The sequence below is a fragment of the Suncus etruscus genome, chromosome 15 (assembly GCF_024139225.1).
Source record: "Suncus etruscus isolate mSunEtr1 chromosome 15, mSunEtr1.pri.cur, whole genome shotgun sequence".
Taxonomy (NCBI): Eukaryota; Metazoa; Chordata; class Mammalia; order Eulipotyphla; family Soricidae; genus Suncus; species Suncus etruscus.
In genome coordinates this window covers 57,387,159-57,963,874 of record NC_064862.1, presented here as the reverse complement: position 1 = coordinate 57,963,874, position 576,716 = coordinate 57,387,159, and the positions used below count along the sequence as shown (strand labels likewise).

The 576,716-nt window shown below is 44.1% G+C and overlaps 2 protein-coding genes and 2 non-coding genes across 5 annotated transcripts; 1 reads left to right on the top strand and 3 right to left on the bottom strand.

Annotated features, from left to right (window-relative positions):
• Positions 1–29,418: 29,418 nt before the first annotated feature.
• Positions 29,419–29,548, bottom strand: LOC126031900 (small nucleolar RNA SNORA22). Its single transcript, XR_007503708.1, has one exon. It is a non-coding gene; the product is annotated as a small nucleolar RNA SNORA22 (small nucleolar RNA).
• A 22,751-nt stretch (positions 29,549–52,299) lies between these two features.
• Positions 52,300–146,077, bottom strand: CACNG3 (calcium voltage-gated channel auxiliary subunit gamma 3). The gene is made up of 4 exons (XM_049789203.1): positions 145,397–146,077; positions 58,295–58,378; positions 56,596–56,736; positions 52,300–53,092 (listed from the first exon to the last, which is right to left on the bottom strand). The coding sequence occupies exons 1-4, from the start codon at positions 145,605–145,607 to the stop codon at positions 52,581–52,583; spliced, it is 948 nt and encodes a 315-aa protein (XP_049645160.1). The 5' UTR covers positions 145,608–146,077; the 3' UTR covers positions 52,300–52,580.
• A 42,642-nt stretch (positions 146,078–188,719) lies between these two features.
• PRKCB (protein kinase C beta) lies at positions 188,720–548,061 on the bottom strand. Of its 2 annotated transcripts, none has more exons than XM_049789113.1 (17): positions 547,757–548,060; positions 546,866–546,897; positions 383,841–383,923; positions 359,257–359,368; positions 358,138–358,266; positions 293,504–293,660; positions 292,016–292,150; positions 278,967–279,063; positions 271,376–271,522; positions 251,205–251,378; positions 234,065–234,156; positions 231,293–231,355; positions 226,948–227,086; positions 221,883–221,963; positions 221,492–221,599; positions 215,434–215,574; positions 188,720–189,371 (listed from the first exon to the last, which is right to left on the bottom strand). In XM_049789113.1, the coding sequence occupies exons 1-17, from the start codon at positions 547,927–547,929 to the stop codon at positions 189,219–189,221; spliced, it is 2,016 nt and encodes a 671-aa protein (XP_049645070.1). In that variant the 5' UTR covers positions 547,930–548,060; the 3' UTR covers positions 188,720–189,218. The 2 variants fall into 2 exon arrangements, with proteins under 2 accessions (XP_049645070.1, XP_049645071.1); XM_049789114.1 differs by lacking the exon at positions 188,720–189,371 and adding an exon at positions 194,199–195,638 and having other exon boundaries at positions 547,757–548,061.
• LOC126031569 (U6 spliceosomal RNA) lies at positions 474,876–474,982 on the top strand. The gene has a single exon (XR_007503402.1). It is a non-coding gene; the product is annotated as a U6 spliceosomal RNA (small nuclear RNA).
• Positions 548,062–576,716: the final 28,655 nt, after the last annotated feature.

Below are 576,716 nucleotides of genomic sequence, written 5' to 3'. Positions count from 1 at the left end.
GGAAGGTGGCGCTAGAGGTAAGGTGTCTGCCTTACAAGCGCTAGCGTAGGACGGACCGCGGTTCGATCCCCCGGCGTCCCATATGGTCTCCCCAAGCCAGGGGCGATTTCTGAGCTCATAGCCAGGAGTAACCCCTGAGCGTCAAACGGGTGTGGCCCAAAAACCAAAAAAAAAAAAAAAAAAAAAACAAAAAACAAAAAACTGTGTGTGTGTGTGTGTGTGTGTGTGTGTGTGTGTGTTGGGCCACACCTGGAGGTGCCCAGGGCTTGTTCTGCTTTGCACTCAGGAATCACTGCTAGTTGGGCTTTAAGGGACCAAAGACTACTTTGGCTATAAGCAAAGGAAGTGCCTCTCCCTTAGTACCATTTCTCTAGCCCAATAATAATGACTTTAAAATAAACTAAAGAAACTTGGATTTAGAAATTTGGTTAGAAAATTCGAGGGGAATACTGTTATTGGTGCTCAGGGGCTACTCCTAGCCCAGTATTCAGAGGTCTAGCTCTGCTCAAGGCTTATTCTTGGCTCTATGCTCAGGGGTCATTTCTCATGGTGCTTGGGAGACCAGATATGGTGTCAGGAATCAATCCAGGTTGGCTATATGCAAGGCAAGTGCCTTACCCACTAAACTATCTCTCTGGCCCCTTTAAAACTTCTGTCTTGTGTTTGTTTTGGGGCCACATCTAGCTGTGTTCAGGGCTCAAGGAACCTTATCTGCTCCCCAGGATTAACCCTGGATTGGCTGCCTTCAAAGGAAACACTTTAACTTCTCTATAGCAATTTGGCCAACTTTTATTTCTTTTTGTAAGGGATTAAACATGTGTTTCCTCTTTTCTTTGCTTTTGTTGTGGAAATGTTGCATTTAGGTGCCTAATGCTGCTTTCTCATGGCACGGGAGAAATGCTGCTGGGATCAGGCTAGATGAGGGGTTGTGCTGGGGACTGGATGCATGACCTGGGCCTATGAAGCAGGTGTTCTGCTACTGGGCCACGACCCTGGGCCCTGTTTTATTCCTCACATATGACTGAAACCATAGGGTCACTGCTTTTCTGATACATTCTTGGTTATTGGTTTTGTTCGTTGCTTCACAACTATTCTCTGAGCTCCCTAGTTTCTGCTGGAATACTTGAGGGGATCACAATGTCCTGGGGACTAACACTGGAGCCTTGATGATGCAAAGCACATGCTCAGCCTCTGGATGATCTCTCTGATTCTGATATACAGTCTTTTATTTTATTAAAAAAAAAAAAAAGCAGAGGTCTGGAGTGATTGTACAATAGGTAGAGAATTTTTTTTTCATGTGGCCAACCAGAGTTCAATCCTTGTTATTCTTTAAGGTCTCCCGAGCCCATGAGGAGTGATCCCTGAGTGCAGACTCAGGAGTCAGCCCTGAGAAGCATTGGGTGTGGCCCCCAAACAAATTCTGTATCTCTCAAATAGTGCTCAGGGAGCCTGGGGTCATTCTTGAGGCTGTTTGGCTCACCTGGTCAGTGCTCTGACCTAAGGATGTAGAGCTACTGGGGAGTACCAGAGTCCCACTGGTAATACTTGGGGGCCTTCAGGGTCATATTGGGCAGTGCTGGGGGTGGTTTGTGGTGCCAGTGTTTGAACCTGGGTCCTGGAGCCTGATCACCAGCCTATCAATAGCATTGATTATAGACAGGATTTTGTAGCAACCTGAGGATGTTTCCTACACCGAGCTATTATTGAGGTACTATCTCTGCCTGTCCAATCAGGATGTTCCTCCAGGGAGTGGTGCCAGGTGGTAACTGCTGGGGCCCTGCCAGCCTAGGCTCCCTCTTCCATAAACTCCACCACCCCCACCTCGGCCTCCCAGCAGGATCCGCATCTTCCCCTTGGAATGAAGCCCAGAAGTGCAGTTTGGCTCTGGCAGAAAGAAGGAATCCTCTAAGGAGCCAGCTATAGTGCAGTTTCCTGCACTCACTCGTGCTTCCCTCTGCCTGACCACCAGTAGGAGCCTTGTCTTAGCTCAGAAAGGAAGTGAGTGAGAAGGGGTGGGGCCTGAGACCCTAAATCTACAGCCTCTGCCTGGATGTACAGGAGTTGTAGCCAGATCAAACCAGAGCTTTTTCTTCCTTTCTCCCTCCCTGCTACCTTCCTCCCTCCCTTCCTCCCTTCTTCCCTTTCTTCCTCCCCTCTCTCCCTTCTTCCCCTCCCTCCCTTCCTCCCTTCTTCCCTTTCTTCCTCCCCTCTCTCCCTTCCTCCCCTCTCTCCCTTCCTCCCTCCCTCCCTCCCTCCCTTCCTCCCTCCCTTCCTCTCTCCCTTCCTCCCTCCATTCCTCCCTCCCTCCCTCCCTCCCTTCCTCCCTCCCTTCCTCCCTCCCTCCCTTCCTCCCTCCCTTCCTCCCTTCCTCCCTCCCTCCCTTCCTCCCTCCCTTCCTCCCTCCCTCCCTTCCTCCCTCCCTCCCTCCCTCCCTCCCTCCCTCCCTCCCTCCCTCCCTCCCTTCCTCCCTTCCTTCCTTCCATCTCCTTTGAACCCACTGTCAAACACATTCCTGGAACCTCCCCAGGTCTGATGAGGTTGAATCTCTAGAGAAAAGTCATTTTAATTGCACAAAACAATCATTTTTGGGTGCCAAGCATTGTTCTAGGCCAGGGGTCTCTAACTCGCGGGCCGCAAACGGCCCTCCGTACAACATTTTGTGGCCCTGCCCTAGAGGAATCTTTTTTTGTTTTGTTTTGTTTTAGTTGTTTGGGTCACACTCCCCAATGTTGAAGGCTTACTAGTGACTTTGCACTCAAGGATCACCCCGACTTTGCCTCCTGCGGCCCCCAGGTAAATTGAGTTTGAGACCCCTGTTCTAGGCCCTGGATATGCCTGGAACTGCAGAGGCAAAAAAAAATCCCATTTGCGCAGAGGTCCAAGATAATGAGGAAACTCCATGAGATAAGTGAGTGAAGAAATATTTATATAGTCTATTAGGAATGTGTGCCAGGGGAACAAGATGGTAGGGCAAGCAGAGTCCAAAGGTGACACTGGAGCAATGACTGAAAGAAGACAGTGTGTGTGTGTGTGTGTGTGTGTGTGTGTGTGTGTGTGTGTGTGTGTGTGTGTGTGTGTGTGTGGTAGGGGAATGGGGGACTCCAGCAAATCCAATAGCCTCGAGGCTAGTATTTGCTTGGTGTGACCTAGAAATAAGAAAATGCTCCAGAAGTTTCCTCTAAGCACTAAACTAGGGCATCAGTGAGCCAATAGCCCTCACTTTCTCATGCCACCCTGACACTCTGCACCCAGGCACTTCTCTTTCCATGCCATTCCTCTGCTCCTATCAATGGTGTTTCCTGAACACTGAGACATGCCTTCATGTAAGCAGGTCAGTGAGTCTCTAACTGGAACCAGCTTCCTCCTTCCAGAACTGTGTGTAAATCTTCTCTGGCCCTTTGGATTAGGTGGGCACTTTAGTTTCCTCTATGGAGAGTTGATCCACCCCAGATGTGTTCAGGGATTTGAACCCAACCAGGAACTTGGAGGTGGTGGTCTCACCCTTTGGTGCTGCTTAACCTGAAGATAAGATTGCTGTTACTCAGAGTCATATAGGACTGTGTGTGAAGTATGTATGTAATGCCAGGCATCAAACTTGGCACCTTGGCATGCAAGGAAAGTGCTTCACCCCTGTGCACAATATCTCTGACCCCACTTGCTTTCCTCAACTTTCAGTCACATGCTTCTCACTATCTCTTAAGTTTTCTTCAGTTATGCCTATTCTTTGCTCTCAGCCACAGGGTCGAATTCACTCCCCAGACTTGGGTCTTCATGCTACAACCTTGATACCAACAGAAGACTAAATGGCTGGGAAGATTGCACACAGAGGGGAACCTGGTTTCACTGCCTGTGAAATCACCCCATGTTCTGTATCTTCAATCCCAGGTTAATGAGCCTGAATTAGGGTCACATATGAAATAATCCAGACCAGACTGAGTATGAAACACATGCAGTCTGGCAGTTTTCTTTCTAATATGGAGAGCCAGCTGCCTGCCAGAACTGCCATTTTTTAAAATTGAGTACAGAGACCACCCCTGGGTGGGGCAGTAAAGATAGATAGCTCAGACTATCCTGAGCCAGTCCTACCCAGGCTTATAAGTAAGACAATCTTTGTTTTGCAGTAAATCCAAGTTGTAAACAAACATAAAAAGAAACCAGGGATGATCTTTGTTTTGGGTAAAATAAAATGTAACCCAACAATTGTCCATACTCCATTGCCCACTAAGTTCTTCTGGATGAAGCCCTGAAAACTCCTGAGCACTATTGGGATGTTCCTGGACCTGAGTAGCACCATTTTGGGTAACCAGCTTTGAACCAGGAGTCTGGTTGGCCAAATATCTCTGGGGTCCTCTTTGTACTGCCTGGGAGATCTCCTCTTTCACACTTCTCACCAATAAAACCCCCAAAGATTTAGGTTTCTCATTGGTCTTGAAGGAGGGTTCAGGAGATATAATTTAGTCTTGGTAATATGTATCTGAGTGGTCAGGACACAGATAGGAGGTCCAGAGTAGTGTATTATAGGTCATTGGGTTGCTAGGTCTGTGACTCAGAAGCTAGAGCAGGATGGGAATCTCACCTGAAGATGGGAATCTTACCTGAGGTGCTGTGGGTGTCTGTTGAATAGAGCTTTTCATGCAGCAGGTTACACTTGACTGCACATTCATGTGGCAGAGAGAGTTTTAAAGAAAATTGGGGTGAGGTTCCACTCTAGATCAAGTAACATTGATTATCTGGGGGTAAGGCCCAGACTTCTCTCTTTACAAAGCACCCAAGAAGTGGCTGTACTATGTAGCCAGCCTTGAGAAGTGGGGCTGCGACTCTCAATGAGCCTGACCAGCCAGGGTCAACTTTGTAGTGAATTGGATGATCTAAGGAGCTTGAGAAGGGTTAAGGTGAGCCTGAGTGAGGAATTATGGAGGGCTAGGAGAAGGATTAGGGGGGGTCTAGGAAGATTATGGAGGCCCTGAGAGCTGGCTCAAAGGACTAAGCAAGTGCTTCCCATGTGGCATCCCAGGCTTAATTCCTAGTATCACATGGCACCATGAACACCTCTGGGCATGGCCCCCCACTCCCTTCCGGCCCCCAAACCATGGCTGGGCTCCATCCACAGAGACATTGTGCAAGTGAGTGTGGGTGCAAGTGCACCTGTGCATTTCAAAAGCTCTCAGAGTAATGTGGACCATGTTGAAAACACCTAGCAAAGTGCTGAATGCCTTGGAGGAGATGATTCTAGAGGAGAAATAGCTCAAGAATCTAGGCTTTAAAGGATGTGGAAGGTGACCAGGGAAGTGTCACCATTCTCTGCTTGTTCTTGACCTTGTCCTTGCTCTGAGAGCTCAGTGTCTTGACATCATGCTCTGCCTTGCCAATGAATGTGCCAATTGACCTATACCAACACATTCACTGTTTTGGTTTGGTTTTTTGGACCACACATGGCAGTACTTAGGGATTTCTCCTGTCTCTGCACTCAGAAATCACTCCTGGCAGGCTTGGGGGACCATATAGGATTGAACTTGGGTCAGCCGTGTACAAGGCAAACACCTTCCCTTTTTGCTGTGCTATCGCTCTGACCTCCAACACACTCACTGTTTGTCCTGACTGCCCTGATCATCCTCAGTCTGTCTGAGGGATTGTGAGGAAAAAATTTTGGAGTCATACCCGGCTGTGGTTTGGGACTATTTCTGGCTCTGTGCTCAAGAGTGATCCCTAGCAATGATTAGGGAGCCAAATGGTGCTGGGGATCAAATTGATATTGTCCATATGTCGGACAAATATATTATCCTCCTATGCTGTACCTCTTCATCCCTTCACTCTGTCCTTTTCAAGTGACTTCCCTTCCTCTCCGGACCCCAGAATTAATCATGTGCTCTCAGCCCTGCTCAAATGCTTCTGCACCTCTGGTCACGGTAACCTATCTCTCCTCACCTACTCAGCCAGTTATGCCAAGTCCCTCCTAAACACAGCTGTAGTCTGTTTCTCTAGTTCCATTGCCTGCCCACATGGCTCTTGTACAGCTTCTTGCAGTATAGACAGTTCCTTTCTAGTCTGTCCTGCCTGGCTAGAGTGACCCGTGTCATATATGTTGCCTTTCACTTTAAAAAAAAATCACCTGGAGATATAGTACAGGAACAAAGATGCTTGCTTTTCAGTGGGTACATTTTGATTCTATATCCAACACCACTAACATTGACCCTTGTCCTGGTACAGAGCTTGGAGTAGCCCCAAGTCCCACTAGGTGTGACCCTTGAAACCCAAATAAAACAACACCTAAAGAAAGCAGTAGTCACTCTGCAAGGAAGTTTTGCAAGAATTTTTCAGAGCTTATCCCTGGCTTTGCACTCAGGGATACCTCCTGATGGGTTGGTGTCAGGGAGCCTGTTATATGGGGAGCCAGGTATCAGGTCAGCCAAGTGCAAAGAAAGCTCCCTAACCACTGTGTACTTTCTCTGCTTCCATATATAATACGTCTTGATGCCTGCTTTACAGGCAAAAAAACCTGAGTCTATGCCCTCAAAGCTAGTAAGTGATGCAGAATCTTTAAATCTAGCTGTGGCTCTAGACCCTTAGGCCTTCCGCCAGCTATGAGAATGTCCAGGGACATAATTGGTCCCTGTTTTCCATGCCTTGGTTCCTTTATCACTGAAAAAATCTTCTCCTTACACAACAATGAGGTTTCAGAGCTTCCCCTGAGAGTTCCTAGATGAGAGCTCTGGGAAGCAGGTGATGGTGGAGATGTGAGCTCATTGGCTTGGGGTGGGTGGGTGGGTGCTGTGCTAAGGGGTGACCCCTGAGGTGCTTGAGAGACATAAATTGGGTGAGGGATAAAGTTAAGCTGGCTGCATGCAAAGCAAATGCCTTAACCTCTTACTATTGCTCCTGACCTTCACTTTCATTGATGGAAAAAACATCTGGGGGAAAGAGAAATTACTATCCACCAACAGGAAGTGTGTGTGTTTGGATATGTGGGTGCATCTATGTGTATATATGTTGGGTGTGCAGGATACTGTGTATTGGACATGCAGAGTGCATGTGGGTATGTTAGGTACATAGAGCATATGTGTATGTGTTGGATATCTAGAGTGTGTTCTGTGTGTGTGTTTGGCATATCAGATGTGTATGTCTGTGTTTGAGTCTAGTTGTGTGTCATTTTCTTTTTTGGTTTTTGGACCACACCTGGTGATGCTCAGGGGTTACTCCTGGCTATGTGCTCAGAAATTGCTCCTGGCTTGGGGGACCATGGGACAATGGGAGATTGACAGCGGTCTGTCCTAGGCTAGCGTGGGCAAGGCTTGTGCCACCACTCTGGCCCCTTGATTGGACCCCTTGATTGTGTCTTGATTGGGCATGTGTGTGAGTATCTGTGTCTCTTTGTGTACACTGTCCTGTGTCTACTTAAGTGTGTATCTGTCTCCATGTGTGCATGTGTGAGTGAGTGAGTGAGTGTGTGTGTGTGTATGTAGACCTTGACCACAGGAACAGGAGGAGATACCCCAGATCCCTGCTTTTCTTGTTTATAAAGGGCCTCGGTCTGGTCTCCTGGGGCTAGTTAGTTGCTTTGGTCAACCAGTTCCTGCTGTGTCTCACTTGGTGGAAACTAGGTCACTTGCCCCACTGGTAAAAATCTATCTCACTCACAAGTCTTGGTGAGGCTTAGTGATGGGGGGGGGGGGGAGGACTAAATAAATCATCAGGGAAAACAGGTCTCTGGAGTTCTACTGGGCTGGGTTGGGAGAGGACATGGCCTAGGCCTAGCTCACCTCAGCCCCCAATTCAACCTAATTGTTAAAACATCCAGGACTCGGAGGGGACAGAAAAACCTCTTTTGCATCAGAGGAGATGAGCGCTATCGAGCAGATTGTGAATAATTCAGATGCAATTACTAAGAAAATGCTTTCCTCTTCTTCTCCTTTTTCTTCCCCTATTTGACCCTTAGGCAGTGACTCATCTGTGTTCCAGACATTTCACTTGAGAAGCCGCCAGCAAGGTGGGCTGGAGTGTGGAGTTCTCGCATTGTCATGAAGGGGGTCTTTGAGCTTGTCATCACTAGACTGGGAGGAAGTGTGGAATGCCAGCCTGCAGATGGGTGCCATTACAATTCTATGGCACTGCATCTCCGGGGGAGCCATATCACTGTGCAGCAATCCTATTACATGCTGCTGCCAGTGACTTCAAACCTCATTACTTACTGTGGCTTGCCACACTATCTCTCAACCCTGCCTCTTGGAGTAGAATTATTATTTTTCTTGGGGGGGGGTCATAGCTGGTGATGCTCAGGGGTTACTCCTCACTATATGCTCAGAAATTGCTCCTGACTAGGGGGAACATATGGGACGCTGGAGATCAAACCAAGTTTTTCATGGATCTGTTGCATGCAAGGCAAATGCCCTACCCCTGTGCTATCGCTCTGACCCCTAGAATTATTATTATTATTATTATTATTTTGGTTTTTGGGTCACACCTGACTGCACTCAAGGGTTCCTCCTGGCACTACACTCAGAAATCAATCCTGGTAGACTCAGGGGACCATATGGGATGCTGGGATTCGATCCACCATCCTTCTGCATGCAAGGCAAACACCCTACCTCCATGCTATTTCTCCGGCCCTAGAATTATTTTTTTAATTACATCTGCCTCTGCAAGCAGGAATCATTCTTTTTTTTTTTTTTTTTTGGTTTCTGGGCCACAACCGGCAGTGCTCAGAGGCTACTCCTGGCTGTCTGCTCAGAAATAGCTCCTGGGGCCTGGAGAGATAGCACAGTGGCATTTGCCTTGCAAGCAGCCGATCCAGGACCAAAGGTAGTTGGTTCGAATCCCGGTGTCCCATATGGTCCCCGTGCCTGCCAGGAGCTATTTCTGAGCAGACAGCCAGGAGTAACTCCTGAGCACAGCTGGGTGTGACCCAAAAGCCAAAAAAAAAAAAAAAAGAAAAGAAATAGCTCCTGGCAGGCACGGGGGACCATATGGGACACTGGGATTCGAACCAACCACCTTTGGTCCTGAATCGGCTGCTTGCAAGGCAAATGCCGCTGTGCTATCTCTCCAGGCCCAGGAATCATTCTTGGTGGTGCTCGGGGTGTCATATAGGATGCCATGGATTGAACCCAGGCAGCAATGTGAAAGGCAAATGCCTTTCCTGCTATACTATCTCTCTGGCCCCAGATATTTTTTTTTTAAAGGAGAGTTATGTGCTTTGTTTGTTTGTTTTACTTTTGGGACACACCTGGTGATGCTCAAGGGGTAAATCCTAGTTCTGCACTTAGGAATTATTCCTGGTGGAACCATATGGAAATACTGGGAACATTGAACTTGGATCAGCTGCATGCAAGATAAGTGCCCTACCAATTGTACTATTATTGCTCTGGTCCAAAGAAAAGGGCTGGAGCAATAATATAGCAGATAAGGTACTTGTCTTGCATGCAATCAACTGAGTTTGATTTCTGGCACTCCAGATGTTCCCCCCATCCCTGCTAGGGGTAATCTCTGAGCACAGAGCCAGGGCTGCCAGGTATGGCACTCCAATCCCAAATACCAAAAATTTTTAAATGAAATAAAGGGAGGATTAGTGAGTAAAAAATTCATCTCCACAAAATCTGATACAGTGCAATACTTTTCAGTACATTCACAAAGTCATGCAACTACCTTTTGACACATTTATTTATTTATTTATTTATTTATTTATTTATTTATTTATTTATTTTGGTTTTTGGGTCACACCCAACAGTGCTCAGGGGTTATTCCTGGCTCTACACTCAGAAATCGCTCCTGGCAGGCTTGGGGACCATATGGAATGCCGGGATTAGAATCACTGTCCTTCTGCATGCAAGAAAAATGCCCCACCTCCATGCTATCTCTTCGGTCCCACATTTATTTATTTATTTATTTATTTATTTATTTATTGGATTTTGGGTCACACCCGGCGGTGCTCAGGGGTTACTCCTGGCTGTCTGCTCAGAAATAGCTCCTGGCAGGCACGGGGAGACCATATGGGACACCAGGATTCGAACCAACCACCCTTGGTCCTGGATTGGCTGCTTGCAAGGCAAACACCACTGTGTTATCTCTCCGGAACCCCACATTTATTTATTTATTTATTTATTTATTTATTTATTTATTTATTTATTTATTTATTTATGACTTTTGGGGGCACACATGACTGTGTTTAAAGCTTACATTTGACTATATGCTCAGGGATCACTACTGATGGGAACAAGTGACCCTGTATAGTGCCAGAGATAGAATCCGGGTCGTCTGCATGCCAGACAAGTACCCTACCCATTGTATACCTCTCCAGACTCTGATTTCCTTGTTTGAAAATTGCTTCCACTTGTGTTGGAGAACTAGTAGTTATGGTGTTTGCCTTACAGGCAAACAACCCTCATTCCAGCTGTTCCTCAAGCACTGCCAGGAATGATCCCTAAGTACTGCTGTGGGGCTTATCTGCTCTCACCAAAAACACCCTACTTCCCCTTCTTTTCACGGTGATGAATGATGGAATGATTGAGGGACCCGCACATTTGGTGGAACACCTCACATCAGTGGAGAAGATTGCACACTAAGCCACACTACTCACAGAGGGGGTACATTCCTTTAGAGGTATTGGCAGTGTTGGGAGAATTCCAGTTGGGGTGTCTGCTCCTGATTGCTGAATTTGCTCAGATTTTAGTGGTGGCCTTTGACTATTTCAGCAATTGCACAGTGGGTCGTGCTCTTGCCTCATAAGCAGCTGACCTGGGTTCAATCCCCAGTATGCCATATGGTCCCTTGAGCATTGTCAGGATTAATTCCTGAGAGCAGAGCTAGCAGTGTCCCCTGAGCATCACTAGGTATGGCCCCCAAACCAAAAAATCTCCACAAAAGCCCTAAACAGATTTTAGTGGTGGTGCTTGAAGTGGGGTGGGAAGGGAACCCACTTGCATTTCTAGCTCACACATACTTGACTGCAGGGGTCTGGGGCTTCCACACTTGATTGCCACACCAGAGACGCTACTTCCCCAAGAGTAGAGGTGCCAGGATTGTGCTGGGCATGTAGGTCTGGTACTGAAGACTAAATCAGGGTTGCAAAACAGGTACTTTGGGCAGCTCTGCTAGGCACCTTTTCTGTGCCCCGCCCCCCAATCCAGGAGATTGCTACCAGAATAAATGTCAACCTAGAAAGATAGTCCAGGGGCTAAGGCATTTGCTTTGCACCTGGCTAATCCCAGTTCAAGCCCTCAAACTTGTCTATAGTCTCCTGAGCATCACCTGGAGTAAATCTTGAATACCACCAGATGTCCCACAAAGAATAAATGCATTTATCTTGCAAGCAGGACCTACCCAGGTTCAATCTCCAACATCCCGTATGGTCCCCCGAGCCTGCCAGGAGCGATTTCTGAGTACAGTGCCAAGAGTAACCTCTGAGTGCTGCTGGGTGTGGCCCCAAAACAAAACAAAAACAACAAAAAGTATGAATGCACTAGTGTGTACTAAATGCTAGGGACTCCTGGCACCTATTAACCAGTCAGGATGAAATTTGCTTTACATGACAGAAGCTGTCAGATCTAGGCCCTGTGCCAAGTCCCTTTGTTGCCTGCACATTTATCCGTAGGTTCCCCCCTCCTATCCTTACCACCTGTCCTTCCCTGAAATCCCAGCCTCAGCTCCTTCATCTCTCTATCTCTCCCTCTCATTTGCACAGAGACTTGCCTCTAATGGGCCTTAATAAAAACCCTTAACCAAGCCTGCCATCACTGTGAGTAGGAGGTGAGTAAGCAATTAGCATCCCTTCCTTAATGGGCTGCCTGCTCTCAGGGAGTAGGCACCAATTAGGAGATGGAAATACAGGTTCAGCCTTGTTGTGATGGACAGAGCACAATGCTGGCAGACATCTCGCCTTCGCTCCCTGGCTAACCAGGAGGCCTCCTTGATCTGGACTGGCCCGAGGTTCCACTTAGAAATCAGGGGCCGGGCGGTGGCGCTGGAGGTAAGGTGCCTGCCTTGCCTGCACTAGCCTAGGACGGACCGAGGTTCGATCCCCCGGCGTCCCATATGGTCCCCCAAGAAGCCAGGAGCAACTTCTGAGTGCATAGCTAGGAGTAACCCCTGAGCGTCACAGGGTGTGGCCCAAAAAACCAAAAAAAAAAAAAAAAAAAAAAAAGAAATCAGGCGGTAGAAATACAAATAGCTATGGGCACCCCTGTGGTGGGGTTGGTGTTAGAAATACAAATACCTGGTCTAAGCAATAGCAAAGCAAAGAGGGCTTTTGCCGTGAACAAACTGACCTGGATTCGATCCCAACATCTCATATGATCCCCAGAGCCTGCCAGGAGTAAGTCTAAACACAGAGCCAGGAGTAATCTCTGAGTCCTTGTTGGGTGTGGCCCCAAAAGCAAACAGACACAAAAGCAAACAAAACCAACAGAAACACAAATACCTGTGCTTGGAAAGCTATTTAGGACCTCTCTGTGGGACAGCATGGTGGTAAAATTTTAGAAAGAGTGATTGAGAGCTGGAGAGAGAAAACAGTGGGTAGGGCTTTTGCCTTGCATGTACCAGAACTGGCTTCAACCCCAGGCACCCCAGATGATTCCCTGAGCCCTGCCAGACCCATATGATCCTAGAACACAGAGTGAGAAGTACTCTCTGGGCACTTAAGGGTGTGGCCCCAGTAGTAGTAGTAGTAGTAAATGAAGAATGATGTAATAGCTGCATTTCTGGTGAGCAAGAAAGTAGCAGGTCCTGGAGATGCCCAGCTATGGAGAGTTGTGTTTCTGGCAGGGTCATGAAAGTTCTGCAGCTACTTACTGAGTACCTGCTATGTGTTCAGCTCTCTACTAAGTGCCAAGCTCCTAGGAGGGCACAGAGCTACCACAAACTTCCTCCTTCTTGGAGTTCATCTCCAGGTTTATAGGTGTGTTAGTAGACAGGAAGTTTGTTTGGTGCTTGAAGACTTTTGGATCTGAGTGGTGAGCAGGAGCCATATTCTTCTGGGTTGAATTGCAGGGCCAGGTGAACGACCTTTGAGTCATTGACCTTTGAGTTGAGACTTTGAGGCACCGAGCTTGAACTTCTAAGAGCACTTCAGGGGGAGATTCTTGGGAAAAGGGAGGAGAGAGAGAGGTCGTGCCCACCTCCTGGTGGCTGGGTGGCTCCAGAAGGATTTTGGATGAATGAGAACATATGTTTCTTTTTCTGTTTTCTTTCATTTTTGGACTACATCTGATGATGCTCAGGGTTTACTCCTGACTCTACACTGAGGAACTACCTAGCAGCATGCAAGGGACCATATGGGATGCCGTGGATAAGCGCCCTACCCTCTATTATCATCCTGGCCCAGCACTTTTCATTTCTTAAGACCAATTTAAATCTATTTATTAGTTTTTTTTGGAGGGGGGGCACAGCTGGATGTGCTCAGGGATTACTCCTGGTGATGCTCATTGGGACCGCATAGTGCTGTGGGTGAAGTCCGAGTCTCCTACATACAAAACCTGCATTCCAGCTCTCAGAGGCACTAATTTTATTTTAAAATTACATTTTTTTTAAATTGAGGCAAATCAATACAATCTTTAATTTTATTGTGGTAATTCTTAAGTAAATTGTATCTTAGGGGTGTCAATCCCTATACCATTCCCAAGATTCATCTGTTTTTCTCTCACTGGGTACAGTGGTTGTAACCTTGAAACAGTCTCTCACCATCTTCTGATCTTCATCTTTTGAATTTTCCCCTCTTTGGCTGTCATTCCTCTTGTGAAGATAGGGTGGCGCCCTCAAAGGGGCTGTGCGACTTTCACCTTGTTGGTGGCTACACCTCTGCATCAGACAGTGTGCAGAGGTTCCCACTCCTGTCGGGGCGCTGGTGGGTGACCCTGCTCACACCTGGACTGGGACCCCATTCTTGAACCCTGCTTGCAATGCTCACTGGAGGTGCTTGTGTTCTTTATGTTCTTGTTGCCAGCAGCCACACTACCTGACACAGTGCTTGGCTGTCTGTGTTTGCTTTGAAATTATGGCGCTCATAAGGGCAATACACCCCACTTTTTAGCAGTGTTTATTTGTACCTGGCTGCAGGGAGGCTGGGAATGGCTTGTGACTAAAACAAGCAGAGCTTCTGGGTAAGAAGTAAGATTAGGGCAGATCCCATTCAGCACATATGGGACACCGGGGATTAGAACCCATGTTTGCCAGGGAAATTTATCAACCAAGGGCCATCTGCTCTCCCAACCATGAGCCCCTAGAATATTCCAAGGGGGTGAAAATTGCACAATGGGGGGGTTACGGTTTAAGATTTGAGGGGCACAGTTGGAGGAAGTTTTCGAAACACTGCTCTAAGCCTCTGTCTATTTTCTTTGCACCAAGTTCTTCAGTTCTAGAAAAGGAACCAGGTCTAGGTTGGCAGGCAAATGAGCACGCACACACACACAGACACAGAGACACAGAGACACACACACACACACACACACACACACACTTCTACACACATTTATATGTGCTTGCCAAGTTTTCTCTCTGGTAGCTAATTGGGTGTGTGGTGTCACTCTTCTTCCTTGGTCTAGGAGGGGAGCAGTTCACACATCTAGGGCTGCTGGGGGGCACTTTAAGCTGGTCATGTGTGTATGTGTTTGTGTGCATTGTGTGTGTGTGTGTGTGTGTGTGTGTTGGGGGGTTTGCTCTGTCTGCCTCCATGTGTCCTTGCACTCTGAGGCCTCTCTTCACTTTGTTTTTAAATATTTTCTGAAGCTCTAATTGCTATACTTCCTCAAATGTTTTTAATACAGGCAATCAGTGACTACTGCAATTAGCAGGCCTAATTACCATCGGCATTCTTTCTCTTCGCTCAGAAACAGCCATTGGAAGAGTCACAAATAAACCTTAATGAAGACCAGAGCTCTTTCTCCAGTCTAAAGCCATTTGTAATCAGGCGCTGTTATTGTCAGCAGCCGCAGAAAGCAGAGGAGGCTTTTGCAGGACAGTTACAGAGGCTGCAGCAGTGCAGGGAGGCTGCAGGGGCTGGGGAGGAGTGCCTGGCAGCACGTTCAGGCGAGTGCTTCTAGGGCAACTGGGGCCAGGCATGTGTCTGAGCTGCTTTGCATTCTGCTCACTGAGGTGCGTCCGCACCTTTATCTGGATGGGAAAGTCCTGCAGAAGTCTCAAGAGATGCTCCAACGTGAAGGTTCCAACCTGTGTGTCTTTGCCATGTGTATTCACATTAATGTTGCTAGAATGGGAGTTGGCTTAATTAAGGACACAGATGTGGCAGGGGAACAAAAGGTCTTTTTGTTTTGTTTTGGGGCCACACCTGGTAGTGTTCAGGGGTCACTCCTGGCATGCTTGGGAGACCATATGAGATGCTGAGGGTCAAACCTGTGTTGGCTGCATGCAAGGCAAATGCCATCCCCTTGGCCTCTAGATCTTTTTGTTGTTGATTGGTTAGTTGGTTTTTGGGTCACATCTGATGGTGCTCAGGGTTTTCTTCCTGGTTTGCTCTCAGGAATCATTTCCTGGACCTGGAGGGTTTGTGGGCCTCAAATCGGGGCTGACTGCATGTAAGGCAAATGTCCTACCCAAAGTCCTATCTTTACTGACAGCTGGTCAGGTCAGGGACTACAACTGGGCAAACATCTGAATCTATTGGCCTGGGCTTGGGGGTTCCGAGAGCACTTATAGAAATATCTGCAGGGCATGTGACTTATTTTTATTTTTATTTCCTTTTTTTTGTTTTGGGGCCATACTCGGTGGTGCTCAGGGGTTACTCCTGGCTCTGTGCTTATAAATCACTCCTAGCAGGTTCAGGGGACCATAATAGATGCCAGGAATCAAACCAGGGTCATCTGTGTTTGAGGCAAGTGCCCTCCCCACAGTGCTGTTGCTCTGGCCTCAGGGCGTGTGACTTCTTAGGTAGCATGAGACTATAAAACAATGATTCGTAAGATAAGGAGTTTCAATTCTGCTTATATCAAGGGATGTTGGGCCAGGTTATTTACAGCAAGGAAAAAAAAAGGGGGGGAGCCGGCGAGGTGGCGCTAGAGGTAAGGTGTCTGCCTTGCAAGCGCTAGCTAAGGAAGGACCAAGGTTTGAACCCCCGGCGTCCCATATGGTCCCCCCAAGCGAGGGGAAATTTCTGAGCACTTAGCCAGGAGTAACCCCTGAGCATCAAACGGTGTGGCCCAAAAACAAAAACAAAAAAAGAAAAAAAAAAGGAAGGACCAGAGCTCATTGGGTCATTTGCCTTGCGTGTGGTCAGCCCGGGTTCAATCCCTGGCATCCCATATGATCCCCCTAACCTGCCAGGAGTAATTTCTGAACACAGCCAGCGGTAACTTCTGGGTACTCCTGGGTGTGGCCCAAAAACACACAACTGGACCAGGTTCGATTTCTGGCATCTCAAATGGTTCCCCAAGCACCACTAGGAATAGTTTTTGAGCACAGAACTAAGATGAACTCCTGAGCATTGCTGGGTATAACCCCAAAACAAAACAGAACATCTTAAAAGTTCTCACCACAAGATAAAATAAATAAATAAAAATGAATAGTAACTATGTGAGGTGATGGCTCTGAACTCAACTTATCATAGTTATTTCACAGTACAGATCAAATCACTATGTTGTTTACATTAAATAGATGCCAGTTTATATGTCAATTATATTTCAAATTCAAGAAAAGTTGATAAACTGGAAATTAAAATAAAAATTTTTGTTTTGTGTTGGAGAGAGTAAAACTTAAGAGTTCTCACCACAACACTCACAATAATTATAACTGTGGGGAAATGAATGTATGAATCAATCTTATTGTACAAAGGGCTGGAGAGATAGCACAGTGGTAGGGCATTTGCCTTACCTTGCCAGGACGAACTCGAGTTTGATTCCTGGCATCCCATATAGTCCCCCAAGCCTGTCAGGGGTGATTTCTAAATATAGAGCCAGGAGTAACTCCTGAGTAATGCCAAGTGTGGCCCAAACACCAAAAATATATTATTGTACAAATTATTTTGCCATGTATACTTATATTAAACCATTGTCATATGTCTGAAATGTACGTAATGTTACAATGACCTATATCACTCAGGGAAGGAGAGGTCCTGGCATTGCTATTTTATATAATTTAGCTTATGCACACTTTCATTGAGTTATATAATATCATGTTATAGTAGGGTACACAGATCTTAAATGTACAGCTCAAGGAATTGTTTTGTTTTTGGACCATACCTGACAGTGTTCAGGGGTTACTCCTGGCTTTGCACTCAGGAATCATTCCTAGTGATATTGGAGGATCCTTTGCGATGTTGGGGATAGAACCCTGGTCTGTCACATACAAGGCAAATGCCCTACATGCTGTGCTATATCACCATAGCCCCTAAACAACAACAATAACAACAAAACCACCTAGCCTGCCAGGAGTAATTTCTGAGTACAGAGCCAGGAATAACACCTGAGCACTGCCAAGTGTGGCCCAAACACCCTTCCCCAAATTATGTTTTTGGTCATACTTGGGTTAGTACTGAGGGGTTTGCCTCTGAGGGGACCATGAGGTACAGAGATTGAATCAGGGTTCCTGCATGCAAAATATGTGCTCAGTTCACTGAGTAACTCCCTAGCCCACAGATGGGTAATTATGTATAGGAAAAGGTTTATTTCCCTCTGTAGTGGAATCTCTGTACAACCTAATATCCTTGACTTTTACAGGAGACACTCTAAGAGTAATATCCTCTAACTTTTGTATCAGTGAGGAAGGTAGTGGTTTAAATGTGCAGAGTAGCTCCACTTGTTTATGGTGCCCTTCCAGGATCTAATCTTGTGTCACTGACCTTTCCCTCTTCACTCTACCTTCATCATCCTCTAGCATTAGTTGAAGTTATTTAGGGAGAGGATGGCAGTCATCTGGGAGAGTGACTGAGTTTAACCTGGCTTCATTCCCATATCCACGAGGAATAAGCTTTACTAATATTTTTTTTCTTGCCAGTTTGTCTGATGTTGAAAAATTCTTTGTAGACAGTTGAAATGGCAAATTTTGCAACCTGGGATTGGAGGACTGTGATTTTATTACCTGAGGGGAGAGTGAGGGTGGACCAGCGTAGTGGGGTATCAAACCCTCAAACTTAGGAGGCCATGAAAAAGGCCAGAAACTTTCATTGAGGAATTTTCAGTCTGATCAACATAAGTTGAAGTTAGCACCCAAAAATATGCCCTTGAGAAAGGATCAAAGGGGCCATTGGTGCTGAAGCAGATTCAACAGATAGTGCATTTGTCTTGAATGTAGTAGGCCTGGGTTTATTCCCCAGCATCCCATGTGGTCCCCTGAGCCCTGTAAAAAGTGATAACTGAGGACAGAGCCCCGAGTAAGCCTTGAGCACTGCTGAGAGTGCCCTCCTACTTTGTAAAAAGAAATGGTAAGGGATGATTTGATTTGAATTAATAAGCTTATGTTGTTCTTGTCTGCATGGAATTTATTATCGATACTTGGCAGGGTATGAAGGAAGCTGATTTCTGCAATAGAGATCAAGGGCGGGAAGGGACCCCGCTGATCCTCGGTTCACTAGAGGAGAAAGAATTGAAGGGCAAGACGATGTAGAGAGTAGCCGACAGACATATTAGACTGTGGGAGTGCAGGCATCCTCAAGGGGCAGTCTGTACACTGGGCCTCCTAAGGAGTGAGCAGAGGAGGGATCAGCAATGAGGGTTGGGTGAAGGAGTGTGAGTGGATCGTGGTAGGTTGTCTGTATATAAGGACTGTGCAGGAGTGCCTAGGTCACGGGTATATTAGCATCTCATTATATGAGCTAATAGGCATTAGGGTTTTATGAGGGGCACCATAAAATAAGGTCAGAATTCTAGCCCCTGCATATTATTCAGCACCTGGTTGAAACCATCTTTCTAAAGTATTCTCTTGATCAGGATGCCAGTCACCTCAGGACTATCCCCACTCAAAACCTCTTTGTTTTGTTTCAGACTCTACAAGAATGGTCTTACCTCTTTCTTTTTTTGTTTGTTTTGTTTTTAGGTCACACCTGCTGGCACTCAGGGGTAACTCCTGGCTCTGTGCTCAGAAATTACTCCTGGTGGGCTTGGAAAACTATATGGTATTCTGGGGATCGAACCTGATCAGCTGTGTTCAAGGCAAATGCCCTCCATGCTATGCTATTGCTCTGGCCTAGGGGGGTCTTGCTTATATTTCTTCTTCTTCGCATTTCTCACTGACTGACCATGAGGAAGGAGTTGTACCTGACAGGATGGTATAAACAGATTCTAGCAAACCTGGTTTTATAGGTTTGTTCCCAGGCTGCCCCCATATGGGACTTTCTACCTAGATAAGAGTTTGTGGCTATGGCTCTGTGAAAGGGAAGGGCTGGAAGCTTCATGGTCTTATCACAGCTCTTTGCTTCTGTTGGAGCTATCCTCAGGACCAATGGGGATTCTCTGGGCCTGTGATGGTACCACTTAGAGTCTTACCCGGCCTCTGTTCTTGGGTCCACAAAGTGCTCTGGCCATGATAATACTTTTGGCTGTTTTAGGGCTAGTGGAGCAATAACTTCTCCAAATCTCACCTAAGTTTTATTATGTCCCAAGAACTCATTGCAGACAACCCATCTTCCTGCTTCAGAAGGGTATAATGGTATCTCTCTTTAAGAATCTTTATGGATCCAATAGACCTATTTCTTATTTAGGAAAATCCAGGCTATAGATTTAAAAGTTAAATCACCACCTTGCTATTATTTTTGAGGGAGGGGTCATTCCTAAGGCTCACTCCTAACTCAGGAATCACTCCTGGTGTTGCGTGTGGGACCATATGGGGTACAGGACTTAAACAGGTGCTGGCTGCATGCAGGAAAAATGCCTTGATTCTTGTACTTTCTCTTTGCTCTCCTTTTTTGGTAAGACCCATCTGGAGGTGCTCAGGGGCTACTTCTGGCTCTGTACTTGTGAACTGCTTCTTGCTGTTTTGAGACACTATACCAAGCAAATACTCAACTTATTCTTCTGTCTCTCAGGCTTCAAATAAGAGTTGTGTTTTTTTTTGTTTTTTTTTTTTTTTTTTTTTTTTTTTTTGGAGAGGGATCTTTAATTACCCTGCAGTTTTATTTTTTATTTAAAATTTTATTAAATATCATGATATTTACAAGGCTATTGTTCATAGTTGAGTTTCATTTATTTGTTTTTATTAATTACTTTACTTAAGCACCGTGGTTATAAAATTGTTCATGATTAAGTTTCAGTCAAACAATGTGTACAGTATTGCACGTTTCCTGTCACTAGTGTCCCCAATTTCCCTCCCCCCTCCCTCATGTCTATCTCTGGACAGACATTTCACTTCACTCTCTTTCTTTCTCTCTCTCTTCCTTTTGACACTGTAGTTTACACTATTTTTTAAAATTTTTTCAAGTTCCAGGTTCAAAGATACCAAAATAAGTGTGTAGCAAAGACCTACCTAATGCTTCTTCAGTAGTTGTGTGAGGACAGACACAGCAGGGGACAGGGGCCCACCTCCTGCCTGAGAATTGTCATTGACACTAAGGGAGCGTGTCAGGGCCCCCATTTCCTCAGTTGCTGAGGAACCTCTCGAGATAGGTGCATCCCACTTCCATGGGGTTCCCTGAAGGGGCCCCCAGCCCCAGCATTGCCTTCCCAAGTGGAGGCTCTATCTTACCTAGGACCCTCCCTGTTCTACCATCAAAGGCTATTGCCATTCTTGTGACAGAGCAGGAGGTTGGTCATCTCCAACGCTCTGGGCTGGGACTTGTTGAAGAACTTTGGAGTATGACACAATAGCTGCTGGGATGAATGTTTCTGTCAACTCATTCTTCCACTACACAAATTTAGGGACACTCTTACATTGCAAGACAAACTGCTTCCCTCCTTTGATCCTCAACAAAAAGCACTTTTTGTCTGTAATCTGAGTTTCTTCCAAAGACAGAATCTGTTCCATTGCCAATAAGTTTTGGTGTTATTCCCCCTCTCTTTTTCATTCAAGTCTATTGGAAAGAGGTAAAAAATATTGACTCTGCCACTGAATCAGGAATGGGTTTTCCAGCTTTAACATATACCCATGCATGATACAGTCTTTCCCTAGAGCAATCATCTTCATGGCCAAGTTGCTTATTTTTAGTTCCTGGCTTCTATTTTGTTCATGTGTGCATTTACTGCTTCATAAATTGTTTCTGCTTCATCCTAATGCCAGTGTTCCGAGATGACCAAAGTGAAGTTCTTGTAGAGATCTTGGTCACTAACACTTTGGTATCCTCATCATCAAATAAGCTGATGTCAAAGGCATTCAAAGCATTTATTCTCCCCAGGGAGGGATCAAGGTGGAGGGTATTTCTGCAAGTAGATACTCTGTCAGTCAGTGCCTTTGAAGAAGTTGTGCTCTTTCACTTCCTGTGCTCTATTCACTGCCACCTCCCTGGCAACTTGTTGCTTGCTGACATCCTACTGCAGCAAACCTTCTGGTAGAGACTTCATCTCCGGCAAGGAAGTATCTAGAAGTTCCACATTCACAGTGAGCATCATTTGCACTATTGTTAAAGAAGGAGTATCAAGTATATCACTTTGTCCTCTTTTAGAACCCCATTTTTATCCAGAGGAATCAGTTCCAACTATCATTGTCATAGGGGATTGTCTTAGTGGACCCTTCTTTACTCTAACTGCAATCATGGCTCTATGTGTCAAGCTTTCTACCATGGACTGGTTTTCCTGGCCCTCATCTCTATTATCTATGGATTTTTTTTTACCATATTGTCTTTTTTTATATTCAACAAATGAGGGAGATTATTCTTTTTTTTTTTTTTTTGGTTTTTGGGCCACACCCGGTAATGCTCAGGGGTTACTCCTGGCTATGTGCTCAGAAGTTGCTCCTGGCTTGGGGGACCATATGGGACACCGGGGGATCGAACCATGGTCCGTCCAAGGCTAGCGCAGGCAAGGCAGGCACCTTACCTTTAGCACCACCGCCCGGCCCCGAGGGAGATTATTCTATGTCTATTCTTCTCCCTCTCCCACTGACTCACTATACTCAGCATAATAATCTCCATATCCATCCATGGATAAGCACATTTCATGACTTCTTTTTTCTACAGCTGCATAGTATTCCATAGTATTCATAAATATACCACAGTTTCTTTAGCCACTCTTTGGTTCTTGGGCACTTGAACTGTTTCCAGATTCTGGCTATTGTAAATAGTGTTGCCACAAACATAGGAATACAGAGCACTTTTCTGCATGGTGTTTTGTGGTTCCTAGGGCATATCCCTAGGAGTGGTATTGCTGGATCACCTGGAAGCTCAATTTCTAGTTTTTTGAACAATATCCATATTGTTTTCCAAAAAAGGTTTGTCAACATCATTCCCACCAACCGTAAATGAGATCCCCTCCCTCATGCCAATTCTGGTTTTTTTTTTTTTTTTTTTTTTTTTTTGTGATGTGTTTCAATCTCTGTGTATGAGATGGTACCTCATTGTTGTTTTGATTTGTATCTCCCTGATGTAGAGTAATATTTTTCATGTGCCTTTTGGCCATTTGTATTTATTCTTTGACAAATCATCTGTTCATTTCTTCTCCCCATTTTTTGGGTTTTTGGGGCACACCTGGTGACACTCAGGGGTTACTCCTGGCTCAGTGCTCAGAAATCACACCTGGCTTTAAGGAATCATATGGGATGCCAGGGGATCGAACTGAGGTCCGTCCGTCCTAGGTCAGCTATGTGTAAGGCAAATGCCTACCGCTGTGCCACCACTCTGGCCCCATCTTTTCCCCATTTTTGATAAGGTTAGATTTTTTTTTGTAAAGTTCTGTCAGTACCTTGTATATCTTAGATATTAAACCCTTATCTTCCCCCCCTCCCTATTAACCCCTTATCTGATAGGTGAATAGTTTCTCTCATTCTGTGGGTGGCCTTTGTATCCTAGTCACTGTTTCCTTTGAGGTATAGAAGCTTCTCAGTTTAATATAGTCCTATCTGTTTATCTTGCTTCCACTTCTTTGGAGAGTGCTGTTTCCTCCTTGAAGACACCTTTAGTCTCAATGCCCTGGAATGTTTTACTTACGTGATGTTCTATATACCCCCCACCTGCCTCTAAGTTAAACACCCCACTTCTCTCTCTCTATTTCTCTCTCTCCCTATCTGGATCTTTTTCTTTCCCTTTTTTTTGGGGGGGGGGAGTTTTATTTTTAATACACCAAGACAATGTGTTGTTTTGGGTATAATGAGTGGTCTTTCTCCTGGGATGGGTAAAACAATGAAACTTTGAGGTTAAAGTGTAGTACAGTGAGTAAGTACTTGCCTTGCATGTGGTTGACTCAGATTCAATCTATGGAGCATCCCATATAGTCCTCTGAGCATTGCCAGGAGTGATTTATGAGTGCAGAGTGTGCATAACCCCTGAGCACCACTGGGTAAGGCTGAGAACTAAACAAACAAACAAACAAACAAAAAGCCCGCAAGACCCAGATAAATCACACATATGCTATGAAAGGTCCAAGTGCCATCTCTGGAGGACAGGAGAGACCTCCAAGCACTATTGAGTTTTTTTTACAAAAAGCCAAAATATATTATTTGAGGCTTGCAGGTTGGAGGATGTGACAATTTCTCTGGGAGAAGTTTCCTTGCTACATGCTTTTGTTTTGGGGGCTACACCTGGTAATGCTCAGTGATTACCCTTGACACTGCACTCAGGAATCACTCCTGGTGGGCTTAGGGGATCCTATGGGTTGTGAGGGATTGAACCCTGGTGGACCACGATGTGCAAAGCAAGAGTCCTCCCCACTGTACCATCACTCTGGCCCATTCTTGTTACATTTTGGATTCAGCACTGGACAAAACCCTTTCCTTAAATAGCAGAGGTGGGGTTGTTTTGCTTCTTTCTGATCACTAGAAAATGTAACAGAAGAAGGGTGGAGCCTGATTGCTGCTGAACACCATTGCAAGCATTTGCTACCTGACCATTGGCTGTAGCTTTTGAGACCAACCCCACCCAAAAGTGTCTGCTGAAGCTACTTGATTAGAGGTGAGCTGGCACTGCTCAATCAGGGTAGAGCCAGAGGTCTCGGGCCATTTTTCTTCGTTCTGGGGGTCACTCACATTCCCTAGTCAATGAAATCTAGCACAACACGAAGAAAACATCACATTACAGTTGTGACCTTGGGAAACAATGCAGGCCAACACTATGCATAGAGAATGAAGACTCGAAAAGTGTCAACCACTTATTTAACTTCTTGTATAAGGAATTTAGAGAAGAAATATAGAGAATGTTCATAAAACTCAAAGGAAGCATAGATTGAGCTGGCGTACCACAAATAAGAACCAAGAGGATATGAAAATAGAAATAAAAAAACTCCAAACTGAAATTACAGGACTAAAAAACATGGTAGGTTGCCACGTCATGCATAAGCATCTCATTTTAGGGGAACTCAGGAGGCACATCAGATGTATCCTGGGATTTTCCTGGTGTGGAGAACTGAAATAACCCCTACGAGGTTCCTCAAAAGGCCTGCTATAGATGCTTCTTCCCCCGTTTGGATAGTTGAGGAATTCCCGAAGAGATAAATCCATGTTTGATATTACATTTATTGTCATTATTTGCTAGCTCTTCTTTGTAAAATCTCAGGCAAAAATATAGCCTCAATCAAATTCTTTTCAGAAATTCCAGCACCAAAGATTACTAAGAGAAACACGTTTCTGGATAATATTTAGTACCAAAATCAAAGACAATATTTTTTCTCTTTTTTCAAATATGTCATTGCAGCTTAGTTTCTGGTAATCAAGAGTGTAGCCAGAATGCAGATCTTGGGCTATTGACCCTTCTCAGAAAATGGGAACTGCATCTTAGGGGATTTGGCTCCTTCCTTGACCTCTAAAACAATAGAGCTCACCACAGTGAAGTCCACATTCTTAGATCTTTTCTACTTATTAATAATACCTTATTTTGCATTTGAAGTTAGTTGTTAAAAGCTGCCCTGGGTTGTGACCTTCTCCTTTGTAACTCAGAATTTTTACAGCTCACACCCATAGCTTAAGTATTATTATTATTATTATTATAATTATTTATTTATTTATTTTTTTTTGGTTTTTGGACCACATCCAGTGGTGCTCAGGGGTTACTCCTGGCTATCTGCTCAGAAATAGCTCCTGGCAGGCACGGGGGACTGCGGTGTCCTGAAGCCCCCCCAGGGGGGACCCGGCCAGCAGGAATTAGCTGGAAAGGCTTCTCAGACAACCGCACTCCTATTTTTCTGAGTAGAAGAGCAACCACACCTGTAAAAAATCTGAAAGAGGTTAATAATAAAGACCCAAGGCAGCGTCTCACTGTTCAAGGGTCCCTTTATTGGGCTACAGCTCCTTCTTATATAATGAAGGAGAAGGGGGCAGTACAAAGGTGATGTCAGTCATACTTTTGGCGCGAAGGCCCATACAAGGCAAGAATATATTTCAGGTTTCAAGGAACAAAGAAAGTTAGGCATTCTCTAAATAAGGAAGTGGGCAGTGGGCTAGGTGACCTTCAAGTTATGCTGAACGTGCTGTTTCTATGGAAACCTCTAGTGTCCTTCAAGCTGCATTTTTAATTGCTTGATTATCAGGTGGTGCAAGATGTGCCTGCCTCAGTGATCTTGAACAGACAATGTAGCATACACTTATTGATAATAGCCTAGTTCACTCCGAAATGTGGTCTTAAGGAGTGAGGCCTAGTTTCTGATAACGGTACCGGACAGTGTTGCTCTCCTCCGGGCTAGAGTTAATTATATCTATAGTTGCACATTCCTTTCTCTATAGCTCAAAAACTTACAGCAAGACTGCAAAATAGCTTTTAGGTGAAAAGCTGGAATATGGCAGAAAGAACAGCAAAATGGCCTCAAACAAGTCAGTCCCCAACATCTCCCCCTTTCTCTTCTAATAAAAGAAGGAAAGTCGTGAGCGGGTGGAAGAACCGTGTCTTAGGCATACAAGGTTTGACCAGGTCGGACACGGCCAAAGCCGCAATTAAAAGGTGGCTACAAACGCCGTGGGTGTGCACAGGGATCCGAATTATGCGCTGTAGCCTTTTTGGGCCGTGCCCTAACTGGGACCTTGCTAATCCCGTCTTAGGTGTCTCCACAGCCAAGAGCACAAGTGCCGGAGCGAGCTCCGCTTGTTAGCTATGCGCTCTATCTCCTGGAAACTTAGTGGCTGGAAAGGCGGCTTGGTGACTAAAGCCAAGTTTTCACAGGAGTCACGCGGGGTTAGATGCTGGTAGTTAACCTGAATAGAGGTTTTTGCCTGTTCATCTACCTGGTTCTTAATAAAGGCAGTGATTTTGCGGAAAATCCATGGGCTAAGAGAAAGGAGCAGCATGAGGCTAATGAGTGGGCCCAAAATAGTGGACAAGATAGTGTGAAGCCAAGGAGAAGAGAAAAACCAGCCCTGGTACCAGCCTTGTTCTTCATCGAAATGTTTTTCAAAATCTTTTATACCGTCACCAATGTGTTGAACGCTATTCCTAACTAATCCAGGTTTATCTTTGAAAATACAACATTGTTCCTTAAGGGCTACACAGACTCCCCCCTCTTACATAAGGGCAAAATATAGAGCACGACGATTTTGGAGAACAACATCAGCAAGGGAACTAATAGTATCTGTGAGAAATTGCAGACTAGTTTTGATTTCATTAATGTCTTGTTCCACTGCTTGAGTAAGAGTGCGGAAATTGGATTGAGAGGATACAAGAGAGTAGATACCAGTGCCAGCGCCAGTAGCGCCAACAGCAAGGAGCACTGCAAGTGTAATGGAGGTGAAGGGCTCACGGCATTGTCGAGAAAGGGATTGAGAAGAATAGGAATAGGGTGAGGCGGCAGGAGAGGGAAAGATATGTTCTGAGTGAATGGTGATTTTTGGAATGAGAATAACGAGAATACAGTAATTATGTGAAAGGAGGAAAGAAGAACGAATGATAAAAGGAGTAAGACCAGAAGCACAGGCAAAATAAGTACCATTGGGAGCTAACAGATAGGGTTGTGAGGAGGAAGAATTGTAGATGTCAATAGTTTCGTTGCACACGTCAAGTAATTGGCTAGGAAGCAGGGAGTCGTTAGGCTTAATGCAGAGGCCAGAGCCTACGACTTGACCGACTGTAATGCCATGTTGAGGTTGTGTGTTCCAACGGAGGTCAGAGGGGTTGGAGGTAGAGGAAAGGTTGCCAAACACTGCAACACCTTCATAGAAAGGAGGTTGAGGAGAAAAACAAAGCCAACATCTTTCATAGGCAGGATCTGTAAGGGCAAGAGCAGAAGCATTTATGAGATTGAGAATAACCTGAGAGGACGGAGAAGGACCTGAAGGCATAGTGAGCTGTCTGAGAGAAGGAGAGGCAGATGGAAGAGGATAAGGAGGAGAAGGCATGTGTGATGGACCTGAATGAGGATGAAGAAAGGTGTTAGGACCAACGGCGAGGGGGTGAGAATTCGGCAACTGTTTAAGTAAACGGAGGGAAAAAAGAAGTCCAGGGTCGGTACGCCTAACGTAAAGTCTGAGTCCCCATTGTACGGGTTGAGTCCAGTGATGCTGACGTCCAGCAGCAGTAAATTCGATGATGAGGGGGTTACACCAACCACGGGTAGCAGAGGATGCATCACAGTTCAGAAAAGGAGGAGTTGGGGGGCGTGAAACGGTGATGAAGTCCCAGGAGGAAGAGGGTTTCCAATAAGCAGTTCCGGTGGTTTCACAGCTCCAGGAGGCGCAAAAGTGTTGGTTATGAGCGCTACACTTATAGTCGCTGGAACGGGGCGGTGGTGACCAGGGCAGACGTAGAAGGTGGTGAAGGGGTGGCGTAGTACATCACGGCGAATAACAGAGTTGCAGCCACCGCTAGCAGGGGAGTAATAGTCATCGGGGTCAACAGCACGAGGTTGAGGCAGGCGGAAATTGGAGGTGCCCCAGTATAGGCTTGCACCCATGGTTAGGGCACAAAGGTCGACTTGCAAGACCGGCCAAGGGATGGAGGTAGAGAGGATGGAGGTTGTTGGTGGCATCGGTGGGCATCCAAGGCAGCTAGGCAGAGTGTCTAATTCAGCATTGTCAAAGGTGGAGTCAGTTAGAAACAGGTTTGCAGGAATGGCGTTTAGCAGGAGGTTTATAAGAAAACAGCTTGGCAGAAGGCAAAATGGTTACTTCATATAAAAATTAAGAATTTGCAGAAAACATTAGCAATTTACATTACACTAGTTATTTTTGAATACCACGGGAATGCTATTTGACCTCTGTTAGACTTTGGCATAAAAGAAAATTTATAATTAACAATTGCTAATTAAAAAAATTTTTTTAAACTGAATATAAAGGATTTTTCTTAAACTTCTAGTTATTATGTTAAAGCTGGATGCTATTTTTTAGCCATAAATACATATTCTATAGGCTTGAACTTACACATAGCAGGAAAGCCAGGTGACTGCAAAGTCCAGAAATTCTCCAGGGAAAAGTTATCCCCGATGGCCATTGAGAAATCTGGGGTTTGCCATCCCTCACACTTTCCGCCATGTTCTTAGAAGGACAAAGCTAGCTTAATACATAATTTTTAACACATGATTTTTAATTGTAAGATGCCAGTTTGTGAACTGACCAGACTGAACCAGGTTGAAAAAATTAATTGAAATTTAAAAAATGGATAAGGCTTTAAAAATTGTATTATTATAAAATGTAGAGATAACAAATAAACAGACAAAACAAAACAACACTAAACACAACATTTTACACTTGTGGCCACTTTCATTCATCACAACAGACACATAAACAGACAAAAGGATTGATTTAAGACTTATTTATAAAAAATTGACAAGCGCTTTTAAATATTTAGCTAACATATTTGTGAGAAGAAGAGAAAAAAAAAATTTGTAGAAAAACTTTTTTAGTTTTGAGAAGTACTTAATGTAGATGGAGTGGAACTTTGCTGAAAATAAATTTTAAGGTTTAGATTTAACACAAAACATTTTTAAAACAATTTTAATTTGAAGTTTAAAACATTAAGTAAAATGGTTAATGAGCACTGTAGAAGGAGTCTCTACTTGGAAGTATGAAATGATTTGCTGTAAATGAATAGGTTTTCTTTAAATTGGTTTTGCAGTAGAACAGTAAGACAGCTGCAATAAAGTGTTAAAATTTTTATGATTAAACACAATAGCATGAACTATGATTATTAAAGGTATAAAAACTGATTTTTTAAAAAACAAACAACTGTTTTTACTATGAAGACTTTAAGTGAATAATTTGTAAAAAATATTATATACTAAATTAACTAAATGCTTAGATTATTATAAAATATAGTTAAAGACATCTGATGCATTTACACACTTAGAACTTAAGACTAAAATTATATTTAATACTAGTTAATTTGCTTATAAAGTTTAGTTACTTTTATATATTACTTATAAAATTATATATAATATATTTTTCATTTATATTATTTTTTTTACTGCGACACAAATATACAGATTTGTATAATGTGCTGATATTTTGAATGCACTTAAAATAATAGTTCTTTCAATGCAGAAATAAAGAACAACCATTGCTGTAGCACAAAGTTAAAACTAAGGGTACTATAAAGCACACCTAGGTGTTCACTGTGCATTAAATTAACTATATTGTTTAAAAAGGCTAACCACATTATTTTTCACATAATTTTGTAAATACTTTAAAAATTAAAATAAAACTTTTAATAGAAATATAAGATTTAAATTTAACACTTTTGTGTTCGTTTGGATTTTAAAACACAAAGAAGTTTTTCTTTTACCAATATTTTGTTATTTGTAAAGTGACAGAATTATGACCTTGCTTTAAAATTTTCTGAGAGGCATGAAAAAAAAAAGTTTATTGCTCTTATCTTTCTGTTGCTTTTTAATGTTTTAATAATTACTTTACACCACTTAATGCACTAAACCTAATAACACATATTTGACGAAGTGTAGGGCTGACAAGGTGAAGCAGAGTCTTTCACTGATAGCTCGGGGAGGGGCTAGCACAGTTAACAGCAGGAAGGCTAGAGGCAAATTATTTACAGTCAGCAGGGTGTAATGATATAGAGAAAAAAAAAAAACAATCTTTTAAGATTAATTACTAATTTATTGGAATTAGAGGGAGTGGCAACCGAAGAGGGGAGTCTGGGTTGCAAAAGCACCATGAGAATCATGGTTTTATTAATTGATTTGAGAATATGCAAGAGATGCTACTTTTCAGATTTTTTTTTTTTTGAATAACAAAGATTGGGTATTTCAAGGTGAATTGGAAGGCTTAAAGTGGGAGTGGCAGGGCTTGAGCTGGCTGTTCTCCAAGGCTGGCAGGAAAGAGGCTGAAGGAGGCTGAGGATTGGTTTGAGCAAAGTAAAGGGTACATTAGGCTCAGAAGTTTTAACAGCAAAGTGTAGATATCGCAAGGTTTTATGGCTTAGCAGATGATACTTTGTAATTATTCTACTCACTGTGCCCTTAGAATTTTTTGTAGGCACTGCAGCAGTTTCTGTTTTATGGCACTTAGCCTCACTTTCATAGTTTGTCTCTTTGAGTTCTCAAGAGGGGGGGCCTGGCCGTGGAATTCAGTGGGCAGAGGACAGACAACTATAGATTTAGGAGGGGGGGGGAAACGCCTGAAGGGCAGAAACCTGTGAATTAAGAGAAGCAGCCTGTTTTTGAAGGCTTAAGATTTGTTTAAGATTTTTAATGTGGCCAAGTAGCTTCATATCTATAGCTTTAAGAGGGGGAGCGGTGAGAGGAGGGAATCTGCCATGGTTAGGGACTGAGCGTCTTGGGCATTTAGAATTTTTCCCCTGGGGTGCGGGGGATCAGTGGGAGGCGTTTGAGAAGGTAGCTGCGGAGGCTGCTGAGCAGGCGGGGAGGGGGGGGGGGTGGGAAGACTTTCTCCATTAGGGAGAAAGACAGGAAAGGTAGCACTGGTTTTTGAGCTAAGAGCATTATCAAGTTTGTTAGAGAGGTGAGAGACCATGGATGTAATTGTGGTGAGTTGGGAACTCAAGTCAGAAAAAGGGGGGGGGGGGAAGAAAGCAGCAACAGTTTGTTGCCGCGTGTGGGGGAGCTGCTGGAATGCTGGCTCTAGGGAGCGACTTCCAGGCATAGAGGGCAGCAAGAGCCATGTTGGCAAGCTGGGACCTGGAAAGTGTGTGCTGTACCTTTAAGGTATGAAAAGAGGCGAGGCCAGCTATAAGAGCTTAGAGATCAGGATTCCTGCCTATCTGCAAGGGCTTTGCAGCGGAAAAAAAAAGTTAACTTCCCAAGAGACAAAGAGTTCAGCTTTTAGATTCTAAGCAGGAGAGCGTGTAAGGGGCTTGGGGGCCATAGGAGGTTACGGCTTGAAATGGCTCTTTGAGGCTTTTCCAATTAAAGGCTTTGTATTGTTGCAATTGCTGGCTAAGGAGGGGAGGGTGGTGAAACAGGGACGGAGCTGAAGCTAGGGAAGTGAAGGGCTGTTTAGGATTTTGCACAGAGGGTGCAGCGGCCTCTTCTGTAGGGGTCTGGGTGCATAGAGCAGAAGCATGGACAGAAGTAAGGGAGGGATATAAATGAGAAGCATTAGAGAGATCTTTAAGAGCATTAGTTACTTTGGAGACAAAGGTCAGTGGTGGAGGGAGGACAAGGGGAAGTATTCTCAGAGGGAGAAGGGAGATGAGAGACAGAATTAGAATGAGAGGGAGTCCTGGAACACTCACGGGAGACTTGTTGTACATGAGATTCAAGGGCATGGATGATGTCTTTGGCGGTTCCGGCATTTTTAGTTACAATGATATCTCTTAACAGGCTCCAATATTGGAACATAATTTTTTCCTTCTGTGAATCATCATTATTTACAAAATAATCACTCATTTCATGTCCTACTTTGTCCCAAGTGGACGCAACAATTTCTGGACAGGTAATAATAAACCAATGACATACATTATGAATAAACATAAGAAAATTACAAATATTCTTTTTTGGTAACCTCTACATGTCTGGCTTTCAACTCAGACTGAATATCAATAATGAATTTAAGTTCAGTACTCAATGAAAACACCCATGGAAGTGAAGCCAACGGGCGAAGCCCCAAGAGCCAATCAGGGGCGGTGATCAGAACGACTGAAAAAACTGCAGTTTAAATATTTGATTAAGGCTAACTCGTTTCAACGCCTACCCGGATGGGGTATATCCTGCGATTTACGAAACAGCTCCGGACTCGCCGACCCGTAGTCGTTCGGAGTGTGGCGGTGGTCTTCGAGCCCAGCGTTGGGCGCCAAAATGCGGTGTCCTGAAGCCCCCCCAGGGGGGACCCGGCCAGCAGGAATTAGCTGGAAAGGCTTCTCAGACAACCGCACTCCTATTTTGCTGAGTAGAAGAGCAACCACACCTGTAAAAAATCTGAAAGAGGTTAATAATAAAGACCCAAGGCAGCGTCTCACTGTTCAAGGGTCCCTTTATTGGGCTACAGCTCCTTCTTATATAATGAAGGAGAAGGGGGCAGTACAAAGGTGATGTCAGTCATACTTTTGGCGCGAAGGCCCATACAAGGCAAGAATATATTTCAGGTTTCAAGGAACAAAGAAAGTTAGGCATTCTCTAAATAAGGAAGTGGGCAGTGGGCTAGGTGACCTTCAAGTTATGCTGAACGTGCTGTTTCTATGGAAACCTCTAGTGTCCTTCAAGCTGCATTTTTAATTGCTTGATTATCAGGTGGTGCAAGATGTGCCTGCCTCAGTGATCTTGAACAGACAATGTAGCATACACTTATTGATAATAGCCTAGTTCACTCCGAAATGTGGTCTTAAGGAGTGAGGCCTAGTTTCTGATAACGGTACCGGACAGTGTTGCTCTCCTCCGGGCTAGAGTTAATTATATCTATAGTTGCACATTCCTTTCTCTATAGCTCAAAAACTTACAGCAAGACTGCAAAATAGCTTTTAGGTGAAAAGCTGGAATATGGCAGAAAGAACAGCAAAATGGCCTCAAACAAGTCAGTCCCCAACAGGGGACCATATGGGACACCGGGATTCGAACCAACCACCTTTGGTCCTGGATCGGCTGCTTGCAAGGCAAACGCTGCTGTGCTATCTCTCCAGGCCCGCTTAAGTATTATTTACTGTTAAACTTTGCTTTGTGATTGAAAACATTCTTCTCTATACCTATGACTGATTATAACCTTATTAAAAAAACCCTTCTTAAAGATTAAACTTGTCTCACATTTATGCCAGAAGATGCGGGTACCCATATACAATATTATGTGTGTGGTGATCATTTATTACATATTTCACAGTCCGTGCAACCCACTCTCTCTGAAGTGGATTCATTGAAATCCCACTGACACTGTAGGACAGAAGACACCTCCAGCAGTAGGTGAAATGAAAACCTCACTGGAAAGTCTCTCAAACAGAGTAACAGCAGCTGCGGACTGAATCAGTGAGCTGGAAGATGAGGTGCAATTTGATACAACATAAGAGAATGAAAAAGAGTCTTTAAACAAATGATCAGACAATGGAAAAATCATCAAAGAATGTGAACAGATGAAAATAGAAATTTATCAAAATAAACTCAAGAAAAATAACATAGGAATCATTGGAGTCCCAGAGATCCAGGAAGAGAATCCCCAGGAAGAATCAACAGTCAATGAAATCATTAGAAACTCCCAGAGCTTGCCTTGCCTGCGCTAGCCTTGGACGGACCACAGTTCGATCCCCGGTGTCCCATATGGTCCCCCAAGCCAGGAGCAACTTCTGAGCACATAGCCAGGAGTAACCCCTGAGCATTACCGGGTGTGGCCCAAAAACCAAAAAAAAAAAAAAAGAAACTCCCAGAGCTAAAGACTGCATGTTACCAAATCCTGCATGCCTGAAGAGTACCAGCTAAAAGAGATCCAAAAATAAAAGCACCCAGGACACATCCTAATCACAATGATGAATCTCACAGATAGGAATAGAATGCTGAAAGCAGCAAGATATAAAAGGAAAATTATATTAAAAGAAGCATCCTTGAGAGCCTCTAGAAGGACTTCGTCCATTTTCGGCATATTTGATTTTTACCCCATTTCATTACTTTTCTCTTCTTCAAACAAAACCACATAACTTTATCTAGTCCCGCCTCCCAATTAGAGGGGGATATAATGGAAGTAACATGACCAAACAGTTGAAAGATCACTAAGTAGTAAGCTAGGCACAGAGGGGACCATTCATTCTAGCAGCCCCGTGGGTGAGGTTGGAGGCTATGGGAGGCAGGATGGGAGCGGAGGAAGAGGGAGGACAATTCAGTGGTGGGAATTCCCCTGAATCAATGTTAATATGTACCTAAAATATTGCTGTGAACGATATGTAAGCCACTATGATTAAAATAAAAATTATAATTAAAAAAAAAGAAGCATCCTTAAGATTTACAGCAGACCTGTCACAAGAAACCCTCAAGGTCAGAAGGCAGTGGTGATATATAGTGACAAAACCCAATGAAATGAATTCTTCACCTAGAATACTGCCCCTGGCCAGACTCATGTTCAGGTTTTAAGAAAGTATACATAACTTCATGAATAAACAACAACTTAGAAACTTTACAGACTCAAAACCAGTCTTAAAAGAAAAACTGAAAGGTTTACTTTAAGACAAGACAGACCAAGACACACCAAACTTCTACACAAAGATGACACTAAATCCCATGACAAATATTTCTCTCAACGTCAATGAACTAAATGTACCAGTTAAGAGATACAGGGTGGCAAAATGGATCAAAAAGCTGAATCCAAAATTCTGCTTCTACAAGAAACAAATCTAGATAGTCAGAACAAATATAGACTCAAAATAAAAGGCTGGAGGGCAATCATTCAAACAAACTCCCCCCCCCCTTTTTTTTTTGGTTTTTGGGCCACACCCGGTAATGCTCAGGGGTTACTCCTGGCTATGAGCTCAGAGGTCGCTCCTGGCTTGGGGACCATATGGGACGCCGGGGGAATCAAACCCGGTTTGTCCTAGGCTAGCACTGGCAAGGCAGACACCTTACCTCTAGCCACACCGCGCCCGGCCCCAAAACTCCCTTAAAAAAGCTGGAGTGGCCATATTAATATCAGATTACACAAACTTTAGACTTAGAAAAATTATAAGGGACTAAGATGAACATTTTGTAATAATCAAGGGCTATGTACAGCAGGAAGAAATCACACCTCTAAACATATATGCACCCAATGAGGGACAAGCAATATATATATTTGTTTTTGGGCCACACCCAACAGTGTTCAGGGTTTACTCCTGGCTCTGTGCTCAGAAATAGCCTTGGCAGGCGCAGGGATCAGGAATAAAGACATTATTTTAATAATGCTCAGAGACAACAGAGATGAGATCTGGAAGGACTGGCTCTCTATGTGAAGCTCACCAATAGAGTGGTGCGTTTTAGAGAGATGACTACACTAGCTATCATGACAATGTTAATGAGTGAGAGAAGTACAATACCTTCTTGAATACAGGCAGGGGGTAGGAAGGAGGGAGATGGGGAGCATTGGTGGTGGGAAGGTTGTACTGGTGAAGGGGGGCGGTGTTCTTTTATGACTGAAACCCAACTACAATCATGTATGTAATTATGGTGCTTAAAGAAAAAAAATAAAATAAAATTCTAAATTACAATTTTCTAAAATTCTAAATTTCAATTTTCTAAAATTATAATTTCTATTCTAAAATTCTAAATTTTAAAATTCTAAATTATAAATTCTTTTTTTTTTTTTTTTTGGTTTTTGAGCCACACCCGGCGGTGCTCAGGGGTTACTCCTGGCTGTCTGCTCAGAAATAGCTCCTGGCAGGCACAGGGGACCATATGGGACACCGGGATTCGAACCAACCACCTTTGGTCCTGGATCGGCTGCTTGCAAGGCTAACACCGCTGTGCTATCTCTCCGGGCCCTAAATTATAAATTCTATTCTAAAATTCTAAATTCTAAATTTTTAAATTATATTCTAAAATTCTAAATTTCTTAATCCTATTCTAAAATTCTAAATTTTAAATTCTAAATTTCTAAAATTCTAAATTTCTAATATTATAAATTTCTAAATTCTATTTTAAAATTCTAAAATTTTAAATTCTGAATTTCTCAATTCTACTTTAAAATTCTAAATTTCTACAATTCGAAATTTCTAAATTCTATTTTAAAGTCCTAAATTCTAAAATTCTAAATTCTAAATTCTATTTTAAAATTCTAAATTTCTAATATTCTAAATTTCTAATTCTATTTTAAAATTCTAAAATGTTAACTTCTAAATTTTACTCTAAAATTCTAAATTCTAAATTTCTAAACTTCTAAATTCTATTCTAAAATTCTAAATTTTAAATTCTAAACTTCTAAATTCTATTTTAAAATTCTAAATTTCTAAATTCTATTCTAAAATTCTAAATTTCTAAAATTCTAAGTTCTATTCTAAAATTATAAATTTTACATTCTAAATTCCTAAAATTCTAAATTCTATTCTAAAATTATAAATTTTAATTTCTAAATTTCTAAATTCTATTCTAAAATTCTAAATTCTAAATCCTTAAATTCTAAATTTTATTCTAAAAGTTTAAATTCTAAATTTCTAAAACTTAAATTCTATTCTAAATTCTAAAATCTAAATTTTATTCTAAATTTCTAAAATTCTAAATTCTATTCTAAAATTCTCAATTCTAAATTTTTAAAATTCTAAGTTCTATTCTAAAATTATAAAATTCTAAGTTCTAAAATTTTGAATTTCTAAAATTCTAAATTTTATTTAAGAATTTTAAATTTTAATTTTTAAATTTCTAAAATTCCAAATTTTATTCTAATATTCTAAATTTCTAAAATTCTAATTTCCATTCTAAAATTCTAAATTTCTAAAATTTTAAATTCTATCCTACAGTTGTAACTTCTAAATTCTATTCTAACATTCTAAATTCTAAATTTTTAAAATTCTAAACTATTCTAAAATTTTAAATTTCTATAATTCTAAATTATATCCTAAAACTCTTAATTCTAAATTTCCAAAATTCTAAATTATATTCTAAAATTCTAAATTTTAAATTTTAAATTTCTAAAATTCTAAAATTTTAAACTATAAATTACTAAATTTCTAAAATTCTAAATTCAAGTGCAACCTTCCCACCACTAATCCCCCCATCTCCCTCAACTACAAACATGTTTGTAATCATGGTGCTTAAATAAAGATGTTAAATAAATAAATAATTTCTAAATCTAAAATATAAAAATAAATAAATAAATAAAACACACCAATAAAAAAAAAAACTTAGAGCAGAAATCAATGAAGTGGAAATCCAAAAAACAATTCAAAAGATCAATGAAAGCAAAAGTTGGTTCTTTGAAAAAATAAACAAGATTGGGGCCGGAGAGATAGCATGGAGGTAAGGTGTTTGCCTTTCATGCAGGAGGTCATCAGTTCGAATCCCGGCGTCCCATATGGTCCCCCGTGCCTGCCAGGAGCAATTTCTGAGCGTGAAGCCAGGAATAACCCCTGAGCACTGCCGGGTGTGACCCAAAAACCACAAAAAAAAAATAAATAAATAAACAAGATTGGTAAACCACTAGCAAAACTTACAAAAAAGGAAGAGAGAGAAACTTAATAAACCAGATTAGAAAAGAAAAGGGGTGTGTGGAGAGATAGCATGGAGGTAGGGCATTTGCCTTGCCTGCAGAAGGACGGGAGTTCGAATCCCGGCATCCCATATGGTCCCCCTAGCCTGCCAGGAGTGATTTCTGAGCATAGAGCCAGGAGTAACCCCTGAGTGCTGCTGGGTGTGACCCCAAAACAAAACAAAGCAAAGAAAAGAAAAGAAAAGGGGGGGGGATCACTACAGATACTAGAGATTCAAAGGTTAATAAACTACTTTGAGAAACTCATGTCACAAAACATGAGAACCTGGAAAAAATAGATAAATTTTTGGACTCTTATAATCTTCTATGGTTGAATCAAGATGATCAAGCATATCTGAACAGACCCCTCACTATTGAGGAAATTAAAATGGTAATCAAAAGTCTTCTGTAAAACCAAAGCCCAGGCCCAGATAGATTCACTAACCAATTTCTTTTTAATCCTTTTTTTCTTTTTTCTTTTGGTTTTTGGGTCATACCCGGCAGTGCTCAGGGGTGACTCCTGGCTCTACACTTAGAAATCGCTCCTGGCAGGCTGGGGGACCATATGGGATACTGTTATTCAAACCCCCGTCCTTCTGCAGGCAAGGCAAATGTCCTGCCTCCATGCTATCTCTCCGGCCCCTCATTTCAATCATTTCAAGAGGAACGAGTACCAATCCTTTTCAGGCTCTTTCAGGAAATTGAAGAAATGGGAACACTCCAAATAGATTTTTATAAAGCTAACATCACTAAAACCAGTCAGAGATGCTGAGAGAGAGATAGAGAGAGAGAGAGAGAGAAGAAAGAAAAGAAAGAAAAGAAAGAAAGAGAAAGAAAGAAAGAAAGAAGGAAGAAAGAAAGAAAAGAAAAAGGAAAGAAAGAAAGAAAGAAAAGAAAAAGGAAAGAAAGAAAAGAAAAAGGAAAGAAAAAAATAAAAGAAAGAAATAAAGAAAGAGAAAGAAAGAAAAAGAAAGAAAAAGAAAGAAAAAAGAAAGAAAGAAAGAAAAAGAAAAGAAGGAAGGAGGGAGGGAGGGAAGAAAAGAAAGAAGGGAGGGAGGAAAGAAAGAAAAGAAAGAAAAGAAGAGAAAGAAAAGAAGAGAAAGAAAGAAAGAAAAGAAGATAAAGAAAGAAAGAGGGAGGGAGGAAAGAAAGAAAAAAGAAAAGAAAGAAAAAAAGAAAAGAGAAAGAAAAGACAAAGGAAAAAAGAAAGAAGGTAGAGAGGGAGGAAGAAAGAAAAAGTAAGAAAGAAGGAAGGGAGGAAAGAAAAAGAGAAAGAAAGAAAAGAAAGAAAGAAAAGAAAGAAAGAAAGAAGAAAGAAAAGAAAGAAAACTATAGCCCAATATACCTGATGAACATAGATGCGAAGATTCTCAAAAAAAATCCTGGCAAATTGGATCCAACATCTCATCAGGAAGGTCATACACCTTGACCAAGTAGGTTTCATTCCAGGAATGCAAGGATGGGTTATCATATGTAAATCTATCAACATAATACATCATATAAACAAAAGGAAAACATAAACCATATGATACGGTCCAACACTATTCATGATAAAAACTCTCAACAAGCTGGGGATGGAAGGAACTTTTTTAATATAGTCAAAGCCATCTACCACAACCCAATGGCAAATATTATTCTTTTTTTGTTTGTTTGTTTTGGGGGGTTACACCCGGCAGCTCTCAGGGGTTACTCCTGACTCTACGCTCAGAAATCACTCCTGCCAGTCTCGGGGACCATATGGAATGCCGGGATTCGAACCACCGTCCTTCTGCATGCAAGGCAAATGTCTTACCTCCATGCTATCTCTCCGGCCCCACAAATATTATTCTTACTGGGGATAAACTAAAAGCATTTCCTCTAAAATCTGGTACAACACAAGTTTGCCCCCTCTCACCACTCCTATTCAACATAGTACTGGAAGTACTTATCATAGCAATCAGACAATAAATTTATATCAAGGGCATCCAGAGAGTAAAGAAAGAAGTCAAGCTCTCACTGTTTGCAGATGACATACTATATTTAGAAAACCTTAAAGACTCTACTAAAAAGCTTCTAGAAACAATAGATTCATATAGCATAGTGGCAACCTACAAAATTAACATGTAAAATTCAATGGCCTTCTTACACATTAATAATAATAGAGAAGAAATGGACATTTAAAAATTCCATTCACATTAGTGCCACAGGAACTCAAATACCTTGGAGTCAACTAATGAAGTATGGTCCTATACAAAGAAAACTACAAAACCCTGCCTCAAGAAATAAAAGAGCTTTCTTTCTGCGGGAGGCAACCCAGAAGACACCAACTAACATAATCTCTCCAGGACCCAAACCCAGTCAGATGTCCCCACACAACCAACGTGGGGTCTGATTCCTGCCATGTGATTGGGCACCCAGAGCCATTATAAAGGACTGCTGCCCTGTTCTCTGCCTTTTTGGGTGGAGCCAGAGGAGCGCAGCCACTCTGATTCGCTCCACTGCAGTGTGCATCTTTTAATCCCGAACCCCACCTTAGCACATAGTAAAATCCACACTACAAGAGAAAAAAATCATCTAGCTCCATCAAAAATGATGAGATGAAATGAACAGACACTTCCTAAAAGAAAAAATAAAAATGGCTAAAAGACATAAAAATATGCTCCACATCACTCATCCACATCACTGCAAATCAAAACAACAATGACTTACCATCTCATGCCACAGAGACTGGCACACATCACACACACACACACACACACACACACACACACACACACACACACAAAACCCCCAAGAAAATCAGTGCTGGAGAAAGGAACTCTCATTCACTGCTGGTTGTAATACTGTCTAGTTCAGCCTTGATGGAAAACAATATCAAGGTTCCTCAAAAAACTGGAAATTGAGCTCCCATATGATCTAGCCATACCACTCCTTAGGGATATACCCTAGGAACACAAAAACACAATACAAAAAATACCTTCTGCATACCTACATTCATTGCAGCTCTATTTATAATAGCCAGAATCTGGAAATAACCCAGATGCCCAACAACAGATGAGTGACTAAAAAATTGTGGTACATATACACAGTGGAATACTATATAGCTATGAGAAATTATGAAGTCATAAAATTTTCCTATACATGGATGGACATGGAAACTATTATGCTGAGTGAAATAAGTCAGAAAAGGATAGAAAGAAGCAGAAAAGACTCACTCTTCTATGGGATTTAAGAAAAATAAAAGGCATTATTTTAATAATACATAGAGACAACAGAGATGAGGGATGGAAGGTCCAGTCCACAATATGAACCTTACCACAAAGAATGGTGAGTTCAGTTAGAGAAATAACGACGCTGACAATGGTATCTTGATTATGGTAGTGAATAAAAGAAATAGAATGCCTGTCTAGAATACAGGCAGGTGGTGGGAGATGGGGGGGCATTGGTGGTGGGAATATTGCAATGATGAAGGGGGGGTGTCCTTTTTATATCTGAAACACTATTACAAACATGTTTGTAGTTTGGTGCTTAAAAAAGATATTAATTTAAAAGAAAAAAGAAAATGTAAAGTCTGTTCCTCGCTATTATGTTACCCCTTTATGTTAGCAGGCTTAGCTGGCTAAGTTTAAATGTATGTAGTATATGAGCACAGGAGCTGAGCCTGACAGGGGACTGATTCTCTCAATCTCTCTTCCTCTCTGCAGGGTTGTGGCTTCAGAGAGGAGGCAGTGCAAAGGGTCTCAAACCAAGTGGAGGGCCCTGAACTAGAATGAGGAAGCTGGTCAGGCATCAGGTAGCCTGACTTACCCTGTTTTGAAGACCTAAACACAAACAAACAAACAAACACGATATGATTTGTTAAGAAAAAGAAACCAGCTTCCTGGGGCCAGAGAGATAGCATGGTGGTAGGGCGTTTGCCTTGCATGCAGCCAATCCAGGACGAACAGTAGTTTGGTTTCCGGCATCCCATATGGTCCCCCAAGCCTGCCAGGAGAGATTTCTGTGTACAGAGCCAGGAGTAATTCCTGAGTGCTGCCAGATGTGACCCTAAAAAAAAATAAACAAAAACAAAAACAAAAACCCATCTTCCTAAATGTAGAAATCAAGTCACATTTTTTTTTAAAGAAGTAAGTAAGGTAGTTTGTATTAAATCTTATTTAGAAAAATGGGTGTGGAGAGAAAAGGAGAACACAGATTGAAGAACGAGTCTTCAATCTCTTTGTTCATAGGTGAAGCCTCAGGCATTCTGCCCAACATACCTCAACAGGGGTGGTCCAGCATGGAAGGTCTTTGAAGAGAGGATTGGATAAGAGCCAAAAGCAGAGGGCCTCGGAGCTAGGACAGGAGGTTGGGTCCTTGCTTTGCATGCAATAGCTGTGACACTGGTTTGATTTCCCAGTTCCACCTCTGGGGAGCACTGCCAGAGGTCACTCCTGAGCACAGAGTCAGAGACAGTCCTAGATATGGATAGATGTGCCCCCCCCCCAAAAAAAAAGGCAAAAAGAAAGCAGAAAGCAGATTTCAAGCAAAGCCTCTTCCTGCAGGAGTGCATGGTAGAATCATGCAGATATTCTCACTCAGGCTCATCAGGAACATCTAGATTAGTTTAGAATTTGGCTCTGGGGAGAGGCTGGAATTGCAATTAGGTTAGGTATTAAGTCAAGGCAGCACTTGTCATAAACAACTTCATTTTGGGCCTCTTTTCAATAAAGAGGAGAGCAAGAGAGAGAGCGCTTGGTGTCAAATCAAGCCAGCTTTGCGTTCTTTTGGAGAAACAGAAGATTTATTGCTGCACTTACTGCAACCCGACGTGAAATATTTAAACTCTGGTATCGCTCATTCCCACAGGATTGTGGATGAAAGTATGAACATCTCAGAGACCTGCTGCTACCACAGCTTCCTCTGAACTGGGAGGAAGCTTAATAATATTCAAACAGAATTGGAACGAGCCGGCAGCTTGAAAGGCCGGCCTTCGTGTTCAAAGAGGACATTATCTTCTCAAGGGTGGAATGGCCTCGTTGGCATAATATTTTTCGTTTGTTCCCTCTGTGTGCCCCACTAATTGCTTCCCCAGGCTTGACCTCTGCCATGTCTCCTATCTTTCTTGCCAAGAGTGATTTGCCACGTTCTTTCCTCTTGATAAGCAGAATGGAGGTAAGTTGAGACACTTAAAAGCCTGGATTTCAAGTGAGTTCTTTACAGAGGCGCTAGTGATAGGGACTTAAGAGCAGTGGGGTTTCTCCCAGAAAGGTTAGACTAAGGAGGGGAAAGTCATAACCCTGGGGTCCCCCAGTAGGGTCTCAGATGGGACAGGAGCTGGCAGGTTTTTCAAAAATGACAGGATTAGGGTTGGATTTTACTAACTCCCCTCCCTTAAATTTAGAAATCTGAAAGATAATCACAGACAAAGTAGGTTCAGTTTATTTGGAATCAAAGTATTGCAAATTGAGACCCTCAGAGAAGGGGAGCCCCAAAAGGTGACTAAAGGAGAAACAATACTCAGGGTTTTATTTGCTGAAGCTTTTTATTATTTTAACTTTTAGGTTTATTGACTCATTTGGAATTCCTTTTTGTACTTGGCCGTATATAAGGGTTCAACCACATTCCCCCATTTTTATTATTTATTTGCTGTTATTAATTTTTGGTTTAGGGACACTCCTGGCATTGCTCATGGCTTCCCCCCTGGCTCTGCTCTCAGATATTGCTCCTGGCAGACATGGGGGATCCTCTGGGGTATTGGGGACTGAACACTGGTCAGCTTCATGTTAGTCCAGTGCCCTCCCCACTATACTGTCTCTCCAGTCCCTATCATCTTAATTTAAACTTATGCTGTTTAGGTTGCTTCTATAATTTATTGATTTATGTAAACATGTAGGGAAAAATCAGAATTCTCTGGTGTTTCTCAATTGCCTTCAACTCAGAATCATTTCGGTGATAAATTGGCCTATTCCTGAGCCCTACAAGCAGCTGAGGACACAGAAGCATGAAAAAGCAGCTTGCCCAGTCTCCATTCAGGGATGTGACCTGGGTCAGCTTGAAATCAAGGTCAGATGAGGGCTGACTTTTATCCTCAAGATACCCAACACAGTAGGAGAAACTAGAACCCAATGAAGGTCAATGGAAGTAGGAGAGCGAAAGAGGCAGGAGGGTGGGGACCCATGTCCATTGGGGAGGCTGAGGGTCAGGACAAGGGAGTTCAAAACCAGATAAGTGGGGAACACAACTCAGGACAGATTCCTTTTTTCCTTGGTAGAGGGGAGAGAAGAGGGAGGCCAAAAGGAAAACATTGATTGTTAAGTCTGTAAAAAGGCTAATCGCAAGAAAAATGTTTTGGGAAGTGTTGGGTCATTTCTTCAAGCTCTTCAATGGATTGAATGCACCAGGCTTAGTGAATTAGTGAGATTAATTCTCTTTGCCTAAAGTTATTTGCTTGCAGATGCTAATCACACCTATCAAATCCCATCTCCAGGGCTAGAGAGATAGGGTAGGGGCTAGAGAGCATGCCTGGTATACACATTTGATTCCATGGTACTACATGGTCTCCTAAGCATGGCTGGATGTATCTTGGAGACTCCCTGAGCACTGTGAACCCAAGCAACACCATATCTTTGGGCCCTAGCCCTGAACCTCTGGACTCATTGGCTGAGTATTGCCAGAAGGACTCACAGGCTCTCTATCTCTTGGAAAATGCTTGTACCAAAAAAAAATAAATAATCCATCACAGCAATACTAAGACTCAGGTTTGTTTGTTGGAAAAGCTGGTTGTTCATATAACAACGGCTACTGCAGTACACTGAATATGTGCTGAATTAATAACAATAAGCCAATATTTACTGAACGATGAATAGGCACCAGGCACTATTCTAAGAGCTTCAAATGTAATCATTTTGCTCTCCCTTTCTGACCACCAAATAAAGTATTATTTTTTTTATTCCAGACTGATATTCCTGCTGCTAATCAAATAGCATTTTGCCTTCCCCCTTTCTCATCCTGTGGGAAGATTTTGCTCAAATTTAGCATAGCCATATTTAAATCAGTGACTTGAGTTAAAATAATTCCAGGTAGAAACACTTAGTTTTGAAGGACACATCCCCTCAGGTTCTCAGGGGTTACTCCTGGCTCTGTGCTCTGGAATTACTCCTGTCAGTACGCAGGGAACCATATGAAATTCAGGAGATTGAACCCAGATTGATTGTGTGCAATCCACTGCTCCAACATCTGGATTTGCTGTTGTTTATTTTTGGTTTGGGGACCACACTAAGTGGTGCTTGGGTGCCTCTCCTGGGGGTGCTTGAGGAACCAGGGGGAAAATTCTGTGCTTGGGAGATCTCTCCTGGGGCCTTTCAGGGGACCTGCAGTGCTGGGGATGGAACCTGGACCTTTCACAATGCATATCATGTGCTCAATCTATTGTGCACTCTTTCAGACCCCTCTCCTTGTTATTTGGCCACCAATATTCATAAAGTGGAAACTCAACCAACTTGGGTCACCAGGATGGAACCACATGAGTAGAACCTCAGTTGCCCACATCACAACCAGAACTTCTTGTGAACTATGGCTATTTGGGAGTTGTTTGCTTCCATGATACAACCACATTTATCCTGATTATCTAGGATATGCTACAAGGTGTGGAAGGTTAAATCACACAGTAGGAGATCTGGGGCCATGCTTCCAGCTCAACCACCTATAGTCCTTGGAGACAAGACACCATATTCTTCTGGCTTTGTTCTGTAGTTCTCCCATCTCTTAACTGTCTCTTAACTGGGAGTGAGTTTTGCCCTTGCCCCCTCATATATTTGGCAATTCCTGAGACACTTTTGGTTGTTCCAACTTAGGGTTGCTGTGGGGGTTGTTCTAGTGACAACCAGTGGGGGAGAAGTCTGTGTTGCTGACCTGCCTCCCAAACACAATACTCTCCTCCAATAAGTTTTCCAATTCAAATGTCAATCACATGGCTTTTGGGGGTTTGGGTCACACCCAATATACTCAAGGCTTATTCCAGGCTCTATGCTCAAGGAACACTTGGTGGTGTTCAGTGGACCACATATAGATGGAAATGGAACCCAGTTGGATGCATGTGAGGCAAACACCTGCTACCCACTGACCTCTGTCCAGCTAACAGCACCATTGAGGAAACCCCAACTCACTACTGAAACTTTTGGTACCAACCACAGCTGTCTTTTCTGGCAGGTAACTGGTATCGGGTGGGCCCAATGTGCATTGGTTAATGCATTCATAGAAAGGTGGAGTTGTTCACTGTGTGGCTGGTGTCCTTTGACATTTACCCAACAGAAGAGGAGGAGGAAGTGGGGAGCACTATGTGTTTGATGGCGACACTTTGTGGTACCAGGTAGGAAAATGCCAGGTCTTGGTGAGAAGAGGCAGGCAGCTCTTGCCAGGCTGTGTGAGTGGGCAGGGGAGTTGCCAAGGACAAGCTTCAGTGTGGGGGAGTTTGAGGTGCTGCATCTGGCAAAAAACAATCCCAAATAAACTCAGAAGTTGCAGCAGGCTGGAGCAGGCTGGAAGCCAGGAAAGCAAGATGGAAAGGATTCCAGAGAGGGAACCCTGGCCTCACTCTGAGACTCCTCTCAGCTCTGCCTGATGGTGCCCTAGGTCTGGGACTGATTTGGCCAGAGGTTTGGGTTCTCCAAGGTGGGCCTGGGTGCTCTTTATGCAGGAATATAGAACCAGTGTTTTCAGGTTTGCTGATTTTGTTCTTCCTTCCTTCCTTCCTTCCTTCCTTCCTTCCTTCCTTCCTTCCTTCCTTCCTTCCTTCCTTCCTTCCTTCCTTCCTTCCTTCCTTCCTTCCTTCCTTCCTTCCTTCCTTCCTTCCTTCCTTCCTTCCTTCCTTCCTTTCTTTCTTTCTGTCTCTTTCTGTCTGTCTCTTTCTGTCTCTTTCTTTCTCTTTCTTTCTTTCTTTCTTTCTTTCTTTCTTTCTTTCTTTCTTTCTTTCTTTCTTTCTTTCTTTCTTTCTTTCTTTCTTTCTTTCTTTCTTTCTTTCTTTCTTTCTTTCTTCTTTCTTCTTCTTTCTTTCTTTCTTTCTTTCTTTCTTTCTTTCTTTCTTTCTTTCTTTCTTTCTTTCTTTCTTTCTTTCTTTCTTCTTTCTTTCCTTCTTTCTTCTTTCTTTCTTTCATTTTATTTCTTTCTTTCTTCTTTTCCTTCTTCTTTCTTTCTTTCTTTCTTTCTTTCTTTCTTTCTTTTCTTTTCTTTCTTTCTTTTTCTTTCTTTCTTCTTTCTTTTTCTTTCTTTCTTTCTTTCTTTCTTTCTCTCTTTCTTCTTTCTTTCTTTCTTTTCTTTCTTTCCATTCTTTCTTCTTTCTTTCTTGCTTTCTTGCTTTCTTGCTTTCTTGCTTTCTTTCTTGCTTTCTTTCTTTCGTGATCATGGTGGTATTCAGGGATTACTCCTTGCTTTGTGCTCCAGAAATTACTATGCTGCCATAAATTACTCCTGGCAGGCTCAGGGCGCCCTATGGGATATTGGGGATGGCTTTGTGCAAAGCAAACATCCTCTTCACTGTGCTGTTCTGGCCCTGGCTTTAGCTTTCTGGTTTTTGACCAAGTGTGAATTTCTAGAGCTATAGGTTGCTTTTCTCTTATGTCATGGCTCTGATCTCTCCGCCTTTCCTCCCCCATGCTTCCCACAGCTCTTCTGGGAGTATGGCAGGAGATCATTTGACAACAGCAGCTTGGTCTGAGCCGGAAGTCCATCTGAGATGGGCCTTTCCTCTCCAGTGCCCCATCTTTTCACTGAGGAATCCTTTCTCCTGGGAGCTGGAATAGCAGAGCTCCCTTCTAACTAGCCATCAGCTGAGAGCAGGTCATAGTAGGGACTGGGTTGGTTGGCTTTGCTTTCATTATCTTCAACCAATTTACTTGCCATTTTGTTTTTTTTTTTTTTACTTGCCATTTTGTTAATGAATCCTTCCAGTTTTCTTTTTGCACCAGCTGTAGAAAGTTCAGGGTCCCCATGTGTTTCCTGGGGGGGGGGGTAAACATGCATATGGTGACAGAGAATTGTGAATAATCATCAAGGTGGTTGGTATGTGGATGTGAAGCACTTGGGGAGAGATGGACTCACAGGTTTAGGAAAGGCTGTGGAAGCAGGAACTCACTCAGGGTCTATGACAGATGTTGGGTGTAAACACTCACATTGGCCAAAGCCCATAGCCCCCTCACCCTGACCTTCTATACCCTCCCCAGGCTAGATTCAAAAAAAAAAAAAACAAAAATCCTACTCTGTGAAGGATTCAGTGAGGTTGTCTGATATGTGAAGCTAAGGAGCGCACAGAACTCTCAAGGGTAAAACAACATCAGTTAAGAGTCTGTATTCTAGGGGCTGGAGAGATCATCCATTGGTTAGTGCTCTTGCCTTGCATGCAGCTAATGCAGGTTCTATCTCTAGTACCACATATGGTTTCCTGAGCCCACCAGAAGTAAGCCCTGAGCACCTCCAGGTGTGGCCTCAAAACAAAACAAACAAAAGAAAAAAGTGTCTGTATTGTAGAAACAAGTCATGGAATATGGAATCGAGAAAATGGTTCAGGGCTTACTCCTGGCTCTGTGCTCAGGAATCACTCCTGGCAAGGTCAAGGGGCCATATGAATTTCGGGGAATCAAAGCTGTGTTGGCCACATGCAAGATAATACCCTCCCTGCTGTACTATCTCTAAGACCTTAATAGAGGACAACTTCCTTCAAAAAGGTGCTCAGGTGTGGATGTGAAGGAAAACGAATTCTTTTTCACTCTTGGTGGGAATGTAAGCTGGTTTGGCCCCTATGGAAAAACGTCTGAAGGTTTGTCAAGCAATTTTAGTAGTCTCTCTCCTTGGCATCTCTCCCCAAACACAGAAGCACTAACTTGAACAAAAACATATGCACACCTATGATTGTGGTGATGCTGTTTACAATAGCCAAGATCTGGAAGCAACCAAATGCTGAATAACAGATGATGCAACAGGAAATTGTGCCAGGATACCGCTGAGTTATAAGGGGACTGTACAAGCTTGCTTTTTGTTACAACTGTGCATGGAACCAGAAGGGATGCATCGGAGGAAAGACAGTGAACAGGAGAAAGACAAAGATACAGATGAGCTCTCTCTTCTGTGGGAAATAGAGAAAACAAGCAAAGGAATAGACAAGTCAAAGGACACTGGTAAATGAAGGGGTGTTGAAACACTGTATGCTTGAAACTCAGTTATGAATAATTCTGTAATTTTATGGCAACTAATTAAAAATGTAAAAGAAGAAAAAATAAATTAAGGAAAGGAAAGGAAAAGAAAAGAAAAGAAAACTGGAAGCTCTGATGATAGAACTGAAGTAATCAAGATGGATGGAACCCCAAATAGCTGGAGAGTTCAGTGAGGGTAGAAAAGGGAGCATTCTGACTATGAGAGTTGAGAATGATCATTCTGGACAAGAACTGGGTGCTGAAAGGAGGTAAAGTGATAGGCATAATACCCCTTCAGTAAAAATATTGAAAACCACAGTATCTAAAAGGAGAGAGAGAGAAAGAGAGAGAGAGAGAGAGAGAGAGAGAGAGAGAGAGAGAGAGAGAGAGAGAGAGAGAGAGAGAGAAAATGTTTGACAGAGGCAGACAGGCTGACAGAGAAGAGGCAGGAGAGGAGAGCAGGAAGGAAACTGGGGACATTGATGGCCAGAAATGTGCACTGATGAATGGCGTTGTACATGGTATGACTCAAACTCAACCATGAACAATTTTATAACTGTGGAAAGGAAAAAAAAAAAACCCTGTATTATTAGCAACCTTGTAAACCACGGTGTTTGAATAGAGTAATTTAAAAGTTAAAAAAATGATGGCTGAATCTGCCCACAGGACATGGACAGTGGTGGAGGCTCATTGAGGTGATGGGGATAACATGGGGACATTGTGCACATAGATTTTCACTCCTGTCACTAACTGCTACCTCAAAAAATAATTTTTAATATTTATTTATGATTTTTTAATGGCATGCTTTATAGCCCTCTGATCAAACCCAGATAGGCCACATGCAAAGCAAACAGCTTACCTGCAATACTATATATCTCCAGCTCCAGCAATATTTCTATTTTAATTCATGGTGTGAGTGTGGGTAAGTGTCCAGTTTCCTAGGCCCTCTGGGGGTGAATGATGAGATTTGGGGAAATCAGGTCACTTCTCTTGCCTCATTTTTGTTTAATTGCTCCCCATTCTTGGGACAATGTGGATTTTGCTGGAAGATGAACTGATATAACATGAGGAACATTGAAGACCTGGCCCTGAGCAGCATGAGGTAAGTGTGAGTTCTCTGTCTCAGGAGCCACTGGAGCCCTGGGTGTGAAAGCTCTTTGCAAGTGTGAAGGGCTAGTTGTGGGTAAGGGAGCTCCAGGAACCAGGGTAATCAGTGGTGACCTCTGTCTCTGGAGTTTTTCTCTTTAGAACATCCTGACATATTACAGGGGTCCTCAAACTTTTTAAACAGGGGGCCAGTTCACTGTCCCTCAGAGCATTGGAGGGTCTGACTATAGTAAAATCAAAACTTATGAACGAATTCTTATGCACACTGCATATATCTTATTTTGCAATGAAGAAACAAAACAGATACAAATACAATATGTGGCCCACGGGCCATAGTTTGAGGACCACTAGACTTTCTCTCACTCCCCAGTCACATGAGTCAAGATTATACTCCCCGCACCCTACCACACACACTCTTTTGAGGAAGATTTCTTTTGGTTTCCATTGATCTGCCATAATGTTGTTAACTGAAATTTACCCAACACTCAATTTAATATGTTGAAGGCCTGTCTCTCCATGGCATCATAGTAGGATGAGAACATTGGGAATTGTGGGATTGGACAAGGTCATGAAGCAGGGATGATCTCACAGGTTTTGTGAGAAGAATCAACCACCAGCCTTCATGTGAGGACATTGTCTGCCAGTCAGGCAAAATGCCCTTAGCAGAAACTAATGAGACCAGTCCTTTATATTGGACTTCCAGAAGTAGGAGAGATTCGGATCTGAGTTTCTTCCTTTTTCTTCTTTTTCTTTTCCTTCCTTCCTTCCTTCCTTCCTTCCTTCCTTCCTTCCTTCCTTCCTTCCTTCCTTCCTTCCTTCCTTCCTTCCTTCCTTCCTTCCTTCCTTCCTCCCTTTCTTCCTTCCTCCCTCCCTCCCTCCCTCTTTTCTTCCTTCCTTCTTCCTTCCTTCCTTCCTTCTTTCTTTCTTTCTTTCTTTCTTTCTTTCTTTCTTTCTTTCTTTTCTTTCTTTTCTTTTTCTTTCTTTCTTCTTTCTTTCTTTCTTCTTTCTTTCTTTCTCTCTCCCTCCCCCCTCCCTCTCTTTCTTCTTTCTTTTTTTCTTTCTTTCTTTTTCTTTCTTTCTTCTTTCTTTCTTTTTCTTCTTTTCTTTCTTTCTTTCTTTTTTTCTTTCTTTCTTTCTTTCTTCCTTCCTTCTTTCCTCTTTCCTTTCTTTCTTCTTCTTTCTTTTCTTCTTTCTTCTTTCTTTCTTTCTTTCTTTCTTTCTTTCTTTCTTTCTTTCTTTCTCTTTCTTTCTTTCTTTCTTCTTTCTTTTCTTTCTTTCTTCTTTCTTTCTTTCTTCTTTCTCCTTCTTCCTTCCTTCCTTCCTTCCTTCCTTCCTTCCTTCCTTCCTTCCTTCCTTCCTTCCTTCCTTCCTTCCTTCCTTCCTTCTTCCTTCCTTTCCTTCCTTCCTTCCTTCCTTTCCTTCCATCCTTCCTTCCTTCCTTTTCTTTCTTTCTTTCTTCTTTCTTCTCTTTCTTTCTTCTTTCTTTCTTTCTTTCTTCTTTCCTTTCTTCTTTTGCTATGCCCAACTGTACTAAGGGCTTATTCCTGCCTCTCTGCTCAGGAATCATTCCTGGAGGGAATCAGAGGACCATATGGAGTGCTGGAGATTGAACCTAGGTGAGCCATGTGCAAGACCAATTTGTCTTTTCTGCTGTACAGCGACTCTTTGTACTCTTTGGGTGTGGAATTGTAGAAAAGCATGGTCTCGGTCGGATTTTCTTAAGCAGTCCAAACAGTTTAAAAGCATGCACATTCTGTGTAGAATTAATCTAGACACTTTTAAATTGGTATTTGATGAAAGACAATGTGCTGATCTTTGCAACTAGCCCTTCTGATGAAACTGCATGGTTCTGCAGAGTTGTTCTATGTCCAAGCTCTATTTTACCTTGAGACTAGAAGATTAGGTGGCCTGGCCCCAGGCCCTGAAGGCTATTGGGTGCCAGGACCAGAGTCTAAACCCTGGGATTTACAAACTCTGCCTGGTGAACCTTCAGAGAGCCACTGATGCTGACAGTTTGAGGCTTCCAGAGGTGAAGGGAGGTTGTTATTTTACTTAGTGACTGGCATATGAGGGTACAGTCACTTTTCATCTTTCAGCCAGTGGGATGCAGGGTTGCGTTTATGCAGCTAGACTCAGGAAGAAATGAAACAGCGACCCCACCACTACCACAAGGCAAAACCTTTAATAACATGAGCGCTTAGTACAGGAGCTGCTTTGGGGCTCTGATATCTTTGATTTCTGAACATGTGTTTTGTTTCTAACAAGTAAAGGTGAATGACTCCTCCAGGGTCACCAAGGCAGCTAGCTGGTGTCCTTGGGGGTCTGTGTGAGTGGACAACAGGGACAACCATGGAGGCTCTGGAAGGGAACACCTCACCTCCCCTGCCAGTTACCATTTGCATCTCTTTAGCAAAGTCCTCTTCCAGGAGGGAAGGATGTAGGGGTCCTTCCAGGAAAGAAGAAGGAAGGAAGGAAGGAAGGAAGGAAGGAAGGAAGGAAGGAAGGAAGGAAGGAAGGAAGGAAGGAAGGAAGGAAGGAAGACTTGTGGCACAGACACGCAGACAGGTATGGATGATTTCAGGGGAAGAGGCGCGAAAGGGGAATGGGAAGGGGGAACGTAGGGGGCCCTCTTGGGGACAAAGAGGGCAAGGGGCCAGTAGATAGGGTGAGTGGAGTCCATTTGGTTTCATTCTTTGCAAAAAGTAATACCATCACGAGGACCATGCCATGCAACCTCCAAGACACCTCCTTCCACAGGCCCCCTCAAGACTAGACTGGGCCAGAGGGCAGAGGGCAGAGGTCAGTTCAGACGGGCGTGGTGCGCCTGTTGGCGGGATTATTATGCAGCGACTCTTTGTACTCTTTGGGTGTGGAATTGTGGAATTGTAGAAAAGCATGGTCTCGGTCGGAGTTCAGGAGAGTCCCCATGGTGATCTTTGAGGGGTCCCGGGAAAGGGTGAACATAGAGATGTCAGTGGACGGGATGGTATGGAAGCCTTTGCTGATGGGGGATAGATCTCGGGATCTGGGCTCAGTGGAGCGTGAACTGGACCGTCGCCGGAACCGGTACCTATAGGGAGGAAGGCGGGAGAAGGTGGATTTCTTTAGGAACTCCGAATGGGACTTGGCCCGTAGTTGCTGATGCTTCTCGATGTAGATGTGCACGGCCACGACTCCCACTATTTCTGCGATGATGAAGGAGAAGGCGCCAAAATAAAAGGACCAGCCATAGGAGTAGCTTTTTTTGGAGTCCCGTTGTCCTGGGTCTCCAGCGTTGGCGGAGATATAAACAATGATGCCAATGATGTTGCTGAGTCCTGGCAGAAGGGAAAAGAGAAACACAGCTTTGTCAACCCACTAGGAGCCCAGGAAATCTAATGGGAAAGTTCCATAGAAATCGCCCAAGCTCAGGGAGTCTAAATAATAACACAGAAGGTTCAACCGCCCAGCAAAATGCTCAGACACTGATGTTAATAACACCTTGGAGAGGCAGAACAATCCTTTCAAATGGCCCCTTGTTGATCTAAGTTTTGATCATTCCTTTTGCCTTGGTGTTATAACATACAATATGAAGTAAATTTGTTTGTGTATGCAAGGGGGCAGGCCAGCTAATGTGGTGGGTGGGAGATTGAGGATACTGGTGAAAGGAAGGTCACACTGGGGGTGGGATTGGTGTTGGAACATTGATTGCCTGAAATGACTGTATTATGAACAACTCGGTAAACCATCATGTTATAATAAAAATTTAGGGGGAGAGAATGAATGAAGGGGGCTTTAGTGTATCATTGAAAGTGAGTACTTTCAACAAGGTACAGGATTGCCTGAAGTAGAGAAGTGGAGGGTGACCTCCAGAAGGACAATTCCAGAACCTTCTTTCTTGCTCCTCTCACTTTACCTACCCATTACTGATTTTGATGTCCTGAGTTCACTGCTTACTAATTACTCTCTCTAATCCAACTCATTGTTTTGTACATGAACCAAAACTATCCAATGGAAAACCCTGGAGACCCCTAACCCATTTAGTTCTAAGTCTATGTTAGTCTGCCCTAGACCTTTGTCCCTTGTCCCCATGCATGCAAAACCTTTGTTTGCTCACAGCAACAGAACTAACAAAGGTATCTCGTCTCCTGACTTGCATGGGTGCATTGTTCAGGTACTTTTTTTTTTTTTCTTTTGGTTTGGGTTTACTTTCAGTTTTGGAGCCACACCCAGCCTATTCAGGACTTATTCCTGGCTCTGTGCCCAGGGATCGCTTTGTAGGTGTTTGAGGTAGATTGAACCCAGGGCTGCTGCAAGCAAGGTGAGTGCTTTATCCTCTCTGGATTATGTCTTCCCTCCTCCTCTAGTGTGAAATAAACTCCTGTCTTCTCAAGATCTCTGGATGCTCACTTGATTCTGCTCAGTCTAATCAGGTTGCTTTTCTACAACAGCGCAAGATTAGGGAAACCCATGGCAGAGTGTCTCTGGTCTGATTTATCTCCAGAAAAATCCAGAAATCAACAGTTCAGTTTCCAGAGGCACCAATGCAGCCACCTCCTGTCCACACAACCAGCACAGTGGCTTTTGCTAGGCCTTTGTTGTCCCGTTAGGACTCATGCCATGGAAACTGAATGAGGAGGACTAACTCACCAGTTTACTAAAATAAACCATATCCAGGTCCCATACCATGAGCCATATCATAAGTTGGAGACACTGATCTTGAATCACAGTTATCACTTGTGGGTTCCACCAGGACCATGCAGAAAGTGGGATGGTGAATGAGGGCACGAGGGGGAGACAAGGCTGCTAAGGTCAGGGGAGTATTTGTTCTTGTCAGTCAAATAGCTGATATGTCCTCTATCCTATGACAATATATTAAGTGGTATTTTTGGGGGGTAGGAAGATGGACTAGGAGCTTGTCCCAGCCATTCTGTACATGGAACTGATACTGTAGTAATTCTGGGAGGCAGTGTATTCCTCTTGGGGAAACTGGGTCTGAAAGGAAATGTCATTAAGGAGCTTCTTGCCATGTTTTTTGCTGCAACTGCTCTCCTGCCAGCTGTGCCCTGTGGTATCTATGTATCATGTGGGTCCTCTCTCTCTCTCTCTCTCTCTCTCTCTCTCTCTCTCTCTCTCTCTCTCTCTCTCTCTCTCTCTTACTCTCCTGCAACTTCAGGTCTCTGACTTGATACAATCTAGTCCCTCACTGTTTTTACTTTTATTTTTCTGCCTAAACTTGTTACCCCCAGAATTCCTGGGTCTGCTTGTATTTTTGGTCAAGTACATCAGGCAAGGTGGTTGGCTTGTATGCAACTGAGCTGGGCTTGATCCCTAGAACCTCATGTGATCTTATGAGCCCTGTCAGGAGTGAGTCCTGAGAGCAGATCCAGGAGTAAGTACTGAGTACTGCCGAGTGTGCCCCCCAAACAAACAAACAAAGCAAAGCAACAACAAAACAAAAAAAAAAACAAAGAGAGAGGCTGACAATGACTAAGCCACCCAACTCTGATGACAGCACAGTGGCATTGAGGCTGGACCCTGAGAACAGAAACTAAGTGTGCCAGGAGAGAGAAGACAATTGACTATGGATGGGAAGAAAAGGAGTTGAGAATGACTTTGTGGTTCTTGCATGTGATGGGGAAGGATGTGCCTCTTATGCTAAAGTAAAGAATAGGCAGCAACTAAGCCAGGTGTAGAGAAAGGGAAAGAGAGGCCACATATGGTGAGGTGGTGTGTTTGGCTCTGGAGCTGCCAACCCAATGGGAGGGGCAATATGTCTCTAACTTTTTAGTTTTGGTGAGAATGCTTCCAAGGAGTGCTCAGGAGACCTGGAAAAATCTTGCCAGAGATCCTTGGTCAACTAGGCTTGCAATTCAATCCAAGGGTCCAAATATACAGTGCTGGTCAGAGCCTGTGATGGGGGAATTGATTGCCCTGGTCAAAGCTATACCTGGTGGTGTTTGGGGGACTATGTGGTGCCAAAGGTCTCCTAACCCTAATTGCTAGACTGTCTCAGCCCTCTAAATCTGTTTATCTGCAGAGGAGACAATACTGCATTAGGGAGTCAGGGAGATGATAATTTAAGAGGCAGTCCTAAGTTTGAACTCTGGCACCAATGGTTCCCCAAGCACTGCTCATAAGCACCGAGGCAAAAGCTGCCCCTGAGCACCATGGAACATGACTCCAAAATCAAGATTATAAAAATTATTAGATAGGTACATTAGGTAGCTATCCAGTATTAGTATTAATTATTAGCTATTACTATTACTATTGGTATTGGCATTTAGGTAGTCATTAGATATTACTATTGGATCATTATGGGAGCATCAGGACTTGGAAAATGAAGCTGTGATCCCCACTGCACAAGGCTACAGACTCAGTTTCCCTGAGAGGCTAATGGAACATCGCTGGAAATAGCTACTCAGTAGGTGGGAGCACAATGGATTCTCTATAGAGAAAGAAGAAATAGCAAAGCCAGAAGGTCAGTACTGTGCCTGTCTCGAACCTCCTTTTTCATACTTTAACCTTCTTTTTAGGTTTGTTTGTTTGGGGGCCACATCCAGCAGCATTCAGAGCTTACTTCTGGTTCTGCACTCAGGGATCACTCCTGACAGGAGGAGGAATTGGGGAATAGGAATTCCTGACAGGAACGGGATGCTAGATCAGCTTACATGCAAGGCAAATGTCCTACCCTCTGTACTACTGCTCTGGCAACCAGAGTCCTTCTTCTTAAGCCTTCTTGAGCCTTTGCCTGTTTTGTCCCCCCTGGAAATCCTGGGTGCACAGCTCAGCTGGGGCACAGGGCTCTGCAGGAAGGTTTGGGGCCGGGCCACATGCTCACCTGCAGAGACGAAGAAGATGCCTGCGCTGAGGATGACATTGTGCCGGCTGCGGTGGAACTCGCTGGCAGCCACGCAGAGCCCCCCGAAGAAGAGCAGCGTGACGCTGAGGATGGGGAAGACGCTGGAGGCCCTGACAGCCCCTGAGGAGAGGAGAGAGGTGCTGTGTGCTGGGCCACATCCACACTATGTGCCCAACTATACCCATATCCCACATGGGAGCCAGACAAAGGAGGGCTGGAAGGGGCTCAGAATCATGGGGCCTGGCCCTCCACCAGCTACCACTCCTGACTACCTTTCTCCTTTATTCCACACACCCCAGCCAGTGACCCTCAGCTCCTGGTGGATGTAGCTTGGGCCCCAACACACAGTCATGAGTGTAGAGGGTCCATGAACTCACATGAACTCATTTGACCAACTCGATTGGTTTGTTGTGGATCATACTCCGGCTCAGGGATCACTCCTAGCAGTGCTCTGGCACCCTATGGGATGCTGGGGCTCACACCTGGCTTAGACATGTGCAAGGCAAATGCCCTCCTTGCTGTCCTAAGGCTTCAGCCCAGATATTATATTTGAGGACATTCAACCCCAAGCTTCATTTGTGCCTGGCTTGAGGTCAGAAATATGAGAAATTCAGAACTTTTGCCCCTTGTCTCAGGAGATCAGGACCTGAAGAACTGGAGGTCATTGCTGGATCTGATCTAGCTTATAGAGAATCAGAGTCAGCCAAAGCTGGGATCCAGAACTTCTGCTCTGAGTCACTCACTCACTCACTCCTTCCCAATGATGCCTTGGTAAGAAGTGTAGGTCAAGTTTAGAGAGTCAGTACAGTGTGGATGGAATTTGCCTTGCTTGGGGCTGACCTGGGTTTGATCTCCAGCATCCCTAGGATCCTCCTTGCCCTGAGTGATTCCTGAGCACAGAGACAGGAGTAACCCCTGAGTACCATTGGGTGTGGTCCCAAACAAACAAAAAAGTCATTGAGTGACCTGGGAGCTCTTTGCGGACATGCCAGACAAATTCAATCTCTTCTAAATCAAAGGCAAATCATGCCTGTATCCTGCCCACACCTTCCTGGTTTGGCCTTTTGAAAGGTGCGCATTAGCACTTTAACCCTGGGCAGGGGAAAAAAAAAAAACTGAGTTTCCCTTGGGACTTTCTTTAAAGTGAGGAGGAACAGAACTTTTCATTTGACTCATTTTTTTCTTTCCTTAAAAACAAAAATACCAACTCCTCCCCAATAAAAATGATTGCTATGCATTACAGTGAAAGAGAATTTATTGGGCCCCGGAGAGATAGCACAGTGGCATTTGCCTTGCAAGCAGCCGATCCAGGACCAAAGGTGGTTGGTTCGAATCCCAGTGTCCCATATGGTCCCTCATGCCTGCCAGGAGCTATTTCTGAGCAGACAGCCAGGAGTAACCCCTGAGCACCGTCAGGTGTGGCCCAAAAAAACAAAACAAAACAAAACAAAAAAAACAAAAAAAAAGAAAGAGAATTTATTGAAATTACTTGAATTTCTCTGTCTTCTAATGAAAGTCCCCCCAGAAACTCTTTCACACAGAGTCATTTTGAGAGGTCAGTGAGAGGGCCTCTTACTCAGCAACACCTGTGGTGAATGGGTTGGGCAGGGAATAGCATGGAGTCCTTCCCTTTTCCATGGGAAGACCCAAGTGGGGAGACGTGTTCGTGGGGCCTTACTCAGGAGATACTCGGCTGTGTCCTGCTCGTAGTCGGCATCTTCGGGAAAATGGTCTATTTTCTTGCACACACCTCGGAAGGCCCCTGCAGAAACAAATATGATATTGAGTTCAACTTCCTTGGGTGAGGCAAGGAAAGCAGATTTTATGTGTGCTCATAAAGCTTCCTGTTTGAGGGTCATGTCCAGAGGTATTGGGGGAGGGATTTTGGCTACTTCTGGTGTTAAGGGCTTGTTTCCACTCATCAGACGTCCCTGGTCTCTCCCCCTTGATCTGGTTTTCCATTGCACAGATCGAGAGTATGTTGCTGAGTGCAATTAGTCTGAGGGAGAGAGAGACTAAACTTCATCTCACTCATATCCAGGATCTAAAGAAAAAAAGTAGGGGAATCACAGATGTCCAAAGGCAACAAAAACTGAGAACTGGAAGGAAGGTGATGACGGAGCAGAGATTAGGGGAGGGATATTGGGGGTGAGGGGGTCACCCCAGTATTCTCTAGGGAGGGTTTGGTGCTTATGCAAGAAACTACCATTAACAGTAATCAAGTGCCTGTTGTAAATGTAAACCATTTACCAAAAAAATGAAATTGGCTTTAATCAACTGAATTCATGATTTCACTTTAAAGTTAAAGAACAGATTCAAAAATACAAGTAAGAAGTATCTCTTGTTCAATGCACTCAGCTTATGAAATCAAAGAGTATTCAGAAACAAAAAAGGAACCAAGCCAGGATCCCAGTCCTGATGGTCTGAATCCTCGGTGTCTTTTGAGGCAGAGACCTAGAAATCATTCAAGGTCCTCCTTCATCTTAGAAGGCAGGATGGGTACAACCTTCTTTCTCCCCATGCCCTTCAGGAGGCCCCAAACCCAGGGCACATCTTAGAAAACTCACCAAGAGCATCTTGCTTCCTTTTCTTTTTTTGATATTAACTCCTGATGGGCTTTTGCTTAACTGGTCATTGAGCCAAGCTCTGGAGGTACTGGGAGTCTCAGAAACAATCTCCCCTCTTGTCTCCCCACAGCAGGACCTGATGCAAGATTGTTCTCAACCCTGCCTGACAAAGTGGGGTGCAAGGGGGTGGCAAGAGCCAACACTTTTGGACAAGCCTTAGAATGCCCTGAGCAACCCCGATCAACTGCAGTGGCCTGAAGAACTGAGGTGAACTTAGCAGGATGAGCTCATCTTCGCCAGCCTCTATGCTCACCATGATCGAAGCCAAGACTTACAGCCCAAGCCCCAAAACCAGGTCTTTCAGCTCTCCTTGACTCTTGCCCACCCCCTAGCAGGCAGGGTCCTCCCCAGAGACACTTGCTGAAGAGGCAGAGCTGAATTACAACTGGGGCATGGAGGAGTTGATGTTTGAAACCAGGCATCAAAAGTCTGTGGATTTCACCATGATGCTGGGAACAATGGCTTTTTTAATTTTGTTTTGTTTTGTTTTTGTTTTTGGATCACACCTGGCAGTGCTCAGGGGTTACTCCTGGCTCTATGCTCAGAAATCGCTCCTGGCAGGCTCAGGGGACTATATGGGATGCCGGGATTTGAACCACCAACCTTCTGCATGCAAGGCAAATGCCTTACCGCCATGCTATGTTTCTGGCCCCATAAACTAAATTTTATTGTTGTTGTGGTGGTGGTTTTGGGTCATACTCGGCAGCACTCAGGGGTTATTCCTGGCTCTATGCTCAGAAATCGCTCATGGCAGGCTTGGGGGACCATATGGGATGCCGGGATTCAAACCACTGTCCTTCTGCATGCAAGGCAAATGCCTTACCTCCATGCTATCTCTCCCGACGGTGTTTATTTTGTATGAACTTTCATATTATTTTGAGATAATAGGAGGAGAGTGTCCTACCTTACTATTGATTTTATTGGGGGTTTGTGTGTGACCCTCTACCTAGTTCTTGGGATCATTCCTGTTAGTGTTTTGGAGGGGATGGGGTACTAGGGATTTTTAAAATAAAAATATAAATAATATTCATGAATTTGTTGAGACAGCACCAGGCACCCTATTTCTAACCCCTTGGGTGGATAGGTCTGATGAAGCATGGTAGTGGTGAAGAAATAATACACAGCAGTCAGAAAAGATATTCAGGGGCCTGGAAGGTGGCGCTAGAGGTAAGGTGCTTGCCTTGCAAGCACTACCATAGGATGGACCATGGTTCGATCCCCGGGCATCCCATATGGTCCCCCCAAGCCAGGAGCAACTTCTGAGCGCATAGCCAGGAGTAACCCCTGAGCATCAAATGGGTGTGGCCCAAAAAACAAAACAAAACAAAACAAAAAAAAGATATTCATTGGAGTCAGCTTTCTCTGCCACGTGTTGCCTATGTGCTCTGTGCTTTCTCCCTCAAGCTAAAAGCCAGGCATCTTTCTTTATTCAAACCAACCCCCAGTCACAGGTGGGGGAAAGTCAATTCAAATACAAAAGCAACTATCCAGTGAGTTTTTATAGGGAAAAGGAAGTTGGGAGAAAACACTTTTGTAGGCTTTTACCTAGATTCACCTACAGGGATTGAACCCAGATCTCCCACTCAACCTGCACTCAATCTGGTAGTCTCTCTCTCTCTCTCTCTCTCTCTCTCTCTCTCTCTCTCTCTCTCTCTCTCTCTCCCCTCTCTCTCTGCTCTCTCTCTGCTCTCTCTGTCTCTCTCTCTCCCCTCTCTCTGCTCTCTCTCTCTGCTCTCTCTCTGTTCTCTCTCTCTCTCTCTCTCTCTCTCTCTCTCTCTCTCTCTCCACAAAATCAAGGAACAAATTTCTTCTGCAACTGAAAAAATTGTAACATTTTCAGGCTGGCAGACTGAAGAGCTAGTCCTGCAGGGCACAGAGTAGCCTTGCGCATGGCTGACCTGAGCTCCATCTCTGGTAATGCATAAAGTCCCCCTAAGCACTGTTAGGAGTGGCCCCTGAGTACCACTGGGTGTGACCCCCCAAAAAACAACAAGACAAAATCATCAAAGAGTATGTTTCTTTTCCAGATGATGGAGATTCTTCACCTTATCTGGTTTGTCCTCAACCCACACTTCCTCTAACAGGCTGGTTAAAAACATGCCGTCAAGAGTCACACACTGTATACTGTATTCATTGAACTAAACATTCATATTCATTGAACTGTATTCATTGAACTAAACAATTAGCCATTAGATTAGGCTAGAGGGGTGGGAGACAAAGAGAGACAGACAGACAGAGACAGACAGACAGACAGAGACAAAGAGAGAAAGAGACAGAGTTCCTCTGGCTTAGTGCTTGCTTTGCATGCAGGAGGCCCAAGTTTGATCCTCGGCACCACATGGTCACTCAAGCACACCCAAGGACCACTTGGAATGAATCTCGAGCACCACTGGGTTTGCCTCAGAAACCCCAAACCCAATGGCCTTCAGAGATTCCTGCCATTATGACCCTCTCCAACAACAGCCACAATTTCCCCAAGTTCCCAGCTGTGAGTGACACAGCCAGGGGACATTGGGGGTTGAGGCAGTGGATTGAGTGAGTGTTCTGTCTACCTCATTTTCTCCCAGATTAATGGCAGGAGGCACCCCCAATAGTCTACACCCCCAGGAATTATTATACAGTGTAGGGTTCCAGAGTAGAAGGATGAGACCACACAACTGGAATAAAGTTTAATACTTTAATCCGTCTGCCAACAAGACCCCCAGCCTGGCCAGCCAGGGCCATCCCCTGAAGGAGATGAGCCCCACCTAAGGTCATGAGGAAGATTATATAGGGAAGGTATATAGGGAGATTCCAGCTTTCTGATGATCCTTAAAAGCAGGTTCTATGAAAATAGACTTGTGAAGACCTAACATGTGGCTTATACCATGTGGTCCTTATAAAATGGCATCTCTCCCTGCTCAAAACCTGAGAAGAAGACAGCCATGTGGCCTTTACAAAATGGCATCCCTCCTTGTTCAGAATTCAGGTCCCAACAACAAGAGAAAACGTTCTGATAAAAAAAAAAATGAAATAGAAACACAGCTGATGGTTCCATCAGAAGCCATGAACTGACATTGTCCACGCAGGTCACTGGGCTATGGAGGGGCATGTGGACCCCAGGACTGAAGGCAGCTCCTTACAGGACAGATAAGGAGCTGAAGCACTCATTTATAAGGGGTTAATGCAGTCTGCTACCTGTGTCTGGATGCTCTCCAAATAAAAAAGGAGTTTGGCATGTTTAGCTCTTAGAGAGGGGCACCAAAGAGGAGGAGGAGGAAAAAGAGGAAGAGGAGGAAGAGAAAGAGGAAGAAGAGGGATTGGAAGAAGAAGAAGAAGAAGAAGAAGAAGAAGAAGAAGAAGAAGAAGAAGAAGAAGAAGAAGAAGAAGAAGAAGAAGAAGAAGAAGAAGAAGGGGGAAGAAGAATCAAGGAGGAGAGAAGAGGATGGGGAGAAGAGAAAGAGGAGGTAAAGAAAAGAAGGAAGAAATATTTTCTGACATGCAAAGGCAAAATGAAATTCACACTTCAGTGTATATGGAATGAAGATTATTTGCTTTGTTGGTTTTGCTTTGAGGCTACACAGGACTTACTCCCACCTTGGCGCTCAGGGGTCACTCCTGACAAGGCTCAGGGAATCCTATATGGATTGAACTCAGGTCAGCCCGGTGCCAACAAGTGCCCTCTCTCTAAGTTGCCTGCTCCTCTACAGAATGAAGGTGATAAGCTCCACTTTGGACATTGTTTGAGAATTGTAGCTGGAGGAAGCAGGGAGAGGAGTTGCCCAGCCAGGCTCTGGTCTCAGCAATTCACAGAAAGCTCTTTTCTCAGGCAGTGTCACTGGGCATTGAGTATGACTCCTAGCACCAAATCAGGACTCAATAAGTGATGGCTCTGACTACTCTTGGTTTGGTTTAGTCTGGAAGAGACACATGGGTGCCAGGTTGAGAGATATAAGAACAATAGAAAGAGAAAAACCAAGATCTTCCCCACCGAGACTCCACATTGGAAATGAAACTGCTGGCTCCCAAGTCATCCACTCATCAGACAGTGACTGTCGCTGTTCAGCTAAGTGGCTCACTGCTGGCTCCTGGAAAGATGCACCATGTAGCATCTGGATATTTCCTTCCAGGCTGACACACACCACCACTCCAGGCCTTCACACACCCATGTTGCTCACAAAACGGAGACCACGCTGTTCTTCTAACTTACTTTCTCTCCTCAATTCTTTCACATGTTGGTCCATCTAAGACTATCTCAAAGAGCCTGGGGTGGGGGTAGTACTTTCCCTACCCACAGCAGAGGGACCCAGAGAAATGTCCCAAAAGATATTTTTAGATCTACAAGGATATAGGCAGAACAGAGACAGACATGGTTTAAGCAAAGGCACTGAGGCAATTGAAAGAACAGAAACTCAAGACTTTGGGTCTAGGGAGGTAGGTGGGGTTTGCAGATGAGAAGTGATAGGAATTTGGGGTTCAGGCAAGTGAAAGGCCAAGATGCACAGACCACACAGACCCCAAGATGCTAGGAAGAGGATTTGAGGTGAAGATGGGATTAGGAGAGGGGTCTTGATGGGTTCTAGTTGGGTTGTCTGTCTAGTCAACTGAAGGGGGAGCACAGACCTCACTGGTGATCAGTAGGTTGTGCTCTGGCTTGTCTCTGGCTTGGACCAGGAGAAAATCTATTCCTTGGAGAAAAAACATGGCTCCAATGACCCAGCAAACCTGTTCGAAGTCCTCAACAGATTCTCATTAAAATCTAGCCTGGGGTAAGAATACCCACCACTGTCTCTCCCACATGCCTACAAGTTCCAGTGCAAGAAGACATAAAGCAGAATTAAGAGTCAGAGGCAAGAGGAAAGAATATTAAGTGCAAAATTATTATTTCTCCTCCAAGTAATAGAAGCATCTACTTGGGAAGCTGAAGGCAATTTGCTAGGGGGGAAAATTAGAATGAATAAAAGAGCTCAATAAGGTGGCTTCTTACAAGATATTAAACCATAAAATAAAGCTCTAATAATTAAGTCATCGTGGTTCTGACATTTAACAATAACAGTTATTAGGATTTTAAATGTCTAGAAATATTATAAAGAAAATAAGGAGCAGTCTATTATCTAATATTTAGAATACCGCCATTCAATTAAAAATATATGTACATAGTCAGAAAACTCAACAGTATATGTAGAGAAGTGCACAATTCCAAGTCAAAGCCTGTGATTCCCACAGCACCACTCTAGGTAGCATAGCCATATTCGTGATGAGATGTGGAGAGAAATCGTGTCTGAGTGGGGACCTGAGCTGATTAGATCTTCATCAGCGCAGGGAGGCTGCAGCTGCAGGCAGAGATGGGGAGGCAGCATGAGGAAAACTCATCTGAAAGTTCAGGTTAGTTCAGGTATTGTTGGGGGCTCGGTGGTGGTGAGTCTGGAGGGCAGATTTAGGGGATACAGGTGAAAGGTGATGAGGTGATAGGAACCTGGAGAGAGCAGGTCTGAACATTGGGCTGTGAGTGTTTGATTCAGCCTTGGAACTCATTCTCTTCCTTTCTCTCTCCATCTTTCCTTTCTTCCTTCCATTTATCCTTCTGTCCTTCCATTTTTCTTTCTTTCTTCTTCCTTCCATTTATTCTTCTTTTCCTTTCTGCTTCCATATTTTCCTTCTTCCCTTCTCTTCCTTTCTTTTTCCATTTTCTTCCTTCTCTTCCTTCTTCCATTTCTTTCTTCCTCCTTCCGTTTTTCTTCCTTCCTTCCTTCCTTCCTTCCTCCCTCCCTCCCTCCCTCCCTCCCTTCCTCCCTCCCTCCCTCCCTTTTGCTCCTTTTCCAACCTTTTTGCCTCCTTACCTCCCTTCCTTTTTTCCATTCCTTCTTTATTTCCTTCTTTGTCTCTATTTCTTCTTCCCTCTCTCCTCTCAATCCTCCTTTATCAATTTATCAATTTCCTATGGTTGACAGGTGTATTCCAAGGCTCTTTAAGCTCTGAAAGATTGACTAGTGGTCAAAGTTGAAAAGATTCTGTGTTATCTGAAGACAGAACTGCATGTGTTCTGGGTCTTAATTTAGAAAGTTTTAGACCTGGGGCCCGGAGAGATAGCACAGCGGCGTTTGCCTTGCAAGCAGCCGATCCAGGACCTAAGGTGGTTGGTTCAAATCCCGGTGTCCCATATGGTCCCCCGTGCCTGCCAGGAGCTATTTCTGAGCAGACAGCCAGGAGCAATGCTGGGTGTGGCCCAAAAACCAAAAAAAAAAAAAAAAAGAAAAAGAAAAGAAAAGAAAAGAAAAGAAAGTTTTAGACCTGGAGCAGGAAAGCCTGGGGAAGTGGTGTCTTTTTTTTGTTGTTGTTTGTTTGTTTGTTTGTTTTTGGTCACACCCAGCAGTACTCAGGGGTTACTCCTGGCTCTGATCTCAGAAATCACTCCTGGCAGGCCCGGGGGACCATATGGGATGCCGGGATTTGAACCACCATCTTTCTGCCCCCAAGGCAAAGACCCTACCTCCATGCTATCTCTCCAGCCCTGGAAAGTGTGTGTCTTCCAAGAAAAAAAAACTTGTCTGCCATCTGGAATGAGGGTCCAGGTCAGGGATGAAGCTCAGGAGTAGAGCACTTGCTTTACATGTGTGATGGCCTGAGTTTGATATTTTACACTGTCCAAAGAAACATACTGTCTTCGATGTCCCCCACCAATGGAGAGACATCATCACATAGGTCTTTTGTGGTGAGTATCCCACCAAGGTCCTTCCCCACCTATTTTCTAAAGTCTGGGGACACAATCTTCATGGTTCTGGTCAGAATTTGGTGACTGTGGGATGTTGCTTCTGAGAGATCTTGTGAGAGTCACCACAAAGCCAAAGTGAGCATGACACTTTTTATTTGGAGGTTGGGGGAGAAACCTGGCAGTACTCAGGCATTACTTCTGACTTTGTGCTCAGAGTTTACTCCAGGGGACTGTATGTGGTGCTAGAGATGAAACTGAGGTTGGTCACATGCAAGGCAAGTGCATTAACCTCTATACATCTCTTCAGCCCTCAATGTGGACACTTTTGATCAGTGGACCCAGTCTAGGAGTTCAGAATCAGTTCAAAAGCATGAATAGTCTTGGAACCAGTGTTTGTTCCCACATCAGACACAAGATTAGCTGGTACAGCCAAATTCCCATGTTCCAAGAGCAAAAGCAATGGCCCTACTATGAGAATGACAGAGGTCTTGGTGTAGAGCAGTTCTATTATCCAGATGAGGAGACAGTGGTCTTCAATGTGAGTCACACCAGAGAGTTGCAGGGGTGACCCGGGGGGTGATAAATTTTGGAAAATCCTGAAGTTTGAATTCTAAGCCCAGATAGTTTCACAAAATTAGTATATCAAGATATTTTTCTAGGCATCAGGATATTTTTAAAGCTCTTGAGATGATTCTAATATTTCAGCTATGTCACAAGTATCCCCTTAAAAATAGAACCCTCAGAACTGAAAAATCGTCCAGTGGGTATAAATGTTTTCCTTGCATATGGCTAACCCATTGTTAACCCTGGCATTCCCCTTTGTCCCCCAAATATTGCCAAAAGTGATCCCTGAGTGCAGAGCTAAGAGTAATGTCTGAGCACTGCCAGTTGTGTTCCAAACCCACAAATCATGAGCAATGGCTCCAATAATGTACTTTCAGTGTTTTCTTGAAAATGAAATGATCACTGGGGCTAGAGCCACAGTACATCAGGGAGGACACTTTCCTTGCATGCAGCCAACTCAGGTTCGATGCTCAGAATCCCATATGATCCACTGAGCACTGTCAGGAGTAACTCCTGAGTGCAAAGCGAGGAGTAATGCCTGATCATTGATCGGTGTGGCAAAATAAAGAAATAAAAAAATATGAATTCTGGAGTCAGAGTCCAAGGCACATTGGTATTTATATATTTAAAAATAAAATGAAATGATAATTTCTAGAAATATTGTGCATATCACCTCATCTTTTCTTTTTTTTTTTTGTGAAACCATGAACAAAACTCAGGCTTCACTTAGAAGGCAAGTGCTTGACTGTTGAATTCTAGTCCCAGTCCTTTTCTTCCTGATAATCTCTGTACAGGGTGAACAAAAAATTTAAGCTGTTCTGGGCCAGAGAGATAATACAATGGCTAGGACACTTTCTTTAAATGGCCCCAATTTAGGTAGATCTTCTGTATTCCATATGGTCCCCTGAACACCACCAGAAATGATCCCTGAGCACAGAGCAAGGAATAACTCCTGTGCATTGCTCTGGGTGGCCAAAGAACAAAAACAAAAGTAAAGTTGTTCTGATTTAGGAGGTGGAATGAGCATGATTTCTGCTGTATAATCACAAGCAGGTCCAAGAGGGAACCCTCTTGTTCCTGGCATCCTAGCATTTCCTCTTTACAGTCAGATGATAAAATGGGCTATTTTTGTCAAATAAAATAAAACAAAAATTGAGCACATCATCAGTTTTCTCAAGGGCTTTTCTTCCTTTGATATTCAAATCACTGCATGTGCCTATTGCAGGCCATTCTTGGTGGTTTTCTCTTCTTCCGTTTTCAATGACTGCCCCTCTGTCAGGCTCTTGACTGCCTGTTGTTGGCACAGCCCTCACTTCCGCAGCTTCCTGATATCCCCTCAACATACATCACAGAGGGGCCGGGCGGTGGCGCTAAAGGTAAGGTGCCTGCCTTGCCTGCGCTAACTTTGGACGGACCACGGTTCGATCCCCGGTGTCCCATATGGTCCCCCAAGCCAGGAGCAACTTCTGAGCACATAGCCAGGAGTAACCCCTGAGCGTTACTGGGTGTGGCCCAAAAACCAAAAAAAAAAAAAAAAAAAAAAAAAAAAAAAACATACATCACAGAAAGCTGGTGTCCTTGAAGAGATGTACTAGGACCATGAGCCCACCTCGGGCACACCACAGGTTCATGATGACCAGAGAAAGGTTCCCAGATAAACCTATATTGCAGTACATTGGAGCTATAGAACCACGGGCAGGGCATTTGTGTCTTACATTCATCCAACCCAGGCTTCATCCCTGACACCGTAGAAGGTCCCCCAAGGCCCACTAGGAGTGATTCCTGAGTGCAGAGCCAGGAGTAAGGCTTGATCACCACTAGGTCTGGCCTCCACAAAACAAAACAATGAATTGCAGAGGATGGAACAGGTGGGTGCAGTGGGAGAGTCTGGAGAGAGGTATCTGGCTGCATAGTCTGGCAATTTCCTGCAGACACTCATACTAAGGCTGACTTTGCCTACTTTTTGATCCAGGCCCTCACCTTTGTGAGGATTTGGATCTTGAGTTCACTGATAATGAGGATTCTGAAGTCAACCCAGACTCTGGGTTTGATGAAGCACAGCAATTGTGGACGGCAGTTATGATTTCCGACTTCGAATAGAGAACTGCAGGAGTGAGTGAAAGCTTTTATTAGGGGGTGGAGGGAGTCTCACATCCAATGGTGCTCAGGGCTTATTCCTACCTCTGCACTCATGGATTACTCCTGGCAGCTTTTTGGGACCATATGGGATGCCGAGGATCAAATCACAGTCTGCTATGTACAGCGGTTTGGGGCCAATTTATTGTTTGTTTGGGAGCTGCACCTGGTGGTGCTCAGGCATTACTCTTGGCTTTGTGCTCAGAAATTACTCCTGGAAGACTCAGGGGACACAATGGGATGCAGGAATTGAACTCAGGTTGGCTACACATGAGGCAAATGCCCTCCCCATTGTGCTATCACTCTGGTCCCAGGGTGAATGTATTTGCTGGCTCCTTTATTTTTTGTTTAATGCAGATCCAGTTGCACCACCAGCCTTACCCAATGCCAGAGTGAAGCTCATTCAGCCCTGATGCTGAGATGTCAAGATATGTTCTGGTTCTGCTTTGCAGCCCAGCACCCAGTTGAGTTCCAGGAACTTTCTGGCCATAGAGATGGGATTAACCGTTCAGCAGATTAAGTCTGTTTGGGAAGTTTGGGGATAACCAGCAAAACAGAGGCCCAGGGAGAAAGAATGCCAACTGGAGAAGATTTGATATTTGACTTTGCAGAAGAGCATTGAAAAGGCATGAGAAGGATCATCAGGATAGTTCAAAGGGTTGGGGCAAAGGCTTTGCATACAGAATACCTGGAATCCATTCCCAGCATTGCTGGGTCCCCTGAGCACTACTGGAAAACATCTGGAGCACTGAGTCAGGAGAAGTCCTTGAAGCCCCACCAGATATGAAGGATAGCATGTTGATCTTCCTTATTTAAGAATTTCATGTTATTATTTTAATGTAGGTTATAATTATTCCAGTGTATATCATCTTGTCTGCACCAGAATTATCAGGAGTGGGGACAAGGGAAACAGCTGTGACAGTGGTAGGATCTCTGGGGTTACCTCCACCAATACTCACAACATATGTGATGGTGGGATTCAAATCAGGTTGGTGTGCACATTAAATCCTGTACTAGCTTACCACTTTCTTCCTTCCTTCGTTCTTTCATTCCTTCCCTTCCTTTCTCTTCCTCCCTTCCATTTCTCCTTCCTTCTTCCCTCCCTTGTTTCTTCCTTCCTTCCTAACTTTCCTTCCTTCCTTCCTTCCTTCCTTCCTTCCTTCCTTCCTTCCTTCCTTCCTTCCTTCCTTCCTTCCTTCCTTCCTTCCTTCCTTCCTTCCTTCCTTCCTTCCTTCCTTCCTTCCTTCCTTCCTTCCTTCCTTCCTTCCTTCCTTCCTTCCTTTTTCTTTCTTTTCTTTCTCCATACCAGATAGTTCTCAGGGCTTTCTCCTGGCTCTGCTCTCAGGAATCACTACTGGCAGGTCTCAGGGGACTATATGAGGTGCCAAGAATCAAAACTAGCCTTCCTGGGAGCCGGGAGTCTAGCAGGAGGAGGTTTGGCAGGCCCCCGCCATGCCGGAGGCCTGCTTGACCAGGCCTAGTGGGGGTGCGGGACTTGGGTAACCCCAGCACCCCTCTACCGCCTTGCTCCAGATCTCCAGGGCTTCCCCGGGCCACACGCCTGGGCAAGCCGGTGAGTTGGGTCCCTTGGTGGAGCTTGAAGGTACCCTAGGCCTTCCCCCACTATCCATGTAGCTCCTTAGGGAGGGTCTGGGTGGGGCTCTGAACTTCTGGTCTCCCAGCTTCTTGAAGGATCTTTCCTTCCTGGGAGCTGGGAGTCTAGCAGGAGGAGGTTTGGCTGGCACTGGTAATCTCTGTCCAGTCTACATTTTCAAAATCGCGCGGGGGCTATTGCCCCCGCGCGCACAAGAAACATTAATAGTACTCTCACAAGAAACATTAATAGTACTCACTATCATTGAATTATGTTTTTATGTATGCAGAATGTCCATTTTGTACTCTGCCCTTTTGCATACCCCTTCATAAGTTCATATTTCTCTTTAACTTCTTTAACTCCTATCATCATTACTCCTTTTTTACCCTTTCTAACTTAAGTACTGTGAGTCCTAAGTCACAGACCAAAGTGGTGCCCTAGAGTTAACACCCACCCAACTATTTTAAAAGGCATAAAAAGGACACATATCTTTTCAACATTTTATGGGTGTTTTCTTTGACGGCTATAACTTTTGCTAAATACTTTCTTATACAGTGATGATCCCCCCCCCCCATGTTTTTTATCTTCTCTTTGTGAACTGCTCAATATGGAATTTGGTGTGAAAGAATCCCTCAGTTTAATACTTATGTTTGAACCAAGTCATGGGTCTTGTTGGAAATGTTCTTACGCCCCCATATATCTGATAGCACCACGTGGCTTTATATCTTGTTTGCGTAGGCACACTAACATGGGAAAATACTATACATACCAATAAGTTCTTATCTAATAGAAATGGGAACACACAAATCTTGTAGTGCAATGAGACCTTACACCCTGAACATTGACATAAAGACCTGGCACAGGCCTCAGAAGAATGGGCATTCTCCATTTACCCCTTGATCTACAGAAGACATTTACAAAACATCCAAGGTTATATATAACATCACCCGGAGGCATTCCTGTACCAGGGACGACCCTACAGCTGCTCTGACATAGATCTACTCAAAAGAGACACCCCTTAATACTGAGAAGACAACAAGAACAATGACCTGCTTACTGGACAGGGCTTGCTGTATTGCCCCTTAATGGTGAGGTTTGTCTATAACATCACCTGGAAGCAATCCTCTACCATGGAAGACCCTACCACTGCTCAGACATCGTCCTGCTCAAAAGAGACTTCCCGGGCCCGGAGAGATAGCACAGCGGCGTTTGCCTTGCAAGCAGCCGATCCAGGACCAAAGGTGGTTGGTTCGAATCCCGGTGTCCCATATGGTCCCCCATGCCTGCCAGGAGCTATTTCTGAGCAGACAGCAAGGAGTAACCCCTGAGCACCGCTGGGTGTGACCCAAAAAAAACAAACAAACAAACAAACAAAAGAGACTTCCCTTAACACTGAGAAGACTTAACAACAACAACCTGCTTACAGGACAGGGCTTCCTGCATTGCCCTTTCATGGTGAGGTGAAACGAGAAGGCACTCCACATCATGACTTCAATGTAGGACATGCAGATTCCAGAATCTTTAATACAGAAACATGAGACCAACAACAGAGACTGTGTGATAAGTGTGTTGGCGCTACGGACAATGTCTTGGATCGAACGATAACTTGCCTGAGGCCTAGAGCTGGTCTTATGCCAGGAAACTTCAGGGGTAGGATCTCTTTGTATTTAGGCCAAGGTTATTCCTTTCCATGCCTCTCATATTTTGGTGGGCCTATGCAAACAACAATTGCCACTCTAACACCGTTTTTACTGTGCTCCTTTGACTCTAATCCTTAAAACGCACCCACTTAAAATTTGAGGTTAACTTAAGCTAATATGCATGTACATGGAAATGTAAAAAATACTATGCCTCTAATGTTTAAGGAGTTATGTAAGTTTGATGGCTTTAGATTGCCTTGTGTGCTGTTAAGAAATATTATAATGTGCTACAATCTGGGAACTTGAGGGACAAAGTAATTGCACATGGATTCTGTTTTATTTATCTTGACTTTCTTTGGTGAAAGTTCAAAGTTAAGATATCAGCAAGGGGACTTCTTCTGAGAATTATGTTATGGGTGATTGTCCTTCCGCTGTAACTTTACCTTATCCTCCTTCTTTGCATCTTTTGTTCTCATAATTCAAAATAAAAAAATTATAAAAAAAAAGAATCAAAACTAGGCCAGCTGCATGCAAGGTAAGTGCCTTACCCATTGTCCTATCTCTTTGGCTTCACATTCTCTTTATAAAAACCTCTTATCACCATACAAGATGTTCCATGATATTCCAACCTGTTGGTCAGTGGCCAATAAAGTTCTTTTTATGCTCAACACCACACCACTGATTGGATGTGGAACTGGACCCTCACATGGCCTAATGACTCATGCTGCCCATGGTAGTATCACCCTGAGTAGTCTCCCTGGCCCCAAATCCTGCTCTTTGCATGTCCATTACTCCTTCTGTCCTCAGCCTGAATTTTTCAGGCTCTGCCTTAATCAGAGCACCATGAAGTTGGAGCCACTTCACACCCCACAGCGTTTTCAGACAGGGACTACTGATGTAAGAATAGTATCCAAGGCCACCCCATTTCTGTCCGACACTGCAGAATGTTGCATTGTCAGCAGGCAAACTGACTGAAGGACATACTGGCTGCTTCCAGGTTTTGCAACGAAGAATAAAGCTGTTATAACTGTTCCTGAGCAGGCTGTATGCAGATGCATATGTTCAACTCCCTTGGAGAAATACTAACGAGCTTGACTGCCGGGTGGATCACATGTTTAAGAGCCGAAATTGAGCGTTGGTTCAGGGAGAGAGCTCAAAGGTGTGGAGCACAGGCTTTGCATACAGAAAGACATGGTTTTATTCTTAGAGCACCAGGGACTCCCAAGCACTCAGCCAGGCCAGATCTAGAGCATCATCAGGTGTGACACAAAAACAAACAAAAACTAAAAACGTTTATTTAGGCATGAAACCATACCAGCAACAGTATAGCAAATCACTGTGCCTACAATGTTTTTTTTGACAACCATAAAGAAAATATTTAGTAAGAAGTAGTCAAATTATTTCCCAAAGAGCCACATTACCTCTCCACCCCAAGCATTCTGCATTGCAATGCCCCTCCTTGCCAGCAGGGAGCTGCCAAGATTCTGACTTAAACCTTTCCAGCAGATGTGCAATGGTATTTCATGTTACTTTAAACTTAAACTTAAACTACATATATAGTTATATATTATAAAATTATATTGTCATAATATATAAATCTTTAGGGAACACATCTGACTCTTCTAAGGGTATACTCCTGGCTTTGTGCTCAGGAAATCACTATTTTTTCCTTCCAACTTTTTATTATAACACCACGATTTACTGAGTTGTTCATAACACAGTCATTTCTGGCATTAATATTCAAACACTAATTCCACCACCAGTGTTACCTTCCCTTTATCAGTGTCCACAATTTCCCCACCCACCACCCTAGCCTGCTCTCTTACAGACACAATTTTCTTCATAGTGTTTATTACAACACAAAGGCAAATGTAATTACAAACTTAGATTAACAAGGTTCAGTTTGAAATGATTGTTATATATCTTGTGTTTTTTTTGGGGGGGGGCACACCCCATGATGCTCAGAGGTTACTCCTTGTTCTGCACTCAGAAATCACTCCTGGCTTGGGGGACCATATGGGATGTCGGAGGATGGAACCACAGTTCGTCCTAAGCTATCTCGGGCAAGGTAGATGCCTTATTGCTTGTGCCACTGCCCCGGCCCCATTGTTACATTCTTGATGGTGTTAGTAATATCAGTGTCTAAGGATTTACTAGGTTATGATTGGTACTAGTTGAGCCTTATGTGCTACTATTTAGGCTCACTGAGCTTGAGTGGTTTCTATAAAACTTTCCCATCAGATTTCCTGGGATACTGAGATGACACTGCTATAAAATATCAAGGTATCACTTGGCCACATACAGTTCAGCATTTATAGATTTGAAACAAAGTTGGTGACTTAGCAGCTTGATAAAATTGGATTAAGGAGCTGGGCCATTTCTGACAGAGGTTGTAAGGTGTGACTATGGGCTGCTGTAGTTCACAAAGAAAGGAAAATCTGGTTCTGCGGGTGTGGATGGCGGGTGTGGGCGGAGGCTGCTGGGTTTTCTGGTGTTGTGGTGGAGAAGGGGACATGGGGGCGTGGCTCAGCCCAATCTCAAGGATAGCTCCTAGCAGGATTCAGGAGATCCTATGGGGTGCTGGGGATGGAACCCCGGTGGGCAAGCGCCCTACTCACTATATTTTCTCGCCAGAGAGATGAGATGTGATGAGAAACATGTTTTCACATGCTCACCAGAAGTTATTTGCAGAGGTGTCTGAAGGTCTCTGGCCCACTTTAAAGGTTTGTTTTCTGGCGGGTTGGTGTGAGTTCGTTGGATAGCAGCCCTCTCTTAGATGTTGCCTTAATGTGGTGTACCCCAAGACCCACCCATATCTGGGAGGAGTTTTGGGAACCGGATAATAGGTGTAACTACCTGCAAGACCTCCCATTTCTGGGAGGGGTCTGGAAAAGGATAGATAAACCTCTGAGCCAGGGGATTCGGCCCTTTTGCCGTTTCTCTCTTGGCCCGGCTTGGCTTCCTGGCTTTTGGATCTTTGGGCCGCATGGAGCCCAAAGGGAAGATGGCTAACAGGAGATAAGATGCAGGGCTAGCAAAATATAGCTGTGCTTAAAAGGTTGACATAGGCCACACACCTGTGGTGGCAAGGGCATGAATAAAGATGATTCTTCCTGATGGCTGCGTGTGAGTGAGTAATTTCACCTGGGCCTGGAACTCGCCGGCTGCATGGAGGTTGCAGAGCCACGTGGGCTGGATGGCATCCTCCACCATCCAGCCCCATCGTTATTTATTTAACACAACACCTTGCCACTATTTTTATTTTATTGTTTTTGCTGTTTGTTTTTGGGCCACACCTGTTGATGCTCAGGGGTTACTCCTGGCTAAGTGTTCAGAAATCGCTCCTGGCTTGGGGCGGGGGCATATGGGATGCCTGAGGATCGAACTGTGGTCCGTCCTAGGCTAACACTTGCAACTAAGCTAACACTTATCTTTAGTGCCACCGCTCTGGCCCCACTACTATTTTTATACCAGTTTGCGACTGCCTTCTAATTTCCTTGACATTGTCTTTCCAAAAGTTTCTCTTTCCAACTCACATTTGGGCACTTTCTTCTCTTAATTAATAAAATATTTCCCAGGTAATTCCACCCGGAACGACCCTCCACACACACCAATATGGGAACCTTCCTGCTTTTCTTTCCCCCCCTCTTTCCCTTGTCCTAAATAAAATCAGTATTCTAAATAAAAGAAGAAAAAGCAAAACCCAGAAGAGGTTTTGGGTGGGTAAATTGCTTTGAGGACACACCCAGAGGTGCTGGCTGAGGCATCCCAGCTCTGCATCCAGGGGTTGTTCTTGGGGAGTGTCAGGGATCACCCCCTGAGCATCCGCATGCCAAGCGCGCACCCCAGACTTTTAAGTCTCCCCAGCACCAAAGCGTTTGGTTGGTTCTTGCTGTGTGGCATCTTAACTCTGGGACATGTAGGCTCAGGTTCCGAGGCCTGTGCAAAATAGGCAAATGTGTGGCTGAGTCAAGCGCAAAGCCGAGGCTGTTTAAAACTGTCGGGCAGAGCCCACACCCGACGCCAGGCGGGGCCCTGCTCTGCTGCCTCTGCTCCGCCGTGGCTCAGTCTGCTGCCAGCCGCCCTGGCACTGCTCATTTTCGCCTTGGCTGGTCAGCCCCGCGTCGCGCAGCCAACGCTCCCGAGCAGACCCGCGGCGGGGCCCTGACATTTATCCCGCATCTTTTTCACTCTCTTCTCTTCATTAAGTAGGGGCGGTTGCCGTGGCAACCATTAACTGCACCTGACATCCAGGAATAGTTCTGGCGTTTGGAGCAACATCACACTGGGGTTCAGTTCCGAAGTAACGAGCTCGGTCGCGCCCCCGCCCCGCCCCCTCCGCCCTGTAATCTCGCAAGTGTGTGTGTGTGTGTGTGTGTGTGTGTGTGTTGGGGGGAGAGAGTTTGGGGTTTTGCGTCTTTATCTGAGCTGTCCTTGGGGGCATTTCAGGGGGATTCTGAACAAGAATTTGTAGGGGGGGTCTCTTCTCCCTACTCTGTATTCTTGCTGCTCATTTACCACCAGAGAGATAGATGCAGCAAGGTAGCAAGGGGACTTCGAGAGGACACAAGTGTGTGTGTGTGTGTGTGTGTGTGTGTGTGTGTGTGTAGGGGCAGGAAGGGCGGTGAGGTCCGTGTGGGGATTGTCATGGGTGCATACGGGTGAATTTGGGAAGGCCAGAGAATAGGCAGTGAGCTGTCCCGTGTGTGGATGTGACTTGAATCACCAGGCAGCTCTCTGCCTGCTTCGCCTCTCTCTGTCTGCTCCCTAATGTTTACATGGTCCTGCTGCTTGGAACAGAATGACTGCCCTATTGGGAATACTCAAAGGCTTCCTTCCGTGTGTGCAAATGGGGGAGCTAATCACCTTATTTCTGTTGATCACCATCTTCGGTTTCGGATTCTTCACCCACATATACGTGCTGTTGTTCCCAATCGTCTACACTGGGGCCGAGTGATAGTACACAGGACAATGTGGCCAACCCAGGTCCCATCTCCAACATCCCCTATAGTTCTCTGGGTACTACCAGAAGTGATTCCTGAATGCAGAGCATTTCTGTGCATTTCTTTTTTTTTGTTTTGTTTTGTTTTGGGCCACACCCGGCGGTGCTCAGGGGTTACTCCTGGCTGTCTGCTCAGAAATAGCTCCTGGCAGGCACGAGGGACCATATGGGACACCGGGATTTGAACCAACCACCTAGGTCCTGGATCGGCTGCTTGCAAGACAAACGCCGCTGTGCTATCTCTCCGGGCCCTTCTGTGCATTTCTAAGGGTGACTCAACCCCCCTCCAAAACCCACAAAAAATAATCATCTGACACAAGTGTGGTGTACCCTAAGACCCACCCATTTCTGGGAGGGGTCTGAACCGGATAGTAGGTGTAACTTTACCTGCAAGCCCCTCCCATTCCTGGGAGGGGTTTGGAAAAAGGTAGATAAGGCTGGGACCAAGGGAATTCGGCCCTTTTGGCTTTTTGCCTTTTGCCGTTTCTCTCTTGGCCCGGCTTGGCTTCCTGGCTTTTGGATCTTTGGGCCGCATGGAGCACAAGGTGGTACCTGGCAGCAACTTCAAAGAAATTCACTGCTTTGTGTCACATCGAGGGTATTTAAACCAGGAGGGTCATGTTGGACAATAAGCCATTGCACCACCTGGTCCCTGTTCATAAGAGTCCCAGAGTCCTCTCACTCTGCTGTCTCTAACAGATGTTCCTTTTTCTGCCCCAGGGCCTTTGTGCCTGCATTCTGCCACCTACTATCATCCTCCCTTATCCAGTCTCCATTATATCAGCTTCTAGACCTTAAGTTCTTACTATCAACCTATCCTTAGGCTGTTGCTAACTCATTATTTGTTGTCGCATACAAATTTTTTACTCAATTTTTTGGGGGGGAGTTGTAATTAATAAGCAATCATCTGTTTAATTAAGTCCATTTAGTCTACATAACGACAAATTCCAGGAATGCATCTCCATCTCGTTTATTGCCATCTCCCCAGAGCCTACCATGTGGTAGGTTGTTAAATAAACAAAAGAAGAAATGGGTGTTAGGAATGTTTCAAAGACTGGAATCCTCTGGAAGCGTTGGCATTAAGTTCTTCTTCACTGTCTGAGACCCTCCTTTTATTCTAGAACCTTTCAGAAAACTCTGAGCCTTTAACTTGCCCAATTCCTTACCCCTGTCTCTCTACTGGAGCATTTTCACTTGGGATTCCCATTCATCCACATCTCCAAAATTGGCATAACCTTAGGGTTGGATTTTGTGATGGGAAAATGAGGTCACTTAGGGGAAGCTGGCACCTGTGACAAACTCATGAACTCTCAGTAAGGACTAGGGCAAAGAATGTTAAGGTCTACCATCCATTCTCCAACATTTTGAAACACAGGCACTGACATTTCAAAAAGAAAGAATTAAAGAAAGGAAGGAAAGAATAGAAGGAAGGAAAGGAAGAAAGAAAAGAAAGGAAGGAAGGAAAGAAGGAAGGAAGGGAGAAAGGAAGAAAGGAAGGAAAGAAGGAAGGAAGATAGGAAGGAAGGAAGGAAGGGAGGAAGGAAGAAAGGAAGGGAGGAAGGAAGAAAGGAAGGAAAGAAGGAAGGAAGATAGGAAGGAAGGAAGGAAGGAAGGAAGGAAGGAAGGAAGGAAGGAAGGAAGGAAGGAAGGAAGGGAAAAGCATCCTAAGACATGTGAGCTCATTTGGGGAAAAAACCCACCAGTTTCTGGAAACACTTTTCATGGTCTATTTATCCCTCTGCAGTTTTTCTGCAGAGCAATGAGTGCATCCGAACAGGTACTGTCTCAGAGAGGTTGGTCTATCTGCAGTAAATGAGCCTCACACTTTCCTACAGTCCTGTGCTGGAAGAGTGCTCAACATGGCAGATGCACAGGTGCAAGGCCCTGATATCAATTCTCATGCCCAGGTTGGCTGAACAGACTAATCCTAAGCTGCCGCTTCAGGTGCTGTATCACTGCCAGTGGCCCCAGAGCACCAATGTGAAGGTCCATATAAAGAAGATCTTAGGGAAGCAGAGTGATAAGACAGTGGGGAGGGCACTTGCCTTGCATGTGTCTGACCCGTTTGATTCTCAGCATCCCATATGGCTCCCTGAGCCCCTCTAGGAGTGATCCCTGAACTCAGTCAGGAGTTAGTCCTGAGCATCGCTGGTTGTGGCCCTCACAAATATCCTAGGAGGGGGCCGGAGAGATGCAATGGAGGTAGGGCATTTGCCTTTCACACAGAAGGACGGTGGTTCGAATCCCAGCATCCCATATGGTCCCCTGAGCCTGCTAGGAGCAATTTCTGAGTAGAGGGCCAGGAGTAACCCCTGAGCACTGCTGGGTGTGACCCAAAAGCAAAACAAAAACAAAAACAAATATCCTAGGAGCCTAGGAGGGCTGGAGTATAGAGGCTAAAACACTTGTGTTGCACTTGGTCAATCCCAATTTGATCCCCAGCTAACACCCAGTAATTAACTCAAAACTAAGGTTTTCCCCCATCTTCCTCTTTCCATCTTCTTTCTTTTAATATGTAAAATCCACACCTGGATTACTCTTGACTTTCCCCCTTCTTGTATATGGGTATTAATTTAACAAAAAAGAGGCAATGCTGGCTTTTGGCACAGAGACCACAGGCACATGATCATCCTTTCCTGACTGTCTTGATTTATTAATCTTTCACCACTACCCTTCTTCTTCAGATCCATCCACCTGGGGATAGAAATGTGGTATGTGGGGTGATCCCACAACCTCTGAGATTTTATTTTATAACTGGTGCCCAAACAGTGACACAGGGCCTGGGGACCCAAGAAGACCACAATGATGCTGAGTGTCTTGACCCTCTGGTGGCTAATCACCATCATGGCCTCCTAAATTGGACTGAATGTGCAGTGCCCTTTACCGAAACATTGATGCACATGGACCCTGTTCTAAATGTGGCAGGGGTCCCTTCAGGCAGGACAAAAGCAAGCACTGAAAGAGAGAGAGCTGAAGACTCTGAACAGCTTCCCAGAAGCCGAGGCTCACCACCTTTCTTCTACCAAAGTTGCTTTATGCAAGGACCTCAGTCCATCAACCTGAAGCAGCTTATCAAGGTCACTGATGGGGTAGAAGCCAAAGAGAAAGTCCCCTATGAGGGAGACCAACAGTATGGAGAAGAGCAGGTCCCCTCACCCAGATTCCAGCCCAGGAATTAAAAGCCTTTCCATTCTAGATGACCTCAACAGCCTACTACAGAGGAGAATATGGAGAATCCAAGTCCAAACAAAGAAGCCCAACTGCTTTCAGAACCTCCTGCAACTTTCTTCTAGGTTAATCTCTCGATCCTATTTGCATCAGTCATTATGTTATATGCTGGTTAAACTGTTTGTTCTACCTGTATAGATCTTAATGCTACCATTTTATTCTATGCCCCACAGCAAACAAATAATTTTGTATCCAACTTTCACTAACGTTTAATATTAGTTTGCACAGTTCCGAGAAAATGCATAATGTTAGATTTTAATAGTTCTCAGCTATCCTAGTGAATATTTCTCAATTGCTCTGATGTTTGATTGTGTATATTATGTAGCAACTTATTCTCAACTATGTCTGCAAAATGTTCTAATGTCTTTGTCCACAAAAGTTGATGGAAAAGGAATTTGGATACTATAGACTCTTATTACAGTGCTCAATATAAGAATGTTTTAGCAAACATATTTTCAAACTGTATATACAAATGCAGAAATATCTTGTGATTTCTTTTTTTTTTTTTTTTTTGGTTTTTGGGCCACACCCTGCAGTGCTCAGGGGTTACTCCTGGCTGTCTGCTCAGAAATAGCTCCTGGCAGGCACGGGGGACCATATGGGACACCGGGATTCGAACCAACCACCTTTGGTCCTGGATCGGCTGCTTGCAAGGCAATCGCCACTGTGCTATCTCTCCGGGCCCAATCTTGTGATTTTTGTTTAGGGAAGTTTATGGAAAAGGAACTTGAATGTTGTAGACTCATATTACAGTGCTTAGTGTAAGAATGTTTAAGAAATTTCAAATTAAATGTATCTGCAGAAAAGTTCTAATGTTTATGTCCAGAGAAGTCTATTGTTGTGTATGTAAATATTTTGGGGGATTACTATGTTACTCACCCTAAACTGATTGGTGATTGTGCCCTACCCTAGGGTGTGACCTGGCATTCTGCCCCCACCCTAGGGTAAGACCTGATTCTGCTTCCACCATTGGTTGGTATCTGATCCCACCATTGGGTGGTACCTGACTCTGGGGTATAAAAACAAGGGTCTGTGGAAGGCCGGGGCTTTTTGGCTGGAACTGAAGCTGAGTCTTGGGACTTCAGTCTTGTCCACCGAATAAAGTGAATGTTTCCACGAGCCTGACTGTCTGCGAGCTGTTTACCCGCCGTTTCACCTCAGAACCGTGGGCTAGGCAGGGTGGAAGACGCGTGCTCCGAGCTGGAAGAGAAAGGCCTCATCCTCCATCCCTCCATCAGTCAACCTCTTCAGGGGCTGACTTGCTACAGTCTATGAAGAAATTATGTGATATATGAAAGACAAAAATATGAAAAAGCTGATTTTTTTGAGAATATGTATGCCCAATCTCAGCTTTGATGCTTCTACAGCCGTTATTTTTTTTTACTGTGCCTATGCAAAATAACAAACACTTTTATAAGTTAGATCTTGGAGTACCTGCCTTTGGTAGAGAACAGTAAAACAAAACTTCTCTCTCTTTTTTTTTTTTTTCTTTTAAACAGAAAGGGTGATATTGTAAGATGACACCCAACTGTTAATCCAAAACAAAGGCATTCACCCATCTTCCTCTTTACTTTAAAGTCTTTCTTTGATATGTAAAAGCCCACCTGGATTACTCTAAACCTTCCCCCTCCTGGTGTATAGAAATAGGTTTAATAAAGAGTTCTGGCTTTTGGCACAGGCAGAGACCACGAAGGGAAAAGTCACGGATGCCCTGTCATCCTTTCCTAACTGGCTTGGGTTATTAATTCTTCGCCCCTACCTTGTGCTTCTTCAGACCTGTCTGCATGGGGGTAGAAATACGTGTGTGGGGCGATCTCACACACCGTGCAGTTTTATTTTACACCCAACACTTCATGTAGTCCTGTGCGAAATGCCAGGATTGATCCTTGAGTACAGAGCCAGGAGTAAGCCCCAAGCATCACTTGATGTAACCCAATCCCCTTACTCCAACTTCTCACTTCCCCGCTTGCAATTAGGGGTTAAGGTCCAAATTGGATGCCTTCCTGTCCCTCCTTGATGCCTTTTTTTTTTTGGCTTTGGGCCACATTTGGTGTTGCTCTGGGATTACTGATGGCTCTGCACTCAAGAATCACTCCTGGCAGGCTTGAGGGACCATAGGAAATGCCAGGAACCAAACCCAGATCTGCTGGGTGCAAGGGAAATTCCCTCCCTGCTGTGCTAGCTCCCATCCTCCTTGATGCCTTTGTCCACATAGTTACAGCACGTTTTAGTATCTGTCTTATATTTCTCTTTAAGTCAACTCACTTTTGTGGAACTTAAATTTATTTTGAAAGGAGATTTTATGATCCGCCTGTAGCTCCAGAGCCAGAACCGTGGACCGTAAATAGAAGGGCAACTGCACATATAAACACAATGAAAACACAAGAATGTTATTCAATTCCAGCGTGATACTGTGAATTGAAAAGCAAATAGCTTTCTCACCATGGGGTGAGATGTTATTTAACGCAAGGAATGATGTGGGTCCTCAGTCCTGGCAGGTGTCTCCTTGGCTGCAGGGGTGCGGCTGGTACCTCCCAAACTCCCTCTAGGCTGGGCAACAGGAGCTTTCAAGACTCAGAAAAAGCTGCCTCAAACCCCCAACCGAGACTAGCGCTGGACATTTCCTCCCCTGCCTAAAGGCTTTTGAGACAAGGAGCTCTGGGCTAAAAAGCAAGGGGCTTCACAGATGGGTCTGGGAGGAACTGAGGCTCCCCAGTTAGGAATTAGGATGGAAACAGGTGCTTGTTCACTCACTCATTCATTCATTCATTCATTCATTTATTCATTTATTTAAGAAAGGATAAAAATCAAACAGAGTGATAATGCAGTAGGTATGGCATTTGCGTTGCACATTGCAGATCTGGGTTTGGTCCCTGACACTTCATATGGTCCCCTGAGCCTGCCAGGAGTGATCCCTGAGCACAGTGCCAGGAGGGAACCCTAAGTACTCCTGGGTGTGACCTCTAAAACAAACAAAGGATCCATAGTGAAAGTTCTGCACAAGGATTCCAGCCCCAGGAAAGTGGATGAGCAAAACCTTTGTAGATGGGGGAAGAGACAAGGAACAAGTTGATTGTTCCTCTCTTTTGTGTGGGAGAAGCTTTAGGGAGGAAATAGGGAGCCAAGACAGTCGGTGACCGTGGGAGGTGAGGGAAGCTGAGTCCAAGTCAGCTACACTTGGAACAGGAAGGAGAGCTTCCTGGTGGTGGTGGTACGTGTAGAGGATGGTTGGGAATGGTGTGTGTGTGTGTGTGTGTGTGTGTGTGTGTGTGTGTGTGTGTGTGTGTGTGTGTGTGTGTGTGCAGAGGCTGGACACCTTAAGGGCTCCTCAAGAGCTTCAGTATATAGAATCCCTTGAATAGAAAACAGTTTTCTGGAGATTCTGGGGCTATAGACAACAGCTTTCTGGAGATTCTGGGGTGAGTTTTTGCATTTCTAACTGGCTTCCAGGAGCTCGGGTCTTTGGATTCTATTCATCTTGCTTCACCTGGTCCAACCTGGCACCTTCTCACTACACTGCAGTAGGCACTTTCTTCAGGCAGCCAAACTCACCTGAGCTCAGCCTTCATCAGGCCCTTCCACAATCTAAGAGAGTAAAAGGACCAATCTGAGGTTCTGTGGTTCTGGGCACCCCCCCCCCAGCTATGTGCCCATTCCTCACCCCACTTCTTTCTCCTCAGGATCAACTGCTCCTCCAGATTTTGGCCCTGGTCCCTGGAGCAGGCTGGAGGCACACTCAATTCTCAGCTCTATTTGGGACTCATTTAGGGTCTCAGCAAGGCTGAGGGTTTGATTTGGGGGTTCCTGAGAGCTTAAAGAGCAAACCTGACCTGGTAACTTGGTGGTGAGGAATCAATCAGCCGTGAGGTCAGGCCCTTCTCGCCTTTCTGATCTCCATGCCTTGTTCAAAATGTTTCATCTTGCCAAGCTCTGGATTACTCAGCTGCAATGGCCACTTCAGTGAGACACAGTGGGGAGAGCTAAGCCTGTCCCTGGGCAGCAGCCACGTGAGCAGTGAGGGTGGTTTGTGGGCACAGTCACTCACTCACTCATTCATTCAGAGCTACCTGAGGCCCACAGTCATTCATTCACAGCGACTGGGAATGTGGAGAACCACAGGGGGCCCAGCACCTCTCAGAGGGGCCTTGACTTTTTATTCCAGAAGACCCCGAAGTCCTACTTCCTCATAAACAAGGGACTTTGGGAAACCAGGCATCTGGGCCATGCCTAGTGGAGAGAACCCTGACCTAGTTTCACTGTTCTCCTCAGTCAGCCCCATCTACACATTCACTGACCACACCAGCCTCCCAGCCACTGTATGATGAGGCTCAGGATTATATTCAGGCTGCGTGTGCAGCTCTGGCACCAAAGACCATGCTGGCCAGCACTCCCCAGTTCATGCCTCAGCCTCCCTTCCTCCAAAACCCAATGTAGCATTCCCCCCCCCCCTTGAGACCACCCTCCCGAATCCACATCTCTGGTATTTACTATCTCTTTGTTGTTTGAGTTTTTTTTTTTTGGGGGGGTCACACCCAGAGGTTCAGGGTTACTCCTGGCTCTATGCTCAAGAATCATTCCTGGCATAGCTTGGAGGACCATATGAGGTGCCTGAGTTGAACTCAGGTGGGAACCTGGGCTGGCTGTGTTCAAGGCAAGCACCCTCTCTGCTGTACTATCCTTCCCTCATCCCCTCTCCCCATGCTTGCCTCTGAGGGATACACCAGGAACCAGAAGACCTCAAGCCAACCTGGCTGCTGTTTGGACAAGTTTCTTACAGTCTCTAAATCTCAGCATCCTCTGAGAGGACAGGTTCATAGGAAACCCCCACCCCATCTCAACACACACCCTTCAGGGTTAGCAGAGACACAGAGGCCGCAGAGAGTGGGGAGGGGGGGACACAGAACACAGGCTCGACTTGAGAAGCCGGGTAAATGATAACCATGAGTGGAGGAAGGACAGGGACAGCGCAGAAAGTGGGAACTCAGCCCCTGAAACCCAACGGGGCCCCCACAATGGTGCACACGTCCCTTCTTAGGACTCGGCCACCTTCCTCTGGTCTTATCTGGGAGCATTCAAGGGGGATTTGTCTCAGCACAGAGGGAGGTGTGGCTGCACGCCGGCCGCAAAAAGCACTCCGTGAGCACTTGCTGAATTAATCGGGTTCTGAAAATAACCCGGCGAGGCGTCGGGAGAGAGGGAAACTGCCCACGGGGAGCTGGGGCGCGGTGGGTGCGGCACACCACGCCTTCTCCTTTGGGGGAGCAGGTGGGCGAGGCTCCTCCCAGGCGCTTCCGCAGAACCTGGGGAAGAGCCTGTCACCCCCAGCTTCCACCTGGAAGGTTGGCAAAGGTGGGCTGCCCGGTTCCTCCACCCCTCCCTGGAATTTCGCCCCCTGTTGTCTACCTGGATTTCCTGACTGTGGCGGGGGCGGAGTGTGCCCCTGATGATTTTGGAGAGGATGGAGAAAAGTAGGGGAGGATGGGGAGAAGGAGGGGTAGGGAGGAGGAGGAAACCGAGGTGACAGCAGAAAGAATTTTGGGGGGATCTGCTGGATTGGCAATGAAGCCGGCAGCTGGGAGTGGCTCTAAAGAGGGACATAGACGTCTACACCGCCTGAACTGGGGTGCCCACGCACATAAGCAGAATATTCCTTGCCTAGAGCTTGTTCTCTTTAGGGTGTTCTGGGGCTACTCACAGGCTTTAGGGTGCAGGCTGGGGCTTGGAGTGCAGAACTTGACTCTTAGAAGAGCCCCTGTTGGGCTGCACCTTCTCCTCCGTGACTTATTTCTTTTTCTTTTTCTTTTGTTTTGTTTTGTTTTTGTTTTGGGGTCACATCCTACAGCACTCAGGGGTTACTACTGACTCTACGCTCAGAAATCGCTCCTGGCAGGCTCGGGGGACCATATGGGATGCTGGGATTCGAACCACCGACCTTCTGCATGCAAAGAAACACCTTATCTCCCTGCTATCTCTCCAGCCCCTCCGTGTCTTATTTCTGAGCAGGGAACTGGTTCTTCTCACAAGGCTGATGTGCCACTGGACACCCAGGTAACCCAGCCAGGAGCACTTGCAGAGGAGCTCTTTTTTTTTTTTTTGGTTTTGGGGCCACACCCTGTGACGCTCAGGGGTTACTCCTGGCTATGCGCTCAGAAGTTGCTCCTGGCTTCTTGGGGGACCATATGGGACGCCGGGGGATCGAACCGCGGTCCGTCCTAGGCTAGCGCAGGCAAGGCAGGCACCTTACCTCCAGCGCCACCGCCCGGCCCCGCAGAGGAGCTCTTAAACATGTCTTTGGAGTTAGTTTTGTCTTTTCATGGAAATGCAAAGGTGGAGAAAAAAAAAAGGCTTTAAAACAAAACCTGCTAAACTCAAGTCTAATGCTCCTGGGCCTTGACTCAACCCGAAATCCTGTACTTAAATCCAGGCCCTGATGCTGTGTGAACCTTGGCAAGTGGCTCAACCTATCTGGCCCCAATTTCTTTTCTTTGTAGGGAGAGCACACTCAGCGGTGCTCAGGGGTTATTACTGGCTCTGAGCTCAGAAATTATTTCTGGCAGGCTTAGGGGACCATCTGAGATGCCGGAAATCAAACTGGATCAGCTACGTGCAAGGCAAATGCCTTATTTACTGTACTATCACTCTGGCTCCTCCCCAATTTCTTGATCACACACTTCAAACAGATCTCAGAATAAGCAATTTGTTGTTGTTTTTGTTTTTGAGCCACACCCAGAGATGCTCAGGAGTTACTCCTAGTTCTGCACTCAGGAGTTACTCCTGGCTGTTCTTGAGGGACCGTATAGAATATAGGGAACAAATCTAGTTGCCCCCATGCAAGGCAATCACCCTGCTGTGCTGTTACTCTGGCTTAGAATGGGCACTTTAAATAGCACTTTCCCTATGGTAACAGAAAATAACCTGTGGGTACTAACACTGTCCCCAAGTTACAGATGGGAAAATTGAGGCAGAGATCAAATAAGTCATGTGCCTTGGCATCTCTGGCTCCTTCTTGTGACTGAAGAGGCTAACGTGGAACCCAGTGGCTTCTGCTCCTGACAAATAAAGGGGATGCAGCATCTGGAAATGGGTCCTTTTATTCAGCCCAGAGCATTGGCCTGGGCATGCCATGGGAGCACCGTCTGCTCAGGTCTGCTCCTTCTCTTTGAGATCAAACAGCCCCCAGAGTGCAGTGCCATGAAGATCCATGTGTGGGGCCACAGAAGTTCAGGGCATGATGTGTCCAACTCCAGGCAAAAGTCCTACTCATAAGGGGAGGCTTCGAGATGGAATTCTGGTGCCTGGACTCCAGAGTAGGATGGTCCAGCTCTCCCACTAGCACTCCCAGCTCGCTGTGTGACCTTGGGCAAGTCATTTAACCTCTCTGGGACTCATTGCACCTCACAATCCAGTCCAAGTCTTCGTAAAATAGGAACAACAAGATACATATCACAGAATACTTGGAGGGACCGAAAAGGTCTTTAGAAGTGAGCTGAAGGAATTGCCACATTTGTCCCTGACCCAGCAAACTCCACATCCTGGTTGCTCCTCCTTCATCTCAAGATGTCCTATCTGTCTGCAAGGGCTGTCAGCTCAGTCTTCTTGTTTGTTTTTGGCCACATCCAGCAGTATTCAGAGTTACTCTTTCTTTTTTTTTTTTTTAATAAATTATCTTTATTTAAACACCGTGATTACGAATATAATTGTAGTTGTATGATTACAGTCATGTAAAGAACACCCCCCTTCACTAGTGCAGGATTCCTACCACCAATTTCCCAGATCTATCTACTCCCTACCCCACCCACACCTGTACTCAAGACAGGCTTTTTTTCCCCTCATTCATTCACATTGTTATGATAGTTTTCAGTGTAGTTATTTCTCTAACTGCACTTATCACTCTATGTGGTGAGCTTCATGTCATGAGCTGCACCTACATGGGAAGATGGGGGGGAAATAAGGGTTGGGACTGAGGAAGTAAAATATTAGAAATGAGATGTTATGGATATATAAAATATATGCATACAATACTATCAATAGGAAAACAAGGAGAAAAAAATTCCAGTGACTGTCCCAACATAAACCAGTACTAAAACGGCCTGCCCTCCTCCCAAAGCGCATTTCTATTAGTGTAGGGATAGGTAGGGGGGAAGCCTGAGGACCACTAAGAGTCCACCTGAACCCACTTCTGGCCATCTGAGCTGGCACCCAGGGAAGGCCTGGAGTCAGGGGAAAAAGACAAGGATGGCTGGGGGCCTGCCAACCCTCCCAGCACTCCCCAGGCCAGGGAGAAGGGCTCCGGTATGGGGCCTCCCCAAACCCATACCTGGCAAGAGCTGGTCTCCAGAATCAGGGAGGAAACCAGAAGCCAGATGTCTGCCTGCCCTCCTTCCCATGCACCTCCCCCCTGGAGTACAGAGGGAGGGGGGAAGCCTGAGGACCACTAAGAGTCCACCTGAACCTACTTCTGGCCACCTGAGCTGGCACCCAGGTAGGACCTGGAGTCCAGGGGAAAAAGAGGGGGTAGGCTATGGGGCCTGCCAAACTTCCCAGCACTTCCCAGGCTAGGGAGAAAGGCTCCAGCATGGGGTCTCCCCAAACCCTGTGCCCGGCAACACTTGCATAAGCTCAGTTTTTCTGATCTGTTAGTTCAGTGTGAAAATTTCTAATTTCAGTTGACAAATCTTCTTGATGCTTAATTTTGCTCCAGTCAAGTCTATCGATGCTTTTTTTTTTGAGCTCCCTGAACATTTTCCATAATTCTACTCTAAACTTCTTATTTGAGAGGATACCTATTTGTTTCCTACTTTTTAGATTATTAGAGGAGCCATCTTGATTTCTGTAAATATGGGGGTGTACTGAAAAATTACTCCATTGGCAAGGCTGTAGATTGCTTCTTAAAATGTGCAGGAATGGAATTCAGGGGTTACAAGATAAGTGAGGCTGCGCCGCGTTTTGGGTGTGGGTCCTGGAGAGATTATAGTCCTTGGAGTGTCTAGGCAGGCTCAGCAGAAAAGAGGCAGAGAGCATGGCCGCCATGCTTTATGTCTCTGGGTACCCAATCACATGGCAGGAATTGGCCCCATGTGCATTGGGTGGGGACATCTTACCGGGTGTGGGTCCTGGAGAGGTTATAGTCCTTGGAGTGTCTAGGCAGGCTCAGCAGAAAAGAGCAGGAGTTACTCTTAACTCTGCACTCAGGAATCACTCCTGGTGGTAATTGGTGGGATCGCTCTGGCCTCTGTCAACTGAGTCTTCCTAGCAAACTGCAGTTTGGAGTCCTCTGCCCTTAATATTTATATTTTTTAAAGTTTGGGGAGACCACAAACAGAGGCCCAATGTGAACTCAGGGATCACCCCTAGCAGGCTCAGGGTCATATGAAATGCCTGGGATTGAACCTGGGTCAGCTACATCCAAGGCAAACACCCTCCCTGCCATTCTATTTTTCCAACCCCTGCTTCTCCCTTTTTGGGGGTTGGGGATCAAACCAAGCCTCATTGACTCTCATTCATGTGTCCTCCTTCCCCAAGCTCCCAGACCATGATAATCTTCCTTCTGGATATCTTTCCCTGAGGATATATATATATATATATATATATATATATATATATATATATATATATATATATATATATATATATATGTATATATATACATACATACATACATATATATATATATATATATATATATGTTTGGTTTTTGGGTCACACCTGGCAGTGCTCAGGGGTTACTCCTGGCTCTATGCTCAGAAATCGCTCCTGGCAGGTTCAGAAGACCATATGGTTGACAGGATCCAAACCACTAACCTTCTGCATGCAAGGCAAATGCCTTACCTCCATGCTAGCTCTCCGGCCCCAGAGATACTTTAAAAAAATCACCTAAAGCATTCTTTTGCTCTGAAGCCTCTCAAAGGCCCCCAGCTCCTTCAGAACCAGGGGTATCAAGATATGCTTTGTCCCCTGCTGCCCCACCTCCCACCTCCTTGGTCTCTAGGCTCCAGCCTTATTACTTGCAACACGTAACCAGTTCTCCATGGCCCCAGAGCCTTGGCACACGCCCAGCTGGATTCCTCTCCCTGTTCTGTGCTCAGCTCAAATATCACTTCCTTGGAGACTCTCCCCACCATCCCTGGTCTCTGACGTTGTCTTTCCAATGACAATTTTCATAAGTTGGAGCAGAAATCAGGGCTTGCATGACTCACTCTTGGGCTGTTTCTATCCAGTCTTAGAGCCCACCCTGGCCCCTAGTTCCCTTCGGGAAGTCCAGAATGGTAATCTTCTCACTCCCTTGCCAGGCTTCATTATGGGAAGGTTGAGCAGGTCCACAGTTGACAGCTCTGGGCAACTCAGAAGAGAGCAGCTCCTCCAGTCATTTCCATATCGAGAACACAGCAGGGCCCAAAGCTTGCTATAAAGAGTGAAGCTAGGGGGTCTTGGGGTGCTGGAGCAATAGTAAAGTGGGGAGGGCACTTGTCTCACACATAGATGACCCTGGTTTGATCCCTGACATCCCATATAGTCCCCGGAACACCCAGGAGAAAATTTTGAGCACTTCTGGGTTGACCCCCAAACAAACAACAACAACCCCCCCAAACTTCCCCAAACAGACAAAACAAAAGGACTGAAAGACTAAAGTTACTTTAGTCAAGTGGCACCAGGGTTTGAATTCCAGCTCTGACATTTGCGTACAGGACCTTAGTCAAATTACTGCACCTTCATAAGCCTCACACATACACACAAAGACAGAGGCTCTCTCTCTCTCTCTCTCTCTCTCTCTCTCTCTCTCTCTCTCTCTCTCTCTCTCTCTCTCTCTCTCTCTCCCTCTCTCTCTCTCTCTCTCTCCCTCTCCCTCCCTCCCTCTCTCTCTCTCCCTCTCTCTCTCTCTCTCTCTCTCTCTCTCTCTCTCTCTCTCTCAGACTTTAATTCCTACTTTCTCTCCCACAATGCCTGCCCACTAATCCTTTTCCTTCAGCCATGTTGCCTTTTTTTCCACCCACCTTGTTGAGCCAGGGAGCCTTGAATGAGTTGCTGCTGCTGGGCTTCAGCCTTCTTAGCTGCCTGAGATCCTGGCCCCATTCGGGCAGGTGATTTTTATAAAAGTTGAGAATCTGGGGACTGAAGCAATAGCACAGCAGATAGGGCACTTGCCCTGGATGCAGCCAATCTAGGTTTGATCCCCAGTATCCCATATGGTCCCTTGAGCTTGTCAAGAGTAATCCCTGAGCACAGAGCCAAGAGTAACCCTGAGCAAAGCCTGGTATGGCCCCAAAATAAAACAAAAAACCATATATCTAGTAGGAAATCTGAGTTAAGGGGTGAGGCATTAGGAAAAAAGTTTTGTGGGTTCTTTTGAGGGTGGGAAGGAGTGAAGCCACACCCAGCACTCTGGCTCTGTGCATAACAGGAATCCCTAGTGGTGCTAGGGTGCCAGGGATTGAACCTAAGCACCGCAATCCTGAGCACAGACCCAGGAGGAAGCCCAGAGCAAGCCAGGTGTGGTCCGAAATAACAAGCAAAATAATAAAAACTTAAGGGATTAATGCAAACATTCAGATTTCTGGTTTTGTCTAAAAAAAAAAATTGGAGAATTCAGCAACAATGCATCCCCATAACCATAAGAGGGATTTTTGGCTGCTGTGACCCCTTCCTCCAAGGTACCCATCTGGCTCAGCAGGCCCCTGAGTCTTTAACCCACAGATTCAAGAGCCCATTCTTTGTCCTCAGGATACCCCAGGTCCACCCATGGAGAACAGAAGACTCTATCCCAGGGACTTAAAAGCAGCTTGGAAGCCATTCAAATGAAAAGGCTTAGTCATAGCTCAAAAGGGAACTAGACAAAGCAGGAAATAAGTGGACAAATGAACCCCATCTCTCCATCAAGAGTGTCCCTCTGAAGATCTGGCTTCTGCTACTCAGAGTGCCTGAGTCCAGCATAAGCCTGCATTTCCCCAGCCTTATCGCAGCTAGCAAAGACCATCAACATCTGCAACAGCATGAGATGTGTGTCATTCTCTGCATTGGGCCATTGGTGTGTGTCTGTGTGTCTGTGTGTGTGTCTGTATGTCTGTGTGTCTGTGTGTGTGTCTGTGTCTGTGTGTCTGTGTGTGTGTCTGTGTCTGTGTGTGTCTGTGTGTCTGTGTGTGAGAGAAAGAGTCAGAGAGAGATTCAGAGACAAAGCAACACAGGGAGACAGAGAAAGACAGAGAGAGTAACAGAGAGACAGACAGAGAAGCACAGAAAGACAGAGAACAATTACAAACTTTGGAAAGCTTGATTGTCTGCAATAGTCAATGTATTTTCTCCCCATCTTTCCCCCACCCCCAAAATAGAGTCATAAGAAGCAATATGACTTCAGTTCAGTCTTTTAACTAAAGCTATCTTCAAGGAAAGAAGCATGTAAGCCTGGATTAAAATTGGAGATATCATTGTGAACTCAGGCTAAGTTGACTAGACAGTGATCCACCTAGAAGTCATTACAGAGGTGCTTCTGTGTACAGGTTAGAACAATCATTCCTTAGGAACCATAGAGATTCATTTCAGGATCCTCATAGATCCCAAAATCTGGATATCTGAACCCCAGTTAGAAAATTGCCTAGCATTTAACTTATATCCAGTTTTGTCTACTTGAAGCATGCCTGTTAAACTTATAAGACCTAACATGTCATAAATGTTGCACCACAGTTTTTACTTATATTGTACTGTACAAAAATCATGAAAATGGCAACAAAAAGGAGTCTGTCCATGAAGGTGACGAGCCCAGCCCAACTGCACAGTATTTTCTTTCTTTCTTTTTTTTTTTTTTGGTTTTTGGGCCACACCCTGCAGTGCTCAGGGGTTACTCCTGGCTGTCTGCTCAGAAATAGCTCCTGGCAGGCACGGGGGACCATATGGGACACCGGGATTCAAACCAACCACCTTTGGTCCTGGATCGGCAGCTTGCAAGGCAAACACCGCTGTACTATCTCTCCGGGCCCCTGCACAGTGTTTTCTATCAGAAATTGGACGAAGCCACAGATGTGGGACCAAGGCTGTGGAGGTTGATTGTATCTCAATGTCTTTTCAAATTTAGGCATCAGTAGCAACTAGAAACAACTGGTAACAATGGGTACAACTAGCACTCAAAGTTGGCTTTCTCTTCCTCTACTCAAATAGTGATGTAGGAGGGATGGTGATAAGTTTTCTATGTTGGCCCACGATTTTCTGGCTTAGAGTTAGAAGATAGAAACCTTTATTGGACGGTAGAGGAGAAAGGAGAAGGAACTCCTCAGGTGGAGAGGAACTTCATTTTTGTGGTGGTTTTTATAGGGAAAATGAGTCTTTGTGTAGGCCTAAAAAGGTTCTTTACATTCCTTATCAATTGATAAGAATGTTGCCAAGAATGTAAGGACCCTACAGAATGGTCTGGCTGGAATGAGTCTTTTGGGTTTGGCCATTTGCCTTAGGCAATGACCATTATCTCAGTCTATTAGTGAGGCAGAATTCTATCTCCTGGGGAATTACAGGAATGTTTACAAAATGTAGGGTGTGGGCAGTCAAAATGGGACTGCTCACAGCAGATGGCAAGGGGTAAATTGAGGCTTTCTCTTTCAATAGAAGGACCCAGTAGTGTTTGGGGAAAATGGCAGGAACAATACAAGATGGGTCTGGAAAGGAAAAAGCACCAGAAAGCAAGAGAGGGCCTCATAGAGGCTGGACTATAGGACACGGGGAAGCATGGAAAGCTTTCAGTGAAGAACAAGGGCATGATATGATCCACAACATAAATAATGAAGCAATAAATTATAACCCAGAGCATAAAATATGCACCAGTACATAGCTGTAGAAATATAGGAGCGAGTGGGGAAGAAGAGATGAATCTCCTTCCTGGAAGAAACCCAGCCAATTTATGGAGATACAACCCCCCTCCAGGAGGAGTTCAGGCTCCCCAGTTTCTAAGGAGACATGTAGGGGAGAGCTGAGAGCCAGGCACTCAAGTTCAACCCTAAGAGCAAGTTACTTGAGAGGAGAGAGGAAGAGGGACTTCCTCTTTTTTTTTTTTTTTTTTTTGGTTTTTGGGCCACACCCTGTGACGCTCAGGGGTTACTCCTGGCTATGCGCTCAGAAGTTGCTCCTGGCTTCTTGGGGGACCATATGGGACGCCATGGGATCGAACCGCGGTCCGTCCTAGGCTAGCGCAGACAAGGCAGGCACCTTACCTCCAGTGCCACGGCCCGGCCCCGGACTTCCTCTTAAAAACATGACTTTCATAGTCATCTGAGACCAGCTTAAGGTCATGGTCAATAATGCAGATCTTAGAACCATGACAAACATTTCCGGGTTCCTGGTGGACCTCCGGAATAGGAAGGACACACAGTAAGTCCAAAGGAAGGAAATGAGGAGGAGTAAGGGGATTGCGTTCCTGATAATGACTCAATATTGACATTTCCGTTGGAACAAATGCATTTCAGGAATGTAAGATCCTAGTGAGGGTGGAAAGCAGATGTGAGGACTACAGGAATGCCCTGGATTCTCTCCCCAATTTCCTTTAAAGCTATTTTCTATAAAAGTTTATTTTAAAATATGGGGTTGGATGGGGCCGGGCGGTGGCGCTGAAGGTAAGGTGCCTGCCTTGCCTGCGCTAGCCTTGGACGGACCGCGGTTCGATCCCCCGGTGTCCCATATGGTCCCCCGAGCCAGGAGCAACTTCTGAGCACATAGCCAGGAGTAACCCCTGAGCGTTACCAGGTGTGGCCCAAAAACCCAAAAAAAAAAAAAATATGGGGTTGGAGGGATAGGACAATAAGTAGGGAGATAGGACATTGAATAGAGTGCTCAATCCCTGGTACTCCAAGCCCTGCCAGGAATGACCCCTGGCTGCTAAGCTAGTAGAAAGCCTTAGGTACAGCTGGGATATCCTCTCAATAAAAATTAATAACAAATAAGACAAAACATAATCACTCTAAGTATATATGTTCAAACTTAGTAATTTTAGTTCTAAAATTTCTGTCATGAGGAAATACTTATGAACATATGTAAGCATTTACTTTCAGTGATGAATGTTTTTTGTTCTAAACTGGATGTGAAAATTCGGTGACAATAACCTAACTTAATAAAGTGAGGCATACAATATAATGAAATATTATCCTGTTACTAAGTGGTGTAGTAAAATATTTGCTGAGTTTAGTCCAGAGAGATAGGATAGGGGTTAAGTTGCTTGCCTTGTGTGTGGCCAGCCCCCGTTCAATGCCCAACACCAACCATCACTACCAAGTACAGAGCCCCTACGTACCATTGGTGTGGCACACAATCAAGTCCCCACCTGTCAATAAAAGGTATATATTTGTTGATGTGGACCAGGATGCTTTAGCAAATCAAAAAGTACATTGCCTTGGGAGAAACTTTTCACCCAATACCTGTCAGACAAGGGGCTAATATCTAAGATACACAAGTTACTTAAAGAAGTTAACAAGGAAAACAAAATCAACCCCATGAAAAAATGGGGAGAAGAAATGAACAGACAATTGCTCAAAGAAGAAATACAAATGGCCAAAGGCACATGAAAAAATGCTCCACATCACTAATTATCAGGGAGATGCAAATCAAAACAACAATGAGGTACCATCTCACACCACAGAGACTGGCACATATCACAAAATATCAAGAAAAATAAGTGCTGGTGGGGATGTGGGGAGAAAGAAACTCTCATTCACTGCTGGTGGGAATGCAGTCTAACCTAGCCCTTATGAAAAACAATATAGAGATTCCTCAAAACACTGGAAATTGAGCTCCCATATGATCCAGCTATACCACTCCTAGGGATATTCCCTAGGAGCACAAAAATGAAATACAAAATTTCCTTCCTCACACCTATATTCATTGCAGCACTATGTATAATAGCCAGACTCTGGAAATAACCAAGATGCCCTTCAACAGATGAGTGGCTAAAGAAACTGTGGGGCATATACACAATGAAATATTATGCAGCTGTCAGGAGAGATGAAGTCATGAAATTTTCCGATATATGGATGGACATGGAAATTATTATGCTGAGTGAAATAAATCAGGGGGAGAGAGACACACACACAGAATAGTCTCATTTATCTATGGGTTTTAAGAAAAATAAAAGACATTATTGTAATAATGCCCAGAGATGAGGGCCAGAAGGACCGGCTCACAATATAAAGTTCACCTCAAGGAGGGGTGAGTTCAGTTAGAACCCTAACAACTACTATGACAATGTTAACGAGTGAGAGAAGTAGAATACCTGTCTCGAATACAAGCAGGAGGTGTGGTTGGAGGGATATGGGATGCATTGGTGGTGGGAATGTTGCACTGGTGAAGGGGGGGTGGTCTTTTTGTGACTAAAACCAACTACAGGCATATTTGTAATCAGGGTGTTCAAATAAAAACAAATTCTGGATTAAAAAAAGTACATTGCCCAAAGTGTATAATATAATCCCATTTGGGTTAAAATAAGGGATATAGCCTGAGAAGAACATGGGAATTATAACTTTATAAATTTATATCATCTATATCTGCATCTATATCATCTGTGTCTATATAAATCTTGTTGGGGTTATAGCCTAGCTAAGAAATATGAAGCCAATTATTTCTTGTTACCTTCAAATTAGTTTTTCCTTTTTTTTTTTTTTTAAACTTTGCTGTGTAAGGGGATGAAACCCTGGTCTCATGCTTGGAAAGATTTACCACTCCACCACATCCCCACCCTTAAATTAAATTTTATTTTATTTATTTATTTATTTGTTTGCGGGCTACACCTGTCTGTTCTCTGGAATTACTCTTGTGCTCAAGGATCACTCTTTTTTTTTTTTTTTCAGGAAGCATCAACTTTATTCATGCCCTATCCACCACATGTGTGGCCTATATCATAACCTTTTAAGCATTCAGCCATTCTTAACTAGCCCTGCATCTTAACTCCTTTCAGCCATCTTCCCTTTGACCTCTATGCTGGCAAAAGACCAAAAGCTCAAGGATCACTCTTAATGGTTGGGGGAACCATATAAGTTGCCAAGGATCAAACCCTGATCAGCAGCCTGCAAGACAAGTACTCTGCCATTGTACTATCTCTTTGGCCCCTATTTTCTAAGTTTTTCATAGCGAAACAGGCATTGTTTCTGCAGTAAGGATAGAAAAGCAATAATATATGTGGTGTAATGTTTTGTTTTACCTTTGAAGAAGAGGAATTCCAAGGGCTGGGGAGATAGGCTGCTTGCTTTGCTCCTAATCATCACTGGGTGTGGCAAGCTGTTTGAGGGTAAGATCCAATATCTCCCTTAAGGGCACTAGGAGACCAGCACAAGGTGATTCTTTGGGAGGGGCTTTGCTGCTGACTATGAAAACAGAATCAATATTCATGGGGATGTTGGGGTTCTAGAGCTGCACAAAGCTTTTCTACCAGGCTATCTGTCCAGGCCTGGCAATGACAGACTTTCTCACTTGCTGTGTTCCCAGCACAGGGCCAGCCCAGCAGTTCTGCATGCCTGGCTCCTCTCAAACAGCTCTAAGCTTGCTCCAAGGCTTGCCCAGGTCCCAATGTGAATCCCCAGTGCAGGGAGGAAGCAGGCTGAGACAGACACCTGAGGAAGTGGGTCTAGAGCAAGGCTGGGCATCAGGACTTTACTGAGATCCCCTCACGGTCATCCTCCTCACCCTCAGGAGCCCCCAATTTGGTTTTGTTGGAGGAACAGCTGCAAAGCAGGAACATCTGCCGACCCCAAATGAGGAGCAAATGCTGAATCAAGGAGGAAATGGCAACAGGACCTATTTGTCACCTGCTGCTGCACTTGGGACTTTTGGAGGTGTCTAGTCACTCTTCTGCCCACTTGTTGAACACTAAGATTGCTGATGTGATCATTGAAAACAAATTTAGCTTCAGCCATAGGTGCCACTGAGATCAAGAAATGAGGCTGGTCAACGTATTAATTTGAAGGGGGCAGGAGAGAGAGGAGAAAAAGAAAAAGAAAGAAAGAAAAAAGAGAAAGAAACAAAGAGAAAGACAGAGAAAGAGAAAGTGAGAAAAAGGAGAGAGAGAGGGAGAGAGAGACAGAGAGACAGAATTTTCATAGTCCAGCAAGCTTGGTTTCCTCCCCAGAGCTGTATCAGCAGAGGTAACAGCCCCTCTGCATGCCCTTCCTCCTCCTTTGCTGCTCTTATTTCAACTGTGATTGATACAGTTTTGGGGTGCACAACTTTTTGGGTACCTGGCAAGGAAAATAATTTCCTTGTATTTTCTTCAGGTCAGATGGTGGACAGGTATTTAGCTCTGGAGGACTTTCAAGATCAGATAATGTGTTTACAAGAGACCAGTTAGAACATTCTAGAAAACTGTTAGGGCCCACCAGCTTCATGAAGGGTGAGCACTGGGCTGGGGAGAAAGGGAGGACAGTCCAGACTCTATATACCAGAGGTTTTTGAACTTATTTGACCAATTGCTTCCTTGTCTGAGAACAGACTATCACCCAGTGTCCCCCTTAAGAATGCCCTAGTCCCTCTCCTATGACTACAAACCCCTTGGATTGTTCCAGAATCCTCCAGAACATGCTATAGCCACTTTGGGAAAAACTGCCCTGAATATAAGTTACCCTAAAGGCCAAAGCAGACAATGGAGGAGGGTAGGTCTCTGAGAAAGAAGAAAATAATGGGTTAATGGACATTGGGTATACTTTTTGCAGAGTGAAGTCCATATCCAATGATGCTCAATGTATGCTCTTGACTCTGCTCCTGGCTCTGTACTCAGGGATTACTCCTGGTAGTGCTTAGATCAAATCTCAGTCAGTTTGATCACCAACAAGTACCCTTATCCAATGTACTGTCTCCAGAATTGGGAACACTCAACCTTGCCGCCAAGACTTGCCCTTGAACCCTTGCCTTTGTCCTTCCTGTTTTGATGTCTCCTTATTATCAACAGAACTTGGCAGCTGAAGTGAGGGCTCTTGTCCAAATCCTGCCCATTCACTCTGGGCAATAACCTCAGAGGGTCCAACATGCCCTTTCCTAACCAGTGATTGAGGGAAACTTGGTATACTTGGAGGCTTTCATGGAACATTTGAAACAAGCTCAGAAAATGATTCGGCCCATAAAATGCTAAAATCTCTTGGGGGGTCAGAAGACTAGTTTTGAGTCTTCACCCATGAAGGAACAGGCAACATTGCTAAGAAAGCGCTGTCTTTGGAGGAAGAGACCCAGCTGTGCCAGTGCCAGCAAGAACAGCTGATATTTTATCTAGGGTTTTCCTGTCCCAGGACAGGAGTGTGGAGGCCCTCTCCGAGGTAGAAGAGAAATACTAGAGCTTTCAGGGAGCAGCACATCTGGGCCCCAGTTCCATAGATGAGTCTGAAGAAAGCCAGAATGACCATTTGGATCTTAAGTAACCTCACAATTTGTTGTTGTTGTTGCTTTTAGGTCAACCCAGCAGCACTCAGAAGTTACTTCTGGCTCTGTGCTCAGAAATCGCTCCTGGCAGGCTCGGGGGACCATATGGGATGCTGGGACTCAAACAACAGTCCTTCTGCTTGTAAGGCGAACGTCCCACCTCCATGCTATCTCTCGGGCCCCAAGTAACCTCAAGATTTAAGAGACTTCCGAAACCAAACCTGAACTTCAGGCTAAACCAGCCAGTGGAGTTCTGGCCTATGTCCTCTGGAAGGCGCTCTTGAGAAACAGCTTTTTTTTTTTTTTTTTGTTCGGCTTACAATGACTTGGGAGCACTAGCTGGTGAAGGCAGTTGCCACCGGTTGTAGCTCTGTCTTCAAAGCCTGGCATGCAGTGAAGGATTCTCAATACCATAAGAACGAGCAAATGATGCATGAGTAAATGAACGAATGAATGTCGTGAAACCACGTTTCTGAAATCCCTTTTATATCTCATTTCCTAAGAGCCCGATGGGACCCAGAAGGCAAGACTCATTCTTTTAATCTTGCTGGCAGAAGACACCGAACTGGCAAGATCCCATATCTCAGACCCCTTGTTGCTCTTTCCACCCAAGCTCGGCAGCTTCCAAAATAGCTTTCATTTGTTTGTTTTTGCCGGGAGTTAAGGACAAGATGGTTTCATCACCAGCCACTGCCTGAGAGTGTGGAAAGTCACTTGTCCCCCTGGCCAAACATCCGCTGGCTATAAAGACAATTATCTCCTCCAGTGCCCTGGAACCCAGACCTTCTGGCCAGCCGAGCAGACAGACGTCTCTTGGGCCCGTGGGCGGCATGAATGAGCAGCGGCAGGAACTCTGCGGCCTTGGCACAGACTGCGTGGCCCGCATGGCTGGTCTCAGTCCCTTCTAACCTTCTTACTTGGGGATTTCTCCTTCCCCAGCCAAGGAACTGCTGGCCCAGTGGCCTGGGAAGGAAGACTGTGGGGATGCTTCTCCAAGTGTCCTTTTGTGTTGGCAAGGAAACTGAGGGAACAGTGGTCCTCTCCCTTCTTACACCTTCTCCTACCATCTGGTGCATCATCTGAGGTGTGTGGACAATTGCCTGTCTCTTTTCCAGAAGCCTCACAGAAGGGAGATAGAGCAGCAGCATTTGGCCATGAGAACATGTTTGGGGTGCTGAGGAGGAAGCTGGAGAGCAGATGGACAAGGATAAGAGGCAAGAAGATTGGGGAGCTCTTGACTGAAGGACTCCCCACTCCTACCCTCCCTTTAGCCTGGGATTTTGCAGTGTCTTTTGGGATTTCCCACTGCACTTCCAATGTGCACCTGAATCTGTTGACTGACTTTGGGGGTCTCTGGGCTTTCCCTTGCTGTTCTTCAGCATGTTCAAACCGGAGTAGAAATGGAAGGAGAGTAGAAAAGACAAATCTCAGCCTGTGTCCATGGCAAAGGCAAGGCAGGGCCAGGATCCAGGTTGTTCTAAGAATTCAGATTCTGAAAGGTCCTTATGAGTGTCTGGTTTCTCTCTTACCTGCCTTGTCAGACTAGAACCTCTGGGTTCTAGTCTCAGCTACACTTTGTTCACTTGGGGCAGGGGGAGGGAGTGATGTCATCCCTCAGGAAAGGGAACTGGGCACTGAAGGGGCCAAGAACTTTGTTTAAAGTTCCACAGCTACCAGGCACAGAGGCAAGGCTCAAATGCTGGAGTGTGACTTGAAGTGATTTTTCCTGTTATTGATTTGGTGGCACCTCTGGGACTATTTACAACAGTTCAGGAGACCATTTCATGCTGGGGGATTCAACCCAGACATCCCTCATGCAAAACCTATCTCTTTAAGCTCTCTCTCCTCTCCCTGAGCCTGGGCCTCCCTAATCTCTCTCTCCCTCTCTCTGTCTCTCTCTTTCTCTGTCTCTGTCTCTCTATTTTGGCCACACTCAGAGGTGCTCAAAACTTGTTTCTGGCTCTACACTCAGGATTTATTCTGGGAAGACTTGGGGAACCTTATGGGGTGCTGGAGATGAAACCCAGATTGGTCCCCATTTTCCCTGAGTTTTGGGGAGTTTAGTTCTATCCTTCACCCATTTAATTTTTTAGAATTATTGTTTGGTTCCTGCAGGCTTTGATCGTACCCAAATTTCTTAGGACTGACTCAAAGGAAAAGAAGCATTTTGTTAAAATAGCTGCATTGCTTTTAAACAATTTGTCCTCCTACTCACTTTTTCTTTTGGAAGACAGACACTGAATATAGATTTGTGGGAGAGAGATAAAGAGGGAACCGGAGAAGAGGAGTAGAGAAGAAGAAGGGGAGAGAAAGAAGGAGCTGAGAGAGAGAGAAAGAGAGAGAGTGAGAGAGAGAGAAGGGGAGAGAGAGAGAGAGCAAAGAGGAGGTGAGAGCCTGACATGGAGGTGCCTGAACTGCAGGGATGATGCCAGCAAGAGAAGCCAGACCCTTTCTACACACTTGATCTTAGCCAAAAGACCGAGAAGCGATCAGACCCTTTCTATTTCCGGTTGATATCAGCTTAAACCCTGTGGTGTATGTTCAGAAGGACTCACAGGCGGTGCCCTATCAACACAGGTGGATCCATTGACTAGAAGGATGTCGAGTTTTATTTCAGAAACAGAAGGTGGACCCCTCTGAGGTTGCCTCAATGGGAACCTTGGCAGAACCCAGAGCCTGAACTAGCAGAAACAGGCCCAGTCTAAACCCAACTCCAGAATTCTGCTAACTCTGTTTCCCCATTCATAGTTCACTAAAAGAAAGGGCTGAAGCAGGGAGTGTTTAACACAGCAGGGCAGTTTAGCATTTTCAGAACCTTCCTTTTCCTCTCTAAACTTAGCTGCCACCTTCCTCATCTTGAATGCTACCACCTCCGCACCTAGTTATCCACTCCACCTGGGCCAGGAGCCCTGTCTGTCTGTCACCCTTTCCTTGTCAATAACCTCTGCACCCTCACCTCTGCACCCTTTCTTGCTCTCTTTCTCTTTTTCTATTTCTCCAGCAGCTCAGCCTGAAAATCCCTTCTACTTTCCTTGGGAAGTTTTTCCTTCATATGTGCATCCCCCTTTTTTTTCTAATGTGACTGCCTTCAACAACCCTTTGTCACCCCAAGATCAGAGCCAATCCAGACAGGTTGGCTCCCTGCCCCCTGCTTACACCTCCCATGCCCCCTTTCACTGGCTCCTCTCTCAACTAGAGAAGCTTGGCTTCATCACTATCTTTTGCCTTTGGTTTACCAGGTGAGACACAGAGAACTCTTCCGAGTCACACAGCCAGGATGCGATGAGACCAGGAAGAGTTTCCTTATCCAGACTTCTAATCAGAAATTCTTCACCTTCCTGCAGAGATGCTGCATGTTTGGCTTCTGGCATCTTGGGCTTCTCAGCAGTGTTCTCAACTAGCCTTACTTTCAGCTCAAGACCCTAGAAAAAATCTTTTTGTTCTTATGCTTCACTCAGTTCTTTCAGCATACGTGGTAGGTCCTTCATGGGCAAGTTGACACCCTGAGTTTAGCATGTTGCTGGCACAGCAGTGAGAGCCTCGGGAGTCACTGGTAATGTCTATCCTGCATACCACATACTTTTTGTACTGTTTTGGTCATACCAAAACAGTGGTGCTTGAGGCTTGCTCCTTGCTCTGCATTCAAGGATCTCTCTTGAGAGGCTCTTGGGGGACCAGAAATCTTGTGGTGCCAGAAATCAAACCTAGGCTGGCCGCTTGCAAGACAAGTAAGCCCCCTTACCTATTATTCTCTGGCTCCAACCCCAGGCATTCTGAACAAGCCTCAGGGCCAAGTCAAATGAGTGGGGAAATAGAGCATTGGTATATCAACTCACAGCACACACCCCTGAGAGCTGTGTGCCCAAGCCCCACACCACAAACTCATGTGCTCACCCTTTTTGATTTCCAGGTCCACCTCATGGAAGCTGGGGGGCACTGCTGCTTAGCCCATTCATACAGTAAACAGCACCCAAGGCCCTGGAAAATGTAGAGATGTGCCTGGGATCAGAAGACTAGCAGGTAGCCTGCAGCTGGGCCCCTAAGTGCTGCACAATCCCTTGTGAGGTCTCAGGTCTGCTGGCCCACGTCTCCCTCTTAGGGAAGAAGATAGTTTCATGTGATCCAGGTGAGGATCAGTCAGGGTGCTTGAGCACCCTGTTAGTCCTCCCCTTTTTATCTGAATTATGGTTTCCAAATTCTTCCTATATGCCTGATTCTATGATCAACATATTCCATTGATTATTTCATTTTATCCTCAGAATCACCTCATGGCTATACTACTGTCCCACTACAGGTGAAGAAATTCAGGCACCTAAAGATTAATGAAGTTTTAAAAATATTTTTGGGGGGGAGTTCAAGGTGCTTGGGGGTCTAGAAACTGTCTTAGATGATGACCATGGTCTGGCCATGTAAAACTGTTAGTGTTTGGGGCCGGGTGGTGGCGCTAGAGGTAAGGTGCCTGCCTTGCCTGCGCTAGCCTAGGACAGACCGCGGTTTGATCCCCCGGCGTCCCATATGGTCCCCCAAGCCAGGAGCGACTTCTGAGCTCATAGCCAGGAGTAACCCCTGAGCGTCAAATGGGTGTGGGCCCCCCCCAAAAAAAAAACTGTTAGCGTTTGAGCTCTGCGTTGCTCAAGGACTACACAGCAGGACTCAGAAGGTGGGGACAGGCTTTCTGGAAAATCAGACTCTGGCTTCTACACACAAGGCCTGTGCTCCAACACTCTGAGACATCTCCCTAGCCCACGATAAAGGATTTGTACAGGAGCAAGTCATAGCACCTGTTAGTGAGCCCCAGCTGGCCTGACCAAAGTTTTGCTTTGCCTTTCCCTGCATTGTGACTGCACTAGCATTTTGGCTGGTGAAGGTCTTGGGTAGGCTAGGGTCTTGGGCAGGTAAGAGTTTTGAAAAGGTGAGGGTCTTGTATGTGTATAGCACATGCTCTTGGCAAAGAACAAGAGGTGGGGATTTGGGCTACTATGGGCAATGCACCTGGCTTACTCCTGGCTCTGCATCCAGGGATCACTCCTGCTGTGCTTCAGGAGATTTACTGTGGCGCTAAGGCCCAAACCAGGGTTGACCAATTGCACCATAACCCCTAGATTATCTGTCTGGTCTCTGCTCTTACCATTTGAATCCTATCTCTCTGGAGTCTAGGCACTTCTTATTTAATTTGGGGGGGGGGCACTGAGAGATTACTTACTCTTGCCTATGAACTCAGAAATTACTCCTGGCAGGCTCAGGGGATCATATGGGATGCTGGAGATCGAACCCGGGTCAGCCACATGCAAGGCAAATGCCCTTTCCTTTGTGCTATTGCTCCGGCCTCCTGGGCGCTTCTTTAACTTTATTCTCTCCTTAATTTTCCTTCCTAAGTAATTTAAGACATTGGATCTATCTTATTTTATTTTGTGGCTCTAGAAACCTCCTTAAATCTTTTTTGGAACAAGTTGGATCTAAAGCTATGTTAAATATGCAGATTAAATTCCAGAAGTGCTTCTGAGTTAGTCCCCAGAAATCTCTAATTGTCTTAACTCAGTTCTGACTAGTGAGACTCAAAACCTATCTAAACTATTCATTATTTCTAGCTGCTACCCCAAATCTTTCTTCACAGTTGAATTTTTCCACAATAGTTAACATACTAGGAGGTTTTTTCAGATGTTGGGGGAGGTCTAAGACTCTTTTGAGACCCTTTAGCTGCTACAACAATCTCTACAGAAAAGGAAATTAGGCCTGAAGAGATAAAGAAGCTTGACTACTGGACTGTAGGTCAGAGGGGCCAGGCTAAGAATTACCAATCCTAGTGGTCAGCTCTACCATCGATTCTTCACCAGGATGCAAGGCCACCAGCCACACCATGGGCAAGGGTCCTGCCTTGGTGGGCAAAGGAAGCCCAGAGGGTCTCTGAGTTCTGCAGCTTGATAGAAAAGAGTTGAGGGCTGAGGGCTGAAGGGTTACCTGTGAGGAGGTGGGACCCCGTTGCATAGATAACTTAGTCCCACGGGCTCATCAAAACCCTTCTGCAATGCAAAGCTCCCACTCATGTCAAACCAAACTGGCTTTGCAGATTTCAGTTTTAATCCTGCCAACTTGAAAGTTTTAGCATTTCAGCTGTTTCAGAATTATAAAAGCCTACAAATGCTAAGGTGCTTTTTTTAGAGTTAAAAAAAAGTGTCTTCCCCCCACCATCACATTATAATCTAAAGGAATTTTTTTTTCAGATTCTTGCCAAATGTGTATTTTTAAAGATTGCATTTGGCCAAATACCAGAAGCAGGAAATCTGGGAGGAAGGCTGGGGAAGTTCGAAGGCACATTCACAGAGAAGGACGGGGATGCTCTCTCTTGCCCAATTCCTGGGTATAGTTGCTGCTGTTCTATCTCAGTTTTCTTGCTACCTTTGATGACAAGTGTTTCCCTAGGACATGAACATTTCCCTGGTTGGGGAACACAAATGAAATTTGACTGGTCAGGAGAAACCATCATTTCTGCAAGAGAGTCTCAGTCCAGCACCAGATATCTCTCTGAGAACAAAGTGCTTGAACCCATTGGTTCAGAAATCATATTTACTCACTAAATAAGTGTCTGAAATGGTGTGTGTGTGTGTGTGAGTACATGCCACAGATCCCCCCTCCACTCCAATATGAATTCAGCTCAATCATCATTTTTGCAGTGTTTCAGACTGCAAACATCTACCAACAAATAGAAGCCTTGCTTTCTAATGAGCTGAAGATGTGTGGAAAATAGAATCACTCACAGAAGTAGTGAGCCACACACAGATGTTTCATGGAGATGACAGCCTGTGCTAAGCAGAGATAGTGTGAGGCCATGAGACAGGATGCAGAATCTTGCCATGAAAGCCTTGCTCAAAAGATGAAGGGCCAAAGGCTGGCAAGGATAAATTCTGGATTCTTCTTCCCAAGGCTTGGCCTTCTGTGTCACCTCCACTAACTTGGTAAGTAACCCAAGATGTTAAATGTTCAGTTTCTACCAAGTTCTTTATGGCCAAGGCAAGGGGAAGAGAGGTCTCAAGAAGCGAAGGAGACCTGGATTGAAATCCTAGCTACAATATTTTCTATTGAGTGCTCTTATAATCACTGGATCTTTCCAGACCTATGTTGGTTTTATTTTATTTTTAATAACATTTTTTGGTTTTGGGGTCACACCAAACAGTGCTCAGGGTACTCCTGGCTCTATGCTCAGAAATTGCTCCTGGCAGGCTTGGGGGACCATATGGAATGCTGGGATTCGAACCACTGTCCTTCTGCATCAAGGCAAATGCCTTACCTCCATGCTATCTCTTTGGCCCCTAATTTTATAATTTATTTGAATACCATAGTTATAAAGATGGTCGTAGTTGGGTTTCAGTCATAGAATGAATATACACCCTTCTTCACCAGTGCAACTTTCACACCACCAATGTCCCCCATTCCCTCCTCCCCCACCTGTCAGGACAGGCATTCTATTCTATTCTTCAGGACAGGCATTCTATTTCTCTCACTATCATTGTCCAAACCCAACTTTTCTTGACTGAAAAGGGGGAGAATAATAGCAGTTTCCCACTGAATTTAGAATAAGGATTCAGTGCAAAAGTGTGGTCTAATGAAGCCAGAGAGATCGCATGGAGGTAGGGCATTTGCCTTGCATGCAGAGGGATGGTGGTTCGAATCCCAGCATCCCATATGGTCCCCTGAGCATGCCAGGAATGATTTCTGAGCATAGAGCCAGGAGTAACCCCTGAGCCCAGCTGGGTGTGATCCAAAAACCAAAAAAAAAAAAGTGGACTAATGCTGCAGTGTGTGCTCAATTCACGGTAGCTACCACCTTCATTATCATGTTTGCCACCGTAATCACCATTTCTTTCAGCTCTAGAATCCTAGTAATGTTGCCTTGACGTAACATTTTTCATTTTTCTTCTCTGGACATGGCCATTGTGATACCAGTTTTATAGAGTTAATATTTTATTAAGTTCCAGGTAGGAGCTCAACCTGTAGGACTTCTAGAATTCATTTTTCTTTTCCCTTAAGAGGACCTTAGTTTGGTTAGGTTTGATTGTTGAGTATTGACATCTGCCCAGTTCTTCCCCTTCCTTCAAGAACTAACTGTACATGCAGATACCCCCTGACAATGTAAGAAGACACAAAGTGGGATGACCATGACATCAGGGAGACCAGGAAGCTTAGCAAGTCTCTAGATATGGGTTCAGATGGTTTTCTACCCCAATATATGGATCCAGGACCGTTTCTTCCATGAGAAGATGGAATGGATCAAGTCAAAGATCCCTGCTGCTCTGAGCCCATTCACTTCTGGGTTGAGAGAGAGAGAGAGAGAGAGAGAGAGAGAGAGAGAGAGAGAGAGAGAGAGAGAGAGAGAGAGAGAGAGAGAGAGAGAGATTAAAGGGGGAGAAGAGCATGGACATCTGATCTATGTGCAGGGGCAAGCCATTAGATCACTCCAGTGTCCTCGGCACAGCAAAGCTCACTCAGAGGGAATAAGTAAGCATTACCTGGAGGTCAGAAAACCCTTGTATCCTTATGGATGAGTTTTTCTCCTTCCCCATGAAGGAGCTTGACCTCTGTTATTTTTTTCCAGTGGAGTGTCAGTGTTCATGTCATTCTGAGGGCTGGGATGGGACCACAGCAGCTCCCTAGGAGGAAATATGCCCTTGGTTGGAAGAGCACACATCAGGGAACCAAACAGGATGGGGATCAAACCCATGAGACATTACCAATCAGACACAAGTCCCTGTGAATGTGATTTAACCTTCATGAAACTTGCCCTTTTTCATTTCTGCAAAGGGAGGGCAATAAGTGATTGGATATGCATTTTACATGGTAGCAGTGTAACATTCAGCTACTCCATGGGGAGTGCTCGAGAAATGGCATGTGTGTGTGAGTGAGTGTTGGGGATGCTCAAGGTCATGTCCTTTGAAACCAGCATAGAGGAGGCAACAGAGGACACTTGAAATTCAGAGTTCTCTGTCTCTGTCTCTCTCTTTCTCTCTCTCTCACCCTATCATAAGCATTACTTTCCAAAGTACAAAGTTTTAGATATGTTGGGGGAAGGGTAGAGGTGTTTTATTTTAATAATTCAACTACTTTCATACCAAAGCAATGCAAAATTATTTCAGAATAATACTTTTTAGGAAGTTCCTTCTGTTAAGGTTGTAAACCACACCTCAGGTGGTCAGACTCTTGCTTTGAGACATCTGGCCTACTCAAATAAAAGTACCATATGTCAGGACATGTGTACAAGAATGACCCAAATCAAACAAACTGGAATCAAAATGAGTGGCCATCAACGGGGAAATGGCTGAAAACCCATGATAATGACTCTATTCAGAGGATACAATAGAGTTGCCTTAAAAACTAAGTTCCATCTGTTTATTGACCTGGATTAATAACCATGAGGGAGAAAAGCAAGTGGAAAGTAATGGGGCCGGAAAGATAGCATGGAGGTAGAGAATTTGCCTTGCATGCAGAAGAATGGTGGTTTGAATCCTGACATCCCATATGATCCCCCGAGCCTGCCAGGAGTGATTTCTGAGCAAAGAGCCAGGAGTAACCCCTGAGCACTGCCGGGTGTGACCCCAAAACAAAACAAAACAAAACAAAAAGTTCAACAGGGCCAAAGAGATAGGTGATGCTTGTGCTTGGCATGTGGGCTCCATCCCCTGCACTTCACAGTCTCCAAAACATCACCAAAAGCAACCGCTGAGCACAGAGCCAGGAATTCACCCTGAACAACACTAGGATGGCCACAAAGAAAAACCCAAACAAACCAAACAGTCTCTCCCACCAACCAAGTATACATATTGGAAGAGGAGATAGTGTTGGTAACTTGTTGCATCAAATAATTAACGATGGGGCTGGATGGCGATGGATGGAGGTGGATTTCTCTGTCTGCCATCCCAGGCCACGTGGCTCAGCAACCCCCATGCAGCCGGCAGGTTCCAGGCCCAGGTAATCGGCGTAATCAAGACTCACTCACAGGCAGGCATTAGGAACCATCAGCTTTATTCATGCCCTAGCCACCACGTGTGTGTGGCCTATCTCATAATCTTTTAAGCATTCAGCCATTCCAGGCTACCCTGCGTCTAAACTCTTTCAGCCATCTTCCTCAGAGCGCCCAGCAGGGCCAAAAGGCAAAGACCCTTAATCCCCTGGCTTCCGGGTTTATCTACCTATTCCAAGACCCCTCCCAGGAATGGGCCAGGTCTTGCAGGTAAAGTCACACCTATTATCCGGTTCCCAAGACCCCTCCCAGAAATGGGTGGGTCTCAGATAGGTACCCTACAGTAACTTTGGAATGAGACTGGTGGGGTGGGAATGGAATAGGGAATATTGTTCATTTTTTTATGTTTTTGGATCACTTCACTGTTTCCATTAGACATGGGTTACTTATAATTTTTGAAGAAGAAACTTAATATGTATTTTCAGACATAAACAAAAGATAATGGATGAGGATACATTGGGCTAGAGAAGCTCACAGAACTAAGAAAGGATTTTTTCCTCCTACTTCCTGTCTTCAAGGGGTAGGTTTCAGCTTTTCAATTCCATGCATTGAAGATCAAAAGTGAGGCTGGAGCATTAGTACAGTGGGGAGGACTTTAGCCTTGCAAATGGCTGACCCAAGTTCGATCCCTGGCATCCCATGTTGTCCTCCAAGCCAGCTGAGAGTAATTCCTGAGTACAGAGCCAATAACTCCTGAGAACTACAGGATGTGGAACCAACACAAAACAAAATGAAGGTCAACAGAATGTTTTTTTCCCAAGTAAGTCTTGGATAACCATGAAATACCCAAGTGAACTGTTAGTCACACCATATTAGGAGATCTGGCTTTTCTGTGATTTCCTTGAACTTGAACTTGAAGTGAGTTTGTCCTCTGATAACGTTTCTCATGGTAGTCAAGCATGGCTAATTCTTCCTTCCTTCCTTCCTTTCTTCCTTTCTTCCTTTCTTCCTTCCTTTCTTTCTTTCTTTCTTTCTTTCTTTCTTTCTTTCTTTCTTTCTTTCTTTCTTTCTTTCTTTCTTTCTTTCTTTCTTTCTTTCTTTCTTTCTTTCTTTCTTTCTTTCTTTCTTTCTTTCTTTCTTTCTTTCTTTCTTTCTTTCTTTTTGTTTGTTGGGACCACACCCATTTGATGCTCAGGGGTTACTCCTGGCTATGCGCTCAGAAATTGCCCCTGGCTTGGAGGATCATATGGGACACTGGTGGATGGAACCGAGGTCTGTTCTAGGCTAGTGCTGACAAGGCAGACACCTTACCTCTAGCGCCACCATGCAGGTCCCTAATTCTTTATTTTTTATTGAGACCATTGTGAATTACAAGTCTTTCACAGTTGTATTTTAGGGTTTAGTGACAATGAATTAGGGCCATTCCCTTCACCAGTGTTGACCTCCCTCCACCAGAGTTCCCAGCATGCATCCCATATCTCCACCCCTAGTTCCCAGGACTACCAGTGTAACAGACCCATTTTGTGGTTAACTTGTTGTAGTTAGTTGACTTAGATCTGACCACTTTTTTTCCCAACTCAATGCTCCTGAAACTGCTTGGTCCCTGGGTCCAATCCAATTTTTTTCTTTTCTCATATTTTAGGAAGACATAAAAATATGAGACAGATATAGAATTTCAGTCATTTCTATCTGTCTCATATTTTTATGTCTTCCTAAATGACTGAATTCTATAGAATTATATATATCTAGAATATATCTAGATATATATAATATATCTAGAATATAAGAAAAAATTTTAAAAAGAGAAAAAAGGTGGGAGAGAGGGGGCAGATGTGGCTTTCTTTTGGTATAGGAACAGTAAACATTGAGTAAGTTAAAAAGGAACTTCCATTGAGATACAGGGTGTCTTTCCCCATGAAGCAAACTGTCGAAAGACTGACTACAGGCTCCGGGTTTGTTGGTTGTTCAACCCCAATGTCTCTCTTTATGGTCCCAGATAAAGTTCTGCTCAGTCACGGTTGTCAAAGGCAGTCTTCTGTAGATAGCAATCTTGGTCTTAAGCATGGCTAATTCTTTACTGTGGAACTAACTTCTAGAACTTTTCTTTTTCAATGACATTATCATCACTTTGGTGAGAATCGAAATGACAGCTGACACTTTGCTGGGAGGTCTCGGGACTTTGCTGGATGTCAGGAGAAACCTCAAAAGAGCCTTTTCACACAAAAACATTCTGATCTGAACAAGCTTTAAATTTGTGTTATGAAGTTCCAAGAGCAAAAACATATGATTGAAAATGACATTTGGCTAGCTGCCTTCAGTCCTCTCCAGCTTCTTAAAATATGCAATGTATATGCATACATATCAGAAAAATAGGAAAACTAAGAGCCTTCAAGTTGAAGATGAAAAGATAACTTCCTGGCATGATTTTGGAAGAAATACACCAACTATAAATGTACTTGGAGGCAATATGAGAAGAAGCTAGTGAAGAGAAAAGACTCAGAAGAAAATAAACTAAAAGGAATCCCTCTGTTAGACTCTATAAGAACAGTGATCTATTTCTATGAAGTGAACGATTTTCTAGGAAACTACAGGAAAAGGCCCAATAAGAATAAAAGTAGACATCAAAAATAAAGTAAAATAAAATAAAAGATAGTCAAGGACTTACTTTCACAAAAGCTCCAGGCCTACAGGGTCATATATAAAATTTCCCCTGTTATTTAAGCTATTTCTAGGCTTAGAAAAATCATTTGATCAAAGTATTACAACCCGATCTCAAAGTTTAACAAAAACTATGAATCAAAAGGAAAACCCCACATTTTATTGACATATCTAGAGAATGCTAAATTATTAGCAAATCTATTTCAACCAGGCACTATGAAAACTAAAATGTGCTCCCAAAAGACTCAATAACAAGAAGGAAAGAGAATTAGCTAACCTTAAGAAAATGTGAACCTGGGGCTGGAGAGATAGCATGGAGGTAAGGTGTTTGCCTTGCTTGCAGAAGGTTGGTGGTTCGAATCCCAGCATCCCTTATGGTCCCCAGAGCCTGCTAGGAGAAATTCCTGAGTGTAGAGCCAGGAGTAACTCCTGAGCACTGCTGGGTGTGATCCCCCTCCCAAAATGTGAACCTAGGTTCTCATTTAACTTGGCATTTCCACTGCCATTTTGCTGACTGGGCACAATCCCCTGACTGTACCAATTTACTACAGATTTGATGTGGAATCTTTTTGTGAGACTTTGTTCCTGGAAGCCTGAGCTGATAGCACCAGGATTCAGCCTTCCGGCAAGTGAAGCAAGTCAATCAGAATGAGTCCATCCATCAAGCTGACTTGGAAGACATTTTATGAGGCATGTTTCAATATCTTTCCCCATGACCTTCATTGCTTTTATAACCCCCCTCACACCTTACACTCTGGGAGTTCCCAGAGTATGCAAGATAAGTACTGTACCCTCTGTACTATTCCTAAGCCCCTGATAAATTTTCTAAATGAATATTTTTTGATGGGAGTTTCCCAAGTAGTGCTCAGAAGGCTTTGAGGATCACACTGGCCCTCCCCAAGTTGGCACTTCCCCAGATGCAAGTTTTTCTTGTGGAAAACTCATTGTAATCAATGATTGGCTTTCTTAAGCAAAAGAAAGCAATACAATTGCATTTGCTAGCATCACGTATAGAAAAGTCATTGGCATAACTTATCTTGTTAGGAAGTCAAAGGATGTGAAGAGATCCAAAAAAAAAAATAAGCCATCATGCCTGATTAAAATGTAGTTCACTAGATATTGCTAGAAAAATTCAGAGCATGACACAGACATCTTTTCTAAAACTATAGCAAAAACCTGGGTGTCGGAGCAATAGCATAGCCATAAGGTGTTTGCCTTGTATGCCACCAACACATGATGAAACCCGTTTTGAATCCTGGCATCCCATATGGTCTCTCAAGCCTGCCTGAGCACCACTGGGCTCAGTGACCCCCCCCTCAAAAAAAACTATAGCAAAATCCATACTTTTTTTGGAGAGGGGATAGCTTCTCTCTTTAAGAGAGTAGAAATCACCCCAGAAGGTTTCTAATATAAAGGTTACTAGGTTTGCATAAATTCTGGGGCTTCTAATCCAATCTATACACATCCTTTGAGGAAAAACTACCTACAAGTCATCACAATGACAATTAGGAGGAAGGCAAGTGATCATTAAATACCACCACTGTTTACCACTATTCTCTAAGTTCTAATAAAAAATTTAAAAAGCAGGGCAGAGGGGCCCGGGCGGTGGCGCTAAAGGTAAGGTGCCTGCCTTGCCTGCGCTAGCCTTGGACGGTTCGATCCCCCGGTGTCCCATATGGTCCCCCAAGCCAGGAGCAACTTCTGAGCACATAGCCAGGAGTAACCCCTGAGCGTTACCGGGTGTGGCCCAAAAACCAAAAAAAAAAAAAAAAAAAAAAAAAAAGCAGGGCAGAGCGGTGGTGCAGCAGTAGGGCATTTGCCTTGCATGCAGCTGACCTAGGACGAACCATGGTTCTATCTCCCTGCGTCCCATATTGGTCCCCCTGGCCAGGAGCGATTTCTGAGTGCATAGCCAGCAGTAACTCCCAAGCATCACTGGATGTGGCCCCCCCAAAAAAAATTTTTTTAAGCAGCAAAATAATCTATCTAGTATTCACACTCGCTATTGTCATTAAGTTTCAAAATCAAGTGAAATGAATTACAAAGCTATGGGCACCCCTGAAATACACTATTCATAAATATCAAGAACCCAAAATAGCCAGATAGCACACTTTGTAGGTTTTTGGGTTTTGTTTTTGGGCCACACCCAGCAGTGCTCAGGGGTTACTTCTGATTCTGCACTCAGGAATTACTCCTGGTGGTCCTTGGAAGACCAACTGGGATGCCAGGGATTGAATCTGGATCGGCTGCATGCAAGTCAAGTGTTCTACCCAATGTATTTTCTCTCTGGTCCCAAGACAGATCACTTTAATGAAGATGTCACTGCTTTTCTGAAAGACATCAAAGAAAAGTTTCAGAAATAGGTTTCTGGGGGTGTAGCTCAGCAATGACAATGATCCCCAGCACCTCCCAAAAAAATAAAAGAAGAAAAGTAATGGGGGGTGTATTATACTTTTATATGGGAGAAAACCTGGCATTCTAAATATATAAACTGTGCCCAAATAAGCATATTGGTTAATTTGGAAGAGGAGGTGGGCAACACCTAGCTGTGCTTAGGCCTTACTTCTGACTGTCCTGAGAGATCACACTTGTCAGTGTTCATAGAGGGTGGCAGGGGTCCTCAAACTTTTTAAACAGGGGCCCAGTTCACTGTCCTTCAGACTGTTGGAGATCCAGATTATAGTAAAAACAAAAATTATGAACAAATTTCTATGCACACTGAATATATCTTTTTTAGAAGTGAAGAAACAAAATGGGAATAAATACGATATGTGGCCCTCGGGCCATAGTTTGAGGACCATTGGTAGGGTGAGGGAAGGAAACCATATGTGGTGTCAGAAATTGAACCAGGACTAGCCACATACAATATAAGCACTGTACCCTCTGTACTCCAGCCCCTGATTAAAATTTTTTAATGACTATTTTTGATAGGAGCTTCCCAAGTAGTGTTCAGGAGGTTTTGGGGATCCCACTGATAATTCTTCTTGGGAAGGGGGTGTGGTCACACCTAGCTGTGTTCAGGGTTTACTCCTGACTCTGAGCTCAAGAATTATTCCTAGAGGGAATCAGGGGACGTATGGGGTGCTGGGGATTGAACCCATACTAGACAAGCATATATACCTTTGTACTAAATCTTGACACTGCTTTCCTCACTTCACATTGGCAATTCACAGCAAATGACTTATGTCAATTTGATGCAGGGCCTAAGGGCTTCTTGCCCCCCTCCATCATGCTGGGCCATTCTAGTGGTATGCAGGGGCCTCCAGGGCTGATCTCCATGATCCTTATGGAACCACGTGGTGCTAGTGCAGGATTTTAAACTTGGATCATGCACATAGTAAGCAGGTACCTCCTCAACCAGTGTATTTTCTTCATGTACAATATTCTTTTTTTAAATATGATGAAATTTGATTAGAATATCACTGGAAAAGACTGACTTATCACTAGAATATCAAAATTCCAGAAGTAAGGTATTGAGAAAGACGAATCTGTTGAGAAGATGCCCCACAGATCTTAAATTGTATAAAGCTGTAGCAAGGCAAACTGCAGCCTGCTAGATACAGAGGAAAAGAATAGAAAGTCCAGAAACAGAACCAGATCTATTGTGTGGGGGCAATGTGTGAATTTAATCAAAGATAAAGGTCATAATTCAACTCAATGTACACGAACTGTTTCATAATTCATAAATGGCTTGATTTGCTGTGTGAATATCTAGGCCAACTTTGTGTAGCTGGGTTTTATGGATTCTCTCTGCTTAAAGCAAATCCAAGGTGGCATAGAGGCAGCAGAAAGGGAAATACCCCAGGTGAGCCAGCAGGGAACATGTCTGGGGTCTGTGTGGCTTTGAAAGAATGAACATTGAAGTCAATTTTGTGTCACTACTGACACTTGACCTTGGGCAAATCAGGCAATAAACCCAATCTTAGGTCCTTCATCAGTCAATGGGACTAATGTTTCCAGCTCCTTTCTCACTCATAGTGAAGGGGAATAAAATTCTACAGGGAAACCCTCTACACCATATCCATAGACAATGAGTCATCCTAAACCAATTCAGGGTGCAAGGCTCAGCTGTGGGAAGAGGATGCTAAAATATGCTAGAACATTCTTTCTGGCTCTGCTGGCTTCACCTCTCTGTGGTTGGTTTGATTTTTGACAAGAAGATAAGTCCCTGGAAGAAACTGATTATTTACCAACTGAGGTCCCAGTAGAAAATTGGACCTCATAGTATTTTGATTTTCTTCATTATTTAAAGAGTGATGACAGTGGAATCTATTATAAGTGGATGCTATGAAGAACATATTTTAAAAAACCATGAATCTGAGAGATATACATGTGTTAAGATATTTGTGATCCCAGTACAATCCCAGTACTAGCATGGTACTGGTTCCTGGAGAATAGCCAGGAGTGTTCCCTCAGCATAGAGCCATGAGTGATTCCTGAGTACCACTGGATATAACCTCTCTCCCGCTCCATACCCTGCTCAATACAAAACATGCCTATTGCTTAGAATAGTGTCTGATATGAAGTAATTGATTAATAATGTTTACTGGATCTCATCATAATGTCTTTCTTTTCTTTTCTTATTTTATTTTATTTTTTGCCTTTTTTTGGAGGGTCACACCTGGCAATGTTCAGGCAATACTCCTATCTCTGAACTCAGGAATTACTACTGCAGTGCTTGGGGGACCATATGGGATACCAAGGATCCAACTTGGGTTGGCTGCATACAAGTGTCCTACCCACTGTGGTATGGATCTATCCATCCATTATAATTTTCTTTGGGATTCAGTGTCACTCTTCATCAAAGGCTATTCACACAACTCAGGTCAAATCATCATGGCACACCTCTTGTCTACTGGGATGGGCACAATAATATGACCTAATCAGAGCTCAGACTTTTACTAGCTAGAAAAAAATCGAAGACGTTTGTGCTGGATACAAGCCCAGTAAAAGAATTTCTTAAGGGCTGCCTCTCACCAGCTAAAGTTAGACAACAGGAAGGCCAGAGAAAAATGGAAAAAATGGTAGAGAAACAGTCCCTGTGAAGCTGATGCTCACATCAAGCCATACTTTTATGATCTAGAATGTGAGTCAATGAGAGTTTCTCTCGCTACTTACATTGATTAAAATTGTGCCTTATGAGGTAATGCAATGTTTGAAAGGGGCATACCTAGATCACCCTTGACTTCAGAAGATAGGGAGGAGAAGGGCAGAGAACTAAAGAAATTATGGGGTTTAGGGCTGGAGTGATAGCACAGTTGTGTGGAATTTGTCTTGCTTGTGGTTAACCCAGTACAGAACTGGGTTCTATCCCCTGCATCCCATATGGTCCCCCGAGCCGGCCGGGAGAGATTTCTGAGCTCTGAGCCAGAAGTAACCCCTGATGTGGCCCCCAAACAAAGAAACAAACAAAAGAAATTAAGGGGATAAAGAAGAGATGATAGAAAAGAAACAAAGGGGGGGCCAGGCGGTGGCGCTAGAGGTAAGGTGCCTGCCTTGCCTGCGCTAGCCTTGGATGGACCGCGGTTCGATCCCCCAGCGTCCCATATGGTCCCCCAAGCCAGGAGCGACTTCTGAGCACATAGCCAGGAGTAACCCCTGAGCGTCACCGGGTGTGGCCCAAAAAAAAAAAAAAAAAAAAAAAGAAACAAAGGGGACCAGGGATTAAGGGGACCTGAGTATATTGGAGGTGTAAAGAAGCAGGATAGATAAATATCCAAACTATAGAGTCAACAACAGTGAAAACAAGAGAATCAAACTTCAACAACTAAAATTTAAAATATTCTTGTTAAGGTGAAAGTATGGGATGGGTGGGAGGGGACCTGATAAGATTATATGTCTAAATATATCTGAAATCCCCAAATTGGCCAAAGCAACAGCACAACAGGTAGTCATTTTCCTTGCAAGCAGCTGATCCAAGTTTGATCCCCAACATCTCATATGGTCCCCAAGCATCACCAAAAGTAAGTCCTGAGCACAGAGCCAGGAATAGGCCCTGAGCACTGCTGAGTGTGGCCCCAAATAACAGCAACAACAACAACAAATAATAGTAATAATAATAAAACCCCCATATGAATAACTTTGTAAATCTTAATTGTTTCTTTTGAAAAATTAAAAAAATCTAGTAGTAAACTTGAGTATGAATTTAGGATTCAAATATACATTGACTCATAAACTGATTAGGCTAATAATAATAATCTGTGCATTGCCTCATCTTTTTAGTCCCAATTTTCATGAAGCTAATCATTTTTGTAAGTAAAATGAGAAGGAAAAAATTATGCCTTCTGTCCTTTGCATTTGAATGCATCTAGGTAATCCAATAGTCTTATTGTACAATTGTGAACTCAAAGAAAATACTCCTAAACTCCTCAGCCTAGATTGGATGTTGTTATGAATATAAACTTGGAACTTAGTATATTTTCACTCTCAGCATGGGGTGAAATGATGAATGAAGGGCCTTGAGATGTGTGATGATCTTTTGAAGTTTGAAAGCTGTCTTGCTCTTTTCCAAATGCTTGGTGGAGAGCACTGGGCTAGTGACAAGTCAAGAGTCTGCAACTCCTCAAGTGACCTTCAAGTAGCCCCTGGGGCTGGCATGAAAATTAGTCAGAAACTCTCACTTCAAATTTCAAAGGTCACCCTTTCTGAAAAAATTCTTGAATGCTCACCTCAAATGAATGAAAGTCAAAAATGGAACCAGAGGGGATGATAGGGTGAAGGCACACACACCTTGCTTCCTCTAACCCAGTCAGTTCAATTTGTGTCCAATTAGACTGTCAGTGACCTCCCCATGTTGAACTCAGACATTTAACACCACTTAACCTGCCACACAGAACCTCATACAATGCCCCTTTCCTGGCTGTCTCTAGTAGAATGAGCAGAGGTTAAAATCATGGGTTGATGTTCTGATTTAAAATACATTCACTGCCTGTTGAGGGAAGTAATTAGACAAGATTCTCTTTAAAGACCTTAAATCTTCATGTAAATGTCAGAAAGGGAGTTTCTGATTCATTCAATATGTTCAAAACTGAACCCAACCTATTTTCTTCTAACTTTACATTAGTGTCAGGCATTACTGTCCATCCCAAGGTTACAATTCCAACCCTGTGATGATTCGCCTTCATTGGCCCTTACTCTATGTGAAAGATGACATCCAGCTATCAACCCCAAACAAAGGTGTTCCCCAACTCACTTCTTCCTTAAATCTCCTTTAATATATAAAAGACCACTGGATAGGTATTTTGTCTCACTCTTGACTTCCCCCTCCTGGTGAATGGGTATAATAAAGAAAAGTCAGTGTTGGTTTGGTGCTCAGAGATACCTCCAGGCAGAGTGGCTCCATGGCTCTTTCCTGCCTGACTTGGATTATTATTTCTTCACCATTAACCTGCTTCTTCAGACCCATCTATGTGGAATTTAGAAACATGGTGCCTGGGGTGATCTCACAACCTATGGATTTTAGAAGCCCCCAGTGATGGTGAGTGTCTTGATTCACTAGTGGCTAATCATCATGATGGCCTCCTTGAACTAAACTGAGTGTGCAGTGTTCTTCACCAGAACATCAGTGCATGTGGCCCTGTTCTGAACATGACAGAGGACCCCTCAGGCAGAACAGACACAGGCAGTGAAGGGGAAAAAACTGAAGACTCTGAGCTGCATCCTAGAGGCCAAGGCCCACCACCTTTCTTCTAACAAAGAAAGGACCTCAGCTTATCGAGGTCACTTATGGGTAGAAGCCAAAGAGAGAGCTCCATTGGAAAGGGACCAACAACAAACTGAAAGTTCTGTTGCCTTTTACTCTATGTAAAATGAACTCAAAGTTCTGTTTCCCCTCACTCTACATACAATGAACTGGAAGTTATATTGCCCTTCACTTTACATAAAAAGAACAATGTTAGCTTCAACAGAGTTTCATTCATCTTTCAAAATGATGGCCAGAGTTTCCTAAGCCACCTTCCTACATGAGGACTCTATGACTATAGCAGGATTGTTGCATGAAGATCTCAAGTAAGTTTTATGTATTCCTCTTTCTTTCCCCAATCCCTGTCCATACTCTATCCAGGAGTTTCAAAAACAAAAACTTGATAGTGGTAGCTCTTTCCCATATCCTCAGCCATACCTGGTGATAGGAACTCATTCCTGGTTCTGTAGTCAGGGGACCACATTTGATGCCAGGAATGAAACCCAGGTTGGCTGCACGAAAGGCAAGTGTTTTAAAGGCTGTTCTATTTCTCTGCATCCATAGTAGTATTTTAAGAACTCCTACTTTATACATACCTTCCCAGTATCCAAGGTACATAGTTTCCATCTTTTTCTGGTTTCAAGCCTTGCTGTTCTTTGTTCTCACCTCCCCTGCAAAGCCACACCACACTTTCCCTGCCATGGCCACTTACTCTGGCTTCCCACCATGCTAATGCTCTTTCTCTCTTCCTAATATCCTGATGTGCTGCTCTCTCTTCATGGACACAACTTTCTCTCTTTATCTAACTCTAGTTCTCCTTCAGCTCTTGGGACATTTGTGATATTTCTTTGGAAGATTCTTTTTCTACAAAGGATGCAGTTGGCTGATTAAATGGGGAAAGCCCAAGAGTTATCTTCAAGTTCCAACCTTGGGCCATTGAGTCAACCCTTCTATGCCTATTTACTTATGCAAAAAATGAGGATGAGAAGGATTGTTAAAGGTGGTCATCTATCTGAATGATTAAGCATAGTAGCTGGTCCTTTAAACATCTTAAGCAATGTTATTATTATTTGACTGCCCCTGAGATTCTAGTCTTAATTTTTCCAGATATTATTGAAGACTTATATTCAAACCCCCAGGCTCTACTCTTTGCTACCATTCCCAAACATGTGTTTCCAGATCAGAGCTCCTTCAAACATCTAGACTCTTCTGGGAATTAATACAATCACCCCTGGCTTATCTACCTTCTATACTCTTTTTGTTGTTATTTTTGTTGTTGTTGTTGTTTTGGGGTCACATCCGGCATCGCTCAGGGGTTACTCCTGTCTCTATGCTCAGAAATCACTCCTGGCAGGCTCAGGGGACCATATGGGATGCCGGGATTCTAACCACTGACCTGCATGAAAGGCAAACGCTTTACCTCTATGCTATCTCTCCGGCCCCTTCTACACTCTTTTATCTCTGTAATATATGGCCCTGCTTTACACGCATCGGCTCAGATCATCTCACTCTTCTACTTTAAAGCCCTTAGTGGTTACTGTCAGGGTTCTCGGAGCTCTTCTCCACCATGGCGCTGGAGACATTCGGGACAAATTTGCTCCTTGGGGGAAGGGAAGTTGTCCAGAGCACTGCGGAATAACACTGACTTCACTCACTAGATGGCGCTGACATGCCCTCACACTCTAACCAAGTCCTCTGACATTTTCAAATTCTACCCACCCCACCCCCACCTCCACCCCAAAGGTCAATCGTATACCTGTGAAGACAGCTAGAGCCCGAGTACCAGCTCTTGGAGTCTAATGATCATCTTCAAGGTCTTTCCTGTGTCCTGGCTCTTCCCTAGTGCCAGCATTAGGTCCATCCAAACCACAAGGACTGAGACAGTGAATTGGGGGCCCTCCAAATCAGACTACTTCCCAAACACAAAAACATTAGTATAGAAAGATATATGCACAATGATGCTCTTACAGCTCTTGGTACAATAGGCAGGATATGGAAATAATTCAAATGTTCAACAACAGATGAATGGATCAAGAAGTTGTAGTACAGATGCAAAAAAAATACTATGCAACCACAAGGAAAAGTAGCGTCATGCAGATGGCAGCAACTTGGACGGAAATGGGGTTATCAGTTTGCATGAAATAAACTAGGGGCAGAAGGACCAATACAGGTTGATCTTATTCATCTGTGGCATAGAGAGAAATGAATCAAGTGGAGGGAATATCTACCGATGATAAGAAACCTTGAGCACTGAATACAGACTAGAGTCAGGTTTGGGGAAAAGGAGGGAGTGGAACGAATAAGTTGACTGGAAGTAACATAGGAACATAAGTAAAAGGTTTGGAGTACATGGGTAACAGGAAGCACCAATATCAGAACTGAAAATTAACGAAAAATGGAGCCAGAAGTGGAAGATAAGGAAGGTCAAACTGGGCATCCTCATGCAGCTAATGTAGAGGGTCATGGCAGTTTGGCTGTAATATTGTGTGGTAACTTAATACATTAATATGTACTCAAATACTACCGTAATTCTATTAACTAAACTACTTTTTAAATTTTTTTTATTTTTTTGTTTTTGGATCACACTCAACATTGCTCAGAGGTTACTCCTGGCTCTACGCTCAGAAATCACTCCTGGCAGGCTCAGGGGACCATATGGGATGCCGGGGTTCGAACCATTGTCCTTCTGCATGCAAAGCAAATGCCTTACCTCCATGCTGTCTCTCCGGCCCCAACGTTTTTAATATTTGTTTTTGGGTCATGCATGGTAGTGTAAGGTTACCCTTGGTTCTGAATTCAGGATTAATTCAGTGAACTAGGGAGATCATATAAGATGGTGGGGATTGAACTAGGGTTGACTGCATGCAAAACAAGCTCCCTATCTGCTGTGTTATTGCTCTGGCCAATAATACATTCCGTTTTTAATGCATTCTTTTTATTTAAAATATGTCTAATATGTTTTATTTAAGTAAGGAATCTTGGGTTACAACGTTATTGAGTTCGGAGCATATACTATTTCCACACCAATTTCACCACCAGTGTTAACTCCCATCACCAATATTCCCATACTCCATCATCTCCTACCTCTTAACCAACCTTCCCCACACCCTACCTATTACCTTTACAAACACATTAACATTCCATGTTTTTAAAATAAGAATTAAAAAAAAAATCAAATCAACAGGGCCAGAGAGATAGCACAACAGTAGGGTGTTTGCCTTGCATGCAGCCAACCCGGGACTAACCCGGTTTGATTCCCAGCATCCCATATGGCCCCCAGCCTGCCAGGGACAATTTCTGAGTGAAGAACCAGGAGTGACCCCTGAGCCCCACTGGGTGTGACCCCCAAACAAATCAATCAATAAAGTTTTTTTTTAAAAAAAGAAATCAGACCATTGTTAGTAGAGAGAGGGTGGATTAAGGTGGACAAAGTAAGCAGGAGTAACTGAACCAAGCAGCACCCAAACCTCCCTCTGAGTCCCCCATTTAACTCTATGACCAATTCCAAGCTCTGTAACACCAGAAGCATCTGCCCCTTGAGTGTTCAGGAATCTACTCTACATTCAATACCAGGAATCTACTCAGCACTCCAACGTCACATAGAAGAAAATAGAGTTTTATTCCATTGAAACCCTGCCACCCCCAACACCAAAGGAACCCAGTTCAATTTTCCTACTTTGGGTTTTATCTCCTGTGGAAAGAATTGACCCCCAACCCTGAGCTTTCAGCTCACCAAATGTCACAGTAGAGCTTTGTGGAGTCAGAGAACAAAGAGATGAGACACTCAGAACCTTCCAGATCCTATTAGACTTGACCACAGCAGGACTGAATTTTAATCAAAGCCATCGCATTCCAGGCTTGCTGAAATCTCAAGGTCAAAGCCGAGCAAAGGCACAACCATAACCTCGCTTACTTTGCCACTAAAGAGAACTCAATGTGGGAACACAGAACTCTTCAGGGTCAGTGTAGCTTATCTTCTCATGGAGGAGAAAAGGCAGAACTGGAAGGATAGCTGACAAAATCTGAACATCATTTCTTAGTCATGTGAAATTTGTGGTCAGAATGACAATTCAGCTGTGGCTGGGGTTGGGGGGGGGAGGTGTCCCTTTTAACTTGTAAATGATGGAGTTGTTGTCTACCTGGGATATAAGTCCCCTGGATGAGAAAAGTAAGTGCACATTGAACCAAAATTTTATTTTCAAACTCATTTGGAAATAAATGATCAACCCTACTGCATGTCAACTTAAATAACATGTGTGTCAAAAGGAACAACGTAAATGGGAAAAGCAGCATTTGTTGCGATGTTCCTACAAATGTCTTTCATGTCTGGCGTCGCAGAAGGCAGAGAGATTTCTATCTCTGCTGCCCTGTGTTTGGGTTTAAATATACAAAGAACTTCTAGAACCCAGATCTCTGATTGGCAAAGAGCATTTGAACAACTATCGATGATTGTTGCAAATATTCTTTGAAACAACACCAAAACACAGCAAGTGAGGAACCACTTAAAAGCAACTTCTAGTGTAAAGTCTGAAATTTTATTTACCTATTTACAAACTTTCATGTCCATTAAAATCTGTTGGGAGATCCTACACTTGAGATGTATCTTTTGCCAGTGATGATTTTGTACCATCATGCATCAGGCCTTTGTAACTCACTGCTGACTGAGCTCCCTAGGCCTCTACACCAGACACAGGGCATGGCATCTCAGAAGGAAATGATATTTGCTCCTGAAGAGCAAGCAGTTCCATGTAAAAACTGTGATTTTCCCCTTGAAACATGGAATTTTCTCCTGGCAACAAACATGGTTACTTGCTTTCCTTGGAGTGACAGGCACACTTAGCTCATTTTCAAGAAAATGTCTGCCAAATTCCCAAGTCTGAATAACCATAATTTGCTTGTCAGTCATTCTTACAAGTAAATATGGTGCTTCCCGGGGCCTCTGTTGGGGGTAACAGAAGGTAGTTCAGCTCGTAACTCATCACACGAGTGTCTTTGCGGGAGACCAATGCTGTCCTGAGTCAAATGCCTACTTTGCATTTCACTGCACTTGAAGTTCAAGATTTCATAAAATTTCACTGAACTAGTATTTTCTATTCACCACATCCTCAAAGACTTTTCAAAGTAAAACTAGTGTTAGGGGGAGTTTGTAAATGATGCTAGTTCTGGTTGGTTTCTCTGTTTTAGATTGAGCTCAGGATCCTCAAATACATTCGTGTGTGTGTGTGTGTGTGTGTGTGTGTGTGTGTGTGTTTGCACTGCTGGCATTCAAGACCTGTGCTATATTCCAGTCTTCTTCTTCTTCTTCTTCTTCTTTCTTCTTCTTCTTCTTCTTCTTCTTATTCTTCTTCTACTTCTTCTTCTTCTTATTCTTCTTCTTCTTCTTCTTCTTCTTCTTCTTCTTCTTCTTCTTCTTCTTCTTCCTTCTTCTTCTTCTTCTTCTTCTTCTTCTTCTTCTTTCTTCTTCTTCTTCTTCTTCTTCTTCTTCTTCTTCTTCTTCTTCTTCTTCTTCTTCTTCTTCTTCTTCTTCTCCTCCTCCTCCTCCTTCGGCAGATCATCATCTTTTTATTCCTTCTTCCTTCTTTCTTCTTCTCTTCTCTTTATCCTTATTTTCCTCTTCTACTTTTTCTCCTCTCCTCCTCCTTTTCTTCTACTTCCTCCTCCTCTTTCTTCTATGTATTCTTTGTCTTCTGTCTTCTTAGTTTTCTTCATCTTCTTCTCATCCTTCTTCTCTTTCTTCTTCTTCCTCTTCTTCTCTTCTTTTTATCCTTATTTTCCTCTTCTACTTTTTCTCCTCTCCTCCTCCTTTTTTTCTACTTCCTCCTCCTCTTTCTTATGTATTCTTTGTCTTCTGTCTTCTTAGTTTTCTTCATCATCTTCTTTTTCTTCATCTTCTTCTCATCCTTCTTCTCCTCTTTCTTCTTCTTCTTCCTCTTCTTCTTTTCTTCTTCTCTTTATCCTTATTTTCCTCTTCTACTTTTTCTCCTCTCCTCCTCCTTTTCTTCCACTTCCTCCTCCTCCTTCTTCTTATGTATTCTTTGTTTTCTGTCTTCTTAGTTTTCTTCATCATCTTCTTTTTCTTCATCTTCTCATCCTTCTTCTTCTTCTTCTTCTTCTTCTTCTTCTTCTTCTTCTTCTTCTCCTCCTCCTCTTCTCCCTTTAGACACTGTAGTTTATAATATTATTGCCGAAGGGGTATCATGCATATCACTTATCTCCTTCTTTGAAGTAGTTTTGATCTGGCAAGATTTTTTGACATGGTTCTGGGGATCTCCAACTATCCAGGTTAACAAAACACTCCTCGGAGAAAGTTAAGTTCTGTGATGAGTATTTATGGTGGTTGGGTTTTAGGTTGAAAAGAAATAGTCTGGAAACCCACCTTTGCTAGCTGTGAAAACAGGGAACATGACTTCTCTGAGTTCCATTTGTTCCACAGTACAAAGGCTCTGAGATCCAGGGGGGCCTTTGAACCAAATGATAGGTCAAGTGAAACAAGGCATCAAAGGACACAGTGCACTCTTATGTTAGTGCTGATGGTTGTCCCATGAGGCCAAATTCAGGATATTTTAGAATATTTTTTATTAAGATTGGAGTACCCTCATTAATCAGTGTGGGGAAAAAACAGACCCAAGATGCATCACCAAAGCCAGAGAGGCTAGTTCCAGTGAGGGTCTCCATCAGCTCTATCCTTGGCTTTGCCTTTGTCTATGGGCATGTGTAAAGAGTCTCAGGACGGACATAACCCAGAGGATGCCTGATTGTACCACTGATTCTTGAAGGCAGTGCCGTGCAGGTGGACAGATTCTGCCTCATCTGTTCATCATGAGATGGCAATAGTGGTCAGCTCTCTACAAGCAGCATGTAGGTTGCTGGGTGCTGTTCTAAGCATTGCCAAAACAAGACTTCACTAAGTGCCATTGCAACCTTGTGAGTAGGTATAACAAAAACCTTCATTTGACAAAGAGGAAAATTATACCAGGGAGGTTGGGGAACAAGCGCAGTGACACAGGAGCAGTGGTCGAGCTGAGATTTAACCTGAGTTCTCTGACAACAAAGGTTGAATTATTTTTGGAGAGACAGAAGTCACCATACCTAGGAGCATTCCTGATTCTGTGCTCAGGATTGACCCCTGGCAATGCTGCGATGGGATGGGCACTCATAGTGTTAGTGATTTGAGCTGTGGTCATCAGGATTCAAATCAAATACCTTAACGCCTGTGCCATCCTTACCAACCTACCCCTACCCCAACTGAATTTATTTTTCTTTTTTTTGAAGGGGGACACATTCAAATCTACTCTCAGGGAGGGGCTCAGAAATCATATGGAATTTGGGAACCAAACCTGAGTAGGCCATGCACAAGGCAAGCACTTTATCTGCTTTTTTTTTTTTTTAAACATTTTTTTTTATTTAAACACCTTGATTACATACATGATTGTTTTTGGGTTTCAGTCATGTAAAGAACACCACCCATCACCAGTGCAACATTCTCATCACCAATGTCCAAGTCTCCCTCCTACCCACCCGACCCCCGCCTGTACTCTAAACAGGCTCTCCATTTCCCTCATACATTCTCATTATAAGGAAAGTTCAAAATGTAGTTATTTCTCTAACTAAACTCATCACTCTTTGTGGTGAGCTTCCTATGGTGAGCTGGAACATCCAGCTCTTTTCACTTTTGTGTCTGGAAATTATTATTATTGCAAGAATGTCTTTCATTTTTCTTAAAACCCATAGATGAGTGAGACCATTCTGCGTTTTTCTCTCTCTCTCTGACTTATTTCACTCAGCATAATAGATTCCGTATACATCCATACTGCTGAGTATTTTTTTTGTCCCTAAGGCTGACTTTTTTTTTTTTAATGCTTTTGGGTCATACCTGGTGATGCCCCGGGGGTTACTCCTGACTATACTTAGGAGTTTTTCAGGGGAGACCCTGTGTTATGGGAAACCTGGGCTTAAATCTGGTTGGCTACAAGCAAGGCAAGCTACCTTATTATCACTTTGGCTTTAAGGCTAATTTTTTAATTTCTATACTGTACATAGGAAGGAACAGGAAGTAGGAGAAGGTCTTTTGCTCTACTAAAAAGTATACATTTTTAAAAGCTCAACTCAGCTCTAAAATAGCCCGTTAAAAACTTCTTTGAGTGCATCAGATATTCAGAAACCTGGACCAGCCCATGTAGGAGATAAACAGACATACAGCATGATTGGAGCCACTGAGGATGTAAAAGGAAGCTTGGTCAGGACATTTTTCTTGGAGTGATTCAGAGATGACAGTGACATTATAACAACCACAAAGAGAGAAAACAGAAAGCTACAAAACCACTTTGCTGGGTAAGAAACACTTGCCACATCCTTGCAACCATGTTCATTTGCTTTCATACTTAAGTATTGGTCTCTACCAGGCCAGGACACTTGCATGGTGACAGACGAGAATGGTATGGGATGAATTTTTATTTGCTTGCTTCTTTGTTTGTTTGTGTGTTTTTTTGTAAGAGTCATGCCCTGTGGTGCTCAGGAATTATTTCTGGTTTGATGTTCAGGGATCATGCCTGATGGGACTGGGGAACCATATGTGGTGCTAGGGATGAAACTTGGGTGAGCCATGAACAAGGCAAATGCTCTCCCTGCTGAACTATGACTCTGGATCCGAGATGAATCTTGACCGTGAAGAAGTTCAAGGACAACTTGTAGACAGGGACAGGGCCATCCTCATGCAGCTAATGTGGGAAGTGAAGACATTCTACTCAAGGTGGATGGCAAAATGAAAGGAAGATTGATGTTATTTTTTAGAAATTAGAAAGTTAATCAATACTGAGGGTGGAGTGAAAGAGTGCAGTCCTCAGGCATTATGACAGGAAGTCAATAGATTATAAATCAAGAAATAAACACATTGGTTAGAGAGATGAACGGAACCACCCAAAGAGTCAGATCCGAGAAAATTATTTATGAAGCTTGCTCGAAGGAGCAGCCCTCGGGGTGGGGAGGGAGGAATATTTCTGAGACAGAGTCATGTCATTAAAAACCCTTCTCTGTGATTTGATTTTAAAGTGTGCATGATTAAATGTCTTCATAAATTGAGGGCTCATTTTTAAAAACTTTTGAGTTGATTGAGCATTTGAACTGTAAAGGAAAAAATATACCCTTGCTAATCTCTCTGACTTGGGAGAGCAGACACACAGGGAAATAATACTTATTAGCTACTCCCCAAACAGGAAATTGTGTCATTTGAGGGCAAGAGGAAGGTGAGGATACAGGGGAGATATGGCTTTGCCTCTTTGTTTTGTTATTATTTTTTGTCTGTTTGTTTGGGGGGAGGCACCCCCAGCAGAGCTCAGGGCTTACACCTGCTGGATCCAGGGGAAACATATAGAGTTCCAGGGATGGAACCTTGGTCAGCTGTAAGTCAAACATCTTAACCCCTGTGCTCATTTTATCTCTGGCCCCCTTTTGTTGTTCAAAGAGTGTGAAAAGGTTTCATTGTGTTAATTTTATATAGAAAGTAATTTTGTTCAGAAAATGGAAAAAATACCATTCAAAAGAGCATGACAAAAATAGAGTATTTAAAATTTGGTGTTTGGGAAGCTACATTCATCAATGCTCAGGGCTTGCTCTGACTCTATGCTTAGGAATCACTCCTGGCAGTGCCATATGTGGTGTTGGGGAGCAAATTGGGTTAAGACAAGTGCTTTAACCCCTATACTATCTTTTTGGCCCTTTGAAGCATCATTTATATTTTTTAAAAATGGAGAAATGACACACCAGGTCGTGCTCAGTTTCTAGGGATGACCCAGGACTCCTGCCAGCAGAGTATGAACAAAGACCTTTGACCAGTTTCCTTGCCACACCCCACTTAAAAATTATTACTACATTTAAACATCGTAGTTTACAAAGTTATTCATAATACAGTTGTTTCTGGCATTCCATTTTCCAATACCAATCCCACCACCAGTGTAACATTCCCTCTACCATTGTCCCCAGATTTCTGCTCTCTAACTTGCTCTTTTGGCAGGCATTATAATTTATACTCTATATTTTTATTACTTTATATTGACACTATATTTCATTTACTTCATATTGATTATTACAATGAAACTATAAAAAACAACCCCTTAATAACAAAAAAAAATCCCCCTTCTTTTTTTTTTTTTTGGAGAGACAGAGGGTAAAGAAAAGTATAACCACTAAGTTCTTACATTTGTCTCTGTGGATTTCTAGAACTGGTCCATTCTTGTCTGTATGTGGTTAAAAAAATTAGAGGTCATTTCTACTCCTGCTCCCAAGTCCCCTCGTCAGATTCAATACCAACCTTTCTAGACATTGGCCAATGTATTCTGGGTACCTGTGATATGTAGAAGTTGCATCTTAGGGGAGACATAAGTCCTGTGAAAAATTCTTTGACAAACTGTCTTGCCCCCCCAAACTTCAGAACCTCTTATTTTTGTGTCCCATGAAATTCTACCCTGGTTCCTCAGTAACACTTCTCAACCTTTTCCCTGCATGCAAACTGGAAAAGTTCTAGAGACAAGAATTTTTCCAGGCTCTGTTGAATGTTCAGCCCCAACACAGAGTCCCACACAGAGAAGGGTCCTAGAGATTTGGGAACCAATGAACAGTCTCCCCTCTCCCTGTGTAAACCTTCCACTTTGCCTGGGCTCTTAGGCAACTTGGGATAAGATACCAACTAGAAGTGATGAAGAGCAGACATCTGGGAGTTCCATGAGGCTGGAGAAGTAAATTAGTGGGTAAAGGTGCTTGTCTTGAATTGAGGCCACCCATATTCAATTCCCAGTATGACATAGCACTGCCTGGAATGATCCTTGAGCATTACCAGAAATGATCAATCTCTGAGCACAGAGTCGGGAGAAAGCCTTTGAATACCGCCAGGTGTGGCCCTCCACCCAAAATAACTAAAAGAAGAAAAACAAAGATGCCCAGGAAATCCCAAGCTTTAAGACACATTAGACATACCCTCCTCCTACTGGTTCATCTATTTCCCCACAATGAGAAATAGAACATTAAAAATACAAAACAGGAAACAGCCAGGCACCAGAGACCCATGTGCAGAGGGAGAAGGAAGATGACACCAAAGAGAAGGCAGAGAAGCTGGTTACTAGACAGGGTCCAGAGGATACAAAACAAGGAAGGTCAAGGTATTCATGGTTAGAGTTCAATGTTTCTGTCTGTGGAAAACAAGGGAGATCCCAGGCAAAATCTCTCCTTCCAGTTAGTAGCGAATAACATAGGTATGGGCAAGGTTCAGATGGAACCAACTTAGGGATGTAAAGTTCCCAGACTCAGCAGCTTTGGAAAAGGCTTCTAGGGATTCAGAATCAAGGCCAAGGTCCCTCCCACTTTCTTTAAGGCCTTCTTTCAGCAGGTGAGTGGCCTCATTACTACCTGCTGGTCTGCAACACCCCAAATCCCTTGCTCTGCCCTTTCAACCCCACTGATTTCCTTATCCCCAGCACACATGCCTCCTCCCTATTACAGTTCCACTTCTGGTTGGCACCTACTTTTCTTTGGCCTGGAAGGTTCTTCCTGCTCAGCCCTTCGCCCCGTCCCTACCAACCTTGGCACTTGGGGTTAAATGTTTCCTTCCTGGGGAAGCCTATTTTATTTTTGTTTTAGGGCTACACCCAGTGGTACTCAGGGGTTGCTCTTGGCCATGCTTAAAGGGTCCATACATGCTGCTCAGAATTGAACCCAAGCTCCTTGCCCACTCTACTATCCCTCCAGCTTCATTATTTTACAAGTGTGCACCCTTCTGTTCTAAAAATTCTCCAGCAATAGGGCAGCTTGCTGTCTTGGGTGAGGACTCTGCATTTCCTCTGCAGCTCTAGGGAATATCTCACTGGAAAATTGCCTGACTCAGGGAAGGAGTGTGTACTGCTGACTTACTCTAGGTTCTGTTATCTCTTGAGCCCTAGCCCTGCCGTCTCCCCTGCGCAGAGAGTGAAATGAAGCCAACCTGTGCCACACAGCAGAAGAGCAGAGAGATCTGTTTGAGCAGGAGACTTTTGACTCCACAGAATATCACTGTATCTCTGTGTAACTCTCTTGGTTTTTCTCCCCTTAGAACATCTAAATCTCAGTGCAGATTTTTTGTCTTTGGTAAAAAGTACTGATTCTGAAAAGTCATGGCCAAAGTAAGGGGATCTAACTTAAGGCACTCGATGCTGCTAAACAGCCCACTGGTTCTGCTTACCTGTGATTTGCAAAGGGTCAAGATGATTTGCTGTGAAGATGTCATATATTAACTGTCCCATGTGCAAAGTAATCCCCCCAGGTGTTTATGGAATTTTGGTGATGATAAACCCATGATTTAAAATTTTTTATTACTTTATTTAAATACAGTGGTTTACATAGTTGCTAAAAGTACATTTGTTTTGGGGCCGGAGAGATATCATGAAGATCCAAAGCATTCGCCTTGCTTGCAGAAGGTTGGTGGTTCGAATCCTGGCATCCCATATGGTCCCCCAAGACCCTCTGGCATCCCATATGGTCCCCCAAGCAATTTCTGAGCATAGAACCAGGAGTAACCCCTGAGCGCTGCCACGTGACTCAAAACAAAAAATAAAACAAAACAAAACAAAAAACCAGCAACAAAAATACACTTGTTTCTGCTATTCCATGTTCCAACACCAATTCTATCACCAGTATAACATTCTCTCCACCATTGACCCTGGATTCCCATCCATTCACAGCCTGCTCCTCTGGCAGACATGAAATAATTTACTTTATATTGCTTTTTTACAACTATGTGGTACTGGAATCATCACACACACAAAAAACCCTGCATCAAAAGAAAATTTGTAAAAAGGATTATATCTTGCAATGGTATCATTAAATCATTATCTGAAGGTCTACTAAGCTATTTGTTGCAAGATGATCTTCTGCTGTTGGCTTTGTTCATTCATCTTAGGTGGTCTTTATGCTACTTTGAGAACTAATTTGGTGTGTTCCTATTGGGGAATAAATATTGAAAAAATTGGAGGTGTCATGTGGCTACATTGCACAGTCCAGGAATTCCAAGTTCTGTGACTGCTATGGCTGTGGTTGGACAAAAAGGCATGAGGAGCCTGCCTGCATTCACTCCAACAAAGTCCTGGAGATCTCAGCCCAAATTCTAGCATACATAGAATTTTGAACCCATGATTCTTGGCATCACTTTAACAGAACAAGCAGTTATGATTGTATTCTAGGGGTACTAAGAATGGTGCCCAATAATATATGTCAAGGAATAGAGAGCCTTGAAACTTCACTTTCCCCACCATGTATGCAATCATATCTATAGTGCATCTTAAGCACAAAAGAATAAAACTGTACTTGTGGGTGGTGGACATGATTTGTTGACACAAGATGTGTTTTCTTTTTTCTTTCTCCAAGTTTGCACCCAGAGTATTGAGGAAAATGTTTACAGGAGACTTCTGAAAGATTACCCTTTTAGGAAAATAAAACTAAATGAAATAAGGGTTAGAGAAATAACGTGGAGATTTTAAGACAGAGAAGTCATATTTCCTCAAACTACAGGCTGTTGAATAACCAACAACTGTGGCAAGGATTAGAGGATATTTTTTAAGTGCTTTTTAAGCACAAAGGAGCAAAACAGTGATTCTGAGGGATTCACATGGATTCACTAAGAGAAGCAAAATGGGATTGGATTATTTCCTATCCCACAACAAATTCAATGTAAGTGTGTTAAGCATCAGTGATGTACTGGGCTGTGGTTCTGCAGGTGGTTCAGGTAAATGGTCCAAGGAAGAGGATTTGAATAGCAAGAGGATATTCTAGAGTGTTTCTTAGTACATTTCACTTAAAAGATGGTTAGATAGTATTAGGCCTGGCCTGCTTTTATCCTAACTGCCTATTTATGGCTCCCACAAGTTCTTCATCACTAAGAATAAAGCCAGAGAGTTGTTGCATGCCTAGTGGGTGTTTAGTGCCCTGCAAAGATGGCGTTGGTCCCTTGAGTTTTGTGTGAGTTGGATCATAGGTCCTCTTAAGGAACAAAATCATTCAAGAAAAACACTGACCCTTGTCTAAAATAGAGTTTAAAATTCAACAAAACCTAATAAAAAGCATGTCCATGATTACTCCTCAAGTTGTGGACCAGCCACGGAACTAATAATATCAAACACTCCAAGATGTCCAAGATGCAAGAATCTTCCACTGTTAAAATTTTTGTGTGTTACTTTTGCTTTCAAATGGTTGGTATTATAATTTAAAAATACTTCATTGAGTCAGGAATAAGAGAACATGCCTGAGTTTGACCTCTGGGACAGCCTGGCTAGCCCAAGCGCTATCAGATAAAAAATTTCCACATGAAAGATATTTTATCTCCAGCATTATGGGCCTTTAAAATCTAGTACACCAAATACTTACATCTTGTGTCCTTGATCTTATTTTCTGGATTAGGAGGAGGGTAATGTATACAATGTTATTTGTAAAAATATATATATATATTATAAAAATCAACTCAGAAATACAAGTGTTGGCAAGGAGGTAAAGAAAAGGGTGAAATGAGTGTTAGTGGGATTGTCAATGGGTATAATCACTATGGAAAACATTGCAGAAATATTTTAAAAGCTTAAGAATAGAAATGCCATATGATCTAGCTGTTTTACTTTTAGGTATTTATCTAAAGAATACAAAAACATAAATTCTAAAAGAGTTTCATTCCTTCATTCATTGCAGCTCTATTATTTTTAGATAGTATAATTATTATTTGATTTTTGGGAACCCCTAGCAATGCTCAGGGATCACTCCTGGCAGAGTACTGGGAATTGAACCTGGGTCAATCATGTGCAAGGTAAATACCTTACCTGATGTATTGTTGCTCTGGTCCCTGAAGAATTATTTTAATGACAATAAATGTAAACATGCTTAGTGTATCTAAATGGATTGGTGGCTGAGAAAGATGTAGAATATACATATATCATTGCAATGAAATATGACATGGGCAGAGGAAGGAGTGAAATAGTCGCTTGTAACAACATGGATGGACCTTGAAAGGTATTATGCTAAATGAAATACACCAGATACATATCATTTTAATCAGAAGTGATGTATAAAGAAATTAAACAAATAAACAGACAGAACCAAATCAAACTCTTAGAGAATTAAAGAGAGTGGAGGTAGATGAATTGAGTATAAGGAGGTCATTTGTAGGGAGCTGGTTAGAAAGGAGACTCTTTGTATTCCCAGGGGTCAAATCAAGAACCTCACAAGTTGCCTTTGTGATTGCCACTGAGTTTTATTTTCCACCCTGAACTTTTGGTGGGGATTATAATCATATATCCCCACTTTTGGTGGGGATTATATCATATAGTTTGTCAAACTATATAACATTGGATAGATGTCAAATCCTGGCCATAAAGCTAGTACCTACCCCCTACGGAAGTCACCAAAATTAAATGATATCTGTCAGTGCTTGTTTTGTGTCTGCTAAATAATAAAATAAATGAACTGAATTCACAGAACTGAATGCCCCATCTACCCCCAATAATCAGAGCTTAGCATACAGAAGGTGTTTATTAAGTGTTCCCATTGATTATTTCTACTATTTTCTTGGCATCTCTTTCTTGAGTTCTCATGGCCTATTCACTTCCTTCAGAGCTTTCTTGGAAATAGCCCCCAAGACCCATTTTGGCGTTATATAACTAGAAAGACAATCAGACTTAGCCCCAGAAGTGGGATCTCATGCCCACCTGGCATGAACCCATCTGGGCCCTCATTATTCCCCAAGGAGCATCACATGGTCATGTCTCCTTCCTGCCTGGTATGGTCTCTTTGGCAGAAAATACCTATTCTAGACTTCACTGCTCATCTTTATGGCTTGGTGGTCAGCATCAGAGCCTGAGCATCAAATCCTAAACTCCTTCTCCTCTTTTCAGCCACAGTTTCCTCCAAGTGCACCCCCATACTCACATTTTCCTTAGATTCCCTGTTCTTTACCCCATAACTAAATAGTTTACAGGGTTCTGTCCTTTCTTTTTTGTATTTATTGGGTTTTCTCTGGCATATCTTATGTCTTTTTTGGATCTTCAATTGTGTTTGAATGATGCTAAGGGCCTTTCCAGTTTTACTCCTGCCCCAAGCATTTGTAAAGTGATTTGTAACATGTGGAAGGTAAGATTCCTTTTATAAATGTGGCCATTTCCACATTTTTAAAGTATCATGGACAGAAGATTCTCATTTATGGGACTATATGGAGGGATAATCTGGACTCACAGAAATTGCTGCTTGAGGTCTTCAATCTTTTCCCTGTCACCTACCCACTGTCTCTCTCTAGTTTCCTTTCTTTCTATTCCCATCTGAGAACTGACTTCCAAAGCTTGCTTCACCAGGGGAAACCATTAGAGCGCAGGGATATCTCACTGATTTTTTTCTCCATCTCTTTATGTCTGAGGAAGAGGTTCAGGACTACCTGGGCAAAGAGCTAGTATAGATTTTACAGTTAAGAACAGAAAAGAGGACCCAAAGCAGTACCTGATCAGAGGAAGAGGCTACTGGAAAGGCCAACATTGCAAGAGAAAATAAAAGTCATCTAGTAATCTTGGGAAAACAAAGGATACTTGTAAAAAAAAATAAACTTACTATGGACTCCCATATACCTCTGAGTGAGCTGTGGCAAGGGTGTTAAGCTATTTTTTTTGTCTTTAAAAGGCCAGACTATATTTTTATTTTCCCCAAGATCCTGTTTATGTCTCCATAAGCACAGGAGAAAGTCTGGGGAATAGAAAGTGAGCTCACTAATAAAATTTCCATTTCAAATTAGATCCCCATTTTTAACAAGACCGCCATTCCAAACAAGATTGTCATTCCAAACAAGTCCCCCCCTTTTTTTGGGGGGGGGCACACCTGGCAGCACTCAGGGGTTGGTTACTCCTGGCTCTATGCTCAGAAATCGCTCCTGGCAGGCTCGCGGGACTGTATGGGATGCCGGGATTTGAACCACCGTCCTTCTTCGCCTAAGGCAAACGCCTTACCGCTGTGCTATCTCTCTGGCCCCAACAAATTCCCTTTCTAATGAAATGCCCATTATAAACTAGATTTTCCATTCCCCCAAATTCCCTTTCATAACAAGATCCCCATTCCAACAAGATTCCCATTCCAAACTAGATCCACATTCCCAACAAGATTCCCGTTACAAGCTAGGTCCCATTACAAACAAGATTCCAAGTACAAAGTATCATTCTCATTTGCTCTCTCAGCTCAGGGATTCTCCATTCCAACTCCCTCCGAAGCAAGGCAGGCATGCAGTATAGCTGCCTAAGTGTGAAGTCAATCAGGAGTGAGAGCCAGAGTCTTTCTGTTGATAGATCCTTTATATTTTTATGGCTCTTTCTTGGAGCCACCCATAATTCACTGAGGAGCTAAAAGTATTGGAACAGAGGTAGAAGAATAGGAGAGAGCCAATTTAGGCATCTTGGCACCTGGATTTTGTCTCAAAGAAATGTATCAAGAATTAAAAGCTGACATGGTGCTTAAACACTTGAAGGTATGAAGGAACTGCCACAATAACTAAAACAGAAACAGCTAAAAACACCTGTTCTATCTAGTCTCCTCATTTCTCAGGTGAAGAAGTTCATTCTCATAGAGTAAATGTCTTTCAAAGTCTCTCAATCAATCAGTGTCAGGCCATAGGTTTAGAATCTAGATATCATTGGCCCTGGACACCCTACCTTTCCTGTGTTCTCTCATCAATGACCCAAGGCCCAGCTGCTCCTATATTTCAAGATGGCCTCAGAGAGTCTAGGGTTAGAGGTGAAGAAAAGAATAATAACCTGAGCACTTTAGAGGCCTTTCTATGTAACCTCAGAAATATTTCCAACATTTCAGATAGTAAATCAGGGTGGAGGGAGATGGAAAAGGGAAGAGCAAACCTCTTCTTGTCAAAGTCCAATTTTCCAGTTGTTGAAATCAAGTTTGTTTCAACTCCTCAATGAGAAAATCAGCAGAATGACAAAGCTTGTTCTGAAGAGGATGTTTTTTTTTCTGTGAAAAACAATTCTAAAATGAGACAGTGAGGTTAGATATAAAACTGATTAATGTCCCAGAGGACCTGCCATAAATCCACAATATTTGAGGTTATCTCCTCTAATGAGCAAAAATATCATTTGTACCTCTACTGAACAAAAATTTATGGGCATATTCCCAAGTTTTCTACAAGTAAACATCTAATCAATGGGAGACATATCTATAATAAGAGCTTGGTCACACAAAGTTGCAACCCCCCACAGGAATTGAATGACCACCCCTCCTTGGCCACTTGGTATATTCTGATTTTTGAGAGCAGCAAAAGACAGAGTCATCCCTTTGCTCAAGTTATTGTTTTGTGTTTTTCTGTACACACACTGACCACCCATGAAAATATGAAGTCAGAATTGGCTACCATCTTGGAATGCTTTTGTTCTAACACAGAAAATGACATTTCAGGTGGACAAAGGAAAATGAAGTCTTTTTAAAGCATCTTCTCTTGATGGGAGAGTCTGCTTGTTTAGAGGTAGCAAGAAGAGACATAACCCTTATCACCAATAATGAAACAAGTGGGAGTAAGATGAAAGTATTTAAATACTGGTAGGACCAGGGCACATTTGATCAGAATGGATTCTCCCTGGAACTGGAGCAGGATCATAGAAGGGTTCCTGTAGGTTAGGTCTTAATCCTTAAGAAATCTAATGAAGATCTGGAAGTTTCCAGTAAGTGCTAGGTTGAATAAAGTTGAAGGAGGAAGTAGGAGGCAAACTTGACCAGATGCTGTTTGACAGCAGGTGGGCACATTTTTCTGTTTTGTTATGTTTCAGGGCCACATCCGGGAATGCTCAGACCTTACAGTTTACAACTTATAGCTGGCTTTGTACTAAAAAATTAGTACCAGTGGACTCACCTCTTTATGAGGTTCCGGCAATCAAACCAGCAGGCAAGTACCATACCCACTTTACTGAAGTTTCCAGCCCCTAAGAAGCATTAAAAGGTTGTATTCTAACCTTTTAAGCACTGGCATGGCAAGAGAGACATGTTTTTGTTTTTGTTTTTTTTTGGTTTTTGGGCCTCACCCATTGACGCTCAGGGGTTACTCCTGGCTATGTGCTCAGAAGTCGCTCCTGGCTTGGGGGACCATATGGGACACCTGGGGATCGAACCGCGGTCCATCCTAGGCTAGCGCTGGCAAGGCAGACACCTTACCTCTAGCGCCACCGCCCAGCCCCGAGAGACATGTTTTAACTGAGTGTTGGGCTTATAGCTTAGCCTCAGCCATATCCCCAGCCCTGTCTCCCCCATTGTATCTAAAACACAAACTCACTTTATCTACCTGCCTCTTGGGCTTTAGAGGCAAGGAGAGAAGGGTCTTGGAGATAAGACAGAGAATGTAAGAACTAGGAGAAAAGATCTCTGAAATATTCTTCAGCATGTCAAAAAGAACACACAACCTGAGAGCTCAGACAAGGGAGCAAAAAATAAACTGCCAGGTCTGCAGACAGAAAAGTCTCCAATGGCCAAGATTTCCTGGTTTTCCCAAGTTTCTGTTCTCCTGGGAAAAAGTTCCTTCCATAGGTTTTGGCACTTAGAAAACACTCCACAAATGTTATGTCCTTCTCTCTCTCCTGTCCTCAGTCACATCTTTATAACTTCCCCAAAGGCTTCTAAACACATAAATAAAGCTGGAATCCCATCTGACTGAAAAAGTCAACCATCTGGAGATTTGGAAAATATGGGGGGAACTTCTAATGACTGAATAATTTTTGTTTCAGTTTCAGCCAGATGTTTGGTGTCACCCAGTCCCATCTGTAACAGAAATAGCAGTTGATTAAACCTCCTCTTCATAATTTTAAGCTCCCTACCCTAAAATCCTAACTGGACTTTCTTTCCTTCTTAGGAAGTTTTTTTTTTTCATCTTCTTCTTAGGAAGTTTACCAAAATTAATGGAGAGGGGAAAGATGATGGACAAAAATGGAGCCATCAGGAATCAAGTACAAAAATATTAAAAATTTTGATACAGATGATTTGTAAAGATCATTTTCTGGGCTCAACACTGGTATCCATGAGTCAGATGTAGTTAGAAAATTGGTATGATATTGCTGGAACTTTTTAAAAGGAAAAAATGCTAGTTTAGGGTAATGTTTATAATAATGTTGTTGTTCATAGTTTATATGGACACTCAATAATGTTGATGCTCATAATTTTGATGGACAGTCATCACACTTCACTAAAACTACTATGTCTATGTCCAAGATCTCCCAGAATTGCCTTGTATTGCTTCTCATTCTCCTATTTCTCACTCTTTCCCACTGCTTGGTAATTCCAGTTTTGTCATTCAACAGTTTATTATTTTGTGATACCATCTTTTTTTCTTTTAAATTTTTTTTATTGTGGTCAAAGTGAATTACAATTATTTCACAGAAATATTTAAGGCACATAGTGACAATGAATGAGTGGCATTCCCACCACTAGTGTTGTCTTCCCTCCACCCCTGTTCCCAGCATGCATTCCATTTCTCCCTCTTTTACCCCCATAATGCTAGTGTAACTGTTTCACACTTGTACAGCTTGTTGTAAATTGGGTATCGATTCTGTGGTTGGTCTTCCTTTTTTCTATATTTATTTATTTATTTATTTATTTATTTATTTATTTTGGATTTTGGGCCACACTCGGCATTGCTCAGGGTTTACTCCTGGCTCTGCACTCAGAAATCACTCCTGGGCAGCTTGGGGGACAATATGGGATGCCAGGGATTGAACCCGGGTCCATCCTGGGTTGGCCACGTGCAAGGCAAACATCCTACTACTGTACTATCTCTCCGGCCTTTTGATATCATCTTTCCCTTGTTTTGTTTCTCTACACACCACAGATGAGTGAGCTCATTTTATCTTTGTCCTCCCTCTGACTTAATTCATTTAACATAATACCTGCCAATTCTATCCAAGTAGCTGGAAGGTTTGCTCTTTCATTACAGCTGCATAGTATTCTATCAGGTTACATGTTTTTCAAAGGCTAAACCAGGTACTCACAGACATTTTATAGCTTGTTTTAAAACCTGGAGAGAGGTTGGGGCCAGAGAGATAGCATGGAGGTAAGGCGTTTGCCTTGCATGCAGAAGGCCAGTGGTTTGAATCCCGGCATCCCATATGGTGATTTCTGAGCCTAGAGCCAGGAGTAAGCCCTGATCACTGCTGGGTGTGACCCACCCCTCCAAAAAAGGAAAAAAACTGGAGAAAGGGGCCGGGGCAGTGGCACAGTGTAGGACATTTGCCTTGCAAGTGGGTGACCTAGGATGGACCTCAGTTCGATTCCCCAGAATCCCATATGGTCCCCCAAGCCAGGAGCAACTTCTGAGTACAGAGCCAGAAGTAACCCCTGAGCATCACTGGGTGTAGCCTCAAAACAAAACAAAACAAAACAAAAAATACTTGAGAGAGTCTTAGTGGGTCAAATTTTGCTCATATATATTTTTTCTAGGAGCAAAACCCAATAGAAGCCAAGTAGCAGTTATCCCTGGATAGAATTTCTACTCTGCAATTTGCCACAGATCCTACCATTCTCTACTGTTTTCACTTACTCAGCCCTCTGTATCTGCACTCATGGACTTAAGAGGATTCTGAGGTGCTACCTTTTTGTTGTTTACCTGGCTTGTGTGAACAGTTGGCTCTGCAATCCCCTAACGTCTTCTGAAGCTCTCTTTTAGAATCGGGTAAACTCAGAGTTAAAGTTGAAAAGTCCTCGACCCTCCTTCATAGTTAGTGTCCAAGAAATGTGATGAGCCCCTAGAAATGTGATGGCTGCTGGAGGCCAGTGGTCTTTCCACGCTTGAAGCATGTTCTGACAATGAGCTCTCATAAGGTTTTCTTAATGAGCTGGCCCCATATTGAACCAGCACTCATTCAAATTCCCAGGCTGCCATGGCAAGCATGCTGCAGGCTGGGCATGCCTTTGTGAATGCCTCACACACTCTCCACATAATGAGTCAGGCCTGTGTTCTGGTATCACAGTGTGGGTGTCTCTACATAGGTCGATTGTTTTCCCATTCAAAGGGTGTCCTTTGCTGCCTCTGAGTTCGTGCCTGTCTAATGGCTCTGGCACCCCTGCCGACAGCGCACAGGTATGCGGTGAGGTTGGGAGCCGAGCCTCTCTGCATGGAAAAATCCATGTGTCTGGATGTTGTCACCAGCTAATGTCTGTCGTGGTAGCAACCTGTTTACTGGAGCATGAATCAATGTTCTCCAGCAAATGCTCTGGGATTGCAGTACACTGAGGTGAGGGAGTAGCTCAGAGTTAAGCTCTGTGACCTTGGACATGATCTGTAATGTTCCTGAGCCTCAGCTTCCTCATCTGTAAAACAAGCGTGAGCAGAATTGAACTTGAGGTCAAACAGAGAAGTTAGTTTCTCAAAATTCATAGCAGTCCTAGTACACACAAGTGCTCAGTAAAAATGACATTCTGACTAGTTATTGATAAATGAAAGCTGGGAATATCTATCTTGTCACTCAAGAGAGGGATGGGATCTTGCTAAACATACATAATCACTCCCTTGCCCATTGTAAAGACTCCAAATAGATTAGGCAGAGAATGGTACAAAGTCTTTTGCTTCATAATTGTGTGGAGGACTTTTGGAAAATTCAGAACCTAGTGATTCACTGCAGACTCATGGAAGCCGAGTATTTGGCTGTAGAATCAGATCATCTTCTTTTAGGGCGAATCACACCCAACAATGTTTAGGGGAGCTTGCAGTATAGGGGACTGAACTTTTACAGGCACTTCATGTGCTCTAACTCTTTGGATATTCCCTCTTTGCTCAGCACATCTGCTTTTTAAAAGCTCCTCATGGGATTCTGTTGGTTAATCACTTGGAAACCATAGATAATGTTTTATTTTTCAGTATCTTGGGTTATGGAGGCCTCAGAATTCCCTAAAACTTCCTAACCCACCTTGAATAGTATCTATATCAATAGACATATCATCTATGTCTATATCTATATCCAAGTTTAGGATGTATATACCATCTCAGACCTTACATATGTAATATAAAGCCCCCATTTCCCCTGTAGCTTCTGTTTAACTACCTATGAAGACATCCAGCACATTTCAAATCTCTTTCCCATGAGACAACCCTTTGAATATTTACAAACAACTGTCATATTCTTATATCCTCAGCTCTCCAGAGCAACCTATCCTTGGGATAAAATAGCAATATTCTCTCGTAGCTCTTAGAAAAGTTTGGTTTACTTAATTCTTCAAAGGTGATAGCTACAAGTAAATGGAGCTACAAGAATCACCCAGGAGTCATGGACCAAGAAAAAGAGGATGTTGATTCTCTGAGATAGCCAGTGAGAGTGAATGAGAGGTGGCTGTCCAGCTTCATTCCAGAGAAGGACAGGGCACTTAAGGCAGGGGTCTTCCTTTGAGTCCTTGATACATGCAGCACCCTGAAAAGACTCTTAGCTCAAATTACAATCAAGTCACTCTAGATGTTGGGGATATGGCTGTTTTTAGAACTAAGAATTAATTGTTAATTCATTCAAGTTTGTCTATATCCCTACATCCCATACTTGCAAAATATTTTAAAATTGCTGATGAAATAAAGGATATAATGAATTTTCTCCAAAGAATGAAGACAAACAAGAATGTCTCTTATATGCATTACATCCCTTCTTGATTAAAATTCTCAATCCTCCCACTAAGCCCACAGAATGCCTGGGTGAGGTTCCAATTCCTTGTACAAACTGTAGGTGTGGGAAGGACATGTTGGGGAAAAACGTCAGTTGAGAAATTCTCAGGGTTCAGAAATTTGGGACTAGAAGAGGGGAGAGCCCACAGTGGTGTTTAACTCTACAAACCAAGGTTTGTAAGTTCTAAGAATTGGACATAACTAAAACATGATCAACATACATGGGGAAAATCCTGGTATTTTTATGCCATCCTTAGAATCATATAGATATTCAAACAGCTGCCAAATCCTTCAGGCAAATAATTTCACTGTGATTGCAAGTATTTTTTGGTCAATATGTAGGAAAGTATTATTTCAGATTTTCCACTAGTCCATTGGATCAGTAAGAAAATTTTGAGAATACTCATCCATAACCAATTATTATAAAGCAATTATTTCCTAGATTAGTGAACTGAGGGTCAGAATGGGCAAATGTCTTAGCCAAGGTCATGCAGTTTACAGTGAGTGGGATCCAATCTTCTGACTTTAGATCCTTGTTGCATCTCAAGTAATCCTTCCCCACCTGTGCTTCCCACCAGTTGCAAATTTACATTGAAAACAGGAGGAACTATAGTAGTGCTACATTCAGGAGAATTTCTCTTTAGGAGTGTCAGGACATAGAAAAAAGCTGAGGGAATGATGCAATATTACACTAACAAATGATGTCATAGCATGATTTTCTAAGTGACTTACAGAAATGCAAGTTCTCAAGAAGCCCTGGCAGATGCCAGTCAGTGGAAATGCAGGCATGAAGAACCAATGGCAAGCAGGGGTGGGGAGTATATGGGAAATTGAGATTTCCTTGCCTATCCTTGTAACAAGCTTCAGTTTCCTTAGAAGCCTGATAAAAGGCCCCCACTCCTCAAATCGAGGTATCTTACCTCAGGCACTCAAGATCTTAAAATATTGAGATCTTAAGATCTTCAAGTTCCCCTTTTCTCTGTCTACTCTCACTGACTGACATCCAAGCAATGACCAGTGATGCAGAGAGTGACTCCTGGTATAGTAAAAAGCAAGTTGAACAGTGCGACAGGCTACCTCAGAGTTTCTCATTCTAAAATTGGTCTGACGTCTGCATTATAATTCCAAACCAAACCCTCAATTTAAAAACAAAACAGAAGCCAAAAGCTGCATTTCTCAGAGAATCCACATGAGCAAAATGCCAAATCTATCTGTATTGGACTTGGAGGGCTGATTGAGGAATGAAGTCAGGTGGATACCAAATACCAAGATCTTGTGTTGGTTTTGTTTCAAAATAGGGAAACAGGTATAAATGAAGAAGTTTTCTTTAAAAAGGTGTGCGCATATAGGTCATATGTATTTACCTGTAACTGGATGATATTAGTAGTTCATAAAAACATTTTTGTTGAATTATACTTGGGAAAAACTGACAAGACTATTTTGGAAAATAACAAAATAGCTCCGAGTGTGCCAGGTAAGGTCAGGGTCTCTCTCTCTCCCTCTCTCTCTCCCTCTTTCTCTCTCTTTCTCTCTCTCTCTCTCTCTCTCTCTCTCTCACATACACACACACACTCTTTCTCTCTCCACTGCTATACAATTTTAGCAGAGTCAAAAGATCCCACCTCATGCCTGAGATCAAAGCATTTCACAACAGCCTATGGGTTTTGATGCAAACACTTGTCTCAACTGCAGAAGCTGCCTCTGAGTACCATCAGATGTCACCACATGAAGCCTGTTTCCCAAACAATCAACCAAACCCAGCCCCACCATCCCACACAGCATCAGTCTTGCCGGGAGCAACCTGAACGTTCTGGGAAATCATCGATCATCATCGATCATCGGAACCCATTCCTCTCTTTCTACTCCTGCCCCCCACTCGCCTCGCCCCTGCCCTCCCAAACATCCACAGGCAGTGAAAAAGACCAGACATGAGATTAGCTGGGGGGGGGGAGAGAAGGTAGAGGAATTCGCAAATACCTTCCAGGCAGCAGGTCCGCCACAGCCCTGAGTGGGTCATTACTTCTTCGTTCTTCCTGCTGGTCTCATTGTCACTTGTAGATTTAGTCCTGCACACACCTCTGGAATATAACCAGTAGTCCGTGCCCACAGCAATGGTCATTAAACTAAAGGCTGCGAAGGCTCCCACAGTGGTGATCAACATCTGGATGCCTCTGTCACACATCCTCATAGTTCTTCATGGTACTCTGGGTAGATGGGGGTGCAGGGGGGAGGTCCAATGTCAGAAGGGAAAATCACTCTGCAGCGCTGTAGCCTAGCAAGGCTCTTCCTCCCCAGTGTGTCTCCTTTTGTCCGAGGCATTCACAGGACGCTGGGCACGGTGGGGCTCTCCTGGCTGGAGCTCTCTCCACTTCCCCTGAGTCGCCTATGGCCCTGGGAAGGGTGCCGACGCCAGGGGGTTTGTCCACATCACGGCTGCCTTCTGGGGGTTCCTGGCTTCCTTTCATTCCTCAGGAGCTGGCTCAGAAGGGGGGTCCGTGCAGGGCATGGCTCTGGGAGCCTAGAGCTGCTAGGTCCTCACAGCTCTGGGAAATTCCAAGCAAAGAAATTCTAATCTCTCTCTCTCTCTCTCTCTCTCTCTCTCTCTCTCTCTCTCTCTCTCTCTCTCTCTCTCTCTCTCTCTCTCTCTCTCTCTCTCAATGTGTGTGTGCGTGCGTGTGTGTGTGCGTGTGTGTGTGTGTGTGTGTGTGTGTGTGTGTGTGTGTGTGCGCGCGCGCGCTCCAGCGCATGTGTTGGGGGTGAGGGCGGATGGTAAAAAATAGCACTGCTGGGAGGCGAGTCGTTGAAGAGTGCTCGTTGCTTCCCTAGCTTCCCAGGAAAGCTCCCCGCCCGCTCCCCTACACCCCCGCTCAAACTGGAGAAAAGGCAGAGTCCTGGGGTGGGCGAAAGGCTGCGGTGCTGAAGGGACAGCTCCCGCCGCCGCAGCTGCTGGCGGGGTGCGGGACGGCGGTGGTGCTGAAGGGACAGCGCCTCCTTGCCGCTGCACCCCGCCCTTCTCCCGGACTAAGAGAACTGGGGTACCGAAGTGGTGGCTGGTGGCGGGGAAGCTGAGCCCCGCTCCTTCAGCTCGGCGCCTCCCAGATCCGCCAGCCGCCTCGCCCCTGCTCTATCAGGCCCACGCTGCGCGCAAAGTTTGGGGAGCCCCCGAGGTAGTCAGCGTCCAGGCGCTGCAGCACCAGGAGCTCTTCCGCGCCCCCGGAAGGATTAAGGAAAAGGGGAAGGGGAGAGGAACCCGCAGCGCTCCCTGGAGCTCTCTAGGCTCCCACTAGCGCCGCGAGGCTCCCCTGGTGAACCAGGCAAGTTTGTCTATTTTTCCTGCGGGCGCCTCCGGGACCCATTAGGGGAAGAGCCAGTCTTAAAGGGGCCGACAACTCTAGGCGTTGACTCTATGGCTCCCTTGGGCGGGCAGAACATGGCCCCAGGCATATGTGTGTAGGGTCAGTCTTAATTCGTGGCTCCCCCAGATGAAGCCAGTATGGATGTCTTCCTTCTCCGGAACGGGCTGGGTTGAGCCCAGAAACTGTCAGAGAGAGGCTCCTGGATTCTTAAGAGACCCAAGCAAGCAGCTCAAGAGAGAGGCAACTTCTCTCAGACCTCAAAATTTGGGGTAGACCAGGGAGGGATGGGGACTCTGGGCCCACCTCTTAGATACTGTGACACTCCTACATTTGGAACAGAGATGATTTGAGGCTGGGGAATCACTGAAGTGTGCTTTTTATTTTTTCAAAACCCCCTGGGGCTCATTTGATGCATTGAGACCCAGTTGGCTGGTGAAGTGGGAGTTGCCTTCCTAAGACTCAAGTAAGCAACTTGCCATTGCATAGTTGGAACCTAGCATGATTTCTTTGAGAAGTGTCACTAGGGCACAAGATTGACCTTTTACAAGCCTCTTTTCACTATACTAAAGCACTCACTGGATTATGAAGAACAGTTCATAAAATGCATTTTTCACTTCCTCCTCTGGCATGCTGGCACTGTGGAATGTGTTTGGAATCCGGATGGTTGGATGGTTGCTTCTGCATGTCCTAAGAAAGCTGTTATGTCTGACTGTTAGTGAATTGGATAGCCTATAACTGGCACACACAGTCTGCGGGTACCTTCTCTGAGTCCATGGGTTTCAATCCAGATGATGGGGAAGCAGCAATGTGCCATGAATTCTCAAAGGCAACGCAGTAATCTTCAATGACTCTGCCGCTTTTATGTTGGTGTTTCAGGGCCCTTAAGTTGTGGTATTAGAGACGCATGTCTGCACCTGTGTATAGGTTTTAATATATAGTCATGGTGTAGTTGGGCTTGAATGTTTACTTATGCTGTGCTTAATTAAGAGTTTTAAATGCCTTTGAGTTTGTTGTTCCAGTAAACCAGGGATGTAAATACAGGCCTGTACCTGCAGGCAGTGTTGTGGCCCACTGAGGCATGTTTGCTGCCAACTCATAGCTGAGTGTGCAGGTGGGCATACACGCCTGTACATAGGTAAAGTGGAGGTTGGTTTTTCTCAATACATCTAATTTCATAAGCATGCGTCATGACTCATAAAGACTGATTTGTGGGCAGGGAGCAAAAATGTGGCAAATTGGTCATATAGCCAAACTGGAACAGATGAACATGAGGCCAGGACCTACTGCCAAGACCATGATTAGCTCCACTCTAGAAGAATGAGAAAAGACACAGGAGAAAGGGAACAAGATTTTCTTTAAGTTGCTAAGTGGCTTCTTTTTCTATAGGAACCAAATTTGCTCTTCAATAAAATGTCCTGACTTAACTTTTTTGGGGAGAGAGGCATGCACAGGAAAGTTCAGGAGATGGAACTCAGGTCAGCTGTGTTCAAGGCAAACACCCTACCTGCTGTGTATTGCTCTGGCACCAAGTATTTTTATTCTTACCTTTAATTTTTTGTTTTCGGTTTGGGGCAATTCCTGGTGGTGCTCAGGAATTATTCCTGGCTCTTTGACCAGGCATTACTCCTGGGGTGCTTGGAAATTAAAAGCCTGGACTGACCAGGTGCAAGACAAAGTGCTTTGCCCTTTGTATTACATTTGCACTGTGACCTCCTGTGCTCTCCAGCCCCAACTTTAGAAAGGAAAAAGTCCTAAGTAGCATGTAGTTGGCCTATCCTGAGAGGGGTTATTCAATCATAGGCATTTTTCTTCTCCTTATCTTAGAAACAACATGAAATAAACGAAAATGGCCCAAATATTTCCAAATATTTCCAGGACCTGTTTCTTTCTTTACTCCAGTAGGAGTTGGGGAGACAGAGTTGGCTATGATCACTCCTGCCAGCTAACCCCAGGACAAGCAAAAGTTAACCCCTTGTGACTTCCTGCTTTGTAATACAAGCCCAGTCCCAGGGAGCAGGCTTGAGACTCAGGATTGCTGAAGCAATTCAGGACAGAAGCAAGTATTCTAGGTGGTTGGATGTGGTGTGGGAAGCTCAGGCAGATAAAAGTGATCATTATGGTTTAGATTGTGGACACTTTCTCTAATGACAAGAGAGTGATTGAGAACAATGGTGCTTTCTCATGACCCTTTGGCATGATCATGCTTGTGGAAGGCTGATTGGGAAGTGTGGGAAGTTTTGAACCTGCCCTGGTAGCAGGCTGGAACAGCTGACTGAAGTTGATTGGAGTGGGAGTGCAGAGGCCGGAGACCATTACTTCGTTCCTGATGATGCCTCCGGCTTCCTTGTGAGTGAACTCATCCTTCCATTCAATTGAATGTGTAGGTGTGTGTACAAAGGGTGTGTAGACTTCTAAGTCTTCAATGTCATTGCCAGTTGCTACCACCAGAGGGCATGTTCATAAGTTTAAGCTGGGACGCCCTCTTGTCCCAGTCTGATTCCTTCTCTGCCCCCTGCAAATCTGTCCCCCAACTGATCAAACAGAAACTGCTGAAGACAGATGCAGCACCACAACTTGAAACTGGCTTCTGATTCTCTTAGTAAGTCTTTCTTTCACTTTATAGGATGCTTCACTAGTGGATTCATAGGTCCAGCATCTCTGTGGTCCTTCCCTTCATCCCCTCATAGATCAATGTCCCTCACCTCCTGAGAACTTAGTGACAGCTTATTCAATTCAGTCAGTGCTTCAGAAGTGCCTGTTAGAGAGACAAGACATTCTACTCAGCATTGGAGAATATGAAGACGGGGCTTTCCCCCTACCTTCCAGGGATTCATTATGAAGGAGAGACTTTTTTTTTAATTTTATTAATGAGCCCATTTTGGTTGTCCATAGTAGAAACAGACAGAAGCTACTTTAAGAAGTTGTCCAGTTTGGTTTATGGATATGGGGCCACATCAGGGAACTTGAGGTTAAAATTGCAATCAGACCTGAGAGCTGAAAGCAGGAAACAGAAGTCTTGACTTTCACTCCTTTTCATTATTTGGTGTGGAGAGGCAGAACTCCCAAGCAGTGCTCAGCAGACCAGAGGCCCCTCCCCACAATTGTTCTTCCACATGGCTGGAGGTTCAAAGCCAAGGCAAGAGGAAACAATGCTGCTTGAATTCCATAGTGGTGGGGATGACCCGGGCTACTTCACCGATGCTCGGGGAGCACTTCAGGCCTGCATCCAGTAATGCTCAGGGGACCATATTCACTGTGTCATACCCCATTTTTCCTCTTTTTTAGGGTCATGGGTTCAGGAGGAAGAACTCTTTGGAAGTAAAGGCAACTCGTTGGTGTCTTCTAAAAGCCTTTCTCTGGGGGAACAGAGCCATAACTCAGTGGGGAATGGTATTTGCCTTGTATGCAACCCACTTGGGCTTGATTCCCAGCATCTATATAATCTCCTGAGCCCACCAAGAGTAATACCAGAATGAAGCCCCAGGAGTAGACCCTGAGCACCACCAGGTGTGACCCTAAACCAAACAAAAGCTTTACTCTGTTAAAAGAGATAGTGAAAACCAGAAAGTCACAGAAGCACCATCTCACCATTTTGCCATATCTCCTAGATGTTCACACACATCTTTTCAATCTCCAGCAAAAGTGCTTCAAATAGAATATTGTCACACATTCCCATCTCTCTCTCTCTCTCTCTCTCTCTCTCTCTCTCTCTGTTTTTTGGGCCACACCCGGTGATGCTCAGGGGTTTCTCCTGGCTATCTCAGAAATAGCTCCTGGCAGGAACGGGGGACCATATGGGATGCCGGGATTTGAACCTACCACCTTAGGTCCTGGGTCAGCTGCTTGCAAGGCAAACACTGCTGTGCTATATCTCCAGCACCATCCCCACATCTCTTAATTTTGGCTGCTTTCTTGACATTTTGGGTCAGAATTAGAAAGCTCCTATTGTCAAAAACATGCACACCCTCACCAGTTCTGATCCTGCTGTCTCCAGCAGTGGTGGAAGTTGGGTGGAAAAAGAAGAGGAGGGACTGTGAAGCAACCGTGGTATGGTAGTTGCACCAGGAGAAGGAGAACTACCAAGGCTCTCTAGCCAAGCATCAATAGAAGACCTGAAGTTGGAATCTGTTTTGGAGAGTTTCAAAGATGACCCATTGCAGGACTGAAACTCTTCAACATACAGCTGTCTCTGGGCTGAAGAGAGCCCAGGGAAGACAGAATGAGCAACTGTGATTCCTTTGTAGAGAAGGGCAGGAGTGGAACCAGCTGGTTTTCATTGCAGCCTATTCAATTCTATTTGATTTTTTAAAAATCGCATGCGTGTATACTTGGATAAATGTTTAAAGTCAACTACCAAATAAATGAAAACAGTAAGCAGCCAGCCACCTGGCCATCGCTCCCAGCCCCCTCCTACTTTATCAGTACAAAAATGCCAGGTGTTGCCTATGATTCATCTGTCTAGTTCCTGTGTCTGGAATGTTCTTTCCTGATAGCCTTCTTCTAAAAGCCTTTCCCTTCAAGAGTTTTGAATTTACATAAAAGTGGCTGTCACCAGATGTTCTCTTGGTTCAAGTCCTCACTTTATTCACATCTCAGCTCAAATGTCAACTTCTCAGAGGCTCCTTCTTGAATTGCTCTGTCTAAAATAAGGTTTTCATGCTTCTCTCTGTCCTTTCACTTTGCTTTTGTTTCTGTCTTCATGACACCTGTCAGTATCCGACTTTATCTGCATGTGGAGACACATGTATGCATGTGCATTTGAGTTTATTGTCATCTCCCAGCCAGAACAAAAGAATCTGATAAAGACAGGTGTTTTATGTTGTTTCTAGAGTATAAGACCCTCAGACTAAACCCAGTACACAGGAGATACTCAAAAAGCATTTATTTAAATAAAAACTCTTGTGTTACATACAATGTTTTGTTAAGAAAGACCATGGGAAGCTGTGTGGAGTACTGGGGTTTGGAACAAAAATTAGTAGTGTGTAAGGTGAGTGGTTTACCCATACTATTTATCTGACTCTTGACATTTCACCAAATCATTTGAAACTTGTCAAGTAGATAGAACAGAGGCAATTCAATCAAACAATTTTATCACATGTTTCTGGAGCCTCAAGAATCTCAAATTTCTTTTATGTGGTTGGTGCATTCACAACACCCCAACTCTGAGTTTCTTACCCTTATTCCAAATTCTCTCTCTACTTCCTAGAGAGACTCTCTCCCATCTCTTCCCCGGGCAGTATGTAATTTATGGAATGATGATATAGGGAAGCTTCACCCTGGTCAAAGACAGAAACAAGTTTGTGGTACAATGTGCCAGATAGGCCAATACTAGACATGTACAAAGTCAAGATGAGACTTAGCCAGAGGACACATCCTTGTTTGACATGTCCTCTTCCCTCCTGGATCTCAAATATGACAGTGCATTGACCTTAAAACCCTGCTTTAAATGCAGAACCCCAAAAGTTCTGCAGTGGTTCTTAACATGTTCAGCAAATTCTCTGGCCATGCTGTATCTGCTTCCCTGGGAACTCTCAATCAGTAATCCTTGAAGATCACTATTTCTGCAGGTGCCTCAAAATCTTTGCATTAGGGTCTATGGAGAAAAGACACTAGGGGTCTGGTTGGTCTGAGACAATGAGGAGACTGAGAATCAAATAAGGTAAACAAGCAGAGGCTCCTTTAAATGGATCCCTTATAAATGAACAGTGATGTAAAGAGAAGGAAACTGTGTTCCAGGAATTTGGGTGACCAGGTTCAAAGCCCAGGGGTATGATGAGCTTGAGAAGAGGGAGGGTGATTAGAGATGCTGAAGTGAAAGGTGGGCTTAATGTCAAGGGTGCTTGGTGCTTAAATACTATGACTGGATAAGCTCTTTGATTATAGAGCCTTCAAATGCTTTTCTAAACCTCGGGAGAACAGATATGGCTAAATAACTCATTACTGAACTTGCATCTAGCAATCTGTGACAGGTAAGCAGATTGAAGCCTAAAAGACTCTGATCCTACCAAGAGATTGACCTTTTTAATTCTGCCTCAGAGGAGTCCAGCGAGAGAGATGAACAAAGAAGAATCTTCCAGAATGCACATGAAAGGTTGATAAAACAAAACAAAACAAAACAGTGGAACGTGGGAGTTCCTCTTTGAAAAGAGAATGGACGTGTTAGTCCAGAAATCTCTTCCATTATCAGGAAGAAGAAATGCTCCAGTCCCTAGATTGAATCATGTCTAAGAATCAGTCCTGTGTATCTAAGTCTCTTCTCTGATTGGTTTTATCTGTGCTTCTAAGTGATGACTATACTGGTAACAAGGACATGGAGCTGAGACGAAGCAAAGATACATGCCCAAACAGCTGTTCAATGCCCAGAAATCTTATCTGTTGATCAAGTGGGCCTTTGGGATGCTCCAGAATTTTCTGTGAATCTATCTGTTTCAGGCATGGAGAGACCTTTGTTAGCCATTGCAAAGAATTCTAACTGCCTACATCATAGCTATTCTTTATTTCTTTTTAATTACAAGCCCCCACCCTTGGTTGCTGGGAATTCTCTTTCTATGGCTAAAATTTTCCTTTGGGCCTTCCTGGAGGAGAGTATGGCTGGTCCTGTAATAAAATCCTGACAGGATAAAAAAACATAATTAAAAGTTACTTGGTGGGCAATAACCAAAAAGTGGTAATAAACCCAAGTGCCCATAAACCAATGAATGTATAAATAGGTCTTGTAGATATACATGGGAGCCTTATTTAGCCATCAAAAATGAAGTCTAAATGCAACATGGATGAACTTTGAAGACATGAAAGTAAATGAAATAAGCCAGGCTCAAAACAACTATTATATGAGCCCACTAACCTGAGAGATCTAGAATAGACAAATTCTTAGACAGAAAATATATTTGAAATTATTAAGAATTGAGAGGGACAAGGATTTAAGAGGTTTGGCATAAGGAAAAGGTTAAAAAATAGATGGTGATGGTAGATCTTAGTATTATGAAGATCATTAATACCACTAAAGTCTACAATAAAACAATGGGGCGAGTTATTCTGTGGAATATACATAAAATGTCCTTCAAGGAGATCTGGTTGAGTGTTCCCACAGCATGCCTTGTGATTTACTTTTCCCTTATTCCTGACTGGAAGTAGACCTCAACCCTGGAGTTTCATTGGCTATCTTGATACCAGAAAGTGATAGCTCATGCAGCTGAAAATGGAATAAAATGGGAGAATCATGGATTGCTAATGATGTAAAGTGATGAACCAGTCTAGACCAACAGGGGTTCTCTCCCAAAAGATAATATCATGACAAACATATTTATCTTTAGCAGATTGAACACAAGTCCCAATTTATACAGAATCAGAAGTGACACCAGAGAGGTACTTCTAGGCCCTGAAGCTTCATGTCAGTAAACAGACACCCAAATCAAAGTGCATCAAACAAACCACACACGTCTTCGTGTAAACTAAACCGTACAGTTCACCTGCCAGTGATTGACTTAAACAGCTCACTCTGTCTTATTTTCTAAATATTTAGATCAGGAATAAAGTGAAACCAGGTGGCCACGAAAATCAGATACAACACGTAGTCATTCCTGCTGGCCTAACATCTATTTTGCAGCCACCAGATGGTATGTGTAAAGAAATCATTAAGAACCACTGCTTCTATGAGTGGAGAATATGCAGTGATTAATTTTACTGTTGGCTGGAAATATGAAGTATCTGCCCTTGAGATTGTTATGCACACAATCTGGGACCTTATATTACAGGAAGTAGTCAACAGCCTCAAAAATATGGGAATTTCAAAGGCATTAGATGGGCCTGCAGATGACACTGTGGCAGAGTGAAGCAAACCTCTGCTGTGAGTGATGCTGAGGACAATGTATCAGCTAGAAGATAACAAAGTCAGTGCATAAACTAGATTTTACAACTCTGCACTCAAGATTGTGAAGTGAAACATTTGACTATAATACTATAAATCAATAGTCACATGTTAACTTTTTCCCCCAGACTGAAAAAATGTTCACTAAATTATCAAGAAGAAATGATACATTTTTATCTATAGCCTGGGTAAGTAGAATTCACTTTTAATGTATATTCATGAATATTCAAGCATCCTAACTTTGCACCATTGACAAGTTTACTAAGTATTTTTAAAGTCATATTGACACTTTTTAAAAGTTTAATATAACAGTTACACCCTTTTGAGGATTTTGGATTTTTTTTTTTACCAGACCTGGCAGAGGGCACAGGGATTATTCACAACTTTTTGGCTTGGCATGAACTATTTGATTATTATGAAGTGAATACAGTTAAAAAAGAGAGACAGATGTTCACTATATACTACAGATGGTAGATCATGACAGGCCTTTAGCCATGTTAGTCATTTAATAAATTTCTTTCAAGACATACTTTCTTTTATTTAAGTAATGTACTTGAGATCACTCATGCAAGAAAATCTACTGAGTTATATCTCTGGTTCAGAACTTACTGGTTCTCTGACTCCCTGAACCTGAGAAACTTCCACTCTAGATAAGAGAAACAGGGAGTCACTGTAGAATCAACCAACAGAACAGACAGGAGAGCCAAGGGCTAAGAAGAAAGTGTAGCTGGAGAGTGTGCTCACATGTGACACAGGCTGGTGAAGGAGAGTTAGACTATATAACTGAGTTAGGGAGGGCATATCAAAACAGGTTGACTTTGAGTTGAGAAAAAAATCACCCCTAAGAGAGTCTTAGGGTTCTAGAATGTGGCTCCACTGAAAACTCTGGAACATGAGCTTCAGAGAAGGCTCTCTAGAACATGACCCCTTGCAGAAGGTTCTAATATATGAGCACCACATAAAGCTCTAGAATGTTACTTAGGTACTAAAACATGTAGAGATCTAGAACACGAGCTCAACAGAAGACTCTTACAGTGGTCCTCAAACTATGGCCCGCGGGCCACATATTGGATTTGTATCTGTTTTGTTTCTTCATTGCAAAATAAGATATATGCAGTGTGCATAAGAATTCGTTCATAAGTTTTGTTTTTACTATAGTCAGACCCTCCAATGGTCTGAGGGACAGTGAACTGGCCCCCTGTTTAAAAAGTTTGAGGACCCCTGCGAATGTGGCAACTACAGAAGGCTCTAAAATGTGACCCCAATAAAAGGTTATAGACCATGCAGAACAGAAACTCAATAGAAGGCTTTAGCATGTGGCCATGACAGGAGACTCTAAAACATGAGTCTCATAGAAGGTTCGAGAACACGACCCTTGGGGCTGGAGAGATAGCACAGCGGCGTTTGCCTTGCAAGCAGCTGATCCAGGACCTAAGGTAGTTGGTTCGAACCCTTGCATCCCATATGGTCCCCCATGCCTGTCAGGAGCTATTTCTGAGCAGATAGCCAGGAGTAATACCTGAGCACCGCCGGGTGTGGCCCAAAAACAAGAACACGACCCTCGCAAGAGGCTCTAGAATGTGAACCCCACAGAAGGACCTGGAATGTGACCCCAGGAAAAGTTTCATAACAGGAAAGTACTCTCAAACATGAGCTCCACAGAAGGCTCTGTAAACCCTGTAGTAGACTCACTTTTCACAAAGCCATCCTTTGAGAATAGTGTGGCTCATCGAGAGCAGAAAGCATTGTGTAATTGGGAATCTTAGGAACAAGAGAAACATCCACTGAGGTCAGGGATGAGGACAAGGCCAGATTTTGTAGGCCTGGTTAGCTTATGTCAGTAGAATTCAGATGCTGTTCTTTGACAACATAAAGCTGCTAATGCAGTGTCCAGGCAGCAAGAACTGCTTTGTATACAGGTAATGCTGCTCCAGCTGCTGAGTGGACAGTGGGGCTTCTGGGGGAGGAGTGAAAACCTGAAGACAAACAAGGAGGCTGCAGCATAAACGAAGGCTAGAGAAGGCACATCTTTTTCCAAGAATATTGGGGGATGTTGAGACTGGCTGGTGAGAATGGGCTTGTGTGTTTAGGATAGTCTGTCTCAAACATGACTGCTTCATGGGAAGTACTTGATAACAGCAATAGAAAGGAAGAAGGACAATGCATAGCCCTGTGGCCCAGACTTCCCAAGGGCACTTGCTCTCCTTCATTCACCAGGGGAACAGAGAGAACAAGTTTTTGTTATTCTTGAACCCTGAACAAATTTCGAAGACAGACTCAGAAGACCTAGGTGTGTACTTGGTTGGTTTGTGGCAGAATATGGGGTTTGGAGTTGGGGAATTCTTTTTATGTTTTTTTTTTGTTGTTGTTGGTTTTGGTTTTTGGGTCACACCCGGCAGTGCTCAGGGGTTACTTCTGGCTCTATTCTCAGAAATCGCCCCTAGCAGGCACAGGGAACCATATGGGATACCGGGATTTGAACCACAGTCCTTCTGCATAAAAGGCAAATGCCTTACCTCCATGGTATCTCTCTGGCCCCAAGAGTTGGGGAATTCTTAACTAGAATAATTGCATCATTTTCTATGTGACCTTGAGAAGAATGACTTAACCCTTCAGTGCTACTCTTGGCTCATAAACAAAATCATGAGACCTATATCTCTTGGGTCAATGGGATTTTCCAGTCACATAACGAGAATCACAAAGGATGATGTGTATCAGTGCCAAGCTCATCTGAAGTGCTAATAAATGTTAGCAGTAATTCTAAATAAAACTGAAGAAACATTAAAGAAGCCAGCTCTCTTAATGAAATTTGCCACATTCAGAATAATTAATATCTCATGATTAGGTGGTTAACAACTTTCCATGGGACTTGGACACTAGGAAAGCAAAATGGCCCAATAGGTAAAGATTCCAAAGGTTTATGTCTGTCTTCTACGAGACAGACAAATGCCTCAAGAGACAACTCTGGGGCTTAAACACACTTTGAAAATTTTCCTAAAATCAGTTCAATTGGATATGGTTGAGGGATTTTCCTATTGGCTTGAAAATGTTGGCAAAAGCTCCAAAGCTGGAAACAAGTATGAAATAGTTCCACATTCAGTGCCAAAGAGCAGCCGATGACTCCTCCAGGCTCATGTGGAGATGGCCCGGCAGCCTCAAAGATGATATGACAGAAGTTCAAGGAGGTACCAAAGTTAAGAGTCATGAGTATGGGCTGAAGGAAGAAGTTTTAGCTTTTTTTTCTAACATACCTCCATGGTAGAAGGGCTAGTTCCACTCCCAACCCCCACCACTGGCCAAGTGATAAGACATCCAAGCAACTCACTGATTCACTCAAAGCTGCCAGAGAGAGGGGTGGTGGTGCCATACCCCTTAGGGACTGGCTAAATCAAACTGATACCAGACTGGCCTCTGAAATAAAGTAGGGAGCTGCAATGGAACTGCTGAGAGGGCTGGCCAGTGATGCCCTCTGGGAGATGAAGGAAATTGAGAGACTGGCTTGGAAGAAGCCTCCATCCCAGGCAAGGAAGCCTGAGGAAGTTTCTGAGGTTGAGGTTGCAAAGAAATTGTGTAGAATCTATTGAAGATTATTAAGCTCTGGGCTCATTGGCTCGCCTTGGCTCTCCTTGGCTCTCCTTGTGGTGCTCAGGAGAGAACAGCCACACAGCAGCCCAAAGAGAGCCAATGACAGCACCTCAAAGAGAGAAGTCCCATTAACAAACCCCCAAGAAGCAGCCATGGGAGCAGGGGTCGGAGTGTGTAAAGACATTGAACTGAATATGCGTTTGAAATTCTCCTTGGGAGTGGACTTAAAAACTGTCTCCATTCAGAAAACCTTCCAGATGTGTATGCAAATAGGGAGAAAAGTACCATGAATGAATGTCCTGTCTCTCATCCTGCAACCAAGACTCCTCCCACTAGCTTTGAGGTCAGTCCCTGATGGTATTTTGCTCCTGGAGTAGACTTTAGAATGACTACAGTGAATCCAAATTAGAAAATTACAGTTTCTCACATCGACACTGATCCAAAGACCTTGTGTTCAATCTCTACAGTCAAACATACATTTCCATGAAGGCAGGGAATCATTCTATTGTCAGCACTGATGCCACATAGTAGATGCAGAGTAAACATTTGTTGCGTAAACAGATGAATTAATTTTTCAGAATAGTTTTAGCATTCCTTTACTGAAAATTTCACTATTGTTTTTCTAAGGTTCTGGGGCAGAATAATTCAGTGAAACTGTCTTGTTACTTATCTCTTCTGAGAAAGTTGCTAAAGAGATTCTAGACCAGAATCTGGAGGTCACCATCTCTCTAAGACTTCTGTATTTTGAATTTCTCCTGGAGAACTTGCACCCCCTTGTTCACAGCCTTGCTTTGATGCATTAAAGGCCTGCTTTGCCCAACCTGGTCTTGACACTGCACTGAGATTCCTACCGGTGTTTGATGGGAGGCGGGTCCATTTGTCTCCACATGCCTGAGCATGTCTGATTAATTAACCATTATCTCTCTATTGGCCTTTACCTGTATCACTGCCAAGTCATCTTTTTGTTTATAATTTCTTTATTTAAGCACCATGGTTACAGAAATGTTCATTGTCATTTGGGTTTATAATCTAAAACCCAATTTACAATTGGGGCTTAGTCATAAATTTGTACACCACCCTTCACCAGTGCAATTTTCCTGTCACCAATGCCCTCTATTTCCCTTATACCATCCTCCCATCCCTACCCCCTGCCTGTATCTGGGACAGGCATTCTGCCTTTCTCTCTCTGCCTCTCTCTCTCTAACATACACACACTATAATTGTCATGGTAGTTGTCAGCGTGGTTAGTGCTTTAATTGTACTCACCACTCTTTGTGGCAAGCTTCTTATCATGGGCTGGACCCCTGGCTTAAAACAAAGCAGAGATGTGGAATTCTAGACTCTTCCAACTTTCAAACATGATTTCATCTCTACAATCAATAGGGCCCATGGGCATTTTTGGATTACCTTTCCAGACCCACATCATCATCATTTTGTATTTAACTCAGATCTTCTCATTCTTTAGACTTTTTAAAAGATGTGTTACTTTTTCTTTATCAACTCATCCTCAAGATCACCAAAGAGCACTTTTGAATATTTTTTTTATTGGGATGGGGCCATAGCTGACAGTAGTGGAGAGCATGAGGTATATGCTCCAAGGCATATGCTCCACTACCTGGGCCACATCTCCTATCCTCACTTTTGAATTTGATCTTAGCTATTCTCATATTTCAGTTTCAGATAAAATGGAAGGTCCCCTTTTATCATTTCCAGCACAAATAGAGCTTTTCCTCTCGTCTTCAAGATGTGTACATAAAGTGTGTGCTCAGAGGGGCATGCAAACATGTCTGTATATGTAGTGCATATGTATATGTGTTATATATAAGTGTATATACTTATATATTTTTTTCAGAGGGAGGTTTGGGTCACATCTGGTGATGATCAGGGGCCATTCCTAATTCTGAGCTCAGGAGTTATTGCTATTGTTTCTCAAAAGATTGTATTTGGCACTGGAAATGGAGCAAGGTTGGCCTCATGTAAACTAAGCACGTTACCCATTGTGTCATCTCTCCATCTCTTCTTAAAAATTTTAAACAGGGTATCCAGGAGAAAAAAAATGAGTAGATAGAAGTTATTTTCTTATAATCCAATTGCCTTCTTCCCCAGAACTTTGTCTGGATTGTTTATTAGGTTTAATTACTTTAAAATTATTTTATACTTTTAATCAATTTGGAGTTTACATTGATGTATCATGTGAGAGAAGATTTAATTTTGCTTTATTTTTTATTCCTCCAAGATAACAATAAACTGTTCCAACATCATTTATTGAACAGTCCTTTTCTCCATAATCCTATATAGCTCTAGTTATTCCCTAATAAATTCAGGTACATGAAAGAGCCATTTGTTCTATTTCATTGATCTATGTTTCAATACATATATATTGCGCTATTTTAATCTTTTCAACTTTATTGTCCATTTTAATATCTATATTCAGCATGTCCCCTAATAGTCTTCACTTTCAAGTTGCTCTTGGCAATTTTGCTTATTCATTTTCTCTCTGAGTCTTGGAATCACTGTGTCCAAGTTTCCCGCCAAAAGAAAACTAAACATATAAGGTAAAAAATAAAGTGAAGATTTTTGTTAAGAAAAAAATGCCCCGCCAAGGCATTCATAATGCTGCTCTGATGCCAACATATGCCAGTTCTAAATTGATAACCTGACAACGAGGAATGGGAACAACTAGATCTAAGAGCAAGTTATTCTTCCTCACCAGCCAATGATAAGACAAAATCAGAAGACATGTCACCCTTTGATCTGTGCAAAAACCAAGATTGCTATATACAGATGACTGGTTGTTACAACCAGGACTAGGCAGTACACATCTCAGGACCAACAACAACAACAACAACAACAAAAAGCTCTAACCTAGCTTTTGGTCTACAATCTGTTCAACAAACAAGATCTCTAATTCCAGATGTCTGACTGAGACAACTGCAAGTGAACGGGTTTTCCAGAAACATAGTGAAAGACTATCCCAGGCTCCATCCTAGGAGCAACATAATGACCAAGACCACCAACTACTGAAGAAGCAGAACTGCTAGAACCACAAAGAAAGCCTTCATCATAAGCTCCATTTCTTGAGCTGCACAGTCACCAAGATCTCTAGATACAGAGGTCTGATTTTACCATCCATGATGAAGCAGAAGTCTTCCATACACCATGAAAACCGAGGAGAAAGTAAATGATCATGCAAGGAGTCTATAGTTAATCCCATGACAGTATACTTCAGGGGTGGAGAAACCCTGTATCTCCTAGGCCAAGGGAATTCCCTCTATAATATACCCAATAGTTACTGTGCCTATGCAGGGGAAAAAGAAAAAAAAGAAAAGAAAAGCACAAAATAATCATTTTTCCACATATATATTTATTTATTGATCGATTGTTTTTTTGATGTCCTTTTTGGGTGTAGATATTGAAGTTGATGTCTCCTTTTTATTTTATTTTATTTTATCTTATCTTTCTCTTTCCTTTTGCACTCCGGCATGATTTGATTTCAGAACCAAGACTATTGTGTGGTGCTTGTCTTTATTGCTGTAGTGCTCACTGGATATTTAATTTGACAATTCTTTTTGAAAAATTACCCTTTTTATGTCTTTTCAATTCTTTTTGAAAAATTACCTTTTTCATGTCCTCTCTCAAACTGAGGTTGATAGCCACTAGAAGGACTCTTCCCATTTTCAGCATATTTTAATTTATTTTATTTTTTTTCTTCTTATTCTTTACCCCATTTTATTGCTTTTCTTTCCCTCAAACAAAACCACATAACTTGATTTATCTAGCTCAGCCTCTCAAATAGAGGGACAAACAAGGGAGGGTACCAGGACCAAACAGATATATGATCACTGATAGTAAGCTAGACAAAGAGGGGACCACCTACTCTAGCAGCCCGGGGGGTGATGGTGGGGAATATGGGTTGAAGAAAGGGAGCAGGGAAGGGGGGGGGAGGACAAATTTAGTGGTGGGTATTCCCCTGATTCAATGTTAATATGTACCTAAAATACTACTGTGAAAGATATGTAAGCCACTATGATCAAAATAAAAATAAAAAAAAATTTAAAAAAGTTGACATTATTAAATACTCATTCTTGAATTCCAGTGATCTGATCTTAAATTTTTCTTTCATGCAAGTTTTTTTGCATGTTTCATGCATTTCTAGTGAGGCTTAGACAGAGGAAGTTTCTATCCTCAGTTTGAAAGGGAAGAAGCTTAGTTGTAGAGACTGGATTTAAATGCACAAGTACCCTATCTGCCTCTGAACCCATCTTTTATTTTCTTTAAGATTATAAGATGCATTCATTCACCCCCGAATCTTGGATTCCATCTATGGAACCAGCATGATTTTCTACACACCAGCACTAGGAATCAGACTTCTACCAGGGAAGGCCCTACAGCTGCCCTGGCATAAACTTGCTCAAAGTGGGTTCATATGACACCCTGATGACTTGGTAACAGTAACAACCTGATTTCAGGGCAGGGTTCTCACATTGCCAACTAATGGTGAGATGAAACCAAAAGATCACCTTGAATTCAACATAGGAGCTGTACAAAAACTAGGATCTTTAACTACAGAAACCTGACTGCAGCAACCATGATTGTAAAGAGCTTTTACTGACACCACAGAGAAAGACTTTGGGGTTAAACGATTTAGTATGCCTGGAGCCTATAGTTGGCCTTATGCCAGGATGCTTCTCTGTGTTTTGTTTTGTTTTGTTTTGCACTTAGAAAGAAATTATTTTTTAATATATTTTTATTTAAGTACCATGATTACAAACATGATTATAGTTGGGTTACAGTTACAAACAGAACATCCCCTCTCACCAGTGTAACATTTCCCTCTCCCAATGCCCCCCCCTTCTCATCCCCTGCCTGTATTCGATCGAGACAGGCATTCTACTATGTTTTTAAGTTCAGTAAATTGTTTTTTTTTCTTAAAGGATAAGGGTAAAAAAATTGTAAAGGTGTGACAGTGGCAATCGCCATTGTTTGTATAGGCCCAGAAAAATATGGGGAAAAAATTCTTGGCCTGATTACAAGAAGGCCTCACCCCCGAAGTTTATTGGTATAAGACCGACTCTGGGCTCCAGGCATACCAGTCTATCCAACTTGAGTCATTCTCCGTGGTCCCGGTGAAACTTTTTCACACTTTAGCTGTTATTGGTATCAGGTTCCTATATTTAAAGATTCTGGATTCTATGCATTTCTTTCACCGAAGTCAGGCTGATGTGGAGCATCTTCTAGTTTCAGCACACCATTAGATGTGGAGTGATCTACCCTGCAAGCAGGCTGTTGCTGAGTCGTCTGGGTGTTGAGAGTACTCTTTGGAGTAAGTCAATACCAGAGCAGTGGTAGGTCTTCCCTGGTAGAGGTTTGGATCCTGGTAATGTTATAGACAATTGTGGTTGTTTCCATAGATGGTATTCATTGTTCAGGGGTATGTGGGCAATGCCCATTCTTCTGAGGCCTAAGCCAAATCATTATGCCAATGTTCAGGGTATAAGGCCTAACTGCATTACCAAATTTGTGTTCCCATCTCTCTTAGATAAGAACTTGTTTGCATATGTCTTATTTTTCCCATTTTAATGTGCCTATGCAAAAGAGAAGCAATGCCACAAGATATTGTTGGTGCATCTGGGGGCCGATGATTAAATTCCAACATTCCCCATTACTTGATTCAAACATGAATTCTATACAGAGATACTCTTTTACCAGTATTGCTTATAAAACAGGTCTCAAAGGGGGAAAAGCAAACAGACAATCAAATAACAAAACTAGTGGGCAAAATTGTCACTATATAAGAGGATATTCAAAAAGAGTTATAGATGTTAAGGGAATACATCTGAGATATATAAGGAAGATACACATGTTCCTTTTATGTTTTAGAAATAGTCAAGAGGGAGGGTGCTGTTTCTGAGACACCACTTTGGTCTGTGATTTGGCCAAGCAAAGAGCGCATGGAGCCATGTCATCCCCCTGTTGCCTGCTGATGCTTCTGACTCTTCGAGAGGTGTTTGCTTCCTAATTGCTGGAAGCCGGAAGTTCACCAGTACCTTCCCACCCCCTGCAGGAATGGGGAAGCCTGGGATCTCCTTTAAACTGCTCCTCACACTTGCTGGGACCCTGAGCAGGTGGCCAGGGGTAACCCTGGGGACTAGGAAGAAGGAGAGAGAAGGCTGTGGGGGCCAGCCGAGACTGCATCATCCCCTAAGCTTGGCCAAAAAGCCTACTGCATGGAGCCATGCCATCCCGGTGTTGCCTGCTGAAGCTTCCGACTCCCCAGAGGTGTTTGCTTCCTAATTGCTGGAAGCCAGAAGTTCACCAGTCTCCTCCCCGACCCCTGTAGAATGCTTCTCTGTTTTTAGCCCAAACTTTTTCCTTTATATTTTCTCCATATTTTGCTGTGTCTATGCAAAAACAAAAACAAACCAAAAAACTGCCATGCACATACCTTTTTTATTATGATTTATTGTATTTTTATTTCTTATCTTTTAAATTGGGGCTCATGCCTTTTTCATAGAATCTTGGGCCACAGATTACTTTGTTTTAACACATTTTTCCACATTTTTCTATAAAACTACCATGAAAGAAATAAAGAAAAGCTGGGGCCAGGGGCCAAGTGGTATCAGATGCATTGGTGGGAAAATAAATAAGGACATGATTAAATATTTAAGCCAAAGTCAATGACAATAGAATCAAGTGACCTAAACTTTAACAATCTAAACTTCAATGGGCCTGTTACATTGATAAGCTGTGGGCAAAGGGTGGTGGGTTAGGATGCACTCTGGGTTTATTGGTGAAGGGAGGTTGACACTGTGGTGGGAAGGGCCTTGAATAATTGTTTATCTAAAATTCAACTATGGAGGACTCTGTAATTCACAATTGTTTCAATAAAAATTTTTAAAAATGATTATAAGATGACTTGAAAGAATTTGAATCATTATTTGGCAGAAAAGCATCAATGTCCTCAAGATTTCCCAGTTTATCATTAACTTCAACAGGGTATTTTCATATCCTTATCCCTTTTAGGGGTGAGTTTTCAAGCTACACAGCAGTGCTCATGGCTTATTCTTGGTTGTCCTCTCAGTGATTATTCCTGGGAAGTTTGGGGACCACATGGGGTGCCAAGGATTGAACCATGTACAAAGCAAGTGCCTTACCTGCTATCCTATTGTTTTGGCCTCATTCATGCCATTTTCTAACTTGTTATTTGGACACTTTGCTTATTACCTTCTTACTTTTTTTTTCTTCTGGTTTTTGGGTCACACCCGGCAGCACTCAGGGGTTACTTTTAGCTCCACACTCATAAATCGCTCCTAGCAGGCTTGGGGGACCATATGGGATGCCGGGATTCAAACCAATGACCTTTGGCATGAAAGGCAAATGCCTTACCTCCATGCTATCTCTCCGGTCCCTTTCTTCCTTTTATTTTTTTAATGTGTGAGAACCTTTCTTGCAGTCTTCTCTGGTCTCTGCATCCTGCCCACTCTCTCTTCAGAGAAGCTTGAGGAGTGTGTGTGGTGGGGTGGGGGTTCGGTTGTGCTTCTTTTTTTTTTTTTTTTTTGGTTTTTGGGCCACACCCAGTGACGCTCAGAGGTTACTCCTGGCTATGCGCTCAGAAGTCGCTCCTGGCTTGGGGGACCATATGGGACGCCGAGGGATCGAAACGCGGTCCATCCAAGGCTAGCGCAGGTAAGGCAGGCACCTTACCTCCAGCGCCACCGCCCGGCCCCCGGTTGTGCTTCTTGTCTATGTCCTGCAGCAGGAGCAGAAAGATCCTTACCTTACTCTTGGCTGGATGATGAGCTGGTTAGAATAAGCAGTGAAAATCCTGGATCAGAATAAAGTGATTCAGCAACTGACTTTTCCATCTACAGAGACTAGAGTCCCACTGTCGCTCTCTCCCTTGTCTTGGCCCACAGAACATCCAGACATGGTACTTTTTCATAGTTGACCAGATAATAAAATATGTATGTTTTAAATTCCCTGATTTCCTATTTGGGAAATACATTCTTATTTTTCTGGGTTTATGGGTTCCAAACCTAGTGATGCTCAGGTTATGTTCTGGTTTTTGTGCTTAAAAGTGACACCCGGCAATTTCCAGGGCATTTCAATTTGGCAGAAAAACATCAATGTTTTCATCCATTTCAGGGGCATTTCAATTTTCAGAGGACTATGTGTGGTGCTAGGGATCAAACTAGGACTGGCTGTATGCAACCTATCTCTGGCATGCATAGACCCAGAGGTCTCATGGGGTCTGTCTTGGGCTTTTGTTCTTGAACAAAAATTGTTGTTTGTTTTGGGGACACGCCAACTATTCTCAGGGATTACTCCTGGCCCTGCACTCAGAGATCACTCCTGGAAAATTCGGGGGTGGGGATCAAACCCGAGTTGGCCATGTGAAAGGCAAGCACCCTACCCACTATGCTATTGCTTGTCCCCTTTCCTTACTTGTGTCAAGGATGACTTGTTTCCTGACATTCCTAGTACATACCCTGGCATTTTGGGTTGGTGATTCTGCCACCAGACTGTCCTTTATCCAGGGTCACAGAAGCTTGGGCTCCTATCCTTCCCATTTCATGCTTGCTTGGGGGTCACACTCGAATTCAGTGCCAACTCTCAACTATCTTCACTCAAAAGCATCCCCAGTAGAAGGCCCTCCTTACTGCACAGTTTAGGTTGTGGAACAATTTAGTCCCAAACTTGAGAAAAGGAGAACAGGGACACTTTGAGAAAATATTATTATTATTATTAGTTATTGTTATTAATAATAGTAGTAATAAGGCTGGAGAGTACAGGGGTTGAGGCACTTACATTGCACATGGTTAACTCCAGTGCATTCTCTGGCATTATATAGGGTTCCCTGAACCCTGTTAAGGGGTGATTATTTAGCACAGTAAGCCCCGAGCATGGCCAAAACAAAACAATGAACAAATGACAGTAATTATGTGACAGTGTAGGTGCCTGTATCTTTCTGCATGTCACGTACAAAGTTCTCAAGAAGCAGGGCCACAGATTATCATTCTCATCATCAATGTGATTATTTCAGTGCAATGGCACTTTTGAGGAGGTGGGAGAGTTGCTTAGAGTAGATTCTGTCGAATTAGCATCCACTTAATTCAGAGTCAAATCAAACAAGTTTAGTTCTTTTTTTTTTCCCTTTAACATTGTGCCTGGGCCCAAGAAATATCTTTTTCAAGAGGTAATTTGTACTGTTTCTAATGTACCTCATTTATTATTTTATCTTATGATTTTTGGAATTGACTGAGATCCGTTATAGGATTCTTTTTTGAAAATGATATCTTTGGGGTAGGAGAGATAGCATGAAGGTAAGGCGTTTGCCTTGCATGAAGAAGGTCAAATCCCGGCATCCCATATAGTCCTCTGAGCCTGGCAGGAGCGATTTCTGTGCATAGAGCCTGGAGTGTCCCCTGAGCTTTGCCGGGTGTGACCCAAAAACCAAAAACAAACAAACAAACAAACCAAAAACAAACAAACAAACAAAAAACCCCAAAAAACCACCAAACCCTTTATTTAAGCACCATGATTACATATATGTTTGTAGTTGGGTTTCAGTTATAAAAAAAAAAAAGAAGAACACACATCTTCATCAATGCAACCTTTCGACCTCAATGCCCCCTATCTTTCACCTCCCCCAGGCCCTGCCTATATTTGAGACAGACATTCTACTTCTCTCACTCACTACCATTGTCATGGTATTTGATAGTGTAGTTATTTCTCTAACTGCACAAATCTCTCTTTGCAGTAATGTTCATATTGTGGCTGGTCCTTCTGACCCTTATCTCTATTGTCTCTATATATTAAAATAATGTCTTTTATTTTTCTTAAATACCATAGATGAGTGAGACTATTTTGTGTCTGTTTCTTTCCCTCTGACTTATTTCACTCAGCATAATAGTTTCTATGTCCATCCATGTATAAGAAAATTTTATGACTTCATTTTTTCCTGACAGCTGCATAGTATTCTATTGTGTATATGTACCACAGTTTCTTTAGTCAGTCCTTTGTTGTCAGAGATCTGAGTTGTTTCCAGATTATGGCTATTGTAAATAGAGCTGCAATAAATATAGGTGTGAGGAAGGCATTTTTTGTATTGTCTGTACTGTATTGTATGTTCCTATGGTATATCCCTAGGAATGGTATAGCTGGATCATATGGGAGCTCAATTTCCAGTCTTTTGAGGAATCTCCATATTGTTTTTCATAAAGGCTGAACTAGACAGCATTTCCACCAGCAGGAAATGAGAGTTCCTTTCTCCCCAGATCTCTTCCAGCACTGATTCTTCTTGGTTTATGTTTGTTTGTGTGTGTGTGTGTGTGTGTGTGTGTGTGTGTGTGTGAGTGATGTGGAGATGGTACCCCATTGTTGTTTTTTTAGAGTTTTTTAATATATTTTTTCTTTATTTAAACATTGTTGCTTTTTTAGAGTTTTTTAAAATATATTTTTCTTTATTTAAACATCTTGATTACAAATATGATTGGGATTAGGTTTCAGTCATGTAAAGAACACCCCCTTCACCAGTGCAACATTCCCACCACCAATGTCCCAAATCTCCTTCCCTCCCACCCCACCCCCACCAGTACTCTAGACAGGCTTTCCAGTTCCATCATTCATTCACATGATTATGGTAGTTCTCAGTGTAGTTATTTCTATAACTGCACTCATCACTCTTTGTGGTGAGCTTTATGAAGTGAGCTGGAAGTTCCAGCCCTCCTCTCATTGTCTCTGAGGATTGTTGCAAAAATGACTTTTATTTTTCTTAAAACCCATAGATGAGTGAGACTATTCTGCGTCTCTCTCTCTCTCCCTCTGACTTATTTTACTCAGCATGATAGATTCCATGTACATTCATGCATAGGAAAATTTCATGACTTCATCTCTCCTGATGGCTGCATAATATTCCATTGTGGATATGTACCACAGTTTCTTTAGCCATTTGTCTGTTGAAGGGCATCTTGGTTGTTTCCAGAGCCTGGCTATTGTGAATAGTGCTGCAATAAATATAGGTGTAAGGAAGGGGTTTTTGTATTGTATGCTTGTGTTCTTAGGGTATATCCCTAGGAGTGGAATAGCTGGGTCAAATGGGAGCTCAATTTCCAGATTTTGGAGGAATCTCCATATCACTTTCCATAGAAGTTGGACTAGACGGCATTCCCACCAGCAGTGGATAAGAGTTCCTTTCCCTCCACATCCCTGACAGCACTGATTGTTCTCATTCTTTGTGATGTGTGCCAATCTCTGTGGTGTGAGATGGTATCTCATCATTGTTTTGATTTGCATCTCCCTGATAATTAGTGATGTGGAGCATTTTTTCATGTGCCTTTTGGCCATTTGTATTTCTTTTTTTATCAAAGTGTCTGTTCATTTCTTCTCCCCATTTTTTCATGGGATTAGATGTTTTTTTTTTTTTCTTGTAAAGTTCTGTCAGTGCCCTGTATATTTTGGATATTAGCCCCTTATCTGATGGGTATTGGGTGAATAGTTTCTCCCACATGGTGGGTGGCTCTTGTATCCTGGGCACTATTTCTTTTGAGGTGCAGAAGCTTCTCATTGTTGTTTTGATTTGCATCTCTTTAATGATTAGTGGTGTGGAGTATTTTTTCATGTGCCTTTGGCCATTTGTATTTCTCCTTTGAGGAAGTGTCTGTTCATTTTTTCTCATCATTTTTTGATGGGGTTAGATGTTTTACCCTTGTTAAGTTCTGTCAGTACCTTATATATCTTCGATATTAGCCCCTTATTTGATGGGTATTGGGTAAATAGTTTCTCCCATTTTGTGGATGGCCTTTGTAGTCTAGTCACTAATTCCTTTGAGTGCAGAAGCTTTTCAGCTTAATATAGTCCCATCTGTTTATCTCTGCTATCATTTGTTTGGACAGTGATTTTTTTTTCTCCTTGAAGATGCCTTTAGTCTCAATGTCATGGAGTTATTCTTCTATATAACTTATGGTTATATAACATATTCTATATAACTTATGGTTGTAGGTTTGATATCAAGGTCTTTAATACAATTGGAGTTGACCATTGTGTATGGTGTTAGATGGAGGTCTGAGTTTACTTTTATGCATGTGTCTGACCAGTTGTCCCAGCATCACTTGTTGAAGAGGCTTTTCTTCCTCCATTTTGCATTTTTCCCCTTTATCAAAAATTAGTTGATTTTATGTCTGGGAAACATTCTCTGAATACTCAAGTCCATTTCACTGATCTGAGGGACTGCTTTATTTCAATACCATGCTGTTTTAATGACTATTGCTTTGTAATACAATTTAAAAGTTGGGAAAGTGATGCTTCCCATCTTCTTTTTTCCTTAGGGTTGTTTTAGCTATTCATGGGTGATTAATGTGCCAAATGAATTTCAGGAGTGTTTAATCCACATCTTTGAAGAATGTCATGTGGATCCTTAAAGTAATGGCATTGAATCTGAACAATGCTTTGGAAAGTGTTACCATTTTAATTATGTTAATCCTCCCAATCCATGAACAGTGTATGTGTCTCCATTTCCTTGTGTCCTCTTTTATTTCTTGAAGCAGTGTTATGTAGGTTTTTTTTTGGTATAGGTCCTTCACCTCTTTAGTTAAGTTGACTCCAAAGTATTTGAGTTCTGTGGCACTAATGTGAATGGGATTGTTTGTTTTTTGTTTTTGGGTCACACCCTGCAGCACTCAGGGGTTACTCCTGGTTCTACGCTCAAAAATTGTTCCTGGCAGGCTCAAGGGACCATATGGGATGCTGGGATTTGAATCACCATCCTCCTGCATGCAAGGCATACACCCTACCTCCATGCTATCTCTCCGGCCCGGGATTGTTTGTTTTGTTTGTTTGTTTGTTTGTTTTTGTGGTTTTTTTGGGTCACACCCGGCAGTGCTCAGGGGTTATTCCTGGCTCCAGGCTCAGAAATTGCTCCTGGCAGGCACGGGTGACCATATGGGGCACCGGGATTTGAACCAATGACCTCCTGCATGAAAGGCAAATGCCTTACCTCCATGCTATCTCTCCAGCCCCTGTTTGTTTTAACATCCATTTCTTTCTATCATTATTGGTGTATAAGACCATTGATTTTTGTGTGTTAATTTTGTAGGCTGTCATTATCCTATATGAACCTATTGTTTCTAGAAGCTTTTTTGGTAAAGTCTTTAGGGTTTTCTAAATATAGTAGCATGTCATCTGCAAACGGTGAGAGCTTGACTTCTTTTTTTTCTATCTAATTTTTTTTGGTGGGGGGCCACACCCTGTGGCACCCAGGAGTTACTCCTGGCTCTGAGCTCAGACATTGCTCCTGGCTTGGGAGGACCATATAAGATGCCAGGGGATTGAACCGTGGATCATCCTAGGTTAGACTGGGTAAGACAAATGCCCTACCACTTGCACAACTGTTCCGGCCCCTGCCCTAGATATTTTTTCTTGCCTAATTACTATGGCAAGTACTTCAGTACTATAATGAATAGGGGTAGTGAGAGAAGAAGCCTTGTCTTGTATCAGATTTTAGAGTAAAGTCTTTAAGTTTATTCCCATTGAGAATAATATTTGCCATTGGCTTGTGTTACATGGTCTTTACTATATTGAGAAAAAAATATTTCCATTCCCATCTTGTTGAGAGTTTTTATCATGAATGGGTGTTGGATCTAATCAAATGCATTCTCTGCACCTATTGATATGATTATATGGATTTTATTTTTCCTTTGTTTATATGTACTATGTTATTATATTATAATATTATTATAATACATATATTACTATATGTATTATGTTGATTTATTTACATATATTAAACCATCCTTGCATTCCAGGAATTAAACCTATTTTGTCATGGTGTATGACCTTCTTAATGAGGTGTTGGATCCTATTTGTTAGGATTTTGCTGAGGATCTTTGCATCTGTGTTCATCAGGGATATTGGTCTGTAGTTTTTCTTTTTTGTAGCATCTGTCTGGTTTTGGTATCAGGGTGATATTATCTTCATAAAAACTATTTGGGAATGTTTCTGTTGCTTTAATTCCTGAAAGAGCCTGAAAAGGAATGATAGTATTTCTTCTTGAAAGTTTTAAAAGAATTGGTTAGGGAATTGATCTGGGTCTGGGTTTTTATTTCTGGGAAGATTTGATTATCATTTAAATTTTTCAATAATAATGGATATGTTTAGATATGCTAGATCATCCTGATTCAACTGTGGAAGATGATAAGAGTCCAAGGATTTATCCATTTCTTCCAGGTTCTCATGTTTCATGGCATAGAGTTTCTCAAACTAGTCTCTGATTAACGTTTGAATCTCTGTAGTATCTGTAGTGATCTCCCCTTTTCATTTCAAATCTTATTTATTAAATTTCTCTCTCTTTTCTCTGTGAGTTTTGCTAGGGGTTTATCATTTTTTTTCCAAAAAACCAAATTTTGCTTTCATTGATCTTTTGAACTGCTTTTTGGATTTCCACTTCATTGAATTCTACTCTAAGCATTGTTATTTCCTTCTGCCTACCTATTTTTGATTCATTTTGTTGATAATGTTTTAATTTTATAAGCTATGTCATTAAGCTATTTATGTAGGCAACTCTTCCTTCCTGTTGTGTGCATGCAAAGCTATAGGTTTTCCTCTTTGTACCACACTTGCTGTGTCTTATAAATTCCGATAGTTTGAGTCTTAACTTGCATTTGTTTCCTGGAATCTTTTGATTTTTCTCTCTGATTTCATCTTTGGCCCACTGATTGTTCATTGGGGAGCTATTTAATTTTCAGGTGTTAAAGTTTTTCTTCTGTGACCCTTTGTAGTTTACTTCTAATTTCAGTGCATTGTGATCTGAGAAGGTAGTCTATACAATTTCTATCCTCTTGATTTGATGGAGGTATGTTTTATGGGCAGCATGGAGAATGACCCATGTGTATGGAGAAGAATGCATATCCAGTTTTCTGAGGGTGGAGTGTCAATATATATATATATATATATATCACTTTCATTTCTCCTTTCAGAGCTAGTATATTCTTGTTAGGTATCAGCCTAAATGACCTATTAAGGGGTAATAGGGCAGTGTTTATTGCATTGCTATTGATGTCTTTTTTTGGGTTTGTCAACATTTGTATTAAATACTTTGCTGGTCCCTCATTGGGTGTGTATATGTTTAGGTGTATGATTTCTTCCTGTTGTACATATCCCTTGATTATTACAAAATGTTCATCTTTGTCCTTATAACTTTTCTAAGTCTAAAGTTTGTGTTATCTGATATTACTATGATCACTTCAGCTTTTTAACGGAGTTGTTTGCTTGGATGATTGTCCTCCAACCTTTGATTTTGAGTCAGCATTCTGACTATTCAGATATGTTTCTTGTAGAAAGCAGAATTTTGAATTTAGCTTTTTGATCCATTTTTTTCACTGTATCTCTCTTAACTGGTGCATTTAGTCCATTGACATTGAGAGAGATAATTGTCATGGGATTTAGTGTTATCTTTGTGTTGAAGTTTGGTGTGTCTTTTGGTCAGTCTTGTCTTAAAGTTGATCTTTTAGATCTTTTTCTTTTAAGGCTGGTTTTGAGTCTGTAAACTTTCTGTGCTCTCATTTATCCATGAAGCTATGTATGTTTTCTTCAAACCTGAAAGTGAGTCTGACAGGGTGCAGTATCCTAGGCTAAGCATTTGTTTCATTGTCACTACATCTCACCACTGACTTCTGGCTTTGAGGTTTTTTTTTTGTAATATGTCTGCTGTAAATCTATAGGATGCTCCTTTGTACATAATTTCCCTTTTTGTTCTTTCTGCTTTTAATATTCTATCCCTATCTGTGGGATTCATCATTATGACTAGGATGTGTCTTGGGGTGCTTTTCTTTTGGCCTCTTTTAGCTGGTACTCTTCAAGCATGCAGGATTTAGTTGTATCCAGTCTTTAGCTCTGGGAGTTTCTCTGCAATGGTGTCCTTGTATGTTGATTCTTTCTGAGAATTTTCTTCATGGGTCTCTAGGATGCCAATGATTCTTATGTTGTTTCTGTTGAGTTTATCAAACACTTAAATTTCATTTCCATTATGTGAGGATTTTTCATTGTATGATTGTTTGCTTTAAGACTCTTTTCCAATCTCTTTGGTTGTATGGAGTTGTTATGCATATCATCTTCTAGCTCACTGATTCGGTCCTCAGTTGCTTTTACTATGTTGGAGAGGCTTTCCAGTGAGATTTTCATTTCACCTACCATGTTTTTCAGTCCTGTTATTTCAGTTTTTATTTTTCTCATTTCTATTTTTATATCCTCGATTCTTGTTTGTGGTTCATTCAATTTGATCCATGTTCTCTTTTAGTTCTATAAAAATCCTTTATATTGGGGCTGGAGAGATAGCACAGTGGTAGGTTGTTTGTCTTGCATGCAGAAGGATGGTGGTTTGAATCCCGGCATCCCATATGGTCCCCTGACCCTGCCAGGGGCAATTCCTGAGCATAGAGCCAGGAATAGTCCCTGAGCATTGCCAGGTGTGACCCAAAAACCAAAATAAATAAATAAAAATAAACAAATAAAATAAATCCTCCATATTTCTTCTTTAAACTCTCTACCTGAGAGGCTACATAAGTGTTTGGCACTTTTTGGATCATCAGAGCTGCCATCTTCATTTTCTATGCATGGTGTTGTCCTGCATTGTGTCCCCACTGTCATGCTTGTAATGTGGTGTTTTTTTACGTGTTGTTTTGGGGTTCATTGGCTAGAAAATGTGTGTTCCCCAAAGCGGAGCAGCTGTGCTCCTCAGGCTCCACACTTCATGGGCCAAGACAGCCTACCTCTTCTGCTATCCATCAGGAGATATTTTCTGCTGTTGTGACCTCTGGAGCTGTTTTGGGTGGTTTACAGCAGCTTCACAGAGCAGAAGAGAGGCAAAAGTTCAAAATGTCTCCCATGCAAAATCACATGGCAGGAATCTATTATAGGATTCTTTATCAGTAATTTATCCCTGGTTGCAATTGGATAGAAGTAGTGACTGGAGTCAAGTAAAAGATGTCCTCATTAACCTCCATGTGCCTGGTCTCTGGTACCTACCTATGGCCTTGTATTCCTTGTTGTTTAGCATTTGGGTTCCTAGAGCAAACATCACAGGCAGTTTGAGCCAGATGGAACCACAAACATTTTCTCACCTGGCCCCAGAAATCACAAACTTTTCATTTTGTGTAATGCTATTGGTGAGAACCCATTGACTCAACCAGGTAAAGGGCAAAGTTCAACCAATGCCTCTTGATGGAGGTTGTCAAGGAACTTGAATCTATTTTTTATGATCCCTGTCTTTATCAAGTTGAAGGAAGAGAGAGGTATGGATGAGATGATTCCTTTACAATTAGTGAACAGGGCCAGAGAGAGAGAGAGAGTAGAGGGAATGAGACACTTGTCTTGTATGCAGCTGTAGCTACCATTACTTTGTTAAATATCCTGCACCATATATGGCTCCTCTTCACCATATATGGTCAGTTCTGAATATAGCACCAGGAATAGCCTCTGAGACTCACCAAACCCAACCTGAAATATCAATTATCAAACAACATTTAACATTGACTCAATGGTTCTCTTTTTTTATTTAAGCCAGTCAAATTGAGCAGTGGGGGGCTTATATACTGGTTCAATGGTTCTCAAAATCTATGCCAGCTCAGCAATGCATTATCTCTCTCGCCAGTAGCCATTCTTGTGGAAGGATCATGGACTGGAGTATATTTGCTACGATTCACATCCTGGATCAGTCACTCTCTAGCCTTGTGCATTTAGGTTAAGTTTTCTGACCTCTCTGGTTTCTTCTCTGCATAGCTGTTACTTTCCAGCTTTCCACTCTATATAGTGCCAGCCTAGAAAGAGCTTTCTGGAGGCCATGATGAATTAGGACATTCTGCTAAAACCTCACAGCACTGACAAGTCCTCAGAGTGGATGCCTTCCCCAGGCTCATTCCTGGGGTCTGAGTTCTGCTCTCCCCAGGTCCACACAGCTCTCCAGAGAGCCCCTACAAAGGCTGGGTTCCAGGCTGCTGGGGTGGGTGGGCATAGCAACAGCCCGATTGCAGTCGGCTTGTGGCCAGAGATTCAGAGCTGCCAGTGTGGGTGCAAACACTCCCTCCCCAGAAAAGCTGCTTGAAGGCATCGTCTAGGGGAAGGGAAGGTTAAAAATAAAAAGTGGTCATGTTTGCTTTTGAAATGGAGAGCTGTGAACTCAGAGGCCCTTCCACATCCTTGCTTTGGTGAGCAGGGTGGCAGCAGGGCCTGGAGGTTCCCCACTGGGTCTCAAGGAAACACCTTGAAGTTTCAGTTGCTCTGTGGGCCTGGTGAATTTGGTGTTTATTTGCCCCCGCCCATGAGAGGGGGGAAGTTTATGCAACTTGGCAATTCTGGAGTTTTCTCTCCAGCTCTTCCTCATACTCCTTAGCTGTGTCTAAGAGTCTTCCAGCACCCACAGTAAACCTGTCACAGATTTTCTTGTGAGGTGTTGGTCCCACTTCTTTTGTCTTTACCTGCTCTCCCAACACAGCTTCTGCACATGATGGTGATGATTGATGAGCGCCATGGATCCAGAGCAAGACAGAGAAGGTAACTAAGCAAGGGATCAACAGATCAATCACCAATCACATGGTTTGTCCAAATGGCAGAACTGGGATTTGAATCCAAGTACCAAAGCCTTTTTTATTTTATTTTTCATTGCCAGTGACAGAAAATCCATTATGGTTTAAGAAAAATGATTTGTCTGGGTTCAAGGGTTGACACCCCATCTCTCAACTCTGATATCTCCAAGTGGTGTCATTCACAAGCCAGCTCTAACTTCATGGTGGCAAAGGCTTCTTATAGCTCCAATCAGCAGCCTGAACTCACTACTTCTGCTTTATACCAAGAGTGTGAGGACCAGAGCAATAGTATAGTAAATAGGGCACTTGCCTTCACACAGCCAACCTGGGTTCAAACCCTTGCATCATATATGATCCCCCCAAGTCCACCAGGACTGATTTATGAGTGCAGAGTCAGAGTCAAGAGTAAGCCCTACTCTTAGAAGGATCCCTGTTTGGATTCCTATTAGGAGGATTTCTGTAAAAAAAAAAAAAGAGTAAGCCCTGAGCACTGCTATATGTAGCCCAATGTATCCTTCTCCCCCCAAAATACTCCACCCCAAACCTAAAACAGAACATCATTCTTCTTCTGCATGGCAAGCTGATTCTGATTCTCAGAAGAATCAAACCAATAATTTTTGAATCAATGGTATGGCCAAGTTTAGTTATAGTCTCATTTCTTGAGGAGGCTTAGCTGTACATAAACCACAGTGGCAGAGGATGAGGATGGAAAGGACCATAAGGAATTGTGGTGAACTCTTTCCAGAATGAAAGGCTTGCTGGCATATGCTACCAAAGTTCTTTGAGCTTCTCAGCAGCTTTAGGAATCTTAAGAACGTTCCATGAAGAGTTAATGGGTAGGACCCACAGAGATAATACAGTAGATAAGTTGCTTGTCTTCCACATGGTCAACCAGGTTTTGATCCCCAACATCCCATATGGTTCCCTGAGCCTATCAAGAGTAATTCTTGAGCACCAGAGGGTATGATACCAAAAACAACAACAAAAAAAACACTGAATGGGTAGGAACAGGAGGGATAGTACAGTAAAGTTCTTGCCTTGCATGGGGCCAATCTCAGTTCAAATCACAGCATCACATGTAGTCCCCAGAGCACCAACAGGGGTCACTCCTGAGCACAGAGTCAGGGAATGCCCAGATGTGGTCCCAAAACAAAACAGAATGATCAAGAGTATAGATAGGGGCTGGAGAGATAGCATGGAGGTAAGGTGTTTGCCTTGCATACAGAAGGTCGGTGGTTCGAATCCCGGCATCCCATATGGTCCCCCGTACCTGCCAGGGGCTATTTCTGAGAGTAGAGCCATGAGTAACCCCTGAGTGCTACCAGGTGTGACCCAAAAGCCAAAAAAAAAAAAATAGTGAATAGATAAACATTTAAGCTGTATAAATATAGGATTGACCTTATAAGAGATTCTTCCAGAAAATGACTCTGTGGCCTTAACTCTTAGGTTATAGAGGTGGGAAATGTCTAGCAGTAGTTGGCAAGCCGTGGCTCATGAGCCACATGTGGCTCTTTACACTTTTTAATGCGGCTCTTCAGTGTGACGGGCAGCCGCTGCAGGAATCAGGACTCTGCTCCTAGCCTCTGTCAGTGCGCGCCCTGTGGCTCTCAAAATAAATTTCAATCGTGGTTTTGGTGAGATTTGGCTCAATTGAAAAAAAAGGTTGCCCACCACTGGTCTAGCCCACAGGCCATATCTAGTCTGCAAATCATGTGGTCTGGGCCTTGTGCAAATGAATACTTCTTGTGTGGCATAGATGTTATAAATACTCAAATGGTTCTTTGTAGGGAAGAAGATCCCACCTCCTACTTCCTCTGGAAAATTACTCATTCATCCTGTCTATAGACCTTCTAGAGTTTGTCTTGTACCTCTATCCTAATCTACGTGTAGGCCCTTGATCCAGGCTTGGTAAATCTATTAGTTTCCCCAGCTAAGAGAATTCATAGACGGACCTTAAGCAAACTAAGCCCCAAAATTCAAACTGTAATTTTTATTGAGATAACAGGGGAGAAAACATTCTGCATCCATGGAAGATCCTAGGCTCTAGGGTTCAAGCCCCCCACCCCCCAATGCCAAACAAAGGCAGAGGTAAATCAGCCGGATGTAGAGTCTGATTTCAGATATTGTAGAAATCCCTGGGTCTATTTGTCCCTGAGCCAGAACAAGACAAAAGGCTTTGCTGTTGTCATGGACAAATGCGTGATCTTTAAAAAGCCAAACTCAACCATTTTCTTCTGCCTGTGGCTGTTGGTTTTCAGTTCTAGATGGGGTGGTACTGAAGAGCTCAGGCTCTTACATTCTGCCATACTTGTTGGGGGTTCTTAGGTGTTTAGTTATGAGGCTTGTGGTGTGTTGCTCTCTTTAGTTACAGGGCTTGCACACTCAAGGCTACATAGCAGCTAGAAGTTGCTCATAGGAGCTAATTCTGAGACCAGGGCTGTGGGGAGCATGCTGGGCACAGGAGGCAGAGCAAAGAGCATGCTGGGTACAGAAGGCAGTATGGCACTCTAAAGTCTGGCTTCACTCTAGCAAGGCAGGTGCCTTAACCATGATCTAATTTTTGGTTTTCTTTGAACTTTTTTTGTGATGTTGTTTGTTGATTTTTGTTTGTTTGATTTTTTTGGTCACACCTGGCAGTGCTCAGAGGTTACTCCTCACTTTGTGCTCATAAGTTACTCCTGGCAGGTCCAAGGGATCATACGGGATGCCAGAGATCCAAAACAATTAGCGTGTGCAAGGCAAAATGTCCTACCCACTGTGCTATCACTCTGGTCCCTTTTCCTTTAACTTTTAATGATTCCACTCAGTGGTCGATTTTGCCACCCAGAAGTTTTAGAACAGGGAAAGGTGTTGAGTTCTAGAGGGAAAGAGGGCAGGAGGTCCTGCCCCTCTGGTGAGTGCCTGACTGTGTGGACATCTGCTTGGAAATGGAAACTTAGACCATGGCCACAGCATCCCTGGGACTCTGCTTTCTCATCTGTTAAGTGGGTTTAGGAATAAAAGCCAATGACTAGAGGCTAAATGAAGTGAAAATGAACTTAGTTCTGGTAGGAAACCAGCCATGACCAAGAAAAATTAGTAATTCTTGTCATAATAAAGCAAACCACACATTCCCACATCTGCCTCAGATGTTGTCTTTTGCCTTATCAATCAAATCTCCCATTTCCTGTGTTCTTTCTGGCTCCTAGCTTTGTGGGGATGCAATGGCCACAGTTCTAGTTCTTGCTGTTGGGCTTCTCAATATGGATTCAGTCTTGGCCTAGATTCAAATGCTGCCTGTAGGTTGTTGTGTGGACTTAGACAAATGGTTTCATCACTGTGACTCAGTTTCCACATGCAAAGGGGAGGAGAGAAGATGTGTCTATCTGAAGGGGGTATAAATTACATTGTCCTTGGTGGTCTTTGCAATACTGATAGTCTAAGAGTCAGAGTTCTGTGAGGGTTTGTCAAACTCTGTGTGTTAAAATCTAGGCCTCGTGACACTGTGTGCAGGATGGTGGCTTGGTTCTCACAGGCTCGTCCTAAAATCACACTCTGATGCTTTCCCTTATAAATACACACTTGGGGATCACTCTAACCATGCCAACATTTCATGTGGGTTAGAAAGACACCCCCCCCCCCACCCTGTGATCCATAAGCAATGTTTCAAAGGCAGCCTGTAGTCAAAATCTGCCACCACCACCTGCTGTTTGGCCTTGAGCAAGTGGTTAAAGGCTCTCTGAACTTTGGTTTCCTCTTCTGTGAAGGGAAGTAGGTATAGATATGTTCTCTGGGCTTGGTACAAGAAAGCAGATTATTGCTGCACAGTTTGGCCTAGTGCCTGAAACTTTCTAAGTGCCAGTTTACAAGTGTGAGTAATTATACCCGGTTGAGGTGCTCCACACAGGAGCAGTCTCCAAAATACTCTTGTGGTTCTCTTCAAAGAGCTGAACATGTGCCCATTGATCCCGGACTTCCACTAATGTTCAGGTTCGTAGCTTCCCTGACTGCTTGGTCGACTGGACATATTAATATGTACAGCCTAGTTTCAAAAGCTTCAAATGAGATGCCATGAGTGAGGGCTGGAGGAGATGGGTTAGGGCTGTGATTATGGGAGCACTCTGATGGTGCTGAGGGGGCTCCAAAGCCATACCTGGCAGGTATTGGGGGATCATGTGGTGTTGGCCACATGCAAGGTTAATGTCTTCACCCCTGTACTACTCTCCAGATCAGGGGACCTTACTTTAAAAATCAGACTATTTGTATATGAATCAAATCCTTCAGTTCTGCTTTGTTTGTCTCCCAATGTTTATCTAATTCTCTGGGGTGGATTTTTCTATGGATGGAGGTTGAAGGTGCCCAGCCAGTTGGCTTTAACACCTTGTATGTCTCTGAGACCTGAATAGGAGACCCTGCCATAAGCCCCTGAACTTTCTGAGAGAGTCTCTTCCTGTCTTTGTGCCTCCAAACCCAGTCTCTAAGCTGCAGGATACAGTGCAAAACCTACCTTGAATGTTGGCACATTCTGCTCATCTCATCTCTGACACTATGACATCTCTTCTTATGAGACTGCTCTCTCTCCAAACATGCCAAGAAGCCCATCAAGGTGAGATATTTCTGCATTTAATCTGTGTCCCTTTTTGATAGAAAAACAGAATAATACTATGGCTAAACATCCCTCCAAAGCTTTGCCCATGCACCTTCAAGTCTTTCTTATTTATTTCATTTTATTATCATGGGGTGAGCATGCCCCAGTGCTCAGGGTTTACTTCCGGCTCTTAGGTCAGGGATCAATTCTGGTGGTGCTCAGGAATAGAACTGGGGTGGATTTTGTTAAGTACATTACCTTCCATACAATCTCTCTGGCCTTGAGTAATTCTTATATTCTTTCAATAAAAATAAAAAAGAAATTTCTTCATTTTACACACAATCCTTCTAGCCAAGTTTTACTTCCCAAAGTCTGTTTTATAGAAAAACATTATTTTCCTTTATTGCTTGTAAAATATGATAATATTAGAAATGGCTGTTCCAAAATACAACTCATCCCTTTTTTTCCAATCCCTGGAAAATCACTGATCTCCAAGTGATTCTCGGAGCTTTTGAAGAGAATCTCTTTGCCCAAATGGTAGGTTTGGAGATAAAGCCTGACAACTGCTATCAGATGCTTAACATTTGAAAATAAATTCACAAATCACAGATGAACAGATGGTCTGTGAGTTCTGTCCATTCTCTGTAGCTTTCCACCACCCTCTGCAGCGTCAGTCGTAAAGGAGTTGGAGCCAGCCTCAGGTGGGTGGGTGTTCTGTGAGGGGGTTGAAAATGGTCCCTGGGTATGAACTGCACAAAACAAAGACTATTTGGGAGGGTTGGCTCGAGGGCTGCTCCCTGGGAAGGTGATCTTCCTCCTGATTTCAGCCTAAGAGGTCCATGTCCTTGGGAAAGGGATTTCAAAACATCAAGATTGACTATGTGTCTGAGGGATATAGTTTCCTGGATGAGGGAAAGACTCCAGGTCTGATTCCAGTTACTCAGACGCTTCCTCTACTGAGAGGTGTGAGTCTTGAGCCATAGCAGTCTCAACTTCCCAGAAGTGGGGTCTGGCTTAAGACTTTGGTCTTGGGGCTGGAGAGATAGCATGAAGGTAAGGCATTTGCCTTGCGTGCAGAAGGACGGTGGTTTGAATCCCAGCATCCCATATGGTCCCCTGAGCCTGCCGGGGATGATTTCTGAGCATAGAGCCAGAAGTGACCCCTGAGCACTGCCAGGTATGACCCCAAACCAAAACAAAGTAAAACTGTGGTCTGGTCCACTGCTGTGTGTTCATGTCATGGGGTTGTCACAATCAGTGATGTAAACTGGTTGGATATGATAGATATTTGTCTATTTATTTATTTATTCATTTACTTAGCTTACCAGATTTTGAAACTTAAAACATTTAAAAACATCAAAGAACTGTGGTTTACAAAGCTATTGACAGTTGAGTTTTAGGCACACAAAATATTTCAATATTCCTGTGATGAGTTTACAAAGGAATGAAACTCGCAGCTTGCTGCCTTTTTCCATTATGCTGCCTTTGCAGTTTTCATACTTAGATGAAGTAAGCTGCCATTGTGGGAAGCTGAAAGACAGGAAGCTGAAGACGATCTTTAGAAAAAAGCCAGCGAGGCGCTGCGATGCTCATTCCAGTAGGGCTCAGGAACAGAATATTTCCACAAATATGTAAAGAACTTAGAAGTAACTTCTCCCATAGTTGACCAAACATAGTCCCTGCCAACATCTTGATGAAAGTTGAAGGAGAATCCCGATTCAGAGAACCCAGAAAAGCAGTACCCTGATTCACAGGCACTGTGAACTAATACATGTGTACGATTGTTAGCGTTAGGCCCAGACCAGTAGGAGAGGTGGCAAAAGGCAGCAGAAGCTGGGAATCTGGTAAACAATTTCTCTAGCAATTCGGCAGCAACCATACAAGCAGGAGGAATCCAGTAGGAGTGGCAGCAGCAGAGTTGCCTAGCACCCCCCTAGCACTGCAGCCCTGCACTTTATATACCTCTTGGCCAATTGCCCCAAAAGCAGTTACAAGGGGGTGAACTTCTGGAAACTGACATCTTCACCCTTAAAGAATCAGTACTACTTATGGCTGACCAGGGGCCATAAGAGTCTCTGTTTCCTTATATGTAATGTTAAGCTGCTAAGTGTGGGGCTATTTGTTAATGCAAATGTTCAATAGCCTATGTGATGCTTTAGAATTTCCCATGCAATCCAAACCACCAGAGGGTTGGGATTCCACAGTGGGATCTGTAGTCAAATATTCAGATAGTGAGCAACTTTCTATTTTCTGGAATTTGTTTGCTCTACAGTTAGTTCCCTGTTGGGACTTATGAGGAAGGATGATTAGAAGACTAGTTGGTAACAGACTTTTCATCTCTTGTTCAAATACCATTTTTAAATCTTATCTTGACATCTGGATATGTCTAGGCAGGCCATCTGCCAGAAAGACTAAAATGTCTGGGGCCAAATTTCTAATACATACTATATTTCAACCTCTAGGTAAAGCCTCTATAATTCAGACCTTTATTATTTGGAGGGAATGAGGATTCATTTTTTGAAACTGGCATTGCTTGCCTAGAAAGTAATGAGCAATAGAATCTCATGTGGGTCAAAGCAATGTTACATCAAAACCATCATCTATATATGAGCTGATAATCTTGGCTTTAATATTCAGAGATAGCTATTAATGGGAGTCCCTAAGTCGGGTTCCCTTTATCTTGTTAAGTGGCTTTCTGTAGCGTCTTAGCATGTATGAGCTTATACAAAGAGTCATGTTAAGAACAGGCTGAAAGGGGGCCAGAGAGATAGCATGGAGGTAAGGCATTTGCCTTTCATGCAGGAGGTCATTGGTTTGAATCCCAGCGTCCCATATGGTCCCTCGTGCCTGCCAGGAGCAATTTCTGAGCCTGGAGCCAGGAATAACCCCTGAGTACTGCTGGGTATGACCCAAAAACCACACACACACACACACACACACACACACACACAAAAGAACAGGCTGAGAACTTCAGAATTTGTCCTCCATTAAAGATCCTCCATTATACCTTCTCAAGTTGGCTCTTGCTTGCTAAGTGACAAGCCTGAACTGGTCTTTATATGGTGAAATCAGAGATAAAAGTGAGAAAACAGTATTTTGGTGATCTAAGGGGGACATTCCTAAGATATTCAGCACCAACAGTTTTATTTTTTGGATGCCTCCTAACTTCATGAACGGCTTTAGTGGACAGTGTGGCAGGTATACACACTTTTCTGTCCATGTACTGATTAGCCTTTTCAGTATGATTTTACAGTAGCTTTCAATTGGAAACAAAGTTTCTTTCATTTTTCTTTTACTTGGAGGGGGCACACCTAAAATAAGTTCAGGGATTACTCCTGGCTCTTTGCTCAGGGATCACTTCTGGTGAGCTCAGGGAACCATAGAGGGTACCAGGAGTCAAAACCTAGATGGTGACACGCAAGGCAAGTGACCTACCTGCTGTACTATCACTCCAACCCCAAAGTCCCTCACTCCCTCCCTTCTTCCCTCCCTTCTTCCCACTCTCCCTCCCTCCCTCCCTCCCTCCTTCCTCCTTCCTTCCTTCCTTCCTTCCTTCCTTCCTTCCTTCCTTCCTTCCTTCCTTCCTTCCTTCCTTCCTTCCTTCCTTCCTTCCTTCCTTCCTTCCTTCCTTCCTTCCTTCCTCTTTCTTTCATTTTGGGCCATATCCAGCAGTGATCAGGGCTTACTATTGGCTCCGCACTTAGGAATCATACTTGGCAGTGCTTTAGTGACAATATGGGATGCCAGGGATTGAACCCGGCTGAATGCATGCAGGATAAGAACTCTCCTTGCTGTACTATTTCCTTGCCCCACCCTCCAAGGTTTATTTTATTTACTCCTTGAATTTAGCTTTTTGGAAAACAGCAAGCTTGGCCTAACAGAGGGTTGAAGAATGCTCATATATGGGGTTTGCTTCTTTTGGGTGGGATTGGGCCATACCCAGAGGTGCTCAGTGGTTACTCCTGGTGGTACTCAGGGGACATATGGGATGATGGAGACCAAATCTGGGTCAGCTGGGTGTGAAGCAAATGCCTATTGTGCTATTGCTCTAGCCCCCTTCTTTGGCATTTTTTTGGTCACACTTGGTGGCATTCAGGGGTTACTTCTGGATCTGAGCTCAGAAATCATTCCTGGCAGGCTCAAGGGACCATATGGGATGCTGGGATTGAACCTGGGTTGACCATATGCAAGGAAAATGCTCTACCTGCTGTGCTACTGCTCCAGCTCTTTCTTTGATGCTCTTAAAACCACTATGTTCTAGCTAGAGCATAACAGAGCATGTGTAGCAACAACAAGCTGACCCAAATGAACTTGTTCTGTACCATTCTACATGCCCCAGCATATAAGCACATGAATAAAGACACTTGGTCATTTGGTCAGTCCTTGGATGGCCAGACCAGGATAACACCATTAGGAGTAAAATAAATGTGGGTTTTTTTTTTCTCATAAAAAAGAGACACTGTGTTTTGAGGTGGCTTGATACTCAATATTAGGTGATCGAAGTAGACTTATTTTATATATGTATTTTCACCAATTATTCTTCTTGGCAGATTTTTAATGCCTAAAGGCAAAGGATGGTCAAGTTGGGTTCTTGCCTTTGATACTTTTTCTTTGATGGGGGAGAGGAATACACCTAGCAGTGCTCAGGAGCTATTCCCCTTATAGTTGTGCTCTCCCAGGCAAAGGTCAGAAGGACATACATGTTGAACCAGGGTCACAGTTGCTATAGCTATATGAAAAACAAGTGCCTTACCTCCTGTACCCTGACCACCCCTCCCCCAGTCTTTGGTGGAGAACTGGGCAATGAAACATGGAGATTATTCTTGTGACTCTTCTTTCACGTATTTTCAGTACTCATCTGTCCCTCACTCATACATGTCACCTAATTCCACTTGCAGAAGATACCTCTGGGATCTGCTTCTGGAGAATTATATTGTACTTCTAAGAACAACTGCCAACTTTTATTATGAAAACTCACCTTTGCCCAGTTCATATGAAGCTTCTCATGGCCTGAGTTCATGATGTATGAAAAGGTTTCTCTTTAAGGAGAGATGGGGGAGACACCCTCTTCTTAGAAATCTTAGCTTGTATAATCCCCACCCCTTGAGCGTGGGCTAAATTCAGGGACTTGGCTCCAAAGAATAGAAAACAGCAGTAAATGGGGTGTCCCGTGAGACGGGATCACTTCTGAGACTGGCTTCCAGCTTAGGCAGTTTTCTTGATTCATTGTCCTAGGAGAAGCCAGCTGCCATGTCCAAAGACAACCCTATGGAGATATTTATGGGCAAGAAACTGTCTGGAGGTGGGGCGCCATTTCTTTCTCCACCTTGAACTTTCATGTAAATTGTGACTTTGACCTTGATACTCCTGGTTGCAACCTCATAAAAGGCAAAGTCATATCCAGATTTCCTGTCCAGATACTGAACAGTGTTTGTTTCAAAGCTTTGGAGTAATTAGTTACACAACAATTGCTGATATTGCTCCTTTCCATCCTATTTGCTGCACTTGCTTTAGAGATGGACATGTGATAATTCTGAGCCAATCAAAACCCAGAAAAGCTTTGTTAGGACCCTCCCCCCTTTTTGTCTTTCATGACACTATGTAAAAAAGATGAGAGGTTGAGACTTATTGACTCACAAGTCGAAAATCCTAGATTAACTCTCTTGGTCTTCATATCCCCAGAACCTGGAACCATGCCTGATCCAGAGTCAATACTTATTATTTATGAAACAAGTCATGAGAGAAAACAGGAGAAGCTGGCATAATGGAAGAGGAATCCAAGATATCAATAGTGGCCTCTTCAACAATGTCATCTTATAAACTTTCTTTAGTATGGAAAGACACTCCCAAGGTTTGAGGGAGCTTGTAGGGTTGAAGATTAAACAAAGTTCTGCCTAATGCAAGGCAAGTAACTCAATCCTTACTCTAGACCTAAACATCTTAATGGACTATACCACTGAACATCTCTGGAACTCCACATCATTTTATTTTCTAAATGCATTGCATGGGCGACATAACTTCCTGTTTGAGGTTAAGTTGGCTTTGCCCAAATTGACCTGTGTGAGTTTCCAAGAATCTGTAGACAGTACACTGAGGTCAATGGTTTCACTGTTTTTGATTGATGCTCCTTGAGCTGCTGTCTCCTTGAAGGTAAGAGGAAAGGAGAGGAGCAAACTCTGTAGTGTCATTATGCATCTGAATGACACATTTGTGCTTTTCTGCTACCAAGTGGCCTCAGCCTGAGCATGTGCTAGTGCCTAGCTTTCCAGATCTTTCAGAGAAAAAGAGAAGCATCAGTTTACTGAGGAAGAAAAGTAAAAGATACCTGATGATTCAAGAGCACACTAGAGCTCAGGGACAATTTAGCTCTGTCCTTTTCTGGCTGCTCCAGATATGAAAGGTTACTAAGAAAAGGTCTTAAGTCTTTTCAGATGTAAATTTAGGAAAAATAATGAATGTGGAATGTGTTTTTTTTTCTTTTTACACACAAAGAATGACATCCTTGTTGATCAGAGAATGATGTGACTGTAATGAAAAGCCAGCTTCCTGGGCTGATTTTTGTCATGTGGAATTGAATTTTCTTTTAAATATCCAATCATTCACTTCTTTATGTACTAAGTATGTGTAGGGTGACAGAGATAGAACCCATATGCAAGACATGTGTTATATCACTGAGTAATGTGCCCAGCCCTGACATTTGTCCTATATACTTTCTAAGGTTTCTAATTCACATGTGCCACATAGATGGGCTAACTGAACAGCTGCCCTGATTATGGGTCCAAAAAACCATTTCACTTGCAAATGGCAGAAGTCTCAAATGCACCTGGTGGAAGTGGATGCAGAGTGCAGGGCAGTAGGGAATGGTAGGAACTGTGGCAAAACAAGATCACACATGGATTTTTTTTTTTTTTTGATTTTTGGGTCACACCTGGCAGCATTCAGGGGTTACTCCTGGCTGTATGCTCAGAAATCGCTTCTGGCAGGCTCAGGGGACCATATGGGATACCAGGATTCGAATCACCGTCCTTCTGTGTCTAAGGCAAATGCTTTACCACTGTGCTATCTCTCCGGCCCCCACACATGAGTTTTTAAGGAGGCTATCGTTTCTCAGTTCTGTTGCATTTTTCTACACGGAAACATAAGATTACTGCTGCTATCCTCCTGATTTTTTCCAAGTATGTCATCTCAGAAACATATATAAAATATCCCATTCTTTAATGTGGACAGTGATTTTGATTAAGTAACATTTTGTGCATGTGAAACAAATCATCGCCTGTCTATCTCAGTCTATTGTTCTCCAGTTCATAACCTCTGGATCAGTGTATTTTAAAGCAGACATGTAAACGAGAGTGCGCATATATTAACTCAATTTAATCATATCCATTCTCAAACAAAAAAAAAATCCTCCAAGAGACGATAATTCACAGGAACTGCAAAGCTTACTCACAATTTTTAAAAATACCAGTCATGCTTAGCATTCAAAGGAGATATTGTAGAATAACTGTAAAAACTTTTACCAGGAATATCAGCTTCTGACTTGAAAAATTATAAACACTGAAGCATTTTGGTCTCGGACACGGGAGTTTTGACATTGTTTGATGGATGAGTTTATGGAAGTTTGAAAACTTGTACCTCTATCATTGGATAAAGCGCTTACTCTAAGCTAAACATTTTCAAAGGTAGAAAACAAACTAGCAAGCTACACATACAAAGAAAAGCCTTCGAGGACAAGCCCTCTCCATGTTGAATGCCTACATACATATCCCATGGATCCTGGAATACTAGAACTGGTACATACACATGGCCAGAGGACAGGTCCTCTAGGCACAAGGATGGAGTTGGCATTCACCTACACATTAATGACAAATTCTGGGTTAGTATAGGAGAAGCCTGCAAATTCATTTTGATCCAAGTTCATGATGAAGAGTTTGTCAGTGGGCGTGAGTTCCACAGGCTGTCTTGTGAACTCTTTGTCGAAGTTGGAGGTATCTCTCTTGTCTCTCTGCCAAATGGAAAGTAAACACATTAACACAGCATAAGAAGGAAATGGGGAAATGGGATCAAGACATGGCAGCTCTGGGGCATCTGATGCCATCTGATGGCCAGGTCAGAAGGTGCCTGAGGCTGTCAGTCTGTAGCAGCTGTATTGAGTATATTATCAGCAAGCTTGAGCTTCACATTATGGTGTTGCCTTCAGGATAGAAATCTTGGTGGAGCTTTTTATTTTTACTTTTTTAAGAAAAGAAATGAGACAACGGATTTCTTTTTTTTTTATTTTCCTTTGAGAATATTGCTATCAAAGCATGTGTGCCTATGTGCTTTGTTTTCTTTGGCTTGGAGATGAATTGAGTTGGAAACAACGTCTTGCCATTTAGAATAAATATCACATCATTCATCTTTGGGTAGCGTGGTCCAGAAAGAAGCATCTAACAGCGCCCCCTGTGGTAAGGAGGCCACTTTATTTTTTAAAAGAACAGCTGTCCACAAGCTTTCAGCACTGAAAGGGTAGCATGGCCAATAGGGAAGTCAGGGAATTGCTAAGAGGAAGGAGCTGACAGATCACTGTTTACCTCGTGTGGCCTGCTGCCATCCAGACTCAGAAGGGATGCCCAGAAATATACCCACATGTTGGAGTCTCATTCTTCATCAGCCAAAGGCTCTAAGAATGTAGAGCATGTATGCTAATCAATAAACTAAAGGAAGTGAATCACATAGCTCAACATAAGGTCTTAGGGTCAACCTTATAGGAAAAAATTCTATTTTCATGGCTGGTATTAATTTTCTTTATTTTGGGGGGGGAGACTGGCAAGTATTCCCAGGGATCCTGAAAATGGGGATGGGGTAACAAAAGCTCTCATCTTCAGGGTCTTTGAGAGTCTTTCCTGACCTCATCAGCCCCTTTTTGAGGGGAGAGAAGGAAAAGTCAGGGTCTTCATCACTGTATGTGACCTGACATAGGAGGAAATGCAGGTGCAGAAAGGAAAAGCCACTTGCCCAAGATTGCACAGTGGGTCAGCAATTTTTTACCTGACTGAATTGCTCCTGATGATGCCTTATCTCAGCCCCCCACTGATGCTGGGAGGACATGATAGCTAGTCTGTTACAGGACAACTATGGGTAATGTCTATTCTTCATTGAATCTGCAGGTGGCCTGGAAAACCCTTTCTTTGGTTGGAAAGAGAGTGAGTCCATTTGTTGCCTTTGGCCCCAGTAGACACTGATGAACCAGGATTTCACCATGTGGGCTCATTCTATGATGCACACACAAAAAAAAAATCTTCTAAGAATTGTTCTTTATGGCTGTTCCCTTAAGAGGCAGAATACCTCTGTGGGTGCTTAGCCATATGGTATGTGTGCAAGGGGTGCAAAGCACTTCAGTAAGGGCCTGACTGAGAGGCCTTAGAGAGGAGTGGGTGAAGATGCCACTGTGACTGCTTCTAACTGGCAGGCCACTTGGCCATGTCCCCTCACTCCCTGATTCTGCTTTGGCATCTCTTGTCAGCCTGGCCTATGCATTTCCAGACTGGGAATGTGTCACTTCTGGTGCTGGAGAGATGCACCCACACTTGTCTCCAGCTAATGCTGCCTGTGCATCCCTCTTGAGATTTCCTCCCCCCCCCCACCTTAACATCCTATTCTCCATCCTGGTGCTGGTGGCTACCAGAAATCATTTCATATATAGATAGTCTCTCTCCAGGAGGCCAGGTTCTTGTCCCAGTGCCATGGTGGCATTTTCAGAGCTAAAAATCAAGCCCCGCACATGGCATAAAGGAATTAAGTATTTGCTGAGTGAATAAAGACCTGCTAAGGAGGCACCGCTTTGCCTTTTCCAACTCAGAGATGTCCCCAAGCTAGAGACCACAAGTAAAACAAAGCAATCTGGGACCATGGCTCTCAGGGATTCTCTGAGTTGGGAAGTTCCCACTGCTCAATAGTACCTACTATGTATAGAGTAAATTGTGGAGGGATCTTTTAAAATTGGAAAGCCTGAGGGCTATGTCTGGGGACTGAGATATACTGGGGCTATAAGGCAGACAGGGAACTCCTTCCAGGTCTTTCCTTTTTATACAGGCCTTTCCTGCTTCTGAACATACAACAGAGGTCCTCTAAATACCCAACTTTGAAAGCCCTTTTCCACTTGGAGCACTGGTATTGACCAACTTTTATTTCCAAAAGCCACATGGTAAACAGGGCTGGCCACCAAGGGGCCCATCTCCCATTGGATATATTGATTTTGCCCTGGAAGGTGAGAGAAAATACTTTGTGGATCTGAACCCATGTGAGCAGAGTGTACTGGATTCAATGGTTTTCTCCCACCAGCCTCTTGCTGGTTTTCCAAGGTCAGCCTGAGTACTGAGCCACTGTGTCTTAGCAGAAGAGTCAAAGCTGGAGAAAGAGGGATTCTTGAGCCCTAACAATTAGCTATAGCTAACATGGAATGTGTGGAGGTGTCTTTGAATTTTCTTATTTTCTTTTAAAAAAAAAAACCTCTTGGGCTGGAGAGATAGCATAGTGGTAGGGTATTTGCCTTGCTAGCAGCGGATCCAGGACCAATAGTGGTTCGAATCCCGGCATCCCATATGGTCTCCTGAGCCTGCCAGGAGCGATTTCTGAGCACAGAGCCAGGAATAACTCCTGGCAAGTGCCAGGTTTGGCCCACCCCCCAAAAAAACCCAAAACAAAACCCACCTCATTTATTTATTTATTTATTTATTTTTGGGAAAACGGCCTAGTTCTCCCTAGGGCTCCAAGATCCAGGCTGCATCTACTTGGGGGATATGATCTGAAAGGCTAGGAAGGGTCCTGCCTATAGGAATCTGAGTGGGACACCCCAAGATGTGAAGATCAGACTATGCTATATAGCCAATTCCTTCTCCCACAGGGGAAATCCTTCTCTAGTGAATCCCAGTAGTTCTGTGCATCTGCTTAAGCCCTGTGATTGTGTTAATCCTTCTGGAGGGGGAGCCCAGCTACCATCTTTGCTCTCCTTCTCCACCCACTACACTATTATTGGCCCCAGAAATCTGGGTCTCCGTGGCACCTTCTTCTTTGGTCTTAATCTATGGTCTTCAGAGAAGAAAAGAGAACTCCAAAAACTATTCATGGCTTTCTCTTATTCAAAAGAAACCTTCCCTGACTCACTCAGTACCTGTCTAGCTTTCCACTGTGGTCCTGGTGGCAACCACAGAACTGATGGCAACCACATGCAGCCACAGATGGGGCCCCATCTATATTGGATGGGTGAAAGAATGGAGAATGGGGTGATGGTGAAAATACCTTTTTTTTTTCTGGACAAATGTGCCATGTGTGAACATCGAGTACAGATGCAAACATCTGCTTTTTGTTTTCCTGTACTTGAAACACTGATTGAAAAGAAAATGGTCAAAAAGGTCTCCATTCCTAACATCTGAAGGACAGCTGGCCAAGACTAAGTAAGGGTATTTAGGGAAGAGAGACTTTGGCTTGAGTACCAATGTCTGCAATGGATAAAACTTAAAAAATAATGGCTGTTCTCTTGGGAACTGTATATTTTCTATCATCTATCTATGTATCTATCTATCTATGTATCTATCTATCTATCTACCTATCATCTATTTCTATCTATCTAACTATCCATCTCACATAGTTCTCTAAAGGTGTCCCAATCTATCAATGGCCTATGGTTTTTGATCTTCTTGAAAGTTCCTTCAAGGAAAGACTTGGTGACCCACCAGGCAGAAGAAGAGCTTAAAACGCCAGTTAGTTGGCCAGTGGACCTGGCTCTTGGTTCAGGGATGTCAGGGGAAAAGCAGATACCTGTACTCAGGGGCTGCACCTCACTTGGCTGACCTTGGGCAAGTCACTGCTTTCCCCAGCTATTAGTTTCCCCATGAAGAAAGAAAGGGGGTGGTTTGGACCCATGAGCCTTCCTTCTCTCATGTCCTCAGCTGGTCTGATCAAGCACCCAATGTATTTCCCTGAGTCCACACAACACCCCAAAGCAGCAGTAGGGCACTCTCTGAGCCTGGAGCGAGAACCTGGAGGGCAGAAAGGAGCAAGGCCTATATCAGAGAAGTCTCACTCTAAGGAGATGGGTTTTCAAAGTTCCCTTGATGGTCTTGGGCTATCTCATGGGTCTTGCCAGAGACACTCACTGTGAGGTCAGGATGCTCTTGAGGTGCTGTGGGAAGAATGGGAGGGAGCGGGGAAGCATGGGGAAGTTATGGGGTCCCCATCTCCAAGAAGACTTCCTCAGACTGTTGGGGAACCAGATAGGATGGTTGAGACTCAGCTGGAAGAGCAGCAGTGTGGGAAATAAAGTCAGTCATGTTTTGAGCTGGTCCCAACCGTGACTACGGAATGTGGACTTGGGGCTCTCATAGCCCTACATGCTCAAGTGGGCTCATACCATGCCACTGAGGGTTCAAGGAGCCTCTAGAATGGCCCCCAGGTCCAGCCTCTCTGCCTGGCTGACCAGTGGGGCCAGGGCTCATAACATGCCACTGAGGGTTCAAGGAGCCTCTAGAATGGCCCCCAGGTCCAGCCTCTCTGCCTGGCTGACCAGTGGGGCCAAAACTAAGCTTGGAGCCCTGCTCCTTTCTGTCCCCAAGCCTCAGGAAGTTGGGTCCAAATGCTTTCAACCAAGGAGTCGTTTTCCCTTGAAATGTCTTCTTTCTGGCTTTCCTTTTCCTTCCTTCCTTTTCCTTTTTTTTTAAAATTGTGTCTCAATGCTAGAAGAAAAATGGCACATAACAGAGATCCAGGCACAAATGAATATTTCCATGAACATCTCGCAAAATAACATCGAAGTGAAGCATTCTTTCCAGCCCATGTTTCAGGACATGGTGTCTCTTGGAGAGCTTAATTAGCTTTCCCAAGCCAGCAGCCATACCAGTCACCCCCATCCGCATCGGAAAACAGGGTACCAGGCTCTGCCACCACCATCTTCTCTGGAAATCGAAGGTTGTTGTGGTTAATAACATTCGGACACGCATGGCAAAGCATGTGTAACAAAGAGAGTTATTCTTTTCTTTTCTTTTGCATTTGAACAACAAACAGAAATAAAACCCCAAAGCAAATAAAGTTTGAAATGTGATGTAAAACCAGGGCCCTTTGAGGGCCTTGCTAGAGTGACCATGTCTTGTCAGAAAGCCACCAAATGTTTTCCAAGGGAGTTTGGGGAGAAGGGACCCTGGGACAGAGTCTCAGAAATTGACAGTACTGAGGTACATCCAAACTGAATGCCTTTTGTCACTAGGAGGTGTTTTTAGCTGAAAATTGACGAAAAGCACATTTTTGGCTTTTGTTTTGCCTTTATGTTTTTTGTTTGTTTGTTTTGTTTTGTTTTGTTTTTGCTAAGCCTGGTAGTACTCAGGGCTTACTCCTGGCTCTGTGCTCAGGGATAATTCTTTAGAGGAATTTGGTGAGGACCATATGCAGTGCCGGAGATGGAACTTGGGTTAGTGTAAGGCAAGAGCCTTCCCCACTGTCCCCATCTCTCTGGTCCTGACTCTTGGCATCTAGAAAGGAGTTTTATTTGATCATTCTCTTAATTCTGAGTTGAAAAGTCAGAATAACAAGTCAAGTTTCACTTTTTGCATGCTCTTTGCAGACAAAGCTTGGGGGTCCTCCACACCAGACAGGAAGGAGAAAGTCCCCCCTTGTCAAAGCTGCCACGGACTTGTTGAGGGCAAGCTAAACTAAGGAAGGTCTGAGCTGGAAGAATCTGGCAAGCATTACTGGGTAGGGAGCATCTACCTTGGAGGCTTAGAAAAAATGATACAGGAAAATGATGGAGCAGGAGGTAGAAAAGAAAGAAAAAAAAGGAAGCAGGCTTTTTTTTCTGTCCCCACTGGACCTATTCAGCTGACATGCTGGGGAAAGTAAATTATAAGAGGCCTTGGCTAATGTGTTAATTATGCAGCAGTTTTTTCTACACGCCATCTGCATAATTCCATCTCCTGAAGACACCCCAAACTACCTGAAGGCATTTGGGTTCTGAAACATGGTCACTTTAGTCTCATCAGCAAAGAAAACATGAATGCAAGTTTGCAATAAAAAAAAAATAATGTCACCACAGTAGCCGTTGAGTTGGAATGACAGAATGAAGGACGGAGATCTACACAGCTACTTAGCTCTTGACTTCAGGTTTTAAAAATTCAGAGTTAACAAAGGAAAATCCTTCGAATTCTGATTGGTCAATATTCCTGATGACTTCCTGGTCAGGAGGTGTTAGGACGGGTGGATGGCGGGTGAAAAACCGGTCGAAGTTTTCAGCATTTCGCCCACACTATGAGAGGGGAAGAAAAGAACTGGTGGTGGGTGGAAAACGAAACAAATCAAAACCAAAACAGAACTGAACAAAACTGGGCCTGGTCTTCTCCAATCCCTTCCCTTCCCCTGACTCAGAGGCTGTGTCATACCAAAAATGAGAGCAACAGAAAAATGCAAAATTCTCATGACCTTGAGCACATGACCTTGGATTCCTGTTACCAGAGCTGCCCCTCTGGGCAGCTGGAAGCTATATGGCAAAGGCATGAGATGGTGGGGCAGGTGGCAAGTATGTACTCTCTCCCTCCCCCCAGGAGCTGTCCTGGTTTATCTGTTGTTAGAGATGGTACCAGTAATGTTCCATGTGTCACAAGATACACAATAATGACCCGGATATACATCACCTGAACAATCCCAGTATTTAGCTGCAGATCCCTCAGAGTGCCGCCGCCTGGCTCTCAATCACGAACAACTGATGCTTTGCAGCTTAACAGATGAGGGGGTTGACAAACACCAGTCCAGCAAGAAAGAGTCAGGACTTGGGAGGCTGGTGCCTGCAATGCCTAGGCCTCCACTAGGCCCTAGGCACCTAGGTCCATCACTGACCCTTCCCTCTAAGGTGCCCGACACTAAGCCCTCCTCTCTTTCAGAGGAACAGCAGCCAAGCTTAGGGAGGTAACCAGCCTCAACCTGGGGGAAACCATCACCATCCATCACCATTTTTTTTTTTTTTTGGTTCTTGGGCCACACCTGGTGGTGCTCAGGGGTTACTCCTGGCTGTCTGCTCAGAAATAGCTCCTGGCAGGCACGGGGGACCATATGGGACGCCGGGATTCGAACAAACCACCTTAGGTCCTGGATCGGCTGCTTGAAAGGCAAACACCGCTGTGCTATCTCTCCGGGCCCCCATCACCATTTCTTACTCATCATCCAATCTTATATGAAAAGGTCAGCGTGTTGAAGATGAAGATACATGTGTGTGTACCTTAAAACAGTACTCTTTCTTCTTATTTTTATTATTTATTTATTTGGTTTTTGGGTCACACCTGGCAGCACTCAGGGGTTACTCCTGGCTCTGTGCTCAGAAATCACTCCTGGCAGACTCGAGGACCATATGGGATGCTGGAAATTGAACCACTGTCCATCCTAAGTCAACACCCTACTGCTGTGTTATCTCTCTGGCCCCAGGGTTTTGTTCTTTACTAGTCAACTCATCTGTACACATCAACATGGCAGGTGGTAACCACAACTGTTAAGATAGCCAGACAACAATTTTTTTTGTTTTTTTTGGGCCACACCCGTTTGATGCTCAGGGGTTACTCCTGGCTAAGCACTCAGAAATAGCCCCTGGCTTGGGGGGACCATATGGGACGCCAGGGGATCAAACCGTGGTCCTTCCTTGGCTAGCACTTGTAAGGCAGACACCTTACCTCTAGTGCCACCTCGCCGGCCCCCAGACAACCATCTTTACTGTGAATTTAATGTCTGCCTGGCACCCTGGAAGTCCTCCTATGTGTATAATCATGTTTAACCATCCCAATATGCTTAAGATTTTAGCATCCTGATGGAACAGGTAAGGAAACTATGTCCAAGAAGATGTCATTGACTGGATGACACACAGTGTATGTGTCTGACATGAGAGCCAAGCTCTTGGAACTATTTTCAAGAATGGTAGCAAGGCTGGAGGTGTGATTGGAGAATTAAAAAGGAAAATAGGAGACACAAGCAGTCAGGCAAAGCTTTGGGTTAGGACCAGAGTGGGGAGGGTATGTGGGGAGATTAGCAGGGAAGGCGTTTGCCTTGCACACAACTGACTTGGGTTCAATTCCCATCACCCCATAATGTCTCCTGAGCCTGCCATGAGTGATTCCTGAACACAGAGCCAAGAGTAACCCTTGAGTGCTGTCAGGTATACCCCTCCTCCCAAAAAGAAAGGGGATGGGATTTCTTTGGGTTGAATGACAGGCAATGTGACTTTCTATTTACCACTTTCTATCTACCACAATGAACACGAAAGGGAGATAATTCAGAAAGATGAAGTACTACTGACAACAAAATGGTGCTTTTGAGATTCTAGGAGCTGAATCGGGGAAGTAGAGGTTTGGGTTCTGGGCACTGGAAAGACAGTACAGGTGTTAAGGTGCATATCTTGTCTGTGACCAGTCTAGGTTTCATATATACAGAGTCCTCTGAGTATTACTAAGGTGGCCCAGGTAATCTTTGGCACAGCAGGGCAAACATGAACTGCACCCTTGGGCTCCCATATTGAACCACTTGCCAAGAGGGCCAAGCATTATTGGCAGTGGCCCTAGGCTCCTTGAACATTTATTGAGAGTTTTCTTAAGTCCCCTCTAAGACAGCTTCCAGAACATTTTACCCCACAAAGCCTGGGTCCTGGAACATCAAAGTGATGTCTTGAAAAGAAAATGGAGAGGAAAGTGGGCTAGGATAAAAAGAAAGGTGTCTTAACCATGCGGGCACTTTCTAGGAAGTTGGCAGGTGCTATTTTGTATAAACCTTTTTTTTGTTTGTTTAAGGCACAATACAGCCCCTTATGGTGATTCCCATGGCCAACTGGAAAGTGCTCTGGAAGCAGTCTTAGAGGGGTAGGAGGATCAAGAGAGCAGAATTGGGGAGGCTGAGTACTGAGAGGCACCTCTGAGGAAGGTGCTGCTCTGGCCTAAAGGGGTCAAAAGGAACATCCCTTCCTAATTAAGTGCTATTGAGTCTTTCCATTGGGTGGAGGTTTTCTGGTTGCCTCGCTTCAGTGTCTGGAGGAGGGAAGGGAAGCAGAGAGGCAGGGACACACAATCTTTAGAGCTCTGCTCCCTGAGAAGGAGAGGAACAGGTATGTTTTCTGTGGACCAGTTCCTGAAATCAGGCCTCCCTTCTGAGCAGGTAGAAAGAGTCTATGGGGTCACAGTCAGCCAATAGGCTCAATAGTGGACATCTCTGTCCTGTGTAACCTCAGAGCACCTGTAGAGTGTGCACCAGCTCCCTCTTTTCTAAATGAAGAGAATCCCCTTGGTTCCCTTTATAGGGCTGTGAGGAGAAATGAGGTTAATGCATATGTTGGGCAGCATTGTAGCCCCAAGCAACATGTTCATCGGAGCTGCGGGTATTATAGGTTCTCTTTCCCCCCTACAAAAAACCCCACAGGTGGTGCTGTTTTCTTCATGAGCTCAAGTTTTCAGTAAGAAAAAAGGTAATCCTGCATATATATTTTTTAAAGGAAAGAAATGTAAAGGTCAAGAGATAGTGAGAGTACAGTGCAGGAATGTACCCAACCCAGATCCAATACCCAGCACCCCAAATCCCCCAAACTGATAGCTGTGGCCCTGGAGGCCCCCAGTAGCACAGGAGTGGGAAGGGTCTCTCTAACACTGCAGGGTCTGAGTAGCACTGCATCTGCTGGCCCTGGCTTTGGATTATGGCTCCATTGGCCTAGAACAGCTGGTGGAACCACTAGGTTCCTGAGAATTGTTTGGGACACATGCAAGGGAATGGAAGGAAAGGGATGGTAAGGGAGGTGAGAGAGAAGAGGAGGGAGAGAAGGGATGGGAAGGGAAGAGAAGAAGGGAATGGAGGAGAGGGGAAAGGAGGAGAAGAAGGGGAAGGGAGAAGAAGAAAGGGGCGAGCAAGGGAGGAGAGGGAAGATGAGAAGGAAAACAAAGGAAAGGAAAAAAAGTATAATTGCTCTACTAAGCTAAATTGTATCAAGTGCTTCTTGGCTTTAGGTCTCTGGAGATGTAATTTCCTTCCAGCCATAGAATCATGCTTTGGCATAAGCAGAAGCTCTGCTGGCCACTGTGATGTGCGTGGGGAGAAACATCTCCAATAGGCTGGAACCTCAGCCAGGATTGCTATGCAGTCTTCCTCCCCAGCCCCCATCTTGTCTTCTCATTAGGTAATGTGCACTGAGGACTGACTGCAGGCCAGCCCTGTGCATGGTGATAGTACCTAGTCGCTGGGACGCAGAAGAAAGGCAGCTGGAGTCCTGGAGTTGCTCACTGGAAGTCGGAGGATATATTTAATGCTGGGGGAAAGCGTGATCTTAGGAAAGAAAGTCAAAGTAGGATGAAGAGGAAGATAGCTCTGTTTCTAGAAAGGGCCTTTGAGTTCCCCAGAGAAGGGAGGGAGCTACTAGGGTGTTACATATTCAAGCAACAGGAGCTACAATTGCAAAAACCCAGGGCAAACTAATGGGAACAGTTCCCACGGAGCTAGGATACAGCAAATCTGGGCGAGAAGCACGCAGGAGCCACACCACACAGGCAAACCACCAGCAGCAAAAGGAGGCAGAGAGTTTCTATCTGGGCCACTAGGAACACACAGGTGGACTCTACCTGCTGAACATCATGTCCCGACTCACACTGGGGATCACTGGGGTGAGTACAACACAGAGACAGGGATATCCAGGCAATGTTGGATACATGGAGCCACTTAGAACTCTGCATTCATCATCTGCATACTGATGGCGGCTGGTTGGCAAGGAGTGAAACAGGGAGAAATGGGAGAGGCACAGGATTAAGGTTCTGTTTTGAAGTTAGAGTTGGCAGGTTCTGCTAATGGATCAGGTATGGGTGACAAGAGGAGGAAAGGGTGTGCTGGGGCCCCTTCAACTTCTGACCTGAGTGGCCTGGTAAGTGTGTGTGTGTGTGTGTGTGTGTGTGTGTGTGTGTGTGTGTGTGCATGTGCGTGAATGTGTGACAAGGAAACTGCATCTTTGAGAAGTTGGAGATTCCACAGGTGATGCGGGATACAGGAACCTCCTGGGCTATGCAGGGTGGGGGCTGAAGAAGTGTAGGAGCTAAACTGATGGTGGAGGGTGGAAGAAGTGTGGGAGCTAGATTGATGGTGAGGGTGGAAAATGTAGATGTTAGATTGATAGTTGAGGGTAGAAGAGGAGCAGGAGCTAGGCCAATCGATGATGGAGGGTAGAAGAGTAGTGGGATTTAGACTGATGGTAAAGGGTAGAAGGTGGGCAGCTGGAGCTGAGAGAAAATGGTTGGGGATGCAGTGAAGGGGATAAGTATTGGGGAGCAAGTTTGGGACACGTTAGGTGACAGTAATGGCAAGGATAGTTGGGCTGAGAGGACATGTCCTAGGCAGCCTCTGTGTACTGGTCTTGATGCTGGGTGTGGAAAACTCAAAGCTGCCACATGGGAAGCCCTAGAGCATCTGTCAGAATCTCCTGCTCCTTCTGTCCAGAAGGCAGTGGCCAGCTGGGGTGTCTCATGAGGAGACCACAATCGCGGAGCCCCAGAAATTGCTTCTAGCGGCTGTGACCTCCCTTCCTGAAACCACCCCCTTGCACCCCTGATCCCTGGAGAACAAAACAATCTTTGAGGGAAAAAAGTCTGGGAGATGCAGAACCTGGGTTAACCAAGGGGGCACGTGACATCAGGGCATGATTTCCTTGCTAATAAGCCGCTATGGGCTGGCAGATCTCAGCCTCCCTAAGTGTTTCTGTGTTTTTCAAATGGAGCTGTCACTGCCCATTAGCTTTGGGAACTCTCCCTAAATGGAGACATCAGCCCTAGAGAGGTGCAGCCAGATCCGCTCCACTCAGGCTATGTCCTTGGAGAAGGCAGAAGAGGGCAGGAGAGGGTAGGAGGGAGAGGAGGGCAGGGGAGGACAGGGAAAAGGAGAAGAGGATGCAGGGGGGTGAAGATGGTAGGGGGTAGGGTAGGGGAGAGGAGGGGAGAAGAAGGAGAAGGAAGAGGATAAGAGGGGGAGAAGAAGGAGAAGGGAGAGGATAAGAGGGGAGAAGAGTAGATGAAAGTGAAGGAGAGGGGACAAAAAGGGCAGGGGAGGGCTTAGGAGGGCAGGGGAAGGAAGGCCAGGATGGTCAGAGCAGGGCATTTGAGTGTAATCCTGGACCATGCATGCCTCTCAGGCTGAATATGAGGGCTGGGGGTCAGGATATTCCATTTCTTGGAAGGTCCCAAGAAGCCTTCAACCCCTCTGATTGATGTTTCTAGGATAGAAAGAGGTGTCTCTAAGTGTTCCACGGACAACTGGAGTCCTCAAGCTAACAGACCTCCCTTTTCCAGAGCTGCAAACACCCACAACTCCTCCCCCCAATTCCAAAAAAGTCACCCCTGCCTACACCTCCAGCTTTTGCACGGGAATCCTTCTGCAGAAAACACCTGCACACACACACACCTGCACACACACACACACACACACACACCCTGCACATACATGCGTGTGGCACATAGACACACAAACATACACACACACACCAGCCATCTGCTGTCACTTCCTCCAAGACCTCTTTACCAATGCCTCCTCTAATCTCCTGCAGTTAAGCCATTGAGAGGCAAGGAGTCAGAAAATGGTTACAGGGGGGGAAATAAAAGAAAATCCTTGCAATCAATCCATAGGCCAAAAGGAGAAAGAATTAAATAAATCACATGGAAGTGACCCATACGAATTTCAGGATGTGCAAGAATTTTGTTTGCTTTGTTTGGGGGCCAAGTCTGGACTTACTCAGGGCTCACTTCTGGTGGGCTGGTGTGGGGACAAATGGAGTGCCTGGGACTGAACCCAGGTCAACTGCATGCAAGGCAGGCACCTTACCCACTGTGCCATGTCACCACCCAGATGTGGAAGAATATTAAGGGACTGTTTTTTTTTTTAATTGATCTTTGGATCATACCCTGCAATGCTCAGGGTTTACTCCTGTCTCTGCACTCAGGTATCACTCCTGGCATTGCTTGAGCAAACACATAAGATGCCAGGGATCAAACCCGGGTCAGCTATAGGCAGGGTAAGTGCCCTTCCTGCTCTATTATCATGGGGCCCCATTAAGTGACAGTTTTATGTAATAGTGAACACAATACAGTTCCTTCTATAAACCAGAAAACACATATGTCTAAGTAATCAGGAGGAGAGTTTCATATGATTTCATTTTAATTTCTTTTATGTTTGGCTGTGTTTGTCAAATATAAGTAGCAAAAAGGTATTGTTCTTTGGGAATAAGAATAAAAAATGCTATTTGGAGGAACACACTGGGTGTTGCTGGGCGGGGGGAACCTAGTACACCACACATGCAAGGCCTGTGCTCTACCAAGCAAGATATATCTGTAGGGCATGTGAGGGGGTGCTGACTGAGAAAGCAAAGGGGGGTGGGGGGACTAAGAACAGACAATGGAAACATTTGGCTCAACTGTTCAGAGCTGCACCTTTGCTGCGGACTCTGGCCCTTTTGGGTCATGTACAAGTGTGCTAGAAGATGGTAGGGGACGATAAAGACTTATAGGACTCGAGGATTCATAGGAGATGTCAGGGGTGAACCCAGGTTAGCCTTACCTAATAGCCTATGGATCCAGCCCCTCCTCCTTCACTTTTTTCCCTGGGGAGAATAGCAGTCCCCTTGTTGTTCTTCCACAGTCATCTCCCTTCACTCTTCTCAAGAGAATGGGGGGCATAATTTACCCTGTAGCCTGACCTATAATGGTGCATCTGTTTCTCTGCTTTTCTGTGAATATTCTGGTTCCCCACCATATGTTGAGGACTCACAACCAGGTTCAAGAAATGAAAGGAACTCATGGCTCATGTCCAGAGACTGAGTAACTGTTTCCCAAGCACCAGAATCTTAGCTTGCCCAACAATTCTACCTAGTCTTATAGCTCAGGAAGGAGCAGGAATAGGAACTCACATCTCTGACTTCAATCTGACCCCAGATTGGACAAACAATCCAGCTCTTCTACAAATATTGTCTACATGTAGAAACCAGCCAGTTATTCCAAAGCACCAAGAAAAACGTATGTAATTCCACCAGTTTCAGAGTGCTAACATTTTAGTCTGTAGCTCTGAGGGCTGGGAGGAAGTTTTTTCCACAGTGACTGTAAAATCATGACTTTATTGCTCTGCCTACTTAGCAGTACAAAAAATATCCCAATAAAACCCAATATTTTCTCCTGCATGAATAGAGGATTGTCTTTTTCTTCTTGGCTCTCCACCATGTATGCTAAAGTGATTGAAGTGGCTCTGAATAAACTAGCCTTCAAGTACTAATGGCTCCATTCATTTGCCAGTGTCTTCAGTGAAAAATTTAAGCACCTCAGTCCCCATGTAATTGTTCTGGGTACAGGCTGGTTTTCTTAAAATCAAGAAGACGTAAGGTATCTGAACTGAGAAGAATTAAGCCAGGACAGTCAGGGGTGTATGGACACAGCTGCTTAGCAAGTTCAGGGCAGGGGTTCCACTTTATTCTCTCAATAATGCAGTAGTTTTTCTTGGAGAACCCACCTTTCCAGCTTCTTAGCTGTCTGGTTAGGATAAGGGTTGAGCCTGTACCCTATGTGTACACCTATGTGTACAGGTGACACAAGCCCCCCTCTCCCGATAGGGCACAGAGACTGAAGAGCATACCCCAGGCTCTTCCCAGAAGACTAAGCTCCATGCTTCAGAGTTTCAGGACAAGACTGGTCTTTGTAAACAGGACCTACAACAGGGGTCTCAAACTCGTGGCCCGTGGGTTGTTTGAGGCCCTCCGTACAACATTTTGTGGCCCTGCCCTAGAGGAATCTTTTTTGTTTTGTTTTGTTTTAGTTGTTTGGGTCACACCCTCCAATGTTCAAGGCTTACTACTGACTTTGCACTCAAGGATCAAGACTTTGTCTCCTGCAGCCCGCAGGTAAATTGAGTTTGAGACCCCTGACCTACAAGGATAACAGGACTGAGGTCTGAAGTCTTCTGGTGCCCAAGAAAGAGTCCTGAGAGTGAAGACATGAAATCAGCACAGAAGGGACACTCACTTAAAGGGCACTAGGACTTTCTCACTATGTGATCTCGGGCAAGTGACTTAACTACTTTGAGTTGGTATTGTTCCCCATCGAGGGATGCAATCCAAATCCTAGCAATAACTTTGTGGGTTTGTTAAGAGGATCAAATGAGGGCAGTAAAACAATGTGTTTTGTGCCTTGTAAAATGGAATAACTGAAGAGGATGTGTCTGGCCCGTTTTATTGTTATTGTTGTCAAGAGTGTTCTTAATAAGATCCTCTCTTCCTTGAAGGAATCCGTTTTCTCACCCTGGGCCTGTTCTATTCTGTTTAAGTGGCTTAAACAAATCTCCAGGTGGGCCTTGGCTGCCCGCCCATCAAGGACTTGCAGGCCATTTCTCAGACACCTCTCAATCCTTCACTTCTATTCTCCTTTGGAGGTTACTGCCAGACAGAAACCAAATGGTTTCAGGCCTCTCCACCATGTGATCATCCTTTCTACCATTTACATTCTAACTGTTGGTGTCCCTGCCAAGGGACAGCTCAAAGTCAAACCCTGGCAAGGGATTTCGAACTTCACTTGGCCCTGGCTCCTGCCAAGGGAGTCACTGGAAGGAATTTGGGGTTTAATTTACTGCTAAGATGCTTATATGAGATTTTTGGATGGGTGGGTGGGTGGATGGACAAAGAGATAGAAAGTTAGACGAGGAGAGTCAGAGAGACCCCCCCCCACACACACACACAGCACTCGAGAGGCTCAATTCCTGGCTTTTTTCCTAATATGAAGCAGCTTAGTAATTAGATTCAGCTCTGCGAATACCACACACCCCAGAGAGCCAAAGGAACAACTAACCCCAAGCTGGGGGCCAGGGTTGTGAAGGCCCCTGAAGGCCTCATTTTAAATGCTGTTACATGTCCCTCCAGAATCAGGGATCACCAGCAGCTGTTAGAAGCCTTCGCCTGGGAATCAGCCTTGAGTACCAAGAAGAGATTTGCATCTTTGAAAATCCTGCCAGTGAATTGAAAAAGGTGCAAATAGGCTACTTGTTTGTTTTAATAGTTGTGTTTTTTTTTTTTTAAAAAATAATACATTGAAAATCATGTGTATCAGGAGGATTCAAAAAGGAGAGTCTTTTCGCTCTTACTGGGGAGACATACTCCCATTCATTGGTGTGTGTGAACCAGGGCTCTTCAGGGGATGCGGGCATAGAGCTGAAGGGAGGGGGCAGGTCCTTATTATCTAACCATGCCAGTGGCCCTACAGCCGTGGTTTGAGTCCTCCCAGTTCCAGATGCCAAGCCTTGAACTGTTTCTGATCTTCCTGAGCCCCCATGGTTCAGTCTGTGACCTGGGGTCAGAGGTAAGGCCTGGAAGGGTCTTTTTTTTGGGGGGGAATGTGGAAGAGTGTAGAGGGAAGAAAGGGAAGGAAGGGAAAAGATGGAAAGAAGGGGAGAGAAGAAGGGAATGAATGGAAGGGAATGGAGAGAAGGACAGGAAGGGAGGGAAGGGAATCCTGGAAGGGTCTTAATACAGCATCTGGCATACATGTAACCAGTGTCCTCAAACACACACAATCATGAGGTCTCATGAGGTTTCATGAGGATTTTAAATTCCGTGATTTATTTATTTGTTTGTTCATTTGTTTGTTTATGGGGTTTGGGTCACACCCAGTGGTGCTCAGGAATTACTCAGAAATTACTATAATTTCTGTGCTCAGAAATTACTACTAGCAAGCTAAGGAGAGAATTATAGGATGCCAGGATGGAACCCAGGTTGGCTGCATGCAAGGCAAATGCCCTCCCCACTGTGCTATCATTCTGACCCCTATTTTTTTTATTTTAAGAAAAATTAAAAAGGTCCTCTTTGGGCTTTTGACACTTTGGGAAGAGCCAGTTCTATTCTTCAATAAATCATATTAAGTAAAAGCCAGATCCTTTTCATAAGCCTTGAATGGGGAGTTGTTTTTTTTAAAGCAAATATATGAAGGTCACATTTTGTGGCTTGCTTAAATTCGAAATACCAGCACATCAAACTCTCTCTCTCTCTCTCTCTCTCTCTCTCTCTCTCTCTCTCTCTCTCTCTCTCTCTCTCTCTCTCTCTCTCTCTCTCTGTCACTCTGTGGTACAAAGGGCAATTGGGCTTGGAGGAAAATGCTGCACGAACAGCACTGAAGTCCATTAAGGCCGGACTTGAAGCTTCTGACCTCTGCTACATAAATAGTATTTACAAATGACAGAATCGCCAAGACGCCAAGCCAGATAAACATGATTTACTTTCTGAAAGTGCTTCAGTCCAGAGACTTCCGGAGGATGCACTCAGATCCCCTCTGTAGTGTTTGGATACAATATCCACAGAAAGGCCAGAATGAAATGGAACAGGAGGAAAAGAGACTCTTCTTTTCCAACCTGTCAGTTCTGGAGGCTTCCTGATATGCCTCAACAGTTTACAGGATTTCAGGAGAAATGAGTTCAGCAACAAGAGCAGGAAGGATGGCCTGTTGATGTGGGGTATGGGGTGAGCAGAGTCTTGTGGAGGAGGGGGAGACAAGCCAGTCATGAGTGCATCAGACCACATGGTGGCCCATGTAGACCCAGAGTGAACTGGTCACCACATGGGCCAACTTTGGGCACCCTAAGCCACATGAGCTAATTTCAGGCTGACTTCATTTTTGGTTATTTTGGGGGGCCACACCAGGCAATGCTCTGAGCTGACTTCTGGCTCTGCATTCAGGGATCACTTCTGGTGGGGATTTGGGAATTATATAGGATGTTGGGGATCAAACAAAGAGGCCAAGCTGCCCAACCCTGACCCCAACTCCTTCCTTGCTATACTATCTTCCCAACTCCTACCCCAACTTCTAAGAATCAATAAGCTGCAATGAATTGGGCTGTCCTAGGGCCCCACTTTGTTGTTCTTTTCAGTTTGCTATTTCCTTGTGTGTGTGTGGGGAGGGGGATGGAGTCTTGCAGCCCAGACTTCAGAGTAAAACTTCCTACTTTTCGGAGTGGACCTGAAGAAGCTTCCTGGATGTGGGAGTTTCATTCAGATGAGTCACACAGAGGAAACCCAGTACCATTTACATCCAGCATCACAATCAGAACCACGACACCAGCCAGACATATGCTACGTGACCGAAGATGTTGCCACCAAACAGGGTCACTCTGGCAGGACACAGGGCCACTCAAAGGGTCACTATCTCTAGCCAGCACATCTTCATCTGCTTCCAGGGCAAGCAGAAGTCTGACTCCCTGCGGGGCTGTGTCTTTCCTAAGTTGAGCATTCAGAACAATCACCTCATCTGTTCCTAGCCAGCTCCCTAGTGAGCATTTCCTGCTTCATCCCAAGCTTTGAGTGGCTTATGTATGATACTCAAAGGGTAAAGAGGAAGGCAACTGTAGTGGCAGGGTCTCTTCAAATATTCTGCCCTATCTCATGGGCAATTTTGGTGGTGCCAGTGCCAGGAGCTTTCGGATACTAGGGGATGCCAAGCTGAAAAAGCTAGAACTCCCAAGAAGCTCTGTCCTGTCTATGCCTTGTTCACCATCTCCTGCGTGGGCTATCACTGTTCTTCTGACTTCACTCTTGTGGAGGCAGAGGCTAGAGCAGCTTTCATGAGCCCCACTCATGAACGTTTTTGGTCCACAGACACCCCCCCACAGCTGAGTGAAAGTCAAAGGTCTTGCAAAGATCTGAGCCATCAGCCCTCCTGTGGTCCCTCTTTCCCATGGCTCAAAGCCATGGCTTGATCCTATAACGCCCTGATTCCATGTTCCTCTGATTTGATTCCATGTCTCCCAGACCATTGTACCTTTGTATCACCTAAGCCAATTTCCTCCTCTCCTGGGAGATATGAGGCTCCCTTCTCCCATCTTTGTTGAAATGTCAGTTTCTCACCAGGCATTCCACTCACTGTATCAAATTGCAGCATTCCCCCCCGCCAACCCAGCTCCCCCATTCCCATCCCTCCATCATTCATATTGTGATTACGGCCAATTCATGGGTGCTAGGTTTAATACCTGCTTGCTCCTCTGGAGTAACAGTCCCACATTGGCAGAGATCTGATTTTCATTGCTGTGTCTCTAGCACTAGAACAGGCAGGTCCTAGCACCAGAGGAGAGAACCCGAACAGGCCTCTTTCTGATGGACCCCTCCACCACCCTAGCACACTCAGCCAGTAGACAGTTGGCCCCACAGTACACAAGCACGCTTGACCCACTGTATATGGCAGCCTGAACCACTGACATGGCAGCTTTGGTGTAGAATGAGATTGAGCAGCTGTTCCTAGGCCAGCCCCTGCCTGGCACACACACTAGCTCAGCCAGGCCCTGCCCTTTACCCCTGCCCCCACACTGGGGTCCCCCAAATGCCATTGGCCTGCAGTGAATTCCCATACATGAGCAGATTCAACCCATTCCACATTTTTTTGCTTTGCTTTAGGGCCACACCTGGCAGTACTCGGGCTTCACTCCTGTCAGGCTCAGAGGACCATATGGGTTGCTCGTAATCAGGTTGGCTGCTTGCAAGGTAAATGCCTTGCATTTATAGCCATAGCCTGTGCTATGGCTCCAGCCCCACCATTCCACATATTTAAGATAAAATTTTCAATTGAGTCACCATTAGATACACAATTACAAAGTTGTTATGATTGAATTTCAGTTATACGGTATCCAATACACATTTCCCTTCTCAATACACATTTCCTGACATAATTTTCTTCCAGTTTTCTTCCTGCCTGTCTCTATGACTATTTCTCTATTTCTCTCTCTCTTTTTTTCTTTCTTTCTGCCCCCTCTTCTCATGCCTTTTAGACACTGTGGTTTGTAATATTGTTACTGAAGGGGTATCATGTCCATCACTTTACTTCCTTTCAGCACCCAATTCTCGTCCAGAGTGGACATTTCCAAATATTATTGTCACAGTAACCCCTTCTCCGCCCTAACTGCACTTCCCTGCTCTTTGTGGCAAGCTTCCTACCATGGACTGGTCTTCCTGGCTCTATTGTCTCTATTGTTTTTGGGCATTAGCCCATACTCTATTATAAAATCAGATTCCCATGTTAACTGAGGGATTGGTGTGTATCCCTGGAAGTCCAAGCAGCAGCATTAGGGCCCCAGGAGATGGTTTCATGGCCCCAAACAACCCCCAAAATAAAACTACCTACTTTGCTAACCTGGGACCATGAGTTTGATTTCCAGTGTGGGATTCTCATATTCCTTCTAGCTCAGAGCTGGTGGCTCTAATTCTGGACTCCTGGAACCATGACAGAGGATGTGATCTCTGGCTCTCAGCCAGGTATGTGCAAGGACTACATCTTCATGGCAGCCAGTAGTGCACCCCGCTACCCAACTCAGTCCTCCCAAAGCATCTTGGTTGCATTGTTGCAACCACAACAAAGGGAAGGGAAGAGGAAGGGGGAAAAAGAGTCAATGAACCCAAGAAGCAATTGCAGGCCAAAAAAAAACAAAACAAAACAAAACAAAAAAAAAAAAACAAAAAAACCAAAACTGCATAGCAATGGTGCAGGAAGGCGTCTTTTCCACTCTGAGCTAAAGAGCCATGCTCAGAATCCTTCATGGGCACAACTCGGCACCCACTGCACAATCAATGGTGGCAGTGACAGTTATAGTTCAGCACCCAAATTATAGTCCTTTCTCCAGGAGGGCAGGAACTTCCACAACAACCAATTTATTTGTGACACCCTGCTGCACCAGAGAAACACAGCCGTGTCCAATCCCACTCCCTGTAGTGTCCTTCTTCCTAACCCCAGTGGGCTCTGTGGTCCTCTCCTCCCCTCTCCACATCACACATTCATGAGAGTCCTTCCTCGGTGAGAATAACCAGGCACCTGGGCAGAGCTGATCCTCAGTGAGTCAGGGAATCGGAATGGACCTAGTCAGGCTCCCAGCTGCTTGAAAAGACAGACTGAACCAGCAGAGACAGTGGGATGGGGGTGGAGGTGGTGTACTGTGTACAGGCTGACAGCAAGCTCCCATTAAGAAAGGAACAAATTTCTGAAGGGGCAGGGCTGGATGAGAAAGGGGTGTGAAGCACCAGAAGTCGAAAGGTAAAGTGAGCACGAAGAAGAGCTTTGGACACCCCAGGTGGGAGATTTTGCATGAACTGAGCAGGGAAGTGAGGGGATCTCAGAAATATTGGTTCTAGGAGCAACAACACCACCCCTACCCCAAGGCCATGGTGCTAAGGAATAGGCATTATCCTCGGCAGAGGATGACACTGTTCGATATCTGCTAAAAAATAAAACCACCCTGAAACAGAATAGTGAAGGAGTGTGCTCACTGCATCTGTAATGAGACTCGCAGCTTCCTTGTCACAATAGTGAGAGCAACACAAGGCACCCACGAAAGGTGATTTTAATAAACCCCCAATAATAGCACCTCCACTGAAGGTTGAATAGAATCCTAAGCTATTGCTGCATCTCCCCACAATGAACTCTCATAAATAACATGCATAAACAAGCCTTATAGCACCTTCCTGGCACATGACCACTGCACAAGAAGGCATGGGAGGTACATCTTCTAGGCAGGGGCAGGGCTCTGGGGCTTGCGTATGTTTCTTTTTGTTGTTGTTTGTTTTTCTGTGTGTTTTGTTATTTTTAGTTTTTAAACTACACTCAGTGGTGTGCAGGGGTTACTCTTGGCTCTGCATTCAGGAATTTTACCTACTAGTGCTCAGGGGGCCATATAGGATGCCAGAGTATCATTCTGGCCAGCATCTTGAGCTTCTGCCGTGGCAGGGGAATCTGCAGGTTGGATGAAAAGCATAAGGGGGCATGCCTGTAGTCACAATCCCTAATTGTGTCTGTGTCTAAGGACATCCCAGGCAGTTCCTGTTGTTTCTCTCAGCATAGATTATCTGGACATGAGGGAGCTTAGCCCATCTCTGCACTTCCACAGTCCCATGTAGAGTGATGAAGGAGTTCAGGCCCAAGGTGTATTGGCAGCTGCCTTATCCGGGGAGGTTGTGAAGGGTCCTGTTGTCAGTCCTCATTGGGTTTTTTGCTCATAATCCAAGCCAGAAAGAGGCCCCTTTGCCGAGACAATTCAGTGAACCAGGTACTGGATTAGACCTTTCATAACCACAATTACACAGCTAGGGAACTGGTGAACTTCAACATTTTTGGAGGGGTGGGGTGTAACATCCAGCAGTTTTAAGGGTTTACTACTGGCTCTGCCCTTAGGGTTCACTCTTGGCAGTGTTCAGGGGACTATATGGGATGCTAGGAATCAACTCTGAGTCAAACTCATGCAAGGCAAGTGCCCTTCCCCTGTACTATCACTCTAGCCCGCCATTTTGCCCTGCAGGCCTATAGTTGTTCCACAGGCTGGTAGTGCTTACTGCAGTGGCAGAGCAGTGGGCATTTGACCTTTTTGTACTGTGTGTGGGACTAGGATTTGAAGGTCATTCTGAAACCTCACACAGACAGAGTAGGCCCTGGTGGTCACTAATGGGACTGAGGGGAGCTGGCTCAGTGTGGCCTGGCTTTGAATAACTACACTTCAAAGGTCACAAAGGGACAAAGGAAGTATTTAATTAAACTGTAACTGGTGGCTGTGGCTGATACATCAAAGAGCATGTGAGATTTCTAGAAAGATGCTGAGGAGGAGAGGGTGAGGCAGAACCTATCTCCCTGAGTGGGGGTCTTGGTCAGCCCAGCCCAGAACTACTTGGCTCACTTTAGCCACTGAAAATGGACGTGAGGCTGGTCAGGGCTGAATTTAGAAGAAGCTGGCATTCGGAAGTTGGAAGTGGAGAGAGCACAACTTGTGCTTCTTACAATTCCAGGCCAGTCTGAGCCCCAGGGGTCTCTGAATCTTTGATGTAGCCCTGGCAGCCACCACTCTGATGGAGAGTAAACCAGGTTCTCTTCTCCAGAACCACTGCTGCTGAGACTCTGGCTTCTGCCTGATCTCAGAATGTTTCCTGCCAGGCAAGTACCACTGACTTGTTAGGTCCCTTGGGATTTAAAAGCTACTGGTCCCATGCATTGTACTTTGAAACCACTGTTTTCCCAACCGGATGTCCCCCAAAGGGCAGTGGTCTCAGAGCTGCCAGGGAAGAGAGCCTCTACATCTCCCTCTAATGGGGGAGAGAAAGGGGACCTAGATTCTAAGACTTCAATGACTTGCATGCCTCACCTTTGACTTCCCAGTTTCCAGCACTGAGAACTGCCTTTTCTCTTTGAACTACCTTTTACTGTTCTCCAAATGGGGCCATGCAGAGGGGACATGGCCTAGGACATGTACGGCTCCTCCCCACACGCTTGGGTACACAGGGACATCATAAAAAAGATGATGATATCTTCCCCTCCATGACCCTATAACCTTTGATATTGTTCAAAACATCACCCAGCCACAAAAAGAACCAACTTGGACTGAAAAGAGAGTACAGGGGTTAAGGTTCAGGCCTTGCTTCCAGTTAAGCAGGATTCTCTCTGTGACTCTAGAGGTCCCTCCCTCCAAATTGCAAGGTGTAGCCCTGGAGGCCCTGAGCACTGCCAGAGTGACCTGGGCAGTTCCAGACACAATGTCAGAGCACTGATTCAAGTGACTCCTTGAGTCTTTACATTGAATCATAGGCCCAGTTTGCTGAGAACCATAAGTGGGCCTCCTAGGAACTGTCTGAGAGGGCACCAGTCAGGCCTCACCCCCAAAAAATGATTGGTCCATGATGTCATACAGCAGTTAAAACACATACCTAGAATATGCCCAATCAAATTCAGTTCCTGGCACTTTAGGGTCTCCTGAGCAGCATGGTGTGCTGGAGGTCCCTGGATGTCCTGGCTGGCTCTGCTAGTGCAGAGCCTGAGCAGCATCTTATTCTCTATGTTGAACTTTGTGTGTGTGTGTGTGTGTGTGTGTGTGTGTGTGTGTGTGTTTGTGTGTGTGTGTGTGTGTGTGCAAGAATCATCGATGGGACTCCAGAACTCCTGAGCACTGCTTGAAAGGCCCCCAGTATCACTCAAAGAATTGATGATCCACCCTTAATGTCCCCAATGCAACATCCAAATGAGCCTCTGATGCAAAAAGACTTGCCAACTTGGTGTACAAGTTTGCCATCTCTTGAGAATCAAGAGCCTGTGAGCCTCATTGGGTTCATTGAGGGTCACACATCATGAGAAATTCTGGGCTTCATCCCCACAGCCCCATCCCCATCTGTGCTTTATGCAGGAAGCTGATTACCTGGAAGGAAAAAGGGCGCCCGGAGGCACTATTCTAGGCAGCCTGCTTGCAGGTGAGGACAGATGGGAAGTTTGGCCTAGAAACCTCGGGATTCAGGAGCATCAGACCATCTTGTCATATTCCACAGGAGAAACACCAAGAAAGAAGTGCCTGACAAGAGAATGGACACCAGGCGAGCTGCTCTGGGGAGGCTGAGGTGCCAGGGAGTCACTCCACACCAAGAAGCCTGGGAGAGACCAGGTCTGGATGAGAAGGAGGTGTGAAGCTGCACATGATATGAGGCTTTCCCAGATGACAAGTCTGATGCCTCCACCCAAGAGTGTCTCTATCTGGGTGGCAGTCTGGAGCTAGAAACTGGTCCTACATATGTGGCTGAGTGACCGCAACCCAGGTGCTTAACCTCCCTGAGCCTCCTTCCTGCTTACATCCATCATAGGGAGGAAGTAAGATGTTGTTACATATATATCATGCTGTATGTGGTAAAAAAAAAATTGGATTAATGATAAGAAACTGCCACTTTACTCCTCTAAATTCCCAAGTTCTTTACAACTTCCTAGTATTTTCTGGGATGTGGAGTTTGGAGGAGGGTTGGGCCACATCTAGTGGTACTCAGAACTCTGAACTCAGGGATCACTTCTGTCAGTGCTCAGGGGACCCCATGTGGTGCCAGGGCTCAAACTGGGGTCAGTCACATGCAAGGCAAGTGCATTAAGTTCTGTGTTCTTTCTGCTAACCACAACTTTGGGAATCATATATTTATTAATTTTTGGTGGACAGTGCTTAGCACTTACTCCTATCTCTGTGTTTAGGAGTCACTCCTAGTGGAACTCGAGGAATCATATGGGGTGTTGGGAATTGAACTCAGGTCAGCTGCAATGCAAGCTGTTTTACTATCTTTCTGGCTTCATAACTTTGTTTTAATTAATTAATTAATTAATTAATTAATTAATTAATTAATTTTGCCAAACCTGTCAGCACTCAGGGGTTACTCCTGACTCTATATTCAGAAATCACCCTTGGCAGGCTCGGGGGACCATATGAGATGCTGGGGATCAAATCCGAACTTTGGTTTTTAATAACAATTTTATGTTCACTTTTCAGCCTCAACTCAAGGGGAGCCTCCAGACTCATAATAAAGCCCCAGGTTTCCACTTTGCTTAGTCTAACAGAGAAAGGATCTAGACAGCTTTAGAGTGAAGAATTTGGGTGCTCACAAGGGTTCTCCACTGAGTTTCAGTAATGGGAACCCCTTAAGAGAGCACACACACCACATACCCATGGAAAACGTGAGAAAAATCACCTCAAAGTCCCCCCTTTTGACCCCCCCAGCTCTGTACCAGCCTTGACTCCTGTTTCATTCTGTTCCGCCATGGGGAGGAGGCAGCTGGCAGGACTGCCTTACTCGCTGATTCAGATGGAGGATACCTTTCCGAATTAAATTTAAATACTGTTGAGATAAACAACATGACCTTTTCAATGTCAGTAGGAAGAGAAAATGACACAGTTGCAGGAGAGGGTGTGGAGAGCAACCGCGAAATCAGTTTCTTTATCCCTGTCCAAAACGGAAAAGAACTCCCCTCACCACCGAACAGGGAGCCCAGAGTTTGCCAAGGAAGACGGTACTGAATGTGAGTCCATCAAATCAAACCTTGATCTAGGCAAATTATCTTTCCCAAACAGACAAATGTCAGGCTCTCTGTTGAGAAGGGAAATTCCTCCCCTTTTTCTTGGTAGCCCTTGGCCTTGGACAAAATCTAGGGACACTTTTAGGCTCACTGGCAAGGAGGGATGTCAAGATGTGCCCCCACCTCCTGTACCCACTGTGGGAGCCGGAGAGGAAGAAGCGTGCAGCTGACACGCTGAGAGAAGTGAGTACTTACGGCTTTGGGCTTGTACGGGGGCTGGATCTCTTTGCGTTCAAGTTTCTCCCAGTCAATATACCGGAAAAATGCATGTTCCTTGATGTCTCGTTCACCTTCGGGGCCACAACCTAGACGTTTCCCCGGGTGTTTAGTCATCAGCTGCAAGAAACAAAGGGGTCATGCTGAATTGGAAGAACTGGAAAGTGCTGGCAAGTACCATGGGTGGCTCACACTTAACATGGATTAGCAAACACACATTGCAGTGCCATGGGTTAAGAGGAGAAAAGGACAGTCAGAAATGACCGCTCTGTAGGCGAGGCAAGAATGCATGGTGGAGTTCAGATTTGCTTTCCTCTGAGGGCTTTTCACCCCAGGAAGACTTGGCTAAGCCAGGGCTTTGTAAAAGGAAGACCCACTGGACAGTGCTGCCGGTTCTCATCTCCCAAAGAATCCCTGAGGATCTGCCAAGCTCAAGCCGGCACATGGTCCTGAAGTTCAAGCGTGAAATGTCACAAGAAGCCTTTGATTGAAGAACGAGTCTTATACAATTACTGTTGGTGTGAACGAGAAGCGGTTTTTAATATCTGCCAATTCCCCTCTGCCCACTGCAAAGAGATGGGATGTGGACCCAGGCAAAGGCCACGTTGATTCAGATAATATTGACAGTTCTCAGCAAAGGGATGGGGAAAATGACAAAACAGAAGAAAAAAATATTAGTCCAAGAGACCCAGGTTTCAATTAATGACTTTCTGAAAGCTTGTTAAATAGTCACAACATGGTGCAGCTCATTGCTCTAATACTGCATATTGGAATAAACAATGCTGAGCTTCCTGTGTGCTTCATTTAAATCACTTGGTTATAAAAAAAAATCTTTTCTACCTAGGCCCCAGTGCTAAATAACCAGAACAGAGCTCAAAGGTGAAACCACTTGGGCTTCTTGTCAATGAATTCGTTCAAAACACTATAAATCTCTCTCCCAGCAGACTATAGCAAAGGTACCAGGAGGAAAGATGGAGAAGATGGTGATTTAAAAAAAAAGAAAGAAAAAAATAGAAGCAAACAAGGGGCAAGAGAGGTAGTACATCAGGTAAACCTCTTGCTTTGCATGTGGTAGACACGAGTTCACTCTATGGAATCCTATTTGGTCTTCTAAGATCAGCAGGAATGATTCCTGAGCACAGAGCTAGAGTTAAACCTTAAGCACTGCTGGTCCCCAAACCAAAAATAAGTAAATCAAAGCAAACAGGAGGAAACAAAGGTGAATAGAACACACAGTCAAAGAAGCTGCTTGGAGTTGATGTCAAAATCCTTAGATCTTTGCCCCAAATTTGCAGAAGGTAAAGGGGCAAAATGAGCAATCTCCACTCATTCTACTGGACATTTATCTCAGGGACATTCATCCCTGATTTCTGCCAAAGGTCATTTGTCAAGCCCCATCCCTCTACACCTATCTACAGACACAGATTTTCCACATGCACTTTATTTTCCAGAGAGAAAGGAACCAGGGGTTTCATTTGCTGTTGATGAGCAAGACTATACTAGATTCTCACTATAACTTGGGAAGCCCCAGGTGGGATGGTTTGATTCAAATGCCAAGGTAACTGAGGCTCAAAGAGGTAAAGCAACTGGCAGGGACTCCCTCAGAGGACAAACTACAGAGCAAGAACTGGGTGTCCTATAGCCTTACTCCAGCCCAGGGCTAGGAGAAGGGAATAAAGCCCTGGATTTTTAAGATGCCGGGGTATTCATGGCTCAGCTGGGCAAGGAAAGGTGTGTGGAAGGAAAGCCAACTGGGTCGAATCTGGACATTTGTGAGACAGGGAGGAAGGACAGAACTATGGGGTCCTCGCCAGTAGCAGCATCAGATATCAGCAGAGGGCTCTGGTTAGAACTGCTCTGCCTGGGTTCTGAGCTGAAGCTTCCCAGCCGTTGACTATATGGGACAGGGCAAGAGAGATAGCATAGATGGTAAGCACTGAGCTAGGCATGTGGCTGACCTGGGGAAGGGAAAGATCAAGAAGGGAAGGGAAAGAAAGGGAGAAGAGAAAGAAAGGGAAGAGAAGGGAGTACAAGGGGCTGGGTCACATGGGAGGGCTTATTCCTGAGTCTGTGCACAGTGGTCACTCCTGGCAACACTTGGGGGACCTTCTACAATGCTGAGAAAATTGGCAACCTGCAATGCAAATGCCTTAACTCCAATACTAACTCTCTAGCCCTAAGTGGCTATTTTCAAAAGCCCAGTTTGATGTTCCCGTAAGTGGGCAGAAATGCAGTGAAAAGCCATTGCAGAAGTATTAGGGCTCTGGCAAGAGTTGACCTAGTCCTTGCATTCTGCACTCATGGCCCCTGGTCTGTGTTCAGCTGGATTTTCCCCTTGATTCCTCACAGTACCTCCCGCACAATCCTCCAGGAGCCAGTCATTCTGGGGAAGCCCTGATTTTGGCATGAGCACCAGCCCTTCCTAGAAGTACCAACCTGGAAGAAAAAGCCATGGACTCAGTCCATGCAACTCAGAGAGGTCCCCAAACCCGACTGCGAGAGTTGCCCTAGTCTTATCTGGGATCTGCCCTAAATAAGCAGAAATCTGCTCTACTAGGGAAATTGTTCATTGGAGTTGAAGCTAAATACAGTTGACCTGGAACAGATGCTCCTTCATGGCCCACTTCAAGCCCTGGAGGTCTAGGCAGGGAGCAAATGGGGAAGAGCCTGAGCTTACCATAAGTACCAACCATGTGCCTGCATCACACATGCACAAAGCTTTCTTTTAATTTCACCCACTCCATGCTCTCAAAAACCAAGGTCAATGAGTCATCGTCTTTTTTTATTTGGGCCACACCATGCTCAGTTCTTACTCCTGGGTCAATACTCAAAAATCACTCTGACAGGGCGCTGAAACCATAAGGAATCCTGGGGATTGAATCTGGGTAGTCTGTGTGCAAAGCAAACACTTTTCCTGCTGTTCTATCACTCCAGCCCGTCTTCCATTTTGAAAGATAAAGAAACAAGCTTTGTGTTTCAGAGCAACTTGCTCAAGATGCTGAGCCCCAGAGCTGGGACATAGTACCCAACTGGGGTTTGGCTCTGGGCATCATGTGGCCCCTGAGCATTGATTGCCCTTGGCATTGAAGGGGTGACTCAGGTAGTCCCAGAACTTCAGGGCCAAAGAACATTGCTTCCTTGGACCCTTGTATTCAACTTTTGGCCTAGTCAGAATAGTAGATAGCGCGCTTGCTTTGCATGTCACTGACCCATGTCTCATCCCTGACATTCCATAGGGTCCCCTGAGCACTCCCAGGAGTGATTCCTGAGTCCAGAACAAGAAGCAATCCTTGAGTATCACCCAGGATGGTCAAACAAAACAAAACAAAACAAAAATATATGTAAAGAATATCCTGATCTCCCCTTCTTCTTATAAAAATTCTATCACAGGAAACTCAAATACATGCCAGTAACTGAATTAACATCATCAATTATAGCCCAGGCATCATTTTAAGTGCCTGAGTTGCATTAACTATTTACTGACAAAGGACTTGCCCAAGGGTCTATTATCAATTACCCTACAGAGGAGGCTGAGTAACTTCTCTGAGGTCTTGGGGCAAAAGGCTAGGACCAGGATTTTAATTTATTGGACATTTTTCCAAGCCAGAAAGGGCCACCAATCTAACTCAAGAATGCTTGGCAGAAAGGGATGAGCACAGCAGGATCAGTTTTCTTCTGGCTCTTCAAGCCTGTGTTCTCCTTGAATACATAATGTTTCTCTTTCTCTTCCTCATTTTTGGTTTGTTTGCTCTTTAAAGTTGGTATTCTTTCTTTTTTTTTTTAATAATTTTTATTTTGACCAAAGTGGATTACAGATCTTTCACAGTATTCTTTTAGGTAGATAGTGATGGTATTCTTTCTTGGACATATATTTCCTCTCTTTTTCTCCCCTAATGACTTTCTAAGTAAATTTGTTTAATAAAATCTACCTTATCAAGGGAATCCAGATAGGAAAGGAAGAAGTCAAGCTCTCACTGTCTGCAGATGACATGATAGTCTACTTAGAAAACCCTAAAGACTCTGCCAAAAAGCTTCTAGAAACAATAGACTCATATAGCAAGGTGGCAGGCTACAAAATACCTATATTAATTGCAGCACTATTCACAATAGCCAGGCTCTGGAAACAACCAAGATGCCCTTCAACAGACGAATGGCTAAAGAAACTGTGGTACATATACACAATGGAATATTATGCAGCCATCAGGAGAGATGAAGTCATGAAATTTTCCTATACATGATGTACATGGAATCTATCATGCTGAGTGAAATAAGTCAGAGGGAGAGAGAGATGCAGAATAGTCTCACTCATCCTTGGGTTTTAAGAAAAATAAAAGTCATTTTTGCAACAATCCTCAGAGACAATGAGAGGAGGGCTGGAACTTCCAACTCACTTCATGAAGCTCACCACAAAGAGTGGTGAGTGCAGTTATAGAAATAACTACACTGAGAACTACCATAATCATATGAATGAATGAGAGAACTGGAAAGCCTGTCTAGAGTACAGGTAGGGGTAGGGTTGGATGAAGGGAGATTTGGGACATTGGTGGTGGGAATGTTGCACTGGTGAAGGGGGGGGGTGTTCTTTACATGACTGAAACCTAATCCCAATCATATTTGTAATCAAGATGTTTAAATAAAGAAAAAAATATTAAAAAAAGAATAGAGCAGATAACCAATCCTTTGTGCTAATGTGAATGAGAAACACGGCCCGTTTTAAATAAAAATAAATAAAAAATAAAATCTATCTTGCTTCATTGGAAAAAAAAAGTCTGCATTTTCATAAGAAACAGAGCATGAAAATCTGCATTTTCACAAGAAACAGAGCATGTGAATGTTTCCAGGCAATGCCTTGGGCACTGTTCAACCAGCTGCTCAGGGCAGGGTCTCCACCTGCTAGACCAGGTGTCCTGACCCTGTGGGCTTTTCTGTGTCTGAATGAAGCTCTGTCCCCCAGACTCCCATCCCCCAGGGACATAAGCATCCTGAAGGAAGTGTCAGATCCCCATAACATGAGACAGTTCCTTCGAGAAGGGCTATGGAAGGTACTGGACATTGGCTACTTTTTGAGGTTCATTTAGATACAGGGGCGGGGTGTGGCATACTAAAAACCTCATCCAAATGTGCCTGCACACTTCATCAAAGCATTTTCTTTGAACCAGGAGGAGTTTGATGCTTGCATATTATTTGTTAGAGGTGCAAGCTTGGAGCTGAGTGGGGAGAGTGCTCCATCTAAGCAGTGCTCAGGAGATGCAAGGGCCCAACCAGCAATTCTAGGCTAACCAGACCCAAGTGTTTTGTGCATGGGTTCAAGGCTGTGATGCTGCTCTGGTCCCATGATGCTGGGGAGACTCAGGCCACCCCGACAGTACTGAGGAAAACCAGAGTTACAAATGGCTATGTTAGGCAACCCTGTGGTGCCAGAAGATGAGCAGAGCCAGGCCTGTGCCCCCAGCGCTGCGCTCTTTTTCCATGCTCCTACCTGTGCTTCCTTTCAAGGCAGCCACATTGGACCTCAAGGGAGGTTTTTGAGGTTCTGCTTTTCTGCTTTTATCAGAGGTACAAAGCTGCTACTTTAGAGCTATATTCTTCAGAGGGCTGGGGTTGGGGGGTGGTTGGACTTGGTGTTCTGGGACCACTCAAAAAGATTTGCAGACACCAGAAAGTTCAATGCAAGGGTCCAAGCTGAGGGACATCAGGGCAGGGTGCCAAGGAGCCTTAGGGTGCCTTAGGACACAGGCTTAGTGTTAGCTAGGTGCAGAGGTGAGAGAGCAGAAAAAAAGGCTAAACCCTCTTGTCCAGAATACTGGCTCTTGGGCAAAGCCTCTGTGTTCACTTCATTATTCTATAAACAGCTCCTGAGCTGGGGCTGGCACCTGGATCCTAGCCAGCACCACTCTGGTGCAGAAGGGCCTCTCGGCTGCTTTGTGCAGATGAGAAATAAGTCCATCTGCTCTGGCTAGGCACAAGCCTGCCTCCCCGGGCCTGCAGATTTGCAGGGAGTCCCCTAGGTGCCCGTGGGGAGGGTCTGCTCACTTACCCCTTTGCAGATAGCCACGGCCTCCTTGGACATGGACTTGGGATATGCCACGTTGTGCTCCATGATGGACTGAAAAAGCTCATCCTCATCCTCCCCTTCAAAAGGTGCCTGTAACACAAAGGAGAGTAGAGGGCAAGGGCTTCTGTCTGAGATTCCCTAACCTCCCACCCCAACCCAAACCACCAGGTCCCCTAATCCTGTGGGTCCCAGGGAGAGGCCACACCCAGGGTTTCTGGGGATAAGATATAAAAACAAGAGCCCAGAGCTTTGGGAAGCCCCTGAGGCTGGTATATTAGGAGGTTCAGATGTGTGAGCTGATATTTTCTCTCCAGGAAGCCATGGGGAGGCAGAGGGCAGGACTTTACTGGAAAATCACTTAAAATTCAATTACCTGGCCGGCCAGCATTTCATACAGCAGGACTCCGAACGCCCACCAGTCCACCGACTTCCCATAGGGCTGGTATGCAATGATCTGGAAACACAAGGCTGCTGTCAACCAGCTGCTTCTCCCTTTCAGCACCCACGGGAAGGCACCTTCCTCCCTGGCCTGGGTCTACAGTGGAGGAAGGATCCAGCTGGCAGGCTCAGCCTGGTCACAGGCCTTTTTCGGAAAGAGGGGGCTGGCCAGTCTTACCGAGGAACCTGAAGGCAGGCACTCACATTGTAGCAGCCACGCAGAATTTTCAATGTCATTTTAAGTGTTAGTCCAGCCAGAGTGGCCTTAGGAGGAAGAAAAACTATCCCTGTTTTTCACTAGTAACACCCTAACAGTCACACAGTAACACAAATGCATGTTAACACTGCCACAGTGTAAATCTGGAGACAGTTCAGCTGCTACACTATGTTATTTTATGTCTATGTTATTTTACCTAGAGAAGACGTTTTTAAATAGTTAAAAAATGTAATCCTACTTATTACAATTTATTTAGAAATATAGATAGGTAGCTAGATAAGTGAATAAAATTAAAATCATCTATAATTCTTTCACAAAAGAAAATTGAGGGGGCCGGAGAGATAGCATGGAGGTAGGGCATTTGCTTTGCATGCAGAAGGATGGTGGTTCAAATCCCAGCATCCCATATGGTCCCTTGAGCCTGCCAGGAGTGATTTCTGAGCATAGAACCAGGAGCAAACCCTGTGCACTGCCGGGGGTGATCCAAAAACCAAAAAGAAAAAAAAATTAGGGCAATCTCCTTGATTTTTTGCTATTGTTACAAATTAACTCCATTTGTGGGAGCTGTAGTGATAGAATAGTGGGTAAAGCACTTGACTTGCATATAGCTGACCTGGATTCGATTCCTGGCACTCCATATGGTCCCCAGAGTTCTGTCAGGAGAGATTCCTGAGTGCAGAGCCAGGAGTAAGCTCTGAGTACCAGAGGATGTGGCCAAAAAATACCTCCCTAAACCCTCCAAAATAACATATCAACTTCATTTGCACATGTTTACTAATACTCCTTTCTATGTGACCCTTTAATAAAGCATTTTATTAATGTACATTTTCCATGCTAACATTTGCACATGGGTCTCCTCTGTTTCTAATCTCTGCGTAGCTTCTCAGTAACCATCAAAATCTATTTTATCGATAACCAGCGAATGGAGCTTCTTCTGAGGGAACAACATAGATCTATTTAATCAGGTATTTTGGTCACTAACTGGGTGATGTTCTGAAGATACATTCTGAGACTTACAACTGGTGGGTCAGAGTTCAGATAACATTGAGGACCTGCTCTGTGCTTGCCTAAACTGTGAAGAAGCTGCTCAGAGCATGACAAAGCCCAGAATTTCCACTTATTCATCCATCCCTTAGAAAGTGGATACAGAAAACCAGCTGGTTCAGAGATGCCAGAACACAGATTGGTAGCCAGACCATCTAGATTTGAATCCTGTCTCAGTTTCCCGGTGATGTGGCTGTGGAAGAAGTGAGTTGATTTCTTGTAAGTATTAGTTTTCCTCAGCTTCTAAATGAAGCTTTTATGTTCCCTGTTACAAAGAGTGAAATCCATGCTTCTCATTTTTTAGGCCTCAAAATATTAGCAAGGGGGTCAAGAGATAGTCTAGCAGGTCAGGTATTCACTGTGCATGTGGCAGATCCAAATTTAACCCCCAGCACTGCCAGCAGTGACCCCAGAGCACAGAGCCAGGAGTAAACCCTGAGCACCCACCTCAGAGGGAAAAAAAAAGTGTGTACCAGAAATGTCTGTACAACAGTTTGTTTTGTTCCACTAAAGTGTCTGCAATCCCACATATGCCCAGGTATTGAACTCATCTCCCACCTCACTTCCTCCCTAATTTCCCTCTGAGGAGAATTAACAGCCAGAACACTTTCTGTGAGAACACTTCTCCTTGAAAGTGTTTTCACAGTTTTAAAGTACTTCATGTCTTCTTTGATCCTCCTGACAGCCTAACAAGTTAATCCTTTGACAGAAGGAAAATAGAGCATGGGAGGTGAGAAAAATGGCCTGAGGGGCTGGGGGTGGCCAGCTCCTGGCAAGGACCCAAGGACAGTCTGGCCTAAGGCTGTCCCCCTCCCCTTTACCCCCAGTGGGGGGCATAAGAGGAAAAACAGCCCTGGTGGCCGGAGCTTTCCTGGAGTTTTTGCCAAGCAGAGATACACAGGCTCTGCCTGCAGGTTCTGTGAATTCTCTGACTGTAGGCCTGATGGTTTGATGCCTAGGTCCAGAGGTACGAGGAGGGGAGGACCAGGGTTATACTCAGTGGTACTCAGGGGAGCATTTGGTACTAGGCTAGCACTTGAGTTATCTCCTTGACCCAGAAAGGATAACTTTTTATGGCGGAGGGGACTGGAAGTTGTGTTGGGTCACACCAACCCAATGCTCTGGGGCTATTCTTGGTTTTATTGTGCTCAGGAGTGTTCTCAAAGGACCATATGTGGGGTTACCAGGATCCAAGACAAGGGTTTTAACCTCTGTTCTATGTCTCTGGTCCCAAGGATTACTTTTAAATTATTCAGGTACTAAATTAATCATTTACCTTATGGGAAATTTAAACAGTGCACAGACCGAACTAAATTCCCCCTTTTCTCAGGTTTTTCTCCTCAAAGGTACTCAATACTATAAAATCCACATGTAAATCTCCTTATTTTATGACTTTACAGGCAGATACACTGACTTAAAGGACAAAGTCAGCTTCTGTGCATTGTAATTTCCTAGTCATGGCATCATCTGGCATTCACCATTCGATACTGCGAGGTTTTTTTGTAACAGCTTGCTAAGAGAATCTTCTTTAGAAGCATGGCTCTGAGAATACTCATTCTATGGCCCATTCCCCTATAGGTGGACATTACGTCACAGACAGATATGCTCAGAACCGCAGACTGGTGTCTAATAGAACAATACAAAAGCACATTAGCACCACTTTATCAGTAGCCACAAAGTTTATCTCCTATTCCTTAACCATGAAGGAAGGACTCTAAACTTAGGCCATCTTGGATGCAATCCTTTCATTCTTACAAACCAGACACAGATGCTTTGGTGGCAAAGAACACCTGGGTTTTACTTTCTTGTTTGTTTTGGGGCCACATCTGGTGATGTTCAGGGTTACTTACTCAAATAAGTAACCCCTTGGCTTTACACTCAAGATCATTCCTGAAGGTGCTCAGGGAACCACATGGGATGCCAAAGATAAAATCTGGGTCAGTGGTGTGCACAGCAAGCAACCTATCTGCTGGATTATTGCTTTGGTCCCAAGATGCAGGGTTTTTTTTGTTTTTGTTTTTTTTCTTATTAATAATTTTTATTGTGACCAAAGTGGATTACAAATCTTTCACAGTAATATTTTAGGTACATAGCTGCATTGAACTCAGGGCATTTCTACCACCAGTGTTGTTCACCCTCCAACCCAGGCTGCTAGTATAATTGGTCCCCTCTCTGTCTACCTTGGTGTAGAATGGGTATCTATTCTGTTGTCATACTCAATTTTCATACAACTGTTTGGTCTTGGTTGGCACCATCTAGTTTTTCCTTCAATTTCTGAGGCAGAACAAAATGATTCAAGTTATGTGGTTCTGTTTGAAAGGAAAGAAAAAAAAGCAAAAAACAAAAAAAAATCCAGGAGGGGTCCATTTAGAGGGTTATAAATATCAATTTAAGAGAAGAAAGGGGAAAAGGAAGAAAAAAATTACAAAAAGAAAAAAAGAAAAGTACCACCATAATACAGACAATAACCAAGCAATAATCACAAGCCCAAAATAAAAAGAAAAAAAGAAAAACAATAAAATTGTGCTTTCTTCCCCCCCTCTTTTGCATAGGCACAGTAAATAGTGGGGAGATTAGAAAGGGAATTCCTTTGACCTAAGAGAGACAGGATTTCTCTGCCCTTGAAACATACTGTCATAGGACTAACTACAGGTTCCATACATGTTCTTTTCCTCTCCCCTAGGTCTTTTTGTAGTGTCTGGAAACTTTCTTCTCAGTTGTGGATGATAAAATCAGGCCTTTGTAACTAGAGATTTTGGTATATGCACAGGTCATAGAATGGAGCCTAGGATAGAGTCTTTACGGTTCTTGAAGTTCTGTTCCAACACTGGTTTTTTTGTTTGTTTGTTTGTCTGTTTTGTTTTTTCTTCTTCCCCACCCAAAACTGTTGTTTTAATCAGTCTTCTGTAATTGGTGACCAGGACCCAGATTTTAAATAACAAGTCAATCTACCTTCTTCCCCAGACTCTCCAATCCATAGCTGCTTCTCCAGGGATCTCCAGAAAAGACAAATTCTTGGATATCTATTTCTAACACCTTGGGTCATGCCTTCAGATTCTTTACTTTAAAAAGTCCAGTAACAGATCACAGCATGCCACACTTCCACCATACTGCTGAGCACTGACATGGAGGGAACTTGGGGACCACCTTGGGGAATCAGTTTCACAACCAATCACTTCCTGAGTTTAGAAAAATCCCAAAAGGAAAATTCAGTCTTCCTGAGCTCACCTCCTGTACACCTTCTAATCAAGCATAGGCCCTACATCATATGTCAGACATCAGCCTTGAGGATACCTCCCTCAAACTTCTACAACATTTCAATGTCATTGGGGGAGGGGAATCATGTGTTCCCGAGTCAGTTACTTGATAAAGGTTTTCTATTTGGGGGAAGCCACACCCAGTAATGCTCAGGGGTTACTCCTGGCTCTGTGCTCAGGAATTACTCCTGGAGGTGCTCAAGAGACCATATGGGATGCTGAGGATTGAACTGGGGCCAGTCCACTGTGCTCAGCACCCTGGCTGGTTCTTTTAAGTTCTATTTAAACCTCTCCCAAACATTGATATATTTTTGGCTAAGCTTCTGGATGTGTGTTTAGCCAATCAGCATGTGTGATCTCCAAGGAACGATTTCAGTAGATAAGTCTGTGATGGGCTTGCTAAGGGCCTGCTGAGATCCTGGCCAGCTCAGACCAATGTACCAAGAATATGGCCTTGCATTAACCCTCACCCTTGCACTCACCTCTGGGGCGATGTAGTCTGGGGTTCCACAGAACGTCTTGGTGGTCACCCCATCCCAGATATTCTCTTTGCACATACCAAAGTCTGCAATCTTGATGTGACCCTCTGAGTCCAGCATCACATTGTCAAGTTTGAGATCTCTGTGAGGACAGATTTGAGGAAGTTGGGTCAAGGCAGCAAGGAACTGCAAGGCCATAGGTCTGCTGTGAAGAGCCTCACCCTTCACTCATTGAAAGAAACCCTGGAAGGGATAAATAAAGGACCCCCCAGCCTGTGTACTTGTCTTGTTTACAGATTTGAGTACTTCCTGAGAACACAAAGAGAAAGCAGCTTTAAGAGGCCACACTGAATCTAAAAGCAATGCAGAGTCCACTGAGGCATCCTTTTGATTTGTGGACTTGGGAGTTCTTCCAAGTCTTATTCAGGAGACTCAAGAGTCATTCCTGGCAACACTCAGGCAACTGGGCTACATAGCTCCAAGATAAGACCTTAGGATGTGATACTGCTTGGATCCAGTAAATCTTCAGTCCACCAGGGCTACTTCTGGCAGTGCTTTGGGGTTACACAGAGTCAGGGACCAAATTTAGTGCCTGGTATATGCCCCTGACACAGTTCTTTGGGCCCATGAAAGTTTCTTGTATCCTTGGTAATTTTCAGAACTAATGATGGAAACTCAATCACCAACACCTAATATTTTCTAGGAAGATAAATTTCCCCTCACAAAAATAGAATTAAAAGAAAAAATGACAAATAGATGTGAAATACTTGCTACTTTGTAATATAAAGGAAATGACAAAGAGCCAAATAAAATGGAACCTGAGAACTGGTCTACAGAACTGAGCTTACCATGCAGAGGACAAGGGCAGGAGACAGAAGACCCAAAGACAAGGGTGAAGGGAAGTGGACACTGGTGGAAGGTGTGAGGTTGGAACACTGCATCCATGAAACCTGATCATTAACAGCACTATAAATCATGGTGTCTCAAAAAAAATTAAAAACATTTAAATATACATAATTCTCAGGGAGAGGGATGGCTAAAGATAACTGAAAAAAGCTCCTAGTGTGTGAGTCAGGAGATATATTCTTGTTAATTTAAATTTGATAATCAAAAACTACTGGTTGCATTGTCACTGTGTGACAGGTAGTGATCTTAGAGCTAGAATCATACTGGAAACAAGATAACTTTGCCTCTTGCTCAGTTTGAGATTCGTTCCAACAGAGGGAAATAGAGAAGGAACTAGCTTCCAAGTCTGGTGTGATCATTCTAGAGAACCTCTGATTGATGTGAAGCAATAAAGAGGCTAATGAGCTAGAACCTGAAAAAGGTTACCACAAACATGTCTCAAGAAGGACCCCTGCAACGAAGTGGCATATGATCTTTAAGCTAGAGTACATGTCCTACATGCATAGTTTTTTTTTTTTATTTTCTCTGTGTTGATGAGGGCAGCTTGATAATCTGGGCAAAATCCTTATACATTATCAGTATATCCAGGAAATCTAAAACCAATGTAATTTCTTTTTCCTTAGCATCTTCTTTCAACTCAATGTAGCACCAAGGAGCAGGGTTAGATAGGAGTTAGCCTTCCCACAGATTCAGTTCCTATCCTCTTAGGTAAAGGCATCTCCTATTTGACTGAGATCACTATTGTATGTCATCTTCCTGGGGCAGTGTTTTCTGTGGCTTCTGTCCATTGTGCTGACCCTGTTCTAATATTCCCCTGAGGAACCAGCCTTAACTAATTCTCAATCCACATAGGAGTGAAGGTGCTAATCCCAATTCTGAGCATATAGAGCTGATTACTAGGGTCATTTGCAATTCTACAGTCACTGTGTCCTTGGCCACTAACTCCTGATTCAATATCCTGGATGAGAGGGACGAGTATTAGGCTGGGCGCCAAACTAATGTTCTGGAGGAGTAATTGTAGCTGGCATTTTCATTTTGTATAGTAAGAAATGAACTTTGTTCCTGCACACAAATAAAAGTGGTTCAGTCACTTAAAAGAGAAATGAATGTCCCCTCAACACACACACACACACACACACGCACAAATAGTAGAGAGAAAATGAAAGACAAGAATTCAACATGGCCTCAGTACCTACTTGCAACACTATTCTTTGCAATTTGATGACAGTCAAAGTCCCTCATGTGACCCTACACACCAGTCTAGTTTCTTGTGAGGTTGGAAACTTAACTCTGAATCCCAGACCAGTGTATACAAACTCTAAGAACTTCCTCTCCTGTTCCCTCCACCAGAAAACAGGACTGGATTTTTTCCTTCAATAATCTTAAAATTCAATGCGTGACTGAGTCCATTTCAAGTCTGGGGAAGTTCCGTCTACATTTCAAAATGGAAGTCAGCTGCTGTTTGAAGAAGTTAGCTTTGATTGTCAGCACAGATGTGGAAATCAAGTGATCTGGAGTTACATACAGCAAGTAAGGAGCTTGCCTTGCCTGCAGCTGACTTGAGTTCAATCCCTGGTACCCCAGAGACTTCCTCAAACATGATCAGGAGTGATCCCTGAGTTCATAGCCAGGAATAAGCCCCAATAACCACCAAGTGTTGTCCCCCCCAAGTCATCTCAAGGAACCCATGATCCCACTTCCTTGTGTTATGTTCTAGTGAAGCCATTGGCTTGAATGTTGGAGTTAACTGCTTTATGCAGGACAGACATGTACCCCTCAACACCAGGGCCATGGACACCCCAAGACACTCCCACCTTGAAGTCTCAGGGAAGGAGAAAGCTTAAGAAGAACTCAGGTCCTATACCAGGCTGGCATTGTGACATGCTCATCCTTCAGGTGCCTTGTTCTTTCCTGGAACTACCTATATGCCATGTCATCTTCCTGACCTTCCATCTTCTACCCTCCATCAAGAGTAAACTGAGAGGGTGGGGGATTAGGCATCCACCATAAGGCAGTCCTTTCCACACTGATTTCATATTCCCATATGAAGAAGATAAAAGTAAAACACCCTCATCAAGGATTCTGCAGTCTTCAGGCAAACGCCCCTCCATCAGCTCAGCACCCATGTACTTACCAGCACAATTTGTCACAGATCCCCCAGGAATAATCTTTAAGTGTTTCAGTCTCAAATCCCTCAGTTAGGGCACCCTAACTCTCTAGATCCCAAAACCCATGCTCTGCAGATAACAGAAAGTAACTAGCTCTTACCATCTCACAAATCCCAGCCCCACCCCTGGCCGATTCCCTCCTCCCTTGACAAACTATAGAATTTACATATGCTCTATTTATTTGCATATGTTAATTTTAATTTTTTTGTTTGTTTATTTTGGAGTCACACCCGGCAGAGCTCAGGGGTTACTCTTAGCTCTAAGCTCAGAAATCGTTCCTGGCAGGCTCGGGGGACCATATGGGATGCCGGGATTCGAACTGCCATCCTTCTGCATGCAAGGCAAATGCCTTACCTCCATGCTATCTCTCTGGCCTCTGTTTATTTTAATTTATATAGACACTTCCCACCCTAGAACTCAAGGTCCACCAAGCAGAAGGGTTTTGTCTGTTTCCTTCATTGCTCACTCCATCACCTCCAAGAGAGCCTTGCACATTTATTACAGATATCTGATGAATGTTTGTCCCATCAATGAGAGAAATGGCCTTTCATGACTCTTCATGACCTTTGAAATAGCCCTTGTCCTGTGCCAAGTGCCCTCTGGAAGCTTTTGCCAATTTCTCTTGTATAACAGCTCCACCGCAGCCTGGGAGTTCTGTGCCATTTCCATCTGAATGGTGTAAGAATTGTACACCCTGGACTCACTGACAACAGCAGCCTCGGGCTCCATCGTCTGCCTTGCATGAAATATAAAGTGGAATGACTCATACAGCTCTGATCATAGACTGGCTTCCCTAAAAATGGGCAAATACCAAGGCCTGAACTTCATCCTGTCTTTCAGGGCAAGAGACCCATTTCTAAATTATAATTACACAGCAGAAAACACACACACACTAAATGTATTTGTTCCAGTATAGTCTGAACAGATTCTTGCTTGGTCTCCCTACACCCTCCTCTCTTCCATGTGGGGTCCACAGGTAAGAGGAAGGAGTGCTGAGCTCTTCTTGTTGAACCTCCCCCTCAAAAGACAATCTCAGGTAGGTGGCTAAAACCATCCTTGTTGGCAGAGTCTACAGAGATCTATCACTGGGCAGAGCGGTCCAAATGGTGCCAGGGCAGTGGGCGACGCTGCCTGGCAGAACACATGCCCAAGTTAATGCAGGAGGATTCCTCCCCCACCAGAGATTCTAATTTTAAAATCAGTTAAAGAAAGAGTCAAAGAGGGGAGGAGTGGAGGGAGAGGAAAGGACAGAAAACTCAGTTCTGTTCACTTACCGGTAAATGATACCTTTGCTCTGTAAGAAGAACAGACCGATGGCGATTTCTGCAGCATAAAATCTAAAATTAAAAAAGAGCGAGACATAGAAGAAGCAATGGAGAAAGTCAAGGACACCATATGCGGCAACTCTCAGAATTCAACATGTATTAGGTGTGGGGCATTGTGTGCTCACGCGGGGTGGTTGGCCACACTTAGCCACAAAGGAGGAACATGGGATATAAAGACACAGGGTCAAGAGAGCAAAAGGCTACATGATGAACTGACTGGGGGTGGGCAGAGCTTCAGCAGTTATCACCTCATGGGAGGAAGTACCAAAAATGATGTGGAGGATGGAAAACATGTGCCACTGAGCTAAAATACCTAATGACAGTTAATTCTTTAGAGGGTCCACTTTATACCTAGCCCCATCCCAATGACAATGGTACAAGGTCCAATTTTTTCCTTCCATCTCCCTTAAATAAGGGAGCCAAGGCTCCATGTCAAGAAATAACTTGGCTAACTTTTATGGCTAATGGATGGACCCAGCCAGACTTGGAAATAGTCTTTGTCTCTCAAGGGCAAGTTCTTCAGAAGGGTCCAGAAATGAGGCTTTGAGAAAACAAGAAAGTCCTTTATCCCACAAGGTCTGGACAGAGCTATGATGCTAAGGGTCCCTATAGGATGTCATTGTGTTGGGAGTAATTAGTCTGGGAGTCTGGGAGTAATTAGGTGGTAGCAGTTCAACCTGGTATTTTCATGAGAAACCAAATCATGAAGGCTGGAGCAATAGTACAGCAGGTAGAGGGTTTGCCTTGCACGTGACTGACCAGGGTTTGATTCCTGGCACCACAAATGGCCCCCCAAGCCTGCCAAAAGTGATTCCTGAGTGCAGAGCCAGGAATAATCCTTGAACACCACTGGATATGGCCCCCAAACAAAACAAAAATAAATCATGGCTGGCAATGCTTTGGGAGAACAAGAAGTGTGACACCAGGGCAACAGTCTGGGGATTTGGGTATGTAACTCAGGTACCTCACAGTCTCCTGAGCATGAACAGGTGCAGTTCTGAAGTCCTTACATCCTGAACCACTGAGAAGGACCTTCTGGTCTCCAACATCCCATCCTTAGGCCCTTACATTGGGCTGCCACTCCGTTTGAGGCCAGGAGTTACCCAGGCTCCCTGACTATTGCTTAGGAATACTCCCAAATTAATTAAAATATCAAAATCCTGGGGCCAGAGAGATAGCACAGTGATAGGGCATTTGCCTTTTTTGCAGCCAATCCAGGATGGTGGGTGGTTTAAAACCTGGCATCCCATATGGTCCCCCATGCCAGTCAGGGGCAATTTCTGAGTGTAGAGCCGGGAGTGACCCCTGAGCACTGCTGAGTGTGATCCAAAAACCAAATATATATTTATATATATGCAAACCCTGCCAGAATTGAGTATTTCTAACCTGCTGGGAGAGGGGAAGACTAAGTTGAAGAAAAGCCAGAGAGGACGGGCTGCAAGAGGCAGCAAGGTATTAGCAAACCTGCTAATTCCCAAAGCCTTGATTGGTTCCTGCTCATCTACAGAGGGTCTAATAGGAGAAACACATCCTAGGTTGCTGCCTGGAAAGAAAAGAGAACCCCTGCTTTGTAGACTGGAGGGGACAGAATGGTCTCTGCAGGGGAAACACATTTCTGAAAACCCAGCAGCAGTTTCTCACCCTAGGAGATGCATAGCTGATTTCAGAGACAGCCTGAGCCTTCTGACTCCTGGAAAGAACACAAGATTCCTGAGAGCCAAGGCAATGGAAGTCCAGGGGCAGGACAAGAATGCAAAATCTTGGGCTAAGAAATTGCAAATTGCCTGATGCCAACTCCCTGATCTTAAATGAGTTTCTAAAAGCTTGCTTGGGGCTTGGGATGTAACATGTACAAAAGCACTTGTCTTACATGCATGAAATACTAGATTCTATCCCATAAACTGCAAACAGCAAAAATAAATGGAAACTATGGGTTTTGGTTTCCTGTTTGTAGAGTGAGATACGAATAATTTCTTTCCAAGGGTGCTATCCTGGTTCAATAGAAAAATAACTGGTTTTGTTTTGCTTTTTGTTTTGGGACCACACCTGGCAATGCTCAGGACATAACCCTGGCTCTGTGCTCAGGGATCACTCATGGCGGGGCTCAGGGTGCCATTTAGGGTGCTGAAGATTGAGCCTGAGCTGGCTGTATGCAAGGCAAGTGCCCCACCCACTGTTCTATCTCTCCAGCCCAGTGGAACAATGCCTGGAAATACCGAGGGCCTGGCCTATAGTAAGCTTTCAGGAAGATTTAGCAAATAAACTAAACCAATATGACATTTCTATTGCATTTGCTTATTGTTTTTTTTGGGGGGGGGAGGACCATATCTCATTGTTGCTTAGGGCTTACTCCTGGCTCTGCATTTGGGGATCAATCACTCCTGGCAAAACTTAGGGACCCTATGAGATACAGGAATGAACCTAGGTTACCTGCATGCTAGGCAAGCATCTTACCTTCTGTACTATCCTATAATGACTTTCCTAAGGAAACAAGCCCTTTCTCTGAAGCATCTAAGGCAAGAATCTGAGAGGACAGAGTTGTAGTTCCAGGAAAAAAGAAGCATTTTAGATGAAAGGAATGCCTATTGTCTTCAATCATACATTCCTCACAAAGATACTGCCCAAGATGCTTTTTAACCTCCCAATTTCACTAAAATCCCAACACATGAACAATCCACCCACTTCTCCTGAGGACAAAGTCTGGCACCAGTTCTCACTTACACAGCATGAGGTTCCTTAAACCGGCCAACTTGCTGGATGTGGTACATGAGGTCACCCCCATTTACATATTCCATCACAAAGTACAAACGATCCTGGAAGAAGAAAGCAAAGAGCAAAGTCAGTTCCCAGGGCCAGGCGAGTCATGGCTCAACATTAACAAAGCAGTGGGCAGTGGAGTGGAGTGGTCAGAGACCCCACAAGAGCAAGCAAGGCTGGAAACTGCAGAACCAGAGTAAATGGCTTTAAATGTTCTGGTTTTAGGCTGCAGGAGGTATTTTTTTTTTATTTTATTTAAAGAATTGTGATGTACAAAGGGAAGCCACTGAACTCTGCTGGAACTTAGATGCCAGCACCCCTATCTGCCTGTCTTCTGTGCTGTGCTCAATTTTAGGCCTGATTTCATCCTGTGTGTGGCTCATCTGTGGATGGCTCGCCTTCCCTGAAGGTGAGTTTACAAGCCCAGAAAGGGGAAGCTGCTGAACTCTGCTAAAACTCAGATGCCAGAAACCCTATCTGCCTGTCTTCTGTGCGGTGCTACATTTATGGCCTGATTTCAACCTGTGTGTGGCTCATTTGCGGATGGCTCGCCTTCCCTGGAGCCTTCCCTGGAGGTGAGCTTACACACCCAGAAAGGGGAAGCAGCTGAACTCTGCTGGAACTCAGATGCCAGCACCCCTATCTGCCTGTCTTCTGTGCTGTGCTCCATTTTCGGCCTGATTTCATCCTGTGTCTGGCTCATCTGCAGATGGCTCACCTTCCCTGGAGCCTTCCCTGGAGGTGAGTTTACAAGCCCAGAAAAGGTGGAGCCAGAGAAGCATGGCCGCTCCACTTCGCTTCCCAGCCATGCACATCATTTAGCCAATGAACACAACCACAACTCATAGAAAAACCCACAATACAAGTGTGACAATGGGGAAACAATGCAGGCCAGCGCCAGACATAGAGAATGATGATGACAACTCTGATGACTTGAACATGACCAACCAACCAGTCAGTCTCTCAGATAAGGAGTTTAGAGTCGCAATATGGAAGATGTTCAAAGAACTCAAAGAAAGTATAGAAGAGAACACTAATAAGAATCAAGAGAATATGAAGATAGAAATCAGAAAGCTCCAAACTGAAATTTCAGGTCAAATAACAGGTCTGAAAAACTCAGTAGATGAATTGAAGAAAAACATAGTTGAGTTTTCCCACGGGTTAACAGCAGCTGAGGATAGAATTAGTACACTGGAAGATGAGATGAATAACAATTCCATACAGCAGAAGAAATTGGAAAAAAGCCTTAAAGCAAATGATCAAACAATGGAAAAATTACTCAAAGAATGGGAACAGATGAAAATAGAAGTCTATGATAAGCTCAACAGAAACAACTTAAAAAAAAGAGACCCCAGAAAAAACACCCCAAAACACATCCTAGTCACAATGATGAATCCCACAGATAGACACAGAATTCTGAAAGCAGCAAGATCGAAAAGAGAAATTATATTCAAGGGAACATCCTTGAGATTTACTGCAGACCTGTCACCAGAAACACTCAAGGTCAGAAGGCAGTGGTGGGACATAGTGACAAAACTCAATGAAATAAATGCTTCACCTAGAATATTGCACCCAGCAAAACTCACTTTTTTTTTTTTTTGTTTTTTTTTTTTGGGTCACACCCGGCGGTGCTCAGGGGTTACTATTGGCTGTCTGCTCAGAAATAGCTCCTGGCAGGCACAGGGGACCATATGGGACACCGGGATTCGAACCAACCACCTTTGGTCCTGGATCGGCTGCTTGCAAGGCAAACGCTGCTGTGCTATCTCTCCAGGCCCCAAAACTCACTTTCAGGTTTGAAGGAACAATACATGGTTTCACAGACAAACAACAGCTCAGAAACTTTACAGACTCAAAACCATTCTTAAAAGAAAAACTGAATGGCCTAATTTAAGAAAGACTGACCAATAGACACACCAAACTTCGATATAAAGATGGCACTAACTCCCAGGACAATTCTTTCTCTAAGGTCAATGGACTAAATGCATCAGTTAAGAGACACAGAGTGGCTAAATGGATCACAAAACTCAATCCAACCTTCTGCTGCCTATAAGAAATGCACCTGAATAGTCAGAACAAACATAGACTCAAAATAAAAGGCTGGAGGAAAATCATCCAAGCAAACAACACCCATAAAAAAGCTGGAGTGGCCATACTAATATCAGATGATGCAAACTTTATACTTAGGAAAGTTGTAAGGGACAAAGATGAACATTTTGTATTAATCAAGGGATATATACAGCAGGAAGAGATCACTCTCCTAAACATATATGCACCAAATGAGGGGCCAGCAACATATTTAATAAAATTGTTGACAAATCTGAAAAAATAATATCAATAACAACACAATAATTGTGGGAGACCTCAACACGGCATTGTCAACACTTGACAGGTCAACCAGACTGAAACCCAACAAGAATATACTAGACCTGAAAAGAGAAATGGATGAAAGAGGCCTAGTAGATATATATAGGACACGCCACCCCCAGAAGCCTGGATACACATTCTTCTCTAATGTACATGGGACATTCTACAGGATAGACTACATGCTAGCACACAAAACATACCTCCATAATATCAAGAGGATAGAAATTTTGCAGGGTACCTTTGCTGACCACAAGGCCCTGAAATTATATGTGAACTACAAAGGAACGCAGAAGAAAAACTTTAATACCTGGAAGTTAAACAGCCTAACACTGAATAACCAGTGGGTCCAAGATGAAATCAAAGAGGAAATAAAAACCTTCCTAGAAACAAATGACAACAGAGACACAAACATCAGAACCTATGGGACACAGCAAAAGCGGTACTGAGAGGAAAATTTATAGCTTTTCAAACACAGGAAAGAAGAAGGGGCATACCTGAATGACTTAATGACACAGCTCATAGAATTAGAAAGCACTCAACAAAAGGACCCAAAAATAGGGAGACAGAAGGAAATAACAAAGCTGATAGCAGAAATCAATGAAGTGGAAACCCAAAAAACAATCCAAAAGATCAACGAAAGCAGAAGTTGGTTCTTTGAAAAAATAAACAAGATTGATAGACCACTGGCAAAACTAACAAAGAAAGAGAGAGAGAAACTTGATAACTTGTATTAGGAATGAAAAAGGAGAGATCACTACTGATATGGCAGAGATCCAAAGGGTATTCAGAAACTACTTTGAGAAACTCTATGCCACTAAAAATGAAAACCTGGAAGAAATGGATAAATTTTTGGACTCATAATCTTCCACAGTTAAATGAAGAGGATATAGCATATCTAAACACACCCATCACTATTAAGGAAATTAAGACAGTAATTATTTGCCCAAAAACAAAAGTCCAGACCCAGATGGATTTACTAATGAATTCTTTGAAACCTTTCAAGAGGAACTTCTACCAATCCTGGAAAGACTCTTTCATGAAATTGAAAAAACAGGAACACTTCCATATAGCTTTTATGAAGCCAAAATCACCTTGATACCTAAACCAGACAGAGATGCTACGAAAAAAAAAATTACAGACCAATATCGCTGATGAATACAGATGCAAAGATCCTCAACAAAATCCTGGCAAATAGGATTCAATGCCTCATTAAGAAGTTCATCCACTGCAATCAAGTAGGTTTCATCCCAGGAATGTAAGGATGGTTTAACATCCGTAAATCTATCAACATAATACACAACATCAACAACAAGAAAAATAGAAATCACATGATCATATCAATAGACGCAGAGAAAGCATTTGATAAGGTCCAACACCCATTCTTGATCAAAACTCTCAGCAAGATGGGAATGGAAGGAACCTTTCTCAATATAGTTAAGGCCATCTACCACAAGCCAGAGGCAAATATTGTCCTCAATGGAGAAAAACTGAAAGCCTTCCCTCTAAATTCTGGCACAAGACAAGGCTGTCCTCTCACACCACTCCTATTCATCATAGCACTGGAAGTACTTGCTATAGCGATTAGGCAAGAAAAAGATATCAAGGGAATCCAGATAGGAAAGGAAGAAGTCAAGCTCTTGCTGTTTTCAGATGACGTGATACTCTACCTAGAAAACCCTAAAGTCTCTACGAAAAAGCTTCTAGAAACAATAGACTCATATAGCAAGGTGGCAGGCTACAAATTAACACACAAAAATCAATGGCCTTTCTATACACCGATAGTAATAAGGAAGAAATGGACATTAAGAAAACAACCCCATTCACAATAGTGCCACACAAACTCAAATATCTTGGAATCAACTTGACTAAAAATGTGAAGGACCTATACAAAGAAAACTATAAAACTCTGCTCCAAGAAATAAGAGAGGACACGTGGAAATGGAAGCACATACCCTGCTCATGGATTGGCAGGATTAACATCATTAAAATGGCAATACTCCCCAAAGCATTGTACAGATTTAATGTGATCCCTATAAAGATACCCATGACATTCTTCAAAGAAGTGGATCAGGCACTTTTGAAATTCATTTGAAACAATGAACACCCTAGAATAGCTAAAGCAATCATTGGGAAAGAGAATATGGGAGAAATTACTTTCCCTAACTTTAAACTGTACTACTAAGCAATAGTTATCAAAACAGTATGGTATTGAAATAAAGACAGGCCCTCAGATCAGTAGAATAGGCTTGAATACTCAGTGAATGCTCCCTGAACATACAATCACCTAAGTTTTGATAAAGGAGCAGGAAATCCTAAATGGAGCAAAGAAAGCCTCTTCAACAAGTGGTGTTGGCACAACTGGATAGCCACTTGCAAAAAATTGAACTTAGACCTCCAGCTAACATCATGTACGAAGGTTAAATCCAAATGGATGAAAGACCTTGATATCAGACCCGAAACCATAAGATATATAGAACAACACGTAGGTAAAACACTCCAGAACATTGAGACTAAAGGCATCTTCAAAGAGGAAACTGCACTCTCCAAGCAAGTGAAAGCAGAGATTAACAGATGGGAATATATTAAACTGAGAAGCTTCTGCACCTCAAAAGAAATAGCGCCCAGGATACAAGAGCCCCCCACTGAGTGGGAGAAACTATTCACCCAATACCCATCAGACAAGGGGCTAATCTCCAAAATATACTAGGCACTGACAGAAATTTACAAGAAAAAAAAAAACATCTAATCCCATCAAAAAATGGGGAGAAGAAATGGACAGACACTTTGACAAAGAAGAAATACAAATGGCCAAAAGACACATAAAAAAATGCTCCACATCACTAATCATCAGCAAGATGCAAATCACACCCCAGAGATTGGCACACATCACAAAGAATGAGAACAAGCAGTGTTGGTGGGGATGTGGAGAGAAAGGAACTCTTATCCACTGCTGGTGGGAATGCCATCTAGTTCAACCTTTATGGAAAGAAATATGGAAATTCCTTCAAAAACTGGAAATTGAGCTCCCATAGGACCCAGCTATACCACTCCTAGGAATATACCCTAGGAACACAAAAATTCAATACAAAAATCCCTTCCTTACACCTATATTCATTGCAGCACTATTTACCATAGCAAGACTCTGGAAACAGCCAAGATACACTTCAACAGATGAATGGCTAAAGAAACTGTGGTACATATACACAATGGAATATTATGCAGCTGTCAGGAGAGATGAAGTCATGAAATTTTCCTATACATGGATGTACATGGAATCTATTATGCTGAGTGAAATAAGTCAGAGAGAGAGAGAGAGAGAGAAAGATGCAGAATGGTCTCACTCATCTATGGGGTTTAAGAAAAATGAAAGACATTCTTGCAATAATAACTTTCAGACACAAAAGAGAAAAGAGCTGGAAGTTACAGCTTACCTCATGAAGCTCACCACAAATAGGGATGAGTTTAGTTAGAGAAATAACTATGTTTTGAACTATCCTAATAATGAGAATGTACGAGGGAAATAGAAAGCCTGTCTAGAGTATAGGCAGCGGTTGGGTGGGGAGGAGGGAGATTTGGGACTTTGGTGATGGGAATGTTGCACTGGTGATGGGTGGTGGTCTTTACATGATTGAAACCCAAACACAATCATGTATGTAATAAAGTTGTTTAAATAAAAAAGTAAAAAAAAAAAGAATTGTGATGTACAAAGTCATTCATTGACAGTTGAGTTCCAGACATATAATTAATGTTCTATTACCAATCACATACCACAGTGTCAACTTCCCTTTATCAGTGTCCCTCTGCCACCTCTAGCCCCCTTCCTGCCACCGTGGGAGGCACATTATCATGTTTGATGCCTGTTGTGTGGAACTCTTGTTTACAGTGCTGTTGTGGCTGTGGTTGGGGCATACAGCTGAAGCACTCCAAGGGAGGTGCCTTAGATCTCTGAAGGTGACACTTTCTATCAAGGCTAATGCCTGTATTCATAAAATGAGGAAACTAAAATCAAGCCTCTCAGGCTCTCCAAGGAATAGAAGACACTCAGATGAAGCCCAAGTAGTGCTGCAACTTCAATTGAAATAGCACTGGAGCATCTTGGAAAACACTGTCCAATGCCTTGGGCCAGGCCAGGATTTCTGAAACTGCTAGAGGAGGGTCTCCTTAAAGATTTGTGGTCATGATCAACTTGAAAAAAAATGAGAAATAACAAAATGGCAATCACAAATGGCAATCACAAGTACCACTGAAGGTTACTTCTCAGAAGGCAGGTTTTGCTTATCTGTTAGCATCATTTAGGTTTCCACATAAAAAGGAGGTCAAAAGTCACCCAATGCAAAATGAAGGTCCATCTTTGAGATCAATATGGGATAATTCATTTATTTATTTTATTAGTTTTGGACCATAATTGACAGTATTCAGGGCCTACTCCTAGCTCTTGGGTTCAGAGACCATTCCTGTGGGGTTTTGGGGACTATATGGATGCTGAGAATTGAACATGGATCAGCAGTGTTCAAGGCAGATGCCCTCCACTTTATACTATTGTTCTAGTCCCTTTATGTAGGTGTCTTTCATGAGACGGTGATGAACAAAGGAGCCTACTGGTGAGGGCCCTCAATTGTGGAGCATCACGGAGGTCTCAATAGGCAATACTCTGAGATTTGTGTCATTGCACACTACATCTGTATAGAGAGGAAATAACCCCCACAATATATACCCCAGTTATGACGCAAAGTATGATGGTATCGGGTGGGTGTGTGAACCTGGGCAGCTACTTATGGTCTTGCCTATTTGTTTTCTCTGCTTGCCTCTATCTTGATCTCTTTGTTAAGAGCTCACATATCTTTGACAGTCAGAAGTACACTGGTCAAATGTGAATTAGAGTAACAGTCATCATGAAATGAAGGCTCCCATCCTGTCAGCATATCTAAGGACACAAAGAAAAGTAGCTTCTCTATTTCAGTGACTCCATCTCCACCCACTCAACAAGATGATCAGAAGGCCCTTTCTGACCCTTAGAGAGAGGGGCCAATGGACACTCAGAAAGGGAAAGTTGTGCACCAAAGGCCACTGGGCAGTTGAGGTGCCAAGCTAGGACCAGGTCATGCTGTTTCAGAGACTCTAGTTGTGACCTCTTCGGAGGCTGCCTCTTGTGAAAGTTTCTCAGCTGAACATCATGTACAAATGTGAGCATGTTCACTACGAAGAGGAGTCCAGGCTAAACAATCTCTTTGAAATGCTAACGGACTTTCTCAGGTCCATAGTACTTCACCCACTCACCATCTCCACTGAGAGGCAGAGGAGGGAAGTAAATTCTTCCTCATGGTCTCTGCATCCAAACCACTTCACATGTGTAAAAAGGGTCACATCCCAGGGAGAGGCAGAGCAGACAGTGTGCCAGAACTGCCAACACCCAGTTCTGGTTCTTTGTTGTTTTCTTTTCTTTTTACTTTTTAATAGAAAACAAACCTAAAAATAGCATTTGTCTTTGCTGCACATTGAAGAGAACCAAAACACTTGCTTTTACAAATTATTTTTAAAACTAGCAGATGGCATCGGCCACAGAGAGAAAAATGAGGGAGAGATTTCACTTGCTGGCTTTCTGCTTGAAGGAACTCAACTTATCCTCCCAACTCATCCATCAGGGGGCCAGCACCAGGGAAGCTCTCCCAGCAGGGAATGCCATGTCTTGTGGTCCTGCTACTGGCATGAATGATTCAGAGGAAACCCTAAGATCTGAGAACTGAACTGTGTGTGGCTGTGAAACATTCTGGCTGGCACTTTGCTGTCCATTCATTATACTAACACACACCACATGACCCACTCCATGCCAGGAGCATTTTAGTGATAGAGATGTCACATGACTGTTCCGTGGTCTTGTCTATGATTTCCCTAGACAAGAAGGGAAACCAGGAATATTTCCAAATAATCTTGCTCCTGGGGTCGGAGCAATAGCACAGTAGATAGAGCACTTGCCTTGCATGTAGTTGACCCATGTTTAATCCCCAGCATTCCATAGGATCTCTCCTGAGTAATTCTGAATCCAGAGTCAGGAGTAAGCCCTGAGCATTGCTGGGTATGAGCCCCAAACAAAACAAATAAAATATGATTCTGTTCCTCCAGATGGGCTGGGAGATCATTTCTAATGACTTGTATAAATATGTCTACTTTGATAGTTTTATCTTTGTTTTCATGTGTCACATGAAAAGGAGAGTTAAAGATTGGACTTTCTGATTTTATGGTTACTGTTGGTTTGAAATGATAAATGCCTGATAGAAACCTTGCACTAGGAGATGCTATATAAGTTCATTGGAACCAACGTTAGTTGTCTTACATGCTGGTATCAAGATCTTAGCATTATCTACCTCATCAATTAAAATGTTTTTAGGTTTTTTTTGGGGGGGAGGGAGCACACCTGGTGGTGCTCAGGGGTTACTCCTGGTTCTGTGCTCAAAAATCACTACTGGCAGACTTGAAGAACTATATGGGATGCCGGGAATCAGACTCAGGTCCATCTGGGTTGGCCACGTGCAAGGTAAATGCTCTACCACTGTGCTATCTCTCTGGCCCCATGTTTTTGGTGAAATTCTCATAGTAGCTTTTTATGAAAATGAAACAACCATCATACTAATCATAATGAGAATTTGTGGTCCCAGTATAAAAATAAATGTGTATCTGGAGTCTATGAGTCTATCAAGTCAGTGCTTTTTCTGGTCTGGCTTTGGTACATTGATCCTCTAACTAATTTATTTCTCAAACAAATGCAATTGGTCCATGCACCACCAAGTCCATCTCCCACTCCAAAGCAAGGAACATCAAAATTGGGAAGACATAGCCAGAGGCAATGTAGAACCAAAAGGGAGGAGAGAAATGAATTTGAGAATTTTTGTTGAATACTTATTTTGCATGTCATACTAAGTATTGCAAATCAGGGGGAAATGATAAACTTTGCTCTGAGACTTCAGAATCTTGGTTAAGACAAATATCCAACTTAAAAAAAAAGCCATAATCTACAAAGGAATATTGATAAAAAAGAAATTGCATGAAAGGCACCAAGAGTTAGCTCTGGGGACTTTAGTTAATAAAACAGCTCTCACCCTCTCCCTTTCAATTTGGATATAAATCTTTCCTCCTGAAATTTGACTTTGTTCTCCACTCTTCCTACAATGTTATTTCGAGGCATCAAAAAATACCTTTGGTAGAACCACATAAAGTAGGTTTTGATTAGGACTAATTTCTGAACTCTACTATGTGAAAATCAAAATGTAATTACGAATACATACACTTCAGCAGTGCTGCTCTCCCCAACTTGCTCAATTTTCCAAAAAGGACTTGCCACCACTTCTAGCTTCAACTCTCATTCTCTGGTCTAATGAATCTTGACTTATATTTCTATCCTCTCCCTTTCTCCTCAGCTCCGTCAGCTCCAGCTGGCTCCACGATGTTTCTACGTGGGTGTTCCACTGCCAACTCCAATTAAAAGCCCAGAAAGGCAAGCTCACCATCTTTCTCTTCAAACTAGCCAGTCTGCTCAACTTCCCAAACGTTCCTTTCAAATTGTCATTGTTATTGTCACTCAGCTTCATTATACATCGTCTTTGTCCCTGAATCATGAAACGACTTCAATTAATTTTAAATTCCCTCTCTCTGTCATCTCTTATAATCAACCAGCAAATAGATATAAATTAAATGTCTGTCTATGCCTTCAAAAATGGCTGAATGGAATTTCCAAAAATTGGAGTGTGAGTATGAGTCTTATTTAAAACAATGGTCGGAAAAAACGTACAGACATCCTAGACACATTCAAAAAGACATTCACTCTTCTAAGACAGCTGATAGCTGAGTATGCATGATACTCAGAGTGCTAGGGGGTACATCTGTGACTTTTTTGTTTATTGGCTGAGTAGTTGGATTTTGGGCCACACCCAGAGATGTTCAGTGCTTAATCCTGGCTTTCTACTCAAGAAATTACTTCTAGTAGTGCTTGAAGGACCATATGGAATGCTGAGAATTGAATATGGGTCAGTCATGTTCAAGGCAAGCACTCCAATGTGCTATCTTTCTGGTCCCATATCTGTGGCATTTTACTAAGACACTATGGGCATCATATCCATCATACCATTAGAATCTGGGTGACTAACTCTGTGAACAGTTTTGAGGTGAATTGTAGTCGGGCCTTCCACTTCCAGTGATCTTCCATGATTTTCTAGACTCTGAATTTCCCTACCAGCATCTGTCCCTACACCCTCTTCCAACCTGCTCTGCCTCCTTGGATTCAGTGGCATCTTCAACTTGGCATAACATACTATAGATATAATTCTTTCTTTTATGAATTAAAAACTATTTGACTGTAATTTAGATTAGTGTTCTTGAAGATTTTCGCACCTGTGGGTTGGAACCAGTCCCACAGACCAGTTCATAGACCAACAATGATTATAAAAATGGCAGACCAGCAGTTTCCAACCTATCTAGATATGCAGATTGGTGGTTAAAGAGCACCAGGTTAGGTAACAGGTTTACAACAGTATTAATATTTATGGTTCTAATGTAAAGTTGCAGACCTGTCTCAACACCAGACAACACAAGATCCACCAAACCACTGTCCTTAGGTCACTTTTAGTTGGCCTCTTCCTTCCTACCAGCCTTACTCTCTTTCTCCCACTGCTTGGCTGCATCAACCTGATGCAACCTCTTTTTACAGGATCCCACCAAGTAAAGAGAAGACAATTATAGCTGATTGATTGGGCAGGAACAAAATGCCAGATCTGGGCAGAAGCAATCAGATCCTCTTCCTGAAGTGTATAAATTACAATGCGGTGATTTTGAAGGTGAGTCTGACTGCAAGGGGGTCGCTCTCCTGAGCTCTGTTCTCTAAGAGTTGTTAAATCATAAATTTTAGTTCTTCATGGGCCTTGGGCTCATCTTTTTCTTTGGGTTGTTTCCTTTCGATAGAACCTCAGGGCTTTGGGTCTAGGTTGCTTTTTAAATAAGAACAAAAGCTGATTTGGAGGAGTGTTCTGCTTCTTACTACATAACTAAGACTAATTAAGACAACTGTTAGCAATTCCTCCAGCAAGTTCACTGACATCAAATTTCATCTTCATAAACTCTTTTCATCCAGAATTTACCTAGAGTGACCAGGACCCCTTGAATACTCTCGGATGTTTGTGGACAATACCATCAGGGGCTAGCCTATAAGAGAAGACATTTTTGTCTCCCTCCCTGTCCATTCTTCTGTTCTGAGCTGCCACCCCTCCAACATGCCTTGCAGCTGAATTCTGCTGCACCACGACAGCAAATTTGGGGAGGAAGTAACTTCTGTCCTTCAATGACTCATAAAATCTAATTCTATTTTTAAAAAAAAGTGCATATGTTCAATTGAAAAGAAAACATTTAAAATAGATGTTTTGCTAAAGAGACTTAACTGCTTGTGCCCACCAGCAGTTGGGAAATTGCATGAATGTGCTGGGTTGACAATTGTCCCTGGAGGAAAAAAAACTATCAGGACAGGAGAAAACATCCTTTTATGCCTGTGCATTCTGGGGTCCTTCCAGCCCAGCTCTCACAAATCATGAGCTTTGGGCACAGTGGTCCTTCCGTGCAAGTCATTATGTCTGCTTTAAAGATGATAAATCCAATATTCAAAACTTTTTGGTAACTTTGTGGAGATCATAGAGTCCATCATCAAAGACCCAGAAGAACCAAGTAACTCATGTTTCTGTGCCTGAGTCTAGAACAATTTTCTGGAAGCTTCATTAACTGGAGATTCACTCGCTTGATGACTCAGCCATTCTCTCAAAATCTAACCACCTGCAGGTTTCTACAAGTTGGGTATTAAGTTTTGTCAATCTATGGCACATTAACCACCCCTCTCCCCTTTTATTGGTCACTCATTTGGCAATGCTCAGGGATTACTCCTGACATTGCACTCAGGGATCACACCTGACAGTGCTCAAGGAACCATATAAGATGCTGGGGATTGAACCACATATGCAAGTCAAGTGCCCTACTGACTATACTATTGCCTGAATTAAACATTTTTGGAGGCTACATCCGGTGGTGCTCAGGGCTTACTCCTGGTATTGAGCTCAGAGAGTCTCCTAGTGGGCTCGGAGCACCACATGGGATGATGGCCATTGAATTCAGGTTGGCTAAGTGCAAGGCAAGTGCCCTACCCACTGTACTATTCCTCCAGCCCCAATGCATTAAACACTTTTACAACTGTTTTATTGTCGAGGGCACTTTAGAAAATTATTTTTATATATACATATATATATATACATATATATATATATACATTTAAAAAAGAAGACAATTGCCACAGGTGCCTCTCTAAGTCAATGCTTTGATTCTTCTCTTTCATTTTGTTTCTATTTATAAGATTTAGAACAATCTATCAAATATTAGTCAATAACCTACATTTCCTGGTTACATTGTGACATGCAATTTTTAAATTTTTTTTTTAAGTTTTTAGTAACTAGAGTTGCACTGTCCTCAGAAAGGTAAAAGTTAGTTGAGAGCTGGTCTAGTCTGTAGAACTGACTAGCAAGTCTGTAGAACTGGGGAGGCAAGTAGACAAATGTGGATGGAAGCAGACACTTCTGTGGAGGCTGTGGTGTGGGAATGTTGGATTAAATCAACACAGGAAACCCAATCACACATAATGCTGCTAATCACAGCCACAAATTAAAAAATTAATTTGAGAAAAGAAGGAAAAAGATGACAAAAATTGTTTCATACCTTTTATAAAAATATCTATTTTGACCAAATTATGAATTTTTTTGGTTGGGTGACACACCTGATAATGCTCAGGACTTCTTCCTGACTCTGCATTCAGGGATCACTCCTGGCGGTGTTTGGAGGACCATATAGGATGCTGGGAATCGAACCCAGGTTGGCTGTCTCTAAGGCAAGCACTCTACCTGCTGTACTATTACTCTGGCCCAGTGGTCTTTTTTTTACTGAAAATTCTAAATCTCAAACTAGAACAACATATGAAGACTGCAGCATGCTGCATTAGATTTGTCAGGAGCTGATTCATAAAGAATTTCTGGTCACGAAATACAAAACGGTAATTCACTCGAGCTTCCCTGGTCTCACTGCTCTTCAGATCTGCCGGGCATGTTTCTGCTGCAGGCTCTGACACTCATCTGTCCTGTTCCCCAGAACTTGTGCCCCCAGATAGTCACGTGCTCTGCTCTAGGGCAGCTCAAATGTCTGCTCGGACATCATCCTTATCAGAAAAATGTTCCTTGATCACCCTATCAAAAATAGCATCTCTGATGAGGGCTGGAAGGACCAGCCCATAATATGAAGCTTAACACAAAGAGTGGTGAGTGCAATTAGAGAAATAACTACACTGACAACTAGCATGACAATGGTAGTGAGTGAGAGAAATAAAATGCCCATCTTGAATACAGACAGAGGGTGGGGAAGGAGAAAGATGGGGGGCATTGGTGGTGGGAAGGTTGCACTGGTGAAGAGAAAAAAATAAAATAAATAGCACCTCTGGGTTCCAATGGATCTATCTCTGCTCATTCTTTTTCTTTTTTTTAAGCTCCTGTTAATTATGTCTTGTCAGTTAGAACCTCAAGTCCAAAGGCACAGGAGTAGGATCTACTGGATCATGGCTGCTTTCTTCTCCACAACACTGCTAGGTCCTGACACATTCACTTCCATGAGTGAATATTTGCTTCCAGTATCTGGAAGCATGGGCCAGCTCTGGAGATAGACTGGTGTTTAGGGAGACTAATTTTAGGGGTCTTGCCAATATCCGCTCCAGGGACCACTTCTGGAAACTCGGGGGGGGGGGGTCCATTCTAGAAGGTCAGAACGAGCCATATGAACACATTCTCTAAAGAGGGGGATCCCCTCCCTTCTCACCTTGGTTACTCTCAGAATGGTTTGCTCTGTATATATGAAATTTGGCCTGAATCTAAAAACCTTGACACCATAAAATCTGCCGGTCATGGCAACTCTCCACAGAGTAGGAAGTAAGCGACCCCTTTCTTGGTATATTTAGTCCATATTAGTCACAAATGACTAAATTTCCACAGTCTCTTTGTCCATGAGAAACTGAAAATGAGGCCTTCTTGGCATACCAATGGGTCCTTTTTGGAATCAGCCGTAGGAAAAGGAGAAGGAACAGAAATGAGGGAGCACTAGGGTAGAGAGACTAGCACTGGTCTTTCCAGCCCTCACAGGAATGAATATCTCTAGATCTTCCATCACCCCAACGAATCTAAACCTTGACCTTGAACTGAACTTGGCAATTTGGGCTGACCTTGACCATCAAATTCTTTTTTGAATGTGAAAATATTCACTCTCTCTTTTAGTCTTTGCCAAGTTCCCCATACAATGAACCACTGCTTACATATGATTTTCCTTTACCCGAGTTTATCTGTTTCGTTCAATTTTGTTCTCTTAATAGCAAACTTCAATTCTTCCACAGCATAATAAAGAACCATAAGGAGGGAATAGAGGGAAAAAAAACCCACACATTTATCTTGCTTTTCCTATAGAAACGATGCCACCAGGGAAGCCAGGCAAGAAACAGGAAGAAGGCTCCCGTAAAAAAGTATCCCAATAAATAAAGATGATCAAATTACAGAATCATCTTAATAAATTAATGGAGTGATGTGCTGAGCATTGATGCCTAGCAGTCTTGCCCAGAGAGACTGTGGGTTCTGTGTGCATCCAAGGAACACACCAAGTCTTTCAAGGCTTTCCACAGGTATGAAACCTGCATCTTCTGGAGTTTCTAGGCCCAAAGACCAATTTGCAGAAGCAGAAAGAACAGAAGAAACATGCAGATGGGATGAGCCAAATGTGCATCAGCATTTCCAGACTGAGTGAAACAGCTTCAAATCCTCAGCAGACCGAAGGTCAGAAGAGAAGGAGGAGGAACTCCTTATATTAATAGACACATCCAATTTTTGAAAATGAGAGACTAAGCTAATGCACTGGGGACTAGTGACCTTGATTTCCCTAAGCCATCAAGCTACCTTTGGGGGAGACCTAGGTTCTAATACAGAGAAACTTCTAAAAAGTCTGGCAAAGATTTCATTCACAACCTCAGTGTTGGAATAAAACACTTAACTTTATAATCACTCATTCCTGCCATATTTTGTCTGTGTGTATGGGATCCTTCCCTATTGGTATTTCTGATCTTTTAAAATTGAAGAATGAGGGGCCGGAGAGATAGCATGGAGATAAGGTGTTTGCCTTACATGCAGAAGGACGGTGGTTCGAATCCCGGCATCCCATATGGTCCCCGAGCCTTCCGGGGGCGATTTCTGAGCGTAGAGCTAGGAGTAGCCCCTGAAAACTGCCAGGTGTGACCCAAAAACCAAAAAAAATTGAAGAATGAATTTCTTCTTTTTTGGGCGGGGGCACACCCGTTTGATGCGGGAGGCTGGGGGATCAAACCGAGGTCCTTCCTTGGCTAGCACTTGCAAGGCAGACACCTTACCTCTAGCGCCACCTGTCCAGCCCTGAAGAATGAAACAATGTAAGCTGCTGCTATTGGCCAATACTTGAAACTGGTTCTCTCCCCTCCCCTCCCCTCCCCTCCCCTCCTCTCCTCTTCCCTCCCCTCCCCTCCTCTCCTCTTCCCTCCCCTCCCCTTCCTCCCCTCCTCTCCTGTCCCCTCCTCTCCTGTCCCCTCCCATCTTCTCCCCTCCCCCCTCTTCTCTTCTCTCCTCTCCCTCTCTTTCTCTCTCTCAATGGGAGGTTTTTGGGGTCTGCTCACATCAAACCAGAGTGATTTTTAGGCACTTAGAAGGATATGAAGAGGGTGAGAGTGAATAATTAGTGAAAATCTACACACCACTCAAGTCACTTCACTGTCCATCTGGATGTTGTGTTCCTTGAACCAACAAAGTCTACATGAGTGTAGAGGCCATTCCTGCAGCCCCTGACCACCCAGCAAGTCCCCAACAAGAGGTTGCTGGTCCAAAGTCCCATGGAGAGAATACTGTCCATGTGGGCCTCAAATGTTCCTTGGGTCAGAGTGATAGTACAGTAGATAGGGCTCTTATCTTGCAAGAGGTGGAGCTGAGTTTGTTCCCTGGCATCCCACTGATCTTTGAGCACAGAGCCAGGTATAAGCCTTGATTACCACTGGGTGTGGCCCTAAACCAAAACACAAAGAAACCCACAAAGAAAATATTCTTTGATTTATGCTTGGTGGTCAGAAATATAGTGATGGACACCAGTGGCAGTCGCTTATGTACTTAAAATAAGACCTACCACCTCTCTAGGCTGTGCCTTCAGTATCTCTGTGACATAGGTTTAGAACCATCCTCCTATGTGCTTCCTTGGTGCCAAGTCCCTACATGTCTCAAGAGAGATAACTCTGTTTTCTGCATGGTAGCTCATGCCAGTCTGGGTGAACAGCATTCATGGCCCAGGTGAGTTCTAAAGACTAATTTGCATAGAGGATACCTTACCAGATACCAGGCATTGTGCCAAATGCTTCTTTTCGACCAGCTCATTTCACAGTGATCTATCAGGTCATAGTCACCTTTATCTCACATATTTTGCAGATGAGGAACTGAGGCCCAGAGAGGTTGTGTATTTGGCTCTAGCCACTCAGAACCAGGATCCCAACCCAGTTCTCATTCACCCCAAATATCTCCAGGGACTCATAAGAAAGAACGGTCCAGGGGGAGGAGCGGGGAAGGGAGGAAAAAAAATGGTCCGGAAGCCCCAAGAAGAGTGACCAAGCCCCACATGTTACCATGGTCTGGAAGCAGGAGTGAAGCTGGGTAAGGAAGGGCGGCTTCCCAGGCAGGGCCAGCACCCGCTTCTCCACCATGGTGCACTCCACGTCGTCATCCTGGATCACCACATCCTTCTTCAGAATCTTCACTGCATAGAGCTCATCCGTGCCTTTGCGCTCAGAAAGCATAACCTGGAATAGAGGCAGGGTGTGAGGGCTGGAAAAGCAGGAGGCAGGGCAAGTTCTCTGATCATTGTGCTAGTACTTTGGCTCTTGGGAATCTAGGTTGGTTGGATTCTTGGGCTCTTTTCAAACAATTATTTTAAAAAGGCTTCTACAGAGGAAGGGCAACAGAAATGAAATTCCTTTTGCCTTCCATATAACTCACTTTCCAGGTCTTTCATGGCTAGCCCTGGCCAACCCTCCAGATCACCCACCCATTCATCCATCTATTCGTTCATGCACTGAACCAGGCACTGGGGACAGAGAATGTCAAGGCTCCTGACCTCATGAAGCTGACATCCAGCACAAATAATTTCCTACAGTCACTGAGCTTGAATCCCCTGGCTGAGATGTGTGTGGGGCTCTGGGCAAATTTCCCTGGAAAACTTACCCTGATTGCAAGAGCCAGCAAACAATATGCTGGAGGGGTCTGGAAGGAAGCTCAGACCTGCGATATCAACAGAGGAATGGCTTTGCTAAAAGTGAAAGTACAGCCACAGAGCTGAGAACTCCTTCTGGATTCAGCTACCCTGGGCCTGACTTCCTGCAGGCAGAGTGAGCACTCACTGTCTGCTGCTCAAATCCCAGTTCCCAGAGCTCTGAGATCCAGCAAACAAGTGTCTTGGCAGAATCCGAGATTCTGCAGACAGAAAACTCCAAGTAGGTGACAGGATCAAGACTAGACACCGTTCAAGGGGAATGGCTCAGTGAGTGCCAGAGAGACAGAGGCAGAGGGTGGAGAGGTAGCCAGTTTGCAACCAGCCATGGGCACCTTCTAGTCTCACTCCCATTCACATGCATGGCCTCACTGCTCTGACATTCTGTACTTTGCAAGCGATAGAACTGGGACTTAGCGAAATCAGCAATTTGCCCAAAGTTGCCACTCTTGGAACTTTTCCAGGCCACTATCTTCTAAGGCCATATCTGAGTCTCTGAGTCCAATATACCACCCAACATACCACTAGCATGAGGCTGTATTGTGTCCAAGTGGTCAGCTGCTTCACATTCAGCCCTAGATCCTGACCCTGTGCCTCATTTTCCTCCCCACCCCACCTTCTGAAGCCAGGACCTTAATTAGTTTCTAGGACCATCACTTCTTTTCTCCAATTCTTCTCTAACTCTGAGCAATTTCCTCTGTAAGAGAAGCCTAACCAGGTGAGAGTATACCATGATACCAGCACCTCTATCCACTGCTCTTTTGCATTTACATATTTTTTAACTCACAGGTGGCAGAGTGTTGCTCCATACCCATAGATGCTCGGGGACTATTCTCAGCTCTGCGCTCAGAAGCTCAGTGGACCATTTGTACTGCCAGATATTTGATCTGAAGTTAGCCACATGCAAGGTAAAGGCCTGACCTTTTGTCTTATCTCTTTGGCCTCAAGGATTGTATTTTTTTCTCCTAGGGAAAATTTTTGCAGGCATCTGGTGACTGCAGTATGTCCACAAGCAGGACAGATGCTTTTCTCCTTTCTAGCAGTGTCTGAGAAGGTCTCACTCGACCCATCTCTGCCCCAGTGCATTGGCACAGGAGAGGAAATGGTAGGGCACCCGCAGAAGAGCTGGTCACATTCATTGTCTCACAAGCTCCTCGAGATGCCACTTCTGCTGATGCCAACAGAGAGGGTGTGGGCTGTTTGCTTAGCTGTCCTCCCCTCTCCATGGGGATGTTTTCAAGAGGATTGAAAGGATGTGTTGAAGTGACTTTCTTATCAAATTCCCAGCCACATCTGTTACCCAAGAATCTTCTGGGAGAGCTGTGATAAGCAGCAGTGCTCAAGTGACAACTAGACAAAGTGGAGAAAAGTAGCCCAGGGACTTTCTGGCTGTGAAGTTTGTTGGGATGAACTTTATTGGCAAATTTCAGCAGCAAGATGTGCCTGCAAGCTGGATAGTGGAGCCCAATAGATAGAGCTCTGGAACAAGTTCTAATGGTGTGAATTTACTGAGTAGCTTCCTGGTCTTGAGAAATCAGCCTCAATTCTGAGCCAGCCCTTCTCAGCTCCAAACCAAGGACCCAACAGTACTCGCTGTGGGCTACTATGTGCTTTAAGTACATGCCAGACACTCCATTGATAGGACACAGGTCTGATACCCAGAGACTGTGCAAATCAAATAGCTCAATAGCACCCAAGAACTTGAAACGATCAAGAGCCAGAAACAAGAGGCCACAGTTCTGGAGGCCAAAGGAGTAATGTCCAGGTGTTGGTTCCTTCAAAATCTACATGTGAAGCTGTCTGATGTTTCTCAGCTTCTGCTGATTGCCCACATCCTCAGCACCCTCAATCCAAAGACACATATCTCCAGTTGCTTCCTCTGTCTTCCCTATTCCTCAGTGTCTGCCCAAATGTTCTCTTCTAAGGACACAAGTTGTTGGGTTAGGATCTACCCTCATTCCAAATGGTTTTTATCATTTTTTAAGGGAGGAAATGGAGAGAAAGTTGGACCACAAGTGGCAGTCTTCAGGGGCTTTTCTGGGCTTGTGCTCAGGAGTGACCTCTGGTGAAGCTCTGGGGATTGAACCAGAGTAGGTTGCAAGCAAAACAAGTGTACTTTATCTCTGGACAGCCACAGCTTAACTTGAGTTGATATCTGTAAAGACACTGTGTCCAAACAGAGCTGCCTCCATGAGTACCAGCAAATAAGGCCTGAGTATGAGCTTTAGGTGGGATGCACCTCGTCCTATCGTTGTGTCTCAGAAGTTTTAGCTTTTCAGAGTGAGACCAGCACCCCAGCTCTGATTCCTACTTCTCACCTTCCTGGGGGAGACTTGACCAGATATTGTGCTGGGGATTTGAACCAGAAGTGTGGGGTTTACTGAGGAAAGAAGGCAGAGACTGGGCCAAACTCTACTTCTTCATCTTCATCAGATTTCTGCTGAGAGCCCAAGGCCAAACTGGGGCCCTCTATGCCTCTCTGTTCTATCCTCCATCCAATGCATCCTCAGCCCCATTGCTTTCCAGCTCCAAACCACTTCCACCTTCAGCCTGGTCTCTGCATGTTCTCTACAATTCTCTGCTTGTACTCTGCAAGCTCAGTGGCTCTAACATCCAATGTCTTCCACCATCCCGTGTCTCCCCATGGACACTCAAAAGTCCCACTCAAAAGGCTGCATTGCTTCTCCTGCTGCAGGACTCACCACCGCCCCCCAGATGTTCAGCCCTACACTATCTCATTCATTGTATCTTCTTTGCAGGGGTCCATTCTGACCACCTGCTCCAAGCTTGCAGCACTGCATCACTCCCCATTCTTTCCTTACCACACCCATCCCAGCTAGCAGTTGAGTTCTTCTAGGTATTTTTCTTCATTACTGGGATCCAAAATCCACTTGTTCACTGTCAATGTCCACAACATCTAGCACAGAGCAGATGCTCAATATTTGCTGATTCATGGAAAGTAGCTTAAAAAAAGAAAACACTAATCTCAATCTAGGTCACTAAAGATCTTCATTACTTTTGTCTCCTTTTGGGTTCATTTTATATGGCTACATCCAACTTCCATTCCATAGAGAATTGAAGGTGGCAACCAAGATGGTTATAGGAACAAGTAGGTTGAGGGTGGATAAATGGGACTCCAAAGCGGCTCAAGAGGATTATAAGTCATAGAGTGAGTGTGTGTGGTTAGCATCCTCAGGCACCTTCCCTCCTTCCTTTCTCCTCGGGGCCAGAGCAACCAGATCTGAGACACTACCCCCAAATTCTTATTTTCTGGAAGGAAAAGAATCTTTAGGAGGAAACTATCTTTCCCTGGAGCATCAATCTGGAAGAATCTCCTGCAAGGACCTTGAGCACAGGGTTAATAATGGGTGATATTATTTTTTTGTTATTGCTTTTTGGGCAGAAGTGGGAGGGAGAGGCATGGCCTCAGGGTGAAGTGAGCATTGAATGGGAGGACACTTGGTGGTATCTGGGGTTACTCTTGGCTCTGTGCTCAAGAATCACTGTTAGTGGGGACTATACGGGTGCTGGTTTGGCTGTGAGCAAAGCAAGTACCTAACGCATTGTACTATGGCTCCAGCCCCCATGAATGATATTCTTAATAAGAGGTAGCAGGAGAGTAGAGACCAAGGTCCAATGTGAACACTCAACTCCTCAACCTGCACCTTGGAATTGTCTGCAGAGCTTTCAGATGTCGATGCTTGGGCCAAACTCCAGATCAATTAAATCAGAAACTTCTAAATATTTGGGGCCTTCCTGTCCCAGCCCTGGTCTGTCCTGGGGGAGGGTTGTGGAGAGCTGGCAAGAGGCTGCAGGATGGTGTTGTCAACAGAAGCATAGCACCTTTTACCTGCTGTGCCAAGGGCATTTGCCCCTCACAGGGAGGGCACAGAGGCATTTGGCCAAGTTACTAAATAGCAGTGTGTGCCAGCAGCCTTGTATTTACATGATGGTGCAGCAAAACTTACAGTGCTAAGAATGCAGGAAAGACATCAACAGACTGATGAGCAGAAGGTTTCTCTCTCATGAGAATCAATATAAAGATCGTAGTTCCAGCCTACAATCGCAGCCAACCCGGGTTCGATCCCCGGCATCCTATATGGTCCACTGGGTTCACCAGGAGTGATATCTAAGTGCTGAGCCAAAAGTAACCCCTAAGCATTGTCGGAGATGACCCCCAAACAAAACAAAAAATCATAGGTCTGCTTTGCAAGAGTCTACATACTTTAGGTGCTTGCTGTGTGATCTGGAGCAAGTGACTCAACCTCTCTTGAGTCTAGGTCCTTTCCTCCTCCTTCATCAAAAGGGACTCACTGCCAGCTCCTCACTCATGGGGCTGCTGGGGGAACCAGCCACATAAGGCAGGCAGTGCTCAGGGCTCAGCATGGAGCAGACCATATTGTCAAAGGGGATTCTGGAAAACGAGCAAAGTTGCCTTTTGTGGAGATGGTGGTTGTCTCTCACACTCTTCAGATGAGAGGGACAAGCAGAAAATGAACCAGAGCCACAGGCCACTGTGGCCAATTTCTATGAAACTGATGTCCCTATTGCTCCCAGATTGAAAGGCAAGGTCACCCTGAAGGTTACTGTCTCAGTGTCAGGAGAGGCGGAGGAGGCACCCCAAGAATGCACTCATGGCCCACACAGTCTGGACTGGCCCAGGAACCCACTGACCATCTGCCAATGTACAAGTGCCTGAAGAAGAAGACTGAGCACTCTAGCTTCCATGCCCACCAGGCAGCCTTTGATGGGAAGCTGGAAAATAGGGAGCAGAATCTTTGCCTCCCTCCAGATGTTCCAGCCTCCTGGAAGCACCAGATGCTCCTGCAGGGAGATGAGGACAGGGATCTGCTGGACACTGGGAGGACCATGGTGAGGAAGCAGTGACCCGGGCAGGAGAGGAGTTTTCAACATCGAGAAAAAACACAATGCACTGTGTATAGTAAGAGGGGTATGTAAGACTTGCTGAGGTTCAAAAGCAGGCAGTCCCCACCTCCACTGGGAGAAAGGCCAGTCATGATTGAAGACACTACTAGATGAATATTGAAGTAGCAAAAAAAAAAAAAAAAAAAGAAAGCAGGATGTTTGCCCAGATCACAAGTATGAGGACTGACTACAGAACAGCAAGATGTTGGCCCATAATGTAAGTCACAAGGACTGACCATGGCAAGACACCACCCAATCTGATTGCAGGGTCAGTGGCAAATCTTTTTTTATGTGTGTATGTGTGGTTTGGGGGCTATACCCACTGGTGCTCAGGGGTTACTCCTAGCTCTGCACTCAGAAAATATTCCTGGCAGGCCCATGGGAACCTATTGTATGCCCAGGATCAAACCTGGGCTGGCTGCATAAGGGATAAATGCCCTACCTGATGTACTATTGCTCCAGTTCCCAAAGTTCATTCTTTTATTTCTCCTCCTTTCTTAGGTCACATCCAGCAATGCTTAATGACAATTCCCACTTCTGAATACTTGTGTCATTTCTGGTAGTCACTCTGGGGATCATGCAATGCCTGGGATCAAACCTCAGTCATTTGGGCCATCCCTTCAGTCACTAAGTGTGTTCTTATCATCTAAACTTTCATTTCAGCCATCTAAGCCGTGTGTCAAACTTGTATTAGACTGTGGTCCCATGAATCTAACAGAAAAGGCTCCTGGTATCGAGGAAGCAAGCACATTTGTTTTAAAGCAATAATCTGTAAGTTAGAAATGTCTTGCTTCTCCTAGCTTGTTTAAGAGAAGGGGAAGATGCTAACTGAAGAAGTCCACCAAGAAAAAGCTGGGGGAGAATAGAAGAGTGGAGGGGGTACTGGGAGTGAAGAGCATGGACTGAGGTAGGACTGAATCATTATGGATAAACCCAAGTTGCCCAGACCAAAATAAGAGCAGTGATATTTGGCTGTGCAGATCAACTCAGATGCCACACCTTGTTATTTCATGATTTATTATGTAAGGTTTTCTGTATTTAAAATAAAAATCTCTTTATATGGTTAGATACTGTATGATTCCAACTATATGACATTCTGGAAAAGGCAAAACCATGGAGACAGAAAAGAAATTGGTGGTTGCTAAGGGTAAGGGAGAGGGAGTGGTGAATAGGGGAACACAGGAGCATTTTAGGGCAATGAAACATTTCCATTGTGATCAAATCATGGGGGACACATGCTGTGACATGGTGGTCCAAACCCAAGGGGTACCCCCTACGAGAGACAACCTCCGAATAAAGTCTGGTTCCTATGCAATGAAGCTATGTCAAGGAGACACGGGGATTAGAATCAAGGCCCCATTGCATGGGACATTGCTAAGGGAAAGCAATTTCCAGCTCTGAGGACAGGCTGACAGGGGCTCTCAAGATTTAAACCCTTTAAAATGGTTCCATGTCACACCTTAAACTTAATCAAATGAAATGTCTGCTCTGAGCAGAGAAAGTGCTAGAAGTGTGAAGGGAAGTTTAGAGAGGAGGTACTTTTAGCCTCGTCATTTCTGGCTCCTGTGGACTTGCCATTGTTAATAAACAAATGTCAGTACACCCCAGAAGGAATGATTCACAGAGACTGTGGGGAAGGCGTGGGGTGGGGAAGTGGGGAGGAGACTTCTCGCATAGCCGGGGTGTTTTACATAAAGACATTTAGTTGGTTTTAATGAGAAAATGTTTAAGGGCTTGATTGGACCCTGAAAAGAAATTCGAATAAACTGCTAATTCCACTCCATAGACTGGATCCTTTCTAATTGCTCTCAATGGAAGCAATTCAGTATCAATCAATAGGTGTCGATTTCAGTCACTCAAGGGCTCCCCTTCAGCAAAAATCGATGTTGGTGACAGGTCTGCTGAGCTGATCTCCCTGAATCATGGGTTATATTTGACAAAGCTAGGTGGTTAAAATGAAAGCCAATTGAATTTGACCATTTTAAGAAGGTTTCCAGGCAAACAAACAAATAATTGAAGCCTTTCACCAAAAGAAAATGCAATGGAAACCCCAAGCCTCCCTCATTCATTTTAGCAATTAGGTAGCACAAAGGAAGCTTGGCCAGAGAGAAACTGATCTCTCCTGTGCACTCAGGGCTCCTTTTCTTTTTCCTTTTTTTTGCTGGCCTGTTAGAGACTCCAAGAGAATGGACTTTCTTTAAGGTGACAGAACACGGTGGGTGCAGAGCAGCTGATGTTACTTAATGGGCATGTGTCTGGGACCCAGACTCGATGAGTTTGAACCTGCACCCAACTTCTGCTGGACTCACAACTCTAGTTCTTCTAGACTCACAAGTCTTGTTCCTTTCTGAGTCTGTTTCCTCATCTGTAAAATGGGGAGGAAAAACTGCTCCCAAGATCCTGGTGAGGAGTAAATGAGCAAAGCACATCCTGACAGTGTCTCCATGCTGAGAGTATAAAAAATACATTCTCGGTCTCTGCAGCAATTTTCAATGAGATCACTATGAAAGAGGAAGCCTCTGTTTCCCCTTGCCAGCTGTTGTGAGCAGTCCCATTTTTGACTACCTCATCCTACATTTTTAAGCATTTCCTCAACCATAGAATTTTGCCTCATTAGGAGGCTAACATAACAGGCTTAAGGCAAATGGCCAAACCCAAGAGTCAGACACACCAGAGCACTCTGTAGGGGCCTTGCATTCTTGATAACATTATCAATTAATAAGGAATGCCAAGATCCTTTTTAGGCCCACACAAAGACTCAGTTTTCCTTATAGTCCTCACCCACCCACTCCACACACAAATGAGCCATACTTAACTTAGTTCTATGTTAAGTTCCTTCTCCTTTCTCCTCTACCTTACAATACACTTTCCTACCTTCTAACTCTGAGTCTTAGCATCTCTATTCCTCAATATTTTCACTAAAAAATCTAGGAATGATGGACCCACACAGAGCCCTAACTTCACCAGCCCTGTAGCAACCACATCCTGGGGTAGTGAGCAGCAGAAGGCAGGAACCAGTGAAAGTGAGACACTAAACAATTACCCCATGTTTTGGAGACTCATCATTGCAGGATTCTTTCAAGGCCTGTGCTGCAGAAAGCTGAGAGGTGAAGCTTTTTCATAACCAGAGATTATCTTAAGATTCACTGAGATTCATTCAGTGGTTCTTCAAAAACAGTGCAGGGAAGTTTGGTAGAAATGGATCTGGAAGGTGGCCAGAAATCTTGACAGCACAATAATTGAGCCAGGGGCTGAATTATCACTGGAGACAGTTTCCATGTTAATAGGCTCTACCCAGCCTTCAAGGAGAGCACTGGACTGAACTGGGTATTATTTTCCAAAATGTGTTGGCCAACAGATTTTAGAATCGACAGGCTTCAAGGAAGCTGCCACTTGGTACCATGTAGTAGCCAGACGGGCCATTTCCTTCCTACTCTTAGACAAAAATGGTGCCGTGGGCAAGGGATATAGCCTATTAGGTAGGGTATTTGTCTTGCACGTGGCCATCCCAGATTCAATTCCTGGCATCCCATAGGGTCCCCTGAGCCCACCAGAAGTGATTTCTGAGTGCAGAGCCAGGAGTAATCCCTGAGCACCACCGAATGTGCACTCCCCAAAAATGGTGCCATGCACACATATGTGTTTTTCTGGAGGCATGTTTGGAACCTCTTCCTTTCTTTGGCTTGCTGGGAAAAGGAAATCTCCCCACCTGGACATGGCTGTTGGGACCATAGGGGTCCCAAAGCCATCTTTCCCTCTAGCCTGGGAATATAGAATTCAAGAGTAGTCACAGTTTGAGAGTTGAGGACTAAGTCTATGTATGTGGTGCAGGTACCTCCAGAAATGTCCTTATTCCTGCTGCACTTCTTAACTAGGAGAGAAGATGCACAGAGCTATGCTGGGTCCTGACTAACATCAAGGCTTCTTTCTTCTCCCTGGGTTGGCAGTCTGCATGCTGCAGGGCAAAGGGGTATAAACCTCAAGTCCCCAACAATTCATTTTTGGTGAATTCATTCTGCTGGGGGGTTGGGGGGAAGAGGAAATAGGGGAGGAAATAAACCTTTACACTTTCTTGCTCTGTCATTTACTTGCTTGGGAGTCCATGGAAAAGCAGAAAGTTTTTTTGCTGGAGGAGAGACTGAGAAGAAAGAGACAAGTGGCAAGGCTTGGTGATGAAGGGGGAAGATGAATTGGCAAAAAGTCCACAACACTCAGATGCCGGGGAGATACTGGGGGGGAAGGTGCCATCACTGGGCAAGAAGCAGAAAGCGAGGTTGCAAGATCAGACAAATCTTCCCAGGGAGAGGATAAAGGGAGCAGGTAGCAAAGCCTCAGTGCTGTCTGTGAACCCTTTGATAAAGAGCTCAGCATATGGTGCTGGGAGATAGCGCCCGGCAAGGCAGCACTAGGTTGCATAACCAGGACTAGTGGAGGTCTGGAGGTGTGTGCATGCTTATAGACCGCTAATGAGATCATAATTAGGAGGCGCTTCTACCCTGGAGCTCCAAGACTTTAGAAAAGGTCTTTGTTACCTTCTGAACTAAACTGCTTTCTAATCTCTTCCCCAATCCCTTATCACTGCTGGAATTCAGGCCCAGCTCCCTCATCACTTCAGGAGATGATAGTGTTTGGGGGGCGCAGATGCTGGGAGCTCCAGGCTATTCTCAAGACTCAAACGCAGAACATCGGCTAAACAGAATGGGAACTTTCCAGGATTCTGATAGATGGACTAGGACGGGGTAGCTAGTGAACAGGAGACTTCATCCAGTACCCAGGGAACAAGGCTGAGAGTTGAGATCATTTTAGGGGTTCTTAAGAACATTTTAACTGTTTTTAAAAGCACCAGGAAGAAGTGAAGTTTTAGGTTAAAGAGTGTGGACTAAGAGCTACCGAGGTCGTACAGTGAGTAAGGAATGAGCTTACATGGCTCATCCTGGTTCAGTCCTTGGCATTCCATATGGTTTCCCCAATTCCCTCCAGGAATGAGCCTTGAGCACAGAGTCAGAAGAAAGGCCTGAGTACTATGGGGTGTGACAGAAGAAAAGAAAGGAAGGGAGGGAGGGAGGGAGGGAGGGAGGGAGGGAGGGAGGGAGGGAGGGAGGGAGGGAGGGAGGGAGGGAGAGAGGAAGAAAGGAGTGAAGAAAATAAGAAAGAAAGAATGGAATAATAGAAGGAAGGAAAAAAGGGAGGAGGGAGGAAACAAGTGAGGAAGGAAGAGAGAAAGGAAGGGAAAGAAGGAAAGAAGGAAGGGGGGATGAAGAGGAAAAGAAATGGTTTAGTATATACAATTAATAGATTTGTCCTTGTCCTAATCACTTATAAAATAGAGTATTTTAAAATTTGATTAATTGGTTGCAGTGCCAATATCAAACCCAGAGCCTCACCCATGGAAGGCAAGGAAACTATCACTGAGCCCAAAAAGACAGAAATTTTGGCACGAGGAGGATCGAAGAGACAAGTCCACACCACCACACAGAGCAGTCAATCTGGAAGGAAAGATCAGCAGCTGGGAGGTTAGTAGAGCCCTGAAGTAGAGAAAAGCAAAGCCTGGGTCTGCCTCCTCCCAGCTACTGGTGTCAGGGAAACAGCGGTGTGGCCCAGACCCTTGGATAGAGGATCCAATCAGAGCTGACAGGGCTAAAGTAGTGCCAGTTGGCAGGGCAGTGGTGGAATGAACATGGCAATGCACCTAGACCTGTGACATGGTCCCAGGTCTGGCAATCAGTCTGGAGGTGGTGGAGATAGGGTGGGACAGATGTGGAGGCAAAGGACAGTAGAAGCAAGAGTAAAGCGAAATTTGACTCTAAAGCTGAGAAGCTTTTATGAGGAGGAGGAGAGGCAAAAAAGAGCGGAGTCTGTTCATGTATTTAAAGGAATTAATGTGCCTTTAAGGGGTGATGATCCTCTCATCTATAATGGCAGTTGGACTTCAACTTGCCCTCTTGGATCAGGATATGACCCCCATGTAAATGACAACTGCCCTAAGTATGAAAAAGAAAATCTGACAGTTATTGGGAGGAGGGCAGGGGCAAGACCAGAGCAGAGTCTGCTGGCCAAGGGGGCCTGAATCTGAGATAAAGCTTCAGCAAGATGCAGCTTGCTCCACCTCTATCCCTCTTTCACTCTCTCTTGAACCTGAAGGTACAAACCTCGACAGATTGGCCGCAGATTACAGGCCACTTCCTCCTCCAGGCTCTCTAGCATGTGATCTCTCTCTTATCTTAATACTTATCGATTCACCCCCACTCACCCTACCCCTGCAGACTTCAGGAGGTGTGCAGAAATAAAAAACAACAATGTTTGTACCCAACTCTCTCTCTGGCTGTGCTCTGTCTCCTAGACCCAGCAGTCTGGCTTGCTACAATTTGGCATCCTTGGGTGGGCCCCAGGCAGCAGGCATGCCTGACCCTGACAGGAGTCCAAGGGGCTGGAACAATAGCACTATGGGTAGGGTACTTGCTTTGCATGTGGCCATCCTGGGTTTAATCCTCAGCATCTCATATGGTGCCCCAAGCACCCCTACAAGTGATTCCTAAGTGCAGAGCCAAAAATGATACCTGAGAACTGATAAGTGTGACCCCTCCCTCTACCCTCCATAAAGAAGTGAAGGCCAGTCTCCTAGGTGGTAGGAACCAACCACCAAAAAAGGAAGAGGGAGATAAGAATTCTGGACATTTCTATCAGCACAGCATGCAGTAACCCTAAGGGTAGAGGCTCAGAGTAAAGACCAAGAAAGAAACTCAGCTGAGAGAGAAAAGAATAGTGTGAAACTTTAAACTCTGAGACTAAAGGAACTGAGTCTAGGAAAGGCCAGGGTGTTATGTACTGAACAAGAGCCCAAGGTCACATGTTATTTAGAGCAAACCGGGACTGTGAAGTAAATGCCTCCTAGAGTGTGACTAGTTCCAATTATCTCAGCTTCTGCCTCTCATTGGCTGGCATGCAAAATGGGCATCAGAGAAGTTATATGATAGTGTTAAATGTGACCTGCCATATAATAAGTCTTACACAAAGGACTCAAAAGTGCTAGATGCTACATCATCAACAACCCCCACTGGAATTTATGTCCCACAAGCACAGATATTGTCAGTTTCATCCACAATGATTTTCTTATGACCCGAACAGGCCTGGCACATAGTAGAAGCTCAACAAACACATCTCCATAGATGAATCTTAAAGCATGCTCAACAGTAGGCAGTGGCAATATCAGTGTTGAGTTCCTCCTTGGGCAACAAATAAACTGCTTTTGTAAGATCCATGCGTTTGTCTCTTGCCTAGCTTCTGCTGTCATTGGCAGCTTCGATCTAGAGAATTTGAACAGGAAGAGTGAGGAGGCCACAGATAGTCTGGACATGGGTGTTCTAAAATCCTGCTAAGCAGGATTTATAGTGCAGATAGACATGGTGTGATGGGTTGGGTGGGGGAAACAGTTCTGCCAATAGCATCCAAATTTTTTAGGAAAATCATTGAGAAACAGGTGGAGAAAAGAGCACCAAGACCACAGGAACCTTTTTTTAAAATTATTTTTGGTTTTGGTGCCACACCCAGCAGTGTTCAGGGGTCACTCCTGTCCTGCACTCAGAAATCACTCCTGGCAGGTTCAGGGAAATATATGGGAGGCAGAGGATCGAGCCAGGGTTGACTACTGCAAGGCAAATTGCTGTGTTTTTGCTCCAGCCCAACAGGAAGCATTTTTTAAAAAAGGATCAAGGAGATGTTGAGCATATTCCTTATCAAAAGAAAAGGGCATAGTCATGGGGTGGGGGTGAGAGTTAGGGAAGATCTGAGACATTTTATATCTTCCAGATACAACCCTAGAATGTAGCAAAAGAGATAAAGTTCTTTGAAGACAAAGTGGTCTTTGAAGAATCAAACTGTCATGTGAGAGTAAGAGTTCTGTTGGCTTATTTTCAGGTCACACCCAGCAGTGTTCAGGAACACTGCTGGCTCTGTGCTCAGGGATTATTCCTGGCAGTGCTTAGGGAATTATATGCAGATCTGGGGGATCAAGCCAGGGTCTGATGTATGCAAGGCAAGCACCTTATCTCCTACACTATCTCTTTGGAGCTGATGGGTAAGGTCTTCATAATTTTTTTTTGCCCAATGTAGAACAATGTAAAACGTGTACCTTTGATGGCACAAAGACAAAATTATGTTTCTCTAGATAAATTATTCCAAATCATGTCAAAATATATAGGTGACTGGTATATCAACACTGTAATTTCCCATCTATTATTGCTAACTGCTATGTAAAGAAGAAATATCACTTAAGATCATTTGAAGAAAAATATTGATGGTACAATCATACTATATATGAAAATAATATACAAAAATATATAATATATGAAAAACAATCAGGTGCATGAATTATTAATATTTGAAAAACTTATCCTAGTCTATATGTTTAGCCCTGCTGTATAGTCTGAATTTTTAGCGAGAGAAGTTGGCTTCAGCACCTTGGACAGTGGAACACCCCTACTGTGTCTTAATATAAGAAGTTCCTGGGTAACTTAAAGGATACTTGAGTGCTATCAATCTCTTGGCCATTACTCCAGTATAGCCAATCAGTACAAGAGGAACCTTATTGGTTTGTTTTTTTCCAGCTCTTGATTTTAGATCTCAGCTGCCCTGACACACCAGTCTTGGAGGGAATATTCAAAAGCAATCACTACCAGTCCTAGCTACCCCATTTCTAAAGGCTTGCATCTTTTCCCCCCACTTTTTTCCTTTCAAAAGTTGCTGACTTCCTGCTGCCTGATTTATTCTTGGCTTATGATCTGCCTCAGGAAAAGTAGCACCTGGCATGTTGCATGAGTTGAACACAAGGAAATGCCACAGAGAAAAGTAAAAAAATTTATCTGGAGCGCACTATGAATGAAGTGCTCTAAAGGGAAGGTTGTTGGTCTTTTGAGTCCCCAAGAAACAGATCTCCAATCAGAGCAGCAAATGTTGGAGCGTGGCTGAGACCCTCACTCTCCACTGTGGTTATGCTCTGAGCCTTCTTGCACCGCAGTATGCACACATGACTTTGTCTTGGATCAGAGTGTGGGCAGGCCTGATGGATGCCACTTCCAAACCAAGACTTTGAAGAAGCAGCTTGTGCCTCCTCCGTTGTCTCTTCCCCCCTCCGCCCCCTGAATATAGACAAAAACAAGGCCGTAGGGATTAATGGAATCAGATAAGACAGAAGAAACCCAGGCCCCTTAACCCACCATATGGAGAGAGTGGGAGAGGCCAGGAACACTCAACTCAGACTATAACATGAGTGAAAATCCAGCCTCTAAAGTGTTTATACATGTGTGTGTAGCTGTGTGTGTTTACAAACCTTTGAATTTGCCAAATTAATAAAACAATCCACTCAAGTTATAGAGACCAACCAAGCCTGGCTGAGAGGGTCAGGGAGCCCCACCATATTTGCAGAGCTCATGTAAGCACCACACTACCACCAGAGCTCCAGCATCTTCCCACCCCATGTGGAAACCTTTGCTGGCTTCAGCTGCGCCCCACCTCCACAGGTTCTCCCAGCACCCATCAAACACCAGAGCTGGTGTGTGTTTTTGATGACTGTTTATCCCACCTATTGGGTTTGAAATGATGTGCTTCCAAAGTGCAGACAACTGATTCATGAGTGGCTTAATTGGCAGGCAAAAGTGCCTTAGAATTGTCAGAAACAAACACAGAATTCCAGCCACAGGATAAACTGCTGAAAGGTTTCAGGCAAATCCCTTGACCTTGCTCTGAAATGTGCTAACATGGACTTGTCAAGAGGACATGTGGATTCCCATGACCTAGAATGAAGCACTGTAGCCTAATAATGTTCCTGATGGGGTTTAGATATTGGTAAATATTATATTGCTTGCATGAATTTCTGTACTTTTCTATACTTAAAATTTTTCCCTAATAAAAGGTTAAAGATGAAGTTCAATAAGAGGAGAGATCTTATGTATATCACATAAAGAGAAGCATTCTAGGTAGAATTTCTTTTGGTTTACTTATCATAAATAAATTGTAAATTTATTTATTGTAATTGTAATTGTAAATTTATTTATTGTAAATTGCTTCTATTGTTATCTAATAGTATGCCATGAAACTCTTTTATGATGATAAAGAGATGAGTTCTTTCCTTCTCTTTCTTTTTCTTGTACTCTCTTATCTTTCTTTACTTCTCTCCCTCCTTCCCCACCTTCCTTCCTTCCATCTTTACCTCCTTTCTTCCATTCTTTCTTTCCTCCATTCTTTCTTTCCTCCATTCCTCCCTTCTTTCCTTCCTTATTTTGGGGCCACACTGGTAACACTGAAGACTTACTCTTGGCTCTTCACTCAGAGATCAATGCTGATAGTGCTTGGGGAGTAATCATATAGGCAGGGGTCTCAAACTTGTGGTCCATGGGCCGTTTGCAGCCCTCCATACAACATTTTGTGGCCCTGCCCTAGAGGAATCTTTTTTGTTTTGTTTTAGTTGTTTGGGTCACACACCCCCAATGTTCAAGGCTTACTACTGACTTTGCACTCAAGGATCACCCCGACTTTGCCTCCTGCAGCCCCCAGGTAAATTGAGTTTGAGACCTCTGATATAGAGTGTCAGGGGTCAGGCCCAGGTCAGCTACATACAAGACAAGCACCCTACCCATTCATTGAATTCTCTGCCTTGCCATACAAGAGTTAATTCCTTTAAACAAAATATGGAGAAACCATAATAAGTGTCTCTTTATCTCCTCTATGATGAAAACCTGGCTAGTTTTAATTATTATTAACATAAATCATCTCTACAATAAAGCTTTTACAGAGATCTTTGGAGCTTCTGGGTATGAATAGAGCACAGTACTTGGGTTAAATCCATGTCCATAAACATAGTACCTCCCATGGGTAAGAGGCAGAAGTATGAGAGAATAAGAACGCTTCCACTCAAACCTAGCAGCACAACTATTTAGAATGACTTGGCCCTAACTTATCTCCACAAGCAAGTTCCAAATAGCAAAGTCATATCAGCACAAATAAAACTGTTCATGCATGTTCATTGGGACAGCAATTCGGGGCTGGGGGATACACTTTGTAATGAGAGGCACACTGTATTGGTGCCATTTCTATAGTTCAACAAGTACCCTAGTGCCTTATGAAGACCACTTAAATAATCGATCTGGACAGTTCATCTACCTGCCTATGCATCGAGACCAAAGGGGTGAAAAATGCCTGGTAAGAGTCATAGATGGCAAAGCTAGGAAGCTCAAAAAACCCAAACATATATGAGAATGAAGATGAAGGCTAGAAAAAGAAACATTTGCTGAATGTTCTAGAGGAATGTTCTGGAATGCTCTAGAAGGCATCTATTTCAAGGCGTACATGCTCTCCTAGTCAGGAAAATCTAAGAAAGCAAACTTTGGGGGAGAGGAGACAGATCAAAGGGTTGAAGTGCACACTTGACCTGTGTGACTCAAATCTTCAACACCTCAGTGCTCTCAGTACACCACCACAGTGGCCCTGAGTGTTCTCTGAGTAGCCCCTGAGCCTACCCTAGACATTTTTGAACTGTTAAATGCTAGAAGGGAATCTAAGTAACTGCTTATTCTGCTTCTGTAATCTAGCTTTGCAATAGTGCTGGCAATATTGCTGACAGACCTAAAACTTAAGGATGTAGGCCCAAAAGATCTAAATGGAACAATAAAGTTCAGGAACACAGTTAACCTATGGATGTAATGGTCAACTACCAATGGTAGAAATCCCTTCACTGGCCAAAAAAGGGAGCCTGAGAGCTCAGAAGGGGTCATTGCCTGACAAGGGGTGATCCCAGCATACAGAAATAATAAAATTTCCTTGGCTATTTTTTGACTGCTGTTTGTCTCTTCTGTTCTCTGTATGACGGATCCTGAGTCTGAAGGTAACAGAAACATCATCTTCCAAAACAAAGTCCAAATGCTGGTTTTGCTTTTGGGCCACACCCAACTGTGCTCACAAGGTACTTTTGATACTTCTCAGGTATCACTCCTGGTGAGACTTGGCCACATTAGTGGAGGCCACCAGGAATTGAACTAGGGTCGGCTGCATACAAGGCAAACACCTTCAGCTTTGTACTATCTCTCTGGTCCCAAATTATTTTGGGTTTTGGTTTTGGAACCCAATAGCCTTCACACTTACTTTTCTATTGCTTTCTTTTCATGTCTTAGCAAATGCCTTTGGGAGGAAGGGGAATAGTTACTGCCATTTGTGCTTCTGACTAAGGGAGTTGATCTATAGTCCTACCCTGCTGTAAAACGCTGTGTGTTGTAAAATGTTATATGTAGGCATTCAGGTCTAAAAGCATGATCACTTCAAACATTCAGATGCAAAACCATGATCACTTCAAAGCATGATTGACAAGACTAGAACTGCAGAACATTTCTATATGTTCTCAGGGATCAGAGAATTTTGGATCTTGTGTTTGTTTTCATAGAACGGGGAGTGTTTTCATCTGTGATTTATTTGGTGCCTGAAACCGAACTCTCCATTATTTAACAGTTTCCACAGAAACATGTGATATTGTTCCTCTAATTTCCTCACAGCTCCCCAGTGACCCATTCTGCCACTCTCTCACCCCTTAATCCCAATCTTTCCCCAAGGCTCTCTGGAACTTTGCCTCATCAATCAAAGCCTCTTGCATCAATATGCAGAAATATCAGCAGATCTAAGTGAATCCAAAGGGGGCAGAACTCTGTGTGGAGAGGGCTCACGTTTGAGTTAACAAGGACAAGAATAAAGAGGCATACTTAGTCCTGTTGAAATAGACCAGGAAAGATATAGTTAAAGTGAGCACAGGATTTGCCTGCCAAGGACAGCGGCAGAGAGGAGGGAGAGGATGAGATTGATTTAGGAATAAGACTACAGTGTTTGTCCTTTGAATAGCACTTTAATTATAATCCTTTTGACGACACTGCTTATTAAAACTTAGGATTTCACTTTTTTTTTTGTGCAATTTCCCAACCACCTCAGCCTTTTCTTTTGTTTTGGGTTTTTGGGCCACACTTGGTGGTGCTCAAGATTTCCTCCTGACTCTGCAGTCAGGAATCATTCCTGGTGCTACTCAGGGGATCCTAAATGGTGCCAAGGATCAAACCTGAGCTAACTGCATGCAAGGTAACCACTCTCCCTGCTGTGCTATTGCTCTGACTCCTTTATGTCAGTTTTTTTTTTTTTTTGCTTTGTTTTGCTTTGGGGTCACACTTGACGGTGTGCAAGGCTTACTCATGATTCTGAGCTGAGAGATCACTCCTGGTGAGCTCAGGAGACCATTTGGAATGCCAGGGAGCCATTTCGGGTCAACCATGAGCAAAGCAAATGCCCTACATACTGTACTATTTTTTTGGTTTGTTTGTTTTTGAGACACATATGGTGGCACCCAAGGGTTGCTCCTGTTTCTGCTCTCAGAAATTACTCCTGACAGGCTCAGGGGATCATATGAGATACAGGAGATCAAAAATCAGGTTGACCATATGCAAGGACAACTGTGCTACCCACTGTGCTATCACTGTAGCCCCATAAATGCTCCAACCCAATTTTAAAAAGTGCTTGTGGCAGCAAAATGAAATGTATTTTGATAATCTGAACCAGTGTGAAATCAGGGAACCTGGTTAGAACTGGCATTAGTAGAAGCTTGATAGGATATAAGTTTCTCTCCAGCTCCATCTTCTTCTCCTTTGTTCATCCATATTTCTACCTCTCCTATCCCTATCTCTGTCTATCTGGAAACTTTCCCTCTACCTTCATCAATACTATATGCCTTTTTCTTCTCTCTATACATAAAAAGTTTCTGATCAGAGTTATGTGAGTGAAGGCAGGGAGAGGTGAGCAAATGCCACCAGATGCTGGAGAACACCATTGGCCTCACCCATGGACTATCTGTAACAGGCCAGGAGGAATCAAGGGTGGCTGCCTGGATTCTTGGTATCAGCTACAAAGATGGGACAAACCTTTCTATACTTTTTACACTCCTGAGTTCATGGCCTGAGGTTAACTCAAGGCACATTTGAATCCCCACAAAGGGATTCCAAAGCTCAAAACAGGCTGAATAAAAGTTGGGAATATGTCTCACAGCTTCTTAACTACAACACAATGGGTTCTCCTGGTAGTTATAAAAACATCAGCTTGATCTCAGAACCCTGAGGAGCAGACTCTGTGAGGGCTATTGTCACTCTTTCTAGATGAAAGTCTCATCCTGTCATATCTCACCGTTAGATTTGGCAATGGCTTCCCACTGTGATGGGGCAAGAATCCCAATTCCTTGGCACAGATCTCAAGCCCCACTCGGCACTGCTGTCTCACATCCCATCACCTCTCCAGAAGACCCATAGCATGTGCTGTGGCATCTCAGATGTGTCAGCCTCTGCTCTGCCCCAGGACCTTTGCACCTGCTCTCTATCTAGGCTCTGGGAATGCACAGCCAGTTCAGGCTCCAGACAGTCCCTTCTTGATTTGGGAGTGATCCAGAGGTCCAGCCTCTTCTTCCCTGTATTTATTCATTTCTTAGCAGGATCGATCAACCACTTCTTGTCTTTAACCTCGCTGGACAATAAGCATCATGGAGGCAGTGAGTCTCAGCCTGGCAGGAGCTGCCCCACCGACCACCAGCCCTACCTTGCCGAAGCTTCCTTTGCCCAGCACCATCAGGAAGTTGAAGTCGGTCAGTTTCATCCGGTCCCTGTTACCATTGTTCTCAAATTTGGAGATGGTGTTCGTTGTTTTCTCTTCAGGGGTCTTGGACCCCTGGGCAATCTTGGCCCTCTGGAGGGGGAAGCACATAGGGCAGAACATTAGTGGGGAGGCAGCTCCAGGCACAAAACTCAGTGGTGGCCTCTATAGCTTGGGAAAAGGGCACGACATGGATCCACTTAGTGCCTCCCTCCATGCATCCTTCCTCCCAAACTGATCCCTCTCCTCTAGAACAACTACTTGCCTCGCCTTACACTCTCCAGAATCCATCCACCTGCTTCTCCATCTCCATACTCACAGTCTCTTTTCCACCTCCACCCCCCAATAAGTCCCACATTTCCCCTGAATCCCATCCCAGCTGAAGCTTCCTCACACCAGCAGAGTCAGCACAGACTCAAAGACCTGGGTAGCTATTGCATACATTCAGGACAAGGCTATCTGCACCCAGGCCCCATCTCATTCTCCAACCTTGATTACTTCAGGATTCCCTTCCATGCAATCCCTTTTCATTTCCCTTTCACCTCTTTTGAAGGGGTCAGACTCTGGCTTCCTTGATGGCTGAGCTGTTCTCCACCTCAATGCCAAGTAGGTCATTCCATTTATTCCACCCCCTCAGGGAAGTCCACCTGAACTGACTGTGTGAGTGAATTCCTATTTGCTTGCCTCCTGTGCTTCCTCCCCATGGATACTAGATGGCCACAGTCCTTTGGCTGGTTTTTCTCCCCAAAACCCAGCTCTCCAAAAGACTAGAACTTCTGCCAGGGGTTTCCCTGACACTGCTGGTACCATTTCCAGCAGTGGGTCTGTCTAGATAAATGGAGTGTGGTGTGTGTATGTGTGTGTGGGGTATCAGTATGTCTGTCATGAGGGGCGAGAGAAGGTGCTTCTGGCTGCTAGTATATCCCCTGAGGGCAGCAAAGGTCTGAAATGAAGAGATCAGGGGCCCAGCTTTGCACTCACCAGCTGGCAGGATGGTGCTATGAAATTTGTTTTGAGGAGCAAGAAAATAGTGCTCACAGTGACCAGCCTGACAAGCTGTGTGACTCTAAGCAAGACTGTACCTTGGATTTCCTCTATGCAGCCCCTCTCTTGTGTTGTTCAGAGAAAAAAGCCCATGGCACATGCTATATGTGTCCCCTCCCCATGACCTCCCTCTGATACTATCCCTTTCTTGTTATGTCCACTCTGGTCTTTTTGTTCTTGAAAATCATTGAACCAGTTCCTGCCCCCAGGGCCTTTGTATGTGTTGTCCCTAAGGACTGGCACTCTCTTCTCAGAATATGTCATGACGTGCTGTGGGAGCAATTTGGGCCACTGCCACAGCTGGCCGCCATCTGCCACCACAAGAGGCTGTCATCCTGTGGCTACTTGTCCACTGAGGACCTGCAGTTGGTGCTCGAGTGGCGGTACATGGCTAGTGCCAAGGAACGCGAGCAGATAAAAAAATCCCAACTGAGGGGCCAGAGAGATAGCACAGCGGTAAGATGTTTGCCTTAGATGCAGAAGGATGGTGGTTCAAATCCTGGCACCCCATATGGTCCCCCGAGCCTGCCAGGAGCGATTTCTGAGCATAGAGCCAGGAGTAACCCATGAGTACTGCCGGGTGTGACCCCCCCCAAAAAAAATCTCAACCAAAAAAAAAAATCTCAACCGAAGTTTTGCCAAACTGAAGGCACTTGTGCTCTTTCTTCCCCAAAGCAGGAAGCCTAGCAAAGTTGATATCCTTAAAGGTGCCACTGAGTATATTGAAGCTCTCAGTGATGTTTTGGGAGAAGCCAAAGATTCCGAGAAACAAGACCCAGATCACCAGAACTATGGCAACAATAAATCCTTCACTGAAGAGTTCTCAAAAAACATCAGCCACCTTGCCTGCAGCATTAAGGATCTGAAGAATGAGGCAAGGCCCTGGGTGGACTGTGGCAGTGCATTCCCCAAGTATAAAAAGTGACAAAGACCAGCCAAGGGCTACTGTTTAGAAGCAAATAAACACAGTCTTGAATGTTTTGGAGCTTCACAGGGCCCAGGGGTTCAGGGCATTCGGGTGCATTTGGTGGTGTTAAGAAAGAACAGAGCTAAATATACAGTCCACAGAGTCAACAACACTGAAATAATGATAACCAAATGTTAACAAACAGGAAAGAAGTGCTTTTCAAGATAGCAGGCTGGAAGCGGGGAGGGTAAGAGAAGGAACCTAGAACACTGGTGGAGGAAAGTAGACACTGGTGATGGGATTGTTACTGGAACACTGTATGTCTAAAATTCAACTATGAAATACATTGTAAATTATAGTAAATTTCTGTGGAAAAAAAAAAGCATGTCATGAAACAACTTAGCCCCTAGCTTCCTCTTCCTGCCTCACAAACTAATAATTCCTTGCTTCTGAATTTCCTGCCTCCCTCTGCCCATGAAAACATATGCTATAGGAGGACAAGAACTGGGTCTCTTTCACTCTGCATTTTCCTGGGGCCCAGTGCAGTGCCCATCAGAGGAAACTCTAGCCTTTAAGTGACAAAGATATTCTCACCTGCCACAGTCCCCACTCCACCCTGACAGAAGGCTTCATTACCCTTCCTGACCTTCAGTACTCTTGAAAATGTTGGGGCACCCCAACATGAGGAGCCTTTGGTGGACAAGAGCCATCCAGAGTGCCTCTAAAAGCTGCAGGGTCCTGTGAGCCAGTGGCAGAGAGCAACTATTTTCTGAGGAGGATGCTGGGGATTCTTTGTTTTCTGACTTGAACGTGCCTTTTAGCATTAGCAAATACTAAAGGCAACTGGGACTGTAGAGCCACAGAATACAGCACCCAGAGAGGAAGCAGAGAGACTGGACTTTGGGAGCAGCCAGACTCCATCTAGATGACCCCACAACTGGCTTCTTCTCCCAGCAATCCCCAGGGTCATATTCAGACTCCCTCTCTAATGGCGGATGCCTGGACAAACTCCATCCAACCATTGAACTCCACCTAAATCTTCTCCCAGCCACCCACAATGCAGTCACAGACCTCAGGAGGCTCAGGGTCACCCTGAGACACACTGCAGCCCTTCCAAATGTGACATGGGAGTCATACTGGGCTTGATTCATTTCCTAGGGGAGCTGATTGTGATCAGGATAATGGCAGGTACCGACACTTGAAGGGTCTGATGTGCTAGACATCGGCCAACATTCCATCTTACTCAACCCTCGCCTAATCTGAGATGCTTACAGGGTTATCATGCTCTCAGTTTGCAGGGGAAGTCTAAAGCTAGGAGAGAGTGGGGAGGGAAGGAGGAAAGATGGGAGGGAGGGAGGGAGAGGGAGGGAGGGGGGGCCTCTATCTCCTCCACAAAGGAGGGGCAGAGAGAGCTGGCACTCAAACCCAGCTGCCTGGCTCCAGAATCACCTGAACAGATGCAGCTTGTGGGCATTGCCACGATATCCAGGTGTATCTGAGGCTGTAACTGTGCCCCACTCCCAACCCAGTGACTTGGCCTGAGGCTCCGTTCTGATACAAATATGCAGCCAGATGTTGAAAGGGCTGGTGAACACAGTCTCTGGAAGCATGGAATAAAAGAGGAGCTGGGGAGACTGTTCTATCTTCTATTTCCTGCGCCTAGATTGGGAAACCCCAAGGCACACATTCAGCTCCCACCCCCCACCCCAGTTCTCCAATAGGACTGCACCCTACGGCACAAAGTGTCCCCTTGCTTGATCTACATTCTCCCCCCCTTTCTTTTTTTCCACACAATTTCACACCCATTTGAAGTCCTTTCTGGGGACCACCTCCAGAGCAAACTGCCTGATTCTGAATCTTTAAAGTCTGTCAAGAAACTATTTGCAACTTGAATCCTGTGGAATCTATTTCTAGAGAAACTCACAGCAGGACAAGGGAATAGTAGGGATTTATTCAGCCTCTCTCTGTGGACCTTCCTTTCTTCATCCACTGATGAACAATGGGTGGAAGAGTCTTCACCATTAAGGGGGGGTTGAATGAAAGGGGTCAATGCTTCTAAGTCCTACATGGTGCATAGTGGGCATTTTTATTATATTAAGAAAAATTCCAAGAAAGGCCGGAGCGATAGCACAGAGGGAAGGCTGTTCGCCTTGCACGCAGCCAACCTGGAACCAACTCAGTTTGATCCTTAGCATCCCATATGGTTCCCCACCCCCAGCCTGCTGGGAGCAATTTCTGAGCACAGAGCAAGGAGTAACTCCAGAGCACTGCCAGGTGTGACCCAAAAAAGAAAAAGAAAAATTCCAAGAGAGTTGGATTTTTTTGGCACTCCAAGTGGTGTCCAGATGGAATTGTAAATTCTGTCCCATCCCAAATGGGGTCTTTCCATCCCAAGCCCATGGGCAAGTTCACTGGTCCAATGAGGCCCCCACTCCCCGAACTCTGGTCATGGTCCAATTAAAGCCAATACTGATGCGCCGAAATATACCACATGTAGCAACGGCACCAAGTTCATCCTACCGTGAAATTCTATTACCTCGATTCGAGCAGCTCAATTTTCCCGTCACTCAGAATTCTCCAGATAAGAGGCTTGAAAGTAATTTCTGAGTCATTCTAGGCGCTAATTGGTTATCGCGCTGGGATTACATTTCTCACGCTCAAGGTCAACTGAAACTTCTCTGTGTCTGAGAACAATTTTTGATCTGTTGGAAATATTTTCTTTCTTATTTTTAATCAACAACTAGGGTATGGCGCGGTTAAAATTCAAGCATCAACAAGCATTTGCAGGCTCTTGCTAGAAATAAAGAGACATATTTTGTTGCCTGAAGATAAAACAGTTACTATGCTTCAAGCCACCAACTGGCCCGGACAGAGACTCTATGCAGGTTCTTTGGGATTATGAAATGTCATCGCAGTTGTCCCAGGATCAAGACAGTTATTTGGCCAAACTGAAACTCGTTGTCAGCAAGGATATGTCTTTCGAACAGCAGCATATTTGCAACAATATAGCTGAGGGACACAACTTCATAAGGAAGTTGAGGGAAGAGCTGGAAAGATTTCTTTGGAAGGTTGGACTTCTGGTCCTGTTCACCAGAGTCCAGGTCTAGGCCCCCACAAGTCCTACCACTTCTGCCTTTTAATGCTGGTTCTGTGGGGGCAACTCTCTGTGGTCCAACTTACTGGAGAATACTGAGAGTGTGTGTTCCACAACTTTCTTTTTTTTTTTTTTGGTTTTTGGGTCACACCTGGCAGTGCTCAGGGGTTATTCCTGGCTCCAGGCTCAGAAATTGCTCCTGGCAGGCACAGGGGACCATATGGGGCGCCGGGATTCGAACCGATGACCTCCTGCATGAAAGGCAAACGCCTTACCTCCATGCTATCTCTCCGGCCCCAATGTTCCACAACTTTCTAAGTAGGCTTATACCACTGGGGAATGGCTGTCACCACAATCCAGGCTTTGAGGTGATGCAGAGGTGTCACAAGTCAATACCCTTCAAGTACCATGTGTCTGGCTGAAGGGAAAATTCACCTAGCTCTTGGGAGAAATGACCATATCCTTGCACAGTTCATTATGGGTCTTCTGCTCTAAATCCTACCTACTTTCCCTCCTGTGCTTTGAATTTGCCTTTAGCTTCCTCCCTGCTGCCCATACTGGGTTTTACTTCTACTTACATCATAGCTTTCTACTGCTCCACTTCAAGGCCTTTGCATGTCTGCCTGTGTCTGAATAGAACATTCCCCCCACTTTTTTTTGGAGGTTGGCACACTTAGTGATGCTTAAGGGTTGGTTACTCCTGGCTCTGCACTCAGAAATGACTCCTGGCAGGCTTGAGGGACCATATGGGGTGTTGGGTATGAAACCTAGGTTGGCATCATGCAAGGCAAATGTTCTACCTGCTGTGATATCATGCCAACCACACATTTTTTTCTTTGCACTTTTTGCCATTTCAGTAAGGACTCTGTCCTCTCAGGTGTTACATGCCCCTCTGTGTATTCTTTAAGTACCTTTTTCTCCCCTTTACTCAGTCATATTTTCAAAGAAAAAGATTTCTGTGTGGTTGATGAATAATGATGGCAACCAGCTTCCTCTTAGATTCTACACCTGTTTTTCCAGTAAACAGGCCATCATGGATCCTCTAGAACTGATTTCCCAATAGACTCTGTATATTGAGTTTTCTTGAACAAAATGTATTTTCCCTTCTGAAATGACTTAAAATCACTCAATATAACACATAATGAAAGTGCACAAAAGCCATCTTCCCCAAACACTTTCTTAGTAAAGCCCAAGATGAGTCCTACACAGTTGCCATTCTCAGAAAGCCCAAAGTGGGTTTTTTTTTTGTGTGTGTCTCCCCCCAAGGAGAAGTAATTTATTGAAGGTCAAAGCAGTGAGCCCAAGGTCAGATCCAAGAGCACCTTCTCTGGAATGTTCCTATCCTTGAGGGAATTTTAGCTTTTGGCTGAAGCTTTTGGCTCCCTTTGTCCAGAGGGATGAATCCAGATTCCACCACTCAGTCAGTCTGCCTGACTCTGCCACTGAAAGTATCACTCCTTGGATAATCCCCAATAACAAGAGAAACAAAGGCCAGGAGGACTGGCCTCAGTAGAAAGCTTGTCACAATACAGGAAGAGAGGTTAGGGAGAGAAGGGATCACCATGACAGTAACAGGGGAAAGTGATCACTCTGGACCAGAATTGGGTGCTGAAAGGAAATAAAGTGATATGCATGAGACCCCTTCAGTAACAGTATTGCAAACCATAGTGTATAAAAGAAAGGAAGAAAAGTATCTGCTATAGAGGTAGGCTGGAGGCAAGGAGGGAAACTGGGGATGTTGGTGAACTGATATGCTAAAACATTGTGCTACTGAAACTTAATTATGAACAATTTTATAACTTTGTATGTTTTATTGATTCAATACATATGTTTTATGTATATGTATATATTTGTTTTGTTTTTGACATGACAGTCAGGGGTTATTTCTGACTCTGGGCTCAGAAATTACTCCTGGCAGGTTCAGGGGACCATAAAGAATGTTGGGATTGAACCCAGGTAGGCCTCATGCAAGGAAAATGCTTTACCTGCTGTACTATCACTCTGGCCACTCAATACAAATTTTTAAATCACACAAGGGGCCAGAAGAGGGTTCTTACTTTGCAAGCCAACTTGGATTAGATCCCCTGAGTACCAACAGGAGTGATTACTGAGTGCAGAGCCAGGAAGAACCCCTGACAACTGCCAGGTATGACCCCCAAAATCCAAAAATAAAAAATAAAACTCACAAAACTAAAACTATCACTCCCCTTCCATGTCCTTCATCCCAGTTCCTGCCCCCAACCAAGTGCCCTGGCAGTGACCACTTGAACACACTCTCCAGGAAAGTTCTAGGTATGAATAAGGACATTGTTGCATGAGGTGATGACCTTTCACGGGGTTCCTGTAGAATAAGCAGAAGTTTCTGGAACAATAGTGCAATAGGAACAGCCATCCTAGGTCTTGGCAGAAACATGAAAAAAATAGTGCCCAGAGTCCAACATAGAGGATTTCCTGGAGAAGCAGAAAAGACAAAGCTCAGGCGGGTGTCTCACCTCGAATTTCTGCCGCAGCTCCTCATTGCCTTCCCCTCCTTCGGGTGGCACAGGCACATTGAAATACTCTCCTTCCTCCTGGCTCAGCAGCTTGAACCTGGGGAGACGTGAGAGCATGGCTGAGTCTAGGACTGCACAGCATGGTTTTGGGCCCAGGAGAGGTGCAGGGAAACACAAAAACACTTTGCATCTACAAAACTGGTCACGGGGGATGCTTTGTTTTGGGGTACGGTGTGCCTGTGTCTGTAGCCAGGCATACTACATGCTTTTATGACTGTTCCCTAGATGCCAGAAACACTGGTTCATTCTGGACTGATCGCCTGTCACATTCTCTTGTTTCAGACTTTTGACTTTCTGGAGTGTTTCTCTTAGTTTCTACTGATCTCTGTCTACTTGGTGCTTTACTATCAGAAAAGGGTCATGAGGAGATTCCACTATGAGCCTCTTTCTGCCACGATTGCTTTTCATTTCCACTGTCTGCTCTGTGCCCATCATCATATGGGCACATGGAAGATTGTGGACTCAATCCCACTATGTGGCTGTTTTCTTCAGAGATCTCCCCAGGAAGTCAGAGCCATAGGACAGGAAGGCACTTGCCTTGCCTGCAGCAGATTCTGGTTCAGTCCCTGGCACTGCATAGAGTGCCCTGAGCAATCACCAGGAGTGATCCCTAAGCAGGAGAAGAACCAGGAATGAGCCCTGAGCACAGCTGGGTGTATCCCCCAAAACAAACAAACAAAAAAAGATGTCTTTTAAAAGGTTCCCTGCTCAAACCCCAGAGACAACGTGTGGGCAGTAGAGCAGGTGCCATGGTGCTGGAACCAGGCTCAGTGCGACATTTGCCTCCCTTGCTAACAGCCACATGGGCAGACTCTGTGCTTCAATTGCTCTCTACACCTGAAATAAGTCTCTTCTCGAGGATCTTCAGGTAAAAATTCAAACTGGTGCAGCCTCTACCAAAAATAATGTGAAGGGGCTGGAGCTATAGTACAGTGGAGAGGGCATTTGCCTTGCATGTGGCCATGCCATGTTCCACCCCCTACCCCAGCATCCCATACAGTCCCTTGAGCACCACCAGGAGCTGGGTGTCATTTAACAATTCCTGAGTAATTCCAGAGTTAGGAGCAGGGTCAGCCCCCTCCCCAAATAAAAAACCCACCAAAAAAAAAATCCCAAAACAAAACAAGAACTATGTGAAGATTGCTTAAAAAGTATAAGTGTCTGGGGAAGAGGATGGTCATGGCAGTTTGGCAATGGAATGGACAGTAACTTGGTACATTAATACCAAAACTTGTTTTTTGTTTGCTTTTGCTTTTTAGTCACAATGCTGTGTCTTACTCCTGGCTCTGAGCTCAGGGGTTGCCTCTGAGGGCTCCTGTGGCCATGCATTGTGAGAAATGGAACCCAGGTCGGCTGCAAGCAAGGCAAATGCTCTACCTGCTGTACTATGGCCCCCAATACCAGAGACTTGAACACTCTTGTAACCCTATCACCTAAATGTAAGTAAAAAATAAATAAAAAATAAAAATAACTAAAACTATAAACACCCTATGACCCAGCCAGGCATTAAAACCAGGGGCATGAAAATCTCATCCAGAAGGATATTTGCACCCACCGTGTTCACAGCAGTTTGAGTTACAACAGCCAAAACATGAACTAAATGCCCTAAACTGACCTAAATGCCCATGAACAGATGCTGGAGAGAGAGGCTGGGGTCTAGCTAATCAAGGGAATACTCCTCTGTCATCTCTTAAAAGGATATAATTATGTCTTGGTGGAGAAAATAGATGGATCTTGCCATAATTATGGTTAGTGAAATAAGCAAAGGAATGAAAGAATTACCAGATGGTTTCACTCAGATGTGGCTACAATAACTAAAGCAAATGAAGGTTAAAAAACAATTAAACTAACACCAAGACACAGTGAGAGCTATGGTGGTTACAGAGGGAGAGAAAGTGGGGAGGAGAAGAAGGAGGGAGGAGAAAGCAAGGGAAGAGGAGGTGGGAGAGAAGAGATGGAAGAGAGGAGAGGAGTTGTACAGTAGAGGAGAGGAGATGATTTTTGAGCCTTTATGTTTCTACATTTCATATCCAAACTTAGCTGCACCCCATCCTCAAGCCCTGGCATTTTGTTCTTTGTTCAGTTGGTACAGAATTGCTGATGGGGATCCAAGAACTCCTGAGAAGCACTTGGGAGGTTCCCCCCCCAAAATCAAACCAAAAATGCTTCTTTAAGTAAGAATTGTTATTCTTCATTGATCTGCACACCCCTTTAAAGATAAACAATTCTAGAACACAACTAACTCATGTTTTCATATTCAAGAGGCTATGCATCTATGAAAAAGGAGCAATCTGAAATTATGAGCTATAACTTTCAGAATAAATATAATTACTATATGTAAAACTCCACTGGAGAGAGTAAATACCAGAAGAAGGGATTCAAATAACAATTAGTGAATCAGAAGGCAAAAGAGAAATTTCCTGGCAATTGACTTGATACTTATATTCATTAGAGTTAAGTCAAATGCCATATATATATATATAAATATATATATATATATCAGTAAGAAAATGCATATTCCCAAATGGATATGCAATATAAAAGGGGGAATACTGTAATAAAGATGTCAATAAACTCATCTGCAGGATATTAATATAACACCACAGTATGAGAATACCCAAAGACAATAAAAACAATGAAGTGCAGTTAGGACAGAGAAGGTGCTATGACAATAATAATTGGAAATAATTGCTCTGAACAAGAACTGGGAACTGAAAGAAACTAAAATGATATGCATGATACACTTTCAGTAACAACATTGCAAACCATGATGCCTAAAAGGAAAAAAGGAAATAGGAAGAGAGAGAGAGAGAGAGAGAGAGAGAGAGAGAGAGAGAGAGAGAGAGAGAGAGAGAGAGAGAGAGAGAGAGAGAACATCTCCCATAGAGGCAAGCTGGGAAATGAACACATTGTGAAGGGATGGGTATTGGAATAATTGAGATTCAATTACCAACAACTCTTTAATTTTATATATCATGGTGATTTAATTTAAAAAAATTAAAAATAAAATACATAAACTTCAAAAATTGCATCAGAAATTGCATCTTCTTATATAGAACGTTCTTATAAATCAATACCAATGTGATAGACAAAAGGCAGGATAGTTACTTATAGATACAAATGACAACATAACTATAAATTTTCAGCAGGAACTAAACATTCATAATGGGTATTAAGAATATATAAGGGAGCCGGAGCGATAGTGCAGTGGTAGGGTGCTTGCCTCGCATGCAGCTGACCCAGGATGGACCTGGGTTCAATTCCCGACATTCTATATGGTCCCCCAAGCCAGAAGCGACTTCTGAGCGCATAGCCAGGAGAAACCCTTGAGCATCACCGGGTGTGGCCCCAAAAACAGCAACAATAAAAGAATATATAATGATATGAAATTAGTAGCTAAATATATATAATAATGTGTATTAGGCAATGCAGCTATGTGTAATCATGTATATTATGTACAGTAACTATGTATAATCAGTGACTAAATATGTATAATTTTATATGTAACTATGCATAATAATGTATATTTTGTATGTGTAACTATGTATAATTAGAAACTAAATATGTATAATCTTTTCATCAAAAGCTTTACAATTTATAATACCAGATGTTGACAAGTGTGGGTGAAATGAAAAGTCTCACACAGCACGGATGAGAATATAAATTTACTGGAAAAAAAACATTAAAGATCATTTTGGCAAATACTTTAATAATACGTATGCTCTCCAAGCCATTGATTCCATGCTTATGAATTTATTAGCAAATAATTAAAGCTATCTACGAAGGCTTAGCTATAAGTATGCTCATGACAGGATTATTTATCCTGGTAAGTATGGCAGCCCATAGAACTTGATTATGGGAGTCTAATCCATTGATCTATGTCAAATTATCATTTATCATTTTAAATACAACATCATTTTAATAGTTTGATGTGATATGATATAACTCAAAACTATTAAAACTGTTGTTGTCCCAACTGAGGGAATAAGAGGGGAAAGGTTCAGAACATCACGTTTAGATGGGGAATGCAAGATGCCAAACTTGGTGTCAGATTTCACTTTTGTTTCTTACACATAATTAAGAGAAAGAAAAATAATTATTACACAGATCAGAGAAAAAGAGAATAAACACAGCAGTAATGATTACTTCCAGTCAGTGGAATTCTATAGGCCCTTTTATTTCCTGTTCGTTTTACATTTTTCTACTATTGATCCAGATCACAATGATAAAAGTGAATGCTTACTAGTCACCAGGAACCTGCCCTGTTCTTATATTAACTAACATAACATCACAGCAGTCCTGAGACTCAATTGTCACTTTTTACCAAAAGATGAAAATGCAGAGACAGAGTAGCCTGCAGCTGGACACAGAATTCGGGAGTGGCAGAACAGAAATCAGAACCTAGGACATTGACCTACAAAGTCTCATTAGCTTTGATTTTTGATTTTTATAACAGAACCAACACACCATTTAGTAAGAACAAAAGAAAGCTTAAAAAAAAACCTAATGATAGATAACAGTTCTCTATTCGAAAAGAGGCCAAAAAAGAGTGGAAGAGGAAAGAAAAGAATTTTTTTCAGAAGAGGAACACTAGGAAAGGATTAATGGTAATAAAACGCATAAACAGGGAAAGATTTCCCCTGGGAAGATTCAGGAACAATCTTCTGGAATTTTCAGGAAGATGATCTGGGAAGATTCAGGAAGAAGGGTCTTCAGCTTCAGTTTATTGAAGATCCAGTCGCAGGTTTTTTCCTTCGAGCAAAAGCTTTAGCAGGACTCAAGAGGGAAGGAGGGAGAGAATTCAAAGGTATCTGCTTTCCACACTCAAAGCACACAGATTGAAAAGGGAGAAAGACAGCTGTCTTCCTGACTCCCCAACTTACTCTGAGCAGAAGAGTCCTTAGAGGATCCCCATGGGAGATGCCAGGACCCACCCCTCCTTCTACTGGTCCTTGACCCCATCCCTGGCAGCTCTAGTCCAGCTCCACCCTCATAGCTACTCCACAGCATCCCTCCCACTTGCCACAGCTTCCCCGGGGCAAGGGACTGGTAGTCTCTCATGTCCTTTACTCCTCCAGCACCACCCCCAGGAGTTCTCTGCTAAACCCTTTTGTTGTTGTTGTTAATTTAGTGTTAATATGAATGGGGTTTATAAAAATTTGTTTCATTAAGAACTTTTATTTAGGGCCGGGAGAGATAGCACAGCGGCGTTTGCCTTGCAAGCAGCCGATCCAGGACCAAAGGTGGTTGATTCGAATCCCGGTGTCCCATCTGGTCCCCCGTGCCTGCCAGGAGCTATTTCTGAGCAGACAGCCAGGTGTAACCCCTGAGCACGCTGGGTGTGGCCCAAAAACAAACAACAAAAAAAGAACCTTTATTTACAAAGTTATTGATAGCACAAATGGTTTTGATGCATCTAATTACTGCACCTCACCACAGCAGTGCCCAAGACTTTCAAGACTGTCCCTGATTTTCTTTTGTTCTGGTTTTGTTTGGTTTTGGCTTTCAGAGATGTGGTGAAAAGAGAACCTTCCTCCCCTAAGGGTGCATCTGGTTCAGCGTCTCTGAATGCATTATGTATAGTTTTGTTTTGTTCTTTTACAAAATTAAGTTTAAAGTTTTTATAGAACCCAGTGGTGCCACTTTCTGGTATCTTTTCCAGGAGTACAAAAACAGACCTGTAGAAGACTGTATGCATATCCAAGCTCACTGCTGTGCTTAATCCACAGCCAGAATATGGAAATAACCTGATGTCCAAGGGCAGATGAAAGCCTAAAGAAGTGGCAGCCTTCCACACAATGAACATGAGGAAACTAGAAGGAAAAAAATCCTGCATTTATTGTAATTTAGATGGGCTTAGAAGATACCATGTTTTGGGTTTTGTTTGTTTGGTTGGTTGGCTGGCTGGTTAGTTGGTTTGGGCCATACCCAGCAATGCTCTTGAGTTACTCCTGCCTCTGTGTTCAGCAATCATTCCTGGTGGTGCCCAGGGGACCAAATGAGTTGCCAGGGATTAAACCTACATGCAAGGCAAATGCCCTACCCACTGTACTATTGCTACAGCCCCAAAGATATTGTTTAGTGAAGTAAGTCAGCGAGAAAAGAACAAATACTGAATGATCTCACTCATCTGTGAGACACAAGAGAAACAAGAGAATAGACAAGAACTAATGCTTTGATTACTCTGGGAGAAGGGTGGGAGGAAGGAAGTGGTGGACTGGAGAAGGGTGACATAAAGACAGGGTGGGAACTTGATGGGACCTTGTCTGGGATCTTGGTGGCAGTCACGTGCAGTAACTATTCATCCAAATCTAAAAGTTATCACCACCATAGTTGTACTACTGAACTGCAATAAGAAAACTGTCGGTCTATGTTTCAAATTTTGCTTGCTGTTCTGAAAGAAAGAGAACTCCACGAGGCCACTGACTATTATCGGGTTTGTTCCAAATCTCCTAGGGATAGGAGGTGCTTGCTTTGCATAGTCACAGAAGCATAAATGAGCACTTGAGTGTACAGAGGAATGAAGGAGTGAGTGAATCCACATGGCAGTCAGAGTCAAGCACAAGCAGAGCTCACACACACATAGCTCTCTGTCCTCTCTGTCTGCCTCTCTGGTTCTTCTCTATCAGCTCTGTCTGTGTGGTTCTGTTCTGTCTGGCTCAGTTCTGTCTATTTGCTTCTCTTCTGTCTGTCTGGATTTGCTCTGTCTGATTCTATTCTATTTGGTTCTGTTCTACCTGTCTGGATATGCTCTGTAGGGTTCTGTTTGGTCTATTTGTCTGCTCTGCTCTGTCTGTCTGGTTCTGCTCTGTCTGGTTCTGCTCTGTTTCCATGTTTTCTGTCTGCTCTTGTTTGTCTGGTTCTCTCTGTCTGTCTGGATCTGCTGTCTGGTTCTGTTCTACCTGTCTGGATGTGCTCTGTGTGGTTCTGTTCTGTCTGCTTTGTCTGTCTCTCTGTCTAGTTCTGCTCTGCCTGTGTGGTTCTGTTTTGTTTCCATTTTGTTTGCTTCTGTTTGTCTAGTTCATTCTGTCTATTTGGTTCTTTTCTGTCTGCCTGCTTCTGCCTGTCTGTATGTATCTTATCTATATGGCTTATGGTTCTGTTCTGTCTCCTTCCATCTGCCTGTCTGGGTCTGTATATTTGGTTCTGTTTTGTCTGTCTACTTCAGTCTGTCTGTTTCTGTCTTTCTATCTGATTCTGTCTGTCTGGTCTTATTCTGTCTGTCTTGTGCTGTTCTGCCTACTTGGTTCTGTTCTGTCATCTGGTTCTGTTCTATGTGATCCTATTCTGTCGGTCTGGTTCTATTCTGTGTGATTCCACATGTTTGGTTCCGATTTGCAGTACTGAGCTGGAACATAAGCCTCACACAGGAAAGGAAAGTGCTCTACTGCACATCCATCCATAGCCAATTCCAATTTGTATCTGAATATAAGTCTTTTATTTAGTTTTAAATAAGTCTTGAAGGGTAATAGGGACAATCATTACACTCTATCCACAGAAGGCAGAGTTCATTAGAAATGAGTGTTCCAAATCAGCCTTTTCCTGGGAGAACCATAACAAGCATTATATGTTTAGGTCAGCTCAGGCCAATAAAAAAAAAAAAAGAAAATCTGAAAGTATTAGAGACCCTAACTTTATCAGGAGTATAGTTAATAAATACAGAAAAGTTCACTCTTACAAGGAATTCAACATTACCTCTTTATTGAAACCTTTACACAACACAGAACCAGCCCAAATCTCTACTAAGGGAAATTGAAAAAAATTAAAATAAAATAGAAAGGAAAATGCCCAGGTTCTGTTTTCTGATAAAAGAGCACCACTGCCATCATTCAGCATTGATAATAAAAGGGTGAACAGAAAGCAAGCACTGGAAGTTCAAAAATGAGCTCAATAAAGCAGGACAGAAAGGAAATTTAAAAAATAAAAATACCACAAACCTCAGCAAAGCAACCACCATGTAAACATAACAAGTCCCAGTTCAGGGAGAGAGAGAGTGGCCATAGGACCAGTGGAAAGGACAGTAAAGGAGCCAGAGCAAGACAAGTACCAAAACTCAGAGACACTCCTAGAGACAACCTGCGGAAACATGGACTCCACAGGCACAACCCAGAGCTCATTCTACAGGGAAAACCAACAAACAGGAGCTGAGGTGAATTCATTTCAATCAGGAATTGGGACACCTGCAACTGGCTGGCCCCCTCTACATGCCTCTGAGCATTGCTGAGGTGGCCCAAACAACATCATAACCCTCTGGCCCAACTGGCCAAGAATCACCAAACCCTCAAATACCAACTTCCCTATAGCAAAAATTAACTCAATATGGAGCGGCATGTCCCTTTCTGGTCCGGGTTCAATCCTGGCATCCCATAAGGATCCCAAAGCACAGCCAGAAGTAATACCTGAGTGCAAAGCCAGGAGTCAGATGTGGCCTGAGCATGGTCAAGTGTGGCACCCAAACTAAAACAAAACTTCATTCTATGCACCTTTGGACAGGATGAGAAAGGAAAGACAAGTAGAAAATGGTAAACTAAGAAACAAAGATGAGCAGAGACCAAGGTTGGAGGCAGAAGCAGAAGCAAGGGGTATGCTGGAGGCTGGAACCTCCAGAACTATCCTGCTTCTGGGTCTGAAATAAGAGCACAGCCCAGAAGCTAGAAGAGTTGGTTCCCCTTCCAGAAGGGGCCAATGAGTCTCCACAAGGGTTATGAGACTTTGCCAAAATCAGAGAATTTGAAAGAACTCCTGTGGTGAGATAGATAGTACAGGGAAAAGGTATTTGTCTTGCATGTATCTGAACAAGCTTTGCTCCCAGCACCACATATGGTCCCCAGAGAGCCAGGAGTAAACCCTGAATACCACCAGTGTTGCTCAAAACAAACAAACAAACAAAAACCAACAGCCAAACAAAATAATTATTGGACCAAGAGGAAACAACAACAACCTGATCTAAGAGTAGGTTGCTCGACCTCATTGCCTACTGGTAAGATGAAATCAGGACACTACATCCTTTGATCTTTGCAACAACCGAGATCACTAATCTCAGATGACTGACTTTAACAACTGCGACTGAGCAGAAATTGTCCTGGGACCAAAAAGAAAGACCCTAGCTTAGGCTTCTGCCTAGGATTTGAGCAAAAACCAAGATCTCTAATTCCAGAGGTCTTACTATGACAACTGCAACTGTCCAGATTTTCTGGAAACATAAGGAAAGACTCTATTCTAGGCTCCATCCTAGGATCTGTGCAAAAACCAAGACCAAAAATTACAGAAGAATGACTACAACAACCATGAGAGAGCAGAACTTCTGGACCCATAAATAAAAACTCTATCCTAGACTTCGTCCTATGACCTGTGGAAATACAAGAATCTCTAAATAAAGAAGACTTATTTTGACAGCCACACTGAGCAGAATGTTTCCTGGCATCATAAGAAGACCTTGGGGTTCAAAAATGAATATGTCCGAGTCTGTAGTTGTTCCCATGACAGTATGTTTCAAGACTAAAGAACCCTGTATCTCCTAGGCCAAGGGAATTCCTTTCTAATTTCCCCAATACTTATTGTGCCTATGCAAAAAAACAAAAACAAAAACAAAAAATCCAAAACCAAAACAAAGCAAAACCTTGCCACATCAGCCTCCCTTCCTTTTTTTTTTTTCTTTTTCTTCCTTTTTTATTTCTTGGTGTTGTTGTTTTGCTGTTGTTTTTAGCTGCTGCTGTGTTTTTTGTGGTCGCTTTTTTTTTTTCCTTCTTTTAAATCTATAGCTTCTAGATGGGCTCCTCCCAGCTTTTTTTTCCAAACATAACCACAAAATTTGAATCATCTTGTGCCTCATAAATTGAGGGGGAAAAAGGTAGATGATACCAGGAGCAAACAGCATGAACATTGAGTGGAAATTAAAAAATGATCAGGCCTAAACACTAAATCCAAAGTCAATGACAACAGAATCAAGATAACCCAATCTACAACAACCTATACACCAAGGGGACCTGTTACACTAGCAGTCCAGGGGCAAAAGGGGTGGTACATGATGCATGCTCGGAAGAGAGGTGGAGGGAGGACAACACTGATGGTAGGAATGGCCCTAATCACTGTCACTATGTACCTTAATATAACTGTGAAAAACTTGTAATTCACATTAGTCACAATAGAAATTATTAAAAATACTCATTAAAAATGAATTATTGAACCAAGAATTGAGATGTCTAGGATTGGAGCCCCAGAGAAGTCAGAGAACCTTAGCAAAGTCCCCCAAACTCCTTTGGCCAGTCACTTCCATTTCAGGGAAGAAAAAATAACTCGGTATTCACAGATGATGTCAAATATTTCAATTTGCAAGAATTAAAACCATATAATTCATGCAAATTGAGCCACCATAGCACTGAAGACAGCTGGTTAACTGAACAAACTAAAAGCATCCCCAATAGAAAATACCCATGATTCTATACCCTTAGAACCAGGGAGGTATCAGCCATGTCTGGGGCTCACACCCAGGCTAGGTTAGGGACTTGGACAGTTCAGGTGAGGGTCACATCTATTTAAGAAGCTGATGCTCAAATTCAAGGGAACCACATGCCTGGGGGGTGGTTAGTGCACATATGAATTCTGGTTGAGGTGAACGCTGCTGGTGGCCCTGGAATCCCAGATCGTAGTGTCAGTGACACACTGACACATGTGGGACACATGTGGGACACACTGAGCCTGTGTTTGTTTTTATTCATGTTCAGCATTGGTCTCCACCTTCACCTCCCTCCTCCTGTTGTCACAATGAACGATTGGCAAAACCTTTAAAGGTGTTTTTCTTCCTTAAGAAGTCAAGGGCAAGAGGAAAGGCCTGTCTGATACTGGGGATCCCTAAGACCCAGTGGAGACTGACACTGTGTGTGCTGGGATAGAAGCCTCTGAGAAATGTGGTGGTGATTCATAGAAGGGGTACAGTAGGCTGAAGCCATAATATAGCAGGTAAGGTGTTTGTCTTGCATGCAGCCTACTCAGGATCAATCCTTGGCATCCCATAGGTGTCCTTAATATGGCAAGGGTGATTCCTGAGTGCACAGCTAGCAGTAAACCTTGAGTACTGCTGGGTGTGACCCCTCCTCCCAAAATAAATAAAACAAAACAAAAAAGAAGAGGTACAGTATGCAAAGGGTAGCCAGGATGGCACACAATCTTTCTTGTTTACCTGCTGCATTCTGCTTCTCTTGTTTGTTTGGGGTTTATTCCAAGTGCTCAGGGATCACTCCTAAAGGGACTCTGTGAGTGTGTGTGTGTGTGCGTGTGTGTGTGTATGTGTGTGTGTGTGTGTGTTGCACACACTCACATACAATTTGAAAGGAGTCATGTATATGCAAGGATTATGTTTGGCACCTTAGCCTCATCCTCTCTCTCGGGCCCTGATTACCTTTCCCAGAAACTGAAAAAGCCCTCAAAGGAAGTGATTAGAAATACAACTGCTACTTTTATTTATTTATTTATTCATTCATTCATTCATTCATTCATTCATTTATTTTTTTTATTTATTTGGGGGGCCCACTTGGTGATGCTTAGGGCTTACTTCTGACTCCAAACTCAGGAATCCTGACCATGCTTGTGAGGCTATATGATAGATATGCTGGGGATCAAACCCAAGTGAGCTATCTGCAAGGCAAATACCCTCTCTGCTGTCCTATCTTCCTAGCTTGCAGCTTCTGCTTAGTGGAGCAGCTGTCAATTCCATATTTGCTGGAAGCTTCAATGTCCCATGGCCTCTCTAGTCCAAGGCTTCTCAACGCCTGAAATTCTGCATCCCAGAGGAAGGGGCACTGGGACCAGTAGGACAGGAGAATGGTAGCAGCAATCTCATATACTGCTAGGCAGGGAGCATTTTCTATCTTATTCCCTTAAAGGAGGCAGATTTGGGGAAACAGGGTACTGAGTGTTTTTATTTTTCTGAAAAGGAAGCTTTTGGCCAAAGAAGTGTGTAGAACCTTTGGTTTAATCAAACTCCTTTACCAGGACAAATGCAAAGCAAAACTGCCCACGGGCTTCCCCCATCTCTCCATTGATATTTGGACTAAAGGTCTCAATATAGAAAAGAATATCCCCTAGCATTTCTGTGGCCAGGCTGAGGAAGTGCCCTACTGAAGGGTATTACTAAGGAGGTAGGTCCTAGCAGTGCCAGCCTTGTCTGCTAAGGGACCAGCCAAAGACACTCGAGTTCCTGGGTACCCAGTCAGATGGTTTCACTGCAGAGAGTGGGACTAGGGACAATGCCTAAAAGAGCAGTAAAAACTATGGCAAACAGAAAATCCACATCGACACAGCTTGTCCACCTGTTCTCATGTGCTGCCTTTGGGCCCAGTAAGCCACACCTGCCCATACACACTTAAGGTCTTCTGAGTCATCAATTCAGATTTCTCTGGCATAAGAGAAATGTTCTGGGTTTTGAAAATGTCAGGAGGCATTTTTTTGTTAAAACATTTTTTGGAAGCCACACCCCTCGATGCTCTGGGGTTACTCCTGGCTCTGCACTTAGTAATTATTCCTGGAGGTGATCATATGGGATCCTGGGATTTGAACCCAGGTTATCTGCATACAAGGCAAGCATTCAACCTCCTGAACTATTTCTCCAGCTCTCAGAAAGAGATATTTTTTCAGACTTTATTTATTGTTTTTTTGGGGCCACACCTGGCAGCGCTCAGGGGTTACTCCCAGCTCTGCACTCAGAAATCGCCCTTGGCAGGCTGGGGGACCATATGGAATGCCAGGAATCAAACTGGGTTCCTCCTGGGTCGGCCGCATGCCTTATCACTATGCTATCTTCTGGCCCCAGGAAGAGATTTTAAAAAAATTTTAAGGACAAAAACAGGAAATATATGTGAAGTGGAGCTAATCCACCATAATTTTCCTTCTGATGGTATTTCAGAAGGTCAACTCTTTGGAGGACACCTACTAGACCCCAGGATTACCAGACCAAACTATGGGCTGGGCATCTGAAGAAAGACGCTCCTTACCAGCCATCCACGCCAGCTTTCTGCAGCTCCGAGATGCCAAATGACAATGAGCCCATGAAGTCATTTCTGCTGGTCAGGTCCCAGTCCCAGATCTCAACCGACAGTCGCCTGTCCTTGTCTGACTCTTTCAGTTGGCTGTGAGACAGAGAGACAAGTCAGGGAGGCTTTAGTCCCTCAAGCAGGTGCAGTGGGCAAGGGACAGGGAGAAAAGTACAACAGAGACCAAAGTCTGAAGATAGGAAGAACACAAAAGAGAACAAGGCCCAAAGCAAGGCTTTTTTTTTTTCATGCAAGTTTGTTTTGGGGCCACATCCAGTAGTGCTCAGGGATCCCTCCTGGTGGTGCTTGTGGGACCCTTTCTGGAATCAAATCCAGGTTGGCCATGAGTAAGGAGAATATATTCTCACTGTCCTATCTCTCCAGCATAAAGATGTCTCCACATACAAAGTGCCACCACACTCGTATTCTGTTTCCAGCCTAAGCATGTCCTATGCGGAATGGGTATATCCCTGTCTGACAGCTTATGATAAAAACCAAGCCACTTTAGTGGATCAGTTCTTCCCACTTTCACTGTGAAGACTGGCTGGTGTTAACCACCGTGCAACTTGGTTACCAATTATATAACTGTGCTTGCATGCACACGAGTGTGTGTGTGTGTGTGTGTGTGTGCGCGCGTGTGCGCACGTGCGTGCGAGCTTCATGCATCTGGAGGGCAAATGAGACAAGAATCCCTGTAGGGAAAGATTTGTGGATGCCAGCCTGTCAGGGGACTCTATGTGCTCTGGGGCATGAGAGTGGAGAAAATGGGACCCAAGCTTGCCATGGGAGAAAGAAATAGGGATGAGAATACCCAAAGGAAAGCAGTTTCTGGATGGTGGCCTCTGGGGCTACACCCTACTCTATTCCCTATTTCCAGGGAGTCTGAGCACAGATTTAAGCTCTGTTAAGCCCCAGGGGTCAAGTGGGAAGGAAATGACCCAAAAGAGTTTCAGATTGTGCTTGTTACCAACAATATCTGCTCCATCCCTCTCTCCTGACAAAGTCAACAACTCTAGAACGCCAGGGGTCACCTCTGGTGGCTTGGAGCACTGGCCAGAGAAGACTTTCAGGGAAGCAAGCTGGAGAGGCTAGCAAGATCTGAGCTCATCTTTCTCCATGAACTCTCACCCCAATGAGGTTACCCTACCACCATACCTTTGGGGAGCCCCCCAATTGTTCACTGGGATCTAAGTCTGTTCCTCAGATTTTGCTTTCACCTAGCAACACATTATACTATTTTCTATGCTATCCACACCCCCACATCATAGACATTCTCAACTCTATTTTTAAAAAAATCCATTTTTTATTTGGCATGCAAGGCAAAATGCAGATGGAGGAGAGAAAGGAAGACGAGAGGGAGGGAAGGAGAAGAAGGGCAGAAAATAGAGCTGCGTGAGGAACACCCCAGACTCTGCAAGCCCCACATGGGGCCACCATCACTTCACTTACAATTTAAATGTCTCATTCCACTCAGGGTTGAGGGAGCACTTGATGGTTTTGGTTTTCTGCTTGCTCTCACTTTTGGGGTCCGGAATCAATTTCAGCTTCACATAAGGATCTGACAAGCCATTAGGGTCCATGGGTACCAGGTTTTTCGCATCTCTCACTAAAAAACAAAACCAAAAAAACCATAGAAGAAAAGGGCATTTTAACATCCAGCATCCTGCTGATATCTCAGCATTAAGCAGCAAAGATTCTAGAATGAATCTGTGGAAGGGGTCCTTGACATCACATTTACCTACGAGAAATTTTCATCTTTGGACATCAGAGTTAAAGTGAAATAAACAGGCCAGCGGCTGATTCTGCTGTCTTGGCTTTGAATGGCTCTGAATTTGATTCTTGTCTCCCGGCTCTACCTTGAAGATTAATGGCCAGACACTAAGCTTGTTTACCACAAAAGTGAACAAGAAGTCTGGCTTACCCTCACGAGCACCATATTTCCCAACCTCACCCGTGTTACAGGCTGGATTGTAATACAATTGTGGCTAGATGGTATGCATCCTCACATAAACATATTAAAGTTGGTTTGTCCATTCATCAGTATTGGTTTCCCTTCTAGGCTATTGTGAACAGAACTGTTAGAAGTACCTGCAGACCGGGGCCGGGCGGTGGCGCTAGAGGTAAGGTGCCTGCTTTGCCTGCGCTAGCCTTGGATGGACCGCGGTTCGATCCCCCGGTGTCCCATATGGTCCCCCAAGCCAGGAGCGACTTCTGAGCGCATTGCCAGGAGTAACCCCTGAGCGTCACCGGGTGTGGCCCAAAAACCAAAAAAACAAAAACAAGAAGTACCTGCAGACCATGAGCTGCAAGTCACATATTTGTATGATTCCATGTACATAAAACTTCAAGAATAAATATATATATATATATATATATATATATATATATATATATATATATATATAAAGGGAGCCAGAGAGATAGTACAGTGAATAAGGCACTTGCATTTTCATGTGGCCGACTTGGGTTCAATCCCTGGCATCCCATTTGTTCCCCCAAACCACAAGGAGTAATTACTGAGTGAAGAGTCAGGAGTAACCCTGAGCATTACCAGTTATGACCCCAAAACAAAAACACCAAATTAACAAAACATTTATCCTCCTTCTAGGTCAAAGAAGAAAAACATAGGTTTATCATGGTTAGCTAAAACAAATAAGGCCTTCCTTCACAGGATAAAGACTATCTGAAATAAAACACCACTGTCAATGATTTTCTTTTTCTGGATTTTGGGGCCTCACCCAGCTATGCTTAGGGCTTACTCCTAGCTCTGTCCTCAGGGTCACTCCTAATGGTACCTGGGGGACCCCTATGGGAGACTGAGGATTAGACCATGAGGAGCTACATGCAAGGCAAACTCCTTTACCCATGCAGTATCCCACAATCAGCCCCCATCACTATTAACAATAAATTCAATTCTATTCAAGTTGGAAATAAGCCAGACACCATGACCACAAGCCAGCATTCTACAACTTTTTCTAAGTGTTTCACCATGCAATAAGATAAAAGACATGAAAGTTTTGTTAGTTTAAAGTGACAAGGAAAAGAAATAGAAGAAAAAAATTTTGGAAAGCAAGAACTAAATTCCCCCTTAATCCATGTAGCCTTGCTTGTGTTCCATCACTCTTACCTCCCTGAGGCTTCAAAGATGACACCATGTTCTCAATCTAAGTCTCACATACACATCCTCTCACATTCCCATTTCTCCATCTCATCAATTCAAGAACTCACTAGAAAAGGTCTTTCACCATTAGAAACGACTTTCTCCTCAGACCTTGTAATCTTCACTCAATTCACTCCAGTTTAAAGTTTCAGCACATTATGATCATTCCCCTAGAAAACAGTCCCACTCTATTTTACATATCAAACAAACCCCAGCCCTTATTCAGTGCTTCTATCTTCCCTTCATTTTCCTATGTCCAACCAATCACCTATGAGTGGCAGGATGGGTTATATTTAGCCTGAGCCTCTTCCCTCTTAGAATGGGTGAGAACTGAAAAAGCAAGATGACAAGCAGGCTTGTGGTTGCAGGGCGAAAACTCAGCTGTATGCCAGCTGTAACTTGTCCTGCACAAACATTTTCTGCAAGCCAACATAATGGCACTGCTAGCCACTTGTCCAGAGGTTGAATTCATGCTCCAGCTCAGCTTACAAATGGCATCTCATTCCCGTATACAAAGCAGAAATGTTACCCTTTTGACTCTAATTCTCTGAAATCCTACAATCAGATCCTATGTTTTCTTCTAGGAACTGGGGATAAGAGGTAGATTCTGTCCCTATATAAAACCGAATGTATTTAAAGTGTGGTTCCTGCTTAATAAGATAGTTGTGGAGATAGTACAGAAGGAAGGGCATTTGCCTTGCATGCTGTCAGCCTAGATATGACCACTGACATCCCTTATGATCCCTGTGCACTGCCAGGAGTGATCCCTGAGTACAAAGTCAGGAGTGACCTCTGAGCTGCACATATGTGGCTCCCAAAGCAATTAATAATAACAACAATAATAATAACAGTCCCCTTGTCACATGAAGTAGCAGATTTAAGGTTGTGTAACAGTGACTTGTATTTTGACACATTTACTTAACATATATAAATCTCCATTTCCTGATGAATGAAAAGGAGATAATGTTTCCTCTTTGAGTTGTTGTTAGGGTCCAATTGCTTAAAGACTCTTGTATGTTTTGCACCAAACCTGGGACCCAAGGAAGAGTCTAAAAAAATTCACTCAAATGCTGCTGCTTGCTCATACCACCATCACTTTTATTCATTCTTTTTATTCTTTTATTCTTTCATTTTATTCATCCGTTTTTGTGATATGAAGACCTAGCTATCCCCTACTAGATTGATAGCAAAGAGGATTCCTTGCACTTCTCAAGAATCGTGAATCTGATATTTAATTTTATTCTTTCCACCAGAAGTGTCTTTCTCCACCTTCCAGAACACACCCACATTGCTTGGTTGTGATGCACTAAGACCAGCTCATGATTCCAGGAGCTGCTGACACAAGGGAGTTTAGAGCACACAGCAAGGAAACTGTCCTCTGAGTCCGCATTTCAAGACAGTGAGAAAGCAGTATGTGTAACTTCCCCCTAGAATACAATAGCTAGTTTACTGCTTCCTCAGCTTCGTTGGCCTTTCTAGACAGACAGCACATGGCCATTTCCAGGTGGGGTTCTTGGAAGGACACGTCCATCACAGAGTGAGTAGCACAAAACAGGTCTCAAGTGCTCTGAAGCAATAGAAACTTGTCGGCGCTGATGGGCATTGCAGCTGCCAGAAGTCACTCTTCTCTCTCCTCCACCCTGTTCTACTTTGTCTCAAGAACATGCACCTCTGTATAACTAAGGAGAAGATATTCTTCTACTCCAAGTATATGACCACAGCATTTTGAGGGCTCTATTTAGGATAAGGGGTGGTGTATTTCTTGTATGATAATTTTTAATTAAATCACTGTGATTCAGAAAGTCACTCATAGTTGAGTTTCAGACATTCAGTGCTAGAAGGGAATATTAGAATTTAAGTTTAGAATTAACTGCTGTTTTGCTTAAACATAAGAACTGCCATGACAAGCTTGGCCTGACAAAAGGGTAACTGGGCCTTGAGCAAACAACAAGTTTCTGGAACATCAAGGGTGAATTCTGAGAAATCCTCAATGGCCATAAACTAAGGAATTCAGGTCATTAAGGGTGCATTCCAAGAAATACCAGGATGATCAGATAGTTGAAGCCTCTGTAACCTCATAAATGGGAACCTGAAAACCTACCTCAGGGTTGCCACCATGCTAGTATCTAGAATAAACTCCTTTGCTTTTTGCATTACTGTCATCTCTTCTTGTCTTTGTAGGATGGATCTTGAGTCTGGAACTAACAACAGTGCTCAGGCACCAATCCCACCATCTATGTCAAACTCCCTCCCAGGTTTCCTCCCTGCCATCTTCACTGGCAACTTTTTAAATTTGTTTGTTAAAGTTTGAGTCTCATAATTTAAGTGTTGTTGACTCCATGATTTGGGTATTTAGCTCTGTCCTTTCTTAGTACCACTGATATGTCTGAATTCTCTTGACCCCTGTGCCCATTATTTCACAGCTGTCTTTCTCCCTCTCTGTTCTATTTCTTTCCTTCTCTGGGACCAAGAGTGATCTAGGCAGCCTCCCTTTAAGCCATTGTATTCCATCATGCAGTTATTCTAAATACCACATGTGTAAAATAAAACCCACAAGTTGTGAAACCGCCCCAGGCATCGTATTTCTACCTCCAGGCAGATGGGTCTGAAGAAGGGTAGCAGTGAAAGATTAATAAACCACGCCAGTCAGAAGCCAGTCTGCCCTTGGAGTGGTGTTATCTTAGACCACCAAGCCACAAGTGCCTTTTCTTTATTATCACAGAACAAACTACATCAGGGCAGGGCAAAGCATGGCAGGGCAAAGTGATTCAGGTGGGCTTTTACATACCAAAGGAGAGATTTAACAGAAAGAGGAAGATGGGGGAAATTCCTTTGTTTTGAGTTAATGGCTGGGTGTCATCTACAATTCCACCCTTTCTGTTTAAAACAAAACAAACAAAAAAAATTTTAAGGCTACAAGTTTTGTTCTACTGTTCTCAACCAGAGGTGGGAACCCCAGACCAGAACTTATAAAAGTGGTTGTTGTTTTGCATTGGCACAGTAAAACTTGGCTGTAAATGCATCAAAGGTCAGGGGCTGGAGAGATAGCACAGTGGTAGGGTGTTTGCCTTGCATGTCCCCGACTTGGGAAGGACCAGTTCAATTCCCAGCAACCCATATGGTCCCCCAGCTTGCCACGGGTAAGTTCTGAGTACAAAGCCAGAAGTAACCTCTGAACACCACCAGGTATGGCCTGCAAACCAATCAATAACTAAATAAATAAACTTTATATTAGAAAAAGCATCAAAGGTCAGATTGTATATACATATTCTCAACACAAACAGCTTTTTCCATATCTTTGTCTTATACATATCACATTTTTTCATAAGCTCCTCTGAACATAAATATTAGAATCTTTCTGCATTCACTTAATTTGAAAGTTCTTTTTTTTTCTCCTCTCTTTTTTTATTAATTACTTTATTTAAACACCATGGCTATAAGATTGTTCATAATATATTTATTGTTTTTTTCCACAGTTAAAGTCATACAATATACAATACCCTTTACCAGTGCATATTTCCCACTACTGATGTCTCCAATTTCCCTCCCATCCTTCTTTATGCCTTCTCCCCTGCCTATCTCTGGGACATACATTTTTTCTTTTCTCTCCTCTCCTCCACTCACCTACTCTCACCTACTCTCTCCTCTCCCTTCTCTCTCTTCTTCCTCCCTCTCCCCCCATCCAAAATGTCTGGACTAACTTTAACTAAATTGAATCATCCAGCGGAAATAAACATAGTTTTAGAATCTCACAGCCATTCAAGACTTAATGAAAAAAATAGCAAAAAACACCAAAAGACATATTCAAGAATGGAAACTGAAACTAAACAAAAACAAAAGTGCAGTTCCAGATGATTTTACAAGTGGTTTCTTAAAGATTTAGAGTCAAAGAAGCACTGTAAAAACAATGTTAGAGTGACAATTATCGTTTGCACAGGCCCACCAAAGTATGGGGGACATGGAAAGGAAAAACATTGGCCTAAATACAAGGAGACCTTACCCCTTAAGTTTCCTGACATAAGTCCAATTCTAGGCTCCAGGCAAACTAATTTGTCCAATCCAAGCCATTATCTGTAGTGCCAATAGTCTCTGTTGTTGGTATCATGTTTCTGTATTGAAGATCCTGGAATCTGTATATCCTACATTGAAGTCAGAATGGTGCGTAGTCCATCTAATTTCAACTCACAATTAAAGGGCAATGCAAAAAGCCCTGTCCAGTACGCAGGTCATTGTTGTTGATTAAATCTTCTCAGTGTTAAGAGAAGACTCTTTTTAGTAAATCGATGTCAGAGAAGCACTAGGGTCTTCCCTGGCAGAGGATTGCTTTCAGGTGATGTCATAGACAACTTTGGATGTTTCATAGATGGCTTCCCTGGTTCAGGGGTGACTGGAAAATGCCCAAACCTCTGAGGCCTGTGCCAGGTCATCATGTCAATGTTCAGGGTGTTAGGTCCCATTGCACCACAGGATTTGTGTGTTCCTATCTCTATTAGATAAGAACTTATTTGTATGTATAGTATTTTCCATTTTAACATGCCCATGCAAACAAGGAATAATGCCACATGGCGTTATCATTGCATAAGGTGGCTGCAAGAACAAGTCCAACAATCCCCGTGACCTGGATCAAACATAAGCATTAAACTGAGGGACTCTTCACCAAAATTCCTTATTGAACAGTTCACAAAGAGAAAAAAAGATAAAAAGTGGGGAAAATAAACAATCTAACTTAAGACAGTGGACACAATTGTCATTGTTTAAGGGGATATTCAATAATAGTTATAGTGGTTGAGGGAATATATCTACAATATTCAAATATGGTATTCCCACCCAAGCTGGTCTCTTCCCAGCCTAAGAGTCCATTCTCCCATTTTTTATTTTAAATATATATGGTATGCACGGGGGCTAGTGCCCCTGCACAGTTTTTGAAATGGAGACCAAGGAGAAAAAAAATACCAGTGAATGTCACGACATAATGTCCTGACATACACCAGTGAAAATTCTTAAATATCCTTACACTGAGCACTGTGATGCAAGTCTAGAACATCTGCGTTACTTTTCATAATCTCTAAAATAATCACAAGAACATTTTTGTAGGTTATATACAGTTTAAAAATAATTTTTGCTAAAACATTTTATACTAAGCACTGTAATAAAAGTCTATAGTATCCAAATTCCTTTTCCATCAACTTCTGTGGACAAAGACATTAGAATATTTTTGCAGACATAATTTGAGAATAAGTTGCTATATAATATACACAATCAAACATCACAGCAATTGGGAAACATTCACTAGGACAACTGAGAACTATTAAAATCTAACAACATTATGCATTTCTCCAGAATTGTGCAAACCATTATTAAAGCACTAAAGTTGAATACAAAATTATCTGTTTGCAGTGGGGCATAGAACAAAAGAGTAGCATTAAGATCTATACAGGTAGAACACACAGTTTAACCAAACACATAGTTTAACTGGCAATAGGATCTAGACGCAAATGACACAAATAGGATCTAGAGATTAACCTAGAAGAAAGTTGCAGGAGGTTCTGAAAGCAGTTGTACTTCTTCGGCTGGGCTTGGATCCTCCATCTTCTCCTTCTGTAGTAAGCTGCTGAGGTTGTCTGGGACAAAAAGGCCTTCAGTTCCTGAGCTGAAATCTGGGTAGGAGGTCCACTCAACTTCCTACTGTTGGTCTCCCTCAAACGGAGCTTTTTCTTTGGCTTCTAGCCTATCAGTGATCTCGATAAGCTGCTGTAGGTTGGGGGCCAAGGTTCTCACACAAATCACCTTTTGGAGAAGTAAAGTGGTGGGCCTTGATATTTTTCTTTGGAACACTGCTCAGAGTCTTCAACTTCTCTCTCTCCTTCACTGCCTACTTCTGTAACTACTTGAGGGGATCTCTGCTACCATGGGTAGTAGGGCAGCTGAGTAAGCAGACCAGAGCAATATCAAGCCATTCAGAAAGGGGGCCATGTGCACCAATGTTTCAGTGACGGGCACTGCACACTCAGTTTAGCTGAAGGAGGCTGTGATGATGATTATCCACCAGAGGGTCAAATAATTCACTGTCCTTGGGGTCTTCTTGGGTTCCTGGGGCCTGGGTCACTGTTCGAGTGCAAGTTGTAAAATAAAATCCATGAGTTGTGAAACCACTCCAGGCACCGTATCTCTACCCCCAGAAGCTGGGTGGTGGTGAAAGAATAATAAGCCAAGCCAACAGGAGCCAGTTTGCGTCTTGTTGTATCATCTCCAAGTGCCAAGCCAAACACATACAAGTGATATCATCTTGCATTTATCTTGCATTTATTCTTTTTCTGGCTTACTTCATTTAACATGATAACTTACAGTTCCATATATGTTGCAGTGAATGATATAATCACATCATTCTGCATTACTGTATAGTATTTCATTGTGTATATGTACCATGCACCACATCTTCATGGTCCACTCATCTGTTGGACATCTAGGTTAATTTTAAAACTTACCTATTATACAAAATGCTACAATGCATAGCATTGTGCAAATGTCCTTTTGAATTTTTTTTTGTACTGGGGGCTTAGAACTCAAAGGAATCTTCAACAATATGATGCCAATGCCAAAACAAACAAATGGTACCATATCAAATAAAAAGTTTCTGTATGGAAAAATAAACATTAATTAAAACTAAAAGACAACTGACTGGGAGAAAATATTTGCATTCAACGCATCAGATAAAAGATTAATATCCGGGCCCGGAGAGATAGCACAGCGGCGTTTGCCTTGCAAGCAGCTGATCCAGGACCAAAGGTGGTAGGTTCGAATCCCGGTGTCCCACATGGTCCCCCGTGCCTGCCAGGAGCTATTTCTGAGCAGACAGCCAGGAGTAACCCCTGAGCAATGCCAGGTGTGGCCCAAAATCAAAAAAAAAAAAGATTAATATCCAGGATGTACAAAGTACTCACAAAATTAAACTTAAAAAAATCTGAAAACCAGATAGTATGGAGGAGGTAAGAAGTTAGCCTCACATGCAGAAGGTCGGTGGTTCAAATCCCAGCATCCCATATGGTCCCCTGAGCCTGCCAGGAGCTATTTCTGAGCATAGAGCCAGGAGTAACTCCTGAGTGCTGCCAGATGTGACCCAAAAACCAAAACCAAAACCAAGAACAAAAAACACAAAACTGAAAAATTTCATCAAAAATGGGGAGATGAAATGAACAGACACTTCTCATAGGAAGACCAACAGATGGCCTACAAGCACATGAAAAACTGCTCATCATCACCTATTACTAGGCAAATTCAAATCAAGATGACAATAAAATATCATCTTACACCTGTGAAGATGGTACATGTCAAAAACACTGGGAATAATCTGTGTGGACAAGGATGTGGTGAAAAAAGAACTCTACCATTTATGGTTAAAATATTGTCTGGTCTAACTCCGAAGGCCTCCAGAACCGAGAGGAAAGTTTGGGATCCCCTTAACCCAAAATTGTTTTAAATCTATTTTTAATTAGGGGGGGGTCACACCAGCAGTGCCTAGGGCTTAGTTGTGGCTCTAAGCTCATCAGACAATCTTAACACCTTACATTTTCCTTTTTATCAAAAAAAAAGAAAAAAACACCACTACACTATAACAATGTACATGTTTCACTGTACAAGCCTGCATCCTTAGAACAAAAATCATAAGAAAGCTAACAAGTATATACACTATGTCAAGGTGAGCACTGAAAATGCAATTCTATCCTTTACCATCTTTACCATACAATTCATCTCCACCCCTTCCCTCATCTATTCTGTTGACCCTTGGTCCTAAAGTTGTGTGTTATATTCTTGAACTAACCTCATGATAAATATTTTAAGACTCTGAGACCTTGAGAGGGAACTTAAGTAAAAGCACACATCTAGTAAGCTTGAGGTCTTGCATTTGATCCCAGGCACCACATGTCACCACTACCACTACCACTACCAGGCCCAAGTAGCTTTGTATTGTGAGCCCCCTGCACTCCATATAAGGGCAGCACCATAGAGCTGAGCATTGCTCAGTGTGGCCACCATCCACACAAGCTATGCTGGGAGTAGACCCTAAATATACCTAGGTATCCAAAAAATTTACTATTTATTCTAGATGCCAGAGTTGGAAACTTACTTACGTAAATAAGAAAAGGCATAGGGACCGGAGAGATAGCATAGCAGTAGGGCATTTGCTTTGCATGTGGCTGACTAAGGATGGACCCGGGTTCAATCCTTGGCCTCCCATATGGTCCCCCAAGCCTGCCAGGAGTGATTTCTGAGCACAGAGCCAGAACTAACCCCTGAGCAGGGGTGTTCCAAAAACCAAAAAAGAAAGAGAAAGAAAAGGAAAAAAAGAATAGGTATTCATATTATTTGAATTTGTTTATTCATGTAGATTAAATTCATATAGCAATCAACTACCAAAAGTGACTTTCCCTGATTTATTTTTGGACAGTTGCACTTGTCATACCTTTAAGTCTTTAAGTCAATATGAAATAAGTTGCTTATATGGTTACCAAAGGAGCAGATTGGGAAGGAACTTGGGGGCATTAGTGGATAGAGGGGAACATTGGTGGTGGGACTGGAATTGGAACATTGTATGCTTGAAACAACTCTATTATGAACAACTTTGCAAAATCACTATTTCAACAACAATTTTTTTCTTTTAGTTTTTGAGCCACAATTAGCTGTGGTCAGGGCTTACGACTAGCTCTGTCTTCAGGGACCACTCTTTTTTTTTTTTTTTGGTTTTTGGGCCACACCCGGCAGTGCTCAGGGGTTACTCCTGGCTATCTGCTCAGAAATAGCTCCTGGCAGGCACGGGAGACCATATGGGACACCGGGATTTGAACCAACCACCTTTGGTCCTGGATCGGCTGCTTGCAAGGCAAACGCCGCTGTGCTATCTCTCCGGGCCCCAGGGACCACTCTTGGCAATGATTGGGGGACCATATGGGATGCTGGGGATCAAATCCAGGTCAACAGCGTGCAAGGTAAGTGTCCTACCTGCTGTACCATCCAAATAAAAAGACATTTGTTAAAAGCAAAAAAAAAAATGCCCACTCCTTAGACATCTGTTCTTCCTACATCCAACTATTCCTAAATAAGATCTGAGTTCATCTATCTCTGTTCAACTCCACTCTTTCTACCTCTCCCTGCTTCTATCCTCCACTTAAGGGGTGGATGATTTCTGCAATGAGGATTGAGTGGCCCCTATTCCAGAACTGGCTGCATTTGTCTCCAAGCAGCTGCAAGACTGTGATCCCAAGTCCTGTGTTTGCTGAAGCTTCTCACTGCCCAACCGTGTTTCTCCACAGCTATCTATGTATCAAGGAAGCAAAGCTCTCTAGCCCACACTTGGCGAGGATGACTTTGATTTTTCTTGATAAATGTTTCTTTACTATCTTGGTTGAAATCCAGCCAGCCCAGATGGTACAAAAGGCTTCCCGAAGAGCAGAAATAGCCACCTCCCTGCCCCACCCTCTGGTGGAAGTTTGCTCAGCATACAGGAGCAAAGTGGCCTATGTAGGCACACAGAGATGGCACACAGAGATATCTCGCTGTTTCCATCCAAGTGGCCTGAGAGCAAAACCAGGTTTCTGTAGGGGTGTGAAAATCAGTAACAGAACTGAAGCCATAAAAGCAGCATAAACGGGAACCATTTTTTATCTAAGAATTGTTTAAAAAAGAAGAAAAATCTATCAAGAATTTTGCTCATCCCAGACTATTTATTGGGAAAATCTGTCTTTTTAGACAGAGATGCCTTGATGTCTTTAATTCACACTACGTGTACCAGGAATTTTGCTTTGGCAACTTCGTTTAGAAGAAATTTTCTTCTATAAACTGAGTCCTCATTCTGGCTTTATTCTCCTCCTCTTCTTTCTCCTCTCCGTCTTCTTCTTCCTCCTCCTCCACCCCTTTCTCTTCTTCCTCCTTCTCCCCCTCACCTTTTACACTCTCTCTACCAGTCAACAAAGATAAAGGGTCGCTAACCTAGAGAACATTCAGTTTTGTGGGCAAACAGATTGAAAAAGGCAACAGACTTAAAAAGAACGGCTGCCCTGCTCTCTGCCTTCTTTCTGCGGAGCCAGCCCAGAGACACCAAGAATTATAATCTCTTCAGGACCCACACCAGGTAAGATGACCCACACAACTAATGTGGGGCCGATTCCTGTGATTAGGCACCCAGAGACTTAAAAAGAACGGCTGCCCTGCTCTCTGCCTTCTTTCTGCAGAGCCAGCCCAGAGACACCAAGGATCATAATCTCTCCAGGACCTACACCAGAAAAGTGCAGCCGTTCAGCTTCGCTCTGCGGTTGTGCTTATCTTTTAACCCCTGAACTCCATTTCTCCACATTGTAAAAAGCAATCTACAGCCTTAACAATGGAGAAATTTTGTAGTACAACTCTATGTTTAAAGAATCAAGATGGCTGCTCTGATAACCCAAAAAAGTAAGAAACAGCTAGGTATCCTCTCAAATAAGAGGTTTAGAGTAGAATTATGGAAGATGTTCAGGGAGCTCAAAAAAAGCATCGATAGACTTGACTGGAGCACAAATAAGTATCAAGAGAATTTGACAACTGAAATTAGAAATTTTCATACTGAAATAACAGGTCTGAAAAACTAAGCTTATCCAGCTCTTGCCAGGTATGAGGTTTAAGGAGACCCCCCCATGCCGGAGGCCTTTTCCTTAGCCTGAGGAGTGCTGGGATGCTTGGCAGGCCCCCAGCCATCCCCCCTTTTCTCCCCTGGACTCCAGGCCCTCCCTGAGTGCCAGCTCAGATGACTAGAAGTGGCTTCAGGTGGACTCTTAAGGGTCCTCAGGCTCCCCACTCTTCCTCCATACTCCAGCGGGGAGGTGCATGGGGAGGAGGGCGAGCAGATATCTGGCTTCTGGTTTCCTCTTTTATATGGGAGGCCAGCTCTTGCCAGGTATGGGGTTTGGGGAGGCCCCATGCCGCAGGCCTTCTCCCTAGCCTGGGGAGTGCTGGGAGGCTTGGCAGGCCCCAACCGTCCCCCTCTTTCTCCCTGGACTCCAGGCCCTCCCTGAGTGCCAGCTCAGATGGCCAGAAGTGGGATCATGTGGACTCTTAGGGGTCCTCAGGCTTCCCCCACCCTCCATACTCCAGGGGGGAGGTGCATGGGGAAGGGCGGGCAGATATCTGGCTCCCAGTTTCCTCTTTGATTCTGGAGGCCAGCTCTTGCCAGGTATGGGGTTTGGGGAGGCTCCATGCCGGAGGCCTTCTCCCTAGCCTGGGGAGTGCTGGGAGGCTTGGCAGGCCCCAACCCTTCCCCTCTGTCTCCCCTGGACTCCAGGCCTTCCCTGGGTGCCTGTACAGGTGGACTCTATAGGGGTCATCAGGCTTTCCCCCTATCTCTTCCTACACTAATGGGAATGCGCTTTGGGAGGAGCTGGGCCATTACAGCACTGGTTTATGTTGGGACAGTCGCTGGAAATTTTTTCTCCTTGGTCTCCATTTCAAAAACCACATGGGTGCTAGTGCCCCCACGCATACAATATATTGATAGTATTATATGCATATAGTTTATAAATGCATAATATCCATCTTGTATTGTGACCTTGATACTGCCCTACAAAGCTCATTTCTAATCTTTTACTGACTCAGTCCCAAACATTATTTTCCCCCATTTACCCATGTAGGTGCAGCTCATGACATAAAGCTCACCACATAGAGTGATGAGTACAGTTAGAGAAATAACTACACTGAAAACTATCATAACAATGTGAATGAATGAGAGAAATAGAAAGCCTGTCTCGAGTACAGGTGTGGGTGGGATGGGGAGGAGGGAGATCTGGGAAATTGGTGGTGGGAATCTTGCACTGGTGAAATCTGGGAAATTGGTGGTGAGAATCTTGCACTGGTGAAGGGGGGGCATTCTTTACATGACTGTAATCATACAACTACAATCACATTTGTAATCATGGTGTTTAAATAAAGATAATTAAAAAAAAGAAAAAGGCAACAAAACTAATCAGTGAACATAATCTCTCTTTGTCTAAGAAAATCAGCCCTGGACACCTCAATGTCATCTATATATGGCATCTATACATGAACTGAGGATTGGAGATTATGCTAGATGCCCTGAGTCGGGTTCTTATACTTTGCATGGAGCAGAGAATGTGCTTCTTGTTGGAAAATACCCATGTGGCAAAACTACATGACACCATTTATGAGAATATCAAAGGGAACAGCCAAATAGGGTGAAATATAAGTAGTTTAGTAAACAAGGCAGAGTACAAAACTGCTCTTTGTACCATTGTACACTATTTTCTGTAGTTTGCTTGGAAAAAAACCCACAAAACTCCAAATCCATTGTAAGGAATAAGGTACAATAAATGGAGATTTATTTTTACAAGCTTGTATATGCAAATACATTGGCAAAAAATGAACTGGGAGGACATACACAAAATTGACTTAAAATAATGGTCATATCTGAGGGCGAGGCAAAAGAAGTTGGTTTGGGAGTCTTGGGGAAGCAAAGCTCTCAGCCTTCTTGGTCACAGTCTAAAGTTATTACAAAGAGAACACATTTTGCATTTTAAAATCAAATCAGTTGGGGCCGGAGAGATAGCATCGAGGTAGGGCGTTTGCCTTTCATTCAGGAGGTCATCGGTTCGAATCCCGGCATCCCCTGTAGTCCCCTGTGCCTGCCAGGAGCAATTTCTGAGCCTGGAGCCAGGAATAACCCCTGAGCACTGCCGGGTGTGACCCAAAAACCACATACACACACACACACACACACACACACACACACACAGAAAAAAAAAAAAAACCAAGTCAGTTATGCATCTCCAGCCTCCAAGAGTCCTTGCCCTGATCTTCAGGGACTCCATCCTGTTCCCCAGAGACTTGATAAAGCAATCGTGGCAGTGCAGTGATGCTTGAAAACTAGCTTGCGTGTAAAGACAGTGCTGTAGTTTAGATGTTTGCCTTGCAGGCTGTCAGCCCAGGTTCAGTCTCCAGGACTGCCCAGGTCCCCCAAGCTCTGCCAGGGGTGATACCTGAACATGGAGCCAGGAGTAAGCCCTGAGCACTACTGTTTCTCCCATCCACAGTAACTTCCCTGCCCACCCCCAAAAAAACCTGCTTGAATGACAGGCCCTTTAGCAAATGAATGATGCTCAGACCTAAATGACCTCAAGGCCAACAGCTGGACTCCCCTGGCACATAGCCCAGATTGAATCAGTAATAGCGGGAGAGAGATTCAACAGGTGGAAATTGAGAACCATCTTAGATTTTAGATATCTCAGTCCTAGTTTCTTCATTTGTTCCATGATACCTTTGTGACTGAAAAAAATCTAGATTTTTTTTCCACTTCATCTTGCCTCAACTTCTTCAGTTGGAAGCTTCTTCAGTTTTCAGTGCTAGAATCAATTCTGAGATTCATAAGCCTTAAACTCCTGTTTCACTCACTTCTAGTTCTGAAGTTCATGGTGTTGTGACTTTTTATTGGGTTTTGGTGTTGTTGTTGTTTTGGGGACCACACTTGGAGGTACTCAGGGGTTATTCCTGACTCTTCACTCAGAAATCACTCCTTGCAGGCTCAGGAGACCATATGGGAGGCCATGGATCGAACCCAGATCAGCTGTATGCAATGTAAGCACCTACCTACTGTACTATTTTTTGGCCCCCGATGCTGTAATTTCTCTGTGGATTCTTCAAATCTCCTTCTGTACCTTGACCTGGTCACCCACCAGGATCTCCTACAATATGCTCAGATCCTCTCAAAAGTAAGCCATGGTTCTCAGGGCAGCATCTCTGTCATCCCAGGCAAACCATGGCCATAGGCTCCTGAAACAGCTGCCTTCCTGTCACTGCTGCCGCTCGACAGGCATCACACATCTAATTATCAGCGTTGAGACAGTCTTGCAGCTGGGATGGTCACAGGTTGTGAGGAGACAAGCTTGTCAACCCACAGCAGTGAGATGGCAGCAATGCCAAGGGCTGCTGGGGTGGATGATAGAGAATGGACTCAGCATCAGTCAGACAAAGGGTTCATCTGTTCCACCTCTCTGCTCTCACGCATGGCAAGTTCTGCATCTTTCTCTGACTTTGCCATGAAGCTGCTTAGACAGACCCCAGAAAACCCAAATGGTTGCCACATAAAATCAGGGTGACCCTGTGTGTCAGTTCACTGACACAAAGTTTATACCTAGAATCCTTGAACCCTAAAGAGCTGCCATGTACATCCATACTCCGTGGTGAGACTGCCCTAATTTTTACTGGGGTAGGGGCTTCCTGGAAAGCATGTGACATATGCCTTTCATCAGTACGAGCATATCCTTCTACAAGAAAATTTCAGTCCAACTCTGTAAAAACCCATCTAGATCTGTTGCACAATGGAACACAAAGAAGCATAAGGAACTTCTGGACCAGCCTTCTTTAAACTTTTTATTTCTTTTATTAAAATATATTTTTATTATTAAAATTTTTTGGCTTTGGAGCCATACCAGATGATGCTCAGGGATTACTCCTGGCACTAAATTCAGGAATCACTCCAGGGTGATGCTCAGAGAACCATATGGGATGCCAGGGATTGAAGCCAGTTTGGTCTCATGCAAGGCAAATTCTATCCCTACTGTGCTATTGCTCTGACCCCTTCTTTAACCTCTTTAAACCTGTAGACTAGACCCCATCCTGCACCCAGTCCCCATCCCAGACCAGCAGTAGTCACCAAAGCAGCTTGATGAATGGTTTCCAATCTTTTTTCTGAAGACTGGTGGCTGAAGAAAGCTATTCTAGACAAATCCCGCAACTATACAGACATGGTCCAGGGCTAAGAGTATTCTTCCTGGCCAATGACTGCACAAATGCCTTTGAAGGAGACTTTTAGAGAAGGACAAGTGATAAGAAGCCACATGAATCCATCTACTTCTCAGTGGGATTTCCTCAGCTATCCAACCTGAGCACCAGTAGAAGGAAATTTCTCTCAACTATCCCATCAGACATGGCACCAAACATGTGTTTGTGTTTCACACAAAGTGTGAAACCTTTTCAGATCAACTTCGCCCAGCCAAATGCCTGTGAGAGTCACTGAGAACCACACTCTACACCAGAGCACTTCTTCCTCCCACCCCAGTCCCAGAGTTCCCCTTTTTTACCTCTCTCACTGTCCCCCTGCTCTCTCACTCCTGTAGGACTCTCACTCCTATAGGCCAGTTCCCAGGGTGCCTTTGGACATTTATCATGATGTTTCTTTACATCCTGCATAAGACAGAGATCATTTTTGTGTCTGTCCCTCTCTTTCTAATACCCCCCCCCCCAGATCCATCCAGATAACCAGAAAACCAGTAAACCGAGTGATTTTGTCTTTTCTCGGGGCTGAGCTGTATCCTATTGTTTAGCTACATGGACAGTGTTCCACTCTATAAATGTAACACTGTTTGCTTACCGACTCACCTGCTGAAGATATGTGAGTAGTTCCTAATTTTAGAGCTGCTATAAATGTTATGGGATTAATTGCCATTTCTCTAGGACAGATTCCTAGAAGTACAGTCATTAAGTCACATGGTAAATGTGTATGTGTGAGTGAGTGAGTGAGTGAGTGAATATGTGTGTGTGTATGTGTGTGTGTGTATGTGTGTGTGTATGTGTGTGTTCATGAAAAAAAATTTCCTGGGTAACTGAGCCATGTTGCAGTCCCACCAGCAGTGAATTAATTCCACTAATTCTGTATACTTGCAAGAACCTTGCATGAACGGTATTTATTAACCACATGGTTTTATTCATTCTAGTAGGTGTGTAGTGTTAAATCACTGTGGCTATAGTCAGTATCTCCTTAATATTTAACAATATTGGGTCCTTCTCAAGGACAAAATTACCATCTTGGGTAATATCTATTGAAGTCATTGACCCATATTTTTAGTATCTCTTTTTAAGTTTTATTTTATTTCATTTGATGCAGGGGGAATGTTGAAGCCACACCTGTGCTCAGTGCTCAGGGATCATTATTGGTGGGATTTGGGGGTAGAGACTGGGATAGAACTGGGGTCACCTGTGTTCAAGATAAGTGCCTTCACCCCTCTGCTACCTCTCTAGCTCCTGTAGTGAGGTATTTTGTCCTTATGTTCAGGAGCCTGAGGGTTCTCTCCTGGGAATACAAGCCCTTTGTTAGGCATATGATTTACCAATATTTTCTTTCAGTGTGTAACTGAAAGAAACTGTGTCTCTTGCAGAATTATTTTAATTTTAATAAAATCTGATTTATCTTTTTTTTTCATGAACCATGTTTTAATGCAGGTCTAAGGAGTCTTTCTCTAATTATAGGTCATAAATATTTTTCCTATGCTTTCTAAAGTTCCATATCTATCTTACATTTGAACCTATAATACCATATGTGATGCCAGGGTCAACCACATGCAAGGCAAACACCCTATCCACTATACTATCTCTCTGGTCCCATCCTTTCTTTCCTTCTTTATATTAACTTTATAGGGGAAAACTCTGTTGTACTCAGAGGATAAGCCTCGTTATGCTCAGGGGTACTAGAAATTGAATCTGGGAGACAAAGTATGCATTCTTGTCTTTTGAGCTAACCCCACAGCTTCTGAAATCCTTTACTGTTAAGTACAACATAGGATTTTTTTGTAAATGTCATTTATTTCAAGAAGACTAAGAAATGTCATCATAACTGGATATTAAATGCTGTTTCCTGCATCGATAACAATGCTCAGATGTGTTTTTCTTTCTTTAGATGACTAATAGAGTAGCATACATTTCTGATTTTTTTATTATGAAGCCAGCTTTGCATTCTCAGAATAAAAATTCAGTTGGCGGACTATATTATTTCTTTCACATATTTTCAGATTGGGTTTTGTAATGTTTTGCTTAAGATTTCTGTATTTATGTTCATAAAGGACATTTTTTCTGTAATTTATTGCTCTTTTTGTTTAATTTAGGTACCAGAATAATAATAGCCTCATAAAATAAGTTAGAAATTACTTCCTTCTTCTGTTCTCTACATAATCAGTGTTATTTATCCTTTAAATACTTGGTAAAATTGTAAGTTATAAACTTTAAGTACTCCTTTATTTGGGTCCAATAACATTTTTATGTATTATATTTTCATGTACTTAGTATTTAGTACTTTTCTAATTTCTTTTAAAATGTCCTTTTTGAAACATGGTGTATTCAGATTTATTTTTAATCCTGAAAGTTTTCTAAGGGCTCTAATTCCATAATTCAAATTGCTACCTAAAGACCCTTTCTAGAGAGAGATAGTACAAGAACTAATGCACTTGCCTTGCATACAGCAGACTCAGGTCAACCCCTAGCACCACATAAGGTTTCAAGAGCCACCAGAAGTCATTCCTGAACACAGTACCAGGAAGAGCCCTAAACACTATTGGATATGGCCCCTATAGCCCCCAAACAAAAATAATTATAAGATCTTTGTAAATGTTCAAAAATATATATAACTATCTACTGGATATTGTATTCCGGATGCCCCATAAGTTCATGATAGGGGAATAATAATTGCACAAAGGAAACAGAACAGAGACTAATAACTAGTTTTCAGTAGGAAACTAATCACTGAGTAGAATGGGGAGCAGGGGGACCTGGTACAAGGGTGGAGGGAAGTGGGCAGTCTGGTGAGGGTGGTAAATGTTATGTATAAAACCAGACCAATAACAGTTTTGTAAGCCACAATGCTTAAAATAAAAAAATTTAAATAAAGAAAAAAAATCACAAGTACAGAGTTCTATTAAAAAGTCCATCATCTGGGCCCGGAGAGATAGCACAGCGATGTTTGCCTTGCAAGCAGCCGGTCCAGGACCTAAGGTGGTTGGTTCGAATCCCGGTGTCCCATATGGTCCCCCGTGCCTGCCAGGAGCTATTTCTGAGCAGACAGCCAGGAGTGACTCCTGAGCACTGCCGGGTGTGGCCCAAAAAAACAAAAATAAAAAGTCCATCATCCTCAACATATTCAATGTCTTCTCTCCCTCCATTGTATCTGTTCCTCCTCTTTGAAACATTTTTGTGGGGACGAGGTGTGTGGCGGAGAGATAGCATGGAGGTAAGGCATTTGCCTTGCATGCAAAAGAATGATAGTTTGAATCCCGGCATTCCATATGGTATCCTGAGCCTGCCAGGAGTGATTTTTGAGCGTAGAGCCAGGAGTAACCCCTGAGTGCCGCTGGGTGTGACCCCAAAACCAAAAAAAAAAAAAAAGAAAAAGAAAAAAGAAACACTCACTTTTTTTTTGGTTTTGTTTTTTGGGCCACACCCGGCAGTGCTCAGGAGTCACTCCTGGCTGTCTGCTCAGAAATAGCTCCTGGCAGACACGGGGGACCATATGGGACACCGGGATTCGAACCAACCACCTTTGGTCCTGGATCGGCTGCTTGCAAGGCAAATGCTGCTGTGCTATCTCTCCGGGCCCTCACTTTTTTTGTTTGTTTGTTTTGGGGCCTCACCTTGTGGCCCCAGGGGTGACTCCTGGCTCTGTGCTCAGAACTTAATCCTGGCAGGCTCAGGATATGGGGTTCCAGGGATAGAATCCCAGTCCACTGCATGCAAGGTAAATATCCTACCCACTATGCTATCACTTCGACCCCAAAAGCCATTCTTTTTGTTTAATTTGTTTGTTTGGTTTTGATTTGGGGCCACAAGTGACAGTGCTCAGGGCCTACTCCTGGCTCTGTGCTCAAGGATCACTCCTGGCAAATTGGGGAATTCTATACAGTGCTGGAGATTGAACACAGGTCAGCCGCAAGCTAGGCAAGTGCTCTCCCCACAGTCCTATTGCTCCAGCCCTGAAATCTACTCCTGATGAGTTTCTGACTATCCACCTAGAAAGCCCAAGTGAGAAATTGAGACTCATCCTGATACCCATCCTTTGACCAGTATACTGTGTGCTGCTCATTCCATCTCTTTACTCTTTCTCAGGCCAGGTACCTGAACACTCCTTGATTTCTACACTGCTAACAACCCTGACAGCAGTAATTGTTTTATAGGGTTCATGTGATCACTAAATTATAGTTGAAGCCTTTCAAGAGCCTTGTAGTCCTTCATGAGTGCTGAGGGACTGGCCACTATCAATTTACTAACAGTTCAGTTGTAGCATTCATTCCTTCTCTTTCAGGGAGATTCAGATCCTCCTATTGGGTTTCTGGCCTCCAGCCTTGAACCATCCAGCCCATCCTTTACACCCCCACATATCAAGTGATCTTTCCAAAACACAAGTCTGCTCACATCTAGTCTAAACAAAACCCTTCGTAGCTTCATAGTTTTAGAAAATCTATTAATATTATTCACTATAAAACTAGGTCAAAGGAGAAAAGTAAACACATAATTATTTTCCCCAAAATGACAAAAAGCAAATGATAAAATTCAATTATCATTCTTTCTTTTAAACCTTAGAAAAATAGGACTTGTTGGGGCTTTGCTTGGTATAATATAAATATACTAAAAACCTTTATCAAGCTTACTAGTAAAATTCTAGAGGCATTTCTATTTCCATTAAAGCTACAATCAAATTAAGAATGCCTAACATCACCACTATAATTTAACATCATTCTGGAAGTACCAGCCAATGCAATTACATAAAAGAAAAGCATTAAAGAGGCTTAGATGTTGGAAATGAGAAGACCAAATTAGCCAGTATTGTCTAACTGTATCTTAGAGAAATTCCTCAATGGTCTGACATCTGATTGACATTCTCTGGTTTGCGGCCTTCACATTTTTTTCCCTGCTTTTAATCCCTTCGCTGCTCAGTGGGAATTTGGAAGGAGAAGAGAAATATATGGTCATGGTTGAGCACAAGTCACTTTTTTTAATTAGAAGAAAAAAATTTACATCTGAGAGAAAGAATTCATTACTTAATAGAAGACCAGTCTTGCATACATTCATTTTCTTCACATTTACCAAAAATTGTATCTTTTCTTTTTTTTTTTCTTTTTTTTTTTTTAACACCACCCCTCACCAGTGCAACATTCCCATCACCAATGTCCCAAGTCTCCCTCCTCCCCACCCGACCCCCGCCTGTACTCTAAACAGGTTCTCAATTTCCCTCATACATTCTCATTATTAGGACAGTTCAAAATGTAGTTATTTATCCAACTAAACTCATCACTCTTTGTGATGAGCTTCCTGAGGTGAGCTGGAACTTCCAGCTCTTTTCTCTTTTGTGTCTGAAAGTTATTATTGCAAGAATGTCTTTCATTTTTCTTAAAACCCATAAATGTGTGAGACCATTCTGCGTTTTTCTCTCTCTCTCTGACTTATTTCACTCAGCATAATAGATTCCGTGTACATCCATGTATAGGAAAATTTCATGACTTCATCTCTCCTGACAGCTGCATAATATTCCATTGTGTATATGTACCACAGTTTCTTTAGCCATTTGTCTGTTGAAGGGCATCTTGGTTGTTTCCAGAGTCTTGCTATGGTAAATAGTGCTGCAATGAATATAGGTGTAAGGAAGGGGTTTTTGTATTGTATTTTTGTGTTCCTAGGGTATATTCCTAGGAGTGGTATAGCTGGATCGTATGGGAGCTCGATTTCCAGTTTTTGGAGGAATCTCCATATCGCTTTCCATAAAGGTTGAACTAGACGGCATTCCCACCAGCAGTGGATAAGAGTTCCTTTCTCCCCACATCCCCGCCAACACTGTTTATTCTCATTCTTTGTGATGTGTGCCATTCTCTGTGGTGTGAGGTGGTATCTCATCGTTGTTTTGATTTGCATCTCCCTGATGATTAGTGATGTGGAGCACTTTTTCATGTGTCTTTTGGCCATCTGTATTTCTTCTTTGTCAAAGTGTCTGTTCATTTCTTCTCCCCATTTTTTGATGGGATTAGATGTTTTTTTCTTGTAAAGTTCTGTCAGTGCCTTGTATATTTTGGAGATTAGCCCCTTATCTGATGGGTATTGGGTGAATAATTTCTCCCACTCAGTGGGTGGCTCTTGTATCTTGGGCACTATTTCCTTTGAGGTGCAGAAGCTTCTCAGCTTAATATATTCCCATCTGTTAATTTCTGCTTTCACTTGCTTGGAGAGTGCAGTTTCTTCCTTGAAGATGCCTTTAGCCTCAATGTCCTGGAGTGTTTTACCTACGTATTGTTCTATATATCTTATGGTTTTGGGGCTGATATCGAGGTCTTTAATCCATTTGGATTTTACCTTTGTACATGATGTTAGCTGGGGGTCTAAGTTCAATTTTTTGCAAGTGGCTACCCAGTTTTGCCAACACCACTTGTTGAAGAGGCTTTCTTTGTTCCATTTAGGATTTTTTGCTCCTTTATCAAAAATTAGATGATTGTATGTCTGGGGAACATTCTCTGAGTATTCAAGCTTATTCCACTGATCTGAGGGCCTGTCTTTATTCCAATACCATGCTGTTTTGATAACTATTGCTTTGTAGTAAAGTTTAAAGTTGGGGAAAGTAATTCCTCCCATATTCTTTTTCCCAATGATTGCTTTAGCTATTCGAGGGTGTTTATTGTTCCAAATAAATTTCAAAAGTGCCTGGTCCACTTCTTTGAAGAATGTCATGGGTATCTTTAGGGGGATCGCATTAAATCTGTACAGTGCTTTGGGAAGTATTGCCATTTTAATGATGTTAATCCTGCCAATCCATGAGCAGGGTATATGCTTCCATTTCCGCGTGTCCTCTCTTATTTCTTGGAGCAGAGTTTTATAGTTTTCCTTGTATAGGTCCTTCATATTTTTAGTCAAGTTGATTCCAAGATATTTGAGTTTGTGTGACACTATAGTGAATGGAGTTGTTTTCTTAATGTCCATTTCTTCCTTATTAGTATTGGTGTATAGGAAGGCCATTGATTTTTGTGTGTTAATTTTGTAGCCTGCCACCTTGCTATATGAGTCTATTGTTTCTAGAAGCTTTTTGATAGAGTCTTTGGGGTTTTCTAAGTAGAGTATCATGTCATCTGCAAACAGTGAGAGCTTGACTTCTTCCTTTCCTATCTGGATTCCCTTGATATCCTTTTCTTGCCTAATCGCTATAGCGAGTACTTCCAGTGCTATGTTGAATAGGAGTGGTGAGAGAGGACAGCCTTGTCTTGTGCCAGAATTTAGAGGAAAGGCTTTCAGTTTTTCTCCATTGAGCACAATATTTGCCTCTGGCTTGTGGTAGATGGCCTTAACTATATTGAGAAAGGTTCCCTCCATTCCCATCTTGCTGAGAGTTTTGATCAAGAATGGGTGTTGGACCTTGTCAAATGCTTTCTCTGCGTCGATTGATATGATCATGTGATTTTTATTTTTCTTGCTGTTGATGTTGTGTATTATGTTGATAGATTTACGGATGTTAAACCAGACTTGCATTCCTGGAATGAAACCTACTTGATCGTAGTGGATGATCTTCTTAATGAGGCATTGAATCCTATTTGCCAGGATTTTGTTGAAGATCTTTGCATCTGCATTCATCAGCGATATTGGTCTGTAATTTTCTTTTTTCGTAGCATCTCTGTCTGGTTTAGGTATCAAGGTAATGTTGGCTTCATAAAAGCTATTTGGAAGTTTTCCTGTTTTTTCAATTTCATGAAAGAGTCTTTCCAGGATTGGTAAAAGTTCCTCTTGAAAGGTTTGAAAGAATTCATTATTAAATCCATCTGGGCCTGGGCTTTTGTTTTTGGGCAGACATTTGATTACTTTCTTAATTTCCTCAATAGTAATGGGTGTGTTTAGATATGCTACATCCTCTTCATTCAATCGTGGAACATTATAAGATTCCAAAAATTTATCCATTTCTTCCAGGTTTTCATTTTTAGTGGCATAGAGTTTCTCAAAGTAGTTTCTGATTACCCTTTGAATCTCTACCATATCAGTAGTGATCTCTCCTTTTTCATTCCTAATACGAGTTATCAAGTTTCTCTCTCTTTCTTTCTTTGTTAGTTTTGCCAGTGGTCTATCAATCTTGTTTATTTTTTCAAAGAACCAACTTCTGCTTTCGTTGATCTTTTGGATGGTTTTTCTGGTTTCCACTTCATTGATTTCTGCTCTCAGCTTTGTTATTTCCTTCTGCCTCCCTATTTTTGGATCCTTTTGTTGAGCACTTTCTAATTCTATGAGCTGCGTCATTAAGCTATTCAGGTATGCCCCTTCTTCTTTCCTGATGTGTGCTTGCAAAGCTATAAATTTTCCTCTCAGTACTGCTTTTGCTGTGTCCCATAGGTTCTGATAAATTGTGTCTCCATTGTCATTTGTTTTCAGGAAGGTTTTGATTTCCTCTTTGATTTCATCTCGGACCCACTGATTATTCAGTATGAGGCTATTTAACTTCCAGGTGTTAAAATTTTTCTTTTGTGTCCCTTTGTAGTTTATATATAATTTCAGGGCTTTGTGGTCAGCAAAGGCAGCCTGCAAAATTTCTATCCTCTTGATATTATGGAGATATGTTTTGTGTGCTAACATGTAGTCTATCCTAGAGAATGTCCCATGTACATTAGAGAAAAATGTGTATCCAGGCTTCTGGGGGTGGAGTGTCCTGTATATATCTACTAGGCCTCTTACTTCCATTTCTCTCCTCAGGTCTAGTATATTCTTGTTGGGTTTCAGTCTGGTTGACCTGTCTAGTGTTGACAATGCCGTGTTGAGGTCTCCCACAATTATTGTGTTGTTATTGATATTATTTTTCAGATTTGTCAACAGTTGTATTAAATATTTTGCTGGCCCCTCATTCGGTGCATATATGTTTAGGAGGGTGATTTCTTCCTGCTGTACATATCCCTTGATTAATACAAAATGTCCATCTTTGTCCCTTACAACTTTCCTAAGTATAAAGTTTGCATCATCTGATATTAATATGGCCACTCCTGCTTTTTTTTGGGTGTTGTTTGCTTGGATGATTTTCCTCCAGCCTTTTATTTTGAGTCTATGTTTGTTCTGACTATTCAGGTGCGTTTCTTGTAGGCAGCAGAAGGTTGGATTGAGTTTTTTGATCCATTTATCCACTCTGTGTCTCTTAACTGGTGCATTTAGTCCATTGACATTGAGAGAAAGAATTGTCCTGGGAGTTAGTGCCATCTTTATATTAAAGTTTGGTGTGTCTGTTGGTAAGCCTTGTCTTAAAGTATGCCATTCAGTTTTTCTTTTAAGAATGGTTTTGAGTCTGTGAAGTTTTTGAGCTGTTGTTTGTCTGTGAAACTATGTATTGTTCCTTCAAACCTGAAAGTGAGTTTTGCTGGGTGCAGTATTCTAGGCGAAGCATTTATTTCATTGAGTTTTGTCACTATGTCCCACCACTGCCTTCTGGCCTTGAGTGTTTCTGGTGACAGGTCTGCAGTAAATCTCAAGGATGTTCCCTTAAATGTAATTTCTCTTTTCGATCTTGCTGCTTTCAGAATTCTGTCTCTATCTATGGGATTCGTCATTGTGACTAGGATGTGTCTTGGGGTGTTTTTTCTGGGGTCTCTTTTAGTTGGCACTCTTCGGGCATGCAGGATTTGATCACATGTATTCATTATCTCTGGTAGTTTCTCTTTAATGATGTTCTTGACTGTTGATTCTTCCCGGAGATTTTCTTCCTGAGTCTCTGGGACTCCAATGATTCTTAAGTTGTTTCTGTTGAGCTTATCATAGACTTCTATTTTCATCTGTTCCCATTCTTTGAGTAATTTTTCCATTGTTTGATCATTTGCTTTGAGGCTTTTTTCCAATTTCTTCTGCTGTATGTAATTGTTATGTATCTCATCTTCCAGTGTACTGATTCTATCCTCAGCTGCTGTTAACCTGTGGGAAATCTCAAACATGTTTTTCTTCAATTCATCTACTGAGTTTCTCAGACCTGTTATTTGATCTGAAATTTCCGTTTGGAGTTTTCTCATTTCTATCTTCATATTCTCCTGATTCTTTTTAGTTTTCTCTTCTATACTTTGTTTGAGTTCTTTGAACATGTTCCATATTGCAACTCTAAACTCCTTATCTGAGAGACTGACTAGGTGGTTGATCATGTTCAAGTCATCAGAGTTGCCATCTTCATTCTCTATGTCTGGCACTGGCCCATGTTGTTTCCCCATTGTCACACTAGTACTGCGTGTTTTTCTACGTGTTGTGATTGTATTCATTGGCTAAATGCTGTGCACCGTCGCGAAGGGGAGCGGAGCAACCGTGCTCCTCTGGCTTCTCCCTTTCTGGGCGTGTCGACTCACCTCCACGGAAGGCTCACAGGAAGGCAGGCTGGCAGATGGGCCGCACCCAGGATGAAATCAGGCCAAAAATGCAGGACAGCAGAGTAGAGAGGCAGAACGGTGCTGGCATCTGAGATCCAGCGAAGTTCAGTGGCTCCTCCCTTTCTGGGCGTGTCGACTCACCTCCACGGAAGGCTCACGGGAAGGCAGACTCCCCGGAAAGTTCACAGGAAGGCAGGCTGGCTGATGAGCCGCACCAAGGGTGAAATCAGGCCGAAAATGCAGGACAGCAGAGTAGAGAGGCAGAAGGGTGCTGGCATCTGAGATCCAGCGAAGTTCAGTCCAAAAATTGTATCTTTATCTTCTCAGCAGGCCGCCTCCACATCTCAGACCTTCTATTACTCATCCAACCTTCCAGGTGAGGTTAACATACAAGCTGGCATCTCCCAGGGCCTTTATGGAACTGGAGTATATCCCCCTCTCTTCCAGTTGGGTCCTGGCAGCCTCCACACTTGACCTTTACCATTTCAGCAGGCCACCTCCACTTTGCAGATCTTTACTTGCTCTTGAAGAAGATGCTTATATTCTGAACTACATGCCTAACAGCTCTAGTTATCACAGTTCAAACTGTATACACATTTATCTCCTCTTACTGGATGAAGGGAAGAAAAAGAGCAGTTCCAGTCTGATCCCTCAGAGTGTCAGGGGATAAGGTAAGGGACGACTGACCATAGAGACTGAGCACAGCAAAAACACAGTAAACCCAATGGGAAGAGGCACAGAACTCACCAAGATCAGTGAGTAAAAACAGTAGCATGGAAAGCTCTACCAGTACCAAGCAGTTCTGTCAATTCTCAGGGCATGACTTTAATGCGAGTTTTTAATGAGCTCAAAAGAACAATGATACAGGTAGTCAGCAAAGCATGGAAAAGCATGGGAGCAGGGCCCAAGCAACGAGGGTAACGAGGGTAGGGTGTTTGTCTTTTAGCTGGCTGACCCAGGTTCAACCCCCAGCATTTCATATGATTACCCTAAGCACTGCTGGGAGTAATTCTTGATAGCAGAGTCAGGAGTAACCCCCCAAAATCTACAAATATGGCCCCAAAACTAAACTTTTAGTGGTTAAAAATAAAATAATAAAAGAAAGCATGAATGTAAATGAGAAAACTACAATCAGATGTGACAAAATAATGAGTATAATAGGTAATATAAAAAGCTCAACAGAGAAGGGAAAAGAACTGCAATCTCCACCCACACCTGCCATCTTCTAGGCAGAAAATCAGTTCTGCTCTTCTACTAAGCTCCAAAATAAAATGATGGCTGCTGACTCTTCCCAGGCAGTCTAGTAGTCTTGTCCTGGCTGAAACTCTGGAACATCCTCAGAATGTGTGGAGGCAGAATGGCTTTTTTTGCATGAGTTCCACAGCAGCCCATAGCCATACTCAACACCTTCCTACAGAAATGGCCCAGTTCCACAACTTAACCTTATTAAACTGCCAGACCACCACATTTGTTGCAGATTGTGAGGCCAAAAATGATCATGCAACACCACAAAATTTTATAGTAGTTCAGTCTAGTAGTATCATAGGAAAGCTGATGGGGAAAGTTGCATAGAAATTTTCTAAGCTCAGTGAGCCTAACTATAAACACAGAAAGCTTAACTAGCACCAACCACAGCTCCACCAATTCTTAGACACTGCCTTTAGTAACACTATGGAGAGATAGAGCAATTATTTCAAAAATTGGCTTTTGTTTAAGCTTTGATAATTCCATTTGCCTTGGGGTTGTAACAAACAATATGGAGAAAAAAAATTTGTGCCTGCAAAGAGGCAGTCTGGGGTGGTGCGTAGGATATTGGTGAAGAGATCTCATTGGTGATGAGATTAGAGCCTGAACATTCAATACCTAAAATTATGTATTATGAACAACTTGGTAAATCACGGTGTTATAATAAAACAATTAAAAAATCAATAGAGGGGCTAGAGTGATAGCACAGTGGTAAGGTATTTGTCTTACATGTAGTCAACTAGGACGAACTGAGTTTGATCCATGGCATCCCATATGGTCCCCTTAGCTTGCCAGGAATGGTTTCTGTGTGCAAAGCCAGGAGTAACCTGAGTGCCGCTGGGTGTGGCCCAAAGACCCCATGAAACATCAATAGTTCTGAGCAGAATATCAGAAGCTAAGGAAAAACCTGTAAGCTCCAAGATGAAATACAAGAAATCTCTAAAAACAACAAAAGATGTGGGAAAATTCTGGAAAGAAATGCACAGAACACCAGAGAACTATGGCATGAGTTTAAAAGGAACAACACAAGAATCATCAGAATCCCTTAAGTATAGGAAGGCAAATTCAATAAAGAAGCACTAATCAAAGAAATCATAGATAAGAATGAATTTCCCAGAGTGAAGGAGTGCAGGCATCCAGATCCCAGAGATCCTACAGGTCTCAGTGAAAACAGACCCAGACCAAAAAAAAATATATTCCAAGACACATCATAATCAGAATGACAAAAGCAAAAGACAGTGACAGAATACTGAAAGCAGCAAGATCAAAGAAGTACATACACAGGAAAGCCTGTAAGAGTCACATAAGATCTAGTAAATAAAATCCTATAAGCCAGAAAAGAATGGAGGAGTTTGGTTTTGGTTTTTATTTGTTTGCTTTACGTCAGTGAAATGAACACATCACAAGAATATATATCTGGCTGGATTATTGTTCAGATTTGAAGGAACAGAATGGTCCGAAGCTTCAAGGACAGGCACCAGCTTAAGGAATTCATAGCCTTGAAACTGGTTTTACAAGTAGCTGCAAAGGAGCTTTTTAAAAGACAAGACAAACTTCTCAGCACTATGCCATGGAGTATGGCACTCAGTCATGCCACTTATGGCTGCCCTCCACTCGAGGCAGCTAGATCTGTTTATGCCTAGCCTGCGAAGGGCTTTTATATTTTTTTCAATAATGAATTAATGTTTCATTTATGTTGAATAGTTCTAGGTTTATCTGGCTGATATTTTTACATCCATAGAGATTTCTATTACAGTATTTTATTTATTAATGCCGATATTTGAGCATTAATATTTTTAACAGAAAGCCAGTACTCTCATTTTAGGATTAAACACTCATTTGTGGATCTATTTATATCTTACTTTAAATTTTTCTTTAAACTCTCCTCACTCTAAATTGAGTATTTTTAAGATTTATCTAGCTCATGTCAATTTTATAGATATTAACATAGAATTACTCATATTATTAATATTTTAATTTACATAGGAAAGATATACAAATTTTGAAAAAAATACTGATCTAATTATCATTAATTTATAATTTTGTAGCATTTCAGGACCTTGGTTTTATTTATCTATATGTGTCATTGTCTAAATAAAAATTTTTAAAAATATCTTATGTGGATATAAGAAAATATAGTAAGGGAACAAACAAATGGCCAAAGACATTGAAACTGGAGATTTTCTTAGGGGGGGTAGTTTGGGGGCCACATTCAGTGGTGCTCAGGACTTATTCCTAGCTCTGCACTTAGGGCTCACTCCTGTTAGGACTCAAAGGGCCATATGGGATACCAGGGATCGAATCTGTGTCAGTCACATGCAAGGCAAGCTCCCTACCCACTGTACTATTGCTTTGGCCCCTTGGAGATTTTTGTCTACAGAACTGAGCTTACCTGAAAGGGGGTGTATTTGGGAGGGGTCCTAGTGGAGGAAGTGGGTTCTGTGGTGATGCATTAGAATGATTTATACGTGAAACTATTATAAATAATACTACCACTATTATAAATAATTCTACCACACAAAAATAGTAAAAAAATAACAATAAAAACTTTTTTAAAGTATCTTTATTTAGATTTCTGATTCAGCTCAGATGGCAAATCTATCTAAAGGAGTAAACAAGACAGAGATATTCAAGTCTTGCCTCTCTCTAAACTCTGACCAAGAATATCAGTCTCTGACTTGGTCAAGTTATAGACCAGCTACATGAGCAATGTATGGTGTGGGGCAAGCAAGATTTCAAGCCCAGAGACATGCAATGTTAGCCTTTGGCTCTCCCATTTCCTGACTGGTTCCCTTTGAGAGACCACATGATTTCCCATGCTAAATTCCAAAGAAAGTTCAATGAAGGGTCATTTCAATGTTTAGTGACACAGGGATAGGAGGGAAGTATGTGGAGATAAGAATGGAAAGAGAATAGCTTCAGGAAATTATTTCTGAGAATGGGCCCACCTATAGATGAATAATATCAAGTCCTGAAATTATAAGTCAATGATAAGTTGACATACCCAGGCTACATCCTTGAATATACAGAAAAGAATTTGTACAAACACTGTTCTATTCTTAGTCCCTTTCTCTTACCATCTTGCATGTCTTAAGCTTTAGAGTCCTGTCTTCTCCCCCCATTCTAGTAAAAAGTATTTGAAAAGAGTTTAATTTTCTTGGGCTTCCTGCTTAAAGAGATCCTCTACCCCAGATGCCTTTCCCCTATTTTCCTCAAATAAAGTTTTCACTGAATGATTATTTTCTTTGGAGGTCTTTTGTTTTTAACTAGATGAAGTTCAGGCCCAGATCCCCAAGAGTCTCAAGACGATGTACATTAACTCACAAGCTAAGGTTCAACATGGCACAGATGCACACATGCCTGCCTTGGGCAGGTTGTTCTTGACAAAACATTTTGGATATAACTTGGATGGCCCATGCTTTAGTTTGTTGTTTGCCTTCTAGTCCACAGGGTGCCACTGCCCTAAGCATGTCACTTTTGTGATCTGTAATTCCGTGTTCTCTTCATGGACACAGAGATGAGGAAGGCTGGTTCACTCCATACTAACAAGTCCCTGGTCAAGGCTTTCAATGTACATGTGCCTTCCCTGGGCCATTGGGGTCTTACAATTCTCAGGCTGTTCTTCAGCTATGCTGATGCCATAGGATCTCATGCCCCAAGTCCAGAGATCTCTCCTTCCCCAGGGAGAGTCTGAGCCAGTTCATTCCTCTCCACCTTAGAGATCTCACAGCATTACACCAGGTTTTGGTTTTTTTGTTTGTTTAGTTTTTAATTTGGGGGTCATGCCCAGCAATACTCAAGGGTCACTTCTGGCTGTGCACTCAAAATCACTCTTGGCAGTATCCGGGAGACCATATGGGATGTGAGTGATGGAACCAGGGTCAGCCACATGCAAGGCAAGCACCCTAATCACTGTAGATTGCTCCAGTCCCAACGTTGAAGAACAGAAAAACATTAATAAACCTAGCTCCCATGAACATTTGTACCCTGGTGGTCTTTTCTTTGTGTGTGTGTGTGTGTGTGTGTGTGTGTGTGTGGTGGTGGTGGACCACCCCCAATGGTGCTCAGGGCTTACTCCTGACTCTGCACTCAAAGATCACTCCTGAAGGTACTTGAGGGAACCTGTGCATTTCTGGAGATTAACTAGGGTCAGTGGAGCACAAGGCAATACACAGTTCTTGTTTGATCTCCCTGGTCCTTGAAAGATCTCCTTATCCCTGGAAAGGTGGTTTGAAAGTAAAGCATCCAAGAAACTTGTTTCACTTCTTGCTGGTAGATTATCTCTGCCTCCGATACCAGAGGACAGAGAGGACCAGAAGGGGCTCACAGCTTTGAGACTCATCCTCAAGACAGGAATCAGAGGGGATGCCTGTGTTCCCACCCTGAGACCCCCTTGTGCTGAATGAGTGAGGCAGAGATACCAGCTGCAGTGGCTGCAGGCATGGTTTTGGGAACCGTTTCCTGATGTGATTCGTCTGAAAGATGTGACACAAATACTAACATAGGGTCCCTGGAGCTGCAGTGTCGCTACTTTGGCAGCTTAATTTGGACATTCAATCAAAACTGTCCAGCGGCAGTTTTGCACAGCTCAGCCAGTGCGGGCCACCAGCCCTTGCAATCTGCTCTCTCTAAGTGATGGGTTTAATTTCCAGTGGCTTGGGAAAAAAGGCTTCGTTCGCTCAGAGGAAGGCAGGTCTGCTCCCTGCTTAAGAAAAAACAGTCCATATTTCCTCATTTCTTCAATGAGCTCCCTGCTTTGAGAGAACGAGCCCAATCTGCATTCACCACATCACTGAATCATGAATGCCGACAGATTTTTAAAAACCCGACAGCCATACTCTCGCACCATTTTCCCTAGGCAGTTGGAGGAAAGGGCTGTCATCTGAAGATAAGTTTTCTGTTTCCTCGACTGTCATTTGGGGGTTGATGAGGGAAGAAAACATTTGTTAGAAGTCCCAACAGAGAAATTACCCCCCACACACATGCTGTCAATGGCTTGGAAGACGTGAAAGAGAGAATTTTTCTGCTGAACCCATTTCTCCGAGATGGGTGGGCACCTGGGCAGATAGATGTGTGGGTAGATGGATGGGTAGACTCGAGGGTGTTTAGATAGATGGCTAGGTGAATGTGCAAACTGTTGAGTGACAGAAGGCTGAGGAATAAATGGATAGATGAGTGGATAGAGAGATAGATGGACACAGATAGATGATGGATGGATAAGTGGGTGTGTGGCAGAATGACTGGATGACTGTATGTATGTGTAAATGAAAGAGTGAGCATATGGCAGAATGATTGGGTAGATAAATTGATGGATGGATGCTTGGATGGATGAGTGGATGAATGGTAGAATGAGTGGATGGATAAGTGGATGTGTGGGTAAGTAGATGAATGGCAGAATGAATGGATGAATGACTATGTATGAAGGAATGAGTGGATGTATGGCAGATTAGTGGGTAGATAAATGAATGATTAAAGTGATTAATTTTAAGTAGCCCGAGACTGCCACCCTTCCCATTTTCTATCATAATTTTAACAAGCTATCAATATCTTAAGACCATTGTAGTACTTACTAGATGACCCTCAATTTCCCCACTCCTCACTGTTTTTTACACACCTGCCATACACATGTACACACATAGGAGTTATTTGTAAAATAGTTGTTTCATATCCCAGGTATTGGTTAACCAGTATTGATGCCATCTTCAGTATTGGAAGAGGGTCTTGAGCTATTACATTTCATTGCAAGTGAGAGGTGGGCATGAGGTATGGCGAGGCCTCGGGAGGATCCAGGAGAATAGCAGAGATAGGAGATCTGGTATGAATGGGAGGACAGCCCGCAAGGCCTCAGACACGCATGGAATCTAGGGCGTATGTGCTGCCTACCTCAGCCCTGTGCACGCTTCTTTCTTTCTGGCCTTCCTGAGCCAGCTCAGACTCAGGGAAAATATTCCTGATGTCTTACCCAGATATAGTTTCTGTCATGGACACCATGTCCTGTGGAGTTTCTTCCTGTAGCTCAAACAATTTGTTTGGGGGTACCCTTTAGGCAGGCTGTTATGCTGAGATTTTAAGTAATGTGTTTCTCCCATTTCACACTTCACTGGGTCCTGTCACTTATATCTCAAGGCCCTTCTCCCCAGACCCTGGAGCTAGACATGAGTCATTCATGCCTCAGGGAGACAGTTGTGAGGTAGGACTGAGGGACAAAGGCAGCTTCTCCTTAGTTTTCTGTTCTGGAAGCTTTTGTCTCTACTTTCCCATCAGACCAGTCAAAGCAGAGTTGCAGAATGACAGCTGGGGGCAGGCAGGGTTAGAAGTAGGGGGAAGAAGACAGAGGACGTGCTGTCCCAACTTCTGTTCTCCAGATTTCGAATGAACCCCCCCCCCACCTTTACTCATTCCCAGGCAGAAAAGCTTCTGCTCCCAAGCTCATAAAAATGATGCCCAGTAGTGCCCCCTGCCAGTGACTCCAAGTAGACCATCCTGCAAAGCAACTGAGTCCTAGTCCCAATACCAAAGAGCTATATACGTGAGTCAGATCCACATCCACAATATCTGCCATGTAAACTCAGCCCAGCTCCACATCTCGCACTATTCTCAGGATATATGTAAGTCAAGCCACTAAAATTCATGTGTACACCCATCTTCCAGCTGAAAACTCTGGGGTGCCCTCAGAAAGGAAGTAGGTTGGTAAGTTCCCACACTGATGAAGCCTGGAAACCACATCCACAATCCCACAGTTGCTGCCATACCAACTAATTTCATTGCTTTATGAGTAATCTCTAAAGAGACTCTAACCCAACCCAAACTCAGTACACCAGTTTGGGGGCAGGCAGTCTCCCTCCACCTCACTGTACTTCTGGAAGCCCCAGAAGCCATATCTACCTCCACAAATACCGAGACTCCTCTAGTGAACAGCCATTTTTGTGGTCACATGACACCTTCAAATTCTTCAATACTGACAGCCCAATAAGAATGCACCAAATTGGGGCCGGAGAGATATCATGTTGGTAAGGTGTTTGCCTTTCATGCAGAAGGTCGGTGGTTCGAATCCCGGCATCCCATATGGTCCCCTGAGCCTGCCAGGAGTGATTTCTGAGCGTAGAGCCAGGAATAACGCCTAAGTGCTGGGTGTGATCCAAAAAAAAAAAAAAAAAAAAAGAACGCACCAAATTAGATGGGAAAGTGGAGTGAAAGTCACCTAAGCTCAACAAACAAAAACAATAACAAAAAAGGCTCAACTAATAGCTAATAGTTTAGTTTCAACAGAGAATGATTTGATTTCATCAGAGAATGACTTAATGACCCCATTGTGAGATAGAATTTGACAAATTTTCTTCCACTAAAGATTAATGTTTTATAAGTCTATTATCATTTAGTTGCAACATGCAATATAAAATAAATTATTTTGTGCCTACAAAGGGAGCAGGCGTGGCGATAGGTGAGAAACTGAGGACAATGGTGGAGGAAAAGTTACACTGGTGGTGGAACTGGTGTTGGAACATTGAATGCCAGAAACAACTGTATTAATGTACAACTTTGTAAATCCTGGTGTTTAAATAAAATTTTAAAAAAGGCAGACATGATTTGCAAGATGCTCAAAATAAGCCCCCTTTGCTTTCCACCAAACTGACAAATACTGTTCCAAAATGGTGTTTGGCCCAGGGCAGACAGGACTCATGACAGCCTTATGCACCTGTCCAGGAAAATGCGCAAGTTCTAAGACCTTCTAAGTTAGGGGTCTTCAAACTTTTTAAAGTGGGGGCCGGATTACGGTCCCTTAGAGAGCTGGAGGGCTGGACTATACGAGCTACTAATTCCTACTCACACTGCACATATCTTATATAAATAAAATGAAAACCATTTATAAATAAACAGATCATGCACCAGTATTTCAATGGGAACTGTGGGCCTGATTTTGGCTAATGAGATGGTCAATGTCCAGTTCCATATTTGTCACTGCCAGCCGTAACAAGTGATGCAAGTGGGCATCAGTTAATCTTGATCTGGTTGGAGATTTCAGATGTTTCATTCTTGAAAAAGTCTGTTCACAGGCATAAGTGCTACCAAAGATGGTTACCATTTTGAGTGCATGGTTCCTGATATTTGGATATACACTGAGTGTATATGCTGGCAGGTATCTTGGCAACCAAACAGCGCTCACTGCTGGTGGGCCAGATCAGACTCCTCTATGGGCCGCATGTGGCCCGCGGGCCGTAGTTTGAAGACCCCTGTTCTAAGTCATATGCTTTGGGGGGTGGAGCCAAAAGAGTGTAAGTCAGCAAGCCTGGTAGGTTATGCTGCAGCATACAGGGATGTGAAAATCACTGCTCTGAACTATACTAGCCAACAGAACTTTCTGGAATAAAGGAAATGTTTGGTGTCAAGATGGTAGTCACCTGTAGCTTCTGATCTCTTGTAAGGTGGCTACTGAATCTGAAGAACTGAGGTGTCTAGTGAATTTCATTTTTGCCATTCACACTGAGAATATCATATATGGCTAGGGATCTGCCACCTTGTGACATGCATCTCAGACCTTTGTGTTTGTCTTTCCCCCCATCTTCACCTTCTCCTCTTGTCCAGTTGGCCTCAGAGCTGCAGACAGATTAATCTTTCTAAAGCATAGATCTTATTGTGTCATTCTTACTCTCCAAAAATGCCCAGTGACTCATCGCAGCCTACTGATTTCAAGACTATGTTCTTTTTTGTTCTTTTTTCGGAAGCCAAAAATGATTTATTCCAAGATATGATAGAAAGTAAGATTAGATAATAAGAAACAAATGGAAAAGTTGCACCTACAAAAAGCCAAACACTGTTCTTGATGTGGCACATGTGATTATCTCAGGGAAAGCTCTTAGAGTCTCTAACTCTGAACCTCTTCCTGTTTTTTCCATGAAGCTGAAAGCCAACAACATTGTCATGTGCTGAGATAACATGTCTGGGGAAAAGCAGAGTAGATTCTGAGTTCAATCTGTCAGACCCTAAGGCTATGCCCCTCAACCCCATGATATATGATGATATAATATGATATGATATGATATGATATGATATGATATGATGGTGCATTTGAAAACCCAGTTGAGTGATGAAACTTTGCCCCACCGAATACACCTCTAATTGAACCACTAACTATACTCATTTGGGTAGGGGCAGCTGTCTGTCCTAAATGTGTCACTTTTTGCCTACAACAAGCAAAATCCAACTTCAGGTCCTATGATACTTCAAGGAGAGATTAAGATTCTAGCCAGCCTCAAAGAGCTCTTTCTCTCATAAAAGGTGCATTTGGTACACGTAGGAGTAAAGCTGGCAGATGATCAAAGTGTAAAAACCAATGTGATGAGGGTGGAGAATCCAGACCCTCAGACTAAGATACAAAAGGGTTAAAACATGGTGAGGACATGTGTGAAGGAAGAGCGCAGTGGTGGAAGGGTTAGAAGAGACTCTTCCATGGAGACCAAAGGCCTTCTATCTTATTTTTCAATTGCCCCCTTTTTGAAAAAAAAAATCCCTCAATTTCCTGGACATCTATCTTCTTAGGTGAACAAAGTGTCCCCAAATTGCACTGGAAGCTACCACTGCACCCTGGATCTTTACATTACCTCTTGACCTTCTGGGGACCATATTACCCAATTCAGGAAACCCTGAGCTAGAAAAAGGGGAACCCTAACTTGCAGTGTGGATAATGATGGTGAAAGCAGTGAGTCATTGGTGATGGGAATGTTGCACTGGTGAAGGGGGGTGTTCTTTACATCATATTTGTAATCAAGGTGTTTAAATAAAGATATAAAAAAAGAAAGCACTGAGCCAGCAGATTATACCTAGATATGGACCCGGCTCACCCCCAAATTAGACATGGAAGTGCTTATCACACTAGACATTCCTCCTTTCATTGCTGGGTCCACTCTGTGAGGTCTTGGAGAGTCCATACCCTCCCTCCTGCCCAGGAGATCTGTGAAATACTCTGTGAAGCCCATACTTATTCTCCCAGGCCAATTGCACCAAACCAACTGGTCCTTCCAACTATTTCTCTGACACCACTTTCTCTCTACACCCTTTCCAGAATCCAACAAACCCTCCACCAGAATGTGGCCATTTCTTAGGTTCAGAAGCATTCGTCTGCTTTAGGGAAGTTTACTTCCTTTCTTTGAGCTACTAGAGTCTGTAGAGGAAGGGATTGTGATCAAGTATGTCTGGGAGTGCTGTGCTGTGGCTAGTTTGAGTCAAAAAGTCAGGCCTTTGCCAGCCATGTGAGCTCAGAAAGAGAATCCACCTCTCAAAGCCTGGATCTTCTTATCTGGAATATAAGGCACAGGGCTGTCTGTCCAGAAGGTACAGGAGCATAATGGATGCTAAGTGAGATAAGGCCTCCTGGACACTCAGCAGTGCTTAGAAACAACTATTATTCTGTAATATGAAGTGATATTTAAAATCTTGTAGATGCTCACTGAAGTCATTCAAACGCCCAACTTCCTGCCAGAGTAAGAGCATCATGAGGGTAGGGTCTGTTTCTATGTTGCCTCTGTCATATTCCCCAGTACTCCTACAGTGTCCAGTAAACAGCTGAAAAATGAAATGATGAAAGGGAAGAGTGAGATGTTCTTTTCTCCAGGCCCTAAAGCCACAGGAGAGCTCCCATTCATGCCCTGGAGGTTGGATGCTCCACCTGAGATTTCTCAGAATCCCTTTTCAGTGGCACGGCCCAGCACACGGGTCTGAGAGACTGTAGACAAGGTCCCAAACCTCTAGAGCTTGTCTCTCTCAGTACTCGTACTCTTTCTGGACCCTATGCTTTCCTCTCAGTCCTCATTCTTGGGCTTCTGACAGTGCCCTCTACCCAGGCTTGAATGAATTGGGAATCCTTTCACTCACAGCTGCCACTCTTAGACATGGCAGCCCTTGGCTTCCAGGCAGAGAGCACAGAACCTACAGTCAAAATGGCTTTAATCCTATCTTCCAGTCAAAACAACACTGAATGTTCATTTGCACATTCACCTTCCAGTTTTAATCCACATCCACATTAAATTTGTACATAATTTTACACCCGTGAGTCTCTTGCATGTTTTACATTTTCACTTAGCCTCAGACCACTTGGGGCTGTGCTAAAGTAGCTGCTGGTATCTCAGCCATCCCACTGAGAACAATTATAAAGGCGGGATAAATACACAAAACAGGTTGTTTCCACACCACCAGCACTGCCTCCCCCAACTTCCCAGGACTGAAATGGTAAAGAACTGGCATTAAGATGAGGCCAACTGCCCAGGGACTTCTTTTGTTCCTTTGGGAGCTAAACCAATTCTTAGCACAGGGCCAGAGGCCAGGAAATCAGGCAGAGACTAGCTGGAAAGATGTAGAAAAGTCAGCAGACCTCAGGGGGTAGCAATAAGAATTGTAAAAGGCCCCAGGGATCAAGAACCAAGAAAGCAGGAGAACATGGAGATAAGTGAGACCACATGGACAGATGTTTCCCATGAGTCTTATCTAGTTACATCACACAGAAGAGAAGATGGGAGACAGAGACCAGCTGAGCACGTAGGGCCATCAGGAGACAGAGACCAACTGAACATTTAGGGCCATGTCAGGAGGAAACTCAAGTTATGGCCCAAGACAGAAGAAAGTCTCTGGATATCTCAAGTTCTCCATTTAGAAATGTTTGATGGGCCCCACAAAAGGAGTCAGGATGACCAGAGCAAAGCAGAGTTTCTTCCATTATTTTCAACACTGACACACGTTATGAATGGGCAGAATTTAAACATGGTGTTAAAAATGTATTTGAAAATGGTATTGAAAAATGTATTTACAGCTAGGGCAGCCTATGCAGGAAAGCTGGTCCAATGGCTGAATACCTATTTGTATGTTTGAGGCCCTATGTTTGACCCCCAGCATAAGCAAGAAAGAAACAAAACCCAAATAGATAGGAAGCAAAGCATGGTAGAGGAAGGTCACTATGAATGAAGGAATAAAAAGCAACAAAAAGGCCAACTATATTTGTTCATTTAAACGAATGTGCATTGTATGAAGCCATAATGATGAGGTAGAGTACAGCTGAAATGCCACAACAACTGAAATGTAAAACAACTGCACAGAGAGGGCAGGTTGGGAAGGGGTCAGTGGCCCTCAAAGACTTGCCAGGAAGTAGCCCAGGAGAGAGAAAATGGCCCAGATCCAGTGGTGGCCCAGACAGTGGCATCACCGAGCATAAACTTTTTTTTCTTTTTGGTTTTTGGATCACACACAGCGGCGCTCAGGGATTACTCCTGGCTCTGCACTCAGAAATCACTCCTGGCAGGCACCGGGATTCAAATCAGTGTCTGTCCTGAATTAGCTGCATGCAAGGCAAATACCCTACTGCTGTGCTATTTCTCCAGCCCCACCAGGCATGAACTTTAAGATCAAGGGATTAAGAAGCTTTAGAAAATGGAGAATGTCACCAAAGCACCTAACCTATAAAAAGGGTGGCAAGTACAAGCGTTTGAGTGAAGGCTATAACAATGTCCAGGTGGAGGAACATAGAAGCAACAGTGCTGTGGTGTCCCCCCAACCATGAGAGTGATGACAGAAATATGCTAAACGAAATGCAGGAACTGTCCCAAGCCAGAGGAGATCAAGGCATGGGCAATAGAAGGGGATGGAGTATCTTGGATGAGATCCTGGAACAAGTGAAGGGCATTTGTGACAAGCTACTAAGAGCAGAGCAGGGCTGCAGATTATAAATGATGGTGGAGTTTCTTCATCTTCAGAGATGAGCCATTATTATGGTAACTAGAGAGGGAACTGGGGAGAGGCATAAGAACCTACTGATTGTAACTGTTCTGAACATCTTAAAGTTTTCTGATAGAAAAGTTGATTTCAAGTAGAATAGTTAGGGGCCAGGAGCTAGCAAGAGGCTCAGGGCATATTCCTAGCATGCAATGTCTCAGGTTCAATCCCTGGTTCTACCTGTCCTCCAAGTATCACCAGGAGCAGCCCTAGAGGTTTCCCCCTTGGACCACAGATATAGCTTTAAAGGCTTTGGAGCACTTGAGTCTGAGCAGTTCTTTATTTGGGGACATTTGCCACTTATCCAGATAGCCTCTTGGACATCACTTTAAAGGCAAACCCCAAATATATATGTACATATATATAGTCATTAAAATTAAGAGCTGAATACAAGGGTTTAGCAGCAGATCAGAAGCAGCTGGTGAGCAATGACCTAAAAAAACAGGTCATTGAACATAATCAGATTAAAGCAAAGAGAGAGAGAGAGCAAAGGGAGGGAAAAAGAGAGGAGAGCATTTGAGACAGAGGAACACTGAAAAGGCCGAGGATTAGGTGTAATAGAAAGAAGGCAGCATAGAATGACCAGGAATTTTCCAACACTGATGAAAGACATCAAGCTAGGCATTCAGAGCACATTCTAACATCAAACAGATAAACACACACATGCCCCTTTCAGAACATCAGAGTCACACTGTTTAAACTCCAAGATAAAAAGGAAATCTGAAGAGCAGCTAGATGAAAAAAGACATGTTTCCTTCAAAGGAGTAATAAGAAGAATGACCATCTTTAGGGTGCTAGAAGAAAATATACCCCCATGTTGAAATCTAGACCCAGCCAAAAAAAAATAACATTTTCCAAAAGTGGCTTATAAAGAACTGAAGCCTCAAGGTTTAGGGAAAGAAGTTCTGAAGGTACTCAGTGCTAACTGGTGGATCAGATTAACAGCACAGTATTACCTCTAAGAAAAGATCTTAAAAGTTTCCATGACCTGGGGGACAATATTAGAATATACAGGATCAGAGGGTAACTGGACTTAATGTGGTCATTCTGGTATACACAATTATCTAACCATCATGTTTCACAGGTGCATTGCTGTCCTGTTAAGTAAACCAGCTGTGAAACTAAAGTTCCTTCACAATTATTTCCTGTGGCTCAAAAGTAAATTCCAAAGAAGTTTCTTTAGGCAGAGAATGATTATGTATGGAAGGAAGGATCTAGAAGGAGGGAAAAAAACAACAGAAAAGACAAATATACAGTTACCCCCAATGAATGATGATTAGGCAAAGTCCTAATACAAGTGGAAAGAATGAGAATTATATGCAAAGCAGTGATCTCAGACTCTTAAATACACACACACACACACACACACACACACACACACATATGGCCAAGATCTCTAAAGTTAAGGCAAAATCCAAAATAAAAGCACAACAAATAAGTTAACAGGAAGGAGAAATCATAAAATAAACTTGAAAGAAAAAGTGTGGCTAAAATGAACCTATTAAAATATATATTAAATAAACTTGAGTGGATAGAAGGGCATAAACAAAGAGAAAAGGAAATGGATTAGCAGATGGCGCAATCAGGAGGCAAACAGAAAATTTCAAACCTGAAATCAAACACCTTAGCCATTCCGTATTTTTCGGCATATAAGACAACTTTTGAAACAAAAAAAAAAGTCAACCGAAAATCAGGGGTCGTCTTATACGCCGAGTATATCCCGAAAAATGTTTTAATATGCCTCTAAAGGAAAATTGTCTGAATATTGCCACAAAACGAATTTTCCAACTCGATCCTGCACCAATCACTGCAAGGCTGCTCAGACCGCCTCTTTAACTCAGCCAATCCAAGCAGGCTTTTGATGCATGCAAATTAGACAATGTTCTGGACCCGAATCTACACTGTCAAAAGCCTGCTCAGATGGGCTAGAGTCAGAGAGGAAGTCTATGACAGTATAACCTTTGAACCTTTGCTTGTTGTGATTGGCTCACTGTGGTACATACAGTTGAAGCACAGGAACGTTCTGTCTGATACAGCGAATATAGGGCTACACCTATATTTTAACTGCAAAATTAGGGGGTCATCTTATACACTGGAAAATACAGTACATTAATGCTTTAAATGCTCAGATAACAAATCAAATAACAGTGTGGGCCCAAAACACATAAGAGACAGGTAATATGTATAATAAGAAAAAATGGAAAGAAAAAAGGAATGTAATGTTTAAGTCTTCATTTTCCTTTTCATTTCAATTACTTTCCTTCTCTTTATAGTTTTCTTTTCCCTTTCCTTTTCAATCATATTCATGGTACATACATCACATAAAATATCATGAAAGTAGTGTGTATGTATGTATGTATGTGTATATATATATATATATATATATAGAGAGAGAGAGAGAGAGAGAGAGAGAAAGAGAGAGAGAGAGAGACAGAATAAAACATTAACTGAAAGAAAACTTGCAACTTTGGTGGAGCTTTCAAGGAGTGTTCAGGTCTGGTAGCCCCATCAGAGATTCTTGGCCAATGGAGTTGTCAGTTCAGAGGGCACAGGAGACGGTTCTGGGTAGTCCCAGGCCATCCCAGCAGATCTGAGGTCCTCCGAGACTACCCCAGTGGTGCTCAGGAGTTCCTGGGCTGCATGGGAAAGGGAGGGCTGGGGTGATAGACAGGACAGCAGGTAAGGTTTTGCCTTGTACACGTGGGGCTGATGTTTGTTCAATCCCTGGAGTCCCATATGGTCCCCCAAGCACTGACAGAGGTGATGTCTGAGCATAGAGCCAGGGCACTCCAAAACCAAAACCAATCAAACAATAAATAATAGAAATGGTAGGACTCCTCAACCACAGAGGTAACATGATTAAAATGTATGACAACATTTAAATTATATATAGGGGAGAGAGAGAGAGAGAGAGAGAGAGAGAGAGAGAGAGAGAGAGAGAGAGAGAGAGAATAAAGGAAACTTGAACATAGTTCATCTGGTAACCAAAGAAGCAACTTCCAAATCTACACCTGCAACCATGTAGCAACTTCATACAGTTTAAGGTGGGACTCTTTACCAGAACACTGCAGAATTGTTACTAAATTCCAAAGGGATGAAATGAGGGAGCTCTCTGACCACAGGGGAAAAGAACTAGGACACTTGAGACCAGAAAAGTAAAACCAGAAAATCCACAAACTTTCGTAAATTAAGCAGAATATCATAGAGGGAACTCAGAAATAGTCCAAACCTGTGAGTCAAATGTAGTACTTTAAAAGGGAATGTGTCTGTGGAAACTCCACACTCCAAATACCTATCCCAACCATCGACAAAGTAAACCCCAACGTTTTTCCAATGTGCTTATTCTTTCACTCCTCAAACTGTCCCTTCTCCTCCCTTTCCTCCCCAATCCTGACTACCTGAGATTCACTCCAGTCCCCACTTTCCCTCACCAAGACACTGAGACCAGCACCTAGTGGTGAGTCCACCAGGATGGATGACCTTTGCCTTCCTCCCTAAATCACAACTCTTATCAATTTCTCTGTGTTCACAACCAGCTTTTTCCTGCCTGCCTGCCCCATCCCGTTGCATAGAGACACCACAAATCATCCCACCACATTCTTCCATCCACAACCAAATGATGCCATAGCTCTAGAGTCCTCAGCATGTGCCCTAGACAGAGGCTGGATCACAGAACTCTGGCTGAAGCACTAAACTTCTCAAATGCTCTTCCAGCCACAAAAGCTTTTATGTGCACACCCAACCGCTCCACACTGCAGCCTGCCAGCTCCATTTCTTTTTTCTTTTCAGAAGTAAAGCTTTGCTAAGGAAAGTCGAGCCACAGATGCTCAGATAGGCAACAGGTACAGTTCAGAGGGTTCATGTGATTTTAATAAAGAGTGACCACCCATCACTGCAAGGTCAGGATTAAAGAAACCAATATACATAGAGACACATCCAGAAATGAGCATGGCAATGAACTGAGGTGAGGGTAGAGTCAGCCAGAGGCCCAGCAAAAATGGGGAGGAGCAAAAGGAAGAAATGGTATAATCAGAAATGGTGAAAGTAGAAGGATACTACCAAGAAATTACTGAAAACACTGTTGAAAAAGAAATTACTGAAAATACTGTCTGAGGAGAGAGTGTTTCCCACCCCCCACCCCCAATAGACAAAGTGGTGCCTGCAGGCAAGAGAGGAAAAACAACCAAGTCCATGGTTTAAGCATGGGGCCACCATGGTGAAGCTCTCCATAGGAGTTGGTCTCCTGGGTTCCACCAGAGAAGTGGCCATGAAGAAAGAAGGGATGAAATGTGGCCATACCAGGCCACATCTACAGAAGGGTCATTATATCTTAGCTTTGCTTTGTAACCTCAGGCTAGTAGCTCAGGCTCTCTGACTCTTACTCAATCCGCTATACACCATGGGGTGGATCAGATCTTCAGATCTTCCCTGCTTAGGCACTCCTCTTTGTAGCTGAGACAGAAAACAGCAATAAGCATAAGTGAACGTCCATTTCTCCATTCCCTGAACCTGGGTCTGGTCATTTCACTTGCCTCCAGACAGAAACCAATGAGAAGTGAAGAGAGCTAGCTTGGTCTTGCCTGCAGTGAGCCCAGAGCTTCTATGAAGTTCTCTGTGAGCGCTGAAGCAGGCCAATCCCCCGACCCCCTGTGTGCTGTAGACAAGGACTGGAGAGCAGAAGAAATTCCCAGCAGACACATCAAATTGAGAGCAAAGAATATTGACGAGCCAACACCGTCTGGTGCTGCAAAAGCTTCCTAACACAATTACTAAGGAGCGACAGACAGTAACACAACCTGTCAGAGAGATGCAGCAGGGGCCTGCATGCAAAAGAGAGGGGCAGGGAGACCCCCCGCAGTGCCTAGGCTCTGCCAGCTTCCCCCACTGCAGGGCACCCAGGGAATCAAGTGTGACAAACCAGAAGGGACAAAGGGCAGAGATCTCTGGTGTTGAGAGGGCTCTGGCCCTCTAGGCTAGCTCAGTTTGGCGTTGTGAATAAATTACCCCATGTAAAGAGTCCCTTTCAGTGGGTATTTTTTTTTCCCTCTCGGGAAGTTATTTATTTTTATGGGCTTCTTTCGGGAAACAAAAATCAATTTTGCAATGCGAGTGATCCATTCTGCTCTGGCAATAATGAAAGCTCAGAAATTAAAGGCCCTGAGGAAGAAGCTCACACTAGAAGGATGCTGGATGTGGCCCAGATCGGCTTTCATGGCCATTTTCTGTATCCTGACCATTGCTTGCTAGTGCAGACCTGGCTGAGAGAAAGCTGGAAGCTTGGCAGCCTGTTTTCTCCTGGCCAGCACTTTCTTGTCTCCCAAGCAAGATGCTTCTAGAAAACCTGTTCCTAATGGCTCAGGAAATTGTCATTATTGGGGTACTGTGTGTGTGTGTGTGTGTGCGCGCGCGCGTGTGTGCGTGTGTGTGTGTGTGTGTGTGTGTGTGTGTGTGTGTGTGTGTGTGTGAGAGAGAGAGAGAGAGAGAGAGAGAGTGCATGAGAAAAATATAAAAGTGTGAACATGTGTGAGTGTATCTGTATGTATGTGACAAACTATGCATATGCGTGTGTGAGAGAGAATGTGTGTGTATGCAGGAAACATGCTTATTTGCATATTCCATTACCAGAAATTATGCTTATCTGCATATCCCACTACCAACCACAAGCACCAACAATGAGTTGTCAGTGCTCCCAAAAGAGTTGTTTAGGCCAAAGATGCAAACATAGTCTCAGGTGTGTTAGGAGGAGCTTTCTGGAGAAGACTCCTATGTAGAAATTGGTGGGCAGAGGACTGGGGTGAGAATGGGGAATCTTTGGGAACTATCATGAAAGAACCAATAAAAGAGAAGGTATGGAGCAGTGTAGTGGCAGGAGGTCTCCTCATCCATGGGCCACTCACTGTTCAGCTGTTGCCCATGGGAAATGCCTGATGAAGAAGGGGAGAGCGTTTGCGGCACCCCCACTTTATCTGCCAAAGCACTAGTCAGTCCAGTGAGCCCAGGCAATAGCCACAACACCCTGAAAGTTGGGTGGTCCTGCAAAGAGTGGAGTCCAGCCCAGTGGGCAGTCGACTCCTACAGGAGTGTGGGACTGTCTGTGCTCACCCCTCCAGGTGGGGCCTGGCTGAGCTAAAGGCATCAGAAAGAGGAATTAGCCAGGATCAGTCTGACACAGGAAATGTGAATGGGGGCTGGGAAACTGGAGTCAAGGTCACGACAAGGTCACTGGAGGGACAGGGACAAAAAAGTGTCTCATCCTTACCATGAAATCACTTTGCCCCAAGTCAATATGGGGATCAACTTCTTTTCTACTTCTGACTAAATCAAGGACCTCAGCTGCCACCCCAGCCTCAGTTTCCCACAGGTGCTAGGAGATAAAACATACTTGGATGAAGAACTCAGTACCACCCTGACCCGAGGCAGCCCTTGTTTTGGTGAATTTTTACATGTCCTGACCAGGTTGCTCTGTCCCCCAGGAAAGGGGAACAGAGATCCCCAAGCCAACTGTGTGCAAATGTGCCCAGCTATCTCCTGCCCTGGGCCTCCCTTTTCTGTCTTCAACTCAAACTATAGGTGGGCATGGAAGTGGGGGGGGGTATAAATTCAAAGAAGAAATGAGATCAAGGGTCACTGATTCACAACAGGGTATGGGGATGAGTGGTACAGCTCAGCTGCCCCGGCCCTGTAGGGATTCTCTCTTTTAGCTTGTCTGGCACCAGCCAGAACCCTAGAGGCTGGTGTACCTATTCCATCTGTGAGCTAGCAGGTGGGTGGGTGTGCACACAGGTCGGGGGAGGGGGGTAAAGGACCCATACAAGGAGTCCCGTGGGGGCCAGAGAAATGGTGCAATGAATAGAGCACTTACTTCCTTTCACATGGCCAACCCTGGTTCAATCCCCAGCACCTCACATGGCCCCAAGAGCAAAGCCAGGAGTGATTCCTGAGTGCAGAGCCTGGAGTAACTCCTGAGCATAGTTGGGTGTGTCCCCACCAAAAACCCAAAATAATAACAACAAAAAAGACAAAAGCAGCCCATATGTCCTTGTCCCTGCAGCTTCAGACAGCTGATGGAGAGAAGGGGGGTGTGCATAGAGCTCAGGAAAGCTGCTATCACTCAACCTCTGTCACAGGCACTGCAACTTTCAGTCTCTACCTCATGAGGAACACTTTGCCGGGCACCACCAGAGAAAGTAAGTTCAAAGAACTGGCAGGTTCATCAGACAACTAAGTGGACACCAGCCAGGCGCCCCACCCTTCATATACACCAAGGGCCAGTGAAGCTCCATTTGCATCTCATTTGCATTCCATATTTAACACTTTCCTTTCTATGGCACAGGAATCTGTCAGGGGCTGCAAAGAAACCGTGTGAGGATGCACATGACCGCCTAGCAATCTGCCAGCTCAGGCTCTGCCCTCCAGGAAAACAAGACTCAATCAGGCCACTGCCAAGGAGACTGATGTGGATGGTGCCACTTGAGACCGGCGGCCATGGAGCCCAATTGAGGTCCAGGCACAGGGAAGATTACAAATGTCTCCTAGAAACGGTGCTGTTGGAGCAAGTCAGGCTAACTACACACAAGTCATATTCTGGGGATGTCAAACCGTCTTGGACCCAGGTACAGGAGTTGTCAGCTGGCCATGTTGGCTTCTGTCCCCTCAGAGTGCCTCTGGCTTTGTCTGTCTGATGCACCCTCTCCCTGGTAAAGTGTTTTTAATTTCTGCAGCCACAGGCTCTCCTGGGATCTGAAGGCTGCCAGCTTTCTCCCAATAGAATGTGGTGTTTAGACAGACAGATTTGAGTTCAAATCCTGATTCTGGCATTCAGTTGCTCTGTGACCTTACTTAAGTTACTTACCGTATTTTCTGGCGTATAAAACAACCCCCTAATTTTGCAGTTAAAACATAGGTTTAGGCCTATATTCCCTGTATCAGACAGAATGTTCCTGTGCTGCAACTGTATGTACCACAGTGAGCCAATCACAACAAGTAAAGGTTCAAAGGTTATACTGTCATAGACTTCCTCTCTGACTCTGGCCAATCTGAGCAGGCTTTTGACAGTGTAGATTCGGGTCCAGAACATTGTCTAATTTACATGCATCAAAAGCCTGCTTGGATTGGCTGAGTTAGAGAGGCTGTCCGAGCAGCCTTGCAGTGATTGGTGCAGGATCAAGTTGGAAAATTCGTTTTGTGGCAATATTCAGACAATTTTCATTTAGCGACATATTGAAACATTTTTCGGGATATACTCGGCGTATAAGACAACCCCCGATTTTTGGTTGACTTTATTTTTGTTTCAAAAGTCGTCTTATATGCCAGAAAATATGGTATCCTTTCTGAATTTCCATTTCTGCTACAGAATGGGTGGAAGATGAGTGTCTGTTTTCTAGTGATCAAACAACAGAATTGTTTGATTTGTTGTTTGATATACAAGGTGTGTAGGTGGCCCCTGGCAACTCCTATCAGAAGGAAAAATGTGCTCCAAGGCATAAAGAAGTACCAGGATTAGGGGAGGGGTCTTCCAACCACACTCCCAAGAAACAGAGGCAGAGATTCAAAAGACCAGCAGTGAGGTCCTCTTTGACTCACAAGAGCCATTTTTACCCCAGGCCAGTGTGCCCCAAGAAGAGTGCAGCTTCCCTGCTTTGCTCCACAACAGCACATTTCTCTAGATAATGAGTCCCACCACAACATGAAAAAACATCACCACACTGCAAAGGTCACAACTGGAAAGCACCACAGAACTGAGCACATGTAATGCATGAAGATAGTTTTGAAGTTTTGAAGACCCAAAGAGACCACAGGTGTAGCCTCTCTGATAAAGACTATTAGAGAAGAAATGATGAGGATGTTCAAGGAACTCAAAGAAACTATGGGATGAACAGCCAACAAGACTCAAGGGGATATGAGAGGAGAAGTGAGAAAACTTCAAAATGAAAAAAATGTCAGAGATTCTGCCTAGAATGAGGCAATGGGTGGTGGAGATATATAAGCAAAGGCATATTCTCACAGCCCTGCTGTCGTCTTCAGGTCTGCTGTGGGGACTCAGCCTTGGCTAGCCAAGTTCTGCCCCCAAGACACTGACTAGCACCTTCCTTCAGGCCCTTCAGAAGTCTGAAAGAGAGGGGCCAGAGTGGTGGTGCAAGCCATAAGGCGCCTGTCTGCCTTGTGCTCATTATCCTAGGATGGACCAAGGTTCGGTCCCCCTTGGCATCCCATATGGTCCCCAAGCCAGGAGCGATTTCTGAATGCATAGCTGGAGTAGCCTCTGAGTGTCATCTGGTGTGGCTGAAAAACAAAACAAACAAACAAACAAAAGTGAGAGAGAGAGAAAGAGAGAGAGAGAGAGAGAGAGAGAGAGAGAGAGAGAGAGAGAGAGAGAGAGAGAGAGAGAGATCTGCTACAGCAGCACAGGCAGGGGAAACTGGTGTTGGACACTGTATGACTGAGACTCAAACAAAAACCAATTTTAACTGAATTGAATAAAAACTGTATTATGAACAAAATTGTAAACTACAGTGTTTAAATAAAGTGATTTTTACAAGGCTAAAAAAAAGTCTCAACTTGAACATCCCCATTATTTTATCTCCATGAGTCCTAGGCCAGTCCTGAGCCTAGAACCACTGCTCTTTTCCACTGTTTCTCACCCCTTTTCAAAGCAGCTGCTGACTGACACTCTGGAGTCTCACAACCAAGACCCACCCTCTTAATTCTGCTTCTCCTGCTCCATGCATCAAGCATGCAGGGAATGCGACCTCATCTACTCAGAGACACATACATGGCCCACTTGGGGCTACATGGGCAGAGTGGGGCTGGGCTGTCCTCTGGTCTCTAAGACAAACAGCTCCATGCTAGAATATAAGCCCCCCACACACACACACACGGTCATGGACATGAGGCTGAAAACCATATCTGAGCTCAATCCTCCGGAAGTTGGAGCCACCAAATGGTAAGAAGAACAGTGACAGCACACACACTCCCAATCCAATGTTTAAAGCAACATTCAAACAAAAATATAAAGACAGGAGGAAGGCAGGGCCCAGAAGTGACAGAGAGCAGAGTCAGAAAAGCGACAGCTCTAAGGCACTACTCCACCCCCACCCCAAGAAAGAAGACATTGAAAGCTCTTTGCAACGCCTCAAGCCTGGGCCCACAGCTCAAAGCCTGAACATATCCCAGAGCTGCAGAGGCAGATCAGGGGCACAGGTGGAGCTAGGGAAGTGGCTTTCCTGATGGGCAAACCAGGACCAATCAGCAGAGGGGCTGTGGTGGCTGATCCTGGATGAAGCTGCCTGAATAACGTCTCTGGGAGTACAAAAAAAAAAAAAAAAAGCATATCTGCAGATAACTGGGTTTTGCAGACAGCAGATGGGAATACATTTGTCAATGTTTAGAGAAACCACTGGTCAGAGGTGAAGCCCATGGGAAGGAGAAGGAGATGGGTTCACATCCAGCAGAGCTCTGGGTTCAGGAGTGACTGATCCCTGGTTATGCTCAAGGGACCATATGTGGTGCCAGGATAGAACTAAGGTTCATAGATGCCAGACAAGAATCTGCCCCCGAACTTTCTCTCTGGACCAAACCCATTGCTCTATTTTGAGGGTGTGGGTTGCACCTGGCTGTTATTAGGGTTTCCTCCTTTACTCCTGGCTCTGTGCTCAAGGATCAGTCCTGGTGCTAAGGAGAACATATCTTGGAATTAAACCCAGGTTGACCATGTGCAAAGTAAGTGTCTTCACCACTGACTGCCTCATGACCGCAAAACCATGTTCTTCATGGGAGAAAAGAACAGAGCTGAATAGAAATGGGTTGCAGAGAGGGCATTGCAGCCAGGGCTGAGCTTCCTCACATTGTGGTTGCTGCTGGGAATAGACCATCATCTCAGTGTCATAGTCTGCCCAGCGCTGGCTCACAGTTCCTGGAGGAGAAGCAGGGGTGAGCCTGGAGCTACATGATGCAGAAGAGCCAGTGCACAATGACATCCACAGAGTCCCTGGCATGGGCAGGCACACAGAAGAAGCACTAGAGAAGGACACTGCACTCCTCTGACCCATGCCACACACACCCCAAGGCAGGAGCATGGCAGTACTAGCAGTGCCCAAGTCTTCTAGCATGACGAGGCAAGACCCAGCTCCCTGTTATGTGAGCCCAGTGACTCGGCTTGAGGGACACACACACACAGCCGTGATAGGGGCTCATTCCTGGCTCTGTACTCAGAATCATACCTGGCTTTGTGCTGAGGGATCGCTCCAGATCTGCTCAGGGATAACTCCTGGTTCTGCTCAGGGCTTGCTCCTGGCTCTGTGTAGGGCTCACTCCTGTCTTTGTGCTCAGGGCTCACTCCTGACTGTGCTCAAAGGGATCATTTAAGGTGCCAGGTATTGATTGAACTTGGGCCATGCAGTGCACAGCAAATGCCCTCCCTGCTGTCTTATCACTCTAGCTCCAAACCCAGCACACTCCTGAGAGGCAGAGATGCAGTTTGGGGTTGTTTGACAGAGAGGGCTGCACGAGGGTTATTCCAAGCATGTAGGTAACAGGGGACCATGGCCTCAGCAGGATGGACCCTACAGTTTCCAGACCGCCATAGAGCCACTGAGAGGCTGGTTCAGTGTCCCCAGCCTCTCACACCCACCTGTGGCTGCAGCAGACACAGTGCACGGCAACAGCTCGCCCTCTAGTGGACAAGATGCGTCCTCCTCTTTCGAGTCTGCAGAGCAGACAGAACAGACAGGATAGGCCGCAGGCTTAATTGAAACACATATTCGGTTTCAGCGGGTGTGCCCAGAACCCGGATTCTCCAGTTTCTTGAGGGTGAATACCCCCGATGAACGTTGGTTCTCTAAGAGACAACACAATGGAAATGAGAATGGGAAGGCTCCAGAGTATCTAAAAGTTTTTTAAGTCCAGACCTGGAGCAGGAAGCTGACCATGAACATCCAGGCACACACCCTAAATTCCTGGTACATGAGCAAATACAATGCTGGTGACAAGAGAGGTGATAACAAACACTAAGGGTTCATGACAGCTCCTAAGGGGGCTGCTGTGTTGGGCACATGCTAGTGACCACGAAAATCCACAAGCTCTTAGCCCTCCAATGCTCCCCCACAATAGATGGTCCTGCCACCAGGCCTCCAAGTCACACCCACTGTCACCACTAAGCCGACCTACTTCGTTGCTCTGGCCCTTTAGAAGTCATGATTGAAGTTCACTGTGTTTGATTTACAGAGGCTTTTGGATTTTCCTCTTCAAAACCTCCCAAAAGTGACCTGTGCGGGGGGGGGGGGGGGTGGGAGGAGGGGGGAGAGCAATAGCTCAATGAGGAAAGTGTTTGCCTTGCATGGGGCTGACCCAGGTTCCATCTCCAGTATCCCATCTGATACCCCCCAGCCTGCCAGAACTCATTTCTAAGCACAGACCCAGGAGTAACCCTGAGCACTGCCAGGTATGGCCCCAAAACAAACGAACAAGCAAAACCCCAAATATGTCCTGTATGTGTAGAATCAATCAATGCCCTCCATCTGGCCCCCTCTGTCCTGACTCCCCCACCTCGCACCAGTGTTGACAGTGGCCAGTTCCTTTCCACACCTTTCTTCTCACCCTGACAAAAATATACAGACAGACACTCACACATCACAAGTGTCTGCTGTGGTGAGATCATGCTCTGCTATCTGTCTGGACACAGCCCTGAGTGTTGTCTGGACCCAGGTACCAAGGACGTCAAAGAACAGTTCATGGCGGGGATGAGTGCCCTGGGGAGGAGCTACATCTACAGCGTTGGGGGAATGTGGAGATCACAAGAGCCCATGAGCATCTTGATGATTGAGCACTGGGTGCTTCTTCTCTGGCCCACATTTGCCATCGTGGGTGGACCTGGGAAAATGAATGAAAGAAGACACTATTTCTGAACATTTCCCAAAATAACAGAACTGAGAAGGTTGTGCCATTGCTCAAAAATCAATCCTGAGGATCCAGATCAATAGCAAAGAGGGCAGGACATTTGCCATGCATGCAGCCAGCCCGGGTTCGAGCCCTGGCATCCCATATGGTCCCCTGCGTATCACCAGGAGTAATTTCTGAGTGCAGAGCCAGGAGTAACCCCTGAGCACAGCCAAGTGTGGCCCAAAAACTAAACCAACAAACAAATCACTCCTGTACTTCATTCTCTAAGGGTACCTCGAACAAGAGCAACTTTTGGGGGATCTACTATTGAGGTGACCTGAGTATGAATCCCTGTTTGGTTTGAATTAGAAAATGGAATTATCATTTAAATTACCAAAAACAAGATTACCATGAATTTAACCTCCAAATGCAGGGGAGGGAATGTCATTTTATGTTGAAAGAAATATTGGCACATACTATAAAACCTGAGGTTTTACAATATATGATGGAGCAGGAGAGATGTATGCACTAACCTGGATTCAATCCCTGGCATCCCATATGGTCCACCTGAGCAATGCCATGAGTGATTCCAAAGTATAGACTCAGGAGTAAGCCCTGAGCACCACCTGCTGTGGTCCCAAAACAAAACAAACAAAAAACATTCGGTGCACGTAAGATACTGGATCAACCATTTGCCCTTTAAGTTTTGGCCTTATTTGTGGTTTTAAGTTGGGGTGGGGTGCTCCCAAACAATGGTTGGGTGGCCCAGAGACCATTCCCAGAAAAAACTTAACTACCCAACCAGGCCAGTTTGAACTGGGCATAGACACCATTATGAAACTGCAGCACCAGACACCAGCTACATTCATTTCAGTGGTGCACAGGAGGCCTTTTCAGGGCCCACTACAATGAACTTCGGGGCCTTAGCCAGCCCCTAAGCTATCTCTCTGGCCCTACCCATCTGTAAAATCATCTGTAAAAGCACCTACTGCTATAATGAGGCAGGTTAAATGCTCTAACACAAACTGCCTGACAGTGCTAATGTCAACATGCTCCCATCAAAGACGCATGAGGTCAAAGACACCAAAGGTCAGAGATCAGGGTCACCAGAAAACAAATACTCAAATTTTTATTTATTTATTTATTTATTGGTTTTATGGATCACACCCGATAGTGCTCAGGGGTTACTCTTGGCGCTACGCACAGAAATCGCTCCTTGGCAGGCTCAGGGACCATATGGGATTCTCGGATTTGAACCACCATCCTTCTTTATGCAAGGCAAATGCCCTACCTTCATGCTATCTCTCCGGCCCCAAATATTCAGATTTTGAAGTTCACACAGGCTTGGCCACATACATGTAGTGAGCTCATACTAGACAGGATGTGATCCCAAGCAAGGTGGAGATTATTGGGTGGAGCCCTGTGCCAATAAAACTTTATTTATAGGGGCCAGAAAAATAGTACCATGGGGAGGGCACTTGCCTTGCACATAGCTGACTCAGGTTCCATTCTTGGCATCCCAAATGGTCTCCAAGCCTACTAGGAGCACAGCCAGAAGTAACCCCTGAGCACCACCAAAAACAAAACAAAACAAAATAAAAAGGCACCAAAGGGGTTGGAGCAATAACACAATGAAGAGGACATTTGTCTGGCATGTGGCTGACCCAAGTTCAATTCCTGTCATCCCATTTGGTCTTCCATACCTGCCAGGAGTGAATTCTGAGCACAGAGCCAGGAGTAACCCCTGAGTGCTACTGCTCCCAGGTGTGATCCCAAAACCAAACCAAACAAATTAAACAAACAAAACAAAATGGGGAAAAAAGATCCCCAAATAGCCATACGGCAGGATTTGACTTTCATATCATAGAATGTTACCAACTTCTGCTGGAGGTCAGGAGCAGGAACTCTAACAATTTGGCACTTCATTGTTTTTTGTTTGTTTGTTTTGTTTTGTTTTTTATCTTTATTTAAACACGTTACAAATATGATTGTAAATATGTAAATTGCAAATGTACATTGTAAATATGATTGTAAATATGTAATTTACATTGTAAATATGATTACAAATATGAGTGTAGTTGGGTTTCAGTCATGTAAAGAACACCCCCCTTCACCGGTGCAACATTCCCACCACAGATGTCCCAAATCTCCCTCCTCCCTACCCCACCCCCACCTGTATTCTAGTCACTTCCCTCATTCATTCACATTGTTATGATAGTTCTCAGTGTAGTTATTTCTCTAACTGCACTCACCACTCTTTGTGGTGAGCTTCATGTCATGAGCTGGACCTTCCAGACCTCTTCTCTTTATCTCTGAGGATTATTGCAAAAATGACTTATTTTTCTTAAAACTCATAGATAAATGAGACTATTCTGTGTCTATCTCTCTCCCTCTGACTTATTTCACTCAGCATAGTAGATTCAATGTACATCCATGTATAGAAAAATTTCATGACTTCATTTTTTTTTCTGACAGCTGCATAGTAATCCATTGTGTATATGTACCACAGTTTCTTTAGCCATTCATTTGCTGAAGGGCATCTTGGTTGTTTCCAGAATCTGACTATTGTAAATAGTGCAGCAATGAATATAGGTGTGAGAAAGGGATTTTTCTATTGTATTCTTGCGTTCCTTAGGTATATCCCTAGGAGTAGTATAGCTGGATCATATGGGAGCTCGATTTCCAGCTTTTGAAAGAATCTCCATATTGCTTTCCATAAAGGTTGGACTAGACGGCATTCCCACCAGCAGTGAATATGAGTTCCTTTCTCTCCACACTCCCACTATCACTGCTTGTTCTCATTCTTTGTGATGTGTGCCAATCTCTGTGGCATGAGATGGTACCTCATGGTTGTTCTGATTTGCATCTCCCTGACGATTAGTGATGTGGAACATTTATTCATGTGCCTTTTGGCCATTTGTATTTCTTCTTTATCAAAATGTCTGTTCATTTTTACTCCCCATTTTTTTTTTTGATTTTTGTGTCACACCCAGCAGCGCTCAGGGGTCACTCCTGGCTCCACGCTCAGAAATTGCTCCTGGCAGGCTCAGCGGACCATAGGGGACGCTGGGATTCAAACCAATGACCTTCTGCATGAAAGGCAGAACCTTACCTCCATGCCATCTCTCCAGCTCCAATTCTCCCCATTTTTGATGGGATTAGATGTATTTTTCCTTGTAAAGTTTTGTCAGTACCTTGTATATTTTCTATATTAGCCCCTTATCTGATGGGTATTGGATGAATAGTTTTTCCACTCAGTGAGTGGCTCTTGTATCCTGGGAACTATTTTCTTTGAGGTACAAAAGCTTCTCATCTTAATATATTCCCATCTATTTATCTCTGCTTCCACTTGTTTGAAGAGTGTTGTTTCTTCCTTAAAGATACCTTTAGTCTCAATGTCATGGCGTGTTTTACCTACATGTTGTTCCATATATCTTATGGTTTCAGGTCTTTAATCAAGGTCTTTAATCCATTTGGATTTTACCTTCATACATGGTGTTAGCTGGGGGTCTGAGTTCACTTTTTTGCAAGTGGCTAACCAGTTGTGCCAACACCACTTGTTGAAGAGGCTTTCCTTGCTCCATTTAGGATTTCTTGCTGCTTTATCAAAAATTAGGTGATAGTATGTCTGGGGAACATTTTCTGAGTACTCAAGCCTATTCCACTGATCTGAAGGTCTCTATTCCAATACCATGCTGTTTTGATAACTATTGCTTTGTAATACAGTTTAAAGTTGGGGAAAGTAATGCCTCCCATATTTCTTTTCCCAAGGAGTGCATTAGCTATTCGAGGGTGTTTATTGTTCCAAATGAATTGCAGAAGTGTTTGATCCACTTCTTTGAAGAATGTCATGTGTATCTTTAGAGGAATTGCATTAAATCTGTACAATGCTTTGGGGAGTATTGCCATTTTAATTATGTTAATCCTGCCAATCCATGAGCAGGATATGTGTTTCCATTTCCATGTGTCCTCTCTTATTTCTTGGAGCAGTGTTTTATAGTTTTCTTTGTAGGCACTTTGTTTTGGCCGATTTAAAACTTTAGCCATTTAAAGAGTTGAATGAGAGACCAACATGAAGTCAACATGCAGGTAAAGGCACCTCCCAGTCAGAACTGGTAGGTCAGTGGATTTTCACCAGCACCTCTGGTACTGGCTCTGTATAAAGTAATGAGAGTGCATGACCAGCTCCACAGACATCCCCCTTCCCATTCCCCCTATTTCTCCCTGGGAGGGAGAATGTGACAGCCCATGACCTGGCAGGCCCCCAAGCCAGGTGACTCCAATTCACTCTCAAGGCATTACTTTTTCCCCCGGCATGACTGTGTTCCAGCTCAGATGTCCAAACTGGGCTTCATTCCCTCTTCTCTGAGGCACGACATATCAAAGGCTATAGGTCCAGGCAGCCCCTGGCCTGCCATTCAACACAGCCTGAGGCCCAGGGATCTACACAATTCTCAGGGGACTGACCCTTCTGAGAAGAAAAAGACCTACTAATAGCTCTATCATCCCCTGAGGGGAGAAGGGACAGTACCATCTTCCTCAGGACTGAGCCCTTAGAAGAAGCCAAACAACATAGTCACCTGCTAAGTGTGTCCAGGGGCCTGCCCAGTGGGAACTCAATGAAGTGTTTCTATGAGTCTGTTTTAGGGCATGACATCTCTGCACCCCGAGTTCAACAACTATAAAGCCTGTAGTGGTCTAGGGGGGCTTGGAAGCAGAGAAGCCCAATTCTAGGAGCCAGTGGATGTGGAGGGTACAGATAGGGTCATAGTCCACCTGGGCCTAAGGCACCAGGCAAAGGGCATGGTCACCATCCTTTGTCATTTGGAATCCCAAATGGTCCCCGAGCCTACTAGGAGTACAGCCAGGAGTAACCCCTGAACACCACCAAAAACAAAACAAAACAAAATAAAAAGGCACCAAAGGGGTTGGAGCAATAACACAATGAAGAGGACATTTGTCACCACACACTTAATGCCTGAAATTCAGTCAGCACCTCTTATCCTAAAGATTGAAAGAAGAAAAACCCCAATAATAACCAACCTATAAATAAGCTTTGAATTCTAATCGACTGTACGTGGTCACATGATTGGCGAGAGGGGCATGGTTGGATTTCTTCAACTCACTTGGAAATGTATCTGAGATAAGATGGGTGGCTGGGAGGAGAACAAGACGGAACAGGGGAGAGAGACAGACAGATGAATGCTGGGGATTGAGTCTTCACCACTGGTTCTCTCACCGTCTGTGAGTTGGGAATTTTTCACAATCAAATAAAGAGAGGGGAAAAAGATCCATCATGGACCAGACAGGGCAGGAGGTGGGAGAGCCACAAAACAGGACCTGGAGGAGTTACTTCCTTTTCCCAATTGCTTAATGAGGGGTTGGGGGTGGGACTACCTGTCCACTGAGAGGCCTTGGGAGTGGGGCAAAGGATATAAGGATCTGTTTCTCTAGTCATTCCTGTGTGCTGGAGTCAGGAGAGGAAGGAGGTGGAGGGTGAGGTTGCCCCCTAGAGGCCTCAAGTGGCCTCGTTCACAGTTATTTCATATCTGACCACGGAGCCCCATATGGAAACCCTTGGCACTTCCCTCTGGATTTTCCGTCCACGACATTCCCCTCTCCTTCCCCTCCTGATTCTGTGCTCCACTCACCCAAATGTCACAGGTTTTAAATGTAAGAAATCATGGGAAGAGAATGATTTGTGGGCACAGAACACACTGAGTAAGAACTTCAAGGGCTATTGACACCTGACTGGGAAAGAGAACATCTGAGACTGGTGAGAAGATGAATAGCAGTGAGTGGAGGGGAGATTGATCCTGTGTCCTGTACAGAGCCCACCGAATGACTGAAAGTTGCTGGAGAAACAGACCCAGCCTTCTCAGGCTCACAGCTAAGATCCAGAGCTTCCAGTGGTACTTCTTGAAGGTTTTTGGATGAGCTCTACACTTGAAGGACAGAGAGCCAGTACAGGATAATACACTTGTCCTGCATATGGCTGATGCCCTACTTTCAATCCTTGCACCATCTAGGATCCCCTGAGCACCACTAATTGTGGCCCCAAAACTTAACAAAAATTAAGTGAGACCTCTGAGAGGTTTGTGGTGAAGGTTTGAAGCAGAGGCCTGCTGTGGGCAGTTGTCGTGAACATGGGGACTGTCATTCAGTCCCTACACACACTGGCCAGGCTTCCTGCAGAGGGCCTCATCGCTCCCATGAGCTATCTAGGAAGGGCCTGCACAGCCGAAGGTAATATCACTCATGTTGGTCTCAGGGATATATTTAACCCCCTTCTACAATTTTCAGGAACTGCCCCAAATTTCCTGAGCTCTGATTATGGCCATAGTATTGGAGACAGCCAAGAACTTGCAGGTATGGGGACACGGGTATGAACTACCAGGCTGAGGGAGAGATACTGAAAAGTTAGGTCTAAGGATGGGGTACCCCAGGTTATGGGGATGTTTTACCACGTTCCTCTAAGCTTTGGCTTATGCACAGGATAAATAGTCAAAACCATAATGTCCATGTGGTTTCCTGTTACTCAAAAAATCCCTCCACATTCACTGAATCTTTTCTTTTTGTTTTATTTTATGTGTTTGTTTCTTTTGGGAGTCACACCCAGTGGTGCTCAGGGTTTACTCCTGGCTCAGGGACCTTTCCTGGTGGGCTCAGGGAACTTTATGTGGTGCTGGGAACTGGACCCAAACTGGCAATGTGCATGGCACTATCCTCACCCTCCCACTGGACTATGGCTCACGCTGCATATCTTCTGCATTGTCTATGGAGTGAGGCTGGTTGCCTCTCCATCCTGTTGTTTGCTACCATGCAGGGTCCTGGTGCCTCAAAGAATAAGCACATCCCATGTCTTAATGATTCACATTCAACTCCCAATCTTGAGGCATTGGTTTGAAGGTATGAGAAGTCCTAGTGATCTGTCTACTTGGGTCGTCAAGTGCCATTTCACCCATGCGCATGACCACTGATCCCTCACATACTTCCAGATACTCCCATCATTCCAGATGCTTAGAGCAGTGAAGTTCTAACAGACCAGCCCTGCTGACTCAGGATCTCATGGCTGGCGGGAAATACAGACACAAGTCCAAGTTCAGGTCGAACAAATGGACAAAGGGGAGCAAGAACAGAAGGTGCCCTGTTTCTGGGATGGGCATCAGCCTTGACAGGGCAAAAGAAAAGGAAGAAGATGGAAAATAGATGAAGAGACAGTAAGTCTGTCCTCACAGAAGAGGGACAGGGATAGGTTTGGACAGGAGTCCCCATGGTACACTCCTGTCTCTAGTTGCAGTGCCCAAGAGCAAAGAGAAGCCAGCTTTCTAGAAACCAAGGGAAATGACTATGGTTTGATGGTTCCATTTTGTTTTGCTTTTGTTTGGGGGCTACAAACTGTGCTTAGGGCTGACTCTTGGCTCTGTGCTCAGGGATCACTCCTGGTGAGGCTTGGGGGACCCTGTGTAGTGATAGGGATCAAACTCAGGTTGGCTGTGTTTAAAGACAAGCACCCTGCCTACTGTACTGTCTCACCAGCCCCAAGCTCCGAATCTTACAGAAGTGATTGTAGCTGAACAAACTCTAGAGGTGTTTGTGCTTCAGCAAGCAAGCAACAGGTTATTTGGACTGGGAATGCAGACAGACCAAGGGTCCCTGGACTCTACCAAACTCCCCTCACACTCACCAAAGGCCCAAGTCTGGGCTGCCGTGAGTGCTGCCGATTAATAGTGCAAGGTTTCTCTTGTGTCCAGATCATCTTGCTCAGCCACCTAAGTACCACCTCAGTCAATCTTCAACCTCTGACCTTAGCAGCTGAGACCAGCTTGGCTCAAATCACTGGAGCCAGAGACCAAACCTCTATGGGTACTTGAACAACAGACATTCCTGCCTGATTGTTCTAGAGAGAGAAAAAGTCCAAGAAGGGGACACAAGACAGGTAGACAGGTGCAGTCCAGTGAAGGCGCCCTTCCTAGCTGGGACAGATACCTCCTTGACAGACCTCACCTGTCAGAGACCCTAGTCCCCTCTCTTCATTTTATTCCACTTATACCCCTTCACCCCAAATCATTCCCAATTCCAATCATACCCCTTTACCTCAAAGACCCCCATTTCAAAATAGGATTGCACAGAGAAGGAAGCCCAGGGCTTCTGCATGTGATCTAGGAGTCTGGGGAGCACAATTAGAACATCAGCCCTGGCTCCCCACCCAGTCCCCAAGCACATCCAGGATCTTTGTTGCAATTCATGGTCCAGACCGTCTGTGGGTGCCAATGGCAGAGATACCCTTCCCCCCCACTTAGCAATTTTTGCCCCAGCTCCAACCCTCTTCCCCCCTGAAACTACACAAACAGAAATTTTTACTGTGTTTTAGAGAATCGTCATCAAATCTTTCATTATTCTTCCAACATCAATTGACACACTTGTGCAAGGGCCACTGTACCTGATTCATTGAATGGGCAACAACAAGGCCCAGTAAGGAACCTCAGTTCACTGAACCTCACTGAACCTCAGCTTCCCCTTCTATCCACAGTGGCAATATGGCTGTCTCCACAGACGGTGCCATGTCAGAGCACTTCAGAATAGACAGCCCACCCACTACCTTCCTCCCTGTTATGATTTGGATTGGGTCCCCTTTGTTTCCCCCCGAACAGGACAAATCCAGGTCTTAATGCCAGGCCCCTGTCCATGTGACTTTGTAATGAGAACCAGATCTCTGTGAGTCTCATCATATCAGATGCAGTCATGGGGGTTAGGAGAGTCATATCCCACTACCAGGGTCCTTCGAAGAGGGAATTAGAACACAGACACACATAGGAGCAATGCCAGGTAATGGCAAGTGCCCAGAGGGCCAAGTCTGGGCACCCCCAGATGCTGGAATAAAGTGCTTTCTGGGAAATATCCACAATCAGAATGAGCTGATTTCAGAAGCCCATAGTCCTTTCTCCAAGCTCACCACCGGAGGAAATGTGTGCTGGGCCCTGTGCACAGTCAAATGATGGGGCTGGGATCAAGTAATGCCAGAGTCCACCTGCCATTGGGGGAAGACCTTGACCATGACCTTGACCTTCTAGGGAAGCTGTATTGAGGCTGCAAGAAAAATGCCACTAAAAAGTAACTTAGAAAATATTTAGATGAAAGGCTTGTGCATGCATATGTATATGCATGTGAGTGTATGTCTTTGTGTGCATGCATTTGTGTGTGCACACGTAACTGCATGTATATTTATGTACCTAGAAGTGTGTGAATGTATGTTGTGTTTTTGTGTGTGAATGTGTGTGAGTGTGTATATGGCATGTGCCTTTAAGTATGTGTGTGTATATGTGTGTCTTTATGTGTGTGTTCATACACATTTATAACTCAACTAAAACATGACCTTGAACTGGAGAGTCCAGTCCAACAGGGCTGGGAGATGTCTGTGTATGTTCCCTGCTGGTCAAGCTTACAAGCCCTCTGAGCTCATTTTTGACTTTTCTGAAAAAGGCAGAAAATTAAACTGAATGTAATGTGAAACAGGTCTTGCACACGGAGACAGTGGGAAATGCTGTCTGTGGCTTTATTCTTCTTATTCAGGGTGTGAGCCTTTGGAATCCCTACTTTATGAGCCTCAATATTTTTTACTAATACATAGGTTAAACACTAATTTCATAAGGTTGTTGTAGGGCTTGAACTTATGGCTTGGAACCCCGGTGGGCAGAGGGGAGTCCTAGAAAATGTCACTGTTTCAACGCCATTGATCAGTGTAGTTCTCACAATCGGACACTAGAGGGAGACATAGTTTCATTTTTGCTCCTGAAGCTAGAGAAAGATTCTGAAGACCTTCAAAAAACCTTCTAAAAAAGTAACTCTAGGGTTGGTGGTAGTGGGGGGGGGGGGTGTTGTTTTATTTTGTTTTGTTTTGGGAGTTTTGGGTCACACCTTGTGGCGCTCGGGGGTTACTTCCTAGATATGCTCTCAGAAATCGCCCCTGGCAGGCACTGGGGAACATACAGGATGCCAGGATTCCAACCACCAACAGTCCTGGGTTGGCTGCATACAAGGCAAAGGTCCTACCGCTGTGCTATCTCTCTAGCCCTAGTGTTGGTTTTTTTTCCCCCTAGTAAAAGGACCCTCGGCCACCCCCACGGAGCCCACTCTAGATTTTTTTTTTTTTTTCAGAACCCTCCACCACCTCCATGGAGCTCACTGTTTGCTTTCCTTTCATAGAAATAAAGCAGATCAACGACACATTTCTTAAGAGTTGGCTGGGAATCACAAATCTCAGTGGAAACTGTAGTATGTCGTACAAGAGACATTCTCCTACTTGTATGCTGTACGAAAGTCACGTCAAGAAAGGATGAACCTTCTGGAAGTTTTCCATCTAGGGCAGAGCAGATCAGAATTGTGGAGCCATTGCTGGACCTCAGTTGTAGAGTAGAGCTTGGACAATCCATTAATTCCCTAAATCAATGAACCTGCTTTGTATGCATTAGTTACAGTGTCCCTGCAGTTGTCTAAAGCCTGTGTGTGTGTGTGTGTGTGTGTGTGTGTGTGTGTGTGTGTCCCTCCTCCTTACTGAGTCTAATGGAATATGTCAACAGTCCAAAAAGTAGAGAAAACAGAGACCCACATGGGCGCTGTGGGGTTGCAGAACTCACTCGCAGACCTTATATATGCACCCTTGAGCCACTCCGGGTGCAAACCCAAAGGGGCCCACTTCTCTTGGACTGTTTTCCCTTCTCCACTAGCTGGGTGACGGGGCACTGAGACCTCTCGTGGAGAGAGCAGAGTGCTCTGGGCGGTCAGTTTCCTCGGGGACCCCACGGGGCACCCCGCATCCCCCGCGCATCCCGCGCGCATCTCCAGGCCCAGCGGCGGTCCCTCCCGCCGCCGAGACACGGCGCACGCGCGCCACCTACCGACGACGATGAGAACTTCCCGCTCGATGTGCGCCTGGATGTAGATGCGGCCGCGGCGCTCCGTGTGGTCGGTTCCGCACAGGCTGGGCACGTTCATCACGCAGCGCTTGTGCACGTTCATCATGCAGGCTGCGGGGTGCAAAGAGACACGGGGCGCGGTTCAGGCCCAGGGCAGGCCTGTGGGCCCCTGCAGGGCTGCGGAAACCCCCCCTTCCCAGGACAGGATGCAACTGGCTTCTCCAGCTCCAAGCCCCATCCACCGCTCCCAGGTCTGATGGTGTCTCCTGGTCCCTGCACCCTTCTTGTGGACTGGTCAAAGGCACACCAGAGAGGCCCCCGGGAGAGGATCCCAAAGTGACGGTAATTCAGAGAAGCAGGAATGGCGTGGACCAGACTCAGCGGCTGTGCAGGCTCACCGGTCTTGGACGATTCACCATTCCTCCCTGTGGTTATCCCAAATTAGTCATAAGCTATTAGACGGTCCTGGGCCCTACTTTGGGGCAGCAAAGTAGCAGCCCCACATACCCCCTCAGTCCCTGGAAGCTAAAGACAATGCGGGATGTGACCAGGAGAGGACTGATTCCTCTGTCTCCCTGGGCTTAGCAGGCTCCAAACATCACTCATAGACTAATCCGGGTTCCCCATTTCCCAGAGGCTGAGCTCCCCTGGGCTCTCTGGAACGAGGAAGGTGTGCAGGTCTCCGAGTTCTTGGGGGGCATCCCCTATGATCTATGGGCCAGGGGAAAGGCTGCCTTTCGGGGGCTATGTTTAGAAACCCTCCTCCCAGAGACGGGCACAAGGTTCTGAAATGCCCCTTGTTGATCCACCCCAGCTCCCGAAAGGGCAGGCTAAATGTAGGCAGGTGGGAGAGGACAGGAAGGGGTGCTCAGGATGAGACCCAAGCACCCTGTGTCCCTCCAGACCACCCAGGCTGGGTCCTGAGGCCAGGAGCAGGGGACAGGAACACGCTCCTGTGTGTACACTCAGTCCTCCTGCCCTGCCAGTTCCAGTGTCTGTCTGTCCATCTGTCCAGAGCTGGGGTTATAGACCTGTGGACACTAGTACCCCGACCTCCAGACCCTGGACACTGTGGCAGAACCAGCCCCAAGCAGCACTCACTGTCGCATTTCATGCCCTGGTGGATGAGGCCGTAGAGCAGCGAGCCGCAGTGATCGCAGAAGGTGGGGCTGGAGTAGGTGTGGATCTTGAACTTGTGTTTGCTCCGGGGGTCCTGAAGGCCAAAGAAACAAACAGGACAGTCAGCGAGGGGTCATCCTACACATGTCTCACTGGGGTCTGTGAAGCTTCTGCTGATAGAGAAGTGCATGAAGGGGATGCTCTGACCCCCTGGCTTTGCGCTCAGTGCCCCTCTTCACAGCTCAAGCACTCATTCATCGGCAATTAACTCACACGTGACACACAGGGGCCACCCAAGTGACAAGTGTGTCTCCTCCAGGGAGGTAGAGGCCCACCTGGCAGTGTCTTAGAAAGCAAAACACCCCCAAATCATCGATGATCCGGTAAAGACACCCTGGCAGAGAAATGAAAACAAGGCTCCCTTGAAAAATTCGCACACAACGTTTGGAGCCACGTGATGTAGACGTGTAGACAGCCCACGCATGACCTAGTCTGGCTGTAGATTGGGGGTCCACAGAGCGGCACTTCCCAGCCATCAGAAGGAGCACATGATTTTCTGAGCAAGTAAGCTGAGAGAAGTAGACCCATTCCCTCCCTGTCATAGGTGTCCTACTGGGTGATCCCATTTGAGAGTTGATCTGGGAGAGGCAGAACCTTGGGACAGCAAATGGGTCAGCAGTGAAGAGAACAGAGGGCAGAAGGCTGCTGGGCAGGGGCTAAGGCTTTAGCTGCATGAAAATTCTTTCCCAACAAGCCTAGCTCAAAGCTCTGGGCCATGGAAGGCTTTGTTGAGAAGCTAGCTTTCAAGTAGAGAAATGAGGGCTTCCAAAAACAGAAACAGAGATAGGACAGCAGGTAAGACACTGGAACCACAGACAGAATGATCACAGGAGAGGAAAGGGAGAAGCAAGAAAGAAAGCCACATCCCATCTTCTCCCTTCTTCACCCTCAGAGCCTGAAGCCTGGGGATGTGGGTGGTGCCAGGAAGACATGCCAGGGTATTTTGATCAGCTTTTCCAAGGTGAGGGAGGAACATGTTCCAAGTTCTCCAGTGGCTTTCTGAAAGTTGACACTGTACTTGTACTGTTTGCTTGGTTTCATTTTTGCTATTAGCCCCTACTCAGTGGTACTCAGGCAGTCACTCCTAGTGGTGCTGGTGTGTGTGTGTGTGTGTGTGTGTGTGTGTGTGTGTGTGTGTGTGTGTGTAACTCCCTGTGATGCTGGGGGAACCATGCAGTGCCAGGGATCAAACCTGGGCCTACTGCATGACAGGCCCTATAAGTTCTCTCTTCAGCCATGAGTGGGGAGAACAGAAAGCCTGATCTGCCTAGACACACATACTTGTGGTCATATTTATTTCATGATTTAGGCACAGGAAGAGATGAACGGGGTCTGAGTCAACAGTACTATAGTCACAGGTGAGATGTAAAATGTCTCTCGCTCAAGTCTTAGTTTGGGACTGGATATGGCTCTAGGATACCTGGCCCCTTGAACAAAGGCACTACGGAAATTGAAGAAGGGAATGGGGGGGAGCAGAAGGCCCTGAAAAGGTCCTCAGCAGGAGGCTATAGGAAAGCACATTCCATGGATCAGAAAGCAATGACATGGAGTAGAAACCAGACTTCTCCACACCTTGCATTTCATTGTTCTGATGTTCTATAGGACATCTCAGCATTGAGCCGGATGCCACAAAAAATCCCACAGCGCAGCATAGGCACCACCACACACACATGCTGTGTTACACCACAGTCCACCGTACCCCCAGGAGCAAACACAATGCCCCAAACTTCCTCAGAACCAAGAAGCAGGGAAACCTTAATTGGGGCTCTGTGGACTGGGAGTTTATGAAGGAACATAGAATGTGCTCAATGCTTTACTCTGTAATTACACACGCTGAGGCAGCAGAGGGGAGAACACCCTCATCTGGTGCTGCTCTTTCCTTTAGCACCCCCAGAAGAGAGAGACATACTACTAATTCTAGACCAGGCTCGTGTTCCTGGAGCCACCAGTTACTGTTTGCTCATGGCCCACAAAACCATGGCGCCTTCTCCCAGCCACTCCCCAGTGGGCAAATAAGCATTTGTTCAATTGGAAAGACAGATTCTGTTGTATTAAAGCTGGTCTGGTCTGATTTTAAATGTGATTTCCAGGTTAAGATCTGCACTGGTGTGAATGTCAACAGCAGGGGTTAATTAATGTCAATAGCCACATTCAAGCTGAACGCTTGGCTCGGGCCCTTATTGGTTTTGGATCCTCAGGGCAAGTTATTTGGCCCTTTTGAATCTGGTTTCTCTACCTGAAAACAAGCTCATCGTCTTATCTTATTCCTAAATTAATGAGAGAAATCAATGAGCTGCCCTGCCCTGAACTTTGCAAACAAAAATAACCATCCTAAATGCCCCCTGCTTTTTCCCCTTCAGATCCTTTGTCCATTACTAAAATCAAGTTCGTTTTTCCCAGGTATGTTCACAACATTTACTATAAAATCATTAAGGACCATGACCTTTCACTATGACATATCCAGAACATAATTTCCCGGCTTTAACTTGGCTTTTGGTTTTGAATTACCTGTTCAACGAGAGAGAGAGAGAGAGAGAGAGAGAGAGAGAGAGAGAGAGAGAGAGAGAGAGAGAGAGAGAGAGAGAGAGAGAGAGAGAGAATGATTAGATAAAGGAGCTTTTCTCCTTTATTGTCTTTGTGTCTGCTATTATCTTTAGACAGTTCTCCCCAGGATTTGCTTCTAGTCCTGGTACACATCCACTCTCCATGGAAATTGTGATTTCCTTGGATTGCATTTTCGCAGGAAATACCCCTTTTATTTCCTTACTTAGCCGGTTGTGACAACCGATGTAAGGGCTGCATCTTCCCTTGGCTTATCTGAAGTGCCTCTTTATCATATACTCAGGCTAATGTTTCTTTTGTTCATTTCTAAATATTCCTTTCTGCTTCACTGATCTGTCTCCCTCTTCCTGCCTCAGCACAGCACTATCTGAATCCATCAGAGGTGCACAATACCTGAGTGTCTAGAAATGAGGGCTTTAGTCTCCAACACCCACTGTTACTGTCTGCTTCCCAAACTTCCATCATGGTTTTCACCTACATATTCTTTCAGACTACGTGGGAAAAGGCCATCTTGGCCACTTGTGCTCCTTTCCAGAAGAGTCCCCACTCACAGCACCAGGTAGTTGAGCATGTGACCTCCAAACGGCCAACTGGTTAGGTCTAAAATGTAGAAAAGTTATTGGCCTTTATAGGTTTACTTTGCAAGCAGACAGTCATTAAAATGCTTAGGAAGGGTATTGGGTTATCTCCTAACATCCATACATATATTCCCTCATACATGGTTCATGTCAGATGGGACTGTTTCTGTGCTTCATCCCACACCTGTCTTCATTCCCTGCATTCATCCCTTCTGCCAAAAGAATGACTCCCTCCTGCATTCATTTCACTCATCCCTTTTCCCAAATATTGCTGAGCACTTTGCTTGAGCCAGTTGGGTGCTGGGAGAGATGCATTAACCCCCTTTTCTACTCAGGACCATGATAGTTGTAAGATATAAATATTAGGATATTTATAGCATTACATGTATCTGTCCTGTCATGCACCAGGGCCAGACCCCGTGACTTCAGGCCTTATCTGGCTTCCAGGTCAGACAGTTGCCACCTCAGAGAGGAACAACATTACATGGATCTGTGTCCAGGGAGAAACAGAAAGTGCAGAAGTGCCCTTCTCAGGAGGAGTCTGGGGTGTGGAAAGGGTGTCCAACATGGGTTCTACAGAACCCACTTCCACTTCCACAGAAGTGAAGCCTGAGCCACAATCTGGAGACTGAGCAGACTCAGAGATGATTGAAGTGACAGAGAAGATCATTCAGCTAACTCTAAAGTCAGACTGTCCCCAGGCCACTCCAATGCCCTGGCAAGCCATAACTGGAACCACCACTCAGGGGCCCAAGATATTCGAGTCCAGTGAGGAGATCCATCTCCCCAACCACTTCCTGGCAAATGGGGTTCCTGTCAGTGCTAAGATGCCTAGGATGCATAAGATGCATAAGATGATCCAGAACCACTTGGGATTCTTGTTTCTTTTGTTTTGGGAGCTAACCTGGCAATGTCCAGGGCTCAGTCCTGGCTCTATGCTCAGGAATCACTCCTGAAGGTAGTTAGGGTATCTCTGTCTCGGTGCCACCATCCTAGAACCTCCATCCCTCCCTGTGGCTGTTTCCTATTGAAGACCAACTCCCAGTTCCTGTTGTCTTCCCTGCCTAGTCTCTTTAGATCCCGCATGTGAGAGAGATGTTCTGCATCTGCCTCCCCTTCTGACTAACTGCACCCAGAATCATCCTCTTCAGATCCCTCCACATCACAGCAAATTGCAAGATTTCATCTTTTCTTAGAACCCAGTAGTATCCCATTGTATATATGTGAATGCTAGTTTTTTATCCAGCCATCTGTTCTTGGACATTTGGGTTGTTTCCAGATTTGGGCAACTGTGAATGCCACTGTAATGAATATTGAGTGCAAATGTCTTTTCTGAATAGATTGATGGGACCTTGGAGCTGATGCCCAGAATTGGAATTGCTGGTTCTGTGAAAGCTTAATTCCTCGTTTTATGAGGAATGTCCATACTGTTTTCCAAAAAAAGCTGAACCTGTCAACATTCCTACCAGCAATGAATGAAGGGCCCATTTTCCCACACTAAGGCTTCTTAACCTCAAAAAGTACATTTGGGACAATTAGGAAATCTGGGAAACACTTGTCTGGAAGGTTCAAGGCAGCAAGAGTTGGTATCAAGCTCTTTAGACTCAGTCATATACCCAGGAAGACAGGAGAGATGAGAGACAGGGAAGAGAGAGTGAGGAGAGGTGGGGGAAGATGGTGCCCAAAATCTGGGCAGAGAAGGCAATGGAAGGGAGGTCTAGACCCCTTGAAGGGTCACCACAGGCAGAGGGGCCAGAAGGGACCAGGCTGTGGGACCTGTGAGTAAGAAAGACCATTTGATTTGTCTTCCTCACTCTTAGAGAAAGAAAGAAAGGAGTTGGATTCAGAGACAGAGAGAGACAGCAAGAGAGACAGAAAGATATAGAGAGTATAGCTGGAGAGGTGCTTGCCTGATACTACATTGGGTGCCCCAAACCCATGAGCAGAGCCAGGAGTTAGCCCTAAGTACTGCCAGGTATGGCAAAATTTCACACATACCCCAGTCAAAAGAATGACCAGGCCTCCTCAGGGTCCCAGTGACCTGAGAGTCAGATGTTGATGGACAAGCCTGGATGGAGAGGGTGGGAAAGTCATGGCCCATTCCAGGAATAGTGGAAGATTGGGGGTTGAGGGGTGTCATCCCTAGTATGTTTCTAAAAGGACAATGATGAGGTCACACACAGTTGGGGCAATAATGCCTAGAGGTGACAGGCAGGGGAGATGGAGCTGACCAGAATGACAGGAGTCACATTAGGGTCACTGCAGGGCTGACAAGACAGCAATAGGGATTATGTATGTGTGTGTGAGATTGAAAGACAAGACTCTAGAAGTGAATCAAGTTCAAACCCAGACTCTAATTCTCCTTGGTCAGGGCAAGGCACAGCCAGCAGGAGAAAGTCTCTACTTGCTTTGATATCCTCTTCCACAAAAGCATCAAAAGAGAATCTTGGAGCAGGAAGACAGTCCAAAGGGCTTGAGTAGCTGCCCTTTGGGTGCTGAACACAGGCTAGATTCTCTGCATTGATTGGTTCCCCCCCAAATACCACCAGATGCAACCCAGTTGGTCCCCAGACACCACTGGGGCGGCCCTAGTATCACACCCCCAGCATTGCTGGGCCCAAGCAGCTATCGATCATTCTAACCACCCAAATGCTAGCCTAAACAATAGGGGTTGGCCCCTGGGGTCCTCTGAGCACTACTTAGGAGCAACCCCAAAGTATCTTTCTCAGATGTTGTTTTAATACCCACAATCACCGAGACCTGCACAAGGCACATGCCCCATAAAGGCAGCCCACCAGCCCATGAGTAGAAGCACACAAGGAAAGGGTGGGCAAAGGCTGGAAGCAGAACAGGCCCAACCATATCCACAGGCCAGCAGAGCTTCAGAAATGCACAGAGCAATGACAGGAGCTGTGCCTACACAGGCAGCAGAGCAGAATCAGGCACCTGAGCCAGGCCCTGAGTGAAGAGTTGGGAGGCAGAAAGCACAGGGTCTGGAGCTCTGGGTCAAGTATACAGTTATATAACATGCAGCCTCTGGCTTTTTGTATATATAAACCTGACGTGAGACTCCCGGCTTCCCTCAGCAGCAGGTGTATTGGCACCAGAGCCCGTAAGTGAAGGAACAGAAAGGGTGACCTTGGCAGGAGCAGACAACAGACTATCCATAGCCAGCACACAAGCATGACCACAGCCTTCAGCTTGCCATTTGACTGCCATTGATGGACCAGAGGAATGTTCAAAAATGGTGTGTGTGTGTGTGTGTGTGTGTGTGTGTGTGTGTGTGTGTGTATGTGTGAAGTCCAGAACCATAGTACAATCCCCTCCAGCCAGTGGGTATCTGGGTTCAGGAGAGCGGCAGGTAGAAAACTTCACAGGCAGGCTTCTTCACAATATATCACCTTTATTTGCCCTGGCCAACATGTGTGGCCTATATCATAACCATTTATGCATGCTATCCTCAGCTTGCCCTGCATCTTAGCTTTTTCCAGCCATCTCTCCTCCTGCCCTTTCTCCAACTCCATCCATGCAAAATCCCCTTTTGCCCCTGAGGCCAAACCTTTTGTAACCTCCCCAAGACCCCTCCCAGAAATGGAAGGGTCTTTCTTGTAGGTAAGGTTACACAGGAAGAATTGGGGGATGTGGCTACAGAAAGGTACCCCCACCAGAGGGACAGAGTCCTGGCCAAACTGACTCACCCACTTATCTACTTGGCTCCTGCTGCCTTGAAAGCACCACTCCAGATGCTGCACATCTTTTCCAAATCCTACAGCTCTGAGCATAACCCTGGGAACCCTACAAGGCCAGAGGGAGTCCCCTGAAGTCAAGTGGACACAGATCTCCCAGGGACCCAGATCTTCCTTAGTGCACTGAGAGTATTCAAGGGTTGTGTGGCCTCCACCCCCACACACAATACACACACATACACAGAGTATCTTTTGTGTCTGTTACACAACAGCCACAGGCATGAGGTAGCAGGTGAGGCTATGCAGGGGATTTCCCAGGGAGTGGTGACACTGAGCATCTTTGTCGTCTGCATGTCTTCCCTGGAAGAAAAAGAAGGAGGAGGAGAAGGAGGAGAAGGAGAAGGAGGAGGAGTAGAAGAGCAAGAAGAGGAGAAGAAGAAGAAGAAGAAGAAGAAGAAGAAGAAGAAGAAGAAGAAGAAGAAGAAGAAGAAGAAGAAGAAAAGAAGAAGAAGAAGAAAAGAAGTAAAGAAGAAGAAGAAAAGAAGAAAGAAGAAGGAAGAAGAAGAAAAGAAGAAGAAGAAGAAGAAGAAGAAGAAGAAGAAGAAGAAGAAGAAGAAGAAGAGGAAGAAAGAAGAAGGAAGAAGAAGAAGAAGAAGAAGAAGAAGAAGAAGAAGAAGAAGAAGAAGAAGAAGAAGAAGAAGAAGAAGAAGAAGAAGGAAGGAGGAGGAGGAGGAGGTATTACCATAGGTCCTATCTTCTGGAGATTTCTCAAAAGACACTGAAAGAGCAGGACATGGAGGAACTAAGTCCCACAGTCTCACTACTGCCCAGCTCACAGTAGGGTGTGGAGATAGCCTCATATCCACTGCCAGGCAAAGGCATAAAAAGGGGGCCTCACACCATGAGGCACATGGTTCAGCCTTTCAGACATCGAGACATGGAATAAGATGGGGGCCTCGTAAGGCAGGAAGTCAAGAGAGAATGATCAGGCATGCTAGACAATTGCAGTCTGATTTAGGATAAAGGAGGTGTTGGAAACAGCCCCTGACAGATCGAGGGGCCATAGACTAGGCCATCTGTAACACTCAGCAACTTAAAACAAGAAATTGTGCTTTTTACTACTCATGTGATGCAAACTAAAAAGAAAGACAAATATTAGAGGCATTTTCTCAATTAGACAAATACCAGATAAAGACAGATATTCCTTCTCTCTTATGTAATATATAAACAAGTAAAGATTAAATAAAAAAGACTTCAAATTCATCCTCAAATTCAGGTCCCAGAACTTATCTGTTGGGGAGATAGGGAAACAGAGGGCTCCAAAGTGGAGCAGGTCATAAAGAGGGGTAGAAGAATGGTGACAATTGGAGGTTGAATGAGGTGTGACTATTCATTTTGGGAGGCATGTTTTTTTAAAAGGCAATTCTGAAATCTATAATAATCATATACATTAGCCTGACCTTGCTTTACAAAAGCAAATTGTACCCAGCATACCCTATTTAGGTAAAAAGATTCCTTGGAAATTCCAGAATTTCAGATCAGTGGAGGATGGAGAATGGAATGGCCTAAGGAATATGAAAAGACAGAAGCAGAAGGAAGATCAGGGGCAGAGCTTCCAGTTCAGGCTCAGCAACTTCCAAAACTCTATGCTGCCTCTTTTCATGGCTTTTTGCCTTCACTTCCTATATTTCTCCAAGTTTTAGGGGCTTCGGAACTGAAGGACTGCTGAGGTTTTTACCTGTATGAGACAGAGATTAAGATTCTCCAGCCTGGGGGGCCGGAGAGATAGCACAGTGGTAATTTGCCTTACATGCGGAAGGTCGCTGGTTCAAATCCCGGCATCCCATATGGTCCCCTGAGCCTGCCGGGGGTGATTTCTGAGCGTAGAGCCAGGAATAACCCCTGAGCATTGCCGGGTGTGGACCCCCCCCCAAAAAAACCCAACAAGATTCTTCAGCCCCCACTCCATTCTTTAGGTTCAACCCAAAACCAAGTAATTTACTCACAAGCTTTTTACCTCTTTCAAGCCCCGGCAGTGCATATCTGTTAGCAGGGGAGATGATTCTCAAAATATTGCATGCCACAGGACTTCTTCCCCCACAGCATAAAACGCTGTCTCTTTGTGACAGTGAGAGACAAAAGCTGCTGAGATAACTGCGAGTTTCTTTTCCACACTGGCACAGTATTGCACAAATCATCAGCACATCAGAGTGGGACCCTTCATGCAGGATCTGCTCCATCATCTGAACTACCTCTTTCGAGCACTTTCCACCAGAAGCTTTTCTGCTCCCAGCCCTCCATGGGAGCCTTTGTATTCCAGTGTGTAGAAGAGCAGAGGGCGGTTCAGCAGGTCCAAAAACAAGGCAGGGCTTTAGAAATTCAGGCCCTCAGAGTTGAAAGGAGCACCAGTGAATCAACAGGAAGATGAGCCAGGCAATGCACAAAGCAAATGAGCTTATTTCCTCTTCACCTGCGTTCCAAAAGGAGGGTGGTGCTGTGGCCTCTTTATTATTATCCGTTTTTTTTTTTAACTATTGGGAACCAGCTGACCAATAGGTATTCTACTCATGACCCACTTAAAATTCCAACACAGTCGTTCTAGAACAGAACCATGTTCCAGGGAATCACCAAGCACTGCTCCCAGCCAGTTACCTAAAGAACTTTTACATGTGGGTTTTCTGGCCCTCTCATTCAAATGAGCTCAAAGCAAGTCAAGCTGTCTTATCTGCAAATCAGCATTTGGAAGTTGGAGTATACAGAATGGAGGGTGCCCAGCCACATGTCTGAACTTCCTTTTTTGGGTACCAGTACTTCCATTCTCATTTAACACCCCCCCACACACACACATAGTGTTGAATCTCAAAGGAAACACCCAAAAGAAAAATCTCAAAAGAAAACAACCATGCACCACTCCAATAAGCAGAGCGTGGCCACACTATCTTTTTTCTTCTAGAATCTGAATGTGGGGTGAAAGTGTCACAAAAACCCAAATTCCACAAAACCTCAGCATCAGGTTGGCTTCTAGGTCTCTGCAGCACATCACATCCCCTCCAATAAGTTACTTACTGGCACATGAAGAACCAAAGCCCATTTCAATGATGCAGACAAATCCTCTGTCCTTAAAATCCCATGCATCGGCCCTCTGGCTGGCCAAGGACAGCCTAGACACTCAGCTAGATTTGCCAATCCTGTGGGGAGGACATTTAGCACCCCACCAGGTCTCCTCCTTGCAAAGACCTCTGGGAATAGCCTCCTTGGCTTCCAATCCCTTCTGTGGTGGATGCAGAAGTCACAGATTGTAGCTAAGTCAGGTAAATAGGAAGGATCTTTTTCTGTTTATTTTGTTTTGTGTCACACCCAGAGGTGCTCAGGTGCTCAGGGGTTACTTCTTGGCTGTGAGCTCAGAAATCATTCCTGACAGCCACAAGAGACCCTATGGGATACCAGCAATCAAACTCAGGTTGGTCGTGTGCAAGGCAAACACCCTACATGCTGTACTCTCGCTCAAGACCCAACAGGATGGATCTTTACAGAACCATACACTTTCAAATTTAGCTGATGAGAGAAAAAGAGAAAGAGAGTAAGAGAAAAGAGGAAGAGAGAGAAAAGAGAGAAAAAAGTGGGAGGGAAAGGAAAAGAGCTAGAGGGAGGAGGGAAGAGAGCTGCACTGACTTGATTCATCCCTGGAAGATGCAGCCAACTCTTTCCTCTCGGTGCTGGTATGATCGTCTCAGAAAGCTAAGAGAATTATTCAGCCCTAATTGATTTTTCATCTTCTGGCAGGAACCAGATAGGCCTGGAGCTCCGTGTGCTGTGCTGAGCCCTGGAGCGGTGTCAGAGTGAAGGGTCCAGGCACAGAGAAGGGCACAGGAGGACACCAGGCATGTTACTCTCTTGCTCTGGTCTTGGGAGACCAGGCAATGCTGGGAGAAGGAAGGAGCCTTTTCTCTGAATAAAGAGCGAATCTCTCAGCTCTGGGGCTGCAAGCTGGGTCTAGGACAGGCCAGGACTTTACTGGGAGACACATAAAGATGCTCATTAAGCTCCCTCTTGGAAGAAGCAATTAGGAGTAGGAACAGCTACAACCCTGCTGCCTGAGGGCAGGTTGGGTCTTCTTCAATGTAGAGCAATGTGAGTCCAGACTGGGGTGAGGGGACCCCCAACACCAGAGCAGACCAGAGCACACAGCACAATGCTTAACATACAGCACACCCTAATCCAGAAGCACCCAATTCACAGGCTGCCCAAATGTGCTAAAAACAGGACTGCTGGGCCTGGAGAGATAGCGCAGCAGCGTTTGCCTTGCAAGCAGCCGACCCAGGACCAACGGTGGTTGGTTCAAATCCCGGTGTCTCATATGGTCCCCCGTGCCTGCCAGGAGCTATTTCTGAGCAGACAGCCAGAAGTAACCCCTGAGCACCGCCGAGTGTGACCCCAAAACAAAAAACAAACAAACAAAAAAACCAGGAACTGCCTCCCCTGGGAACAGTTCTGTCATTCCTAGGTTTTTCCCACTAGTGCTTGGGGAATCATGTGACACTGAGGTTCACACCCAGGGTCTTACACATGCCAAACAAGCTCTCTACCACTGAGCCACATCCCTCATCCCAAACCCTTTCCTGTTCTTTTTCCTTTTCTTGTTTTCTTTTCTTCTTTGTTTTTTCTTTTCTTTGTCTTTTTTAGTTTTTTTGGGCCACATCCAGCTATACTCTGAGCTCGTACTCTTAGCTCTGCACTCAGGGATCACTCCTGGCAATGCTCAGGGGACCATTTGGAATGTGGGAGATCAAATCTGGTTTGGCAGCGTGCAAGGCAAATGCCCTTCCGCACCGTACTATCTCTCTGGTCTCTTCTATTTGAAATTGATATTGTAACATTTTCTTGTACACATTACCCAGCTTCGTATATTTTTATGTAATCTTTTTTAATTTCAACTCCTTTTAGTTAGCTGAAGAACTGAGATGCTGTTCTCACTTCTACCATCCTCCTTTATATTCATTTTCTAGGGGCTGAAGAGATGGTGTCAGTGTTAAGGCATTTGTTTCTGCTATGGCTCACCCAGTTTGATTCCCTGAGCACTGTCCAGTGTGGCTCCAAAACCAAACTATATAAAGAAAAATAAATACTTTCTACATTCTATAGTTCTTGCTGGTTTGGTTTTTCTCCTTTTCCTAGTGACCAGAATTTCTTTATTACTTTTAATCTCTAGATTATTTTTCCACATTATAAAAGATCTTTTTATCAGCATGCCTAATACAAGAATTAAATAATATAAATGTGAGTCAGAGCAGAGGTACCATAGGTAGGGCATTTGCCTTGCATGCAGCTGATCTGGGTTCAATCTCTGGCATCCCATAAGGTCCTCTGAGCACCACCAGAAATACTTTTTGAGCACAGAGCCAGAAATAATACCTGAGCATCACTGGGTCTGGCCCAACAACAAAAAACAAACAAACAGAAGAAGTACTTTTTATTTTACTTAGGATTTATCTAGTCTCAGAGTTCAATACTTCATACTTTTTTTAAGTGAATATTATTAAGTGAATATTATAGGTTGGCAATTTTCTCAGATGCTTATGGCAGTAAACAGGATTAGTTATTTACTTTTGTTGCAAATGTCGAACAGGTTTATTTCTTCTGATGGGAGAGAGGATGTGACTTATGAGCACCAGATCCCTCTAGACACCACAAATCATAATTGAGGTCCTTATCTCTCAGGCCCCTCTCATGATTACCCAAAGAGATAGTAACAACACTTGCCTTGCATGTGGCCAACCCCAGTTTGATCCCTGGCCCCACTAAGCACTGCCAGGAGGAATGATTCTCGAACTCAGAGACAGAAGTAAGCATTGAGCACTGCCAGGGGTGGCCCAAATAGAAGATAAAATAATTATTAGTGAATATCACAGGAACTCTATTATTGTAATGATCTAATTACTGAATGGGAGATTAATTCTCAGTTTGTGAACTATTTTCCAACTGTTTTTTTTTTTTTGGTTTGGGGGCCACATCCAGTGATGCTCAGAGGTTACTCCTGACTCTGCACTCAGGAAGCACTCCTGGTAGTGTTTGGGGAACCATATGGAATACAGGGAATCAAACCCCAGTCAGCAGAATGTAAAACAAATACCCTTACCTACCATACTATTGGTCCAACCCCTCTAACTATTTTTTTCACTAAACCCTTCCTGGGATCATCTGAGGAGCTTATAATTCATAAGTATGCACTTTTTATAAGAAATTCCTTTCTCTTCTCAACAAATTTTTTTCACTAAATTCTCCCTGGGATCATTTGAGGAGCAAAAATTTATAAGCACACACTTTTATAAGAGGTTCCCTTTCTTCCCTTTCCCTGAAATTCATTTCCTAACCCCCTTTCTCACTAAAAGTACCACCAAAAACAGCCATTATCGATGCCCATTGGTCTTTATTTTCTTTTGTCTGTTCATCAATTTTATATTCTTGTATTGTACACAAAGGTGATATTATCCAACTTGTCTTTTTCTTTCTAGCTTACTTTGATTGGCATTACTCCCTCAAGCTTCTTCCTTTTTGCTATTAATGGCAAGTCTTTTGCTTTTCTTCACTGATAATAGCATCTCATTATATAAATGTACTCCTATCTTCCTGATCCAGTCATCTATCAATGGCACTGCAGTTGTTGCCAGTCAAGAGTGTGTCTACCACACTGTAATTCACACTGCAGAAAACACTGGGTGAATCTAATTTTTTGGTGCTATTGTTGTCATCCCTTCCCCAATATCTAAAGTGTTGGGCCATGAGGTAACTTTATTATTATAATACTAAGAAGTCCCCAGAGTGTTTTTCCAAAATGATTTCACTGATTCACATAATTGCCAACAATTCTCCAAGCCTTCTACACTGCTTTTTTGATCGAGCTGCTGTGAAATGGAGAAATGGAGTCCCAGGTGTGAGGTGTAATCTTTATTTGCATTTCCCAGATGGTTAATGTGTGTCCTCTTTGGAGAAGTGTCTATTCAAATCTTCGGTAACCACGGAAGCTGTCAGTCGATCCAAGTTCCCCATTTCCTCTTCCTCTGATTTTTTTTTAAACTTGGTGGCAATGTCAGGGATTGAATCCCAGGCCTCAAACATGCAAGGCAAATATTCTACCTCTGAGGTGCCTTCCCTTCTTTTTCTTTACTGCCTCATGGATGCCATATGAACTAGACCTGAAAAACACAGCCCCCTCACAGAGAACCAACCAATCAGAACCTTTCCCTGAGACTGACTATAAATCAGGGGGTAGACGTTAGTTTCTTCCTTGCTGGTTTCTTTCTGTCCATGTGGCCAACTATAACCCAGCTGACAGATCTTTTTATACATGTTCAATCTACAGCTAGTACAACTGAGGCAAGAACAAATCAGTGAGAGTCCCTGACTTGCCCCTAAACGAACAAAAATAAACAAATGACTTAAGAGAGCTTAAGGATAACTTCAGAAAAGGGCTAGGTATATAGTTGTGAGAAAAGTGTTGAAGATCATGCTGTAATTGGGGGCTTAGGGGCAAAGAAAACCAAAGGGCATTACAGAGCTAAGGGACAAGGAAATCAAGTAGCTCCTGGGATCCAAAGGGAGAGAACTGTAGAAGGAAAATTGTCTTTACAAAAGCAGAGACTGGTGCTATAATACAGTAGGTAGGGCACTTGCTTCACATGTGGCAGCCCTGGGTTTGATCCCTTGCATCTCATATGGCTCTCCAAGCACTGCCATGAGTGATTTCTGAGTGCAGAGCCAGGAGTAACACCAGAGCAATACCGGGTGTGGCCCAAAGTCAAACAAGAGCAGAGCTTTCTGTCAAGGGGAAGAGTCAGGGCAAGTCCATGATAAGATACTGAGCACTCTAGTCTGCTCCAAGCTGCCTTTAACCCCTTGATTCCTACCAGAAGTCAGAGGGTAGAAGTTATACACACACACACACACACACACACACACACACACACACACACACACACACACACACAGTTGACCCATCTCTCAGGGAAAAAAATAAAGTGGTTCTGGAAGGGCACACAAGACCACAGGCACAGAGGTGAGAGAGAGGCCATGTCAAAGACAGCAGAATGGCCATTCCAGGCAGCCCCTTGGTAGTGAGAAGCTACAGGGAAGGTCTGTTTTTCTATCCTTGAATGTGGTGGTGGCCATAATAGAACACAAAGACTTAAAGCACCTGTGATTGGGGGGTTTCCCACAGGCCTGAGACCAGTGGGTGGATTCGCTAAAACTGGAAAGAAGAAACTACAAAAAGGTGACAGGGAGGACTTAAGCCTATACTCTGCAAATTGGCGATCAGCGAGACAGCTGGGATATTGCCATTTCTAAGAAGAAACAGATATCTGATCTTCAGGGACTCCAAAAATCCTTGGAATTTCCTGCAGATGAGAGCATTAAAGGTGTCTTTTGTTATTATGTTAATAAGGTAACTTCTGGAAAGCAACTAAGATGAGAGCTGGTTGCTAGGGGAACCAACCAGTGATTAGATGGTTGAAACCTTCAGCACACCACCCACTGGTTTCCAAGGAGGGAAGAGTTCAAGCAACAAAAGCCAGTGGTTTAACCAACCAACCATGCCCATGCACCAAAGTCTCCATGAGCAAAATTGAAAGGCCAGGGTTTGCAGAGACTCTGGGGTGGTGATTTGGGGAGAGTGGTGTGTGGAGAGAGACTCCAGGACCTGTGTGGCCTTTCCCCACACTTGCTGTCTTTTTCACTTCCGTTTGGCTCTTCCTGAGTTAGGGCCTCTCATGAGAAACTAGTATTTAGTTGTGGAAATAGTTTTCCTGAGTTCTGAGTAAGTCTTACAAACAAAGCCAATCCAAGGACTGGGTCATGAGAATCTCTGGTTAAAGGCCAGAAACACATGGATCTGGGCTGGTGACCAATAGCTCAAGAATGAAGGCTGGGACAGTCTTACAAGTCACTAGTGTAATCAAATGCCAGCTATTGGCAGAGTGTCAGAGTGACAAGAATTGTAGGTGAGGCTGCTGGGTACAGGAATTGCTTTCTGAGGAGGAAGAAGCTTTCCTACCCCATTAGAATTGAATTAGAATTCCTATCTAGGAATCCAACACCAGCCAAGTCACTGGCTGATACAACAGGGTCTACTATAGAAAAGAAAGTGCAGAAGAATGACTCAAGCTACCCACAAACTCAGGAGAAATCCGTGAATGCAGGGCTAAGTCACCATGTTTGAGGTTGATTTGTTACACAGCATAAACTGATACAGCAAGAATCTGACTGACAAGGACTGCAGCTTTGATGCCAGTATCTGAAGCCCTTATTCCAACTTCAATATCTTTCCCCTGAGCCTATTCCTATTGTGAATCTGAATTGGATTTCTCTCACTCAGAGTGAAACTTCAATTTTCCTTTGCCATCCAACGCTGTTTACAATCACCAGAAAATCCTTCATTTCTCTGAAGTTGAAAATAATCTACTCATGGGGTCAATTAATGCAGGGCTTGGGGAGAAAAATGCATTTCCAGGGTGATGTTCTCATTTCACTCGTGGTTATTTGCCTATGCTGGTTTTCACTTTCCTCTTGCAACACTATTAACTGTTTCAAGTTTCCTTGCAAAGCATCCGTTTCCAGGCGAATTTCAAACACATTAGCATTTATGTCTTTGTTAATGTCAAAATGTAACAGATTCTTTTTTAATTTTTGTTTTATTGTCCTTTGATTAAATCTCAACAGTTAACACAGGATTTATCATTCTGAATATATTTCTCCATAAAGTAAGACTTGATTAAAAGATGCAAAATACACTCCACATTAGTAGCCATCTTCTTCCCCAAGTCAGAATTAGTGATGGAGCCAAGCGGGCAGTTGGCATGGCACTAAATTTCTTCAGCTGATCATAATTGGAAGATGAAGTTTCTCCTCAGACCATGACAGGTTGACAAAAGAATCTTTAGACAAACCAGCTCTGACCCAGAAGCCTTTCTTAATAAAACTATGACTCTTAGAATGTTGGGGAAAAATCTACATCTCTTTTATTGTTTTATTCATTTCTTTACTTATTTTGACCTCTGGGCCACACTGGTAGTACTTCACTTCTGGATCTGTGCTCAGAGATCACTCTTGATGATTCTCGGGAACATAGGGAGTGCCAGGGATCAGACTGGGGTAGGACCATGTGTAAAGCAAGAAGCACCTTAACCCCTGTATTTTCTCTCTGTATTACTTCTATACCCCTTTTTCCTTTATCTTTCTTTTTTTTCCTTATTTGTATTTTGGGCCATTTGTATTTTGTAGAATCCCTTGCTGCAGTAATTACGGTAAGCTGCAAGCCCACCTGCTGCTCAGCTGATACAAGGCTGCAGAGGCCCAAGGCTGGCAGGGCCTGGTATTTTGAGGCTTGCAGGGGCCCATGGGGCCCGGCTGCCAGGTAGGACCTCATGCAAACCCAGGGGTGCCAATTTGTAGTGACTGCCCAGCTGGGACTGAGAGAGAAAGAGGAGAGAAAGAGAAATCAAGTGTACTTTTTATTCTTCCTGGAGACTAAGGCCTGCCCCTGCCACTCCAGGGGTGAGAGGGGTGGGGGAGAGAGAGAAAGAGACAGAGAGACAGAGACAGAGAGAGAGACAGAGAGCAAAAGGGGAGGGAGGGAGAGAGGGAAAGAGAGAGAGAGAGATGAAAATTCACCAGACACAGGGAGAGGCCCAAGTTCGAGAAAAAGAGATAGAAACAAAACAGGCAGCATCTCTCTGACACTTTATCTCTGGCCCCTGGGAGACCAGCAGGCACTGCTTTGATCACTAACCTGCACCCATACGTAATGTCCAAGTTTTCCTTTTATACCTGGCTAGACAGGGGCATGTACAAGGGGCATATCCAGGTGTATGTCTAGGTTCAACTGTCATTATATCAAGATGGCCACACCTGAATACTCAGCACTCTAGGAAACATGAGGTGCTGGGGATCAAAGCTGGGTTGACTGCATGCAAGGCAAGCATCCTACATGCTATAGCATTGCTCTGGCTCCTACACTCCTTTCTCAATAAGAGAGTCTTCTCCAGGTATTGATGAATAATTTATAAAACCATTTCTTAGGCAGCTTTTTAGTGTATGTCACAATTAACCTTTCAAGAGTGTTCATATGTGCACGTGCACACACACACACACAATACACACACACATACACACATGATGGTTCAGGTGTTTCTATTCTCATTTTGAGGAGAGACACTCAAGGTTAAAGAGCTGAAATCCTTTCCCAAGAGGCTGGAGCAGTCACCGACAGCACTGGAATCAGACACCAGCATTTTCTGGCGAGAGGTCCAGGTTTTTTCTTAGCCTTGCACTCAACCATCTGAGAGCCTGGGCCAACACAGAAATGCCAACAGCAATTCCCTCATGAGGGAGAGCTCTGCAGGAAACCAGAAGAGCCTTCTTGGCAAGCCATGATCAGGGAGTGGTAGGAAGCTGGAACTGTCCTAGTGACTTGCACCAAGAGCATGATGTGGCAGAATGAGGGACAGACCATGTTCCCCCACAGCACATTCCCCAACCTTCACCCCTACCACCAGAAAACCCAGTAGCTTCTGCCCACACCCTCCATCTTCCCCACAGAAAAATGCCTCAGTTCCTCTACTAAGCTCCAAAAGAAAATGATGGCTGTGACCTTTCCTAAGTAGTCTGGTCCAGCTGATCCCTCTGAGGCCTTCTCAGAATAAGTAGGGACAGGTTCTCCTTTCTGCATGAACACAGCAGTTCACAGACAATCCAACATCATCTGACCCAGCTCCATGACTTAACCTTATCAAACTACAAAACCACCAAATTGTTTCAAGATCTACAGATCCTAGGCTTCACAACTGCTTGTGTGGCCCTAAAATTTCATATTTGTGTCATCCCAGTAGAATCACAGGAAATCTGACAGAAAAGTTACCTAAAAGACCACCAAGCTTGGAGCAGTAACACAGAAGGCTAAACTAGCACCAACCACCATTGAGTAAATCCTAAGACAATGACTTTAGTGACACTGTGGTGAGATTGAAAAATTATTTCAAATGAACCCTTATTGATCTAAGTTCTTCCTAAGACATTCCATTTTTCTTAGTGTTGGAACAAATAATATGAACAATATTAAGTAAATTTGTTTGTGCCTGCAATGGGACAGGCTGGGTTTAGTGGGTGAGAGATTGGGGACACTGGTGAAAGGAAGGTCACACTGGTGGTGGCAATTGGTGTTTGAGTATTTAATACCTAAAATGACTGTATTGTGAACTACTTGGCAAATCACAGTGTTATAATAAAAAAATTAAGACATTATAAAACAAAAAATTAGAGCTCTTATGGGACAGGTCAGCCCAAGCACTGTGGGGCAACAGCTTTTGATCCCTTTGCTGCTCATCCTTTCTTAGTGTAAACCTGCTCTCCCTACAAGAACATTTAGGAAATTATTGTAGCTGCTCTATGTAGTTATCCCTATTACCCCAACTTTTCAACAAGAAAACAGACTCAGAGAGAAGCAAAACGACATGCCAAGGTCCCCTCTAAGATAGCTCAATTTGTAAACTCAGATATCTGTCTCACTTCACAGCCCATATTTTATTTTTCAATTTGGTTTTTAGGCTACATGTGACTGTGTTCAGGGCTTAATCATGGTTCTGTGCTCAGGGACCCAGAAATCACTGGTGAGGCTTAAGGCTTGAGGTTTGAACTCAAGTTAATTTTGTGCCAGGAATGTGTCTAACCTGAGCTACCTCTCTATGGCCTCATAGGCCACATTCTTAACTACATTGTGTTTAGTCATGATCAGTAAGGTGCCTCACTTCCTATGGTAACTGGAGGAGGTCAGACCCACCAGGGAAATGGCCTGGAATTAGCAAGGTGCCCTCACTTCATGAACCCATCCACAACTCAAGGGACTATATTAAGATCTGCACATCTTATTTATTTATTCGTGTATCTGTTTGATTTTGGGGCCACATTGGATGCACTCAAGGCTTATTCATGGCCTTGCCCTCAGGGATCATTCCTGGGAGGGGTCATAGGCCCATATGCTGTGACAGGGATCAATCCCAGGTTAGCTGCATGTACTTAACTTCAGAGGACTTAACTATTATACTATCTATGACTCTGACCTGCACAACCTTTATATTGTCCAGAGATGGTTTCCAGGCCTCCTTCTCTGCTGAGACCTCTTGGGTTAAGAGGATATGCAGAACATTAGCCCAGGATATTTTGCTTCTTTCCAGCCTTGAGACTGTAATCCAACACTTGACTCTATGCTAGGCCATAAGATAGCTCTGTCTGCATCACAGGACCATACAGGAAGCACAGCTCCATCCAAAATTGATGCACTGGGAATGCCTTCTGGGATTCCAGGAATTCTTGAAACCATCATGCAAACAAGCCAGCTTGAGGAGGAGATGCCACCTCACGATGTGAAGGCAGCCTGGACCATCCACTCATTGATCACACATTTGACTTCACGTACAAAGACTTCCCCTGGGGTCAGTGTCTCACTAGACTCTTCAGGCACACAACTTCTCACCTTTCTGAATCTCAGATGGTCTTTCAGGAGTCCAGGCTCATGGTTTGTATGCTGAATGCTGAGAGCTTGCAATGTTCATTCACAATGCTAGTGGGAGCCCCAAAGACTTGGTTTCTCAAATAAGTCCTAAGAGGAGACCCGAGCAATAGGACAGCAAGGATGGCATTTGCCTTACATGAAATTGACCCAAACTTAATTTTCAGCAACCTTATAGTCCCCTGAGCACCAGCAGGAGTGATTCTTGAGCATAGAGCCAAGAGTAATCGATTGCTGGGTGTGGCCCAAAATCCAATAAATAAATAAATAAATAAATAAATAAATAAATAAATAAATAAATAAATAAATAAATAAATGTATTAAATAAAAAGAAGTCCACAGATAACAGATGTAAGTGAGATGACCCCAAGAAACTGGAAGATGCAAAAGATGACCAGAATACCATCAACAACTTTGCTATTTCTTGAGGTTCCCCAATAGAGTACCCATATTTTTTTTACTTGACCCATGGGCACCAAATGACTGATTCAATGTTTGGGTTCACCAGGACTGACCTGGTTGATTAGTTGACTTCAGGCAACCTAATGTGCCTAACTGTTCTGTCAGTAGGAAGAGGTCAAGGACATTACTTCTTATTAGATTCTTAGCAGTGGGGGAATTGGACTTAGAGGATAGACAGTGGAGCCCAGTAGGCTCATTTTTCTCCTTCATCATGGACAGGGACTGGACTCAGTGTGTCAGGAGCTTGCTGCACACTTGTTCCTCAAGGTCACTAGAAGAAGACATTTGATTACACTAGCGTGAGTCTCAGGGGCCACCAAAAAAGGGCTGCCCAGGTGAGAGAGCAGGTGTGGCCAGATCTTTAATCATTCCTCCAACCATACACAAACAAAGGTCAATGAACTGATTCAAGCCAGTTCAGAAGTCTGGACTAATTCATCACCCTTGGTGCCAATCAGATTTGTTGGAACCGTGTCCAGAGATAGAATCAGTCTAGGGAGGCTGCCAAGAGCTCTGCCTGCTGGCGGCAGGGAGCCCAGCCTGCTCCTCCATGTCCCAGGCAATGAACAGCTGGGCATCACAGCCATTCTGAGAGTGTACTCAGATGACTCAGGATCTCTCCACATTCCCAAGCAGGAATGTCAGGGGTAGGCAAGGCACGGGTTCATTTTTTAGACAAAATAAGTAGACATATCTTTGCTCCCTGCTCAGTGTGTGAGTGCTGCCTTTCATGACAACTGTCCTCTCCATCTTCATACAGAAAGTTCTTGTGAGATACCTGACAGGAGGCCCAAAAGTGTTTATGGATAAGAATACATTTGACACGCCTAGACCAGACAGATAGTACAGGAGGTAAGATGTTTGTCTTGCATGCAGCTGATCCTGATTTGAATTCCCAGAACCTCATATTGTCCCCCAAGGACTTCCAGGGATTACTACTCAGCATAGATCCAGGAATAATGGATATGGCACAAATACACCAAAAAGAATACACTTAATTCTCCTACAACAGATAGGGTACTTGCTGTTTATGAGACTAACGCAGATTCAATCCTTGGTATCCTATATGTTACCCTTTGTACTGTTCAGGGAAACTACTGATTGCAGAGACAGGAATAATCCCTGAGCATTTCTGAGTGTGTTCACCTATCAACAGAAGACAGCAACTACTAATGTGTGTATGTTTCAGCTAAGATATCCAAGGTACAAAAGAGACTAAGGTCAAAGTATGAGCCTCAGGTGCTAGCTCCATGCACAGGTCATGCTTCCAGTTAGGACACACTGCTGCTCCTGAAGTTCTTCTTTGAGGGATCACCTCTCCCTCTCACTCAAATTATCATATAAGCACACACACACACACCTTCCTGGACAGGAGAAGATGTGGGGCCCATACCAGGCCATTCAGCATCTGCATCCTTCTCATTACCTGGGACCAATGAGTCTTGAGCTCTCACCCCAAAGTTGCACCATTGAGAAGATCAAGACCAAAGTTGTTTCAGCCATGTGCTTTCTAGAAATTAACACTGCGATGGAGGGCATCTGAGCCATGAATGGGAGAGATTTCTGAGGACTGTTTTCAGTCCTTGAGTCACAGATTCCCATATTCCTTCACCCCATGATTTTCTCATTAGCAGAAGAACATTTCTTCTTTGCACTCAAATTAGTTTCAGCTGAGTTTTGGTCCCATCTCAGACAACAAGGAAAGTCTATGAATGCAGAGAGAATTGGAGGACACTATTCTCTAGGCAGCTCTTGGAGAACCAAGCCTCAATCTGTATGAACAAGCAGAGATACTCAAGAATCATAATATAAACAAGCTGCCATCACCCCATTCACCACAAACACCCCCAAAAAGTCTTGCTGTATTTCTAGGGATGAGTGAAGAAATTGTATTTAAAAAGCCAGGAGTGTAGAGAACAAGACAGTCCCATCTTCATTTCTAGAGCCTACATTGAGTTGTTTCACTTTACTTGCACTTCTTCAACTTGATGACCCCATTTTCCAAAGTAACTGTGCATAATTTCTAGAGGGTTTGTCTTGCTGTGGCAACAGGAATGTGCCTCTCTTTCCACATCCCAACCTGGCCACCCAGATTTGCAACAAAATATTAGATGAAAACTTGCCAAGAGCTCTTGTCAAGACCAAAAGCTGAGCACACTCAATGGCAGAAAATATCAGCATCTTATTTTGGAAGTCCAGATACCAAGGCTCAATGGATAAAGGCAGGACCAGTCATGGGGATACATTGGTTAGAGAAAATCCAAGGAGGGTGAACCAAAGCAGGAAGAGACCAAGAGAACTAGGGGGGATGGTTGCACAGAGGGTGTAGTGAGTTTGGCTCATTGCACAATAAGGGAAAAAATGTGTGAAAAAGAAACTTCTATCAGGGTACTTTTGGTGGCGGATTAACCCCAAAGGAGACTCAGGAAAAAAGAACTACTTATCCCTAGAGGCAGCCTGGGATGGGCTAGTTCAGCTTGACTCAGCAGTTTATCAAGTCTCCAGTGACTCAGGTTTTTCCAACTCTTTCATTTGGCCTTGGTTCTGATTACAGACCACATCTCCAGCACATGATCCAGCAAAGATGATGAAACTTTGTACATGAAATGCTCAGAAATGCAAGGCCTGCCAGGGCAGGAAGGAGAACCTTCTCTTTCAGAAAGAGGGAGCCTAGCCCAAAGGACTCCCAGGTGCCCCAGAAGTTTCTGGATGGCTATGGGCAGGCAATTAACAAGGTAGCAAATCACAGAAAACCTGATACCAAGACTCTGGTAATAGCCTTACAGCATCCATTCCTTAATATTTTCCTTCAAGCAAGTAATCTCTTCCATAACTTTCATTCCTTTAAGTAGACAGTTTAATGTCACCAGTATGATTGAACCACCACTAAATTCATTTTCCCCTGAACTCTGTTCAAATAATTCATAATGATTGAAACCAATGTTGTTTGTCTGTTTGACTTAGCAATTATATATCATTGTAGCTATAATGTTGGGGAAATAGTAGCGGAGGTAAGCCCATTTACTTCTTGTTCTTGGGCCTTCATCTCAAGAAATCCTTAACGAAGAGCTCTAAGGGGCACTGTGACTACCCCTCCCCAGAACTCCTGAGAGGGGTGTCCCAATTTTGAAGATAAAGTAAATCATATAAGGGACTCTGGCTTCAGGTATAGTGACTAGTGACACCTCTTTACAACATATTTTGTTCCATTTCCATTCAAATCCAAAACCCTGAGACAGAGAGTTCTCAGGAGCCATGGACAGGCTTTGCATAAGCAAAGACCTGAGTCTGATCACCTTTATCACATGTTCCCCAAGCACTACCAGTATACCCCTGAAGACCCTCACCCCAGCACTGCTGTAATCAGCAGCCCACAGAGATATTATGCTGGAGCACTGACCACCCATCCAGTTGGCTGAGTATTCCTGGGAGTGATTTCTGCACCTCCAACCTCTTCTGGGACACCCCTTATGGTGGATGTAGTGTGCCAATGATGTGTGCATAAGCTATTGTGAACAGTACATCACACATGGCCAGAAAAAGAGAGTTAAATAAGACTGGAGGACATCTGGGCCCATGCTTTCTTGGCCTCCTCACCTGCACTTACCCCAAAAAGAAACATCATCTGTGCACAGAGAGGGTCCAGTGCTTGATACTTACATCAGAGGCAGGGCCCTTGTCAGCACCCGGGCAGGAGAAAGTGACGAACTCATGGCACCGCTTGTGCACAACGAAACAGCAGACTACAAAAGAGAAAACAAAGGAGAGGGGAGTGAGGAAGGAAGACCTTAATAAACCTGGACCTCAAGACAAAGCTTTCATCAAAATGAACAAGACAACTTCCAACCCTATCTGTGGACAGTTTCTCTTGGCCACATTGAACTATACCCCGCAGATCAGATACCTAAACTCTGGGTCTTCTTGGAGTGAGGGAGGGCAACCTCCCCTCTGTACTTCTGGAAGCCTCTGCAGCCACAGACATGTCCCACCACAGCCACCATGTCAGTTCATCGGCCAGCTACAGACTAATCTTATCCTCAAAAGAGATGTAAGTCAAGCCATGAAAATTCATGAGCACACCATTCTTACAGCTGAAAACCCTGGGGTGCTCTGGCAGGGGACAGCAAAGAACTTGGGGCAACAAGTTCCTACCTTGCCAAACCCTCTGCAGCTGCACTTCCACAACCCACAATCATAGCCCATGCCATAACTTCACTGCTTTTCCACTAATCTCTGCAGAGACAAGAACTCAGGGATGCTGGTTTGGGGGATGTGATCTCTGAGTCTTTTTAGAGTGAGTGCAGGAAGCTTTCAATCTCCCTTCCACTTCTCTGTATTCTGGGAGCCCCAGCAACCACAAACATATCCCACAACCACTGCCATGTCAGTTCATCAGCTCAGCTCCACAAATCCTGGAATTTTGGGGATGTGTGGCCACTTATGTGGCTGTGCAATACCTCCAAAGTTTTCCCAGTGGGGAGGCACCAAATTAGATGTAAAAGTAGCGTAGAAGCCACACAAAGTCACAAAGCCACACAAACAAAAATTCAACTAGCAACAAAGTAAACCTCCTGACTTACTGACCCTCTTGTGAGATATAACAATTTTCACAAATTTTCTTTTACTGAACTTTTTGATAATTCCATTAGCATTCAGTTGTAACAAGCAATATAAAGCAAATTATTTCATGGCTGCCAAGAGGGCAGGTTTGGGGGTGGATGGGAAACTGGAAGCAATAATAAAAGGAATTTTACACCGGCTATTGGTGTTGGAACATAGAATGCCAGAAACAATTGTATTATGAACAAGTTTGCAAAACACTATGTTTAAATGAAGTAAAAACAATTTTATTTAAAAAGAGCATATATATTGGGCCTGGAGAGATAGCACAGCGGCGTTTGCCTTGCAAGCAGCCGATCCAGGACCAAAGGTGGTTGGTTCGAGTCCCGGTGTCCCATATGGTCCCCCGTGCCTGCCAGGAGCTATTTCTGAGCAGCCAGCCAGGAGTAACCCCTGAGCATCGCCGGGTGTGGCCCAAAAACCAAAAAAAAAAAAAAAAAAAAAGAGCATATATTTATGCTAGTTAGAGAAATAATTACACTGAGAACCATCATAACAAAATGTGACTGAATAAAGGAAGTTGAAAGCTTGTCTAGAGCACAGGCGGGGGTGGGGTGGGGAAGAGGGACACTTGGGATATTAGTGATGGGAAAGTTGCACTGGTGAGGGTTTTTTTTTTTAATTAAAATATAGATATCACAAATAAATAGCCTTTACTAAAAAAGAATAAAAAATTAAAAAGCATATATCTAATATGCTTCTAGATAGCCTCATCAAAGATGACGTGGATAGGTAGGTACAAGAGATGGTACAGGAGATATGATGCTTGTCTTGAACACAACCAGCCTGAGCTTAATTTCTGGAATCCTGGGTATTCTCAAATCCCACTAACAGTTTTTCCTGAGCACAGAGCCAGGAAGAAGCTCTTGAGTCCTGCCAAATATGGCCTCCAAAACAAAAAAAGCAAAACATAAAGATCACAAATGTTTAGAATTCTATTACCAGAGCTTAAAGACAACATAACAGTTAGGTACATGTCTGGAATGTGCCTGATCCAAGTTCAATTCCTTATATTACATAAATCTTCCCAAACACTGCATTTGGAACAGAACTGAAGGCTCTCAGCACTGCCAGAGTAGCCTGAGTATCACCAGCACTGGCTGGAGTAGTATCACAACCTCAAGCTCTCGCCTTGAACCCACAGTTGAGTTGGCCAAGAATTGCCAGTGGCACTCCTGGATTCACTGAGCATTGCTTAGGAGCCACTTCAACATTATATTCCCACACAGATTGTTTAAATTACTTGGTCTTCCACTGATTTAAGAACAGGCATTATTTCTTAGATCAGGCAACAGAGGAAGTAGCTGGCTCATTTTTAAGGCCATAATGAATAAAAATATATATGCTTAAACACCAAATCGGACTTTAAGAAATGTATAGAACATACAGGGTGTGCAGAAGCCGAGACTAAATGGAAATTCAGACCCACACCTTCATCTCTACTAGACGTGAGGGCAGAGATGGAAACAACAGTGTTTACATTGGTGTTTTCACAGTCTTCCCACAAATACACACTAGCATATACGTGAATCTGTAGAACCTAAATGCATCGGTGCTGCATTTGCATAATGTGCTGCAGCACCATTATATTGAGACTATAGCAACTCAAAGAGGTCATCAAAGAATCTGTACTATAGAAAACTGATCTTGGGAGTTCTGATCTTCTGATGAGATTTTGGTGGGGTTTTTTTGTTTTTGTTTTTGTTTGTTTGTTTGTTTGTTTGGGGTTTGGGCTCATACCTGGCAGTGCTCAGGGGTTACTTCTAGCTCTATGATCAGAAATCGCTCCTGTCCGGCACGGGGGACCATATGGGATGCAGGGATTCGAATCACCATCCTTCTGCATGCAAGGCAAATGCCCTACCTCCATGCTACCTCTCCGGCCCCATAATATTGGTGTTTTAATCTACTTTTCTAAACTCTAAGCTGTATGTGTTAAGGGAGGGCACCATTTTGGAGGAAACGACTCAGAATCCCCCTAAAGGACCGACCGTGCTGGGCAGTGATGACATCACAGAGTCCATTAAAGTGCACCTGCATCAGCAAGGCCTCCAGTTCAATAATCTAACCACAATCAGTTGGTACATTCTTTCTTTGGGGAATGGGATAGGAAGGATGTTGGGACCACATCCAGTGGGACTCAGAGTTCACCCCTGGGTTGGTGTGAATCTTGGACAGAATTTGAACTGAAGATGGTAGCATACAAGGTAAATGTTTAATATCTCTACTTTCTCTAGCTTGGTTTGCACCTTTAGATGTGACCACCAACTTAAATAAAATACAAATGACAAAGGCACATAATAAAGGATGCAATGTGACAATCATAAAATAACAATAGCAATAAAAATATTGGGGCTGGAGTGATAGTATAGCAGGGACTTGCCTGGTAGATAGTAAGGTGCTTGCCTTGCAGACAGCCAAGCCAAATTCAATCCCTGTTACCCATTATGGTTACCAAAATAAGTCCACCACAAAGAAAACCAAAAAACTCACTGGAAGATGGAAAACTACAACATAGCGAGGTAATTTCTTTAACAAATAAAGTGTGAGAGGATAGGACAGACTTTGGGACAGAAGTTATTTTGTACGATAAATACTGTAGTGGTGGGGACATTTATTAATAAAGAATATATAGCAGAATGACTCCTAATACAAACTGTAGGTTTCAATTCATCATAAGCTGTTAAAATTGGCTCTCTGACTGTAAGAAATGTATCACTCCAGAAAAAATGTTAATAATAGGGGGCCTGAGACAGGAAGAAGGTTGAGCGGGCAGATTAGAACTCTCTGTACTTTCTGTTCAATTTTTCTATAAATCTAAAATTGTTCTCCACTATAAGCAACTAAAAGAAAAAAAATTAGACCTTCAAAAAGAAAAAAGTGTGGGCAGAGGAGAAAGTTCTTCACAGATACTTAAACATTTATCAACGAATTGTGATATACAGATCTTTAGGGGGAATTTAATCTAAATATGAATATGGTCAGATTATCACCTTTTGATATGAAAAATGACTGAGATTAAATCATTGTAATTTTGTGTTCATTTTCTTTAAAGAATACTTATCTTTGTGGATGTACTCTGGAATCTCAATGGGTAAAATGATTCAATTCCAATAAATTCAGTAAGCCAAGAAGGAATAGAAAGAGGGCAATTATAGCTATAGAGAGGGAAACATGGATCAAGACTGATCACTACTGAAACTCAATGAAGCACATGTGAGGGAGAATTCACTACACTTATTTGTAAACTTTTATGTATGCTTAATATAAAAACTGTGGAGCTGGAGCAATAGTCCAGCAGGTAGTGTGCTTGACTTACATGTGGCCAACTCAGGTTTGATACCCAGCATCCCATATGGTCCCCTGAGCATCAAGAGTAATTCCTGAGTCAGGGCCAAGAGTAACCCCTTTTTTGCTAGGCAGGCAAATAAAACATACAAACAGAAAAGAGAAACAAAATATATAAAACTTACTTATGATTTCAATGGCCGGGGCCATTGATCTCAAAAGTGGGGCCAATATCTTTCTCTTGCTTACTTCATTGACTATTAATGTTAGCTGTCTTTGGTAAATATATTTTGTTTTCTTGGGGGGGGGAGAGGTGTTTGTTTGGAGGTTACACGTAACAGCACTCGGAGCTTACTCCTAGCTCTGTGCTTGAGTTGAGGTAAAAGAAGTTTTTTCTAAGGACATTTCAGAGAGAAAGAAAAGAGAGAGAAAATATGTGTATCTCTCTATGCCCTTGTATCTGTCTATGCTGAGAGAAATACATGAGTATTAAAAAGGCCAATTACCTTTTTACCTGGGTAGTACATATTACTTTTAGGTCTCAACTTTTCACTTTTCCATATTTCTTGAAAGCTTACAATGAGCACAAATTAGTTATGCAACTGATATGTGTTTCCTTTTTAAATAAAACAGATATTCAAATAAAAAACAAATGGGGAGGGGAAGGGAAATACTATAGCCAACACTGGAAATGCAAAGGATGGACTTATCATAGAACCAACATAGCTAATGAGAAAATCATAAAATTAGAAGTCTAAATTAAGGAATTTCCCTAAATTCTGTTTTTAAAATAATTCAGAGAAAGAGGTAAGGCACTTACTTGTCTTACACACTGTTCAATTCCTTGCACCACAGTCAGGGGTGATTTCTGAGCAGAGAACCATGAATAAACCCCAAGCAAGCCAGGTATGGCCCCAAACAAAAAGAACTTCTAAGAAAATAATAAAAGAAATTATATGAATCTGTTGAATAGATCAATAAGTGTAATAACCATCTAAAAGAATATTCATAAAAAATATTGAATTGAATGTGATCATGAAAAAAAGGCAGAAGAAATGTCCCTTAAAACGTGAGTCTTTCCATTGGAAAATTACCAAGTGTCACTAGGTATAAACAGAAAAGAAACATTTCTGGTAAGGGACCCAAGGCTCTGAGAGCATTGAGAGTCACCAGAGGCAGGCAGAGGGCCAGCCAAGGTACTGACCAAAGAGCCAGAGCCACATCAACATCAGATTCCTTATCTGCAACTCTGAATTCTAGAATATGATGAAGCCAAAATCTTTAATGGTTTAGGAAAATTCACTCTTGAGCATCTCAGACACAGCCAAAATAGCATGGAAGTGAGCAGATAACAGAAAGATGCTTCCAGAACACAACAACTTAGAAAACCATTTCCCCAAAGAGAAGCATTTGAGAATGCAGCTGTGAATCATAGGACAACAGGACACATTTGAAGAAATGTGTCACTGAGTGATATTGTCATTGTGCAAATGTCAGCAAGTGCAATTACACCAACCTCACCAATGCCACCTAACACGTTCAAGAGGCGCTACCTGTCCACCAGAAATGTAATCACCTGAGTACAGCCACCAAATGCAGAGGAAGAAACATTGCTGAAATGAAACACAAAAAGAAGAGGCACACCTGAGTCCAAAGAAGTGGGACTCAGAGGGACTTAGGGCAACTGACATCTCAGAATAGAATTTTCAATAGGAACACTCTATCTATCTATCTATCTATCTATCTATCTATCTATCTATCTATCTATCTATCATCTACCTACCTACCTACCTATCTATCTATCTATCTATCTATCTATCTATCTATCTATCTATCTATCTATCTATCTATAAAAACTTTAAATCAATAGAAGGAAAAGCCAGAAGAGATAGGACAGTGGATAGGGTGCTTGCCTTGCATGTGGCTGACCTGGGTCAATTCACAGTACCCCATATACCCCCCCCCAGAAGTGATTCCTGTGCACAGAGCCAAAAGTAAGTCCTGAGCACTGCCATCTGTATGCCTCCCAAAAGTAAATTAATTAACTGGAAAATCTAGACCCAAATATTCAATCCAATTATTCTTAAAAGAACCCCATTACATCCATGGTCTACCAAGTATTCCCCTCCCCACTTTTAACAATTATAGAACACCATTTGAATGTTAAACTCTTGAATTCATTTGTAATTTCTTGATATCTGATATGACACAGACATCTAATTTTACAAATAGGTAATCAATTGTCTCAGCATTTTTATTGAATAATTCATTCTTTCCTTGCTGATTGCAAATGCCAACTTTATTGTATCCTAAATAATTACAAATACTACCATCTCTCTATGGGGCCTGGTTCTGTTTTACTGATCTGTCTTGTCGTACAGCAATAAGGGTTTTAATTATAGTAGCTTTATAATATGTTATATCTTGGCAGAGCAAGAACTCCCTCATTATCTTTATTTTCAACATTTTCTTGGCAATCGCTGTATGCTTATTCTTCCAAGTGAGCTCAGAATCAGTTTATCAAGCTTTTAAAAAAACACTAATGGATTTTTTTTTGGAATTATATTTAGTCAATCCCCCAAAAATTATTGGAAAATTTAGAAACTGAAAATAAAATTCAAAATAATTGACACTTATACCAATGAGTTTTTCTATCAGAAATAAGGTGCATCCTTGTAAAACTATTTTATGTAAAAGTAGGAGAGATAGTGCAGCACATAAAAGGGCTTGCCTTCACTGAGGCTGACCTGGTTTCAATCCTTAGCATTTCCTATGGTCCTCCAAGAACCATCTGGAGTGATTCCTGAGCACTCAGCCAAGATTAAACTCTGAGTACTGCTGAGTGTGGCTAAAAACCAAATAAACAATAAATAAAATTATTTGACATTTCCCAATAGGCTTTGGTTTTCTCCATAGGTTCTTTACAAACCTCATTTTACATGAGGGATCCATTTTAAAGTTAATGTAATTTGGACTTTTTTCTTTCTTTTTTTCTCAGATATAGTTTAATTTTTTATTTTTTTATTGAGACCACTGTGAATTACAAGTCCTTCATAGTTGTATTTCAGGCATAGAATGACAGTGAATTATGGCCATTCCCACCACCAGTGTTGACCTTCCTCCACCAGAGTTCCCAGCATGCATCCCGTACCTCCACCCTTAGCCCTGGGTCTACCAATATAACAGGTCCATTTTGTGTCTAGCTTCTTATATTTTGTGTCTCTTGGTTCTATTGTTGTTGACTTTGGCTTGGGGATTTAGTTCTGACCATTTTTTTCCACCCAATATAACTGAAAATTGAAGACCCACTCTGGGCTCTACTTTTTTTTTCTTTTCTCAATTTATAGAAAGACATAGACACATGAGGTAAAACAAAGTGATTTATATTCCCAGTTTGTATGAAAAGAGTGAGCACCCCTATCTAGAAGGTGTAAATAAAATTGAAAAAGAGGGGGGCTGGGGCCGGAGAGATAGCATGGAGGTAAGGTGTTTGCTTTTCATGCAGAAGGTCGGTGGTTCGAATCCCAGCATCCCATATGGTCCCCTGAGCCCACCAGGAGTGATTTCTGAGCATAGAGCCAGGAGTAACCCCTGAGCACTGCTGGGTGTGACCCAAAAACCAATAAAATAAAATAAAATAAAATAAAAAATAAAGAAAAAAAAAGAATAAAAAAAAAAAAAAAAAGAAAGAAAAAGAAGGGGGCAAGTATGGCAGTTTTGTTTTGTTTTGTTTTGCATAGGCACAGTAAGCACTGGGGAAATTAGGAAGTAAATAGCCATGCCCCTCCCCCAAAAGGCAAAAGACAGGGTTTCTCTACCCATGACATATACTGTCATAAGAGCGACTACAGGCTCCAAGGCATGTTAATTGTCCAACCCCAAGGTCTTTCTTTATGGAAAAGTTCTACTTAGTTGTGGATGTCATAGTCAGTCTTCTGTAATTAGAGATCTTGGTTTTTTGCACAGGTCCTAAGTCAAAGGCAGATGTCACAAAACATTTTGATTCCATCTCACTGTTAGGTGGTGAGGTAGGGACACCTGCCTGTAGAGCGAGTTGTTGATGTTTCATCAACCTCATCATCAGGTGTCATATGAACCTACCCTGGAGTAAGTTGATACTAAGGTGGCATTTAGGCTTCCTTCATGGGGAGTGTGATTCCTGGTGCTGGTGCAGAAAACTGGGCCAGTTTCAATGTTGGGATCCAAGGTTCGATCAATTGAGGCTTAAGTGAAATCCCTGACAAATGTTCAGGATGAAAGGTGTCCTGCACTATAAAGCTTATGGGTACTTAATACTATTCTTTTCATTTTGTTTTCCTGGTTCTTATCCACAAATAAGAATCAAGGCCAAAGAAGATGAATCCAACAGGCTGCCATGTGCTTCTCATGCAGGAGCCCTGATTTGATCCCTAGTACTGCAGGGTCCCTGAAGAAACCCCTCAGCACTGAGCTAATAATAACCCTCATGCACCACCAAGAACCACCCCCCCAATACGAAATAGATACACTTTCTTTAGATTTATTTTTGCAAACTCATAGTAGCTTACAAACTTTAAGCTATTTGCTTTGAATTTCCCAGGCATAAAATCCTATGTCCCAATTTGTATTTTTCTTTTTTCCTTCCTGATTAATAAGCTTTTCCCCTCCCTCTATCCCACATATTTTTATATCTATAACTTTTAATACAATGAGGAGTCACAAACACAGTCCAGCCCCCATTTTGAGAGCTCCCCAATTTCACCACTCTTTTGAGGGGACACATCCAGCGACGCACAAGGGTTATTCCTGGCTTTGCACCCATGAATCACTTCTAGTGGTGCTTAGGAGACCATAGAGAATGCTGGGGATCAGTCCAGGTTGGCCTCATGTAAGGCAAGTGACCTATCAGTCATGCTATCTTTCGACCCAAACTCTCTTGTTGTTTGTTTGTTTGGTTTGGTTTTGGGCCACACCCGGCGACGATCAGGGGTTACTCCTGGCTCTGCACTAAGAAATTACTCCTGGCTCAGGGGACCATATGGGATGCCAAGGATCGAACCCAGGCCCATCCCAGGTCAGCCATGTTCAAGGCAAATGCCCTACTGCTGTGCTATTACTCCAGCTCTCCAACTCTCTTCTTTTTTTTTTTTTTTTTTTTTTGGTTTTTGGGCCACACCCGGCAGTGCTCAGGGGTGACTTCTGGCTGTCTGCTCAGAAATAGCTCCTGGCAGGCACGGGGGACCATATGGGACACCAGGATTCGAACCAACCACCTTTGGTCCTGGATCAGCTGCTTGCAAGGCAAACGCCACTGTGCTGTCTTTCCGGGCCCTCCAACTCTCTTCTTAACCTAAACTGGAGGCTTCAAATTTCCCTGGAAATTGCTGCTAATATTCCACTTCTTCTGAGATGGTGGCATCTGGTCAGTCTCAGTCTTTCTTTACACACATTTTTTTCCAGAATTTTCTCTTCTATGTTGCAATTTCATTATTCTATCATCTTAAAGAAGAAACTCATAGATATATTTATGAATTTCACTGGATTTTTTTTCTTTATGGATTGCTACTTTTGTCTTCATTATTTATATTGGTACTGATATTACTTATTAGAAGTATGAACTCGGTTGCTAGATCTGGGTTTGGATCCTGCATTCATCATCTGCAAACTCTAATACTTAGACACATTATCTTATCTCCGTGTGATTCAATTTCCTTTCTGGGAATTGGCAGTGATGATAACAGTGCTCACATCATGCCAGGATGGTCAAAATGAAATGAATAAGTCCATGCTCAGGACTATACCCAGCAGAACATGAGTATTCCACAAATACTGCCTGCTATTGTTTCTTGTTCTTTTGAAAGCTTCTTGAATTGACTGCTCAGATCATTTCTTCCCCTCTATGTCATTAAACATTTAAACCTATGGAGGCTAAAAACCTTCCTTTTAAGTACAGTTTTGGCTGCATTCTATGCTTTATAATTGGAGCCATCAACTGTTGACAGTTTCTAGAGTCTATAATTAGGATCTACATTTTGTTTTTGACCCAGAACTATTTAGAAAAGTAATTCCCTGCCTTTCTCTGAACAAATAGTTGCTTCTGGCTAGAATTTCCTTCTAAACCTGCAATCAGTTAGGATCTTCACCTCTGTTATGCTTTTCGAGGGAAGAGGATTCCTCTCTCATTTACTAGTGTCTCAAATAAAAGGCAACTCTTGGGACATAACTGACATAAATTCATGCTTGGGTGAAGGAAAATAAAAACTATCAGCAATCATAGAAAAAGAAGCAAATCAACCAAATTTGTAGCAGCTCTACTTACATACACACACATACACACACACACACACACACACACACACACACACATGATCACCACAACCACATATACCAAGAATGGCACATCTGGCACTGAAAGGATGGGTGTTTTCAGGTCGTCTTCCCATAAGCCAAATTCCATTGGGCTGGACTCCAGCTAACTAACTCAGATCTGGAAACAAATGTTTGAAAATAGACAAACTCCCAAAGCAGGTATTTCTCCTTTTCACAATGTGCTCAGTAAGGCTGTACAAGTGAAACTCCCATTAACTAAACACAGTTGAAAGAAAAGTAGTAGACCGCTATTTAAAGTAACAAACCAAATCATTTTGTGATACAAATAAACACCCCCTCATTCCTGTTTGGCAAATTCTGGGTAAGCCCAGCCTTTTCTTAAATAAGAGACAACACGTATTGAGCTGCGGAAACATGTGCCACGTCCTGCTTTCCAACAGGTAAGAGCCAAGAATTCAGCTGCTTTGTGGTTTATTCAATGATGCCTTGTTCGGCAGAGATGGGAACCTGGTGGCCAAAGCTAAAGCCAGCCGATGGCCCTTGTTACTGAGCAGTTCACCAGTAGAGGAGCCAGAGAAGCAGTGGAAATGTCTGTGGGACAGGGATCATCTGAGACAATTCATGAATGACCTGTGTTAAGTGTAGAAACCAGTATTAGATCCCACAGAGATAATATAAAAATGCCAAGTTCTGGCCACATCCATCACTCCTTTTCTTCATCCAGGGGAGCTCATTCAGGCCACACACCAGCTTTGAGGGGAGATTAATGCCCTCCTTACGATGTTCACATCACAATACCTGGACCATGAACCCGGTTCCAATATGTGGAAAATGGGCTTGGCAAAGAGATGACCCAGTGATAGACTTGGAGATGGAAATTACACTAGTTTGTTCTGATGCGAGGCAGTGGAGAGGTCAGAGTGCAAGAAGAAAAGGTGATGAATCACAGAGTTTTGGGGATGATTTGGCTGGAGAGGAACACAAGTCACAAAAGGAAGGGGGTGGTGTCTACAACTGCAAAAGGTCAAGAGCATCCACTGGGGCCACCAGAAGGAGCACAGTCTGGTGAGCCCTCTGATTTTAGTACAACAAAACCCATCTTCCAAAGGGGGAAAAGGATGCAGCTCAGACTAGTGGTGCTTTTAGAACCAGCAAGTCAACACACCCTGCCCCAATCCTCACCTCTCTCTGTGCTTCAGTTTCCTTCTCGTCAATGGAAATACTAGTAGGACCCGCACTTGGAAAGATGCTAAGAGGCTCAAAGAGCACAGTCAGGGCAAAGCAAGTGCTGGAAAATGGCATTTGCTCTGAAGTTATCGGCAACATTTTGTTTGGCAGGTTGGGGTTGGCCAAGGGGGCAGTAGAGAGAATCACTTTTCCTGCATGAAATTCCAGCCTGTGTCTAAGAGGATAGGAGCACGCCCAATGCTTTCCAGAACCCTATTCTCAATGCCAGGCAAAAGGGTCTGAGTACCACTTACCCTCAATTCATTACCATACTGTGTAGATGAGGGCCTCCTGGACCAGAGGATTCTGAGTTAGAATTTCCCCAAGCCTCACCACCACAGGGAGAGAAAGGTGCTGATACGCTTTACAGGGGCAGAGATGCAAGGCTCAGTGACAAGGGATATGCCCATGGGGAACCCAGCTAGTCTGCAGCAAGCCTTGCGTTTATTTGAAGCCAGGTTTGTCTTCCTCTGAAGCTCACACTCCCCACTTCCAAGATGCTGTTGCATTTGTCTGTCATTCATCTCCTTGTTGCCAAAGGCCATCCTCCCCTGCCTTCCTCTTTTCTGTTGCCATCCAGACACTGGCGAAATCCAACCGAGGCAGGCTTCCTTCCTTCCTTCCTTCGCAACATCTTTGATAGCATCAGCTCCCCTCTACATCCTCCTGTTTCCACCCCAACTGCCCTCAGCTGCTCAGACAGGGAATTCTGCAGAGAAACCTGAACTACTTATCTTTGTCTGGACTGCCCAGATAGCTGATCACCATGAACCAAAGTGTCCATAACCATCAGGGAAAGTGGATCACACAGTGATTGCCAGGACATCTAAATGAGATATCACTCACAGCAGTGTAGCAACAGAGCATGGAGGGCGCTCTTAATGAAGCTTCATTTTCTTCCTTCCTGATGCAGGGATGCATGGAGCAAGCTGGCAGCCCAAATGACCAGAATTCTACACCAGGTGCTAGAGACACTTGCTCTTAGACCTTGAATAAGATCATTAGCCTGGCTGTGTCTCTGTTTTCTAGTCTCTAAAATCAAAAGCAAAAAATAAATAAAATCCAAAGCATAGGAGCTGGAGAGACAGTACAACAGGCAAGGTGCTTGCCTTGATTGCAGTCTACCTGGGTTCAACCCTGACACCACAGGGGGTCCTCCAAGCCCCACCAGGAATTATTCTTGAGCACAGAGGCAGAGTAAGTCCTGAGCACCCTGAGGGTGTGTCTCTCTCCCCAAAAAAGTCATGTTCTCATAGAGTTGTTACAAACTCAAATTAATCCCACCTAAGTGTGCATTGTGCACCACGTAGATGCCCCATGTTCTCAATATTATTTCTACGCCCTCCTGAGACATTCAGTCACTGAATGCTCAGTTTTTCTATCACTTCTCCACTCCACCCCAATCCCTAGTTGGGCCTTGAGAAAGATGGCAGCCTCCAGTCACATGAGGCAATGCCAAGCAAAATTCAGCAGACAGTTTGAAATTCTATTTCTCACCAGCTACACACGTGCAATATGGCTAGAAACAACTCCCATTGGACAGCCATCATAAAATGTCTTATTGGATAACCCGGTGGGCAGAATAAAGCTCAGCCACTGAAACTGGCTCCCAACCCCCATGTAATCACAGGCTTGTTGCTCTCCTGTCTCTGCTTCCTTCCTGCCATGATGCCAGGCTGTGTGATTGGCCCTTTCTCTAGCAGATTCCACTCAGTCTGTGCTATCCAGATTTTCCGCAAGTGCAGACTACCACAGCCCTTTATATAAGGTCCACAGGAACAGGGGGAGCTTGGTTCTCCTTGCAGCAAAATCTAGGGGCAGGTTGGAAAAATGACATAGCCCATGGGAAAATTTAACTGAGGGGTTCTGAGGGAAATTGAATGGTGGGCACATCTCTCTCTGATCCTCACACAGGGCTTGAAAACACCCCTTGCCTGCCCGCATAGGCTGGGAAGGGTGGTAGTCGAGAGGCCCTAGAGATCATGTCTGCCCCAGAACATGCTAGTCCACCCAAACACCTCCTGGGGGAGAAACAGTCTAATGTGGCCAATTTTAGGTTGACTATGACATCACCATTTTTTAGGTGGTTGTTGTTGTTGTTTTTTAGGGTGGGGGAAGCTCAGAGCAGCTTATCCAAAGACATCTGAGTGCTGCCAGTTCTGTTTTGGCTGGACTTCCTGAGGCAGATAATGTCCACCTGGGTGGTGGATCCTCACTGAGCTGGCATAGCCTTAACTGCAGGGTAAAACCACCTACTCACTGTGGGGGTGAGCACCTGCTTCACAGAGAACTCCATAACCATATGAATAAATGCATTGGCAGTGAGTGAATCAGTGAATGACTGGGTGCTGGCTTATCCCATGCCCAGGGCTGAGTCAACAGGAAGTTGGTGGAGCCAGGTGGGGAACATTCAGAGGGTGTGTGTGTGTGTGTGTGTGTGTGTGTGTGTGTGTGTGTGTGTCTGTGTGTGTGTGTGTCTGTGTGTCTGTGTCTCTGTCTGTGTGTCTGTGTCTCTGTCTGTGTGTCTGTGTGTGTCTAGGGACAGCTGACCACAGCACAAACAAGTCATGTGAATTCACAGCTCAGCTCTGTGTGTGTGTGTGTTTGTGTCTGTGTCTGTGTGTCTGTGTGTATCTAGGGACAGCTGACCACAGCACAGACAAGTCATGTGAATTCACAGCTCAGCTGTGTGTGTGTGTGTGTGTGTGTGTGTGTGTGTGTGTGTATCTAGGGGCAGTTGACCACAGCACAGACAGGCCATGTAAATTCACAGCTCAGCTCTCAGCCCTGTGGGACCAGAATTTCCTTTTTAAGGAACACAACATGGTTTTGGCTCAAAATGCAAACATTGCAAAGGAACGGCAAGAAATGCATTCAACTCCTACACCACAGAGAACTATTCTTTCCAGTTTCTCGTGGAATCTTCCAGATGTAGCCTCTGCGAGTATGAATACAGGCATGGTCTCTTCCTCCTTAAAGAGGGAGGCCTTCTCTTTCCCTTTCTGGCTTTAAGCTATGTTCCTTCTGATGAGGCCTTTCCACACCACTGTTTCTCAGCCCCAGCTGCAAAGAGGGTAACCTGGGGGATTCTAGAATAAAACTGGCATTCAACTCCCACACCCAAAGTTTCTGTGGGGTGATGGAGGGTGGAGTCTGAGGGTACAGACACTGAAAAAGTTTCCCAGATCACTCAAATATTGAAAAGCATCACAGCTCCAAACTCCCCTCCACCAAACATACGCGTCTGTTTGATACGCCTGTTTGATCTCAATATAGAGAGAATTCTGTTTCCATGACTGCATCTTATCATCCCCTCAAATGGTGGGCTACATTTGATTCTCCTCACCTTATGGGGGAATAATGCTGTGAGAATGACAATTTTCTCCCCAAACAGAGAAGGAAGAAAGCATGTTCCATTTGTTTGCTGATCAACAGCCGAGCACTCTGGAGAGAAAACAAAACTCATAGCAATAACTTCGCAGTGGTCAGCACTGCAGGAAGCGCCACATTTTTGTTTGAACGTGGCCAGACTTAACTGAACTCAGATCAAGCCATCAAGATGCAAGAGGAGAAGCCTAAGCTTCAGAAGAGCAGAAGAAAAGCTACCATCTCTTCCACTTTGTGCTGTGCCTACTCTGGGGGCAAACCCCTAGTGGGACTATCCTGCTGGCCTGCAGAACACATGAAGACTATCTTGACCCTTGGCCTCTCCATTTTGATCAGACTCCTGAAGGGAGGGAAGCAGGACACAGTAGTGGGGCCGGAGAGAAAAAGCCAATGTCCCTTAATTCACCAACTGCACCCAGCCCTGCTGCACTCTGAGCTGGGGCACAAGTATGGAGAATCTCTTCCTCCTTGCTGCCCTCCAATCATCATGAGTCTCTGGGCTTCCCCTTTGAGGAGCTACATCTGCCTGCTTCCCTAGCACTAGGAGCCAGAAAGTTGTCCTCATCCCCAGCTCCTGGCATGAACCACTAGTGACAATAAGCTCTGGTACTCTGGGGCTGGGTTCCCACTAAAAACAAACAAACAAACAAACAAACAAAAACAAAACACCTGATTTTCCAGCAGAACCACGTAGCATGCAGAGAACTGGCTGTAATTGCTACCTTTATGGTCCCGAGGAAGTGCTTTTCTCCAAATAAAACCCACTCAGAGAGGCCGGAGCAACAGCACAGTGGGAAGGGCATTTATCCTGCACATGGCTGACCCAGGTTCTATCCCCAGCATCCCATATGGTCCCCTGAGCCTGCCAGGAGTGATTCCTGTGTGTAGAGTCAGAAGTAACCCCTGAGTGCCACTACCTATGGCCCAAAACCCAAAAAAGAAACCCACCAAGAAGCAAGCAGATCCCAGAGGGGAGTGTAACAACATTATGTGAACCCCCACATGATGCCATGTCAGGAGTGACACCCTTCAGCTTGTCTATCAGCCTCTCCCCTGAACCTAACTTGAACTGGGCTTTTTTTCGGAGGGGGGGGGTAATAGCCAGATGACTCTGGTTAAAATTTAAAGTTGAGAAAATGGAGAAGAGACCGTTGAGGCTCTTATTTTTTCTGTGTTACATGTGTTCCTCTTTTTGGCGAAGGACGGACCGGGTTTACAATGTTGAGTTCTACCTGGCAGTGCTCAGGGGTTACTCTTGGCTCTGTACTCAGGAGTAACCCCTAGTAGTCAAATCAAGAAACAGGGTATGTTTCCAGTTTCTCGAGCATTTTCCTATTAATAAACCTCTTTTCTTTCATCGTTAGGAGCTTGGTGCTAAGAGCATCAATCCGTGCTGATACAGTGTGGGAAATGGGGGTGCAGCATTTCTCCATCCCCTAATTTCTCTAAATGTCACAGCACTCCTCTGTGAAGATCACTGAGTGTGGCTCTGAGTGTTTCTCTCTGAAAGTGCCCAGAGACAGAAGATCCAACAGGCACTCTCCATGCATGGTGTCTGACAATGGCACGTCTTTCCCTTGAGTGTTCATAGGTAGATATGTCCATCTCAGGGATATATGATTGACCCACATCCTGGCTGGTGAAAGCAGGATCCTCCTCTGGTCCCAAAGCCCAGCCCTTTCTTGGCATGGCAATCAGGCCATCCCCACCAAACTCTGCCTCTGAACAAGCGGGTCAGGCTCCCAGAGATAAATTCACATTTGATCCCAGGGTATAGACAGCTATATAGACTAGACAGCTACAAGAAAATATGTGATTTATTATGCTAGGTGGATGGACAATGTTTTTCAACATTTTTGTGCAAAAGCCCACTTTTTTCATGAAAAAATAATCACGAGGCACACCACCATTAGAAAATGTTAAAAAAAATTAACTGTGCCTATATTGACTATATATAAAGTAATTCTCTTGAACAGGAATCAAATAAACACAAAGAAATTATTTTATAATTACTTTATTATGAAATAATCTAGTGATTGGTCTATTTGTGAGCCAAAGCCGCATGTTAGGATGAAATTGGAATTTTTCCCACCGCACATCAGACAGAAATGTCATGTCTCACAGTACACTAGTGTGCTGTGGCACAGTGGTTGAAAACGCTGCTGTAAGGTATCACGCTGGGTAGAGTCAGTCAGGAGCAGGACAGAGAGAGAATGATCTCTCTCCTAGAAGAAATAGAAAGAGACATAGTACATGGCAACAAATGGCCAAAGACAACGGAACTGGAAAGCTAGTCCACAAAATAGCTCACCTTGCCAGGGGGGTATGGGGTGAGATGGGGGTGTAGGTGAGGGGAAGAAGGAGTCTGTAGGATACTGGTGGAGAAATACAGGCACCCTGGTGGTAGAGGGGAAGACTATTGGAACACTACTTGCATGAAGGAAACTACCATTGTCATGATACACAGATTAAATGGGGGAGGAGGCAACTAATGTAAAAAGCCCCATCCTTCGGCAGGTGAGCCAGTCAGAGTCTGCTTTGCAAACTGAACAAAGACCAGCAAGTCCATGGCAGGGCCTGGGAGACGGAGGGCCCAACACCCACTCTCTCTCTTCTGAAAACTGTCATGTTATTGCCTTTGGAAAATTCCCTCCATTCACTGAATGCCATCTTGATGGCACTGTCTATCAAGGCATGCAATCCACTCTGGGCCAGCAGTGAGACATGTGACTGCATTAGCCAATCACACACACCCTTTCTTCCTGGTTTGATTCTTGATTCAGTCAGGAGAAGAAAATCCATGACCTCCTGCTACTCAGTTTCGAGCTACGGGGGAACCGATATTCCCCAAAGCTTCCTTTCTGAATGACTGTTTTCATAACAATCATCTCTGAGGCTTACAGAGACTCATACCACCCTAGCCAATTCTTTTTTTGTTTTTGGGTGACACCCAGCAGTGCTCAGGGGTTACTCCTGGCTCTACACTCAGAAATCGCTCCTGGCAGGCTCGGAGGATCATATGAGATGCCAGTATTCGAACCACCATCCTTCTGCATGCAAGGCAAATGCCCTACTTCCATGCTACCTCTCCGGTCCCCTCACCCCAACTCTCTCATACCCCACTGCAATCTCCTTTCTCCTACAGTCAAGTGCCTCATCACACACTTCCAGGCACGGCAGTTTCCAGCTCTAACATCCAAAGTTTCTGCTTTAGAAGTCACAAATACTAGCCAGTGCTCCTTTCACTTCCCTGTCCTGGATGTGGGCCCTTTGGTCCTTCTTTACAAAGCTCCAACTCCATTCTTCTGGGTCCTTCCCTCCTGGGATTCTGCAGGGCTCTGTCTCAGGTGCTGATCTGACCAAACACTCTCTCTCTCTCTCCTCTCTCTCTCTCTCTCTCTCTCTCTCTCTCTCTCTCTCTCTCTCTCTCTCTCTCTCTCTCTCTCTCTCTCTCTCTCTCTCTCTCTCCCTCTCTCTCTCCCTCTTCTCTTCTTTCTCTTTCTCCTCTCTTTCCCCTCTCTCCCCCTCTTTCTCTCCTCTCTTTCTCCCTCTCTCCTCTCTCTCTCCTCCTCTTTATCCCCCCTCCCATCTTCTTGTCAATCCACCCTCCTTCATAACTCTATTCGTGCTGACGCCCACAGACATCCTCTGGGCCTAAAGCTTCCCCTGCTCCCACTCACTTCCAACAGCCTACTTCCTCAGCCACTCTACCAGGCTATCAAAAGGAACAGGCTCCTGCCTTTTATTCTTCTCCCTCAGCTCTGACATTTTTGCTCTTGAGATGAGCCTGCATCAGTCAGTCACTCTGGAGGATTGTCCTCCCACCATGGTCACTCCCGGTCACCAGTTGTCCTGTTCAACCCTTACTTGCCTTTAGAAAGCAGTCCACTGCCCTCTGTTTAAAATATAACCTGGTCAGTGGTCTCCAAAGCTGGCATACTGTCTCCTGAACTCCTGGTATTCTTTAGGTTCAATTTGGTTTTGGATTTTGGGGAGGTCATACCTAGTGGGGATCAGAAGTAATGCCATCTCAGTGCTTGGGGTGGGGTAGTCACTCCACTCTTGGCAATGCTGTGAGACGTTGTGGAGCCAGGACTTGAACCTGGGCATCCCACAGATAAAGCAGGCACTCCAGTCCTTTGTGCTCAGCTACAGCCCTAGACTTCAAATTAAAGGTCACTTTTATGGAGAGTCTTCCTTGATGCACTTGGCTAGGTTTAATCTGCTCAGTGTATGATCCTACTGAACTCAGCCTCTCCAAACTCTTTATTATTTTCACTAATAAAATGGGACTAAAAAAGAGGACTGACTGCTAGAGAGGCTAGAAGATTAAAAGCAATCATAATCCTTAACAGAAAACTTAATTCATTTTTGGTTTGGGGGCCATACTGAGAGATGCTCAAGGCTTACTCCTGGCTTAGGAATTGCTCCTAGAGAGGATCAAGGGGCCATATCACATGGGATGCCAGGGATTAAACCTGGGTTGGCCACAGGCAAGAAAAATCTCTCCCCACTATCATTCTAGCCCCAGGCAGGCAAAGTCATTCTTTTTTGTTTGTTTTTTGTTTGTTTGGGGACCACACCCGGTGATGCTCAAGGGTTACTCCTAGCTATATGCTCAGAAATCATCTCTGGCTTGGGGACCACATGGGATGTGGGGATCTTTCGCGTGCAATGCAAACGGTCTACCACCTGCAACACTGCTCTGGCCCCTAAAGTCATTCTTTTAGCTCTATTTTAGAACTAGTTGGGCCAGTGAGGTGGCGCTAGAGGTAAGATGTCTGCCTTGCAAGCGTTAGCCAAGGATCAGGACTGTGGTTCTATCCCCCAGCATCCCATATGGTCCCCCCAAGCCAGGGGCAATTTCTGAGCGCTTAGCCAGGAGTAACCCCTGAGCATCAAACGGGTGTGGCCCGAAAAAACAAACAAACAAACAAAAGAACTAGCTAACATGGTTGCAATAGTGCTCATATATTAACTATGCATTAGTGACTTCACCCAGCACCACCAAAGTGCCCAAGATCTTCCATCAATGTCCCAGTGTCACTTCCAGTCCACCTCTTCATGCCCTTCATTCCCCACTGCTTGGTGATCTGAGTTTTGCAATTGAAGGTCAAGAGTTTTTCACAGGAAGAAAGCAATCTTAACATACTAATGAGCACAGCCTTAGTTCATCATTAATATTAACTACTGCTATTGTTAGCGGCTTCTGCTAAGAACGGTTTCTCCCCACACAAGCAGAGCACCATATGTTTTATTTACTACCATTCCTTCAAGCCCATATATATCCACAATGAACTTAGTCAGACTGAACTGACTGGTTGGGATTGGATGCCAATAACCCTGACCTCCTGCCCACAGCCTGTAATATGTTTCCTTGCCAAGCAAAACACGTTTCATTCCTTGTAATAATTCTGACAGAAAGGGCAAATCCTTCTTGCTGTGATCCTGAGGCATTAGAAATATTCCCACATGATTCATATCCCCACAACAGATATTTTCCCAGGCGTTGTTTTTGTATTTGAATAAGACACTGAGATTGGAAGAGTCCAAGCATCAGGGGTGGGGGAATAAAAGGAAATATTTGAAATGATGGTGAGTGTTATTTGCCATCATAAGGACTTGGGGAAGGGTGTCTTCTTCATTTTTAGAATTCTGCATTTCCTATAATATTTTAAAATAGTGAATTTTCAACAAATTTCATGTGTTGTGACTTAATAAAAAAATAAAGCTTGCACAGTTTGATGTGTTTGCACAGATGCAAGACACCCACAAGCAAGATATAGGGCATTTGCATTTCCCCTAGGTTATCTGGTATCCTTTAATAAATTTTTTATACTTTTTTTGGGGGGGTTGGGTCACACCCGGCAGTGCTCAGGGGTTATTCCTGGCTCTATGTTCAGAAATTGCCTCTGGCAGGCACAGGGGACCATATGGGATGTCGGGATTCGAATCATGGACCTTCTGCATGAAAGGCAAACGCCTTACCTCCAGGCTATCTCTCGGGCCCAGATCCTTTAATAATTAACCCTTACCCAGCCCTAAGTAGCGCTGAGCTGCTCTGTTACTAGAGACATAGACAACCTTGTTAGAAACACTCAGAAAGCCAGAGATAGTGTGTGCTATTTTCCACTCACAATGATGGGAACATTCATGAGGAATAAAGCAGGTGCCAGTATCAGCATGGAGTTCATTTTTATGGCGGAGTCATATTCCACTATCTATTCCTAAATTCATTTCGCATTTACCCGTGGCAATATTTGTATGATTTCCCAGATTCTGATCAACATGTCTGATTATAACTGCTATGACCTTTGACTTACCTTTGTAGGAACATTATATTTAACTGTGTGTGAAGCATGGCAATTTGGAAAATTCTCTTTTCCAAAGTGATTGTATCCTTCCCATTTTTTTTAGAGTAGAAACTGTTGGTTAAGGCCTATTAATAATAAAGCTTCATGTCTCCTAAAATCTTCCTGCATGTGGATCATTTCCTCACTGCTACCCTGAACCCACAGACCCACCAGCAACCCAGGCGGTTGGCCTGGGCCAGCCAAGAAAGGCCTTGTCATCATCCACCACCATCTAGGACTCTATAATTAATATGTAATTCAACATGCTGGCGCCCAAATATTTATTTGAACCCTGGACCAAAGAAGACAGCAATAATTGTGAGATTCCTGTTCTTGTGTTTAATTTTGGCTCTATTCAGCTGGAGTGAGCTGAAAGAAGTGGGCCACATGGTGCCTTTTCTAAACATGGTGGAGTTCCCTTCTGGGGTCAAAAGGGGCAGTGAAGGAGGAAAGCTGAAAGCTTGAAGCACACCCCTCAGAGGCCTGAGACTGCGACTTTTTTGCAAAAAATCCATTTTCCAAGGACCTCAGCCTCCTCAGAGACTTATGAAGACAACTGATTGGAAAAGGAACAGGAAGAAATGGCTTCACTGAAAGGACTGATTTCTGGATGGCGACCTTGAGACCACAACAGATTCTGGCTTTGGAACTAATGGACTTCCAGGTTAAGACCACCATGCTTTGAACCCCCAGACGTGTGGCTGCTGTGGCACTGCCCGGAGGGGCAAAGAGAGTTTGCAGTTGTGGAGGAGCTCCAGACCAGGCTCCTGTCCAGCCCTGCCTGCTCGGCTTGGGGTTCTGTGGAGCTAAAGCCACGTGGTAAGCCCACATTGCCTGGAAAAGCCAACAGCGTATTCACATCTGGACAATTTGGTGATGGGATAAGAAAAATTGAAAAGGGGAGAAAACAGTGAAGTCCAACTGAAAAGTTGATTTAAAAACCTCCTGCATTTGAACTGTTTCACGTCATCTCAATCCTAGTATTGTCAGTCATTGTATTGCTGGTTTAAATGTGGTTTATAGTTTTCCAAAATAAATGTTTCCAATTGCATAATGTTTTACTGTGTATCTTAATGTAGTAGCCTGTTTTAAAACTGCATTTTCTATATAAATGTTCTTGTAATTGTGTTTAGGGAAGTTTAATGAAGGGAACGGGAAGTTCCTGTAAAAAATGCTTGGTTAAATAGCATTAAGTACAAATTTTAAGCTACATGTTATTTTGAAGAAAATTTATGTTTATGGAAAAGGCTGATATTTTAAATTTACATTTTGGACTTTATGCCTAGGAGAATATTAGGTTTTCCGTGTTTGGCTGGCAGAAGTCAGGAAAACAAAAGCTTACCCTTCCTCATTTATTATTCAAAGAAGGGGGAAATGTCACCCCACCCTAGACTAAATGCTAATTTTACCTGATGGTCAGACCTGCCCACATATGGGAGGGGTCTAGGGAAGGTAAGAAAATGGTTGCCTCAGGAGTATAAGAAGGGCAGAGAGATTCAGCAAGAAGCAGCTGGAGGAAAATGCAGCAGGAGGGGTTGGAGGCTAGAGGGAGAAGAGAAGAAACAGGAATGAATGGCAGAGAGCCTGCTTAAAAGGTTTAGCTAAGAAGCCACACATGCTGGCTAAGGCCTATTAATAATAAAGCTTCATGTCTCCTGAAATATGCCTGCTTGTGGATCATTTCCTCGCCACTACCCTGAACCTGCAGACCCACCAGCAGAAAAGGGCTGCAGGCACCTGGGCTGGGCCAGCTGAGAAAAGCTTTATCATCATCCACCACCATCCAGGACTCTATAATTAATATGTAATTCTACAGAAACAACCCCATCCATCCATTCTTTTGTGATAAATCTATCTGGAAACTCTCTGGGGTCTCAGCAGTAAACAGTATTCCAGTAACAACAATAAACATTTGGGGGACTGTCCTGCCACACTCAGGGCACACTTAGCAGCTATGGCCAAATGACATAAAGTAGAGCCCAGTGAGCTGGGCCCTCTGCCAGGGTTGATCAATGCTGTCAAAAGCTGAGAACAGAAGCACCATACTTTCTCCTCCAGATCTCTTGCTGTCTCTTCCCCTGGACTTAACTAAGAAAATTCAGCCTTGCTGTGCACCAAGATCCCAAAGAAAGACTTAAAAGGGGGATGTCAATGAAGGCCTGTAGAGAGAATCCATCTATACCAACTTTCATCAGAGGAAGGAACATAGAAAAGATTGGATGCTCAGCCACCACCCAGAATTTTTGGGAGATGCAACCATATTTTATCAGCACTACTATCAACACAGCCACAATGACAGCCACTGTCCCTGCACTAACAATCCCACCAATGAAGGCATCTGTGGATACTGCTTTATTTGACTGAGCTTTCACTATGGCCTAAGCAGTATACAAGTTGATGGGGACATGATATGGCACAGGATGCCTCTGACCTTCACAGAAAAGCAACCTATAGGGGAAAGAACAGGAACCCTCAGGGTTAAGGACCCTTCCCAGGACCTCCAATGAATGGTCAAACCCCAATCATTCTTCACTCGCTTCTCACTGAAGAATGTTCAAACTCCCGGGTTCCAATAGTCTCTGCTAGGGTATGGATGTGTCCACATGGTGCCTCAGCCTCCTCCTGTGTGGAAGGAAGATGAGGCCTATCTGTCCTCTCCTCCAGACACTGTCTGAGCCCCAGGATACCATGAGCCTGAGCTCTGGAGCGCAGCAGTAATTCCTTTCAAAGAGGGAATGGGTGACTCAGAAAGACTCATAAGCTTAGAGACACCAGGGAGATTAAAGTGCTAGAAAAAGGCAGCAGAGATTTAAATTCAGACCTTTGGTCTCCAGTCATGCCCAGCTCTACAGGGAGTGAGGTGGGGTCACTTCCAGTGCAAAAGTAAAAGTGTAGCGAGGCCAGAGCGGTGGCACAAGTGGTAAGGCATCTGCCTTGCCCACACTAGTTCAGGTCAGACCGTGGTTGGATCCCCCAGCATCCCATATGGTCCCCCAAACTAGGAACAATTTCTGAGCTCATAGCCAGGAGTAACCCCTGAGCGTCACCGGGTATGGCCCAAAATAAACAAAAGGAAAAGTAAAAGTGTAGAGCCTTCACTCTACAACCCACATTTATGCATGTGCACACGCATGTGCGCATGCACAAACACACACACAGGTGAAGATTTGGCACTCTCACTCTGAGACCCATGCTTTCACACTCATACTCATACTCACACATGCTCATTCAGTCACTCAAACTCACTTTCTCAGTCTTACAGATACAATAACTTACAAGTCAGGGTTTGGTGCCCTCGCTCTGGGACCCATTTTTACACACACACACACACACACACACACACACACACACACAATGATCTTGTCTTTCCCAGCATCCTTTTTTTTTGGTTTGTTTCTGGGGTCACATCCGGCAGTGCTCAGGGGTTGGTTACTCCTGGCTCTACACTTAGAAATCACTCCTGGGGCCCGGAGAGATAGCACAGCGGTGTTTGCCTTGCAAGCAGCCGATCCGGGACCTAAGGTGGTTGGTTCAAATCCCGGTGTCCCATATGGTCCCCCGTGCCTGCCAGGAGCTATTTCTGAGCAGACAGCCAGGAGTAACCCCTGAGCACCGCCGGGTGTGGCCCAAAAAACAAAAAAAAAAAAACAAAACAAAAAAAAAAGAAATCACTCCTGGCAGGCTTGGGGGACCATATGGGATGCCGGGATTCGAACCACCATCATTCTGCATGCAAGGCAAATGCCCTACCTCCATGCTATCTCTCCATTCCCTCGCATTCATTTTTAATTTTATATTTTGTTTCTTTTGGGTCCATACTTGGCAATACTCAAGGCTTCCTCCTAACTCTGCACTCTGGGTTGACTGCTGGCAGTGATTGGAGGAACCGTATGGGATGGTGGGGATTGAATCTGGGTTGGCCACATGTGAGGCAAGTGCCCTTCCCACTGTACGATCACCCCAGCCTGGTAAACCTGGAAGGGCAAAGGGATGTTTCTATACTTTGGTGCCTCATGAGAGACGATATGAACCTTTGGCACCTCCTATGACTTCCCAAGAAATCCTGAGAGATCTGTGCCCTGGCAGGCTGCTGTCTGGAAACTCAGCATTCTTGTCACGTCTTAATCCCCTGTCACTAGAGCACAGCTCATCCTCCATGCACTTTGAAATCTCTTTTGCTTTATACTCTGCCAAAAGGTTCCGATGTTTCTGTACCAGCATTGACATGCGGTAGAAAGGATCATATGAACCAGGAGAGCTCAAAAATAGCTTGGAACTTTTCAAGGCAGGGGCCCTTAGTGGGCTGACAGGCACACTACTCTGCATAACAAAGCGCTGTGTCCCTGGAGTCAGCTACAAGCCCACTTTCTCCTAATACACACGCACGCACGCACACACATAGACACACACACACAGCCATCAATCACACCCTGAAATATCCTATCTGTGGGAGGACAAGAAGATAATAGAAGATCGATGAGGTCCCCTGCAAGAACTGGGGGATGGACTCCACCCATGGGGCACACCTGATGACAATGGGTCAGTTGTGCCTAGAGCTAGGGACCTATTGTGGTGATGGTGGTGATAGTAGTGAGGAAGAAGAGAAGGAGGAAGAGGAGGATAGAAGATGTCAAAGTCATCATGATGATAGATCATCCTTACAGATGAGTTATGATATGCTGGTGCCGTTCTAAGCACTTTACGTTGATGAGTTTACTGACACCACACAACCTCTTGATAGGAAGTGCAGATCCCCTCACATACCCAGTTTTCCAATGAAGAGAATGAGGCACAAGAAGTAACTTGATGGGCTAGAGAGATAGTACAAAGGTTAAGGCACTGGCCTAGCATGTGGTTGTGACCACACACTGGTTCGAATCATGGCATCGACTCTGGTCCTGAATACCATAAGTTGTGTCACCAAGGGTGGCTCCAAAAAGGTAACTTGAGAGCAAGGATCTCAGTCTTCAGATTTTCCTAAACTACAATTTTGTCATCTCCCATGTAAGCCTGCCCCCCAGGAAGCAATCACTCCAAATGCCTAGTATAGGCATGGAAAGGGCCACATTGTTCTGAATTCAGTGTGTGAAAATGTAATAACACTGGTCTATCTCTGGACCCTTTGTCTCCTAGAATGCCTTGAGCCCCATGCCAAGATCAGCACTTACTTAGCACTTGTTATTTACCAGACATATGACTGGGTGAGTACTTGCATCTCCAGTAATCCTAAGAGAAAGGCAGCCATATTGTGTGTCACTTTCAAGAATAGAAGACTGAGGATGGGTTTTCTTGGTTCCTTCATCTTCCCTCCATCACCCAATGGTTGCAATTAGCTGGGGGTCTGGGGTTTGTGTCCTACTGTCTTCCTGGTTCCCAAATGGGCTCAGACAACAGACAGAACAACAGGCAACCACAGAGGACAATCTAAGCAGGGGGTGGTACTGTGCTTCCTCCCCTTCCTCCTGGCCCTGAAGTCACAATTCAGAAAGCAGGTATATACATCCCTCTGGGCCCTCTATTCATGCTAGTTGGCCCTTCTTCATAGTTCTATGGGTCTCATGTTCATTTCACTGCTGGTTTCTTCCTCTCCAGAGGTGATAAATAATTTCTACATGACACTTTTCTTCTTTCAAGTCCTCCTGGTAATTTCCCTTCCCTGCTAAGATCCTGACAGGCACAACCACAGAGGTAGGGGTACTTATCAGTCTGTCTAGTGAGATATATATCAGTTGGGAAGATTTTGGTCTAGAACCATAGGCCCAGGAATTGGACATTTAGTCTCCCCAGAGAACTAGGAGGATCACACAAAAGAAATAGAGCTAGTAAATGAAAAGTGGTATGAAGTAGTGGAGATTAAGGCAAACTTGAGAGCACAACATCCATTCACCTAGGAAAGCAGGAAGACATCCACTGCACACATCTCTCATTAGTGTTCTTCACCACTATTTCCCATAAGCTCCTGGGAGTCTCTCCCAACTCACTTTCCCAAACCCTTTGCTGTTAGGAATCATTCCTGCCAGCATCCTAAATGTCTCTTCCCTTCAAGTCTATGCCCAATCCTGTCTGTGACTTCTCTGATTTTGAACAATTAAGACAACATCAGTCATTAATATCTGCCTGCTAAGGTTGTTTCCTTGACCTGCTGCATTTTCTTCATGTTGTAATCTGGACTTAGGCCTATCCAGCATCTCAGAAGCTGCTTCAATTCTCTCCTCTGCCGACTGGAGGTCTGGAGCCATGCTACAGCTTCCTCCAAAGAAAGGAGAAAAAGACCCTTGAAACTGTGCCTCATGGGCAAGATTCACTGCACATGGGTCCATGCACCAATAGCCTTGACCTTCGATGCTTGCCCATAAGGAGGGACCAGAAAGGCAGCTTGATGGACTGAAAACAGGCTTGGCATATAGGAGGCCCCAGTTCTATCTCCAACACATCCTAATTGGTCCCCTGAGCCTCACTAGGAGTAAGCCCTGAGCATGAACCAGGAGAAGCTACCATCGCTGACCCCGCCCATAAAAACAGAGGCAGTGACCAAAGAGGACAGTTATTCTCATGTGGAGTGAGCAGTGGGCTGGAGCCCACTTAGTCCTACCCTTCCAGAGGGCCAAGATGCTCTGTGTGGCAAGTGTCACAATGCTGTGCTGGGAGGAGTTTGTGACACTTCCCCAGATGCAATGTCAGAGACACAGGGGGAACAGTGGGTGAGTCTCTCCTAGGTACAGCTTTGTATTCCCCACCCCCTGCCATCACTATCTGCCCAACCCATTTCCTGACCCTCCTTCCAGCCCCTGCTTTAAGTTATTGGGCATTGGGCTAGAGACACTCAATTTCTTTTTTTGTTTGTTTTTTGTTTTGGGGGGCCACACCTGATGACGCTCAGGAGCTACTCCTGGCTAGGTGCTCAGAATTTGCTCCTAGCTTGGGGAACCATATGGGACACCAGGGGATTGAACTGTGGTCTGTCCTAGGCTAACATGCCCAAAGCAGATGCCTTACAGCTTACGCCACCACTCTGGCCCCAAAGAGACACTCGATTTCAAAATAGAGTCTTGGGGAAGGGTCACACCCCGCAAGGCTTAGGAGCTATTACTGACTGTTTGATCATTAGCAACCCCTAAAGGTGCTCTGGGACCATATGTGATGCTGGGAATCAAAAAGGGTCATCAAGACAAAGGGGTGGAAGGTAAGACCATTAAGCCTGGTACTATTTCTCTGGTGCTGGGTAGAGATTTCAAAGCACTCCAGTCAGTCTTTACCCCTCAGGAAGGAAAAGAGAGGAGACTCATTCTTGTCACTCTCATCATTCTTTATAGACCAAGCACTATGTGCCCAGCACCATGCCAAACACTGCCCTTCCATGAGTGACTTTCTGCCTCATCGCGCCCTCTAAAAGGTGGCTGTGGTCACCCTCATTGGGCAGAAGTGAAAAAGGAAGTACCGGAGAAAAAGGAATTTGAGCAGAATGGAAAGCAGTCTGTGGGAAGACAGAAAGCTGGGGGCCACATGCCTCCTTCCAGAGCACCAAAACTCACCTGGAAAATACAGGCATGACCAGCCATGGCCATGCCCCTTATGGGCAAGCGACAAAATTCTGTGACTTTGGGGCTGCTCTGAATGGCATCAGTGGACCACTCTGCAGATGGGCCACCAAAAAACTACATGGGAAGGGACTTCTGGAATGTGGCCTGCTCGGTCCAGACTCATGGTTCAAGATGCTGCCAGGACACCACCCACTCACCCCACCCATGTCCCTGTCCCTGAAATATCTGTCAGACATGGCGGTGCTCAAACTACAGAGGCCAAGGGGCAGCTTCTCCCAACTTGGCCGACTGATTTGGACCCAAATGGTCAGAGCAGGGCCCAGCATCAGGATGGAAGCTGCTCCTGGAAGCAGGGGAGCAGTTGCCCCAGTATGAGCTGCTGGATCACCATGACTGAGCTGGACCACAGGGCATGGCAGCTCTTCTAGCCCTGCACTCCAGCAGCTTCCAGGGAGCAGAGAGGAGGTGTGGAGGAGGGGCACAGGCTCATAATGGAGGCCATGCTCAAGGCTGCTGCAAGCCTTTCTGCCTTCTGAGGCAGCATTTCCCTCATAGGGACTCTGTCTGTCTCTGACCTGGTCTGTTTCATAGGAAAGATGACACAAGTTCACATTGTTCATGATGTCACTCATTCCCTTCTTTTTCCACTCAGGGCCCACCTGACAGGGACTGAATATATGTCCCTGGGCCAGGAAAAGTCCAGGATGCCAATCTGGAGAATTAAGGGAACCCCATCATCTACAAGGATCAGACCCAGAATCAGACACAGCAGGACCCAACCTGATAAGACCTTAACTATTCCCCCAACCCTCCACAAATGACTCGATGGGACCTATTGGGATTCAAACTTGAGGAGTCAAAGTTGTCTCCTGTCACAGATCAATGTAAAGTGCTGCCAGAAATTCCCCCCCTCTTCGTATCCCATCAGGACCCTGTATACTGAACTTTCTCACCAGGGCTGCCTGACTACTTTAACCACAATAGGCAAAAAACTTATTAGCCCTTATGCCAGTTAGACAGCCCCAAACATCCACAAAAGTGACTGTGAGCAAGAAACAAAAGAATTAAGAATCTCAAAGTAGCAGCAAGTTCAGGCCAAAGAGCACATTCCATGTATGAATGCTAAAAGCTCCACACAGTTATACAGGAGCCAACATGGGAAGGGAACGTCTCTAATGGGGAACAGAGAGACCAGCACCCACTAAGTTTCCCCAGAGTCCTTCCTGGCAGTGGGAGGAGAGTTGAAAAGACTCACCCTCAGACTACCACTGGTATACATTTTACCATATGTAAATCCCAATTATTTATACCAATTAATTATACCAATTAATATGACCACCCTGGTCATAATTATTTCCACAAATAAAAAATCACTAGGCCTTGCTGAATACCACACAAATGCCAGCAGTGTTCTAGAAGAAAATCCCATAAATGTTTCCTGCAAGGGTAAAAGGAAATGTGTCATGCCTGAAGAAGCAGGCAGGAACTTGCTTTGCATGTGGCAGATCCAGATTCGATCTCTGGCACCACACAAGGTCCCCCAAGCCCTGCCAAGAATGACTGACAAAGCCAAGGAGTCAGCCCTAACCTTAGCTGCATTGGCAAGCCCCTCTCAGAAAAATATTTCCAGCTCTGTAGGCCAGCAGGACTCTGTGGCAACTTCTTGACTGTCCCCATGAAAGCAGCCAGAGGGGACATTTGGACATTGGTCTGGGGACACCCCCAGACCCAAAATGCCCCTCATACTCAGCACTCACTGCATGTAGCCCTGTGAAAGACAAACTGGCTTGCTCTGCACAGCAGGCCTGGCTTCCAGAAATGGCCACAGAGACTCTGGCTATGGAGATGAAGAGGCTGTTCAAGGGAGGAACATCCTTAGCAGTTACAGTGCTGAAAAAGACCAGCCAGAAAGGGGGAAGTGCATGTTGCAGGCCCAGGCAGCCCCTGAAGCTCAGCAGCCAGCCCCACAGAGCCTTAAGAGAAGGTCCCCAGGAGCAGCCAGCTTCGAGCAGACAAGCACCAGGGTTACTGTCCCCTCTGGGCCCCAGTACTTTCAGAGAAGACCCACACACATGCACACAAGGAGGCAAGCAGTCCCCAGGCTTCAGGAATAGACCACCTTGGGGGGCTTGGCTAGGTAAAGTTCCCAGGTAAAGCACAGCCACACAAGCAGGACAGACTCCAAGTTTCACAGTCAGTGTGGCCCTAGTGGAGCCCCCCACAGGGCCCGAGCATCACCCCACTGCCTGCCTCAGCCTCACCCAGAGTGGTCTGGGGGGGACCCAAGCCCTGCTGAAGGGTGCCCTGGGCTCAGATGGGGATGGGGGGGTGCTGCTTTGCCTTGCAGGTTAAACACTCTCTCTAGGTTCAGATTTGGGGCTGGGGGGAAAACGAAGTGATACTACAGCAGGAAAGGAAGGTATTTGACCATAAAGAAAAGAGAATTAAACATGGGTGATGATTTGTAAATCAAAACATAAAAAAAAAGTGAATAGGAACAGCCTGCTTGCACTGGTGCTCACCACATACCTGGGCTAAAGGGGTGACATGTCTCAGGTTGGTCACCACTTCCTCCTCTCTCTCTTTTCCTCCCCTCTGCCTTTTCTTCCCCTTCCTCCTAACTCTCCTCTCCCTCCCCCTCTTTCTTGCCCTTCCTCCTCCCTCTCTTTTTACTTTCCCTCCTCCCCCTTCCTCCTTTCCTCTTCTTTCTATTCTTTCTCTCCCTCTTCCTTCTCTTCACCTTTACCTTCTCTTCCTCCTCTTTATCCCTATCTTCATCCTTTCCCTCCACTTCCTCCTCCCCTTCTTTTCCTCTTTCTCCTCCTCTTCTTTTTCCCCATCCTCCTCCTCTTACTCCATCTTTCTCTCCCCAAGGCTGGCAAGTCCTGCCTGCTCACGGCACTGCCTTGGAGAGCCAGAGGCTGCCTGAGCACCAGCAGCTTGAGAAGTGAGTCAAAGAAGCACTGTGAACAGAATCTGGTGGGGGGATAGTCCCCACCTCCCCAATTCCCAACTATGCCAAGGATGGTCATGTCCCCCGCCCATTCCACCTAACAGTAATACCTGGATCTCTGGGCATGCCTGAGCGTAGCAACAGGGCTTTGCTTATGCAACAGAGAGAGTGAATGTCTTCATTTCATACAAAATAGAAAGAGAAAAGTCACTTGGAGTGGGGGTGGGGGAAATGAAGTGATAGTACAGCAGGGAAGGAAGGCATGCAGCTGACTTTAGTTTGATTCCAGCACTCCATATGGTTTCCTATGCCTAACAGAAATGATTCCTGAGTATAAGCCCTGAGCACTGCCAGGTGTGGCCTAAAAACAAAACAACAAAGACTCCTATTAATGAGGACTCTTAAAATGCCCCTTTATAGGGAAGCTCTTAGAAGTGATCAGGGAATCCATGGTCTACTCCCAGAGTGGCATCAGACTAATGGTTTAATGCTAGAATATGATGCTGCTTGGGGTCTGTTTTGTCAGGGAACAATGGGGCCACCTCAGTAGCTCCAGGTTCCCCAGTGAGTTTCTGGGCAACATGTGGGGCAGGACTCTCAGACTGAGGTTATGCAGTATCTGTTCTCCTTTGCTTCTGCCCTTTAGCGCTCAGCCCTCAAGGCCTATCCATGTCTTCACAAAGAGAAAGAATTCCTGGTCCTTGTGGCTCTGTAACGTGTGTGTGTGTGTGTGTGTGTGTGTGTGTGTGTGTGTGTGTGTGTGAGAGAGAGAGAGAGAGAGAGAGAGAGAGAGAGAGAGAGAGAGAGAGAGAGAGAACACCTTTGTCTGCTCACACAGACAGATATGTGGGTTGGCTCCAGATCTTGACTTCAGTAAGCAGCACCTCAATGAACTTGGGGGGGGGTCCACACCCATCCTTCTCAATGTTCTCGGCCCTGGATCTATTCTATTAGCCCAGTTTGAGTTGGGCTTTCTGTCATTTACATACACTGCAATTCTAAAATATTGGATGAAGAAAGAGGAGAAAAGAGTAAATGAATGAGGAAGAAAGGAGGGTTGGAGCAATAGCACAGAGGGAGGGTGCTTGCCTTGTACTTGGTCAGCACAGATTTAATCCCCAGCACCCTAAAGGATCCCCTGGACACTGCCAGGAGTGATGCCTGAGAACAGAGCCCAAAGTAACCCCTGAGCACCACTGGGTATGGCCAAAATTTGTGGGTGGGGTTAGGTCACACCAATTTATTTTTAAAGGAGAAACATTGGACATAGAAAGAAAAGCATCCCCTAATGCTAATATGTTCAAGTGACAAGGGCAGTCAGAATATGGAAGACAGGGGCCACTAAAGCATTGAGAGCCTTGGGCAATCATGCTCATTTGGGGCCCTTCCAGAAAATTCTACAAAGGTCTCCAGCAGCAGGGAGAAGGTACAGAATATCTGTGGGACTCTGATCTATAGACTTTGGCCCTCCTCTCACAGGCACGTCTCCATCAATCAGTCACGGGAGGCTCCTTAGACTGGGCACTCAACCCCAAACTCCCCACATTCCCAGACCTTGAGGGAAGGAAGCTCAATGCAAAGAACAGGCAGACCCAGCCAAGGGGTCCTTCACTTCTCTGCACCTCCACCCCCTTTTCTATCAAAAGGGAGTAAAGAGCCCCAGGTCAGCTATGTCATCCAGTGATGACACAGTCACATCAGCGGGCGAGGGTGCTCAGAGACACCCATAAACCCAGGGAGCAGTGGTCCTGCATGTGCCAACTTCTAAGGGAGTGACTTAAGTCAGAGCCAGAAAGCAGAAGAGCCCAGAGTGCAGAAGCTGATGGGAGGCAGCAGGGCACCCTGGAGACTCCAGGAAACAACGTAGCTAATATTCTCCTTCCACAACATGCCAGCCTGTATCTATTTGTGTGCAAAAATAAATAAATAATAAATAAATAAATAAATACTCTTGATTTAGCAAAGGAAAAGAGGTTTTTCCTGCAGAGAGGCACTGTCTTTTTCCATCCCTTTGAGCAAACCTCCCTTCCAGGCTCCGCTCCAGGAAACACAACTGCAGCAGCATGTTCGCCAGGTTCCTTGGATCTGTCTCTCCCAAAGTGGCATTCATGGAAGATTAAGGAGGTCAGAGAGAGAGAAGGAGAGACTCAGACATGGCTCTCCTATCTCTCAATTTCACCAGAGATCCTCCCTCCAAATCAGTGGGGGGCTGGTTCTAAAAGCAAAGAGAGGGGCCAGATGATGATGACACACACACCCTGCCATCCTTCCTATCTACAGAGCACCCCGGGACTACACACTACTTCCTCCACATAATCCAAGGGGAGGAAGGGTGCGGGGACCCCCCAGGATGTCCTCCAGGGAGGTTATTTATTTTATAATTATTTCAATTAACATGGATAGAGCTCTTATCACTTTATCTCCTTCCAAGTATTAATCCATAGAATTCTCCAAACAGGAAGGTTACATTCATTTGTGGGGGAGGTGGGTGGGGGAGAGTGGTGGTGGTGGTGGTGGTGGTGATCGTGGGATGTGTGTGTGTATGTGTGTGTGTGTGTGTGTGTGTGTGTGTGTGTGTGTGTGTGTGTGTGTTAGGCCACATTCAGTAAGGCTCGGGGCTTTCTCCTGGCTCTTTGTCCAAGTTTTACTCCTTGGGGGTTCAGGAGACAATATGGGGTGTCAGAGATAGAAACTGAGTCTACCATGTGCACAGCAAGTGCCTGATCCACTATGCTATCTCTCCAGCCAGTAGGCTCCATTCTTAAGAAGAGAACAGAGTTAAGTCACTTGCTGTGCTGCACCTGGGATTAGTGGCATGAGAGCAGACTGGCTCTGGGTCTCCTCTGCAAACTCTTTCCTAAGTCTGGCACGAAAGCTGGTCACAGCCCTTGGTAGGAAAGCACTTAATCTAGTAAAAGAAGGAAAAGAAATAACAGTAGCCAATTACCATAACAATTATAGAGCATCTCCAGTGCCTTCCAGAGAATAAAAATCACAACAGTGAACTCTAGAACACCACTAGAAGGTGGAAGCAACTTTTTTGCCCTTTGACAGACAAGGAGATTGAGGCCCAAAGTCCCACTAAATCCAGCTATGAAGGGAAAGAACTAGTGCAAAAAACCAGATCTCCCTGGCTCCTTGGCCCTGAGCACTGGGACATAAGGTCTCAGAACCTGCCAGGAGGCAATTAGAGAGCTGTGAGTAGAAGGCATGGGCAAGAGCCCCACAATTCCATAGGCCAGATGAAGAAGAAAGTGTGGCACAAAGGAAAGGAGCTAGTGGCAGGCAATGAAGCATGCTAGGGATGTTTGAAATTAGGTGTTTCTGATGCTGTTTTCACCTCTTCTCCCCTGGGACACCTGAGGCTTTGGGTGGGTTCTCAACTTTCTCACATCAACAACAGCAAAAAAGGAGAAAGAAAAAAAAACAACACTTCCTTCCCCTTTCTTTACACTTGCAAAGCTCACCCATTTATTAGTAACTCAGCTCTCTTAGAAAGAATCCAATTCAAGAGTCTAGAACAATAGTACAGTGAGGAGGGCACTTGCCAATCCCCAGCATCGCATATGGTCTCCTGAGCAACACCAGGAGATATTCTTGATTGCAGGCTCAGGACTAATCCCTGAACACTACTAGGTGTGGCCCCAAAACAAAAGCAAAAGAAAAATCACAAAACCTTTGTGCTTTGGCACATGGGAGACATTGTGAATTGTTTCTGTTATGCTGTCTGCTGGGCTATGAACCACCCTCCCCTCCGTCCAGAACATTCCATAAAGTCACTTCTTCTGAGGCACCCAAGGAGCATGGCAGCTCTGCTTTGCTTCACAGATGCTGACATCTCTTAGTCAATGAACTCCAGTACAACATGGAGAAAACACCACACTACAAGCATGACAATGAGGAAACTATGCAGACCTCCACCATGCATAGAGAATAAAGTTGGCACCTCTAGTAACTTGAAAAGTTTCAGCCACATATTTAGCCTCTCAGATAAAAAGTTTAGAGAAGAAATATGGAGGATTCTTGTTGAACTCAAAGAAAACATGACTCAAACTGAACAAACCAAAAATATGAATCAAGAGGATATAAAAATAGAAATCAGAAAATTCCAAACTGAAATAATAGGTCTGAAAAACTTAGTATATAAAATGAAAAGCTCATTGAAAAGCCTCTCTAACAGAGTAAGAGCAGGTAAGGACTGAATCAGTGAGCTGGAAGATGAGATGTGTAACAACTCCATACAACAGAAGAGATTGAAAAAGAGTCTTGAAGCAAATGATCAGACAACAGAAAATAAATCCTCAAATAATGGGAATAGACAAAAATAGAAGTCTTTGATAAACTCAACAGAGGGAACATAAGAATTATTGAAGTCCTAAAGACCCAGGAAGAAAATCCACAAGAAAAATCAAAAGTCAAGGATATCATTGCAGAGAAACTCCCAGAGCTAAAGCCTGCATGCAACCAAATCCTGCATACCCAGAGAATACCAGCTAAAAGAGACTCGAAGAAAAGCACCCCAAGACACATCCTAATCACAAAGATGAGTCCCACTGTTAGGGATAGAATACTGAAAGCAGCAAGATCAAAAAGGGAAATTACATTCAAAGGAGCATCCTTAAGATTTACAGAAGACCTGTCACAAGAAACCCTCAAGGCCATAAGGCAGTGGTGGGATATAGTGACAAAACTCAATAAAATAAATGCCTCACCTAGATACTGCACCTGCCAGAATCATGATGAGGTTTGAAGAAAGTATACATAGGTTCACGGATAAACAACAGCTCATAACCAGCTTTATAGACATTATAGACTCAAAACCAGTCATAAGAGAAAACTGAAAGGTCTACATTAAGACAAGACAGAACAAGAGACACACCAAAGTCCTACATAAAGATGACACTAAATTCAATGACAATTATCTCTCTCAATGTCAATGGATTAAATGCATCAGTTAAGATACACAGAGTGGCAAAATGAATCAAAAAGCTGAATCCAACATTCTGCTGCCTACAAGAAACACATCTGAATAGTCAGAACAAATATAGACTCAAAATCAAAGGCTGGAGGACAATCATCAAAGCAAACAACTCACTTAAAAAAGCTGGAGAAGTCATATTAATATCAGATGACACAAACTTTAGACTTAGAAAAGTTGTAAGAAACAAAAATGGACATTTTGTAATAATCAAGGGATATGTATAACAGGAAGAAATCACACTCCTAAACATATATGCACCCAATGAGGGACAGCAAAATATTTAATACAATTGTTGACAAATTTGAAAGAAGACATCAATAGCAACACAACAATAATGGAGACCTCAACATTGCAATGTCAACCCTAGATAATGTCTACCAGGCTGAAACCCAACAAGAATATTCTAACTCTGAAAGGAGAAATGGAAGAAAGTGGCCTAGACAGGGGTCGGCAACCTTTAAGACATAAGACATAAAGAGTCACTTGGACTCATTTCCAAAGGAAAAAAAACCTGGGAGCCCCAAAACCATCAGGACATTTAAAACAAATATAACATTGCATACACTGTTTCTTATCTTAATGCTATATATAGGATCATGCAGTTGGCTATTAATCTGAAGGAAAAAAGGAACTTTTACACTTAAAAACTTAAAACATATATTTGTGCAAATTAATAGCCAAATAAAATATTTAAGTGATACAGCTCCCTGCATCCCTGCTATAGGCCCTGCTGTCAGAGCTGCAGCAAAGCTTCAAAAGAACCGCATGCAGCTCTGGAACTGTGAGTTGCAGATGCCTGGAGATATATATAGGACACTCCATCCCAGAAAACTGGATACACATTCATCTCCAATGCACATGAGTCATTCTCCAGGATAGACCACATGCTGGTCCATAAAGCAATGCTCCATAAAATCAAGAGGACAGAAATTTTACGGGCTACCTTCTCAGATCACACTGCACTGAAATTAGAAGTGAACTACAAAACGACACAGAAGAAAAACTTTAACTTTTGGATATTAAACAGCTCACTACTGAACAACTAGTGGGTTAGAGATAAAATCAAAAGATTCCTGGAAACAAAAGTGAAGGAAGACACAAATTATCAGAATTTGTGGGACACAGAAAAAGCAGCACTGAGAGGAAAATTTATAGCTTTGCAAGCATACATCAGGAAGGAAGAAGGGGCCTACATGAATACCTTAATGACACAGAGTATAAAATTAGAAAAGGATCAACAAAACGAACCAAAAATAGGTAGGCAGGAGGAAATAACAAAGCTTAGAGCCAAAATCAATAAAGTGGAAATCCAAAAAACAAACCAAAAGAGCAACAAAAGCAAACATTGGTTCTTTGAAAAAATAAACAAGATTGATAAGCAACTAGCAAAACTCACAAAGAATGGGAGAGAGAAAAACTTAATAAACCAGATTAAAAATTAAAAGGAGGGGAGATCACTACAGATACTACAGAGATTCAAAGGGTAATCAGAGACAACTTTGAAAACTCTAGGCCACGAAACATGAGAACCTGAAAGCAATGGATAAATTCTTGGGCTCTTATAATCTTCTACAGGATTATATGATGATGTGAATCAGGATCATCTATCATATCTAAACAGACTCATCACTATTGAGGAAATTAAATTGGTAATCAAAAGTTTCCCAAAAACAAAATCCCAGGTTTAAATAGATTCACTAAGGAATTCTTCAAACCTTCCAAGAGGAACCAATCCTTTTCAGGCTCTTTCAGGAAGTTGAAGAAACAGTTCACTCCCAAAGGTCTTTATGAAGATGACATCACTCTGACATCAAAACCTGACAGAGATGCTGAAAAAAAAAAGGAAACTACAGACCAATATCCCTGATGAACACATATCTTCAACAAAATTCTAGCATATAGGATCCTTCATCAAGAAGGATATTGCAGATGTCAGTGGCGATTTCTGAGTGCAGAGCCACGAGTAATCCCTGAGTACCACTGGTTGTAGCCCAACAACCAACCAATCAGTCAATAAATACATTTAAAAAAAAAACTAAAGAGGTGAAGGACCTATACAAAGAAAACTACAAAACACTACTTCAAGAAATAAAAGAGGACACTAGGAAATGGAGACAAATACCCTGTTCATGGATTTGGAGGATTAACACCATAAAAATGACAAACTATCCACAGCATTGTACAAATTTAATGCCATTCCTCTAAGGATGCCCATGACATTCTTCAAATAAGTGAATCAAATACTCCTGGAATTCATTTGGAACAATAAATAGCCACGAATATCTAAAGTAGCCCTTGGGAAAAAGAATATGGAAGGCACCACTTTGCCCAACTTTAAATTGTACTACAAAGCAATAGTCTTTAAAACAGCATAGTATTGAAATAAAAACAGACCCTCAAATCAATGAAATAGACTTGAGTATTTAGAGAATGTTCACCAGACATAAAAATCAATTAATATTTGATAAAGGGGCAAGAAATACAAAATGGGGGCCAGAGCAGTGGCGCAAGGGGTAAGCAGTTTGCCTTGCCCATGCAAGCCTATGAGGGACCGTGGTTCGATCTCCCAAAATCCCATATGGTTCCCCAAGCCAGGAGCAATTTCTGGGTGCATAGCCAGGAGTATAGGAGTAACCCCTGAGCCTTACCGGGTGTGGACCAAAAAAAACCAAAACCAAAAACAAAAACAAAAAAATCCAAAATGGAGCAAGGAAAGTCTCTTCAATAAGTGGTTTTGGGACAATTGATCAGCCACATGCAAAAAAGCGAACACCAATCTTCATCTAACCCCATGCACAAAGGTCAAATCCTAATGGATTAAAGATCTTGATATCAGATCGAGAATCATAAGTTAGATAGAAGAGCATGTAGGTAAAACACTCCATGACATTGAAACTAAAGGTATCTTCAAGGAGGAAACATCACTGACCAAACAAGTAGAAGCTGAGATAAACAAATGGAACTATATTAAATTAAGAAGCTCTGTCCTTCAAAGGAAATAGTGACTAGGATACAAAGGCCACCCGCAGAATGGTAGAAACTATTCACCCAATACCCATCAGATAAGGGGCTAACATCGAAAATCAAAACATCAATGATGTACCATCTCACACCGTAGAGACTGGCACACATCACAAAGAACAACAATCTATGCCTCGTAGGGATGTGGAGAGAGAGAAACTCTCATGCAGTGCTGGTGGGAATGCCATCTAGCCTAGCCTTTATGGAAAACAAAGTGGAGATTTCCCAAGAAACTGAAAATTGAGTTCCTATATGATCCAGGTATACTACTCCTAAGGATATACCATACCCCCCCCCCACACACACACAAACACAAACCCAAAATACTAAAATACATCCTGCACACCTATATTCATTGCAGAATCTGGAAACATCCCAAATGCCTGACAGCAGATGAGTGGTTAAAGAAAGTGTGATACATCTACACAACGGAATACAGCAGTCAGAAGAGATGAAGTCATGAAATTTTCTTATATAAAGATAGACATCAAACTATTATGCTGAGTGAAATAAGACAGAGGGAAAGAGACAGACACGGAATAGTCTCACTAATCCGTGGTACTTAAGAAAAATAAAGGACATTATTGGAATAATTCCTAGGGACAACAGAGATGAGGGCTGAAAGGTCCAGCCAATGATATGAAGCTTACCACAAAGAGTAGTGAGTGCAGTTAGAGAAATAACTACACTAACAACTATCATGACAATGGTAATGAATGAGATAAATAGAATGCCTGTCTAGAATACAGGCAGGGGGAGGGGACAAGGGAGGGAGAAGGGGCACTGGTGATGGAAAGGTTGCTCTGGTGAATGGGGGTGTTTTTTTCTATAACTCAAACCTAACTTCAAACATATCTGTAATCATGGTGCTTAAAGATATTATAATTTTTTAAAAAAAGAAAAATCACAAAACTCCAAGCCTTGGCCATTGCACATAATGTCCCAATATGTTTCTTTATTATTCCATTTTATTTAAGATTTTGTCTGTTTGTCTGGAGGCTACAACCTTTGATGCTCAGGTCTTATTCCTGGCTTGCACTTAGGAATTATACCTGGCAGTGCTCAAGGTACCATATGAGAAGCCAAGGATCAAATCTGGGTTGGTCACATGCTAGGCAAGTACACCCTACCCGTTATATTATTTCCCTAGCCCCTTAACTCCATTTATTTCATTTGAAAACCAGTATACCGTTTTTTTTTTTACTGAGTTTAATATTTTTCTCCCAGTATTTCTTAATTAAATCAGCAATTCACAAATACATTTCCCTTTTGAAAGGTTAAATTACTTTTACATAAAAATGTTTCAAAGGCTAATCTTCTCTTTTGTGAGTTCTGAGTTTCCTCATTCAAGGTTATAGGTGCGTGTCCTAAAATTTCCTGTAATATCCTTCATTATTTTACCTTAAAACCTTTACTCTGTAATTTACTCCACAGGTAATTAATTTTTTTTACAAGACGTGAGCTGTGACTCAAACTTGGCATACTTCCAGCTGGCCACCCAATTATGCCAGCACCATGTATTAAATAAACTATCTCTCCCACTTCCAAAATGTCAACTTTCAATACATTAAGTTTCCATGTTTTCAAAGACCTTTCTGTCTTCTTTGGGACTTGGGCTTCTTATGCCACAGCTGGAAGGATTCCGGCAATTATTTGAAATGTGTTTCATGGCTAGCAATAGGGATTTATCTTTTAAAAGACATTTCTAAGAGGCACTTTCATGCACTGTTGGTGGGTGCATAAATTGGCACAACCTTTTGGAGAACAATTTAGCAATATCTATTGCCACCAAAATATTCACATCCTTTCCCCTATAAATCCTACTTCTAAGAATTATTCTATAGAAATCCTCCGGGAAATGCTCATGAATGAGCATACTTCATAATACAAGGGGAAAACTAAAATAATCCAAATGCCCTTTAATAGAGCAGTCATTGAGAACAAGTAAAATACCAATAATATCGTACTATGGAAGTCCATGTAATCACTGAAAAATAAGGTTAGTGTAAGAAAAGTTTCAAAACATAACAAATAAAAAGAAAGGTAGTCTTGTGGTTTGGGATATTTTTTTTTAATGTGTAGAGAAGGGCTAGAGCAATAGCACAGCTGGTAGGACATTTGCCTTGCATGCTATTGACCCAGTTCAATCCCTGGTACCCATATGGTCTCCTGAGTCTGCCAGGAGTAACCACTGAGCACTGCTGAATGTGGCCCAAAAAGCCCCCCAAAATGTGTAGAGAATATTTGGGGTTTGTGTGAGGTGATTAGGCCACACCTGGCAGTGCTCTGGACTTACTCCTAGCTCTGGCTCAATGTTCAGGATTCATTTCCAGAAGTGCTGGCGACCATATGCAGTGCTGGGGATGGAACTACAGTGTGTCAAGGCAAACACCTCAATTTGGTCAGGAAGTTAATACAAGGGTGGAGGTGCTTTTCTTAGACATAACAGGTCATGTTTTGATCCCTAGCACTGCATAATGGTCCCCTGAGCACCTTTAGGAAGGCTCTCAGAGCAGGATCAGGAATAAGCTCTGAGCACCACTGGTCTGGCTCCCCAAACAAAACAATAAAAAAAAATCAGAATGCTAAAGCAACCTACGAAGGAGATTATATCCTATTCTCATTTGAGAAATGATAAGATCATGGTACAAGCAGTCAGTGTAAGAACAAAGCTCAATTTAAAAGGTAAATTCATCTAAAAATGCTCTCATGGTCATAAATAATGAGCCAAGGAAGTCTTTTTTAAAGTCATGTGCTGCCCACTCATGCACAACCCTGTGCATTGTAGATATAGATGCTCCTTCGACCGTTTTGAGCACTAACACTTGGATTGTGGGGTGGCTTCTAATGACACAGTTCTCAGGAGACCAGTGACTATGTTTAATTTTTGCATTGCTGAAATCCAAGACTCTGACAGTATCTAAATCACAAGTAGGTATTTGACTAAGTTTCTGTGGCACTGGATGAACAGTGATGGAAGGATGAGTGGTGGGTGGTTGGGTGGATTTACAGGGAGCAGAAGAATGATAGATGGATATACAGGAGCATAAAATGTTCCTGCTAAATAGTGTCAAATCCAATCTTGGGTGGAAAAAATAAGAATCACAAGAAAATGGGCAAGGGAGATGATTCAAAGGGTGAAAGAACATGTTCTGTATGCTGGGGGCCTGGGTTCAATGCTTGGAATTCCATGAGACCCCTGAGTAATGTGCCAGGTGTAGCCACCAGCACCACTGGGTGTAGTCCTAAACTGAACAAAGAAATACAAGAGAATTTTGGTGAGCCGGGATATATGTGGTTGGCTAGGTGCTTAGCTCACTAGCAGGGCTGATGGCAAGTCACCATGAGATTGGTTACCTTCCTTCCCACTTCCTCAAGTGCTGAAGAATTCATCCCCAAGCCACTGATGGTATTCTCAGCAGGACTTTCCTTTGCAGAATCCAGTTAACTCTCAGGATTATTTCACTGGACTCCAATGTCAGATCAAGTTCAGGGCCAAAAGAATCATTCTAAGTAGCATAACTCAGAGCCAAGTAGGAGAAGCCTTTGAGAGTCCTTAAATGGTGGGCCAGAGAGATGATGCAGGGGAAGGTACTTTCCTGGCTTGCAGTAGATCCTGTTTTGATCTCAGCACCACATGTCCCCCCAACCCCCCAACTAATACTAGGTATGAACTAATAGCTCCCCCTTACCAAATTAAAAATAAGACAACAGAAGTCCTTGAATCACAATGGAGAAATATGACCTAACAAAGATAAACAACCTGCTGTGAGAGAGCTGAATTGTCCCTTGGCACTGCCCAAACTCACTCCTACAGCTATTTATGGAGATATTTCCCCACCAGCCTCATGGTTTAGGAGCTATTAGAGCTGAACTTTAGTCACATATAAATGAACTCAGTTCCCATGAATTCATTTTTCCAATACTGTCTTCCAGTAATCCCAAACCTCTCCCTTTTTCCCTCCCCTGCCTCCTTGTCCAACCATCCTGAATTCTCTCCCATTCTCTCCAAGTACCCTCTCTTCTCTACTTAACATGTCATTCGTTTAGCCTAAAATGTTTTCTCTACCCCGACCCAATTCTTTGCCTGCCTTAGTCTCAAGAGATTATCACCCCAAGATTTGAACAGATATTGAACAGGTAGAATCTGACTGTGGCATTGCTACATCCAATTTTACAAGTGTGATGCCTGTTGACACCCCTCTCCCCCAACTTAGATCATAAGCTCATTGAAGGGAAAACAAAATAGCATCTATTGAAACACCAGCACCTAATGCTCAAAGTATATGTGAAATGATCAAGTACATAAAGGGAAGAATGAATGAATAAATGATGCACCAATATAATCTCCTCACCTGCAGCAGCCTACCTTTCTGGTCATGAATATCTTCATTCAATCACCCACAAGTTCTTGAAGCCACCAGAAGAAAATCTAATCATCTCAAAGCTCTTAACTGGCAAATGAATACAACTGCTAAAATTAAACGCCATTTCTACCAGGATGAGGAGCTCTCAGCAAACAATTCTCAATTAATTCAAATCACCCGAGTGTGATGCCCAGTTCTTCCTTACAGCTGTCATGGGGAGAGGAAAGGGAGGTGAACTAATACCCAAGCTGAACCCTACAGTGCTAGGGAAGGGCAGCCCCTAGGTGGTAAACAGATCACACCTCACCCCCCACCCCGTTCATGAGAAGCCAGAAACTGTCTGTGGATTCTAAATGTCAGCCATGGATACACTATTGAGAGAGAAACCCCCTGTGGTTGCTGCTTGGCATTCTCTGAAATAAATCATGGGCGGAGAATGGTCTGTGTGTGTGAGGCTGGGGCTCCAGAGAGCCACATATGCAGGGCTCTGGCAGCCATTGGTGGAAAAGGTTGAAGCAAGTTGTTCAGTCTCTGTGCTGCAGTACTCTGGGAGGCATAACAATTCTCAGGGGGCTGCTGTGATGAAAAGTTGTAAAACACACAAAAGGCTTAGTGTATGGCAAACAGCAAAGCCCTTCCCAGACAGGGAGACAGGCACCAGTGCTTTCCATCTCCCCTCCAACTACAATGGATTCTAAGCCCCTTAATGCTGTCTCCCAGTCCTCCTGAGCCAGCCTCCATCCAGCACAGGAGGATGCAAAACATCCTTATGGCAATAAACTGCTTCACGGTAAATATTATTGTGTGCTCAACTACTTGGGGTTCTTTGGGTCTGAGCATCTCTAACTGGCACTCTCCACTGCTTCCGAAAATGGCCATGAAGAAGCCAAGTCCTGGGGAACTGCTTATGGCCACAAGGACCATGGAGAGCCACATAGCAAAGCCACAAGCCACAGGCATTATGGCAGATCAAGAGATTCGGGAAGAGCCTAAGGTGCTGCTTCAACCCCCCAGTAGCAAATGCAACCTAATGCAAAGGTTCTTAACACTGCTCATCCCTCTCTTCCTAGCACTCCAACACCCACACACATACGAGGATCCATTCTGCTCACCTAGAGCTCATGGAAAGCCCTCTGAGCTTTTCATAATAAAGGCCTGTAAGCATGTGCAGCTGTGCACACATGTGCCTTTACCGTGCCTGCTTGGAGAGGGGGAGGTTTTCCTAGAAAGGGGGGCACTCTTCTGTGCTTGGGGCTGCGGAAATGTCAGTGGAGCTAGGGAACTGCAGTGATTCACTCCTTGACTCACTCCCCTCTCCCCAACAGACCCCACCTCTGCAGGGAGACCAGTCAGGGCTTTTCATTCAGGCACAAAAATCTGTTACCAAAAAGGAATGATTGTGGGGAATGGTTCTGGCACAAGGCTCTGTGCCCAGCAGCCTTGTACTAGCCCCCAAAGAGACAGAGAAGAATAAAAGGGCCAGTCCTTGCCCTGAAGTTTCCCAAAATCTAACAGAGGGAGAAGCAGCAGCATGAACCTTAGATCCATTTAGAAGACTAAAGACTTGAAACTGAAAGATGCATTTGATGCTAAATACATTTGATGGAAAAAACCTGCCTGGCAAACAAAATCAGAAACAAAGTGAAACGAAAAGAAAGAAAAGAGAAAAGAAAAAGACAGCTTGGAGGATTTATTTTTGATAGATCTATGGGAAAGAATCAGTATCTGTAATGTATAAAGACAACAACCAAGAAGAAAAAGTCCTCTAGAAAAAAACGTAAAGTGGAGAGCTGCAAATTACTGCAATTAGCTGCAAAGGCCAGGGGACCCAGCTGCTGGGTGGAGGGAGGTGCCCAACCAGGGACAGGGACACTAAAATGTCCGAGGGGGGTTGTAGAAACTATCTTTTTATTCCAGTCTTCACTCTGAAGTCTGCAGTAAGGAGGGGTTGGGCGGGGAAAAGAGAGAGAGAAGAGAGAACAGAGAATGAAGGATAGAGGCAGAGCAAGCAGAGAGAGACAGAAAGAAAGAGAAAAAGAAAGAGGGAGGAGAGAATGGAGGATAGAGGCAGAGTAAGCTGCATCTCCCCAATGCTTTATCTCTTCAGCCCACCCCTACTTCCCACCTTGTGCAGGCCAGCAGACTCTACTCCGGTCTTTTCCCTGTTCTCCCCGCTCCCAATAACTACCAGACTCTCCTTTTATACTTAGGCAGGAACTGTCAGTTGCAGGGGAGCATGTCCAAGGCAATTGCCATCACAGGGGGTTGGGTACAAGGGATGTGTCCAAGTCCAATTCCAAGGTCCTGTCCCGGGGAGGAGTCCAGGTCCAATTACCATTGAATTAACAGAGAGGGGAAAGAGAAAGCAATACAAAAAGACAACAAGCATTCAGAGATATGCAGAATATACTTCATGACTATCTGGTTAAGTGCAAGCTACTTTGTTCCACCATCAGAGAGCAGCCAACATTATAGAGTCACATCCCCTTTTGTAGGTGTTTGCTACCTTGTGGGTTGTACGTGTGATGAATGAATGGCTGGACCATATAGACAGTACCTTACCTGTGAGAGAAACAGCACTCCATTCAATTTGCCATTCATCTTCCTCCTCTCTGGTGCTTTGCACATGGTAGACATGCAGCATGGAGCAAGCTTTGTTACATACTTGTTGGGGAATTTTATTCTTCCAGCACCCTTCCCTCTGGCTCTCCTGGGGTACTGGGGGCGCATGCAAGAAGGGTTAAAGAGTCAGTGAGCAGGCCCTGGGATCAAGAGACAACCACAGGGCTGGCTGGCTACCATATCATAGCAAGGTCCAGATAAAAACGGGGGCTACTGGAGGCTGGAGTGATATCACAGCAGATAAGGTGTTTGCCTGGCACATGGCTAACCTAATTTTAATCCCTGACATCCCATATGGTCCCAGAGCCTGCCAGGACTAATTCCTGAGTGTAGAGCCACACACTGCCAAGTGTGACTCAAAAACAAACATAAAAAGAGGCTGCTATATGAGTGTTGACTAGGGTAAATGGCAAGAAAACAGATCCAGAGAGGAGAGAGAACATATAAAGCAAGAAAATGCTTTTGATAAAGAGAAGCTACATAGCAGCCCTATCCTCAGAGATGAAGCTGAGCCTTATAAGGGGGGTGGGGGGCAGGCCCCAGGGGAGGCCCTTTGGTTCTACTCAGTAATGGAACCAGCCACCAATGACTGTTTACTATGCACCAGGCAATAAGCCTTCAGGGACTTTGTCTCAGTCTCCTGGTATGAGTGTTCTTGCTGATATCACAAGGAACTCAGAGAAGTTAGTCAGCTTGTTTGAAGCTTCAGAGCTTGTCAACAGCAGCCCTAGGGTTGGCTGGTAGGTCTGACTCCACAACCCTCTTCTCCTTTCTGTTTGGGCTTTGATGTCAGGGATAGAATCAAGTCCTCCCACACACCTCCCTTTCCCACAGAGCCACATCGTAGACACCCTCCCGGCACTGCTGGTCTCAGACTGGGTACTAGGAAGTGGGCACTCAAGGAGGAAGTTGTCCTGACCAGCAATGAGCTGGGACCACAGGGAGACTATCCACCTAAAAAAAAGTAGGAACATCTCTCAGGAGTACAGGGAACAGGACAGCTCAGGAAGGGGATCCTCTGTGCCTAATGTCACCTCTTGAGACAAATATTCTGGAACCTTCCTTCCTGGCTATAAGGGTGGTTTTGTGCCACTAACCTTGCCACCCACATCTGTTTCCCCTGGAGGGATCAACAAGCAAAACCTAACCAGAAGGGCCAAAGCTGCGATTGGCAGGAGGAGGGAGGAAGTGGGCATGTGGGAAACCACATCCACCCACAGCCACAAATACGGGGGTCTTTAGACTGCTGGTAATGGAGGTGGGGGTCCCTGGGTGCAGGTAAGGAAGAAAGAAGAGGCTCTGGGTGCCACCCCAGACTGAGACCCAGTCCAGATGCTGGTTTAGCAGAGTGTTTGACACTTCTAGAGATCTGAACTTAACACTGAGCTCTAAAGCAATTGTCTCCAGCTTTCTGGTCTCTGTTTCCTCTTCTGTGAAAGGAGGACAAGAATGGAATATTCCAGAAGTTCCCAAACTTACTTGGCCTGCTGCTTCCTTTTCAGGAAAAACAAACTTCTCAGTGTCTCCTCCACTGGAAATAGACTTTCTTTAAGTGAACTAGAAGAATGCACACACACACAAACACACACACACACACACACACACAATTGTACTCAGATCACTATAGAACCTCTGGATATCTTTGCAACTGGGGAAAAGAAAACAGTATCACCCCCACTATAAAACACTCATTTTTCCCCAAAGGATTAGAACTTAAAGTGCAGGAGGAAATACCTCTACATCAAGAAACATGTGCTTGCCTGGCTTTGTCCTCCCCAGGATCAACCTTCTGATGCTGAATTGGAAAATGACTTTGTTTCCTATCTCAGCACTTTATCCTGGAACCAGTAGATACTCAGGAATTTGTGGTTGAATCAGTAAATAGTAGGAGCTCAAATGTAGATGGATGAAGAAAAACAGAGGGTTTAAAAGAAAGGAAAGGACAGAGAGAAAAGAGGGTGAGGAAGGAGAGACAGGAACTATAGGAAGGTCCTAGACCCTGAGATACAGTTGAGGTAGACTAGTTAGCCCATCTGCTTCCATAGGATTTCATTCAAAGTGTACTTATGTGAAACCATTGTCCTCTTTTTCCCCTTTCAAGTCTTGGGGCCACACCCAGCAGTGCTCAGAGCTGGCTCTGCATCCAGGGATCAATTCTGGCAGCAGTCAGTAGACCCCATAAAGAAAACTGAGATTGAACCTGGGTTGGACTCATGCGAAGCAAACACCTAACACACTGTACTATCTCTCCAGCACCCCTTTTTCTCTTTTCTTCTTTGAATTGTAATATCATTCTTTCCCCCTGACTTCCACTCAGATTCCAGAAAACATTCTATCACTCACCTATGGTCTTATATAGTGCAGTCTCTGAACCAACACCATTTGTTCTCACCTGACTCACTTACACAATTGCCTCTAACATACCTCCTTGGGAAGAATGTCTATTGTTGGTTTTAAAAAAATCCAATAGGGGGGCCAGAGAGATAGCATGGAGGTAAGGCATTTGCCTTTCATGCAGAAGGACAGTGGTTCGAATCCCAGCATCCCACATGGTCCCACAAGCCTGCCAGGAGCGGTTTCTGAGCACAGAGCCAGGAGTAGCCCCTGAGCACTGCCGGGTGTGACCCAAAAACAAGCAAAACAAAACAAAACAAATCCAATAGTTATGCACAGCTCAGGCCCAGGAAGTTCTAGAAAGTGATCTTCAAGGCCCAGTCTATATCCACAAGTCTCTTTTAGAAAGAAATGATTATTCTTGGGTATTCTTAGGTAGATTTTTCAGACTACCAGGTTGATAGGAGAATTCAATAAGATCACATAAGTAAAGTGTTTAAGGAGTTTAAGACTCTTATTTACAAGCAAAGAAAATGCACTCTAACCAGCTTAAACATGAAAGGAGGTATAGAGACTCTGATTAGGTAGCCAAATAGTAGGAAAGAATATCTAAAAGCCTTGTACCCAGTCAATGGAAGAAAGACCAGCTTGAATCCAAAGGAAGCAGACTGAACCAGTGATGCGGTGAGTTTTCTATACTCAAAGGACAAATACCGTTAGAACCTGGCCAGAGTAGATATTCTAGTCTGAACACACGAACAGGCTCCCTTTTCTAGAATTGATCATCAAGTATCACTCCTTCTGATCACTAGCAACCAATTCAAAGTCAGATGCATTCCTCCAGGTCAGGTGTCTATGCACTAGCTGCAAGGGAGGAAATATACTTGCCATGCATCAGGAATGCAAGCACCACTAGGTATGGACTAAAAACTCCTCTATGAATGCACTAATTAGCTGCATTAATATATCCACAGAGCTTCAGAATAGCCCTACCAGAAGTTTTCATATTGTTTTCTGTTGCACATTTTGAACTTAAACCTAAGAGGAGAAAAAGATGTTGGCAAAGGTTAAAATCACAACTTCTTAGCAGAAGCAAAACTAAGATAGTGGAAAATGAAAGGAAACTCATCTCTAGAAACTCTAGAAAACTGTAGCAAGACTTTTCAGACAGGGACTCCTCTAAAGATACCAGAAAGGAATAAAAAATAGAGCCTGTCATTTGAAAAATAGTCTTAAAAATTAAAGGGTGAGGTGGTCACATTTTAGCAGTAAGACATCAAAATGATGTACTCAGGCTTTTGGCCCAGTTACTCAAGGCATAGTCCCTGAACCAGCAGCCCTGACATCACTGGGACAATGTCTGGGACCATCACTGGAATCCCCACACATACTTGCTGAATCAGAATCTAATCTCAACCAGGTCCCAGGTGAGTATGACATGATGAAGCTCGTCACATACCACCCCAGTCAGATGTGTGTAAAGAAGAATGCAAGAACCAGAAGTTGGGCTTGCTGAGATTCAGCATTTCTGTGCGTCTCTGTATGACTCAGGCTCCATGGCCCATGCACCCCTCTTTCTCTCTCTGTTCTCTTAGCACACCTTTGAAGCACAGACTCTCAGGGTCTCACTGATGAAGAAATTGAAACGCGGACAAGAACTGTGCCTTACCCTACACAACCGTGCCCACCCTGCCACCCTCCTCTCTACTCATTTCTTGGGTTACTCATAAGTCACCCCATGAGCAAAGCTGTTCAAAAGATCTCTCTTGAAAAGCAACTGTCGGGGCCGGCGAGGTGGCACTAGAGGTAAGGTGTCTGCCTTGCAAGTGCTAGCCAAGGATCAGGACTGTGGTTCGATCCCCCGGCATCCCATATAGTCCCCCCAAGCTAGGGGCAATTTCTGAGTGCTTAGCCAGGAATAACCCCTGAGCATCAAACGGTGTGGCCTGAAAAATCCAAAAAAAAAAAAGAAAAAGAAAAGCAACTGTCACACACTACTATTCTAAGGGACCTTATGAAACTCTTCCTTGACTTTCAACAACCTGCTAAGATGAATGGGAGGGCACGGCTTTCAAGTCAACTACGCTGTTTCTGAAGATACATGACTTAAGCCCAAGAGTCCCAGTTTTGTTCCTTTAAGAGAGAGAAATAACTCTGAGATTCCAGAGCTGCTGCAAAGACAAAATGAGGGGGCATGAGTGAGCCTCATGAAATCTGGCTGGTGAGAGATGGGTGAGCTGTTGGTTATTCTTCAGTGCAGTCCTGTGCATATGCTTCATGCAGGGCTGCAGACAAAGTCAGCTCCTGGGCAAACATGTGCATCTATTCAACTCCATTTCCATGCAGGGCATGTGACACTGACCATGATGAGATATTTACAATTTGGAAATAAACAGTCAGCAAAGCACTTGGTATCAAAGTTGCCTTCCTGGCTTTTTGTTTTTGTTTATTGTTTGATTGTTTGTTTTTACCCATTGAGCTACTTATTACACTTATATCTATCAACACAGTGCTGTTCTGGTAACATTGATTCTGATTCCAGAGCCAGAGAAATCAGACAGTAGGTAAGGTGCTTGCCTTGCACACAGTCCAGCCAGTTTCCATCAACCACCCTATATGGTCCCCCTTGAACACAGTCTAGAGTGATCCCCGAGCACAGCAGATTTGACTCCAAGAAAAAAATGAAAGTGATTCTAGTCTGTGACTTTCAAGAGCTCAGAGGTCACTGCAGCATGCCTTACCCCCAACAATGAAAAACCCACAATCAATGCCTCCTGCTCATCCAGTTGACATGCATGTAGGGACCTGTGCTCACATGTACAGACTGCCAGCCACTCAGATGGCTGCAGATACCCTGCCACCTGTCATACAGCAGACATAGGGCTTCCACAACAGTGACAAGTGGGGAAGGAAATTAATAATAAGTTCTCGTGGTGGCAAGAGAAGAATCACCATCATTTCCGTATCCTCCCATCGATGGTAAATTACCTCCTGACAACAGAGTAACCTTCCCCCTGCCTCGCCTACACTCTCCACACACAGCAGGAATAAAGTGAAATAAAGATCCAGACGTGAATGTTCTCTCTGGCTAGTTCATTCTGACTAGGATTGCAAGGATGTCTGGAAAGTCCAACTGAATCTGAAGCTGTGGTCAATGCAATGAGGGGCAACAGGCCTCCTCCCCATCCTGAGTCCCCTGCCTGCCTTTAAGTCCCTCTATTTGATCCTTGCTGTCTCCACTAATCCCTCTCTGCATCCATCTCTCCTCTTTGCTTTTCAGCCTATATCACAAGAAACAGAAAGGGAAACAGAGATGTTCTCAAAAAATGCTAATGGGAGATACCAATCCACATGAAAACTCAGCACACTGGCTTCTGGGACTCTCACCCTAGAGCAAGGATCGAAGACCTCATGAGAATTTAGGAAGAAATTTCCTGAATTCACAAAATCCGGCCTGCCAAGCTCTCAAGACTCCCAAACACTCCTACCCACAGTCACCCTTTAAGACAGGTGTCAGCAGGAAGGGGAGGATTGGCTTGACTAAAACATGCTCGTGGGGGCCACCTGTACCCTAAGTTTTGCCAAAAGGAAATGTCAGCCAAACAGCCACTTGCAAGCTCAGAGTCCAAAGTGGTGTGGTGCCCTTGGCTCCCCCAGGCTGGCCAGATCACCCTAACTTTGACTTTGATGATTCAAGCATCTGTCATTCTCACTCCCCTGCAGAAGAGTGAATTTAAGAAAGAAAAATCAAAAGATTTGACTTAAAAACAAAAAGTTGAACAAGTTAATTTTTCTAAATTTAAAATCTTTCAGAAAAAAACACAACCTACAGAAAGATAATTTTAAGCTATATTGAAGCTCCAAGATGACATCATGGGATTCTAATTATATAGCCTATGAGGCCATAGAGGCGAGCAACCTTCCTGGATCCAATAAAGAATTGCTCAGATACCCCACACAAACACTGTGTCATTATGCCATCACTCAGGTATACGAAACATGCCAAGCACAGATCATCTGAGAGTGGGAAAATTTTGACCTTAGGCAAGATTGAAGCTCTTCAGTATCACTGTTTACTCCAATTTTCTCTCCTTGAATACAGTTATTTCTAAGAACAGTACAGATTGTTGTGGGAAGACACAATTCACTGTGAGTCTGTAAGACATCAAGCCATGACCTCTCCAGAGAAGGGCTGGCGATGATTTGAGGTAAAATCTGCAAACTCAGGCCCTTTGCTCCAAGTGATCTGTTTCTCTTTCGGTGGGGAGAAAAAGCAAAGGATTTATGAACAAGTTCCAAGAATCGTGCCTGACATAGAGCAAACTCACAATGAAAGTTAGGCTGATGATTGATATTCATTATATGGGTAAAAAGACCAAGAAGAAGAGAAGGGAGAGGAAGAAGCCCACACTCCCAAAAGCCTTTAGGGTCTAGGTAGGTAGCACTGTGGGGGAAAGCCCAGTCATTCCCTTTAATCATTTCTTCTGCAAATATGCATTCTGAGTGATGTGTCTGTCTCATGTATATCAGAAAACTTTTCAAAAGCACAAAATGTACATGAGAGGAGCTATTAATACACATTTACATGTGTGCAAATATGTTTAAGCACTATCACACATTGTTCTATCATCTCTACAATGCTCTAGGGTTAATGTAATTTCTCCCCCTTTTGCAGCTAAGAACAAGTGAAGCTTCAGGGAAGGTAAAGGAATTTTCCAGAAAACAAAGCGCAGGGCTGAAATAATACTTCTGGCTTTCCACCCAGATATTTTTTGAGGGTCAAGGGGGTGAGATTAGGCCTCACCTGGTAATGCTCAGGGCTTACTCATGGCTTTGTGTTCAGAGCGTAACCCTGGCTGGCTCCAGGAACCATATGCAGTGATGGCAATTGATCTAACCAGCCCTAGACTTTTCCTCATCAAAACCTTTCCAGCTTCTACTATCTCTTTGCTTGACTTATTTAATCAAGGGCCGATTCCCAGGATGACTGAATGTTCCTAGGAGGAACAAGTAGATAAAAGAGCTTCACCATGGTCCTAGATAGGGTTATTTTGAATAATTTATTTCCCTCCCAACCTCAAAGGAGAGCAAATTTGAGAAAGGAATAGGTAGTTCATCAGACCAGAAGCTCAAGAGAAGGGGTCCAAAAGGGACCTGAAAGTGTCTTCAAAGTGTCAGTGAAACTAGCCATGGAGCCAAGGGAATTCTCTTGTTTTGTTTTGGGACCACATTGGGCACATAGTGCACAGAGGTTATTCCTAGCTCTACACTCAAGAATTACAAATTGCTGAACTCCTAGCTAGCTCTGGAGGGGGAGGTACAATGGGAGAGGGAACCATATGGGATGCCAGAGATTGAACTCCTGCTGAACTCCAGCAAGGCAAGCACCCTCCTTCTACTATAGTTCTGGCCTGAAGGGAATTCACACTTAATGAACATTGTAAAGGGCTTTCTTTTACAAACAAACAAACAAAACATATTCAATGCTACAGCATCACAAGACAGAAAGAGAGGTTTGATTACCCTCATTGTGTAGAAAAATGTAATTTGGAGACTCAAAGAAGCAGAGTAACTGTCTGGAGAATATAAAATTGGAAGAGAAGGCCACAACAGAATTTTAATCGAGTTGTTACCCATCGCCTTTCCTGTGCTTGTTACTGCCTTTATAAAATCACTTTTCAAAGCCCAATCCAAGACCCAGCATCCACAATGACAGCAGGAAAATGTCATAGTGAGAAACAACATAAAATTCCTAACATTGCCCCTAAGACACCCCGTACACAGACTCTCTCCATCACTGTGGCACGCGCCCATGGCAGCTGAGATCCGGCATGCTAAGTTTGGCTTTTTTTTTTTTAATACCCTCTTTCCTGTAGACACATGGTAGGGATGGCTTTGCCAGTACATCCTTAATATGCAAGTTTCCCACATTTCTTCTGTCATAGAGAGTGACAGCACTCTTGGCTGGCCTTCTGCCAATCGAGCAAAGGAAGAGAAAGAAGCCAGTGAGCAGAGAGGGCAGAGAGGTGACAGCTGGAACCAAAGGGATTATTTTTCCATTGAAGTCTCCAAAGCCAGTTTACTCTCTAAGAAACTTATTGATTGTGGCTATTATGTTTTGCAAGCAGCCCTCTGGCCCACCTCTCTCATTAGCACTAATCATTTTCCAGTTGATTCTGTTTGCATTTCTAACAAATAATAATGTAACCTCTTAATAATGTTCACTTAAAATTCTTTTTTCCAATATGTAATCACTGTTTATATCTGTTTCTTTTCTTCTTTATAGACTCAAATAATCCAAACAATGACAAAAAATAAATAGTGTGGCTAGCAACCACCCCTCATTTATTCTTGGCTATTGGTAGGCCATAGATCATTCTTATCATGCTGAGAAAGTAGATTCATTCTTTTCTGAAGAGTATTTTAGCAAGAATGAATACTAAAGTTTTAGCAAATGCTTTTTGTCATCCATGAAAATGAGAGCTATATTTAACATATTGATGACATCTGTTAATAGACTTTCTAATAATAAAGCCATAATAGATTTCAAGGATGAACCTTCATGGATCACAATCCATTTGTTAAAATATTTAAGAGGTTCCATTTGCTGAAAATTTATTGAGGATTGTTTTCTGTGTTTACAAGTGAAAGAAGACTAGAGCTTTATTTCTTGTGCTTTCTTCTGTCAGAGATGTGTGTCTAGGTTAGTAAGTAGAGGACAGAGCAGAGACTGGGTACTTCCCTCTCACCCCACACTATGGTATAGGGAAATGTTTAGAGAAACAAAAGGATCGTTTAGCCTGGAGGTTCTGCTGATGGGTCTGAAAAATTAAATCATTTCCTTTTTGGCTCTTGGTCTAGACCAGAAAACTACAGCCTGCGGATCTGCCACCTGGTTTAATAAACAAAGTTCTACTGGAACACAGCCCTGCCTGCCCACTTCCTGGCACAATGTTGTTGGCAGCTTTCAAAGTTGAGTTGTTGCTACAGAATGCCCACCAACCTAAACATAGACTTTGTCCCTTTAAAAACACGTTTCCTCACCCTTAACTTAGACATGCTCATTTTAATGATAGACAACTTGGTGGAGTTTCTGGTTTCTGACTTTCTAATCAATACCAAGAGCATGATCAATAACAACAGCCATGATCTGAGTTATTTTAAGTGAATGTACACAATCACTGATGATTATCCTTTTTTCACTGTGCAGGAGATGGAAGCTAAGAGATTAATAGTTTGCCCAAGATCAGAAAGGCAAGTGGAAAGCTATGATAAAAATTTATGGGGCCAGTGAGGTGGCGCTAGAGGTAAAGTGTCTGCCTTACAAGCGCTAGCCAAGGAAGGACCTCGATTCGATTCCCCAGCGTCCCATATGGTCCCCCCAAGCCAGGGGCAATTTCTGAGCACTTAGCCAGGAGTAATCTCTGAGCATCAAACGGGTGTGGCTGAAAAAAAATCTATGTGTATCTATACCAATACCATTCTGAAATTATTTCCTATCTCTCTATTTCCTTTCTTGTTCCTAATTCACATGTTATATATGTGTGTGTGTGTGTGTATTCATTTGTATGTGTTCATTATCTAGATCTATTTCTTTTATATAGGAATTTGTTAAAAGCAATTAGATTTTATTGAGTTTTTGTTTATTTGGCTTTGTCCCACTTCACAGGACTAATTCTAAGAATCAGATGCTATTTCATATATTCTACTATTATTCTGCATCTATACAAAAAATGACTGTACATTCTAATGTTCTATTCTAATTCTAGATTCTTTCTTCTACTAACCTTAGGTGTCTCTTGCATTTTTTTCCTTATTCTTGAGTGGAGATGTTAATTCTTTTATTTATTTATTTATTTATTTATTTATTTATTTTGGTTTTTGGGCCACACCCGGCAGTGCTCAGGGGTGACTCCTGGCTGTCTGCTCAGAAATAGCTCCTGGCAGGCACGGGGGACCATATGGGACACCGGGATTCAAACCAACCACCTTTGGTCCTGGATCGGCTGCTTGCAAGGCAAACGCCGCTGTGCTATCCATCCGGGCCCGAGATGTTAATTCTTATCATGATAATTCAGAGTTCATTATAGTCTCTTGATAGTCAATATAGCTCATAAGACTATAAATTTAGGATGCTGATTTGCCATTATCTCATAAGTTGTTATTAACAGTTTATCATCAGCTCTACTCATTAGCCTAAAATAAAAATCTTTTGTGTTCTTTGATTATACTTTCTTATCCTGAGATCATTGTAGATTTCCACGCAATTTTGAAAAATAATAGACTCCCATCTATCCTTTCTCCATTTTCTTCCAAAGATAACATCTTCCAACAATATTGTCGAATATCACCGCCAGAATATTGACATTGATGGAATTAGGAGCCAGCACATTTCACATGGACTCCCTCCTGTCGCCTTTTTGTAGTGACACCCACTTCTCTCCACCTCCACCCTCTCCTCTCTCCTGGCAATCACTAATCTGTTCTCCATTTCTATAATTTTGACATTTCAAAAATGTTATATAATTGTGATCACACAGTATATAATTTTGGGGGCTGCCCTTTTTTAGTTGCCTGAATTCTCTGGTTCATGCAGTTGTGTGTATATCAAGTTCACTCTTTTCTATTGGGGACGAACATTACTTAGTATAGATACACCAAAGTTTGTTCGGCCATTTACCTGCTGAAGGGCACTTGGATGGTTTCCAGTTTGGGGTGACTAGAAGAAAGCTGCTATAGAAGTCTGTGTGAATGCTACAAATTATGAAGTTCTCATTTCTTTTTTTTTTAATTGAAACTATTATGATTTACATCATTTCTTGATATTCAAGGACAAGTACTCAAGGACAAATGCCGAGTTTATATAACTACTGAATATCTAATTGGATTTTTTAAGGAATTGTCAAAATGTTTTCCCAAAGTGCCTACACTATTTTATATTCCCACCAAAAATATGAATGGCCTGGTTAATCTGTATCATTACCAACATCTATGCTGACATTTTTTATTTTCACCAATCTGCTAGGTGAGCAGTAAGATCTCATCATGGGTTATACACTTGCATGCACTTGGATGTGTAACTTAGGATACCTTTCCTTTTTTATTTTTTTTTTTTTGGTTTTTTGGGCCACACCCATTTGACACTCAGGGGTTACTCCTGGCTAAGTGCTCAGAAATTGCCCCTGGCTTGGGGGACCATATGGGACGCTGGGGGTTCGAACCGCGGTCCTTCCTTGGCTAGCGCTTACAAGGCAGACACCTTACCTCTAGCGCCACCTCACCGGCCCCTTAGGATACCTTTTCATGTATTAATTTTATGTACTCTTCAGTGGAATGAGTTTATCTGTTTATATCTTTGCCCATTTCTGACTGAATTGTTTGGGTTTATTTTTCCAGTTAAATTCCGAGGGTTCTTTACATGTAATACATTGATGAGGTAAAGAGCCGCCCCCCCCCCCCCCGCTCATATTTCATATAAAGAAACTTCAAGCAGCTAACATGGGAAGCAGGAGCTGCTAAGGGGTAGCTGAGTCTGAAAAACATACTCGTGAAGAGCATTGAGGATGTCCTTGAAATGGTCAGAGCCTTGCTTTATAACCTTGGTAATCTGGGATTGTTTCTCCCAATGTTCTCAATGTCCTTAGGTGGTCCAGACCCTGCTTTGCAAAAATAACATGCTTTGGAATTTTCTGCTTCAGTACTCTCCTGCTAGCTGCCTGCAAATGCCCCAACCTCCATCAGATATTCTATGAAATGGAACTTTTGACATTTCTTTCTGAATCCCGTATCAGAGTTCAACTGAATCCACTAGTGTAATGGACCAATATTTTCCCACTTCTCAAGACATGTTGCTTGTTTTTTCCTGGGCTTCTGGGAGAATTTTCACAATAACCTAACAGTTCCTTTGCAGATAAATGCTTTGCAAATATTTGGTCCCAGACCTGATGGTTCAGTGCTTGGACATGGTAATGGAATGAGCGTTGCTGGGGTGTAACAGTGGTCAGGGGTCACCAGGGCCACACCCAGCCCAAGGGATCAGGTGGTGATGGAAACTGAATTCAGGACTTTGTGTATAGAAGGTATCACTCAAGTCCTTTGAGCTTTCTACCTAGTGCTGTATTTTGTCTTTTAGTTATTTTAACCATATTTCACAAAGCAGCAGTTTGAAATTTGGGGACACACCCAGAAATGCTCAAGAGTTACTCCTGGTAGGCTCAGGGGACCACATGGGATGCCGAGGATCAAACCTAAGTTGGCCACCTACAAGGCTAGTACCCTATCCAGTACTAGCTGTTTTAAGTTTTGATGAGGTTTTATTTATCAACTTTCCATTTTATGAATCAAGCTTTTGGTGTTGAGTCTAAGAATACTTTGGTTGGACCTAGAGTCCCAAGATATTCTCCTCTTCATTTTTTTAAAGTATTTCTTTTTCATATTTTACAAGTCCTAAATTTACTTTGAATACAGTATGAGAATCAGGCCAAGATTTTTTTCTTTTGTTTTTGTTTTGGGTCCTACAGGTACCTCTCACTGAATATTTACTTCCTCTGCAAAACTGCTTTTGTACCTTCATCAAAAATCAGTTGGGTCCATTTCTGAGTTCTTTATTCTATTAATAAATCAATTTCATTCAGTCTTGATTATTGTAAATTCAGAAGACAGATTCTTCCCACTGCATTCTCTTTTCCAAAATTGTTTTAGCTATTCTAGCTCCTTTGCCTTTTCATATAAATTACAGAATAATATATAATTGCTTCCTACAACAACTTTAAGTTTTCAATCCATGAACATGGTACGTACTTTCAGTTAGATCTTCTTTAAATCAGTTGGTGTTGGTGTTTCATAGTTTTCAGCATATTTCAGGTTTCAATAAATTTACACCTAGCTTGTTCTCATACTCTCTCTCTTTTACTCTCTCTCTCTCTTTCTCTCTGTTTTTGTGCTCAGAGATCACTCCTGGAAGTGTTCTGGGATCAAACCTGATGAAAGTAAGCATTTTAGTTATTGTATTATCTCTCCAGCCCAGTATTTCTCCTTTATCAAGTAATTGTAGAAGATCTACCTTTTCAATATCAACTTTCCCATGTTCATTTCTAGTACAGAGAAATACATATGAATATCAATATTTATCCTATACTCAACTCCCTTGCCATACTCATTTTTCAGTTTAGGAAGTTTGGTAGATTCCTTGGTATTTTCTACACTGACAATCATATCATCTGTATAAAGGTCATTTGTTGTTGTTGTTGTTTTGGGGGGCCACACCCATTTGACACTCAGGGGTTACTCCCAGCTATGCACTCAGAAATCACCCCTGGCTTGGGGGCACCATATGGGACACTTGCAAGGCATCAGATGCCTTACCTCTAGTGCCACCTCTCTGGCCCCAAAGATCATTTTTTATTTCTCCTCTTGTATGCATGTCTTGTAATGCTTATTCTTACTATATTTCAGTGAATATTCAGCACTATGTTGTATATGTATAAGGAAAATATTTAATTTTTAGTGTTTATTTTTTAAATTATTGGGCAAAATAACCTTTGTTATTAACTTCAAGCTTTATTTCATTCTTATCAGAAAAAGTTGATGGCAAATTTTTTTTTGTTTAAAGGGTACATGTAAGACAGCAAGTAAAATTTCCTACTCCCTCTCTTGCTCTCTACTTCCCAGTCTTCATTAACAAAAGTTGGATCAATAGAATTATTTTAAAGCAAACTGTCTTCCATTCACCCTGTTTTTGACCTGTCATCTACCTTATTTTGTTTTGTATTGTTTTGTTTTGGGGCCACACCCAGTGACACTCAGAGGTTACTCCTGGCTATGCGCTCAGAAATCGCTCCTAGCTTGGGGGACCATATGGGACATGGGGGGATCAAACCACGGTTCATCCTAGGTTAGTGTGGGCAAGGCAGCACCTTACTGCTTGCACCACCATTCCGACCCCTGTCATCTACCTTTTAATTAAAAAGTTTACTTTTAGGTACTGGAGTGATAGTACAGTAAATAGGGAGATTGCCTTGCATGTGACAGACCCAGGGTGTGACCCTCGGCATCACACATGGTACCCTAAGCACTGCTGGACATAATCCCTGAAGTGAAGAATCAGGAGTAGCCCTTGAGCATGACCAGCCATGGCCCAAAGATTAATTTTTTTTAAAAGGTTACTTTTAGAACATTTACTGTTCACAAAAAAATTAAGGTACAGAGGTCTCCCTATCTCTCCTCCCATTTACACCATAACCAAGATTCCCACCAAATTTTCTATAAGTGATAACTTCAGCCTTCTATCTTAACATAATTATAGTATTTGGACACAATATTATAATTACTTAAAGTGTTCCTAGCATACTACAATTTCTCCATTCTCAAATGCTTAATATTGAATCTTAGTCAGATAAAGCACATCTTCAAATAATTCTTCTTTTGGTGGTACATTTTCAAAGCCTTTTTTATACCTAAAAACTGTCATTCTATTGCCATCACACATAAGTGAATGCTCGACTGAGAATCCAATATGTCAATTCTATTTCCCATCAAAACTACAGTCACCATCGAACTGTCTAAAGTAATACACTCCCCTGCAAATCTCTCTCTCTTTTATTTTATTTTATTTTTGGTTTGGTTTTTGGGTCACACCCAGCAGCGCTCAGGGGTTACTCCTGACTCTACGCTCAGAAATCGCTCCTGGCAGGGTCGGGGGACCATTTGGGATACCAGGATTTGAACCATTGTCTTTCAGTGTCTAAGGCAAATGCCCTACTGCTGTGGTATCTCTCCAGCCCCATATATCTCTTATCTGCCAGGAAAGAGGCTCTGTTGGTCCTGCTCATTCCCACTTAAAAGATAATCAAACCTTCTTTACAAGCCAGAGCTGGTGGTCAGGATAATGTGCACAGCATCAGATTTAATACACAAATGCTCATGCCCTGCATTTTATTGTCATGAAACAGACTTCCCCATTCCTAGTTCTCATACTCATCTTTTCTGGTCTGTCCTATGTATCTTATACAAGCAACAATTTAAGGTACAGTTTCTGCCTCCCAACTTTTCACTACACAAAACAGGGTAGAAGTTACCTGCCTTTGTCTTTCAAGTATTCTGAGTGACTATAATAATTAGGAGTTTCTGCTGTTTGACCAGAAACATAGCAGACATTTTGGGCCTTCTCTCTGCTGTCCTATGGCCTGGGATTTGATCCTCTGTCTGCGCCATTGTTCCCTGAGGGCTCTTCTTTGGAGGACAACAGTCTGCCCACAGACAGTAAAGCTAGTTTCTGCTGTTTGACTTGAAACACAGCAGACATCTTGGCCATCTCTATGCTGTCCTGTGGCCTGGGATTGGATCCTCTCCACTGTTGTTCCCTGAGGGCTCTTCTTCAGAGGTGAGCAGTCCCCGCTAGCAAAGGGTGGAGCCTGAGGAGCGGCAGCCATGCGAATCTTCTAGCCATTGACCACCACCACAACATGTAGAAAAATCCACACTACAAGCATGACAATGGGGGAAACAAAGTAGGCCAACACCATGCATAAAAAATGAAGATGGCAATTCTGATGACCCGGAAACTGACAACCACCTCGTTAGTCTCTCAGATAAGGATTTTAGAGAAGAAATAGGGAGGATGTTCATAGAACTCAAAGAAAGCATATATCAAGTTGAATGAAACACAAATAAGAATTAAGAGAATAAGAAGACAGAAATCAGAAAATTCCAAACTGAAATAACAGGTCTGAAAAACTCAGTAGGAAAATGAGACGCTCAATGGAAAGCCTCTCCAACAGGGTAAAAGCGGCTGAGGATAGAATCAGTGAGCAGAACAACTCCATACAGCAGAAGAGATTGGAAAAGAGCCTTAAAACAAATTATCAGAAAAATTACTCAAATAATGTGAACAGATGAAAATAGAATCTTTGATAAGCTCAACAGAAATAACTTAATCACTGGACTCCCAGAGACCCAGAAAGAAAATCCCTAAGAAAAATCAGCAGTCCTTAGGGTATATCCCTAGGAGTGGAATAGCTGGGTCGAATGGGAGCTCAATTTCCAGATTTTGGAGGAATCTCCATATCGCTTTCCATAGAGGATGGACTAGACGGCATTCTCACCAGCACTGATTGTTCTCATTCTTTGTGATGTGTGCCAGTCTCTGTGGTGTGAGATGGTATCTCATCATTGTTTTGATTTGCATTTCCCTGATGATTAGTGATGAGGAGCATTTTTTCATGTGCCTTTTGGCCAATTGTATTTCTTTTTTATCAAAGTGTCTGTTCATTTCTTCTCCCCATTTTTTAATGGGATTAGATATTTTTTCTTGTAAAGTTCTGTCAGTGCCCTGTATATTTTGGATAATAGTCCCTTATTTAATGGGTGTTGGGTGAATCATTTCTCCCACATGGTGGGTGGCTCTTGTATCCTGGGCACTATTTCTTTTGAGGTGCAGAAGCTTCTCAGCTTAATGTATTCCCATCTGTTAATTTCTGCTTCCACTTGTTTGGAAAGTGCAGTTTCCTCCTTGAAGATGCCTTTAGTCTCAATGTCATGGAGTGTTTTACCGACGTGTCATTCTATATACCTTATGGTATCAGGTCTGATATCAAGGTCTTTAATTCATTTGGATTTTACCTTCGTACATGATAACTGGGTGTCTATGTTCGCTTTTTTGCAAGTGACTAACCAGTTCTGCCAGCACCACTTGTTGAAGAGGTTTTCCTTGCTCCACTTAGGATTTCTTGCTCCTTTGTCAAAAATAAGGTGATTGTATGTCTTGGGAACATTGTCTGAGAACTCAAGCCTATTCCACTGATCTGAAGGGCTGTCTTTATTCCAATACCATGCTGTTTTGATAACTATTGCTTTTTAGTACAGTTTAAAGTTGGGGAAAGTAATGCCTCCCATTTTCCTTTTCCCTAGGAGTGCGTTAGCTATTCGAGGGTGTTTATTATTCCAGATGAACTTCATAAGTGTTTGATCCAATTCTTTGAAGAATGTCATGGGTATTTTTAGAGGGATCAATTAAATCTGTATAATGCTTTGGGAAGTATTGCCATTCTAATTATGTTAATCCTGCCAATCCATGAGCAGGGTATGTGTTTCCATTTCCATGTGTCCTCTCTTATTTCTTGGAGCAGGGCTTTATAGTTTTCTTTGTATAGGTCCTTCACATCTTTGGTCAAGTTGACTCCAAGGTATTTGAGTTTGTGTGGCACTAATGTGAATGGAATTGCCTTCTTGATGTCCATCTCTTCCCTATAACTCCTAGGGATATACCCTAAGAACACAAGAATACAATACAAAATTGTATATTTATTGCAGCACTATTCACAATAGCCAGGCTCTGGAAACAACCAAGATGCCCTTCAACAGACGAATGACTAAAGAAACTGTGGTACATATATATAATGAAATATTATGCAGCCATCAGGAGAGATGAAGTCATGAAATTTTCCTATACATGAATGTACATGGAATCTATCGTGATGAGTAAAATTAGTCAGAGGGAGAGAGAGAGAGATGCAGAATAGTCTCACTCATCTATGGGTTTTAAGAAAAATAAAAGTCATTTTTGCAACAATCCTCAGAGACAATGAGAGGAGGGCTGGAACTTCCAGCTCACTTCATAAAGCTCACCACAAAGAGTGGTAAGTGCAGTTATAGAAATAACTACACTGATAACTACCATAACCATGTGAATGAATGAGGGAACTGGAAAGCCTGTCTAGAGTACAGATGGGGGTGGTGTGGGATGGAGGGAGATTTGGGACATTGGTGGTGGGAATGTTGCACTGGTGAAGGGGGGTGTTCTTTACGTGACTGAAACCTAATCACAATCATACTTGTAATCAAGATGTTTAAATAAAGATATTATAAAAAAAGAAAAGAAAAATAGCAGTCAAAGATATCATTGAAGAGAATCTCCCAAAGATAAAGACTGCCTGCAACAAAATTCTGCATGCCCAAAGAGTATCAGCTAAAAAAGAGCCAAAGAAAAGCACCCCAAGACAAATCCTAGTCACAATGACAAATTCCACAAATAGGGATACAAAACTGAAAGCAACAAGATCAAAAAGGGCAATTACATTCAAAGGAGCATCCTTAAGATTTACAGCAGACCTGTCACAAGAAACCCTCAAGACCCAAAGGCAGTGGTAGGCAATAGTGACAAAACTCAATGCTATGAATGCTTCGCCTAGATTACTGCACCCAGAAAGACTCACTTTCTTTCATATTTGAAGAAAGTATATGTAGTTTCAAGAATAAATAACAGCTCAGAAACTTTGCAGACTCAAAACCAGCCTTAAAAGAAAAATTAAAAGATCTACTTTAAGACAAGACTGAGCAACAGACACACATCTACACAAAAATGACAATAAATCCCATGACAATTATCTCTCTCAATGTCAATAGAATTGACATTAAGAGTCACAGAGTGGCTAAATGGAACAAAAAAAAAAAAAAACTGCATCCAACCTTCTGCTGCCTACTTGAGACACACCTGAATAGTCAGAACAAATATAGACTTAAAATCAAAGGCTGGAGGAAAATCATCCAAGCAAACTTTAGACATAAACTTTAAACTCAGCAAGTTGGAAGGAATCAATTAATCTTTAATAAAGGGGCAATAAATGCAAAAAGGAACAAGGAGAGCCTCTTCAACAAGTGGTGTTGGGACAACTGGTCAGCCACTTGCAAAAAAAAGAAATTTTACATCTAACACCTTGCACAAAGGTAAAATGCAAATTAATTAAAGACATTTATAGGGGCTGGAGAGATAGCACAGTGGTAAGGCATTTGCCTTAAATGCAGAAGAATGATGATTTGAATCCCGGCATCCCATATAGTCCCCAGAGCCTGCCAAGAGCGATTTCTGAGCATAGAGCCAGGAGTAACCCCTGAGCGCAGCCGGGTGTGACCCAAAGGCCAAAAGACAAAAGCAAAAAGCCAAAAAAAAAATAGACATTTATATCAGGTCTGAAATCATAAGGTATATAGAACACCACATAGGTAAAACACTTCATGAGATAAAAACTAAAGGCATCTTCAAGAAAGAAACAGCATTCTCCAAATAAGTTGAAGCAAAGATGCACAAATGAAACAAACTATCTTAAGCTGAAAAGCTTCTGTACCTCAAACGAAATAATGCCTAGGATACAAAAGCCACCCACAGAATGGGAGAAACTATTCACCCAATACCCATCAGATAAGGGGTTAATATCTAACATACTTAAAGTACTAACAATTTAACAAGAAAAATATCTAACCCCATCAAAAAGTGGGAGAAGAAATGAACAGATACTTCCTCAAAGAAGAAATGCGATTGGCCAAAAGACACATGAAAAAATGCTCCACATCACTAATCATCAGGGAGATGAAAATCAAAACAACTATGAGGTAACATCTCACATCACAGAGACTCACACACATCTCAAAGAACAAAAACAACCAGTGCTGGCGGGGATGTGGAGAGGAAAGGAACTCTTATTCACTGCTGGTGGAAATGCTGTCTAGTCCAGCCTTTATGAAAAACAATATGGAGATTCCTCAAAAACTGTAAATTGAGCTCCCATATGATCCAGCTATACCACTTCTAGGGATATACCCTAGGAACACAAAACTACAATTCAAAAATCCCTTACTCAGGGGCTGGAGAGATAGCACAGTGGTAGGACTTGCAAGTGGAGGACCCAGGACCAATGGTGGTTCAAATACCGGCATCCCATATGGTTTCCCAAGCCTGCCAGGAGCAATTTCTGAGTGTGGAGCCAGGATTAACCCCTGAGCACTGCCGGATGTGGCCCAAAAACAAAAAGAAAAAATATCTCTTACTCACAACTATATTCATTGCAGCACTATTTACAATAGCCAGACTCTGGGGGAAAAAAAAAAGGCAAGATTCCCTGCAAGAGACGAATGGCTAAAGAGATTGTGGTACATATACATAATGGAATATTATACAGCCATCTGGAGTGATGAAATCATGAAATTTTCCTATACGTGGGTGTACAAGGAATCTATTATGCTGAGTTAAATAAGTCAGAGGGAGAGAGATAGACAGAGAAGAGTCTCATCTATGGATTTTTAAGAAAAATTGAGGACATTATTATAATAATGCCCAGAGACAATAGAAATGAGGACCAGAAAGACCACCTCACAACATGAAGCTCACCACAAAGAGTCATGAGTGCAGTTAGGGAAATAACTACACTAACAACTATCATGACAATCTTAATGAGTGAGAGAAGTAGAATGCCTGTCTCGAATACAGTCAGGGGTTGGGAAGGGGGGCATTGGTGGTTGGGAATGTTGCACAGGTATAGGGGGGTATTCTGTTTATGACTGAAACTCAACTACAATTATGCTTGTAATCATGGTGTTTAAATAAATATTTTATTTAAAAAACAGTATAAAAATTTTTAAAAAGATAATAATTAGGTTTCTTCCCAAAACAGACATTCTCTCTCTCTCTCTCTCTCTCTCTCTCTCTCTCTCTCTCTCTCTCTCTCTCTCTCTCTCTCTCTCTCTCTCTCTCTCTCTCAAGACTCAGATGATCCAAATCTATAGAACTGATAGGGTTTTTTTTTTGTTTGGTTTTTTGTTTCGTTTTGGTTTGATTTTGGGGCCACACCCAGCTGTGCTCAGGAGTTGCTCCTGGCTATCTGCTCAGATATCACTCCTGGAAAGCTTGGGGGACCATATGGGATGCTGGGATTCGAACCACCTTTGGTCCTGGGTCAGCTACTTGCATGGCAAGTGCCCTACCACTGTGCTGTCTCTCCCCATCCCCTAGAACTGATAGTTTTTAAAAAGTGCTAAGCAGAAAGAACCTGTTTACTACACAAATTTAGGTCAATGTATCTCAGATTATAATGAAAAATAACAAAATCTTCCCATGGCTATTATTTTTGATGACTGTTTTTGGAGGTAAGATGTGAAGAGGGCAGACCTAATCAAGACCCATTGGCCAAATATTAATGGAGATTTTACTGAAAATCCAGTAACTGGTTACCTGTTCTCAGTGTGGTTCATAGAGTTCCTTCTAATTCTATTTTCTTAGGCATTTTAGAGCAGTTAAAAGTGCTACAGAGACAAATAACTGACAGTGATTTTCAACCTTATAGCAAAATGAAGTCTTGCTATAAATCAATGAAGTAAGGTTTTGGAGCACTACAGAGTAGAAACACCATCTCTACATTGGGCCGGAGGGATAGCACAGAGGTAAGGTGTTTGACTTGCCCATGCCAACACAGGATGGACCTCGGTTTGAATCCTGGTATTCCATATGGTCCCCCGAGTCTGCCAGGAGCTACTTCTGAGGGCCACCAGGTGTGACCCAATCCCCACCCCCCAAAATGAAACACTGTCTGTACAGACCAAAAGTGACAGAAGTTTATTGGCGGAAGGTCTTCACCACTCAGTAGCAGTAAGGAGCAGAAATCACATACATAAAAGCCATACAAGTTAACACTACTATAATCATGTTAAATAAACAACAGTTTAGGAAGGAATCTGGGGACATTGGTGGAGATAAGGTCACACTGGTGGTGGGGCTGGTGTTAGAACATGTCTACCTGAAACAACTGTATTATGAACAAGGCTGTCAATCACAATGTTTGAAGAAAATTAGTATTTTTAAAGATCAAAAAAGAGAAATATTTCCCCTAATCGAATCATCAAATGACAGTGTTTCAATTGCTCCATCTTAGTTCCTCATAGTCACAGATGAAAAGAAGCAAGAATTTCACAGCTACTCCAAGTACTGAAGCTCAAACAGCATCACTGCATCAAGATGACCTTGTGAGTTAGCAACTCTGGCTAATGCCCTTTCACCAAGGAAGTCCACATGAGGAGATGGCTGAGAGCCATCCTCACGTTTGAAATGATGCATTCACTGCATTCTCATAACAATCCAAATTGGAAAGGGCCGAAAAACCCATCACTGAACTGGTGGTCTAGTAATTCATGACATGTCCACATTTCATTTTTTTTTTGAACATAGAACACGAAGAGCATTTCACAATGCTCAGGAGAGGGAGGAATTCAAATATGTAAAGAGGAACAATCTGAACTCGTAATCACCTATGAGAAAACTGAACAATCAAAACAAAGCCCCCCACTCTCCATTAGGCCACAATGGGGTTGAATGAACAAATATTCTCAGAAAACGCAAAGTGGAAAATATGGGTTTCATCTTTTTTGAGGGGTGGGAACAACAGGAGTGGAAGAAAAACCTTTTGGAAGGTTACCAAAGGAGGCATGGGAAGTGGGTAGGTAGAGAACGGAAGTGAATCTAAGACTTTTAAAAAAGAATACTTGACTTTCTTATATTTTTTGAACCATGTGAATAGATTTCAAAAATACATTTTAACACACTCTAATTTTTTTTATTCAAGTGATTTGGGATGTGGAGGAGGAATATGTATGACCAAGATTGGTGTGATTTAATTTTAATTTTCTGTGCCTTCTGGGTCCCTGCAGTTTGCTATTTCTCCAATGTGCCCATTAGGAAGCAGTTTCTTGCAGTAAGGAACGTGGAGTGAGCCTACTCATCTATATTGTTAAGAGGTTCTGGACCAATCTGTGATGTTCCAAAGACTGGCTGCATCGGCTTTCTCGAAAGTACAGATTATCTCCCCAGTGGCTCTCCAACCTGACTGCTCAGTACAATAACCTGGAGAGCTATAAGCAGTGAGTATTGCTCTAATACAGCCACCACTTCCATGCACTTCCCTGAGATTTTTCAAAGTTCCCAAGAATCTAACACGCAGCCACGAATGCCTACCGCCTAGTTTAACACAGGTATGAAGCTCCTGATATGAAGCTCCCCTCTCTTTTCTCTAAAACCAGGCTCCAGGCACCTGTGTTCCTGCAGGTTTGGGGCCAGTAGCTTCAGATGAGCCTGCCCTCCTCTCCACAAACAACCTCTATATTCTGTCCCTGTCAGCATAACACACCAAGACACCAGCATTTGCAAAGGCCCAGCTCATAAAAATCAACTCTGTTCAAGAGATATCAGCAACAACTTTCTGACAACATCTCCAGTTCATTCCTGCAAGTGTGGCTCATGCCCTCTCATGCCAGCCACCTCCTCCTCTTTCTCCTTTTCCTCCTCCCCACAACCTCAAGGGCCTCATTAGGAAATCACACTGACTTGTGACCCCTGCACCCCAGCACCCAGATTCTCACCACCAAGGAACAATGCAAGAAGAACAAAGCATACCTGCAAACACAGGTCATCCCTGGAGGTAGGGGAGATTTATAAATTTTGTAAATAAAAAAAAAAAACTCTTGTGAAAGTAATTCAGACAACAATGACAAGACCATTTATCTGGGGCCAGAGAGATAGCATGGAGGTAGTGTGTTTGCCTTGCATGCAGAAGGACAGTGGTTCGGATAGAATCCCGGCATCCCAGATGGTCCCCCGAGCCTGCCAAGAGCGATTTCTGAGCGTAGAGCCAGGAGTAAACCCTGAGCACTGCTGGGTATGACCCAAAAACAAAACAAAACAAACAAACAAACAAACAAAAAAGAGCATTTATCTGAGAGAAAGCAAGTTCTTGGAGTCCTCAAGTCAACAGAACCAAGGCCAGAAAAATAGCAAGAGGGGTTAGGGGTGCAAGTTCTGCATATCCAAGACCCAGGTTCTATCCTAACCACTGCACCACCATTATGCACCAGAAGTGGTGCCCAAACCTTTGAGCACTGCTGGGTAGGCCTCTAGAAATAAAAAGGCTAATTACAATGAGTACAATAAACACCATCTTTCTATCACAACAGCAATTATTCCCCAAAGAAAGTGCTCTGCAGAAGCACCCTAACCCTACCAGAGTGATGGTGCTGACTGCATTTCAGGAAGCACCCAGGAGTCAAATAAGCAGAAGTGCATAGTTTTTTAACATCCTAAAATGAAAGAAAGATACTGCCCTCCCCCAACTGCTCAAAACCAACATTCTCTTACAAATGGAAGACAAGATGTCCCAAGAAGTATCTAGGGGTAAATTTCTTTCACACCCCCCACTAAGGTCACCTAATCCTGTTTCTCTACAGGGGAAGTAACTGGAAAAAAAGAAAAATATTGGTGCTAAGGTGATAGCAGACAGACAGATCAAGGAAGGGCAGGAAGGAAATAGTCCAACATTCCACACAAAAAAGTCCCACACGAAGAAAATCAAGTAAGGTCTGGTATATACACACAATAGAATATGGTGCAGCTGTAAGGAAAGATGAAACCATGTACTGGATGGAACTGGAAGAAATGATATTAAGCAAAGTAAGAAGACCGATGACAGATACAGGATTATCTCCTTTATATGTGATATACAAAGTAAAAAGACAAGGGAATGCAAGATATCAAAGGTAGGATACTCTGGGATGGGAGTGATAACACAGTGGGTGAAGTGGTTGCCTTATACAACCAACGTAGGTTCAATCCCGAACATCCCATAGGGTCCCTCAAGCCCATCTGGATTGATTTCTTTGCAGAGAGCCAGGCATAAGCTCTGAGCACCAAAGGCTGTGGCCCAAAAACAACAACTCACCCTCTCTTTTGTTGTTAGTGCCCCATTCCTGATTGGACCACACAATCTCCAATACAGCACGCCCTCCAGCCAATAAGGAGGAGAAACAGTGGAGTCAATCACCGCCCCCCAAGTTCAGAGTGAAGAGCTTTGATTCAAACATGAATGTTTGGACCATCTTTGGGGTCTGTGGCCACAAAATATCAAAAGTTTCAAGCCATGAGCTTATAAGAGCCCCTAGAAAGTCTCTTTGCAGGAATTTCCTCCTTCTCTTTGGATATCTCCAAGCTCCAGTAGGGCAGAAGGATGGGAAGGAAAATGCAGCCATCTCCCAGGACACCCACCTGATATGGCTCTGCAAGAAGATAGAGCAGCTGGTGAAGGGGAGAGCCAATCCTCACCGCCACCTTTTGTCTGGCAACTGACTTCTCCTTTTTGGCCTCCCTGACTGACCTCAGACTAGTTCCCCCAAACCAGATCCCCACACACATCCCACACACCCGCCTCACTTCATCCCTCCCCATATCCCACGTTCTACGCAGGCTCCTCTGTGCCAAACCATTTCCCACACAGGGGTCTCTGCCTTCCAGCTCGCTCTCATGCACATCTACCTCCCGAGGAAGCGCAACTATTTTAAAAACCGGGAGCTGTCTGCCATCTGTCTGGGGCCTCCTGGTCTCCTGAGAGGAGAATGGAACCAAATTTGGAAACAAGGGGGGGGGAGTGAAGACTGGTGCTGGGTCCACCTTGAGCTTCAGACTCTTGCACACGTCCCACCCACCCCACACCCCACCCCACCCCACCCACCCCACACCCTACCCTACCCACAACACACATGCACAAGGCAACCCTTCAAGCACTAAGAGAAAACCCGTATGTGGGGTTCCTGGGGTTGACAACAGCATCAGTAGAGATTAAAGGCTTGGCAGTGGGGGATGAACATGCATCACTGACTGAAGTGAACACTGTCCTGGAAGTGTTAACTGCCTTAACTTCTTGACTAGACCCTCCTTGTCTTAGGGAAAAGAACCAGTGTGATACCCAGAATCCTTCCATCCAGTAGGCCTTGAGTCCTGGAAATGTTTTCCGTGGTAATTGGTGCTGAGATTTGCATTCTGAATAGTCCTGGGTGAGCCACCAACTCCAGATGTGTATTGTCACAAGGTGTGATGGTCCCCATGGCAATAGAGAGCTACGGCACCACCAAGGTGTTTGCATCAAGCACAGAAAGTTGGTGGAAGGACTGGCTGGACCAGGGCTCCGAGACCAGCAGCACTGGCTCTTCTTCCTGCACAGAGCCCCACAATAGCAACAATTCACAAGCCAGATATTCCCCAATGACATAAATGCTGACACCCAATCTTAACTCCTTTCCTAAATCTAAAAATGTTCTTCAAAAGGGCAACTGGAGTCATTTGGGGGGGGGGGGATAATAATATATAACCTGCTTTGAGCACCTATTCATGCATCCCAACTGTGGCCAACTAGAAGCATCAAAACTGAACCCATCAAACTCCACTCAGTCCCACTCTCCCTTCCTGCCATGCTCCTTAAAGCTGTCAACTTCCCCCAGATGAAAACTTCCCATATCCAGGGGCCACCAGCTGGTGTAGAGACAACTGTCTTCCGGGAAAGGGGGAGAAACGAGGACCGCTGGGAGTCACGTGACTCTACAAATCCCATCTCCACCACAGCAGATGGTAGACAAAAGCACTGCAGATGCAAAATACTGCAAAAGATTGGGGGGGGGGCGCGCATCCTCTGTGGTAGGGGAGTCACCGTTTACAGGGTACCCTCCTAATAGCTCACCCGATCTCTCTTCCTCACTACCTCCCCCATGGGTGGCTCAGGAACCACCAATCTTCTCTTCTTTGCATGACTGTCGGCCTCCCTGCTCTGAAGCCCCAACCCAAGAATGCTCACCCTGTAAGTCTGACCAAACTCTTTGTCCAAGCAGATAAAGACTCTCCCCTTGCACGCACTAACCTAGGACGGACCGCGGTTTGATCCCCCAGCATCCCATATGGTCCCCAAAGCCAGGAGCAATTTCGGAGAGCAAAGTCAGAAGTAACCCCTGAGTATATCAGGTGAGGGGGTGGGGGGAGGAGGAGGAGGAGGAGCAGAGATATCTGCATTGGCAGCCATGGTTATGGAGAAAAATACTACTGTGTCCTCATGCACTGAGGGATTCCTGCATTCCAGGTGCTGCTGGCTGCTTCCTCTGCAGCATCTTACATGATTCCATACACCATGCCCCTAGGTCCCTCTTCCCATCTAATAGGTGAGAATGCCAAGGCCAAGAGAGATCAGCCATCAGTCAGACTCCACATGAGTAGGAAGAAGCAGAGTGGAAACTCAGGTTCCTAGACTACCCAGTCCCATAGCTCATTCATGCTTCTAGACCAGGTATGTGGCTAAAGGTGGAGCCAGTGCTTCACAGGTATCCATCCTGGGCTCTATCTCCCTATGGCTATGGACTCTGGCACTGTAGCCCCCAAATAATTGAGTGTGTGCTTTTAGCTGTTTGCTCTGGGGGCCATGGCAGCCCCTGGTTCTGTCTCACTCACTTCTGGTGCCTCCAGATGAGCCTTGGCTGCTGCAGTGGGACCTCCAGAACTTTCCTACAATTTCCTGTCAGTTTCTCCACTCAAGCCTTTCAGCCATCAAGATTCCCATCCTAGTGAAGGAGTCACTGATCCAAAGATGCTCTCTCTCCATTTCTCTTCTCTCCCTGCCTTGTGGGGCTCCCTTCCCACCCGCCCTCTTTCTCCTCTACTGATCTTTATCACTTGACCCCAGTGCCCCCAACTCCTAACAGAGCATCTTCTTGTTTGTTTGTTTGTTTTTGGTTTTTGGGTCACACCCGTTTGACGCTCAGGGGTTACTCCTGGCTATGCGTTCAGAAATTGCCCCTGGCTTGGGGGGACCATATGGGACACCAGGGGATCGAACTGTGGTCCGTCCTACGCTAGTGCTTACAAGGCAGACACCTTACCTCTAGCGCCACCTTCCCGGTCCCAGTATCTTCTTAAACACCAACTATTCAAGTCTCCATGCCAGCTAGCCTTATGGGGACAAGCAAAGTGGCTCAATGGGCACTTGTATTGTATTGTCTTGTATTTGTGGGGTTGAGAATTCAATTACCAGCACTCAATGGTCTCCCAAGCACTAATATAGGAGTAACCACAAAACTACAGTACCAAAAACAAAATCAAGGATTTCTTAGCTTGACTTATGACAAAAAGAAAATACTATATGACTCCTATCCCACACCAGGGAAAGGTTCAAATTAAAATCACATAATGAGGGGACTAGAGCAATAGCACAGCAGTAGGGCATTTACCTTGCATGGACCTGGGATAGACCCAGGTTCAATCCCCAGCATCCCGTATGGTCCCCCAAGCCTGCCAAGAGCAATTTCTGAACACAGAGCCAGGACTAACCCATGAGTATTGCCAGGTGTGGCCCAAAAACCAAGTGTGTGTGTGTGTGTGTGTGTGTGTGACACATAATGAGGCTTTATTCCAGCTTTGTTGGTCTTTTTTTATTTTTTCAAAGTCACCATCTCCATGAAGTCCCCTGGATTTCTCCAGCAGAGGTGTTTTCCAACCTATCTTCCCACTTGTAGCCTTCAGCACCATCTCTTTGACATGGATGTTTAAAAGTGACAGTGAAAGTAGCCATTCCTTCCCACAATGCCTGGCTTCAACTTCTGATGTGTCCCCTTGTGGTGTACCCCAAAACTCCTCCCAGATATGGGTGGGTCTTGGGGTACACGGTGGGTCTTGGGGTACACCACATCCCCTGACACAAGCCTTGCACAAATTCTTGCTTAATGAGTGTTTACAGAACAAATTCTGGGTACTGTTTCATTTTGACACCTATCAGCAGGATTTCCAAAGCCATGGCCCTACCTGGGGCCTCTTCTCTGACCAGAATCTGTGAGGTTCAGGGTGGAGAAGGGGTGGAGCCAGAGAGATAGCACAGCAGTAGGGCATTTGCCTTGCACGCAGCTGATCCAGGAAGGACTGTGGTTCAAATCCCGGCATCCCATATGGTCCCCTGTGCCTGCCAGGAGCAATTTCTGAGCGCAGAGCCAAGAGTAACCCTTGAACACTGCCGGGTGTGACCCAAACAATCAAACAAAAAACAGGATGGAGAAGGGGAGAAGAGCTAACCACACGCATGATTGCTGTCACCACAGAAAACAACTAAAGGGCGAAGAGACGGTACATCAGGGAAGAGACTTGTCTTGTATCCCTTATGATCCCAAGCCCCAACAAGAATAAACTCTTGGCACAGAGCCAAGAATAAACTCTGAGCACTGCTGTGTGTGGCCCAACTCTTCCACCCAAAATATCAAATAAGCAATCCATTTTCCAGTTGCCATCTCACACCTGATCCATGCCCTGAACCCCAGGTCTGAAAACCCACTGTAAACTGTGTGTCATTTTTATACCAGTCAGACACCTAAGAAGAGGGGATGGGAGATTTCCTCAGAATAGTAAACTCTTCCCAGGATCCTCACCTCTATACAGAACACCAGTAACCCCCAAAGCAGACTCCTGGAATCCCCAATTTTTTCCTCTTAGCCCCTTCCATTCGCCTCACTTCTCCATGCATCAATTGATCACCAAGAATTCCATAGGACCTCTCTCTATTTCCCCTGATCCTCCTTCCTCATCACATGAAAATTACAACCCCTACCCACCCACCCACCCACCCACCTCTGCTCCTGCCAACCCAAGTCCCTTCTCCAGCCTCAACACCTGTAAAGCAATTTTCAGCTGCAATTTCTAAAAGACAAATCTCACTGAGCTCAGACATCATCCCTGGTGCTGCTTGGAGGACAATGAGGTACCAAGGATCAAAACCTAGGGCTCCTAAGTACAAAGCAAGTTTTCCAGCTCATTTCTGAGTTCATTTTCCCACTCCTCCCTCCCGTGATACTTTAACAGGAAATAAAAATATTTAGGAAAAAAAAGTGGTTGTTATTTTGGGCCAGAGAGCTAGCACAGTGGTGGTTTGCTTTGCAAGCAGCCCATCCAGAACAGACGGTGATTTGAATCCCAGCATCCCATATGATCCTCCGAGTCTTCCAGGAGTGATTTCTGAGTGTAAAGCCAGTAGTAACCTCTGAGCACTGCTAGGTGTGCCCCCCCCCCCCAATCAGAAAGCAAAGTCTGTATCCTTATAATAAAAACTACATCAGCATTTTTCAATCACTGGTGCTTGGACCAGAGAGGGTTGAAAGAGGCAGAAAGGTTAAGAATAACTGCTCTATCATCTTGGTTCTCATTGAAGTCCCTGGACCAGTCTGCAGAATAGGCATTAGGCTACATATGAGAAAGGGTTGAAGGACACTGTTGCCAAAAAATGAACCACTTACGAGTGGTTTCTGCTTTCTTTCCTCACACATTTCCCCACCCTGTCAATATACAAATGCTTTATGCTAACTTAAACCCACTAGTTTCAACTTCTCTATCTCCTCTAAGCATTGGCATACACTATTCCTGCTTCCTCCAGTCCTTTTACTTAGATTTTCCTGAAAGCCAGACTTCAATGTTACTTTGTCCTGAAGCCTTCTTGTGTCCCAAATCAGCCTGTCTCAGGACCCATATTCTACAGCAGAGCATGGATGGAGGCAGGTGGGCCCCCTCCCATTCAAAGACAACGCTTCCATCATAGCAGGGTCTGTGCTGGTGGTGTTTGATCTTGGCCACCCACTCCCCAGTAGTGCAGCAAGTCAATAAACATTTCAGTGAATAAATTAATCCAACAAAGTCCACATAACAGCTTTTGAGAAATCTCTTGATTAAAACAATCTTGCAGGATAATTTTTTAAGCCTAGAAACTGTCTGGCAGACTAAGATCCTTTATTTAAAACTGTAAGAAGTCTTCATATTTGGAAGAAAGATTGCCAGTCTTTGGCAGGGAGACGAGTTCAGTATGGCAGCGCTAACAAGATACATAGAGAATGGGGTCCTTGGCTCTCTCCTGGAAACTAGGGAAGGACCAGCTCCCTCTCCAAAGAAGAACCATCTTTAAGAAGACATACATGTGGCTCATGAGAGGAGAGACAGCAGAGGAGAGGAAGGATCAAGGACCCCTGCCCTCACCACCAGTCAGGAATGAGTACATCCCAGGGCCACAGCCTTGCAAAACTGATTAGAGAAAAAGATGTATCTTCCTAGGTAATGATCTCCTGAGACTATTCGAGGGCAAACTCCTCCAAAAGAGCAATTATTAAGCATTTCTAATGGTGCTCTTACCAGTCCCAACCTCATTCTAGAAGCTTTTTCCACCTCCTCCCACTGAGCACTAAGGATATTGAAATCAGCTACAACATGGTTCAGACACAGGAACCAAAATGCAGTGAGGGATGGTCACAAGCTGACTTAGAAGGGGCATCTAAAGACATGCAAAAGGTCTGGCTGGCTGGGGCCAAGGAAAGAACCAGCCATGCCAGCCTGTTAAGTAGTTCTGTTTTGTTTTGTCCAGGATCCGTAATGAAGCAGATGATGTCTACTTGATAAGCAAACAGATGACTTGTAAGCAGGTGGTTCCTAAGGAAAGTTTTGGGTTTTAGAATTGGGACCTAGAGATAATCACAGTCTACCTGGACATTACAAAAGCAAAGATGAATTCTGAGACCCTTGTTTGGGTCTCAGACAATGTTTATGCTGTCACCAGCTTAAACAGAAACAGGCTAACAAATAGGACATAAAAATGTTTGGGGCCAGAAAGATAGTACAAAAGAGTAGGGTGCTTGCCTTGCATGCTGCCAACCTGGGTTCACTCCCCAAAACTTCATATGGTCCCTTGAATCCAGCCAAGAATAGACTAAATGTAGGGCCTAGAGTAGGCCCTAAACACTACCAAGTGAAATCCCCCTCCCCCCCCCAAAAAAGAAAGAAATGTGAAAAAAAAAGATATGTGGGCATTCAATGGTTTTATTGGTCACATGGACAAACAACACACACACACACACACACACACACACACACACACCTTCTAAGCAATTCCAGAAAGGGTCCCCTTCTCTTTGAGGTCAGGGGATGTGAGTCACTTTGACCACTGACAGGTTTTTGGCAGCAAAGTCCTTCCAGGGAGAATTTTACACTTTCCAAAGACCTCTCTCTCCTCTCCCGTGGTTATGGGTAAGTTCTGTTATGATCCTGTTAGTTGGATCTCTTTTGTGATCCCACTAAGCATTCCTTTCTCAACCACTCCCTCCCCACCAGTTCATGCTGGCTCTTGATCAGACAAGAATGAATGTCAGGCAGCATAGAAAGGTCCACATCTTCTTGGTATTAGAAGGAATTCAGGCTGCTGTGAGAGCTTCCAAACACACCACTCTAGGGAAAGGTCATCCCTAAACAGTAACTAGAAACTGTATCAGTGGTTTTTCTGCACAGACAGTTCCAGTACTAGATGGCACAATGAATGCTCACCTCACCTTTGAACACCCAAACCACTGGGTAGCCAACAATCCACTTCACTCACTTGGGTCTCCTGGTCCCACTGAGTTTACAACTTTCTACAATGGCATGTGTCCACAGGGGAACAAGAACATCTCCTGGTGAAGAGCCACTATTTTCTTTGGACACTGAATCACAGTGTTTTAATGACTTTGCGAGGTATTTTTCATGCCCTAACCCCCAACAGCTCCTTCAAAAATTCACCACGAACCTCTCTCCCTTCAAGCCTTTGCTCCTAGACTGGTTCAGTTTGCCCTCCCCTTTTCCTAAGCCTTTGCTTGGAACCCCACTTCTAGGATCCCACTGTATTTGTTATTTTGTTTGTTTGCTTGCTTGTTTTGGCAGTGCTCAGGGGTTATTCCTGGCTCTGTGCTTAGAAGTCGCTCCTGACAGGCTCAGCAGACCATATGGAATGCAGGGAATCTAACCAGAATCTGTCCAGGGTTAGCCATGTGTAAAGCAATTGCCCTACTGCTGTGCTATCTCTCCAGCCCTTAGGATCCCACTGTAGTGTTTTCTTGTAAAGCCCAGCCTTGCTGTCAGACCTAGATTCCCAGTTCAGAATCAATGGCACAGGACCCAGCCTCTGCCTAACAAGAGAGCACATCTCATCTGAGGCCTACCTCTCCTTCTACCTACTAGTACAAGGTTCTCAGAGACCAGACTGGCTCTGGCAAATGAGACCAAGGACTCACCAAGGACAGAACCTGAATCTGCAGTTCCGTGTGTACCAGCATTTTATCTGCCTTCTCTTTTTCACACCCCACCACAACTCCCAGGAACAGATCCTATTAATGCCCCCGTGTGAAAGATGAGGGGGAAAAGGCCTAGAGGGACTCAAAGGCTGGGATCTGACCAGGATGCTACTGAGCACATGAACCTCCAATATCATAGAAGAGAAAATGGAATCTGTCAGAAGAAACAGGCCACTGCACTACCCATTTCTGCTGGGCTCTTAAAGAACAGGCTTCTCCTTCGCTCTTCCTGCTCCTGCTTGGGCTCTGCCTCAAGCTCCAGGAGCCTAGCAGTGGGCTGTGCTCCCCACTCCCTTCCCCAGGAATCTGCAGGGCACATCACCCTCTGCTCCCACTCACTCCTGACAGCAAAGCAAGTTCCTCCCCTCATCACACAAACCTTCCCAGCAGCTCCACTTCCCTCTGAAATTGCATTCAATTGTTCCATTAGTGTCCAAAAAAAAAAAAAGGAAGATGCATGATACTTTTATAAATTTCCTATCTTCAAAAAAGTTCACTTCAGAGCTCAGCTCCTGCTGAATGCCTCCAGCAAGTTGGAGGTTATTTGGGGGCAGGATTTTATTTGCAGAAAGACCACACCACCGGTCTCAGTGCCTGAGCTGAGTCCATCCAGCTGATTTGCCTGAATCAATACTGATGGGATGGTGCGAAATCATAGAAATTGACTCAGCAGACATTTCTCCAAAGCTGCTTTACAAAGGGCAAGAAGCAGATGGAATGAAACCAACTGGCTTTTGGAAGCAGGAAAATGCGATCAAAATTGCAATGAGATACAACCTCATACCCATTCCAAGAGCTACTGTTAAAAAGAAAAAACAAATGTTGGTGAGCACATGGAGAGACTGGAACCCTCTGTGCAAAAGTTCCAAAAGAAAAGAGTGGCAAAGGGGCCGGAGAGATTGCATGGAGGTAAAGTGTTTGCCTTGCAAGCAGAAGGACAGTGGTTCGAATTCCGGGATCCCATATGGTCCCCCGAGCCTGCCAGGAGCGATTTCTGAGCGTAGAGCCAGGAGTAACCCCTGAGTGCCACTGGGTGATTCCACCCCCCCCCCAAAAAAAAAAAAAAAACAAAAGAAAGAGTGATTGGGCCCAGAGAGATAGCACAGTGGTGTTTGCTTTGCAAGCAGCCGATCCAGGACCTAAGGTGGTTGGTTTGAATCCCGGTGTCCCACATGGTCCCCCGTGCCTGCCAGGAGCTATTTCTGAGCAGACAGCCAGAAATAACCCCTGAGCACCGCCAGGTGTGGCCCAAAAACCAAAAAAAAAAAAAAAAAGTGGCATGAAGATTTTCCTAATTGTTCAGTACATCCAATGTCCATTTCATTGGGCCCACAACTGAATTAAACCAAGTTTGGTGGTTCTGCATCTATTCTGTATGCTGGAGGATGAAAACTATCCGCTAAGGTCAATGTAGCAAAAAGATTAAAGGAAACTGAGATCTCTTTTGATGATAAATGATGTCACCGAGGGCATCATTTATCTGCCTACAAATTCTGGTTTACAAGGGGTTGGGGCTTACTCTTACTTTCTTATTTCTGCAATGTTCTGTTGTAACCGCATGCTAATAAAAGCTATTATGCTTCGTTTTGAAATATCAAATACCTAGTTCTATAAAAGAGATCATGGAAAAATATACATGAATATTTTTAGGGTTTTTATTTTCCAAATGTGTCCATGACTCTGTTCTAATTCTGAGCATGCACACTCCAAGCACAGACTGCCGTATCTCTTTAGATGTGTTTTATATGTAGTTATTCAATTTGGTTTTCAGTGTAACCCAGGAAATGTCCCCATAGGAATGGAACCACAGAAAGATAACCCTTTTGTCAGATACAAATTTCTCTAGAGTTTCAATAATTTATATCCTTCACATCACACTGCAGTTAAAGCTCCAAACTATGTGACTTTTCCAACAAATGCATGGATGACTGAAGCAAACCAGAGGAATGTTGCTCTTTCCAAAGAGCCACCTTAGAAAGCTCCACAAAGGAATCTGGATTCTGAATAGGATTCCTGCAAGCAGTTCCATTTTCCAAGCCAGAAACCAGACACGTTTTGAAGCATGACTGGATCGTTAGAATAAATGAATAGCCACATTAAGTTCCAAGCACCACATTCATCATAAAACTGTTCCATCTTTTACTCTAAATGTGTGAAGGCTATAAACTTAGTGCTTAGCACAGTAATGGCTGATCACAAAAACTTTTATATTTGTCTTCCTTCTTCAAACCCTCTCTGCCATTCTATGTTTAAGTCCCCTTTGATCCCATTGTTAACTTCAGGACATGATTTTTAATTGCTGGCTGGGTATGTTTAGTTGAGTGTTTGCTTCATTTCATCCCTTGAAAACTAGATAATTCATAAAAGAATGAATCATTATTGTGGCTTGACTTCTACTCAACAGAAGAAATCTTAGTCTTGTGCAGGTGACTGGAATTTAGGGGAGAGAGTAATGAAGAATGATCCATCTAGGAGAGATCACTCCTTCCTGTGTTTCTAAAGACTCTCAGCTGCTCCCTCACACCAACCCAGTCCCTTCAAAGGTGAGCTGTCCCCATTCCCAAATTTACTTGTCCCTCTTATTTAGAGAGCCACCACATTTCTTAACATAACAGAATAGTCCTTCTGCAGCTAGGACTCTGTTTCTGTCCTTACTGATAAATCCTCATTCAGAAAGATGCTCTATTTCCTTCTCTTCACTCTCTTTTGCAAAATTTCCTCAACCTTCACAACCTTTTCTCCTGGCAACTTCAAACCACCCAGAAAGCAAAGAAGAAAAACTCAAAATACTCTCAGTAGCCCTCTGCATGTCTTCAGACCATTGGGAGACCATTGAGGACAGAGGTAGGCTTTAGGAGATTCTCTCCCCTCCTGACCTGCCTCAGTCTCTTGTCAGAAAGTATAAGAAACATCCAAGTCTCTCTCAAGGTCCATGATCCAACCTTTTCTCAACCAAGTATAAATGAAGGTCAGCGACTCTGTTTCCAATGTGGTCGGTCCATCTGGAAAACCGTAGATAAGTCACCAATGGCCTTTTGCCAATGATCACCACCTGGCATGTAGCTCACCAGCTTTTCTCTGTCTGGGTCACTCAAATCGGCCAGGCCAATCCCCTTCCTACTCTTGAAAACAAGCCCTCCTCAATCCTGAATGGGCATCCTTTCTTCAACTGCCCCTTACCAGACCAGATGGCCAGGGAGTTTGGGCAAAACCCCTCAAAAGGCTGTTCTGAGTCAACACATGCCAATTTTTAAAAATCAGGTATGTCCAGAAACAAATATTCAGGTACATGGACAGTCTCTTTAGAACAACAAAGAAACAAGATCACAAAATGAAGAAAGGAAAGTCTGTCCAGCAAACAGTGCTGGAAAAAGTGGATAGTCACATGCAAAAGAACATTAGATCATGTTCTCACAGCAGGCTCAAAAGTTTAACTCAGAGTGAATAAAGACTTAGACATTAGACCCAGTTCTAGGAAATCAGCTTAAAAAAATAGGAATGACACTCCATTGCTGTCAGGAATGTCCTCCCTGCTTTCATGCCATTGGCAAGGAAAATAAAAGCAGCCAACAAATGGGTGATATCAAATTAAAAGGCATCTGTACTGTGAAAGAAACTATAATTAAAATAAAGATTTCTGAGACTGAGAAGTAGTATGGGAGTTAAGGCACTTGCTTTGTATGCAGTTTACCACAGTTTTATCCCCAGCATCACATATGGTCCCCCAAGTACAATCAGTACAGAGCCAGGAATAAGCCCTTGTGTGGCCTCAAAACCAAAATATTAAAAATAAAATAAAATAAAAATATAAAACTGAAGGGAAATATATTCACATACTCTACATCTGACAAAATTTGTTGTGTATGTAAATATTTTAGGGGATTATTATGTTACTGACCCTAACCTGATCGATGATTGTGCCCTACCCTAGGGTGTGACCTGGCATTCTGCTCCCACCCTAGGGTGGTACCTGATTCTGCTTCCACCAGTGGGTGGTATCTGATCCCACCATTGGGTGGTACCTGATTCTGGGGGATAAAAACAAGGGTCTGTGGAAGGCGAGGGACTTTTGGCTGGAACTGATGCTGAGGCTTTGGACTTCAGTCTTGTCCACCGAATAAAGCTAATATTTCCACAAGCCTGACGTCTGCGAGCTGTTTACCCGCCGTTTCACCTCAGAACCGTCAGCTGGGCAGGGTGGCAGACTCGTGCTCCGGAACTGGAGGGGAAAGACCTCATCCTCCATCCCTCCATCAGTCAACCCCATCAAGGGCTGACTTGCAACACAATTTAAAAAAAAAAGTGAGAGGAGAGGGACCTGAGCAGTGGCACAGAGATAGGATGTTTGCCTTGCATGCATCTGACCTAGGTCGAACTGAGAAGTTCAATCCTCTGGTGTCCCATATGGTCCCCCAAGCCAGGAACTATTTCTGAGCACATAGCCAGGAGTAATTTCTGAGCATCACTGGGTGTGGCCCAAAATACAAAAAAAAAAGTAAGAGGAGAGTCAAAAAGCAAAAAAGGGGTGGGGTAGGGAGGAGCAGTGGTGCAAGCAGTAGGGCGTTTGTTTGCCTTGCACGTGCTAACCTAGGACAGACTGTAGTTCGACACCCCCCCACCCCCGCATCCCATATGGTCCCCCAAGCCAGGAGCGATTTTGAGAGCATAGGCCAGGAGCAACCCCTGAGCATAACCCCGGGTGTGGCCCAAAAACAAAACAAAACAAAAAAATAGTGAGAGGAGAAAGAAGTGAAATAGATACATTTCAAAAAAAAAAAAAAAGACATAAGAGATATGTAAAGAAAGACACCATCTTAGGCTCCATCCTATGACCTGTGCAAATAGCAAGATCTCTAGTTACAGAGGCCTGATTTTATCATCCACGACTGAGCAAAATGTTTCCAGACACTTTCCCCAAACGACCTAGGGGAGAGTAAAAGAGCATTGGAGCCTGTAGTTATTCCCATGACAATATGTTTCAAGGGCGAAGAAACCATGTATCTCTTAGGCCAAGGGAATTCCCTTTCTAATCTCCCCAATATTTACTGTGCCTATGTGAAGAAAGAAGAAAGAAGAAGAAGAAGAAGAAGAAGAAGAAGAAGAAGAAGAAGAAGAAGAAGAAGAAGAAGAAGAAGAAGAAGAAGAAGAAGAAGAAGAAGAAGAAGAAGAAGAAGAAGAAGAAGAAGAAGAAGAAGAAGAAGAAGAAGAAGAAGAAGAAGAAGCACAATTTTTGTTGTTCTTGTTTGGGTTTTTTTCATGGTGTTTCTTTTTTTTAGTTCTGTTTTTATTTGGGATTGTGGTTATTGTTTAGTTGTTGTCTTTATTGCTGTGGTACTTTTTGGTTTTCTTGTTTGATTTTTTTATTGTTTTTTGTTTTCTTGTTTGTCAGGGTTGGGTTTTTTTTTTATTTTTGTTATGCTTTTCTTCCTTTTTCCATCTTCTCTTAAATTGATATTTATAACCTCTAGTTGGACTCCTCCCGGTTTTTTGTTTGTTTGATTTTTGCCCCCACCCTTTCTTTTTCCTTCAAACAGAACCACATAACTTGAATCATCTTGTTCTGCCTCATAAATTGAGGGACCAAACAGGCATATGAACACTGAATAGAAATAAAAAATAATAATCAGACTTAAACACTAAATCCAAAGCCAATGACAAAAGAATCGATACCCAATCTACAACAAGCTAGACACAGAGGGGACCACTTATTCTAGCAGCCCGGGGCAGGGGGGGGGGAGCAAAGGAGAGAGATATGAGATGCATACTGGAACAGGGGTGGAGGGAGGACAACACTGGTGGTGGGAATGCCCCTGATTCAATGTACTATGTACCTAAAATATTACTGTGAAAGATTTGTAATTCACTTTGGTCAAATTGTAAATTATTTTTTTAAAAAAGACATAGAGCTATATAAAGGGTGTGTTCAAAAATTGCTCATTCTCAAGGAAACGCAAACCCCAACCTCACATCTGCCAGAAAGGTCTATATAAAAATGTCCAGAGACAACAAAAGCAGAGTTGGAGAAATAAGTCTCATTTACAGTTGGTGGGAATGTAAATGTCTCCCACCTTTATGGAAAACAGTGTGAAGAAGACCAAAAAAAAAATTAGAGAGAGAGAGCTGCCATATGATCCAGCAATTCAATTCAAGGGCATCCACCCATTCCCAAGACACAAAATACTAATTCTAAAAGCTCTGTGTACACCTGTATTCACTGCAGTGCTATTTGCAGCCACCAGGACCTACAAATAACCCTAATCAAAGTAGGTCAAAAGGAAAAAGACAAAGGCCCAATCATCATACTCATTGGTTGTACAGAAAAAAGCAAAACAAAGAAATACAGTGTCTATGGGAAGCAGCCTCAAACATTGATCTCAGAATTGAGGGGATTAAGAAGAGGGGGAGGGAATGAGTGGGTGTAGTTGGCTGTGCTGGAGGGATCTGGGCACTTTGGTGAATATATGAATCCTTGTACTCCTAGTCAATGGTCCTCAAACTACGGCCCACAGGACACATATTGTATTTATTCCCATTTTGTTTCTTCACTTCTAAATAAGATATATGCAGTGTGCATAGAAATTTATTCATAATTTTGTTTTTACTATAATCTGGCCCTCCAACAGTCTGAAGGACAGTGAACTGGCCCCCTGTTTAAAAAGTTTGAGAATCCCTGTTAGATCATATCAACATTTATACTCTTGTGAACAGGGTTTGTCTTAATAAAAAAAAAAATCAAGTGCAACTGGGGCTGGGAGGGGGGAAACAAGTGCAACTATAAGAAATGTCCACATCATGGACTATGAGGCCATCAGAAAATAGACAAAAGATAGTATAGCAGGGAGGGCACTTGCCCTGCATGCAGCTGATCCCTATTTGATTCCTGCAATCCCATACGTTTCCTCCTCAGGCACCACCAGGAGTAATTCCTGAGTGCAGAACCAGAGTAAGCCCTGAGAACCTCTGGGTGTGCCTGTCCCCCCTTTAGGAAAAAGAAGAAAGGAAGGAAGGAAGGAAGGAAGGAAGGAAGGAAGGAAGGAAGGAAGGAAGGAAGGAAGGAAGGAAGGAAGGAAGGAAGGAAGGAAGGAAGGAAGGAAGGAAGGAAGGAAGGAAGGAAGGAAGGAGGATGAAGACAACAGAGCCTGAGAAATTGATTTATTGAACTGAGCTTGCCAAGAGTCGGGCACTGGGGTGACTGAGGGAGACCCCGAGATAGTTGGTGGTGTTATCAATGCCATCATGAATAATATTGTCAATCATGGTGTTCTAAATTTTAAAATATCTCAAATAGACAAAGGACATTCTTTTATGTATGATGTGAGCAAACTCCGAGGTACATGAGGTTTAAAGAGCCAGGACTTCAGGACTTACAAGCTAGTTCCTGGGGTGGAGCACATGCCTCACTTGGTGAAGTCCTATGTTCAATCCCTCACATACATATACACATACATAGAGTATGGGCCCGGTAGCTCCTATAGGATAGAATAAACACCAGCTAAGCTCGGGTTTAAGTTTGGGGGAAGGAAAAAATAAAAGTACACAATCTGCATGTATGTTAGCAACTGGCCCTACATAACAAGAAGTGGTCATCTTGGCTGCTTATCCAGAAATGAACTGAGAGGTCCAGTGCCTTGGGTAGACAGAGGCTTTTCTTTTTCTTTTTTTTTTTTTTTTTTTTTTTGGTTGTTTTTGGGTCACATCCAGCAGCACTCAGGAGTTACTCCTGACAGGCTCGGGGGACAATATGGGATGCCAGGATTCAAACCACTGACCTACTGCATGCAAGGCAAACACCTTTCCTCCATACTATCTCTCCCCAACAGAGGCTTTTCAAGGCTATTCCCTTCCACTTGGGAGAAGAGGGTTGGGCCCGTATCTGGCAGAACTGGGAGCTACTCCCAGCTCTATGTTCAAGGTCAAGTCCAGCAGTACTGGGGTGAGAGGGAAACCACAGGTAGTGTCAAGGATCAAACCAGAAATGTCTGTAGTTAACTGCCTTAAGCCCTGTTTTATCTCTCTAGCCCCTTCAGGATAAACCCTATGAGGTCTTCTTAATACAGGACCACTGACTGTCCATAAACATGTGGAAATTAACTTCATTAAAATATTCTGGGGAAACAAAATGAGACCGTGCTGAACTCTGCTACAGATCTAGGGTGATAGATTTAGAAGAGCCATTGGCAGGACATGCACTGTGAAGCTAGAAAGCAGATTTCAGAATAATGTGAGCTAAACTTGGTCTGCTCGTTTTCATTTAGAAGCACATACAAATGTTGATTCAAATGGGCACGAACATAAACAGGAATGTCGGGGATGGATGCTCTCCGGGGTGGTGTAGTTACATGTGCTTTTGATTTTCTTCTCTAGGTATTATCTTCATTTTCTAATTGTTCTATTATAGGCGAGCATTGGGGAGGTTCCCTCTTCCCACTGGGGAACATTTAAATGGATTTTTTAATTAAAAAATAAAGTCTCCACCTTGACATGTTTGCTCTGCACACCCGGCTCCCTCCTTGGCAAGAATCCCGAACTTGGTAGTGATTTCCTTATTTGGAGGGGCAACAGTAGGGCCACCCCACCTCCTGACCAGGAAACAGCCTTGTGGCCAGAAGCAAAGTCGGGGAGGCCTTTTTTATGTGAGAGAGAGAGAGAGAGAGAGAGAGAGAGAGAGAGAGAGAGAGAGAGAGAGAGAGAGAGAGAGAGAGCTCTTGGCATAAAATAAGCAAGCAGGCTCTCACTGCAGCCATGTAAACAGTAATGTGTATTCATTAAATCTGCATTAGGCTAAGGAGTCCCTGGAGATCTAGGCTAACCGGAGGGGGCAGGGGAGAGGCTGCTCAATGCACCTGCTGTATTAACACAATGCAAACTGGCCCCCAGTGATTTCCTGGCACAGGTCACAGCCAGAGAGGCTTGGTAAAGGTCAATAGCTAGGATGGGGTAAAGAAACCCAGGACCTCAAAGAGCTGTGCCCACCCTGTCCTAGGAGGCCTGCTGCAGAATGGATCCTAGGCAGCTCCTTCCCATGCCCATAACCTACTGGGTATTCCTAACTGGTAAAACTAATCAGGAAGAAGCCAATACATGGTGAATCAATAGGGTGTTGGCAGTGCCTGGGGGACCAACTGGGGAGAAGCCAGCGCCTGAGCCAGAAATCCAGAGAGACCTATGACCATGTGCCTGGAAAGGAAGCTAGGTCCTTGAGAGATAAAAGACTAGGTACACCCCAGCACCCATTGGAGGAAGAAGAGCTCTTTGGGTGCATTCCAAAGATCAGTTTGCTTGCAAAGGGGCTCCTGGGAATGGAGGGACACTGGTGGGGAAAGGTGCCTACAGGGTGCTAGGCCCATCCTCCCCTCATTAGACATCATCTCTGTGCGACCTGCAACATCCATAGAGCATCTGCACTACAACGAGTCTTTTTCTTAAAATGGTCTGACTTAATGAAAAGGTTTATTTTGTTTGTTTGTTTTTCTTTGTCTGTGGTGCCAAGGTTCACACCCAGGCTTCACATATGCAGGGCATGAGCTCTACCTCGGAGCCACATTCCCAATCCTAAAAATGAAGGCTTTTTACAAAGGAAATGGCCTGAAAAAATTCGAGAGAACACAGCAATTCTACACTAGGTAAATGCCCAAGAGAACAAAAAACATTTTCATGCACAGAAACTGTACATGATTGTTTTATGGCACTCTAATTCAAAAGAACTAAAAGACAAGAAACACTCTGAATGTTCTTCAGTTGAAGCATCAACAAATGAAACTAGATGCAGTCACACAATTGAATAAAGAACGTGCAGAGCTAGAGAGATAGTACAGGTAATAAGGCAATTTGCCTTCCATGCAGCCAACCCAGGTTCGATCCATATGATTCCCCAACCCATGTGAGAAGGAGTAATCCCTGAAAGCAGAACTAGGAGAAACCTCTGAGCATCATCAATTGTGGCTCAATATCCAAACCCCCCCTACACACACACACACACACACACACACACACACACACACACACACACAATAAAAAAGGATCTTGCTACTGATATGTTATACTACAGTACAGGTCACAGGGGTCTCAAACTCAATTTACTGGGGGGCCGCAGGAGGCAAAATCGGGGTGATCCTTGAGTGCAAAGTCAGTAGTAAGCCTTAAACATTGGGGGTGTGTGACCCAAATAACTAAAACAAAACAAAACAAAAATAGATTCCTCTAGGGCATGGCCACAAAATGTTGTACAGAGGGCAGTTTGCGGCCTGCAGGCTGCAAGTTTGAGACCCCTGGTATAGGACAACTTGGAAAACATTATATCCAATGAAAGCAGCCCATCAAAAGAGCAGACATTCAATCAAATGGCTGGATTAGGCCAACGCAGATTAGAAAGCTTTGTGGTTTCTAGTGGAGCTGAGGGGAGGGAAATATGGCTGTGACTGCTAATGGGAGGGAGTTCTTTTTTTTTTGGGGGGGGGCCACACCCAGCGATGCTCAGGGATTACTCCTGGCTGTCTGCTCAGAAATAGCTCCTGGCAGGCACGGGGGACCATATGGGACACCGGGATTCGAACCAACCACCTTTGGTCCTGGATTGGCTGCTTGCAAGGCAAACGCCGCTGTGCCATTTCTCCGGGCCCAGGGAGGGAGTTCTTATTAGGGCATGATGGGGGAGTTTTTTCAATGAGAATGACAGCATTGTAAATTCAGGAAAAAACTTGGAACGGTTCTTTATTGAGGGGTTTGGGGGGGTGTCCTCCAGGACTTGGACCAACCCAGCATGTGAGGCCTGAAGATGCTGCTTAGATCTGCAGCCCCCATTATGCTCAGAGCCTTGAGGATTGCACCTGCCATGCTCATAGATCTGTGAGGCAAATATGTACCTTAAACCTGGTACCTTTAACTCTGATCCTGAACCTTATATTTGAAATAGTAGATTTTGCTATGAAAACTTTAAGATAACTTAGTAGTGCTCGCTTTGGTAGCACATATACTCAAATTGGAATGATACAGAGAAGATTAGCATGGCCCCTGCGCAAGAATGACACGCAAATTCGTGAAGCATTCCATATTTTTGTGTCAGGAAATAAATTAAAATCTTGGACATTCAAAAAAAGATAACTTAATAATTTTCAACACAAAAACTGCTTAAGGAAACAGAATAAAAAGTCAGTATTGGGGCTGAAGCAGTGATGCAGAGATAGGGTGTCTGTTTTGCTCACACTAACCTAGGACAAACCACAGTTCAATACCCCCGGCATCCCATATGGTCCTCCAAGCCAGGAGCAATTTCTGAGTGCATGACCAGGAGTAACCCCTGAGCATCACCAGGTGTGGCCTAAAACCTTCCTCAAAAAGTCAGTATCTCTGAAAAATACTCTTAAGTATTGCTACAACCACAAGCATAAACACAATTAAGGGTCTGAGAGATAATCCTGCAGGGAGGTACATGCAATGCAGCCAACCTGGGTTCAATCCCTGGTACCCCATATGATACTCCAAGCACTGCCATGCATAATACCTGAGCACAGAACCAGGAGTAATCCCTGAACACCACCAGGGACTTCTCATGAATTTAACCAAGAGTTTGCTTCAGTCAAAACAAATAAAGTTGGGGCTGGAATGACAGCACAGCAGGTAGGTCATTTCCCTTGCACACAACCTCTCCAGGTTTGATTCCTGACATCCCATATGATCCCCTGAGCCTGCCAGGAGTAATTTCTGAGCACACAGCCAGGAATAGCCCAAAAAACAATAACAAAAACAAAATAAAATAGTGGTTCTTCATCAGAGATGATTCAGGGGCCCTGGGGAGCATTTTGGCAATGTCTGGGGACATTTTTGATTGCCACAACTCAGGAAAAGAGTTAATACTGGCACCTGGTAGGTGGAAATTAAGGAGGCATCTGGCCATCCCACACTGCATTGGATGCCCCCAAGAATCTTCATCTGGTTCACATGGCACAGAACTGGAGTGAGTCAGTCTATTCCAACCAGACCCCACCAACCACCAATCATTCATGTCCCCTCCAGTCCAGGTCCTCCACTGCTTTCACACCATTTGGGATCAGACAAAATTAGGTGGATCTTGGGCCAGGTTTTCCTTGAAGTTGGGGCCTCTGCCTCTACTTGGCGAATACCCCCTAAATATATGTTGCCTGGCTGATGCTGGATAATCTTCAAAGCAAAGAGCAGGACTCACCCCCCACCAGTTTAATATATGATAAAGGCAGCATTTCAATTCTGTGGAAAGCAATAGATTATTCAATAAATGGGGTGGGACAACTGGCTGGCCATCTGGTAGGAAATAAAGCTAGATCCTCACCTCCCTCCTAACACCAAAATAAATTCCAGATGGATTAAAAGATTTACATGCAAAAAATAAATAAAAAGTTAAAGTAGTCAAAGACAAGATGGCAGAATTGCTCTATAATCTCACTGAGCGGCAGCAAGAGACAAATTGCAGAAGAGATGAAAGTGCCCAAAAGGTGACTGTGGACAAATGTCTCATGAGCTACAGAGTGAGAAACTCTACCACTAAATTCTCTTTAAAGAAGTAAAAATTTATATATGAATATTATCTATATAGCTATCAGGCAGGCAGTTATGTTCTTTCACAAATAGAGGCCTGTTAGAGCCGGAGCAATAGCACAGCAGATAGGATGTTTGCCTTGCAAGCAGCCAACACAGGTTTGATCCCTGGCATCCTACAGGGTCTCCCAAGCCTGCCACAAGTAATTTCTGAGCTCAGAGCCAGGAGTAACCCCTAAGCACTGCTGTGTGTGGCCCCAAAAATCAAACAAGTAAGCAAACAAAAGGCCTGCTAAAATCTCTGGAAAAAAAAAAAAAAAAGAGGCAGGAGAGATACAGCAGGAAAGACATTGCCTTGCATGTGGTCAGTCCTGGCTGCTTCCCTGGCACTGCAAAGGGTGCCCCCACAAGCATAGCCAGGAGTGACCCCTGAGCATAGTGTCATGAAAGTTAGGGCTTACTTAAAGCAATGCCCTAACCCAGCCCCCAGCAGAAAAGTAAAAGTACTTATAACCATATTATTCATGATAGCAAAAGTCCATCCATGAATCCAGATCTGTCATCAGAGAGTCAGCCACAATTGTCTTGCATTCCTAAGAGGGAATTTTATTAATACCTTTAAGATGCATGAAGCAATAGGATACATGAAGACCAGAGAGAAAGTACAGTAGGTAGGACACTTGCCCTGAACGCACCTGATCCAGGTTCACTCCAGCAATCCAACTGGTCCTTTCGAGCCCCACCAGGAGAAATCCCTGAGCAGCACAAAGCCAGAAATAAGCCCTGAGCACTACCAGGTGTGGCCCAAACACCATAAATAAACTAATGAATAAACAAGCAAATAAATAGGCAAGAGAGATTCAATCCACCCCCAGGAGATATTATTAAAAAGGAAAAGCCGTGGGTGAGATTACAAAAATCTATTTTGAGATGTAATTTTTTTCTAGTTATGCAAAGAAGATGGGTGAGAAGACACACCTCCTGCCACTCACTTGGAGTACTTACTGACAAGTACTTACAAGCCCCTGCAGAGTCCAGGAGATGGTCCCCATCCTCAGATGCAGACATCTTGTTAACCAGGCAGGCAAGGCCTGAGGGGCTAAAGGGCCCACAAAGCCCCGGGGACCAGGCAGTAGGCTATGAGGCATACATTGCAGGCACTGGGCTAGAGATGGGCATGAGTGAGTAAGAGAGAGAAGAAACTCCAGGAACCTGACGCCCAGCTCTCTGCACCCAGCAAAGTGCATTTCTGGCCAGCTGGGCCTGAGTCAGATTGGCTGGCCTTGGGGGCCGCATTCCAAGGCCGGCTGCTTCTCTAAATGAAAGAGTCCAGCCCACACTCAGACAGGATCCTGAGCCGTGTGTGTGTGTGTGTGTGTGTGTGTGTGTGTGTGTGTGTGTGAGAGAGAGAGAGAGAGAGACAGAGACAGAGACAGAGACAGAGAAAGACAGAGAAAGACAGAGAGAGAGAGAGAGAGAGAGAGAGAGAGAGAGAGAGAGAGAGAGAGAGAGAGAGAGAGAGAGAGAGAGAGAGAGAGAAGTGTGTTTAAGAGACCCAATGTCATATTTTTCTTTTTTGGGGGGACCATACCCAGAAACACTCAGAGTTCACTCCTGGCTCTGCACTCAGGATCACCCTGGTGAAGTTTCAGGGACTATATGGGGTCCAGGGATTGAACCGGTTGGCTGAGTGCAAAGCAAGTGCCTTTCTCTGTACTATTGTTCTGACCCCTCTTTCTCTTTCTTCTTTTTTTGAGGCAAAAATCCACTCTCTCTTTGCCTCTTCTGGCCTTCTGATTCTGCACAGGGAAACCCACCTCTTCAAAGGGCAGAAGAGTCACCACAGTCCTCACAGAGCCCACAATCCCCACAACCCTGACAAGGGTTACTCCACTTGTTTAAACCAAGCCTCTCTGCAGAGATAAGCATATCGACACATCCATACCAGACCTGCATTTCCATCCTGATTTCCTCTGGTTTCATTGAGCATTTTGTTCTTGTTTTGGGGTCCTACTCAGAAGTACTCAGTACTCACTCCTAGCATGGCTCAAGAGACTATATAAGGCACTGGGGATCAAAGTCAGCTGGGCTATGTGGTGCAAGGCAAATGACTAACTCTGCACTGTCTCTCCTGCTCCTCAGCTTACTGTCTACTGGGACCAGGGACCATTCCAGTGAGTAACACACACACACACACACACACACACACACACACACACACGATCCAATACCAGGGAAGAGTGAAAGATGACCATGGGTTTCCTTTGGGCCACTCGCCTCTTTGAGAGTCAGCACAATGTACAGCTGCTCTGACCAGGATCCCAGCACACTGGTTCTGGGCAAATGCAGCAGACATGAGCCACTTTTCCTGCCCTTCCTCCTTGGCACTGCACAGAGATGCCCAGCCTGTCTCCTGCAGCTCCATCTCCTGATTGCTGCATCCATCCAGCCCCTTTTACTTCCCTACCACCCCGAGCTGCTTCCTGCAGATAAAAACACCCCACTTCCAGGCTGCACCACAAGATCAGAGCCAGACAAGCTCCTAGTCCAGAGTAGGACTTGTCTGCAGGAGTTGAGGGGGGTTAAAACCAGAGGACCACTGTCTTCTACCTCAGAAAAAGGCCCAACGGGCTGAGGCCAGAGAACTAGGGAGTGTTGGGAAAGGTATACCCCAGGCCCACTTCAGCCCACTCAGGCAGAGTCCAAATACATTAAAATGTCTTTTAAAAATTAATAATAATAATAATAATAATAATAATAATAACAACAACAATGATAAGGCCTCCCTCGGCAGTGCTTGGACACGGAGGTTTCTGGCGCTACTCGTGGTGGTTATCAGTGCAGCTTGGTGCTCAGGGGCCACCAGGGTCGCCCCTAGGGTGCTGGGGGTGGACTTGGGGTGTTATCTCCAAAAGGATCCCAGGGAACTGCACTTTGATTAGGACAGGAAGAAGCTTGTTTCCTGGATTACAGGAACCAGTTCTGACAGAGAGGAAAGACACAGGTGCTCAAGAACCATACAGGGAGGAAACATAAGAAGAAGCAGCACGGGGATAGGTGAAGAAAGGGTGGCACAGGGGCCTAGGACTACTGTCCCATGTCTCCTAAGTTTAAAATGCATGAGCCACAGGCCTGGAGATATGGCCCAGTGCCCTGCAGGTAAGAGGCCCTGAGTCTGATGCCAGTGCCACCCCATGCACCCATGCTGGTCCTGGCAACAACACCACTGGTATCACTGGCCTCACAACCAAGTGAGTGGTCTCTAGGGCACACAAGCAGAGTGTTCTCGGCACTACAGGAACCCCTGGCACTACAGCAAGGGAGAGATGGAGGAGAAAAGAGGAAAGAGAAGAGAGAAGTGGGGAGAGGGATGGAAGAGAGGAGAATGGTGAAGGGGGGGTGGAAGGAGGGATCAGAAGGGAAAGAGGAGGAAAAGGAAAGAAAAGAGGAGGGGAAGAAAGGAGAGGGGAGGGGAGAAGAGAAGAGTAAGAGGAGGGAAGAGAAGGAAGAAACGGAAGGGGAAAAAAGAAGAGATGAGAGGAGGGGAGGTAAGGGGAAGGAAATCATGAGAGGCGTGGTGGGGCAGTTATCCAGGGTTCACTGTGCCCAAGGGAATGAGGCAGTTCTTGGTGTGCTTAAAAGTCCCTATAAAAACTGAAAAGCAAAACAAAAATGTACACAAGCTACTTCTAGAACATAAAGTAAGATTGGTGCATTGAATGTGGCTTTACTGAAACACGCAGAACTAGCAGGTCCTCCTGCGCACACAGGGAAGGAACTGAGGCCTGGAGGCAACAGTAGCAGAGAGATTTATCATTACTATGTTTGTTACTATTTGTTCTACAAGTGAGATTTCAAACTGGGCATTCTGAACTCCAAACAATTTCCACTGGCAATAAAGACACCAAAATGCCAAGGAAAAGAAAAAGAAGGCTGTATCAATTAGGAACAAAACAACACACACACACACACACACACACACACACACACACACACACACACACACACTCCCTCTGTGGGTGATGACTGGCACCCCTTGCTGCTTTATCAAGCAAAATGAGGGTTTCTCGACAGTCCCTGCTGAAAGCTGCCATGTGCACATTCCCATGTTTGGCTGCAGATTCAACCCCGACCCTGACACCAGGTGCCAGAACACCACCATTTTGACAAATCATGACTCCAGACACAGACAAAAAGCCCTATGGGGCAAATCATCCGAGTTAGATTCTGAGAGTCCCAAAATTTTAAATCTGCTTCTTTTGTTGGTAGTGGTGATGGTGGTGGTGGTTTTGTTTGGTTTTGATTTTGGGGTCACATAGGGTGACATTCAGGAGTTACTCCTGGCTTTGTGCTCAGAAATTATTCCTAGTGGTCCTTGGGTAGCATCTTGGGTGTGGGGGATCAGACCCAGGTCAGCCCCGTAAAAGTCAAGTGCCCTACCTTCTGTACTCTCCAGAGCCCTTTACCACAATATTTGGGGGTTTGGGTCACATCTGGTAGTGCTCAGGGGTTACTCCTGGCTCTGTGTTCAGAAATTATTCCTGGCAGGCAGAGGGGACCATATGGATTGCTGGGGATCAAACCTAGGTCAGCCACATGCAAGGCAAATATCCTACCTACTGTGCTATTGCTCCGGCCCCAAAACCTGCCTCTTTTTATTTCCTCCTCTCTCCCTTTCTATACTTAATGCTATACAGAGTCCAAACACACACAAATGAACAAAAGAATTCACAAAGCTTGTCTTAGATATTTACACACAAAGACTTTGGGGCCTTATGTACTCCTGGCTGTGCTCTGCTTCCAAGGATCCAACCCAGGTCAACTATGTGCAAGACACGACCCTTCCCTGATGCAGTTACTCTGGCCCCTGCAATGGGGCTTTCTCATAGCTACCAAGGTGTGGCCATCATTCTGCTTACCCAGTTGGCTGATATTTGTCATTTGGACCCAAGGAAATGCCCTGGTTCTTAGTGTGCGGGGGGAGGTGGGGGGGATGTCCTTCAAGCAGAGGAGGAACAGGGCACATCCTGCTCATTTCAACAGATAAGGAGAGGAGTACTGATCTATCACCCTGAAGGTCTCTCCTCTTTGGTAAGAATCATCCCTGATTTTCCTGCCCTCCGCAAGGCCAACCAAGGTTGGAGACGCCACGCATCTATCCCCAAGGTTGACTTGTAGCTGACATCTCTGCATCCCTTCATGGGGAGCAAAGGGGAGGTAGGTGTCTTGCATGTTCAGTAACAATGAGTGGTGGCTTCCATTTGTACAAAAATTCTAAGGGTTGGGGCCAGAGCAATAGCACAGCAGTTAGGTATTTGCCTTGCATGCAACCAACACAGAACAGAAGGCGATTCGAATCCTGGCATACCATATGGTCCCCTGAGCCTGCTAGGCAGGGATTTCTGAGGACAAAGCCAGGAGTAACCCCTGAGCACTGCCAGTGTGACCCAAAAATCAAAAAAAAAAAATTCTAAGAGTGACCCCAACCCCAAAATTATCACCAGGACCCAGGAGCTGTGCTGAGACTCCCTTCCTCACACCCAATATCAGGAAAACAGCAGCAAATACCACCACCCCCATCCAATTAGTGGGCTAATAGGAGGCTCAGAGCTAAGAATGCTGCTGGTCCTTGAAATAAACCCTACTGCTCAATTTACAATGCTCAAGCTATTAAGGTGGGTAGATGAAGGACCACGTGGAACCTGAAAAGCCGCAGCTCTCAGTAGGCAGAAGCTGCTATTGGTACTTGCAATGGGATTTTATGATAAAATGTTCCTCCTTAGGACTGCCAGTTTCCTCTGATCTTGGGACCTTTGCACAGACTATATTCTGTCTGGAGAGCGTCTCTCCAAACCTACAACTAGTTTGTTGAAGCTTCCAGTTCTCTGACTTCCTTTCTTGGTTTTGGGGTCACATCCTGCAGTGCTTTGGGGTTACTCCTGGCTCTATGCTCAGAAATCGCTCCTGGCTGGCTCAGGGGACCATATGGGATGCCGGAATTCGAACCATCGTCCTTCTGCATGCAAGGCAAATGCCCTACCTCCATGCTATCTCTCTGGCCCAAGTTCTCTGACTTTCTTTTTTTTTTTTTTTTTTTGTGGTTTTTGGGTCACACCCGGCAGTGCTCAGGGGTTATTCCTGGATCCAGGCTCAGAAATTGCTCCTGGCAGGCACGGGAGGACCATATGGGACGCCGGGATTCGAACCGATGACCTCCTGCATGAGAGGCAAACGCCTTACCTCCATGCTATCTCTCCGGCCCAGTTCTCTGACTTTCAAAGTAAGGCTTCCTCATACATTTTCTCATCCATCAACCTATTCTTTTCATTTCTGCACTTGCCAGAGCTGTGATTATAAGATTATATTAGTATATATGTCATCATTGACTTATTCTCTCTTTCCCATTATTTGAAATAGGGACTGTGAGTCATTTATTTCCCATTGGGTGAGCACCAAGCAGTGTCTATTCACTGCAGGCACTCAACTAAGTGCAAGAAAAAGAAAGGGAGGGAGAGAGGGAGGGAAGGAGGGAGGGAGGGAGGGAGGGAGGAAGGAAGGGAGGGAGGAAGGAAGGAAGGAAGGAAGGAAGGAAGGAAGGAAGGAAGGAAGGAAGGAAGGAAGGAAGGAAGGAAGGGAGGGAGGGAGAGAGGGAAGAAGGGAGGGAAGGGAGGACGGGAAGGAGGGAGGGAGGGAGGGAGGGAGGGGGAGGGAGGGAGGGAGAGTAAATTATTAGGTAATCCAACCCTTTCTTCATCTCACAGTTGAAAAGGGTAAATAAAGTTGGTAGAAGTTAAGGTCAAACTAGTATCAGAATCTGGTCAATTGCAGAAAATAATGAGTGCTATGAATTGGATGGACACACTTCCAGGTGACAGCTGAATAAAGTAGTAACAAGTGTCCAGGAAAACCCCAACAGGTAATACCTACATTTGTTTGGGGCTCCACCCAATGGATTGTTTGCACTTAAATTCACCCCCAAGTACCTTTTTCCAGGCTTATAATATTGGTCTGATTATCCCTTCACAAAGTCTGAAAAAGCAAATGTGAAAATAATTTTTTTTCTTCACACTTCAACAAGCTGCAAGTCTTTAGCTTCAAAATGCCCTTGCAAACCCACAGGAAATGCTGTTCTGTGTATCATATCGCAGCACGAAGTCCCCACTTCCTTCAGGGGGAAGAATGAAGCCATCTGGCAAGGAGCAGTTCTCAGTTCTCTCCTACCACCCCCTCCCGGCTCACAGCCCTGCAGAGCACAACACATGTGCCTCTCCCCCCCTCCGGCCATCCCTTTCCAACAAAAGCAACCAACCTTGATGCTCAAGGGCCTCATGCCAGTTTGCACAACAGGCAGTTTACACTTTGGGGTTGTTTGTATTATTTATATGGTGAGCACCATATTCAGATACTGGAACATAGAGAAAACCAATCAATCTTGAGTGGATGGATGGATGGATGGATGGATGGATGGATGGATGGATGGACAGACGGGTGGGTGGATGGGTGAGTAGGTGGGTGGGTGGATGGATGGATGGATGGATGGATGGATGGATGGATGGATGGATGGACGGGTGGGTGGGTGGATGGGTGGATGGGTGGATGGATGAATCGATGTGTAGGTAGGTGAATGGTGGGCAGATGAGTAGGCAGATGGGTGGATGGATGGGTGGGTGGATGGATGATGGATTGATGGATGGATGGATGGATGGATGGATGGATAAATGGATGGATAAATGAATGGATGGGTAGGTGGGTAGTAGATGGGTGGGTGGATATGTGAGTTGAAGAAAGGAAGAATATGAGGAATGGAAGAAGGGACAGATGGACAGATGAGTGAAAAACTTTCCATCTACTCCTTTTTTTTTCAGCCACACCTGGTGGTGCTCAGAAATCACTCCTAGCTTGAGGGATCATAGGGGATACCGAGGAATAGAACCGTGGTCCATCCGAGGCTAGTGTATGCAAAGCAGAACCTTACAGATTGCGCCACCACTTCAGTCCCTCCATCTGCTCTTTAGATGCACACTTTACCCCTTCATTTGGGAGCCTGCCAGAAAATATTAGTGCTACAGATAAGCCTTGAATTTTTAAAAACACTTGTTGAACAAAAAAAAGTATAAAGTAACAGAGGCAATATTAAAACAAGATAATTTCAGCATGGCGTTTGGCAGCCCTCCGCCATGCCAAAGGTTGCTTTAACCAGGCCTAGGAAGGGGGTGCGGGACATGGGTCACCCCAGCACCCCCCTACCTCCTTCCTCCGGTACTCCAGGGCTTTGCCTGGCCACATGGCGGGGCAAACCAGTGAGGTGGGTCCCTTGGAGGAGTTTATTGGTGTTCCTAGGCTTGCCCCATTTCCCTCCCACTTCCAAAGGGAGGGTCTGGGGGAGGGGGCTCCGACTTCCAGTCTTCAGGCTCGGGAAGGAACCCTTTCCTTCCTGGGAGCCGAGCCAGGAGGTTCTGCCAGCATGGCATTTGGCAGCCCTCCGCTATGCCAAAGGCTGCTTTAACCAGGCCTAGGAAGGGGGTGCGGGACATGGGTCACAATAGGTTCTGGCATTAGGACTTATCAGGGAAGTTTCCTTATTAAACCTGTCCATTGGAAATCGCTCGGGGGCGCTATAAGAAATATATGGATATCATTGTGTTTCATCTGCTAGTCATTTTCTGAACATTGTCCATGTGCTCCTTTTATTCCTTTGCTCTCTCACTCCCATCTCTTGTTACCACACATTTAACTATTTTCTATACTGATGATTTTTGTTTTGGCCAAGGTGGGTTACATATCTTTCACAGTAATTTTTGGGTGGAGTCTGAAGCTTCAGCAGGCAATACGTCACGGCAAGGTTTCATGCTGTAGGCTTTTTGGCCAAGAAAAGGTGAAGATGCAGCCTCGGTTGCCCCCGACAGCCTTCTCTCTCCTTCCTCCCCGTCCCAGGGTTATTCCTGGACACCTGCTCAGGGTCCCAGCAAGTGGGTTCCAGTGAGATGCAATTTAAAAGAGACCCCAGGTTTCCTTGTTCATGCAAGGGGCTGGGAGGGGACTGCTGAACTCTCAACTTCCAGCAATTAGGAAGCAAAAGCCTCTCGGGGAGTCGGAAGCTTCAGCAGGCAACAAGTGGAGTACATGGCTCCATGCTCTCCTCGTTTGTCCAATCACAGACCAAAGTGGTGTCTTGGAAACACCCCCCTCCCTCTTGACTATTTCCAAAACATAAAAGGGTCACATGTATCTCCTTTGTATATCTCAGATGTATTCCCTTAACATCTATAACTCTTTTCGAATATCCTCATATAGTGACAATTTTGCCCACTGGATTTGTTATTTGATTGTTTGATTTTCCCCCTTTGAGATCTGTTTTATAAGCAATACTGGTAGAAGAGTATCTCTGTATAGATTTCATGTTTGTACCAAGTTATGGGAATGTTGGACTTTATTCGTCGGCCCCCAGATGCATCAACAATATCTTGTGGCATTACTTCTCTTTTGCATAGGCACATTAAACTGGGAAAATAATACATATGCAAACAAGTTCTTATATAATAGAGATGGGGACACAAATTTGGTAATGTAACTAGGCCTTTTACCCTGAACATTGGCATAATGATTTGGCTCAGGCCTCAGAAGAATGGGCATCGCCCATACACACCTGAACAATGGATACCATCTATGGAATCACCAGATTGTCTTTAACATTACCAGGATCCAAGCCTCTACCAGGGAAGACCTACCACCGCTTTGGCAGTGACTTACTCCAAAGAGTGCTCCCAACACCCAGACAACTCAGCAACAGTCTGCATGCAGGGCAGATCACTCCGCATTTAAGGGTATGCTGAAACTAGAGGATGCTTCACATCAGCCTGACATCGATGAAAGTAATGTACAGAATCCAGAGTCTTTAAATATAAGAATCTGATACCAACAACAGCTAAAGTGTGAAAAAGTTTCACCGGGACCTTGAGAATGACTGGAGTTGGATGGACTGGTTTGCCTGGAACCCAGAGTCTGTCTTATGCCAATAAACTAAGGTGAGGCCTTTTTAGTAATCAGGTCAAGGATTTTTTTTTCCATTTTCCCCATTTTCTGGACCTATGCAAACAACGGCGATTGCTTTATTTATTTATTTATTTTTACTTTTTTTCCTTTAAGGAAAAAAATACAACTTACTGAACTTAAAAACAATTGTAGTAGAATGCCTGTCTCGAATACAGTCAGGGGATGGGAAGGGGGAAGGGGGTAATGTTACACTGGTGAAGGGGGGTGTTCTGGTTATGACTGTAACCCAAATATGATCATATTACTTAAAAAATATATTAAAAAAAAAAGAATGAATGAGGAGACTGGAAAACCTGTCTAGAGTACAGGTGGGGGGGTGGAATGGAGGGAGATTTGGGACAAAAAAAAAAACCAAGATAATTTCCTCCTGAAGGATCTTTGTACCTACCAGTCCTGCAGAGAAAGCGTTCGCTATTTCTTCACACACACACACACACACACACACACACACACACACACCCCTTTTTGAGGGGCCAACCGGGGAGGTCACCACCACAGAAGTTGCCCATGACTTGTACCCACCTACTCACAGTTCTTTCCCTGAGACCCTGATTCTTTTCTCTGAATATGTTTCAAATGGAGTCTATTTTTCTGTTTACTTCCCCCTTTCTCCCTCTCTCATCTTCTAAATGTAGAACTGATAGAGGCATACTTATTCTTATATCACATACTTTTTCCCAGCACTGAACATAGTGTCTGGTATCATGTGTGCTCAGTAAATATGTTTTTATTACATTAATGAATCAATTAACTCATTCAAAGGAAAGGGGAGCCCACAAACGCAAAGCAAATAATGCACTATGCAAACTTTAAGTGTCACATCTCAAAATAGCTTTTTGAATGGTCTGAAACAATATAGATAACAATATATCAAATATGCCATTTTGTACCATTCTACTTTTCCATCTTCAAAGACAGGTGAGGAGACCAAGAGAGGGCCTGCCCAATGTCCTTCCTTGCAAAATGTAAATGAGTTCAATTATACACTCAAGAGACAAAGATTCATAATCTAGAAGGAAAATTCAAATATTTATGGTTTACAAGAAACTCACTAAAAATAAAATGACTCCAAGAGAGAAATACAGAAATAATAAAGTTGCTGCAAGTGAATATATAAACAGCAGATAATACAATTTAAAGTACAAACATATTACACTGAACATAAATGGGTACTTTGTATTTTTATAAAATGAATCAATAATAGGGGCCAGAGAGATAGGTAGGGCAGTAAGGCATTGGCCTTGCAAGCAGTGGACACAGGACCAATAGTGGTTCGAATCCTGGCATCCCATATGGTCCCCATACCTGCCAGTAGCTATTTCTGAGCACAGAGCCAGGGGTAATTCTTGGCAACTGCTGGGTGTGGCCCAAAAACCAAAAAATAGGAATCAACAATAACAGTACAGAGTGATAGCACAGCAGGTAGAGTATTTGCCTTATACACGGCCAACCTGAGTTTGATCCCCAGTATCCCGTAAGGTTCCCAAAGCCTGCCAGGAGTGATTTCTGTAAGAAGAGAACAGGAGAAACTCCTGAGCATAGCAAGGTGTGGCCCAAAAACACACCTTTAAAAAAAAATAAAACAATACAGAGGTTAAGGCCCACTGCAGGGGTATGCTCTTCACCAAGTGACCATCACCAGCACTCCCAGGTGTAGGCCTGGTGGCCCCTAAACTGCAAGATCAGTCTGGGGGTGGCAGGGGAATGAGGATACCACTTCTTCAAACCCTAACATTGAACAGTCCAACCCAGTTAGCCAAAAACTACCAGTGTGGCCCCCAGGTGCATTGAACAATATTTGGGAAGCGCGCGCGCACACACACACACACACACACACACACACACACACACACACACACACACACAACAAAAGGAGCTAGGGAGATGGCTTACCCCTACTGTACCTGCCCTGCACACATCAGTTAACAATAATAATAATGGAAAAACAAATAAGGATGTGATTTCCATGCACCACATATTGTAACTACACACACTTAAAAATCACTTAAAAATCAGGGGCCAGGGGCCAGAGAGATGGCATGGAGGTAAGGCGTTTACCTTTCATGCAGAAGGTCATCGGTTCGAATCCTGGCGTCCCATATGGTCCCCCGTGCCTGCCAGGAGCAGTTTCTGAGCACAGAGCCAGGAAAAACCCCTGAGCACAGCCGGGTGTGACCCAAAAACCACAAAAAAAAAAAAAATCAGGGGCCAGAGAGACAGCATGGAGGTAAGGCATTTGCCTCACATGCAGGTCAGTGGTTTGAATCCCGGCATCCCATATGGTCCCCTGAGCATGCCAGGAGCGATTTCTCAGCATAGAGCCAGGAGTAACCCCTGAGCACTGCCGAGTGTGGACCCCCCCAAAAAAAAGAAAAACAAAAAAATTACTTAAAATCACTTAAAAATCAAAGGGAAAGCTCTTTTAACATTATAGTCATCAAGCTTCTAGGGGACTAAGAAACTGGACCACCTTACTAACAACCTAAAAGATTTGGAACTCAGATCTGTCCCACACAACAGTACAAACCGGATCAGACCTGTGTCCTGCATAAAAGACCCTCAAGGCCAAAGAAGCAAAATTGGTTTCTAAAAATACAAAGATGTGTTGATAGCACTTGAGAATCACAGTGGGAGATAAAAAATGCCATGTGATCTTTGACAAATCAGTAAACATAATAAAAGTACATAAAGTACAAAAGTACATTCAGTGAGAAACTAAGAAGTTGTCATAAAGTGGAGAAAGAAAAAATAATAAAGCAGGAAGTAAACCAAATACTCCAATATTCCAAATTGAAGGATAAATTTACAATCTGCTTATTTATTATTATTTATTTCTGAGGGGTGGGAAATAAAACAGTAACAAGCTGACAAAGCTCATCAAAAAAACTTTCCAAAAATACAAATAGACACTTCTGGGTGGGCCAGAGAGATAGCATGGAGGTAAGACATTTGCCTTGCATGCAGAAGGACGGTGGTTCAAATCCCAGCATCCCATATGGTCCCCCAAGCCTGCAGAGGGCGATTTCTGAGTGTAGTGCCAGGAGTAGTCCCTGAGCACTGCCGGGTGTGACCCAAAAACAAAACAAAAGAAAAAAGAAGCTTCTGGGTAAAAATGAGAAGAGTCAGAAATGCCAATAGCAAGGAGACTTTTTAAATCCACACAGGAAAGAGAGAGAGAGAGAGAGAGAGAGAGAGAGAGAGAGAGAGAGAGAGAAAGAGAGAGAGAGAGAGAGAGAATCCTTGCAGAAAACTGTACACATTCCTATGTAAACAAACCAGAAATTCAATTATTATCCATGAGTAAACATAACCTATGAGCAATTACGATCATGAAAAAATTGAAGAAACAGACAAATAGCTAGCCCCAAACTCCAAAATTCACTTTACTTTGAAGGTCTGGCAAATGGCTCAAAGCCTGAAATATCATCTTAAGCATCAGGGTGACAGTTCATGTGACTGCATCATACCTGCTACATGCAAGGCCCTGAATGTCCTCAGAGTACAGTGGCCACCAAGACATGCCGGGGTGAGCCCTAGTGGTACCAAACATCAGCAGTCCCAGACTCTGAACATGAAATACATGTACTTTTTAAAAATGATCACCATACTTGGTCCTGGTGATCACCCTGACTACTGGGCCTGAATAGAGCTACACTGGCAGTCTCTAATACTGAGCTGTCGAGCCTAGCCAGATATTACATGGAATGGAGTTCATGGTCCCAAGCACTGCTATGAATTCTATCAGACTAATATTAAATAAGAAAGCCCCTAAAGGGGGCCGGGCGGTGGCGCTCGAGGTAAGGTGCCTGCCTTACCTGCGCTAGCCTAGGAGACGGACCACGGTTCGATCCCCCGGCGTCCCATATGGTCCCCCAAGCCAGGAGCGACTTCTGAGCGCATAGCCAGGAGTAACCCCTGAGCGTCACCGGGTGTGGCCCAAAAACCAAAAAAAAAAAAAAAAAAAAAAAAGAAAGCCCCTAAAGACACTGGCATTTCAACTCTTCCCAACAACTAAAAATGGAGGGAACAGGAAAGAGCGTTTTCCCAGCACTGTTGATGAAACTAGAGCACTTGTCAAAAGAACTTGTCAGGAACTTGTCAAAAATGGCAGATGGAAAGAGTAAAATGCAGGTCAATCTCACTGATGCGATCTCACAGGCTCAACAAAATCATGGAAATAAAGTTCTCCCAAGAACATCGTCGAGGAATAGTACCAAGTAGTGAGCCAGATAGTAATAAGAGAGATCAGACATCACTTCTGAGGTTTTCAGGGAACATGATTTTTTTTCTAAAGTGATGATATTCTTTGGCGAGAGAAAATTAAAGCAACTATTGTATTCTAAAGCAGTGATTCCAAGAATACAGACATGCATGGATTTACATCCCTTATAATTCTCTGGAGAATACATTAGTACCAGATGACTTTCCAATGGCCATGCTTAGAGGTAGAGATGTGGCTCAACTTTGGAGTAAATACCTGTCACACATGAGGCCTTGAGTTTGAACACCAGGACTGCCAGATTTAAAAAAAAAAAAAAAAAAAAAAGGAAGCAGAGATCTTTCTGAACTCAGAAATTCACATTTGACAATTTTTAATATTTTTGATTTTGGGTCACACCTTGCAGCTCTCAGGCTCTACACTCAGAAATTATTCCTGGCAGGCTTAGAGGAACATATGGGATCAGGGGATTAAACCCCGGTCAGCTGTTGCAAGGCAAAATGCCCAACCTGCTTTGCTATCATTCCGGCCACAAAAATTCTAATTTTTGGTGACAAAAATTACAATCTTCTATTTCCATATGCTTCTCAAATTAGCTCCAGGTTTGTCCATGTCACATGCTTTGATCATGGGGACTAAAGTGATCTTAACACAAAGTTTGCCAGAGGTTCTCTTGCCACTCTAGTAACTAACTCCATAACTGGAAAAGCCTAGCAGGAGGGTGGAGTTATAGTACAGTGGGTAGGTACTAAGTTTGCATGGGGCTGACCTGGGTTCGATCTCTGAATTTCCAAATGGTCCCCAAGGCCCATAAAGGGATTACCTTGTATGGGTAGCCACATGCAAGACAAAGGCCCTATCTACGGTAGTATCACTCAGACCCACATAAATCCTCTATTAATAAAGCTTTAAGTGGGGGCCAAAGATAGTACAGTGGGCAGGGCATTTGTCTTGTATGCTAGCTAACCTGGCTTTGATATCTGGTACCACATGAGCACCACCAGTAATGATCCCTGAATTCAGAGCCAGGAGAAAATCCTGAGCACAGCTGATACTGGCAAAAATAAAAATAAATAATTTATTATTGCCTGCACATGTCTGACCTGGTTCAATCTCCAACATTCCACATGGTACCTTGAGCCTTTCCAGAAGTGATCCCTGAGCAAAGAGTCAGGAATAAGCCCTGAGCATGGCCATGTGCAGTCCAAAAGACATTTTTTATTTGTTTTGGGGCCATACTCAGCAGTACTCAGGGCTTACTCCTGGCTCTGCAGTCAAGGATCACTCTTGGCAGGCTCAGAGGACCATAAAGGGTATCAGATACCAAACCTGGTCGAATGCATGCAAGACAAATCCCTTTTCCACTGTACTATTATATATTGCTATGGACCCCAACAGCCAAAAATTAAATTAAATTAAATTATATTAAATTAAAAATTTAAAAATAATTGTGTGGCAAATATTTACAGCATACCAACAAAGCAATAAAGAGACTATAAAGCAAAATATAAGACTACTTTTTATTTTATAAGAAAGAAATGTGAAAATGAGTACCTATATTTATATGCAAAAATAAAAACTGGAATGGTATTATTTAAATGTTAACAGTATCTGTCTTTAAACATGATTTTTTTTTACTTTTTTCCCTATATTATTTTATGTTTTCTGTATTGATAACTATGATTATTTCTGTACTTTTAAGGATTATACAACATAGACTGGAAGGAATCCCTTGCAAAAAGCAGTCTAGAATATTGAGCTCTCTGAAGTCCACTGATAAGATATCAGCAAAGGCTAATCCAGGAGGAAAATTAGAAAATGCTCAACTAGCTCTGCTGGGAAAAACAAAGGAAAGAGTAAGATTAGGCCATCATGCAAAATCCTTCATTCCATGGCCAGTTCAGTAACGCCAAGGTCAGTAAAGCCTTCCAGCTCTTTCTTCTACTCCTTAATCTCTACTGCTTCTCTCTCTCTATCTCTATCTTTCTCTCTCTCTTTGTGTGTCTCTCTGTCTCTCTGTCTCTGTCTCTCTTCTCTCTCCCTCCTTCTCCCTCTCTTTCCTTCATCCTTTCTCTCTCTCTCTCTCTCACTCACTCTCCTTCTCACCCCCCCCACCTATCCCTTCATTTACTCTTCATATGGAATTTTTGAATCCCTCTGATGTCACAGAAGGGAATCAAATGAGCTCTGGGAAAAAGCATCCAGAGATGAATAACATCTGTGGTCCCAACACAACTTCCTTTACAGGTCTTCACATCATCCCTTTATTTCAAGAAACACACAAGAGCCATTCCCTTTCCACCCTACAGGCTGAGCGATTACAGTATGCATATTTCCCAATCTACAAAAAGAGAAACGATTGGTCTAGCCACTTATCAATATAAGCTGTTCCAGGAAGGTGGTATTGTGGAGTCAGCACCTGAAAGAGGTGATAGATGGAGATCTGAAGACGTGGACAATAACTCAGTTTTGCTGCTACCTCAATAGTACCAGCATACCAAAACTCAGGGTCCTGAGCCATCCTTTACTCCTCTGCAAAGTACGTCAAATGCACATTTAGATGATGGTAGGCTTGCATAAGAACAGATGGTCTTCCCTGTGTTCAGAGCCATATACCAATAAGCCCTCAACAAACACAGACAAGCTGAACAAAGTAACCAATGTCTAGCTACCCACTCCCTCACAAGTGGAGGGAGTATTAATAAGGACAATCTGAAAAATGGGTAAATGGGAATATGAGTGTTTTCGGTGGACAATGCCCATCATAATCGTGACCTTGAAGTCTATGCTTCTTACTTACATAAAGTAGAAATAACGCTATCTTGGAAATAAAAGCCCCATCCCTTGAGCTCAAAACTCTGGGACTTTGCAAAACAAAGTTGAGGGATCTCTAAAGTAAGAACTGAAGCTGAGAGCCTTAAGCCAAATTCATTTACTCAACCAGCTTTCATGGCCTCCTGCAGCAACAGAATTCTTTAACCAACCATACTGTCAACTCTTACAACAGAGCTAGGAGTTGTGATTACACAATTCTCATAGAAACAAATTGAAGGGGGGAGGGAGGAAGGCGCTAACTTTCTCAGCACATGGGTCTACACCAATTAAAGTGCAGGTGGAGGCCTGACCATAAGTTCTCCTCTCCAGAGCTCTCAGTAACAGGTACATCTTCATCACAGAGACCAAGGGAATCACACCACTTATTACAGGCATTTGCCACAGCGAGTGTCATGGATAGATGTGGGATCCAGCAGTCGGCTAATTTACACACACTTGAAAGCTGTTGGTGATACAGCGCTCTGAGGGTGTGGGCAGGGGGCCTGTGGCTCTTCACACATTCTACTGGAAGGAGTCTAACTGGATGTGAAGGTAGCTATGGCTGCCAGCCAAGCTAAACACTGACAAATTCCCTTCTGGCCAGAGCCTACGAATTGCCTGCTCTGTGTGCAGTAAAGGGCTCCCTTCCCCGGTCAAGGGGCCAGGCAGAGACACGCAGCTTCCACCTAGGATGTGCTTCAACCTCCCAAGCTACTCTCAGCCCCTGCAGCCAAGCACTGTATTTAGGGTCCAAAATCACCGTAATGTATCAGGTCCACTACTTACCACACACCCTCTTTGGAAAATAATGATCCTCAAAGCCCAACAAACCCATTTACTTCTTAAGAAATAAGGTCAAAATAGAACATGGAACACCTTGCCTGGAACATTCCCGAGAGTTTCTGCCTCCTGGTTTATGTTTTCTTAGTGGAAAAATAGTGGCAGAACACAGACAAAGGGACCAATACAATATACATATATATATATACATTTACCAACATACACACTTACTCCCACACAACACTCACCCAATGAGAAGCAAATGAAAATAGTACATGTTCTATTTTTTCCCTAGGCACATTTGTCCACCTAAAGATAAGCATCCTATATCCTAAGCTGCTTTTCCCCCTTATTTTGCCATGACTGATTTTCCAAGAAAGGCAACATGTATTTCTTTTCACAGCCTAAGAGTCTAGCACATGCTTTCCCATTGCTTACCTACTGGAGAGTGTGAATATTGAGTTTATTTTATTAAAATGGCCTTCATCATACATGCCACTAATTGAAGTAAGGAAGCCCCCAAATCCTGAAGCCCAGTTGCTAATCTATCTGCAGACTATGGCAGGCATTAATAGAAGAGAGGAAGAGCATGAAGAGAGAAGAAAGTGAAGGGAAGAAGAGGATGAATAAGGCTCCTCTGTCTCCATTTTGATGAATAAAAACAGAAAGCAGAAAAGGACACCTGGTCATGTTGGGTGAGCTTAAAAGTAAGTTCTTAAGGAAGAGTGAAATTTCTCAAAGGCAGCAATAAAGAAGAAGCAGGTTTTCTCCCTAGAGGAAGAAGAGCAGGAGTCTGAGAGAAGTTTTCACCATGGGGTGAATCCAGAGAAAAATCAAGTCTAGATAGACATCAAGGCAGCATAGGTCAAAACAAGAAATCAGGGCTCACTTCTGAGTCCATCGCTGAGAACTGCAAAGATGAGAATCATAGTCTGAAGTACTGAATCTCCTGAGTCGCCTGTGGATTATCATCTGACTCTGGGGGTCATCTCTCCAGGTCTCAAAGAAGTGGTAAAGGGAGTTATAAGCTTACAAATGCATTTTGTTGCTGGTGACTCTCCATGCTCTGCAAGGCTCAGAGCAAGAAAGCAGAGACCTGATGCCAGTGAGGATTGTCCTACAGGTCCAGGAAGGACAGCTAAGACAGTGTCTTATAGGAGACTAACGGCATTAGGAGGGGCAGAAAAACAGCAGAGAACTGTTTGTTTTCATTCAGGAAATAAAACTGTAGAATGAAAATGTTTTCCTTTTCCATTATTAGAGGTCTAGATAAGGAGGTTCTTTTTGTTTTTGTTTTAGTGCCACACCTGATGATGCTCAGGTCTTAACTCTGGTTCCGCACCCAAGAATCACTTCAGGTGGGCTCAAGGAACCACATGTAGTGCTGGGGATAGAGCCAGGGTGAGCTGCATGCAAGGCAAGTGCACTGGACACTGTAATATCTCTTTGGCTCCTTTATGGCTTTCAAGGAAGCCATAAAGTATGGGATTTCATAAAACTCAAAATATAATAGATTCATTTATCCACCTAGTAGAAAAGGAACTGAATGCCTACTATGGGTAAGGTGCCATTCTAAAGACTATAAGCAGAGGTGAACACACAAGTCTCAGCCCCCAGAAATAATATATAGTTAGTAACTGACAACAAATGAACCACAAATGGCTAAGTATAAAATAAGATGCCAGCTAGTAATGGATTGTATAAAGCAAAGAGAAAGAGAAGAAAAGAAAACTCTGGAGTTACCATACTAGATAAATAGATGCAAGAGTGATGAGAGAAATGGATTGAAAAAATAGGATTATTCAAGAGAAAGAACAACCCTTAAACATGTCATTTTCTTTTCTCTCATACCATGTGTTCATGCGGAGCTAGAGGATTTCTTCCATGGCTCTAGAGAAACCTGAACACAAAGATTGCTCTGGAGAGACTAGATCCAGAAGTAAAATGTTTAGCATCTAAGTTATAACCATCATTTTGGACTACAACTCCTGGTCCATACCACTAATTTGACTATACCTATTCATTCCAGAGTGAGATTGCACAAGCCTTACAATTGGTCTAAAAGGTCACACCCCAGAAATATTTAGCAAAGGAAAATAGTAATTTTAATAGTTGAGTGCTGAACAGAGGGAGAATTACTAAAACTAATAGTCAGCATTGAAAGAGAACAGTAATGAGCCAGGTTCTATTATAGGAGCCTGATAAAAACTGACTTACATAAACTTCAGAGCAATGCTATGCAATCGGCTCTTATTTTCAGCATCAATCTCATTTTATAGTTGAGGAGCTGAGGCAGGAAGAGGATTATAAACCCAGAACACATACTTGATGAGGGACAGAGCTGGTATTCCTACCTAGAGTGAATAACTAAAAAACCATTATGCTGAATGTGGATAGGAGATGGAAGGGTGAGTAAATAGATGAATACATATACAAATGATAGATAGATGGATGGATGGATAAATGGATGGATGGATGGATGAACAGCTAAATGGATGGGTGGATGGATGGACTGGCAGACAGATAGATAGGTGAATAGACAGATGTGTAGATAAATAGATAGATGTGTAGATGAATGGGTAAATATATGGATGCATGAAAAATGAATGGATACATGGATGGATGAATATGTAGATAGATGGGTGGGTGAATATAGAGAGGGTGGATAGACAGAAAGATGGACAGATGAATAGATAAATGTGTGGATGAATGGAAATATGTGTGGATAGATAGTGGCAATGTAGATGGATGATGAAAATGTAGATGGATGAATTGGTAGATGAATGAATAAATGGACATATAAAAAGATGGATAAGTATGTGGGCAGATGGATGGACAGATAGATGATGTGTAAATGTGTGGGTCAGTGAATGAATAAACAGATATCCAGTCATTTTGACTGACAATAATAGCATTGGGGATGGGGGAAATTGAGAGATTTGATTCATATTCCACTAGGACAAAGGAATTCACAAATTTTGGGTCACACATCTGTCCTCTCAAGTCTTAGTCATTCAGCTGTGGACACCACTTCCATTCTCAACCACAACACCTGTAGAAACGCTGTCACAATGTTCTTAGCACAAGGGCAGAGACAACCAGATGCAATGTGAGCCAGTACCTAAAGTCCATCTTTTATCTAACTACCCACCCAGAAGGAGGAGGACCGCCTCACAGACAGGTAATCCCATCCAGATCCACCCACAGTGGTCCAGAAAGATGGCACTAGGGGAAAGCAGACATGACACATGGGGACAAACCGGTGGTTATAGGCAACCCAGTGGTGCCAGAGTCTAAACTGATGGGTTTGAGGATTTCCCCTTTCCTGGCACATGGCACCAGCACACACTTATAACAGGGAATAATGACCCAGCACACTTTTGGCTTCCTAGACAGAGTGATGACAGAAAGACAGTCTGGACCATCTCTTGTGTGGAGCCAGCACCCTCAGCCTAGTCCAGAGGTGCAGCTTCTCTGACACAAGTCTGGGGTGCCAACTCAGAAGATTACCATGTCCCCTCTGAGAACTGTGATGCAACTTCCTCTACCCACCCCCTGGGCCCCAAAGACCAGCAGCTGCCAAAGCCACTGGAATTCAGAAGAAGGCTTCAGAAAAGGCAGGCAGGATAGAGAGGAGCAATGCACTGGTGAAACTCATGGCCCTGTTTGAACACAGACTCAGCCTGCACCGCTCCCCAATGTAGGCTAGCACCTAGCCAACATCAGACTGGAAAAAGAAGAGAAAGTGACACCAATGAAGAGAGGAAAGAGATAAATGCAAGTCCCACTCTTGTGGTGGGCTGTAGGATATGAGCATGTGGAAGAAAAGAGAAAAAGGGTCATGACCTCTGTGTGTGGCCTCAATATGACCTTTATTGTGACCTCTATATGTTGCTTCTGCATGTGACCTCTGTCTCCTTTCAGAACCTGTTCCAAGCTCTTTCCAATTCTGGGATACACAAAACAGTGCGGGGGCCACCAATGCACAAAGACAGGTGAAGCTGAGAACTAAGCTGCAGAACTGAGCTCTCGTAGGGGTGCAGAGACTGGCTGAGAGAGAACCTGAGACAAGGTTAGATGGTGGAGGTAGAGGTGGGGCTAAAGTGTCGGATATAGGAAGCCATATCACAAACAGTGTTTGAAACATGAACTTCAAATTAGAAAAAAAAAAAAACTTCAGTGAAAAATGTAATAAGTAAACAAATATTTTTAAAAATGTTATAGAACAGACCTGGGGAGAAGCAGAGGGTCCCAGCTGGCAAGAAGTCGTGTCAGCAGTTGAGGATGACTACACTGAAAACTCATAACAATGAGGGAAGTAGAAAGCCTGTCTCGAGTTCAGGTGGGGGGGGGAGGAGGGAGATCTGGGACATTGGTGGTGGGAATGTTGCACTGGTGAAGGGGGGTGTTCTTTACATGACTGTAATCATACAACTATAATCATATTTGTAATCACGGTGTTTAAATAAAGATAATTATAAAAAAAAAGAAGAAGTCATGTCAGCACTAGTCACAAGCCTAATGAGGACACTCAAGGGCATGGCCCAAAAGCCTCAGAGTGACTAGGAGCACAGAAACAAGTGCCAGAATATCTATGCAAAGGACACAGAGTGGAGGAACATCCAGGGATTCCCCCGGTTAAAAAGGGAACTTGCTTTCCTAAAGGTCAGCATGGCCGGCAGAGAGCAGAGTGGGCTGTCAAGGAGAACCATGAAAAGAAGAGGCCGGCCTGGAAAGGAAGAGCCTCTTGTGTGGAGGAGCAGGACTGAATCAGAGAGTTGTGAAGAGAGAAGCGGCAGAATAAAGATCGCTAAGTAACAGTACCTTTCAGTAACAGTACCGCGAACCACCAAGCCTGAAAGGGAATAAAAGGCAGAGAGAGAGAGAAAGAGAGAGAGAGAGAGAGAGAGAGAGAGAGAAAACACTTACTACCATAGGCATATGGGGGGAGAGGACAGGGATGGGAAACTGAGGAAACTGGGGGAATGAACACTGGTGAAGATATGGATGTTGGAACATAGTATAACTGAAATTCAGTCATCAAAAATTTTCTAACTCTGTATCTCATGCTGATTCAATAAATAAGTTGTGGGGTTTTCCCCAAAAAAAAGAGGAATTATCATCTTCTATTGAGCACCTTAGAATGACAAGAAGACTGGCCTATATCTAGAGAAATAATACAGAGTGTACAGCATTTGCCTTGCACAGAATTTGGTACCCAGCACCGCATTAAGTTCCCCAGGAATGATCCTCGAGCACAGAACCAGGTGTCAGCCCTGAGCACAGCTGGATGTGGCCCAAAGATCAGAAAAGAAAAAAAGAAAAGAACTAGATCGAAGCCCACCATGTCTCACGCATCCCTGACCATGACAATGGAGTGAGGCTGAATGCCTGGCCCACAACACACAGGCAAGGGTCTGAACCTCACTGCCACATCCCAGAGCTGAGATTTCTAGAATAAGAGAAGCAAAGAAGCAGGTGAGAGAAGGGCCTCTGGAGAGAAGCCTGGACTGTGGACAAGTCAAAGTGCCCCTGAGCAGAACTGGGCACAGACCAGCAGGCAGCAAGGGCAGTTCACAGACACTTGGGGAGGCCCATATCTTTGGTGAAAAAAACTAGCAAAACTCCCCATCTCCAAATTTCTCTTTTTTCTGTAGAGAAACAGTGACATAACCTGTCTCCAAGGGCTGGTTTGAAGATTAAGAGAAGAAACTAGATGCACCGTGCAAACAGGTGGCTGTCAGTTCATGAATATCAGCACTCAAGGCTGAAGAGAGCATAGTGGGATGGGTGTTTGCATTGCACATAGCTGACCTAGTTCAATAATATATGGTCTAGGGTGACCCCATCAGGAGTTATTCTTGAATGAAGAACCAGGAGTAAGCACTAGCACTACCATGTGTGGCCCCAAAACAAAAACCAATAAGAAGGGAAAGGAACATGGAAGGTAGAAATGAAGGAAGAGAGGGGGGGGAGAAAAGGAAGGAAGGAAGGAAGGAGGAAGGAAGAAGGAAGGAAGGAAGGAAGGAAGGAAGGAAGGAAGGAAGGAAGGAAGGAAGGAGGAAGGAAGGAAGGAAGGAAGGAAGGAAGGAGGAAGGAGGAAGGAGGAAGGGAAGGAAGGAAGGAAGGGGAGGAGGAAGGAAGGAAGGAAGGGAAGGAAGGAAGGAAGGGGAGGAGGAAGGAAGGAAGGAAGGAAGGAAGGAAGGAAGGAAGGAAGGAAGGGAAGAAGGGAGGGAGGGGAAGGGAGGGAGGGAGGAAAGGAGGGAGGGAGGAGAGAAGGAGGGAGGGAGAGCCATGAAACACAGGATTTATGAGGATAAGAAAGTAGCAAAATGATTAGTAAATGTCACTGTTTAAAAAAGTATTGTGGGCCAGAAGAGAAAGTGGGTATCAGTGGGCTAGTGGTTGACATGAAGCCAGGATGACAAAACAACACTTTTTTCTTCTTCTATCATCATCATCATCATCATCATCATCATCATCATCAACATCATCATCATGGTCCTGATTACTTCTATCACTGATTTCTCCAAATGACACTCTCAAAGTATCAGCTCACATCATCTCCCCAGCCAACCTCCGGAAAGGTAGAAACTCGGCTCCTCATCACTCACTTGCTGACAAGACTGCTGAAGTCCAGAGAAATTACATAACATGGTCAAGACGAATGAACATCAGTTGGCCCCAATTCAAGTATGCCCAATCCCAACATTCTGCATGGAACTTTAACCCTAACTATGCCTTCCATCCCCAATCAATTCTGTCTAAATGAACAAATGTCCCTAGATCTAAGGGACTGCTCAAATACTCCCCAAAGGAAAGGCCATAGCCAAGTTCTCAGGCTCCTCAGGAAGTAATGGTCAAACAGAAAGTAGAAAGGGGAAGGAAAAGAGCAACCTCATAGTTTGTAAATTAAGTAATGTTTGCAAAAAAGCCGTTTGGGCCAAGGCATCAAGGCTAATCCTGGCTGAGAGATCTGTGGGATTGGTCAGGGGCTGCCCACCTGCTTCTCCTACCTCCCCAACCCAGCCCCAGCAACACCATTGTGTCCAGCTGGCCTCCTCCTCACAGCTGTGTGTCGCTCATGCCAGGGCCCAGAACAGCCACTTCCTTCTATCTACACAGTTTCTTGTCACATGCCCTGTGAGTAGGACCATCTTCTTATCTAAGAGAGCCACTCAATGCATCACCCTTGCTATCTCATGCTCTGATCTTTGCTGACCTTTATCACTAAGTTTATTCATCCTGTATTCCCTTTGGGGGTCACTAGTCTTTTTGCGGGAATATCTAGAACAGGGCTCCTCAAACTATGACCACATGAGGCCCTCCAAGAATATTTATCCAGCCCACATGTGTTTTTGCGCTGCTGCCTGTTCTGCTTAGAGGCCAATCCTGGGCCCACAGTGCGTATGTGTGGGATGTGCACCGCACTCTCCGACTCCCTGCCTTCTCTGTCTCTTGGACAGGGTCTGCAAACTATGGCCTGCCAAAAGCAGGCCCATAGTTCCCTTTGAAATACTGGTAAATTTGTTGATTTAACTTTACTTGTTCTTCATTGTATTTGTATTTGTGTATTGTATTTGCTTCCATTTTGTTTTGTTTTGTTTTTACTTCAAAATAAAATGTGTAATGGTCATAAAAATTTGTTCTTTTTATTTAAGCCCTCCAATAGTCTGAGGGACAGACAGTGAATTGGTGGCCCCCTGTTTAAAAAGTTTGAGGAACCCTGATCTAGAACTTTCTCTATCAGTTACATGAAGACTTCTCTCTGTCTGTCTGTCTCTCTCTCTGTCTCTCTCTGTCTCTCTCTGTCTCTCTCTCTGTCTCTCTCTCTGTCTCTGTCTCTCTCTCTCTGTCTCTCTCTCTCTCTCCCTCTCTGTCTCTCTCTCTCTTTCAGTGACTGGCATAAGATCATTGTCCCTCCCAAATACCATGTGCAAGACTGAATGTGTTATTTCTATGAACTGGTGACCACAGTGTGATTTAAGAGCAGGCTGCTGAAGAAATTCAACACACAAAGACAAATGCCACAGGCCCAAGTCCAGGGAAGGGGACAATTTAAATGGGTCCAGGGTATAAAAAAAACATAGTAGAATTGGGAGTGCCGCTGCTGATGAAATATAGTACACAAAGACAAATGTCACAGGCCCAAGTCCAGGGAAGGGGACGATTTAAATGAGTCCAGGGTATAAAAACACATAGTAGAATTGGAAGTGCCAGGGGCTAAGGAGTAGGGGGAAGAGGGTGTTTGCCAAACAAGGTGTTTGTCACCTTTATATTTGCAAGCAGAAAGTTCTGGAGATCCAGGCACCAGCAGCATAAATAAATTTAACACAACCAGGCTAGAGACTTAGCAATGGTCATGCAAGTTAACTGGATCTGGTTAGAGATGGAAGCAAAAAATGTTTTTGGCTTTTTAAAAATATATTTTCATGAAATAAAGTTTAGCTTATCCCAGGAAATAGAAAGGAAAGCTAGTCCTGAATTAGGCAAAACATGAAAATGATCAGACAAATCGAGACGAGAGCCAGAATAAGAGTTACTCATGGAAAACCCCAAAAGCCTGTTCTTTGGGGCTCACCTTGGGAAGACGAATACAGAGACTGCAGGGCTGGGGCCTCACTGGAGGAGACAGGAAGAGAAAGAATGTGACACCCTGGGAGCATCTTCCTAAGGTTCCCAGTGCTGCTCTGTGATCCACAGAGAAAGGATGGCTCAAGAGACGTCTCAGAACCACCTATACCCTGGCATGGCAGTGTCCACAGAGACCAAACTGGGGACCCCATCTGTCCAGCTGCAATGTTATCCAGCAATCACATGAAAAACCAGGGTTCTTTTGCTGCTGAGTTGTGAGTGCTTTATAGACCTTGAATATCAGCAACATGGATAGAACTAGAGGACATAATGCTGAGTGAGGTCAGGTGGAAAGAAAGGGACAGACACACATGATCTCTCCTGTGTGGGACTTAAAGACACACAGCAAGGGAGTGGCAAAATGCCAAACATGACACCACAGGAGAACTGGTCCACAAAACTGAGCTGAAAGGTGGTAGAGAGGGAGAGCGCAGACACCCAGGGACTGACATCTGGGAGGCAGTGGAAACGTGCTTTACTTTCTCTGCATCCTATCATTCCCCTCCCTGTAGTAGGCACATGCATTGCTTTTGTTATGAGAATGGAGTATTTTAAAGAAGAAAATACAGCAGGAAAAAAAAAATGATACTTAAGGAATCTCTGGAGGATCCCATAGGAAACCCCAGGGAGCCTGTGAGTTGAATTATAGCACAAAAAAGAATCTCCAGCAAGGCCCATAACAGATGAGGCTCTAGTTACATAACTCAGAGAGGTCCAGAGGGGGCCCACTGCCAGATGCCCACTGAGATTCCCCAGCCCGTTCCAAGCTTAAGTCAGGGAGAGAAAAAATTCAGAGCAGGAGCCTTTGAAATTGAAGGATACAGACTCTCCAAGACAAGACAAGAGGGCTGCCAGATTCTTCCAGGTACTGGTGCCAGCTTTTGGGGGAGGGGGGGCTGATTCCCAAAGCACACTCCCCACTCTCCCTTCAAGGAAGCCCCTATAATTAAGTTAATTCTGAGAGGAAGGATCCCTTATATTTAGATGTCATCTGTTTGAGCTCAAGAGGTGAGTCAGAGAGGTTCCCCCCCCCCAAGAACAGAAAAGACCCAGCTGACTGCAGAACTAGGGTGAGGAGTCCCACTGTGCTGCTTGTAGTGGGATCTCATCAGACCCAGCCCTTGGAGAGGAGATTGTGTGCCACAGGCACCTAAGGAGTTTTCACAATTCCTATACCAATGACACAGAAAAGGAAATTGAGGCACAGAGAAGGCAAGGAACTTGCTTCAGATTCACACATTAAGCCCAGCTGCCTCTCTTACAGATCTCAGAGGCCACCACTCATGCACACTTTCCTGCCTTTACCTCCCCTCTTCTGTTCCATGGTCCACACCATCCCAAGATGCAGGACAAGCTTGTTTAAGGTGCTCGTTGCCCCCCACTGCACTCTACTGATTCAATGGGACACACTATGGTAGAAGGCAGACCCCACCCAACACTGCAGTCTCTGGGGGATGACCATCTGGAAACTCCCTGAACCCCTGCCCCAGGACCCTCTACCTCAGGATGGGGAGAATAGTAGGATTACTCCTTACTTACAGACTCCAGAGTTCACAAGTTTGTCCTTCCTTGCTCAAATGTATGTTTCCCCCAACCCCTCAAAAAAAAAAAAAAAAAAACACTCAGGATGCTCTCAAGCTCTTCTCAGACATCTGCAGAGTGGAGACAACTCTGACAGGCACATTCTCTGCAGAAGGTTCAAAAGGGGCAGGCAGGAGACCTAGAAATAGTACAAGGGAGATGACATTGGCCTTGCATGTGGTCAATCCCAGTTTAATCCCCAGCACTAGAGATGGTCCCCTAAGCCCCACCAGAAGTGATCCCTGAGCACCACTAATCAGGACCCCTGAACACAGATAAGGGGGCCCTCAGCCAGCTTGTTTCTGTTTTCGTGTTGCAAGCAGATGTTCTCTGAAGCTGTATATTTAGCAGTCTTTTTTTTTAAATGAACTCTGTGGGTTTTTGCGGGGGGGGGGGTGGTAGGGGAAATGCTGACTAAAATGGCCTGAGGGTGTGATCCCAAGTGCAGAGGCTAGAGAGTCCAGGAAAGAAGTGCCTAAACATCATGAGCCCTCAATAGGGTGTAAGGTGAGAGCTGCCATACTGGCCCAGAGTCTGAGGGAAACATGTCCATTGGCTCCAGAGACTTTCAGCAGAAACTCATACACAAAGTCAGATCGTTAAGAGCCACTAGTAAAACGCGCTGTGGCCAGAGTTGCTGTACCCTGTACTTCCTCTACAGCAACAGACTAGCGCAGTATTGGCAGCAACTTCATAGACTGTGACAGCCACAAACAACCAAATCTGACTTGAACCATGGAGTGAGCTCGGTCTCAAAGAATCAGTCTGGAGTGACAGCTCACCAGGATGAAGCACATGCCTTTGTCTACAGAAGGCCTCAGCTCAATCCTGGTACCACACAGTCCCCCATCCCCAAGCTCTGCCAGAAACAGCCCCAAACACAGACAGAAGTAGCCTGTGAGAACCACTGGGGATAGTCCCCAAACAAACAAAATCAGAAGCTGTTAGCACTAAGGTACTGAGTGCTTTGGCAACACACAGCTCTGCAAGCAGAACCTGTCCCTTAGAGCCTTGGCTCAAGGCAGAGATGAAACCAAAGACCACAGAACCCCACCCAGACCCTAATCATTCATAACATGAAGGGAAGAAGGCCACAAAGAGACCCACAAATCTAGAAAGAGACGTCCTTGGAGATGAGCCCAGGGTCAGTAGGTCAGGGAAAGAAGAGTCCAGGGGACTAACTCATCCATGGAGTTCACCCAAGAACAATCCACACCCTCTGTCTTCCTCTCTGATGTCCTTCATTGTCACAAGGGCTGTGACTGCACATGGGTCACCAGAAACTTCCTCCTTGGGTTTTATATCTGGAGACATCAGCTCCCTGCTGTGTATTCTTGTCTTTCTTTTTTCTGCAGTGTCTAGGGCTCACCCACTGGATACATACACTCTTCTGTTCTGGCCCAGCGCCAGGTATTCTTAACAAAATGATCTGGGATCAATAAACCATCAGGTCCTGCTTTCTAGATTCCCAGAACTTCTTTGATTCCAGAACTTTCCAAAGCTCATGTCTGCTTCTTTTCCTTCATGCCTTGGTTTCTCCTGTACCCTTCTAAATAATTTTTTTTGGTTTGGTAAAATGAATCAAAGTCTACACATCTGACTTTGTAACCTCAGGACCCTAAGACAGAAAATTTCAAGGTATAATCTTCCCATCCAGCCATCTCTATGACTTAGAGCCTTCAAATAAAGGAAATTTCAGGGACTAACTTTTGTATGCTTTTGTCAATTGCATACAGTACTTGAGGACTGGTCTTTAGGTAGGGACAGAGGAGGAGAGCAAATGAATCTATAGAACATTCTGGGGCCATAAATTGACATCAGTTCTTCAGGGCCAGTTGAATTCCAAAGAAAGATGCCAGAAAAGCATATGTAAATAAGGTCACCAAACCCCTAGAGAACAAAACAAAAACAAAAATATTAAGGGATAACACGTGCACTCTGCTTTCCAAAAAGAAAAACAGTAAATTCTTGTAGACATAGAACCCAGAACAACAAGAGACAGCTTATACTTACCTCATTTCCTTTCTATAGGTTTTGCTTTACTTGGGACAATTGCTAATATGGGAGGTGGTGAGGGGGGGGGGGGGTCATGACAAGGATTATGTCTCTAGATTCCAACAAAGCTTTCTTCACTGTCGCTCATGAGAATTGGGGAATAGGCAGGAAGACAGGCTCCGTTTACTCAAATGAATTAGTGACACGTTCAATTTCTACAACCAAATGACACTGCAATTATGGCACTTATAAAATTACATTTGTTTCCCATCTGGCCTTCCCAGGAGGTTAACTGTAGAATCTGAGTGTGGTCTTGGCCAACACTATCTCCCTCACTTGCATACAGAGGCCTGCACAATTCAGCACTCGTGCTTAGATGACCCTTCAGATTTATAGAAAGCTGATGAGAGAACTCTACAAAAGATACAGGACCAGATTGGGTATGGGAACTGGGGCAATCAGGAGACATATCCATCCAGAGGGGCAAATCCAGTGGACACTAATGGACACCATGATATCAGCCACGGGTTTCTTCATAGACTTTCAAAAGGTGCCTAAATATATTGTATTGTGACACCTTTTTATTTTATCATTTATTAATTTTCAAGTAATTTCACTCATTTCCATTGAAGCAGACTGTGTCTAGGAAAAGATTCAGCCGGTGGACGTACACTCTATGAGCTCTGCTCAAAAGGGTTCATGGTGTTTCTAGCATTAAACTTAGAGATCAGGGTAAACAGTCAAGTTCACAAACAATAAGTTAACAGGGCTGGGGTCTGGGTGTGGCTCCTTGAAGAAGAGAGAAAAAGGAAGGAAGAATGAGAGAGGGAAAAGAGAAAGAAAGAAGGAGAGGAGGGGAGAGGGGGAGAGAGGCTAGGAGAGGGGAGAGAGGGGAGGGAAGGGATGGACAGGAAAAGAAAAGGAGGGAGAGGAAGGGAGAAAAGAGGAAGAGAGAAGAGAGGAGAAGGAGGGGAGGGGAAGGGAGAAGAGGGGAGAAATGGGAGGGAAAGGAAGGGAAGGGAAAGGAAGGGGAAGGGAGGGGGAGGAAGGGGAGGAAAATTAAAGGGAGGGAAAGGGAGGGGAGGGAAGGGAGGAAAGGAAAGGGGAGGGGTAAAAGGAAGGGAGATTAAAGGAAGGGAGGGATGGGGAGAAGAGAGGAAGGGAGGGGAGGGAAGGGAAGGGAAGGAAAGGGAATGGAAGGAAAGGATAGTGGTGAAAGAAGGAGGGAAGGGGAGAAGAGGAAGGGAAGCTGAAGGGTAAGAGGAAAGGGAGAGAGGAAAAAGAGTCATAGTTGAGAAAACTAGTGACCTGGCTGGAGATAGAGGATCTTTACCATACATACAGAATGGATTGAGCAAAGCAAATATGAGATCTAGAAACTTCCCTGGATCCAGAGACTTTCCAATTGAGCACTTGTGAATCACTGAAAGATTCCATCTGACAAAAAAGCGAGTGAGTCAGCAGTTTAAGAAGGTGCCAAAAAAATAGTTCATGATTTCAGGCTAATTGAAGTTATTACCTACATCAGCAATACTACGATTGGTGGCCCACATATTGTTTGGCCTGCAAGTTGTTGTTGGTTTTTTTCATCTTGAAAAAAAATTTCCATATGCTGATTTCAGGAGATTTTGTCCAAAAGGATCCAATTTCCTCTCTCTTAAAACAAATGCAATCTATCAAGGCTAGGACCATCTCCCACACTGGCAACAACTGGTTTGAGGCAGGTAGTCGCCATTGCTCTGAGATGTGACAAACACCTTCCATTTGCCATAGACCCCACCACTCCCAATGGCAACCCCAAGATCAGTTTCCCCCTCTCCTCACACAAGAACAGTTATTTTCCTTACAATAACAGCCCACTTCAAAGAAAACACTCTTCTAGAGCCACATCTCTATGAAAAGGGGGACAATGAGACCAGACAGTTTCAAGTGTGCATTTCCAAAAGTTCTGTACTTTTCTGGACAGAAGAAGAAAATTCTTAGGGTCTAATAACAAATTTTTTTTGGCTTTGGCTTTTTTTGGGGAGTCACACCCAGAAGCACTCAGGGGTTACTCCTAGCTCTATGCTCAGAAACAGCTCCTGGCAGGCACGGGGGACCATACGGGATGCCGGGATTCGAACCACTGTCCTTCTGCATGAAAGGCAAACGCCTTACCTCCATGCTATCTCTCCGGTCCCTGGCTTTTTTTTTTTTATTGGGGTGGGGGAAACAAATCTTGCAGTGGTCAGGGCTAGCTCCTAGTTCTGTGCTCAGTGATCACTCCTGGCAGGGCTCAGGGAACCATATGTTGCAAGGTATCAAACCCAGGTAGCTGCATGCATAGTAAGTGTCCAGACCCTACTGTACTATCACTCAGGCCACCAATAACACATATTTCCTGCATCTAAGCTGCTTCATTCCCATCCCTAGCTCCCATCCATGTCTAATGGTGGAGGCACATCTAGAACATGAGCATCAGAGCTCTGATGGCTTATTACATAGAGTAAACCCTAAAAGCAGTCATGAGCTGAACTCAGATGGGGTACTTTGGAAACCAAATTTAGTAGTGGGGCTGGAGAGATAGCACAATGATAGGGCATTTGCCTTGCACATGACCAACCCTGGATGAACAGTGGTTCAATTACCAGCATCCCATATGGTCCCCGAAGCCTGCCAGGAGAGATTTCATAGTGCGTAGCCAGGAGTAACCCTTGAGCACCACTGAGAGTGACCCAAAAACAAACAAACAAACAAAATTTAGTAGTACTAAATGCATGATGAAGCCAGACAGGCTAGGGAACTTTCAGCTTATGCATAGGGTGGGATTTCAGGCTGCTAAATTATTTCCTCATGACCCAGGAAGACAGGCAAGGCTGGTGGGATCACAAAGCTACAGCATTCAATGTGTAGCCTAACACATTCTGAGTTAAAGCACAGGTTTAACAAGAGCATCTTTGCAAGGCATAGCAAAGAGCAATGCTTTCTTCTAATTTAAAATCCAGAGTTTTATTTGAGTTTGCTTTTTGGTCTTGGGACCATTCCCAGTGGTGCTCAGGGGATGCTCCTGGCTCTGAGCTCAGAAATTACTACTTGTAAAATATATCCCCAGGTTGTGAAATCACTCCACATGAGTATTTCCACTCCCAGGTGACAGGTCTGATGCAGGTAGGGTAGCCATGAAGAATTAATAAATCAAGCTAGTCAGGAAAGAGTCATGGAATCCATTTGCTTCTTGCCTCTTGGTGTCTGTGCAAAGCAATTAAACCAATCCCAATTCACCAGAAAGGGAGGGAGGGTGGGAGGGAGAGAGAGAGAGAGAGAGAGAGAGAGAGAGAGAGAGAGAGAGAGAGAGAGAGAGAGAGAGAGAGAAGTACCAATCCAGGTGGGTTTTTACATATCAAAGGGAAAGGTTTAAAGGAAAGAGGAAGATGGGGAATGCCTTTGTTTTGAATTAATAGCTGGATGTTATATTACTGGTGGTACTTCAGGGAACCATTTGGGATGCCGGGGATCAAACGTGGATCGCCTGCTTGCAAGACAAACATCTTAACCACTGTACTAGCACTCTGGCCCTGAAATCCAGAAGTTTAATGAAGCATCCCTCCACAACAGGCAAGGGGAAGTGAGCAAATGATTGACAGAGATAGGAGAGATTAAAATCTAGAGGAATTAAAGGTAAATGCGCTGTAACATATTTGAAAGCTGACTCTGAGGCTGCACTTGAGAAGCATATAGGAAAGAAAGCCTCAGAGCAGCCATGAAACAAGCAGGCTGACAGGCACAGCTTGGAGGAGACAACTTCAGGGCTTTCTAACATGGGAGACTTCCCAGATCCTCTGCTCACACCCACTGCTGGCCCTGATGGGTACCTGAACCCACAGGGCTTTATCAGATTACCCATAAATGCCAAACTTCATAGAAAAAATACCATTGGTTTGAGCTGGGAAAAGACTGTGAAAGTGGGCAGAGAGGATAGTTGATTCAATACAGTCATGAAAGACAGAGCGATGGGCCAGAGCAGTTACTACTGCTTGTATAAAATATTCCTCTGGCGAGGTGGCGCTAAAGGTAAGGTGCCTGCCTTGCAAGCGCTAGCCAAGGAAGGAGCGAGGTTCAATCCCCTGGTGTCCCATATGGTCCCCCAAGCCAGGGGCAATTTCTGAGCGCTTAGCCAGGAGTAACCCCTGAGCATCAAACAGGTGTGACCCAAAAAAACAAAACAAAACAAAAAAAGATATTGCCTTACACAAGGTCAATCCAGGTTCGATTCCCCCCATCCCATATGGTCCCCAAGCACTGCTAGGAATGACCCCTGAACGCAGAGCCAGAAGTACTACTGAGCACAACTGGATGTGGCCCAAAAATGAGAGAGGAGGAGGAGGAGGAAGAGGTGGAGGAGGAGGAAGAGGAGGTGGAGGAGGAAGAAGAAGGAGGAGGAGGAAGGAGGAAGAGGAGGAGGAGAAAGAAAAAGAAGGAAGAGGAGGAGGAGGCTAAGACAGCAGGAGGGAAGAGAAGCCAGAGCCACCTGTGATCTGGTGGCTTCTGAATCTTCCAACATGCAAAGGCAATGGCAGTGCACAATGAAATGTAGATGCTACCATCTATACAGAACAAGAACTTTAGGTGTCTGAGATCCATTCATGGTCCTAACACCCTGTGCGGCAAATGAGATTTTAAAAATAAGTAAGAGGTAGGGGTGGCGGAGCAATAGCACCACAATCTGATGGGCACTTACCCCCCCCCCACCTGCCCCAGGATAGCTTCACTGAAAACTAGAGGGGGGAGGCAGATCGATAGCAAAATGGGGGAGGGTGTTTGCTTGCACATGCTGACCTGGGTTCAATCCCTAGCATCCCATATGGTCTCCAAGCCTGCCAAGACTAATTCCTTAGTGCAGAACCAGGAGTAACCCTTAAGTACTGCTGGATGTGGCCCAAAGCCAAAAAATAAATTAATTTAATTAAATTTAAAATAAATAAGTAAATAAAAGTACAGGGGTTAAGACACTTGCTTTGCACAACATCGACTCTGGTTTGATCTCTGGCATCCTGAACACAGTCAGGAATAGTCCTCTAAGTACAGCTGGTTATGAGCCTCAGCTCCCCCAAATTAATACTATTGATTAAACATTTTTCTTTTTCTTTTTCTTTTTTTTTTTTTTTTGGCTTTTGGTTTTTGGTTTTTGGGCCACACCCAGCAGTGCTCAGGGGTTACTCCTGGCTATCTGGTCAGAAATAGCTCGTGGCAGACATTGGGGACCATATGGAATACCAGAATTCGAACCAACCACCTTAGGTCCTGGGTCAGCTGCTTGCAAGGCAAACGCCGCTGTGCTATCTCTCCGGCCCCAGATTAAACATTTCTTTTAAAAGCATTGCAAGTGAAGAGGTTGAGGCACACATCCTTTAAACTACTCCTCAGAGGGGCTGGAGCGGTGGCACAGCGGTAGGGTGTTTACCTTGCATGTGCTGACCTAGGACGAACCGAGGTTCCATCCCCTGGCATCCCATATGGTCCCCCAAGCCAAGAGTGATTCCTGAGCCCATAGCCAGGAGTAACCCCTGAGCAACACTGTGTGTAGCCCAAAAACAAAAAAACTACTCCCCAATGGCTGTCTACCAGGATCTTCTCCACAGAGCCAGACTCAGAAACCAGGGTCGTTTTCCGAGGCCTTGAAATGCTCATTTTTCTCCCTCTGGGTCAAAGTGTGTTTGAGTAAATTTCCATTACCCACTGGTGACCCAATATGCCCTGCCAAAGCCCCACAGTCAGTACCTGGGCTCGGGAAAAGCAGCCACCTGGGAGAGGCAAGGGCTGGGGCAGGACCTGCCAGCAATTCTGGCCAAGTTGGTGTGCAAAGGACTATTTCCTGAAACTTTGCTAGTTTGTTGACACTAGGGCCTGTAGACACCAGCAGAGGCCTGGGGACTATGCAGGTGTTGATGTGGCAATCCTTGGACACATAGGTCCTGAGCACACTATTCTCGTTTTTGTTTTTGTTTTTCTTTTTTTAGATTTTGGGCCATACCCATAGGTGCTCAAGGGTTACTTCTGGCTCTACTCTCGACTCTGTACTCAGAAATTATTCCTGGCAGGTTCAGGGGACCATATGGGATGCTAGAGATCAAACCGAAGTCAGTCACATGCAAAGCAAATGCCCTACCTGATGTGCTATTGCTCTGGCCCCCGAGCGCCCATTTAGGATGATCTCTACCCTCAGGACAAAGCAGAGAACCAGAGAGCTCTACCCCCATGAGAACTGCCGAGTATGGCCCCAAACCACAAAAGAATATAACTTTAAAAACACATAAAACTAGTGCTGAAGACAGTGTCTCAGAGAGGTGACAATTGGCTGATGGAAGTGGCATCAGTCCATTGATCCAGTAGATGGCTCAGAGAAGGGCAACTAAGGTGAAACCATGCATAAAATACTTAGGGACTGGGTGAAGACACAGAATCCAAAGTACACATCTATCCATAAAACCACTGGGGCACCCTTAGGAGCTGGCCCTGGTCCAGCTCTTGACCTCACTCATGTAGCTCAGTAGTCAAGAAGGGAAGAAGTGTGTTATGCTACAAAATTTGACTATTCTTCATTCTTCTCTGGCCACGTCCCTTCACAATATCACTCTGTAATGCACATCTCTCAGGAATCAGCACCAAATCTGCCACTTCTCCAATGACCCCTATGAAATGACAAGGTCACTGATCAGGTCCATCTACTGCTGCCCACTGGCAAGCATTCCATGGAGTCCACCAAGAAGTCCAACAAGCAGTCCACAAGTCCTGGATATGTGAAAGTGCCTTCTGGATAAGGGGACACACAGCACATCCTACCCAGGTGCCCAAATACTCCAGCTAACACATATCCAAGAGCTGCATGCTCACAGGCACATGAGTGAGCCAGATAAGATGGGCAAGAGTACCCCACTGGAGGTCACAGAGATAGCAGAGCTTAAGGAGCATATGCCTTTCATATGGTGGACCCCATTCTATCTCTAGTACCACATGGTGCCCTTGGCATTACCTGAGACATCCCTTAAGCTGAGCAATGTCAGTGTGTCCTCAGAGGCCCCAAGTACCATTGAATGGCCTGGGTCATCACTGGTACAGTATAAGGTGAATATAGCTAAGAGCCTAAACAAAAGTGTTTCCCTCACTTCCTTTTCCCTAACCTCTTTGTTTGATATGTAAAAGTCAACTGGACAGTTGTTTTTGTATCTGATTTGACCCTTTCCCTCCCTAGATTTGGAAGTTGGTTTGAATAAAGATAGGAGTCTGGCTTTGAACTAGAGAGAGAGAACATATGGCAGAGAGAGCATATAGCAGAGAGAGGCCATGAGGCAAAAATCATCAATGAATCTCATCTTGACTGCTTGGTGTATTTTTTTCTCCACTGCTACCCTGCTTTATCAGACCCATCTGTCTAAGGGGTTAGAAAAATGGTGCCTGGCACAACCTCACCATCTTGTGGGACTGTATTTTTTATTTTACAACTATCTGAGGGTCCAGGGTTCTGGCTCCCATTCAGGCACCAGTTGTAAAATAAAAATATCCACAAGTGGTGGGACCACCCCAGGCAGTGTGTTTCAAACCTCTTAGGCAAAAGGGTCTGATGAAGCAAGATAGCAGTGGAGAAACAATACCAGGCCAGTCAAAAGACTAACTGGGGGGCCAAAGCAGTGGTGCCAGAGGTAGGGCATTTGCCTTGCAGACGGCTGACCTAGAACAGTCCATGGTTAGATCCCCAGCATCCCATATGGTCCCCCAAACTAGGAGCAATTTCTGAGCACAGAGCCAGGAGTAATCCCTGAATGTCACTGGCTATGCCCCCCCCCCATAAAAAGAAAAAAAAAAAAGATTAATTGGAGTTAGTCTGCTTTTCCCTCATGGCATCTCTCTGCCATGACCAATACCCAAACTTTTTTCTCTTTATTATCCAAAACCAAATCCACCAGAGTGGGGTAAATTCCTATAATCCTGGTGGGCTTTTACATACCAAGAGATTTAGGGAAAAAGAAAATTGAGGAAAAACCATTATTTAGGGCTGGTAGTTAATCACTTTACAGCACAGCAGGATACAAAAAAAAAAAAAAAAAAAAAACGAAAAAAACACCACAAGAAGGCCAGAGCAATAGCACTTGGTTTTGCACATGGTTGACCCAGGTTCGATCTCAGGCATCCCATATGGTTCCCCAAACCTGTCAGAAGGGATTCCTAAATGAAGAGTCAGGAGTAATGACTGAGCATCACTAGGCATGACACAAAAACAAAACAAACAAAAAACACCATGTGTTGGCCCTGAGCTACATCTTAGTTGATTTTGGTTGACAAGAATTTTAGGAGGGAACCCTGAGCCTTTGGAACACCCAACACCCACTGACTTTTTGTGCAATTTTGGGATAGTTTATAATACTAACCATTTCAGTCACCTTGTGTAGATGAGCGAGGGAGGCAAGGGACCATGGAACGCTGACTACAGACCAGAATGCTCAGCTTTGGTTGTTCTCCCCCCTTTTCTTTTCCTTAAACTTTATTTAAAAAAAAACTTCCAGTGATGGGCCAAAGAGATAGCACAGAGGTAAGACATTTGCCTTTCATGCAAAAGGACAGTGGTTCAAAAAACGGCATCCTATATGGTCCCCTGTGCCTGCCAGGGGCGATTTCTGAGTCTAGAGCCACAAGTAACCCCTGAGCACTGCCGGGTATGACCCAAAAACCAAAAAAAAACAAAAAAAACTTCTGGTGCAATATTAAAAAGCAACACAGCCAGCTGGAGCGACAACCAATAGAAAAAAAACAGAGGAAAGAGGGAAAGAAAAGACGCAATGGCACAGGGACACACCCCCCAAGGCCTGGGGAGCCTGCAGGGGGTGCCAGAAAAGGGGATGATGAGGTCTAGCTTTGGGACCACACTTGCCATCCTGGTCAGGGTCCTTGAAGCAGCTGCTGTGCTGAGAAGCCACAGAAAAAGAAATCCCAAGTAGCCTCATTGATAAGTTGCCAGCAGGAAGCCACTTCCACCCAGTGGTTTAAATTCATACAGTCCAGTTGAAAGCCTAGCTGGAAGAACACCTTCCCCATGGCAACCTCTGCATCCTTGCCTGAGAGAGTGAATAAACAGGGTATGGGTGAGAACATGTCACCCAGCCCCTGCTAAAAAGGGGTTCATAGTGGCAACAGATAAGCAGGAGGAAGGCACTAAGCACTCGCTGGTAGAAGATGGGGCACAGATGTGGCATTGAATCACAACGACCTGCATGTTCATGGTCCACTTTGTTGTTCATAGTCCTGCTTAGATCAAAAGAACATGTGTCAGGGCTTCCGGTGAGAGCCCAACTCTAACATTTGCACGGCTCCCTGGGGAGAACAGAGTTGTTTCACACCCAGATCTTTATCAGTCAACAGTAACTACTGGAATGTCATAACATTGCTTTAATGATAATCACTACTAATTATTTATGACATTAGTTTTCCAGTCATGGGGTGATAAAGGTAAAATAAATGTGTTGTGATGAAGAAAAAAATTGAGATCATTTAAAAAATATTTCTTTCCATCATCAATGTCCCCTGGTGTGGTGAAAGGTAGTGTATATTCTATGACTGAAACCTAACTATAAAAATAAATAAATATAGGGCCAGAAAGCTAGCATGGAGGTAGGGTGTTTGCCTTGCATGCAGAAGGATGGTGGTTCGAATCCCGTCATCCCATATGGTTCCCCCTTCCCTGCCAGGAGAGAACACTGAGCAGAGCCAGGAGTAACCCCTGAGCACAGCTGAGTGTAGCCCAAAAAAAAAAAATAAATAAATAAATAAATAAATAAATAAATAATAAAAATCTCCTGTGTTTTATATTATTTGTTTGTATTTGTAAGACTTTTTTTGTAAAACTGGACTGTTTGATAGGTGGAACATGGCAAATAGAGGAAGAACAGACAACTATGGAAGAAGATTAAATAAAAGGAAAGAGCATGAACAGGTCTCAAATTCAGCCTGGCTATAATCAGATGCTAGCAAGATGATAGATGGTTCTATTAGTCAGCTTCTGCTAGGTCAAGCTGCAATAACAAGCACTCCAGAAATTCTAAGTGGCTTCTGATATGCAAAGTCTAGTTCTTGCTTTATGTCACTGAAAGAATCAGCCACTCTTACCATTTATGAGGCTGAATATGTCTTTTACCTATTTGTTAAACAGTTGTGTCATTTATTCTGAAAATGCAATCTCTCTTAGCTCGGTGGGAATTTTTACTTCACTCTACTGAATATGTGTCTTTTGCTAGTTATTTGAATTTATCCAGGCCTGTTTTCATAAAGTCCTGAGTTCCTTCCCTGTCCGTCTCTCTTGGATGCCTTGATGATTGACTTCTTTCTCTGACCTGAGCTCTTAGCAGATAACAAAGGGTTTCTGAAGAATCCACCATTCCTACTTGAAAGATGAGAAAACTGAGGGTCTGAGAGACTTAGTGAAAGACTGCAAGTCAGGGCCCCACTCTGACCTCCAGAACAGACATGGAAAGAGAGCTAACTGTGTGAGTCACAGGGACATTATTGCTCTGACCTTCCACTTCTACTCACTATTTGGAGAGAAAAGTTTGTTTAATTATTCATCTCTTTCCCAAGCATCTCCCAGCTGGAAGATGGAATGAGTTTTGTTGCTGAAAACATCTACTCCCCATACAACAGGGGAAAAAAAAGACTATAAGTTAGGACAGGTGCTTGTCTTGCATGTAGCTGACCCAGATTCAATCTCCATCATGCCATATGCTCTTTGGAGCACTGTCAGGAGTGATCCATGAGTGTGGAAGAGGAATAATCCCTGAGCACAGCCAGATATGACCCCAAAACCAAAAAGAAAAAAATAAAATCAACCCAGGCTTCAGCGGCTTGTTATAAGCAAGGTTTTCTCTACACTGGATATCTAAGATTGGCCAAAAATCCCTGAATGTCCACCCTTCTCTAGAAAAAATAAAAATTACTGAACATTCACCTGGCCCACAAGGCATGCTGGTAACCACAAAGTGAAGTTATCATCATTACCTTCTCATTGCAACCTATAATGTTAAATCGCTTATTTTCTACCATTTTATGAACTTGATGAACCTGATTTGTTCAAGACCCTAAACACGACAGGGCCATGATTCAAATCCCAAAATGTAGGTCAGAAAGAGAACTCAAAAGGCTGGCATTATGCTGTAGCAATACTACAGCAATTAAGGTGGTTGCCTTGCATGTGGCCAATGTGGGTTAGATCCGTAGCACCTCCATATGGTTCCCTGAGCACTGCCAGGAGTGATTCCTGAGTGCAGAGCCAGGAGTAATCCCTGAGCACTGCCAGGTGTGACCAAAAATAAATTAATTAATTAATTAAGAAGAAGAAGAAATGCTGACAGATGTTCTCTGCATGCAAGAAACTTGAATTCGATCCCTGAGCATCACAGGAGGCACCCCCAACATCCCTCCACCCGCTCAAACCCTGAGCACCACAGGGAGTGGCCTGAATTTTGAAAACCCAAAATTCCAAAATGGCTTTTAGCATTCCACTAATGGTATCATTTCCATAAATAACACCACTTCAGAAAAATGCCCATTAAAATCAAGTATTATTTTTCTACCAACTGATTAGCAAAAAAAAATATTTTTTAATTAATAAAAATTCAAAGGCTAAAGCATGGTCATGGATGTGGGAAGACTGAACATGTGCTAATATAGAAACATAAGCTGGTGGGGAGGGCGTGGGGGGAGCCCCACACACTGAATATTAAAATCGAGCTGTGCGTACCCTGCAGCCAAACACTCTACTTTTCAGTAACTGAGAAATATTTGCATGTGTGTGATATATGTATAAAGATGCTTACTGCAGAACTGTTTGCAACAGACATCACCCCAGAAAAAAATCTAAATTATTCCACCATAGAAAAGGGAGAAATGGCTCCTTCTAGCGAGTTCCAGGCAAAGAAGGCCAGTTACAGACATCTGTGCTTCCATCACTTTAAGGAAGCAGGTTGCAGAAGGAAGCATGCAGGAAGAATGATTGGGGAACATAAACATCCCAACACTAGCAGTACTAGATTGGTTCTAATAGGAGCCACAAGCAGCCATAACCCTGGGAAAGGAAGCCAGGGATCTAAACTGGAGTGTGAAAGGGCCCAGAAGGTCTTGAACCTAATCACTGGTGTTTCATTGGTCTCACAGTGACTGCTTCTGGGCTAGAGCAATAGTACAACAGGGAAGACGCTTGCCTTGTAAGAGGCTAACTCAGTCAGGTTCAATCCCCAGCACCCATTGTGCCAGGAGTGAAGCCTGAGTGCAGAGCCACAAGTAAGCCCAGAGCACTACTGGGTGTAACCCAAAAGGCAAAAAAATAAATAAACAAAAGTGACTGCTGCTGTCAGGGCAGGGCGGTTTTCAACATGGTTTTTGACAGCTTAAAGGTCTCGCCCTTTCACCCAGGCAGGTGACAACATCTAACCCATCCAGAATAAATAGAAGCATGAGGCAGGCTAGGAGGAGATGAGGCTGGGAGGAGATACCGGGTTTGGCCACAAAGAGGATGAGGCACAGAGGCATCTTCCCTAACAACCCCCCTCCCCCCCCCCCCCACACACACACACATACACAAGCTTTCTTTCCTCCAGAAACAGGAAGCCCAGCACACCTGGCTTTTTGCTCTTCTAACAGACTAAAGAGAGCCAGGCTCCAGTCCATCCCAGGGGTGATAATTAAGATTTTTAGCACAGGCACTTTGCAATCAATAGAGTTAACAACTGCTGCTCTTCTCTTCCTAAATTTGGGTGTGAAAAGAAGGAATACTGCTTTCCTAGGGGAGCAAAAGAGGCAGAGGAATACTTAAGGCGACAGGAGGTGGGAGGGCACTTTGGCTCTGTCTGGGTTCTATGCTCTTAATGAAGAAGAAAGCACCCCATATCTCAAAGGCAGCTTCCCAGCTTAAATATCGATATCTCATGGCCAGAGCGGTGGCACAAGCAGTAGCGTGTCTGCCTTGCACACACTAAACTAGGACAGACCTCGGTTTGTTCCCCCAGTGTCCCATATAGTCCCCCAAGCCAGGAGCGATTTCTGAGCGCATAGCGCATAACCCCTGAGCAACACCGGGTGTAGCTCAAAAGAAGCTTAGCTTAGCTTATAAGCCATGTGGAGAAATGCACATGGCAATTAGGGCAATGAAATAAAACTGTCTCCTGAAACTTCATCTGACTGCATTATGAATTTCTCCATCATCATCCTGCAACCTTCATGCCGAAGGGGCTACTGGCACTGGGCCAAGCCTAGAAAGGCCTCACCCACCACACTAGGACTTCATATTTCATATTTAAACAACACAGAACCTTCCTGCAACTTCTCCCTGGAAAAACCAAGCAGTCTTCTACTGAAAACCTCTCACCAGCCCTCAACAGGATTTCTTGCATTTAGATTCCAAGGCCTAGATAACAAACCAACCGTCTGTCTCCTCCAAAGACAGAGGCATAGCGCAGCAGACTACAGAAGCCTGTTGGATCTGGGCACCAAAATAGGTTTCTGTTGAAAGCCATGTTTGTCTCCATCCACAGGATCCTCATCATCTCATTTATGTTCTTGAAATTTTTATTGTCTGCCTTGAAGGAGAGCACACACTACAGAGGAGCAAGAAATTTTTCTCTCCTGTGAGCTGTATGTCTCTGGCATTCACCTTACAATAGGTGTGCAACATTTCCTTTCTTGAAGGCAGTTCCAGCAATTCTGGAAACTTCATACAATAAGAAATCTTATACAATTTGGGGATGATTTGTCTCTGAATCAGTGGGTCATTAAATGCCAGGAATGTCCCACTGGCTGCCCCGCAAAGGAGGATGGACAAGTCTGGCTCCAGCTCAGCTAAGATTTCACTCCTGCTCCATGAGTGGTAAGGCTGGTATAAAAATGAGAGCAGTCACTTCCGCTTTTATGTTTTGTTTTGTTTGAAAGAGAGAGAGAGAATACTGAACTCTGAACTTCTGCTCTTTCAACCACAACTTACTACTCACTCACCTTGGTAAGAATGAGTCAGGAAGAGTGATCAGACCTTCAAGATGCTGATGTTTTTACCCAAAACTGTTCCAACTGTACCCACCAAGTCCACCTTCTGTGGGGCCAGTTCAGAGATTATGAGTAGAAAAAGACACCTGGAACCCCAGTACCCCAGACACACAGACCAGCCCCCTTTCAGGCATGGTAGAAACTTTTACTCAGGAGCCAAGAAGGTCCAAGTCACCGCCAATGCTGAAGCACACAGAGCTTTGCTTTTTTTTAAATTTTTTTGCAAGTAAGTATAATTTTTTTATTTACTTCACTTAAAGAGCATGTATCATATAGTTGATATAGTTGATCAACATACGTTTATTTCTAGATAAATGAGAGAAAATTATTTTTAAAAGAATAGAAGATAAAAAGAAGAAAGAGAAGATAAAAAGAAGTACAGTAACAAGCAAATGTGTGGAAATTATTGTATCTCCAATGAGGTCATTAAATCATTGGCAGAAGTATAGTAAGCTCTTATTGCTTGCTGACCACTGTTATTTCATTTGTTTCTGAACATTAAATGACTTCAGCTACACATTAGCATCTAAATTCTTGGCCTATACCTCTTTCAAGAGCAGAATAAATCTATGGAACTGGCTGGGTGCAAGCAAGGCAACTGCGTTTGTGGGCAGCTGGCAGCAAGCAGAACTTTGCTTTTTAAACTGTTTGGTCACGTACCTAATGATCTGTCTACCAACTCTATATAAATGTGAAGTTCACAAAAATATATTTAAAAACCTTATTTTCGGGGTGCTGAAGTGACAGGATAGGTGCTTGAATAGTATAATCTAAGAGGGAAGGTGCTTGCCTTGAACATGACTGGCCTAGTTCAATTCTTAGTGCCCCATATGGTACCCTGAGGCCTGCTAGGAGTGAAGCCTATAGGTAGAGCCAATAATAAACCTTAAGCACTGCTGAGTGTGGCACAAAATAAAAACAAAACTTGTTTTTTGGGCCAGAGAGATTATGCAAAGCTTAAGTATTTTGCCTTGCGTGTGGCTAACCCCAAATTAATTCCTGGCACCTCATGGAGTTCCCTGAGCATCACCAGCATTTAAAGTACAGACCAAGGGGGGCTGGAGAGATAGAACAATGGTAGGGCATTTTCTTGCATGCGGCCAACCCAGGAAGGACACTGTTCGATTCCAGCATCCCATATGGTCCCCCAGCCTGCCAGGGGTGATTTCTGAGTGCAGAGTCAGGAGTAAACCTTGGGCGGCGTGTCGCCCAAAGACCAATCAATCAATCAATAAAGTTTTGTGTTGTTTTTTTTTTTTAATACAGACCCAGGAGTAAACCCTGAGAACCACCAGGCACAGATGGTCCAAAATATAATTCAAGAGTAAGCCCAGAGTACTACTGGTTATTGCTCCAAAACCAAAAACCAAAGCAGACTATCTAATTTCTCTCTACCTTTCCCCTACAATTAATGAAGTATCAGAGATCAAGTGAAAAATGGAACATACCAACTAATATTACAAATAATATTATTTGTATTATTATTATTATTGGAATAATATTACTCCAAATACTATTCCTGCCCTGCTTTCTCCTTTCTTCTCTCTGACCCTCTCCCTCCCCTGCTGCCTCTCCCCAGGGCTGTCCTCCTGTCTCATTCCCTTTTGGACCTGAGAAGAGTTGCAACAGTGTCCATGCTTCCAGCCTTGGAAGAGTGAACCTCTCCTCTGAGAATCCGGGGAGGGGGGGTCCCCATCACCTGCTAAGAAATTGGGGCTCTGATTCAGACTCCTGGATTCAATCAGGTTGTTCTACTCTTTAGGAACTGGTATCCTCTCTCAGCCTATTTCCTCATGAATAAATAATGGAAATAACAGTAAATCTTCAAGGAGGATGAAGTTTCAATGGGCTATTTTCATCCTCATCCACCCCCAACCATAATTTTTTTTTTGTTTTGTTTTTGGGCCACACCCAGCTGTGCTTAGGGATTACTCTTGGATCTCTGCTCAGAAATCGCTCCTGGCAGGCACGGGGGACCATATGGGATGCCAGAATTAGAACCAATGTTGGTCCTGGATCAGCCGCTTGCAAGGTAAATTCCCAACCACCATGCTATCTCTCCAGCCCCCCACCATAATCATTCTGGCCATCGATGTAATAATCAGCACTGACAATTCTGCAACTACCTTCCTTCCATATGAGCCCAATCTCTCTCTCTCTCTCTCTCTCACTCACTCTCTCTCTCTTTCACACACACACAAACACACACACACACACACACACACACACACACACACACACAAACCAATCTCATCCTGAGAGCCTTTTCACTCTTCAACTTGACTTTGGTCCCATCTGGAATCCTGCAGACTCCCTAGTGTCTGTGGGCTCCAAATCAGAGAAAGCCAAAAGGGAAAAACAATGAGGCCAACTGTCACTAAGAACCTCCACCTAATGGGGACTGGTGGCACCCCCACAACCTGAGGAGATGCAGGGTCACAGCCCTTCTAGGATTCTACCCCTTCGGTGCTGCTATGCGGTCCCCACATCTTGTGCAACTCTGCGCAGCCCCTGCATGCCTCCTTCACCCTCCCTCTGAGCTGACTCTGTTCATAAAACTCTTATCTCTCAACCCACATTATCCCTCAGGATACCAGCTACTTCTCCCAGCAGCAAAGAGGAGGCCCTTGGCCAGCTCTCGACACAACACTTGGATGCTTCACCCAAGTGACAGGTCAGGCCAGGCAGCTCCACCAAAGCCAACAATTTCATCTTGCAAAATTCTTCTCCCCAAATTGAGAATCCCAACTGTATGCAGAAAAAAAAAAAAACAGCACAGGAAATAATGAAAGCGCAGACATGATCATCAGAACAATCTTGGGAGGTTGTGCTGGGGTGAGAACCAAACTTCTAATTATAAAGAACTCAAAAACAATGCATTTATATCCTCTCTAAAAATAAAGTGAGCTCCAGCAGTCCCTGGGATGAGGCCGTGTGCTGCCAGCATCTTCTCTGCAGGATCCGGGGATTTTCCAGTGAGCCTGACCATCACCCACTGTCAGAAATACATCTTTCAACTCACCCAGTTCACCAAGTTTTGGGTTCTCATATTTTGGGGTTTGGGTTTAGTTTAGTTTTGGTTTGGGGGCCAAATCTGGAGGCACTCAGGGTCACTACTGGTTCTGTGCTCAGAAATGACTCCTGGCAGGTTCAGGGGACCATGCGGAATGCTGGGGATTGAACATGCAAGACAAACACCCTCCCCACTGTGCTATGGCTCTAGTTCCAATGGGGTTTTCATATTTGATTCCCCCCTCTTCCCTTTCCTTTCCTATTTTTCATTGAGGATGTGGTTGTTATTGTTGTGGTGGTGATTGTTGTTGCTGTTGTGCTATGTCTGAGGCTTGTACACATCCTGGTATACACATTTGGCAGCAATCAGAGGTTACTCCTGGCTCTTTGCTCAGGAATCACTGCTAGCAGGCTCAGGGGGCCATGTGGAATGCTGGGATCGAACCCAGGTTGGCCATGTACATAGCAAATGACCGGCCTGCTGTGCTATTGCACGGCCCCACGCACACATTTTTTAGTGAAGCTATTGAGGGGCAAGTGGGGGAGGACAGGTGCCATTAGATCACGGTTCTTGTTATTGCAGTGGGCCACATTGCTCTCCATAGGTCTGTGCTCCTTTGGCAGCTGTTTTGCATATGGATTCACTGGAAGTCACTCTTACAGAGGGGTGTTGGGGCGCACAAGTGCTATCACTATGGGTCACTGCAGTGACCACACACATGCTCAATAGCAACCACATTTCCTGGGCACAGCATGGGAACATCTTTCATAGCTCTGCTTGTGGGGGTTTCACCCCCTATTTGGAGGGGATTTTTACATGCACTGTAATGGTGTAATGAGAAATCACACCAGGGATCACAGTCAGCAGATGTGAGTCATGGTGAAAGAAGGTTCTGAACTTATGGCCAGAGGCTTGCAGGGAAGATGCTCTAATCAGTGGTTCTCAAACTATGGCCCGCGGGCCACATATTGTACTTGTATCTGTTTTGTTTCTTCATTGCAAAATAAGATATATGCAGTGTGCATAAGAATTCGTTCATAAGTTTTGTTTTTTACTATAGTCAGACCCTCCAATGGTCTGAGGGACAGTGAACTGGCCCCCTGTTTAAAAAGTTTGAGGACCCCATGGAGCTTTTCCTCCAGGCTTCAAACAAAAGCTTTCACAAACATGCTTAACTTCCTACATATACTGCTTTCCGTTCTTTTCCATTCTATATTCTCATGGTCTTCATGAACTACTAAATGACTTTCATGGCCCTCTGATGAGTGGCCACAGTTGAAAGGACCTACCTTTAGAGGAATGGGAGGGAACAGAGGAAAGCTTGGGCACAGGTCAAGGTTGGCAATAAGGCTTCAGAGTCAGAGTCATTCCGGCCTGCAATGTTGTGTGGAGATCTGACAACTTGTGAATAAGGTGAAAGGAAAGACAAGAGCATGGGGGAATCCCAGCTCTACTCCTGAGCACTGGATAATGTGGGCAGGCCACTCCTGTGCCTCATTGGCCTAGTCAGATGAAGACCCTCCATCCATGATCTCTCAGTTCTGGACTTTCCAGCCTGTGGATCTAGATAGTTCTGTGCTCGTACCAATCATGGAGTCCCAGCCAGGAAATGGTAGTGCAGGATGAACCTCTGAGAGGCTTGGACACATGCTGTGGATCCCAACCCTCCTCACATTTGTACAGCGCAATACTCTGGCCTCACAATGGGGAGTATTAAAGGTCAGCAGCTCATGGCCACATGCTCCTGCTGAAGCCTCCTATGCATAAGCAAATTTCCTGGGCCTAAAAGAGATAACTGGGCTGAGCATATGTTTTGCATGTGGGGTGGCCAGGCTGAATCCCAGGCACTGAGCCTCAAAGAGCAACCCTTGAGCATGAAGCTGGGAGCAGTCCCTGAGCAACCAATGCCCATCTATCCTATTGAGAGGGGGGGGTCCCCACTATGCCAATTCTGAAGGGTCACTCCAGGTCCAACCAGGAAATGGGCTTTGCTCCCAACTGTAATTCCTGTACAACACCCCAGCTTCTCCTCTCTCTGTCTCCCTCAATCAGCTCCAGGTGTGATACCCAAGAGCCACTTACTTCCTACAGCACTGCACCTGTGTGTTCCCCTTTTAAGACCAAGTTTTCCAAAGCTCACCCCCACCCTAAGGGTTGCTGGATGTAGTCTCCGGTGCAAATGGGGGCATTTTCTGTTCATTCACTTAAAGAAGGGGATTTCCAAGAAGAGGGGACTGAGTGTGTTTTTAAAGAGGGTCATAGGTTAAAGAAGCTTAGTAGTCTCTGCTATAAAACAATGCAGAAACATCACCTTCCAAGTCCCAGGAAGAGAAGAGAGAAAGGGGCCTGATGATCTATTTCCAGGGTCTCTGAGAATATTTCAGAACTGTTAAAAAGTAATCATTTCCCAGTATGCCATGATATTATTCAAGCCACATAACTACCCTAGGAGGCATGGCATTCTTGTCTTCATTTTATCCGAGGGGAATCCATGATAGCACAATGGGTAGGGCATTTGCCTTGCACACAGCTGACCTAGGTTCGATCCCCAACATCCTACATGGTCCCCAAGCCTGCCAGGAGTTAAGTCTGAGAGTAGAGCCAGTATTAAAGAGGTTAAGAGGGCCAGAGCAATAGTACAGCAGGATCTGGCCAACCTAAATTCAATCCCCAACATATATGGTCTCCATATATGTCTCCCATAGGAGTGAGCCTTGAGTGCAAAGCCAAGAGCACTACTGAGTATGACCCTCAAACCGAACAACTAAAATCAATTAAATAAAGAGGTTAAGATGTCTATGAACCCATGTGTGACACTAGAGGGGGTTGTGGTCTAAACCTATGACCTCACCCTACCCCCCTCAGCTCTATAATTACACTCATCACACTGGATTACACAAACCCACTGCTGTTTCTGCCTCTTTTGTGGATCTCTCCTTCCTTAAGCTTGGGTGGAGTCCTATGTTCTGAATAGCAAGCTCTTAGCACAATGGCAGGTGTTCATAGCAGACCTCAGATAGTAGTAAGGTGGTATGGGACAGTAATATTAAGCAATAATGGTGTAAATAGTCAGAAGTAATAGTGGAAGAATTCCATAGTAATGGTGGTTGTAACACTAGTACATGGCAATAGTATTCTGTGGTAATGATGGAAATATTCAATAGGAATAGTGGGCGTATTTCATGCTTGATGGACACTAAGCCCCAAGCTATGTTCTTTACATAAAGCAACTTATTTGGCCTTATTTCTTCCCTATAAAATAAGCCAGCTTACGAGTAAGAAGCAGACTGTAACCTGTCATTAATTCCAGTTCAGTAGACACCCAGTGTTCGGAGACACTAATTCATGAGGGCCACAACAAAACAACTGTGATGGCTTTCCCAAAAATTCTACATGTTACTACAGCTCCATTTCTATTTATTACATGACAGGGTTTATGTATGATTTTCTCTCACTAGGCAGAAATGACAAATTTATCCCACAAATTCAAAAGTTGGGTCTCAAAAGGCATAGTAGCCTCTGCTCAGCCACTAGGAACAAGCCTACCACTCAGAACCAAACTCAGAAATTGCCTGAAGGAGTGTCTACAGGTGAAATGGGCATTTCATCTGGGAGCACAGACATGAACCTCTTGGAGAACAGCTGATCCCCTCAGAGACCCAACAGAGCACAGCCCAAATTTCTGACCCATAGAAACAGGAGCCAAATGTAGGATGATTTGAGGTGGTTTGTTAGGTGTCTGGACAAATGCCCAGAAGTAGAACCACCAAAAGATTCTTTGACAAGAGAGACAACTCATAAGCAAAAGAACTAACCAGCCAACTCTAAACAGGAAGTGCTGACAATGTCCAATGGGTCCCCAGGAGGATCATAAAGATTCTCAATGGCTGTAAAACTAGAAATCTGGACAAGAAGCAGATTGTCCTAAAAGCTATAATGAAAGCTTCTTTATCTTACTCCTAGGAAGACAAATAAACCAGGTTTTCCCTAAAGCTACCCATATACATGTGTCTGATAAGATAAAGCAGTCTGGGATTTCACATGTCATATTTCCTGGTTAAGTCAGTGACAAGTCAGGATACTGCACCTTGAAGGAAGTCCAAAGAAACCATGTTTCAGGAATTGGAGTTGGACTGCTCTGATCACCAGCACAGTTTTCTTTTCCTTCTGAAAATGGAGTGCACAACTGCTCCAGCACACCCCCATTATATTATAGCTAACCTATTTCTTTGCTTCAGTTTAGGTCAACAGAACATGTGTGTTGGTTATAAAACGAGTGAAATCAGTGTATTTTCTCCTGTTACTGTCCCCTCCTTCTGTTCTCTCCCCAGGATCACAAGAACCTAGAGGCACTGAATGAATGTGCAAAACATTTCCTAGCCAGAATTCCCTCAAGGGGTCAATGCCAAGAGTAAAAATATATTAAAATAAAATTCTATTATATGATAATAAAATAAACCATTTCTGGCAAGTCTTGGGAATATCAAGGCTTATCTGTTACAGCAGCTTGCATCACACCTTCACTAATACCTTGACTAACTTCTGAGTTTTTAAAATGCAAGCCCCCCAAATATGTGGAAGCTCAAGGTTTCTGGGTGAAGAGCCAGTTTGTCAGAATTGCCCTAGCTGCCTTGTTCTACAGTTTGCAACCAATGCGCAACATTGAAATGGAAGCAGATGTCTCTCCAAGAAGGCAAACGGCAACATCACTCATGGTGACTCCAGAAGGTGCCTGGCTCCCAGACAGATTTCCTTGCTGTGTGTAAAATGGAAATTTAAAAAAAGGCCCAGCATTTAACCTCTGGTCCCACTTCCAGAATGAATGCTCTGGGCTTTCAATAAAATTTTATAAAGTTTAAAAGGCCCAGAAGAACTTGGGCATGAGTATACAGAGCAATGAGCTTTCACCATCTGAACACGGCCATGTAAGTATACCCAGATCAAGAAACAGCACCACCAGAACTTCCTGTTGGTCCTCACCAGATTCCTGGCCCCCTTATCCTAACCACTATCATTCATGGTTCATTATATTCCTCTGCCCCTGAAGTTCAAATGTATATGATCATACAGAATAAATAAACTCATGACTGGCTATTTTTTTCTTTTTTGTTCTTTTTCTTTTGGTACTGAAAAGGGGGCTGTACCCAGTGGTTCTGGGGTCTATTCCCATAGCTGTACTGAGGGGTCACTTCCTGGCAGTGCTCAGGGGACCATGCAGTGCCAGAAATCAAACTTGGGCCTCCAGAATGCAAAGCCTGCACTCCAACCCTCTGAATCACCTCCCCAGCCTATAGCTGGCTTTTTTTAGTCCATGCTTGATTTGGGAGCATCACCTGCCTTGCATATTGCTGCAGTTTATTCATTCTCTTTGTCACTGTGATGAATGTACCATAGCTCTGTGGATGCCTTATCCTACTGACAGACACTGAGACAGCCTCCAGTTAATGTAGTTCATTGAAGGAAAACATCTTCATGTCAGCCCATCAGAGATCATGATAAGAAAAATCAGAAACTTCAATGAAGAGCCATTTACCTTCACAGAGCAACATAGACAAAACTTAACATTATGCCAGGATAAAGCTGTGGCCTCCATGTTCTGAAGATCCCTCATGAAAAACTTTGGGACCAGAGAGACAGTCTGGCGGAAAGCACTTGCCTTGAATATGGCCAAAGCCAGCTCAATCCCAGCACCATTTCTGATCGCTTGAGCACTACCAAGAGTGATCCCTGAGCACAGCTAGGAGTAAGCCTTTAGTTGTGACATAGGAGAGAAAAAAAAGATCAGAGTTTATAACCCATAAAAATCACAGACTAACAACAACAACAACAACAACAACAAAAATCCTGCTACAACTGTTTCCAAAAACATCAAATACCTGGAAATCAACTTATTGATGGAGGTGAAACTCATTCATAAGAACTACAAGCCATTGCAGCTAGAGAGATAATACAGTGGGTAAAGGCACTTGCTTTGTACACAGAGGACCCAGATTCGATCCTCAGCATCCCATATGGTCACCCAAGCATTGCCAGAGTGATTCCTGCAGTGATTTCTGAAGCCAAGAATAACCCCTGAGCACTGCCAGGTGGTAAAATAATAATAACAACAACAACAACAACAACAAAAAACAACCTAAAATTAGCCATTAAAAGAAAAAAATATTTTATTTATTTTGGAGTCACATCCGACGGCTCTCAAGTGGGGTCCATTTGAAGTTGTGCCCATGCAAGGCAAATGTCCAACCACTGTACTATCGCTCTGGCCTAGAAAGAAATATACTAAAAATTCCATGCTCATGGATTGGAGGAATTAACACTATTAAAATGGCCATCCTTCTCAAAGCATTCTACAGATTCAGTGCAAACCCTACCAGAACTCCAGTGGCAATCTTCAAAGACATAGAACAAATACTAAAAATACTCAAATTTGATGGTTAAAAAAAAAAAACTTTCCAAATAGCCAACGAAATTCTGAATGGGAAGAAGATATGAGGCTTTATATTCCCTGATTTATTAATCCGTATATCTTGGTACTAAAATAAAAGCTAACTCTCAGATCAATGAAACAGAATTAAGAACCTAAAATTAAGCCCTTAGATATGTGGACATTTCATTTACAACAAAGGAGATGAAGGTCTTAAGTGGAAGACTTTTCAACTAATGGTGCTATGAAGAATAGATAGCCAAATTTAGGGTTAGGGGAAAGGAAAGAAACTGAACCTCCATCTCACACAATACATCAAAATTAACTAAATAAATAAAAGATATTAAAATTAGGGACTGGAGAGATAGTACAGCAAGTAGAACATTTGCCTTGCACACAGCCAACCTGGATTCGAAATGTGGCTTCCCATATGGTCCCCCAGCAACACTGTCTCTATGGTCCCAAATTTCAGAAGAAATTCCTGAGCACTGCCGTGTGTGGCCCAAAAACAAAACAAAACAAAAATAATAAAATATGGGTTGGAGAGATAGCATCAAGGTAGGTCATTTTCCCTGCATGCAGAAGGACAGTGGTTTGAATCCTGGCATCCCATAAGGTACCCTGAGCTTGCCAGGAGCGATTTCTGAGCATAGAGCCAGGAGTAACTCCTGAGCACTGCCAGGTGTGACCCAAAAAAACAAAAATAATAACATAATAAAATAAAGATATTAATATTAGATCCAAATTCATACAATACACAAGAGAGATGGAGCAAAAACCTCTATGATGCTGCTGACAGATGTGCCTTCAATGGTTTGACTCTACTAGCAAAGAAAACAAATGTGGACTTAAACAAATGGGAGCACATAAAACTAAAAGGACTCTGCACTGTTGAAGAAACCACAGCTAAAAGTCAAAAGCACCTTACTAAAAATATGTGTATATCCTATCTCTGAAAAAGGGCTCATACCACCAGGATATCTAAAGCAATTGTATTTTCAACAAGAACAAAGCAAACAGCCCCATAAAAACTGGAGAGAAGATGAGCAGACATTTCCTCAAATACAAGTATACAGGTCTCCAAGCAACATGTACAAAAGTGCTCATCATCGCGGATCATCAGGGAAATGCAAATCAAGTGACAATGAGTCACCACCAAACACCAGTGAGAATGTCCCTCTATCAACAAGTGCAGAAACAACCAGCACTAGTGGAGATGCTGTGAAAAGCAAAAGGAACCCTCACACACTGCTGAGAATGCCATCAGCTTCATCCTCTATGGAAACCAGTATGGAGGCTTCTCAAAACTTAAAATTAGAATGATCATATGACCATTCAGTAATCCTTATTTGGGATCTATCCCAAGAACACAAAACATTCATTCAAAAAGATCTACCTACACTTGTGTCATTGGAGAGCCACATCCAATAACCAGATATGGGAACAACCCACATGTCCAACAATAGAGAAGTGACCAATAAACTGTGGTCTAAAGACACAGTGGGAAACTATTCAGCTATGGATCATGCACTTTGCTACTAGGGGAGTTATGTCAATAAATCAGAGGGAGAGGGGCACTCTCAGATGACCTCACTCATAGGTTTATGTTGGAGTATTCATTTATTACTTCATTCAGGATAATTCTTCTTTGCATATGCTTGCCCCACCTGAATAGAATGTATCTCTGGATTGGCCCTCTACCCCTACCTATTCTACCCATAGGAGCAGTCCTACTCTTCCCAATAAAGACCTCACATCAGGGAGACTTCTGGTGGTTCCAGTCCCGCAGCTAGCCCTGCCTGCCTGCCAGTATCTTTGCCTGCTTGTAGAAAGCTTATTGTGGAAATTTCTGAACCTGTTTTATAGCCCTAACCTTGTGTCAATTATTTCCTGTGTCGGAGTTGCTTGCAGATCCGAGTTCCCCAATCCCTCTGGATTGCAGCATTAGGTTTCCACTACAGTGTTATACAGAGAAACAAAGCAAGATAGTGGACAATGTTGCAGACTTAACTGACAGAGTTGAGGAAGGGGATTGCATGGAATGACTAGGAGACAACAGAGTTTTCAGCACTTTTGTGGTGGTTCAGTAATTTAGTATGTCAAAAGCTTAAACATGCTAGTCAATAAGTTATTGGAGGTTGGAGTGATAGTATAATGGGTATTGTACTTGCTCTGCATATGGCCAACCTAGATTCAATTCCCAGCACCTCATATAGACCCACCCACACCCACCAGGATTGATTCCTGAGTGCAGAGCCATAAGTAACCCCTGAGCACTACCAGGCATGATTCAAAATACCAAAACAAGCAAAAGAAAGTGTTAATCCAAGATTAAGCTATAATCAAAGCAGACATCCAAATCCAATGCAATGACTCTCTCCACTGAGATATCTCTCCCCTCAATCATTCATTCACTTAATAATTACTTCCTAAATACTCATGATGTGCCACTTATGGAGATGGGTATTCCAGAAATGACAGGAGATAGAGCATGTGCCCAGATGTGCCCTCTGCTCTCTTGAAATCAACACTAGTGTGAAAAAGTGATGCAAGACATTCAAATGCATAGACAAGGAATCAATGGAAAACTGACCAGGTCTCATGTCAAGAGTCCGGGGGAACCAGATTCAGGAGTTCAGGAAAGGCTTCTTAGCAGAAATGTCACGTGAGTCAAGTTCTAAAGGCTGAGTAGGAAGTGGGTATGGGAATAGAAGAGGGCAGAGCCATTCAAGTTGAAAACAAGAGAAGAAGCAAAAGTCCTGGGGTAGACAGGGACAGATTATGATTGAGCAAGACTGACTGGTTCTTGCACTAGAAAGTGAAGAGAGAGGAAAGCTAGTACCAATGGGGACTTGAGGACATGAATCAGGCAAACTTTCAACACATATTTAAGATTTACTTACCAAAAGAACAGAAAGTCAGACAAATAAAAACAGCCACCTCTCCAAAACAGAAAGGGTCTCTCTCTACGCGGCCAAGCCTGCTTTCCTCATGAATCAATTAGTCCAAAGATAATTACCAATGTTCCAAATCATACCTTTTACCACAGATGAAACAGCCCAAATAACTATCACAGTTTTCAATGGCATCATTTCCTCAACCCTAAAGGAAGGGAGGAATGGAGGCCAGAGAAATAGTACAGCAAGTAAGGGACTTGCCTTACATGGGGCCAACTCAGGTTCTATCCCCAGCAGCTCCTATGGCCCTCTAAGCACCACCAGGAACGATTACTGAGCTCAGAGTCAGGAGTAGCCCCTGAGCACTGCCAGAGGAGGTTCCAAAACCAAAAATGACAATAAACAAAAAAATTAAAAAGGGAAAGAGAAGAACCTCACTAAAGGGTCATCCCAGACACATTGCCACTTCCACAGCCAACAAAACAAGACATCAAAACACCACCCTTGAAACCTCACTGTCCATCTTTACATACATTTTCCAGCAGTTTCTTATTCAAACTACTCTTCTAAAAAAACCTCATCGATCCATCCAAAGAGTGAATAAACCCAATATTTATTCAGGGAAATGGTCAGAAATCCATTTAAAGTTGAAATGCCAGCCACACATTTTTGAAATGAGGCAGCAGATGGGGCCATTAATGAGTTCAATTCAGCTTTCTGAGGTTTCCCACAAATTAAAGCAGAGAAAGCCAGGAAAGGGTCATGTGCAAAGCGCCTCTCTCGGCCATATTCCCATCACCCCACCGACCCCTCATGGGTCCTCCTCAAGCCAATCCAGGTCAAGCTACTCCCCCAGGCTGCTTCAGACCAGCTCGGGAAAACACATTCATGCTCACCTCGTCTTCCTGATTTGAGGGGCTTGGATGCAGCTGGCCTCCCTTTATAAGCTTATTTATAAATTTAGCCAGGGCATGGTGGCACCCTGTCCTTGGAATAAGAAAAGCAGTTTCTGTTCTAAAAACTCACCTACATGCTGCTAGGTGCCCAGTCACTGGGCACAACCCAATAAATTAAGTGTTGGCTTCCCTTTACCTCTGAAGAACAAAGTGTTGAAGGAAGGTGTTTAGGGTCCCTTGATGAAAAGCTGAGATTTGAGTGGATGCTGGCCTGTCTCTCACCCCACACAGCATGAACTGCAGCCACAGGGGCTGGTAAGTGACAGTGGCAGATAGGGAGAAAGGGCAGGGGAGGGTGCCTTTCAGAGGAAAAACTTGTGCCCGGGGCCTTCTAAGCCTCAGGATGCAGTAAAAAGAGATATCCCTCTTGTTTGAATCATAAAAATAACCCAGTAACCACCTCCCAAAATAGACCCATCAACAATATGACTGACACAAAAATCCAAATGTTTCAGTAGAGTATAAAACACAGCACCAGCTCTCAATGCTCAGGGAGCACCTGCCCTCAATACTCCAGGAGCACCGGTGCACAGTCATTAATGTGCCGGTACAGAGCCTCACACCTGACCTTCAAGCCCCACCAAGCCAGATTCCCAGCCTCTGAGGCAGGGTAATTAGGATTTTAAAAGGCATGGGCCCGGAGAGATAGCACAGCGGTGTTTGCCTTGCAAGCAGCCAATCCAGGACCTAAGGTGGTTGGTTCAAATCCCGGTGTCCCATATGGTCCCCCGTGCCTGCCAGGAGCTATTTCTGAGCAGACAGCCAGGAGTAACCCCTGAGCACTGCCGAGTGTGGCCCAAAAAACAAAAAATAAATAAATAAATAAATAAATAAATAAATAAATAAATAAATAAATAAATAAGGCATCTATCTGTTGGAGGCCACAGAGACAGCACAGTAGGTACTTGCTTTGCATGCAGCCTACCCAGGTTCTATCACTGTTTCCCTTATGATTCCCTGAGCCTGCCAGGAGTGATTCCTGAGAGCAGAACCAGAAGTAGCCTCTGAGCACCCTCAGCTAAGACCCAAAAACAAATAGTTCATCAAGTATGGAGTTTGCCTTGTATGCAACTGACCCAGGTTCAATCCCCAGTATCCCATATGGTCCCAGAAGCACTGCCAAAAGTGTTTCCTAAATTCTGAGCCAGGAGTAAAGCCTGAGTATCCATGGGTATGGCCCCAAAACAAAATAAAAAGACATCTCCTGCACTTTATTTTTAAACATTTGTATATGGAACTCCCCCCAAACACCTCAACACACATGCAACCTTCAAAAGATTCCAACCACTTCCTAGTGACTATATTCAAAGCCTCCAATCTGAAGTCTGTCCTCACTGGATCCTTGCTTAGATACACTCCTTCCTGTTCCATCCACATGCCCCCCTCTCTCCTCCAGACCCCAATATATATTACCTCACAAGCTCTCCCATTTCCCTACTCTCTTCAATCTGGGACCTCCCACATCTGCCCCAAGATTGTTCTCAAATGTCACCTCCTCTGAAACTACCTTCCATCCCTCCCAGGAGTAAGGAGATCTTCCAAAACATTCTTACACCCTTGATACAGCTTTATTTATTCCTCCAAATGGATGACCATGAGCTGCTCTATCCCCAAATAAACAGAAAGACTTGTGTGGAGGGTCTTGGGCATTTTGGGGATGGTGTAGGTACCTTGTACATCAAAACCAGAAACATTCCTATCACAACAACCATGGTACAATAAAAATGTTAAAATAACTTTAAGGCAGGAATATCTTTAAGGGGAAGGACAGTATCTATTTCTCTTGGAAACCATACGCAACCTTACAGGATAAGGATCTTCAAAGTTATTTACTTACAACAGTTCTCCTCCCATGAGGAATGAGACTTTTTCTTGTTTACTATTCTAGTTCTAGTACCTGACACTCAACAAATATTTATTGAATGAATAGATGGGTAGATGGATGGGTGGGTGGGTGGATGGATGGATGGATGGATGGATGGATGGATGGATGGATGGATGGATGGGTGGGTGGGTGGGTGGGTGGGTGGGTGGATGGGTAGATAGGTGGGTGGGTGGGTGGGAGGATGGGTGTGTGGGTGAATGAATGAGTAGATGGGTGGGTGGGTTACTATGGAGAATAACTGATTGGTGAGTGGGTGAATGATTGGATGAGTGGGTGGTAGATGGATAGGTGAATGGATGGATGTCAATTGAAAAACAGATTGACAGTTGAGTGGGTGATAAGATGAATAGGTGGGTGTAGATAGAAATAGGATCATTTTCAGCAGCCCAAGGTCATAGAGCCATGAAAAGACAGTCTTGACTTATATTTAGGTTTGTTTCATATTTGAATCTGCACTCTGAAATCCAATTTATACTATCAGGAAATCTAAAATCTGGTCACTGAGTATCAGCAAGGTGAAATCAAGAAGTTTTCAATGCCTCCCAGTACCCCCATATGATCTCGCCTGTTGTTGAGCTAAAATAGTTTCCCTCTACTGGATGACTACCATAAGGAAGGTACTGAAATCCTTCCTAGTCTGGACTAGAGTGACCTTCTAATTCAGCAGGGGAACTTCTGCAAGTGTGTTGAGGGAAGGGAGAGAGGAGCAGAACAGAAGGCAAATAAAAATTGCTAAGGGCATCAACTGTAATGGTAAGGTATGAAAACTAAACAGTCCTGACAAAAGGGAAGCATCTCTCCCATCTCTCCCAACTCTGCTATAGATGGCTACAGCTAAGCATTTTAAACTCTGTCACATGGAGTTTCCTTCAAACCCATTCTTGCAGGAATGACAATAGATTCTCCTTCCTATCACAAGGGATAAGTGACCAGAAATCTTCCAGGCCCAAATCAGAACTCACCTACTGGCATTTACCTAGACTAACATATCTTCAGGTTTTTTTCAATTCATTGCAGTTTTTTATAATAATTATTTTAAAAAAAACTACTGATGAACATTTACAAAGGAGCCAGATTTGTGTCAAAGAGGTGTTAAAAGACATGTTGACATCCAACTGAGATTTCCCCTCATGGAACCAGAAAGATGAAAAAAGAATTGAAAAGAATCTTTCAATCCCACAACCAAGTCACATAAACAGCCCAGCTTCACAGTCTTCTGATTAATCTCAGAAGGGATGCAAACCAAGCACCAAAACTCATGAGAATTCCAGTCTTTGGGCTGAAAACTCTAAGAGCCCTCAGGAAGAAGACAGGTCAGGTTCCCCCTCTGCTGAAGACCCTGGCAGGCACACCTATATTTCATAGCTACCACCATGCAATCGGCCTAACTTCACTGTTTCACAACCAAACTCTACAGAAACATGAAAGCATTGATACTTCCAGTTTTCAGGCTAAAAACTCTGGGGCACTCTTGGGAAGGGAGCAGGCCGAGAATAGTCCCAGTTCTACAAATTCTGGAGACCTTCAAATTATATGATACTGATGGTCCAGTAGGAACACAACAACTCAGATAGGAAAGTAGCATAGAATTCAACTAAGCTCAATAAACAAAAACTATAGCACAGAAGACCCAAGCAGTAATAAACAGATAATAACGTTAATGACACCATGGTGAGATTTTCACAAATTTTTTTCCTGAAGTACTTTTCAATAATTCCAATAGCCATTTCCTTGTAATAAGCAATATAAAATAAATTATTTTGCGCCTGCTAATGGGTAAGGCTCAGGGGGTGGGTAGGAAACTGGAGACAACAGTAAAAGGAGGGTCACTCTGGTGGTGGGATTGGTACTGAAACATTGAATGACCAAAACAACTGTATAAAACTAGTGTTTAAATGAAATTAAAACTAAAGGTAAAGAATATATCTCTATAGGTGATCCAATGCTAGTCGTGATTGTGAAGCTACTTAAAAATTATTTTCCAAATGAGAGAAAACACTGCCTCAGGCAAAGGTGTAAGTAGTTAAAGAGTCCTCAACACGAATCCCCAGCAGGAAGGTACTTGGGAGGCAATGAGAGTAATCCTGTACCCTAGAAACTGGTTTTCAGCTCACAAGTGCTTCTTACTGAAAAGCTTCTCCAGAGAGAGGGGTGGGGAGTGGGTGAGGAGAAACATAGAAACTGGCTGATGGACAGATAGATATGAATGAACAGATAAAATGTAGATATAATATATATAATTTTTCCTCAATCTCTTTGTGGAGACCTGCTTCTCCACCTCTGAAACAATCTCACTTTTCTGCTTTAGAACAGTCACCTCAATCTGTAACCCCAGAGCATGAAGGAAGTCAACCCATTATCTGAGTTATTAGCTAATCAAAGGGGAAACACTCCATATAGAGAAAAACTATCTTACCCCCGCCCTCTCACAAATCTAAGCCAACTAAATTATCTTCCTTGCAACCCGGGCACCAATCAAAACTCAGGGCTCAGCAACAGATTGTCAGCGATAAGACTCCCTATGTCTCTCCCCAAGATACAGAGCAGCTCCACAGCACATGATTTTCAGCTGACTCCTTAACTCAGACTTTCTCCAATTATCTTTGCAAATGGGGAGTTCTTTGCATTTATTTTGTTTTGAAATCCCAGACCAAATAATTCTCTGACTCCATTCTCAACCCATTATGACATAGCTTTATTTTGTGTTATACATGTCAGAGTACCCCTGACATTTCCTTCAATACATTCAACAAAAGTGAAATTAAATATTGCTGCATTGATTTATAAAATGTCTCATCTTCCCCCTTGACCCTGTCAGCTCCAAGAATATAAGACTTCTCATCCTTCCTCATCAATATCTTCCCACCATGGAAAATCATTTGTTGTTGTTGTTGTTGTTGTTGTTGTTTTTTGGAGCCACCCCCAGTGATGCTCCTGGTTATGTACTCAGAAATCGCTCCTGGCTCGGGGGAACATATGGGATGCCGGGGATAGAACCCAGGTCTATCCTGGGTCAGCTGCATGCAAGGCAAACGCTCTACCGCTGTTTTATCGCTCCAGCCCCTGGAAAATCATTTCTAATACACAAAACTTAACAGGTGAACACTTTCTGGGATGCTGAATAAATAGATGAGGAAATGGATGATAAATGGGAGAATGGCCAGATGCATCGATGGATGGATGGTAAAACATAAATGCCTGTGATGAAAAGACAAGTTTCCTACCAGATTTTCAAGCAACCACCACACCTCCAAAGAGAAACATTGTGGGTTTTATATAATTTATTTTTAGAAAGGTGAATTCCAGTCCATGGTAGGAAGCTTCCGACAAAAAGCAAGGGAATACAATTAGGGCCAGGAAGGGACAACTATGACCATGAGAGTTTAAAATGATCACTCTGGACAAGAATTGGATGCTGAAAGGAGGGAAAGTAATAGGTATCATGATACCCCCTCAGCAACAATACTACAAACCACAGTGTCGAAAGGGAGGAAGTGAGAGTGAGAGAGATAGAGAAAAAAACTGGCCCATAAGTGGGAGGGAAAGGATGGGTGGGAAACAGGGAACATTGATAGCGGGATATGACTGAAACTCAATCATGAATAACTATGTATCTGTAAAAAAAAAACAACTGTAGAGCTGGAGAGATAGCACAGTGGTAAAACATTTGCCTTGTATGCAGCCTGATACAGGACAGATAGTGGTTCGAATGCCGGCAACCCATACGGTTCCCAACCCCCACCCTCCGTGCCTTCCAGGAGCTATCTCTGAGCACAGACCCAGGAGTAACCCCTGAGCGCCGCCGCTGGGTGTGACCCAAAAACCAAACCCCCCCAAAAAAATAACCAACCGTATTATGAATGACCTTAAAACTACAATATTTAATATGTAAATACAGTATTTAAATAAAGTAATTGCTTTTTAAAAAAATTTTAAAAGTCAGGGCCCGGAGAGATAGCCTTGCAAGCAGCTGACCCAGGACCTAAGGTGGTTGGTTCGAATCCCGGTGTCCCATATGGTCCCCCGTGCCTGCCAGGAGCTATTTCTGAGCAGACAGCCAGGAGTAACCCCTGAGCATCACCGGGTGTGGCCCAAAAACCAAAAAAAAAAAAAAAAAAAAAATTTTAAAAGTCAATAGTCAGAGGGAGTGGCTGTGAGAAACCCTGGGACACTGGAGAAGGAAGGGTGCTGAGTGTAATGTTGGAATGATGTGTGCACAAAAATATAATTAAAAGTATAATTAATACTACTGGAAATCCAGGGCTTCAATAAAATGATAATTTCTTAAAATAGGTCAATGACCTATAGAATATCAATGAAAATATTGTCTTATTAAAGTCAAAAATCCATCTTATTAGATCAATGTCCAAACAATAAGGAACAAGCCCTTTCTTTTATTATTAGAAAAGTAAGTGCAACACCCAGCAATTACTGGAGCCATGCTTGGGGGCCTGGTAGTAACCAAGAATCCAACTTGGGGCCTTGTACTTGCCACTGGAGCTCTCCGACTTGAGCAACCTGCCAGCACCAAAAGACCAAACATTGGAGGAATTTGGGGCTGGAGTGATAGTACAGTGGGTAAGGCATTTGCCTTGCACGCAGCTGACCCCAGTTCAATCTCCAGCATCCCATATGGTCCCCTAAGCCTTTCAGGAGTAATTTCTTTAGCAAAGAACCAGGAGCAACCCCTGAGCACTGCTGGATGTGGCCTAAAAACCAAAAAAACAAAAACAAAAACAAAAAAAACCACTGGAGTAATTTTTCAGCTGATCCCCACAAAGCCTAAGTATCAGAGTATGAATTTCATATTGTATTTCATAATTTACCTCCCTGAATATTAAAATCACAAGAGCATATTCTCAAAATGATGACATAAGCCATTTACATTTATGTGAACATGTGTGTATGTCTTGATATAGCATAACATATACGTATGTGCTGATTTGTGGAGAAACCAAAGCAGAAAGATAGGGAAAGAAAAAAGGGGAAAACATGTATAGATTGTTTATCTTTTGGTCAATTATCTTCTCTTGTATCTTTTTACTCATTGACCAATGCACACCATTACCATACTATTTGAGGACAGTATCTGAGGTATTGCTAGTATTTGGAAATAATACATTTTTGCAATTAGTTCCTAAAAACCTGTATATTTATCAACTAGATTTTCAAAGGTCATATTTTCCATATTTATTTAAAAAGGCATTCTGTTGCCCAGTAACAAAGCTTCCATCTTTTCCTGAAGGCTCTCCAGTTCAAAGTGATTTGCTATTGCCACCTCAACAAAATAACCCTTGTTTAAAAAAAGAAAAGAAGCCCAACGTGAACTCACATAAATATTCTTGCTTCAATGGGAACTGTGTGCCTGAAATCCTGGCTGGAAAAAAGATTTTTGAAGCAAACTATCAAATACAAAATCACAAAGGTTCTGCATTTTTCCCATACAGAAATGCCCAATGTACTTAGAATAAGTCAAAGAGTCAGTGGAGATTCACTTGCAGGCCTCAGGATGACAGAAGAGGGAAAGGAAGGAAAGAGGAGGGGAGGGGAGGGAAGGGGAGAAAAGAGAAGAGAAAAGAAGGAAAGAGAATGAGTGAAAAGAGAGAAGGGGAGGGAAGGAAAGGAAAAGAAGAGAAGGGCAGAGAGGGGAAGGAAAGAAAAAGGAAAGGAAGGGAGGAGGAGGGAAGGAAAGAGAGGGAAGGTAGGAGAAGGGAGAAGAGAGGAGAGGAGGAAAGAAAAGAAGGGAGGGAGGGAGGAAGGAAATAACGGAGGGAAGGAAGGAAGGAAGGAAGGAAGGAAGGAAGGAAGGAAGGAAGGAAGGAAGGAAGGAAGGAAGGAAGGAAGGAAGGAAGGAAGGAAGGAAGGAAGGGAGGGAGGGAGGGAGGGAGGGAGGGAGGGAGGGAGGGAGGGTGGGAGGAAGGAAGACCATTCTTGTGACTTACTGAGAAATGTGCACTGAGAAAACTCAGCCCAAAGTGCAGAAATACACATTATAATTTCATCAGAAAACTATGTCAAAAATAAAATTAACCTTTGATTTAGCATTAGAAGAGAAATGCAGATTTCTCATCTGTATGTGTGAACTACAGACTAAAATTAATTCATAAGCTATATAGCACTGATTTGATGAAAACTGCAATGGTTGGACTAATGCACTATTGGGGAGATTTTGAAGAGTTTTGTTTCAATTAGAAGGTTAAAAACATGTTTTCTACTGTGCACAGGAAAGGGAAGAGCTGGTTTAGTCATCCTAATCATCAATTAATCATCAATCCGACCTCCTCATACTCAGAATATCCATGTCCTTATCGTTTTTCTCGAGGGTCTGTGGCAATTTGGGGTCTTCCCAGGAGGTAACGGGGAGAGAAGAGCATCCAAATAAGCCTGATTCTCTGCCTGATGGTTGGATTCTCCCAACGTCTCTGAAGCAACACCTGAGAAGAACCTCAGCTTAACACACAAGAGGCAAGTCATTTGATGAGTGCCAGAACTCATCGGGTTCCCTGTGACACAATTTCCTACAGTTAATTAAGTAAAGATAATTGTCTCACTCAGAGTCACTGACACCTTCTGGGAGCATTTCTCTTACACCCCCACATCAGAACCCTAGGAGATACGTATAACTAGTCCCAAGTTACAGATAAAAAAACATGGTGAATGACTTACCCAAGGTCACACAGAGAGAAAGAGGCAGTACAGATGACAAAGATCCCACTTCTAAGTCCCACCCCAGGCTATTGTAACTCAACAGCTATGAATTCTGAATCTCTGTATTTTACTGCCCCCCAGTTTCCATGTAAGTGACTTTTGTGAGCAAATAAATAAATATGGGGGCCGGAGAAATAGTGCAAAAGGTAAGGCACTTGCCTAGCATGTAGCTGATCTGGCTTGTTCCCCAGGATCTATATATGGTTCCCCCAACCCCACCAGGGGAGATCCCTAAGCAGAGTCAGGAGTAAGCCCTGACCATCACCTAAATGTGGCCTCCAAAACAACAACAAACTAAAAAAAATTTCTATACCCAAGTAGAAAGTTAGTTGGGATAAGAATTCAGTCCCCCAAAAGACTTGTCTTCAAGCACAAATGTAAGTCCTAGCTCCTCTAAATGCTTCCGAGAAAAGCCAGACTTGCTGATCTCATTTCCAATTTCTCTTTGTTATTTTCCAATTCTCATCCAGAGTGTTGTCAGTTTCATAATGGCGATCCTCTGACCCACTGCCCTGACCTCAGAGACACTCTCAAGCAACCTCGTGGAGAATGGTGTCCTAGAAAATAGACAGAGGAAAACAGAAAGGGAGGCATGAGCCTGCTGTCAGGCTCCAGTTTGGCTCTTTAGCAGAAGAGAAACAAAATCTATTCTTAAGTTCCCCTGAGCACGTGGAAAGCCCTCATTTCTCAGGGTTTATGGATTCTGCATCTCTTTATTCCCTCAACCCATCCCCAATTGTGAGATGACACCCCGCTATTAACCCAAAATAAAGGTGTTCCCCATCTTCTTCTTTTCTGTAAACCTCTACTTTTTGATAATTAAAAGGCCATCTAGATTACTCGACCTTCCCCCTCTTGGTGAATGGGTATTGGTTTAATAAAGAAAGGTCAGTTCTGTCTTTTGGGTCAGAGAGAGACCATGAGGCTAAAAGCCATGGATTCCATGATTCTTTCCTGACTGGCTTGGTTTATTAGTCCTTCTCAGCTACCCTACCTGCTTCAGACCCATCTGCCTGGATTAGAGATATAGTGGGTGGAGTGATCTCACAACTCCGTGATTTATTTTACACCCAACTTCCATTCTGATAAGGCAGTACATGTAGGCTCTGGGGATCCTTCCTAAGAAGGTCATTTCAGAGGCCAAAGAGATAGCACAGTGGGTAGGGTGCTTACCTTGTAAGCAGTTACCCCTGGTTCTATCCCCAGCACCCCATAGGGTTCCCCAATCATCAGGAGTGAGTCTTGAGTGAAAAACCAAGAGTAACCTTTGAGCACCACAGGGTGTGACCCAAAAAACATCAGAAAGGAAAAAAAACATCATTTGATGTCTCTAGCCCAAGAATGGCACAGACTCTATCTTCTCCCTTTTATTTTTTATTTTTGGATCAAAATAACCCCTCAGGCCCACCTTTAGCCAGGCACAAAGCTACCTGAATGCTGCATTGGCACACAGACATGAGACCCACCGTGGGTGTCCTCCTGTCCTAGCTAATAATATACAGGCAGAAGTGGTAGAGTCCCAGAAAGTGTCCACAAACACGTGGCCTTGCCTCCTCCCTCAGGCTGACATAGGATGTAATGCTTGACCCATCTAGGCAGCAAAACAGGACCAAGGGGCCTGGTCTTCTGACTTAGAGAAGAGCATCAGGCCTGATATCTTTTCTGTGAAGTGCTGATACCACTGCAGTTAGGTTTCCTTTCAGAGGAAACAGCTGGTCCCTCAAAATACTCCACCAAGGAACACAGTTATGCTGGCAAAGCCCAGCCCCGACCATTCTGAGCATATCTGTGGCCAGATAATCTTCCCCCCTCTTTTTGGGGTAGCCTCCCTCCTCTGAACTTCCATTTCAGGGACTGCCCTGGCCTTCACTTGCTCCTCCCCACACCAGCCCAAAGAGACAAAACTGCCAAAGTAGGGACAGAGAGTGATCAGGTAAGATGTCACAGCTAGATTGGGAGTCTCACCTGGTATCTGATCCCAAAGCAAAGCCCCTTAATAAGCTGGGGTAAATCCAAGAAACACAACTGACTGATGAGAGACTTTGTTCATTTCTTTCCAACCTTGTTATAGATATTGTAGCAACTTGGAAGGAAGGAAACTGTTTATGGACACATGTGATCACTGCAGAAACTTGGGACTAGACACCATGAGGTAACAAAGGGGCTACATGGCAGAAGCTGGGCGGGCTCCAAGGCAGCAATATGGGTCTGCCTGATAACCGTGCATCTGCCCACCACCCTTGTGGCCTCTCGGAGAAAAAGAGGTGGCGTTTCAAAAATAGGAACTCCAGGCCCCCCCGAAAGAGGCCATGTTTCACGACAATTCTTAGTTCTGCTTTACATTCACTACACAAGAAAATCACTTTCGTTTTCTAAGTCCGCAGTAAGAGAATCTCTTCTTGCAGAGGCGTGATCACCTGCCCTAGGCAAGGGGACCGTCCCAAACATGAGCCAAAAATGAAGCAGGTGGGACAGGAAAGTAGCAGGAAAGAAGTTCAAAAGCCATGCCCGCCCTCCCACAAGTCATAGCCAGAGACCAGTCCATGGAAGGGTGAGGGAATCTGCAAAATCTAGGGCTTCTAGAGCCAACAGGCCAAGGGGGTTCGCTAGAAAAGTTCCAAGTCCTAAAAAACAAGCCTGTGTTTATCTCAGGATCTAGAATATTGCTACTAAAGCAATCTGGAGAGTTCCCCAGAGCAGGGTGTGAAACTAAAGCTCCAGATTTTGGAACGAGAGGGCCCAGAGTGATAGGACAGTACATAGGACATCTCTCTTGCATGCAGTCAATCCAGGTTCAATCCTCGGCATCACAGATAGTTCCCAGAGCACTTCTAGGAATGATTCCTGAGCATAGAGTCAGGAGTAACCCCTGAGCATCACCAGATGTGGCCCAAATAAAAAACAAATTTTGGGGGCCAGAGCGATAGCACAGTAGCAGAGCATTTGCTTTGCAAGCAGCCAACCCGATTCAGTCCTGGATCCAGCTCCCAGTATCCCATATGGTCCCCAGAGTCTGCCAGGAGTGATATCTGTGTGCAGAGTCAGGAGTAATCCCTGAGCGTTGCTGGTGTGCCCCACACACAAAATTCTGGAGGGAAGGCAGGTGGATCACAGAAGGTCCCTTCTGAGCCCCATACCCTTAAGTCTCATGTGCCAACTCAGGAAACAGGAGTCCCTGCTGCAGGTGTGACGCATAGCTGACAGGGCCACCCACACCCGCTGGAATCACTTGCACTTTTCCCAGCAAGACAGAGAACAGAGGACACAGCTAAGTCATATCTCAGGTTCCTCCTTCCTGATTCGGGGATCCAACCAGGGGGCCTCACATTCAGGAGAGACCTCCAATATCCAGGATCACTTTCAGAATCTTTCCTGCCCAAATGCTTTCTTCTCTACATCTCAATCCAGCCTACTAGAGTGAGCCATTTGCCCCTAAAACTTCACCCAGAAAAGGGACTTTTCCAACTAAACTTTCGCAACCATCTAGCTTCAAACTGAGGGAGGAGTTTGAAATTTCTAGATCCAAGGATGCAAACTCAAAGGCCAGCAATGGGGCCAGAAATGGATAGCTCCAGCCTGACCAAATGAACTGCCCTGTCCATGAAAGCAGAGGGTCACTGTGGTAAATGACTGTTACAGCAAGACAGTGGACAGTGGAGCCAGATCGCCACTACATTGAAACTGAACATCCAGTTGTGTATGTGAAATTGCCCAGATGGAAATATTAACACCAAAAAAAAATTTTTTTGAATGTTTCAGACACCGTAAAAGCTAAAACAAACTACAGGGGAATTGTGACCTTGGAGAACCAATTCTCAGTCAGAGACAGTCCTGGCCACCTTCCCTGAGATGACAAGTTCCCAGCAGGGTACATAGCTGGTTAAGTCATCCCTGGGTGAAAGCAAAGTGTGTCAAACCACGGACATGGATACAGCAAATTCATCCCTGTATCAATGTAAGTCTCATCTCTGTAAGTCAGAGCTTCCTGGCCAGAGCCAGAAGGGTGATGGAAAGCAGGACCCAAGAGGCATCCATCCCATCTTGTACCACCTCGTTCTGGGTGTGGGGAGACCCTAAGCAGACACACCATCTGCAGAGGCAAAGCCACGCCAAGGAAGAGGAGGGAGCGTGTGTGAGCTCTGCCAGGGCACAGGAATTAAGGAGGAAGGGGACCCCCAGGATCAAGTGTAATGGATTGAGGGTTCAAGCCCACTGGAAGGAAGCCCCTACAGAAATATACACTGTGCAGGGCCCATGATGAGCAGCTAGCTCCTGAGCTGGTGTGGGCAGAGAGAGGGTGTGAGGCTCGAGGACCTGCTTTCTCTCTCTTGCTTGCCTGGCTGCCATGCTCAGCCACTTCTACAAAGTCTTCCCCACTCTGCTCCCGAAAGCCCGCCGGGTGGCTGCAGCCTACCTTGGCACTGGAATCCTTGCTTCCCGAAGCCCCTGCAAAGACACAGGAGACAGGAGGGATCAGGCACCCCCAGGAGTACCCGGTCCCCTTCCCAAATCTTCCCAAATCCCCTTCTCACCAGGTCCCCTTCCCAAATCTCCCAGAGAGGGGCAAGTGTCCAAGGCCATAGGGTCCCCTTCTTCCCCCACGCATCCCCCTTTCGAAAGCCGAAGAGTAGAGAAGGAGGTAGGGAAGAGACCAATAGGAAGGGTAATGCGGGGCAGAGATGGGGGCACGGAGGAGAGGCCTCCCCAAAGCTACCCGCGGACCCTTCGTAGGAGGCAGAGGCCAGACGCCTCCCGTCAGAAGGATGCACACAGTCCCTGGGGATCCGGGGAGAAGGCGCGGACGCTCCTCCGCACTTGGAGGGGACCGCTTGGGGGTGGGGGGCGACGGTGCCCGCAGGAGATGAGGGAGAGGACAGGACGGCAGAGGAAAGGGGAGGCTATCAGCAGAACCCCGGACGTAGTTCCCGGACCCCCGGTCATGGACACGGAGCACGGGAGGAAGGGGGTCTCGAGGAGCCAGACATCATCGGGGCGCTGCGCCCGGAAAAGCGAGAAGGGGTGAAGGCGCCAGGAGCCCGGAAGGGAGGTGGGGAGCCCGCGGGGCCTCGGCGGGGAGGGTAGGACCCTGCGCCCGGGCCCTCGGAGGGGGCAGCCGGAGAGCCCAGAGGCGATCGGGGGGCGCCCCGCGGCCGCCCGTCCTGGGGTGGGGTGGGGGGACTGCGGGAAGTGGCAGGAGCGTCCAGCCGCGAGTGAGCAGAGCAGAGCAGGGTCGGGCGCGGGGAGGAGCCCCGAGGGGCGTCCGGGCGGGCAGGTGCAGGTGCGGGGCGTGCTGGGGCGCGCTCACCAGATGAAGTCGGTGCAGTGGCTGCAGAAGGTGGGCTGCTTGAAGAAGCGGGCGGTGAATTTGTGGTTCTTCACCTCGTGCACGTTCTTCTGGCGGAGGGCGCCTTTGCGGGCGAAGCGCACGGTGCTCTCCTCGCCCTCGCCCGGCGGCGGCCCCGCAGCCGGGTCAGCCATCTTGCGCGCGGGGGAGCCGGGCGCCCGGGGAGGTTGGCGGCCCCGGAGCCGCGCGGGACGCGGGCGGCGGGCCCGGAGGCGCGGGAGAACGAGCGGCCGCGGTGCCGCCGCCCGGGGCGGCCGGGCGCTTCCCCCCTGCGCGGGCTCTGGCGGCCGCGGCGCGCGGAGCGGAGCTGTCACTCGCCCAGCTGCCGCGCACGTCCAGCTGCGCCCGCACCGCTGGCCCCAGCTGCGGGGGCGGGGGCGGGTCCGGCTGCAGACCCCGCCTCCCTCATTTGCATGCAGGCCCCGCCGCCCGCCAGCTGCTTGGCACCGGGGCGCCCCGCCGCGGCTCGGCTCGGCTCGGCTGCTCGAGCCCGTTTGGCCGCTGCAGCGCTGCGGCGGCGGGGCGCGGCGCGGCGCGGGAGGATCATCACCGCTCCCGGGCTGAGCCTGACTCCCCTACGCACACGTCTGCGGGCTCACGTGGGCCTGGAGCAAAGGTGCACCTGGAGGGCTTCCAGCCCTCTTCCCCCCAAAGAACGCGAGAGTAGAAGAAGGGGGACACGGATGCAAACTGGAACTCGCGACCCCCTGATGCATCCCTTTGGTCATTCTGCCCTTTCGGAAGGGATGGATTCCCGCTGTCATGAAAAAGGCCTGTTGCCCTGCACGCTGACCCCACACTTAACGTGCACGCGTTCCACAGATGAGGAGGAGGGGTGACCTTCATTTTCCCACTTAACTTCAGCACCCAGATGGTGGGTGGGTTGCGTCTTGGCTTTGCCTCCTGACCCTTGAATTGAGAAGAGTCCCCCCCACACCCCATCTTCTTTCCCGTCCACTCACTCCTCCGCATGCACTTGGGATCCTCCGACTGAGAGATCTTGGGAAAGGGAGGCTGTCAGCGGGTCCTCTCTCGACTTTCACTCGTGGCCCAACCAAATCTGGGCCCTGTTGGTACCAGACTGGATAGGAAAATATAAAAATAAATAAATAAATACTAAAAGTCGATCTGACTTCTGAGTTTGAATAGCAAGAGATGTCCCTTCTTCGCCCGAGTCTCTGCAGATGCTGCCTTCTGCCCTGAAGAGCATTTCAAGGCTGGCCTGTATCTGTTCAGAGGAAAGGGGGTTCAGAGGTGAGGAGTGTGGGTAGCTAAATGATGCTCCAACACCAGCAGATCCCAGCTCCTTCCTGGATGAAATGTGAAGGATACAAAAGTAACCAGCCCAAGGAGGAACAATTGTGGAAAGGAATAACTGAGCAGAGTGAGGACGTGTCAATGCCACATCTAAATATCACACACACACTACACACACACATACATACATACATACACACTGCACAATGTCACAAACTCACTCACCAAACCTGAGGATCTGAAAGCAGGCACCTGGCTGGCACTAAGCTCCGAATCAGTGCCCGATTCTCTTAAGAGTTCAGTATGAGTAGGCCAGAGTGGTAGCACAGTGGTAGGGTGTTTGCCTTGTATGAGGCTGACTCAGGACGGACCCGAGTTTTATCCCTGGCATTCCATATAGTTCCCCGAGCCTGCCAAGAGCTATTTCTGAGCTCAGAGCCAGGAATAATCCCCAAACATCACCGGATGTGGCCCAAAAACCAAAAAAATAAAATAAAATAAAAAGAATTCAGTATGGGGCCCGGAGAGATAGCACAGCGATGTTTGCCTTGCAAGCAGCCGATCCAGAACCTAAGGTGGTTGGTTCGAATCCCAGCGTCCCATATGGTCCCCCGTGCCTGCCAGGAGCTATTTCTGAGCAGACAGCCAGGAGTAACCCCTGAGCATCGCCGGGTGTGGCCCAAAAACCAAAAAAAAAAAAAAAAAAGAAAAGAAAAAAAATCAGTATGAATAAGTGTTTACATGAACAAGAGAAAGTGTGTGAAAATGCAAATGTCAAGGGGTTCCGGCCTTGTGTGCGCAAGACTCTGGGTTCAATCCATGTCTCCCTAAAGCTCCTGAGATAACCGTGGTTATCCCTGAATATCACTGAGTATTCTCACCTTCACCATCCAAAACAACCAGACTGAGCATGAATGCAGAATACCCAGACTTGATCTCCTGAACCAGTGCTGTTATGAGCACTGTTGGGAGTGACTCCCAAGCACAAAGTCAGGAGTAACCTCTGAGCACTACTAGTTGTATTCCTCCCCACCCCCAATAAAACTTTCAAGTTTTTAAACTTCTAACTTCTTACCTGGGACATCAAAGTTGAGCTGGTCTGGTACTTACTCAGCCTTATTTTCTGCTCCTTCGAACATCTCTGTGTAGGTCGGTAACTTTTTTATTTTTTATATTTCAGTTTAGAGCCACACTCAGCAGTTTTTCAAAGCGTACTGTGCTCAGGGATCACAGGTGGAAGGATTGGATAAGGAGCCAGGAATTAAACCTGGGCCAGTCACATGCAAGGCAAGCGCCCTACCCACCTATGCTATGGCTGTGGTTCTGGATTAGAATTTTCCTCATGAAGGGGCACAATGAAGCTCAGAGGGACTCAAATCTACCCAAAGCCAATGCTGAATGGCACATGGGTCAGCCAAACTGCAAAATATCCTGGTGATAAGAGGGGCATGGAGGGCAGGAGGGCATTGAGCCAAGCCTACTAAACTTCTGCCTCATAAAGCTCAGGCCCCACTCTGGTGATTTTCCCTGAAAACTGCTGAATGGTAAGTCATTATTAGGTGGCATGTGGAGAATGATGGCTGTAATAATAGAGCGTCTCTCCCCTATATAGTAATTCCATGGTAATGAGGGAAAAAATAGCATTCTCTTTTAAGGTTGACATGTTGGGGAAACTGGACGTGCCTGTCTGTTATTAGTCCTGTGAGGGGCCCCCTCACCTCCGAAGGAGGCTGGGGAAGAATTCCCAAGAGATATTGCAGCTGAGGAGATGCTTCCTTTGAACGGATGAGCTGGAAGCTTGCTGGCCACTTCCTGCCTTTTGAACCAAGTGCCCTGGATGACTTGGGCCTGACAAAACAGTGACAAAACAAACAGGGAGTGTGAACCTGGGGTCCAAGGGTTGATGGATCCCAAAGCACCATGTCATTTTCATAAGGACTGAACCCTCTGAGAATAAGGAACACAGTTCCTATGGGGCCCAGATCACAGTAAAAAGGGGTCTCATATTGGTGCTACATGAATGTTTTGGGTTTTTTTTTTTCAGCCAGTCAGAGGATTGGGGATGGAGTTTCACATTTTTTTTTTTGCTTTTGTTTTTGTTTTTCGGCCACACCCGATAACACTCAGGGGTTACTCCTGGCTATACGCTCAGAAATCACTCCTGGCTTGGAGACCATATGGGACGCTGGGAGATCGAACCGTGGTCTGTCCTAGGTTAGCACGTGCAAGGAAGATGCCCTACAGCTTGCGCCACTGCTCTGGCCAGCCGGGTTCTAATTTTTATGAGAGAAAAAGGGGACACCATGGAACCTGCATTCCTTCACTCTGGTTCATTTGTCTGTGCAACTAAGAATTTATTGAGCACCTGCTATATGCTGGTTCATCATTGCTAAATGCAACAGATTAATCTGCTTTCTCTGTGCTTATAGTATAATGAAGAACATGGACAGACAAATCAATAAAAATGGGGATCCATGTAGTTCCAAGAAATAAAGCACAGCAAAGGAATAAAAAATGAATGGCCATAGAAATTCTTTAGGATTGGGAGATATGAGACAGGCCCTGGAGTGAGCCCTGGGCTATTGGGCTCTCTCAGGTACAATGTTCACAGGTGGGAGGTTTACAGCAAATCCCAAGGGCCTGGGTGATAAAATGCTCAGCATGTTGGAGAAGCACAAGGGCCATGTCTGTGTCTGGAGAGCAGTAGGAGATAAGAAGATATCTGATGAGACTAGCAAGGAGACAGGACCTTGGAAGCTTGATAAGAAGTTTGAGTTTCTCCTTGCATGATCATTTACTCTCCCCTTGGTATAATTGACAGTATACTTCAGGGGTGGAGAAACCTTGTATCTCCTAAGCCAAGGAAACTCCCTCTATAACATCCCCAATAGTTACTGTGCCTATGCAGGGGGAAAAAAAAAAACACACAAAATAATCATCTTCTCCACATATATATTGATTGATTGATTGATTTTTTTAGACTTCTTTATTTTGATGTAGATATTGAAGTTGATGTCTCCAATTTTATTTTATTTTATTTTATCTTTGTCTTTCTTTTTGCACTCCGGCATGGTTTGATTTCAGAACTGAGACTATTGTGTGGTGCTTGTCTTTTTTGGTGTAGAGCTCACTGGCTATTTAATTTGATATTTCTTTCTGTATTGTTGTGGTGTTTCAATTACCTTTTTCATGTCCTCTCTCAAACTGAGGTTGAAAGCCTCTAAAAGGACTCCACCCATTTGCAGCTTATTTGATCTTTTTATTTATTTTTATTTTTTATTTATTTTTTTACCCCATTCTATTGCTTTTCTTTCCTTCAAACAAAACTACATAACTCGAATTATCTAGCTCCACCTCTCAAATAGAGGGAGGAAACAAGGGAGGGTACCAGGACCAAACAGATATATGATCACTAATAGAAAGCTAGACAAAGAGGGAACCATCTACTCTAGCAGCCCGGGGGGTGATGATGGGGGATATGGGTTGCAGGAAGGGAACAGGGATGGGGGGAGGACAAATTTGGTGATGGGTATTCCCCTGATTCAATGTTAATATGTACTTAAAATACTACTGTGAAAGATATGTAAGCCAATATGATTAAAAAAAAAAGATATAAAAAGAAGTTTGCGTTTCTCTTGGGGCCTGAGCAATAGTACAGCAGGGAGGGCATTTGCTTGAATGAGGCCAACCAGGGGCACCACCAACAGTGATTCCTGAGGGGGCTGGAGCACAAGTGTGGCCCCAAAACAAAAACAAAACCAAGAAGTTAGAGTTTCTCTCCAGTGAATGGTGAATCACTGAAGGACTAGGAGCAGGTGATTAGCCTAATATGATTTACAAATGTGAGGGGGCACAACTAGCAGTACACGGGGGGGGGGGGGGGTACTCTTGCTTCTTCACCCGGGCTTCTAAAGGAATGAATAATGTCCACTTGAAAGATCTCAGAGGTGGTGAAAAGTTTTCTCTGCCCAAGAATGAGATCCCAGGTCTCAGTTCTAGCTTCAAATTTGCTGTGTTTCCTATGGTCACCATAAAAAATATATCAATGACGAAACTAAATAGTGGATAAATGGTAATTATTTTCTTTATGGTGATAAGAAGATTGGAATTAAGTTGTCTGCAAGGCCCTACTCCCTCAAAGCCTGAAAAGGAGGATCTTTCCATGCTCCTTCCAAGTTTAGGTTTCTGCCTTCATTCCTAGGCTTGTAGCCTAGGAATCATCCCTTTCTGCCTTTGTCTTCACATCTGTTTACCTTTTCTGTTTATCTCTTCAGTATATTTCTTTACAGGAATGGCCATTGGAGTTAGGGTTCATCCAGATCATCTCTTGTCCCAAAATCCTTAACTAAATGCCAGTCACAAAAAATATTTTCCAAGTATGGTGACATTATTAAAATTAAGTCATATAAATGTTTAGAAGAGGCACCATTCATTCAGCCCACATGTTAAAAAATCTCCGTATGTAAATGATCTCCGCCATGGAGATGTAATCATCTTTCTCCTCTGGAAGAGAGGGGTCAGGACACAGTTATTCAGTTGTTTATACTTAAATCCCTTGTTCATAGTTGGCTATTATGATTTTGGAATTGATGCTGAACTAAGATGTGGTTGTAGCTGAAAAAATAAAAAGGGGTGGCCAAGAGAGAAGTTCAGGGGTTAAGGAACGTTTTTATGCAGCTGACCCTGGTTTGATCACCAGAACCACATACAGTCCCACCATGTATGTAACCCCTGAGCACAGAGTCTGGAGTTAGTCTTAAATACTGCCTGTTGTGATTCTCTTAAAAAAAAAAAAGAAAAAGAAACCAAAGTAACTTACAGCTTTTTTTGTAGTTGTGTTTGCTGACAATATAATATCTGAAATAGTTGAAGCGCTGCTAAATCAAGTTTAATTAAATCAACTGAATGAAAACTAAAACTAATTTCAACTCATTTTTTTATATCTGTACTATGTGGCTAGTCTGCCATGAAAAATTATGTGGTTCACATTAGATTTCTTTGAGCAACACTGTGCTAAAGATTAGGTTAAAAAATCATATTAAGTTCATAAAAATAACTGGGGGTATTTTATAAAATAGTTCACCTATTTTTTTTTTTGTCACTCTCAGAACTTGTGACTTCAGAGACTGACTTCAGAGAACAGCTTCAAAGAGTTTCACCTGCCTGGCTCATAAGTTAGTGGTGCTGGTTGCCAAAGCTTTAAGTCAGGGGACATCTTCACTGGAACTTCGACTTCCTCACAGTGGGGTAGTCAAATTTCAAGAATGAGTGTCCCAGGAGATGACATTTCTGGACTGGAGCTCGAGTACAGAAAAAAGGGCACTTGACTTAGTCCTCGGCACCCCATCTGGTCCTCCCTGTCCTGCCAGAAGTGACCCCAGAGTGCAGCAGAGCCAGAAGTAAGCTCTGAGCTATGCTGTATATGGGCCCAAACCCAAAAATAAATAGGACAGTGTTTTCTTTATTATTAATATATATTTTGTTATCCTTTAGGGAACATGGCTACAATCGTGTCAGTGTTTATGGTATTGAAGCTTCTCTACCTTCCACCACCAAAATGGCCTTCCATCATTATCCTACAGAAGGTGACAGTTTCACAAAGACTGGTCTAAAAATTGATGTGTATTCCTGAGCAGAGGTGGTAAGGGAACTAGACCTTAGGAGCAAGTCACTTTGTGCAGGGAGGACTAGGGCATGTCTTCTACAGATGGAAATCCAGGGTCTGATCCTGGCTGTGTGTGATATCCCAGAATGCTGCCAGGAGTAACACTATGATGAGTAGTGTGAGGAGAGGAGGAGAGAAAGGTTAGAGGTGAGGGAGAAAAGGGGAGAAGAGGGGAAAGGAGAGGAACAGAAGGGCAGGAGAAGGGAGAGGGATGAGAGGAGAATGGAGAAGAGAGGAGAGAAGAGGAAGGGAGAGAAGAGAAAAGACAAAAAGAGATGAGAAGAAAAAAGAAAAAGAAGTGAAGACAGATAAGAGATATTGTAAAAGAAAGAAGAAGAGTAGAAGAAATTAGATGAGGAGAGGAGAGTAAAGGAGGAGAGAGGAAGAGAGGAACAGGAAGGGGAAGAGTAAAAGAAGTCAAATGGAGTCCTGAGAGATATTCATGCCGAGCTCGGGCTCTGCATGCAGGAGGCCCAGGTTTGATTCACCATCATGCATGGTCCTGGAGCATGATCCAGGAGTCACAGCTGAGCATTGCTGCGCATAGTCTAGAAACAACACAAAATAAATGAATGTGACAGACCTCTCTTTAGTTCCTCACTGGAACTACTCAAAATTGATCACGGGTGAAAAACAATAAGCTTTTACACATCTGCCAACTCTCCTGCTTAGCTAATTTTATCTAATAATAAAATTAGCATGATTACTTCCTTTAGGGTAAGCTTTTATTAAGGAGTTCATCTGCGCAAGGCATTGTTCGAAACCCATAGATTCATTTAATTAAACTGCATGGTAAGAGGATAGTTAAGCAATATTATTATCCTCTCCTTTTTATGGTGGGCAAAGCCAGGGGGGGTGGGTTGGGCCATACCTGGTGGTACTCAGGGCTTACTCCTGTCTCTACACTCAGGGATCTCAGGGATCACTCTTGGAGATACTCAGGGGATCCTCTGGTGGTGCCAGGGAGACTGCATTGGCTGGGGAAAGAAAGCCTCTTACCACCTGTACTATTTCTGTTTACCCCTTTTAAAAATCTAGATATGAGGGGCCGGCATGGTGACGCTAGAGGTAAGGTGTCTGCCTTGCCAGTGCTAGCCTAGGACGGACCTCGGTTCGATCCCCTGGCGTCCCATATGGTCCCCCAAGCCAGGAGCGACTTCTGAGCGCATAGCCAGGAGTATCCCCTGAGTGTCACCGGGTGTGGCCCAAAAACAAAACAACAAAAAAAAATCTAGACATGGAGGCATGGAGCGATAGGACAGAAAATAGGGAGTTTTCCCTACACACGGCCCACTTAGGTTCGATCCTTGACATCCCATAGGGTCTCCCAAGCACCTCCAAGAGTAATCCCTGAGAACCGCCGGGTGTGGCCCAAAAACAAACTATTTAGACACCAGGATTTATCATCATGTGCATATCAATGACAGGAAACGTAATATTAATTGCACCCATCACCAAGGTACCAGCATCCCTTAAATTTCACAGTCCTGGGACTGGCGTGGTGGCTCTAGAGCTAAGGTGTCTGCCTTGCCAGCGCTAACCTAGGACGGACAGCGGTCCGATCCCTCAGTGTCCCATATGGTCCCCCAAGCCAGGAGCGACTTCTGAGTGCATAGCCAGGAGTAACCCCTTAGTGTCACTGGGTGTGGCCCAAAAACCAAAAAAAAAAAAATTTTTCACAGTCCTCTCCACCACCGCCCTCAGTTTTAAATTTTAAAATTCAGTTTTAAAAGAGACATAGAGAAGTCAAGAGTGTCCCCCAAAATCACTCACAAGGAGAAGAGCTGCATGCCCGTCTTAGTCTGACCCCAGAGTTTGTACTGTTCCCCTACTCCCTGCCATGAAACCTGGCTCTCTAGGCTAACAAAATGGCTCGTATTCATGAGAACACAGTAGCTAATAAATACCTTAGCAAAGAAATTTGCCTTCTCTCTTCTATAGAAGAGTTCCAACAGTAGGAATAGCCAAGGCAGAGGAAATAAATCTTGTCATTTCTGTGAGAGGCATCCCATCCCAGGAAGTTAAAAAAAAAAAAAAAAAGGCATTTTGGTTCCAATCTCTGTGCCTGAAATTCTTTCACAGTCTTGACCTGTTTGCATGCTTCTGAGCTGGCCCAGAAGCTTGAAAATTCTGCTTCTAGACACAGAGCAGCTGGGAGAGAAGAGTTTGGCATAAGTGATAACAGAGCCAATCTGAGCCAGCCCCAAGGACAGTCCCAATAAGAGAGAGATTTATTAAATTCTCTGTATCGAAATTCTCATCAGTGCCTTCCAAGTTATGAGACTCTTTACTCAACAAGTATCACAACATTCACCTTTCTTTTTTCTTTTTTTTTTGACATTCACCTTCCTGATCCTCTTCCCTTGATCCCTAGTTCTTCAAACCCCAGGATAGGATCAAATAGGATTCTTTCACAGAATACTAACTTTGGGATCATAGGTCTTTTGATTTGCACGTGACTGGCCTGGGTTCAATTCCTGCATAGGTCCTTTAAGTGCCTCCAGGAGTGGTCTCTGAGCCTAGAACCAGAAGTCAGCCCATGAGCTGCTCAAAATATAATAATAATAATAATAAACAACAACAACAATAAATTTTGTGACTTTCTCCTATGTGCCTTTATGGAGCAGGGAACATAGCACAGATGCCAGTGGAGAAATTACCATGAGATGGGTGTCTCCCAGCCTTTTTCCTACAGAGAACTATTTTCCTTCCAATTCTTTCTGACTCAGGTTCCAAATTTCTCTCAACATGACTTTGCTATTCTCATTTCTGAAAAGAGTGAAGTGTCCCATGCTGAGGTGCTGAGCACCGTATTTTCTTTTTATGTCTTGCTTGTTTGTTTTGTTTTGGGGCCACACGGGCTGGGCTCAGGGGCTACTCCTGGCTCTGTACTCAGAGATGACTCCTAGAAGGCTCAGGGAACTATATGGGATGCCAAAGATGGAACCTGGATCCTACAGCATGCAAGGCAAGTGCCCTTTAGTTTCACTTCAGACCCTTGAGCATAGGGAGTTTTCACATGACTGTGGGGGACCCTTTCCCAGCTGAGCCAAGAGCCTATAAGTGACCCCACCCCAGGTGTGTTTCAAATCAGACTGCACCTCGTGAGTCTGACCCAGCCCTCCTGCATAAGACTTGGGCAGGTTCCCACAGGGACTGTTAAAAATGCTGTACCGCCAGCAGCTGCTCCCATACATCATTGTCTCCTCACAACCGCACACTGGGGAATATATGCCCAGACAGAGCTGCACTGTGTCAGAGGGTAAATGCATTTCCAGGGGTGATGAATGTTGGCCACATACCCTCCCTGGGGTTGGGACCTCTGACTCTCAGCCCAATTCTGATGACAGAGACAGTTTTCCCTCTACTACCTCTCCCTATACTGCGGTCTTTTAGCTTTCCTGCTTTACCCAGTATGGTTCGAGATATGTGTGTAATGAATGTGTGTTTATCTTGTTTGCAGTGTCTTCTCATAAGTATGGTTGTGTTGAAAATACTCAATTAAATGAAGGGGAAATTACTACAAAGTTAGAGGAGTCTCATGAAGCCACGAGTAACCCTCTAGCTGGCCCAACAGAGAAAGTGAATCAGGAAAATGGAAATATATGAATTAACATTCCCATCCTCTTTTTTTTCCCTATTTTTTGGGAGGCATGCATAGCAATGCTCTTATTCCTGGCTCTTCACTCGGGAATCACTCCTGACAGTGCTCAGGGAACCACATGGGATGCCGGGAATTGAACGTAGGTAGGCAACATGCAAGGCAAGCCCCTTACATGCTGTGATATCACTCTGTTCTCTCCCCCACTTTCTCTTTGAGAGTGTTACTACCCAAAGTACCCAGCCCTTGGATGCTGATACCCCAACCCAGACTGTCCCACAGGCAAGGTGTGTGTCTACCATTTGAGCCAGAATCCACACCCTAACCCTTTTTCTCCCCCTGTCTTACAACTTCTCATTCATCTATGAAATACTGGCCCCCTCATCCCTCTTTCTGCCTCCCATGGGAGCCATGGTAATAGTTCCAGTCCCCAACATCCTGACAGATCTTCTTGATCTGTCTCACTATCACCTGCCCCCCTCCAGTTCTGAAGCCAAGGCTGGTGTCAGAGAGAAAAAACAGAACAAGCTATGAATGGGACATCCTATAAAATATATCTGTCTATGGAAGCCCCAACATCCCCTCAGGTATCTTCTCTCCTCCACGTTGGGCTCTAAAAGACACAAGACTTTGGATTGTGGGAACACAGTTCTTTTGGGGGGGGGTTGGATTTTGGGCCACTCCCAGTGCCCAGGGGTGCTCAGGGGTTACTTCTGGCTCTGCACTCAGAAATTGCTCCTGGCAGGCTCAGGGGACCATATGGGATGCTGGGGATCGAGCCTGGGTCTGCCCAGGGTCTGCTGTGTGCAAGGCAAATGCCCTATCCTATCCTATCACTCTGGCCCTTAGTGGGGACATAGTTCTGTGGAAAGGAATGGTCCTCTTTTCTCTGCATCAGCTGACCCTCACCCATCCTCTTATTCCCCTCATAAGTGCAAGGGTCACACCAAACTGGGAATTCCTCTTTGCCCTGATTACTGAAGGAAATGTCCATGCTTGTAACACACAGCCATCTTGAAGCCACCCTCTGACTAAACTCTAGGACTGGTCTCTGGGTTTTCTCCATTTGCCAGTGCCACAGAACTTGCTGCACCCCCAAATCCAGTACTTCCTGTAGAAGTCACCTTATGTCTCAGGGCCCTACAGACTAGCCACATGCTTTTCCTGGCTCAGCTCAGCCAGTCTATATGGTCTCACCTAGGTGCTAATAGTTGGTCCTCAATCTTCAGTGACCTTCTGCCTTCTTTTCAGAAAAAAAAAAACTCTCAAGAAAAAAAAAAAAGACTTTCCTTAAGTGTCTAAAGAGACATGCTCCCCCAAAGCGCACCCCAGCCCTTCCTACCCATGGTCTCAGCATGCCTTGGTGGTACTTCCACCACCCCTGAAAAGCTCTGGGCTTCAGAGGGAAACACTCAGAGGACAGTTGTGTTGGTGGTGCTCAGAGGATCCAACGGGGTACTCAGGATCAAATCAGGTGGGCTATGTGCAAGAAAAGCACCCTCCCCACTATCGCCCCAATACAGTACCTAGTGCAGTCCTTTTCTTGAAGCTAAGTTAGCGTCAGTCAAAACCCTCCTGGGAGGAGACAGACCCAGCTCTGGCCAGGGAGCAAACAAGGAGCAAAGTGGATTCTCAGTCTGTCTCACCTAGCGCCACCTTGGGCTTCAGCCCTCCAAGGACCCTGAGGAGCAACAGGAGGGCACTGAGCAAAGTAAATGGCCTGAAACTATGCTAAGCCCACAGATTTGTTCTGCCAGGAGGAGCAGCTGGGCACGCCTTGGTGAGGGGTGTCACCTCTCTGCCCTGTATCACTGTGTGGGTATCATGAGATCTCTATATAGCAGCTGAGGTGTTCAGTTGGGGGATTCTAGGCAACAAAAAAGCTTCAGCCATAGTCTGACCTCTCAGATATGGTTCCCTCAAGCACTTCCAGGAGTGATCTCTGAGCAAAAAGCCAGGAGTAAGCCCTTAGCATAGTTGAGTGTGGACCCCCAAACCAAATAAATATAGAAAACAAGACATTTTGGGCATGGAAATTAAGGAATTTGCCTCAAATAGAGTCAGCCCTGGTTCAGTCCCTGTCACTACATAGCCTTAACCTCACATGTATAAAGCCCTGAATTTGATCCCCAATATTAAATTCTTCACCCCAAGCACTGTCTGGTATAGACCCCCAAAACAACTTTTTTTTGGTTTTGTTTTTGGGCTATACTCGGTAGCACTCAGGAAATACTCCTGGCTCTGTGCTCAGAGATTAATCTTGACAGGCTTGGCAGACCATATGGGATTCCAGGCATCAAACTCAGGTCAGTCACATGCAAGACAAATGCCCTCCCCACTGTGCTCTTGCTCTGGCTCTGCAATTCAGTACTATGTCATTGTGAATAATAGACCACAGAAAATGTTATGTAGGTGTGGGGAGTAAGTGCTATTTAGAATTAGTAATGAAACCGTTTATCTTTGAGGGTAGAAAGAACACCTCAAGATGCCAAGTCTTCAAAGTAGGTCCCTGAACCTGGAGGTTCTCTCATCCCACCTACCTACCCCGCTCCTTTAACAAACTCACTCCAAAAACACAACACTTCATGGGGGTGGGGAGGGAATGTCACACTGCCTCATTGCTGTGCTTGTGCATGCCAGGAGTGAGCATGGGAGAACTCACTGGCAGCCCAGGAGCTCATAGAGCTGCCAGGGATCTTACCTAATCCATGGAGGTGGCACTGGGTGTCAAACTCTGGACCTTGTGCTTGCAGAGCAGCAGCTTTTTCCATTGAGCCATTTCCTGGCCCGGAAGGCAATTTTTAACTTGAAAACTTGAGGAGGAAGAGTTAGGTAAGGGGAGAGAAAGTGGTGCAGGCAGGCACTGCTAGGACCTTTCCAAGAAAGTGGAGGCAGAGAGAGGAGGGAGTGTTTAGAAACTACTTATCTGGCTGTTGTTAGATATTGGGCTTTTTAAGGAGTATAAACTGCAAACCAGGCCCCCAGTGGAGTTGGAAGGAGCTGGGTTTTAACTAAAATGGTATTGAGAACGACAGTTACTTTCTCCCAAAGCCCTTGTCACTTCCCCTCCCCAGCTTGTTCTGCTTTGCCAGCCAGAGTGTGACTGAGGCAACCGTCCCTTCTAGATACTTCCTCTACTTCTGGGGGAAAAAACATCAGTAGGAAAATGAAGGCTCTGAGGTCAATCTCCCCAGGCTTTCCTACTGGCGGCCATAAAACCCGAGGTGAGGTATGAAGGCAGGAGACAATATCACAGATAAAGGCTTCCAGGGGTCCAGTTTGGGTTCTCAGAAGGCAAGGCTGGGCCCCTCTCTCACTCCTCACCTCCAGTTAATCCCAGATGGAGCAAAACCAATGCAGTAGGAAAAAGAAACAAAAGGCCAGACACTTGGGAGTCTAATGTGAGTATAAAGAACAGAGTAAGGGAATAACAAATGCACAGACAGGAAATCAGGGACTGGTCTTCAGCAGGAAGCTGACCACAGGGGAGGATGAGTGGGGGATTTAGAGGTGGGGGACACTGAGACAATGGTGGAGGCAAATGGACAATGGTGGAGGCAAGTCTGGGAGGGTTTGGAATTGAACTGTATTATGTGTGAAATCCTTTCATTTTGTAAACCATACAGCCTACATTTTTTGAAATGCGGGGCATATCTGTTTTGTAGTGGGTTTGTTGTTTTGATTTGGTGGCTTTTTGATTTATTTTGTTTTGGGGTCACATTCAGCAGTGTTCAGGGTTTAGTCCTGGCTCTGCTCTTAGGGATTATCCTGGTAGTACTCAGGGCATCATAGGAAGGTGGGAGACTTGAACCTGAGTCACATACAAGGCAAGCTGCTGTACTATCGCTGTAGACTCTTAAAAAAAATTTTTGGGCCCGGAGAGATAGCACAGCGGCGTTTGCCTTGCAAGCAGCCGATCCAGGACCAAAGGTGGTTGGTTCGAATCCCGGTGTCCCATATGGTCCCCCGTGCCTGCCAGGAGCTATTTCTGAGCAGACAGCCAGGAGTAACCCCTGAGCACCGCTGGGTGTGGCCCAAAAACCAAAAAAAAAAAAAAAAAAAAAAAAAAAAATTTTTAAAGAAAAAAATAAAAGCCATGAATCTAATTGAAGAGAGCTTTTTTAAAAAAGTTTATTTATTGGGGCCGGAGAGATAGCATAGAGGTAGGGCATTTGCCTTGCATGCAGAAGGACGGTGGTTTGAATCCTAGCATCCCCTATGGTCCCCTCCAGGCTTGTCAGGAGCAATGTCTGAGCGTAGAGCCAGGAGTAACCCCCTGAGCATTGTGGGATGTGACCAAAAAAATTAAAAGTTTATTGATTGATTGATTGATTGATTGATTGGTTTGGGGGCCACACCGGGCAATGGTCAGGGATTACTCCTAGCTCTGCACTCAGAAATTGCCCCTGGCTGGCTGGGGGGCTATGTGAGAAACACAGGATTTCTCCTGGGTTGCAAGGCAAGGGTCAGAAAAATAGTATAGGGGTAAGGTGCTTGCTTTGCACACGTTGGACCCAGAGTCAAGCCTCAACACTGCATATTGTCTCTTGAGCACTGCCAGGTGTGATCCCTGAATGCAAAGCCAGGAGTAAGCCCTGAGAATCATCAGCTGTGGCCCCAACCTCCTCCCATATCCTCACAAAAATAAAACAAAACAAAACAAAAAATACCAACAGGTTTCTTACACTTTATTAATGTAAACATGTTAACACAACTTCTTTGGAAGCCAATTTTGAAACAGCTATTTTCAAAAGTAAAAACTAATTTCGACACACTCCCAAACATGAGTAATGCTGTTCATTCAAGGTAATCATGATCATGATTATAATTATTTTAGTCACTGCAGTAGAAAATGGGAAATAATCTTTCCCAATCAATGCCAAACCATTTATTCTATCGTAGCACTTTCAGGCAAAACTATTACAGTTCTTTCTTTGGTCTGGGGGGGTTGCGTTATACCTAACTGTGCTCAGGGCTTACTCCTGGTCTGTACTCCGGGCTCACTCCTGGACCTACTGTGTGAAAAGCAAATGTTTTAATCCATGTACTATCTCTCCAGCCCACAAAGTCAAGTTTTTTTAATGAGATAGATATTTATGGACTCAGGTGGTAAACAATTTCTTTTATATATATATGTATATATATAATTTCTTTTATATATATACATATATATATATATGGCTGGAGAGATAGCATGGAGGTAAGGCGTTTGTCTTTCGTGCAGAAGGTTGGAGGTTCAAATCCTGGCATCCCATATGGTCCTCCAAGCCTGACAGGAGCGATTTCTGAGCATAGAGCCAGAAGTAACCCCTAAGCGCTGTCGGGTGTGACCCAACCCCCTCAAAAAATATATATATACATATACATATTTTCTTTTTTTTCTCTTTTTTCTTTCTTTATTTTTATTTAAAAAAATAAAACCCTTCACCAGTGCAACATTCCCATCATCAAGTGTCCCTCCTCCCCACCCCACACCGACCTGTGCTCTAGACAGGCTTTCTACTTCCCTTATTCAGTCACATTTTGTTATGATGGTTCTCAGTGTAATTATTTCTCTAACTGCACCCATCCCTCTCTTCAAGTCGTGAGCTTCAAGTCGTGAGCTGGACCTTCCAGTCCTCCTCTCTTTTGTCTCTGAGAATCAATGCACAAATGTCTTTTATTTTTCTCAAAACCCATAGATGAGTGAGACCATTCATTCTGTGTATATCTCTCGCCCTCTGACTTATTTCACTCAGCATAAAAGAGTCCATATACATCCATGTATAGGAAAATTTCATGACTTCATCTCTTCTGATGGCTGAAGAGGTAAACAGTTTCTATGATGGGCTGTAGAGTAGAGAACAAGGTGAAATTCACCCATTTGAGTAAGAAGATTGAGTCTAAGAAGGAGACTGAGGGGGGGAGACACAGGAAGTTATGTGGGTTTGACACGGGCCTGTCCGGAAATTCTCGAAGAATATGGTAGCAGTAACTACTGGGCATCAAGTTAAAGAGCCCTTCACCTTCACCATAGGAGCTCCTGGGTGCTCTGAAATTTTTACTGCACTCTTACAGTTTTCTTTAAACTTAAAAGGACAGAGATAACTGAGAGGGTAAAGAGAAAGTAAAAAATTCATCCTTAAATTTTTTCCACAAAGAAGTAAAGTAATCCCCTCCTCCCCAAGTTAACCACTGACAAGTTCCGGTTCTTCCCAAACTATTTCTGTCTGTAAAATGTGGTTGAAATCTTATTTTAGTTTTCACTAACCCATATGAGAGTTACTCCCTCTCACACTCTTACCTCCACCTCCACCCCAGCTAGCAGAAAACTCTGAGGGGGGCTTGTCCCAAAGGAGGTCAATTATGGATCTAAAAATGCCCCACAAGCTGGAGAGATCATACAATGGGTCAGTTGGTACCTGGTACCCCAGTGATGAGAGTTAGACACACCAGATGGTTCCTTGAAGATTGCCTAAAGTGATCCCCAAGTGCTGTCAGGAGTGAAATCTGAGCACTGCTGGGTGTGGCCCCAAACTCAAAAGAATAATAATAATAATAATTACTAATAATAACAATACCTCCAATATTTCTTGGCTTGTGCAGAAAATCCAGAAAGAAGGATATTCAGAATTAAAACCCTGGACAAAGGTCAAAATGACAGATAGGCATTTGACAACCCTGAATGGAAGGAAACCCCCCCCCCCCCGGTTGCTGAGAGCCACCCAGGCCATTAAAAACAAGAAAGAATCTTTTGGGGGTACTGGGAAGAGGGGAGGGATGTTGGGTCACTCTGACAGCGCTCAGGGGTAACTCCGGGGCTCAGGTGGACTGAGGGGTAGAAGGCAGAACCCACATTCACCCCAGGCTCGGCGAGGGCCTTGCCCGCTGTATTTTCGCGCCAGCCCGAAAAGGAGAAGAAATTGAAGTATTTCTCTCTGGCCAAAAATAAACGGAGAGGAGACAGCTGAGTAATAGTGTGATCAGATAAGAGAAAGTATAGAGCGACGGGAAGAGGTACCCTTTCCATTCGCTCGGGTCAGGAAAGGGCTCCCCTTTTGGGTAACATGCACCCCAGATGCGGACCCTCGCGCATCCCTGGCGTCGGGGTGTCCTCGTCCCCTGCCCCAACCCTGTGCAAACAGGCCAAGGCCGCAGCTGGGCCAAGTGAGCCGGGCCCGCCGCATCTTCCTCTCTGTAGCCTCCCCCTTCTCCTGCCCCAACCCCAGGCGCCTCTGCGATGCCGGCATGAGACGCGTGCGGTGTAGACAAAGACGCGGAGACAGTTCCCGAGAAAGCAGAACTGTTGGGCCGCCACCTCCGCAGTCAGCCTTGGGCCACAGAAGGCACGATTCGGGCCGCAGGGTCGTGGAGTGAGAGTGGATTCGGGGGTTCCCGTGGGCCTGGTTGGAGGAAAGCACATCATGGTTCTCTCTCTCTCTCTCTCTCTCTCTCTCTCTCTCTCGTCTCTCTCTCTCTCTCCTCTCTCTCTCTCTCTCTCACTCTCTCTCTCTCTCTCTCTCATCTCTCTCTCTCTATCTCTTCTCTCTCTCTTCTCTCTGTATCTCTCCTCTTTTCTCTCTTCTCTGTGTATCTCTCTGTATCTCTGTCTCTGTCTCCTATCTCTGTATCTTTCTCCTCTCTTCTCTCTGTATCTCTCTCTGTATCTCCTCTCTCTCCTCTCTCTATCTCTCTGTTTCTGTCTGTCTGTCTCTGTATCTTTCTCCTCTCTTCTCTCTGTATCTCTCTCTGTATCTCTTCTCTCTCCTCTCTGTATCTCTGTTTCTGTCTGTCTGTCTCTCTCTCTCTCTCTCTCTCTCTCTCTCTCACACACACACACACACACACACACACACACACACACACACACACAGCACACACAATTCAAACCTTCTTTGCACCCACTCTCCTAGTCCCACCTCCTGGCTTTGGTTTTAGTTTAGTTTTATTTGGGGGTGGGGTTGTTTTTTATATATGGTCCACCAAAAACCTGGCAGTGTTCAGGGTTTACTCGGACTCTGAAGTCAGAAACTACTCCTGGCAGGTTGGGGACGGTAGCGGGGAAACAAATAGGATGCCGGGGCTAGAACCCGTTATTGCTCAAACTCCAAGGGACTTGTTTCTGTTTTAGGTGGTCACACCCGTTGGAGCTTAGGGATCCCTCCTGGGTGGGCTCCAGGGACCACGTGGGGTCTGGGGTTCAAACCCAGGTAGGTGGCAAGCGAGGCACGCGCCCTCCCCGCTGTGCTGTCCTGGTGTGAAGCCTTCAGCCATGTGCGCAGAGGGCACTTTGCAAGGAAGTGGCGGGCCGCGGCTCTGTCCTTCACAGGACACGGAGGCGCGGGGCTGCCCCCTGGTGGACAATGCCGGGGGTGCTCCCGACGAAAAAGGCCGCAGATGCACATCCAAGGGGAAATGCCCCATCGCTGCCTCCTGTAAGGTATTCAGAGGATGGGGCCCGACCCAGGTTGCACACGATAGAGGTGTTCCACACCCGTCCTCAAAATCCCGCCTGAGTCGCGCCTCGTCTGTGGAGTGGCACCTTTCTACATTCAGGATCAGCGCTGCCAATGCTAGGTTTGGAAGCACTAACATGGATGAACACACAAGTTTTCTGGAACTGGCTTAAACAAGCTACTGCAAACTGGAGGTGAGGTGTGTGTGGGGGGGTGTCTTCATTTTAAATTAACAGGACAAGGGAGTAGCACAGAGGATCTGGACACATGCAAACCCCCAGTTCAATCCCGGCATGGCCCGCTGCATTGCAGGAGCAGCCCCGGAGATCTGCAAGTCGTGCCAGATGTGACCCCAGCAGTCCAGGGTACCACCGTGTACACTACTGAACCATTCAGCCTAATTGGCCCGGCATCCTCAGGAGTGGCTCGTGGAACCCCAAAAAGCACGGCTAGGAGGCCCCTCTAAAATAAAAAGTCAGAAACTGCTATTTCACAGGCAGGATCAGCTCCAGCTGAGATGGGTCAGAACTCCCAGATTCCCACCCATCCCCACCCCCACCCCACCCCCAGTAAGAAGGTGTTTGGGGGGCAACTTGCAGGCAACATTCCTTCCACATCTCCACCTAGGGTCTTGCCTAAGTCTCCTCCCCTCCCATGCACTGCTTCCCTCTGCGGCTGAGCTGGTGACACGGTTTCCCCCCTTTTTTTATAACGACCACACTAGTGGTGTTGGATGAGTCCACGCCCACATCTTTGTAGGTGGAAAGGTGGTTGAGCCACTCGGGTCAGTGGTCAAAGGAGATTTTTGGCATTGCTCCACATTGACTCCTGGCGTTGTTTGGGGAACTATATGCAGTCCAGGGCTGAAACTGGGTCAACTACATACAAGACCAGCCCTTTTGCTAGCTCGCTGGCCCCTGTATGTCTGCGTCCTAACAATCACATCTGCAAGAGCCTTTTTCCAAAGATGGTCACATTCTGAACGAGCAAGGCTGGGCCATCCATAGATCTTTTGGAGGGGACATGATTAGATCGTCTTTCAGCCTGCTTGTTTCTCCCCGTGTGAAATGAAAATCACCTGAGTTGTTTTATTGACAACTCTATCCTGTGTTTTATAAATAACTCTCCAGCATGGGAATATTAAATTCCTCAAACAAAGAAGAAATTTTAAAGTAAAGTATTGGCAGTGGTATGTGAATTTAGATGTGCCCAGGAAATTTCTGGAAGAAATTACAAGAAATGTACAAGTGAGGTTGATGCCAGAAAGAAAACCTTTGGTTTGGCTGAACTGCTTTTGCAGAACAGAATTACTTTTGTCATTTAAGAAGCAAAGAAAGGGGCCAGAGTTTTATAGAATGGGAGGACATTTGTCTTGTATGCTACTGACGCTGGGTTCAATCCCTGGCATTCCATATGGTCCTCCAAGCCTGCCAGGAGTCATTTTGAACATAGAGCCAGGAGTAACCTCTGATCCCTGCAGGATGTGGTCAAAACAAACAAACAAACAAACAAAGGAAAGAAAGTAAAGGGCTGTGCATATACTCAAAGCTCTTGCCTTGCATGTGGGAGGCCCTGGGTTTAACAACCAACACTGATGGGGAAAAAAGTCAAAGAAACCATGGTAGGAAGATAGCTTAGAGGGCAAGAGTGCAGGCTTTGCAGTCAGAAGCCCTGGATTTGATCCCTAGCACTGCATGATCCACGCCCCCTAGCATTATCAGGAGCAACCCCAAGCATGCTAGTTATGGCCCCCAAACAAAAAAATTAATTAATCATATACACACCTCACAAATGCATCTTCCAGATTGTGTGCTTATGAAAATCAAATATGTATTTAAAACAGACCGGGGCGGTCACTTATCCCTGAGGCTGAATGGATTTATTCTCATGAGGGTCTCCACCAAACCATTCATCTTCCTTGAGACTGGGAACAAGCTAATTATGCAACTAATGGGACAGATTTATTCAGGAAATGACAGCACACACACAGCCTCTGGTTAATTGTTCACTAGCACTAAAGACTATATTAACCCAGAACTCATACAACGAACCAGGAAAATCACTCACCAGAAGTGGGAAATAATAGAGGAAACAAATTGCAGGCTTGGTAGCATGTAAATAATGCGAAACATCATCACTGATTGCTTCACGAGCTTAGCAGAGAGTGATGAGTGACATTTGTGCTTCTTCCTTTTGTTCTTTTCCATGTGTTGAGAGTTTCCTCATATCTCGAAGGAATTGCTTTTCCCACAACAAACAAAAATGATCTTTAGAAGAAGAAGGAAGATAAAGAAATGGCCCTGCAGAGGTATGGCATGTGTGGGTAAATGATTGCTCTCCCCCACTTTCCAGAAACCCCTAGATTCAAGAGGAAGGAAGTCCCTGCAATATCTATAAAAGACTCTTTCAAAAATTAATGACACCTATGAGGTCACTAGAGCTTTCTCAACAGTTCCCTCTTCCCTCAAGTTATACCAGTTCAGTTTTGATCTTTTTCATTTTTCCCCAACCACTTCCATTTGGGTCTTTTGAGGGGAGGAGGGAAGGACTGATTCACACCTAGGAGTGCTCATGGCTTACTCCTGGCTCTATACTCAGGGCATCCTGTGAGGGGCCAAGTTGTGTCAGCCATATGCAAGGCACCTCTCGTTGCTGAGCCCCTGAGGCATCTTTTTTTCTGGCCCAGTGGCACAGTGCTGTATCAATTTGAAGGACCTCACCTCTTTTTTCAAGCTGCATTTCTAATTGGGGAGCAGCAGGTAGTAGGCAGAGCAGGGTGGAGCTTCCAGCCTTCCAGAAAGGCTTGTGCTGTCTTTGCCCTTCTTCATGGAGACACCCATGTCCTTCGGGGAGCAGCAAGGCATTTCCTGCTTCCCTCTTAGGCGTTTCCTCCTCCCAAGACTTGGGCCCTGCTATTGCTTTCCTCCTGCTTGACACTGCCAGGAAAAAGTTCTCTGAGTGGATATTTGCTGGCATTAGCAAGACCCATTTCTTCATCTTGGAGCTGGGGGAAAGTGTGTAGGGAGAGCTCTTGTGCCCTTTTCCAAGCTGTTCTGTTCTTTTTCACACTGTCTATCTTAGTCACACTATGATTAGGAAAATATATGTTTATTTTTGTGTTTGTTTATTTTAGGTTCACAGCCATTGATGCTTAGGGGTTACCTCTTACTCTACATTTAGGAATCACTCCTGGAGAGGACCATATAAAATCAAACCCCCACTTTGCTATATTCCTGCCTGCCTCAAGAGTTTCTTCTTAACCTCTTGGACCTTGTTTGTATGTTTGTTTTGAGGTTACATCTGGCAATACATGGGTTACTCCTGGCTCTGCACTCAGGAATTTCTCCTGGTGGTGTTCAGGGGCTCAGTTGGCCAGATGCAAGGCAAACAAACACCTTACCCACTGTACTATCTGATCTTTTTTTTTTCTCTTGATTGTTTGGGAGGAGAAGCCTCCCAAGCAGTACTCATGGAGCGGAGACCCTTGGCGGATTCCCAGACAATCAGAATAATAGGTCAATGCAAGGGCCAAAGGATGTGGTACTACTCAGGTCCTGTGGTGCCTGAAGGGTTACTTGGGCCACACCAGTGGTTCTCTGGGCTTCCAAGGATGAACCCTGCATTGCTGAAGGGTTTATTATCTGAATCCCAAATTCTGTCTTCCTCTCCTCTCATGCAAGAACCATAGAATATACCCAAGGAACACAAAAATCCAATACAAAAATCCCTTTTTTACACCTATATTCATTGCATCACTATTTACAATAGCCAGACTCTGGAAACAACCAAGATGTCTTTCAACAGATGAGTGGCTACAGAAACTGTGGTACATATAAACAATGGAATACTATGCAGCCATCAGGAGAGATGAAGTCATAAAATTTTCCTATACATGGAATACATAGATGTATATGGAATCTATTATGCTGAGTGAAGTAAGTCAGAGGGAGAGAGAAAGATGCAGAATGTTTTCACTCATCTATGGGCTTTAAGAAAATGAAAGACATTTTTAACAGTATCTCAGAGACAAGAGAGATGAGGGCTGGTAGGTGCAGCTCATGACATGAAGCTCATCACATAGAGTGATGAGTGCAGTTGGAGAGATGACTACACTGAAAACTATCATAACAATGTGAATGAATAAGGGAAGTAGAAAGCCTGTCTCGAGTACAGGTGTGGGGGGGGTGGGGAGGAGGGAGATCTGGGAAATTGGTGGTGAGAATGTTGCACTGGTGAAGGGGGGTGTTCTTTACATGACTGTAATCATACAACTATAATCATATTTGTAATCACGGTGTTTAAATAAAGATAATTATTAAAAAACTGTAGTTCTGGCAGGCAGTGAGCACCATACTAGGTAGAAGACTGCCAGACTACAAGTGTTTCACCCTCAAAAAAAAAAAAAAATATATATATATATATATATTTGCGATCTTAAGACATATTCAGAAGGACCAGAGAGAAAATAATTGCAAACCCCTATACAAAAAAGGGCTCAGTTCTAGAATACATAGAATACATAAAGAATTTTCTGGACTCAATACTTTAAAAAAAATCCAATTAGAAAAGAGCGCGAACGTATACTCCTCCCAACCATCAGTACCCCCGATTTACCCTTCTTAACTTCAATAATACACAGTTCTAATCTCAGACCAAAGACATACAGTGGATCTAACAATCCCAGAACTATTTAGAAGGACATAAATTGAACACATATATCTTTTGAATATTTTATGTATATTTTCTTTAACGGCTGTAACTCTCTCTATATTCTTCTACCATGATGTTTCTATCCACTTTTCATCTTGTCTTTTCTTTGTAAGCTGTTAAATAAGGATTGTTGGTGGAACTGTTCCTCAGTTTAATGCCTATGATTGAACTATGTCATGGAAATTGCTGGTCTTGTTCCTATAGCCTCCAGATGCACCAATAACGCTTCATGGCATTGATCCTTCTTTGCATAGACACATTAAAATAGGAAAACACTATACCTACAGATAAGTTCTTATCTAATAAATCTCAATACAATGTACCTTACACCCTGAACATTGATATAATGACCTGGCACAGGCCTCAGAAGAATGGGCATCCTCCATTCACGCCAGAACCAGGCAAGCTATCTACGAAACATCCAAGGTCTTTTATAGCAACAGCTGGAAGCAGTCCTCTACCAGGAAAGACACTACCAAGGGTATGACATCGACCTCCTAAAAAGAGACTTCCGTTTACACTGAGAAGACTTGACAACAACAATGACCTGCTCTACAGGACATGGTTCTCTCTAGTGCCCCTTAAGTGTGAGGTGAAACGAGAGGATGCTCTGCACCATCCTGACTGCAATATGGGATATGCAGACTCCAGGACCTTTAATACAGAAGCATGATACCAACAACAGAGACTATGTGAGGAATGGAGGTGTATTGCCACTACAGACGATGACTTGAATTGGACAAACTAGTTTGCCTGGAGCCTAGAGTCAGTCCTGTGCCAGGAAACTTCAGGGATAGGGTCTCCTTGTATTTAGACCATAATTTTTCTTTCCATGTCCCTTATATTTTGGTGGGCCTATGCAAACAAATGCCACTCTAACACCATTTTTTACTATTTTCCCTTGACTCCAATCCTTAAGAAAAACAACCCACTAAAACTTTTGAGGTTAATTTAAACTAGTAAGCATGTGCATGGAACTGGATAAATGTACTTTGCCCTCAATGTTTAAGGAGTTACATAAGTCTAATCTCTTTGGATTATATTGTGTGCTGCTAAGAAATAGTATGTAATACAACTGGGGATTTGAGGGACAAATTAATTGTATTGTACATGGGTTCAGTTTTGTTTTTCTTAATTTTCTTTGGTTGAAAGATCAAGACTGGGATATCATCGATGGGTCTACTGAGAATTCTGCTTATGGGTGATTGGGCTTCCACTTTAACTTTACCCTGTCCTCTTTCTTAAATAAAAGTAACAAGAAAATAAAAAAGAAAAGAAAAAAAAAAGAAAAGAAAAGAGCAAAGACAGGGCCGGTGTGATAGCACAACAGTAGGGCATTTGCCTTACACGCAGCTGACCGAGGACGGACCTGGGTTCGACCCGGCATCCCATATGGTCCCCCAAGCCAGGAGTGATTTTAGAGTGTATAGCCAGGAGTAACCCCTGAGCATCACCGGGTGTGACCCCCCCCCAAAAAAAAGAGCAAATTAAGAGCCGGAGCAGTGGTGCAGTGGTAGGGTGATTGCCTCGCATGCAGCTGACCTAGGACAAACCACGGTTTGATCCCCAGCATCTGATATGGTCTCCCAAGCCAGGAGCAATTTCTGAGCACAGAGCCAGAAGTAACACCTAAGCGTCATCGGATGTGGCCCAAAACACACACACACACACACACACACACACACACACACACACACACAAAACAGTCTGGGGAGATAGGTAGCTAAGGGCTCAGGGGTGCCTGTCTGGCATGCACTAGGTCCTGAGATCAATCTGGGGCATCACCTCAGACCTCCTCCCACCCTGCATTCCCATCCAATAGAACCCACATTGTGAGGACCAGGCTTTAAACCATGAGGCCAAAAGTGACTCTCCAGATCTTAGCATAGTTTGGAAATGTCCAGTTCAATCCTATTGAAAATGGACAAAGGGTGTGAAGAGGTATTTCATTGAAGAGCAAATGCAGAAGTACAGAAAACTCCTAAAAAGTTGTTTAAAGTCATTAGCCAAATTAAAGCCACCATCAGCTCTCAGTTTACACCTCTGGGAACAACTGAAATAAAAACAAGGATAAACAACATCCATTGCTAGCCAGGGTGGGAAGAAGCAGTATTGCGAGTGAGAATGTCCTTGGGAAATCAGTTTGGCCATTGTCCTTTTTTTGTTTTGTTTTTGTCATTGTTTTGTTTTTGTTTTTTGTTATCGGTTCATTTTAGGGCACACCCAGTGGCCCTCAGGGGTGACTCCTGTCAGGCTCAGGGGACCATATGGGATGCCGGAGTTCAAACCCAGGTGGACATGTGCAAGGTACTAGCTTGCTATCCTCTGTGCTATTGCTCCAGCTCTAAGTGTGGCCATTTCTTTTCCAATGAAATATGCTGCAACTTTATAAGCCTAGCATTGCTGTTTGGGGATGTAGCCCAAGAAAAGAAAATTTCATGTTCACACAAAAACCTCAGCATGAAGGTTTATAGCCACTTGATCCAAATGGGAAACGATTCACAATCTCTCACTGGAGAAATGGATCTATAAATGGATCTATAAGTTGGGGGCACCCATTACTCTGTGTGGGAACTCTCCAGCAAACCCAAAGAACAAGCTCTTGAGCCAGGCAGCTAGAACAAAGTAGGCACATAAATAGCCAACCCTAACACTGACATCCACCCTGGGGCTGCATTTCCAGAATTTTCTGAAATGACATCATGAAGACCTGGAAAGCAGAGGAATGGTTGCATAGATTAAGGAGGTAAGTGGCAGTAAGAGGAAAGGAGATGTGGTTCTCGTGGCACTGGGAACTTTCTGGATCTGACTGTAGTGAAGTCAATATTCTGGGTTGTGGTAGTACATGTACTGTGACCAGATGCAGCAGAGAAATTATATAGAAAACCTCCATGTTTTTCTTACAACTTCAATACTATTTACCTACAATAATCTCAAAGTTCTCTCACTAATGAGCTTTGATTAGCACATCACATTCAAATGTAAATCAGTCTTTGTTTCTTACAAATAACCTTTTCTTCCCCTTTATTGCCAGTCCTGGCGAATGGGGATTTTCAATTTGCTGGAACAATCTGAAACAGGCTCTAAGAATTTTATTCCTTCAATTCCTACCCCAAATCATCTACTCATTTTACTTTCCCAGCACCATCCTGAAAGTTCCTTTGGGAGGGAACTTCACATCTTCACATTCAAAGAGAGTGGCTCAAACTGCAAAGATATTTGCTCTTTTACAGTTTGCAAATCTTTGAGTCTTTTATCAGTCTTAAAATTCATTGTTAAAAAAAAAAATTCAGTGACTCAATTTTGTTTTTGTTTTTGGGCCGCATCGTTGGGGGGGGGGGGGAGGGTGCTAGGGATTACTCTGGCTCCTGGCTTAGAAATTACTCCTGGCAGGCTCCAGGAACCATATGGAATGCCCGGGTCGAACCAAGGTTCATCTGTGTGCAAGGCAAGTGCCCTCCTCGTTGTGTTATTGCTCCAGCCTAGGAAAAAGGGATGTGTAGTGGTGGGTAAAACCTAATCAAACTGGTTACTGCAGGGCTAGCTCAGGCTCCATCCTTAGAACATGACTGAGGTGTCGGAGGCAGAGTCCCTGACTAATGCTGATCGGCAATTCCACTTCACTGGCTTCAGATTCCCTCTCTGGGAGAACCGACTCTGACTCTGTAATTAAGTCTCCATTTGATGAGGGGAAGTTGAGCTTGAGTGACTCCATTTGGGGCTGTTTCCTTTAACTCCCCCTTCTCACAATCCGGTTGGAAATGTGCGACAGAGAGTAACAGATCCCCTGCCAGCAGGAGCCTGAACAATAACCATCATGTTCTGACACAGTAGCTGGTCAACAGTGGCTTATGCGGTTATAGAGTTTCACACTATAGAATCCCCCATTTCTGCTGCCATTTCTGATTCCTTCCACCTCTTTCTTTCGGTCTATGGAATGTGACCTTCCAAGACTAGTGGAGAAAACAAAATTCAGTGCCAGCATTCAAGTCTTACCCACATGCAAGCAGGTTATTTGCTTCAGAGCCAGACAAGGTGCTAAATGAAACCCACCAGGAAGATAAGCAATTGCCAAGCTCTACACTTGAGTGGCCCTGAGGGAGGCTGGTTAAATTTGTTCCTCTCTTTTCTCTCCCCGGCACAACAAGACTTTAAAGCACAGGCATTATTACCTTTATATGCCAGGAGTTAAAACTGAGCTTTGTCCCAAAGTGGTTGTAGGACCTGAGACAAATGCCGTCACTTCTTTTTGTTTGTTTGTTTGTTTTTTGTTTCTCTGTTTTTGTTTTGTTTTGTTTTGCTTTGCTTTTTGGGTCACATTCAGCAGTGCTCAGGGGTTACTCCTGGCCCTGTACTCAGAAATTGCTCCTGGCAGGCTCGAGGGAACATTTGGGATGCTGGGGATAAAGCCCGGTGCATCTTGGATTGGCCACATGCAAGGCAAACACCCTACAGCTGTGCCATCACTCCAGCCCCATGCTTTCACTTCTTGAAGCATCTGTGCTCCCTGCAGTAAAACAAGGAATGAGAAAAACAAAACAAAACAAACAAACAAACAAAAACAGAAGGTGGGATGCTTAATTCTCTCCAAGGTACACTTGTGCACCTTGATGAGGTCAGATTGGTTATGATGGAAGGGAAGGGGCTCCAGGTCACATGGTTAATTTAATTGTTTTTTTTTTTTTTTTTAATTTCACCCACTGAAAAAGTAGCCAGTCAAAATAGATCATAGAGGGGACCAGAGTGATGGTACAGAAGGTAGGGTGATTTGCCTTTCATAGGGTCAACTAGAGTTCCATTTCCAGCACTCCAGATGGTCCCCTGGGCCCTCCAGGAGTAATTTCTGAGTGCAGAACCAGTAGTAAATCCTGAGCACTGTTGTGTGTGCCCCTCCAAATCATAAAATCTCTGGGGAACAGTGGGAAATAACAAAATAAAAAAAAAAGAGAGTGGGCTGGACTAGGTAACTTCTTGACCCTAGGTTCATGCCTGGATAATTAACTGCTTATCTTTTTAATCCTTGCCTGTACTCAGGTAGATAGCAGGCAAGCAGGCAGCAGGTGTCACCCACATGCCTAGCCAGAGAACTAAGGCAAGTCAAAAGGACAGAGAGAGCTGCTAGGCAACATGCTTCAAGACCCAATCACTGACACCAGAGTATCAGCAACAGAGCAGGAAGACAACAGTGAACTTTAAGTGAGAACCAGCAAGAGACCAGCATAGACTTTGAGGGGTAGAACCAGAAAGACCAGC

Excerpts from the sequence above, each read along its gene's own strand:
- CACNG3 (XM_049789203.1), bottom strand. The coding sequence starts at position 145,607 with ATGAGGATGTGTGACAGAGGCATCCAGATGTTGATCACCACTGTGGGA. Across the intron at positions 58,379-145,396 it reads GCGGACCTGCTGCCTGGAAG|GGGCCTTCCGAGGTGTGTGC; the intron begins GTATTTGCGAAT and ends TTGTTTCTGCAG. Across the intron at positions 56,737-58,294 it reads CACAGCCGAGTATCTCCTGA|GGGCTGTCAGGGCCTCCAGC; the intron begins GTAAGGCCCCAC and ends TCCTCTCCTCAG.
- PRKCB (XM_049789114.1), bottom strand. The coding sequence starts at position 547,929 with ATGGCTGACCCGGCTGCGGGGCCGCCGCCGGGCGAGGGCGAGGAGAGC. Across the intron at positions 215,575-221,491 it reads CCGTGGCTATCTGCAAAGGG|CTGATGACTAAACACCCGGG; the intron begins GTAAGTGAGCAG and ends TGTTTCTTGCAG. Across the intron at positions 195,639-215,433 it reads CCCCGTACAAGCCCAAAGCC|TGTGGGCGAAATGCTGAAAA; the intron begins GTAAGTACTCAC and ends CCCCTCTCATAG.